Source organism: Pogoniulus pusillus, chromosome 10, assembly GCF_015220805.1.
Source record: "Pogoniulus pusillus isolate bPogPus1 chromosome 10, bPogPus1.pri, whole genome shotgun sequence".
NCBI classification, from domain to species: Eukaryota; Metazoa; Chordata; class Aves; order Piciformes; family Lybiidae; genus Pogoniulus; species Pogoniulus pusillus.
In genome coordinates this window covers 8,701,738-9,269,934 of record NC_087273.1, presented here as the reverse complement: position 1 = coordinate 9,269,934, position 568,197 = coordinate 8,701,738, and the positions used below count along the sequence as shown (strand labels likewise).

General features: G+C 43.0%; 2 protein-coding genes and 4 long non-coding RNA genes across 68 annotated transcripts; 4 read left to right on the top strand and 2 right to left on the bottom strand.

The window, feature by feature from the left end:
* Positions 1-21,161: 21,161 nt before the first annotated feature.
* LOC135178977 (uncharacterized) lies at positions 21,162-21,589 on the bottom strand. The gene is made up of 2 exons (XR_010303805.1): positions 21,461-21,589; positions 21,162-21,352 (listed from the first exon to the last, which is right to left on the bottom strand). It is a non-coding gene; the product is annotated as an uncharacterized LOC135178977 (long non-coding RNA).
* Positions 21,590-44,660: 23,071 nt separating this feature from the next.
* On the top strand, positions 44,661-48,616 carry LOC135178976 (uncharacterized). Its single transcript, XR_010303804.1, has 3 exons — positions 44,661-44,817; positions 47,357-47,495; positions 48,158-48,616. It is a non-coding gene; the product is annotated as an uncharacterized LOC135178976 (long non-coding RNA).
* Positions 48,617-51,312: 2,696 nt separating this feature from the next.
* Positions 51,313-201,908, top strand: CAMK2D (calcium/calmodulin dependent protein kinase II delta). 19 transcript variants are annotated; one of them, XM_064149843.1, is made up of 23 exons: positions 51,315-51,463; positions 51,777-52,047; positions 52,965-53,059; positions 106,115-106,174; positions 128,921-128,975; positions 137,838-137,903; positions 140,514-140,586; positions 146,968-147,070; positions 162,126-162,209; positions 162,826-162,920; positions 164,397-164,519; positions 165,560-165,643; positions 166,345-166,387; positions 170,824-170,861; positions 172,387-172,419; positions 176,721-176,780; positions 178,419-178,460; positions 180,917-180,965; positions 192,396-192,471; positions 192,960-193,054; positions 194,629-194,857; positions 198,193-198,242; positions 198,786-201,259. In XM_064149843.1, the coding sequence occupies exons 2-22, from the start codon at positions 51,980-51,982 to the stop codon at positions 198,197-198,199; spliced, it is 1,578 nt and encodes a 525-aa protein (XP_064005913.1). In that variant the 5' UTR covers positions 51,315-51,463; positions 51,777-51,979; the 3' UTR covers positions 198,200-198,242; positions 198,786-201,259. The 19 variants fall into 19 exon arrangements, with proteins under 19 accessions (XP_064005904.1, XP_064005905.1, XP_064005903.1 ...); XM_064149834.1 differs by lacking the exons at positions 198,193-198,242; positions 198,786-201,259 and adding an exon at positions 201,762-201,908 and having other exon boundaries at positions 51,313-51,463; positions 170,827-170,861; XM_064149835.1 differs by lacking the exons at positions 140,514-140,586; positions 198,193-198,242; positions 198,786-201,259 and adding exons at positions 141,649-141,721; positions 201,762-201,908 and having other exon boundaries at positions 51,314-51,463; positions 170,827-170,861.
* An 18,486-nt stretch (positions 201,909-220,394) lies between these two features.
* Positions 220,395-553,723, bottom strand: ANK2 (ankyrin 2). 44 transcript variants are annotated; one of them, XM_064149789.1, is made up of 51 exons: positions 551,268-551,498; positions 502,030-502,088; positions 347,498-347,599; positions 339,467-339,565; positions 338,055-338,153; positions 320,024-320,122; positions 315,384-315,569; positions 314,363-314,386; positions 312,184-312,282; positions 310,982-311,080; positions 302,247-302,345; positions 300,951-301,148; positions 297,768-297,866; positions 297,503-297,601; positions 294,878-294,976; positions 293,770-293,967; positions 291,421-291,519; positions 290,813-290,911; positions 288,988-289,185; positions 287,848-287,946; positions 287,642-287,740; positions 285,229-285,327; positions 283,004-283,102; positions 278,690-278,762; positions 272,082-272,226; positions 267,474-267,576; positions 266,786-266,889; positions 264,571-264,612; positions 263,655-263,690; positions 256,974-257,198; positions 255,386-255,484; positions 254,036-254,190; positions 253,066-253,277; positions 252,289-252,493; positions 250,452-250,548; positions 248,018-248,246; positions 247,186-247,311; positions 245,605-245,727; positions 244,395-244,427; positions 243,355-243,376; positions 235,287-241,037; positions 233,842-233,916; positions 231,432-231,563; positions 231,026-231,172; positions 229,464-229,746; positions 228,389-228,665; positions 227,448-227,540; positions 226,960-227,043; positions 225,086-225,250; positions 223,796-223,978; positions 220,395-220,508 (listed from the first exon to the last, which is right to left on the bottom strand). In XM_064149789.1, the coding sequence occupies exons 2-51, from the start codon at positions 502,048-502,050 to the stop codon at positions 220,494-220,496; spliced, it is 11,646 nt and encodes a 3,881-aa protein (XP_064005859.1). In that variant the 5' UTR covers positions 502,051-502,088; positions 551,268-551,498; the 3' UTR covers positions 220,395-220,493. The 44 variants fall into 44 exon arrangements, with proteins under 44 accessions (XP_064005859.1, XP_064005858.1, XP_064005864.1 ...); XM_064149788.1 differs by lacking the exon at positions 551,268-551,498 and adding an exon at positions 524,094-524,197; XM_064149794.1 differs by lacking the exons at positions 502,030-502,088; positions 551,268-551,498 and adding an exon at positions 553,496-553,723.
* Positions 251,824-273,798, top strand: LOC135178700 (uncharacterized). 2 transcript variants are annotated; one of them, XR_010303691.1, is made up of 5 exons: positions 251,824-251,915; positions 257,818-257,888; positions 267,447-267,524; positions 271,068-271,166; positions 273,031-273,798. It is a non-coding gene; the product is annotated as an uncharacterized LOC135178700 (long non-coding RNA). The 2 variants fall into 2 exon arrangements; XR_010303692.1 differs by having other exon boundaries at positions 270,972-271,166.
* On the top strand, positions 389,334-391,283 carry LOC135178701 (uncharacterized). Its single transcript, XR_010303693.1, has 2 exons — positions 389,334-389,583; positions 389,662-391,283. It is a non-coding gene; the product is annotated as an uncharacterized LOC135178701 (long non-coding RNA).
* Positions 553,724-568,197: the final 14,474 nt, after the last annotated feature.

The following is a 568,197-nucleotide window of genomic DNA, read 5'->3' as shown; positions in this document are numbered from 1 at the left end:
ATCTGCACTATATTGTCACTGTTACTTTTCATAGTGTGTGGTCTTTAAGGAGACTAATTAATTTTCTTTGAAATCTGTGTAGCTTTACACTAAGATCCAGACTATTCAATGAGTAATCAGGAACTCAAATGTTCTTTAATTGCCCTTTTTCTTTTTTTTTATATGTACCATTGATGTCCTTCCAAGAAATTATACTACCATCCTGAGATCTTACACTCAGCTTTTTTGTCCTTGAGGAAAAGTGAGACTTTTAAAGTTAGTCTGGATCAGCTGTCAGTACACAGATATATGGACAAACTGGATAGATGTAGAAATGATGACTTCTTATGATGTACCCTTTCTAGTTTGGGAAACAATCTACATTTCAGTAATAAACATTAGAACAGAAGTGAAAGATGCAGGAATGGATTTTGAAATATTATACTGTCCAGTTTACAACTTAGCACATAAATCATAGTGTTTATGTTTGAAATACCCCTGTGCTGCACAGTGAATTTAGCATTAGAAAGAAATAGTTGTGCTTCTGACTGTCCGAGGTCATTAAAGAGAGGCTAAAATTCGATATGTTAGCCAAATTATACCTAAAGAATAACTAAAATATTTTAGAATAGAATCATAGAATCAACCAGGTTGGAAGAGACCTCCAAGATCATCCAGTCCAACCTAGCACCTAGCCCTAGCCAATCAACCAGACCATGGCACTAAGTGCCTCATCCAGGCTTTTCTTCAACACCTCCAGGGACGGTGACTCCACCACCTCCCTGGGCAGCCCATTCCAATGCCAATCACTCTCTCTGGCAAGAACTTCTTCCTAACATCCAGCCTAGACCTCCCCTGGCACAACTTGAGACTGTTTCCCCTTGTTCTATTGCTGGTTGCCTGGCAGAAGAGACCAATCCCCACCTGGCTACAACCTCCCTTCAGGTAGTTGTAGACAGCAGAGAGGTCACCCCTGAGCCTCCTCTTCTCCAAGCTAAACAGCCCCAGCTCCCTCAGCCTCTCTTCATAGGGTTTGTGTTCTAGACCTTTCACCAGCCAGCAATTTTAATGTATTTAGCCATAATAGGAACAAAAGACACCATAATAAAGTGTTATCCTCACAGAATCAATGATCACCTTTTTTTTCTGGAAGTTTTATGATCGTTTTGGCTTTTATTAGGCTAAAGCTACTGGAGAGCATTATTCTCTGACAATTTTTTGCTCTACAATTATTTATATCTCTTCTTTCTCAGGAAAAAAAGGGAGTCCTTGAAAATAATTGGTGTAAAGCGGAACAGCAGATCAGTGCCTGCATGCCTGTATGCTAAATAAATGTGCCACAAGAGTAAGTGTTTGTAGAGTACAATATGGGAGTATGTTTCCTAAAGCTGCATTGCCTCTTAGGTGATCGGGGGGCTGGAGCACCTCTGCTATAAGGACAGGCTGAGGGAGCTGGGATTGTTCAGCCTGGAGAAGGGAAGGCTCTGAAGAGACATAATAGCAGCCTGCCAGTACCTGAAGGGGGGGCTACAAGAATGCTGCAGAGGGACTGTTTCCAAAGGCCTGCAGGGATATGACAAGGAGAGATGGTTTGAAATTAGGAAAGACAGATTTAGGTTAGGTGTTAGGAACAAGCTCTGCACCATAAGGGTCGTAGAACACTGCAACAGGTTGCTGAGGGGAGCAGTTGAGGCCACATCTCTGGAGATATTCAAGGTCAGGCTGGGCAAGGCTCCGGGTCACCTGTTATAGTGGAGGATGTCCCTGCTGACCACGGGGATTTGGACTGGATGACCTTTGGGGGACCCTTCCAACTCAAACCATTCTGTGATTCCCTTGAAATTCCCTTGAAATTTATACTCTCTGGTATGGGGGTAAAGTTGGGTTTAGAGTGGGTTAGAAAGCACACACCATTTCTGAATCTTTATCTCAAAAGATCCTGATGTGGAAATAACTCTGTTGCAGTGTTCCTCTTTGCTCTTATGCAATACCTTTTTCACTCCCACAATACAATGGCCTCTAGTTTTGGTGATGCCATAAAGCTCTCAAACCTGACTTTCTGTTTACAGAGTTCTAAGTAGTCCATACACTCTCACAGCAGCATTTCACAGCTTATTTATGTCTCAGAGTGTGTTATGTACCCAGTCTCAGGGAAGGTCTGATAGGTAAACACTGCAAACAGTTCAAAAGAAGCTTGCTGAAACCACAGTCATATAATCTGAAGGGAACCCAACAGTCCTGCTAACTTCTGGGCAGGTGCAGCAAGGGAGTTCTCACTTCACTCAGGCTTTGTAAAAATGCACTACTGAAAACCAAATGATATTTCTTGTAAGTCAGTGACTTATCTCTCTACTCACATTTTAAAGAGATCTAGAAAAAGACTGGGTGGGAGGAAGAAAGATGGGGAGGTTTTACTTACTATTTTTCAGTTGTCTCAAGCCTTCTATTCTCCACATGCTATACAGCTACAAGAAAGCAGGTCTGATAGTAAGTCTTCGATCTGGACTCAGTGACAGCCACACACTTAGGAGGACTGGCCTGAACAAGGAGACAACATTTCTTCCTTTTCTGTGTATTGTTGATAGCTGTGATCCAGGATCATCATTTCTACACCAAGGCAACCCTAAGAGTGAGAAGGATAACTGCAGGGAAGAGAGGAATAAAGAAAAGCATAAGAAAGAATAAAATCCACAACAAACCAGAAGCAACAAACATTGTGATGCATGATGAACATAGTATTATCGTCCTGGTTTGCTTATTTAAAGTCTTGTAAGTGTGAAGAATCTGTGTGTTGTACTTTTCAGATAGTCTCAGTTTAAAGCTCTTTGAATTGCTTTTCTAATGGATAGATAATTTTATCATGTTAACTTCTAGTATTATTATTATTGGTGATGGTGGTGGTAGCTGAGTCTGACACAAAGTTGGAGACAAAGCCTTATCCTGGCTACAGATAAAGACCAGCAGAAGAAAGTGCACAGACTGGTAAGTACATCTAAAATGGCAGCCTTTATGTATGGGTCATGTTGTAAGATGTGAGAGAAAGTCCACATAGTTATGAAGCTCAGTCACGGAATGTGAGTTACCATAGCTAATGGGAGTCGTTAGTGTCTGAAGACATCCAAAAGGTTCCTCTATCTGCTGGGACATGAGACTTTTTGGAAAGTGAATTAGGCCATTAAACCCAGCAACTTTCTCTTCCTCCCTGGCAGTAATGGGTGCTGATTGGATTTCAAGCTGATGAAAGAGCACTCATGTTTCCATCTGTGCAGGATTGTACCTAATGGCTTATCTGTGATACTGTTCTGACAACACCGAAACTTAGGGGTTTGTGACCATGCTGCATAGAGTAAGATGCTTTTCTCTTCTGTTTCATGCACTACACATTCAGCAAACAACACTGACACTTTTAAACAGCCATTCACAGTTTGAAAGTTGCCTTTTATAAAGAACATTAGCTTTCTGCATCAGAAAGTGAGACAGCAGCAAAAGTGAGAATGTATGAGAGCAGATACTATGCTGCAGCATTTGGGGAACAAACTCATAGTGGACTTGCTGTTAAAATTTCTTTCAATGGATGTAGCTTCAAATTGGTTGATGGCAAGGGATAAGAGTAGTTTCCACAATGCAGTTAGACCAAGGAAATGAGTATGTCTGAATTCTCCTTAAAGGGCAAGGAGACAGCAAATTCCTCCCAGTGGTACTCCTCAGTGCAAATGGGGATGCTGAATCTACCAGCTTTTACTCCAAAGGTGGCTCAGAACATCTCTGAAGATAGAGAAAGAAAGAAAGAAAGAAAGAAAGAAAGAAAGAAAGAAAGAAAGAAAGAAAGAAAGAAAGAAAGAAAGAAAGAAAGAAAGAAAGAAAGAAAGAAAGAAAGAAAGAAAGAAAGAAAGAAAGAAAGAAAGAGAGAAAGGAAGGAAGAAAGAAAGAAAGAAAGAAAGAAAGAAAGAAAGAAAGAAAGAAAGAAAGAAAGAAAGAAAGAAAGAAAGAAAGAAAGAAAGAAAGAAAGAAAGAAAGAAAGAGGAAGGAAGGAAGGAAGGAAGGAAGGAAGGAAGGAAGGAAGGAAGGAAGGAAGGAAGGAAGGAAGGAAGGAAGGAAGGAAGGAAGGAAGGAAGGAAGGAAGGAAGGAAGGAAGGAAGGAAAGAAGGAGTGGTGTGTTTTATAGGATATATGTTTTCCCTTTTCAGTTATGAAGATCTATGAACAAAATTATTGTGCCTTTGCTGATTATTGTTGTGCATTATGTGCAAGTCCTGGAAAAAAAGACAGTAATTTTCAGTAGGTAACAATCACAGACTAACTACAGGTTCCTCTCTTTCATCTTGCTTTGAACCCAGTGAGTACTCATCAGTAATGTTCCAAGAAATCAAGTAAAATATAGATTACTTCATACTGTATGTATTATAAATGACACTGTCAATGCTAGGCCTGCTTTTCCAAAAGATAGCATTAGCTCAGAGAAAGATGCTGGAATGTACAATATAGCTGTTGACTACTGACTTAATGAACTGTGCTTTCAGGACAGCAGTAACTTTTCTTTTGCTGCTCTTGTTCTTTTGTTTTGTCATTTCCCAGGGCAGGCAGAGAAAGCATACTCCCACAGAAAGAAAGAACTTAAGATTTCCCTTGTACTTTCTATGATCCTTTGTACTTTGTATGATACTGCTATCTTCTTTAGGTTGAAATAGAATGTTTGGGGTGTGCCAATAATTTCTTGGACTGGAAACAGTTTTAAAACCTGCATTAATCGTGAAGCTTCTTACCTTCTCAGGTGTGACTTCAGTGCACTACAATTTAACTTTCTTTTTTAGATAAAGGGTGCTTAAGGTGGGGAGATTCAGACTGGACATGAGGAGGAAGTTCTTGAGCATGAAAGTGGTGAGAGCCTGGAATGGGTTGCCCAGGGAGGTGGTTGATGGAGGTGTTTAAGGCCAGGCCTGATGAGGCTCTGGCCAGCCTGAACTAGGATAGGGTGTCCCTGCCCATGGCAGGGAGGGTTGCAACTAGATGATCCTTGTGGTCCCTTCCAACCTTGACTGATTCTATGATTTAATTTAGCAGTTACATAGCACAAGTTTCACCTCAGCATTCCATTCCTGTTCAGCACAGTACTCAATAATGTATTTAACTTCATTTCTGTGAAATAAGTCTTGACGAAATGGAGGGGCTGTCTAAAAGGCAGGCCAGTGTGGAAATACAAAACTGTTCTCTTTCCCTGAATTATGCTCATTTTCACCTCTGACAAGCAAGTTAATATTAATTGATATAGATACTGTTAACAGACTGAATGAAGATCTAATCATGTACCTGGATTTGCATTAACATTGCAACAAAGGTATGTTCCATGATATGGTTAAAAGGTCATGCCCTAAATTCTGTTAATTTCAATTACAATCAGGGCAACGTTGCTAAAGTTTAGTTTGCAGCTGAAGTAGCAGAACTGATTAATGACTGTTATTGTGAATTTCCATAATGAGTGGAGAACATGTTCCTGAAATGTCATATCAGCATAGCCTGAAAAAAATTATTTTTAAAGTTCCCTGCAAACATCAGAGTCTCAGTAAAAGTCAAGTATTTAATCACCTAAAATCACTGCAGGCCATGATGTTTGTTATCATTCCCTAGATATGCTTCAAAAGATCACTTTGGAAAATTAGTTGGCAAGGCCATGTTTATTCCTCCTTTAAATGCAGCTTTGCTTCTGCTAGTTAAGATTAGCCAGCACAGACCTGCACAAAGGACAAAGTCAAGTAGGCTCTAGAAATAAGAATGGTTTGGAAAAGGACATCACTGCTGTCAGATTCCAGTACACTTGGAGAGGTTTGCTACATTTTAATGAGACAGACTCATTCCTTCCTCTTAGGTGACCAAGATCTATTTTGATTTTTCAAGCTGGCTAGAGGGGGAGCAACCTGGGCCTATGAACAGAACAAAGAGTGCCAAGCCATGACTGGTATCATACGTGGAGTGAAGGAATTCCAAGTTGCTTTAAAGGAACATTTTGGGAGAGTAAGCTGAATGTCATCAAAGAAATAGTCCATCTATCATTATCCTCTTTTATTCCCAACCTTCAAAGCTCTGAATATTGGCAAAACTTTAATACCAAGGGTGTAAGTAGTAATGTCTTACCTTTGGGCAACCTTGTAAGTCTTTCTCTGACAGCATAGCTTTTTTTTATAGTGATTGATTCTAGTTTTATTTGGGTTTTCATTACCAGATTTCATTACATTTTATCACTCTGGGTGGAGGGATTATGTTTAGTGTTGATAAAAAGCATACTGAAGGTTTTTTTGCTTGGTGGTCTTTCTCTTTACCAAACTGTTTAAGCTCTCAAGTACTCACTGTGCAACATCTTAGCACAATCTATTTCTAATATACTTAAATAATCAATCTCTTATTACTGTGTGATTATGGAGGGTTTGAAAATTAATCATTTCCATTCTGTTTGGACAGCAGAGGGAAGTATCTGCAGTTAATAAATGTTAACCTCCACAAAGAATGGTTTGCAGGGATACAGAGGGAAAGCACAGCCCTGGCCTCCAGCCCAGATGACTTCAGCAATTCACAACCTTTTGTCTTTCAACATGATTTCTTTGAGATTTTTACTACCACTAGATTAATTTTTTTCCCTTCTCTTTGAAAGGAAAAAGGCAAAGTGATTAATTTTGCTTTCAGGATCTGATGTGAAAGTCTGCTCAGACCCCCCCACCGAGTAGAATGGCAGCAGGAGAAGAACAAGAAGTGCCTAGCTTGCGTCAGGAGGAACATGCCTTGCTGCTTCCACTCCCACTGCCCTCCTCACCCTCCCACGGCCCCAGATACCCAGTCGTTAACAGGAAAGACATTATATGTTTTATCCTGTGAGTATGCCAAGATTCAAGTTATCCCCAGATAATGAGCAAATTTAGATGAGCCTTTTCTGGTTCCTGTCCTTATTTCCAATCATTTTCTTACTTCTAAGCAGTGACTAAACTGTGGGGTTGTTATTAAAATCAGTGAAGGATTTTCTCTAGTACAGGTTCAGCTGGCTGACATCTCACTCACATCTGTTTACTTCTCATCCCTGCCAGTGAAGATCAGTATGAGACCTTGTACTAGAAGACAGTGCTTGAAGTCCAACTAAAATCATGTCATAGAATCATAGAATCAACCAGGTTGGAAGAGACCTCCAAGATCATCCAGTCCAACCTATCACCCTGCCCTATCCAATCAACTAGACCATGGCACTAAGTGCCTCATCCAGGCTTTGCCTGAACACCTCCAGGGACGGTGCCTCCAACACCTCCCTGGGCAGCCCATTCCAATGGGAAATCACTCTCTCTGTGAAGAACTTCTTCCTAATATCCAGCCTATACCTACCCTGGCACAACTTGAGACTGTGTCCCCTTGATCTGTTGCTGGTTACCTGGGAGAAGAGGCCACCCCCCACCTGGCTACAATGCCCTTTCAGGTAGTTGTAGACAGTAATAAGATCACCCCTGAGCCTCCTCTTCTCCAGGTCTTTCTTGGTTACTCCTCAGAGCTGCACAAGAAAGTATTTCATATAACAGAATCCTAAATTCATGAACCAGATGTCATTGTCCTGCCTGCTCATACAGTAGACTGGTTAAATATGGTTTCCTGCTCACCTTTCGAGCCCACTTGGAGCCCCTCTACACCTGGGAGAGAGTTGGTGCAAGGCCTGGAGACTTCCCGCCAGGACAGGGGCAGAGGAGAGTGACCAAGAATTTGTTTCTGCCCTTTGTCAATCCCTAGTAATAAGCAGTGTCTGAGTTAAAACTATAGATGCCTTCTTTCTAATTTATTTTGTTGTTTGGCTACAGATTCCAGCCATATGTTACCTTTTTCCCCAAGCCTAAGAGTCCTTTGGCACCTGATGTTTTCCTCTTGTGATGCACATCTGTTTCCCAATCTTCACTTTTTTTAGAAGCTAAACAGATTGAGTCCTGAGAGTCTAATAATTGTATGACTCTTTCTCCTCAATCCCTGAATAGGAACTGAGGCATTTTTGCACAGCTTCTCCCTTTTTTAGTAGACTATGGAAATTGTGGGCACTGAAAGTAAATGCAGTATTCCAGTGGTAGTTTCTTTCAACACTTTCAGCAGGCTATGAAAATTGTGGGCACTGAAAGTAAATGCAGTATTCCAGTGGTAGTTTCTTTCAAGCTGTGTAAAGGAAAAAGTGACATCTCCTGAGAAGAAAGGAGTCCTCTTCTGCCTCCGATGAACTGCATGTCCTTTGTGACTCTCAGACTGATGGAAGGTTTCTCACCACTCCAACCATGCTACTAGTACACTTCATTCCTTGTCCATCAGTCCACAGCTGGTTTCAGTAAAACATGTTTTGTTGAAGAGGCTTAATTTCTGTTATTCATTGAATTGTTCAAGTGAGCCACATCACTTTGTGGCTGCATCCTCTTCCTTGTTGTGTAGCTCTTCAGCAGCCTTTGTGCCTTCTGCAGATCTTGTCTGCAGTCATTTTGCATGGGCTGGACCCAGTTCTGCTTCCCATGAAAGCATCTCCTTTTGATGATAGCTTCTCATTGACAGCTACATCCGGGGCTAGTCAGGGAGCCATTGCTAATGCAATTTGGCTTATGTACTCCTTGTACTTTCAGAGTTATTTTAACCTATTCATTCCTTGGTTCAAGTAGCAAAACACTTTGGCATCCAGGAGGCTGGAAAGCCTAACGCTCATGTGATGGAAGGTAGCTGTAGTGTTCAAGATCTGCCCTGTGGAGGCTGCACTGAGCCTAGAGCATCCCCTGCTGCTTCAATCTCGAGATGGCATCCCCAGTCAAGGAGCCCAGGCAGAATGCTGGCTGGGTACTCTGTACCTATCTTTGTTGTTTCATGTGACGCAATCTTTTACTTCTTAGGTCTTGTTTATTCTTATACAGAAAAAAAAAATCAGGTTTGAAACTGTCCTGCAAAAAGGCTTTGATGTTTTCTCACAGCAATTCCATTCTTTATCTCAAGTTCAGCCATCTGCTAAAAGCTCCCTCTGCAAAACAGAGGATCAACATGTGTTAAATAAAGAGCACACAGAACAAGCTGTATGTAAAATTACATTTTACATCCTACTAGTAGTTATGCCTGCAGTTTCCAGTTCAGGGAAAATGTGGATGTCCTCCTTTAAGGAGGAAATGTTCAAATGTTCCTTTTTCACATTTCATGGTTCCAGAGGGTGGGCACAGTTTAACTCCCACCAACTCAGAGAGAATATATCTATGTGGATGGAACCTTCAGGGTAGCATGCACAATCAAAGTGTTTTAGCAGTTGCATTTTCCCAACTGAACATGTTGAAGGTCATATAGGTGAGTAATAAAATCCATAAAATAGCTACTCCACTTCCATTGCTGTGAACAACTCCTTCTGCTTTTCCTGATTCTGTGTGTGAGATGTGGATTTATCACTGCTGAATGGTGACATTTCTCCATCTCACTGGAACACTGCTGAGACACACATACCTGAAGGGGCATTGTAGCCAGGTGGGGGGTGGCCTCTTCTCCCAGGCAACCAGCAATAGAACAAGGGGACACAGTCTCAAGTTGTGCCAGGGTAGGTATAGGCTGGATGTTAGGAAGAAGTTCTTCACAGAGAGAGTGACTTCCCATTGGAATGGGCTGCCCAGGGAGGTGGTGGAGGCACCGTCCCTGGGGGTCTTCAAGAAAAGACTGGCTGAGGCACTCGGTGCCATGGTCTGGTTGACTGGTTAGGGCTGGGTGATAGGTTGGACTGGATGATCTTGGAGGTCTCTTCCAACCTGGTTGATTCTATGATTCTATGATTCTAAGAACCTGTTTATTTCTTCCACCCTGTGCACTTGGCTTCAAGCAGCTTCTGGACAGGCACTAAACTTCCCCTCACAGTTTGCAGTGCAGAGCCTTATGTCTGTTTCTGTTTTACATGTAGCAAACAAGACACAGTTTATTCCAAGGTGAAAGAGAAAGTCAAGGCAAGGGCTGGCAGAAGCCCAGATGGCCTGAACTAGAGTCTAATGTTCAAACCACAAGGTCTTAATTCCTCAGAACACTTTGTCAGGTGTGCTCTACTGGTGTTTTGTCACAGCAGCACTTAAGTTAGGGTACTGTAGTATTGTGGCAGCCTCCCTGTTGTCTGGGTTAGCTGCAGTGTACTGAGATCTGGACCTTCTCACCATTAGAATGATAGAATCCTTTCAGTTGGCATGGAAGTCCAGTGGCATCTTGGCCAGTGGTGTGGCCAGCAGCACTAGGGATGTCATTCTGCCCCTGTACTGGCACTGCTAAGGCCTCACCTCGAGCACTGTGCGCAGCTCTGGGCCCCTCACTGCAAGGAGGATATTGAGGTGCTGGAGTGGGTCCAGAGGAGAGCGACAAGGCTGGGGAAGGGCCTGGAGGGAAAGTCTGGTGGGGAGAGGCTGAGGGAGCTGGAGGTGTTCAGCCTGGAGAGGAAGAGACTCAGCAGGGACCTTATCACACTCTACAGGTATCCGAAGGGAGGCTGTAGTAAGGTGGGGGTCAGACTTTTCTTCCAGGCCTCTAGTGACAGGACAAGAGAGCATGGCCTGAAGCTGCACCAGGGAAGGTTTAGGTTAGGTGTTAGGAAGCATCTCCTCATAAAACCAGCGATTAGGCACTGGAATGGGCTGCCCAGGGAGGTGGTGGAGTCACCAACCCTGCAGGTGTTTAAGGAAAGATTGGATGTGGCACTTGGTGGCCTAGTTTAGCTGATGTCATGGTGTTAGGTTATAGGCTGGACTTGATGGTCTTGGAGGTCTTTTCCAGCCCTGGTGATTCTGTGACTTCTAAGGTGAGAGTCCAGCCACTGACTTGACACCATCATGGCCATTAAACCATGTCCCAAGCTGCCATGTCTACGTGTTTTCTGAACACCTCCAGGGATGGTGACTCCACCACTTCCCTGGGCTGCCTGCTCCAATACATGACCATCTTTTCAGTAAACAGATTTTTCATGGTGTCCAACTTGAGCCTACCCTGGAGCAACTTGAGGCCATTTCTATCACTTGATACTAGTGAGGAGTGACCAACACCCACCTAACTACAGCCTCCTTCCAGGGAGTTGTAGAGAGCAATGTGTGAGAAAGTGGAAGTCACATTCTAAAATCAGCTACTGCCTGTGCCCACGGTTCAGCTGGGAGAAGCAGGGGGTAAGGGAACACTCAGGCTGGCTTAATAATCTGCATCCTAAAACCTGACAGGATGAGTAATACTTTCCCTACTGCATATCAAATATATGTGTAGAATTGTCTGTTAATTCCAGATTTGATTCAGTCTGGAATTGCTCATTGATATTTTTTTCCCCAAAGATCATTAATTTTTTTTTTTCACCAAGTGCTTTCTGAAAATATGAACAAAAGTAGAGTTGCTTTGCAAGGACATCAGTACTGCTGGAAACCACTTAACAGCTTTAATACTGAAAATAGGGCAGGTCCGAGAGGGTAGTTAGTGCTGCTTACAGGTCCAGATGCTGGACCTCTAAGTACTGGCTTAGATGGGCACTTGGGGAATTGCTAACATAGATGTGACAGCAGCAAACCAATTTGTTTATTACAGGGGAGGTAGATGGGAAAAAAGCTCCTGGAGATGCAATAGACCCAACACTGTTTTATTCCCAGATGAAAAGACATGTCCATGACTCTCTTCTACATTGCCTCCTGAGACAGAGGACTTCTCAAGGTATGGAAAATGTGTTCTAGTGCTGTTGTTGAAATGGATCCATCCAGTGCTCTGACTGTGTCATGGTTCCTTAGTTTACTTTAAAGAAATAAAGGAAAACTTCCTTTCTGTTGTCTATCAAACATACTGCATTTACCTGCTGCCTCCACAGCATCTCAGCGATACTTTAGCTATCTGCCTTTCACTCTAATCATGTTAGGTTCCTCTTGATTCACTCTGCCCTCAATCTCTTATTCTTCTCTAGAATTTTATGTCTTGTTTGTCTCTCTCTGCACTTGCCATTTAAATTGATTTCCATCAAAAGCAGTAAAGCTGCTCATGACTCTAGATCTGGGCTGGCCTTGTAAGTGTGTTAGTTATTAAGCAATGCAGACATTTCCTGATCCGTAATACGCAATAAACAGGTTACCCTGTGCAACTAGATGGAAGATTAAATTGCTGCTGTTGTTAGCTAGTTGAAGCACAGGCTTTTGCTAAATTATCCAGCATGCCTTTGCCTGACCATCTGTTTCAAGCGGAAATGAATCTTTGGCTTTAATTATAAATCTCTTATGAATATTATTTTTCTTTTCTAACCCAATCTGCCCTTTGGAAGATGATTTGAAATCCCTCTGCGTTGTATGAAAGGTGAGTGGGATTACCAGAGTGCCTGGTAGCTTGATTTATCTCTTTTGTTGTTGTTGTTGTTGTTATTAGCCTTCCTGTTAATGATTTGAAATCTATTTATGTACTTGCTGCAAGCTGAAACAAAAATCCGTGTTACCAAACTGTGTTTACAGATTTGGTACAAGAAACCATGTTATGAAGCAGCCTAAGTACCAACATGTTAAACCATATGGAAAATCCACCCTGATCTTGCTAAATGGTTCCAGTGTTTAATTACCCACCCTCTTTCTAATGCACTCTCTTGCTAATAATTTTTTTCCTAATTTCATGCTCTAGCCCTCAGATCCTGTAATAATTCATTATGTGTTCCCCATTAAGGTGCATATAGCATCTCTGTTATCAGAACAGGATGAAGGAGATGAGTTGTTTAAGCCTACAGAAGATTCTCGGGGGGGCAGGCTTAAAGATGCCTTCCAGTACCTGAAGTGATTCCACGGGAAGGCTAAAAAAGGACATCTTGTAAGGGTGTCTAGAGACAGGACAAAGGGGAATGGTTTGAAGCTGAGGGAGAGTAGGTTTAGACTGGATCTTGGGAAGAAGTTCTTCAGTGCTAGGGTGGTGGGACTCTGGAATAGGTTGCCCGAGAAGGTTGTGGATGCCTCCTCCCTGGGGGTGTTCAAGGCCCTATTGGATGAGGCCTTGAGCAGCTGAGTCTAGTTGAGAGGTGTCCCTGCCCATGGCAGGGAGGCTGGAGTAGATGATCTCTAAGGTCCCTTCCAACTTAGGCCATTCTGTGACTGTGATTGTGTGACTGAGACCAAACACAAAATCCTCTTACTTCAGGTGCTGTTCTCTTGCAAAGAATTACCTCAGTAAGGATTTGCCATTAAATGCTTTGTAGATTGTTTTTTCGTTGTTGTGGGTTTTTTTTCTTCAAAAAAAAGGATGAAATAATTATTTTAAATTAAATGAAGGCAGGGAGGAGGAAATGGAGAGCTCTGGGCTGGCTTGTCAGGGCATTTCTTGCTATTAGCAAGAACTTCTCTGCATCACTTTTTTTTTTCATCTTGTAAAGAGCTGGAAGGGGACTTCTCCTTCCCTTTCCTCTGGCAGAGTGGATTCCTTTTCATTCCTCTTGTCAGCAAACCACTCCTCATTTGATTTCTTCCAGCTAGGTTGGCCAACATGCCCAGCACATCTAACACATACTTTTCTCTTCCACCTACCCAGTCTGATTCACAATACTGTCCTAACTTGCATCTTCCATGGTGCAGGGCAGCAGCTCCTTTTTATGACCATGGAAGACAAGAAAAACAAACCGAGTTACGCTCCTTGGCACACTTTCCAGCTCCACTGGACAACTTGGCCCTTGCTAGTGAGTAAGAAGACCTTGAGCAAGCAAAGGGATCTTTTTCCTGCCAAACTGTCTCCCTGAGCAAAGGCCAACTTTTAGCAACACAAAGTGGAGATGAATCAGTGAAAAATGGACCTGGATAAACACTGTTAACTGATGGAAAGGCAAATGGCTTTGATTTAAATTAGGTTTGGTAGAAGGCAGAGAATCCTTCCTGCACTCTGAAATTGCTTGACCATCACAGCACTTCTCTGTTACCTTTGAGCTGTGTCAGTCTGCCTGCCCCACAGTGTCACCTGGTGCTTTGTCCAGTACTTCTCTCTGCAGACTACCTACATCCTGGATGCCACATCCCAGATCTTGTCATGTCAGCACTCATTGCCACTGGTACATCAGCCCATGGGTTTATTCCCTTAATGATTTTGCTCTACTAAGTGCTTGTACAAAATATGTATCTACACTAAATGATTCATACAACTCTTAAAGGAGTCCTGAGAAGGTTTAGCTGCTGCTTTATGGAATGACATAGGCAAATATCTCCACAATCTTCCTTTCCTCCATCCCATTACTGCACCATATTCAGTGAGTGAAAATGATTCACTGTGATTCATTCTCACTCCCTCCCAAGCTGTGTTCTTCCCTGAAAAGTACAATATTTCTTTTCATATTCTTTATGAATACTGTGGATTTTTCTGTGTTTCTTGTAGAGATGTTTAACAGCAGCTCCTGTAAAGAACAAGCACCTGAGGAACATGAGAGAAAAGCTGGTATTTTATCTGCAACCAACTCTCTACACCCTCAGAATAATATATCAGCTCCTGGCAAAAGGAGACAGGCTCTGAAAATTGTTCAGCTGGACCTTAAAGCTTCTGGACTATGACATGCAGAATAATAGGATTAGAAAGGCAAGAGATGAAAGGCACCTGCAAAGTTCTTTTCTTTTCCTTGCAAATGAAGGCTGTGACTTTACACTCTGGGCCTGAAAAAAGGATACACTGGTGTCTGCACCAATGTGATTGCTTTGTGTAATGCTTGATGCTTGATCCAGTTCTTCATCCATGTTTGAATCAAGACCTCCAACAAACAACAAAAGCATTTGACTAGATTTTTGCACCGGTACATGACTGGTTAAAACCTGCATTCTTAGTCACTGTCTGTGTGTATATTTAGAACAATAGAAGATAGTCGGGCAATAAAAGATAAGCCAAGAGACTTGCAAGCATTATCAGATGTTAGAAAAGCTGCTCTCACAGCAAGACAAACAGTTGCATTGAGCAACCTGGAATCTGGCTAATTTTAATTTTCCCTTTGTAAATTCTGCTAAATCAATGTCTTCTTAGTGTGCATCACTAGCACTATGCCCTCTCTATGCATATGCTTCTTAGGAAATGAGGCTTGCAGTATGTGTTTCAGGTTTCAGCTGCTCTGCTCTGGGATGTAAGAAGTGTGCTCAGACTCATTAAATTTGCAGGGCTTGGAAGCTGTTCTTGTGGTTACACCACAGACGGCATCGCCTGTGAGACCCAAGCGCTGTAGCTGGCACGGAGCACAGCACATGCCAGAGTTCAGCAGCAGCTCCAGAGCCCACTTGAACATGTCTCCTTGGATTTCAGCTCCTGAGGAAAAGGTGCTTTTTAAAAGAAGTCAGAAGCTAAACAGATGTCCTTGGAGAAGCTGAAACTGGAGATATTTATCGTGTGAGCAATGGGACACACACTGAATTGCAGCTGCTTTGGTAGGCTTCTCAGGAGACAGCAACCTTTCCTCCAGGTCCTGAGAAGCAGAGCTTACTTGCTGCTCTGTGCTGTGAGTTTTGTCAGTAAAACATGATGCAGTGCCTGATGCTGAATTTTTAAGCACACAAAGTCCTACAGGACTAAATTTCTCCAGGTTAAAAGGGGACAGTGCTTTTTATAAACATGGCTAAGCCAGCTCTGCTACTGTGCCACTTCCAACTATAAGCAGAGATCCAGAGGCTATTTGAAATCTGTGAACTGTGTGCTCGTGGACTTCTTGTCTGAGAGGCTGAGTTGCACTCATGAGTAAATAGCAAGCAGATAAAGCATAAGCATCTTCTGTGTCACTGTTGATAGATGTCAGGGAAATGAGAGGGCAATGTTAAGTTGGAAATTATTAATTGGTGAAGGGAGGGGAAAATGAATCTTTTCCTTTAAGCTTGTTAATTTCTTGAATTTAATGCAGCTAACCTGGAATATTCTATTTCTTTCTAATTCTGCTTCTCATTTGCTTTTGCATGGCTTTCATCTACAGTGTCACATTCCAAGTCACTCTGAAAAAGCTGCCTTTAGGAATATTCTTGGCAATGCTGCACATAGAAAGTACAGGAAACCTTACAAGTGACTATGTTCCAGCAACACTGCCATCCACGTTTCACAGCTGTGAGGACATCCAAAGCAAATCTATCATTTTCCCTTCTGCAGAGCCTTGCTGAGGTAAATGTACCTGAGACCAGAAACATTTAATGAAGTTATGCCACAATCATGACCCACAGGGAAAAAAAATTAACGCATGAGAAAAGTTTCACAAATCAAAAGGGAAGAAGGAACCTAGTTACTGCAAGGCACCAGACAGGGTGGGAATGCAAAGGGGAAGGGTTATTATGGGCAAACATTGCTCTGCTGTTTCTTATAGCCACATTTGGCAAACATCTGTAAGTGAAGAAGAGCTGGTTTGCCTCCAGTGCTCTTTTGCACCACCACATCTGTTCTGGCAGGACAGTGAGGTGTTTTTTAGGCCATGTTTTGGTAACTGCTCATATGTTACCTTTCTGAAGGCATACTGAAATAAAGAAAGAGAATGTACACATTTATGAGGGAGTTAACCTTGTCAGTACTCTTACAGGTAGCCTAATATAGCTGTGAAAATTTACTGCAGAGGTAGATTGGCTTCATCACTGATGAAATAAAGTCAGTTACTGGTACAAGCTCCTAAATATCATCTTAAAGCTGTACACTCCATCTAAAAAGTCTGTGAGATGGAAGAGGTCCTGATGTAATGAAAAACTTTTTCTTTGTGAGAATGCCAGAACACTGGAGCAGGCTGCCCAGAGAGGTTGTGGAGTCTCCTTCTCTGGAGACTTTCAAAAGCCACCCGCTTTTGCATTCCTGTGTGACCTGCCCTAGGTGATCCTTCTCTGACAGGGAAGTTGGACTAGATGATCATTTTATGTCCCTTCCAACCACTAAAACTCTGTGATTCTGTGACCATCCCATATTGACTTTGCCATTAAAATACAAAGGCTTCAGTGCTGAAACCATGTAAGAATTTAAAGGGAATAAATGCAATTCAGAGCTTTATTGGCTGATTCCACCTTCTGTTTAAGTGCTGTCTTCCTTGAATGACACAGAAACTCAGCTTTAGCTGTTATATATACTCTGCTACTGTTTTCAAAGCTCCTCAGGATGCTGCTAAAGGCAAGGTAGTATAGCCAGAAATCTGCACAGCAGTCTGACTGTGTGCATGTAAACAGTGAGGCACAGCAGGAAACAGTTTAGCAACAATTTTTCATCAGTAATTTTCAATCAGAAGTCTCATGATATGTAACAGTGGCATAATATCAATTTCACTAGGCAAATTAAGTGCTGAGTAAAACTTCTGTGAAAATGCAAAGATCTGGCACAATAAATTAGAATGCTCTACTACTGGCCAGAAAAATGCAGTAAATGGTCACATGCTTGGCTGGTAAATTTATTATAATCTCTAATTAAGAATGACCCTGGATGTCTAAAGTCTAACTGGCACAGTGTTCAGGAATTAGAAGCTGGCTTCAGCATGAAGAGTAAATCACCTGTACAGATACAATTTTGGTACAGCTCTGTTCCAGCTTTTGAGCATACAGCACCAACCCCAGAAAGGCATCCCAGAGCCTGTCTTTGTTTTGTGATGCCTCAGTTCGATTGAGAGAGAAGTTCATTAATAGCCTCTAATTATAGCTACACCAAAGGCTTGTGTCAAACAGCATAGGTAAGTCAAATTGGAATACAAGTCAACTAACACACTTCTGAGACAACATTTCCAGATGTACTAAATCTCAGAAAATATCTAAATGTGTTCTTAAGGTATTAGAGCAATAAGGTCTCATTTCCTTGCAACAAATGACTTCCAAACAAAAAGTAGTAATCATGTAGAAAAGGAAAGAGTTAGCAAATACTTGATTGCACTAAATAATCCTCTTTAAAAATGTTCCTGATTGTCATGACTCTTCCTCTCTTAGATGATCTGAATGGCTGAGTTACTAGTTGAACTGGGGGTAAAAACAAGTCTTTGCTTTAGGGTAAAAAAGTGGACATGCAATGTCTTTATGGCCTTCTCTTACTTATTGAACTTCAAACCCAAATTCTGTTCTTTCTTCTATGGTATCTGTGCTAGGTGCTTCAGGACAGGATGCAAGAACATGTAGCTCTCCATGCTGGCTCTGGTTGTAGCTTGCAAAAGTTTCTTACTGGCCTAAATCACTGTGTATATCACCTAATGTGATAAAACCTCAATGATCTTGATGTCTTTGTAGATATCTAGTCCCTTCATGTGAGTTTCCCTAAGCTGGTGGAGTTGATGACTTCTGGTCACATTGGGTTCCATGGTTTGGTTACTATGGAGAGGTATTTTTGTGTCAGTTCTCATTTTCACACCTTTAATTTAATTGAATATCATCTTGTTCTGGGCGGTGAGGTGCAGAGACAGCAGCTTCTGAGTCACCTTCTTTATTTGATTTACTTCAATATATCCATCCTGACAGTTCCCTTTTAGAAAGCTAAGCCTCCATCTTTTCTGTCTCTGGCCATACCAGAGGTTTTGCAGCCCTTAATCACTTTTATTCTCCTAACCTTTCTGCTTCTGCTGCACACATGATGATATAAGGCAGCAAGTGCTGTAGAGGCAGGCTGCAAAGGGCTGTGTTGTGCCTTCACATAAAGGTCTCACGACTTCTGACTTATTTGTTCACTTCTCATGCATCCTATTTTCTTTCTAATGCTTTTCTCTCAGCTGCACATTTTGCAGAGACTTCAGTGAAGTTTATTGTGGAGTATCAGTGAAGTATGAAAAACAGTTAACTGATCAGAGGGAGACATAATTTACTAAATATATTCAAGATAAAAGAGGCTTAATAACCCTTTTTGCTCCCAGAGTGGTTAGAATATCACAAAGAAGAAACACACTTTCATGTTTTTCTCCTTTTTCCTTTGTTTTCCTTGTATATAAAATCAATCCATGTAGAAAATAAACAGTAGTGGAGTAAGTACTGAAAACTCTTAGTCACACAACAGGCAGTGGAAGGAGAGAGCTGTTCAGAGTTAGAGGATATCCTCAGGACTTACTGCATCTGTCTACATTATTTACTTTTGTTTTAAGTGTCAGTTTAGGCTGCTTTACATTGATGCTATTCTATGCTGTCATAGAATCATAGAATGGTTTGGGCTGAAAGGGACCTCCAAAGGTCATCCAATCCAACCCTCTCTGTAGTCAGCAGGGACACCCTCTACTACAGCAGGTTGCCCAGGGCATTTTCAAGCCTCACCTTCAGTATCTCTAGGAATGAGGTCTCAACTACCCCCCTGGGCAACCTGTTGCAGTGTTCCACCACCCTCATGGTGCAGAACTTGTACCTAGCATGCCATCTAAATCTCCTCTTCTCTCATTTCAAACCATTGCCCTTGTCCTATCACTGCAGGCCTTTGCAAACAGTCCCTCTGCAGCATTCTTGTAGCTCCCTTCAGGTAGTGGAAGGCCGCTTCTAGATCTCCTTGGAGCCTTCTGTTCTCTAGGCTGGACAACCCCAGCTCCCTCAGTCTGTCCTCATAGCAGAGATGCTCCAGCAGCCTGATTGTATCTTCACACAACAATATTCTCATGTGATAAATTATTAAGAGGTGAAAAACATGCCTGACACTTTCCTTATAACTAAAGGAAAGCTTTGTTATATTCACTGATTCTGAAACCAATACTGTTGAGACAAGTATCGGGTCTGGGCAAGCTATTACTAATGTTGATTGCTGACTGTGACTGCCCAATTCGGGTCTGAACCAAAGTCTTGACAAACCCAGGAGCAAAGAGAATCCAGGTGCAAAGGGTCATTAGCATCTTCATGAAGCAAAAACTCTAGGCAGTGAGGAAGGAGTTGGTATTAAGGACAGTTACCAAGGGAATGAGTTTTAATAGCAAAACTTACCAAGTATTTGTGTCCATCACAGATGGTAAATGTGTTCTAATATTGGGTTTGTGTGTTGCATCTAACCAAGTGTTTGTTTTTTTCCCTGGAAAGATATGGCAAACTGGGAGTGATGATGGTTTTCTACAGTCATTCATTTTTTAGAAGTGTTTGGGAAATGTTGGCCTATCCTGTTGAAATGCTGAGGAATTTCTAGGCAGGTGAGCTGCAGAGGCACTCACGAGATTGTACACTCTGATTCAGCATTACTAAAACATTGTAAGGCTTCTGTTTAATAGGCACACTGTGGTCAGAATGGTTTTGTGTCTTTGCAAGATTGCTTTTTGCTTTCCTCCAGCAACACCTGAGCATGACACAAGAGCAGGCTCTTCCTGCTGGCTTAGAAAGCCACTTCACCCACTGCAAATGTGAAACCCCTTTGGCATAAACAGCTACAAATGAGTTCTGCAGGTGCTGGATAAGGTAGAAAACGTTTCAGTGTGGCATGGTTAACCTTATGCTTGCACAAAGACAGCACAGGCATCTCTTCAGTAATAAACTGTTATTTACAAAACCCTCCAAAAATCTCCATTATTGCTCAGAAAGTATTAGCACAGAGTAGAAAAATGAGTGAGTTTTTTGATAACTTGGCTGGAATCACCATAATGACTCTCAGCATGCAATAATATTTTCCCCTTGGAGTTTGTAGGGTAAGAGTTAAGAGGGCTCAAATCTTATATTATTCTGGGCAGCTGTAAGGGAAAGTATTTTACATTTGGTGGAGAGAAATGACTTAAGCATGTAGTTTAAATTTAAAGTGATCACAGAACCAAAGTGATCTGGCTGGAAGCTATCATAGCTGTTCACAAGCTTTAATATTTCCTTTAATTCAATGAAAGAGGGGGAAGGAAATTATTACTTGAAAAGTAGGATAAACAAGCCCCACACTCCCCCACTGTTTTAGAAAACTGATTGTTGTAAATTTTATTTCTAGACAGAGAATCAAGCCCTTGTTTAATTCATGTAGCCATCCAAATACTGCGTCTGCGACGGTTTCTATCAGATTGCAGTGCAACAGCTCCCAAGTTTATGTGAAGTGTCAAGGGTTATTAAGCTTTCTGGTTTTCATAGCATTGGTAGCTGAGCTGTTGAAGCCTAAAGCTAAAGGGAACTTATGTGGGGAATAATAGAGACAACTTTCAAAAATACTTACAGTCACAAAGAGTGCAAAAGAGAGTAAGTGAAAGATATTACATAATACCAATAATGTCAGAAACTTACTGTCCTTAAAGAAAGGGAGAGAGAATGAATATATGAATGGTAGCTTAAATGCTCAGTTACTGCTTTGAGTTCTCTACATTTAAAACAAACACATATCTAAATACTGCTTTTATTTAGATTTAAGCATCTTCACTCACATCAGAGTCTGAGAATGTTGTCTAGCCCCACAGCACGAATGTGCTGCATTCAGTTTGTAATAACATGATGCTTTCCCTTCCAGCACTGAGTGATCCTGGAGATGTTCTTGCTCCGTTTCTATCACAGCTGAAGTTCTCTTTTGATTCCTGTAATCAGAAATACAGTGATGATGTTCATCTCCTGAACAAGGCACAGCAAATAGTAAGAGCAGATACCCATTCTGTGGGGTGGGAGCTAGGAAAATACTCTCCTACCTGAAATACCAGTAACGTCTGTTTCCTGCCTCAGTGTTAAATTTATCCTTATCCCACTGCATTCTTTCCACTAGAGGCTGACAAGGTGATCTGCATTACTTGTGCTTTCACTTTATCTCCTCTACAAACAAGCAGCAAATTTCTGCAGCTGGTGGGGCTGCTACACTCCTTCCATTGTTTACATTAAAAAGAAAGAGAAAAAGGAATTAATAATAAAAGAAAAAAAAAAACTTTGAAGCAGCAGAGAAAATTACAGCAATTCAAATGTGTCATAAATGAGGTTAAATAGAAGTAAAGAACCACACAAATACAAGGTGCAGTTATTGCTCTTTAATTGTATGGCTTAATCTGTTGGGTTTTTTTTCTAGGAAGGGCCCCATATGCCATTATTATTACCAGTGACAGCTGTCAGTTGTTGGTTGTTCCTCCCAAAGTGCTCAAGGCAGTCAGATAAACAAGCTTGCTTGCCTGCTAGTACCAGTTCTTGTTCAGTTGTGCCTTTTCCTTTATGCTAGAACTCTCTTCTCTGACCAGCATGCTCAAGTACTAAATTAGCAAATCCAGCCATGATTTGTGAATCTTTACAGACAATGAAGTATTGGCTCATTGATATAATATCTTTCTACTTTAAAATCTAAACATTCAAGCAGCATAAACATTTACTTCTTTAAATATCATAATTGTTTTCACCCAGAAGCCTCTGTAACTTTTCTGTAGGAAGATCCCTGTGTCAGAGAGGGAATGGCTACAGACCAGTTAGCTTTAGCTACCTCATCTGCCCACAGCAGAGGGAAAATGCTAATGCTTAAATTTTTTTTTCATGACCCATCATCAATCTTGCACTTTGAAAAATAATAATAAGTTAAATTAATTATCCTTATATTGATTCCCCTTTGCCAGATGGATTGCACTATCGTCTCCCTGCATAAAAACCCCCAAATACCAGTCCAGGGAACACTTGGCAGAGAAATGCACTGCCTCCACCAAATGACTCATTTATATTTCATTGTTTTAAGAGGTTTCCTCTGTAAATATTTAATGGCTGATGTATATAACTAGATGAACATCAAAGCAGGAAACTTAAAAACCCCTTGACTGCAAACTCTCACAGTTCCTTATAGGATCAACTTTTTTAATGGGGAAGGAATTAGCAGCTCACTCCTAGCACAAGCCGATCAGATTTTTCCAAATCCTAAGTAATTGCCTAAACACTAATCTGTCCAAATACTTACTGTTAACAAAGAGCATGAATCAGTAACTGCCTGCAAACAACTGTGCCAGTGGTTCACTTGCATTCTTGCAAGTGATTATTATTTACATAAACACTATGAGGCACAAGTTCCAGTATTTGAATCCCAATTGAATTCATATCTTAGGATACATGAGATTGTGTCCATGTGTTTCTTCCTTACTTCTAATAGTTGGCAGCAATAACCCTTGACTATTTATTGGCAGTTTCTTTACCTTTCAGCTGGTATAGAGACCAGCCTGCTTCAAGCTTATTAGTTACACAAAGGATGAAGATGGTTTCTGACTAAGTACAGTCACAGTAACTTACAAAGTGACCTCATTGCTATCTACAACTACCTGAAGAGAGGTTGTAGATAGGTGAGAGTTGGTCTCTTCTCCCAGACAACCAGCAACAGAACAAGGGGACACAGTCTCAAGTTGTGCCGGGGGAAGTATAGGCTGGATGTTAGGAGGAAGTTCTTCACAGAGAGAGTGATTGGCATTGGAATGGGCTGCCCAGGGAGGTGGTGGAGTCACTGTTCCTGGAGGTGTTCAAGAAAAGCCTGGCTGAGGCACTTAGTGCCATGGTCTAGTTGACTGGACAGGGCTGGGTGCTAGGTTGGACTGGATGATCTTGGAGGTTTCTTCCAACCTGGTCGATTCTATGATACTATGACCTAGGGAGAAGGCTCCTGTGCTAATTGATACAAAATCTAAACATTAGGCTTGTAAGCATGCAGGAGCCACAAAATTAATTGCACTTGAGTGTAAACCATTGAAAAGTTAAATCTCTTCAGGGAAGGATTTGTGGCAGTGCAGTATCCTTCAGGGAACCACGCAGATCTGCATCGCAATAGCTTGTTTCCTGAGCTTTCCTCAAGGATCATAGAGAATTTATAGGAAGGCTGTGTTTTTTGGGTAGTTACACCACATTTACCAGCTGCACAGAATTCCTTCTTGAATGACTGTGTTCCATGAAAGCAATTACAGAAAATTCCAGGATTCTATTTTCATTTCTTTAGTAGTTCTGTAGAGCCAACATTTCTTTAATAACCAGAGCGTGCTCATGCAGTGATGGAGAATGTTGTGAATGAGCTGCATGTTGATCCCTCTTTAAAATGAGGGTATCTAGGAAATGCTCCTCTGTTTTCCTGCATGCTCCATGCTACTCAGTTGCAATGTATGTAATTTTATAGGAAATGCTAAAAAGAGCATAGGAAGATTTACTTGTGAATGTGTTGGGTAAAAGACACCATGTGAGGGGAATACTGGAAGCCTTTGAGGAGGGACTGGATACCTAAGGCCACCCAGACCAGGGAATTGATATCTACTCTTATCTTTTCCATTGTTGCTGCTTGGGAATGCAATACTCTTATCAATACAGCAAAAACAAACAAACAAAGCTTTCCTTTCAAAGCAACACCACAATGAAAGAAAGCAAACCTGACCTCATTTGTTGAGATGAACTGCAGCTCTGACCGATTTCTCCAGAGTTACAATTATCTGCTGTAATGGTACCACTTTGCTTTTTTAATCCCAGATTACAGTACTTTGAGATTTAGAGAAGTTACTCTCTGGTTACAGACCTTGCTACTTCAGGGGCAAGCAAGCATGAAGAAGGAAGGAATGCACATGAACAAGCAACGATTATGTGAGCCCACCATTACAATTCATTTGTAAGCTTTCTCGAATGCAGTTTTGTAGATATAATTTGATTGTTTATGGACATCTTTTTGTTTAGTTCAATACACTTTGTGTGAAAGTATGTGATGTATTTCTATGTCCACGTGTCTCCACACAAAACTATCTGAAGTGAGGCTAATGTGGTGAGAGATCTGGGGGTTGTTCATTTCTTTGGCAGTGCGTACTTTGCTGAGATGTGATCAACTTCTCTGTGCAATGTGGGAGTGATAAATAGAAAGGAATTTAAGAAATCAAGTTCTTGCATATTCAGAATCAAACCCCTAGGTGATAGGAGCTGACATAGCTGCCTTTAAATTGGTCTAATAGTTGCTTAAATCAATGAAAGGAAAATGAATTACATTACATGAGGCTCTGGTATTTATAATCTAGATGTTTTTTTTTAATTAACTATATCCAACCTTACAAAGCAAACTTCCTCCCCCCCCAGATTCATATTTATCTACATCACCAAAATAAATAGAAAATACTTTCTTATGTTTTCCTCACCTTGAATTTCCATAGTAAATTTTCAATCTGCAGAACACATCATAAATCATTTCTTGTTTTCCCACTCAGGATACTGTTAGCAGCACTCACAGCAACACTGCACTGGTAACAAACACCAAGTTCTGCCAAACCCAGGCACGTAGGAATTGTGGATCAGGATCTCACAAAGCAAAGGATTAGCTCTGAAATTGAGTTCTCATGGGGTAAACAAAACAAAGCAAGCAAAAACCCAAACAAAACCAAAACCAAAACCCAAACAAAAAAAAACTCAAACCAACAAAGCCAACTCCTATCTTTTTATTTACCCCATGCCTTCCAGAACACTTCATCTTTGCCCCAAGCCATAAGCACTGACAGATCACTTAACCACACGACTCTTACACAACCGCATGCCAACTGCTATAAACGTAACTCTCCACTAAGTGCACAGCCCATTCAGGCCATTCACTTCACATGGCCTTAGACTTCTGTTCTTCAATCCTCTTATTTTTGTCTACCTTCAGTTTAATGGAAAAATCATTCCTTTTCTCCTTCACAGATCCTGGTGTTCAAGGTGATCAAATCAAATGGCTGTCCAGGGCTTGTTGTTGCCCTGTTGCTTTTCATCCCTGTCAGTGAGATGCTATGAGCACCATCCACAGAATACATGAATTTTAAAGAGAGAGAGCCCTGCTGTGCTTGCAGAAAGCTGAGGTCAAGCAAGGATAAGAAAGTAAACTCTAACTTGAATTCCTTTTAGTGAGAGGCCTCATTTGTTTTTTGATTCGTATGCGAAGTCATTAAGTTTTGCTGTGAGGGAAATGGTACTGGATGCAGTTTTGAGGAAGACATTTATGGCTCCATCCCTGGAGGGCTGACACGCAGGCTAAGCATCTGCTAGCATCAGCTAAATGTGCAGGGGAGAAACCAAGCATTTGGAGGAGCATTAGGATAAGCTTTGGCCGAGGTAGCTGAGAAAGGTGAAAAATAGCTGCTGTTATTTCAATTACTTAAACAAATTTTAAGCCTTTTCTTGTCCTTTTCCATCAAGGTAACAAAGAAGTGATTCAGATTCCACTACTGGAAAGTTTTAGAACAGAAGATATTGCCATGGTTTGCTCAAAAATGAGACATTTTCATTACTCCTGAGGGACATTTGTTGAGCACAAGCAAAAAGATGGGTGTACTTGAAGTGACCAGAGAGTTTTGCTATAAAAATGAGAAGCTACAATGAAGTCTCCAACACAAACTATAAGAATAAAGCAAACATTTCCCTTTTACTCTGAACAAAACAAATCAGCCAATGCATCAGAAAAGGCAGATGAGTAATCTGTTCAGTCGTGGTTCTCATCTCTCCAGGGAATTTCAGGTACTCTTTGATTCCTGTGGCTTATAGCACAGCAATAACTTGCATTTTTTTAGAGGAATTTTCTGTAGCTTTCTTTTCCTTTTTGTTTACAGACAGTAAGATGTTGTTCAGCTAAATTTCACTCTCTGTTTTGTGGCTACTACCAACTGGCCTTTTCAAGTATGTTATCCTCAGGATACCTTGTGTCACCAACAGTGTAATAATCTAATAGAGGCAGAGGGACAAAAACACCTGTATCTGTTTGTATAGATGTTTTATAGAAGTACTAATTAACTCTTACATGTGGCACTGTTTAATATTAGGTAGCATTTAGAATCAGAATCAGTCAGGGTTGGAAGGGACCACAAGGATCATCTAGTTCCACTCTCCCTGCCATGGGCAGGGACACCCTACCCTAGAGCAGGCTGGCCAGAGCCTCAGCCAGCCTGGCCTTAAACACCTCCAGGGATGGGGCCTCAACCACCTCCCCGGGCAACCCATTCCAGGCTCTCACCACTTTCACGCTGAACAACTTCCTCCTCACATCCAGTCTGAATCTCCCCACCTCCAGCTTTGCTCCATTCCCCCTAGTCCTGGCACTCCCTGATATACTGAAAAGTCCCTCCCCAGCTTTTTTGTAGGCCCCCTTCAGATAATGGAAGGCCACAGTAAGGTCACCTCAGAGCCTTCTCTTCTGCAGACTGAACAGCTCCATGAAGTGTGTCCCACTGACATTTTTTCAGCTGTTTCTCTCATCTTCCTAGAACACAGCATGCTGCTGCAAGGTAATTGTAGCAACAGCAATCCCTTGCAAAGACAAAATATAAACACATTTTTGGCACTGTAGCTCAATTTGTTTGTTATAATTAAAAACTTAGAGTAATTTACCAACTGTATTTTATCTGCTCTAGGTGAAGATGTCCCTGCTTATTGCAGGGGGGTTGGACTAGATGACCTTGAAGGTCCCTTCCAACCCAAACCATTCTGTGGTTGTGTTTTATGATTCTGTGACATCACTCTGTCTTAAACACAAAAGGAGATTTAATTTTATGAAGCAGTAATCAGTTTGTCAATTTTGAATCAGATTGCAGAGTATGGCATTTTGGGCAAAACAGGGGAAAAAACTGTAATTAACTCCAGAACTGGTCAACTCTTAAATGCTGATTGAAAACCGTTACGTTTAAAATCTGAAGCATGTGTCCAACTCTCCCTTCTTCTCACTCTTCTCCTGCTAGTTTTGGGAGAAGAAGAAATAGAATTTCTCTTTGCCATCTGTTATTTGACTTTTGAAAACATCATTGTTTGACCAGTAATGAGAGAGTGAGCAGTATTTGGGCTATAAATCATTACCCTCTAAATTGCAAAGCTAGTCCATTTTTAAAGGCAAAGCAGATAATGCCCTACCAGAAATGGCTACATCACCCAAGGTGCAGAGTCTCAGCCAAGCATTAAAACACAAAACAGATGGAAGGAACCTTTCAAGGGAATATACAAAGGGGGGGAAAAAATCCTGTGAAACACAGGGAGAGAAAACTCTGCCAAGCTCAACAGGACCATAAGAAAGTGTTAATGACCCAGGAATTACCCTTTCCAAAAGTAAACGAAGGACACAGCTAGGAAGAAAGTTGTTCTGCTAACCCAAACATCTCATCAGGAAATAGCATATACCAACATGGGATTAGCCCTGAAAGATGGAATTGGAAAGGATTTCCCATCTTAGTGAAATCAACTTTCTAAGGATCCAGTTTAGACAAAATATCCCAAAGCTGACTTGACAACTTCACAGAATAAAGAAAAGATAGAAAACAAAAGCAGATGTTACGTGTTACGGGAGACTTCATATTAATGAGTCATGTGCATTATATAAGCAAGGGGCAAAAAAAAAAGGAAGGTCATGAAAAAAGCTTCTGTTGTGCTGGGCATTGTGAAAATAGGGAGTATCAGACAGCTCCTGCCTCGAAGAGTTTAAGCTGTAAATAAATCTTAGGTGGGGAAGAGGGGTAGAAGGCCATGCCACAGAGAACAGTGGTCTGCCACTAAAAACAAAAGGCATTTGGGCTTATTTCCTCTGCTGCAGAGTGGTTTAGCTGGGAGGGGGTTACATGATGCAGTGGAAGGGGAATGAGAAAGGCAAAGGAGAATGGGACCACCAAAAGGACTGATGAGAAAGGGCTGTGGGATTCAAAGAGCAAGGTAGAAGGAAACACCTGACCTTCCTCAAATGGACTGTTCAGGCAGGGATAGAGGATGACTGCTGAAGGTCCAGAGCCCTGGGTTTTCTGGGTGGGTGGGCAGCTGCACCTGAGGCTGGGGCCTCTGCCTGGCTTGAGCCTCAGGCTTTCCCAGGGAATGTGTGACAAGGAGGGAAAGAAGGCACTTACTGGGCCTTGCCTGTTGAGAGTATTGTGTTAATCCAGTGGGGGGTATAGGGATTTGTGGTGCTATGATACATCAGAATATGATGGATGGACAGATGAAGATAGATATTATATATTCTCTCTTTTTTAGCAAAAATAGAAAAGGTAGATCTCATTGACTGCAGCACAAGGTGATTTCAGCACATTTGGACAAGAAAGCTGTGGCTAATTTTTGTTGCTGTTTCTGCATTCTATGTTACTTGCCTCAACATTGCTGAAGAGTACAGGCTCTGAAGGTACGAAATCCACAGGCTCTAAATCCACACATCTCATGCTCTTCAGGCATGTATGGTTTTGGTGTTCTCATCTGCCCTGCTCTGAGAGGAGAAACATATCCCTTGTATTATTAGATTAGCAGATCACTAATTGTCAGCACTGTATTAGGAGGAAACAGAGTGTGAACTGGGCATCTTGAACATAAGAAGTGACTGCAGCTTTCTGCTACTGAACACGAGTCTGTGCACTGCATGGGTGAAAATGGAATTTGTTTCTTCAGGCATCCACAGTGAATCAACAGACCTTTGCTCCTGGGGCTGTGTTAAGAGGGCACCAGGACTCAGTGACTGACAGAGACAATGGCTCTACAAGTGGGTTCTGTTCTTCACAAGTCACTTCATGCTTCTTGTCTGATAAAACACTTTGTTAAGGAATAATTTTAGCTGTTTGGCTGTGGGAAGGGGAAATACTGTGCATAAGCTGTATGAAGTCATGCACTGTTCAGAGAGGAGCTCTGCTTTGCTTTATCACAATATCTTAACTGCTTTGTGCTCTGAAAGAATAATTTCCTACTTTTTTTGTTGTTGTTGTTACATTCTGCCTTAGCTGTGGCTCTCTTTCCCTCCTTCCTGCAGTTTTGATTTGCTTGCTCACAAGGGAAAAGCAATAGGTAAGAAAAGCCTAATTGAGGCAAGATTAATACAGTTCCACTGAGAATAAGGAAAAGATTTATTCTCTCCCTCCCTTCCACAGATGTCTTGTTAGGGACTTGGCCTTGCTTAACATATGTACCTTTATTCATTCACTTGCTTCTCATCCTCTGGGAGAAGACTATCTCATGTAATTTATTGACTTGGCTGCCTTGTTTGTATTCATGTTAATAGTAAAAGCTATTGAGGGGTCGCATATTGGTCTTGTTCTCCGATGCAAGTGAAGGGGGTTTATCTATGTCGAAAAATATGTACATTTGGCTTGCTGTAACTAGGAGTTACTGTAAAGAAAATGTTGAAATTGGAGTCCCTGAGCTGGCAGAAGTGTAAAGATTTGGAAGAGTGGGTTCCTGCAGAGCTGCTGAAGTAAAGCACTGAGTTCAGAAGGAATGGACAACCCTGTGATCCTGCTCAGTGATTTTCTTTCTCTTAACTGACACGCACCCTGGGCTGACAACTTCAGCTAATGCTGAAGCAAGTGATAGAGGAAGGAAATACTTATTTTCAGTAACTGATGAAAGGCTGTAAGAGCAAACAAGAAGAACACAGGAGCCTTATTTAATTTAAATATATGTAGCTGACCTGGGCAGAAGGAAAGAGCTTGGGCCAAGCACTGTGTGCCTTGCTTTCTTGCTGCCCTTGAACTTGAGACTGGTGCATCAGAAGATCTTTTACAGTTCTTTCTGGGAGGAACTGTAAAATTTTGCCTTGTTTAAGGGCTAGACCCCCTCACCAACCCAGAAATGTGGAATGTCTTCAGATTGCAAAACCTGCCATTGACATTAATCAGCCCAGAACAGGCACTGGGCCTTTGTTCCAGACAGCTGTAGTTACTGAAATTGTTGATATTTTCCTGTACTCAAAATGCCTCTTTCATTTTTACTTTTCAGAAGAGCAAGGCTGCTGTTGACTGCTCTCTAATATGCAATCTACCCTTGATATTTCACGACTTCTCATCTTGCTGAACTTTTTACTTCTGGAAGAAAGAGATTTTGGGGTGATGGAAGTGATAACTTCTGTTACTGCTTCCCAAACCAGCCTGAAACTGCTGTGCACTGTGCAGAGAGTAAACGTAGGTATGAAAAGCTTCCAGTGTTTCAGCTCTACTTGCCACATATGTGTTTTTTGCCCTTTGCTTCCCTTCCCTTTCTTTAAAGTGCAAGTTTCCACTTCTGTTGACTGCTATCACATTCTCCTCTTTCTGTTCTGTGGACTAACCCATGCTTGGGAACAAAGAGTGTGCTGTTAGCGGCTTTGTCTTTTCCTGTGGGACAGGGAGGATTTCTACTAGGGTCCTTTAAATCTTCTTTTCTTCCATGTTCTTCTGAGCTATCTGAAATTTTATTGGCTAATCATGAGGCCATAAATGCTGATGCACACTGTTATCAATACAGATATGCCTGTTAGCTCCAGCAATGGAACACTCCTACACACTGACCTTGTTCAGGGGAGACCATTTGTACTCCTGCTGGTTTATTTTTTACTGCAGAATCTAAAATTAATCTCACTTCATTGTAAGACACACTGAGCTCTCTCAGGCTGGGATGCTCAGCAGCTCCTGGCTGCACACTACACATCTCTGCACTCCAACCCTCTGAGATAACCTTCTGCACTGTCTAAAAAGCAAGTCAGGAAAGCCAGCTTACTCTGTGCATCTGCTCATTCCCTTCCAAACTTTTATTAGTTAGCCTGTTTGCTACAGACTAATTTGCCATCATTTGTTTGATTCCCTATATGAGCACATTTAATACCTTTTGGGGAAAGCAAATGAGATGGTAATTTGGGAGTTATTTCTGAACAATAATGTTCATTTTAAATAAGAAAATTCTGCTGCTGCAAGGAATTAGTGATTGTTTTCAGCTCATGAATAATCAGTAGTATTTGAAACTGACTTCCACTGATCCATCTCCAAATAAAATAGTAGCATTTCTCCTCCCAATCTGAGGTTAATGCAGAGAATTTATCTTGATATTTCCCAAACTATCCAACCTCCCAAACGAATAGTTGCAATCAGGCAGTTGGCAGGTCACAAATCCCAGCCCTGGGGCGTGAGGGCAGGGGGTTGTCATGACTGTGAGTAAGCAATTTTACTGCTCCACAGATCACCAAAAGATGTTTTACCCTTGGCAATTATTTTTCTCAAGGTCAGTGACATCATGAAAGAGCCAGAAACTTATTTCTTTGGACAATTATAAGCAGAGATTGCTCTTGATCCTGATATTTATAGGGTCCCAACTACCAAGAGGCTTGCAGTGTGAGGTTATGGGTCTCCAGAGCAGCCCTGCCAGAAGTTCCAAAATACTCATAATCCATGATTTCATGGTGCATGGCTAATTGTTTTTCCTGAAAGAAAGTCTCACGTGGTTGGCAGGTACCTTTCTAACAAAGAGATAGCAAGGGCTGTAAATCCCAGAACAGCTATTAGTGCACAATCAAACTTTGTAACTCAGATACAGCTCCCCTGGAAATACAGCAATGCATTGCAGAAGTCAGAAAAAAATGGGATTTGGGGCCATGGTATTTTCATTACAAGCTGTACAGCAGAAACTTGAGACTGTTTTAGTTAGGAAATCTATCAGTATGATATATGTCAGTGCAGCTGCATGCACACAGTGAAGTGGTCTGCTTCGGACAGGAAAAAAACACTGTGCAGATTGGAGGGTTCTAAACAAAATGGGAGACAGAAACAGACAAGTCTCAGGGGGACAGTTTGTTTTAATCTCTGTTCATGATTGAAAGGAGAACACAGGTAAAAGAAAAAACTTTGATCAATCAAAATCTCTCCTCTGTTCTCTCTCCTTTCTCTCTCCCCTCCCCTTCCCTCTCCTCCCTCTCTCCCTCTCTTCTCTCTTCCTCATGCTACAGTCCCAAATCTGTTCTGTCCTGGTGAGAAGGAAGTCTCCTGTTTTGGTCTAAGTCCTCTTGAGACCTTGGCTATCTCTAGTGGATGTCTGAACATCTACTTTCCATCATCATTTGGAAACAACTGGAGATAGATTTGGCTTTATGTTATTCAGGTGATGTTCATGTGGGATTTGAGGTGCTAGAATTGATCAGAATACATACAGATATAATAATGGTTTTATATATTAATCAGAAATAGGAAAGGGCTGGTGAGATGTCCCCCCAATAATAACTATAGTAAGATTTAGCCATGTAATTATAAGTTACATGTACAATTTGGCTTTACTATACTTAAGAAAGAGCAAATCAAATCCAAACAGCTGCCAGGGGAAGACTTGAAGATGGTAGGAAAAATAAAACCTATCTTCTGATCAGAGACTGAAAACAATGACTGAAAGAGGATGTAATTGCACTCTCAACACAGAAGTGGCATTAACAACATTTAGGGACAAGCTTAATGGAAATTTAAGGACAACACTGGAACAGAACAAATGGCTCCAAGCTGAAAATGGATATGCATAGGCAGGGTATTAAGCAAAGTTGTCTAACTGCTAATGTTGTGTTGGCATGGAGGAGAATTTTAATCTGATTAGCAGTGGAAGATGAGAGGTGAACCCTGGCCATATTATAGAAGGCTAAAGTGGCCCAGAAGCATCCTTCTCTGCACTGCTATCGTGTTCTCCTTCTGTTCCTGGCTGGCAAACAAGCCCACTGTGAAATAAGAAAGGAGTTTGCGTAGGAGGGTAAGCTGGGCAGTTATAGGCATGTACATGATGGCTACTGGGAGCACCTACTGTGTTTTACCAACTGCTGGCTAAAGTTACCTTTGATTCAGCTATGGAATGAACTATTTGTGAGTGTTTTGAGTGGTTTGCTTTCAAGAGCCATCTTCTAAGGCACAATATAGCATCCTGTGAACAGGAAAGTTTCACATTATCCCCTTCCTTGCTTTCTTTCCATCCCCTCCTGACTATTTATAAATGCAATATGTTACACCAATCATCTGTCCATGTGGTTTGGGCATGGCCATGACTCTGTGCTCCAGTGCCTGTATGGTATTTCCTTCAGCCAGAGACAAAATGTGGGCCTGGACAGGCTGATGGCTTGATGCAGCAGGGCATTTCTTATGCTCTTATGCAGGTTTGATCCTACAAATCCTTACTTATAAAGCAATCTTCTCTCATATAAGTAGCTTTGAGCACTCAGACAATATATGATGCTCTATCTGAGCATCAGATCCACATTTTCTGTAAAACAAAATGGGTCACAGTCACTTTTCTCCAAGTCCTTCTCTCAACAGATCTACACCAAAGGTGAAATGTGGTTTGCTGGTTTAAGTGTGAAGCCTGCTCTTCTATGCCAAGTACTTGCCAGCCTTTTATCATACTCAAGTATTCTACACAAAAATGACTCTGGTTGGGTTTTTTTTTCTCAGCAAAATGGGACAATAGCAGCCTAATTTAATGCAATCCCTGCAATGTCTCTTTTGAAGCTCAGACAGGATTCAGAGTTGTTCAGACTGTTCCAGTTCTGAATGGCTTGCCTAGCTCTGAAAATCTACCACTCAAACCTTCCTTTGCTTTTAATTTAATTTTGTCCTCATCTTTACAGGAAATTTGTCAAAATCAAGGCACTATCTTTTAAAGTCTTCTTAGAAGAAAACTTTTCTACCTAGTCCTGAAGTCAGAAAGACAAAAAAAAATTAACAGTGTGCATGAAGTCAGGCCTTGGAGCAGGATTTATTTCTGTTCTGTAAGCAGGCAGAGAAGTCATTTTGTGGCAAAAAGAAGCTTTACCTCCACTAGATACCCAAAGATACTATTCCATTAATGGCAGCATCTGATTTTCAGCTTGCTATTTGTACCTTGGTTCATTTTCACCTGCTGGGGTAGTTGTACCTTCAGTATCAAAGTAGGGAAAGTGCTGCAATCTCATCCTAAGCCTAATCATATTCCCTCCACTTTCCCACCAGCAACCCAAGAGCCATAACTTGTTCAGTGCAGTTAGCTGTAAATGTGAAAGGTGAGGAGACCACATGTTCATCACCATGACAGGCAAGTCTTTTGGGATTTGTGGGTTCTGCAGGTAAATAAATGTGTAAGAAAGGGCCAGATGAATCATGAATCTCATTGGAATGGATGATTAATGTGTGAATGCTCAAAATGCAACAAGTCAAAGTGCAGGATCCTGCTTCTAGGTTGGGTTAATCCCAGGCACAAATACAGGCTGGGTACAGAGTGAGTTGAGAACAGCTCTGAAGAAAACAATGTGGAGGTGTTGGAGATGCACAGAAATGACTTGAGGTAGTATAACAGAATAGCAAGGACATGAGCCAGCAGTGCCCTCGTGCAGCCTGGGGGCTGTATCAAGAGGAGTGTGCCCAGCAGGACAAAAGAGGGGATTCTGCCCCTTTGCTCTGCTCTGCTGAGACCCCACCTAGAATACTGCCTCCAGTTCTGTTGTCCCCAGTCTAAGGACACACAGCTGTTGGAGTGAGTCCAGAGCACACCACAAAGTGATCCACAGGCTAGAACAACTCTGCTTTGAGGGTGGGCTGAGGAAGCTGGGGTTGTTCAGCCTAGAAAAGGGACTTTAGAGCTTCCTTCAAATAACTGAAGGGATGCTACAGGAAGGCTGAAGAGGGACTTTTTATAAGGGTATCCAGGAAGAGGACAAGGAGGAATGGTTTGAAGCTGAGGGATAGTAGGTTTAGACTGGATCTTAGGAAGAAGTTGTTCAGTGCAAAAGTGGTGAAACTCTAGAACAGGTTGCCCAGGGAGGTAGTGGATGCCCCCTTCCTGGGGGTGTTCAGGGCCAGGCTGGATGAGGTCTTGGGCAGCTGAGTCTAGTTAAGAGGTGTTCCTGCCCATAGCAAGGGGTTTGGAGTAGGTGATCTCTGAGGTCTCTTCCAACCTGAGCCATCCTGTGATTCTATGAATATATTGCCACAATGGCAAAAAAAAAATCCAAGGAAAGGATTTATAATTATACTTGTGCAGAACACCAGGCATTATGTAGGAACATAAACCACGAGTTCGTATTTCATGTTTTACATTGGTTATTAACTTCAAATAGGTTACAGTAAGAGGGGGGAAAGCAATAATGTGGACAGAAGGAAGAAATGAAATGACAGACCACATTAAAAACACTGTTAGTGAGTGGCACTGTGTGGTTTAATATGCAGAAGAAAGAATGTGTGTGTTCTTTTTCTGCTTTAACTAACTTGGGGAGGTAACTCTGGAAACACTTCTCTATTTCTGAGGCTGCTTACTCTTGAGAAGGATGAGAGAGGGTCCTATTAATGGCTATAAATATCTGAGGGGTGGGTGTCAGAATGAAGGTGCCAGGCTCTTTTCAGTGGTGCCCACTGATAGGACAAGAAACAACAGATACAAGCTAGAAGGTTCCACCTCAACACAAGGAGGCACTACTTTGTGGTGAGGGTGATGGAGAACTGGAACAGGCTGCCTAGAGAGGTTGTGGAGTCTCTTTCTCTGGAGACATTCAAAACCTGCCTGGATGCATTCCTATGTGACCTGCCCTAGGTGATCCTGTTTTGGCAGGGGAGTTGGACTGAATGATCTCTGGAGGTCCTTTCCAACCCCTAACATTCTGTGATTCTTTTTTCTTGTCCCCAGAGAGGACATATATCTGTAGGTCAAGTAGTAAGGGTGGTGAAGAACGACTACAGCAACAAGAAAGCAATGCAGAAACAGGAGTCTGGATCAATATTCCTTCCAGCCCATTAATTATGTGCCTCATTTTGTACTGAAGCAAGCAAATCCTTAATTCTGAAGCAACTTGTGTGTAGGAAGAAGGAGTGGAAAAGAATGGTGTGTCCCCATAGACAGCAGCTGATGGGAAGTATGATATTAGTGAAAAGATGGACAGCATGAGAGATGTAAAACCTCAAACAGCCTGAAATTCAGGAGCAGCAGAGACACCTGAGAAGAAAGGAATGCAGACCTCAGGAGAAGAAATCATTTTAGAAGCATACACATAGCTGAATTTGACCCATCTTTATAGCAGATGAGAGATCTGATATGAAAGGAAGTTTCTGTGATGAAGAATAGAAGGTTGTCATCAGGCCATAGAAAAATCTCCTCACAAATTCATTACCTCCATGTTGGAGTTCAAGAACAGAGGATGGTGAGATCAAACTGGCTGAGATGCTGCAAGTCTTAAAGTAGCTGGTTTTAGAAGTAGAAACCATATCTGATCTCTCCTTTGGAACAAAGTCTTGCACAGAAAGTTAACAAAAGTTGTGGACCAGATCCTGTGGTCAGCAGCTGAATGGCTTAATATGACCAAAACTCTGGTCAAGGCATTTCAAAAGAGAGTTCAGATTCCTCTGTGTCTGTGTCTGTGCTCGAGTGGTTGCAGCCTGACACATGTTCAATCATCAACACAGCTATGAAATAGCTAAAGTGAAGGAGAATGACAACTCACTCGAGAGCAGAACTCCAACTGGACATCACCAGCACTGGAGAATGAATCACTTCAGTCAATGTAAACATAGAATCAATACTGAACTATCACAGTATCACAGTATCATCAGGGTTGGAAGAGACCTCACAGATCATCAAGTCCAACCCTTTACCACAGAGCTCAAGGCTAGACCATGGCACCAAGTGCCACGTCCAACCTTGCCTTGAAGTGCCCCAGGGACGGCGACTCCACCACCTCCCCGGGCAGCCCATCAATGCTGTTCCAAAGGAAAAGCCTTCCAACAGGCCCTGGCTTCAGCCTACCCTGGTGTGCCTCTGGCAGCCTTCTGTATGAGATGCCCTAAGTTAGATATGAACATAGGAGGCTTGCCACACCAGTCCCCCGGGTCTGCACATCTCCTGTGAGTCTGGAAAGGCAAACAGTGGAGAGGCAGCAGCCTGGCAGCTAATAAACAGCACAGTAGATGCATCTGATAAATCTTCATGAAGTTCATCTATTCTCTTCTGAGAATGAGTAGCTGAATTGAAGGCTCTCCCCACGAGTTCTTGATGCACTATGCAAAGCGATTTAGATGCGGAAGCTGCTATTAATAGCAGCTACTATTTGGGTGGTTATGTAATGGCATTGTTATGAAACCTAGTTTGGGTTTGACACCTTCTATTTTCTAAAAACAACACTGAGCCCCCCTCACAAAACCCTGTGGTTAACAGTACTTCATATGAAACTAATACTAAATTATTACCAATCTCTCAAAACTCAAATAAGATTAAAAAAGGTAGGGAGGGGGAGGTGGGGGGATCAATTAATTAATATCTTTATTGATGATCTGGACGAAGGCATTGAGTCCAGCATCAGTAAGTTTGCAGATGACACCAAGCTAGGAGCAGGTGTTGATCTGTTGGAAGGTAGGAGAGCCCTGCAGAGGGACCTGGACAGGCTGGATGGGTGGGCAGAGGCCAATGGGATGAGATTTAACAAGGCCAAGTGCAGGGTTCTGCACTTTGGCCACAATAATCCCAAGCAGTGCTATAGGCTGGGGACTGAGTGGCTGGAGAGCAGCCAGGAGGAAAGGGACCTGGGGGTACTGATAGATAGTAAGCTGAAGATGAGCCAGCAGTGTGCCCAGGTGGCCAAGAGAGCCAATGGCATCCTGGCCTGCATCAGGAACAGTGTGGCCAGTAGGACAAGGGAGGTTATTCTTCCCCTGTACTCAGCACTGGTCAGGCCACACCTTGAGTACTGTGTCCAGTTCTGGGCCCCTCAATTCAAGAAATATGTTGAGGTGCTGGAACATGTCCAGAGAAGGGCAACAAAGCTGGTGAGGGGCCTGAAGCACAAATCCTATGAGGAGAGGTTGAGGGAGCTGGGCCTATTTAGCCTGGAGAAGAGGAGGCTCAGGGGTGATCTTATTACTGTCTACATCTACCTGAAGGGAGGCTGTAGCCAGGTGGGGGGTGGCCTCTTCTCCCAGGCAACCAGCAATAGAACAAGGGGACACAGTCTCAAGTTGTGCCAGGGTAGGTATAGGCTGGGTGTTAGGAAGAAGTTCTTCACAGAGAGAGTGATTTCCCATTGGAATGGGCTGCCCAGGGAGGTGGTGGAGGCACCGTCCCTGGGGGTGTTCAAGAAAAGCCTGGATGAGGCACTTAGTGCCATGGTCTAGTTGACTGGATAGGGCTGGGTGATAGGTTGGACTGGATGATCTTGGAGGTCTCTTCCAACCTGGTTGATTCTATGATTCTATGATTCTATGATCTGAATTCTGGTAGAAATGAGCTGGAAGTGAATCATTGAACAGATCTGTTGTTCAAAGAGATTCTTTGACTTTCTTTAATACCTGCCCTGAAAGTACTGACAAAAAGTTCAGTGTCCTGTTTCTGCAGCTTGTGAAATCTCAGGGAGGTTTTTTTCTTATTAAAAAAAAATAAAAGGGCTTTGAATGAGTAGGATCAGGATATGTGATAAGGAGAAAAGCAACCAGAAAGTATCTCACTGGCACATACTCAAAGGAATTGTGTGCCAGGATCAGGCATGGATCTCTGCTTTAATAAATGACAATACAGAGGCACCTTTACAGTTTGACACTTGGTAGGTAACTTTTAAAAAGGAAATAAGACAGAAACAGATGGGGATGGCATTTTGTTCCCTGCCATACAGAAGGAGAGAAAATTATGCTCCATTAGGAAAGGAGCTTTTATCTGGGGTGGCTCTTTGCAATGTCTCTATTCTTATTCAGAAGGTTGAGCATCACTAATGTAATGTGCAGCACCTGGAACTTCTGAAGAAACCCAACTACTGTCCTCTAGCTGTGAAGTTACTCTCCTGATATATCAAATACAGCAGCATATAGAGCCCAAAAGAAGAAGGGTCCCTCCAGAGGTCTGTAATTATCTGTATATAACAACATTTAAAGAAATGAAGATTCTTGGTCAGCACTGCACAGCTCCAAAGCCTCTTGGTTTAAACTTTGACCATGACATTATCTCTCAACAGCCAGCAGCTGTTGTTTGATCAGTGTTATCTACAACCTTTTGTTGCCAAGGTAAATCAAGGCTGTCACTCCAGAACTGCTTCCTTCATGCAGGAGCCTGGGATTCTCACACAATCTAAAGAACACTTCAGCTGTCTGTCTGCAAACACATATCTTCATGTTTGTGCAGAGAAATCCATGAAGTTGCTTCCAACTGAATCACCTCTGAAATTTCAGGAATCTAGGAGAGCAGCAGCAGTAGTGTGGGAGGAGAGCAGGGTGCAGTGGCTGCTCCATGACCTGCACCCACCAGAGTGTGGGTCTAGTAGCCTGCACTGTCCTGCAGGAGCCAGGCACAGCTATGCATAGACAGCTATATGCACACCGTAATATGGACTGCCTCTGTCAGCTGCAGCACTTTGGCAGCTGGCAGGAAGTTTTGGGCTATGCTCCTTTCTATTGCTTTTTATCTGACAGCAGATACCACACTCAGCCATGCTGACTCCATCTTATTTTCCACTGCTTGTCATTTTACATTGTCTAGGTGATGATAAAACCCCTGATTTATCCAGCACAAGGGTTCATATCAAGAAAGGAAAACTCTACTTCAGTTCCTTTATTGTTAAAGCTGCCAGAGGAAGCAGCCAAAAGGCTGACAGAGATGTGATGCATCATGTCCTAGCACCACAGTAATTACAGCAAGCACACCCAAAAAGCTGATAACATGGGAATCAGCAACTGGTGAAAGGAGCAAGACAGTATGGAAACCAAGCAGGAATTTGGGTGGCCCAGATGTCTTCCACGTGGATCCACTTAATTATGAAGAGGTAGAACCCATTATATCTGTGTGTGTACAGATACATCAGTATGCATATATGTGTATATATATATCAATAGATGTGTCTTTAGACTGTTATCTTCATTAGAATGTTTTGGAATCACAGTGTGGCAAATAACATCAGAATCTTCTCCTAAAATAAAGTACCAGCAAGCTTTCCTACTCCTACACATCAGATGAAAGGAGTTTTCTCTTAAATGCATTTTTTCAGTAGCAGTATAGTTTGTCTGTACTGTTACTGCTTTTCTGTAATCTCACTTGGAAGAGAAGAACGAGGGATGGAGCAGCTCCTCTGAGTAGTAACTGTTTCACATACCTACTGTGGTAGTACCAAAGTATTCCAATAGGATATGAACTTCCTTTCTCACCCATTTGTGATGGTTTGGGTGTTCCCCACCCCCCCCACATTTTGGAAATCACCCAGGCTAGACTCAGATGGCTCTGGGAATTTGAATGAAGCTTGTATTTAAAGCTACCACAATATACAAGCAGATATTCACAGTATATACAGTTATAGACAGAAATAGACAAGGTAAAAGCTAATGTAGAAACACAACAGCCCTCCCAGAAACCTGAGTCCCCAGGAGGGGCTCCCAACTGCCCCTTCACCTTCTCCCCCCTCCCCCAACCTTACCCCAGTCCCAAGGAAGAATGGAGGTTCGGCCAGGGGGTTAGGAAGCAAAGTGGATTAGTCAGAAAAATGGCAGAGAAATGGAGGGTGAGGTTAGAGAGAGAGAGAGAGATGCAGCTCAGAGCTCCCCAGCAGGAGTACCTTATCTATGTTTTGATTCTTGTTCTTATACATCTCAGCAAGCCTATGAGGGAAGTAGCCATCACCATTGTTTTCCTTTCACAGCCTGTAATCTAGTTCTTCTCACCAAAGCACTCTAGCTAGCTTCAAACTAGCACACCATTTCACTGCACGACAAGTTCATCAGTGCTGCAGAGTTCATTTACAGTCCTATGATTTCTTAATTGGCAATTATCCTGGCTTCATACTGGTCTGGTCTAAATTTTACAAGACTTGAAAGACTTCTCAATGCTTTCCATGCTATCTAAATCTTTAAATGCTTTTTACATTTTAAATGCCTTCAAAATACTTGAAAGTTACCTTTAAATGGTGTTTGACCGTGGGAAATGTTTTCCTATGTCTAATGTCACTTTTCTCCCTCTGTGTTTTTTCCACCCTTGGCATTGCCTACCTGCAGCGATAGTACATCTGCCTACAACCTGCAGCTGACCAACCAGTGTACACAAAGCCAAACTTTTCATGCTGGTAAGTCCATGTAGTTATTGTCTGTCCATTGTCTATTCATATCTATTACCATTCCCTGCTGAGTTTGTATAGATTTCATTTCATGGCTTGGTCTTGTTTTCATTGCTTTTATGCTGGTGGCCAAAATTCATGGCAGAAGTAAAGGGACCAGTAATTTCCAAGGGCAGTTCTGCAGTCAGACTACTTGTGAATAAAGGGACCAGTAATTTCCAATGGCAGTTTTGCAGTCAGACTACTTGTTTGCACAGAGAAGTAATTTGTTTGTGACACCACTCTGGCGCTATTTTGAGAAGCCAGAGTGTTAAAACACCAAAATATTCCTATGCCTCCTCCTAGTTCAAAGGAGGAAACACTTAGCTAGGACATGACTGCAGTGTGACTGAGGCTGGGACAGAAAAGCCTTCCAGGGTGGTTAAGCTCTTTAGGTGTTCTTTTTTCCTTTCTGGTACTTAGCCCTGGAAGATGGAATCACAGAGGAAAAATATGAGCTGAGGAAAGATGGTTTTCCAACGGACAAACCAAGAAGCTTCTTCCCTGCAGGATATTATCCAGGAAATAACTTATTTTTGTTTGCTTTGGATTTTCCCAAGTCTGTCTGTCTTTCTTTTCTTTTCTTTTCTTTTCTTTTCTTTTCTTTTCTTTTCTTTTCTTTTCTTTTCTTTTCTTTTCTTTTCTTTTCTTTTCTTTTCTTTTCTTTTCTTTTCTTTTCTTTTCTTTTCTTTTCTTTTCTTTTCTTTTCTTTTCTTTCTTTTCTTTCTTTCTTTCTTTCTTTCTTTCTTTCTTTCTTTCTTTCTTTCTTTCTTTCTTTCTTTTCTTTCTTTCTTTCTTTCTTTCTTTCTTTCTTTCTTTCTTTCTTTTCTTTCTTTCTTTCTTTCTTTCTTTCTTTCTTTCTTTCTTTCTTTCTTTCTTTCTTTCTTTCTTTCTTTCTTTCTTTTTTCTTTCTTTCTTTCCTCTTTCTTTCTCTCTTTCTCTCTTTCTTTCTTTCTTTCTTTCTTTCTTTCTTTCTTTCTTTCTTTCTTTCTTTCTTTCCTTCTTTCTTTCTCTCTTTCTTTCTCTCTTTCTTTCTTTCTTTCTTTCTTTCTTTCTTTCTTTCTTTCTTTCTTTCTTTCTTTCTTTCTTTCTTTCTTTTTCTTTCTCTTTCTTTCTTTCTTTCTTTCTTTCTTTCTTTCTTTCTTTCTTTCTTTCTTTCTTTCCTTCTTTCTTTCTTTCTTTCTTTCTTTCTTTCTTTCTTTCTTTCTTTCTTTCTTTCTTTCTTTCTTTCTTTCCTTCTTTCCTTCTTTCCTTCTTTCCTTCTTTCCTTCTTTCTTTCCTTCTTTCTTTCTTTTCTGAATCAGAAAAACTCTCTAGGTAGAAGCCAGTACGGGGAAGGAGGTTACCTACAGATTGTATCAGCTGAAGGAGATCAGTGTTGAACATTCACAAATCCAAAGTGAGGGTAAAAAACAGGCTGTACATGAGTAATTCCAATTGATCCTTAATTACTGAGCTCCTGCAGTACAGATTGTGGCTATCATGGCACTTCTGGTGCAAATAACCAGGTCCATGAGATGTGGTAAAATGTATTCAGAAAACAAGCAAACAAACCAACCCTGAATGAAATAAACAAAAGACAAAAGTGATTGATTAGTCCAAGCAGTTAGTGTGTTAAATCTGTATTTACAGACAACATAACTAGCAAAGGCATAAAGCAGAAATGAAGATGTTGCCATTTCTTGGGGTATGAATCACACAGTATTGCATAATAATTGTGAGATGAAATATTTACTGGAGCCAAAGCTTTGATACAATTACGGAGATGAATCTACTTCAGCAGGTTTCTATGCCCCCTGTATTGGCCATCAATTTTGCTTGTAATAAAACACATCAAAGCACACTCAGCACATTTCACAGTTTCAAGACAAAAAGTAGTGTGCTAAATGTGAAGACTTCCTTCTGGTTATTTATTTAAGGTATTTAGTGCTGATACATTGTAAGAACAGGCCTTGATAAAGCTGCCTGTTAATTCTGATTGCAGCAGAGGCTCACGAGTGGCATTGCCTCCATTTAAGGTCACCCTTTGGTTTACTCCATTCAGTGAAGGGCCATGGCATTGGAACTGCTCCTGTCCTCTCAGCACAGACTACATTTGGATGGCTGCAAGGGGAAAGGTCTGCCCTCCTCCACTCCTTCTGTAAGCTGTCCACATGGCTTTGAATAGCAAAGGTGAGCAGAAAAAAATATTGACACTGCTGATTCTGCCCTCACCTGGAAATACTCCTTTGTGGGGAAACGTCCCACTGTAAATTGTCTCTTTGTTTCAAGTAAGCAGGAAGTAAAGGTCTAGGTTGGATAATACACCTTTAAGTGACCCAAACATAAACAAGGAGCAAACACTTTGGTTCTAATGTCTCTCTGGAGAGAACATGGGGAGAGAACTGACAGGTTCATCTTTGATTTGCTCAATAAAGAGAGAATGGCAAAGATGATAACAGTAGCCTTCTGTACCAAAAAAGCAGGGAGAACGAATATCATGTTCCATAGAACTGAAATACAGCAGCCACATTCACATCTGTGCTGCGATCAAGATCTTGCACGCTACAACAACAAAAGTTCTATGGAGCTTGAGATAAGGAGGTAAAGGAAACGTTGGGAAATGCTGGCACTCTGCAAATGATTAAAACAGAAACAAGAAAGAAAAAGAGAGTTCTTGTATTACTCATTTACATTATGCAAAGTAAGGCCATTTGAAAAGGAACCCAAAATTTCCCTTACTCAAATAGTATTGTTCCAGTGAACTGATTTAGAGAATTGGCACTTTGCTCAAGAATCATTTCTGCTTGCTATGTTTTGGCCAGTAAATAAGAACATATTTGCTGTTCTGAGTGTTCCACAGAATGCCTAGTGCAGTGTGTGAAGAGGTAAGAAATGGCACTCTGACAAAGTTACATTAGCCCACAGGCTGTTTGGAAGTTGTCCTCAGCTTTAACTACCTTTCTTTTCCTTTTTCTCTTACTGTTAGCACTCCCTGCTGTCTAGGTCATGAAACCCATTGCTGCATTTCTCCTTAATACAAATAAGCAGTTTCCAGCCTAGTGAGGTCTTAGAGAGTCCAGTCTGGGGGTTCTTGCTGTTCTGCACAGAAGAAAAGTGCACTCTGGAATAAATCTTTTCTGTCTTCCTCTACAAAAAGGCTTTTTCAGGTTCAGCAGCAAGATGAACTTACTGTAAGCTAGCCTGTCTGCATACAAGTATTTACAGCTCAACTTCTCCAAGCTGTTCTCTTTACTACATCCACCAGATAATCTACCAAAAAGAAGGAAAAGAATCTCATTAACTTTAGTAACTATTGAGGTAAGTTCTTATTCAGTTCAGAGGAGATGAGTGATTTGTCTACAGATAAATATAACTGATGATGAAACCAGCAGTAGTCCAGCTGGCCAATGACTCAGTTTTGAGAAGAAATATCTCCTTCCCTACATTGTAACTATGCAGTGATACTCCTAAATGTTTATAATACCTTTTCTGGAGCATTCTGGACATTTTCAAGTAATCACTGCACTTGCCTTAGTGAGATCTGAGGATGCAGAATGTTACTGCTTTGACCAGTGGTGTTTGCTTTGTCCTTAAATTCATGAACTGGGCATCCCATTCACACGGGTTCAGTCTTTAAGTGCCTAAGACAGCAACCTTCTGCCCATCTGTGGGCACACACACAGCTCATCTGTGTTCTGCTCTTCCTCCTCCCCTCCCAGTCCTTATTCCATTGAATAACTCACTCGCTGCTTGACACATCTTTCTTCTTTAATAATCCATTTCATGCAAGTCAGTGGCAAAAGGTCTAATTCTTGGGAGTTCTGCTGACTCTGCTACTTGCACGTAAGAAGAGCTGTGTAAATAATGTAATATTCTGTTTGCTGGGAGCTCATAAAAAATTACTCAGCTCAAAATTAAAGCCCATTAAAAAGAAATCACTCTCTTCAAAAGCATTATTTTTAAAGAACTTTCTTAATTAAAACCCTCTTCAAATTAACAAAAATAAATGAAAGGGAGAAAAATGTATTCTGTAAAATCCTGAGATGAAACTTGTGCCTTATAGGAGCATTTGTTTCCTTTCCAAGGTAAACAAATTAAGACATCTCCATTTTGCTAAGCCTGTATTTTTGTCCTTGCCTCACACAGAACCCCCACATTAATTTTTCACCTTGTTCTCCCTGTGGTGCTTCTAGAGGTAAGAGTTACATGGCAAGCAGTGCCTCCTAGTCTGTCAGGGATAATGCTTTTTTTAGGCCAGAGAGGAGTTTTGGTCTCCTGCACACCAGGAGCATGACAAAATCACTGAGCTATCAAATCGGTTATTCTGCCAACATCGTTCTGGTTCACTGAAGAGTGAATTAATGCTACGTAAGAGTGCTTTAGCAGGAGAGTGAAAGCAAGTGCACACACTGCCATAGCCAGGCTGCAAGGTGCTTGCCAGGAGTGTAAATAATGGATAAATAAGTAATTTTCTTTGGGGAGCCTTCAAGGAGTGCTTATGCATACGTGGTGGAACAACTGCAGCAAGGGATTGGGCAAGATTGCTTCTCCACGGAAAGAAAATAAGCCTCAGGGCAGGTTGCTCAGCAGCTCCACAGCAGCTCTTTGACTTACATGGGATGTCAGACTGGAGCCAGTTTCTGGAGTCAACACTGAACAGAAGATGTTTGGGAAAAAGCTGCTCCAGGAAACACGAGGACACACCTTAGGCCACCATTATCCCTGGCAGTTTTTAAGGCTAGGTTGGATGAGGCCTTGAGCAACCTGGTCTAGTGGAAGGTATCCCTGCCCATGGCAGGGGGCTTGGAACTAGATGATCTTCAAGGTCCCTCCCAACCCAAGCTATTCTATGAATCTGTGAATCGTTACTTGGAAATGGCAGGCTACAAGGAGTCTCTGGCACACCGAGCAGGTGTTGTAACCAGTGCTTCTGCCCCCTGAAGCTGTATTTATAGGTCCAGCAGCTCCACTCAGAAAACAAGAGATACAACAGATGATGCAACAGGTAATTCAGTACTGACCGGAACCTGCTGCCTCCAGCTCAAGCCATTACAGTGAACTGCAAATCCATGTATCTTCTTGTGTGATTGCTCACAGCTGATCCATTTTTTATCCTGGTTTTACATGTTTCTTCATTTCCACATAACCCTTTGGATCTTTTCATTGATAAACCTCTTTCCATTTTTCCTGCCATCTCCAGATACTAATTTTTCTATCCGCTCCCACATGGATTATCTTAGTTTCTGACCTTAACAACTGTTTTACTTTCTTTCAGTTGCCCTTTATTTGCTCTTCTTTCTTAGAAAAACTTTTTTCCCCTTTGTTCTTTGTCCTCTTTACTTGTTCTGGTTCGGTGATTCTCCATCCCTATTATAAAACTCATTTACTCTCTGTCTCTCCCCATCCCTCACTACACAACGCATGTAACTCCACCAGCCTTAGGTCCATTGGTTCAATTTCCCCTTTCCATCTGCTGTCTAACACCTTTCCCTTCCCCTTGCTCCCACACAACAATCTTTATTCCTTTTTTGTTCCTGGTTTGACATTTCTCCTCCAACTTTCCCACTGCACTCCTACCCACTGCCTTCCCTGCTAGTTGTGCCAGCAGAAGTATTTAGCTTTGATGCTTTATCCTGTGGGAACAAAAAAAGGGAGTCAGCTAAAAGTGATGAAAGTAGAACTACCACAACTTGTAGAATGGGACATAAAGGACTTTGGGTATAGCAATAAATGGCTTTTGGGCTTTGGGGCTTTTTGCCCTTGGCTTTCAGCTTTGTCTGTTGTGTTGCTGTTATTTTGTCCATCACCAATAAATATATGCAGTGACATTATCCTACACCTTCCTTCACCTCCTCAGTGCTGCTTAGGTCAAGTTCACAACCACCTTCTTGGCCAAGGATGTTTATCATGTGTTCAGTGCAAGCCTCTGTGTGAAAACAGTGATACTTTCAGTGTGCTATTAAGGAGGCATTTGGATCGCATTTGAAACCAACAAGGTAAGAGTATTTTATTGATTGAAGTACCAGTTTTCAGCTTTACTGCAATAACCTCCAGTGTTTCCAGTCAGCTGCCCCAAGGTAACAAATGCTTTGCCACAAGAATATGTGCATCCTTGGGAAGGACCAAAGATTTCTGTCCAAGACCAGCTGGCCACAAAGTGAGTATTTCTCTAAGCCCAAGATTCCTCAGGTTTTCAGGCCATTACCTGTCTAGACCACGGCTGTAAATGGCTGATGCATTTGTTCACACACTGAATACATGATATCCCTAGCAGTCCTCATCATGAGAAGATTACACAAATGACCTTTTGGAGGCTCTTAGACTCCTTCAAAACATAAGCAAATTGAAAATCCCTATCTGCAAGATCAAAGATCAAATAAAAGCCTCAGCTGGGCTGCCTAGAAATGAACCAAAGACCATGCAGTAAATAAATGACTAAATAAATACAACTTCCTTTGCCCCAATAAATGTTTCAAATCATAAAGGTGCATATCTAATTCACTCCACTGAGCTGTAACATTAAACTGCAAGAAGTTTAGAGCAACTTTTCACTTTCTGACAGACTTGTACTGCTTAATGTGCTCCAGAAACCTGCCCTGTGATGTTTAAGTCTTTCTTCTTTAGTCGCTATTGAGATCTAACCTTCTGCATCCATTAGATCAATTGCAGATTGGTTCTGTGGCCTCAGTAGAAACCTGAAGTTCTAACCAGCTTTTAAAAGTTAACCCAGAGGGTCAGATCTTTGGCTGCTGTTCTGGCTGCTTGGGTCTGTTGAGGAACGATGTGGAGAATATATGGAACACTCAAACAACAGTTACAAATTATGGTTTTCTCGACTACATTTAAGAGATGATTGTTATAGCAAGAAGGAAGCCTCTGAACTGAAGTGTTTCCAAGCTATTAATCACTTCCTTAGTATCCCCATGGAAATTCTCCAAGTCCTATGATGTTGATCTTGTAAACAATTATTTTCTTTCCTTAGCTTCTGGAATAAAATCCATGCTTGATATTTCTGTCAGAGCTCCTTGGTTCCTGCTTGGGTGTTAATTTTACTTTTTGTTTGTGGTTTTGTTTTGTTTTGTTTTTCCCCAGGTTGGGAACTGGGGGGAAAAAAAGAGAGAGAAAATGAATTTTTGTTTTAAAATCTTAGCTTGTGTCATAATTTTTTATAATATCACTTAAACCTAACAAAAAAACCCCTAAAACCCCTGAACCAACCAACCAAAAAAACCCCACCCCTCAACTCCCCCAAAACCCCTACAAAAACCCCAGTAGTGAATTGACTTTGATAATTTCTTCTGAACATATTTTAATGAAATAATAAATGTACAGCACAGCTGGCACACCTTGGCCAAATGTTTCTTGTCAGAAAATCCTGTTAGGAAAAATGGGGAACATGTTTTAGATGTTTAATGTCTGTATATTTGTAGATAGGGAACCTGGCAGATGTGCCCCTGTAAATAAAATCATCAGAGCATTCTGGCGATTGCCTGATTTGTGTAGAGAGATACAAAATTATGCACAACTCACACGTAAGATTTTTGTTAGAGAGAAATAAAACCCAGGCAGTATTGTGAGTACTTTCTGGTGCACATCCGTTTGGTGATCTGACAACAGACTTGTTCGTGCTTCAAGGTGAATTTGCTGGTCTAAACTGAAACATCCCCTGGTCTTCTTGAACTCAGCCCTTATTTCCCTGAAGAGAAACTCTGGGAGACAGTGTTTCCTGCTGGCTCACAAGTTTCAAAGACTTCTTTGCTTCCCCCTTTATGCCATGAATTTGGGTATCGGCATGAAGTGCAGCTGTCTCCCCCAGAGAAAAGCTGCCCTTAAACACAGTCACACCGTACAGGTATCAGTGCTCACACTCCTTTAGGGAAGAGTTGGCAAGTTTGTAACTCTTCCTACAAGATCACAGCTCTGGGTGCTGATTCTAGAAAACCTGGAGCTTTAAACAGATCTTCATGGATGTATTTTGTATGTGTGTCTTCTCACCTATCAAAACAAGGATTGAGATGCTTTGGACTGCCTGCCTAGACTCAAAGCATGGGCTGCCTTTTATGGTTGTACCACAAACTCACATATTCAGTGCTTCACATGTTTTAGTGTGCAGACTTTAACTTGTTCATTATCCCACCCACACTCAGCTTATCAGAAAACAATAAAACCAAAATGCCACAAATTGGCCAAAGTGAAGCAGTCAAATAGTCTTTGGCAAAGCCCAGGACAGATATAACAGTGAAGTCAAAAAGATGCTGGTGACACTTAAGATATTTGAGATGCTTTTTGGAGGAAAAATGTGAAAGTTGGGAAATGGTGAGATTTGGGGTGTTTTTTTAATTACTGCAGTAATCAGCATTTCTTCATCTGCCACTATGCAGCTTTAAATATCTTCAAAAAAGGAAATCTTGTTGATAAAACAGCTCTAAAGGTACAGATGTTTTAAAGTCACCCCCACAATTCCAACACACAAACTTTATTTCAGCAGCCTTTTAAATGTTCCTTTCAGAAACATGAGAACAACTACCTTCCAAACACTTCAGAATCAAACGTGCTTCAAGTATCTTGCAGAATTCTCTCCTGAATTTCAGTATTCCAATGGCCTGGTGTCCCCCCAGTTTGTGTTCATTTATGATCTCTGATGAGGCAGTTGGATGCTATTTTAACAGAGAAGCCTGCCCTTATTTGGGACAGAAATTAGCCCAAGGTCAAAGAACTGAGACAGCTGTTTACTATTACATTTTATCTTCATCACCGCACATGTGCCCTCTGCTTTATGTTCCCCACTGTTCCCATCTATCTGTGCAGCAAATGCAGCATTATTCTTATTCCTGGTGGTGCTGCAGCTAGTGAGGGTAGTGCTCCCTTCACAGCACCCATGCCTTGATGTCTCCTAAAAACCAAGGCCAGCATCTATGTCTTGCCATTCCTCTGAGCTGCCAATGGTTCTGGCACCTTCAACCGTGTCAGCGATGCTCCTCTTGATGCTTCTGCTCTCAGTCTCTGCGATGCCCCTGCATTCAGCGTGACTGCCTGGGCCACACTCATGAGTCAGGGGTTCAGAATCCCAGACTGCTTTGGGCAGGAAGGGAACACAAAAGACCATCTAATACAACGCCCCTGCGGTCAGCAGGGACATCTACGACTAGGGCAGGTTGCTCAGAGCCCCTAATAACCTGACCTGGAATGGTTCCAGAGATAGGACATCTACCACCTCTCAGTCTCACCACCCTCAGCGTAGAGAATGTCTTCTTTGGAAACCTCCCTGATCCAGTTTAAACAGTCACCCCTTGTCCTGTCACACCGGCTTCGCTTGGTACGACCCCAACTTATCCGTACAGCGCCGACTGTCTTACGGCGGATTCGTGCCTAAGGACACAGCTCTGCGTGACAGAGCTATCTAAGCCATGACAGTTGGCCAGTGACGAGGGGAGCCCTCCGGTACCGCACGCGTTGTTCCAGCGCCGCACAAACAACACGAACAGCGGGTACCCCTCTCCCGGGAAGAGGCCGCACGCTGCGGACCACCTGCAGGAGCTCTGGGGGGCCATGGCCTCCCGCACAGAGCCGTTCTCGACGACCAGCTGCGCGTCCCACGGCCCCGGGGGAGGCGGCAGCCCCACCGCCGCTGCCCGCGCGCGACCCGGCGCACGCGCCGCCGTGACGCCACGGGACTGGGGGGGGGGGGGGAGGGGGGGGGGGAGGGGGAGAGGAAGGGGGGCGGGGCTGGACCCTGCCCACGCGCGCGCTCGCGCTGCCCGCCCCCTCCCTGCCGCCCGCCCGCGCGGGCTGCCCCCGCGCGCCCTGCGCGCCCTCGCGCTCATCCCCGGGCGGGCGGTTGGTGACGTCAGGCGGTCGCCGAGGAACGGGTCACAGGTGCATTGGCTCCCTCAAGGCGAGCGGCGCCGGCTGCCAGCGCCTGCCGCCGCCGGCCCCGCTGCAGCGCAGGTCCCCCGAACGCACTGTGAGAGTCCTCTCGCTACACTGTCCCACTCGGGCGGGGTGGGGCGGGGGGAAAGAGAGAGAGCGAGCGAGAGACCGAGCCGCGACGGGGCGGCCGTGCTGGCGTCGCTAGAGGGAGGCACGGTACCGGGAGACGGGGCAGAGGCGCGGCGGCCCCGCTGGCCCGGCAGTCGCCGCCGGGGGGAGCGGAAGGCGGAGACACCCCTGGGTCTGAGGCACCCCTCGCCCCGGTTTTGCTTTCCCTTTCGGCACCTCCTCTCCCGACCTGAGGGAGGGACGTTTATTTATTTATTTATTTACTTGCTTCCCACAAGGGTGGGGGACACCAGAGACCTGCGCGGGGAGGACGCGCCAGCTGGCGGAGAGGAGGGCGCGGAGGCAGCCCCGTCACGAGAGAAGGCGGCGGCGGGGAGGAGGAGGAGGAGGAGAAGCGGCGAGAAGCCTCGCCTCGCAGCCCCTCCGCCGACACCGCCTCGCCGTCCCTGGCCGCCGGAGGTACCGGCGGCCGCCCGTCCTCATGATGGCCTCAACCACCACCTGCACCCGGTTCACCGACGAGTACCAGCTTTTCGAGGAGCTTGGGAAGTAAGGACGGAGACCGTCGGGCGCGCACCGGTTCGAGGCAGTCGGCTCGGGGCTAGGGAACCCGCGTTACCGGGGCGGTGTCTGGAGGAAAGGCACCACCGGCTATCAGGGTCGGTGCGTGATCCCCGCTGACAGGGTGCTACGACTGGGAGCCGCCTTACAGGTGCTGAAAGCCCAGCGGGGGCCCCGGCTGCAGCCTTACAACCCCACACACCTGGACGTCGTTTGCGGGATGAGCGGTCGGGCTGCTCGCCCGCCGGTCAGTGCGAGGATATACGGCCCCGGGGCAGTGAGGGGCTCCGGTCGGGCGGCGCGGGGGAGTTGCCCTCGGCCTCGCGGTGTGGGAGCTGCTCCGTGTTTTATTATTTATTGTTAACCCTGGCAGCGGGGGCCAGGGCTGGGGGGCTCGGGCCTGGCGGAGTCGTTTGTGGCCGTTGGGCAGGGAGGGGATCAGCGCCCCCCAGCGGCGGGGCGGAAAGCGTGGGTAGCTGGGGCGGGCGGCTCTCGGCCCCCATCGCCATGTTGGCAGCGCGCCGGGGCCACCGAGTCACCGGCTTGGGGGGACAAGGTCACCGCTGCTGAGTCCCCGTCGTGTGTGCCGGTATTGGGGTGAAAATGTCCCCTCCTTCCGCCCTGCCGCCAGCAGTTGCAGGCGTGGATGGGTTCGTGGCGTGAACCCGCGTTTCTGAGCAGAGTTTGCTGTTCTGGTGAATGAAATCAGTGCTGAGAGGCACTCCAGCTCCTGGGTGGGTGTTTTTTTTTTGGTTTTTTTTTGTGTTTTGTTTTTTTTTTTTTTTTTTGGTAATTCTACCCATATTACGCCGCTGACTGAAACCCATCCGGACCCTGGCGGCCACGGGGATGGCAGGGAACTGTTTTCAGTCGGGCTGACGGTTGGTCCGCTTCTTGGTTTGCAGAGGGGCGTTCTCCGTCGTGAGAAGGTGCATGAAAATCACCACAGGACAAGAGTATGCTGCCAAAATTATCAACACTAAAAAGCTTTCGGCCAGGGGTGCGTATATTTAAACCTGCATTCATGATGCTGCCTCCCAGCTTTTTGTGCTTTCATGCTAAACTAAAAAACTAATCCAAATAGCTAAATAATTCTTAATTTAATACATGTTTTCATATGTGTCTATTTTTCCATCTCCTTGGTCTGTGTTTGGGTTTTGGTATTTGTTCTTGGGGTGTTTTTTGTGTGATTTTTTTTTTGTTTGTTTGTTTGTTTTATTTTTTTTAGGCTTTTTTTCCCTCTCTGTTAAGTATTTCATGGATTGACTGCATGGGGGTCTGAGGTTGCTGTGAAGCAGTTCAAGAAAAGATGTTGAAAGAGTAAAATGGTTTAACATTATGCAGCCTTCTCATTTTTGTGTCTAAATAAGTTTGAATAGCAGCATTTTGCAAGCAAAATTTTTGGGAAAGGTTGGAAAATAGTAAGTTTCCATTATAGCTCTTATTTTAGGTAGAGCTTCTCAGAGTTGTGTTCCCATTGCCTTTAAAATGTGAACATCAAGACCTATCTGACTATAAATGCAGGAGAAAGAGGTGTACTTCTACCTCAAAGTAAACTTTGTTATGAGAAGAAAATTAGGCTAAGGAAGAAATTATCATTTTAGGAACTAAGCCTTCGTGCAGCAAATCATTCTCATTCAGGGATGAACTGTTTTGCCGTTGCAACTCAACTGTAACACCTGCTGTACAATTTGTTTATCCTTTTGGTGTGGTGTGTCTATTTCCTAGATACTTCGAGTGTCAGTGAATGTGCCTTTATAATACATGTAGGGTAAATATAAACATATTGGGGGTGCCTGTTGTGGAAAGCAGGCTTTAAATCCAAGTCAGTGTGATGCTGGGGATTATGGATTATTGTCCCTTAACCTTATCTGTGTTTTGATAAAGAACATGGAGATGAATAAGCAAACAGTGTCAGAGTGTAAACCTCTTTATAGCCTGGTTTGCTTTTGACACGCAGGAACCACTGCAGGTAAAGAGCAGTTTGGATTCATTCACTACATATAAACAGAACATTATGTAGGATGTTACATGCTGCTTCCTGATACAGATCTTCCAGCATTGTGTCAATACTCTCTATTTTCAACTGATTAGAGTTGAGTGAAGATTTACTTTTTATCTTTGCTGAATTTTAGTTTTATGTTTCAAAAGATAGGATACTCTTCTGTGGAGTTACAGATCTAAAGGAAGACAGGTTAAGAAAACAGTTATAATTGAGAGAAGATATTTTCACAAGCTTACTTGTAACAGATTTTCTGTTTTTTTGGTTTTTTTTGGTAGCACAATGATGTGATCTGTTGAATTTTGATGCTTAAAATACACCATCACATTCTGTGGTGGTTTGTTTCATAGGTGATTTATAGGTCATCCTTAGATCATTCCATAGATCTAAGTATCTTTCAAAGTGAGACTCTGTAGCAAGGTCAGCACCAGGTTATGTGCCGTGGGTTTTATGTATCATGGGCTAAATCTTGAAATGCTGGATTGAGTGAGTAAAAACTGTCTTCCTGGGGAGTCATCATTTGGAAGTACTGTATCGCAAGCTTCAGTTTTTGTACTTCTTTGACCATTTAATCAGGACTGAGTTGGTCCTTGGTGTTCTCCACTAATGAGTGGAAGCATATTTGGGAGAATTTAGCCTGTAAGATGGAATGAGGCAAAATTCTCAGAGATCTTTCTACAGGTTTAGCATGTTTGCCCATGAAGGAAGGGGCTACACTTCAGAGCTGGGCTGTGAAATACCCTTTCTTACACAACATGTGTGATACCATGAATGCAGCGAATGCGTTTCCATCTCTGTTTCAAGAGATCCCAGAAATATTTGAGGGTTTTTATTTGCTTGGTGGTTGTTTTGTTTTGTTGTTGATTTTTTTTCCAGTTGGTTGTTTAGGCATTTAGCTTTTTGAAATCTACTAAACAGCTTTTGAAGAGCAAGCTTCTTAGAGAAATCTTCAGATTCTTATTAGGCAGCTCTTTAATTGCGGAGAGGTGCCCTTTAATTGCACTTGTGTAAAAACTAAACATTAAGAAGCCTCACTGTGCTACTTTCTCCTGGTTGATAATAGGTATACAGCTGATAACTCATGTACTATTTCCCAGATATAAATTGTAGGTTTCCTTCCACACACACCTGAACTGCTTTGTGGTGAAGAAGCAGTTCGCTTTTCTGTGTTGCATACTTCTTATTTGAAATACCAATTCTAATGGAGATCTGAAGGGACTGCTCAGTGGGTCAGCTTCAACTGTGTGCAGAGTTAAGAGGTTCCTATCTTGGGGAGTGTGTAGTCTTTCTACAGTGCTCGGCTCTCTCAAAGTCTTTTAAGTACTGTGTTGAATTTGGGCCTTACTGCTCACAAAGTTGAAGAGCAGCAGTTCAAATGTATTAACATGGAGGAGTCAAGACTCTTAAGACTAAATAAAACCTCCTTAAGGTGGGTTTGAAATTAAAAGTGATTTAGCTGGTTTCAGCCCAGTTGTGACACTACTTGTCTTTGCATCCCTCCTTCACCTCAACTGTCTTCTTTGAGATTTATCTGAATCCCCTGCTTGAGTGGTCCTAAACTGTGGAACTGATCTGGTCACAGAGGCTTATGCTGGCAAAGATGTGTTCTCATCTGTTTCCTTGTTAGCATCACAGGGACATTTCAGACTAGCACTGTGTGTGCAGAGGCATTGGCTTTGGTTTGAATCTGGAGTGAAAGGGATGCTGTATCTCACTTCTAGCAGAAGTAACCTTTGTGCTCTTAGGTTGATGATCAGTTACTTATATCTGTTGTGCTCTTAATTAGAGTTTTTTGTCCAAAATGAAATCAAAGCACTTTGAAAGAAATTATGATTTAAATATTTGACTTTGTGACAATTCTAATTCCACATTACTCTGATTTTATTAATAGATTTTATTTGCAAACATTTATTAATTCTGTTTCAATAGAGAAAAAATGCTTCTGCATTTGTGGGGAAAATGTATCTGCCATATCCTCTGAAGTGCAATAGTGAAGAAGCACAAAAAACTAAGAACATGGAGAATTTGTTTGCTGGTTCTGTGTTCTGTATCTTTTCATCTGATGAAATTTTTGGGGCTTTCCTATTACTCAGTTTAAATGTGCTGGTTTGGGCTTCTCTGTGTTGTTTTTCTTGTGTTGAAAGCAATGCAGATAAAAGTGAGCTTCTCTGAGGTGACTTTCCCCTGTCTGCTACAAATACCAAATAACAAATCATCCTTTTCTTTTTGTCATTATCTGTACATCTTTTATCTTCTCTATTGAGAGTCTTCTGGCTTTAATCCAGATGGATTTCATATAAATAGATCCAACTTTCTTAACAGTTTTGGGTCTTGTTTCCAGACTTCAAAAACAGAGAATTAGGCAAGTGTTTGTTTGTCTGGCCAATCTTGAGAAGATCAATTACTAACATATTTTCATTGGGTGTAATTTGTGACAGTAAACTCATATCGACATTTTCATCTGCAGTATCCAAAAGCACTGTGCCTTTGGCATTTTGATGACTTCTGTGAGAGGAGGAGGATGTTCCAGTCCATTTTCTAGGGTGCTTTTGTAAGTAGCTGCCTAGACACATCTCTGCCAGCTCTGATATTGCTGAAGCAGGCATACCAATCTCTTTGTTTATGGGCATACATGTTATGGAGAGTAATGTATGAATGAGCTGGAGGGTGCCCCTTCTTTGTCAGAAAGCCCTGGTGAGCTTTTGGGGACCAGCCATTCCGTAAGCTTCAGTGAGCTTTTGAGCTTTTAAGCCTGGGAGGCTTCACTGGTTATATCTTCCTTATCAGGAAATCTCCCAAGTCTTTGTCAGCATCTTCCACTTCTTCAGAGACAATATTTCATGTGAGCTCGTCACTGTGGATGCAAGACCTCACCAGAGGTGACTGAAGCAATTGCATTTCTCTGCAACAAGCTCCACTGGGTGAGGTGGCTGCAAACCCCACCCTTTTGGAGTGGTGTTTTAGTGGCACTAGTGAGTAATCTCACTGTGGGAAGAGTATCTCAATGTCGGAAGCTGTCCAAGTAGGGCACCTCGTGATCCCTAAAGTGATTTAAAATACATTGGAGAATGAATGAAATGTGAAGCATATAGCATAGTATATTTCAGTGCAGCCTGTTGTGACATGGAGAGAAATGTTTTGTGTCGCCACACCAGCATGGCCTTCACTCAGGTAGCCTGTGTCAGACAGTGCCAGATGTTTTACAGGAAGGCAGTCTCTAACAAAGCTTCATGTAATCCACTGGAGGAGAACATAATTCTTCCTAATTCTTGTAGCTCAAGATGTTAATCTCTGAAGCATACATTCACCTGTGCAAGTTTATTGTAACACATGTGTTTTGTATGGTAATTTCTGGTCTTAGGCACACATGAAACTGTTCCCACACATAGAGTAATGTGATGTGATCTAACATGGATATGTTTGCATATTTATCTGCAAGAATTTAATGGCAAATTACCATAATTTAGCAGGCTGCTGGCTCTATGTGTTGAAAATTAGTCCATTTAGAAAGCTCAGAGTAGTAGAGAGCACTTCTAGGAGTGGTTACTTAAACCAAACAAGCTGTGAGGTTTTTGGTTAGGTGTTCTCTTTGGAAGGGTTGGAGCATTTGTTATGTTTTGGTTTTACTGAAAATCTGAAGAGTTTTCAAATGCCAGTGAAAATGAGGACTTTGAAACTCATTGTGATGTGTTGGTTGGTAGTAATTTATTTTGACAGTTTAAACTAGATTTGAAATGAATTTTCCTGGCAATTCGTAGTTAAATTATCCATAGCAAATACATGATTTGATCATTGCTTCTGTTTTTCTTTGCAAAGGGTTTATTTTCTCTCTCCATTGTGACTGTTGATGCTCTTGCAAAAGGAAATTCCTTTTAGACCTCATACTCCAGTGGATCTTAAACACATTACATTGGAGTTTGAAGATGCCTCTGTTGCACTTGTCACCGTTAAAGCTCCTTGCTGGTGTTCTTAATGGGAGGAGTGTGCTAGAAAAAGAAAAAGTTGTAGTGCATACTTTTATCCTATTTCCACATGCAGTGTGAGGCAGAAGGAATTCTAGTGTACTCTGCTGCTCTTCTTGTCATGTGCTTCAGAGCATTGGCCTTGGTGTGCAACTTCACACACTCTAAAACGAGTGCTTACAAGCTGTCCTGAAATCTGCAGTTTGTGGAGGTGTGGCCATAGATTGCAATGGACATGTGACTAATCCAGTGTGTAAAACAGTTTGGAGAAGGTGTGGAGAATTAAAAAGGTGTTTGCATCATCTGTCATCTCACTTTGACCAAGCTCAATGAGATGCTGGTGGGGGGTAGTACGTAAGAGATATTTTTCTGTGCAAATTCCAAGCTTGCTAAGCATGCCTGAAATTACAAATGAGTTGAATTGGTCCCTCTTGGGAACTTCCTGTTTCCTCTCATTGTGTTCATCACTGCTTTGGCCTGGACCCTTTCAGCTTTCAGATCTTTTCCTCCAAAATGTTAACAACAAAGGGATTTTTGAGGTCTTACCTGTGCTTTCCTGCCACTTACTGTCAGAAACTGCAAATTCTGTCACTGATGTGTATCTCTACTTTCTGTGTTCACTCACTGCAAACTAAACACTTAACTGCATATGGGAACAGCTCTGCTTTGTTGTAGGTTAGTTCTGTCTGCAGATAATACTGTACATACTGTGATGGTTTGGGAGTTACCCACCCCCCACACACAAAGAATTCACCCAAATTAGACTCAGCCGGCTGGAGGTTAAGGAACGAACCCTGTACTCAACACTGGTCAGGCCACACCTTGAGTCCTGCATCCAGTTCTGGGCTCCTCAATTCAGCAGAGATGCTGAGGTGCTGGAACGTGTCCAGAGAAGGGTGACGAAGCTGGTGGAAGGACTGGAACACAAATCCTATGAAGAGAGGCTGAGGGAGCTGGGGGTGTGCAGCCTGGAGAAGAGGAGGCTCAGGGGTGACCTCTTTGCTGTCTACAACTACCTGAAGGGAGGCTGTAACCAGGTAGGGTTAGTCTCTTCTGCCAGGCAAGCAGCAACAGAACAAGGGGACACAGTCTCAAGTTGTACAGGCTGGATGTTAGGAGGAAGTTCTTCCCAGAGAGAGTGATTTGCTGTTGGAATGGGCTGCCCAGGGAGGTGGTGGAGTCACTGTCTCTGGAGGTGCTGAAGAAAAGCCTGGCTGAGGCACTTAGTGCCATGGTCTAGTTGACTGGATAGGGCTCTTCCAACCTGGTTGATTCTATAATTCTATGAAGCTTTATATTCACACCTTAGCACAATATGCAAGCATATATTTACAATATATTGCAAATATTTACAGCTGTAGACAGAAATATACAAGTTAAAAATACAGAAAAAAACTGCAGAAACACAGTACCCCTCTCAGAAATCAGTCCCTGGGAGGGGCTCCCAAACACCTTTCCACCCCCTTCTCTTATCACAGAGACTGCCTTACGTGTAAGGTGAGTTGGGAGGATCAGCTAGAGTGGGTTAGAAGCAGAATGATTTTTTGTGTTACAGAGATCCAAGCAGAACAGCAGAAGCTCAGAGAGAAAACACAGACACCGACCAGACTCTGACAGACAGACTGTCTTATCTATGTTTGTGTCCTTGCTTTTATACATCTCAGCAAACCTATGAGTGAAGTAGACGTCAACATGGTTTTCACAGCCTATAATTATTTTTTCTCGTTAAAATATTCAAATTAGCTTCAAACAAGCACACATAGAAAACATGGAGTTATGGCTACTGCCATCTGAAACCCTAGGTCAGATGCAGTCTTTAAGTGATATACATCTCTCATTGCTGACTGCCTAGTAGAAATCTTCCTGGAAGAACTAAGACTGAATTGCTGAGGGTTTGCTTTGCATCAAATTTCAAAACCTCTCATAGTCTTAAACCATAATTAAATAAAAATTATGTTCAAATGTGAAAGTCCTGCCTTATTTATGAAAGTCTTCCCCTGTGTTTGTCCAAATACTACAAAATATTTATTCACTTTCTGTGGTTATGATTAGTGCTATGTAGAATCATCTCTGCTACTTTTATTTACACTTTTATGATTCCAAGGTGTGAGTTTGGGTTTTAGGCTTTTTTGACTATTGGGGAAGAAAAAAGGGGAATACTTCATTGTGTTCTTTCTTCATTTAATTGGGAAGTACCTGATCTGAGAGACTGAAATAAAAGTTAGGTAAATACTCTGCTTTACACTGCCACAGCAGTGCTTTTCCTGTATCTGTCCTTCATTTGACCTCCTGAGAAATGTAGGCCAGGGTGTTTCATGTGTCAGGATCCAGCTTCCTCCTTTGTATACATTTATTGTGTAACGCTTTGTTGAGGATATTGTGGGGATTTTTGAAAGATTATATGAGAAACAACTTCCTCTCTTCATTGGAAAGGATTAACAGAGAGCAAAACGCTGACTTAAAGAGGGTAGTTCATTTTTGTTTATTCCTTATTAAATTAATTGTCTTGGATTTGCAGAAACATCTCCTGTGTTTCAGGGAGCCACAGAAAACCAGTGTGTCTGTTTTATTCCCTGTATATATTGAACTCTGTGTAAATCTGTGTGTGTGTGTGTGTGTTTGTGCAAACTCCTCCTCTGTTTAATTCTAGTGTTAGGAGAAATGTCTTGATATCAGAGAGAGTGGAGAATTGTAACGTTTCCTTCCAGGAGAAACAGTTGTGCTGTTACCCAGTGGTGTTTTATGGGTTGTTGTCAGTTGTTCTGGTTGTTTGAATTAGAGATCTTGTTTTAAAGCTTTGCAGCTGTTTTAATTGCTGCAGCACCTGACTGGAAGTTACTGGATATAATCTGTTGAATTGAGAGTTTCCTTAATTTCTCTTGAATCTGGTGCCAACTCTAGCAGTGGCTAGAGTTGAGAGGCAAAAAAGGGGGAACTTTGGCCAATTTGCAAATACATCTCATCCGTAATTTAGCCTTTATGCTAATCCAGAGCCTCTTTAGTGGAAATTGAGAAGCATTAATTGTGCTATAGCATATAATTTTTTTCTGCAAGTAAGTTTTTAAGTCTAGAGAATGATAGTTAATATGCTGAACAAGCTACTGCAGAGGTCTGTGCACCTCTTGGTTTAAGTTGGTACAGTGGAACTTTGCCTACCTGGTGATTTGAGGTGGCTTCTATTATGTGCATTGCTGACCTTTTTGAATAGCAAGTATATCATGGGAAACTTTGAGAAGAAAACACGCAGGCTAATTGAATAGCCAATCACCCAAACCTCTCAAACATAACAAAACAGATTTTATTTACCAAAGGAAATGTGATGCTGTGGATCTTTGTTAATCAAAATGAAATATTTTGATTTTTGATGGGAACCAAGAACTTAGCCACTGCTACAACAAATTAACGTCTTGGGGATGCTTTCCAGGAGAACTGTCTGGCATCCATAAAGCCATAATTGATTTCTGTTTTGGCACTCACATTCACCTCGAATGCAGAGCTGCTTGTTGAGAGGGCACACTGAATGGTCATATGGTTTCTTCTTCTCAGTTACAGCCAGATCAGTCAGTTGTGTTGTCAGCTGAACAGCCTCTCCTTCTAAAATGTGGTGTGTAGAGAGTTGATACTTTTTATTGTGCATCAGATTTGACTCTGCCAGCATACAGTTGGCAGCATTGTGGAAAGCATGGCATTCCTCTGGTGTAGAGCTTTATTCAAACCCATCTTTAATCATCGTTAGCCCTTCCAAACAACTCATCCAACCCTGTGATCTCCAGCTGGAACCTTTCCTTACCTGTCAAAACTTTAATTGATTTGTATGTGGTTGTGAGCAGTGCCCTGTCTTATGGAGCAGGCAGTGTTCTTCCACACACTGTTCTTTGCCTGTGCTGCAGTGAACAGTGCACCTTGCCTAACAAGGAAGATTAACAACCTTCCTTGGAGTGAAGAGAGTAGCACACCTCTGCTGTAAAGTTTCATCATCTCTGCACGTGAGAGGAGGAGAAACATAAACTCCAAGCTTGTACTTGTGGCAAGCAGTCTACTGCATGTACTTTCAGAACTTTGTTCTTAATTTAATTATGTTTGGGAGCTGCTTACTTGTAAATTTTCCGCCATGTGAATGCAAGTGTTGCAGCAACAGTCACGTTGCATATTCATGTTGCTGCATGAACAGATGGGGTTCCTACATAATATCCATATTTGACAATCTGATGGGATTTGCCAAGCCTAAGCTTCAATTTAAATTTTAACCTCTTGGAGAGATAGGTTTGTGATTTAATCAGTCAAGGGAGGCCTTGAAGTTATTTGTGTTGCATTGCAGATTTTGAGCTAGTACTCAGGCATGATTTTGGTTTGAGAGACTTGTTGTAGGCATGATTTTAATAGGCTATTACTTGTTAGAACGAACAGTCACCAGATTAAAAGATTTCTCTTGAAACCTTATTCATTTGGCTGATTTTATTTCTATCCTTCAGGTAAGTGAAGATGTATATTCAGTTAAAATGTAGTGTAGCATGGACAGAGTTCTGTTGCTGTGGTGCTGCCCTTCAGGGAGGATTTTGTACTGTAGAGCCTTCAATTTCCCTTGGGCTGCTCTAGTTTGGGTATTAAAACTCACTCAAAGACTTGTTTTACACCTGTTTTAACAGAAAGATATCACAAATGTTAAGTGTCTCAAATATAAAAGTAAATGTAAGGACAGAAAGCAGCCTTTGAAACCTATATTAGTTCTTTATGAAACACACAGCTATGAAAATAGAATGCTCATATTGGTGCTCTGTATACCACATATCCTGCTTTTAGAATTCAATAAAAGAAGCTGAGGTGTAAGATTGATTGCTTAGTATTTGTTTTCTGTATGCAATATGGACAGCTATAAAATTGTGGTTAGGCTTGCAGTGATAAATGCTCATGGGGCTAAATGCTTTGCTGATCGTGGCATAAAATCCTTGTTTTCAGTGTCTTTTGAGTATCATGTCCAAAAGTGGAGGGAAGGAAAAAGGATTTAACGTCAGATTTCTGTGTCTTTCCATGGTGCTCTTGTTGATACCATCATTTATGCTTAGTCAATTTTAACATGTTAGAAACATTTCTAGTTGGTCACTCTTTTAATTATAGTCTCTCAGTAGTCTTAATACTGGAGAAGTGTAAGATTTATAGGATGATGTGGACTGGTGCTGGATGGAAGAGCTTCCAAAACCCAGTGATGTTTCTTTTATGCCAATTGCTCTTTATGATCTTCCACAATTGCTGTGTTTTGTGGGAGGATGGAAGAAAAAGATGGGGACTGGTATAGTGTGCTGTATTTGTGTGTGTGTGCCACACGCATGTGTTTGATGCAGAAATAAATCCAGGAGATCTTGGCAGAGCCTGTGTGTACCCAGCCAGCTTGTTTGCTGAGGGAAAATGTTTCATGCTAAAAGCCCTATTAAGTAATTTTACTTGTAACGAGGGTAAGAATCGGTGTCTTTAAGGTTTTGTTTATTTGTGGCTAACATGATTTATTTGTCTAAATTAAGTAATAAATTGCTTTCAATGCTGTGTTAATCAAAACATGTTCACTAATGAGATTAATTTTCCCTGAGTAGAAGTTGATTGTGTGGTCCATCTCCCCTTTTAGGAGATGTGTGTTAATAATACAGATGTTTTGGGGACCAGACCAGTGACACAAAACCTTGCGTGCTAATGATGGTAGGCTCAGCATACTGTAGAAATAGGCTTAGGAGACCTGAAGAAAAGGAGCAAAGGGTCATGAACTAGATACATGTCAACTCTGTAACAGGTGATTATTTTAAGCCTCAAAAAATCACAAGGGTTAATATTCCATCCACATTTTTCAAATTTGTGACTGAAATAGAACTAAATTGCTACATCTCAACAAAGTTCATACTCCTTGAAGTGCAAAATATTTGAAAAAAATTGTCTTTTCTTCTTTAAATAGGATTGGTTCTCCTCTATCCCCTTCAAACAGGATTGATTCTCAACTGTCCCCAGCTGTCTTCTTGCTGAGATAGTTTTGAATAGTAGGGATTGGCCATTCTCTAATACTCAAAATGAAAGTAAAATTTAGTCTTTTTTTTTCCCTGTGTGATCTGTTCTTGTCTTTCATGTTTCACATAACAGCTTCAGTCAAGCTAAAACTGATAGCTTCCCCCTTCAAATCACATTTATCCATTATCCACTGTCAGATTTTGCAGAATAAGAAAACATTGGAGCATCTGTCACCTGAGGTTAGCCTTAGCAGAAAAATGGGAAAAAAATCAAAGCGTATCCAAGGCAAAGCTGAGTCCCATAACAGAGTAAACAATCTCATTCAGTAATCAGGCTCTTAAAATTAACTGAGGAGGTGAGGGTCTTAGTTACTTTTGCTTTACTGAAGAGAGAATTTAGTACTCAAAAATACTAGAAATCTTTTCTGATGTACAGCCCAGATTTATTCATGGGTATAGTTTGTTGTCTGTGCCTAAGTTGTCCTTCAGAAAGGTTTTTATCAAGGTTGATATTTTGATATTACTTGTTTTTAACAGACACCTTCCTTTTAGCTTCCTCCTGTATGACAGACTTCCCGTTGAGTGGCTATTCTTTATATATGCTTTAAACTAATTTGCATTTATTTATTTATATATGTGGGTATTTAGAATGAGGCATTGAAATTGTCAAGAAATAAAACCAGGTGAGATCTCATGAGTGGATTTAATCATCTCCTGTCTTCATGGGAGAATCTTGTCTGGTAAATGCAGTGTTTTATTTACAGATTCCTTTGACATATTGTGACACTGGTACTTAGGAAACTTATTTGGTAACTTCACTGCAGCTTTCCCCTTCAGCACTACATTTCTTGTCAGCCCTTTTGCCAGTTTCTGACCAACTTCAAAGCTAGTTTGATAACTGCCATTTTTACTACATGTTAAACAACAGAACTTTGCAGGAGGCAGTGATTCCTGCCTGGAGACAATCCACAGTGATGTTTCAGAGGACTTGCTGTACCCAACCAGTAACTGATATGCATAGATGTAGATGCTTGCTTTCTTCCTCTCTTCTGGCATCTTGTATAGTTTCTCAAGACCAAAGTCTAAAGCCAGTTCTTCCCATCACAGACATGTTGTTCAGTTTGACATGATAGCTTTCTACTATCTTGCCATTACTCTCACTTTTCTCCACGGTTGAGTGAAAAGTGCTGTCCAAATAGCTCCATGAAATGATAAGCTAAATTAGGAATAGTTTCTGTTGAATGTTGACTTGTTTCTGCACCCACAGATGCTCATCTATTCAGCAGAGCAGCTAAAAAAGTGAAAATTGAGCAAATGTGCTTATGGATGCTCAGTTCATTGTGTGTTTAAAGAGAAGTTTTGTTGAGTCACACACTAAATGAACTTGAAACATTTTCGCAATGTCTCTGGCTTTTGTTGTCTGGTTCAGTCAATGAAATAGAGGGTATAAGAACACCCAACTACCTCAGTATGGATTTTGAGGGTTCTTCAGATCCGTGGCCATTGTTCTTCTTTCTTTTTTAATTAGAGGTTCATTCACTTATGTTTTCTTGAAATCTCCTTTGTAGACAACTGGTGTGTCATAAAGCTGTGGTAGTGAGCAGTGGGGTCTTCCTGGCCAGGGGAAATATGCTAGCTTCTGGTTCCATGCGTTATGCTGTGAGTAGTTCTCTTGACTAGTTTATGTTTGTAGATTTTGTGAGGAAATCTGGGCAGTTACCAGTGGACAGGCTGGTCTGAGAAGCTATGTTAGAGGACTCTGCTGCTGGTCTTAGATAAGCATGGTGGTACTCCCATGAGAGCTTTCTCTCTGAGAGACGATGGTGAGTAGTGAGATTCATGGTAAAGCTTCTGTAAGTGAGGGCTAGATGGAAGAGTTTAAAGTTTTGAGCTTTAAATGTGTCTCTTAGGAAGAGAGAAGCTGTAACTGTATCAAGTCTCTACAATGTGATGTTGAAAATACGGTGATTTTTACGTAAATCAGCAGTGGTTGTATATTCAGTGCAGGTAGATGTGACAGCAAAGTGAATTTGGCTAACAAGTCTAAGCAGCCACAAGATCAGTACCTGGGTTTGCATCTGACACATTTACTTTCCTAGACAGAAGCAGGTTGTTTTTTTATTAAAAATTATAGGTAACAAGTTTTCAATCAAAAAAGCCTTAATAGTAAACCAAAAAGGGTCACGTGAAAGGTTATAACAGGCAGCATGTGGATTTTATTTTAAATTGGAGTAGTTATTTTATAGATGTGGGAGGCACCTATTTAAATGCATAGAGTATTAAGCTTCCTTGCTCTTGGAAATATTTGATTGACAGGTTGAACTTTCTAAAGCAGAAGTGTTTTGATGATTTGTTGAGATTCTTCCTGTTCTAGATCATCCTTATTTAGAAGGAGGAAGGGAAGGAGAGCTCTACAAAGAGAGTGATGCTCACTTGTAGGGCATTTTAGAAGCTGCATAGTTCTACAGAAAAGGATTTTTTAAAAAAAGATAATATCTTGTTTTCAGTGTTGAAATACAAACAAGATGTAAAACAAGTGTGCTAATTCAGAATGTAGTAAATGATAGAATTTTATAGTTATTCAAAGCCAGTGTGAGTATTATCGGACCTCAGCAGCCAAAGGCAGATGAATTGGGTGACTTAAATACTGAGCAGACTATGAAGGAACCACCAACGCATATGGACTTGGTTTGAGAACCTCAGCAGATGATGTTTAAGCTGTTGTGCTTTATTTTGCAACTGCAACAGACTTAACTGCTTAGAGGCAGGAAATTCCACTTGTGGGCAATAATTTTCTTCAACTACTGTAACTTGAGCATGTTTAGTCTAAAATCTGTATCCTTAGCAACTTCGGATGAGATAATAGAGGGATATGGGCAGTTTCAGAGTCTGCACATTTACTCTATGAGTTTTGTTTGTTAAGATATTAATAGCTCCTGGTTTGGGAACCATTGTTCTCAAACCTGCTTGAGCTTTATAACATGATCCTCTGGGTTTGACATGTGTAGGCTTGGTGGGGTTTTTGGGTTTTTTACTGCGTTTTGTGTTTGGGTTTTTTCATTTAAACTATTAGATCCCAGCTCTATGAGATGGAGCTGTTTTAACCTCATCACAAGGTAATCTGATTATTTTAAACACTGCCACTTTCAGATTGTTCCTGTACATGTTCTCCCTTCTGTGCTATGTGAATAGCCAGTGAAACAAAAGTTCTTGTTGAAACATTTGAAAATGCTCTTTGAAAGTGCATGCTTGTTGGTATGGATTGTGCTTGGCTTTGGGATAGATTCTGCACTCTTCGACCAAATTTATGTGTAGCACCTAAGCACTTTAAATGTGCATTTAGCATCACAGCACACTGTATGCTTATACCAGAAATCTTCTTGAAACTCCAGATGTGCTTCTGAGTATAGCTTTCCTCTGGTTTTATTTAACGCTCTTATACTTTGAATCAAGTCTGCTCCAATACTGCAAACAGATCTTTAGGCTGTGATGTTTTCCAAAGGTCATTTTTCTTTCAGGGCAGCGTTTACCCATTCCTACCAGAAATCCACTCTGCCATAGTTTTGGTTCTGCTTTCTGAATGTCGAGTTAAGCCCATCTGTAATGATGTGAAAATGATATGTAGGCTGCCAGCTGGGAAATTCTGGGGTGCCAGAGGCTATTGTACTTGCATTATGTGGTTATGGACTACCTGCCAGATAAAGAAGAGATTCTCCAGAAAAGGAAACATTGGAATGGATAATAGTTCCCAGGAGAGAAAACTTTATGGATGTTTTAAAGGATTAAACATCTGGAGGGGAAAAAAAAACTGGTTATCTTATCTGGAAAATGTGATACCCATTTAGCCTGACTTTTGTTGGTAGTTTTGCCCTTTCAAGAAGCAAAAATGTCCTGGCACCTCTTACTTTCATTCTGGCATGAGAGCTAAAGAAAAATGCACAAAGGAAAAATATCTGCTGCTAATAGAACATTCAGTGATAAACTGTTTAAGGTTTATCTTGAATGATCTCCCATCAAAATACAAAGCAGAACAAGGTGTTGCAATGTAGGTAACTGTTAGTGGTGTATTTACAGTGATACTCTTACCTCGTTACTATGGGAAGATTCTTAATGTTTTCATAAGACTGTCTATAAAACTGCTGAATAAAATGATCTGACACTACTTCAGCCTGATTCCCATTAAATAAGTGGATATTCTGTGGTGGGTTGTTGAGTGACAAGCACTGCAAATGCACTTGAAGTTTTCCTTAATGACTAAGCTTCTGTGCCTCATAGGAAAATGGAAGGCTGCACAGGAGTGAGCTGTGTTGTCAAACCTGTCATCAAGTTCTCAGAGATGCTTTGAGAACTTTTAATGTTCTTCCTTTAATTGACTTGGAAACTTGCTAAGGGGAAAGGCAATTTTTAAAGGTGCTGGGAAAATTCAGCTTCAGGGTTAGCTGTGAAAAGGCCTAAATTATTAGTTAGAATTATTAAGGTTGGAAAATACCTTTAAGGTCATCAAGTCCAACTATAACCCAACTACCATGACCACTCTACTATGTCCTGAAGTGCCACATCTATCTACATGCTTCTTGACTCCACCACCTCCCTGGGCAGCCTGTTCCAATACCTCACCACTCTAGCTTTTCCTGACGTCCAACCTAAACCTCCCCTGGCACAACATTGTCACTTGCCCTATCGCAAGAGAAACCTGCCTCACTCGAGTGTCCTTTTAGGTAGTTAGAGAAAGCAGTAAGTTCTCCCCTTCAGTCTTTTTTTTTTTTCCCCCAGACTAAGCAGTCCCAGCTCCCTCAGCCACTCTGTGTAGCATGTGCTATTCAAACCCCTCACCAGCCTTGCTGCTCTTCTCTGAGTGCACTTCAGGACTTCAATGTCTTTCTTATCCTGTGACACCCAGAAATGAATGCAGTACTCGAGCTGTGGCCTCCCCAGGGCCTAGTACAGGGACACCATCACTTCCCTACTCCTGTTGGACACTCTGGTTTTGATACAGGCCAAGATGCCATTGGCCTTTGTGGCCACTGCTTGCTCATGTTCAGCTGGCTATCCACCAGCACCCTCAGATGCTTTTCTACCAGGCTGCTTTCTAACTGCTCTTCCCCTAGCCTGTAGCATTGCTTGGGGTTGCTGTGACCAAAGAACTTGGTCATGACGTTGCTCTCCATCTTTATCAGCAAGCTGAATACCCTGAGGATAATGGGTCTGACTGTTACAGACTGAGGCAAAGAAAGCTGAACTTCTTTTAGTATCCGAACAGTCATCTGTGGCAAAATACCCAAGGAGCTTTGGGAGCACATCAAGGTGGGGATCTGAGAGGAATCCAAGTCAAACTCATCTTTATCTCATCTTTACGTTATGAGCATCAGGGCAATCCCCTCAGATCTGCTCCTGCCAAAGAGTAGGGCAGTGTAATTGTTTCCTGTAGTAGCAGCTTTTTTTGTGGCCTTTAGCACCAGTGTCATGGCTAATATTTAGTACTGCATTGTTTTTGTCCTCTTGTGGTGAGCTGTGGATGATGTCATCCCAAGGATACATAATTCCTCCTCCAAAGTGTGTTTTTCTGATTTGTTATCTCAGCAGAATTAACTTTGAAGAATAACTTGTGGAACTGTTGGATTTATACAGTTGTACAGTGCCAAGGACAGATGGGGAAGCAATGCTATTAAAATGGCAGATGGCTCTCTTCTACCCTCTGCCAAAGATACTACAATAAAAGATCCAAGTATTTCCCTTAACTTCTGATTTCTGAGGTTTCTTTTCATAAATAGCATGTTATATTTTTTACTATTTTATACTGCTCCAGTGATATCCCTTGAACATCAGGAGCTAAACCAGGAAGCAGAAACTTGCCCTCAGGAAGACTATAAAAATGCATGGTCTAGAAAGCTGATTTCAGAATTGCCTTTTGTCTTTCAAAACATGAGCAAATGATTGAAATGATGTCAGTAATTCTGTGCATGCACTTGTAATACCACATCCTGCGTCAAATCAAGCGTCAAGGGTGATCCTTTTCACCATCTTCTGCTATATCCCAGGAGGGTTTAAATCAGTTGGAAAGCATGGGTGAAATCTGTGCTGTAATGTTGACAGGTGACAGCCACATGGAAATGGCAGTTTCCATCCCTTTCTGAAAACATGCATGTAACTAGCAATTATTTGGACACTTTTCAGTGCTGGAATGATGTTACACAGCAAGTGACCACGGGAAGTAGCCTGTCTTTGTTACCCCGTTAACACTGGAGCCGAAAGGAAAATAGCAGAGTGTGTCACAAACATTTGATATGTGTGTGGCATTGCTGCCACTCATCCAGGCAGTGTCGAGCCAAATCGGGGTAACTCAAACTGTTCTGGTTAGTAGAGTGTATTCACCGAGACTGGTAGATGTTTAATTTCAGACAATCTAGTCAAAACTCTGTTTTCATTCTCATTTTACACCCAGTGCTAAATACTGATGGCCTTGCTGCTTCTTCCCCAGTGACTACAAGAGGTTTATGTGCCTGACATGAGAACAGTTTTAAAAGTAGCTTTGTCAGCTAACTGTTTGATTAACCACTTGCTTTTTGCCCTAATTTTGTTCGGATTTGACACTCTGTATTTAAAGTGATTGTTTGATCATATGACCATAAAACATCCACAGCGTTCTTTAAAGAGTACTCCTTCTGACAATGTTTCTTTTGTATTGAGGAATAACATGCAGTTGAACTGGTACGAAATACTTGTTAGAGAAAGGAGCTGTGCCTCTGCCCTGGAGGATGTGTTCCTGTTGGCAGTGAGATTTGTTAAGTGACCCAATTGCTGTTAGTGAAGAAGCTATCACGCAGAGGAGATTATCAAACTGAACTCCTCTTAATGAAAGTCTGACGCAGGATGCTTGCCGTGGTTCCTAATTTTCAGATCTGCTGCTGCAGAGGTGCCACATGTTCTCCATGAAATGAAGATCTTGTAATGCTTGTTCACCTTTCTCAGTGTCTTTGCATGTTCCTGAAGGGGATTATCTGTCTGATAAGCTCCTTAGTTGTCCTGCTCAGGCCTTTTCCTTCACAACTACTTCCTCAAGATATTTATAGGTACAACATTAACAACCTATGTCTTCTTAGAGGGTGGAATGGATATTTATTTAGGCTATTACAGGCTCCTTGTGCTGCTGAGGCAATTCACCCGTGGACTGTCTCTGTGTGAACATCTTGCAGAATTCAGAGTCCTATGGAATATTTATTCCCTGCAAGCAATGGCCCTGCTAGATTATTTTCTCCCTTCTTCTTTATGTTTCTGTTACACATAAGACAGAGGTGGCTTGTGAACATAAAACACAGCAGGAGAAAAGAGCAAATGGGGGGGGTGAGGAACAAGAGTGTGGATTTTTTTTTACTTGTGATGCTGGAAAGCTGTGAGAGCTTATTAGCTGCTTCACTTTCCTCATGATGCTTTGCCATGACACTGTGCAATCAGGCTTCAAGGGATAGAAAGTGTCCTTGTGCTGCACACAATTACTCACAAAAACACTTTCCTACTAGGAGGCAGATTATAACATGGAAATGATGTTTTCTGCTATAGTTACCTAGCATATGTTTGTGTGTGTACTGTCTCTTCAAAAGAAACTCAGTTCATACCAGCTGATGCTGTTTGGATGGATGGTAAAAAGCATGTGTGAAAGATAAAACCAACAATCTCTGAAAAGGCTGCTTAACTGGAAAGCAGAAATTATCACTTCAGTTTTCATTGAGAGGTGTCTCTCATGTAGCTTAAGGTCATTTCCACATTAAATATTCAGGCTACTGTTCCTTTCATACTTAAGTGTGCCTGTAAGCTATCATTAGTTACTGTACAGACATACAGATTTTCTGGAGAGGTTCTTCAGCTATTATTTCTGTGCATAAACTGTTCCTAAAGAATTTGTGAAGCAATTAATACTAAGAAGTTACTTTTAAGAAGTCTATCTCAGCTGCTTTTACTTTTCTGGCTCAAGTAGGAAATGGATGTGTGTATATCTATAGATATTTTTTTCCCCTGAAAGACTTTTTTTAAAAACAGGAATCTAAGAAAGGCTTCATCTATACCACCTAATAAGTCAACTTATATGCTTTTAAGCTTCCCACTACATGGTCTCTTTATGAAGCTTTTCACTGTTAGAACGTCAGCCTTGGTTTTGGGTATTTCTCTTGCAATGATAGAATATCACTGGATAACAGAATGGCAAAGAGTGGCTAGTGAGTTTGGATAGAATAATTCTGTGGTTTATAATTGTAAATGAAGCTAGATACCTCTGGATTAATGTCTTGTTAAATATTGACATGGATATCACAGAAAAGCTTGGTTTGGGATAATTAAATGAAGCAGAACCCTTTTCTGAACAAATAGAGAGGTGCGGAGATTAGTGGAGTTAGAAAATTTCAGGTGGGCTGTGAAATATGCTAAGCAAACTCTTCAGATTTGAAGAGGAAGAGGAGAGAAACAAAATAGAAAATGCACCCAGAAATCCTGAACAGTTTCTCTAGAGGAGAATGGACAATTGAAAACTTACTCAAGAAACTTTGATACCTTTTGCCTCATATGTGAAGTAGAATTCTGATGAACTGCTCGTGGAGGAAGTGTGTAGAAAACACTGCAGCTTTCAAATATAGTGGAGGAATTGAATACACTTCTCAACAACATTCTTCATTTCTGTCCAGGCAGAATGAGTTCTTGGCTCCTTTCAAACTTGGAGAGAGAGCTGCTGTATTGTTGGATTTTTGCATTCATATTCTACATGCTAAAGAAGAAATTTTGTTTAGCCTGAAGGAACTCAATAATATCTGTCCATTACTCAAAACAAAGTAATTACTTTCTTCTCTACACCCCCTTGGACAGGTTTGTGTTTATTGGTTATGAAGAAGCACCAGCCATATAAAATCTTGAAAAAAGCATATTGAGCAGAGGAGCAACACTTTCTGCAGTGTTTATATTGGAAGGAATGTGAAGACTTCTGAATTTTCACTTTAAGTATTGTACTGTGTGATTCTGGTATCCAGTGACTGACCATTGCCAGTGTATTCACTACAGCTGAATAATGATTTAGCTTTTTTTTTTTTTTTTTAGGCTCTTTTGTTCTCTTTTTTTAAACAGATTCTCTTCCACAGGCCTTTTTTTAAACTTAAATAAAACAAATGTACACCTTTACATTCTAAGGGATTTCTATTGCACTGCTTACCACACATATTCAGTACTGTTTGAGTTGAATGGAAAGTAAATAAATTAAAAAATCCTTCCCATTACCCAAAATCTTTTTCAAATACAGGCAAAATTCAGGTATTTATAATAGTTAATAAGTTTTAAAGTAATAATTTGTCACTGCATATATTTATTGATGATGGACAAAATAACAGCAACACACAACAGCTGAAGCTGAAAGCCAAGGGCAAAAAGCCCAAAAGCCATTTATTGCTATACCCACAGTCTTCTTTATCTCATTCTACAAGTTGTGGTAGTTCTACAAGTTACAGAATACAGTGATTGGTTAAAATATTGTTCCCAACATTCTTATTGGATAACAGTGAGGTAATAGTGAGATGTTAGCTATTTTAACACAGACTTCTTTCAGTTCTTTATTCTGAGTTATGTCACTTCCATGAAAATGTTATATAAGGCGAGAACACCAATTTACTATGTTTCTATCCTCAAACACAGGGATGCTCTCCAAAGATATATCATTCATCACATTTAACTGACTCCCTTTTTTGATTCCCACAGTTATTTGTGTTTAGGGGTGAACTGGTTCTTGTTGAGGCTTTTTTCCCCACTTCTGGGTATGACGTTTGTAATTTCTGACAAAGCTATGTTAGCTAATTGGCATGAACAGAAGTGCTTCTTGACACATTCTACCATCTCTTTACTGATGCACTAATCTCAAGGGTCATCTGAAGAGCAAAAGAAAGTTTGTGCTGAGTGAAGATGAGTTAGGCAAGCTTTTCTGATCAACGGTTCTCTTGCTCTTGGTGAAAGGCCTGGAACACAAAATCTGTGAGGAGAGGCTGAGGGAGCTGGGGTTGTTTAGCCTGGAGAAGAGGAGGCTCAGGGGTGACCTCATTGCTGTCTACAACTACCTGAAGGGACATTGTAGCCAGGTGGGGGTTGGCCTCTTCTCCTGGGCAACCAGCAATAGAACAAGGGGGGACAGTCTCAAGTTGTGCTAGGGGAAGTATAGGCTGGGTGTTAGGAGGAAGTTCTTCCCAGAGAGAGTGATTGGCATTGGAATGGGCTGCCCAGGGAGGTGGTGGAGGCACCGTCCCTTGAGGTGTTCAAGAAAAGACTGGATGAGGCACTCGGTGCCATGGTCTAGTTGACTGGATAGGTCTGGGTGCTAGGTTGGACTGGATGATTTCGAAGGTCTCTTCCAACCTGGTTGATTCTATGATTCTCTTTAAGTGTCTTGGTAAGTTCTGAATGGTTTTTGAGTGTGAAGTCCTCTGTGTTTCAACATGATCTGAATCCTTGGGTGACATCCCAGTCCTTTGACACTTGAGTCATCTCTATTGTGTCCAGACTTGAAACACTTGTTTTTCAGTGTTTTCCTCCCAGTGTTTCTGCTTTGAATCCTCACTATTTTCTTTCCCTCTTAAGTTTACCTGTGTAGTAAAAGCATGGACAATTCTTTCACATTCTTCTGCTGCACTGGTGTTTGTTTTTTCTTCAGCTGTTGATTTCAACTTCCTTTTAAGTTTTAGCAGTGAAAGCCAAGTGTAGCCTTTTTCTGAACATCTTTTTGAGAGCACTCTGATTTTGCTGAAGTTTTAGTTCACAAATAATTAGTAGATGGAGAGTTTTGAGAGGCATGAATGTGCAGTGTTTAATTGCCATCAGAACACACTTTTTGCTTTCATCTACTAGAACTCGGATTTTTGTTTTGTAGTTTTAGAACCATTAGAAAAGAGATAAAGGAGTAAAATCTCGTTGTTACTGATGAATGGATAATTTTATTGTCTGGAAGCATTTCTTCTGCATCCCATTAAACCTTTTGAACTGTCTAATTTGATCTATAAACAGAAATACTGACACATGACCCTTAACTGCAGATATGTTGAATTGAGATATGAATGGGCAATTAAAAATACATCTTTAAATAGAAGTGCTATCTGTGCCGTAGCCAGCCCGTTAAGCAAGTTGTCAGACTGGAGCCTGGAATTCTCTTTGAGAGAAGTTGGAAATTAAAGTTCTTGAAGTAGTTCAATAGTGAAGAAAATAAAAGTGGGGATAAGGAAGGTAGAAGATGGGGCTTGGGGAAAGGTAAGCATGTTTAAATTTTGTCTGTTTCCTGAAGTAATTTAGAAGTGAAAGGCTGAACTTAGACTCTCACTTTCTTGTGAGAGATGACTGATATAATCTCACATTATTAGATTCTGAACAAATACCTAATGTGAAGGAGAACTTTTATTAATTTTAAACAGTTTTTTACTCATGGAACAGTGACTTCACTCTGACTTGTAGACTGATAAGTTGGTGTAATGTGTTCTTATTAAACCAAACAAACCTTCTTTCCTACTCTGCTTTCCTAAGCTGCACTAATGTGTTATATATAGTGATGTCTTTTCTCTCTCTGGTTTAACAAAGTAAAAATAAAGCTCATAAAGCTGTCACTCATTGCTGGCACTCATGCACACACTAACATAAAGCAGTCCCAGCTATGGTGGTATTGGGTGAAGTGATTTCTTTCATGTGTACTCTGCTCTAGCTTTGGTACAGCATGGCATAGCGAATTCAGACAGGCTGCTGCTTTTTCCCCTGGCATCTGCTGATGGATTTCTACATCAGAAGAGCTTACATTGTCCTGGAGGACAGTGTTTCTGCTCCACTGAAAAAGCCAGAGTACAAATGCAGAAGGGAAACTCAGTAAAAAGCATGAGTTTTTTTAGTTTATTTTGGTTTACCTGTGAGCATTTTCAGAGCTGTCTTTGCTAGTAGCAAGCGAAGCCTTATGTGTGGAGCTTTTAAAGCTATTTGAGGATTTGACCTGTTGATCTTGCTTTCTGCTAAGTTAGGATGAACAATTAATTGGCTGTAGAAACCTGTTAAACTTCCAGTTGCTTAACAACGTCAAAGCAAACAATAACTACCATGTGTTTTCTTTAAGCTTGTTTGTATTTAAAATAGCCATGAACATGTCAAGTGGGGACATGACTAAAATGTTCTCCAGGTGAACTGCTTTTATAATTAAGTGAAATAGAGTTTTAAGTGCTCATTTATTATGTTTGATGGCGTTGCATTGTCTAAACTTCTTGATTTGTTTTTTGTGTCACTGTTTCATTTACACTGGGGCTGTCAACTTGGATATTCTAGTGGCAGTCTCTTGTTTGTGTGTGGGAGACATCAGATGAGATGTTGAAATACTGGTGCTGTGCCAAAGGTACCCAAACCTCTCAGCCTTTGAAGTCTCGTGATAGGTTGAGAATTATGGAGGAAATTAATTATCTAATAATATCCATTTTAGTGCATACCTTAGAGTAAAGCATTGATCATTTGGCTTCAAGAATTAGAAGTATTAATTCTGTAAGGAGGGCAAATACATACGGATGCAATGGGATTGATGAGTTACAGAAAACATTTTTTTGCATGAAGATTGCCAAATTAACTGGAAACCCATAACATTTTATTTAAATAAAGGAAGAACCCCAGTCATAAAAGCTCATGTATAGAGCCAATGTGACAGAAAGCTTACACAAGATCGGAAATGTTTATAAAAGGGGTTGGTTCCCTCCATTATCTCTGAACTGCTGCATACACAACACCGTTTCTGTACTTCAGCTGGGGTGGTTTTCAGGCAGCATCCAGCAGCTTGCACCTAGTTGTACATAGGAATGAGTTTCAGGCATGTTTTGACATGCAGGCCACACTTCAGTGTCCAGTTTCTGTTTTGACTTCCCAGAAATGTAGATTAGCTTGGTGGGGAAAAACTATGAACCTGCAAAATGATAGCTCTAAAATTTTCTGAAGTTTACTACCATGTAAAATAGTGGCTGAAAAATAATCTTACTGCCTTGGAAGGGGTAAGAATTTTAACTGTTTAGACAGGCTAAGTGAGGCCAGATAATCAAATATTGACCAGGAACATTTAAGATCTTTTTTATAGAAGCATGTGCATACGAGAGTATTTAAACTAACAGCACTGTAAGCCAAGATTGGTTGCTTACATGTAACTTAGAGATGTTGTATGTGCAAAGGAACGTTCAGAACTACATAGGAGAGGTCAGTTGAGCTGACCAGCCTTTTACAGCAGAACTTCATCCTGGTACCCCTTATTGGATTCCCACAATCACAGGATGGTAGAGGTTGGAAGGAACCTCTAAAGATCATCGAGTCCAACCCCTAGAACTGTCTAGTTCATTAATCTGGAGGGAGAAAAAAAATTAACTGAATTATGTAGAGCTTCTTTCTTTTTGAAGAGTTCTTAACTGAAAGCAGCTCAGAATATTCTTCATTCTGCTAGTAGCCAAAGAAGTTGTAAAAATTACTCTAAGCCAGGAAAAGGTTAGATGAGATTCAAAGCCAGAACAGCTTACTTGCAGTTGGGATGCATCATTTGTTAGCGGTTGTGAGTTGGTTTGCATTTCAGATAGATTTGGATGGGTGTTTCTTTGTTATTTTTCTGTTGTGGGTTTTCAGCTAGGAATTGTGGAACTTTAAACTTGTTTCCTTATTTACTTCCTGTTAAGTTTATGAAGCAATTGAATGATAAGACTGTTTATGGCACTTATCCAAATCTATTCTAAAAGCAGAAGTGTGGACTAAACTAATTCTCAAAGGTCCTTTGTAGCAGACTTGATCATTTAAACATGTCCAGACTACTGCATTTTAATCCAGACAACAAATAAATTGTTTTATAACAGTTCTGTGGTATTTCACAAGTATTGAAATGTTTGTGTTGGTGTAATAAAAAAAAAATTAACAGGATAGTTGAGGAGAGACTGATTTAAATGTAAAATCAAGTCTTTCACTTACCAAGAAATTGTTGGGTCTCTGACAGCTGATTTCTGAACCACGAATTGTAGTGTGATGTCATCAGTGTCTCCTAATTAATGCTTTAGTAGTATAGTTCTACTTAGTGTAGTTAAGTTTATGGAGTGTTGAAGCTCTCACCAAGTTTGTTATTAATTGTAATTTTGTGACTCAGAATAAACTCTGTAGTTGCATGAAAACATGACATTAATTTTTTTCAGAAGAGTTTTAGCTAGCTGTTTTTCTAAAGTGCTGGGAAACACTCCAAGATTGAGTAGGACTGATGAGCAGCACTTTCTGGGTATACTCTTTACCTTAGTAATATACTCTTAGTGTTCTTATGGATTCATCCTTCATGTTAGCAATTGCACAAATGATTAATTTCGCAAATAGCCTGCAAGTATCTTCAGAGAATTAGAAGAGGATCAGCAGTGTCCTCCTTTTCTTGTATGAATTCAAGAGGGCTTCCCAAAGGACAGGCAGATCTTGGACTGTTTGAAGTTTAGACAGGTAGCAACTAAAGAGTCATTTCTATTCAGCCTCTCACTGTGCTGTTGCTGCTAGATATCAAACAAAGCTTTCTGGAATAAAATGGATGAGGGTCAGTCAGGTACTGGCTACTTCAGGCAAAGAATTGAAATGTGCAATCAGAACAGCCACATCTTTTATGCAGTGAGAAATGAAACCTCTTTACGACTCTGTAGCTTTTCTGGAAATTTTCAGTGTGTTGAATGCTTTTTGGCCTGTCTCTGGTCTAAATTGCCTGTTTTCATGTCTTACTTTCCATGGGCCTCGTCTGCAGCATGGTCTGTTGCCAGCATTGCACAACACTTTGGTCTGTCAAGCTCTTGTTACCGGAGAAGTTCATTTTTCATCTGAGGCTGTTTATCTTTCAGCTCCTGTTAGCAGTTCTCCCTCTTCAGGCTAGTAGTTAATTTTTATCTTCCACTAGAGCAACATGATTTGAATAATTTAATTATGTAGATGTTACATACATATATATATAATTTATACATAAATAAAATAAATGAGTAATTAGTGTTTTTCTTTCACTTTAGTGGCAGGACATAATCATAGAATCAGAATCATACAATGGTTTAGATTGGAAGGGACCTCAAAGGTCATCCAGTTCTGACTCCCCACCATAGGCAGGGCCACCTCTCACTAGAACAAGTTGCTCAAGGCCTCATCTAACCTAGCGTTGAACACCTCCAGGGAGGGAGCATCCACAGCCTCCCTGGACAACCTGTTCCAGTGTTTCACCACCCTCACTGTAAAGAACTTCTTCCTAACATCTAGTTTAAATCTTCCCTTTTCTAGTTTAAACCCATTATCCCTCATCCTGTCACTACAAGACCTTGTAAATAGTCCCTCCCAGCCTTCCTGTAGGCCTCCTTCAGATACTACAAGGTCTCCTCAACCCCTTCTCTTCTCCAGGCTGAAGAGCCCCAACTCTTGTAGCCTGTCCTCATAGTAGAGCTGCTCCAGCCCTCTGAGCATCTTTGTGGCCTCCTATGGACTTGCTCCAACAGTTTGATGTCCTCCTTGTGTTGAGGGCTCCAGAACTGTACACAGTATTCCAGGTGGGGTCTCAGAAGAGCAGAGTAAAAGGGGAGAATCCCCTCCCTTGCCCTGCTGGCCACACTTCTCTTGATGCAGCCCAGGACACAGTTGGCTGTCTGGGCAGTGCACGCACACTGCTAGCTCATGTAAGTGACATTCAGACAGCAAGTTACAACTGGCTCAGCATTGTGGCTCTTATTCTGTTGGGTGACCTTATTCTACCCTAAACAAATGAAAAAGAAGTGTGGGCTTTTTCCCAGTCGAATGGTGGTCTGATTACTTTTTAAATGAAAATGGACATAGCCATTTAAATTACTCTATTATTTTAAAGAGGATTTTCTTAGGTAATTGAGTTTGAATTAAAGTACTTATTACAGGTCAACTGTACATGAGGGTTTTGCAGTTTAATGGTTTAAAATTAATTTGGAGCAGTTAAGATTTGTTTTCTAGTAATAATATTAGATTGTATGCCATCAAATAAAACAATCTCATCTTCGGTACTAATGTAAGATGTAAGTAGAAGAGTTGCTGTTCATAATTTATTAGCCAGTTAACAGTTCAATATAGCTCTCACTCTCTGAAATTTCAGAAGTTCTTTTCATTTGTGACATCCTCTGAAATGCAGGCTGATATTCACAGACTCATTAAATGGTTTGGGTTGGAAAGGACCTTAAAGATTAGTTCAAATCTGCCTGCCATGGGCAGGGACACCTTTCATTAGACAGATTGCTAAAGGGCCTCATCCAACCTTACCTTAAACACCTCCAGGGAGGGGACATCCATGACCTTCTTGGGCAAACTGTTCCAGTGTCTCAACACCCTCCCTGTAAAGAATTTCTGCCCAATAGTGTTGAAATAAAGGCTCTTAATGCCTTGATATTGGTGACATCAGTTACCCTGTGCCTGGTGTTTCCCTTTACAGTGCATCTTATAAGAGGACATTTTCAGGAGAAGCTATGAACTTCCAATATTTAGTAGTTGAATTATTTGAGTTTCAAGATGTATCATCCCTGAGGCAATCCAGAAGAGCTTTTTCCCCTCTTAAATAAAATTAAGTTTAGTAATTCCTAAAAGAGATTGTATTACTTTAGTGAAATGGCAGCATACAAGGTGTGGTCAGCAATTCACATGCTAAATCAGCTTGTTTCATGCTTAACTTGAGGCTGTCAGGGTGCACCTAGTCAGAAAATTGCTGGTGGTGTTATTCTTGTTTGTTTTTTGAGAAAATGCTTACTGGTTGAAGATGTGATGCAGGAGGTTTCTGGTTTTAAATGTTTTATTTTATGTGCAGCTTACAGCTGAGATATTCTGTACATCTGAAAGACAGCACATTGCTGACAGCAGTCTCTCAGTTCTGGCACCTTTGCAGTGGGATTAGGGGTCAGTCATGAGTGGATTCAGAGGTTGTTGAGAGGTGAGCCCAGGAGAATGTATCCCTTCCTTTGCTTTATGGACAGAAAACTGAGTTGGTATTGGTTGTGAAAATGAAGCCAGCTGTAATTGCTGCAATCTACCTTCTCTTCCTCAGGGTTAGAAGTGAGAATGTGTAGGAATGCCAGCACCTTTGGCTAGTGCCTGTGGATAATGCTGCCTATGTGATGGAATCCTGAAGTTGTTTCTATCTGTATTTCAACTCAGCTTCAGAAATTTCTAAATCTGTCTGTTTTTACCGGTGTTTCTTTAGCAATCTATAATGACAGTAAAAGGGAGGAGATGCTCAGGAGAATCGTGAAAATCCATCACTCTTGAGACCAGTGGAGCTGCACTAGGACTGTTGTCCTATTTCAAAACCATTCTTGAAGCTGGAGGACAGGAATTGCTTTTTCTGCAGTCTTTCAGTCAGCTGTCCTTTCCTCTTTACATCTTTGTCCACTTTTTCCTCTATTCCCTGCTGGCTTTTGCTCTCATCTGCATGTCCGTGTTTTTCAAACACATTTTAGACCACTCTATTACCTGAAGAACAGAACATTTCACACACAGTATCATCAGGGTTGGAAGAGACCTCACAGATCATCAAGTCCAACCCTTTACCACAGGGCTCAAGGCTAGACCATGGCACCAAGTGCCACGTCCAACCTTGCCTTGAAGTGTCCCAGGGACGGCGACTCCACCACCTCCCCGGGCAGCTCATCAAGAGGGAGCTATCATGTGCCAAGGTAACAGCTGTCAGTTGAAGCTTTTCATTGTAGCACATCTGAGAGGTTGGCAGTAGGAGAGTAAAATTAGAGGACATGTGGTAACCCTCCTGGTTATGTTTTTTCCTTGTCAATACAGCTGGGTTAGAAGTTGTGCACCAGTCAAGGTGCTTTGCAGGAAGTTTATTGTGTACATGTTGGGAGGTTTCATTCTTGGGAAAGGAAGAAAGCCTGGGTCAGGCAGCTGCAAGGTGTGCAAGTGGAGTGAGGCAGAGCCATGTGATGTAGTTCTGTGGTAATGTTTGATCAGCACTGTGACCAAGCTTGGCACATTAGGTCAACTAGCAGTGCAGTGCTTTGTCCTGGAAGTGCTTCAGACCACTGTTTGGTGACTTCATGTGGTCAGCAGGATGAGAAACATCATTTTGTAATTGTAGGCTGTTATGATGACCTATTTTTCAAATGGGAATTTGAAGTAGGTTGCTTTTAAGATCATGTCTGTTTGGAGCTTATCTCACCTTTCAGTATTTAAAAAATAAGAGAATAACTATTTTTAGTGCTTCTCCAGTTAGGTCATTCAGAAGGAGCTTTAGGACTCATAACTCATTCTGAGCACATTTGAAGTTGGTTACAGTAATTTAATTAATATTAGTCTGTTTTGAATAAGATGTGTTAATCAAGAATGCTATTTCAGGGCAATAATAACTGCTGCCTTTTCACACCTGTTTTTTTAGTACGTGGAATTACAGTCAGAACTTGTCTGTGATGTTGCTTTTGTGCCAGCAGTGTGCCCAGGTGGCCAAGAAAGCCAATGGCATCCTGGCCTGCATCAGGAATGGTGTGGTCAGCAGGAGCAGGGAGGTCATTCTGCCCCTGTACTCTGCACTGGTTAGACCACACCTTGAGTACTGTGTTCAGTTCTGGGCCCCCCAGTTTAGGAGGGACATTGAGATGCTTGAGCATGTCCAGAGAAGGGTGACGAGGCTGGTGAGAGGCCTTGAGCACAGCCCTACGAGGAGAGGCTGAGGGAGCTGGGATTGGTTAGCCTGGAGAAGAGGAGGCTCAGGGGTGACCTTACTGCTGTCTACAAGTACCTGAGGAGAGGTTGTAGCCAGGAGGAGGTTGCTCTCTTCTCTCGGGTAGCCAGCACCAGAAGGAGAGGACACAGCCTCAAGCTATGCCAGAGGAAATTTAGGCTTGAGGTGAGGAGAAAGTTCTTCACTGAGAGAGTCATTGGACACTGGAATGGGCTGCCCGGGGAGGTGGTGGAGTCGCTGTCCCTGGAGCTGTTCAAGGCAAGATTGGACGTGGCACTTGGTGCCATGGTCTAGCCTTGAGCTCTGTGGTAAAGTGTTGGACTTGATGATCTGTGAAGTCTCTTCCAATCCTAATAATACTGTGATACTGTGAAATACCAGCCTGATTCATTACATCAGGAAGAGTGAGTTGCACAAAGAGTGTTGTTTGCAGGCAGAAATAGAAATAAAGATGCAATTTTGTTTGCTGGAGTTTTGTATTAGGAATAATGCAACTTGATTTTTGAGCTCTGGGGTGAGATTGCATTTCAGGAAAATGTTAGTTGTGCTCAAAGACTGGGTGGATATAGAAGCCAGTGGAATGCAAGTTCTTTTGTTCTGTTATTTTTATAAAAGTCTTCTTGAAGGCAATAAAATAAAATGTGCCATAATATCTGCACAGTCCACAGAGTGGGCTGCTGGCCTGGTTGTACTTAACTCAGATGATTATTGGCCTGAATGCTTTATATCTGGCATCAAATCTTGGATGTATTAATTGGTGCTTTCAATTCTAATCATAAAGTCAGACCCTAAAATCCAAATTTACATTTATAAGTCTGTGACTTTGTTTCCTCAGTGGTGAGATTCCGTTTTTGCCAAGAGCAGTCAGATTCGAAACTCTGAGTTGTACGTGCAGTATTTGAGAGTGTGAGTCAAGAGACATACAGAGCAGTGAAAAAACAGGTACTACCTCATCAACTAAAATTTATATGGTGCTTAATGACAGAGAAAATGCTGAGGGAGTGGAGCCATTGACTGATAAAAAACAAGGGGAAACTCCCCAAAACAGTAAGAAAAAGGGCAGCCTCCCTCCTTTCTCCACTTTTTCATCCTGAATTTTTGGGAGGGGGAGATAAATATCAAGTAATAAAACACTTGATTACAAAAAAAAAAACCCAAACCTTCATTTTGTGAATTAAGATTTTGAGACTTACCTGGAGATATATTTGGCAAGAGCAGAGTAGAAAACTTCAAGTATGATTTGTGACAGAAATAGGTAGAAGGAGCAGGAGAAAGGGAGCAAGAGGGGTGGATGAAATACTGGAAAACAGTGCTGCATGAGGATTCTGAAACTGGTAAGATTTACATGCAATTGGTGATACTTGTTCGTAAATCTCTCTTGTGATTTTGAAAGTAGTGGGTGTTAAGTTTCAGTGATCACTTGCAAAATACCTAACTTGCCTGAAATACTCTGTTCTAATGTAAAATGATCAACTCAAGAACATATGAGGGTTGGAAATGACTCAAGGGTCATCGTTGTTGTGGTGCCTCCCCCGGAAGCCTACGTGTTTTCTGTCTGGGAATGTTCGGCAAGAGCTGTGACCATCCATTTCCCTTGATTCTCTTCAGTTTCGTTTGCTTTCCACTTCGAGCTGTGAGTCCTTGCAAGTCCTACTGAAGTATTTCAGTGCTCCCGTTTCAGCCTTTTAGTGTATGAAAACGTTCCTGTGGGTACATAGCTGCTGAAAACACAAGACTCATTAACACATTTTTGTTTTGCTTTTTGACAAAGCAATTGCACATTTAGAGTAATGTGCTACTCGCAGCCAAGCTGCTAATTTTCATAACCTTTCCAAGATACTGAGTGGATAAAAATAAATGTGTCTCTTAATCTTAAAAGATGAGTTGCTAAAACTGCACATAGTAGGTGGCAGCTTCTTAAAACACTTTTTGCTTATACCTGAAGCTGTAAAATAGATTTTTTCAGGAGCACTGTTTCTGAATTCAAGCTTTGAAATCACTGGAGCTGGGAAATTCTGTATTTTATTGCAGCATTTACACAGTCATGAATACTGAGATCAGATGCATGGAAACTCTGAGGATAGAATAGATACTATGGAACATTCAATGTTATGAGTGGGCACTACTTAAAATACATACCAAAAATTGATGCTCAGGGAGAAGCATTTATACCATTGCAAAACAATGATGAAAATGGGAAAGAAATGTCACAGCATTACCAAAAACTGCATTTACATTGAGGTTGCTGCACATGCCCTTGATTTAATGCCTTCTTTAAAGGGCCACTTAGTGGTTTGTATCACTAAAATAATTTATCTTTGCAGTTGTTCTTTCAGTAAAGTTGTTGCTTGAGGTTTATATAGTTTTTAATTTCCCAGAGAGGAAAGTCTTTCTTATTTACATTCTTAATGACAAGGCCTTTCTCTATACAAGACTGTCTGTAGAACTACTATTCTGTGGAAACAGTGGTGTGAGGGTGGGGGGAGATGTTTCTATGTTAGCTTGGTTTGGTTTGTATACATACATACAGAATCACTGTTTTTTCCCTTCAAATTTGTTATGATTTATTTTCCTCACATTTGACCATGAACTGAGTCAGAAGCTGCTGCAGTTCTTATCAAAATTGGAAGAGACTGAAATATTTCACCGCATACTCTACATCTAAAGAGTGATAATTGTCTCTGTGTGCAACTTTCTGCAGTTCCTACTTAATACTTCTCAAAAGCTATCAGTCTGAAGTGGTTTGCAAGTTGAAAGAAACAGTCTGGATTTCATTATCCATAATTAATTTTGGTCAAGTCTCTGCACTCTCTAGAAGAAGCACATTCCCTGGCTGCACATAGGCCTTCGTCATGTTAGCGCTGAAGCTTGACTTCAAAAGGATTGTTCAACACTATTAGCTGGGACAGGAAGAAAACCAATTTTATTAAAGCTTGAAAACTTGCTGTACCAGATGGTAGGAATAGAGTTATGTTGTTCTTTAGTCCTAGTAAGTGGATTTGTGGAATTTGCTATCAGTGAGCTCTTAGTTGTGGGATGGGTTTAGTAACAAGTTGTCAGACTCGTGCTAGATAACGGGAGAGTATCTCTCACTCCAGGCAGCTGGGAGTATTTAATCTTACACAATAAAAAGGCAGTTTCCAAGTGGATACAGAATCTGTAATGCCTGAAAATGCTTTCTTTGTAAGACTGCTCCAGCTCTAGCTTCAGGTGCATAGGTGAAGTGGAAGCTATTCAGTGGTTACTACTTCAGCACTACAGTCAAGCACTCCTTAGATCTGTTCATGTTCCTTGTGCTTTTGACACGTCTGTCGTTGCTTTTGACTTTTTTGCTGCTTCTGATGCTGGAATTTACACTTCACCCTTGTTCAGTCATTTTTATCTTTACACATTCCACATCCCTAGCTGCTGTATCTCTGGTGTTCTAGAACATGCTTAAACCAGAAAGTATTTTCAAGTTTTTGTTGTTGGTGTTTTTTTTCCTCTGATACAGTTAATCATTGGAATAAAGTGACAATACCTAAGTGGTTTTCTGAGCTAGCATAATTTCTTTTACAGCTCTGATGAAATGATCACAGTGTAACAGCCTGATTGGGAACAGCCACAGGTCAAGATGAAGACAGCTGTGGCCAAAACCTTGACTGAAACACATCTGTTTAGAATTCAGTTAGTAGCATCATTTGCACATCACAGGTGATGAGAAATGTATATGCTCCAGAATGAGACACTTGCTAGTAACAGAAAAGTAATTTTCCTGCCTCTGGATTTTTTAAAAGCTTAAAGAACAGCATTTGCACTGCTTTACCTCCCCAGTTTGTAGCTTGCTAGCCTTCAGTGCTGGCAGTAGATACACCAATGGGCTGTCAGCCTCTATCTCAGATATGGAGTCATTAATGCTGTTCCTGTGCCTGCAATCCATTGAATTTAAGATCTATCAGTGTTAGGAAAAGCTTTCTCCTGCTCTACATGGTTCAGCAGCTCTTTTGAACCATGCATTTCTGTACAAGAAACTTAGCAGGTAGCTTTCTTCTCTCTCCAGCCAGACTGGTTTCTGAGTGACTTGTAGCCAAGCATAACTGAATGTCAGTGGCTTCAGCCAGCTTGGTGAACCTTCAGCTGCTGCTCTCCTGTGTGTAAAGGCTGGAAGCATAATCATGGATATGGAACGGAAGGTACAACTTGTGTTCTTCCTGTACCTTGTTTTCTCTGTTTAGATGTACACAACATCTCTGCCTTTGGGATTTTTCTGGGTTGTATTTTGTTTCTAACATTAAGCAGGAAGTGCTCATGGATTGGGATTTTAATTATTAGTTAACAGAACATGTGTTTTTAAAGGCAAGGCTGGCTCAGTGAGCACATGGGCTTGTAAATGAAACTTGAATTAATTTGAGATTTATAGGTGTTGTGAGTGTTTTCTTCTTTTGATTATTTTAGAAACTAAAAGATTGAGTTAGTTTCCTGTTCTCGGAAGGAATGTTTGGTTTAGTTTCTGTGTACTTATGATGATGATGACTGATTTATTTTTTTTCCCTTCAAATTCCAGGGCAGTAATAGGGACTATTTTTATCTCTTTTTTTTCGTTATTAGCATATGCTGAAGAAACTTTAAGTGTCAGTTCATTTTATTGGCTATCTGACAATCTTATGTGGCAGTGGTACTGGCTAGGTCATACTCTGATCTACATGGCTGTATAAAGAGACAAACCCAATGGATATTTTTTGCAAGAGAATAATCTTCCTGTAGTGTATTGTCTTATTCCTCTGTGCTTGGTATTTGCACAGGTCACCAAATCTTTGCTGGTATCTTTGGACTACATTTTAAAAAGAGAGGTAGCAACTGAGGAAATTCTCAAAGGAGTTAAAGCAGAAATAAAACCAATAAAGATAAATGAACTGAACATTGCTTTAAAACATCTAATTAAAAGGCAGCAGGAGGAGTTTAACAAAGCCTGTGGGAAGAAAAATGAAGGCAAGTCACATTCCACAAATCTTTTAAGATAGCCTAAAATACATGGGAAGAGTGTACTTGGTGTGCGAGTGTTTCTTTTACACTGTGCTACTGCTGCTTCTTAGAAAAAAACACAGCACACCCCCAGGCAGCAGCCTGGTCTCACTCCCTCAAACGGAGTCCTTTGAGATGAGAAGCAATACAAGAGATGCTTTTCAGTGTCACTTTCAGTGTTCTGTGTATGTGCTACCTCTGGAGCTACTTTGTGGTGCTGAAACAGTCTTTTGGCAGCAAACAGGGGTATTGATATTCTTATGGTAAAAGACAGATTGTAGGATGTTTGAGTGAATTTTAATTAGATGGGAAATAACTACTGGAGCCAAGTTTTTGTGGCATGACTCATAATTTGCACACTGTGGACCAGCTCCATCAGAGAGTGTTCTCCCAGAATAATGACTCCAGTGATTGGCCCTCTGCCAAGGAAGGGTGCAAGTAACCTGACATTGTTTACTGAGGTACTGATTAGCTCTTTTTTGAGTAAGAGCTCCTCTAAATTCTTCATAGAAAAAAAATGTAACTTTTGAAGTGTGTTCATCCTTGATCAGGACTAAATTCAGCAATGTGCAGATACCAGTGGGCATTGTGGAGGAGATAACTGCTCTACTGCTATTTTCTGTGGTAATCAAGGTTTGGGGCTATATCACACCTCTGTGCCACTGCTGGATTATCTGTATTTACCTTGCACTGCACACTCTTTGCTTGCAGAATGATCGCTGTGGGAGCTGGGTGGGTGAAGACTGGAGACAACTGCCCTCATATGTGGTGCTTGTACCTCTTGCACACAGTTCAGCAGTAGCAGGTTATGAATCAGAGGTTAGGAATGTGAAAGTTGGGCAATTCAGTGTAATGTTTTCCGTGGCACTATCACTCATGTCTGCTGCATAACATAAAGGAGTTTGTCCTAGTCATTATGCAGAAGTGAAAGGATGGTATGAGGAAGCTATTTAGCACTTGGTGACTGTGAAAGCTGCTTTAGCCCTGGTGTGCTTTAGTCAGCTAACTTCAGGTGTGTCTGAGCTAGTGATGCTACCTAGTGTACTAAGGCTTCCTTAGTATAAGACTTTCTTATCAGTGGTATGTTCATCTAAGTAAACGTTTGGGGCAAAGATGGGAAGAGAGGCCTCCCTTTTTAAAGAAAATGTCTTTGTTCTTTGAAGGCACTCTCCCCCTTTATGTTGCCTGAGAAGCAAAAAAGGGGCCAGACTCCAGAGCACAGTCTGGTCGGCTCTATTTCCGGTAGATGATGTTGCATATAGTAGGCACAACAGTAGGTGTTAGAAATTAACATGTCCGCACCATAGTCTGGGTTTTTCTCCTGTCAGCCTAGACCTGGTTGCCTTGACAGCAAGATGTTGTCATGATGGACATCTTGTTTAGCTAGCAGCTTTCTTTTGCTTATGCAATCAGAAAACGTTATCATGTGTATAGGTGTGGAGTGGTTACAACTACTTTGGAAATGTTACAGCAGAAAGCTCATGGCAGATTAGTCTCAGGGTGGTGTTAATAAAAGAAAAATTACTTAAGCAGGAAACTTCTTTGCATTCCTAATGTGGGAAATATCTGCTAGGTTGCACAAGTGGAATCTTGATGTACTGGGAGATGAGAGGGCTTTAGGAATGCATGTGCTCTTACTGGTTCTTATAATGGCGTTAAATGGGTAGTTGGCTTCTGAAATGGTTATTGAAATGCTTGGTTTAATATCAGTTCAGACTTCAGAATGCTCTCTGGAAAATGTCTACAACAGCTTGTTCAAGAAATGGGGATCATCATCTCCTTTTGATACAGTTGCGTTTGAAGACAAAGAAAACATGTTCACAAGTGAGCTGATGTAGGTATCCGGCATCTAAGCTTTCTTCACAGTGAGAGCTCACAAAATCACAGAATAGCTGAGGTTGGAAGGTAACTGGAGATTCAGTGCCTGTGCTCAGGCAGGGCCATGTTGCCCAGGCCTGTGTTCAGATGGGTTTTGAATGGCTCTGAAGATGGAGGCTCAACAATCTGTGCCTGTACTTGGTCACCCTCGTGGTAAAAAAGTGTTTCCTGATGTTCACAGGGAGCCTCCTGTGCTTTAATTTGTGCCCATTGTCAGGTGTTTATGTACACTGAGAAATCATTCCTGAGCTGCTGTGTCTCTGGTTAAAACAGTTCTATCTCTCCTAACCTTCCATGGGATCACAGGATATCTTTGGTTGGAAAAGGCCTTTAAAGTCATCAAGTCCAACTATTAACCCACTGCTGCCACATCCACTAGTCTCTCAGCACCACGTCTGCATGACTTTTAAATCCCTCCTGTGATGGGGATTCCACCACTTCTTGGGCAGCCTTCCCTGGGCTGGACAACCTTTTTGGGGAATAAATTGCTCCTAAATTTGTAGTGTACTGGCTGTGATCTCTTGGAAGTAGCTTAAAGGGCTGTGGGCACATACAGTATGAGAGTAAGGAATTCCAGTTTTAGAAATTTGGTATCACAGTGATAACATTTCCCCAGCGCTTTGCCACCAATTTAATTAGAAGTGGCAGTTTTAATTAAATAACACAACTGGAGACTGAGTTATATCCCTCCTCTAGTTCTCTTCAGTTTCAGAAAAGAAAGTTGCTTTTTCCTACAGTAGCTTCAGTTAAAGGAAGAGTGTATCTGAATATTCATTCAGTGGTACCCTGGGAAGAACATCAGCTGTTTAATAATGGTGGTACATAACGTTCATAATTTAAAGTATTGCCACTAAATAACTTCTTCAGATAGGCAGTAGATCCTAGTAAAAACAATGACAGTACCAGAGGCTGATGCTTAGAGGAACAGAAACTGAACAAAGCCCCAGGTTTTTTGTTGGAAGGAGCCTCTGTCTGCAGAGAGTTTTCTGCTGAGTAAATGAGAATTCTTCCATTTGACCGATGGATTTTCTTCTTGTTGTTTAGGTGTGGGTTTGGCTGCGTTTTTAGAGGGGGTCGTGAGTCTTATCTTTGCCAGAGTCCTGTGCTGTGATTTTTTTTTTTCAAAGACAGCAGTGATTGTGTTTTGGCAGTAGAGCACCTCAGTCATACCATCTCTGATCAGAGTGATAACAGCCCTGACTTGAAGTGATGACATGAATATTTTTAACAAATCACGTTGCTGTCAATCTATTTTTATACACTTGTTTTTGCTAAACCATCAGACTAATCAAATCCAATAATTTCCCAATTATATTGACTGCATTCTTCTTGTCTCTTGTAATATCCATAAAATAATGTGCAATGATTAACATTTAAAATATTCCCTTTCAGAGAGCTAATATCTATGATATTGTAGTTTTACCCTTTCAGACAGCTAATATTAGTCACTGTACCAGCATTTGAAGTCTCTGGAATATTAGAATATCTTCCTTGGGGTCTTTATTTACAGAAACAAGGGATAAAGATTCATTATCTCAAGCAGCCTGTTGTCCAGGTTTGTTTTATCCCTGAAAGCTGCCTGTGTTTTGTAAAGATTAATCGTGTCTTTAATGCTGAAGTTGTACTAGAGCTGAACCTGATGCCCTGAGAAACTGAAATGCTTCAGGTGTTCTTTCACATAGTGGGATTACTGGGGTTTCCTCCCTTTGACAGCTTTTCATCACATTTCTCTCTGTGCTCCCTGTAGTGTAGGATCTTTCTGTTTTCCTCAGGCACAGAATGCTTTATTTACCCTCTTCGTTTTGCCAGCAGAGAGATAACCCAGTTTTCCAGTGTTTCTCAAGCTCAGTAGCTGGGGAAGAGGCTGGCAGCTTGGGAGCTAGCACTGCACATATCAGTACCCAAGTGTTAGTTGCTCTAATAGTGGGGGAAAAGCTTAAATCCCTTCAGGCAGGTTTCGTGCAACCACTGACCATTAAAGAGGACAGCTTGCCTCCTGAGACTTGTGCTTGCAGCGCTCATGGTCTTCATCTGACACAGTATTTCTATACAGTTACAGCCCCTTCGATTATCTTCAGGGTACAATGTATGGCCTAGAGTACAGAAGCTAATGCAAGCACACGTTAAGGAAGGGAGCTTGTTTATGCAATAAATACCAGAAGTCTGTCAAAAGCAAAAGTTTAAGTACCTGGTAGTACTGGCTTTTACTTCTATTTGTTTATTCTGTCCTCACCTTAATTAAAAAAATCCCTCAGGCTTAATTGCCTGGGCACTTCTTAAATCACAATGAGTATGAAGAGTGAAATGATAGCAACTGTTGAATCAGGCAAGCTGTTGAGGCATGAATATCTTAGTGAAATAAGAAAAACTGGGAATTAGGAAGCAAGACACTTGAAGGATTTGGGTATTTACTCTTTGTTTCAAGTATTAAGAGTCTTTTTTGTTGTCAAGGTTCTGTCAGTTATGATGGGTTTGCTTTGTTGTTAGAAAATCAAATTGAGAGAACAGGATATCTGTTCAAACTAGGGGCCAAAAATAGATGAATACACTTGAGACCACTAACCTTCCTTAAAGGATTTACCAGTGAGTGCTGACTGGAATTACTGTGGTAATACTTCAACAGTAATTTTCTGCCTTTTTTCAATTAAAAAAGGTTCTGGGTCTTTAGTAGTAGTTTCAGTAGACTAATCACTAGTAGATTATCAGCTTTAAAAAAAAGAAACTGTTTTTGCAGGCTAAGTGAATTGAGATATGCAGGGAAATGATTCTGAAAACAATGTTAAGATGATCCATTTTTGGACTAAGACTGTGCTCATGTAACTTGGAGGTCACTGCATACCAGAATCCCAGTATCAGAGATTGCTGTAAGATAAATCTTCAGGTGGTTTAAGCCTCTTCATGTACATGATATATACGAGAAGGAGTTTTGTTGTTGTTGTTGTTGTTGTGAGCAAAGACTTAGCAACTTTACAGACCAGAAAAAAAATTTAGTATGATGGGTTAGTCATCAACAACTTTCCTCTTTCAAAATAACTTAATGGGAGGAAGATAATTGTATTACTACTTAATGTGGAACTCCTGTTTGAGTTTATTGCTGGTTTAGCTTTTTATGGGCCATACAGACTTACTTTACTTAAGATCTGTTACTTGGTAAATACTGAGATTTAGTCATGAAGATATTTTTATTAGTACAGTAATGTCTTTAGTCCTATAGGACTAGTACAGCCTACTGTTATTTCTGAAGAAGTGTTCCTGTTAGGCATGTGCTTATGTATTCTTAGCATTTCTCTTTGTTATGAAGAGCTTTGGCTTTGATGTGCTTAATGAATTTCCTCTGAGTCATAATGATAGTTGCCAAACCATTGTTTTTGTTCTTTCTGTGCTTGATTCTAGTTCTACAGTTGTTTCCTCCTAGGGAGTTGAAGTCCATGAGTTTTTATTAAGATAAATGCGAGTGATTTCAAGTGGATTTGCATAAATGAATCCCTTAGTCTCTGGTAGAATAAATCATGTGTAATGTTTAGTTTTAAAGTAACAGTGACTACAGGAAATGTTAGAAATGAAAGTTGTTGACTTTTTCTGCACTATGGAACTTCTGCCTTTAAATGCTCTTTTTCCAGTTCTGTTACATATGGAATACTCCAACCTCCCTAAGCTGTCGGCCACTAAATACCTTCATTAGTCATCTTCTGTTTAAACAAACAAACAATTAATGCAGTATCTTGTTCTAGAGATGACAGCAAGGTGAAAGGTGGTGATCATTGATATCCTTTCTAAAAATAAACACTGCCAAAGTGAAGAACTTAAAGTCAGAGTTCAAAAGTTCTTTGCAGCAGCTTCAAAATCAGTAACTTACTCATATCTGTCCAAGCCAAGTGGATATCCTGGGCAGTCAACAGGACCTGGTGTCTTGCATGTAGTAATTACTCATGGATATTAAAATTAGCTAGGATCAGTCACTATGTCATGATTTATTTCAAGATAAAACATCGTTTGCTTCTGTAGCTTATGTACTGCTATGGCTGACTGCTTTGAGGGCTTGCAGTAAATTGCCTTTTTTTCCCTTCTTTTCACTGTTAGACTATATTGCTTTATCAGCATTTGAAGAGAAAATGAGCATGTCTCAAAGTGTTATTTTATAAACTTAGGCGCTTGAAGGTGCCTCCAACAGTTTAATTTTCAAGCAAAAGTCTGTTCAGAGTATACAGTCCTCTTCATAGATTTAGTGGGTTGAACTATTCCTTTTTAAGATGGGATATGCAGGCCTGGTGTTCAGCAAGGCATTCAAGTATGTACTTAAACCCATCCCTCTCTAGTGAAGTATTTGAGGCCAAGTAGGTGCTTTAGTGCTGTTGGACTACTGAGTTGAGCTTGGAATTCCAGGCACCTCTAAGTTTTGATGTATTTTTCTGAACTTACTTTCAATTCTTGTTGACGTTTTCCCAAATACTGTTGTTTCCTGCAAACTTACTGCAACTTCCTGCAGGAAATTAGTTAAGAAACAGGGGGAAAAAATCTGTAATTATAGTTTAGAGTTGTTCATTCAGGAGCAGCTACATAACATTCATTTTCAGTGTTGGTGTTATGAAGAGGGTGTGTGAAAACGTGGGAGCAAGTACTCAAGGATTTAGTGTTTTGTGGACCAGTTTCTCTTCATTTTGACTCATGGGAACATAGGACTGGAAAATAACCCCTTACTATTTGATAGAATACAGCCATCAAATAGCTGTGCTGCACAAATCTCAAGTTCAATTTAAGAGTCATTAAGCTGCTCACTAAGTTGGAAGTGCCCCCTGCTTGGGATGAAGCTGTCATTTCCATCATCTCTACATGCTGACTCTCTTGTGCTGTACACACCCCTTTTACTTCAGACATCTCTGACTGGAGCAGGAAGCCAAATGTGTGATTTTTGCAAACACACCGTGGAGCTGTCACACCTGTTAGCACAAAGGGATCTGCAGAAAGGCTTTCAGACAGTCGCTTGACCATGAGCCAGCAATGTGCCCTTGTGGCCAAGAAAGCCAAAGGCATCCTGGGCTGCTTTAGAAAGGGGTGTAGTTAAGTGTGTCAGGAGAGGTTCTCCTCCCTCTCTATTCTGCCCTGATAAGGCCACATCTGGAATATTGTCTCCGGTTCTGGGCCCCTCAGTTCAAGTAGGCCCTCATGAAACTGCTTGAAAGAGTCCAGCACAGAGTCACAAAATGCTGAAGGCAGTGGAACATCTGCCCTGTGAGCAAAGGCTTGAGGGAGCTAGGGCTCTTTAGCTCGGAGAGGAGGAGACGGAGGGGTGACCTCATTCATGTTTATAAAGATGTGAAGGACAGTGTTGGAGGATGGACCCAGGCTTTGCTCAGTGATGTCCAAAGATAGGACAAGGGGCAGTGGGAGATTACACATGAACATAAGGGAAAAAGCTTTCAGTGTGAGGGTGCCAGAGCACGGGAATAGGCTGCCCAGAGAGGTTGTGGAGTCCCCTTCTCTGGAGACATAAAAAACCTGCTTGGATGCATTCCTGTGTGACCTACCCTAGGTGATCCTGTTCTGACAGGGAAGTCCCTTTCAACCTCTAACACTCTGTGATTCATGGAACTAAAGTGCTGATTCAGCAGCATTTTGTAATTAGATTTTTTTTCATTATTATATAGGAGCAAAAGTGCTAAGTCTCAAAAGAGGTCTTATTGTTCTGCTTTTAGATATGTTTGGGTATTGCAGGTGGAGTTGTTGCCAAACCAAATTACAGTTGAAAAAGAGGAAAGGCTGTAGAAGATTTGGCTGAGTATCATTTGAAAGAACTTGAAAATTTGAGTTCACAAAGGAATATATACTACTGTAAAGGACAGAAAGAGGTAGTGAGGGGAAGACTGGAGGTGAAAAGTGCACTCAGTTTTTGCTATTAAGACATATACAAAAGTCTTGCACTGGACAGAAGATCAAAATAAAAAAGATGATGTAGAGGAGAGATGATGGGACACACCATGAACAGAGTGAAATGTCAGGTGGAGATTGGTTGGCAAATGGTTGTAGGTGACATTCTGATCACACTTGGCTTTTGGGATTCTTCTGTTTACATTGGCACTGAAAAGTTTTACAGCACAGTACTTAATTTCAGTAGATGTCTTCATATACCTAAAATACATATATAAAGTATATGTATAATTGTACGTATATTTTCATATATAAACCATATATATTAATTGTAAAAGTGGAGATCTGTCACCTGTAACCTGATGAAAGCATTTTAACTCAGAAAAAGACAAAATGCATGTAGACAACAACTCCTTTTTGTTCTTCAGGGCCTTAAATTTTTTTTCACTTGTGCCAGTGTGGCTTGCTGGGACAGTGCAGCAGTTGCAGGGTCTTACTAGTGTTCTTGCTTTTCTAAGTCACTTCTCTTGGAAGAGTGAGTGAATCATCAGCTGGCTGTTTAAATCCACTGCAAAGTAGAGTCTAAAAAGGTTGGGAAATAGCATTTATTAGCTTGAACTCAGCACTATGTGAACACTGCTTTAAAGAACTGTTTAAACATTCCAAACATTTGAGTAAAACTCAGTCTGCACCCTTATAATCATTCTGTTGGTCTTTTGTGTCCATTTTGGACATCATTAAACACAAATCACATAAAGTAAGATCTTCTTGGCTCAGTGTTCTGCTATTAATGTCACATGTTCTATTTACTCCCTTTACTCCACACTTTAAATCATGTGCTCCTCAATTTCAGTAGTGGTGCTAGAAACAGAACAAACACAGGCATGTCCTGCCCTCTGTTTGGTCACAGTTGTCACAGATCAGGGCTTAAATGTCTTGATACAGTAGTCCAGATACAGTTGTGTCTGTGCAATCTGTGCTTTGTAGGTATGAAGTTCTCGTGTTTATTTATCCAGTCCTCACACACTCTAAAGGCTGAAATATTAACATATAAAGTGTATGGGAAGTGGAAAAAAGCCCTACAGGAATATCAGCAAGCTGAAAATTGCCATTGTTGGTGGCCTTCACAGCTGAGCACAAATGTGCCTTTTGTTTTCTTAATGCCCATGGGCAGAATTGGAAAATCAACAGGTGTGGGGCTTACTCATGACTTTACAGAGCATCTCGCATTAATATATTTTGCTTTTCCTTGATATGCAGAAGCCTGGTTGAATAGAAATGTGTGTGTGAGCCCAGGCACGGAAATAACTGGAGGCATATTCTGTGCCCTGATTTCTGGTCTCTTGATGTTTTTGGCCAATGGCCTAATAAAAGAATTGGCTCTGCTATTGTTATATGTTCTTATCCATTATGGACTGAGTATCCATGGAAAAGATGTCTTTGTGACAATGAACACCTGGAGTGTGCTTCTGTTCAGGAAACATTAGGAGGGGTGGCTCAGATGAGTGCTCTCACTGTCTGTAATTGTTTATTATAAGAATGCCCCACTTTCTTAGCTATAAATACTAGGAAAAAAAGGAATAAGTAAAGCCTATGTTTTCGTATATTTCCCCAGGAGCAGGTAGCGAATGCTGGAACATTCATTTTAGAAGAAGTGCTTTTGGGAATGGAAGGACAGTGTTCCTTGGCATTTACCTTCTTTAAGAATAGTGGAGGGAGTACATGAGGTTTATCTGTGAGCACTGCTGTAACGGGGAAATGGAAAGGGCTGTGTGATGTGCTGCTGGGTGAAGAAATGTGGTTCTGGTTTTATCGTAGAGACTGAAAATTGTTGAGTTGCAGATTGCTGTAGGTCTGTAAATTATCCTTATAAGAGCCAGCTCAGTCAGAGGCTATGTAATATTGTTGGTCCCCACTAATGACTTGAGCTTACAGCAACGATCACTTCTAAGAAATAGAGCTGGACTGTTTCCAGAGCCTTAATACTTCCTCGGAGTTTTACAATGTATTTGATGCTGTTAGATTGTGCATGAGCTGCATTCCTAGACTTAAAGCAAGGCACTGTTGCAACACTATTCCTCTTACACAATATACCCTTAAACCACAAATCTTTACATTTCATGATACCTAGAGTACTGCAACATGCTCTAAAGAGATGTCAGAGAAGTGACAGCAGACAGGCTGGAGGGAAGGGATGCCGGCCAGAAGGACCTAGACAGGCTGGAGAGGTGGGCACAAGCCAACCTCATGAGGTTCGACAAGAACAAATGCAAGGTCCTGCATCTGGGTCAAGGCAATTCCAAGCACAAATAGAGGCTGGGCAGCAAGTGGCTGGAGAGCAGCCCTGAGGAGAGGGACTTGGGAGTGCTACTGGATGAGAAACTCAACATGAGCCAGCAGTGTGCACTTGCAGCCCAGAGTGCCAATGATATCCTGGGCTGCATCAGGAGAAATGTGGCAAGCAGGGTGAGGGAAGTGATTCTCCCCCTCTGCTCTGCTCTGGTGAGACCCCACCTGGAGTACTGTGTCCAGCTGTGGAGCCCTCATTACAAGAATGTGGATGTGCTGGAGCATGTCCAGAGAAGGGCCACTGGGATGCTCAGAGGGCTGGAGCAGCTGTGCTATGAGGACAGACTGAAAGAGTTGGGGCTGTTCAGTCTGGAGAAGAGGAGGCTCCCAGGTGACCTTCTTGTGGCCTTCCAGTGTCTGAAGGGAGCCTACAAAAAAGCTAGGGAAGGACTTTTCAGGCTCTCGGGGAGTGACAGGACTAGGGGGAATGGAGTGAAGCTGGAGATGGGTAGGTTCAGCCTGGACATGAGGGGGAAGTTGTTGAGCATGAGGGTGGCGAGAGCCTGGAATGGGTTGCCCAAGGAGTTGGTTGAGGCCCCGTTCCTGGAGGTGTTTAAGGCCAGGCTGCATGGGGCTGTGGCCAGCCTGATCTAGGGTAGGGTGTCCTTGCCCATGACAGGGAGGTTGGAACTAGAGGATCCTTGTGGTCCTTTCCAACCCTGACTGATTCTATGACAGAGCCAGGTCAGTGATGAGGATTTATTGCTCTGTTAATCTGTCTTCCTCACTGAGTTTCAAAGTTTGGATTTGCATAACTGCCAGAGAAAAAAATGCATCGAGAGCATGTGGCTGCCAGGTCACCCAGGCATCACATCGGCTGTTTTGGTAATACTGAAAGGTGAGCTTTCCTTAATGCCTTTTTTTGGCCCCTGAAGAACATTTTGCAGCTCTGTGGGTTTTTTGGCCTGGAATCTGCACACATGGAAGGGTTTATGGCAGTCTTAACGTTTCAGTGTTACATATTTTTACTACACACAGCACATTTATTTCTCAAGGGAGAGCTTGGTTAACTTAATATGTGCCACTGTATTGTAACAACATCATCCACAGGCTGGTTTCTGCTAGTCTTTTTTGTTCTTCAGGAGTGAGAGGGGTAAGTTTGTTTGGACAAGCTTTGTTCCCACCAGGAAACTTGGTCTGCCCACTACTGTGTGGGAACAGGATGACATTGCTGTGAATGTGCCTTTTTGTGTGTGTATGTGTGTATGGCTTTAGCAGTTAACAGGGTTGATGCAACCTATGAACTGGCCCCAGAGCCTCTACTTGGGGAAGATATATTCTTTTGAATGATCTAATCAAAAATAAGAATGCAGGGAACCAGTGCAAAGCAGAGGAGGTCCTGGCTTGAAAGTCCGCAGCAGCTTTAGATATGCTTGCTGTCTGGGGTGGGACACTTTCAGAGCTGTGTCCTTGTTTCGTGGCCTGGAAGGTATGTGGATGGTCGTGCACTGCACATGCTAGTAGAAGGAGTGTCAGCCTGCTTGCATGCCTCCCACCCTCACATAGGTTGCAAAAATCTGGCACTCTTGTGACAGAAAGCACAAAGCAAAGGATTTGTGCCTCAGTGAGACCAGCTAAACCCTTGATCTCGTGGATGTCCTGTTGCAGATGTCATGATGGACCACGCTTCATAGCGTGTAGGTAGATATTTCAGGGGCCTCACCCATCTTGTGCTCATGAAAATTTCCATCCAGCAGCTACCTGCCTGAATATTATGAGAGCTTTAGTATGTCTTTGCATGGCCCAGAAACTTCTAACAGGGTGGGTGGTTGGGTCCTACCCAGCAGCTGAGCTGCGTACAAATTATGTGGAGCAGGGCTTAAGTTTCTAGCAAGGGCTTCATCTCCTAAGCAGGCTCAAAGATCTGACTCTTGACTTGCCATCAGTTCAAAAACCTTGAACACCTTTTGTCTCAGAGGGCAATCTCTTGATCTCTCTTGTTAAGATGGAACAGCTTGTTCTGGTGAGATTTTAGGCATACAGAGGTGTTACGTTCTATAACAAAGAAGTTTTACATTCTAATAGAAACAAAAAAAATGAAAAGAAGAGAGGTTTTAATGCCTCCTATGGTTTCCTTTTAACAGGAGCTTTGTTTTTCTGTGCAGAGTGAGCCAAAAAAATATTTTTTTAGTCAAAATAATGCTAATGCTAGAAAGAAAGTACAGTTGTGTCCTGGCACATCCTGTTGTCAGAATTTTTCTTCTGATTACGATGGGAAAATGTAACAGGGCCAGGGTGGTCTGGGGAGGGCTTTTAAGGTATGCTACAATGCAGTTTGAAGAGCCACTTGGGATTTAGAGCTCCTTGTTTTCATTTAGCTGTTTAAAGAGAAACATGAAAAAAAAATTGAAGTGGTGAACTGTATTGCATAGAGTAAGAAGCAGCAGGATCGTCTCCTGTAGAGGCCATCCTCAGAAGGATTAAGCAAGCTGAGAAAGTATTCATCATCTCACACTGCATAACAACATATCCAAGCAAAGCTGGAGAGAGGAAGAAATGCAAAGGCAGTGAGAGGAGCTAAAGATGTGAAACTTAGCACTGAGGAGATGCAGTTAGATTGTTCACTGTGGGCTGCAAGATCTAATAATAAAACAACAAGAAAAACAGGGAACTACTGTTAGAAAGAGCTCTTGCTTTGTTTCAGTTTTAGATCCCTGCATTAATAGGTCGTGAGTGATAGACATTTCTGCCATGCTCAGTTTGGGTGACTGTACAGGGTCAGCACTTTGAATTAAGAATCGTGACACTGTAGTAGAAGAGATAAGTGCTAGAGACATTAATATTCCTCTGGAACTATAATAATAGAAAAAAATCATAGAATCAGCCAGGTTGGAAGAGACCTCCAAGATCAGCCAGTCCAGCATATCACCCAGACCTATCCAGTCAACTAGATCATGGCACTAAGTGCCTCACCCAGTCTTTTCTTGAGCACCTCCAGGGGTGGTGGCTCCACTGCCTCCCTGGGCAACCCATTCCAATGGCAAATCACTCTCTCTGTGAAGAACTTCCTCTTAATATCCAGCATAACTTGAGACTCTGTCCCCTTATTCTGTTGCTGGTTGCCTGGGAGAAGAGACCAACCCCCACCTGGCTACAACCTCCCTTCAGGTAGTTGTAGACAGCAATGAGGTCAACCTTGAGCCTCCTCCAGGATGAGCAACCCCAGCTCCCTCAGCCTCTCCTTATAGGGCTTGTGTTACAGGCCCCGTACCAGTTTTGTCACCCTTCTCTGGGCACATTCTGGTATCTCAACATCTCTCTTGAATTGCGGAGCCCAGAACTGGACACAGCACTCAAGGTGTGGCCTGATCAGTGCTGAGTACAGGGGCAGAATAACCTCCCTTGTCCTACTGGCCACATTGTTGCTGATCCAGGCCAGAATGCCATTGGCTCTCTTGGTCACCTGGGCACACTGCTGACTCATCTTCAGCCTACTATCATCCATCACCCCCAGGTTCTTTTCTGCCTGACTACTCTCCAGCCACTCTATCCCCAGCCTGTAGCACTGCTTGGGGTTGTTATGGCCAAAGTGCAGAACCCTGCACTTGGCCTTGTTAAATCTCATCCCATTGGCCTCTGCCCACCCATCCAGCCTGTCTAGGTCCCTCTGCAGCACCTTCCTACTGTCCAACAGATTGACACCTGCTCCTAACTTGGTGTGATCTGCAAACTTACTGATGTTGCACTCAATCCCCTGCTTCAAATCATCAGTGAAGATACTAAACAGGATCGGGCCCAGCACTTTTCCCTGTGGAACACCACTAATGACTGGCTGCGAACTGGACGTGGCACCATTCACCACTACTCTATGGACCTGGCCTTCCATAAAATATGTTATGACTTAATTCAAGAAAAAGATCTAATATATGTATGTAAGTTTTTGTCAGCATGTGGATTTTGATGTCACTTAAATAATTTGTTTCTTTATTTGCCTAAATTGCAATAGGAGGTTTTAGTTTCTTGAAATATCACCAGGAATTGGTATAATTCAAGTCTATATGTTCCAACATTCTCTTGGTACCCCAGACTTTACATATCCATATTCTGTTTCTTTTAGGTTTCACAGAATTTCATTAGGTGTTGCAAAGGCTAAATTTTGTATGGTTCAGTGCACTCAGTCTTTTTTTTTTCTTTTTTCTGTTTCTTTGCTACATGTCACATTAAAGTTATTTGTAGCTGGCTGCAAGGTTTGTTCCATTAATAAACCTGAGTTATTCTGCCCCTGTTCTGATGGTATCAGTGTTTCACAGGCAGTGATCTTTTCCAATCTGAATAACTGGCTGTTGCTGTGATAGATGCCATTGTTCACAGTGGAGGTTTGCTTTCATAAAATGATCTAGAATTCATAGAGCACTCCTTCTGCATTTGCTCTCCTGCTTTTTGAGCTGCTTCTTTGTGTTTTTCATTTAATTATCTTAGGGTTTTGTATGTAGACAGCACAGGAGACCTTTTGTAATCAAGTATAGGTAATGAGAGCAGAGCAAGCAAGTGTACAAATGTACTTGCGTGTTCTCTTTTCATTATGTGTTTGTCTTTAAAGCTTGGCTTCCTCTTACGGGCAGTCATTCTTCCCTTCTCATACTGACAGGTGAGCACAGTTTTAGCTGATGAATTATACAGTCAAAGATGAGAGATATTAACTTACTAAGTGACCTCCTATTGAATTTGTATTTTCTAGAGCTTTTCCTCTGGTGTTGGTGTAGCATAACCATTTTATGCTGGAAAAGCTCACAGACTTTCTCAGGTTTTACTGCCTTTTGCTGCCTGCTGGTTAATTTTGGTGGCTGCACTCAGCGTGGCAGGACACTTCTTTCCTAGTCATCTCTTGGTTCATTGGTGCACCTTATTATGCTTCAGATGTTTGAGAGCTGAGTGCTCAAAGTATTTCGGTGTGATCTGCCCTTTGACATTCACCTTTAGATCACCAGTAACTGAAACCTGACTCAAAACATGGGTACAGAAATAGATATTTATGTACAGCATTTGCAGTTGGGTGGACTTGTAAATAAGCTGAGTGGAGGAAGGAAGAAGTCTGAATTCTGGAGAGGAAACATGCAAACTTCTCTAACAAATTGTCCTTTTTGGTACCCCACAAGGTTAAATTTGGATTTGTTGTCGTCCCCCCCCCAAACAGCCACAGTGCAGGCTTTCTGACACCCCTCCCAATAACACAGCAGATTACTTTATTTCTTTGCATGTGCAGCTGATACCTTCTGGACCTTGATGTCCACCTAAATGCCTGAGTCAGGGAATACTTAGTGCTCCTGCTGCTTCATGACATAGTGTGCCTGGTGTGAGATATCTCCATTCACTTAGTGTTTCCTTTTATAACGAGTATAGTAACAGCTCTTCTGACACGAAAAAACTGAATGAGGTAGATGCAGGGAGCTCATTATTATAATTTATATGACACCAAATGTCACCTAATTGGCACCAGTCAATGTACTGGTAAAGTCTGGAATGAAAACAGGGAATTGTTACAATGCAGTTAATAAAAATAGTGTAATCTGGTATTGCAGCATATCTGACTACATGTTTATCTTGTGATTTACAAAAATATCAGTTATTTTTTAATCAATGCAGTTACTGCTCTTAAATCATGCAATTACAGTTCAGCCCATCTTCATACCTGCCAATGTTCATCTCTAGTATGTGTTATTTGAGCACGCTATTATGTCTGTTAAATGAGAGCTGAATTTTCACCCTGCCTCAGCATGGTGTGCTACTTACCCTTATACTAGAATTTGATGGTTTAAAGAATTATTTTCTTGGTTCATGGCACTTTCTGAAGCAGTCTCCACAGGCACAGTCAACGCTGACTGAATGCTGTGGGCATGTGAAATGTGGATCATGGCCTTGCTCTGACACACAAGTTGAAACTTACGCTAAGGACTGTATTCACTAAGTGTTTTTAATTGGCAGGCATTACACTGTAGAGCTTTGTCTCTAAGAAATAGTATTACTTAATGTGTTTCTTTTAGAGAGAGAGAAATGTACTAGCCAAAGCATTAGTTAGCAATACAAAGTTCAGTATGTAAGAAGAATTTATGCAGTTGAATAAATGAAGTATATTGTTCAATTACAGTGGCTGTCATTTCAAAGTATTTCAGTACATAATTTCTTTATGCAGCTCATGCTAAAATTTCAGACACATCAGTGGGAGCCAAAGCTGCCAGAATCTTGCAGATTTAGATGGGATGAGTTGGGGGTTTTTTTCAGCGAAAGGAAAGAGCTCCAATTAGTTTATTTTCTGTTGTTTGAGAGTTTATATCACCTAGTGAATTGTGAAGTAATACTTTCTTGTGTGCTTCTTTCATTTGGTTTAATTTACTGCCAGTCCAGTGGAGCAGGAGGAACATTTGTGTCATGTTCCTCATGCCTTGTATGGGTTGGTGCTTGAGATACCTCACCCAGGTGGTACCCACTTGCTCTGTTTAGTGGGATAGCAGTTAAACCAGCAATGAAAATGTTTAGGTAGGTGAGAAATTAACCATATACCATGTCAGTTCAGAAGCTGTGGGATAGCAATTAACAGCAAAGGAATTTCAAGTGTTTATACTTTATATTCAAAGTTGGAAGTGAAGGGTTTTATTATCTCAGTGTTGTTTGTGAAGAGTCAACATAGGATGTATTTAGCATTTCATAGACGACTCCCAGACACCTTCCAGGTTTCTAGCTATGCTGGCTAATCTCGTCAGTGTAGATGGAGGTAGTACTGAGTGGTCTTTTAAAATAGTGCTGGTGTGCACCTGAGTTAGACATCTGCCAAATGACCATCTTGGCCCTTGAGTTTTTAATTTTTCCCCTGAGACATTGATGGTACTTTATTCTTCTAAAACAAGCTTAGTTAAGTTTGCATTCCAGATTGTCTCCCAGTGGGCTGTGTATGACATGGCAATTGGTCAACCCAGGATTAAGTTATAGCCAAGGCTGATGGGCATTGAGATGCTGTAACTGGATAGGTCTGTGCTTGTGTTTCAGACTTGCTGCAAGTGAATTTAAAAATCTTAACATAAAACCAGTGGAAGAGTTCAGGTTTATAAAAGATCTTCAACTTACCTTGTAGATAATTTTTTTTTTTAATATATTTTGAACTTTTGCAATTGAAAAATACCTTTTTTGTCAAATTAACAATAAGCACAGAAGAGGATTAAGCCAGCAAGTTTTCTCATGCAAATGGGGTAGGCTTTGGTTATTACAATATCCCTGGCTATCACCTTGGTGCTAAAATAATAGTAAAAGAGCATTTTACAGTTAATTTCTCTCCTAATTTTGAAAAAATATTTTGAACTAATTTAGAAAACTGAATTTGTACTTCTGTTCTACCTCTTGACAAAAACTAAGTGTTCTTATCAGTCAAGAAAGTTGCACTGCTGAAAGTGAGAATAAATGCACTGGAAGTGTGTTTGAATCATAGGACTGCAGTAGGCAGTATCTGCCTGCTTTTGTTCTCTCCAAATTATGTATTTCATTGCTCAGGTTACCTTTGTATGTTTTATATTGCCTCACACCAGACATTTTAACATACCTGAAGACCTTCAGGTATTTCCAATATGAAGCTGCTGCTTTCAGTAAAATGGAGCTTGGCACAAGTTGTAATAAGTTTTATCTCCAGAAGTGTTATTCAGGGCTTGGTGGTTTAGACCTACAGCCTTCAGGGAGGCCTGAAGGTTAAAAAGAATCAAACAGCTGGGAGAGGAAGAGCCAGCAGATGATACACTTGGACCTACGTGTTCAGATTACCTTAAGGTTAATGAATAGTCAGTCTGAAAGACAGATTAGCCCTGCCAGGGAAAGAATAGCTAGTGGTCATTAGTTATTGGAAGTCCCTGTAGTACAGTATGGTGGTGAGAGTGCCTGGTGGCAGGAGTGCTGGCACTCCGATGGGTGTCCAACTGTGTACCCGGTGCCCAGGGTGTCATGAAAGCAGTTAATGGGTAGGATTTAAGGCAATGATGGAGGTTCAGGTTATTCCTGCTTTGATTAAGGTTATAATGCAGTTTATTGCCTGATAATTACAGGTCATGGCATAGCTATTTCCTGTTCTCCCCAATAAATTGGCAACTTGATTTTTTTTCTAATGGGACTGCCTGCGGTACTCCATCAAAGACATGGCTGGATGCAGTAACCTAATTCATTATTATGAACAGTTTGAATGTAAAGTCTTAATAGAGCTAAATAAAGGAAGTATATTTTTAAAGATCATATCAGATAATGTGGGGAGTTTTTTTGGGCTTCTGTAACACAAATGCACTGACCTATGTTACCCTCCATACTAATAGCAACTGTTCTCTTTCTTTTGTTGCAGATCACCAGAAACTGGAAAGAGAAGCTAGAATCTGTCGCCTCTTGAAGCATCCCAATATTGGTAGGAACATTTAATTGCTTTATACAGTAGACAACAATTTAGAAAATAGAAGAAAAATACCAAGTGACAAATACAAATAGCAGCTCAGAGAGGTCAAGTGGAAATATCTGCAGACAAGACTATTTCTTTGTATTGTGATGCTCCTTTTCAATTCCACTATGGGATGTAGTAACTCAGTAGACCACCTAAAGCAACATGTACTGTTCTCATCTTTGAGAGCCCTTGCTGTTCCATCAATGAGCTCTCTCTGCCAGGTGTTTGGGGTTTTTTTGAGCAGTGTGTAGGAGGAGTTATTTCCAGTACTGCTCATGACTTTTTGAGACCTGCAGAAGGATTTCATCTAGCATCATCTGTTGCAAAATGAGAAAGACTGATGTCTATAGTGTTGTTTTTACCAAGATGCTTTACTGAGAATTTAGTGTTTGTGATTCTGTTTTCTGTAGAAGAAATAGGCAGATGCAAAAAGTTGTGCTCCTTTTATTTCCAGAACTATATGTTTTCTGCTCCACTGTTTATGGAAAGAAAAAAAATTATTTGGAAATGTCTTGTTTCCTTGCTTTAGAAACAGCAGAAACATACATTGGTCTTTAAAGAGTTGTATGTGGGTTTTTCAGAACTGCATTAAACACCAGGGTTGTCTCTCAAAAGAATATTTGCTGTACCTGAGATATATGAGGAAGGGTGGGATTTTCATGTCCATCTTGTTTCTCTGTCCCCACCCATTTTTAAAAGTTGTCAGAAAAAGGCCTAAGTTCAGTGTGTCTTTTAAACAGACAGATATGCTTGATATTCCAAAAGCCCTTGGCCAGTGTGCTTGCTCTTTCCTCTGGTTAGTTTTTCTCCTCTTCATTTTCAACTGACAGATATGGATCTTGATGTTTTTAGACTTACACAAGTGTTTCATGCCTGAGAAAGAATCAGCTTCTTCCTTTTAATAATAATTATAAATGGAAAACAAATGTAGCACGTTTGACAATGAAATGCTGAATCTCTGAAAAGAGCTGTCTATGCAGTCTCAAAAGCTTAGATGCTTCACATGTAAATTTCGTTAAGAGGAGGAGTGGTGTTAGCTGTGTTAGTGTAGCCCAGCCAAAATTTTTGCATTGTAAAGTGGTGCTAGACAAAGGAATGTACAACTTACTGTAGGGAGGAAGCGCAGCTCTTCTGCAGTTCTGGAAGGTGGTGGCTACACATCTGGTGCTAGTCTGACTTAGAAGTCATCCACCCTTGCTTTGGTGGAGCTGAAGTACATTTGTGATCTTGATCATGCCAGGGAGAGTGAGTAAAACCAGTAATAAACCAACGGAGTGTAGTTGCTGAAGTGCACAGAAGAGCTCAGTTGAAACTGATATCTAAATTGATTTCATGTGATTGTGCATCTCCATTTTGAGTAGCTTGGAGTAATTTTAAGATGTAATGCAGACCCTCTGTGACTGCTTCACATAGTGTTTGCATAGGTGAATGTATGACTTGAAATGCATACAGGCCATGACAGCTTTTGTAAGTCAGCACAAGGTGACAGGCAGATAGGGTTCTGTGTCAGCACAAATTCCATGCACCTGTCCCAAGATGCACAGATCAGTCAAAGGATTTTAGACCAATTCTTCTGTTTCAGAAAAGATGCCACACTCTAGCCATATCTGAGAGAGGGTTTTCATGACTCAGAAATACAAGCCAGGGTTTGGCAGCAGGCTTTTTATTCTGGTGTTGTTCATTTTCTACTGTGGGCTGTTCTGCCAGCCCTGCCTGAGTATCTGCCTGAAAAAAACCTCTTTCAGTTAGTGTGGTTACAACAGATCCTTGTTTGCATAATTGCTCAAGTGAAGGCCACTTTGTATCTGGGTTATTATAACTAATTTACTTTTTCAGCATGTCTCTATTTTATCCATCTGTTTGAAGAAATCCATGTTTTTATTTCTCTCTATCCAGCAATGTAGTCACAATGCCTAATGCCAGTGTAAGAAAAATATCCAAAAGGGAAGTGGATAAGAAATGCTATTCCCTGTTCTCCATTCTCCAGCCTCTTATTTGCCGCTTAAGAAATGTGTGCAAGAAAAAAACATTTCTACAAATGCAAGATAGCCTCATTCTTTTCACTTCCAGTCATTCTTTAACAGTACCTACTGCTTGTGTTCTTGCCTTTTCTTACTTTAATTCTTTCTATTAAAATAATTGTTGTAGAAAGGGAGCTCTGCTGAACTGTGTGAGAAAGAAAATGATGCAAAATCCATTTGCTGAACTTTCAGACCTCGGGAAAATTTTATAGGGCTCAAAGCCCTTTCTTCCTAATCAGTCTTTGGCATTACTAGTATTTTCTCCTTTTCCAGTTTTCCTTGAGTAATCTGGCCTGCTTCTTCTGGTATATTGTGGTTGGAAATTTCTAGGCAAGCAGCTCAAGTTTCTTTAGTAACAGAGCTCCACCAGTTTGTGCTGGGCTGCAGCAGTTTGTACCTGAGCCTGATTTTCATTGCTGCTGTGTTTCTTAGGTTCTGATCGTGATGAGATGACTGTAAACAAAATGAAAGATGTAATTGTAGGTTAAGCCCCCAGTGTTTGGAGAGCCTAGTGCTTTTTCTTCGTAAGATTACACATCATGCTATAATAAAAGCTTACATCCTTTGCTGAACAAATACCCACCAAGGATTTGTCATCTTGTGTAACTATTCCTTTTATAGCCATTACATCTACTCGTGCTTCCAAATTTTTAATTTAGAGATTTGGAAAGAAAATCTGTAAGGAAAATAACAGTTTCTTCACCAGAAAATTCACTGTCCTGTTTTATGGCCTTTTGTCTTCTTTTGGTAAACTCTGATTTCTCAGTCCTCCACTTAACTCTAGCTAAAGTCAAATGTTAGCACTCTTGATTTCTAGGCGAGCAACCCATCTATTTTTTATTTTTGTCGTGCCATCTTATTGTCACATTTAATGTTGATTTACCAGCTCCTGTTGGTAATTGTTGTTTATGAGGTCCCCATAGTGGTGGATAGTAAGCTGAAGATGAGCCAGCAGTGTGCCCAGGTGGCCAAGAGAGCCAATGGCATCCTGGCCTGTATCAGAAACAGTGTGGCCAGTAGGACGAGGGAGGGTATTCTTCCCCTGTACTCAGCACTGGTCAGGCCACACCTTGAGTACTGTGTCCAGTTCTGGGCTCCTCCATTCAAGAGAGATGTTGAGATACTGGAATGTGTCCAGAGAAGGGTGACAGAGCTGGTAAGGGGTCAGGAACACAGCCCTGTGAGAGGAGGCTGAGTGAGCTGGGGTTGTTCAGCCTGGAGAAGAGGAGGCTCAGGCTTGACCTCATTGCTGTCTACAGCTACCTGAAGAGAGGTTGTAGCCAGTTGGGGTTGGTCTCTTCTCCCAGACAACCAGTAACAGAACAAGGGGACACAGTCTCAAGTTGTGCCAGGGGAGGTCTAGGCTGGATGTTAGGAGGAAGTTCCTGATAGAGAGAGTGATTGGCATTGGAATGGGCTGCCCAAGGAGGTGGTGGAATGGCCATCTCTGGAGGTGTTCCTGAGAAGACTGGATGAGGCACTTAGTGCCATGGTCTAGTTGACTGGATAGTGCTGGGTGCTAGGTTGGACTGGATGTATTAGCAGCCTGACCCAGTTTTTACCCACTCTGGAAACCTGCTGATTTAAACCTGGTAAAAATGTTGGGTTTTTTCTCAGACTGAGTTTGCTGCTGCAGAGTTTGTGCTGAGTTTGGTTAGTATTTGTCTAGTAGATTTACACCATCTCTCTGTAGGTACTGGAAAGAGTTCTGCTGTCTTGTCAGAGGCTGTGCACAGCAAAAAGGTACACGCAGTGCAGTAGGATTATGTAAATATCCAGAATCTCTTACTTTTTGACATAACAGTGCTAACATGTTTGGCTTAGTTTTCTGCCTGCTGCATCCTTCTCCCTTGGCTTTATAGCCCACATATAAGATACAGCAAGCAGACAGAACCCATTAGCCAGCTACAGCAGGCTCAAGTCTGGCTGATGAGTCTTCATCCTTCCCCTGAAAGGCCACAGCAGATTTTACTGACATGTGGCAGCCCTTCAGGTGATAAATGAAGCCCTTTTGGCGACAAGACAGGCTGTCCTCAAATGGCTTTGTAAGTCAGGATATTTAGAGGTAAGTAGGACTGCCAAGCAGAAACGGTGCCATGTCGGCTCTAAGAGGTCTGAGCCAGTTGTACATGGATCTGCTTGCATAGCCTTGCTCAGGCTGGAGCTGTGGCATTGCCAACCAGCAAGAGTTGCTGTGCTTTGGAAGGCAAAAAAGTCTTTCTCCTGTGAAGAACTATAGCTAGAGCAGCACATGGGAATGTTGGAGTAGCATCCTTCCAGGGAGGGGTGGCTTTGCAGCAGATCAGGAGGCAGGCTGGATGTAGGATAATCTGGGATGCCAGGAAAAAAGACAAATCACAAAAGTGATTCCATAAATGTGTTAGTGTCTGTTTGCAGGCTGCTCTGGTTTCCATACTTTGAGCTGGGAACGTCTCATAAATTGCTGAGGAAATCGATAGCACCAACAAAATTGGCACTGCTTCTCAGCAGACTTCTGCTGTGTGCAGCTTACTCAGGAGCATACTCTCATGCCTGAAGGGAAAGAGGAACAGCCTGAACTTTGGGCTTCTCAGCCCTTCCAATGGGAACAAAACAGAGCACGGAAGTTGTTACATCCGTCATGTGTGAAGAGTAGGAAACTTTGAACTGCCTTGTCCTTTTTGGACAGAGGATAACTAAAGATACGTGGGGTTTCTGTGTGCTTTATGCAAGACATTGTGTCCTTTATGCTTTATATTCACCAGATTCTGCATGGGACTCACATCAACTCACAAGTATCTGCAGACAAACACTATCAATAAACAACAAATGTGGATTTAATAAATCCTTTCTGAATTCCTCAGATATGACAAAGTCAGGAGTAGCTCAGCTGGCATGAGTTAAGTTACTGTAGAAACCAACTGTGGAATCAAAGTTGGGCCTGTGCAGGATTGGTGGATGTAGTTCTTTTAGCACAATATTTTTCCTGAGCTTAATTTCAGCTTTCATTCTTTACATAAAAAATGTCTTCATACAGACTTAAAAGGTAATAATACAGCTCTGTCCTGATACAAATCCTCAACAATCTAAACTATAATTTGTTTATATACAACAATTGTAAAGGTTGGATCAGATGATCGTTGAGGTCCCTTCCAAACTGGCATTGTATGATTCATCTATAGAAATTTGGTGCTCAATAGACAAGGTCTTCAGGAATATTTTAACTATATGTACATAAATATAGTTTACCTGTGTATATATATATGCTTTTGTTTACCTCATAGAGAAACTGGAAATCTGTGAGACTGATGCATCTAGAAGATCTTGCTTCCTTTATTGCTTAGATGAGCTGATAATTTCAACAATTTTAAACCCCATCCATTCTACTGAATGAATTAAATTTGTAACTTCTGTAATGAATAAAGTGAACCACAGTCCTTGAGAGAATTAAAATATCAAGAAACCAAATAGAGCAGTGATCTAACATGATTTCCTCCTTAATGTAAAAGCCAGTTTAATGAGTATCATGAAATAACATTCAGTGTTTAAAGTCAACTATGGCTGCAGTGTGTAGCTGAACAGTGAAATGCAACAACAGAATACAGAAACTAGTTTTGCAGCAGCTATTTGTGAAGTTCAGTGGACTGCAAGGAGACTGAAGCAGGCAAGAGCACACAAGGAGGTCATTGTGGGGTTTATTGCAACTGGTTTCTCTGCAGTCTTTCTCAATCTCAGTACTTTTTGTTGCTTTGATTTCTTTTAATTGGTGAATTGCTGTGAATACACAATAAGGTGAAGAGACTGAAAGTGATGTAAGAATCTGATGGGGAAATGACTTTCTGTAGAGCTGTTGATCTCTGTAACAGCGAGTGAAATATAAAAACCCCACTCCATAGTTAAAATGCTGTAAGTTGTTCAGTGCTAATGAATGTAACAATAATTTCCAACATGCAACACAGTAAGTGTCAGATTATGTGGTCTGTTGGAGTGCAAAAGCAAAGCAGTGTGAAGGCAGCTTTATTAGGTATTAAAGCTTTTGTCTCTCTTTCAGTTACAGCTTAATCCTTTTATTCTGGTAAGAGTGGCATTGAGTCTTGAGGCTTTACTCTTCTGGGTTACTGTGGAGCATAAAAATGTCTTTTAGTATAGACAGTGACACTACTTTTTATCACGCTAGCTTGATTCTCTTTCCTTTTAATAGAGCACAAGATTATTCTAGCTCAAGCGAAGCATTACTGGTTGTAATATCTGTGATAGCTATAGCAACATCCATAAAATACTGAGGAAATGAAGTTTCACTTAGATTTACCACAATTTTTGTCATTTTTTTCCCCCTCAGAAAGTTTATGTGTAATTTGTACCATAATAGGTAATGATAAAGTATAAATCAAATCTGAACCAGACCTTGGAGGATTTTTCTCCCCTACTTATAGCTGGCTTTGTACATTTTCCTGAATGCATGAAAAGTCTTTTCATAGTGTGTCCAAAGTCTCTAAGCATTTTTTTTTTCTTTCCATAAATTCAGTTCTGCCTGGGTAGGTGTGAACTAATGTAATCCACAGAAATGGGAAGTGGAATTTTAAGCATCTCTTTTGAGGAAACTGCTGCAGGGGGCAAGTACCAGTGTGGCTGCCACACTTCCCATTTGTGTTTTGATCTCTTGTTATGGTTTACTTTCTGTATGTTCTTTCTGGAAGGAAAAGTTGCATATTTGCATTGCTGGCTTCAAGAGCAGTAGAAATAAGCTAGATTAAAATGAATTGCTCTCTTTTTACACACACAAGATGAATCTTGAGGAACTTTTTGTTGTTGCTGTTGGAGAATTTTGTTTATTATGAATCTGCAACCACGTGTTATGCATACGGATAGACAGCATGACTCCCAGCTAAACCACAAATATGTAATTTTCCTCTGGACCCTTTCCTCCACAAACATAGACCTCTACAACTTAAGCTAAAGTAAGCTTTTTCTTTCGGTAAAGCTAGCACAGACATTTTTAGGGGATATTGTAAGTACTGCTCCTTTAGCTTGTACAGACAATGTTGCTGACAGTTTAATAGGTTGGCTCTTGAATCAACAACCAAATCCTGGGGAAAAAAAAATACTGTGAGCCTCATACTTGAGTTGGGGGATTAAAAAAAAACACAAAAACATGACAAACCCAAACTGAAAAAAGGTGACAGCGTACCTGGCAGTGTAGATGGGTGTCACTGTTAGGGTGGCATGACTGTGACTCCTGTATGGGTGGTAAAATTGCTGTTGAGTGGTTTCCGTTATAAACCCAGCTCCAGCCTTGACCTTTGTGGTTGTGAGCTGACCCTGCTCCATGGGACACTTCTGTCTCAGCCTATTCTCTTTCCCCAGAGAAAACAGAGAATTGCCACTTGGGCATCATTTATTTCCCGAGCAGCCTAAATCTTCCCAGCTGAAATGCTCGGCATTGAAAATCAAGGAGAGTGACTGTACCCCGTCCCCCTTACCAGCAAAGAGGATGGGGGAGGAATTGGCATGTGCCGGCTCCTGGAAAAGGCCTGCCCAAGGAGAAAACATTGAGCTGTTTGTACCATCTCAGAGCTGAATCTTGCCCTTATCCCTCCTTGCTGCTGTCTAAACTTCAGTGTCCTGTGACATGCAGAGATGGGGCAGAGAAGGGGAAAGGAGGAAGGGTGACCTGGCTGGTGGGGAGGAGGATGTACTTGAAGGAGGAAATAGGGGGAAAGGTGGAGATCTGAGCTGGGAATGGCAAGAGGTGGAAGGAGGGTATCCCAACTTTGGAGCATGGATCATATTTTAACTTAACTGATCATAAATCAGGAGTGGAGCTTTGAGAGTTCACTGTCAAGCTTAGAAATGCATTTGCTTCTCTCTCAGAGATGATACAAACTCAGGCCATAATCAGAGACAGTCCTCAGGGCTACTCTCATCTGCCCAGACATCTTGCTTTACTTGCATGCCCTACCTCCTGAAAAAAAAGCATTGTGAATCATGGAGTCATGTGGGTTGAAAGGGATCTCTGGAGGTTATCCAGTCCCAACCCCCTCCCCAAGCCATGTTCAGTAAAATTAGCTTAGTCAGGGCCTGTCCTGCTGAGTTTGGAGAACCTCTGGGGAAGGAGGTTGCACAGCCACCCTGGGCCCTGCTCCACCTTCCTGTCAACATAAATAAATAAGTAAAAACGTCTTCATGCCTCTCTGGGATTTTCCATTCTCTTATATGTGTCTGTTGCCTCTTTTGTTGCGATGTGCACCCTGGAGAAGACCATCTCTGCCATCCTGACAGCCAGCCCACTGGTCCTTGTGTGCTACACAAAGCACCCTAAGCATTGTGGTTGCTGCCTCCTGGAGAGCATCTGAGAGAAGGGATAGCCAGCAACAAATTAAGCTGTCCTAATAAGTACTTAGACTGGGCTGAACTAAAAAGTTAATGTCACACATTACTTCAAAGGCACAAAACAATGAAGTGATTCAGGGTATGATCTGTTTTCATGGTCATAATTTCACATCTGAGTATTGCATTAGTTTGCTCTTAGGATGTTTTCCTGGGCAAAGTACTGCAGAAGAAAACAGTTCAGGGCAAGGAGCAAAGTATTGGCAAGGTTTAGTTCTCTGAAGGTCTTTACTACTGATCAACAGGCAGTGTGCTGGAAGGACAAGTGGATGTTCTTGAATACAGCTGCATCCCTGTTAGGGTGTTTTTCTTCTTAAAAGTCCATTCATGTTTAAATATTGTGACAAATTCTTAATGAAAGTGTAATTTGGCTAAAAACTGTAAACAAGGAATGCAGATTTTTATGACTCGCAAGGCATGGATGTGTTTGGAATCATATTTTGTAGGCTGAACTTGTCTGTGCTATGTCACATGTAGAAATCACTTTTCCTCTTGCTCTTTGCATTTCATAAGCATCTTCTGCATCCCCACCAATGGAGTGCCCGCTCTGCAGGAGGCTTATAATAGCTTAAATACTACATATTGAGGACAGCACATGGAAAATCTGGTTACTTCCTAAAAAGGTAACATTTCACATGGGAGATAAGGCCAAAACACAATAAAACTGGGCAGTGCTGTGATGCTGTTGACCAGCTATGACTGTTCAGCAACACAGGCCTATGATGTGTTCACTGCCTTGGCAAATACACCTTATGAGCAGTGGCTGTGCAAATGATCCCTTTGTCATGTTCTGGGGAAGTCATGAGAGGAAAAGCCAAAGTACAGCTTTTTTCCTTCTCAGTGTTGTGGTTTAGCCCCAGCTAGCATCTTGCTCACTTTCCCCTGGTGGGATAGGAAACAGAATCAGAAGGTTAAAAGTGAGAAACCCTGTGAGCCAAGACAGGTAAAAGCAAAATGCACACATGTAAGCAAAGCCAAAGGAGGAATTAATTCCGAGATTCCCACTGGCAGGCAGATGTTGAGCCATCTCCAGGAGTAGGGCTCCATCACACCTAACATTACTTGGGAAGACAAATGCTGTCTCTGCAGACATCCCCACCCTTCCTCCTCCTTCCCCCAGCTTTGTATGCTAAACATGTTACATGGGCTGGAACATTCCTGTGGTTACTTGGGGTCAGCTGTGTCCCCTTCCGCTCCTTGAGCACCCTCAGCCAACTCACTGGTGGGGTGGGATGAAGAGCAGAGAAGGCCTTGACTGCGTAGGCACTGCTTAGCAATAATGAAAATATTCCTGAGTTACCAGCACAGTTTGCAGCACAAATCCAAACCATAGCCCATACCACGAGCAGCATGCTCAGGTTCTGGTGGCTGATGATTTTAGTGATGACTGCAGCTGCCTGCTAGAGGCTGTTAGCCAGGACAGCTCATAAGAATCAGCAAAACCCCCTAACATTTGAAGAACTTCTTGGCTACATCTGTGTGTTGATAAGAAGAGTTTTCTTGTGAAGTGCTTACCATAGCAAAATGAGATTTGTTTAGAGTTTTGTTTAAATAGCTGCATGTCTGTCCTTTGCAGCCTTCATGACTGCCAGCTTATGCTGACATGTCCATAGCTCTGCTGGGATATCACCTGTACTGTCCTCCTGCGTGGCAGTGGTGTGCCAGCGGCTGGTGCCAGTCTGGCTAATCTTCTTTGTGTCAAGGGCAAGGGGACAGAATTGATCAGTTTCGGGTTGAGAGCCCTCCCACCAGCAGTCCCCTGCCTTGCAGCAAGTGTTTCAGGTTCTCCTGTAGGACTTTCTTCATTCCTTTAAATGTTTGCCTTTGAAAAGCCATACTCTTATTTCTTGTTGTGACGGGAAGCTGGTGTGTTGCTCTGCTCCTGGAAGTGTCCATCAGAGCCATGGCATACAAAGGGGTGCCAGCTCTTGGCTTTTCACATGCTGGCAGCCTGGCACAGCAAATGCTTTTACCCTGCAAACACCACTGACCTGCATCTCTCTAACTGCTCAGTTTAGTCTGGTTTGTGCAGATTCCTGCACTGAAGGATTTTTTTACTCCTACAAAACTGCTGATCGAGGAATTTTTCCGGTTGATAGGGGTTTAATGATACCTCTCCCCTCCCAGTCACCGTCCAAATTTGGCAGTTCTTTTTTTAGTAGCTTCACCAGAGTGTTAGTATTCTCATGGACTGCCCATGAGAACGTGCTTCTAATTTTAGTTTGTCCTCTAGATGTCTGTCTCCCTTAAATACATCCAACTTCTCATTACAGCCACGCTGGGCCAAGCATGGCACTCTGCTCCTGGTACTTGTGTATCGAAGATGTTCTGGTATGGCATTGTAATCAAACCCACAGCTTCTGCTCTCATGCTGCATAGCATTCGAGTATCAGCAATTGTATCATCCAAGTGGTGCTTGTGAATTCTTCTATTTGTTGTGCATTTATTTACTAGGTGACCTTGAGACTTCCTTAATTGTGTTCCATCCATTTATACTTGGTCTAATATTGATGGTGTTATTCCTAGGATTATGTAGCTATGCAGCCTTGCTGGGAAAGAATTAGTTGGTGACCTAAGTCAGAGCTGCAGCTGAATGGCTCGCAGCTATCTTCTGTAGGATATATGATTTGGGAGTTACTGCATGTGCTAAATAAGTGGAATATGTAGAGTGGTGCTTCAGCTGCAACTAGCAGAGTCTGGTTTTGTGGACACAGACTGGCTTCTAGTTCTGTGTTGCAGCTTCATCCAAGTTTCTGTGGGTTTTTACTGAACTAATTACAATCTTAAAAATGTACCCTTGGGAAAGGACAAACTTTCTAATTTCCATTTATTGTGAGACTGTGATTAAAAGACAATGGCAACTTCTCATCACAAGCCTGAAGTCTGTCATCTATTAAGTTAATATGCACTCCCTGCTCTTTGTACAACAAACCCTTTCAGTCTGCTTGGGATCATCATTCACTTGTAAACTTGCACATCAGGAAAATGATAGTAATTGATAGTTGTCTTCAGCTCTGGTAGCATGACTTGCTGCGAGAGTTAATTCATAGAGGGGGAAACCACATTCACTCAGAAAATACTGCAGATGGTTTTGAGCCCAGCCCAGTGGATAGAGATGGAGTGGGACTATTATGGGAACACCCTGTCTTGGTTTAGCACTTTGAATCACTCAGTCTTAACGCTCTGTTAAATTACTGAAAGCTTCTACTGCTGGCATGTGGCCTTGAGAAATCATAGAAGTATTTGGTTATCTAGGTTCACTGCATTTGGTGCTGTAAGGATGTCAGATAGCTAGAAATGAGATGAATTACATAACTTTTTTTTTTCCTTGAGACTTTTCAGCCAGTCTTCTTTTTCAGATTTGTAGGTTAAGAACAGATTTCTTTGCATCTTCGCTGTAACTTGTGGCACAGGGAGGAAGATTCCACGGCTTGCTTTTTGATTTTGCTGTTGTTGAAAAGCAGGTTAAGTCAGCCATGCTGTGATAGAATTCAATTAATGGAAGTGCAGACACCAGCTCATTTAATGTCAGTTTGGATCTCTCTACACCGTGTCCCCATCTGCAGTAAAGACGTGCCCCAGAAAATATGCTGTAACTATAACAATTACCGATGGAAATATTTGTCTGTAGTTGTTGTGTGATACATCATGCCCTGCTAAGAGAGAGGCAAGTGGCAGCAGACATCTTTCTACAAAGGAAACATCTTGAGCTAGTGTATGTCACGTAGAACTGAATGAATTTGGCCTAGGTTTTCTGAAAGCGATTATTACTAAAGGTTCCTTAACACAGTGCTAATTGCTTTGAAAACTGTCTAAAGCTGCTTACTGCATGCCTTACTGCTTTGTGAGAGCATCTAGTGGGGTGAGTGACATTTCTGTAGCACTTCTTATGCCACAGGAATTACAGTTTTGCACTTTCCTTTCTGTTTAAATTATTTGAAGAAGCTTAACTTTGTTTTCATAAGCTGATGCAATTCGGGCAAGCCTCAAGGTATTTAAAGGAAAGCATTTAAAAAATAAACAAGCACAGTTCTCTTTGAGTGGTCATTGTATAAATTGTTTATATTTCTGTTTAATGTATTTTAGGACAAGAAAGCCAAGAAGGGAGGTTGTGTCCTGATGATTACAGCTCCCCAGTATCCAATTTTGTAGACATGTAATTTTCTACATATTATTTATGTAGATGAGCTTTCAATATTTCAGTATTAAAAGGGACACTGTGGGCTAGTGTCTGTCTGAGATTTTAGTTTCTTGTGATGCGTCAAGAACCTAGCTGCCAGCTTTCTTCTTCCACAATTATGTTTGGCAAATGTATCTCTGAGAAAGATAACAAACTAGCTTTGCAGCAGGGATTAACAGACTTTTGCTTGTCTGATTCAATTCTGTGAGCTAGATTTGGTTTTTCATTTAATCTTTTTCCATCACTCCAGTTTCTTGAACTGCTAAAATTCTGTCCAGCACTTCATTTAGTCTGCTTCAGTAAGACCTCACCTGCATCCAGCTCTGGAGCCTTCAATACAGGAAGGACATGGATCCAATGGAGTGGGTCCAGAGGGGGCCACAAAAATGATGAGAGAGCTATGAGGACAGGCTGAGAGATCTGGGGTTATTCAGCCTGGAGAAGACTCCAGGGAGACCTAATAACAGCCTTCCAGTACCTGAAGGGAGCTACAGAAAGGCTGCAGAGAGACTGTTTGCAAAGGCCTGCAGGGGTAGGATGAGGGACAGTGGTTTGAAATGAGAGGAGATTTACATGGGATAGTAGGAACAAGTTCTGCACACTGAGGGTGGCGGAACACTGCAGCAGGGTTGTCTAGGGCCCATCCCTGGAGATACTCCAGGTGAGGCTCAACAAGGCTGTGAGCAACCTGCTCTAATGGAGGATGTCCTTGCTGCCTGCAGGGAGCTTGACTAGATGACTTTTGGAAGTCCCTTCCAACCCAAACCCTTCTATGATAAGTCTTGACTATTGATGAGCTGCCCGAGCGCTGCGGCAATTTTGTTGTCACTGGTCTATGAAGACTTGCTTTGACATGAGAACCAGGCCCTTCTTCTACACAGATAATCAAACCACATTCCCTCCATCAAAGTACACTCTGTGATTTTCCAAACCTGTTCGTTTTAATTCATGTGTGTTATAGGTTGTCTTTTTATTAATACTCCATGAAATTGTAGTGGAGATTGTCATTGTTCCTCTTCTTACATCTTCTGATGAATGATAAAATGGTTAAAAAATGTTAGTGCTCGAAGAATCAAGACTGGCAGCTGAGGTATCAGTTTGCTCTTAGCAAAAATTTGTGTCAGGTTTTCTTTTAATCCATGCAGCTATCTTCATGAGGCTTAATCTGATAACATTTGTAAGGCTTTTTGTCACCTTGTAAAGAATCTTGTTAAACTCACAAAATCAGGGCTTTAAGTGAAAAGAGGAATTAGCTCAACCTCCCAATACACATCTGTAGTAAATGATACAATTATGTGGTAAATGAAAATATAAGATCCAGGTATACACTGGAGTACTCTGTTCTTTCTTTAAAAGCAACCACATATTATTTTGCTGGGTTTCATATATGAATAATTAAAGGTGTATAACTCCAGCTGTTCCCTTCAGCTTCAGGGATATGGGATCTGATTCCACAGTGTTCTTCTCTGCATGTGTGCATGCATTAAAGCACAAACACCTGTGTTACGGTGCACTGAAAGGCAGCAAAAATCTGTTGGGTGCAGCGAAAAGCAGCAGTTATTACAGCTCTCCTCCCTGGAGACTGCTAACACAGATGATATGTTTTGGAATGCCTGCTTACTTTTTGCTTTTTTAATTAGTTTTATTTGGGATGTTTAGCAGCTGGATTTCTGTTGTTGTGTTGAACCGATTTCTGGCTTTTAAGTTTTGTTTGCTAGCACTTGGTGCTTGAACTACATATGGGAGAGAAACCTGAAGCTCTGTCTGTGCCTACACATCACTGCTTAAAGCTTGAGAAGCTGCTTGAGGCTGTTTAGGGCATTTAGTAGCTCAACAAGCCTCTGATCACAAAATGTTTGTCTAAAACATTATTTTATTTTTCTTCTCCCTGTTCAAATTGACAGCGTTCATCCTGCAGGTGGTTGGTAATTTGAGGCCGTCTGCTTTGACATCAGTACCTGAATTTACTTGGCCTCACTATAACAATTTGGTCTTTTATCTGCTTGGATAAGTAGTGAGGTTTCTTCCTGTGTGGCAACAATCTCACCAGAACTAAGAGTTTGGCAAACTGACCTCCAAGCATGCAGTGCTGGAAGGGTTTTGCTGAAGGCCAGGACTGTAACTATTCCTGGCATTTCATCAGAACACAGAAGGTTGTTGTGTGAGGGCCTTGGTGGGGGAGGGTTCTGGTCACAAATGAGTATTTTTAGAATATATGGCATTTTGTGCATACTTGTTAACACTTAACTGCTGCAGTGCCTTGGGGACAAATGCAATCTTTCCAAATATTAAATTGCCTGGTTATTTTTCCTGTCATTTTTCATTTCACCACTACAGATGCAACTTCGTAGGGGTTTTTTCTCAAGTTGTTGACCCTAAATAACCATGAATTTACACTGCAATAAAAAGTTGTTTCTCTTTTGAATTCGTTTGTTATCTCTGCAATTTGGATTCACAGTTGCTGAATGCAGACCTGTTAGCAGCATGCACAGCACTGCTGACTTGCATAAAGTCATGTAATGATAGTGAGTATTGCAGCGTGCCACTTGTGTATTTAGCAATGTGGGGGAGGATTGTTTTCTTAGGCATGCAAAGCATTACTCTATCTGTAATGTCTTTCAGAAGTCAGCTGCCCTTAAGCATTGCTACTATACTAATCTTACTAGATTAGCCTCTAAATATTTCAGATTGTTAGGTAATGTCTCTTTTATTAATATTTGCAAAGTTCTTTTTTGCTGTAACTGAGCAGCTTTATTATAGAAGTGCCCTGGCTTTCATGGTCTCAGAAGAAGAGCATTGTACATGAGTAAGTGCTAAGGAGCAACCTCAGCTTTGATGGTATTGCCTAATTTTCTGACTCTGGGCTCCTGAGATGTGAGCAGGGAAAAAAAGGACACTTTCCTGCATCCTTTGTCATCCCTGGCAAGAGCCAAATGCTGCTTTGTGACTTGGGTGTTCTTCACCTTGTGGCTCAGCAGATGCAGGAGGACCTAAGCTGCACGCATCTGCCAAGTCTGCTTCATTCTGTGCAGGGGATATGTCTGCCTGATCTCTTGTGCAATCATGTATCAGCTTTCAGCTACCTGACTTAGAGACTGGACATTAGTCCATTAGTGGTAACAGGCCTGAGCATTTATCCAGCTGTCTTACTGGGTTTGACTGATTGTTTGCAAAGGTCTCTAAGCTAAGCACCAAATGGGAGCTGCAGCCACATCAGTCACTACAGTACAGCCTTAAATAGGGATGGTGTGTACTGAGTTTGATGTTTGGAAAGTCCATTCCTGGCTGTTATGCACCACAGATTTAAGGAGCTTGGTTGCTCAGCAGAGTTTTTCTTTTACCATGAATCAAAAGAGAAGAAGTAGTGACCATGATGGAAGAATGTGGAGCGTTAAGGCATAGAGAATGAGGCTGCGGTGAGATGGTGGGGGGGGTCTTGTAGGAAGCAGATATCCGGCAGGTGCAAAGAGCAGCATTCCTGAGCAGTGGTTTGAAATCTTTTGCATCTGCTGCAGCACTGCTTCCACCTGCAGTTCTGTGTTTATGATGTCTAGCTGGGGATCCCAAGCATGTTTAGCTTGGGATCTGTAGGGTGAATTTGAGTTTGGTCTTGCTCCTTGACACTGCTGAAATGACAGTGTCCAGTTCTGGGCCCCTCAATTCAAGAGAGATGTTGAGGTGCTGGAACGTGTCCAGAGAAAGGCAACAAGGGCTGATGAAGGCCTGGAATGCAAACCCTATGAGGAGAGGCTGAGGGTGCTGGGGGTGTTTATCCTGGAGAAGAGGAGGCTCAGGGGTGATCTCATTGCTGTCTACAACTACCTGAAGGGAGGTTGTAGCCAGGTGGGGTTTGGTCTCTTCTCCCAGACAACCAGCAACAGAACAAGGAGACACAGTCTCAAGTTGTGTCAGGGGAGGTCTAGGCTGGATGTTAGGAGGAAGTTCTTCCCAGAGAGAGTGGTTGGCATTGGAATGGGCTGCCCAGGGAGGTGGTGGAGTGGCCATCCCTGGGGGTGTTCAAGAAAAGCCTGGATGAGGCACTTAGTGCCATGGTCTAGTTGACTGGCTAGGGCTGAGTGCTAGGTTGGACTGGATGATCTTGGAGGTCTTTTCCAACCTGGTTGATTCTATGATTCTGTGACTTCTACACTGGCACCCTTGGGAGTTTCTCATTGAGTTCTAGCAGAGCTTTTTTTCCTCTTTATTTAGTGGAACAGGAAGGATGACAAATAGTGACTGCAGGAAGGTCTGAGTGCTAACAGTGCTGAGTCACTGCAGACCTTCCCCTTCCCAGCTGTCCAGTTTTGCTGAGCACGAGGCATTCTTTCTTAGAGACGAGAGAGTAGAAAAATGCGTGTGTAGACCTGTGTGAATAGTTGAATTATTGTTAAAATATCTCTGGTTGGATTTTGTTTGTTTTGGTTTGGCATTTGTTTGTTTTAATAAGAATGATCTGGCTAAGATCTGCTTATAAACACTTTACTACACTTTTGGAAGTGAACACAGAGAGAAGGTAGATCTCTCCATTTTTTGCTCTTTCAAACCCACTTTAAACCTGTGCTACTGACAAACGACCCCTACAACTTCCTAACAGTGCACTAATTTGAGACATCTAGCTTCACAGTTAGAGGATTTATGCTCCTGGGAGTCCACAGATCTTAATTTTTAACACTGAAGGGAAGTTGAGTGTCTTCAACTACATTGCCATTAACTATGTTGTGTCTTCCAATGCTCTGTTAATAAGCAGGATGAAGAAAATGGCATGGAAAGGCTCTTCCCTAATGAACAGCACTCCTGCAGTTTGACATCTCCCAGCACATTCATGCAGCTGCTGTACTGACTGGACTTGAACTTCTGTTTGAAGTTCAATCTTCTCAAGTATTTTGCCTTTGTAATGGGAGCTAATTCATTATCAATACATTTGATAATACATTATCAAAACTATCACCTCAGCACTTGCACAACAATAAATATTTTAAACATTATTAGTTATCACTAGATAGCCAAAAATAGCTTTAGATATCTTCATCCTGAAGACTTTTTTTATCTGACTTTTACCTGCTATTTGACTGTTGTCTCCTTACCTGGAAGAATTTGATTTTCATTGAAAGTGCATGAAATAACTATTATTTTGTTGTTTTGTTTTTCTTCCAAAGCAGAGAGTCAGAAAGGTGATAGCAGGGTTGCTTGGCCATTATATTAAGCTAGTTTTTGTCTAACAGACATAAAACATTACAGTTCAGCACCAAAAGATCAGATAAATGAGATAATTTTACTTATCTATCTGATTGGAGCTTGCCCACTGTAATGGCTAAATACAAAGCTAATAAAGCTGATAGGAGTTGTCCCTTAATTCATTCTAATGATTATTACAGAGTAGAGATTGAAAAGTATTTCAGATGAAAATAAGTGCTGAAGGCAAAGAGATACTCCTGGTTTTTTTTGTGAGCTTAGAGTATTTTGCCAAAAGACACAGGCTCCCTGGATGCCTATCCAGCATTTCCAGTGGTTTGCTGGGGAGCAACAACTTCATTGTCCAGTGTTGTTAAACTCCCTCCCAGCGACCCACTGGAGGAGAGTCACCATAGTGCTACATGAAGCAAGAGGGACAAAACAATTACTCTGGCGTCTTTTCTGCCATATAATGTGTCTGTTCATGACAGCACTCATCAAAAAACTGAACCAAGATAAGCAGTTGCCAAAAGGCAATTTTGATCTCCTCTTGGCTACTTCAGCCTGATTTCCTTTCCAGGGACAATCAGGGTCGGGTGATCCTGATTCAGAAGTTTTGTCCCTTCTCACTTCTGTGATTCAGACATTTGGGAGGAAAGAAGAAGAAATAATGTGATCCTTGAAGAAGATGTCGCCATGGATGTGTCAAACTAGAATTTGGCTAGTAAGGAAATAGCCTTATCAGGCTGAGGAGAAACACCATCTATCCATCATTTCAACTCACAATCCTCTTCTAGTCAGAAAGGAGCTGTGATTCAGCAGTGATACTGAACAGAGAAACCCTTTTCTAGAGAAGCATGTGACAAGGCAAGGCACTTTCCATTTAAGGCAGGCAGCAAAGCCTTAGGAGTCCATTTACATGGTGCTGGGCTGCTTCATAGCAGGGATATGACAGATGCCTCCATGCAAGAGAATAAGAATGTTGTACCCTTGGCTCTGGTCATAAGCTGCGTGATGTTGGGCAAGAGACTGCTCTTCTTTTGACACTGTAGGAATAGTCTGCTGTTCTGTATGGAGCTGCTGATATCTACATGGAATAGCTGTAACTGTCTGGTTAGAGGTAAAGGGGTTCTGTCCTGCCTTAAACCAAGGGCAATGAAATCCAGCTTGCGCTTCTACAGCTTTGTCACTTCAGAGTCACAGTTTTAAGACTGCACCTTACTGACTGTAGGTTCATGTTGACTTCATTCTTATCTTGGAAATGGCTTTCTCATAAACATGGGTAAGAAAGTAATTCTGTGTTTAATAAATAGAGCAGTAATTAAAGAACACAGTCTTTTGCTCCAGCTGGTTGCTAGCAAATCCACACTGGAACAGTAGGAGTGAACCATGGAAACTGAGCAAGTATGTGTATGAATATAGGCTGTGGACTTTTTTGTAGCCACAAGCTCAAGCCAAGACTGTCTGGTTTTAGACTAGTAGAAATGTTTCACTTAGTAAAGATCATTGAGTTCAGCCATCAGCCTAATACCACCATGGTCATTAACCGTGTCCTGAAGTGCCGTGTCCACACATTTTTTTTGGACACCTCCAGGGATGGTGACTTCACCACCTCCCTGGGCAGCCTGTTCCAGTGCCTGACTACTCTTTCAGTAAACAAAATTTTCCTGATATCCCACTTAAACCTCCCATGGTGCAACTTGAAGCCATTTCCTCTTATTCTATCACCCGATAGTAGGGAGAAAAGACCACCTCTCACCTCACTCTAGCCTCCTAGAGAGCATTGTAGAAAGCAATGAGGTCTCTGCTCAGCCTCCTCTTCTCCAGACTAAATGATACCAAAGCAGTATTTTAAACGTGGATTGACGCTCCGAATGTGAAGATTTTTAACTTAGTTTTCATTTGTTAAAGGCATTTCAAAACTCTGAGTTGTTTTCCATGCTTCAGAGCTCTTTGAAGACAGTTGGCAGGCAATGCTCTGCCTCACCAGAAGTATCTGGTAGTTCTCACTATCTGTAGATGATACAGGAAATCATACGTGGGGGCTTCTGCCTGTTGGAGTGGAATGTTGTTACCAAGGAGCGAGGAGAGCAATGCTGCTTTGAATTAAAACCCCATGCTTTCAGTTCTTAGGAATCTACTTCAGGAACAGGAAGTTTCTATCAAAAGGTTTAATCTGCTATGTATTAAATCATTAAAAGTTTAAAACATTTTTTGGAGAGGTGCTTGGAAAATGTATGAGCTACACTCCAGACTTTATGGGTTAGGTTGCGTCTCTGTGACATGCCCCAAGGTGAGGTCTCCACTCAAACCTGTTTCTGAGCATTCCTTCATGAGTAGCATCTTTTCTCCTGCTTGTACCAAGTAGTGGGCTCAAAAGACAGACGTTTTAGGGGTCTCTGTTCTGAGCTAGAAGTTTCAGGATACTGCTTTAGGCTAATTCTTGGTGTCCCTTCTCACATTTGGTTTCTTAAAAGAAACCTTTTGGGGTTATTAAAATCTGAACACTGCCAGAAAGCTCATTTCCATTTTGGAGTTTGGTGAGATTTTTTGGCAGCAATATATTACTTTGCTCCTTCATGCTCAAGGCTTGCACTTTGTAAAAACTTGGCCAATTCCAGAGTACAGAACCAGCCAAACCCACAAATTCTGATTTAGACCCACTTGGCTCTTCTGAATCATCACGAGCTCTGGGCAGTGAGTCAGCCAAGAGCTGGTTTTCTCTTCAGTATTGTGTAAACACAAGATGTTTCCCTGGGCTAAATATTAGTAAGTAAAAAAAGTCATGTTTATTTGATTTTTTTTTAAATGTCATGCATAAAAAATGATTAATACATGGAACTACCAGCTGGGGAAATCTGGAAATCCTTATGTTCTGCACTTTCTTCATCAGCTCGATTTTCAACATGAAGGTGACCAGGAGCGCCAGTAGTATCCTGGCCTGGATCAGGAACAGTGTGGCCACTAGGACAAGGGAGGTTATTCTTCCCCTGTACTCAGCACTGGTCAGGCCACACCTTGAGTGCTGTGTCCAGTTCTGAGCTCCGCAATTCAAGAGAGATGTTGAGATACCAGAATGTGCCCAGAGAAGGGTGACAGAGCTGGTAAGGGGCCTGGAACACAAACCCTGTGAGAGGAGGCTGAGTGAGCTGGGGTTGTTCAGCCTGGAGGAGGCTCAGGCTTGACCTCATTGCTGTCTACAACTACCTGAAGAGAGGTTGTAGCCAGGTGGGGGTTGGTCTCTTCTCCCAGACAACCAGCAGCAGAACAAGGGGACACAGTCTCAAGTTGTGCTGGGGAAGATAATAGGCTGGATATTAGGAAGAAGTTCTTCCCATAGAGAGTGAATGCCATTAGAATGGGCTGCCCAGGGAGGTGGTGGAGTGGCCATCTCTGGAGGTGTTCAAGAGCAGACTGGATGAGGCACTTAGTGCCATGGTCTAGTTGATTGGATAGGGCTGGGTGCTAGGTTGGACTGGATGACCTTAGAGGTCTCTTCCAACCTGATTAATTCTATGAAGCAATTTTAAGATGCCCTGATTTTTTTTGTTTCTATAAGTAATTGTGGTTTGGGTCAAACTACTGACAAAGCTTCGTGTATTGTGGGAAAATTAGCTTTGGCAATTGTCATTTCATTTCAAGTAATTAAGAATACCCACAGGAGTTAATTCCTAGTTTTACCATGATGTGGTTTTAATCCTTATAACTGAAAATGAAGGTTTTGCAGCTGACTGGTGCCATGTGGAGAAAAGCTTTGGATATGGATATGTATGTGTCTGTAAACATGTCATGGGGTTTTAATCATTAGGATGCTGTAAGTTTGTCAGCTGTGGCAAGCCTTGAAAAAGCTAATGACTATTTTCCAGACATCACATCCTTTTGATTTGGTCAAGCCATCTCCTCTTTTCAGGAATGACTCTTCATGGTAGTTTAATGAGCAGCAGGTATCTCACTGAGCCGTTGCACCCCCAGGCAGTCACTCCTTTGCTCTGGCAAAGTCTGCAGGGCACCCACAAGCAGGCAATGGGCAGTCCCAGTCCCTTCACTGAAAGACCACCCTTCCTCCAGCTCTGGTGGTGGCTGCTGCTGTGGAAACTCAGCACAGATTGACAGGCATCAATCTGTCAGTAGATATACCTCTTTGTAACTCTACATGTCCCCTTGTTAAAGGGGATGGCAGGTAAGAAGATTAGAGGGAAATAGAATCATAGGATTCCATAAATATATGCATGTAACAGAAATATGAGCAGGAATGCAACTTATGCCCTTATGACTGTGTTGATTTTAGTAGTCAGATGCTGTTAGTTTCCAGTGATGCTTTTTCTTTCAAAATCAGCATCTGTTGCCTCATTATGGAGTTGGTCGACATAGCCCTGGTTTATTATTCTGCTGAAATCTTTGATTAATTGTGGCTTCTTTTTCTTTTTCCCTCATATTGTATTCAATTTGTGAGATGTAATGCTGCTGAGAAAATAGTTGCATGACATTAAGAATACTGTTCTAAGATAATGCAAGCCTGGTGACAGGGGAGTCTTCCATCGGCTGTTTAAAATATTGATTGGAGGTTCTGCCTGGGAAAAAGGGAGTTGACTCATTAATACAGTGTATTAAGAGGAAATCTGATTGTGCTTTTAGTCCTTGGTTAGTCATGATTGAGCACAAAGAGCAAAAGCAAGATGCAGTGTGTGCATATGTGCTTGCACATGCAGGAGGTGGTAGGAACTGACCGCAACATTTTGTGGCATAGCAGAAGCAGAACTCATTTCAAAGTAACTGTACAAGCTTAGGAGTTCTTTGGTCATCTCACCTTATTTTGAGAATAGAGAATTAAAAAGAAAGTCATAATGAGAACATGCACAGGTGCAATATCAGCTCTACAGCACAGTTACAATCCTCCCTTCTTCTCCAAACCCAAGGTGGCCATCAAAGACCTGAAAGGTGACTGATGTTTCTCTTTTCTCCCCCTTTCAACAGTGAGGCTTCATGACAGCATATCAGAAGAAGGATTCCATTACTTAGTCTTTGACCTGTAAGTATGTGTTTTGCATATGTTTAGCATGTTGGAGATGTGGTATTCAAACTTTAGATGTCAGTACAAGCTCACAAGATAAATGCATGGCTCTAGTGCAAATAGACAAATGGATGTAGATAGAGCTGAAAGGATAGTAGCACATTTGGTCATTTGCATGTGCAGGAACTGATTTGTAAATGTCATTGTAAGAATTCCATGTTACGAGCCTTGAATAGGTCAGGCCACTGCTGTGGTGGGGATAATGTAAAATGTAGGTACACAAGTACAAGTTGCATGAAACTGCCAAGGCTGAGCAAATACGTGGCTCAAAAAAAATAATTTGCTGCAAGCCAGTTATCTGTAAAGGAAACATAAAAAAAACACCTGGAAGAATGGTTCCTCTGCAGGAAATTCTACTGCTGGATTCAAAGGTAAGCTTGAGTTTCCAAGAGGGAAAGACTCTTTCAGTGCTTGATTCTCAATTCATATCTTGCTGATAAAATCATAGAATTTTCATGTTTCATGTTTCGTTTTGACACTGTTCAGAATGTAAAATGCTTAGCATGTCAAAAAGAAGTTTCCTTCCTATTTCCCATTTTGCTTCAGGAATTTCAGGCCTGTAAACTATTCATGTAGTGACTGTGAATATGTGGAGCATGTTTCTTCCAGATGTGGCTGGTCAGTGGAAGGAAGGGGTGGTGACAACATGAACTCTGTGTCTTGGGCTCCTAATTTAAAAAAAAGAGACACTGATACTCTTCTTTGCTCATTAGAATGGGCAAACTTTGCTACTTATTTGAAAAGTTACTACTTTTTGTTCTGGGTATAGGCAAACGTGAGAGAAGGCTCCAGGGACACCTAATAGTGGCCTTCCAGTACTTGAAGGGGACCTGCAAGAAAACTGCTGAGGGACTGTTGCCAAAGCCCTGTAGTGATAGGATGAGGGGCAATGGTTTGAAATGAGAGAAGAGGAGTTTTATATCTGATACTAGAAGAAAGTTCTGCACCATGAGGGTGGTGGAACACCCAGGGGTGGTAGGCCCCATCCCTGAAGAAATTCAAGGCGAGGCTTGACAAGGCTGTGAGCAAGCTGATCTAGTGGAGGATGTCCCTGCTGACTGAAGAGAGGTTGGACTAGATGACCTTTGGAAGTCTTTTCCAACCCAAATCATTCTGATTCGTTGAGTAGCTAGGAATTGCCTTGGAAAACTGACTAAGTAAAATCCCCTTTCAACTGCAGATTTTTCTGGGGCAACTTAGGATTTTTAACAAGCAACACTCCCACCCCCTAAGAGCTTCCTTTGGCCCACAGGGTTTTGTTGGTAAAGATGAGAATATGTTATTTCTCCTAGAAATGTGACATTTCTAAGCATATAAACAATTTGCATTCAGCATAGGTAAGGTATCACTTGGATCTTGCACAGCCAGTTGTGGGCTTTCACATTCAAGTTGCATTTCTGCTTTATTGTCTGGCTTAATTTTTTTAAAGAAACCTACAGTCGGTTCTTCAAGGCTGGATTTCAGACTAGCAGAGCAAAAATATTACATAGTCTGTCTGCAGGGAGGGCATTCAGAGTTCAGGACTCAAATCCTAGCTGGGCTCAACAAGAATTTGTATCAGATTTGTCTGTATCCCAGGTAAGCGTTCTGCCTGCTGGCTTGAAAATGGCCCAAGGCACAACATGCATACTTGTTCTCTGACATGCACTGGGGTTTGCTTCACTTTGTTTTTTTTGTTTAAAGGCTAGAAAGGAAATTTTTGTATGTGGAATTGGAAAAATCTGAGTCCTAAACATTTCTGTGAAGTGCAGGCAGAATTCTTTGTTCTGGAAACAATATCCCTTTTATAAACTAGTTGCAGTTCAATTTTTGTTGTTCTGTTCTACTGTTAGAACCTACAGCCTACTGTAATTGCAGTTACTCCACATCTGCCTTAAACTTGAATATATAACACCAGACATCTCCCAGGATATTATGATTGCAATATGAACTAGCAGGCATTTGAACAACCTCGGAGTTGTAGCTAGCACTGTCTATATCTCGATAGGAACAGAACAAGTAGAACCCTGTATTCTGCAGTAAAAATTAATACCTAATCCAAAGATACTGTCTTGGCAGAAACACAGGTTCTTCAGGAGGAAACTGCATCTTTTACTGCAGTTCCAAATGTCTGAGTACGTGGCTTGTTTAAATGTACGTAAAAAAACTGCCACAGAAAAAGGTACCTTATCAACTTCCTTAATATAAAGGCCAAGTACATGCTTTTATTTATTTAACTTTTATTCAACAGGAGCCTGACTGTGGTGTAATTCTCACAGCACTCACACAGACCATCATGTCATTATCTTAATGATTTCTTTCAGACTGTGTGGGAGTCACTGCAACTCTTTCTTGAGAAATTTCTTCTAGACTGCATTATGTATCAGAAAGTGAAGAGGAAGAGTTCTGTTTTGTGAATAGGTGAAAAAAAACCCAATCATTGTCACTTTCTGCTTTGAATTTCTATCAATCTCCTGATTTCATGTCATAAAGATGTCTGCAGTCTGAAGGGGAAGCCTCTTGCTTCACCTGTATACCTCAGTGATAGCTGAGGAGGGAAAAAAGAGGTTACCATGCTCTGGGGCTGGCTTGTATTTGGGTGGAGAGATCTAGTGTCAAAATGGGAAGGTGGAAGTCTTTTAAAATCCACGTGGGAACTGGACATTGGACATTGAAAGATGAATGTTCTGATAAAACATGCTATTGGAGTGTTCCTGCAAGAAGCCCTACATATGAGAGAAATGTGCACGTTGAAGTGCTAGCCTAGCATAGGAGTGATGTTCTCTGTCTCATTGATGCCACTGCCAAAGAACAGAGACATCTTAGTCCTCTACCAGAATAGCTCCTACATAGTATAGAAAATTAACTAAGCCTTCTGTGATACTTCTCCCAAGCAAAGGACTTGTTCTTGTTAGGTTTCTCTCACTAGATGTAGTGGATTAGTAAATTGTGTTTAGTAAGATCAGTAGCGGACTTCACAAAGTTTCTTACTCCTCTTCCATTACTAGTTAAGGCAACTGTAATTAGGATTTGTGTCTCTCATCAGCCCATTTCAGTTGCTAAGCACGAATGAGATTGTCTTCAGTACTAAAGATGTTGGATGAGTTCAAATCCAATCAATTCTGTCAGTATTAATTGCTGTATCTGAATGGAAACAGCTGTAGCACTTGAAGAGTCTCTTGTGCAAGTCAATGAGACTCTCTTTTTCAGTGTCTCCCATTTTAATGCACTTGATGAGATGCAACAATTGGTACATTTAGAATCCTGGCATTGCCACTGAATTCCAAGTGGAGGGACTTTACTGTGTAGAAGAAAGAAAAATAGTTTAAAAAGTCCAATTGCAGAACAGCGTTTGCATGGGGTAAGTGCCTGAATCTTTCTTTTTTGGACAGTAGAAAGGCTGCAGACTGCTTCATTGCAGCTTCGTTATGAAAGCAATTCAGGGAGTAAGAAATGTAAGCAAGGAGGAAGCAACACCAGCATGATCATCAGCAGAGGCTTTTTTTGATAGCTTTGCTAATTTGGGAGTTCCTTTTATATATCTTCTTATATTTGTAAATCTTCCTAATCAGTCAAATATGATGCATGAAGTTGAGTATGGTGTTTATACTCCTTCTGGTTAAACAAACCCATGTGCTTTATTTGTTGCCCATTCAGTATGCTCTTCAGGAAGTCAAGAAAGAACAGGAATAATTGCTGAGAACCAGTGGCTTTTAATTTGGAGCCTGAAAGTTACCAGGGCTCATATCATCAACATGCTGTTGTGAAATAGGATCTCACTATAGTCAACAATATCTGGATCAGAAGGGCATCGAGATATATTAGCTCCTCGTTTTAATCTTGAGGGGATTATGATGTTTGTTTTTTTTTTTACCCTCTGCTCTACAATCTCCACTTACATTGTGTGTAGCTTACCTGGGTATATTTGCAGAGTTAACTGTGCTGCTGGTTGCTTTGTAATTCATACACAGATTCTCTCTGGAGACTTGCTCTGGAGACCTCAACACAGGAATGACTTGGACCCGATGGAGTGGGTCCGGAGGAGGGCCAGAAAAATGATCAGAGGGTTGGAACACCTCTGCTAGGAGGACAGGCTGAGGGAGCTGGGGCTGTTTAGCCTGGAGTATAGAAGGCTCTGGGGAGAACTAATAGCAGCCTTCCGGTACCTGAAAGGGGTCTACAAGAAGGCTGCAGAGGAACTGTTTGCAAAGGCCTGCAGTGAGAGGATGAGAATATTTAGATTGGCTGTTAGGAACAAGTTCTTGACCATGAGGATGGTGGAAAAATGGAACAGGTTGCCCAGGGAGGTAGTTGAGGTCCCGTCCCTGAAGTTATTCAAGTTCAGGCTCAATAAGGCTGTGAGCAGCCTGATGTAGTGGAAGATGTCCCTCCTGACTGCAGGGAAGTTGGACCAGATGGCCTTTTGAGGTACCTTCCAAACCATTCTATGTTTCTAGTCTGTTCCTGCTCCACCAAATAGTAAGATGGATCACATTTTCATTAATTTAGTCTTGGGAGGGGAGCGAACAAACATTGAACAGAAGCAGCAGTCAAACTGTAAGATAACTCCTCTAATTTCCTTCTGTAATTTGATTCCAGAGATGAGAATTAGTATTAGTGAATAATGTCAGTTGGTAAGGATCCCTAGAGGTTGTTTGATCTATCCACCTTCTTGAACAAGGTCCAGTTGGATCAGGTTACTCAGGGACGTCTTTGAGGGTGGAAATTGCACAACTTCTTTCAGCAACAAGTGTGTAGTAAATGATTATAATAACAATAGAGAGACAAATCCATACCTATTTGGTTTTTCTGGTGTTCAGCTTGTCTGTTGCTTTTCATGCTGTCCCTGCATAGCCACCTATTAGAGCTGTAGATGCAGTAAGGTCTCCTCTGAACCTTCCTGTTTTGATGGTGACAAAACTGTTGGGAAGGGGAAATTAATTGACGTGAGATGATATTTTCCAAAATGAATATTATTTACTAATTTTGCAATTCAGAGCTCTCACCACCCCCAACCACTAATTTTAGTAGTATTTCAGTTCTTACATGGTTATGGAAACATTATAAAGATAATATCTACATCTAATATAACCAGCAAAATATATATAAAAATTAATTGAACTGGAAGAGACTATTCCTGTGGTCAAATTCTGCTTACCCACTAGATGGGCTCAAGCTCTTTCTGCTCTATGGCAGAGGGCAGTAGAGAATTACAAAGAGGCATTTAAGCATTTACTCACAGATTATTATTATTATTACCCTCACAGGGGCTAGCCACAGTCCAGACAGTGCCCAGATGCTTTCAGAGGACTCTGTCTTCTTGGATGTTGAGGCTTGAATCTTCCTGGCTTCTGGGGACAGGACACAGATAATCTCTGACCTTGTCTCCTGTCTTCTTCTGGACAATCTGTGTATATGTCCAGGAATTCTAAGCAGGACCTTCAGGTGCAGAGGCAGATGTTGTGCAGTCTCAGCACGATGTCACACTGGCCACACAGGCCGATCGTGTGCAGGCATCCAAGGTCTGCTCCTGGAAACTGGCAGCAGTGGAGTTTAGCAGACAACCAATAAGGCAGTGTGCAAGAGCAGCAGGGCTGGGCACAGCAGAAAGAGCACAGCAAAGAGCAGGGAAGCAAAGCAGTGAAGCAAAAGCAGTTTGTTCACCTGCCTATCTCCTTTTATTGATGTGGGCTGAGGTCAATTGCCCTTTGGACACAGAACAGCCAATCAGGATGGCAGTTAGCCAAACCCTACCACATTAGGCAAAGCCACAGGCTCGCTTTTCCCTAATTTGGGAAAAGCAGGGGTCTTGCACTAGGCAGGCACAAGCTAAGTGTGTGTACCTTACACCACAGGACCCTGTGCAGGCCAGATTCTCTGGCTCCAGATTTTGTGTCCATTTCCCTTGTTCGCCTCTCTGGTGGAGCAGAACAAGATGCCCAGGCAAGGCAGGACATGTATAAGCCTGTTTTGGGCCTATCAGGCCTACCACAACGCAAATGCAATTATCTTTGCCTCTCCATGTGCCTCCAGCTCTAATTGGCCTGGTGGCCCTCCATTAGACACAGTCATGATGTCAGTGTGTTCCTGTACTGGGAAGCCTAAGAGTGGACACAGAATTGCATGTGTGATCTCAAGTGCCAAATGCCAGGGAAGGATGGCTTCCTTCACCTTGCTGTCTGCCCATATCATCATGCAATTGACATAGTCTGCTGTAAGGACTCACGGCTCATACTCAGTGAGCAAAGACTACTAAGGCAGCTCTAATGATTTTCTCAGTGGCTCAGAAGATGCGGGTGAGCTCTGGCCTGTCTTAGTCCCCTGTGCTACCTTCTTTCATTATTGTTCATCCTATCTTTTGGAGAGACAGAAGGAGGGAACTGTTGACTACTTGTCTGGCTGTCAGTGAAATTCACCTGCGCTGTTCTTGCTTTGATTTTTCATTGTTTAACAGTGGTTATGAGTGCCAAGCAAATGCTTGGTGTCAGCAAATAAGAATGCATATCCCCCTCAAAGAACAAGCATCACCTTGGTGTTCCTTCCCACTGAAATGCACTTTGATGACAAAAGCTTTTTCTTTTTGGCTTGGATCAAAAATAAGTATTTTAGGGAAGAAAAAGATCAGAGGATGCTTTGGGTTTTTTTTTAATCCATCACAAAGTGACAATTATTCCTTTTTACCAGAACTGTGTCAGACAAATATATATGCAAAATGAGATATCAAAGACTGTCAAAATTGTCATCAATCAAGTATGCTGTGTTGCAGCAACCAAAGCCAGTTTCTGGAAGGTAGAAGACAAGAAAGGGAATACAAATTAAGCAACCAACTATTTTACCTCCTCCAGATTTTATTCAGGCTATTGTACAAAATGGCTTTCTATTACCTGCAAGTGATTGCTTTCAAAGCCAGTTAGGTGTAAATTCAGGGAAAAGATGATGTAGCCCAAATGGAAATGGAAATCTGGAAATAAAGTTTTTTAACTGGCCTTGCAGAAGAAAGGAGCTAGGCAGCTGGTTTGGAAGGTTATTTTTGTGATCCTCTAATGTGACTGAGTACCTGGGATCTACAGTGAACTGTTAGTGTAGCAATTTGCAGATAAATGTTACAGTTCTGAAGATAGTTATTTTTTTAATCCTATCAAACTTAATTGCATTCAGTAATAATTGTGTTTGTTGTAGTATAGACTTTTAAGCATCTTAATCTTTAAGCATCTTGTAGCTCATTCTAGCTTTTATGTTTGGGAATTAAGAATGTAATTGGCTATATGAAAATTCACTGTGTTTATAAACAGTCATGAAACACCAACAGTGATGTCTCATCCAAATCATTTATGTCAGCATCTCAGTAGAATCAGGGTTTTAAAAAGCAGGACTTGCACAAATTCATGTAGTCGTGGAGGTCCTTGGAGGTTGTGTTTAGCTCCTCTCGTTGGGCTGTGCACTTAGCTATTCCACATTGTTTTCAAGGCCTGCATCTGTTTTCAGATGTTTCATACAGCACTTGGACAGTAGAAGATTTGCCTTTAGCTGTGGAAGTAGACCAGTGTACTCCATAAAAATGTTAAGTACAGGGTCTTCCTGTTGCTTTGAGGCCACTCTCGTGTTGACACAGCACACAAGTTTATGATTTTGTTTGACAATTTGTCAGTCTTAGCATCTAAGAATAGAGCACCTGCCTCAGATCTTTCCCAAAACCTGTTTAATTTCACCGCTTTTATGAATGTTACAGATTGTCTCCTGAGTTTATATTTAGTAATTCACAGGTATTGCATGCTTGCTTATTATTGTACCAGTGCTGACCCTTACCACTCTATGCTCTTCAGTATTTGCTTCTATCCCTCTTAAACTTTGTTTTGCCAAGCTTATCTGATCTGTTTCTCCGAGAAAACGAGTACATGAGTAGACAGCCTAGTAGCAGTTCTCTGCTCATATTGCTGTTTCACTTCCCTTTGAAAGTGAGAGGCCAGAACTGTGTACTGTATAAGTGCAAGGGTGCTGCTGGTACGCTCTTGAAAATGCATTCCAACGCTGTGGCAGCATCCTGCTAGTGGCTCATTCTGGACTGTCATCTTTGGGTTATAACATGATTTTATTTTTTCTTTTTTTACCACTTCCTACGATGAAACTACTGACTGTACAGTGAAGTCTTCAGCATGCAGCCATGCACAGTCACTTCTGTTACTATTAATGCCTCCTAAATGATTGGAAGTGGCACTTTCACTAAGCTGTAACTGCTTTCTCGACAAAGATAATGGAACATTTTGGGGGATAAAAGGTTGCCATTAAGCTGATTAAGTTACCCTGCTTCTCCTGATACTCTTCTTCCAACTCAGCAACGATTTTCTAGCAGAAGCACAAAAAGCAAGACACTGGCCCGTGGATACACCTCTCCTGTGCTCTGACCTATGCTTAAAGACTCTCCCTTTTTAGCATTATTCCGTTACTCTTCCTTACATCTGGTTTATGTTGCAGTTTTCACTTTATCCTGGATTGTTCTGAACTTCAGCCACAACTTGTCTTGTTTGTCACTTCCTTTTATTCTTGTGGCTTTACTATTTACCTTGACATCCTTAACTGATGTCTGGCACCTTGGCCAATAAGCTGCTGTTTTTTACTTCTATTTTCCAGTTATGATTGCACTTCCACCACATCTTTTCTATTCGTATAATGATTTGTGTGGACAAACTTTCCACTTTAGTTCCTTCACCTTGCTGGTCAAGACCTCTTGCATTTCTGTACAAATACTTCAGTTATTCCTCTCTGAATTCTCCCTGTCAAGTCAATTTCAGATGCATGTTTTCACTTCTGAAATCTTATTTTCCATCTTGCTTTTTCTAACAGAGTCACTGGAGGTGAATTGTTTGAAGATATAGTTGCAAGAGAATATTATAGTGAAGCAGATGCCAGGTAAGTAATTTGTTTTTCTGATGTTGCTGTTAACAATTCTAGAGAAGCTGCTTCTATATCTTGTGGTGTTTGGCATCAGTTTTGTTAGCATGGTGTGGGAGGTGCTAGGATTTGTGTTAGAGTACTCCTAGACTTGGAAGGGCACAGTTTGGTGTTTTGAGCTCACAATTGTGTGGTGGAGACCTTGTGTGAAATCTCAGTGCTTGCTGATCTGAAAAAGCTGACATTGGATCTCAGTTTGTTTAAAATCTTTATAAACTTGATAATTTGTTAAAATCTTCCAGTTTGTTCCTCTGCAAATGGGACACAACACTTGAGCTATCTCATTCTTACATTTGCTGATCAAATTTTGAAATACATGTTGGTCTGGAAGGAATTTGACAGAAATATCATTTTTGCTTTTGGCCCAGAAGTACTCATTTCCTCTTCTTATGTAAACATTTTTGTTGTGTTTCATCAATAAGCAATTACTGTGCATCTCATAGTCTGAGCTCAAATTTGAAATCCGTAGCAATTTTCTGCAAGTGCTTGTTGAAAAACTGGAAGAGTAAGTTGACAATTACCGTAATTTGCATGCTGACATAAAGCATCAGGGCCATTTTTCCATCTTAGAATCTGTTTGCCCTCATATAACATTAAATCTTAGACATTCTTTTATAATTATGAATCTTAATTGTGGTTAATTACTTTAAAGAAAACATATTCTACCACTACACTCTTTGCAGAAAATTTATCTCAAAGTAAATTTAAAATTCCTCCTGGTTTTATGTGTTCCTAAACACACACCACTGTTGTTATGTATTTAGTGCATGTAATTTTCACTTACTCCTCTACATTTGGAATTAATTGGCAGAAGAGCAGAAAGCATTAAATGTCCTTAATAGCAATGGTAGGATAACAATGAACAGACAAGAAGTTACTCTGGATATTAGGAAGCTTCCACTGTTCAGTGCTCTTACTAATTTCTGTAGCAATAATAGAAACCAATACTTTAGGCATTTAAATATGGAAAAACACCTAACAAAACACACTGTGGAAGAGAAAGCTAAATCAGTAATTTAGGTGAGACAGAAGAAGAGGAGCTAGCTGTGTTGTAAAAGAAGTCTGAATGATTTTTTTTGCCTGCTGTGTTTCAAGCAGCGTTTCTAAGACTGATGCCAAAGGCCAGCATATGTTGTCATTGTGTGTTTCTAAGATGCTTGTGATTTTAAATGAAAAACTGCAGTATGTCTGGTTGTGTTGTTTTTTTTCTGTTGTAGAATGATGACAATTGGAAGGGGCTGTGCATATATATATATGCACAGAATATATATATATGTGCATTTTATATATGCAGTAAAAACTTAAGTGAAATAAGTAGTTGTCATGCATCTCTGTATTTTTATGTCTATCTCTATATATGTATATTTATACCTGTATCTATATAGTGTGTGTGTACGTGTGTGTGTGTGTGTTTATCCCTATAGAAACAGTTAATAGAATTTGTAGATGCATATCCTAGGACTGTTAATACTGGTCTGCTCCTGCAAGCCCTTACTCAGGCAAGTAGTCTTCACTCACACAAGCAGTCCAGTTCAGTGAGTTGTGAACTACTCATATGAGAAAGGGTTTTCAGGCTTGGGCTCCAGTTACTGATTTATGACCATTCCTTCTGAGTTCCATGGTCAAAAACCTTTTGGATGAGCAGTATCAAGTCCTTGGCCCTTGACTGCTGTGTATTACTTACAGTCACTGGCTTCTGCCACAAGGATATCTTTTTTAAAACTTATTTATAAGCTCTTGTGGTGCTGAAAAACATCTGAGAAAAGCTCTAGTGCTCTAAAAGATGAACGCTTCACTTGTGCTTTTTGGCATCTTAGGCTGGCCAAAACTTGCAAACCTGGGCATAGAAAAATAAATGCTAACTGAATTATTGAAAGCACCAAAATAAAACATTTGTCTGCATTTTTAATGTGAATTTCCATTTCACCTAAACCAGTGCTTGATGGTATTTTCAGTGAAGATGCATGCCATCCTTTTGAATTACTTGGCTTTGTTCTGCTAACAGTTTTAAAGAAACCATTAGATTAAAAACAAAAAGTTTTGTTTTTCCTTAGCTTTTGACTATTTTTGTTTCATTTGTTTTCTGTCTTATTTCATTCCTGAGTGTTTTCTTGTTTCAACACATGTTGCAACATTAACTTCACTGTAAAGATTTAAAGACCCAAAACCGTATCACTGATTGTTTTATTGCCTCCACTTGATTTTTCCTCTAGCAGTTTTTGGAAACTTCACAAAGCTTCCATACTGCTGAATGAAAATACAATCTAAGAATTCTGTGTCCTAAGTGTCTCATGTGCCATGTCAAATGTCTTTTTTCTTTTATCTCTTTTAGTTCAGGTTTGTTGGTTTTTAGTTTTGCTTTGGTTTTTGTATGTGTTAGAGATGGAAATATCTCCATTACTTAACATTGTTTTTTTCCAGTTCAGTGTGCAATCAAGACTTGTCAGGAGGTGTAAAACTGGTTTTGTTCTTTATCCTTTTTTTGTTTTTTAAGTTTTATTTTGTATTTAATGTGATTATGTGCCTTTAAAATGTTCTCCCTTCCATTCTGCCCTTGTATCTTTGCAGTCATTGTATACAGCAGATTCTAGAAAGTGTTAATCATTGTCATCTAAATGGCATAGTTCACAGAGACCTGAAGGTCAGTATCTGGTGCCCATCAATTGGATATAAGAGTTTGGGGTGTTGTTTTTTTCTGCTGGGTAGGGGACGAGGGTGGGTTGGCTGTGATGTTCCCTTGCCTATCCTACTCACCCTCAAAACAACTAGAGGAACAAGTAGTGCATGGTGCCTCTTTCCAGTTTGCAAGTCTACAGGCCTAATATACATCATGGCAAAAGGGGGAATGGTTGCCAAACAAACTGTCTCCTTCCAAGGCACTGGATTTGTCCCATGCTGTCCAACGTGTCTGGTGCCCCATTCAGGCTGTCCATGTCTCGCTGTGTATGCACATGGAGGTGAACTTTGGCTGTGATGTATGTCAGCTTGCAGATGTAAACCTCTTCTGTCTGAGAGCCGGGGTTGCAGTAGCAGAACAATCGGTCCGTAGAGTATGACGAACCCTCAGGCAAGTGATGCTCGCTGCCAGCTCTTGGGCTGCCAGCAGTTAAGCCTTTACCTGAAACACCTGGCTGGGAGTGGGCTGGGTTTGTGCCCTCAGCAGCCACTACAGTTGCTGACTGAGCAACTGCTGAGGGTAGGAAAGGAGGAAAAAGTACAGGGAACGCCAAATATTTAATATGACCTTGTCAAGGAATTATTGGCAACATTTGGATGCTTTCCCCTAAATTTTCTTTCTCAAATTAAAATCGAACAAACAAAAAACCCCAAAATCAACAACAGCAACAAAAAAACACCCAACCCAAAGCAACAAAACCTCAAAACCAAACCTAACAAAACAAAAAAGGGCAAAGCGAAAACCAAAAACTTACCCAACTGAAAATTTACACCAAATAACCCCAACCTGAATTAACCCCCAAACCAGCCGTCACCCCGAAGCACGTCTCCGAAGTGGCCCCTTGTCGCCGCCGCCCCCAGCGTGCGGAGTCCCGCCGGGGCCGGTGCCTGAGGCCGTCGTTCTCTGCGCGGGGCGGAGCGGGGAGCGCGGCGCTTGCCCGGCCCCGGCCCCGCTGCCGCCGGCGCTTGGCTGCGGGCGGCGGGTGCGCGCCCAGCACTAACCCGCGCCCCTGGTGTTTGCATGCAGTCATTGCATTCAGCAGATCCTGGAGGCTGTGCTCCACTGCCATCAGATGGGCGTTGTCCATCGCGACCTCAAGGTGAGTGTGTGCTGCTGCCGAGCCTTCCGAGAGGGCAGTGCCCCGCGGCAGACAGAGCCCTCAGCACTGCAGCTGGCCATCGGTTTCCTTCTGGGTTTTTTCCTGTTAATTTTCTCCCTTCGCTTTGCTTGTGCGTAAGAACGAGCTGCTGGCATTCACTGGAGAACATCTGCTAAGGGCTTGCCAGTAGATGGCTGTCCAGCTCGGGGCTCTGAGGACAGCAGGGTCTGCTGGCACCCACAGAGTCCACAGGCAAGCGCTGGCAGCGGCAAGGAGAACAAGGGTCGCTTTTCAAGCCTTTGGTGTGTTTGTCAAATAGACAGTCTTCCTCTGTGTCATTCAGAGCTTTTGGGGCAGGGCGAGGAGGGAACTTTCCATCTCTCATCACACAGTCCTTCTGGAAAGCACACCAGCATTTGCATGTCACGCCAGTGATGAGAGGCCAGCTGTTGTGAGACTGCTGGCACAAAGACCTCTCTTTCCTCCAGATGATGGCTGGGCTACAGAACATCTTTAGAAAGCAAGACTTCCTGCAGTGTTCTCACCTGAGGAGTTGAGTTCCTTCCAGACAGTCATTAGCATTGGGATAGAAGCTTCAGAATGAAAACTGTTGTGTTGAAGAGAGCATTACCTCTTTCTTAACCACCTACATGTGCAAATAGCTGGAGATGGCTGCTGCAGAAGTGCTCTCTGCAATGAAAGTGTTGGCATGGACAGAAACAAGTAAAGATCATTTCCTTTTACTGGGAAGCTGAGAGAAACAAGTCCATCTCTAAGCTGATAGGAAACTAGCCTTGTGAATAAGGGAGAGGACTTGATTTGGGCACTTGGGCTTCAAGATCTTCCAGCAGAAGATTGTTATTTTGAAAGTAAATGGAAGTGCACTATCCAAAATATCACATCCCTTACAAAGGCAGTGGGACACAGCAGTTCCTACTGGCACAGCTGCTCTGTCTCTTGTTTTCCTTTCGGAATGAGTTACAAGGAGCAGGCATTTCTTCCCAGGACAGGAGGTTTCTAGTGGTTATGATTAGTAATAACATGGGAATTGGAAGGCTGTCATCTTTCTTGCCATGCTTTGCTCCTAAATAAACAACTGTTACAGTCACTAAATTAATAAAGTCTGTTGTTGTCCTGTAGGAACATAAAGGGTCATGCTCAGAAAGCTGAGAGCATGGTGGATTTCAAAGCTACACAGGCAAAATTCTCTCCATGTTGTGCTCCTGGATTTTCTCATGTCACGGTTGTCCAACAGGAGACTGACGAGTCTCTGTCCAATCCATAAATCTTTCATGGTAGCCAGATAATATGAGACAGGTTTAAATCAAAGGATGTCAGCTTTGTCCAGCTGCTCCAGCAATTCCTGTCCTCAGGGCTAGCATGAGCAGAGGCTAAGGAAGGACCATAGCCATGCAGGCTGACAGAGCACACAGTGCTTTCTAGGACTTTTCATAGTCATATAAACCAACCAATATAAACCAAGAAGTGCATTAAATGCAGCTGTTCCCTGCTCCAAATCATGCATGGACTTCTTATTCTGGCAAATCCCAGATGAAATGGGAAAAGGGTGTGAGAAAAAAAGATACTGCCAAGTTGTAGAGTACCCAGTTTAATTTCTGGATTTGAACAATTCAGGAAGCAGAAAACCATCCTGCTTCAGTTACTACTTTGTGGCAGAAGAAAAAACCCAAAGAATGAAATAAAAGACTCTGGTGAAATCCTAGCAGGACCTTCTGTGCCAAAAAGAAGATGCCACGATTCAGGGCAAGAACTACAAGACATGTAGAACATGGTTATGGCCTGGCATGGGATCCTTTAACCACAAGAATTGATGGATTTTTTTTTTCCTGATAATTCAGACCACAACTTAATGGAATGTCTGGGGGTAGGGAGGGTAATGAGAGGAGATATTGGACAATCTAATTGTATTGAACTTCCATTTTAGCATAATTTAGTAGCAAGCAAAGAAGAGCTTTTGCAGCCTCTTAGGACCTGTGGAAGGGCTGTAGCTATTCTGCTTGTATAATCCATGGTGTAAGTCAAAATGGTGGTAGGTCCTAGATCCAGAACATACTAACTGGCTAGTGGCAATGTCTTTAATGGATGGGCAAAGTGTATTTCCATGTAGGAATTGCAGTAGTCTTGGCAAACGGCAGCGTTGCTCCTTTTATGCAATCCATGATTATGACCCTCTTGCATTCCCTCCCCAAAGCAGATACCCTGGTTACATTCAAGAAAAAATACACAAAGGCGTAAATAGTCAATCTCTAAGAACTCTAAAGACCTTCAGAAAACTAAGGTATAAATCACGTTAATTTAACTGTAAGTAGTTCTAGTAGTTAATTCTGCCATTCTTCATGCCTGGCTGCAGCCACTCTACTAGCAACACAAGGTGACACTATTGAATCCAGAGTAGGAGGCCTGAGTGGCCCACACTGAGCTGTTAATGTTTTCCAGGTAATTGCAGTTATTCTGAGTTAATGCAGGATGATTATCCAGTGTGCCTGTCATCACCCTGCAGTGGCAGCTGCCTAGTCTTTGAGCACACAGTCCCACACAGCACTGCCCAGAAGGCTCTTGTCTTTGGCATAGGGCTGGGTCAGGAAATCACAGAATGTTAGGGGTTGTAAGGGACCTCGAAAGCTCATCCAGTCCAACCTCCCTGCTGGAGCAGGATCACCTATACCAGATCACACAGGAATGCATCAGGGCAGGTTTTGAATATTTCCAGAGAGGGACACTTCTCAACTGCCCTGGGCAGCCTGTTCCAGTGTTCTGTCACCCTCACAGTGAAAAAAGTCCTCCTCGTGTTTAAATGAAACTTCCTGTGCCTCAGATTCCACCCATTGCCCCTTGTCCTGCCATCAGGCATCACCAAGAAGAGCCTGGTTCCATCCTCATGGCACTCACACTTCTACATATTTATAAACATTGATGAGGTCACCTCTCAGTCTCCTCAAAGCAGCAGAGCCTCGGCTCACTCAGGCTCTCCTCATAAGAGATGTTCCATTTCCTTCATCATCTGTGTGGCTTTGTGCTGGACTGTCCTTCTTGAACTGTGGGGCCCAGAACTGGACATGACACTCTAGATGCAGCCTCTCACCAGGGCAGAGTAAAGGAACAGGAGAACCTCTCTCAACCTACTAGCCACACTTCTTTTAATACACCCCAGAATGGCTTTGGCTCTCCTGGCCCCAAGAGCGCATTGCTGGCTTATGATCAGCCTCCTATCAACTTTCAGTGTCCATTTGAACGCCCTCGCCTATGTCAGTGGAGTACCTGCAAAGCAAAGACACATCATGAAATAAAAAAAATGATAAAATTCCCAAGGAGAAAAAGAAGTCTGTGAAAACCCAGCAGCAGCAAACAGTGACTTGCTGTTTTGAATGGAATCAGGTGTTGCAAAGTGGGTCACGCTTGGTGGGTTAGCGCTTGTATTCCCACCAAGAGCATGAGGCCTTGTGCTGCTTTTGGCTTGCCGAAGGTCACAACCAAATAGGATCATCCGTTGCTGTTAAGAGGTTTACATAAGAAGTGCATTCCAGGAAGTCATTACTGTGAACTTCTCTCACTCCCATAGGAAACCTTCAAGAGCTCTGTGCCTGGATGTTGAAATCAGTGTGGTTAAATGATAAGTGGTGTGACATTGCTTATATCAGTGTTGGTGAACCCGAAGAGTCATCAGTATTCAGCCAGTACTTCATCTGTTGTAGTCAAAGTGGTTCCTGGTAATTTAAGTGAATATAAAGGTTATGTTTTATTCTGAGAGACCTTAATCTCAGTTTTTACAAGTGTGGAAACATAAGATTGACCAAGTAACTATTGATGAAAGGTTTAGCCTTTTAATGCTGTCTTTTCTGTGACAAAGTAGCAAAATGATGAGTGAGAAAATGGGGTTTTTAAGATGCTCAGAAGGCATTGCTTTGTAATTTGGTGAAAGAGGAAAAACACCTTTTAGACTAAAGCATTCATCAAGGCCAGTGGTGTTAATTAATAGAAGTATCACAGCAGTTGAAGTCTTAATTAGGCTCAAGCATGTTTCACTAGATACTTGGCAGATGTATTAAAGATAGCCTTTGCTGAAAGAAGCTTAAGATCTTAATTGTTTCCAAGCTCAGTACCTGCATGGGCTTAACTGCAATCACCTAAATAGTCCCTTGGAAGCCTGTATGATTGTTGCTGGGTTTAAAATTAAATACACGTTGAAGAGTTTGCAGCATTGGGTCCCCAGTGCCAGACTGCATACAGTGATAGATCACTACAAAAATTGCTTCTGGAAGTGCCACAGCAGTACTCTTGAAAGTGAGGGCTTGTTATGTAAAAACCTGATGTAAAAGTAATGAAGCTAGAAAAGCAAGAAATGGCCTTAAAACACTTCAGACGTCACAGCTCTCTGAAGTAATCTGCTGAGTTCTATGGTATTTGGTACACTGGGAGTTAGTTAAAAGTTCAAAGAATAAAGTTAACTTTGGAGAATTTGCATTTGATGTATTTGCTAAATGAAGGTACGAGGATCCATTATGAACAGTAAATTAAACATCATTGTTACCTTCAAATCCCTTACCTCTGGTTCTGTGAGTGTAGTGGAGCGTTTGATTTCAGGTGTGACCAACATATCCTGCAAAAACAGCAATATGGGAACTTTTGCAAGCTTAAATTGTTGTTTGTGATAGGTTCTCTGCCAGCACAAATGTGGACGTGCTGCTTTTGCTGAAAGATTTGCAATGTAAACACACCTGCCTTCTAAACACAAATACAATAATGCCTGTTATTGTTAAGCTGTCATGCAAAACGTATTTGTGTTTGACAGTTCGAGATGCCTGAACCTGCAAACTGTGTAGGTTAGACTAGCAGTTAAAGAATATGAGTCTTTTGGGAGTATTCTGCAGCATTTTTCCAGTAGTGAGCTCCCAGGTGTCCCTGAACTGTCCTGTCACACAAAGAAGTGTCACAGTTCCATATGACTATTTTGGTCATCCTCCTTCTCTGGCACATCTGCACACTGTCCTTAGGCTTGCTGTCATGGAATCATCAAGGCTGTTTACAGGCCTGGTGCTTCTTCCCAGTAGGAATGGAAAGTACAGTTTTTTGCAGTTTGAGAACACACATGGGTAGATTCTCTTTCTCACTCCTCTAAGTATTTGTTCTTTTCCAGACTACTATAACTTTAAAAAAAAAAGTGAGAACCTGTCTAAAATATATTTATTTACCTTTTCATCTCAATTTTTTTCTCTCTCTGAATAAAGCCTGAGAACTTACTTTTAGCTAGCAAATCCAAGGGAGCAGCAGTAAAACTGGCAGACTTTGGATTGGCTATAGAAGTCCAAGGAGAACAACAGGCTTGGTTTGGTAAGTAAATATTTTTTCTTCTCACCATTTACTCAGTGTAGCCATTAAGCTTTGCAAACCAGCCAGCTCTCTTCCTCACCTGAAACATGCAGCTCTGTGACTACTTGCTCTGTAACCTTAAGGGTTATTTTCTTTTAGTTCAGTCTCCACAGCTGACTGTACTTCAGGCCTTTTTGTCCAGAAGGAATGTTATCTTTGGTTGGCACTGAATTAAACAGAGCTTGGCAGCACACCTTATTAAAAATAAAATAAAAGAACAAGAAACAACAGAAAAATAAACCAACTTAATCTCCAAATTAACAAACAAAACCCAAACCAACAGTCACTAAAAAAACAAACAGAACAGAACCAAAGAAAACAAAAAAGTGCTAATTTGAAGCTAGCTAGAATGTTTTGGTGAGAAAGATTAGATCACAGGCTGTGAAAGAGAAACAGTGGTGATGTCTGCTTCACTCATAGGCTTGCTGAGATGTATAAGAGCAAGAATCCAAACATAGATAAAGGAGTTGCTCTTTGCCCAGGCTCTGGGCTGCATTTCTCTCTAAACCTCACCCTCCATCTCTCTGATTAATCCACTTTGCTTCCTAACTCCCCTGGCTGATCTCCATTATTCCTTGGGGCACAAGGCAATGTCTAGGGTAAGGTAGGGGAGTGGGAGAAGGTGGAAAGGTAGCTGGGAGTCCCTCCTGGGGACTCAGGTTTCTGGGAGGGCTGTTGTGTTTCTGTATTACATTTTACCTTGTCTATTTCTGTCTATAACTGTATATACTGTAAATATCTGCTTGTATATTGAGCTAAGCTGTAAATATAAGCTTCATTCAAATTTCCAGAGCCAGATGAGTCTAGTCTGGGTGATTTCCAAAGTGTGTGGGGGGTGGGTAACACCCAAACCATCACAAAACACTACCTAAAAAAACCCAACCAAATAATTTTAATTAAAAAATCAAAACCCAAACAACCAAAAACTTCCCAACACTTGAAAAGTGACCTGTGGCTCTGTTTCTAGATCTCAGAACTTGCTTAGACATGTGCCTCTGCCTCAGCTTCCCCTTCACTAACTAGCAAAGATAAATCTCCTTACCAAATGACTTAAAATAAATCAGCAAAGGTCTCTTCTGCTGCCACAGCTGTGTTCATACTGGGGATTTTGCCAGCACAGCAGTACTGGTACAAAGCAGACTGGAGACAGAGGGGTTTTTAACTGATGCTTCTAGTAAATACATCTTTACAAGTGTCCCTTTTGCATGCTAGTGTTAAGTGCCATTGGCATTTCTTGCCCCTGAAACTTCAGTTTCCTGGTTGCTGGCTTGTCCTAGATTTTGTCAGTCTCTAAGTTTGACTTAGGTGCACACAAGCACCTACTCCCCCTCTTTCCTCTGTGTATATGCAGGAAGCAAATGCATAGGTGTGATGGTTTGGGGGTTACCCCGCCCCCCCACACTTTTGAATTTGCCCCAGCTAACTCAGACGGACCCTGGGAATACAGGTGAAGCAATTTATTTACAGCTAGCAGAATTTACAAGCAGCTATTTATAATATATACAGTTATATACAATTATATACAGAAATATACAAAGGATAAACAATACAAAAGCACAACTCCCCTCCCAGAAACCTGAGTCCCCAGGAGGGGCTCTCAAACCACCCCAACACCTCCCCCCGGCCCTCTCAACCTTACCCCAGTTCTCAGGAAGAAAAGAGGTGCAGCCAAGAGGTTAGGGAGCAAGGTTAGTAGGAGCAGGGTTAATGAGATGTGACCAGGTCTAAGGCAAAGGCAAGAGAGAGAAACAAAATGGAGAATATTTTCTTCTTCTTCCCAGAGTTCTCAGCGTGACTGTGAGAGAAGTTGACATCAATTGTTTTTCATTTCACTGCCCATTATCTAGTTCTGTTACCAAAACATCCCAGCTTGCTTCAAACTAGCACAATCCACCCCTTGTCTACTTCGCTCAGAGTATCGCTGAGAATTATCCAATCTAATCTAAACCAATATTTTCACTAAAACAATATATACAAGTTCAGTTCACACTTCAATCAGATGTAGGTGATTCAAAAGCTCAGAACAGGGACTCCCAGGTGATGTTGGGTTTGTGCTCACGTACTGTAGATTCTATCGTAGATTCTCTCAGTGTTGGGCGCCGATGTTACCTAGAACAGAAAAACTCCTAACAGCTTGAATTTAAACTCTCTCAGCTAAGGTTAAATTTCTCTGTGGAATACACTAGATTTCACCATTCTCCTGCATTACCCAGTATGTATGACCAGGACCTTCAGCAGAAACCACTCCTCGGACAGGTTTCCCTTCGCCCGAAGGAGAAAATACCCAAACAGTTTTCCCTAACAGATTTTTCTCATGTACAACAGGAACTTTATCACCGTCTACTGTTTGGACCAAATCTGATTGTGCAGGTCCTGCTCTATTTACTGAACCTCTACTATTTACCAACCAGGTAGCTTGTGCTAAATGTTTGTCCCAGTTTTTTAGAGTTCCACCCCCCATGGCTTTGAGGGTGGTTTTCAGCAAACCATTGTAGCGTTCAATCTTCCCTGAAGCTGGTGCATAGTAGGGTATGTGATAGATCCATTCAATACCATGCTCTTTGGCCCAGTTTTTTACAAGATTATTCTTGAAATGAGTGCCATTGTCTGACTCGATTCTTTCTGGAGTTCCATGTCTCCACAAGATCTGTCTCTCCAAACCAACAATGGTGTTACGTGCAGTAGCATGTGGAACTGGATAGGTTTCCAACCATCCAGTGCTGGCTTCTACCATTGTTAGCACATACTGCTTGCCAGAACGTGATCTAGGTAAAGTGATGTAGTCAATCTGCCAGGCTTCACCATACTTGTACTTTGACCATCTATCACCATACCATAAGGGCTTGATTCGCTTAGCCTGCTTAATAGCAGCACAAATGTCACAGTCATAGATGACTTGGGTGATAGCGTCCATGGATAAGTCAATTGACCTATCGCGAGCCCATCGGTATGTTCCATCTCTGCCTTGATGTCCAGATGAGTCATGGGCCCACCGAGCTAAGAATAGTTCACCTCGGTGTTTCCAATCAAGGTCAATGTCAAGTTCAGAGTTGGTATCAACTTGAGCAATCTTAGCAGCTTGATCTGCCTGCTGGTTATGTTGATGTTCCTCAGTAGCTCTGCTCTTAGGCATGTGTGCATCTACGTGCCGCACCTTCACTGGAATTTTCTCCAGCTGTGCATCAATGTCCTGCCATAGATCAGCACACCAAATAGGCTTTCCTTTCCTCTGCCAACCATTCTTCTTCCAGTCCTTCAGCCAACCCCATAGAGCATTGGCTACCATCCACGAGTCGGTGTAGAGGTAAAGGATAGGCCAATTCTCACGTTCAGCCACATCAAGAGCAAGTTGAACAGCTTTTACCTCAGCGAACTGACTGGATTCTCCTTCTCCATCTTTCGTTTCGGTAACTCTCCTGGTTGGACTCCAAACTGCTGACTTCCATATTCGCTTGTTCCCAACAAGACGACAGGAACCATCTGTGAACAAAGCATAGTTCTTTTCCTGATCAGAGAGATCACTATAGGGAGGAGCTTCCTCAGCACGAGTTATTTTCTCCTCTGGAGGTTTGGAACAGTCTGTGCCTTCCGGCCAGTTGGTGATCACCTCCACCAGACCAGGTCGGTCAAGATTACCCATTCGTGCTCGTTGGGTTATCAAAGCCATCCATTTAGACCAGGTTGCATCTGTGGCATGATGTGGTGATGAACCTTTGCCCTTGAACATCCAGTTAAGAACTGGCAGTCTAGGAGCTAAAAGCAATTGTGACTCAGTTCCAATCACTTCAGAAGCTGCTTTCACTCCCTCATAGGCTGCTAGAATCTCTTTCTCAGTTGCAGTGTAATTTGTCTCTGAACCTCTGTAACAACGTCCCCAGAAACCAAGTGGACGACCACGTGTCTCATTTGGAGCTCTCTGCCAAAGACTCCAAGTTGGACCATTGTCACTGGCAGCCGTGTACAGAATGTTTTTAATGTCTGGACCAGATCTCACAGGTCCCAGGCCCACTGCATGGACTATTTCTCGCTTAATCTGATCAAAGGCTGCTTGTTGTTCAGGTCCCCACTCGAAATTGTTTCTCTTACGAGTCACATCATGCAGAGGTTTGACAATCTGACTGAAACCAGGAATGTGTAGTCTCCAAAATCCCACCACACCAAGGAAAGAAAGTGTGTCCTTCTTACTGGTGGGAACAGCCATGGTAGAGACTTTGTTGATCACATCCTGAGGGATGTAACGGCGACCATCCTGCCACCGCACTCCCAGAAACTGAATTTCTCTGGCAGGTCCTTTGACCTTGTCTCTCTTAATGGCAAAACCTGCTTGCAACAGAATGTCAATGATTTTGTTACCTTTCTCGAAGACTTCCTCAGCAGTTTGGCCCCACACAATGATGTCATCGATGTACTGGATGTGCTCTGGAGCTTTACCTTTCTCCAGTGCATTATGGATGACTGAGTGACAGATGGTTGAGCTGTGTTTCCACCCCTGAGGCAAACGATTGAACTGGTACTGGATTCCTCTCCAGGTGAATGCAAACTGAGGCCTGCACTCCTTTGCTATGGGAATAGAGAAGAAAGCATTAGCAATGTCTATGGTTGCATACCATTTAGCCTCCTTCGATTCCAGCTCGTACTGGAGTTCCAGCATGTCTGGCACAGCTGCACTCATGGGTGGCGTCACCTCGTTGAGGGCACGAAAGTCAACTGTCAGTCTCCAGTCGCCCGTAGGTTTGCGCACAGGCCAGATGGGACTGTTGAAAGGTGAATGAGCTTTCTCGATGACAGCCTGACTCTCCAGTTGACGAATCAGCTGATGAATGGGCAACAAAGAGTCACGGTTAGTTCTGTACTGCCTATGATGAACAGTTTGAGTTGCAATTGGCACTTCCAGGTCCTCTATGTCATGATGTCCCACAACTGCAGATTCATCAGAAAGTTCAGGTCTAACAGACAATTTCAATTTATCATCCTCAATCTCTACAGATGCTATTCCAAAAGCCCATTTATGACCCTTAGGATCTTTGAAACAACCTTGTCTCAAAAAGTCAATTCCCAAAATGCAAGGCGCATCAGGACCAGTTACAATAGTATGTGTCTTCCACTCTTTACCAGTTAAACTGATCTCAGCCTGTATCTTAGTTAACTCTTGAGATCCACCAGTGATTCCAAAAATAGAAATGGACTCTGTCCCTTTGCAATTTGATGGCAATAAAGTACACTGAGCACCTGTGTCAACTAAAGCCCTGTATTTCCGAACTCTTGAACTGCCAGGCCACCTAATGAATACATTCCAATAGATTCGGTTCTCTCCACTATCCCTTTCCTCCTCCTGGCTGGAGGCAGGGCACCCCTAATGCTGAACATGGCATATAGGGTGTACACAGTGATTGGTGTTGTTGTGAGAGGAACTGCAACTGTTGGAACAATTGCAGTTGCTCTCAGGAGCTGAAGAAGTGACAGCTACTTTTCGGGCATTGCTGCCTCTGTTTCTGCCACTCTGCAGTTCCCTGACTCTCTTTGAAAGAGCTGAAGTAGGTTTACCATCCCATTTGTTCATGTTCTCACCGTATGTGTCACGCAGAAGTATCCACAGTGACGCACGTGATTGCTGCTGTCTGGGTGGAATTTGTCTCCTCCTGGGCTGGAATTGCCTTGCAGGAGGTGGGCGTCTGTTCCTGACGGCAGAAACATGCACCCATTCAGATGATGCAGGAATGGTATCTTTTACCAGATTAGTAATGTTTTTGAGATCCTCCTTCAGTTCTTTCATGGTATCTTTAAACTCTGTAGTCATAGTCTTTATGGCACAGATTATACCAGAATGGGACAAGCTGTCCTCAATCTGCCTGAGCTGGTCAGTGAATTCACCAACAGTGAAAGATCTTCCATTATCACTCCTTGCTAGAAACTTACTGGCCAAGATGTTAGCATAGGATGAAGGAGCAAGCTTAATCAGCTTCTTCATGAGACCTGTTCCCAAAGGAATATCATCAGGCTCATGAGTACCATGATCTCCATAAAGCACTTCCTTCACAGCAAACTCCTTCAGAAGCTTAATTCCCTGCTCAATGGTGTTCCACTTCTTGGCAGCCCATGGCAAATCATCTCGGGAAGGATATCTCATAGCCACAGCCAACAGAAGGCGTGTCCACAAGCTAACCCTACCAAGAGGACTTGCTAGGTGTTTGTCCACTCCACTCTCCTTACTGAGTGGTCCCAGCTGCTTGGCAGACTTGTCTCCTACCTGCAGAGCATTAGCACCAATGCCACGGCATCTCACTAGCCAGCTTAGGATTGGCTCACCTGATTCCCTTGTGTATTCCTTCCTAACTTCCCTGACCTCTCTGAGTGGATCCTTGGAGCCTTGGATGTCATCTTCCTCCTCCTCTTCCTGTTGTTCTGGTGGTGCCAGGCCTAACACAATCTTCCTCATAGCATTCCTAAACTCATTGGAACCATCCTCTCTCCTGGCAGCTAACCTCACAGCACTCCTCTCACTTGAGTATTGTTGTCTCAGCACATCTACAAGGTCTCGCAGACTAACTGCCTCCTCTTCCTCCTCTTGCTGCTGATCACCAGAGGTCCCCTGTCTTACATCCTCCTGCGAACCACTCTTTGTTTTAGCTTTTGCCTTAGCAGGTGCTAGAAGGGCCTGAGCAGCAACAGACTTGGATGTGTCTGCTGGAGGATTTGAATCTTTAGGAGTCTGACCCGAAGGGTTTGAATCCTTAGGAGTCTGACCTGGAGCATTTGTATCCTTAGGGGTCTGACTTGGAGCTTGTGAGTTCAAATCTGCCTTGCTTTTAACAGGAGGATTTTGGTTCTGGTCTGCTGGCTGGGGGTTCGAATTGGCTGAGCTGGTGTCATTAGTATTTGGACTGACTGGGCTAGCGTTACTAGCACTAGTAGTAGTATTAGCATTAGTGGGATTATTTGCCTGTCCTCCTGGGATGCCTGCCAACCCTGATTTGTTTTGATTGTTGCTAGGAACATTCTGAATTTGGGTACCTGCCTGTGCTCCTGAGGCTCCTACCCAACTCTGTGGATTGTTGTTGTTTTTGTTATCATTGTTTACGTTAGTGGCGGGAACATTGGCTGTGTTCCCAGCACTTGGAGAAGGAGGGGCAGAGGCTGGCAAGGGGGAAGCCGATGACTGTGTTCCCTTGTTTTGCTGTGAAAGAGACTGCTTCTGAGACACAGAATTTTTCCTAGCTCTTACAGAAGCTGGTTTTGAATTTTTCACCAATAATGCCAAAATTAATATGAATATTAAAATCATAAGGCAAATATTAAAAATTGTAAGAAGAAAAACAGTTTTACATGAGCATGTACCTATGCAAACAGTTGGAATTCCTGTCTTAGGCTGAATAACTCTCATTAGAGCCATATTTAAAGCAGAATTTCCATTGATTGTCACATTATTGACCAGAGCTCCTGTAACGTCCTTGGTAATATTCTCAGAGATATTAAAACCAGCATAACCAAGAATCAAATCACCCCAGCTCCAGAACATATCTGAAACCTTAGCTTTAGCCTTATTATAAGCCAGATCAATGAAATAAGCAACAATTTGACCTTTTATCCAATTAAATGTCAAGAAAACAAAACCAGACCAGAGCAATGCACCAACCAAATACAATAGCTGCTTGATTAGCTTCATCTTAATTCCCAGAGCTAATTTCCACTCACTAAAATCTCTAGCCCCACATTGGGAAAGCCAATTAAAAATGTGATGGTTTGGGGGTTACCCCGCCCCCCCACACTTTTGAATTTGCCCCAGCTAACTCAGACGGACCCTGGGAATACAGGTGAAGCAATTTATTTACAGCTAGCAGAATTTACAAGCAGCTATTTATAATATATACAGTTATATACAATTATATACAGAAATATACAAAGGATAAACAATACAAAAGCACAACTCCCCTCCCAGAAACCTGAGTCCCCAGGAGGGGCTCTCAAACCACCCCAACACCTCCCCCCGGCCCTCTCAACCTTACCCCAGTTCTCAGGAAGAAAAGAGGTGCAGCCAAGAGGTTAGGGAGCAAGGTTAGTAGGAGCAGGGTTAATGAGATGTGACCAGGTCTAAGGCAAAGGCAAGAGAGAGAAACAAAATGGAGAATATTTTCTTCTTCTTCCCAGAGTTCTCAGCGTGACTGTGAGAGAAGTTGACATCAATTGTTTTTCATTTCACTGCCCATTATCTAGTTCTGTTACCAAAACATCCCAGCTTGCTTCAAACTAGCACAATAGGGCCTGGTAGGCTGATGGGTGGTTTCCAGTTAGGTGCTTGGGTGACTGAGAAGTGAATTAATAGTTCTGTGTGTCCCTGCCCAGTTGTCAAAATATTTTATCTGAGTAACTTCTCTGTCAGTTGAAAATACCAGAAAACTATATTCTGAAGCACTTTAGAATGCAACTAGAACAAAAAAAAAGGGGGAGGGGGGGAAGGTTGACTACTTGAGACAGTCATCTACATCCATATGTTTCTGTAACAGTACAGATTACCTGTCCCAGCTGCTTATGTTTCTGTCCCAGAGGTGACTGCCCCTTCACATCTGCCAAGTAAAACTGCTCCTAAAAGCATTCTTTGACCCACTGGTGTCAAAGTGAGCTAGCTCATTAAAAATGTACAGTCATTAATAAATGAGAAACTCATCTGGTAGATCATGGAAAGCAAGGTAAAGGGTAGTTAAAAGCATCTGGACCCTTGCAGAATAGTCTGAAAAGGGCTTTTAATCCACATCTTACAAAGAGTGTCTCTTACATGTCCAGGATATGAGGATAGGGGGTAGCGCATTAAACGTTGCACACTTCTCTACACTTCCATTAAACTATTCCTTTGAGTTTTGTTAATTAAAAAATAAATGCTAATTGCAGATTACTTGTTACACTTAACAGATGAAAATGATGAAACAGATTTAATACTGGTCATTTTTTAGACATGTACAAATGTGGTGTGTCCATGTCACATACCACCCTCTTTGAACAGATGTGAAGCATGGGACAAACTTTACTGTAAATCTCAAGGGAAAAATACAGGATGAAATAGTTATAGCAGCTGCCTATTCTCACACAGAGCAGCTAGAAAGTGAAGTTAAAAATTGAAGAAATTGATTGTGAACTTAGGATAAAAGCACAAATTATTTTGCCCAGGCAGTGGGTCGAGAGGTAGAGTATTTGAAGTGTAGGCTCTAACTAGGTGTGGATGCACAAGCAGTACCATTGGACATATGTTGGTGGCTTTATAAGCTAGCCTGTTGTTTTAAATCCCAGCCTTTTTATAAATGGATTTCAGTAATCCACCGAAGAGGAGATTGCTCTTGCACATTAACAAACAGACCAGTACAAAAGGAGTGGAACAGAAAAGACATTAGATCTGTTACAATGACAAAAGCATCAGGGAAACAGGAAACGTCTCAAGATAAAAATCAGCAGAAGGAACTTGACTTCAGGGATGTTTTCTCTAGATGATGCATCTGTATAGATGCAGGCCATGCAGTGGAGGTTGCAGTTCCCCATAAAATACTGCACTTCAGATTTTAGTCATTTAATTCTTGTGAAGTACTTGGTTTACACTCATAGCATCAGGAGACTGCCAGGATGAGCTCAGTGGAGAGGAAATTGAATCGAATGTCTTCGACATATGTACGTAAGGAAGAGGTAGCCTGGCAGACAGATAATGGAAAGTCTAATGCAGGTCTGTTTTACTTTGTGGCGTTCAGTAAGGTCCTGTAGTTGTTCTGGAGCTTCCTCTGCAAAACCTTTCAGTAGTGTTCTGAGTGCCTTCTCTCGTCTTCTTTAACATCACCCGCTTTAACAAGGCAAAATGTGAACTCTGATGTGCTCAAAAGAACTTTAACTTGCTTCCTTCCAAAAGATTTTTCTGCTTTCCACTGGATTCTGCAGCACTTAGTGACTCATGGCTCTGCTTCTAATTATAGCTCTGCATCAGTATGTTTTTCTTTCTTTTTTTTTTTGGGTGTAGTCCTCTGGTGGCGTGGTTGCTTTCTGCTCCAACCATGGCTGTGCCTCAGCAGGAAACTGGCTAGAGTTCTGCATGTTTGGAGACAACAGAATGCTTTCCTGGTTTGTCAAAACAAACCTGTTCCTTGCCTGTTCATAGAAAGCATTCCAGGACTGAGCTGGAGCACCTCACCCGGCTAGCAGGTGCTTCATGGCCTAGGGAAGTGTCACAAATGGGCTCCACCGACTCACCGGGGCAGGTGACTCATTACCCCAAGCTGGAGTAGGTGGCTGGGTTGCACTTAACTCACTGCACCTTTGAAGCCCTTTGAGTAGCTTCCCTGAATTAGTTTGCTAGTTGCATTACATTTGGATTATGTAGAGTTAGTTTTCCAGATCCTGCTGTGCAGGAGGAGAAAGCTGCTGCTGTGGGGAGGCCTGTGGATGTGGTCTATCTGGACTTCAGCAAGGCCTTTGACACTGTCCCCCACAGCAAACTGCTGGCTAAGCTGTCAGCCCATGGCTTGGATGGCAACACTCTGTGCTGGGTTAGGAACTGGCTGGAGGGCCGGACCCAGAGAGTGGTGGTGAATGGTGCCACATCCAGCTGGCGGCCAGTCACTAGTGGTGTCCCTCAGGGATCAGTGCTGGGCCCCATCCTCTTTAACATCTTCATAGATGATCTGGATGAGGGCATGGAGTCAGTCATCAGCAAGTTTGCAGATGACACCAAGCTGGGGGCAGATGTGACTGAGTTGGAGGGCAGAAGGGCTCTGCAGCGGGACCTTGACCGCCTGGACAGATGGGCAGAGTCCAAGGGGATGGGGTTCAATAGCTCCAAGTGCAGGGTGCTCTACTTTGGCCACAACAACCCCATGCAGAGATACAGGCTGGGGTCGGAGTGGCTGGAGAGCAGCCAGACAGAGAGGGATCTGGGGGTGCTGATTGATACCCACCTGAACATGAGCCAGCAGTGTGCCCAGGTGGCCAAGAGAGCCAGTGGCATCCTGGCCTGCATCAGGAATGGTGTGGTCAGCAGGAGCAGGGAGGTCATTCTGCCCCTGTACTCTGCACTGGTTAGACCACACCTTGAGTACTGTGTCCAGTTCTGGGCCCCCCAGTTTAGGAGGGACATTGAGATGCTTGAGCGTGTCCAGAGAAGGGCGACGAAGCTGGTGAGAGGCCTTGAGCACAGCCCTACGAGGAGGGGCTGAGGGAGCTGGGATTGTTTAGCCTGGAGAAGAGGAGGCTCAGGGGTGACCTTATTGCTGTCTACAGCTACCTGAGGGGTGGTTGTGGCCAGGAGGAGGTTGCTCTCTTCTCTCAGGTGGCCAGCACCAGAACAAGAGGACACAGCCTCAAGCTGTGCCAGGGGAGATTTAGGCTGGAGGTGAGGAGAAAGTTCTTCACTGAGAGAGTCATTGGACACTGGAATGGGCTGCCCGGGGAGGTGGTGGAGTCGCCATCCCTGGGGCTGTTCAAGGCAGGATTGGATGTGGCACTTGGTGCCATGGTCTAGCCTTGAGCTCTGTGGTAAAGGGTTGGACTTGATGATCTGTGAGGTCTCTTCCAACCCTGATGATACTGTGTGATACTGTGTGTGTGATACTGTGTATCCTGACTCTCAGCTGCTTGCTCTTACCCCTTGCTGCCACGTTCTCCGTATGTTTTCAGCAGACTAGTCGTTGGAATTGTTGTTCTTGGGAGGTATTATAGCAAAGATGTAAAACTTCAACTGTTTAATATGGTGTGCTAGTTTATTCTGCCATTTTAGTTCGTAATCTGTGCATAAGTGCTGCCAAAAGGCTGTAAGCCTACCAGTGGGGTGATGAAAGCCTAGGGAGGTCTTAGAGCAGTAATCTCTTTTGTTGTGTGTTTAAGGTCCATCCCTCTGCATTAATTCAAGTGTATGTTGTGGGATTATAGTTAACCTTCAATCCAGGTCTGACTCACCATTTCTGAAGTTAAGCATATATGTAATCTTTCAGTAAGAGGGTTTGCAAAGTGTAAGCTATTTAGGCTGAGTAATGTGCCATGTCCTGTACCCGTGGCACCACTGCACTCAACAAAGCACGGCATTCTTCTTAGGTCTCTGGCTACCTAAATACAATGATAAGAGTACAAGGTGATTCAGGCTTTTCTAGACTCTGTACGATTGCAGTTTTCAGCTTTCAGAGTTGTTTTAGCTAAAGAAATTACTGCTGTTAGCAACAGTTTTCTGCAAAGTGCACCCTTGTATTGAGATCCCACTGACCAGATACAGAACTGCTTGATGAATAACAGTTAAAAAAATGCAGTATGCTTTTGATTTTTCACCAAAATCATGACTATGCTTTTCTGTGTTTGCTTCAGGCCCCAGATATATGGGCTAATAGCGTGCCAATCATTTCTGCTCAAACCCATTTGTTATCTTCATCAAGAGATAAAGTTAGGCTTCAGCCTTTCGATACCTGAAGGGAGCCCACAAGAAAGCTGGGGAGTGACTTTTTACAAAGACTTGTAGTGATAGGACAGGAGGGAAGGGATTGAAGCTTGAAAAGGGGGGATTTAGACTGGAGATTAGGAAGAAATGTTTGACAGTGAGGGTGGGGAACAGGTTGTCAGGGGAGATTGTCAGTGCTTCCTCCCTGGAGGTGTTCAAGACCAGGTTGGATGAGAACTTGAGCAGCCTGGACTAATGGGAAGTGTCTCTGCCCCTGCTGGGTATGGGTTTGGAACTGGATGATTTTGAAGGTCCTTTCCAACCTAAACCATTTTATGATACTTGCTTTAAAGTTTATTTTCAAGTGATGCATAATAGTGTTTATGGAGCCGTGGTAAGTTTCAAGCTGTAACAAAAAGCTAAGACAACTTTACCTACCCTTCAAATTGAACACAAATACTCATGTAGAGCACTAAAGCCAAGAAGAGATGGGAAACATCTCTATTTAAAGCATTTTTCAGTCTCTCAGAGGAGCATAAGATGTGTTTCCTGTCTGATAAGTATTCCTTAACAATTCATAGCTCTCATATCAGGAGACTACAAACCCCAAGCTTATTTTTTCATGAAAATGTTTTATCTGTGTTCTCAGTAGAATACACACCGTGTGTTCCTTCTTCCCAGCCTAAAGTGATTGCCAGGAAGAGGCCAAAGGCACCATCTCTCATGAGTGTTGTGGAATCCAGTGTGGTGCTATTTCAGAAATTACATGTGCTCCTTCAGGAAAGCCACCCAAGTCTTACCTTTCAGGAGTTCCTATGCATTTATTTTAGACAAAGTTTTAGGCACATTTGTTTTAGTTCTGCAGGCCAGAAGTCTTATGGCTCTGGTGAGACCTCACCTAGAGTACTGTATCCAGCTCTCAACACAAGAAGGAGAACATGGACCTGATGGAGCAGGTCAAGAGGAGCGCCACAAAAACAATCAGGGGGTTGGAGCACCTCTGCTACAAAGACAGGCTGAGGGACTGGGCTTGTTCAGCCTGGAGAAGAGAAGGCTTTAGGGAGACCTGAGAGAGGCCTTCCAGTAACTGAAGTGCACTACAAGAAGGCTGCAGGGGGACTGTTTGTAAAGGCCTGCAGGGATAGGATGAGGGACAGTGGTTTGAAAAGGGAGAAGAGCAAGTAAAGATTGGATGTTGGAAACAAGTTCTGCATCATGAAGGTGCAATGCTGCAACAGGTTGCCCAGAGAGGTGGTGGAGGCCCCATCCCTGGAGATTTTTAAAGTCAGGCTTGACAAGGCTGTGAGCAACCTGCTCTAGTGGAGGATGTCCTTGCTGACTGCAGCAGGGCTGGACTAGATTACCTTTGGAGTTGCCTTCTAACCCACACCATTCTATGATTTATTTTAGGCAAAGAGGCTCAAAAGAACAGACTGCCTGAAATGGCACAGAATGTCATTAGTCATTAAGTTTTTATCACTTACAGTGTCCTAAGAAAGGTTTGCATTTATCCCTACATTTTGCATTTCTCTTAAGAGAAAGCAGCACTGCTGGTAATGAATAAAGAATGAAAAACATACAAATTTTAAAGGATAGATTTCTTCAGAGATCTTTTTATAAGCTTTTATAAGGAGGTTTCCAGAAGTGGAATGGCTTCACAGAAATTAGTTTTGCAGTGGAAAGATCAGAAGTAGCTGTGTGCAGTATGAATAGCAAAGATTGTAGGAAGGCTGAGCCCTAGGTTGGTGGTCTTCATGCTAAGTAGTAGGCAGTGTTTTTACTTTCTTTTTTTCCCCTTCCAAATGAGAGCTCTCTCCATACATAAGCCTTTCTTAACTCCAGCCCTGCTTGTTGTTTACTCAGAAATCTGCCCTCCTGTAAGGCTGAATAGAGCTCCTTAAATGCTCCTTATAGTTACAATACTGTAGCTTAGTTAATTTCTCACAAATGCTAGTGGAAGTGCTCAGTGTGTGGTAACAATCTTCACAGGTGGCAGACTCCCAGAAATCCCATGCAAGTCATGTTTAGAGTCTTAATTTTTATAGTTAGGAGTTATTTAAAGTAGTCTGAACTAGGCTAATTATTAAAAATCCTGTAATAGTAGTCTCTGGCAGGCATGGTCTGAATTTTCTGTCTTCTGATTAGTATCTCCAAGGGGAACACTCAGATAAGTTTCCCACATTCCCTCTCTCTCCTAACTGTCTTGACCTTGACCCTTAGCCAAATGTATTTGCCCCTTACTACTGAATGTCTTGCTACAACTTAGAGTGTTGCAGTAATCATGAGAGAAATTCCATTGGCTATCTTGTAATCTTTCTGGAAACCTTCCCCTGTTGCACTGTCACCAGATACTTGACACCAGTGTTAAATCTGGAGTACCAGTATAGATGGGCAACAAGCTGGCTTCTTGCTGTCCTCTCCACCCTACCAAACGTGGTGGCAGAAAGGGACATGCCAAGTCTGCATAAGGATCCCCATGATTGTTACTTGCAGCTAATTTGCTGTACAAAGACAAGTTCAAATGAAGCAATTAATGGTCGATGGCTTGGGTGATAACATCCTGTGGGCAGAGGTGAGAGTCATGCACTGTACAGCTTTTGAAAGCAGTTGCCTTGCTTTTTACAGGCTTTGCTGGCACTCCAGGATACCTTTCTCCAGAGGTGTTACGAAAAGATCCTTATGGAAAACCTGTGGATATGTGGGCATGTGGTAAGAAATTATTCTGAGAGACGGTGTTCTCTCTACTGTATAATATTTTGGGGGAGGTGGTGTATAGAATCTGTTCTATTCTGCATCAGATAATAAGTATTTAATAGGTTGCAGTGTTAACTTTTAGAAGAGGTCATCAGTTTTTTTTGTTATTCTACCAGCATACTGTTTTTTAAATTATTTTTGGAGGTCTGTCACCGTGTCATTCTTGTCCATGTCTGCACAACACACATTCCCAAAGTATTAAAATGCTTTTTCTTTGCATGAAATTAATTAAAAGACAGTTTTAACACAGACACCAGTACAAGCCATGGCAAAAACAGAGGTAAAAGAAGCATTTTCCTAGAACACTTGAAAATTGCATCTCCATCAAGCTGGAACACTGTCAGTGTTCCTGATCTGATGGTGTGTCAGATACTCATTATTGCCCACACTCTGTATGGGAGGTTCTCCTGTGAACCCAACATTTACTCTTCTCTCCAGCACCAGCAGGCAGTATTTTTTAATAGCTAGGATAATCTGTTGAGCCATTTGTTTTACATGGTTGTCAGGTGTGAAATGAATTTCTGTGGTTTATTCCTTGAAATCACTTACTATCACTGTGAATTTCCCCCAGGTGTCATTCTGTATATCCTTCTGGTGGGATATCCTCCTTTCTGGGATGAAGACCAGCACAGGCTTTACCAGCAGATCAAGGCTGGTGCTTATGATGTATGTACCATGCTTTATATTCAATTAGTTACACTTGTACCTCCTAATAGGATTTTTCTTGAGCAAAAAGTTAAATCAGATTTATTTATTTTCCTTATTTTAAATTGGTTGTTTTTATGAGACATTCAATATAGTAAATGTTGCTTCAGTAACAGGAACCTTACTGAGATGGGAACATCCTGTTCTAGTTTAAATCTAGTTTCCTTATGGCTCCAAGCTTTCATTGTCCAGTCCACATATAAATCATGCAATCTGATGTTGTCCTGACAATCTCTTTCAGACCTCTCAGTTCCCAAGGCCTTGTGGTTCATCACTTCAGTCAGTTATTCTAAATTGTCTTTAAGAAGCCTTAAGCTTCCTAAATGTGCATCTTGTTGCTGTTGCATTGCCCACTTTGGGAAATACAGGCTGCTCCAGAGGCTTTCAAAAGGAATGCTTTCATTAGCTATGTGTATTTCAGCTGTTGGTAATAAAAAAGTGAAGATGTGGTGACATAATGAGTCTTGCAACGTCACAGATTTATATTGTGTTAGACAGAATGCTGCTGGTCCTCAGATCTAAATAGCTTCTGAAGGATCAAAAAGAAAAGACAGAACCTTGTAATTTTCAAGTGCTTATTTGAATCCAGTCTTCATCCAGAATGATGATAACTGAAATGGGAGTTGTTATGCCACAGCCTTTTACTGAAAATAAGCTAAGAGACTTTTAAGTTTTCTTCCTTCTGAACAAATATCAAGTCATCCAGGTGACAGGAGGGAACTGTGATTTCAGCAAAGAAAGACATTAAGAAATTAAGAGACTGAGCTGCTATATGTACTTGTGAAGTACCAGCTTGGCTAATACCAAATTCCTGTTGCCCAAGAATTAGTATTTGTAATAGTGGAAAACAAAATCCTCGAGGTTGAGGTCTGTTCAGAAGAACAATTTAAGACACAGGGTTTTGTTCATTCCGTTATCATTTGAGCAGACCCCAAATGCACATATAAATATTTCACTGAGCATAGAGGTGTTGGATTCAAAACTAGTCAGATTTACATCTTTTAACTCTACAGTTATCATTCAGGTTTATATTGAAGGACACCAAACAGGAGTTTGAATAATAATGCTTACATTTTTTGTCTTTATTAAAAGAGAAACTGTGGCTGTATTGAGTGCTGCACGACCTTCTGCCTCTCTGATGACTGGGATTTGTTATTCTGTCTGCCATTGTTATTTCCTGCTGTGAATTTCAGCTGGCATCATGCTGTTGTAAATACAGAAATGCTGTGCATTCAAACTGAATAAAAATTCAGAACAGTAGAGGAGAAAAACACCATTTATAAAACTGATTAATTGAAACCTTTCTAATGCAAAATGTGCTTTTTTTTCTCCATAAAACTGGTTAGTTTTGCTAGCAGCTAATGCTATAGAAGTAGGTAAAGTTGTGTAAGGATTGTACAAGGTAATGCTCACAGAACTCTTAATTGTTTTCTATAGTTTCCCTCTCCAGAATGGGATACTGTGACTCCTGAAGCAAAAGACCTTATCAATAAAATGCTTACCATCAACCCAGCAAAACGTATCACAGCATCAGAAGCACTAAAGCATCCATGGATCTGTGTAAGTTATTGCCATGGGTTTGCCATGATCATTTGGTGATAACCTGTCTTATAGCTTACTTCAGTGTTTAGTGAAGGTGTTCAGAGAATAATCCTTGCTTCTGCAGCCCCCTTCCAGTGCCTCAAGGGGGCCTACAACACAGCTGGGGAGGGACTTTTTACATGGGCTTGTAGTGATAGGATGGGAGGGAATGGATTGAAGCTGGAGGAGAGCAGATTTAGAATGGAGGTTATGAAGACATTCTTGACAGTGAGGGTTGTGAAGCACTGAAACAAGTTTCCCAGGGAGGTTGTGGATGCTCCCTCCCTGGAGGTGTTCAAGGCCAAGTTGGATGTGGCCTTGAATGACCTAGGCTAGTCAAAGGGCATGGACTTTGAACTGTATGATCTTGAAGGTCGTTTCCAGCCTAAACCATTCTCTGAATCCATGAAACTAGGGAAGTGTAAAATGATAATTATACAGATGCAATAAGTAGTGCTGTATAGTGAGGTCTCAGCCCGAGGTAAGATTTTTGCAGGAATGAACTCCTTTGCCTTAACATTGCGGTGCAGAAGTTCACTGCCAAAATTAGAGCATTATTTTAAATTCTCAGAGGAAAAACAGAATTGTACAATAAAGTATCTTCAGAGTTAGATAATGCTTTATATCACCATTTCCAGATAAGCATCATGAGAGCATGAAATATAAAGGCAGGAAATTAAAGGACTTTTTAAAAGTTAATTTGCAGGTAACAGAGGCTGCCTGACTCTTAACGGATCCAGGACTACTTTCCAAGTCTTGGTACATTCTGTACTTCGATTTTTCTCTGTTTCAAGAGGCCTTTACCACGTGGAAAAGGATGAGTAAAATGAGAGCTCGACTTTGTTGATTTGGAAATTTTCCAAGTGTGTAGAAACCTGCACAAAGGGATAGCCAGGCAGGTTAGGAATTTGAGGCCTGAGTTGTGGACCACGTGGGTTGTGATATGTATGTTATAGAGTAAATAAAATGCTCAATGTCTGGCTAGATGTGTTAAAATAATTATTTTCTTCTTCTTTCAGCAACGTTCTACTGTTGCCTCTATGATGCACAGACAAGAGACTGTAGATTGCTTGAAGAAATTCAATGCAAGAAGAAAACTAAAGGTAAGAATGAAAACTTCTTCAGGGAGAAGTAGCCAGCTTTGGAAAGATAAAAGAAGGTTGGCTTAAAGTCCACATGTAAAACAAATGGTCCTGAAGCAAAAGCTTTCTAGGATATTATGCTTATATGACCTCTTTGATAAGTGGTCAGCTTTTGGCATGAGGATCTAAAACTTTTCATGAAAGTGAGGGGAAGATATCAAAAGTTTGTTGGATTCAAAACAATAAAAATCATCTGCATTTATGCACACCAAAATATTTCATTGAAGGAAAATTCTTGAAGTTATTCTTTTAGCTTATCCTTTGTTTTCTCCTTACCAGACAGGATAACTTCACAGGTGTGAAATTTCAAATGTGCACATCACAAATCAGCTCCTTTTCCTACTTAAAAAAAGAATCTAAAAGCAGATTAGTAAACTCTGTTTCCCATTCAGTTGAGTATTTTGCTGATAATGGCTGTGCCTCTTCAATTCTCATGGTTTGTGCTACAACTGGTAAATGTTTGAGGGTTGCTGATAGGTGTGTAATTAAGATTAAATTACAATTTATGTACTCCTGGCATTGCCCAGACAATCCATTCTTTCAGGGTTTATTTAGTAATTGCTGTGATTAAGGCTTGTGTTTTCCTTTGTTGTTGCCTGGTGTTGACATGCAGAATTAGACACAAGTGTGATGCTAATTTGAGAAAATGTGTGTGTACACAGGGGGCCATTCTGACAACTATGCTGGCTACCAGGAATTTCTCAGGTATGTTCATTGAGCTCCAGATTAATATGGTCTTAAGGTTTTCACATCTGTGATGATTAAGATTTAATTAGTACAGAAAGATTACATTATGTATCTGAAGTTGTTTTGTTTGTTTGTTGGATTGAGTTTTATTGTGGAAGCAAAGAGAATTCAAACTATTAGGGCCAGGGAGAATCTCTTATAAATGACAGTTACTTTAATGTGGAACTCACTAGAATCTAGAGACTAAGCTCGCTAGAATGTGAGTTTCTTACTTTTTAGTGTTACCTGCCAAAAACAGGTAACACTAAAAAGCTGTCTGTTTTGTTGAAGGAAAAATGAAAGTCATATATAGAGCTCCAGGTGCATAAGTATCACAAAACAACTTTGAAAAACATACTTACTTTTATATGCCTGCAATGTTGTTCCAGGATTCTCTTGCACCCTGTATTAAACCTTAAAATAAAATACACATTCATTATTCATTATTTTGATAAGGAGTAAGAAAGATAATAGAATGAGTGCTTTTCCTTCTCTTCTAATGCCTGGCTTGAAACAAGAGGTGTTTCAGGGAGCTGGTGGAGTCGCTGTCCCTGGAGGTGTTCAAGAAGAGACTGGATGAGGCACTTAGTGCCATGGTCTAGTTGACTGGATAGGGCTGGGGGATAGGTTGGACTGGATGATCTTGGAGGTCTCTTCCAACCTGGTTGATTCTATGATTCTAAGAGATGTTTCCTCTTTCTGAAATAATTTTGTAGTGATATCCCTGGAGGTGAAGGTCTTTAGACTAAACCAAACTTTAAAATCCAAAGCTAAAATCAGTTCTCTCTTAGTAGGTTTAGAACTGTCCAGTATCGCCAAAGTGTTGACACTATGCTGAGTTGTTCATTTTGCCATTTCAGAGTTCAAGTGAATAGTGAAAAGGAATGGCAAATTTCAAAATCAGCAATTTTACAGATCTTTCTACTCTGTGATGTAACTGTTGGAGTGTAACATAAGTTAATTTGCAGACAAAAACATGATAGTGCTTTGGGCTTGGTTTGAATAATACTAAGCACTGAATGATCCAAAATAAATTACATTATAACGAATGCAAGAACAAGTTGTTCAGTTTGCATGGTACTTGAAATGCAGCTCCTTTCTCGGTCATCTTCCAGTCTTTAATACACACCTGTAATACAGAACCTGAATTCCATTGGGTTAATGCTTAATGAAGTGCCAGCATCTGCCAATTCATTTCAAAGATGGGGAAAGCTGTGGCTTGCATACCTTGTAAAAATGAATCGTTATTAAATAACAGCCATACATCATTTCTCATCACTGTTCAGAACTGTCACTGTCTACATATGGAAAGGTCAGTTTCAGCTTTCATGAACCAAAAAAAGCTGGAGTTATTTTAAAATAATAGTGTTTTGACATGAAAAGCAGACAGGAGTTTTGGCTTTGTTTTGGATATTTTCTTTCTTCACCTTTCACCTCTGTTTTACACCATAATGACCTGTATTTTCCCTTGATTAGATTTTGGTTTTCCAAGTTGTTTATTCATTGTATTTCATGGCAAAGCATGCTTTTGAAGGTCATTTGTCCATAACAATGTGGTTATTAAAGTGTTTTATTTTCCTTTTTCTTTTTTCCTTTTATGTGGAATGTATATTTCTTGTGAGGTAAGACCCTCAGCACGTGAAAGGAACATCTTTTTTTCTCTTCAGAATTGCTGTTTGTCCTAAATCACTTTTTTTTCTACATGTTGTCACAACACCATTTCTTTTCAGTCTGCTTTCTGCCCTATTAGTGCTGCCTTAGATTTTATTTATAGCTATTGCTTGTAGTGGCAAGAAATCTTTTCATCGTGGGCTTAATTTAGAATATGCTAATTGCTTCGCTCCTGCAAATTCTTTAAATCCTTGATTTGTATGCAGTATCTGTGCTTAAAGGAAGATGCATCAAAATATTATTAAAAATACATTCCAAACAAAAACCAGCAAAGGCAGTTGAGAATGGAACACGTCCTATCACATGAAATACTGCATAATAATCCATTTCAGGCACATTTCGAAGGACACGCTGCCAGTGCCATGAACACAGCCCTCGTAGTTACTGCTTTTAGTGCCCTCATTTTACTGGCTTTCATTTAATTGTTTACATATAATGTGTAATGTTTGTCAAGCATTAAAAGAACTCAGAAGTTTTATGCACAGATTTATCAGAAGGATCTAGTTTATGATGAACTTATTGGTGGCAAGCAACAGGACCAGAGGAAATGGATACAAAATGCACCGGGGAGGTTTAGACTGGATATTAGGAAATATTTCTTCACTGGAAGGGTTGTCAGGCATTGGAATGGTCTGCCCAGGGCAGTAGTGGAGTCACCATCCCTGGGGGTGTTGAAGCAGCATGGACCTGGTGAATAGGGACATGGTTTAGTGTTGAGGGACATGGTTTAGTGTTGACCCTTCAACGCTGGGTCAAAAGATGGACTGGATGATCTTGAAGGTCTCTTCCAACCAGATACATTCTGTGATTCCATGAGCAGCAGCTGATGTAAGAATTAGTTTATGTTTTCCCAAATTTATGAAAAAGGCTTTGAAAGCAAAGAACTGGGTTTTTTTGGCCTTCAGTTGTAGAAATAGCTTCTCCCCTTCGTTCTCCATAATAAACTTCAGAAGTTAGTGAAGTGCGCGCAGTATTTATGGGAGTGTAAAGTCCCTGTTGCATCAAATCCTGCAAGCACACAATGCAACAGGATGTATCCTATCTCAAAAATGTATGTTAAACAATGTGTTATCTGCATTAATTACCATATTTCTGTAAATTAAATGCATGCTTTTGTCCTGCTGCATAATACAGATACGTTTGGGTTGGTTCTTTTCAATTGTAAGTCGTGGCCCTTGGGAGATTGATTGTCAGTGGTAGTGTTGGCCAATGTCCTTAATTAATAAACTGCATTTGGAGGGCTGGTGTATGCAGTAAATTATAAACATTAACCTGACTTCACTTTCCAAGTTGTTTAATATAAACAACAAAACAATGGGCAATGAATTATTTATGTATAGTTTCTGAGGTGATCTTACATTTTTTGTACTGTGAAGCAAAGCTGAATGAGCACTTAATGCAGATGTAGTTAGAGAATAAGCCACAAATAACAGAAATAAACTTCAAGATTAAATCAGTAACTCCCTACTTCTTGTGTTTGAGCAGCCTTAAGTTGGCAAGGTCGAGCTGTTTAGGGTTTTTTGGTTTAGAGATGAATGGTAATGATGGGAGCTCCATGTCAGGGTTCTGATAATGTTGAAGTGCTAGCGGCAGCATTTGCCATTCAGCAAGGGACTTCTGAGCAAAGCTGTTTAGATGGAACAGCATTTTCTTAAAACTTGAGCTGTGATACACATTCTGATAGGAGGACTGGGTCCTAAACAATAACAAAAAAAGACCAGGCTCCTTTTGTAATGTGTTGATGTTCAGGTTTTCATCAGTGAGCCGTGAAGCACTTACACTTTAGTGAACAGGTTATTTGAATTTGGTAGGTCTCCCAGCGTGTATTTCTACTCTAAGTGTTTACAGATTCAGAGCTGTGATGTGCCTTTTTGCACATTAGCCCTCCAAATTTGCCAGTTTGGAGTGATTTGATGCCAGTCTGAAATGGTGCAGTTTAAAACCTAACACACAGATAATGTTAATGCAAGTGCAGTCTTGCCCAGCAGTCCCCAGTGCTTTGGAGAAATTCAATCAGTGTGCAGGGTGGTCAGAAAACAGCAGGTTTTCTTCGTTGGACCTGCCAGCTGCTGATTATTAACTCTAAGCAGCAGAGCCCTAAACTAACACTTTGCTAGCAGAGCGTCCTTCTTTTCTTCTTTGCTGCTTCCCTGGCCTTCCATGCAAGGGGACTGATTGTCGTGGGAGGTAAATCCCCAAAGAACCGTTGCTCAGAGGTGCTTTTTAAAAACCCACTTTACTTTTCATTAGATGGAATAGATCAGTGTGGTATCTTTTAGGGACCTCACTGATTTGATACTGGTTATTTTTGTGTCACTTTCATATTAATAACATCACTAAGATACCAGTAGACTCAACAAAACCCTGGTCAGGGTCCTTGCCATCAGAACAGTACTTTTTATAGTCATATCAAACTACCCCCATTATCAGTTCTGGTGCAGTTAAATAAAATCAGCATATCTGAGGCTGCCTCTTTTACACTCCCCCTGCTTCCATTTCCTCTGTGCCACCCAAGGACACCTTGTATAAGCACGGTTAACCTACACCTTTAATCAATGGGAAAAGAGATCTGTGATGATCTGAAGTATTTGCAGCTTCTTAAGTATATCCTATACTCAGAGCAACAAAAGGAGGAAAAAAAAGCTGGAAACATGTCTGCAGCTGGGAGGCACTGGGGGTTTGCTGCACAGCTGCCTGACCTCAATGGTGACCCCTCTGATGCTGAATTTTGTCTCCTTTTACAGCAGCCAAGAGTTTACTGAAAAAGCCGGATGGAGTTAAGGTAGGTTAAACACCTGCTTCAAATCTGCTCTGTTAGTCACCACCCACCTGTAACTCCTGCCAGTTTCTAGAACTGATTATTGTTATTTCTTTCCTTTGTAGAATTGGTTTGTAAGTGTTTCTTAACTGTATGTATTTGTAGTGGTTGAAGTTGGTAGGTGAGGCTTAAGAAATTAAAATATTTGTTTTTCAGGTATTTATTAAGTGGAAGATAGAAAAGTGTTGCCTTTTTTGCTGTTTTTATGAAGGATGGTGCATAATTACTGACTCAGTGTAATTTATTAGCTCATAAGTAATGGTTTGGTGGTGGGCATGATAGCTTTTTAGATACCAGTGTTTATCTGCAGCTCTGTTGCTTCCATGTGCCCCTTTGCCTTTCATTAGATTTCATGGAAGACCAAAAGTTGCCTGATAGGCTTGGCTCCACATGAGGTGTATTCTGCCAGATGTACTCGCTATATTTGGCAGAACTTGAGGGGTTTACTATCTCAACAAATCAGCTCATCCTGACTAATAGACCTTGCTAAGAAGGGAACATTTTGGCAGCTTTCATACGTGATTTAGAGCTCTTATTCTCATGTCAGCAGATCCTGCAGGAGGATGGATGCTTCACAAATGAACGTTCTGGATAAATACTTTGAAAAACAGCCAGAAAATAAAGAAAGAAATATTTAAAAGAAAAAAAAATACTGAGCAATGACAAATTTTGTATTTCTTTTCATGGAGAACTGAAGACTAAAATAAGTTCCTCAAGCTTTTATTATATGATTCAAAAGATATTCTTCTGTCCTCTGTGTTTACTCAGAAGTGTGTCTTTGACCTGAATTTTAATTTCCTATTTAATCTTAACCTTTGATTTTAACAAAACACTGTATATTTAAATAATTCATAGTATATTTGTTCCTGCTCTCCCACATATGCACACTTTTCCTATCCAAAAAATGATGAGGCTGAATTAAAATGAAGTGAGTACATGATGCCAATGCTTCTCTCTGCCAAGTGGTGGATACTCTAGTTACATGGAGAAGCACACATTCAGAACTCCTTTTACCATTGCTGTGGAAGACCCTTAACGTGTTTCATGGTGGGATATATAATTTTATATATCTGTCTGACCAGCTTTTCCTTTTTAAATATCATTCCTCCTACAGGTCTACAATGGTATCTGTTATATCTCAGTTTTGATCATAATAATGGAAAAAAATTGTTGCCAAAATTTTGCCACACTTGGTGGGGTTTGATACTTTGGTTTCTAGCACACTCTATGTGTCTGCTGTTTGATGCATGGTCATGTGGAGCAAAGGGAGTTAAATTTCTCTCTGGGGAAGTCTATTTTTGTCATTTCTGTTACTGAGATACTATATACTCCATAGCATTTTTCCATCCCTTCCAACGGCTTAAGCTGTTCTCTTCTTTTAAAAAAGAACAAAGCCAAAGCAGAAATATACTGTACTCCATGCATTGATGCTTCAAATCCAAGCAGTCACATTTTCTTCTTTTCCTTTCTCTCTGACTGGTCAATTCAGAAAAGGAAGTCCAGTTCGAGTGTTCAGATGATGGTGAGGAACTTTATCCACAGATTTGTTTTTTTTCCCTCCTGTGAAACGTTCACACTTAGAAATCAAACAGTTGCAATTAGTTTGGTTAACATTCTGTGGGAAGCTGCAAGACTTGGAAGTACAACCTTGTGAATTCTAAGCCTGCAGTTGTTATATGCCATCCACATTGAGTTGTTCTGCAGTTCTTTCAATCATTTTGGGGTTTTTTTTTTATGTTCTGGTTCTTTTTTTAATTTGGGAACACAGGAAAAACAAATAAAGTAGATGCAACATTGGCCAGTGCAGCTGTCCTTAGTGAATAAAAATAGCAATCCTGTAACAGCCTTCTCTTAATTTTTAAAACCTCCTTATTTTAAAACTAATAGTATTAGTATCATAAAAGTATCACAAATGACTTTGCCTAGTGAGGTAGTGTTGCTTTCAGTGAGCCACTATAGGCAGAGATGCCATGCTAAATTCTCAGGAGTGAAAACCCCAGTTCACAGCCTTTCTGTACTACAGTTTCCCAGCTAACTTCCTTCACAGCTCAGGGCTATGTCACAAGATATCCTAACTGACAATCAAGTCTCAGTAACTTTTCTTGCTCCTCAATCTACCATCTTGTAGACTTTCATGTAGCCTCTGAGCCCACAAAACAGGTTACTTGGTTCCTGTTCATCGTGGGTTTTCAGTCTGACTGTGAGATGTTGATGATCAGTTATGATGTCCCAGCCAGCTTCTATTGCTGCTACTAGTAGAGAGAAGGCAAATATTCCTCATCCACACCTTTCTCTGGGCAGTACAGCTCTCTTTGAGAAGCAGAAATTGAAGGTCAGGTCTGGGCAGACAAGTGTTGTATAGGTCAACAGTCTGCTCTTTCAGTGTCCAAATGGGGATCACAAAGTGGGGCTGCCTCCAGTATCCCTGACATTAAGTGTGCTTTAACTTTTTGTTACAGACGTACCAGCTGAAAAATTAAGTTCCAAGATACAGGTTTTGTTTCTTAAAATATTTGCTACTACACTGAAAGGAAGACCAGTAATGATTCTGCTCCATGCCTAGAACGGAGCATCTCTGTATGTGTCCTGCACTACTGTCAGACCTAAGAGTGGCTTTTGACAAGCAATGTATTAGTATAAAAGTTCTCTTTCTTTGCAACAGAGCACAATTCAACTTAAGAATAACTGTTTCCTCTGCAAATATTTGGCTCCTTTTGGAATCATGTCCCTTTCCTGTTAAGAACACATGGAAAATAGATCATGTGTGTTCATCTGTTCCTAAAAACACATGGATAAGTTCTGTCTCTGTGAGACAAAGAAACTATACAGGCTTATTGCTGTGTTCTCAGTTTCCAAGAGGGTTACTAAGTTCTGTTTTCACAGAAGAAGTAATTGTATTTTTAGTCACATTTTCTCTTTGCTTTTACTAATGAATGCTGTATTCTTGATATCTTACTAAGAAATTTTGAACATATTTCCTGCAGTTTTCAGCATTAGCTGTAATGGGTATTGTTTATTTTATAGGACATCCACCAAGGGAGTATGGACCCAAGCCTGCTCTCCTTACTCAGGCAAAATTGGAATTGAAAGCTGATTAACCTGTTTTCATTTTGTATCCAACAACAGACATTCATTTGGCACAGCACTTTATTTTTTGTGTTAAGCTACTGAACAGAACTATATGAAAGCTGAAATCTTATTTTTTCTTCTTGTGTTTTTCTGTATAGAATTAGAGAATGTCAGGGGCTGGAAGGGACCTCAAAAGATCATCTGCCTTTTGCTAGGGCCCTTTGATTTGTAGTCTTTTTGATGACTACACTGCCATAAAAATATGAACTTTTACTCATGCCACTTACTATCTGATTTTTCTTTGGTTTTGGAAGATTCAGTGTGCTGTCTAGCAGCACTGTGTGTTCTGGCTATTGCACCATTCTCCTGTAGACCTTTCATTTGCTGAATTGGTTGGGTTTTTCCTGAGTAAGGAAACCAAGTTTTGTCCATGTCACAGTCCCATAAATATCAAAACAAGTTAGCTGATATATCAAATGCTTGCTAATACTGATGTCTCCCCATGAATGACTGTATGCACAAAGATGAATCCCTCCCTGTGTCAAGTCAGACAACTTTGCAACTTACAGCTGTAATTGTGAAGAGATAAATGAAATATACTTGACAATAACTAGGCCAAGGTGGGACATAAACTAAACACTTGGGACTCACTAGTGACTCATCTTATCTTTTAATGGCAATTTCTGTAGAAAGGTTATTGTTAAAATAAATAACTGTTTCTCATCCTCCTGCTGTAGAGCACTGTGAACTTTGATTTTAGATCAAAGTAGTAGTATTGTGTATGGGAGGGTGGTTAGTGTCACAAATCCTAAGTAACATTCAGTGTCAGAATAATGTTCCCTGACATTAAGTAGCAAGACTGTTTTATATTCTTCAACGCTAGTTAAATGCTGCTTAAGTTAAGAAAATGTGCAGTCTGTAATTAATTAATGCAGATCCTGATGACATTTCCATGATTGAAAGATACCCAAAGTAAGGTTTGGTTCAACTGCAGGCTTAGTTCCTGCAGTCAACAAGTCAGCCACCACACCTCCAGCAATGTACAACACTCATCAAAAACTGCTGAGGATGTGAAGTTCCCTGAATTTCCTCAGTGGTGCTAACTTGTGAGGTGCAAATTTAGCAAAGCCTTTGGCACGGACAAAAGCTTCAGTGTTAGTCTGCATGCTGAGAAGCTGCAAACTTCAACTGAGACCACAGAGTCCTCAAAAGTTAAATCTGAAGCCTGATGTCTTATTCACAGCCCAGCTCAGTCCACTGTTGCAGGACTTCCTCGTTCTTCCTGCCTTTTCATGCGTGTTACTTAACATTTCACCATATTCTAAATGGTTTATAAAGGCTTTTCTTGTACAAGAAAAAAAAAGTGCCAGATTACACCAATTAATTGCTAGGGTCTGCTTCTTTAAGTGAAGTTAATTACACTTTTGGAAAATCAAAAACAATTTTGGACCTTTTTTTCTTTGATTTGCACATTTGTTGCTAAGCACTGTGACTACAAGGTTCAGTGGAATATTTGGGGTGGGGGGAGGATGTGGAGTGTCAGAGTCTTTCCAGACAGTATAGATCAGTACACTGAATTCTGCATGCTGCTCGGGACTGCTGTTGTTGAAGTTAGACATGACCAAAATGTTGGTAATATTTTTTTTCCTATTTGTTGTTATAGAAAAAAAAATACCTGTTTAAAATTAGTTTTTCTCCACTCAGATCTTGCTTATTAGTGCATGTAAAAAGTGGCTTGGTCCATTGTTTTTAGTATTTCTATTATCATCCCACAATGCTTATGAAAGCTGAATCTTTAAAATGGATTTAAAGAATCAGACACCTTTAAACTTATTGCTAAACAGTTTAGTTTGAATTAAAGTTTTGTATAATAAGAGCTAGAAGCTTTATAAAGGTGTAGTGATGTGCTAAGCTTTAGAATCAGTCAGCATGTCAAGTAGAAATGTACAGATTTGTGGAGTAAAACTACAGATGCTACAGTGTGAAATTTTTGACTTCCAGGTTGTAGTACCAAAAAGGAAAGGCTGATACACAACCTACTGCAGGCTTCTGGCAAAGCCTGCTGGCAAAAAGTCCCAGCTGCCAATTATTCTGGTGTCAACACCCAAAAAAGCTCGTTCTAGCATCAGTTCTCGTTCTAGCATCAGTTCTATTTCTTCAGATCTGGGATCAGTTACAGTTACTCAGATCTGAGATCAGTTGTAGTTGTTTGAATCTGTTCCCAGAAGCCAGTAGGAAAAAAAAAATCTGTAGATTTCTGGAGAGCTCTGAATAATTATTTATGGCAGTAATATGGTTGGACTTGATGATCTTGAAGGTCTTTTCCAACCTAAATGATTCTACACTAGGTAATAAGAAATAACAGCTGAATGCAATTAGTTAATGCTATCACATGTCAAGAAATGACCATGGCTATTTAAGGCTTTCTTCAAACCCATATTCTTATTCTTATATGTGATTAGCTGCTGCTTAAAGGCTCTCTGTTCTTTGAAGTGTCACAGACGAAGTCATCTGTATCTTACATAGACCTTTGTGTAGCTGGCACGTTTGGAGGAGTTGCAGCTAGCTGTTGGCTCTGTCGTTAGCGTCCTTTCAGGTTCATAAGTTCATCTTTCAGTGATTCTTTATTTCCATATCTATATCTATATATAGATATCTATATCTGTATATAGATGTTCTATACAGAGAGATATAGATACGGTGCCTACAGCAAGTTCTAAGGCCTGTCTGTTTCTGTTTTCTGCACACCTACAGATAAACAACAAAACGAACGTGGTAACCAGCCCCAAGGAAAATATTCCTACCCCGGCGCTGGTATACCTGGAATCTTCCTTCATTTATCTTGAAGTTTTTTACTGTCTTCCGTTTGTTCTTCCTTCTTTCTTTTTTTTTTTTTTTTTTTTTTTGTTAATCTCTTTTTCCTTTGGGCTTTTTTCATGCATTTACTCTGTTTGCTTTTCTAAAAACAGGTTTTGGACCAACTTTTCGTTTGAATTCTGCTTTCTCTTTAATTTTTTTTTGTGAGGAAGTCCATTAGAGCGTGTTTATTAATTGAAAGTGTTACGTGGCAGCTGGATGCGGTAGAGTCATAGCCTTTGTAACTGTAGTTGAAGTTTGTTGCATGCTGTGCCAGAAAGTGAGTAGAATGCGCTTGGTGTTGCTCTTTGCTCTTTTGCCTGATGACTGTTTCCATCGTTTGAATTCTAACCTTTTGCATAACAAAAAAAAAGCCCAACCCAAACTCTGTTATTTTCTCTGCTTTGCGTTAGTGTAAGTATCGATATCAAGGAGAGCTAACAGGATTATTGCTAGGCTACCATGAACCAGACCTTATTCAGATTTTCATTCCATATTTCCTACAACTCAGCAGGACTTTGCAAGTCTTCACTGAGATCAAGAGGCCTCTAGTGCTAAACATTTTTTGCTGATTTCTCTCACATTGAAATCTGCAGGAGAGTGCTTGTCAATATGCTCTGTTAGGGACACAGCACTAAGTGAAGTGCTGTTGATGAACGTCGCTGGAGTCTTGCTTTCATTAGTAGCTCTGAGTTCCTAGGCATACGTGTGTAATGGGGCTCACAAAAACAAATGCCAGTGTGCAAGGGCCCAGTTTTGTGAGGAATCATTTCCTATATGCCTGCATAAAATACAGATATTTCAAACACACTGGGAGAGCTTTTTCCTCTTGATTTTCTTTTTGTGCAGCTGACACTGAAGCATATATTACTTCAGAAATTTCTAAGGAACTGCTCTGTAGTTTCTGAGGACTACTTAACAGGTTTCATGCATGAGTCTATGGCAGTGTGTTCCCAGATATAGCCATGCACAATGGTCTGTGCTGCCATTTCAAAGATTAGTTAATCTGTTTTCAAGGCAAAAAGAATGTGGGGAAATTACACTTCAAAACGGCACAAAGATCTCCCTCCATTTACTTCTGTGCTGCTCTGCCAAGATAGCAATTAGTAGTAATCTACTGTTTCCAAAATGTGGTAGTGTTTATAGGTAGTAAACTCATCCTTAATCCCTATCAATTAATCTGTAATTTTATTTGACCACTTAATACTAATAGAAGCAAATATGCTTAAAGCAAAGAGCCTGAGTTCTGCCCTTGTCTGACCTGGCTTGGATGGGAAAATGCCCAAAGCAGTTAGTGTGCCCTTGTGCAAAGAGAGCCTCTGCCGGTCTCTGGAGCTTCAAAGCCCTGCATATGCTGGTTATGAATAAGGTCTCTGCATGCTGCTGCATTAGGTGAGATGGTATTTTTTGCTGGCTTGCTGTTGAGGAAATCTGTATTGGAGACATCCAGTTTCACCCTCTGGCAACAGTTAACATTTGTTTTAGCTCTTGTCAGTGTTCAGCGTTTGTGAGCTGGCTCTTCTTGCACTCCCTCACAGTCATGAGAATGTAATTACCAATGGGAACTCTTTTTCTCTTTATTTTGTTCTCGCTCAGGAGCCCCAAACTACAGTAATCCACAACCCTGATGGAAATAAGGTATTCAGAAAGAACCAACTCCATCTTGCTTTTCCACACCACACATCTCATCCACTATTCCACAGCAAAACAGGGCCATTCCAGGGATTTAGCAAGGAAAATCTCATTCTTGCATTTGTTAACCTGGTGTCTCTTGAGCCTGTTTTCATCTGTGTCTATTTCCTGTGTATGTCCTGGTGATTGTTGAGCTTCTGAATCTCTTGGGCGGGGGTCAGCAGCAATTGGCAGAGTTCCTGCAGCCAGTGCAGCCAGGCTCTGAGAGTGTGGTGTCTCTCAATTCAGCAAGAAATGCTGCAGTCTAAATAAAACCAAAGAACACTGCTCTCAGAGTGTGGTGAGATCATACTGACAAGTTTGATGTGCAGTTATCACCTTAAGCAAAGATGTCATTTCAGTTTGTGCCATCCGCTGTTTCCTAGCATGCTGATACACTGTGTTGTGATGTGTCTTTTGCACAGGACTTTGGTTTTCTTCCATAACATCACTGAGCAGTTTAAAAACATTTAACATTTCAAGTGACAAAGAGGTCTCTTGATTTTTTTTTTTTATTTATTTGTACATGTTTTCTTCATGCTGTTTTTTCTTGTGTATTTTGTTGTTTGCATTTTGGCAGCTGATTCCTAAAATGTGTTTTGTTTTGTTTTTTTCATGCATGGACTTGAAAAGGGCCAGGAAATACCATCATTTACATATAACACATGTCCCTAGGTTTCTTGGAAAGAGTTTACTCTTCACAAATTTCACTGTTTACAGTGTTAACGGAAAGAACTGACATTTCATTTCTCTAGTCTTAACTACTTGTGGTTATTTCATATGAGAAGGATTGAGTCCGAGTGAAAAAATACCGCATGCAGGCATTCCTTGAGCATGAAAGTGCTGCTGGTGTGTATCGTGCTTGTGTATCCACTTCCTTCATGTACCTTGCATCTGTCCAACACAGAGCTTCTGTTTTCGTGTTACTACATGTTCAGCTCCCCACGCTGGAACTCGCAGGCACCAAAGAGCCTGTGTTTGAAATGCAGTCTAAGCTCTGTCACTGGAGTCCACAGAAGACAAGAAAACCCAGATTAAATACTGGCATGACTACATCTACTTGACTTCATTACATAATCGTAGCAATTAAGATACTCCATGTCCCAAAAAGGTCACAGCAAACCACTTAATGAGGAGAGTTGGTCATAAATTTGTCTGAAAGACTGATCCCTGTAGTATGGCAACTGCAGTGGATGCTTCAGTGTTACAGGCTACATCTGCCGTGTGAGCTTGTGCATGGTGTTTACAACTTGAGGGTCGTGGTGGGGTTGCTTACTTGGAAGGACTTTATCTAGTATGTTAAGTGATAAAGCATGACACGTTTGTGTAGAGTGAAACTTCTAACACCAGCTAGTTGAGGAGAAGCATGGTGCCTTGTTCAGTTTTGTTTGTGTGTGAATTAATTCATGTGGTTTTATTTATGGATTCACGTACGTTTTGTTTTATTAAGGTCTGAGTCATGCCTTAACTGTTTTGAACATTCAGCTCAGCCTTATGAGGACACAGTAAATAAAGGACACTGTCAAATTTGCCTTTTGGTGTTTAATTGTAAAATCCTTTGGAGAGCTAAATAAAGTACTAGTCCTGTTTCTCAGATAAAAATAAATCAGTAAATCCCTTTGTGTGTTAAAAACTCTTCAGCTTTCTAAACCTGTGTGCCTATTAGATTTGACAGTGCCCTGTTGAATTTGCCTGTAATGTTTCATCTTTCTGGTAATTCATGAAAGACCAAGATACAGTATCCTTGCCTTTTTAACACTGTGGTTAAGTATGAACTGTAATAGATGAGTCATTCCTCTACAGGACTGGTTGCTGAAGAGCACTACTACAGAAATACCTTGGTTTGTCAAAAACATTTAACATTAGGTTTTTCAATTCTCCATCTCCTTCAGAAAAAAATGTTATTAAAAACAGTATTAAAGTGACAATCTGATCCAACATCTTTAAACTCACTGAGAGACTCTCATGCACACTGTGTGTGTCACATGAGCAGGAGAGCAGTTGTAAATTGTAGCATGCAGAAATCTGTGTAGCCAAGAGCTGGAATGGAATGACTTGTTTTGCACAGTCGGTTTAATCACTAAGCTTAAATTGGCAAGTTCTCCTACTTGGCTGAGGTAATTCATAGAACATCTCAGATGGACCTTGTACAGTTGGATGTTACAAAAAGTTGCTGTTACATTCCTATGAAGTAAAAACATCAGACAGCAGGAAATGTATTTGTGTCCCTACTGTCGAGAATAGCGATGTTTGACTCCAGTCTCAAGTGGAAACGTCCTAATGTGTGGCCATTTGTTTGTGAATTACATCCCACCCCGCTTCAAGGCTTTGCATGGTATCTGTAACTAACTGGCATTTTCAAGGGCACGCACTTAAGGCTTGGCTTGCTTCATGCATTTTACTTACATTGTGCTTCTCAACAGGAGTCAACAGAGAGCTCCAATACAACCATTGAAGATGAGGATGTGAAAGGTATGATTTTCATCTTGAAGCATTTAGAGCAGCAATAACATGAGTTATGTGAGTGGGCATTAAGATAGAAACTCCTAATGAGTCTCTTAAGAGAGGATACTTCTTTTCCTTGTCTAAAAGAAATTACTTTTAATACTACCCTGCATTACTCCTGACGTGTTTCAGACTTACCTTTAACTTCTCATTTCCCAAATCACCATTTGTCATGATGTGTTGAGATGAAGAACATAAAGTTAGTGCTTATTAACTAAGATACCAGTCTCAGTAATAATGAGAGTAGATTAAAAATGTCTTAAGTCAATGCTTTGTAACTCTTACTTCATTATTGTAGCTTCAGTATTCATTTTTTGTTTGGATTTGGGCATTTTAGTTGTTATTGGTTGGTTGGGTTTTTTTGTTGTGCTTTTTTTTTACCATATTCATCATTTTAATTTTTATTCTGTTCAGATGCCAGCGTTTTTTCATGTTTCTCTTTTGTTCTGACTCTGCACTTACTTTAATATTCTTTTAATTCTTTAAAAAATGCCAAAATCAATGTATTTGTTTTTTAGAAAATTAATTCTGCAACTTCACAAATATTTGGTTTGTTTCCCTTTTTTCCCTCCTCTATTATATTGTGATTATACTTTAATAACAATGTGTTTTGAAACAAAGGGGTTTTTGAAAGAGTATTAGGTTTGTGTATCTGCTGCTCACAGAAAAGTTTGGTTTTTGGCGTCAAAGAACAAAAGGGGAAATGTAAGCCAGAGATGATAGTGGAGAATGGAAGAGAGAAGAGAATACTTAGTGAACCATTGTAACGTTGCAAGAAGTCAGTGTTACAAGCATGTCCTAAAATAAAAGACTTAAATCTGCTGAAGGGCTTCACTGGCCTCTGAAGAGCATGGGAGGAGTGGGTTAAAATTTAGAAGAGAATCAAACGTGAAGTAGTCAGAATTGTACCAAGACTATTTACTACTGAGTTTCTGACTGGTTTAAGAGGTGTTACGCATGTTTGCCAGGGTGAGAAATTGATGGAGTAAAGATGAAAGCACAGTCTGCTGGTAGAGGCTGGCCAAGGAGCATGGTGTTGAAAGTGCAGATTTTATATTGTGCTACACAGGAGATTCATCAGGCATCTGCGTCATGGCAGCTCAGCGCAGGTTTGCACAGGGGAGCAGAGCAGGCGTGTGGCAAGAGCCTAGCATTGTGTTCCTGCTGCTGCTCTTCACTCTGCTTTTGGAAGGGCAGAGTTACTCAGCTGGTGTTACAGGCTAACATCTGCTGTGCTGCAGTAATTGTCTCTACTTCTTAGTTGATGTTCCCTCCATGGGCAGAAGATTTTCTATCCACATCTAGTAGCAATGCAGCTGTAAATGATAACTTACAGTGGTGTATGAGCTGTGCTTGCTCTAGTTGGTGCTGAGGCTTTGTTCTCAGAGTTGCAGTGAATCATTTCACTTCCACTTGAACAAAGTCTTGGGTGCCCTAACAACCACAGCTCACTCCCAATACCAACGTAGTGATGGCGGTTTGAGTTCATGCACAGTAAAGGCTTGGAGAACAATTACAGGTACCTGCAGCTGATGCAGAGGAAAGTGCAGTGTAATTCACCTTCATTCATAATACCTTCTGTTTCTTCCCATTATATCTAGTTTAGCAACTAACCTCACTAAATGAACAATGTAATTACAGGGCCTCTGTGTGATGATTTAGCAGGATGTGTAACAGTAGGATATTTATACCCTCTGAAGCTTAGCACATGGAATTGTGTCTCAGGCATAGAGTTAAAAGAAAAGCAGCAAGGAAAAAGTTTTGCCTCATTCTTTTACGTGATTCTGTAGTATCATAGTTAAAAGCAGTTTGGATGGCCACGAAGTGCTTCTTTCCCAAAACAGAGAATGGGCTCTTGCAGTAATAGGTCTGAGACAAGACAGTGCTGCTTGTATCATTCTCTTTGCTGTAGTGTTCAGCTTGCAGAAGTAGTAGCTCTTTCCCTACTGTGGTGGAAAGGCAAGATGCTTTCTCTGCATAAAGAAGGACAGTTTGGACTGGTGACATTTGAGATGACCACAAGAACCTCTGTCTACCAGTACAGGCTGTTTGAGGTCCATGGCCTCAGACATGACAGTACAACTGTCCTCTTCACCAGTCTCTGAGTGCACATTTTATTTGAGTGTATAGGGATTTCATTTTCTGGTTATTGAAAAAAAACAAATATTATCTCTCTGCTATTTAATTGCTGGCAAGATTGCTTGGTTTCCACTTCTTTATCTCACATTTCCACTGGAGACTGCTTTTCAGATAGTTTTGTTATAAATTAAAGGTAACAATACCCCGAGGGTTTCTAGAATGATTCAGGGAATAGGCAGTCCCTGACAGCTCTTAGAAGCTCAGGCTTCATGCTTTAGTAAGGCACTTAGGAAAAAGATTTTCACCCTACACCAGGCTTGATTTCTGAATGTAGATTTGTCTAGGGCAATAGAGAGAAAGCTGTTTTCTTGTCAGGAAGAGCTACTGCTGTCAGCAGGAGATAGGATACTGGTAGGAAGGAATGGATTTCAGAGGTAGCAGAGAGAGTTCTTTCAAATTACTTTCTTGGTCCTTATACATGTGCTCAAAATGATGCTTAGCACAAATTTGAGATCTAGAGGGAACTTTTCCAGCCAAATGTTTTTGCTTCACAGCATAGAGTGCAAGATGGGAAGAGATTCCTCGCCGTGAAGGAGAAGAGGAATGGGGAAGCCACTCTGTAAGAGAAGTGGTGTTAGCCTGTTCTGTAGCTCTGTGGTGTGACCCGCACCTCACAGAGAGTGGCTCTTCTCTGCAGACTTCATTCCTTCTTTCATTATTCCCACACCCTGCATAGATTGTACAAACAGGTAGAAGTTTCTTTCCTTTGTGCAGGCTACCAGCCCACACCTTTGTCAAACATTCATTCCTGCATCATGTGGGCTTTGTATTTTTATTGATTTAACTCTTTAAAGTTGTGTGGATCACGTTGAGTCTGTGTCTCTGCAGCACAATTGTGCTTTTGGGTGCCATGTGGGAGCGTGTGTGCACATGCATGTCTGTACAAAGCATGACAAATGTTATGATTCATTAAGAAAGGCAGCAATTAAAGAAAGAAAAGGAGGAGAGTCTTAGCTTTCACGAATGTGCCTTTAGGAACAGATTCTCTACCTCATATCTGACAGGTAATGCATGCAATATTCTCTCATGTCAGGATCTCACTCTGTTTTCACTCTTGAAGACAGGTTTTTAGCTTGAAGACAATAAAATCAGACTTAAATTTTATTAGTTGCTAAAAATCTCAGTGTCCATAACTTTGGCTTGCCTATGTATGCACTACATCTTTTAGTACTGGACCACCTATCTTTTACAACACTTGGCAAAACATAGTGAGTTTTAGTAATGCAGAGAATAACCTAATTCTAGAATTTGAGTCTGAAATCACTTGAAGCTGTAGTGCAGATTTCTTGCTAACTTAAATTTTTGACATTAATCATCAAACATGGGCAGATCCCATGGTGATCCCCCTTAAATAGAAGGACAAGAGCAGACAGAAAGAACATACCAAAAACTGGGCCTTAGGCAGTGCTACCTTCTGGAATTGCTTGTGGGATTTCTCCTTCCTGCAGTAATGAGGCTTGGAACTGTTTGGCAGCAGCTCTCTGAGAAGAGATTGATACGTTTTCTTCAGTAATGCTGTAGAATCCCATCATTATTTTTACCAGCAGTGCACACAGGCTTTTTAAAACCTGACTTGTTAAATTTGTCTTGATCAGGAAATCTGGATTTCTCATGGTATTTTTATTTTGCCCTTGGAAATGAATTAATGGAAGCGCTAAGAAGAATGATAATTTCTGATGGGGAAAAAATTGCTGAGTCGTAAGGCACTTACAGACTAGGTGAATTCTGGCTACTTCATCTGTAGGATCCTTTGCTTCAAACATGAACCATTCAGCATGCAGGTCTTCTCATTTATTTTAGTAATTTATTTCATTGTATATCTGTTGCCTGTATTTAGCAATTGAAAGAAACCAAACTAATCCATGTGGAAAATACTATTCTGATGTAAAAGACTTCAAGTTTCTAAGAAAAAAATGGAAAAACCCTGTTTCAAATCCCTGTAATATCTCAGATAGAGGGATAAATTTACACTGGCATCTGAACAGAGTGATTTATGCCTGTGGCCTTCACAACTCTTCTTCTCCACCCACATGACCTCCCAAAAGTACATCACCAGCATTGTTTGTGTGCTCAAAGATTATTTTCTTTTAAGTTCTTGTTGCTTGTAATTAAATTATGGTTATTTTTCTTTTGGCCTTCTCTTTTTTTCTTTCTTCATGCCTTTTTGACCCTCATACAGCTCTCAAAAAGGAGGGTGACATGGAGAGGTTATGTTCCACACACCACTCCTCCTCTTCCATTGCTTCTTCATCTCACTGGTCACCAGCCTTGCCGTGCCCCAGCGGCCGCTCCTGCTGCCAGTGCCTGCTGAGGATTCTGATCACACTCTACCTGGCCATCTTTGTTTGTTCATATGTTGTGTTTCTTTCCATCAATTCAGCGGGCAAGCTCAGGAAAAATGCAAATTCAGAGAGTCACTCGCTCGAGTCTGAGCATTTCCACTCCACTCCTTCCTCTGTACTGTGTAAGTTGAGAGACTCATCTCTCCAGATGAACTCTTTTGTGCTCTCCTCTTCTTCCCTTCCCGTCTTCTGACAGCAGCACAAAAAAGATCGATACTGTGATCTGTCTCATCTAGGAATGACCTTGTCTCAGGGCTTACAAATGTATGGAGAGTAGTTTTGAGATTTTTATTGGGCAGATTTTATTAATTGTAAAAATGTTATTGTCAGCTGTAACATGGACTTCAGAAAGTGGTATCTTGCAGAGGTAACCTTTGCAGTAATTTTCAACTTGGAGACAGATGCTACTCAGCCTTGGTTTGGATCCTGAATAAGGCCTTCACATTACTTGTATGTTTATGTATGCCCTCAAATTACTTCTTTTTAGTATCACCATTGATAAATCAACCTTAAAGCTGCTGTGACAGCTCTTAGCTTGCAGGATTGATCCCTGGCAAGTGGGAAGTTTCATACTTTTAGGAGAAGATCTGCAATGATTAGTGACCAATTAATTGTAAAGGGAATCTTCAGCATGAGCAATTTCAGCCATTTAAATTTGAGAGCAGGAAAGCCTTGTGTTAGTAGCTTCTGTACTGCTACAAGCAGCTCTAGCAATGAAGTTATTTTCACTAGCAGTGAGCAGTGCTTTAAAAATTCAGTGAAGGTTCATATTGCTGTGAGATTTTTGGTAAACTACATGGGATTTCCTGAGCTTGATGGAGATTGTGATGTGGGTCAATTGATTATGAGCTTGAAATTACATCACAGGAGCATTCAAGTCAGTGTTTTGTGTGAATTTGAGACTTTAGAGGAATAAAAAATCAGCTACATGATGGGGTGGGAGATGTGGTGGTCAGAGGCATGAGCAGTTTCTTTATGTCAGAAGTGTCTGGGAAATGCAAAGGGCTCCAAAGATGAGCTGCTTGAATATCCATCCCTGACAGCTATTTACTGTGAGAGCATAGGGATAAGAAGGTGAGAACCAGAAGAATCTGCAGTGTTAGCTCTGTGTAATGTGAAGCTGGATTCACTCTCTGCTTGTTGTTAAGTAGCAATTACTATAATTATCAATATACATTCTAATTACAAACAAGAAGAACATTCATTTCTTAGCTGGTATACTTGATGGGCTTTAATCCTCTGTTACAGCCATAGGAGAAAGGTGATCTCAGTATGGTATGTTGAGAATAGACCAGTTGAGGAAGGGTTATAATATATTTAAAGTCAATCCTGGAGAATAAAACCTCTCCATTTCAGCCCCAGGTGCTTGAGATCCAGAATAATATCTTTTTAAAGGTAATGCATTTTTCTTATGAATATAAAGGGGGAATGCCCCATGTCTTAGAATTGCTGTTTTGAGACTATTACTGCTGTTACTAACTGAACACATCCCATTGCTTTTTAAAGCATATTTAAAAGGAAAGAGATGTAGAATTGAGGATTATTATTGACTACAATAGTGGACAACAAGAAGATCTCTCTAAATTTACACAGAGTAATCAGATGGGAGGTACAGTTCAAATAAACATGTGCACAGCAGCAAAGCTTGTTGGTGTTGCAGTTATCATGACTTTAAGCATCATTCCTTGAGACAGCAGCCAGATTCCGTGTTTAATGTAACACGTTGAGAAGCCATAGTGCAGTATCTTGTAAGTGCAGTGACCGTGATAAGGCTTTGTGCTGAGACTGTAGGTGATTTGTCATTAAAAAATAAACATTGCCAATGTTTGCCACACAGTATAAATTATAGTCTAATTGTATAGTAGCTCCCAGGAAGAGAGCATCTTTAGAAATAATTAATTCCATACGAATAAAAATAATGTGGGACATATGACAAGTTGGTTCACATCAGACTATGATAAAGGTTTAGACAGAAGATGCATTCAGTTTGTCTGATTTTTTTTGTTAGTGTGGGGAAAGCACTGGGATAGTCTTCCATTTATTTGCCTACTTGCATAATGATTTTTTTTTTCATTGGACAAGTAGTAGGCTTACAAGTTTTCAGAAGGTGAAAGACAGTTAAAAAAAATTGTGCAAACCATCCACCTGTATCATAATTTGAATGAATCCTCGGCATCAGCAGGTGCTGGGAAAGAGGTGTTGCATTTAAGGTGACAACTCCAATGGCTTGGTTCATAGCTAAGTTTAAGGTTAAGCAGAGGGAAGAGAAATTTCAAATACTGGTGTGAAGAGAATAGCTTTGAAAAACGTTTTGTGACATTTGTGTTTCTCTACTTCTAGGGTAGCAACGCATGCTTGAAGTTGAATGAGTACGTCCACATAGCTAGAGTCCATTATGAACACTGGATACAGTTTCTGGTCTCTTCCTCTGTCTATTCAAACTGGTTATTTTCAGAGTATAGAAATTGCATTAGTGCCTGTATGCTTTCCATCTGAGTGCTCTTTGTTGTGATGATATTCATGCAGAAATGAAGCTAGATTCCTCTATACTGTGCCATTCAATTTTAGCAGACCAGTGTTGCCTTACTAAGGACTGTACTGTTTTAAAATGATAGCACGATGAGTAGGTTTTGTCTCCTCAGATGCAGACATCATTCACCATGTAGGTTATCTATATTTGTGCTAGTTTTCTAGACTCCCTTTGGTTAATGCAAATAGGTCAGATGAGTCACTCTTGTCTTAAATAGTTACTTTAGGATACGATGAATTGTGCCCTGAAAGCGCCTGTTTCTCTCCATTGACTGTCAGGGAGGGGAGCTGAGGGAATAAGCTCACTTGTCCATACTTATCCATGTCCAGAAGGGTGTGAGGTTAATCCAGTCTGAAGTCTACTAAGATATGTAGTTAAGAGCATTGAATTTCAAAGTTCTAAGGGTTTTCTCCTCAAGAAACAACATATGAGGAAGTGAAAAACAGAATCATTTTAATGGTCTTGGAATTCATGTGCTACTCTGAAGAGACCACTTCATTCTCTTGGGAAGGTGCTTTACTGCTTAGCAGGGATTTCATCATTCTCTGTTTCCAAGCAAACAGGGGTATGCAGTTCCACAACTGGAAAGATGAAGGTCATTTGTTGCAGATTTTACAGACCCTGTGGCAAGAGCTGTCTGTGGTGCTCTTACTTGTCAAGCTAATTTCTGAAAGACCAAAAATGCTGCTTTTATACTTTGCTAGTATGAGGTCCATTGCTAGGGACATTTGTGTTAAAAGGAATATGTCAAAGAACAAGTAAAAAGTTTATTCCTACTTTTATAAGATCAGTGGGGGTAATTAATAACCATTCCATGATAGTAATTATGTAGTCAGCATTGATAACAATAGAAAGATATTCCAGTTTCTGAAAGAAGCAGAATATGGTTTAAATAATTAATTTGAGGACAAAAATACTGGTGTCAGTTGTAAAATTCATGGGTAGCGTGGTGTGGTTCATCAGTTACCAAGGATTCTTTCTGGTGTTTCACAAAAGCTGTAGTTTCTGATACATGTGTTTCTGAAGACTTGATTTTCACATACCTACAATCGCGTTTCAGTGCGATTCTTGTAGATTGAGCTTTCCACCGCCCAAAGAAACTTCACTGAAACAAAAGTCTGTACTATTAGTGGTTCCCATCTGAAAGCTTCATGAAAACATAGATGTGTAGAATGGTTTGGTTTGGAAGGCACCTCCAAAGGTCATCTGATCCAACTCCAGCCACAGTCAGCAAGGGCATCCTCCACCAGATCAGCTTGATTAGAGCCTTATCCAGCCTGACCTTGAATGTCTCCAGGGATGAGGCCTCAACTTCCTCCCTGGGCAACCTGTTCTATTTTTCCACCACTCTCAAGGCACAGAACTTGCTCTTCACATCAATCTGCTCTTCTCTCATTTCAAACCACTGCCCCTTGTCCTGTCGCTGCAGGCTTTTGTAAACAGCTCCTCTGCAGCCTTCTTCTGGCCTCTTTCAGGTACTGAAAGGCTACTCTAAGGTGTTCCTGGAGCCTTCTCTTCTCCAGGCTGACTGCAACTTAATTTTAGAAGTAAAAAGAAGAAAAAGAACAATTGGGCAATGCAGTTCAATTCCTCCCTTCTGGGTTTGATCTTGAATAGTATCTTGTAATACAGTGCAGAACCGAAGGTGTGATTGGAGTAAAGCATTTTGATTGACACAAAAATTATTATTCAGAATACACAATAGCAAAATTTTCCATTCTGGTTGAAATCAAGTCCCAAAAATCTTAACAGATTTACAGGAAGGAACTTCTGTCATTGACATTCCTTTAACATGCTGCTGAAGGCACAAGCAGATGCCAGTGAGTGAATATCTTCAGATTTTCACTGTTGTTTGCTGCTCCCTGTCAGAGTATCTATAACATGTAAGTTAGCTGTGAGCTTCTCATGGTAAAACCTGGAAGATAACTACTTTATGTTAGCGAAAAGGGAATGTTGCCAATTGTCACTGGCCAAGTGAAGGTAGAATTGTGTTCTTGTGGAAACTACAGTACCTTTGTAGTCATTCTCATTGCTGACATTACCAACAACGTGATCTCTTGATTATGTAGCAGCTCATCAGAGATTTTTACCTCATTTTGCACTGTCTGATTTAATAGTTGGCAATTTCCTAGTCTCTGATTGGAATGTCTTTCCAGGTTATTTAATCAAATCCTTTAGCTTAGCTATATTGTATATGAGATATGGTATGCAGAACTTGTCATTTCCTCACTGCATATTCTGGAGTTGGTCTTGCCAGCTTTTTCTAACACTACACCATTATTTCTTACTCAACCACCCTACCACTTGGCCTCTATTGACAGTGCCATACTGTGGCCAGGGTTTGGTCCACGTTGTTTAAACACTGTTGATCTGCAGTCAAAACATCTTTTCATCGAAATTCTTTGTTCTATCCACAAGCTTTGTGAAAAATAAGTTAATTCTTAATTGAAATATTCTGACCCATCATGCTATCTCATAGTCAAGAATTACTCACAAAAAGCCTTGCTGGACCTTTATATGCACTTCTTTCTCCATCACTTCTATTCTTGCTGGTTTCTTTTTTGTTGCTTTTTATCTGAATATATTAGGTTTGCACTTTAAAAAGATGGAGTTTAAAAGAAACTAAGAGGTTCTTTAACAGCAAAGTGCCAGTTCTTGCAGTATGGCACTTGAGACTTGCATTCTTCATATGCCCCCAGTATGTTCTTTTTGAAGAAGAATGAGCTCTCTCAGTACTTGATTTTAACATTTCATATGTATCTCTGTGTGTGTGTAAACAGTCTAGTCTCCATGTGGGAGTGTGCAGGGGAGTTAGAATTACTGCTTGAACGAGAGAGCTACTACAGCCTGCTTGCTTGCATTTCTTGTTCTTTCAAGTTTAGCCTTCCAAACTGATTTTCTGAGGCTTAATAATAACTTGAATGTAAGTAAAAACTTTGCAAACGTACCAGTAAAATCTTGTCTGCTTTACCTATTTAGCATTAAAGCCACAAAACTCTGGATTTGAGAGCACTGCAGGTCTGGATGAACTTCATTTGTATGAGATTGAACCAAACAGTACTATAAAGTGCAGACATGTCTAGGAGAATTCAGATTTCAAAGTGAAGTCAGATTTTCCATCTTACTTTCCTTGAGTAAGGTAGTGGCAATAATCAGAAACTTGCAGGAATTTGTTTTACTCTGCACTGGTTTAGTGTAACCTCTGTCAAATGAACCAGCACTGAGCTATGGGCTTCTTTCTTGGCTAATAGATAAAGGAGAAACTTTGTTTCTGTGTTTGCCTTTACAGCAAGTGCAAACACTGCTTGAGTTTGAATAGACTTAAGATAAATACCTATTCTGCTTATTGTTTGCAATGGATTGTACATCTGGTAGTGTTTAGCACTTAGTAGTACGAGATGTACTGCAATATGATCTGCTTGAGGTTTGTGGTAATAGAGATGGGTTAAGCATTGTACAACCAAAGCTTATCAATACTTCAAGGGTAAGTGTTAGGATAATGGGACCAGGCTTTTTCTCAGTTGTGCCCAGTGACAGGACAAGGGGTAACAGGTACAAGTTTGAACGTGGGAAGCTCCGTCTAAACACAAGGAGGAACTTCTTTAATTTAAGGATGATAGAGCACTGGAGCAGGCTGCCCAGAGTCTCCATCTCTTGAGTTATTCAGAACCCACTTGAATCCTGTCCTGTGCAACCTGTTTTAGGTAAACCTGCTCTGGCATGGGAGTTGGACTAGTTGATCTCCAGAGGTCAGGTCCAACCCCTGTCATTCTGTGATTCAGTTACAGGCACAGTCACTGGAGTCAGAGCTGGAAGACACTGTTGTTGTGTCATTAGCTCTGTGTTGATGTGTATGTTACATGTAACCCACAAGTGTTGCACCAGACAGTCTTGTTTATAGGTTTAGGGCCTAAACTCCTCTTTGTGAAGTGTACAGGTTTGGCCAAAATGAACAAGTATTAGAAAGATTCCTGAAAATCAGCATTAGACTCTTAAAAGGGAAAGGCCCTGAGCGTGTATATGAAACACGAGAGCATGGCTTGTGAAACAATCTCAGTTTCCTTTTGTTTGTAGTTGAGAGCTGGGGTATGGTTTGGTTTTGCATTATCAGCAGCAAGTCCTTCAGTAGAGGAAAGATGATTAGAAGCTTTCTAGGAGATTGGGTTGATCTTGCCATATTTAAATTCCTCATGAATACAGGAGTACACTGAAGCCAAACCAGTGTAAAGCAGCAACATATCATGTACTTTGGGCTAAGAGAAGGAAGCCTTGGTGCAAGTGAGGAATGACAGGATGCCTTTGTTACAGCTGTTGTGACAGCCCTTCAGCTGGCTCCTTCCACTGTGCCTTCGATTTTAAGAGCTGTGTTTGTCTCTCTCTCTGTAGCACGTAAACAGGAGATTATCAAGGTTACTGAGCAGTTGATTGAAGCTATCAACAATGGAGACTTCGAAGCTTACACGTAAGTTTTCTGATTTTGGGAGCAGTGAGGAGAGTTGATGTGTTTGACACTCTATGTGCGAGTGTGGATGCTGGATATGAGTGTGTTTGTCAGTTAAAAGAGAAACAGTTGAAATATCTCATTTCACTAATGATGTAAAAGGTGAAAAAAAATACCCTTTGGATTGCACAGAAGCAGTTTTTAAGACTCACCAATAAAAATTCCTAGATGTAATACTGTTGCCTCAGAACGTCTTTGGCATTCTTGGGTGTTTAGTCAGAAGATGATTTCATGAAATCTGGTCTACCTGAAGTAAGCTGCCAAAGTTACTAATTGAAGTGAAACCACAACTTCTCTACTTGTCCCCGTTTATGTTCTGTTCTTTTCCAGTGTGATAGCACAGGTAAGTCAGGAATCTAATAGGAATAAAGGGAACATTTAGAAAGTAATCTCTGCAGAGTTATGTTACACAACTGCACTGTTCATTACAGAATTTCTTCTTCCCACAGAAAAATCTGTGATCCAGGCCTTACATCTTTTGAACCTGAAGCTTTGGGTAATCTAGTAGAAGGGATGGACTTCCATCGGTTTTACTTTGAAAATGGTAAGCATAGCTTCTTCATCACTGTCAGCCTTCATCTGTTCCCTTTGTCTGTGTTTTCTCTGGTCTCGTTAGCATTTTGGCTTGGGAGTTCATTGATTTGGCCAGGGAAAAGAGTATTATTTTTTAAAGGTTTCAGTCTATGTCTTTTTCTGCCTGTTAGTGCTATGCTCATTCATGGAGGGCATCCTGGATAGCAGAGTATTGTTTCAGATATTCAAAAAGAGGCAGTCAAGATATATAAGAGAAAAAACAAACCATGGATGAGTAACTCTCATACTTGTGTTTTTTCCACTGGGAGAAAGACTATAATTAAATCTTGCTGAAATAATGATGCGAGGCAGAAAAAATACCCTGGAGCTTTCAGTCACAAGTAAACGTTCCTGCATATAGCACCATTGACTTGTGAGGCCTTCTTTGGCAGGGTCTTTTTTTTTTGTTCAGAAGATGATTTATACTCATACTCTGAGTATACTTAAAAGAAAGGTCACTGAATCGTGTGATTACAGTGATTGCAGCTAACAGCTCTTCAGTGATGCACTGGGGAAGGCAGCCTGGTCTGTCTGCAGCACTGAGGATCCGATTGGCTGTCTTGTGTATTGCTGTGCATGTGAATATATTAAAAACATCAACATATGTAATACATATTGCAATCATGTCAGCTATAAGAAATAAAACTTACCCCTAGAGGGGATTAAATAACATTATAGGGGGTCATGTAAAGCATGTAACCATAAAATAGACTTATGATACTCCTGAATTCTTTCATCTCAAAACCAGCGTTTTCCATATTTTTCCTTAAAAAACATTTCCTTTCTTTACTGCTGCTGTTTAGTTTTCATAGGTCACAGCACTCAATTAAATATGTCACAAGATTAAGTTAAAAAATGAACTCTTTTGACTGAAAATATTATGTACATGTGTCACATGGCATCAGACATAGTGTTGTGAGTGACCTGACCTAGGTGATCTACTCTGGCAGGGGGTTTGGACTCGATGATCTCTCGAGGTCCCTTCCAGCCCCAGAATGGTGATTCTCTGAAATAATCTGTACTATTGAGCACTGGATTAGTTTTCTTACAGGAAAGGGGAAAACATACTTGATTCTGTGTCTGTGCTCATTTCTGCAGTGTATTTGAGCTAGACATCAATTGTGATAGTCTGCAAAGACTTAAATCATAGACTCATACAGTCATAGAGTCAGTCAGGGTTGGAAGGGACCACAAGGATCATCTGGTTCCAAGCCCCCATCTTCAGGGATGGGGCCTCAACCACCTCCCTGGGCAACCCATTCCAGGCTCTCACCACTCTCATGCTGAACAACTTCTTCCTTATGTCCAGTCTGAACCTACCCACCTCCAGCTTTGCTCCGTGATATTGCAGATTGCTTTGTATCACCTCATCTTGAGATTTTTGTTCTGTGCAAAAGCAAAGTAAGCCCTAAGCAGTCCTGCTTTGCAGGGGAATTGAAGGACTATGATCTCTGGAGGTCCTTGTGCGATTCTATGACTAATTCTGTCTTGCATGGAGAAAATGTAATTTCTCCTCTGTGTGTGTATGTGTGTGTTTGTTCCTAGCTTTATCCAAAAGTAACAAGCCAATCCACACCATTATCCTCAACCCTCATGTCCACCTGGTGGGTGAGGACGCTGCCTGCATCGCATACATCCGGCTGACGCAGTACATGGACGGCAGTGGGATGCCAAAGACTATGCAGTCAGAGGAGACACGGGTCTGGCACCGCCGCGACGGGAAGTGGCAGAACGTTCATTTTCACCGTTCAGGGTCACCAACAGTACCTATCAAGTAAGAAACAATTCAGACCACAAGCTTAAACTATATAGGTCAGACCAGATAGTCAGATAGCTGCTTTTGGCCTTAAAAACTACAAAACCGTTCTCTTGATAGTGTAATTTCTTGTGGTCATTTATGCAGTGTGTATTATATTCAGTAGTGTGCAGATAGTATTGGTGCAGTTATTTTTTAAATGATGCTTTGTTTTGTTGTTGTTGGTTTTGACTGTGATGCCCACTGAATCCAACTTACTCCCTGAACTGACAGCTTGGAGAGCAGAAAAAATATGATCATGTAGAGAAGGCTTGATACAAATCACACACAATAAGATTGGAAAACCTGAAATAGAACATCAGGAAAATCTGAACCAATAAAAAAGCAGTAGATTACATGGAACCGTTAGAGCTGACCAGAAGATTTCAAGGTAAAAAGTGTCACTGCTCTGAAAAAATGAAGGTTGAGTAATACTTGGTGTGATTTCCAGCCATGTCTACTTACTCAGGCCTCGTTATTTTCACTGCAGGTTGGTTTTGAGCCAGTTTACATTGTAATTAAGTTATACAAGTACCTATCACATTCTTACCTCTTTTCCCACACACTCTCTGCTTAACCACTGAGTAGTTGCTGATAATCACAGTTCCTGTATGGATCAGCCTCTCTCTTCTCACCATTTTCCTCTTGTTCACTTGGGCATCTCTGCATGCCCTCTCATACCCTCGGAGTCACGCTGTGACTCACCCCAAGCAAACCTGAATTCTTGGAGCCAGATTTTCAGCAGTGCCAGGTACAGCACACCCGTAGTTACAATAACACAATGAAGAATCACAGCTTGTGCTCAAGCCCTTTGCTTTTCTTCTACTAGCAGCCTTCACTAGTGCTGCTGTGCTCCTCAGAGCCTAACCTCACTGACTTCTGGCCTAGGTTTGGCTCTTTCCAAATTGGATAGCACTGGTGTAGGCTTCAATGTAGCCATGTGCAAGCCCTCTGTATAGGACAGAATTACATTTGTGTGAGATGTCTTAACGTGGATAGTGTCTGAATTTCCTGGTGTGCATGGTAAGAGTTTAGATTGCATCCTTTGAGCTCCATCCATATTTTACAACTTGCAACATTGTTGTACTATATGTAATAATGCTTGATACACTAAGGAACGTCATAGAATGAAGTGTTAAACTTCAGGGGGCATGAATTGTCTTTTGTTTTGAGTTTTTTTACTTTTTAGGAAAAAAGAATTCAGTTACCTAGGGATACCTAATGAATTTTGCTTAAAAAATGTGAAACCAATGGGAGCAGGAACTATGTCACATATCACATTCCACCTGCACTGCCAGCGTTTAAAGAGAGAATATTGAAAGAGCAGTTGCATTTCTTTGGAATGCAGTGTTATGTACATTTTTGGTGTTTTCCTAAAGGAGAATTCTGTCAAAGAATCTGCCCTGGCTATGTGTAGAGCCAGAGAGTGTAAGTGAGAGAAGTGAAAGCTTCAACTTGACACCTGCACCCTGGGCACTAGATGTTTATATCAGAGCGATGTGAATTAGTCTAGATAATAATTTAGTCTTGTCTTTAGGTTTTGGAGGTTTTCTCTCTCTTTTTTTTTTTGAGAAAAGTTTTGGGACAGAGGTGATATAAATTCCTTTTTTAACATAAGCATATTTAAAGGAAAGAATTATAAAGACAGAAGGTCATTTTATGGACTTGTTTATATCATAGTCTAAAACATTGTTGTTCTGATGGTTAGAAACCTTACTTTCCCATCTAAATTTTAGTTTGTATTCAGTGTGTCTTTAATTATTCTTTCATTGTCATTGCTCTATAGTGGAAATAGATATGCAAACATGAGCTGTTCCATATAAAGGCTGATTAGATCACTTCCCACCTTCTATTTTCATGGGGTAAATAAACAATGCTAACTTGGTTGGCTTTTTCTTGGCTACCTTAATAGCTTTTCACTGTCTTTTTTAGTTTGAGGTTTGTCATTTCATTAGTGTGAGTTCTTCTGAAACACTGTGTACAGTTGCGGCCAGGGCTTTATTTAACTTGACAATGTTCTTCTTTTCCCTGTGGAGAATGCCACATCTACTATCTTCTGGCATGGGTTTTGCACTTTTGTCACCTGTATCACGTCAGCAGGTCATCTAAACTGGCCACCTATTTATCCTCAGCTGCCATTTCCAAGCAAGGACTGTACAGAAACTAATGCTGTGTGTAGCTTTGTACTTCTGCTATTACCTGTAACATTTCTGGATTACCCAGCCCTCAAGTTTATCTGGTGGTTCTTTCCCTTTGTATTTATGGTGCCTTTCACCTAAGTGTAAGTGTACTACCTGAGATCACTCCTGCTTGTGCTCAGGTCCTTGGCAGAGACTAGCAAGTCTTCTTTAGGCTAACAGTTGTCCTCTCAGCCCAGGCACTGTCATTTTTATTTGACTTATCTTACACTTTCTTCCTCTAATCCCCAGCTTCTCCAGTGTAAGGGGTAGTTTCCTTTCTGGCACCTTCTATAACCCATCCTGAACATCTTTTTAGGCTACCTTAGACTTCACTTTTCTCAGCCAGAGCAGCAGTGTAGCAGTAACTCCATTTCAGGAAAACTACATAAAATGTTTAATGAAAACAGTGTTCTAAATTATCCTTCCCTTCTAACTGTTTCTAAATGTTTATTTAGTTACTGCCAATACACAGTAGATAATAATGGCACTTCCATAATAAAATGTATTTAAATGTAAAGTCTGGAGAAGAGTTTCAAATCTAATAAGTTTGTAGAAGCACTTAGAGCTGTGATCTGCTTTTACAAGCACTGTGTCCTAGCCGATGTCTCAGCAGTTGCTGCAAGCACAGTACTATACTTGTTTTCAGTGCTACAGCAAGAAGTGTGCATAAATCTGAGGGCAGAAATAAGCTCTTTGGCAGCTACAGGAATATGGAAAAGTTTCCTTAGAGCAGATAATTTACTTGGAAAAAAAACATGAGCACACATGTAGGTTTAATTTATAAATAAATGTTATTTGTAGTTTTTGGCTGTGAGTGAGACAAGACAAACTTTGGTTTCTGGCTTGTCCATTGTTTTTCTCTGAGTGATCTGTCTGATGGCAGGAAATTTTTCTGTATTCCATGTTTTTAAGAACTTGTGCTGATGTGTCTGCATATACACAGAGTGGACCTGCATGATGCGGGCAGTCAAAGGGCTGTGGGACCTAAAACTGACTCCCAGGCCTAAACTCAGACCTGAGGTTCCCAGGCTTTTGTATTACTTCACTTGTTACACCTTGCACCTTCTTATACTTTGAGTAAAATACCAAACAACAGGAAGACTTCAGTAAAGAGTTTGTTCTGTGTTTGTACAGTGCCTAGCACAGCGGGATCCCAGTCATGACTTCGGGCCCTAGATGCTACGGTAATACAACTAGTATTTTCAGCTGAGTTAGTTAACTACTTGCTTACACATTCCTTTTCTTTGGTTTTCTCTTTGCATACTTTGCTCTCGCATGTCTTGCATGTAAATAACACCTGATTCCTCCCTGTACTTGGTTTGGGTTTTGTGTGAGAATCTCGGTCCGTGGCAGTGTCTGTAACGTACGTGCTGAGGAAGCAGGTTAAACTTGGAGACTTCCCTCTGAATTCTGCCCTCTTTCCTTTAAGAAATGGGTTAAGGAGCTTTGGCTTCCTGCCTCAGTTTCCTTTTTCATTTTAACAGCCTCTCTGGCATGTTGTAAAGATGGAAAATGTCTGTAAAGTGGTTTGAAAAATAAAAAGAATGTTTTGCCTGAGCGTTTGGGGTTTTCTTTTCCCTTGGTTTTCCTCACAGCATTGTGTTAAATGATCTTCAGAAGATTATACTTTAAATAGTAGTGGCTAACACTTGAGCATGTATTGTAAACTGGTGGTGATGTTACTTCAGTAATGGCAATCTGTTGTTTTTTTGTCTCCTTCCTCCTAGCTAAAAATATCAGCGGTGCCGCTCTTGCATTTTCTGTACCCAACGCACCTGGTTGATTACCATCTTGGCCATCCCGTTCTCTTCATGCATGTTTCTGAGTGCATGAAGTTGTGAAGGTTCTTCATGTAACACATTTTGTGATGCACCATGTTGCTGTATATTCCATCTGTACACTGTTAACATTTCAATGAAGGTGATGTTCCATGCAAATAGAGGATAACGAGGCATAAAAGACAAAGCAAATAGTTGATGGACAGCAGTAGACGCAGAATACATTTGTCACTTTCTCCATTTATGCCAAGTTTTGACAGGCAACTTTAAAAACTATCCTGTTTATTAAAAAAAAAGAAACAAAAAGAAAAGAAAAAAAGGTACATTTTACCCATTCTTTTTTTCTTTTAAAAACTGGGGTTTTTTGACTCCTCTGTTTCCCCAGAGTCCCAGGATTTTGCTTTGGTTCTGGTAGGCACGGTCAGGATTTCCGCTGGCAGCTCCATTACTGGACAACAGATTTTTACGACAGCACGTAGATGGACAAAATCACTGATAAATGTGGAAGTGATAATATCTTGGCTTTCTACCAGCTGAAGCCTTTTAGTTCATTAGTCTGTGCAAACTGGAAAAATCTCATCATTTATTGGCTTGGTCACTTCAGAATTAACCATCAGTGTTCTAGGGAGCCAGCAGCTTCTCTATACCCTTTTGGCTCTTTTCTTTCTTATTCTATTGGATGATTAACCAAAATAAAAAGCATATTTTAGATTTAAGTGATGACTGAAGGGCAATTTTTGAGGACTAAAATGGAAGAATAGAGAATATTTGTTATCGCTTCTAGGGCTTACTGTAGATTTTTTAAGGAGGCTTTAAAACCTCTAAAGTTGGTTAAGCTGTAGACCAGATGTGCTTAAGAAATATTAGGCCATAAAAACTTAGTATGAAGAGTTTACTTTCCGCTGCTGCTGTTGCTTCTCTGGAAACAAGAAGGACTTTGAAGATGATTAGGGGACTAGAACATCTCTCTTATGGAGAAAGGCCGAGGGACTTGGGGCTTTTTAGCCTAGAGAGCAGAAGACTGAGAGGGGATTTTACCAATACTTACAGCTTTGGTGAGTGTCAGGAGGATGGGGCCAGTCTTTTTTCAGTGGTGCTTAGTGACAGCACAAGAGGTAAGGGGCACGGTCTTGAGCATGGGAAGTTCCTTCTAAACCTGAGGAGTAACTTCTTTCTTTGGAGGGTGGTGGAGCACTGGAACAGGCTGCCCAGAAAGGTGGTGAAGTCTTCATCTCTGGAGTCATTCCAAACCCACCTGGCTGCTGTCCTATACAACCTGCTCTGGCAAGGAGGCTGGACTCGATCTCCAGAGGTCCCTGCCACACCTCTTCCCCCTGGCCATTCTGTGAAACACATTGTGAATACACCAGATTTCTAGTAAGACTCTTAGCACTTGAAAACAGATTGGTTTCTCCTCCCTCTTCTCCCTCAGTGTGCTCTTGGTCTCTCCAATCCCTCCTGCAGCATTACAGGATCAAGGACAGCATTTCGCAGCCTTTACTAGCTCATGGTGGCCCTGACCCATTGCCACCACTGCCTGTGCACCGTGCAGGAGTGCTCTCGCTGTTAGCTCAGAACACAAACTGTCACGAGGACTAGTTTTGCTTCCTTTACACCTCGCTGTGTAAACACATCCTTGCAAGCTTATAGGTTTATTCCTTTCCACTCCTAGTAGAAAACCAGAGGGCTGGGTTATTTTTGTCATTGTTAATTGTTCTGTTTCCAGCAGGGCTCACTGTTCGCTGCGGCGCTGTACAGTGCATGGCATCTCAGTCAGTGTCCTTTTTAGTGGTGACAAATCTACAGCCTGGCAGCCTGGAGTTTTTAAACCAGGAAAGCTTCCTAATTTGTATCATTTCACCTTTCTGTGTTGATTACTAATCAAAAACAGTTCTTAAACATGTTGATGTTGTTACTAGTGGATGTATGGTAGACGGATTTCAGCTTCTCTAATAATTACTACATGATTTTAAACAATATATACTTAAAATAAGCATCTACAATAAATGTGTTGAGCCATATTAACCTGCCAATGGGATCTGTGAAAACAAGCAATGGCCTCTTTTTTAATTTCTTTTTCTCATCTTTTTGTTTTGTTTTGGGTTTGTTTGGGTTTTTTTTGTGAAGCAGCTCTAAGTGGCATAAATGTACTTAAGATTAACAAATTAGGTGTAGGGTGGGTTTATTTCCTTTTTATACTCCTAACATAGCATGTGGTGTTGACGTATTAATGTAGACCAAGTTTGTCTTCCACACCAAGCCGTGAGGAAATTGTGATTTGTTCTCTCCACCACAACCAAACTAATACACTTCTGTCATTTTGGAACACTGCAGTTTACCATGGGACACAGTGTACATATTTCTTGCCATAATGGTAAATGATTGATATATTTAAGAATTAATAAATTTGTGATTTCTGCCAACATTGTGCTTGTGTTTTGATTTTTCCATTCAGCTGTGATTTTTTTTCCCACTGGAAAATGTGTGGTGTCTGAATTGAGTCGGAGACAGAGTTGCAGTTTCTTAGGAGCTGCTCTTGGAGTTTGAAAATCTGAGTGCTTGCTTTGGTGATTTGTCTTTTGGTTAGTTCTTCACTGCCTCTCCTTAGAACCTGTTTGTACACTGTTGACACTCTATTTGCTGACAGATTTGATTCATAGATCCCTACTTAGAAGTGGTTTAAGTAATTTGCACGTTTCTGTAGCTGCCTTAACTGTTTCACATGCTGAATGTGTAACAGAACATGCTGTAAGAGCCATTCATTGTATGTTTAGAATTGTAGACCATAAAATACATTAAAGTCTATAAATAATTAGCATTTAAAGTAATGTACCACTTTAAAAACTATCATAAATGTCTGCAGTGATTTTAGTCTCTCTTCTTCTTTGCTGAGCCACATCTGAGAACAGTCCTTTATACCAGCAGAGAAGAAATACCGAGGCAGCAGAGGAGAGGAGACAACTTCCAGCCTTCAAGGGTCATGAAGTTCAGAGCCAGATGATTTCTCCAGCTCTGTGCCAGGGCCAGCGTAGTGGAGAGCCAGAGCTGTAGCAGTGGTGTTGGTGTGGCGGTGATCCAGGAGCCTGTCGAAGGAGCAAGAGCCGATTCCTGCGTTAGTAAAAATGTCACTGCTCCCTTTTGGGTGGTTTTGCTGTCTGCTTCTAAACAGCAGAAAAAGAGTCAGGAGGGTGGAATGTTTAGGGGAACCCCTGGGGAAGCTAAAGCTGTTTAGTCTGTTGGGAGGGTTTATATTTTGCCAGATCGCTTCTACCTGGTTTGTTTACTCATTGTTTTTTTTCCCACTGAATGTTATTCCAGAAATCAGTTTGACTTCCATTTTAACTGTGTGCCTGCAGTAAGCTGTTTGACAGCAGTGGAGTTGCTACTGATCACAGGTATGTAGAGAAGACAGAGCAGTCTATAAAGCATCAAGACAAGGAGGGGGTGCAAGAATGCGTTTGCCAAGTGTCCTGGTGAATAAGGAAGGGGACAGCACTTTGGGGTTTCTATTTTTTGAGGGGTTTTTTATCGTGAGTGTCCTTTTGTAGCACAAATGTTTTAATGTGCTGCCTCCTGGTGGGTTTTGGTAATAGTGTTTTCTGTGCAGGAGTGCACAAGAAGATGCAATTCGTTCCGAGCAGAAAGGAACCAAAGCTTTCATGCATTCCCTTTTTTAATGTGGGTAAGGAACACAGGCAGAAGGCAGAGAGAACAGAGGCAGAGGCAGAAAACGCTCATTTGGTGGGTCCTGAACAGACATTGTACACGTACCTGGAGGACATCAGACTGATTCCACTTCCTGAAAATGGGGTTCCAGTTAAGAAAGCAAACATCCATCTCCTGGAGTTGTACATTAAATCTGGAGTTCATTGTGTCAGAGAAGATTCACTTCAGTGTTTCTTTAGTGTGCTATTAATCCTTTGTAATGTGTCATCTCCTTGGACTGTGTGCTCATGGAAAACACAATTACTTAGTTCTCGGGGCTCTCTGTTAAATGTGTACAGTCATACTTCAAACATAACTCGCCTTAAGAAAAGGCCATTAGTCAAAAGAGTAACTGTATTAGTAGTTGAATTGATCCAAATTGCTTCAGGAGATTCAGTTTCTTTTTTCCTAACAAAGTATTGGGAGAGTACAGCTTTGGGTAAATGGGTTACAAGTTCAGTGCTGCAAGGTCCAGCTGGTGAGTGTCTGGTTCCTGCAGGAGAGCCACTAACGTGTCTGTAGAGGAGCATAGGCAGGTTGTGATCAATTTGAGAGGGGAGACTTCTCTATCCTGAGGCCTACCCTTGCCTCTCTTGAACGAAATCTACATAGAGTAGACTGTAAGCTTTTCCTTTCTTCTCCCTGTTTTGCATAGATACCTTTGGCTGAACAGAACCAAGGCTGTGTGCATATAAAATGAGAAAGCAGCAATTCTACGTGCTCATGTGCTGCAGAACAGCAACAAAGGGCTGCTTGTTTCCAGCATGCTCTTACCCAGACTGAGCCCAGGAGAAAGGCACTACAGACAGTAAGTTTGAGGATGAGGAGAGCATTTAATCAGAGTGTGAAGGGAGGAGAATCAATGCAAGAAAGACAAGCTGATGGAAAACAGGGATTACAAGGTGCAGGGAGGAGGCAGCAGTATTGCTGTATTTAGAGAAAAGTCACATTATTTCTTGAAGGATGTTGCCAGAACCCAGCTGTGAGGCTGGGCCATGTTGTGACCTAATAGGGAATTTGGCCCATGTTACCTTTGTCACCATAATGACCTCTAACTAGTTAAGAGTTAAACAGTTGAATATGGCAAGTGGTTGGGACAAGGTTGCTTCCAGGAAAATAGCAAGGATCAGCTCAGTCTCTGGACAGAGAGTATCCTCTGAGAAGTTGCCTTAAAGTGCACTGTAGAACTTACCAGGAACCTGGGACACCTCTTGCCAGCTAATTACTCACTTTGCTATTCCCTGAGCTCAGCCCATAGAGGAAACATGCTGTCTCCTGTCAGGGCAAGACGAACAGCAGTGGGCATTACTGAGTTCCCTGCTCACTGTCAAGGATTTCCCAGTGTTCTGGCAGGTGGGTACTGGAGGAGAGGGGGGGCAAGGTTATCGGTAAACAGCTCCCTGCAGTGAGAGAGAGTTCATGGCTAACAAAGCAGACCTGAGCTTGGAAGGAAGAGACCCTTCCTCTTTCTTTCCCCACTCCTCTCTGACCGTTCTCAGGCATTCAAGGCTGGCCCTCTGAGAAGACAGCTTCCCAGGACCAAGGCCAGGACAGTCACAGAGCTTTAAGTAACACATGGCATCAGTAGACCATGCTAACAAGCAGACGGCCTGATAGTGGAGGTGAGAGCCCATGTTTGTGCACCTAGCAGCTCATTCTATAAGCAAGGTTATTGCTGAACCTAAGCAGAAATCACAGCCTTAGTAAGGATGGACAAGAGGGGAACTCCCAGGCACACCCCTGTTGTGCTACAGCAAGACATCAACTTAGACGCCAGGTAAAGCAGTTGCCATGTCCTCTGTCCTGGCAAGAGAGTAAGTAAGCAGCAGGAGCTCGGCGGTGTGGCTGATGGCAGAGTTAAGAGTGCTTACAGTTCTGGTGAGGAAAAAGTAAGTATATGAGCACAGTTGTGAAGGAAGGTGTTCATGAGCTATTGAGCTGTGCCCTCCATGCACAAGGCATTTGTGGGGATTGTCCTAAACTGAAGTTAACTGCAAAGAGCAGATGTCAATGTTGTGTAGACATAGCATTACCTCAAGTACTGGTGGTAGTGCTTGCTGCCCCATCTCTTGCATCATTTCTGGTGGGTGGATACCTGTGCTTCCTGTGGTGACTTTGTGACTCTGGCAGCCACTGCTTCAATACTCAGCAGGGTTCCCAGAGGATTCCCAACATGCTCTACTAGCTGATGGGTCAGCTGAGAGAATGATAGAGGAGAAGCAAAAATGGCAGGACCCCCAGAAGCTGGTGTAAGAAGCAGCTGATGAACTATCCTGCTGTTACTTACAAAGTGACAGAGGATGTTGTGAGCACAGAGCATCGCTCTGCTGGGTGTCACACCAACTCAGCAGTGTGCCTGGGGTGAAACAGCACAATTAATTATGCTCAATTAAGAGAAGTCCAAACCCAAGCAGCTCTTTTTCCATCGCTCACTTAACTCCTTTGCCACCAAGACCGTTGGGTCACAGTTGTTGCAGGAAAACAAAAATATTTGATCAGGGCAGGCAGACTCTGTTCCAAGTGCAGAGGATGATAGCCTGGCCCCTCAGGAGGCCTTACTAACTTCAGTGTAGAATCATAGAGTGGTTTGGGTTGGAAGGGACCTCCAAAGGTCATCTAGTCCAACCCCCCTGCAGCGAGCGTAAAACTGGGGACACCCTTTCCACATTTCAGTCTCCGCAGTTCTCTTTCCTCTTCTTGCATGTGCATGAGAGGAATGAAACACTTCCTATAAGGAACTCTGAAACTAACAATGGTGGCTTCTCTTTGTTTTTTCTGAGTAAAACTTACTAGAGGGTAAAGCACAGGCTGGGCCATGCTGAAACCTGCCTGTCTTTTTCATTGTGGCAAAAATGTGCTGCTTGGACCTTCATGCGTGAATTCTGTTCCTCCTGTGGGTACTTGAATTCCAAGTAAGGAAAAAACCAACACAGAACCAAACTCTGTGTGGAAAAGCCTTGTTAATATCCCACTGTGTTATAAAGGTGTTAAATGGTCAGTTCATTACTAAATGCATTACTAAAACAAGGTAAAGCTACTATCAGAAGTTAGCAAGGAGTGTTTCTAGTATTTCACATCAATACTCAGCCAGCAGAGGTAGGCTTAGAGAGCTTAACTGTCTTTTAAAGTGACATATGGATATTCTTTTGGCCTTGATCAAATGTAAACATTTTAAAGTAATACATTATAGTAAATTACAAAGATGACTTGCCAAATAATTCAGAAGTGGTTTGGAGAGCAGTTTGGTGACAGGTAGTGTTTGTTCTGGGTGAATAACTGGCAGCTTTGCGTTATTTTCTGTCTCCTAGCAGCTGCCTGAACACACTAACTTAGGAAATCCTCCCAGACTGCACTCCTTAAATCTGATTTTGCTGAAAAGTTAGCCCAAAAAGGAGTTTGAATACAGCAGAGCACCTTTACACGTCATCACATTGGTCGCATGCCCAGCCTACTCTTTGCAGGGTTTGTCTCTGATCCTCTGATTGGCCTTGAGGCTGCCTTTAGGATGTGGTGTAGATATGTGCACTTCAAACTCAGAGGTGGCATTTTCTATGCCTTCATTGTTGTTCTCTGTATCACTAATCTTCAGACTGTCTCTCTTAGACCCTGGAGAACCTGTGATTAGAGAGCTCCATGGAAGTTGCTCATTTCTGTCTTTCACTATCTCTAGTTCAAGACAGACAAGTACTCCATAGCTGTGTTGTTTAAGAACCTCAGAGTGTTAACCTAGTTGCCAGCATCCAAGAGAGACTCAGCTATAATCTGAATCTGCCCTAACTACTTAGGGCAGTGATTGAAATGGGGGGAAGAGAAGAGGGGAATTCTGCTGTGCAACCCATTCATTCTTAATAGAAGTGTAACTGATCAAGTGTTCAGATGCTCCAAGACGTGCAGGCACAGCAGGCTGGCCTGTGCCAGCCTCAGGTGAGAACTGAAGTGAGATGCCTCTCAAAGCTGTTGCCATAGTTGAAAATAGATCTGTGAATTCAGCAACAGTTGCCTGTGAAAGTAATGTTTCATGAAACAGTTTTCTGTGCACAGTGGTTGGAAACAAACAGGTGTTGGCATGCAGTTCTGTGATCTGGTTTTGGAGGAGCTGTTTCAGTCTCTTATTGGGACCAAACCAGTTTGTGTAAATGGTTAGTACTCTGAGGTGGAGACAAAGCACAGCAGCAGCAGAATGATTTCAGAGCTTGGATGTAGAGCACTTTGGCAGAGATCTGGAAAACACAAGTAGGAGTTTTGGGTTTTTTTGTTTTGTTTTGTTTTATTCAGACCAGGAGTCTGAACCTTGTGCAGTGTCAGTGCCATAACCACCAAGGTAATATTTGAGACAGCCTTTCTCTGATTTTTCGCTGCAAAATGAGGAAGGATCTAGTTTGTATTTCAGTGCAACTCCACAATTTGTCAAATTCTAATGAACAGCAGGAAGGATCCCTTTCCCTGGACACCTGTCAACTGAAGGTGCCACAAAGGCTGAAAAATGCAGTGGGGTTTAATTAACACAAAGGTGAGGGCAGGAAATATTACAAGGCTCTTTATTTATATGGATGCATTTGATGTCCAGGATGTGAACATACACATTACAAAGGCTCCTTTGCTGATCTCTTCTTTGGTAATGGATTCCTCTAGATTAAGATCCTGAGGTACAGTTAGTGTTTTCTCTCCTGTCTGTAGTTAGATAGGGGATGTTGGTGTTTGAGTCTTGTCACATTCACACCTTTCTGCAAGCACTGTTTCCCAGTTCAGACCAGCTTTTCACACGCACCAAGGCAGAGCTGCTTTACATCCCACAAGTCTTAACACTGTCTGCCAAAAGGATGTAAGGGGGATGTTAGAGGGAAGAGCCAGAGGGGCGAGGAGGGTACTGTTTGCATTAAAACGCCTTAGCAGCTGACACCAGTCATCTCTGAGGAGGAGTAGCTGGCACGACGATCTAAACATCTTGGTAGTGAGAGGAGAAACCAGTATGAGGCTTCCTTTTCGTTGGATCCCTTCACTTCTCTGTCAAACAGTACCACTGCTGCTCCCTGCCACTTTGCTTAGATGCTTGCCTCTTCCCACTGCTGCCTTGTGCTCTGCTTTCTTCTTCCCAAACCCTCATCTTCCCCAGTGCCAGACACCTTGAGATTATTACCACATGGCTTTTACCATGTTAAAAACACTGTAACAGCACCATGCCCCTACTCAAAATGAATCCCTTATTTCTATGTTGGAAACTCTGCTTCCTCCACTCTCCTTAGTTTTTTCCACTTAATCTTTTGTCTCTCTCTTTTCTGAGAGACCCATTCCTGGGGCACAGGAGCAAGGCATCTGGAGTAAGGAGCAGCATTTCTGTATGTGGGGTTGCTGTGCTCTGTTGTTTGATTGGGAGGCTTTTAAAAGCATGAGCTACTTGATCCTTACACTGTCACCAAGGGTAGGCAAGCTCTTCACTAAGGAAGCAGGAGTGCATAATTTGCTGAGGGCCGCAGAGCTGGTGGATGACAGGGGTTTTGAGGTACAAGGGTGAGTTTCATTCCCTGAATGACAGTGATTACAGTCTGCCTACAAAGGATTTCTGGCCAGAATTACAAGGAGAGCTCAGAGAGCATCATGCTCCCTTGTAGCATCTAGCACGTCATGGTTTGTGGTGTTTGCTCATGGTCTAAGGTCTCATCATGGGAACCTTTCTGCTTTCCAGACTAGTGGGTAAGAGGTAGTGTCTCAAGAAAGTTCCTTCTGAAAAGCAAAGTTCACAACTGCTGGCAACTGTACTCGTGCAGCAGTTCCCAAATCTGAGAGAAGTCACATCACACCATTCTGAGGGAAGCACTTGAATTGAGGGCAGCAGCACCACACTGCTGTTCTCAACAGAGCATGTGCTAATACCCTCTGAGTTTTGAAGGTCATCCCAGTTAATTATATTAGCTAAAATCAACTTCCTGCATCTGTCAGCAGCTCAAAGCCAGTACATCTGTAAAACATCAGCAGTGTATTTTCTTTGTACATCCTCAAAAAAGGGCAAAGATAAAAAAAAACCCAAGAAAAAAAACCTCCCAGAAAAGCCCAAACCCAAAGTTTGAGTTCCTTTTGTTGTTCTTGGTTTTTTTGCCTCTGCTACTGACCTACAAAAGCAAGAAGAACCTGATTTGATATTTAGATGCCAAATGAAGCTTTGTGAGCTGGCAGTTAGACAAATGGAGAGGACTTGAGGTGGTGATGATTGATGGAGAAGATGTAATTCCATGGTTCCAGTTTTACAATGCCTTGCTTAAAAGGCATTGCTACAGTACACAAGCAGCGTCTGAAACAAAACAAAAACCTGTGTGTCACAGACTCTTGCAGAAGCCTGTTCTTCAAAGTTCTTTGATAGTTTAAATTGGCTTTGAGCTTCTCATTTCAAGGAGCCTTCTTGGTTGCCACTGAAATGAATACATTGCTGATTTTCAGTTTAAAAAATCACGTTGATTTGAAGACGCTGAGTGAGCTCCTACAGTGAAGGATCATCCTTGTCATCCATTCCCCCTGACATGAGAACACATTCCTCTGTGAAGAGGTAAGACAAAGGAAACCAGGTAATTGCAGCAGTCTCTGTGCAGATAGGGGCTGATAAAGGAGGCAGAAGAGCAGTTTAATGATCAGCCCAAGATAGCTCCACTGCCTATAGTAGGAGATAGTACCAAGTTTTCTGGGTCTCACTCCAGGTCTCTGAGCATGAACCATCTTTATTGTTCCCCCGGTCGTTGCTGTGACATTCTGTCATTGGGCTGTTGTTACAAAGCCACCAGATCCTTTCTGCTGTGTGAAAACGCTCGATGCAGTCCAGACACTAATACAATAGAGGGGACCAGCCAAGTAACTGCTGTCCTTGGTCTGTAATTAGGTGTGATTGAAAGGGGAGTTGGAGCAGGGAAAACTTCTTCATCCTTGCATTAGCATCTCCTTGCAGACCTTGATGCTGATTTTTTATTACCTTTCAGACAAATGGGCTGGGTAGCAGAGTTTTACTATATCATTATTAGTAGTCAGATCCTTCTGTTTCCTGTGCTTCCATCCTTCTTCCAGAAGGCAGAATATATGTGCGTGATAGGAAATAAATCTCTTCAGTTTACAGCTTCCATCTCATTGTGCCTCTTTGGGAGCTATGGGAAAAAAATAAGACCTGCTTTAGTCCTGTTGCTCCTCGAAGAAAATTAGAAGATACAAATGAAAAGTGAACTAAACCAAGTTTGGATTTATGATCCAGAGCTTATTAGGGTCTGAGCTCCATTGAATGAGTCACAGTTTAAATTATTCAAGTAGAAGGGGCTCAGTGTGCAGCTTGTGTGGCTGCAGTCAGGTTATTTGAGCTGGGCACAAATGGATTTGCCCAGAACTGGTGATTTTCACGAAGTAATATGTATGCTATGCTCTGTGACAAGTCTACTGTGATCAGCTGTCCCGCACCAAGAAAGTAACCTTGGAGGAGGCATTCATCAATTCTGAGACAATTTATCCCAGTACTCACTTGTTATTGTCAGCAGTGACAGCTGTGATGATGACAAAGATGAAGTATCTGAGCACAACCTACATAAATGCGTATTTGTATCTATAGGAAACATTCATTTGGCTTCACTGCTGCCAGCCAGTCTGTCTCCTCTCAGGAGTCAGCTTAGGTCAGATGAGTGAGGAATGAGATGCTTTTGGTTCATAACTCAGGATAACGTTTGAGAAGTTTCTAGATAGAAGTACTTTTTACATCCAAGCCGCAGCTTCTCCGGAGGCTGATTTCAGAGAAGGAAACAGTGGTTATTGAGAGAGAAAATGGAAAAGTGAGGCAGAGAAATATTGCATCCATATCTTCCATTTCCCTGGTTTGCCTGTAAGTTTCTCCTTCTTTCTCCTTTACACTCAAATAATAAAGTGTGACTTCAGTGGCAGGTGACAGTACAGAGCTAATACAGCCACAACATAGGCTTTCTCATCCTCCTCTGCAGCACATACCTTCTTTGAGACCTGCTTAACCACTTGGGGTGCCAGAGAATGATGAGCAGAGGAGAGATCCAAGTAACAAGCAACTTACAGGTGTGAATGAATAAAGCAACCTTTTTTAAGAGAGAAGACAATTTTCAGAAGCATGCAATGACTTTAAAAGGGTTTCTTGTGAAATTGTGGCAGTCATTCTCTAAGCTGGTTTCATTTTGTTTGCTCACATATCCTACAAGTACCAGCTGCCTGCTAAAAGATTTGTTTTGGTGGTGGTGGTTTCTTTTCCTAATTGGAGAGTCTGTGACTATCTCAGAGCTCATACATCTCTACAGACAGCTATTTTACCAGCATCTCGTTTCAGTGACCTTCCTTCAGTCAGCTTAACTAACACCTAAGTGATAATTGGATGCAGAAATTGGTTGCCTCTGATAAGAAGAGGGACTCATTTTATTTTGGAGCCTATCCAAAGCTTTCTAAGGTAATTTTGGTCATTAACATCCCAGAATATCATGTTTGCAATGTCAGGAGCTTCTGCAAAGAGGATTTTTGTGGTGTTGCTAGGCTCATGCCTCAAGGTATGTATAAGAATACATAATGTAGCAGAAAATGGCAGCCTGCAGGTGAAAAATTCTCTTCATGATGGATGTTAAAGTTGAGGTAGTGTCAGATAACCTGTCCTGTAACTGAAAGGGAGGTTACAGAAGTGCTGAGAGTGAGTGGTGTAAAGGTTTTGTACAGGAAGAGACTTGGATCCCTGTGTAGTCCCTGGTACAAATTTGGGGCTATTTTCAGTGACTTGTACTGTAAAACAATTTCTGCTGAATATTAATTCAAGTCTGATAGCAAAATGATGTTGAAGATGCTTGTAGGCTTGGGCTAAGAGTTTCAAAATTGTAAGGGGGTCTTGTCACTGTCAAACTGGGTCTGAGTTCCCTGCAGTTTTACCTATCTCCTCCTACCTGAATCTTTCCACATTCCATGGGATCAGTCATTTTCCTGCCTCTGTAACATACTTATTTGTAAGTGTTGCCCCTGTACAGGACTTGACTTTCAACACTGAAATATTACCTGTCCAGGAGACCAGCCAGAGAACCTGGACACTGCTCCCTATTGAAGTGACTCAGCAGCTTCTCAGGTCTTTCTGGACCTGAGCAAGCCAGAAACTACCACCTCTCTAGGCCAGGTCTCTCAGGCTCTCCACTGAAAAGACCTCAGAGAAATGGCTCAGAGGTTTTCAAAGTCCTTTTTTTCTTTCCAGCATGTTTGAAGTAAATGCACAGAACCTCCTGCTGTATGCTGTTCAGCTGTGACACTTGGATAATAAAATAAGAGGGCCAGAGAAATTAAGAGCAGGAGTAAAGACCTCTAGGCAACAATGTAATATAATACGGAAAAGCTATAACTCAATTAGCAATAGCCAGCTGGCACTAATGGCTCATTTGTTTAGACTCATATTTCTAGGCTGTCTGGCTTTTGGTGAGATGGGAGCAAGGAAAATCATGCCTGCCTGCCTGCCAATGGCTGTCATTAAAAGCACTATTAAATAAAAGCACTGGGCTGCAGCTAAGGAGGTACTCAAAGTCTCCTTGATAAACGGAAACGGCTTTAGGAAGCTGTCAAGTACCTGAGAACCAAACTTTCTTTGAAGCAGAGCATTAGACCTCAACGTGCCTGAGGACACAGCTTGGTATGGCCCCACCAACTAGCTGGTATTGTAACACGGTTGGGTTTACTTCAGAAATGAAGGACACAACCCAACAAAGCAACCAAACAGAAGCCCAGCCCACGCTCAGAGAATCCGAGGCCAGTTTCTCTAGAGCCTGCAGCACAGGCAGCTGTGTTCAGTGACAGTGCTCTGGTGGAAAAGAAACTGAACGCTGCTGAATTGCACAAGCTCAAATGCAATACACTGGTGAAGAGTGAGAGTGGTGGGTACATGCCATCTGGCTGGGGATGATCACTAAGACGTGATAATGTGACCTATCTGGCTGTGTATTGCCATGTGGGACAAGGAAGGCATCCCTCAGCTGCTCCTTCTATGATGCCCTCCAACTCCCTCATCACCTTCTTTGCTCTTCTCTGGACAGGCTCCACGACCTCGATGTCTTTCCTGTCTGGTGGTGCCCAGAATTGAACCCAGTACTCAAGCTGTGGCCTCACCAGGGCCGAGTACAGGACCACAGTCCCTTAATTTCTCCTGCTGGGTGCTTTTCCAGGTGCTGTTTGTGGCAGGGCTGAGTCAATGGCTTGAGGATTTTCCTGAAACCATAAGGAGTGCACGTGTGAAGTGATGAGGTGTCCATTTAAGCATTGAAACCATAAGGAGTGCATGTGTGAAGTGATGGGGTGTCCATTTAAGCATTGAAACCATAAGGAGTGCATGTGTGAAGTGATGAGGTGTCCATTTAAGCATTGCTGTCTTTTTTGCTGCCTAATACCTGTGCCCACTGCCACACTCATGGAGCAACAGGACGCAAACCTGTCTGAGATGGGTTAACCTGTTAAAGGTTGGTGTGAATGACCCAAAGCTCTTGAAAGATAAACACCAAGATGGATTAAATGCACCCTGGGCCACCAGTTAGAAGGAACTCATGCAGAATCTAGTGCTGTTTAAGAAGAGTGTGGCACAAGCCCTACGAGGAGAGGCTGAGGGAGCTGGGATTGTTTAGCCTGGAGAAGAGGAGGCTCAGGAGTGACCTTATTGCTGTCTACAACTACCTGAGGGGAGGTTGTGGCCAGGAGGAGGTTGCTCTCTTCTCTCAGGTGGCCAGCACCAGAACGAGAGGACACAGCCTCAGGCTGCACCAGGGGAGATTTAGGCTCGAGGTGAGGAGAAAGTTCTTCACTGAGAGAGTCATTGGACACTGGAATGGGCTGCCCGGGGAGGTGGTGGAGTCGCCGTCCCTGGAGCTGTTCAAGGCAGGATTGGACGTGGCAGTTGGTGCCATGGTCTAGCCTTGAGCTCTGTGGTAAAGGGTTGGACTTGATGATCTGTGAGGTCTCTTCCAATCCTGATAATACTGTGTGATACTGTGATACCTTCTGTTCTCTGTTTGTCTCCAGCTGTTTTCAGGCTTCATTAGCTGCAGTATCTTCAGCTGTCCATGCATTTGGGGCTTATCTTCCTTTATCATTGCAAAGGGGAAGTCTAACTGAACCTCATGCTGAGTTTTCATAGATTGATGGGTTGGAAGGGAGTTTTGAGGGTGGTTTAGTCCAACTCAGTAGTGAGCAGGGACATCTCTAGCTGGAGGAGGTAGCTCAGAGCTGAGGTGATTGCCCACACCTGAGTGAGGGGCCAGCTGCACCTCATGACCTCTGAGATGGCCACCTGCAGCAGCCACCTCAGAGGGGAGGTGGAGCTGGGCTCTTCACTGAGGAGTTAGAAGTCATCTTTAATCTTCTTGGAGCTGCTGTTGGAAAATCATTTGCTGGCTTAATGTCTCACAAAATCTGCATGGCTTGATAAACGCTGAAATCACTCCTTACTGTGTTGGAACGGATTTCAGGTGGTGTGCCAATTCTGGGATGCTCATTAACGCTTCCCTGCTGGCAGCAGATTCTGTGCCATGGGACTGTCACTGTTATTCTGGTGCTGACGCAGAGATGGAAGCAGAGTTTAGCTTCATGAGTAACAACATAACCATCTCTGACTGTCTTTAACTTGCTTTTTCTGATGCATGCGTGATTGAGATGTACTTGTCTAGATTTCCTTCTTTGAGCAAGTATTTGCTTGTGCAAATACTCTCAAAATGCTGATTTAGAGCACTGCTGGTTAGTGGAGTTGAGTCAGGCTGCTGACATGAAGCTTGCTCTTCTCTTCCTGAATTACTGTGGGAAGGAATCTGGCCTCAGTTTGTGAAAGCAATCCAGATATAATGCTGGCAGAGCAGAGACAATAAAACCTGCCTTATGGAAATCTGTGGAAGACAAGCACGTGGTGCCTTGTCTGTAGTCTTCCTGCTTACTTAACTGCCTTACTCTGTTCTTATTCTAACAAACTAACCTCAAAGAAGTTGAAAATACTTAGTAAAGTGATTGCACAGCCTCATGCTACTTCTGAGATTAACGTACAGCAGTTACCTGAGGAAAAAGGAGACATTCTGAGGGAGCTGAAGCATGAAACATCCCAACATTGCAATGAATGAGCATAATAGGAGCACTGTGCACGTCCCTGTGTACAAACTGAACAGCTGCTGGAAGTCAGGCTGGGTGTGGAGGTGAGCTTTGATGAAGGGAAATCCACGTACTTGGATAGCCTTACTGAGACCTTGTTTTACCTGGCTTTTGCCATGGCTGTTTGCATGGCTGTTGGACTCCGTGTGCACGTAGGAAGATGAAATACACACACGCTCTAAACTCTAACATTTGGAGTAGGGAGTGGGGGTTTCTTGCCAATACCAGAGTATTGAACTTGAACAATTCGTGGGCGTTTGGATGTTTTGGTGGCTTTCAGGTTTGATTTCTTTTCTTTCCTTTTAATCAGTGATGATTTGCTGCGCTCTAGTGGCTGTTTAATAGAAGTCTTGTGCAATGCCAGCTACTGCTCAGCGAAAGCTGGATGGAAGTTAATTCTCTCTGGCCTCAGAAAGAGCTCTTACACATTTTGTTTTATACACTTTCTTTTATTTTAGTTGCTTCCATCTTGGCTTGTAGTGCTGGAAGTGGTAACATAAAGCTTTCTCTGCTAGTAATAATACAGAGAGAAGCACGTTGAGAAGCTTGCAGAGGTGATGTTGGCCTCACTCCTCTGAAAACTAAGTCACTGGCAGACTCCAGTGCTGCTGTGGCCTGTTGGAGCAGCAGTAAGGATACGTTCCTCCAGATGCTCTTTGTGTCTTCAGTTTGACTGGGGACAGAGGGATTGAGAGGTTTATGTTTACTGGTGGCTCGAACCTGCTCATTAGCACAAGTTTTCATCACTGTTTTTGGTTGGTGAATGAGAAAAAGGCTGGAAATTGTTCCCCTACTTCGCATTATTTGAAGGGCTGTTCCTTCCAACCCCCCTGCCATGGGCAGGGACACCCTACCCTAGATAAGCCTGGCCAGAGCCCCATCCAGCCTGGCCTTAAACACCTCCAGGGATGGAGCCTCAACCACCTCCTTGGGCAGCCCATTCCAGGCTCTCACTGCTGTCATGCTAAAGACCTTCCTCCTTATGTCCAGTCTGAACCTACCTATCTCCAGCTTTGCTCCATTCCCTCTAGTCCTGTCACTACCTGATATCCTGAAGAGTCTCTCCCCAACTTTCTTGTAGGCCCCCTTCAGATACTGGAAGGCTACAATAAGGTCACTTTGGAGCCTCCTCTTCTCCAGATGCTCCTTGAAGTGTCTTGGACTCATATTTCTCTGTATCTCCATTTCTTTACCTTGATACTCTCCAAATCATAAACTTAAGATTGCATCCTGCAGAATAGGGAGGACACCAAAGTTTGGTCTCAGGTTATGATCACTCAGGTACTGATTTAGTAAACAGAAAATTGTTGTTAGCTTCTTTAAATAAATAAATAAACGGCAAGCTGAAGTCTGAGCAAAAAGGACATTGGCTGGAGTGGATTTGAAAAGCATCCAAGGGGAAAAGGAAGTTTGCTCACTGAACTCCAGAAGCTGGTGCCCTCATAAGATGTTGTTCAGTGACCTGGCAATGTTGTGTTAGCTTTAATGGGATAAATGGGTCCAGGGTTGTGGTGTTGTGTGAGTGGGTTTCCTGTTTGGTGGCAATCATGTCAGGGCAAGGCAATGTGTGTTTGGGTTTTCTTAACAGCTAAGGAAGATGCAGTTTGGGTACAGCCCTGGGTGTATCCCCACAGCATGCACGCAGAGTGATAGCCCTAATGTCCTTGCAATGCTTTGTCAGAAATAGGCTCTGAAACAGCTCTCCTCACTCCCTCCCTCCTTCTGTAGTGACCCTATTTGTTGGCCAGCCTCCTGGGTACCATTTGTCTGACAGTCCCCCAGACAGCATTAATTGCCCTCCTCACAGTGTATGCAGGAGGTCAGCCTGACAGGAGAGGCTGAGGTGGACTGTACCCATCACTGTGGAGACCTGACATGAGTTGAGACCTAACATTTGCTCTAGCTTTGGGCTTTTGTAAGGTGCACCTTTCCATACCAATGTGCTTGAATTCATTGCAAAGTTCATAGCTGGGGTAAGGTGGGGAAGAGTTTAAGATGATGATTCAGGAGAAGCCATTTGTATTTATTTTCTCAGGTTCTTTGAAACTCCTTTTATCAAAGGCCTGAAATTATGGGCTGTATTGCTCTGATGTGCATCGGCTGGGGGAAATAAAGGCATCTTCATCTGTTTATATTCAACAGACCTGCAAATGCTAGATCCTAGAGTTAGTTCCTCTGTCCTCAAGTTGATGGTATGGCAGTGTGGTGGTGGTGGGGGGGGGGTGTTGAAGAGGAGGTGGTTTGCTTGCAGAGTAGGTTTTTTTTAGTTGGTTGTGGCTTGATTAGTGGGCAGGGTTTTAATACAATTGTTTTTCACTGGGAAAAGAAGGAGGAGCAGAGGAAAAAGCAACCTTGGGCTTAGGTACTTGTCTCAAATGTGTAAGCTTTGATCCTGTACCTACTAAGCTCTGGGTGCAAGGTCTGGGCTGGCCTGTGGGCATCCTCCAGTCTTAGCAGGGAGTTGAAGTACATCTCCTGGGCCCCTTTTGTCCCTTAATCAGGGAGGGTCAATAACTCTGAATTTTGGCAGACAGAAACTTCTTAAACTGCTCCTTTTGATGGACGTGAAGGTGACACATAAGCAAATGGCAGAGAGTGGCAATAGTGTGGCAGTGCAACCTGTGGCATGAGCCAGAGATCCCATTCCTGTAGAGACTGAGGTGGAACGCAATTAAATTGGCATCAAACTGGACTCTTCCCAGTACTTTCTGTGCATTGCAAGGTTGTAGGATGTGACAGAATTTCATCCTGTGGTTTTCTTCCTTGTCTTCCCACTGCTGGATAAACTGAGGAGTGGGCACCAGCAAAGTAATTGTTACAGATGGTCTGGGACATAAAGTGTCAATAAAATAAGTAGGGAATGTGATACCCTCTGGTTTCAAGAGCTAAATACCCTTTGAAAAGCTGTTAACGAGGATTTAAAAGAATTGGTATCTGACTGTTCTCTAACAGACATCAATCTGTGCTGAGTGGTACAACTAAAGCTAATGATGTCTTACAGAGCTAGGGACTGAGAGGCAGGCCACAAAGATGATCAGGGACAGGAGCACCTCTGCTACAAGGACAGGCTGAGGGAGATGGGGTGTTCAGCCTGGAAAAGAGAAAGCTCTAGAGAGACCTTAGAGTAGCCTTCCAGTATCTGAAGGGGGCTACAAGAAGGCTGCAGAGGGACTGTTTGCAAAGGCCTGCAGTGGCAGAATGAGGGCAGTGGTTTGAAATGAGAGGAGATTTAGCCGGGATGTTAGGAGTAAGTTCTGCACCATGAGGGTGCTGGAACACTGCAACAGGTTGCCCAGGGCAGAGGCCCCATCGGTGGAGATACCCGAGGTCAGGCTGGGACAAGGCTCTGAGCAACCTGCTCTAGTAGAGAATGTCCCTGCTGACTGCAGAGGAGGTTGGACTGGATGACCTCTGAAGGCCCCTTCCAATCCAAACCATTCTGTGATTGTACTTGGTAGGTAAGGTACCAAGAGAGGAGGTGGCCCTTGTTCTGCTGCACTGGTGCCAGTAAAGGAGAGCGAGGCATTGCTGCTACATTTAACACTTGTACATGTTTATTTAGTTAAATCAGCCATTGTACACATTGCAGCTATGTATTGTTAGTGTTGTATTTTCTTTAATCTTTAACTAATACATGCCCTCATAGATATATTCAATTAGTGTTATCACCATGGGAACAAGATGCTGAGTCGTCAACTTAAAATTCACTTCTTCTCACAGTATTCAAGTTCTTTGATAACACAGCAAAAAATCAAAATAAGAGGTGAATAACCATTATGTTGTTACACAGAACATCATCTGCACCGCAAGTAACACAACAGAAATGCATTTCTTTAGAGCCCCATCCTTGAAGATCATCCTGTGCTGTCTCTGACAATCAGAAAGCCATGGCATTGTGAAATGGTTCATCGTGGGTCTCATTCGGTTTGGCTGCCAAAAACACTTCCCCCCCACCCCCCCTTTTGTTGTTTTCCTGCTTGCCAAAACCCAAAACATTAGCGTGGCACCTTGGGTTGTTTTTCCTGCAGGAAGCCAGAACTCTCAAGATGGTTTTTGTTGTGTGTGCATTTGGCATCAGTACCTTAATGAGGACATGCCCTTGTTCTGAGCACTGAGTGAGTCCTTTAAAAAAACCCAAACAACCCAATAATCATGGAAGGGCAGATAATCTGGGAAAAGGTGCTACTCCTAGAGGAGGGGAGCTGGTTTGCTCTGGTTTTATGTACGCCACTAAAAACTCAAAGAGCTGTTTAAAAACATTTCGAGTGTGTGGGTATGTACTGTATATGCTAAAACACTACAGAGCTCCCTCCATGAAACACTAAGGTATGGAACACCCCAGATGTCAGATCTCTGTTCCCTTGTTTGAAAATCCAAGTGCAGACATGCTATCGTGGGTTCCAGAGGGTTGGTTTAGAAATATATATATTATATAGAGAAAGATAACAAAATATGAACAGAAACTGCCTTTCAAGGATTGTGAGCACTCTCTTTTAAAAAACACTTGATTGGAAGATAAAAACTGCTCGCTCAGTGCTAAGAGGGCCAACAAGCTTGATGTGGTTACAGGAGGGTTTGCTTTTGACCTTCAAATGCCACATGCATGTATCGGATAAGAGGCAATCTCGATAAAACACGGTGAACTAATTATTCTCCTTGTATACTGGGTAAGTCTTTCTCCCATAGTTATCTACAGTGCAGTGGCCAGCAGGAAGTACCACCAGTAAGACAGTGTGGTTTGCTAAGCAGTGATGGAAAGAGGAAACTACTGTAGTTATCATTGTTTAATACGCCCTGCCACAAGTCCAGATCTAGAAGGTTTTAATACCATATGCAGATGTGCCGTAGGTAGAGCTGCTAGTGGGTGGGGGACCTAATTGGGTCTCAGTGTTGGTTGGTTGGTTGGGGTTTTTTTTCTTTTTCTGGAAATCTGCAAGTGGCTGTCCAAAGGTCTTAGAAGCATTGATGGCCACAGGCAGCTGTTGCTTTGGGAGAACAGCTGAGTTTCCAGGTTTGTGCCTGACTCTTAGAGCCATTGGCTATAACAGATCCCTACGCTGGAAGTCTGATGGCTGCAGCAGATCTGCAGTGCTTGCTCCTCAGCCAGTCTGTGTTTGCAGTTGGTATCTCGTTGATGGCTGGTCAGCAGCGTCAATAGACCTTGTAATCCATGATGCTCGTTGTAGTCACAGGCAGTGTGTTGTCTGCAGTCTCCTAAGTCCAAATACTTTTGCTATATACAGTTTACAGCTTAACTCCCTTTTTTGTGTTGCCTGTACATAGTCACTTGAAGAGGCCTGTCGATGAAGTTGGCTTGACAAATGTGATTTCATGAAGCTAGTGCAGAAGCCAAGGGACAGCAGGAAGTGGCGATGCTGACAAACTCCCAGTACAGCACAAAGACAACGGTTTGGTGGATAAATCATCCTGGATGAAGGATGCTATCTTTGGTCACAAATTAGCTTACAGGGTAAAAAGTAACAAAAACCCAAAATCAAATAGGGGGAAGGGAGGAAGAAATGGATTCACTGCATCTGCACACGTAGAAATGGCAGTGTCTTCAGTGATGATGTAGGTGACAATGTCTACACCTAGGGGAGATGAACGTGGCACACGGGATGGATGGTTATGCAGTGGTGTTGAGGGGTGGCAGCTTTTCACTTCGCCTCCTGGTTCCAGTCCCCTTTGCAGAAGTGTTTGAGAAGCTGCTGGAGGTCATGTTGGAGGTCATCCTGTGGTAGTGCTTCTGGTGTGTCTTCCAGCTCCTCTATGCGAACACGTTTTCCATACCGATCCTTCATCACAGTCCTCTTCTGTGTGCTGGTTTTACTCAGCATTGTCCTAAAACGAAGCAGATGAGAAAACTCTCTTTAAAAGCCCACAGGTCCTGAGGGATTTGAAAAATGCTCCTTTTCAGATGTGGCTTTAGGGCGTTCTCATGTCAAATAACATGAGAAGAAATGTAGGTGGCAGTTTGAGCTTCCTGAATGCACCACACACTACTGCTTTAATTGGATTTCATAATGTGACCTCATAGCAGTTAATGTCTACTCATTGATAAAGCACACCGGTTTAGCCCAGCAAAACATGCTGCATCACACAGACATGCCACTTGGGTTGAAACTCACACAGAGCCTTCCTCTTTGCTGTACACTTCTTCAGCATACAGAGCTTTCCTGCAGAGTAGAACTGTTAAGCTGACTAATTTCATAACCATTTATTCTGTCAGCCAGTAAAGCTACCCTCTGTGCTAATGTATTGTCCTAAGCTGTTCTGTTACTCTCTTACCTCGCTGGAACCATCTTGCTCTACTACTCAGAACCCAAAACCTCACCAAGTCCCTTCCAGGTCTAAGCAAATAACCGTAGCTGTCATAGGACAGCTGGGTGGCTGTTGCTTAGCATTACTCAGAAGCCCAGTTTTTGGTCAGTGTCCTTGAGAGGGCCAGGGGAAGCCAAGCACGCTTGGGAATTCCTGCGTGCTTAGCCAGGAATAGCTCCATTTTGATGGGACAGCTGACACTTCTGAGTCTGACCTGAACGGCTGAAAGGGCCCTTCGGGAGGTGAAGTGCTTTGGCAGGAATGTGCACCCTTCATCCAAAAGCAGGCACAGCCCAGCAGCTCTCCTGGCTCCCAGTGCATCCTTGTGACATCACTGACTCTAAAGCTGGTCTGGGTTTTACTTCTTGCACACAGAGTCTGGTCAGGATATTCTTTCACCGCTTCTAACACCGGCTTTACCACAGCAACAACACTACAGATTCCAAGGGCCTCGAAGGAGGTGTGTGAAAGACACCCAGCCCATAGCAGCCTTGGCTCACATGGGAACCCATTTGCTGTCTGAGCTACAGTAGCTTGGTTTAGGTTTTTTTTTTCTCCCACATATTTTCCTATCTGCCCTGCCTCATTCCTCCTCAGGCTCAACTGCCACATGCACACATCTATAAATATCTCATGTATCCTCATCTATTTCAATAATGTTCAAATTATTGAATGATCAGAGTCAACTGCTAGGGAAAAATCATTTTGAAGTAACCTTGATTAAAGTTAACTGTCAGGCACACTAATTTTTGTGTCACCTTCTGTGCAGTGGGCTTGGCAGCGATACCCCTTTGCTCTGGGTCTAGCCAGCATGCAGTTAAACCACATCACAGCTGCCTGTGTGGTGCTCTGCTCTCCTCCTGGGGCTAAACCAGTGTTTGCAACAGGCAATACTCTGCCTGCTACTGAGCAGTGCTTGCACAGCACCAATGCTTTCTTCTTTTTCCCCAATGGCCCCCTCAGTGAGTAGGCTGGGGGTGGGCAAAACATTTGGGAGGGCACACAGCCAGGGCAGCTGGATGTAAGTGGCCAGAAGGAAATTCCCTGATGTATAGAAAAATGCTCAGGGTTAAAAATGGGATATAGAGGAAGAAGCTGGAGGGGCAAGGGAGTATGTCTTCCAATGTGAACATTGCTTAGTACGTAGCTGGGCATTGGTCTGCTCATGGCAAGTGTTCTTTGCAGAAAGAGTGACTGGCCATTGGAATGGGCTGCCCAGGGAGGTGGCGGAGTCCCCATGCCTGGACGTCTTTAAAAAGAGACTGGATGTGGCACTTTGGTGCCATGATTTAGTTGATTAGATAATGTTGGGTGATAGGTTAGACTTGATGATCTTGAAGGTCTTTTCCAATCTGACTGATTCTGTGATTGTTTCCATTTGTTTGGTTGTGCTTCTCTCTTTCTTTCACTTACTAAACTGTCATCATTCCCAAGAAGTTTCTTTCTTTTGCTGTTCCTATTCTCTCCTCTGTTCCAAGGTGAGGCAGGAGGGTTAGGGAGCAGCTGTGTGGTGCTTGGCTGCTTGCCTTGGTAAACCCACCACAGCCTTAACCCCATCACGCCACCCACTAAAGTTTTTCAAGTCAACATAGACCTCTCCAGTGCACACATCCCTTCTTGTCACAGAATGTTAGTAGTAATCTTTAGTACTCCTGCAAATGAAGCTTTAGGTCCTGCCAGTGGTTTCACTTTAGGCACTCGTTAAACCCACTCATTGATTAGGAGTTTGTTAATACCTTTATAGTAACAGTTGACTGACATGCTGAGCCAAACCTTTTAATGATTGATCCATCCTCTTTCCTGATCTCTTTCTCTACTAAAGTGGGCCGTTGGACTTTCATTTTGTTACCTGTATAGCTCAGGGCCTTGAATTAAAACATAAACTTCCAATTAAAACAAGAATGAAAAACCTAGGACAGAGAAGATAATTGCTCTTCATCCCTTACTGCTTTATATTAATGAAGCTGAATGCTGGTGAACAGAGGAATAAGAGAAGCATCTGCCTGCCATTCTGCAGCACATATCAGTTACATTTTCTTGTATGAGACAGCTTCATTGTACTGAAGCAGGTCTTGGTATTTTTCTTTCCAGATCTGAAGCAGCCCAACTCAATCCCTGCAGCATTTTTCTTTTCCTTTTGCCTGGATGTGAGTTTGTCTCTGCTATCCTCTGCAGGTGTCTAGATTTACCAAACCTGAAGCTTTCAAGCTGGGAAAAGCTTACTATTTCCCAGGCCATGTTTTTGAACCTCCCCAGGAGAGTTTGGACCACTTGTTTTCTTTTTGTCAAGATCTCTCCCTCTTTTGTCATTCAAAGTGAAAATAAAATGGATTAGGAGTAAAGCACTCTCAGTCCTTTACTCTTCTGTTGCTGAAAGGTCTAAATTTATTGGAAAGGCATCAGAACAGGAGAGGTGCTAAGTAGCTGGTAGCTGTTTCTTTCTTTCAAAGACAAATAAATACAAGGTACCATTTCTAAAATGAGCTCCAGGGGTGGTATCAGATGACTTAACTTTAAGGGCAACCACATGCATGATTTCCAACAACTTTCCTTAAAGCCTCTGTGGGTTTGTTGTTTTGGTTTGGTTTTTTTAGAATCCTAAAATGTTCCATAGCTGATTCTGTAGCATTAGCTTCCCACACACACAGTTCATTACAAATCCTTTTACAACACAACCAAATGGCAGAGGTTTTATCCTTGATATTTGCGTATGATGCTCTACCAACAAAGCTCTCAGGGGGGTATAATTTGTCCCCAGCTATGCTGTGATGCTAGTTTTAATACTTGTGTTTAAAAGCAGTTTTTACCTGTTCAAAGTCCTCTTTGGCTGATGGAAGATCAGTAGCTAAGCTGGCATCCCCATAGTGTTTCTCTGTTCTCTCTCCTTGCACTACTGTGGTCTTTATGACTTTGCTGACCTTCCGGCCTTCGACTGGTTCAGACTGGAATTTGGAGGCACTAGGCAAAACAGCAGGTTCAGACAGGGTCACCTGTAAGGTCAGAGGGCAGAAGGACACTGGATATGAATCGCATAATGGCTACTAACAATGCTTTTAGTGACCATCCTTCTTGTAGTGGCAGTTACACCAAGCAACAAGTGGACCTTGTGCCGTGTCCAGACAGGCACTGTGAGTAACTGCTATCAGTCCATGTCTTAGAATGTTCTTCTGAACGTTGAGTCACACTTGTAAAACCAAGCAACACTTCCAGGAGCTGCAGGCCAGAACTTTAGGCTACCATGGGTAAGTGCCAAACTTGATGTTATTTGGCAAGATAGGTATTTAAGGTATATGGGTTCCATATGACAAACAGTAGTTCTGGTATGGGCAGAAAAGATTTACTTTATTTTCTTGTTACTTTGCTCCTAGGGAATTAATTCTGATGATCAATTCTGGCCAATCATGTTCTTAGCATTTCTTATGATTGCTTGTTAAATGTTGGATTCCATTGCAGTACTGCTGAAAGCAACCCCTGTTGCAGCTTGTGACCCTCTGTCACAGCCTGAATTGTGCTGCTCCAGACCTCTGCAGGGCTACCTGGTGAAGTGAGGCAGGGAAAGATAAACTGAAAAGCACTTACCTTCCCAGGTTGGCTTTTCTTTTTAATTACCTAGCTCTACAGACAGTCAAGAAGAAATTAGTACTACTTATTTTAGCCTCTTCAAAGCAAAGAGCACACCTAACATAACTGCATACAGAAGGGCTTGGCTGTAGAAAACTAGAGAACATCAGATCACTTTATTGCTACACTTGCTAATTTTCTTACTAGAGTAAGAGCTACAGTGACAGATGTGTATAGTATATAAGTGTGTCTATAATGTACAGATCTTCCATTTGTCATCTGTGGAACAAAGCTGCTTGCTTTATCAATTTGGTACTTCTCATAAATCACAGAATCTCTATCCTGACTTATTTTCAGAGAAAACTGCCCTTTCTTTTCTGCCCACTCTCCACCTTGTCTCTCACTTTATTTTGAGGCTTTTCCATCTGCTAGAGAGCTTTCCAAAGTATTGTTCAAAACTGGCATGGTAAGCTGTAGTGATTAAGCACACTGCAGGGGTACTGCTGCTTTCTGCCAAGGGAAGTGGAAGATCTGACCTCTGTCTGCTCACTGCCGCTCTTCAGCACAACCCGTTTTACAACTTTGGAATAGCCATCTCCTTCTTCCACAGTGACAGGGCTTTGTGGTGCTCCTTGCATTAGGACTTCCTCTTTCTCTGTGCCATCTGGAGACACATATCTCCGGATGATCTTTCTAGTGACCTGAAGGAATGAAATAGAGCTTTGTTCCTAAAGAAGTAACAGCAGCAGGTTTCTTCTCATGCTCGATACAGAATTTCCTACTTAAAGGGCATTTTTTTCTACACTGAAAAGCCTACAGTGGTGGTTTAGACTTTAACAGATACATACGCAAGTACCTGTGGCAAAGCTGCGAGTTGATGCATTTGCCCTTACCACACAGCAAATCTTCCATAAGCTTGCTTCAGAGGTGGGCACAGTATAGATGTCTGACTCTAAAGCAGTGGTTATTAGGAAAAGAGGGACAGTATTTGAGAGAAAAAACATACTCCACAATTGCATGACTGCTGGAAAATGCTGTCAGGATGGCATTTCAGACAGCCTTCTGAAAGGAAGAGTTTAACATCTTGGCCAACAATTTTATTTACCAGAGCAACAGGCTCAAACTGGCCACTGGACTATTCCACATCCTACAGCATCATGGTCAGCATGTAGGTGAGGGTGCCCCAGGCTCTTCTGGGGTTGTGGCTTTCTGTTTCCCTCCTCCAGGATCCCTAGCCAAGAACAGGCTGGGCTGTGGTCAGGAGGTGGTGAGCAACTGCTCTCTGCATCACTCATTTGTCTGTTCTGTTACTGGTATGTTGTTTAGCCAGCAGCTGAGTTCAAACCTTGACAGTCCCTTCTGGCAACCAAAGTGAGGCTCTGAAGGTAATGACAGATCTGACCAGGATGTGTTAAAAAAATTTGTTGTACTAGTTAAGAGCCACTGGTCACAGTGTTGATTTACTGTCTTAAATCTCAGAGTTGTGGTGCTCCTCAAAGCTTGCTGTATATGCTCCTGAACAGGGAATTAGTTTTCACTTTGCTGTACTGCACAACGCTTGTTTATAGTGCAACACAATTAATAGTTGTGGGACTAATCTGCTATTCGTAGTCAGCACTGTCATCACCTCTGCAGGGCAATGTGGGATAGCATGGGCACAAGCCTAGGATGTGCTTTGGAATTCCACCCCTGAAAAAGTGCAGAATCCTGAATAACCAGAAAAACATTTGGGAAAAGCATGCTGTTACTTTTACAGTTCCAGATGGGTCTATGATGTTTTCTTGGGAGACAAAAAAAAAATGTCAGTTTGCTGCCAGCAGAATTCAACAGACCACCTGCACAGCAAGCAGCAATTGTCAGATACAGCCAGGAACAACAAAGCTGTTCCTCCTCCACTTCCATGCTGTGCAGAATTCACTTTTGTAAGCGTGGTCTGGAAAAGCTTACTTTATGAGGCCATCATACAAGTAAATGTGTTATACATATAATAATATATAACCTGAGTGTGGGAATTCAGTAACACCTGGCAGAGATTTTTAAGATCTAAATCTGTAAATTTAGGTGACCCAGCCCTCCAGTAGTTCCACTAACACGATCCAAAAATAAAATTGCTGTGATACATGTGGGGTTTTTTTGTTACCCCCCCCCCCCCCCTTTTTTTTTTTCTCAGAAACATGGAACTGTGCAGAATTATCACTGGAAAAATTAACAAAGTTACAAACTGTAACACAGAATGATCTTGCAAATCAAAAACAGTTCTTCAAATGCAGCAGGAAATTTGGGTCTTTCCACACTTTGCTCTTAAAAAGTCTTGCCCCTTCACAAAAGGACATCTGGCACATACGTGGCTGTATTTATTCTTCCCCTTACAGGAGAGTAAGAAGGTAGCAAGGGGCACAGCTGACAATACCTTCTTTACTACTGTGTGGCCATGTTCATCTGTGTATTGCTCTTCTGTGACTGTTTCTGGTGGAATTTCAGGCATACTATCAGCCTGTACGACAAAGAATAATGTTTATGAAGCAAGGCCTTCATGTAGGTAACTTGAAGCAGTTTTAAAATTGGTTAATTGGTTAAAGAATAAAAAAAAAATTGAGAAATGTTAGGGAGAAAAATTTTGCAAAGAAACCCTTAGAAAAGCATGCAAAGGAAAGTTATGTCACAAGGGACAGGCAAAGAAATGTTAGTTGAAGGTGTTGTTTATGGGGCTGGGAACACTGTCCTCCTCCTGAGGCGTCTAAGGCAATTTAGAGCTGGGTTAGCAGTATTACTGTAATCCTGCCTTCAAGGGAAGGTTTTGGGCTGGCTCATCCAGTGCCCATGTGTCATTCAGGGGCACTCTCAGTGTCACCAAGGTCCAGGCAGCACAGGCTCGTGCAGTGGTTCAGCACTCGGTACCTGAATGATCACCCGGCGGCGAATGACCCTGGTGGTGACCATCTCGTCCTCGTCCGAGCTGAGCGTCAGCACTCCTAATTCCTCAGCTAACTCCTGGTGGGAGCATGGAAGCAGCACTCTGTTGTAGGTGGTACTAACAGTGTCTACAGGCTCTGTCTTGTCTTTACCTAAAGCCATCTCCACTTCTGGGAATTTCTGCCTTTAGGATTTTGGTCTCTTACCTGGCTTGATGCTGGGAAATACTGATGGGGGTGGGAGGCTTTGGCCACTTGACTACACATTTGCTGTTCATTGGCATACTGAAAAGAAGGGCGAGTCTGTAATACCAAGTCTAGAAGATGGTCTTAATGCTCTGCTACCTGGGAATTACTGACAGTTGCTTGCTTTCATTGCCTCCTGACATCTCCTCAGCCAGTAATGTTCCCAGTAAGGTTCCTTTGTCTTACCTACCTCATGTAGTTTTTGCTCTTTGCTCCCAAATCCTATCTCCATTTCTGTTCACAGCCTGCTGAGTACCATTCTCAAGTTCTTTTCTTCCTCACCAACTTTGCAGTACTTTTCATGTCATTTCTCACACTGCTTTGGGCAGGGTTCAGTGGTGACTTGGCAGTGCAGGGTTAACTACTGGACTTGATCTAAAACATCTTTTCCCACCAAAACAACTCTGCCATTCCTCATAAGCTTTTAATATTATTACTTTGCCTTTTGTTCCATCTGTTCACAAGCTTTCAGGTGTACAAGCTTTGTTTCTGCAGCTGTTGTTTACACTAATTTTCTTTCACATGTGTGGACAGAACTGTCACAGACCAAGACACAAGTAAGGGTAGCAGAACTAGAATTACAATCTAAGCTTCAGGATCTGAGTTTTGGAAGGAAGAAATGAGTGAGACTTAGAGCTTGTTCTTTTGTGTCAATTACTTTGAGGCAATGTTGTTATTTACCTTTTCTAAAGATTCCTCTTCGTAGCCTCCTCCAAACTTTTCTGTCTGCTCATCAGTTGACTCCACTATCACTAGACTACTTCTTGGAGAGGGGTCCTCCTGATGGTGCTGGGGGTCCTCAGGCTCTTGAATGATGGGAGAGTCACCTCTGTGAGCAGATGATGGGGGCTGTGGTGATGTTTTTCCTCTCTCTGCCACATTGAAGGGTGCAGATTTTTCACTTGCTGCTTTTGCAGTTCCTGGAGCTGCAGCCTGTTCTGTTCCCGGAGTTGTGACGCTGTGAATCACAGGTTCAAGGGGAGTTACTACCACACTGTGCTTTCCAGCTGCCATAAGGACCTGGCCTGGCTTGGGCTGGGTTAGAGTTGATTTTCTCCCTAGCAGCTGGTACAGTGCTGTGGGTTGGATTTGGTGTGAGAATTATGTTGTTCTTGTTATAAACTTTTTCAGTGCAATGACTATGAATAGTGTAATTGTATTTACTTATTTTAGTCATTGAACTGTTCTTAACCCTCAAGTTTTACCTTTTTGTGTGATTTCCTCTCCATCACATGTGGAAGGGAAGGAGTGAGCAAGCAGCTGTGTGGTGCTTAGTTGCTGGCTGGGATTAAGACATGACAGCAACATTATCAAATATTGTTACATTTATGCTATCTTGTCTAGAAAATTCTAGAAAGAAGTGGTACTTCTTGACAGTAACTCATGGGGAATCTGGCTAGGAATCCCTCACCTCTTCCTGACCCAGGAAAAGTAGCTTATGTAGCGTTCTGGAGCCTTACAAAATAAAAGTTTAAGAGAGAATGTGTGGGTCTTTTAGTGTTATTTTGAATGAAGGAGGAAGGAAGAAAGGCCTCATAACAGAAGGTGATGAGTATGCTCAGTAATTAATGGTTAGGGAAGACAGCAGGCCCAAACCAATGGCTAATGTTAAGGAGTCATGAGTGTGTTTTGTAATTAACAATTAGGAGGGTTGGACAGCCCCAACCAATGCCTAATCACACTTTCTGATGAGCAGTTACACAGAGAAGAGATAATCCACTCCACAGGGGGTTTGTTGTGGTCCTTTGACACTTACAAATACTCGTGTTGTGAAGCAGATGGTTTTTCTGGCAGATCTTGGTGTTTCCCTGAGAATTCAGCTTCTATTTGTTCCTTATGTGCTTGTCTCAGGAGCTCAGCCATTGACACTTCTGCCTCACTCCTGGGGGTACTGTCCTGAAAAGGAGAATAACTGACAGACACATCTTCTTCTGAGACAATAGGAGGGTGTTCAGTCTGCTCACTGGCTTTAGATATTCTATGTTGTTCTTCCCTCTTATGTCTTGAACTGTACAGTTCTTCTGGCAGCGCAGAAAACCCTTTAAAAAACAGAGATGAGAAATGTTATTACAAGCCCAACTAGAATGAGGCAGTCCTTGTCACTTGCCATGTGCATTTAAAATCCTTGGCTGCACACATCACCTGAAATTTATGGGGCTCCTGAGTGGGGCAGAACAGAACCTCTCTAGGTGTCCAAAGGAACACTGTATCAGCACTAATACTGCTACACAATAAATCCTGGCAGTTATGTGCAGAATAAAATAAACCCAGAAATTTACCTATTTATTGATCTTCAAACTCTCAAAACATGAAAGAAGGTTCATAACAGGTGTTTTTTTTCTAGCAGATTAGCATAGGGTTTAGACAGATTTTTTTTCCCTATTATTCATGGTTTATCTGCTTGTGGAAAAAAAATGCTGCACAAGTATGGACAAAGACATTTCCGGGGGACTAGGTGCAAGCACTAACTCGTTTATGTGCTTCAAAGCACACAAACATACCCAACCTCTCATCTGAAAGCCAGGGCTCTCATTCTGGACAGGCTCTCCACAGGCTACAGGCCACGTGCTTTGCCATTTTCCTTACTAGCCAGAGTCCCTGGGAACCTACTGAGCTCTGAAGAATAGTTTGGGTGGCAGCATAACTGCTTGTACTGAGTTTGAGCTGGACATGGAGGTTAAGACTCTAATCACCTGTGATGTCAGAGTGCCAGTTACAGCAATCAAACATCTATTCATGCATGCTCTAAAAGGTGACTTTTTTTTGTAGCTACCTAGTAATTTACCAAGCTGCCTGTTCAATATGAACTTAAAGATGTGTAAGAAATATCACTTCCAGAACACAGAATTTCGTTTCACATCATTTGGAGGTGTTTCTTTAGTTTACAGCCACTGATCTTATCTCCTGAACTTCTAAAATCCAGCAGCATCTTGGTAGAATTTCAGTCTCCTGCATGTTTGGATCCAACAGTTTTTCCAAAGGGCAGAGTAGTTTTCCTTTTATATGTCCTAATACAACCTTCTCAACTTTTCTGAAAGCACTTGTTTAAGCCCAAAAAACCCCAAACTGGGTTAAGTATTTGCAGTAGTTTCTGACAATTGCTGTGCTTTCTAAGGATCAGCTAATGCAGAGATCTTCTGCCTGGTGGAATAGTGACCTGCGTGATGTGCTTTCACTCATCCATGTTATCTCTGCTTTCAGAACAAGATTCTAGTGCTTAGGGATCAGATTTAACAGTGTCCCCCAGTCAGACATGTCAGACCAGAGTCTGGTGCTCAGATGGGATGACCTGGGCAGTCTGGACCAGGAGGCATTTACCTTCACTATGGTCCAGTCCTATGGTCTGCTCGATTTCAGCATAGGTGCGAGTGCCATGGGCCTGCATGGGGTCGATGCCGCTGGTCTCCATCAGGTGAACGATGTCCATCCGGTTGATTTTGGTGAGACACTGGGTGAGGTTTGTATCTGTGGCATTAGAACAGCACTGTGTTACAGCACTCTCCTTGGTGGAAGACGTTCTGCCCTCAAATGAACAAGATTAAACTCCTTTCTCTGAGAGTCCTGTGATAGGTTGCATAGACTAGCTTAAAAAATGAAGTACGCTCCATGGTCAGTCTTTCTAGTCTTAACTTTGCCCACATCTCCTCCTTGCGAGTGTAGCACACATCTGTCACCCCAGCTAAGAAACCTGAGACAGTTATAGGTACTGGAACAGGAAACAAACCTGTGGCATGCTTCCCATCCCTTTCCAGCCAGTACTTGAGGAGTGCATGGCTCTGGTCTTGAAGTGAGTTAGGATTTTCAATTCGGATCTGATGAATTTGCTCTTCTGTGAAATCCAGCTCTCTTGCCAGCTCTGAAAAACAAACCCAGCTCTGTAATGACACCTTTGCCTTTCCCCTCATCTATTCCTACATCTAGTTTACAGCTGTCAGAAGCAATGTGGATACAAACTTCTCTGAAACCAAAGTCTCTGTTTGTACATGCCTCACTCAGACACACTGTTAAGCAGTAAGCTTGTGATAAAGGCAGAAATGCTCTACACGTAGAAGTGATGGGTCTGTGTCAACCTTCCTTTTGTGTCTGCCATTGCTAGCTCTGAGACACAACACTGGTGACAAAATCTAGTGGTGACGAGCTGTCAAATGGAGAGCAGATGCAGAAACAGCACGTGGGCAGGTGAAAATAACCTCTAGCTACAGAGCACCAAGCTCAGCAGATTCTGTCCTCTGAAACACTGAGTATTTCAGAAACCTGCATGAAAATCTGGTAAAAGAACTAAGAAAGATCTAAATTACTGGGATCAGGTTGGCTCCTGGACTCCGTAACCACTTACACTGGGCTCCAAGCTTCATAGCCCCTTGATCCTCCTTACGTAGGCAGGATTATGCACAGTGTTCACACTGCATCCCATGCTGCTATCTGCAGCATGCATTTCTTGCACTTCTGATAGCTGCTGAGGAAGACAGTGGTACCAGGCAGCCACCACTCTGGGCTGGCAGAAGGAACAGGGAGAAGTCAGGAAGAAATCCATTACTGTAAGGGTGGATCGGGTTGCCCAGAGAACTTGTGGATGCCTCATCCATGGAAGTGTTTAAGGAGGATGGATGAGCCATTGAGCAACCCAGTCTAGTGGAGAAGTCCCTGCCTATGACAGGGGATTGGGGCTGGATGATCTTTAAGATCCCTTCCAACTCAAGCCACTCTATGAATCTATGATTTTGTAGGGCTCAAAGAACCATGCCACTGTTCCCCTGGACTTGTTTCATTTAAGGAAAAGCAAGTATCTATGAATTACAGTTGGAAACCAAAAACTGAGGATGTGAAACTTAAGAATAACCACTGTCCTCCTGAGCATAGGCTCAGGCTGCATCCAGAAAAGAGTTAATAGTTTGTAGTATTTTTATTGCACCCACAACCAGGACAAGCTTTCTGCCACCACCAAGCTAAGATGTAGTTGTTGAAAAAGGTCAGTGCATGAGTTAAGGCCTGGAGAATGTGTGATGTTTCTCCTGGTATTCTTGGTCTCTAGATCTCTGCTTCTTTCACAAAGGACTGATGTTCAGTTCCACTGCCATTCTCATGGTGGTGGCATGGACTGATTTTGGAGGGTGCCATCTTTTAACAGAGTGGAGGGAACCCTAACCTCAAACCCCAGATACCCTGATTTCCAGGCTGGCAATCCAGTGCAGCTGTAAACCTCAACAAATATGCAGTCATTACACATTAGATTCAAATCCTAGAGTGTCAGGTAAGCCTGAACAAGACTTTTCAGCAGATTCCTCATCTGTTACTTTGCAGAGCTAGAAGCCACCCTGATTTCAAGATCAACTGCGCTGGGATGAGTGACACGCTCCAAGTCTTCACTATGGTCGGAAATGGAGGACAGGAAAGGAAGGTGGTGAGTAACATAAAAAGTACCTACAAAATATTGCATCTAGTCTAAAGTTGCCTGTAAAAGCAGTCTGGAGCAGTCTTCATTATCAAGGTGTTAACACTGTTTTCTCCAGTGTGCAACTCTAACCCCCATAGCCTTGCCTATGTTCAAGAGATAGACACTAAAAAATGTAGGCCTCTTTAATTGTCCTTTGCAGGAACTTTTTTGCTGGGTTGCAGTTTGACCAGCACAGCTCTTCTTCCTTGTCAATACTTCTGCACTGATTTGTCAGTGACAGACCTCTGCGTTTCATTCTGTGCTGCTTTCACTTGTCTCTCCCAGTGGTAGCTGTCTCAGATCTATCAAATCCACAACACTGAAGTGATTGTTACAAACAATCTGATGTCATTTACCCACCATGTGTCCCCACTCAGAAGGTCCTGAGCACAGGTGAGGTTTGTTCCTCCTATTCATTTATCTTCTAGCTGGAGCTGCTGTATTTTGCACAAAGGAGTAGGGTCACATACACCAGCAACTCGTGCCCATCCTAAGAGTTTTCCCTCTGGAGATCACCAGCAAAAGCAGAGGCCTCACCCCTTCATCTGAGCTCTTACCTCGCAGTTTACAGGGATCAGGCAATGAGGTACCAAAATATTTCTATAAAACATGTTTTGATAATGAGGAAATGAGGAAATGTTCTGAAAAAAGGAGGCCTGCTGCCCTCCTTTCTCTCTGGAGTGGGCAGCATGCATTTTACCTGTCCAGCTGAATCCAAGATGATCAGCAATGTGGGCCAGTCTTTCCTCTGTCCTTTCTTGATCATCCTGTTGATCTAAAGATCAAAGAGAGCCACAAGTTGCCTTTTACATGTTAAAAAAACATGTTCACAGGTGACAGAAGCCAAGAAGGGAAAGTGTTTTTTCCCTCTAACCGCTCTAAATGTGGGCAGCTATTATAGCTGGGCAACTAAAACAAGGGCTGTAAATCCCTAGGCAGCAGAGGAAAAGCTTGATTTTTCACAGGGCAGAGAACTGTCTGCATATTCCACTGGAAAAATCAGGCTTTCAGGTGAAAATCTAAACAGGGACTGAGGTGCCTACTGTACCTATTTCAGCCAGGTATTTTATTCTAGAACTTCAATCTAACTTTAAACTGAAGATTTTAACTAAGTCAAGGGCCATTGTTTTCCATGCCTCCTTAGGTTGAAAAAATCATCTGGACTGGTACTTCTGGTCGTGGTCTTGCTGCTGCGGGCGGGGGGGGGGGGGAGTTGTTCAAACAGTCCAGATGGCACTTCACATTGCAGTTTGCCTTTGAGATACTGTTGTTGATTCAAGTGCCTTTCACCCTTTCAACTAGGGAGTGACAGAAAATACTTAGAATGAAGGCAAGGAAAAATCAGACGTTGATTTGCCAGTCTTCACTTATTTTAGGAATAGCAAGACTGACTGTTCCTCCCATCCCCAGAGCTCACTTGAGGATGGCAGAATTTGAGTTTTGATTTTCCCTGAATGCACACACATGGCTTGTAGTATCTCAGAATCTTGCTTAGAGTGAACGAAATAAGCAGGTTTCATTTTAGCTACTGGATCTCCATCGTGGCTGCTCAGCACACAGGTAGGTGAGGGGAAACCAAACCCCAGGAAACCTGTGCTGAAGTTACTGGTGACACTGAATTTGCTTTACACAAATGAAAAAGAAAACCAAAAGGAATGTGAAAAACTTACTTGTTTAAAGCTTCTGCAGATTTCTTCTCAAAATAAATTTACCTGTTGCTATTTCGATCAATGCCCAAATATTTCATGATTAGTAAAAGTTAATAGTTAAGAGTGAGGCCAGGGAAAGCCAAAAGCCAAAATGTGCATGACTTGAGCCATCTGTTTGGTAGCCAAACAGGAGGTCTTTTTAGAAGTGTGTATGTTCCTTAAGGTAACACTTCATAAGCATTCATGGTTTGCAATCTTGAGATTGTTTCACAGACAAGAAAAAACACAGACACAACACAAAAAAACCAAACACAGCTCACAGAGGTGGGGAGGGGGGTATAAAATAAATAAATACACAACTAGCCACCAAAAGCTTAAAAGAAAAGGGCAGGGAGGTTACAGGTGTACACAAACACACACCCCAAAGGAAACAAAGAACCAAAAAGTTTAATTCATGACATGCGTCGCACAGGGAATCCCAGTCGTTGGCAAATACCTTCAGCATGGTCATGGACATTTTCGTCAGGGATACGTTCAATCTGAGTCTCTACAGACTCATCCCAAATGGGTCTGGTGTCAAAGATGTCTTCAGGAACTGCCTGCTGAGTCTCACTGGATGGCACATTTTCAATAACTGAAACTTCTAGGGCGCTACTGCTTTCATCATCTGAAACTAATTCTTGTTCTCTCTCTGACTGCGTGAGTCTTTCCACTAATTTAGAAGCTTCGTCACTAATTTCTTCAAAGAACTCTATGGAGTTTTTGTAAAGGTCAAAAAATTGTTCCTTACTTTCTTGGGTGGGACTAAAAGCACCACGGGAGGCTGAGGTGCTTCTGCTTTTAACTGGCAGCCGTGATGAAAACACCTTGGATCTTCCTGTTATTGCCTCATCTGAGTCTAGCTCAAGCTGCATCTCTCCCTCCCTCTCCTTGGCTTCTGCTTCTGCCTCAGCGTAACTCCTAGCTTTCAGGGAACGCTTGGTCTTAGGGTCCAGAGGAGTACTCGCATCAGATTCAGACTTAGTTCGGGTATCTTGTTTCATGGGCAATTTGCTTGTCGTGTCAAGAGCTTTGGGTGACTCTAGCTTGTGGGCAGCTGTGTCTGTGTGTGTGTGTTGTGGCTCAGCTTTTTGGAAAGCTGCTTTGACAGGGATTTTAGACTTTGGTTTTGCATGGTCATCTCTTCCTTCACACTGCAAACCATCTGGGCAGTCATCCGTGGGAAGGCTCTCGTCCTCCCACTGCGAGGACTGCGATGCAGCAGCTGTCCTGACAGGGATTTTGGATTTGCTCTCACAAGAAGGCACACTCTCCATCAGAGCAGTAGGGATTTCGATCACTGATCTCTGTTCCTCTGGTGAAGAGTCTGGGGACTCGTCACCCTGTTCAGAACCAGCTAATCTAGGGACTCTGGAAAAATCTAATTCTTCATCTACTGCAGGCTGCTCAGGAGAGGGAGGGCAAGGCACCTGACTGCTGTCAACCGTGTCAGTCTCCGTTCTGGAGAAGGGCTCAGCTTCAGAGGCAGCACTTTCTTTCTTTGGTGATTTTGAAGAAGCTGAAATACCCATTTTAATTGGAATTCTGGATTTAGGATCTGCTTTTGTGGTGCCTATGCTGACACCTTCGCCTGTCATTTCTTCTGATTTATCACTAGGCTCAGATGCTGGGGGTGAATATTTCAATTCAGCTTTTTCTTGGATATCCAAGTCCTCTGATTCTGAAGGTGAAAATGGATCTGGTGAATCCTTCAAATTAGAAGATTCCACCTCCTCTGCTTCTTTCACTTCTTCAGATACGGAAACTTCTTCCTGAGGCTGCTCCTCCATTTGGAAGAAGTGAAAGCTTTCATCTGGATAGTTCCTTTTGGTCATGTCAATGGCCCCACTTCTGGTCATTTCAAACAATTTCCCTTCCTGAAAAAGAAAAGGATTTTGTTCACTAAGTGGTGTCCCTTCTTCAGTGGGTGTCCTGGCTGGTGTTGTGTCAGGTGTGGTGCCTTGTGAGCGCCTGTCTACCATCAACCCAAATATCTTTTGCTCCTCTTCTTTCACCCGAGCTTCAAAAGCTTCATCATCTTCACGTATTTCACTCCACATATCGGAATCCACATCAGTCTTAGTGATGACAACTTGACTGACCAATTTATCTGTTTCATCTCTCATATCCTCAAGGGTGGATTCATCTAAGTTTGTGGAATCTGAAGGCCCTTGTGACATTTTGTGAAATGGATTCTCTGGTTTTGGCTCTATTTCCATATATACTTCCTCTGAAGAGTGATATTCACTGCCTGTGGCCCTAGGTAAAGCTTTGCCACTCTGATCTTTTGCTTCTTCAACAGAATGGTTTTCCCTAGGGAGCAGACTTCCACCAGACCCTACCTTACTTTCAGAGTCACTAAAGAAGTGGTCAGAAGACACATTCTCGTAAGGGCTTACTATGTAAGGAGCACTACTTTCACCAGCATCTGCCACACTACTTTCTAGTTCCACTGTGTCAGTGGTAAGGGATGAATACTCTGGTAAGGGTTCCTCAGCACACGTATCTCTTTGTGATGTTTCCACATCTGTATCTGTTTCTCCCAGAGCAGAAGTGTCAGTGGTATCATCTCCAGCCAGTTTGCCATCTTGTGGCACAGAGCACTCGGTGGCACTGTGTCCACAAGAACTATCCTCTGCTCTCTCAGACACAGCTCCTGCAGAAATGAGATCTCTGTGTGTTAATGCAGCAGGTTTGACAGCTTTTTCAGCAGCATCATGTTGCTGTAGTGTTAGTGAAGACTGAACATGAACCTCTTGGTGGGGGCTGTCACCAGTGGAATGACAGAGAGTGTCCCCAGACTGTGTGCCCAGGGCAGTGGGACTGGCTGCCTCGCAGCAGTGCGCACCGTCGCATTTTGATTCAGCAGTGTCTGCTGATGTGCAGCCATCAGAAAGACAAGTGCCCAATTCCCTGCCAAAAGCCTTACAGCTGCCCCCAGAGGTAAGGGCTTCCTCCTTGTCAGCCTCTCTTGGCTTGTTCTGTTCTGCTTTAACTGCCCCTGTCCTGACAGAGCCATGCTCTGAATCGATACGTTGAAAACCCGCTCCATCAGGAGTGGAACTGGAGCTCACGCTGGACGGCAGTGGTGAGGGTGGCTGCACGTGGATCATAGGCTCCGTTAAGAGCCCAGAGCTGGCTTCTTTTTTCAGCTGAGTTGGTTCCAGCTCGCTTTCTGAAAAGGAAGAACGTTTCCTAGATTCAGTTGCAGACATCCCCACTGTGGGTACAGCTGTTTCTTCTGCAGCTGTTGACTCTGGCTCTCTAGCTTCACGTGCAGCTTCTGAATCAGCAACTGCAGAAGGTTGATCTTGCTTACAATCCTTTCTGTAGTCTCTCTTCTGTTTTGCTTCTTGTTCTAATTCATCAAACATTTTGATTTTGGTCACCATTTTAAACATCTCCTCCTCAGGGGTGAATTTCTTCTTTGGTTCACTTTCTGAGTCATCCTCTTGTTCTTCATTGACCTCCGGGATCACGGCCGGCTTTGGGATGTTTGACAGTGTCTGTGAGTCTGCTGGTTTTGGTGTGATTTCATAGCTAATTTCTTCAGAACTGGGAGTTTCAGGTGAAAGAGGACTTTTCCCTGAGCTCTCCATGAGGGATGTTTGCTCTAGACTGTCATCATCAGCACTTCCCTCAGGGTCACGGAGGATCCTGGAACGCACTGGTGCCAGCTCTGGGCAGGTCTCTACTTTGCTAAGAACAGACTGAAGAGGACCCTGCCCCAGAATGCCAGCCCTGACGGTTTGTTCTACAGGGCTGCTTTCAAGGGAATCCCGGCAGGGAGACTCCTTCATAGGGCTGGGCTCCAAAGAATCAGGCGTTTTGTGTGATGAGTTATCTTCTAGGACTGGGCTTCCTTCCAGGGAGTCCTTATGACTTATAGTCAAAGAGTCATCTGCAACTGGGCTACAGCCCTCACTATCATGGCTAGTAAGTGAGAGTTCCAATTTCTGGGGACTTCTAACCACACCCCGGCGTTCACAGGTTATATCTTTTTCTTTCTCTAAAGCAGTGTCATGTGTTTCAGAAGACTTAGTTAAATGTGCAGTGATTCTGGATTCTTTAGCCCTGCTAACATCTTTCAAAATGGAAGCTGAGCTACTTCCTTTAAGGTTATCAGCCTCTTCTTCAGAGGCTGTAGGTACAAGCTCTTCTGATACATGGGCAGAATGAGACTTACTAGCTTCAGAAACAGCATCTAGCTGCCTTTCAGTAATACCTTTTTCATCTTCCTTTGGAGAGAGCTCCTTCGGGGGACATGTTTCTGCTGTTGTGTGTGCTCTAGTGGCTCCTTTAGCTTCTTCAATTTGCCCATCACTTTTCTTTGGTGAGAATGAAAGGCTCTCAGGGCTTGTCTCTGGAGTCTCTGCCAGACCCTCATGCTTATAACTTTCCTCAGAGCTGACCTGAGGGGTTCCATCAAGTAGGCTACCTGGAGAATCAGCCACACCTTCGTGTTTGAGGCTTTCTGAGCTCCCATCAAAAGCAGCACTCTGCAGAGAAAGAGCAGGAAGGAATCCATCTTTCCCATACTCTGTGGGGAAAGCAGCATTGAAAGGACTGGTCAGCACTTGCTCCGGGTTAAGCTCTCCCTCCTCTGTCACTGAAAGGTGCCGGAACTGTTGATACTTGTCATTATCCTCCAGTTCTTCTTTAATGACATCAGAAAAGTCTGTTGAGGTTTTTCGGTCAGGGCTGATCTGGAAGTCAGCATCTCCTTGGTCATCAGAAGTCTTGCCCTTCACAGCTGTTGTATCTTTGGCACTTTGATCATCAAATACTGGAGGGAGAGGTACAGGTGTTTTTTTGCTGCTGCTCTGCTCTTTTACCTGGTCTTTACCTGCAGCTTTCTTGGTAGTTTCGGCAGCAGAAATTGGTGTTTTTCCTTTCTTTGACAGTGGCTCCTTCTCTGCTTTTCCTGCCGTGCTTGCTTTGTCCTTCTGTTTGTCTGGCTTGTGGATTGCTCCTCGCCTCATTTCACTTTGTGAAGAAACTGGTTTTCTCCGGGGGGCTTCCTTCTCAGGGAGCTGCTGCTTCTGCTTGACAGATTTGTGCTCAAACAGCCCCGATACATTCTTGGATGGGTCTTGGCCTGACTGGAAGGCTTTCATCAGTTCCCGAACTGACATGGTCTCCTCAAGCCTTTCTGTCTTAGAAGAAGGTGACACAGGAGGTTGTGCTTTGTGTGGTGCTGTTTTTTTGACCTGTGCTGGCTTTTTGGAAGCCTTTTCAGCAGTGCTTTCTCTTGTCTGAACTCTGACAGGGAGCTTTGACCGTACCTTTTGCTCATCTTCCACTCGTTTCTGAAGAGCTTTAACTTTATCTTTTATTGAGCCAATAGGAGTTTCCTCTATAACAGGGGACACGGCTTTAGCCTCAGGAGCACCTGCGGGTGCTAAGCCAGTTTCCTCACCTACTGACCCATCTGAAGTGGGCTTCTTTTGTCCTGGTTGTTCTCCACTGCTGTGCATCTTGCCTTCCTTGGGCTTTTGCTTGTCCCTGACTTTTGTCCTAACTGGCTTTTTAATGTCTAACGTTGGCTTGTGTTTCTCCTGTTGACTTAGTTTTCCAGTTGTTGGTGATTTTTGTCCTTTCTCAGAATCCCTGCTTATTACTACAGCTTCAAATCTCTCTTCTACTACATCTTCTTGTAAGGCTCGTGGCTGCACCTCATGAAGAGAAACGTATGTTTTTAAATCCTCTGTAAGGTAATCTACCATTCCTGTCATGTCTGGCTTCTCCGGTTTTGTTGTCCCTTTGTCTATCCTGACTTCTACACAGGGAGATTCAATTACTTCTAAAGGAGCATTTCTTCTGGCCTCTTCAATTTCCTCATCACTGACAATGACCCACTCTTCTTCTTCCACAGGTTCTTGTCTGGAAAGGGCCTTGTGCAAAACACCTTCTTCTTTGGGATAGGATCCACCTCTCAGAATTTCGTTGACTTTTTCTAAGTCTTCTTTCACTCTCTCCACTATCTCAAAAGGCTCTCCTGGCTCCTCTTCAGCGCCTTTTCCCAGGTCTCTCACTTTAATGGAGCCCGATTTCTCAGAGGGGTCAGTTGTCAGGATGGCAGTCATTTTGATCAAGTCTTGTTTCATCTCAGACACTTCAGACAACAGGTCTGGACTGGCTAGTACAGGGACTTCATTAACCAGGTGGCTTTTCAGGATAGATGTTTCTGTAGACTCTGTCTCGTCATCTTTGATGCGAATGAAAAACATTGAAAGTAAAATGGAAATCAAAAATAGAGATTGGAAAATGTAATCAGGACTGAAAATGACAGTCTTTGGTTGAGGTGGTGGGAAGGTCAACGAAATGGGCCAGGAATGGTGGATCCACAAGATCTGAGGGTACAAGAGCAAAGCAATGCTAACGGGGTGGGGGGGGTGGGGAAACAAAAACAAACTGAAAAGGAAAATGGCAGGAAATAACTTGCTTAACTTGACCAATAGAGCACAACCACACATACGGCATCGAAGCTGTAACAAACCAAACCAGGACACCACTGAAAAAACCAAAACAACAACAACAAAAGAGAAAATTAAAAGCAGAAGAAACACAGTGAAGTTACACAAAGAGAGGCATCTCAAGATTGTTCAGATGTTACAGACCAATGTTCAAAGAAAAATAAACAGGAAAGAAGGGGGAAAGCATCAGAACTGATTGAGAGTCGATTTCCTCTAAGAGAAAGCCAGTGTTAGCAAACTGTCAGAGCAACATTGGGTTAGCAGTTTTGTTCTCTTAAGGACCAAAATAAAAAGTTTAAAAGTAATTCTGCAGTAATCTAAAATAGGTTCAAATATGTAGAGATCTGAATCAGCTGCAAACCGGCATTTCATCTAAGGGGATTTCACACCTACACAATGAAACAAACAGTCTTTTGGTTTAAGAGGCATGGTCCTTTCCTTGGAACATCCTCATTGACAACTAATGAATTGACTGAGGAAAGAGGAGACAGAGAAGGAAAGGAGAGATAATCAAAAACTGTGAATCAACTGAGAAGTGATTTCAGAGTTTTAAAAAATGTAATGTATGGCAACCAAAAATCAGAGACAGTCACACCAGACACATACACACAATCCATGTAAGGCAAGTTATTTCCATGCAAAGCAAAGGTGTTGCAGATGCTGCTGGGTACGTAGCTTTAGTTAAAAAAACAATAGCTCTAAAAATTAATCATAGAAATTAAAGATGTGTGAAAATATTATACAACATACTGTGGTGAAATATTTCTCTCCTCTGTGCAATCAATACGCAGCAAGCTGGCGCTGGGCAAGTCCCATCACACCATAGCTGCCTGCTGGGAATGGTTCGTTTCAGGAGGGACTACTAGGAAAGGTGCTCTGAATAGAATACAAGATTTGGAGGCCTCCAGCAAGTCAGGAAGAGAATGCAGTGCAGAGAAATTAAGGTGGTGCCTTTTTCTTTTAAAGCTAGAACATGACCTAACAGCTGACGCGTTTCGAGGTAGTGCTGCTAGTAAGGAGAGCCTGAGCATTGCATCATTCTCTGTATTTCTGTGTGTAACAGGGTCCCTGTGCCACACTGTTCTCCTGTGTGCAGTGACTGGCTAGATGTTGATGCTGGACAGGAATTTTGATGGATTGATTCAAAAGATGAATCTTGAATTTGGGTTCTGAAATCTGCTGCTGTTAACCATGGCAAATACTATTTCCTACCATGAGATCAGCTATTCTGTCACCCTCATGTCTTCATTCTTTCTCCTCTACCTGAAGCATTTTTGTGTTAGAGAAGGGAACAGGGGAGTGATCTGCAGACTCATGGGGTTGTTAGGTTTCCAATGAAAACACCATAAATGTAGCAAAAAGGCAAGATGTTGCACTTGGAACTGGGAACAAAACAGAGGACATCCTTTTCCTAAACAGATTTAAGGAATCACTGCCTTGGAAAACAGTTCTCAGTAGCTGTATTCTTCAGTCTGAATGTATGTCTGATTTGCTTCTTCAGCTTCTAGTAACAGTGGCCTGATCTGTACACACCAGAGGCATTTGTTGCATATTTCACCACAGTAAAGGGGGGGAGGGAAGGGTTAAACAGCCTGATTACTTTGGACAGTATCACTTTTTTGCATGGTTGTATTTTGTGAGTTTAATGAAATCTATCAGAGGGTTAACTGTGTTTTCATGAAAAGTGATACTGTGATTGATTTCAAATAAGAGGCAACAAAAGGGTGTCAACAAATGGACAAAAACAAAAATGGAGGGATGAGCACTCATACAAAGCAAAATAGCAATAGCAGGACTGCGAGGGATGTCAAAGGAAAGTAAATGCTTAGATGAACTGTTAGAAACTGTATTAATTGCTAATTTATGCATTCAAATGTATTTAATTGGATAGCTGCTTTGGTGTTACATTGTTCTCTGTTACAGTTTTAAAGTATCAATGTTATTAGCAATAGCAGTTAAAGCTTAGCTCTCTTTCATGCTTATCTTTATTCTTAACCATCTTTCATACAAATTGCATTTTAACATTTCCTAACAAGAAAAAAATCTTACTTTTTTCTGAAGTCATATCAACCTGAAAGAGAAAAAAGGGGGAAAGTTAGAAGTTCACATATAATCCGTATATATAAAGTCAGTAGTGAAGTAGTACAGGTTGAGTCAAAGCCACTAGATGTAAGGAGACACATGGATTGACTTAAATGGAACAAAGAATGGATTTAAAGTAATGGTAAAAGCATGGCTTAATTACTTAGTGCTTTTAAGAACAGAACAATGGGTCCTTTGCTATAGTTATGGCCAGGAGTAGATGCAAAATGCTGTGTCTTCTTTAAACAGTAGCAGTGTAGAGTGCCCAGCCTCTTGTATTGCTGGGTCTGCTGTTGCATTGCTCTTAACGTACTTCTTCCTGTCTAAAGCAAGGGAGTCCAATATGGTCACCTGAAGGCCTATGTCCCACCTGGCAAGTAACCAGTGTGTTTTATACATGGCTTCATTGTACACACTCATGCTGAGCTCAGGGTTTGCGGGCTTGCCTCTGTACTCTCTGATGATGGAAAGTAGGTGCAGGCTTGCCGTTGCCTAAGGTAAGGACTAGCACTTGGTGGCACTGATAGCTGTTGAGTCCTCTGGAAGCAGCAATGGGCCTCTCAGGGCATCTTTTTGACTTTCAGGAGTGTGTGTGGGTAAATATTGAAAAAGCCATACAATGTTACTATCACTCAAAAGAAAACATAGCCAGTGACAAAATATTTCTATAAATGCAGTGTGGTCACTCAGGAAGCTCATTTTTGAAGTTGCCTTGTTTGAGGTGGACTTTTTCCCATTCTTGGAACCAGTTTGATAGCAAACTGAACTGTTACACATCTTCAACATCAGTCCATCTGGCTCAGTAAAACCTGAACACAGGGAAGGCTAAACTCAGTAAGAGTAAGCCTGTGCAGGATCCTTTGCACTGCCCTCCTCTGTTGCTGTTGTGTCACTGACCTAATGCTGGACACGCCTGTTTTCACTACAGATTGCATCTCCCAAGCTGCATCTGTTAGTTGTTTTCTAATGTGTGCATAAGCAAGAACATGCTGTTACAGCAACATTACCTCTTCTTCTTGTTCTTGGTCTGAATCTGATTCCTTTCAGTTCCAAAATGTCATGCAAAAAGAGAAGGGGGAAACAGAGCAGGCAAAATGCAGACTTTTTAGAAGACAGTAGGAAAAAAACAACTCGTGACAACATTTAACAGAAAAGAAGGAAACATCACATATCTGAGGCTGATTTCTTATGTCAAAAAGCAGCAAAACTAAACCATCAGTTTAACACACAAAAGGCTACAGAATCAAGCAAACTGCAAACAGGAAAGTTGCTTCTGGGTGTTAGATTTCTAGTGATCCTTATTTGTACCAGAAACTACGTGCATGCTTTTGCACCCATACATTGGTGCACAAAGTGCATACATTAGCACAAATGAAGACTTCAAATAGTTGAGAAGGTTGGCCATGTAAAGTTAAAATATGTTGAGGTGTCTCCTTTTGGAATGATACAAAAATGCAGTGAGCACCAGCAGGCAAGATTTTGAGCAACCAACTTAATCCATTCCTACAAGACATGCATCTGCCACACTGACATGGACAGTGAAAAAATCCAAATTATCACAGAACAGCAACAAACTGACTCTAAGGAAGCAAGTGCTGCTTAAGATCTGATCTCACTTAAATGGAAATCAAGGGCACTCTCAGGACTAATGAGTCATCAGCTGCTCTCAGTCTTGTTATTTATTAATACTAATTCATGCTAGAGTTTTCCTCTCCTTTTTTCTGCCCTTCATATTGAGCTATTTTCAGCCATCAACTTTTACCCCATGTGAAAGAGACAGGAGTGGGAAGATCATCTCTAGAGAGGTGCCACAGGGCACGAGTAGTCTGGGAAGTCTTTGGTGAAACAAAAAAGGAACCCTGAAGTATTCAGTGAGCAGCAGATCTGTCTCATCTCAGACAGAATCTGGGTAAAAATTCTTATCAGGTAGGAGTACGCAGATCTTGTGCAACACCAGGGGAGCTACGCCGTGTAAAGTGGACTTCTGTCTCCCTTCTGCTGTCTTTTCTGAGAAAAATACTTAATAGAAACAGAGAATACTTAATACCAGAACACTGGCATTAAGAGTACGAAAGTCTAGGAATTGAAAGCCCTTGGGTGCCATTTATTCTTCATTAAGTTACCTGACTACAAAACTTCAACAGCGTTTTGCCCTCCTGCTCATTTCTTGTTCTGTTACAATGCAGGTGACTATAGATCAGTGTAATGTCACAGTACCTTGGTGTAAATGGGTAAAGTGATGTTTAAATTACATATGGCTTGATGAACGAGACCTCGGGTGGATTTTGGCTCCTTCATGAATGATAATCGTCCACAAGGTTCTTGAGTGGTGTCTCGCACCTGGTAGAGCAAACACAGATATTGGTGCTGTTGGCGGGTGAGCTACCTGTGCCACTCCCAACTGAGGCTAGGTGTGGGAGGCAAGAACAGTGTTTTGTCTTTTTTTTTCCTGTTTGTTTTTAGTTGTAGCTATGGATGTGTTTGTGTGGCAAAGCAAGAGAAGACACACACACATGTGCTTACAGATGAGACCCTTACTTACAGGCATGCCAGTGGGACTGGGCTTCTGGGATAACTTCCAGGACCCACTGTCACTGAAACAGTCACCATAGAGACTCATTTTGTATCTGGTGCAAAAGGAACTGAATCATTTCCCGCTATATGGCAAGGACACCTATTTGTGCTGATGGTGGCAATAACTCTTGATTCAAAAGGTTAGCGGTGAATACTAGGTTTGCTCCTTTGGCTCCTCTTTCGGGCTGAGTGGGAAAGATTGCAGAAATATACACCAGAAAGAAAGATCAGGTTACAGTTGGGAATGTCTCCAAACTGGTTTTGATTCTTTTTTCATTTCTCCTGAAAAATATGGTAAACCTCTAACTTGAAATACCCCAAAAGGAGCCATTCTTTTCTTACTGTACCTCCAGGCAAGCTCTGCATTGCTTCTGAAGGGAGTGTGCTAGGCTGAAGGACAATTAGATCTGCATTACAGTCATACACATGTTGACAAGCAGAAGGTACAACAGCAGTACTGGGCTACATTTCTGCCAATTCTGCAATGTTTTCTGACACTTTTTTGCTGTTGCTGTGTTTTTCCTGCAGTATATTGAACCACGATACAGGAAAACAAATCAAGATCATACTTGATAAGTTCTTTAGATGATTAGGTGGAGAGCAGGATTCCTAGAAGTACCATTTAGGATCTTAGGAATGCTGTAGAAACATGATAGACAGCAGAACATAGGCACAGAAAGAAAAATTACTACATCTTTAGATAGCCCCTTCTGGGGTTTTCAGTGTGGAGAGGAGATTACTCCAGAGGGACCTTGCAGCTGCCTTCCGAAACCTGAAGGGATCCTACAGGAAGGCTGCAGAGGGACTTTTCATAAGGGTGTCTAGCAGTAGGACAAGGGGGAATGGCTGGAAGCTGAGGGAAAGTAGGTTTAGACTGGATCTTAGAAAGAAGTTCTTCAGTGGTGGCACTCTGAAATCGGTTGCCCAGGGAGGCTGTGGATGTCTCCTCCCTGGGGGTGTTTAAGGCTAGACTGGATGAGGCCTTGAGCAGCCAAGTCTAGTTGAGAGGTGTCCCTGCCCATGGCAGGGAGGTTGGAGTAGGTGATCTCTGAGGTCTCTTCCAACCTGAGCCATTCCATGATTCTATGATTCTGGTTGTTTTGACTACTCAAGTTATCAGTTGCAATTTTTTTCTGATAATCAATTAACCATTCTTCAATCTGCTCAACACAAAAGGAGACAAAAAATAAGAATACAATTCCATAGATCATATTACAACATTACCTTAACAAACAGAGGAAGTCTATTTTCTTTGAAGGCAAAGAAACTGAATATATGATGTTGCCCACTTTTTGTTAGTGGCACCAAATTGCCAAAGCAGTCAACATAGATGGGTTTGCCTTCTAATACCTAATGGAAATGAAAAAAAAAAGAAGCAGAGCAACAGTTAATCACAGTGAAGGAGTCAGGTTTTCTTCTTAGACATAATGCTGCAGTAGCCAGTCAGCATTTGTTACATAGAGTAAGCTAACCTCTGTGGAAATATTTCAGCTTATTACACTCCCTGTGGAGTACATTCTTAATTCATTCTGTATTCTCATCTGGATGTTTCATCTGCTCTAGTTATAGCACACTTTGCCACTCTGGCTTCATCATAGCCTTTTTAACAATGCAAAAACTTACTAAATCAGCTGACCTGTGTGTTTAATCTACTTGCAACAGGCAAAGACAGTGCACAGAAGCAGCTGATGGTTCTTTCAGCTGGATTTGTAAAGGCCTAGAGCTTTTGAAAACCAAACCACAGGTAAGTGCCTCTGATGTGCCTATATAACGCTACTGCCTATGTCTGCACTGTCACTGCTACATCCCCTCTGTACATTGACTTCTCAGCTTACCAGTTTGGAGATGTTCCCTGCCAATACATTAACATCTCATCCTTACTTCCCACAAGTTCAAGCACTGTCATTCATGTTCATAAGTCCATATTTTACCTCGCTGCTCTGCACAAGAAATGCCTGACAGAGCTTCAGGAGCAGTGAGAACAAAGTTTGTACTTCTGTCGCCTTGCATCCAGGTCTGTTAGCTTAAAAGCAGCCATGAGAAGATGGAACAGTACCTCTACATCCCTGCTTCTGGCAACTTCAGCAAAATTTTCTTGTTGTTCCAGAGTTTTATCCACTTTATCATCTGTCATGCAGAAGCATCTTAACCGTGCTTCAATGGGATCATGCGATTTGGCAAACACTACAAATTTGGCCATGTAGGGCACACAGATAATCTCTCTGTACACTTGGGAAGCAAAAGTAACCGATTCTTGTGTCTGCCGACAGTCTATCAACCAAAACCTGTAAAGGAAAGAGTTCTGTAATCAGCACAGGAGCATTTAAGCAAGAAAATGGTCCACTGGTGTGTTTTCCTGCCTGGGCATCATTAGCTGCTACCCACACCCACTGTATATGGAAACTAAACCAGTTTCCATTTGGGAAGAATAGGTGAAGAATCCTCATGGTATCCCCTAGGCATTTAGGGCCATAGGGAAAGCATCTGGACCAGAACTTACTCTCCCAAGCACAACATGCAAACAGCTTTCATTTAAAATTATGTTACTTCTACTCCCAAAACGTAGCAGCAGAAATGCAGCAAGGATTTGACCAGCAGTAACATGTGTTGCCTTCTTTCTCAGATCTCACTTCTTAAGTTTCTCTGTGGAGCTGATGACATTTCTCTTAAATAAAATTGACTCTGTGGGTGGAAAGCACGCTTGAGTTTGACACCCGTAGGATGGAGACGGAAGTCAGGAGAGGCCAAAGACACCTCAAAATCTGATACAGTCAACAGAGGTTTTATTACTTACAGTAGATTTCAGGGTGTTCTAACCCACAAAGCATACCTTTCAAGTCTGATTTCTCTGGTCTTACTCATCTGCAGTTGAATAATAGCAAATTTCATGCTGTGCTTATCTCCAGAACATTTAACAAACACACTGGTTAAAAAACAGGCTTGATGACATTTGAAAGAGAGAAAGCATGTTTGGTAGATACTTTCCTTTTCACGTGTGGGAGAATTATGCTATGCTAGACTCAGACTGGAGAGGCTGAGAAATCACCATATGCTCAAATGATTTGCTGTCATACACCAGGGGCTAAAAAGCCCAAACAGACACCAAAATTTTTAACAAGCTGAAGCTCAGGAAATGGAAAACAGCCTTGAAGTCTGAACTTCACATGGATTTTAGACAAAAGCATCTCTTCCTAAGCTCATTTAGGACAGAATTAGGCTTATGAATAGAAAGACTGTTCTCCATCATTAATGATTTAGCTAGACATAAAAAACTGTTGTGAATAGCAAATGGGCAGGAATCAGCTGATTCTCACAGGGCACAAGGGCAGATGCACTTTCAGTTCAAGCTTGTTAACTTGTCCTTCAGCAAAGAAGGTACTTAACTCTCTGTCTGTAAACACATGAAAACTCCTATTTCCTAACTTTAGCAGCATTTAAAACCATGCCTGGGTTAAGTTAGTCTGCTAAGCATTCATTTAGATTAGAAGAAGAAATTGCTACATGAGACCCACCTATGCCAGAATAACAGCAACAGTAATCCATTTTAATGTCATCATCAGGATTAGCAACCAGCCGCTACTAACATGGAGTTCCATGAACTGTCACCCTCGTTCTGGCAGCATTTCAGATGCTTTGATCTCTCAAACTTTGCAACTAGTCCCCACGTCTGGTTCCTAAATTAATCTGTCATCCCTTTAAACAGAACACTGCAGGCAGCGCATGAGCTAAAATACACCTTAAGATCTCCCTCTTGTGGTCACTGCTGTCAAAAAAAGAACGTTTAGCTGAGCTGAAAAGCTGTGTTCATAGGCAAAGCATCCAGTGAATGGGAATAAAGCCATTTCTGAAGTGAGAAAGCATAGAAACACAATGCTGCACCTAATGGTAAAGTTATACTGGAGATTGGATTGCCGTAGCTGAGCTCCTTTTAACACTGAAGAAATACTTAATTAAATAGCAACCCTCATCTAATAGTAACTGCTCTGGATATTAATAGGACATGAATTGGTTTCCATGACCAACTTATCCAAGATGTTTGTAACTGTTTGCCAGGCTACAGCCTCTAAACATCCTACTTCCCAGGTCACAGACTGCATCTCTTGTAACAGAGAAGGAGATTTCTAAGCATTTCTGTGACACAAGTAATGGACAGTATACAAACATACAAATACATTTACATTCCTTCTAGTGTGGAATTCTGTTTTCAGAAAGCCACCAGTTCAGCTTTGTCACAAGAACAGATGGGTTGGGAGAGATTCTTCTCCATCACAGCTCTGTGCACCTACAGGCCTTTCTGCTCAAGTTCTGATGTGCTGGAAATCACATTTTTTACAAGATGTATCATGAGCTCCCCAAATAAGGGGTTCACAGCATAGATGATTTATGTGTTCCTTCTACTACATAAACTAAACTGGCTTACAGGACATACTTGCTGAGAAGACAAGCAGGTTCAAGTAACACTGTAAAGCTCCTATTTTGTGTGTAGGTACCTGGCAGACACGTTGGTTGTGAAGGACACACACTCATTAACAAAGGTCAGTGGGGTTGTTCCAGTGATGTCTTCCCACTGGGCAGGGGTGGTTCCTCCTGAAATGACAGAGATGTAAAAACAATTAACACCAAACCTGTCTGCACTGTCTTGCTTCTAACACATGTTTTACATTCTTCTGTGGTTTTAATCAGTATGAAACCAGTAATAGTCCCAGCCATGCCTTGCATGTCTGACACAGGTTCTGGGAGCCTGCAGGTGAAATGTGCACTCCCCAACAGCCAGCCGCCTGGATTCCCATCAATATGGGAAGTGTTTCAGCCCTCTGTCACAGACACTGACAGCTTCCTGCTTGTCCCATCCAGACATGAAAACATGGGCACAAGTGGTCAGCCTGCAACTGTGTTTTGAAGTCCTTCGGTATATGGCCCTGCCTCAGCTTTAAGGTAGGAGGAAACCAACTGACCACCCTCCACCTAAAGTCACACTGAGCTAACAGAAAACAGAAGTAGAAGCGTTTCTAACAACAGCACTTATAGGAACAAAACACATATGAACAACTATGCAATGTGCCTGTCTCTCCTCCCATATGCATCTGTCTTTTTAGATATCCATGTAGCACAGTCTCTATGCAAACCTTACACCAGAGAGCATCTGTAAAGGAACACCAACGTTCAGGAAACACTTCCTTTCTCCTTTGAGTGAGATGTTGGAATCAATTTTCCTTTTGAAGTTTTCTAGACAATCCTTGCAGATTTACTGTCCCTGCAAAAACTTGAACTCCAGTTCCTCTTTATAGAGGAAACCATTCTTCTCTATTTAAATAAGCACTGCTTCATTCTCTTAGAAATGCAGATACTTTGTTGACCAGATGTTGCTTCTGTTATTTCAACTACCTTCTTTATATCGAGAACTTGTAAAAACACCTCTTCCCCAGAATGACTCACTCACACATGTCATGGTATTTGAAATTAGTCTGAAAATAAGAAAAAATGCTAACTTCTAAACAGAATAAATGCATGTCCCTCTTTTCTGTCTCTTAATTAATGGCAGGAGTTATAGCAAGTATCAAGTGTTTAATTCCAGTATTTTCCTCTGAAGCAGCACCATGTCTCTATTGTATTTTATCTGCTAGGCAGAGCTATGCTAGTTCTCAAGAAACAAACTGTAAAGAAAGTGCAAAAGAAAAACCCCAAACCTGGGGTTTGTCTCCTGGTTTAGCAGGGACAGAATCCCAGGCCAGCCACAGGTTGCAGGCCATTAGCAGTTTGAAGTCAGCCATGGCAGCTGACAGGAGTTAGCTACAGGTGTGTTCATCACCCTCAGTATAAAAGGGGAGATTTGAGCAGGGTGGGGCTCTCTCTTGTCCTTCCCCTCCTCTCTATCCCTAGAGAGTCTTGGTTGTAAAATCCTGCTCCTGAGGACTGTTTACCTCTTCATTATGACTGCTGCACCTTTTCTGGGGGTGAGTTCAACTTTATATACCTTACACAGGCATTGGGATCAGTTTAGCTGTTTAATTAAATCCATTTTTATTGCAGCTGGTGGGTCTTCACTTCTTTTTCTAACACCACTTCTCTGATGGAAAGGGGTTACTGGGTGATGGAGCAGCTGCTGTAGCTTAGCTCCAGATACAGACTAAATGAAGACAGAATATTCTCCACAGCTCTCATTATCCAAACAACAATGTTGGGTTTTGCTAAACAGTAATTGTCTGGAAAGTAGTTTATTTTCATAGCCTCTCATCCCATGTGTATAATGAGTTTCACATGTTCAGCCCATGATGACTGACAGTTTCAATATGCACGTAAAAAGCTCCAGAGAGAGTTGCATCCTACCTGTTATGCTGCATAGTAACCTCAAAGTGGGTGTGTCCCCTCCATAACCATTCATGATCCCATCACTGGAGGCCTTGGGGACAGGAATTGTCATTGTGATGGGCTTGTGGAACTTCCTTCTCCTGGGCTCCAGGGTCACTATAGGGCTGAAGGTAGCCTTGTTGCCTAGAATCTTCTTTGTAAGCTCAGTGTGCATAGGTTGTGCCTTTCCAAAGCAAGAGATGGGAACAGAATTATTACTTGAAAACAGTTTAATGAGCATGTAAAGAAACAGGGTCTGTTGGTGAGAAATACTCACATTTTTACACTAAATGGCACCCTTTTCTGTGATGATCTGCAGCACAGCCTCCCAGCCAAGCTAAGCTGTGGAGGCATGCAGTTAAAAGGAGAGGATGGAGCTAAGGAAAAGACTTTTCCCTCTTTCAGTAGTGAGCTATGAGGCTGGTTTATGTTATGCTCAGTATCTGAACTTTTCACCCGGTTATGAGAGCATTTTGTACTTCTCTGACTTTCAGCAGCAGTATTTAACAAGTTGTTCTATGACCTGCACCACTATCATCATCACCAAAATTAGCTGCTTTTCCCAAGGTGATAGGGTTAACAGGCACTTAGCTGGAATACCCAAAACATCATGGATTCTTTCCTTTATGTGATTTACCGTTGGTAGAAGCATTCTAGCAAAATGCTTTCAGAACCTGAGAATTCATTCTAACCATACACCAGCAGCAGAACATGCTGATCCTCCACCCAAAGGTCATTGTCATTGCTTCAAGGTACCTGGAGGCCAACGCGGATTCGTTTGGTGAGAGCTCCCTCTGGGAAGACTGCCTGCACCTGAGGTACCACGGTGCTGCTCAGCACCCCCCCCTCGGGCCCGATCAGGTTGCTGTCCTGTTTGATGCGGGACACCACTGCAAAGTACTGGGGGAAGTCGCGGGTGATGATGCGACAGATGCGTTTCTTCTCCAGCTCCTCCGGCGTGTCAAGTACTGGGGCCCAAAAAAAAATGGTCAGAAGACAATTTCATAGAAACAATGCAGTGAACTTCAAAATGCATTCAAGCTTCTGACAATTTAACTACAACTTCAAAAAGTGTTTTGCCTAGAAATGAAAGAGGAAAAGGAAACACACCTCAGGAGATTGTTTAGCTAAAAAAGAAATCATGAAGGGACTATACAGACAGAACAACTAACTGAAGGGATTCAGACAGCAGCCTCTGAACATGCTGACAGCATCCCCCAAATCAGCAAGCAAAGGGGTTGGTCCCAGCCCCTTTTCACTTCACATGTTTACACTACAGCCTGGAGTAACATCAAGGAAACTGAAGTACAAGTATCAAAGGATGAGTTCAGCTTGAAGCGTGTGAGTTGGCTTGTTTGCTTATGTGGCTTCTTTTTAAAAGCTATCAAAACAACCAATTCTGCAGCTCCTCAACAGCCCAAGGCCATTCTGTTCCTGCAGAAAGCAAGAGTACCCATGACTGACATTTCCTCCCACATGTGTAACTACTTGAAAGGATTAGTGTGCTAATTGTCTTGTTTTGGAAGGATGCTTGTTATGGAAGCTTTTCCTTTAATGCTCTGGAAAGGAGGAGTAAGAAGCAGTAGTCTAGCATCTATCGGTAGATTATCCAGTGCCAGAACTTCTAGGGTGGTGCACACATGAGGTCTAATTAGAATAAATGGTAAAAAGCAGTTAGTCCTATTACAGAAGTAAAGCAGAAGCAGAATAAAGTCAAACTAGATACCTTCATCCATCCCATTCAGGATTTCATTCAGTTCATCCTCTGTGTAGTCACAGAAGTGCTCCTTCCAGCTGTCCCCGTTCTCGCTGCGCAGGATCACCAGCTCTCGCTCTCTCCCTCGTAGAGCAGCAAAGTGAGGAATCTCCACAATCACAGGCCTGGCACAGCAACACAGCGCATTAAATGCACACGGGAGAGAGGAAGAAACAGGATTAACAGCAACTCTATTCAGTCTGCTTCAAAGTGACCTGGAATTCTACCTATTTCACTGGAATACTCTGGCGTAAGCCTAAACTAGTAGGTCACTAACTCAGATTAGACTTTGACAGGGACCCAGTAAATGCGGAAGGACATTACAAAGTGCATTCACCTCTTTCCACAGTGTGAATTATATTTGGTGAGGTAATAGTGCTTAGCTGGGAATTTGGTGATTGTTTTGCAAATCCATTCAAAACTCATGCTCATTTTAGTTGTCACTACTGTCTGGGTTAACCTGTGCAACTTCATTTCAAAGAGAATCTACTGTAACGTATGTGGAGAGTAGGACAAATTCTTATCTCGCCTATGCTAGTGCAAATCAGAATAATTTCATTGCAACCAGAGGGCAATTGTGACCTGTGCCAATTTTATTTCAGTGTAATTCTGTGTGTTCCAATGAATTTATTCCTGATTTGCACCCTGGAAGAGATAAAGGAGGTCTGAGGAGATCATCTGGGTTTTCTAGTTCAGTATAGGAGATAAGAATTTGTCTTGTTGCCTTACAAGCAGATGTCAATACATGTATCAGTGTATGCATCCATATATATACACACATATACAACATATATGTGTACATATAATATAGCTATATTTATATAGACATACTCTTAGAAATAAGAGGGAAAATACAAATATATTTGTATAAACACTAATCAGAAGACTCTCACAGGTTACCAGGTACACAGTAAAAGTGTTCTATTATACTGGTGGTATCCAACGTGTAACATTGATCAATCAGTCCTTGATACCAAAAAAAAAGAACATCTTTAAATTTACAGTAGATTCTTTTTTTCCTTTTTTGGTCCCAATCCAGGTTGCTTTGCTACAGACATCAAGCACGTAACTAGGAAGATTTCATGCCAAAACAAAAATGAAGGCCACAGTACTTTAAGAAAAAGATACAAACATACCACCAAAACAAAACCACATAACCACAAAGGTTGGAAAATGGTCCACTAAGGGTTAGGTATACAAAATTTCAAATGATAGAAAGGGACAATATCATGGGCAGAATGACATAAAAAAATCATATTGCAGAAGGAGGAGAAGAATGGGGAGGTCAGCATCCATCAATTTGTTTCAAGTCTCTCCTACCCAAGGAATTTGGTCCCAGGAGGCCCCAGCTGAAGGATTCGGCTGACCAAGCTTTCTCCCTCATTAAGTGGGGGAGGAGCCGTAGGCAGATGAAGTTTACTGAGTACATCCAAAGCAGCAGTGAAAGAAAGAACATAAATAAACTTTATGTATTTTTTGTGCCAGAACGCCAGGGCCGCTGTCTGGTCCACAGAGTGGAATCAGGCTGTACACTGAATAAGGTTCCATCCTAGCAGTGACAATTTGGTGATTGCAATCAGCGAGTCTTCTCAATTTAGGAGGTTTTCTTGCTTGTGGGAAGACACTGGGAGTTTTGGTGGTGGACTCTGTGGGAATGGGGTTTGGACCCTTAGAATGCATCTCTGCAAAGAGTAGAGTAATTCTCTTATCACTGCCAGTACAGCACCTAGAAAAGCACTTGCAGGAAGGGCACAGAGATCTGAGAGTCAATAAAACTGCTGTATCCTGCTCTGGCACGTGAGATGCTCTCATTAGTTAGATGGGAGACATACTTCAATTTTCATGTGACAAAGAAAATGGGAAGACTGAATAAGATAGCACAGTATTTCTTCTGCTCTATAGATTTCTTTCTACTCCTCTTTACAAGAAGATATGGAAAGAGTAAGTGGTACAAAGCATCTGATTAGCCAAAACACCAAAGCAGTGAGCAGTTAAATTCTGCCAGTCAACTTTGTTCTTTCCCTAAGCTCAACGGTTTAGAAAAAGCACTACCAAAGACAGTGGCTCTGATACTTCCTGATAAAACAGGAGCTTAAAACAGCTGGTTGGTTTTGAAACAGGTTTAAACTGCTGTTTACAGAGTCACTTTTGTTAAGTTTCTGCATGAAACTACTTCTTGTAATAGCAGGGGTTCCTTCACTCATCCACTTCTGGATGCCAGAGTTGATAGGGAGAACAGTTGGTAAAAGAAATTGAAGCGGGGGGGCGGGGAGTTGGGGAGGGGAAGTGTCCAACTGCTGCTTTCAGCTAGAAATTGCTAAAACAAGCTTGGCAGCAGACACAGATCTGATCTTTCTATGGGTTTTGCAGCATAGGACAAAAGAAATGGCCAAAAAATTCCAGGGTTGTCCTATTGCTTAACTTGGCAATTTCAACCCCAGAAAAATCAAAGGCACTGTGCTTCCCTGATAGTCCCAGTTCTGGTGACACAACACTAGGTTCTAAAATAAGCAACTGTAACTTGTGTTGTGCACAGAGCAGGCTTTAGATCAGTGCTGTGCTATTCACATCCTATGCAAAAGATTTAGATAGAGTAGGAACTGCCTTTACTGGCTGCAGACAGGTCTTTTCCCACAGCTGTAATATCACACCACTGATAATGAGTTCATCCAAGGAAGCACATTAACCTCAGCACTAGTGCTAAAAATACTCATTTTCAAAGGAAAAGAAGTCGAAGCCTCGTGAATTGTTCACTAACAACTGCTTTGTACTTCACACCCCCAGCCTTTACCATATGTTACAAACATCTCTCTCTGTTCCAGTCTCAAAAAGGAACCATTTCAGTGCAACTTGCAAACAGCTGACAATCGATGGAAGGTTTTCCTCCAGGCCATATGGCCCCTCTTACCCAAGAAACTGAGCACCAGAAGGTCCAACTTCTATCAGGCGGCTGGCCAGCCCTTCACCCTCCACCATGGGGGGCATGGTGGCCAGCCTGTGGCGTTTCACCAGACGGCAGGTCACCCGCGTTGGTGCGGTGCACTTGCGTGGAGGGATAATGATGCGCAGCCCGTTGTGTCTGCAGCCTCTCATGGCACCCCCACGAGCATCCACCATGAAACTAACTAGGAAGCTGAAAAGTCAGGGAGAACAATTAGCTGCAGACCTTACCGTGATCCCTTTGGTTCCGATCCACACACGTAACAAACTAGGGATGGAAACAGAGCTCTTTCTCAGGATGTACAGGTAGAAAAGGCCTTTCTCCCATGTGAAGCACCAAATCATGCCAAGGTCATCTCTTAAACTGACTGAACTGCTACCTAAGTTCTTCACAAAGTCCTGTTTTGCAGTGCTGCAGCTGGTAACAACACCAGCAGTCACTAAAATGTGAGCACATGTACTGGACCTACTAGAGACAGTGTCACATGCAAACATGACTGCTCTGTACCTGCGAGCAGCTACGCTGTGAAGCTGCCATTCTTTAAAGCCTTTACATATTAAATGCCTCTTGAAGAAAACTATTTGACTCAAGAATGTAAAGGCAATTCTGACTGGAAGGGATGTTGGGGTTTTAGCCCACCTTTGTAATTTTCTAGCTCTCTGATAAACTGTATTTTTTTAACGAAGTCTTGGTCTGGATTTTAATGTCATTGTTTGAAGACAACTTCTGGCTCTTGGTGGGACGACAGTAGCTACAATCATGGTGTGTATATAAAAGGTTAACTTAAGGATTTTTACTTTACTTTGCACAGAAAGAAAATGTCCTAGTGGAAAACTTAAGAGCTGCAGAAAGCCATCTACAGGGAGCCTCTTCTACCACAAGGTAAATGATCTTAATTATTTCTTTTAAAGGGAGAAAAACGTTTGATGGCATTTCTTTTCTGCTGAACTGTTTATAGTTCCACGTGTAACAAGCAGGTAGGTGTTGACAGATTTGTTACAAAGACTGGGGACATTCCTGGAATTCAGTTGTTTTTTTAAGACTAGTTTATGACTTGGGATCATGCCTGATGTGGCATGGGAATGTCCCGTTGCTGGAAGTGAGAGTAGATTAGACAGAACAGTATCAGGCCTACTTCTAGCCACTAAAATAGAATCATCACATGGGGAGTCGCAGAAACGCTACTGAAGGACCTGCAATAGAGAAAAGCCCTTATCACATCAGTAACAAATACAGGTATTGCTCCACTGCCCCCTGGACCGTTCTGTGCAACAAACATTGCATCCATTCATTGTCCACGCAGCTACAAGGAATTCCACATGCTGTAAGAACACAACACTCGACACACCGTGCAAGTCAGAAAGATGGATGATGAACAGGAGCCACAAGCGCCAGTCAGAAGCACACCATGCACCACGGATGCCAGTCATTCTCACACATGCAGCTCCTAGTCTACTGCCATTCATATACCTCTAGGCTTTGTTTAGTGTAAAAGTCTGGGGAGTACAACCATTATCTCATTCCTTAGAGGGTGGTGGTTCTGTGGTTTTAACAAAGGGGGAAAAAAGAAAATGAAAACATTTTACAGCTTTGATCCTCTGGGGATTGTGAGAAAAAAATGGGAGCTTCCTTCATAAAATACATTCTTATACATTGTAAAGCACAGATGGAAGAAGAGCTTGAGAGATACTGCCTGCTCAGCTGTTGCAGTTATGTTCTGTGGCTTCCACTGCAATTTGCCTTTAACTGTTCTCAAGGTGATGATGAATTGTGTTTAGGTGAATCAGTCCAAATCTGTTACAATGGGTGGCGTAAAGGTAGTTACTAACGCCCAGGGATTCACATTTTGATGCTAATACTATGAGCAATAGAAATACTAAGCCCACAATTACCAGTAGCTAATGAGTGCACTTACTGAATTAGCATTCACCTTTTTCTTTGTGTAACCTGTCAGGAAAGCAGTTTTTAGGATTCAGTTATCTTCATTACTGCTGTTATACTCAGGATTGTCTACTGTAACAGGATCACCTTTCACTGTCCATCACTGAACTATCTGTGCTAGACCATCTCTCTGCCTTATGTCCTCCTCAGCTTCTCTCCCCATGTGTCTCAGCAATGCCAAAACCACTGTTAACTGCTAGAGAAATACATACAGAAGGTGTAAGGGTCCAAATCAAGTAATCCACCTTCTGACCACAAAAATGGATTGTTGGATGTGGTGCTCTTTCTCTCAGAATAATTCCTTTCAGATTAACTAAAAGATAAGCAGAGTGCTGAAGCGGTGGTGCCTTCTCAGAAAGCACACCTTAGGTGATTACAGTAGCCTGAGGCTAGTTATCTTAGAAGCTGAAGGAGCAAGAGCAGTCTGATTTGCACCATCTGTAACGCACTAGTATCTCATCCTGTACACGCAGCGTTCCCACGCCTGCAAAACTTGGGATCTCATAGAGCTCAGTTAACAGAGGGAGTCTGATATTTGTTTCTGAGGAGCACTGGAGATGCAAAGGGCAGGCTGTGGGTGTTTGAGCCATACAGCTGCAGCTTTCTTTTTACTCAGTGTGCCTGGTGGGTCACCGCCTGTGGCTCTATCACAAGGTCTACCAGTTGCCTACCACTGAAACCAACTATTGCTACAAAGAGTGGGAAAACAGGCAAAGAGAAGTATCATTGGAAGGTGGAAACCGTTAACAATGGTTAGGATAAAACCTGGTGGATTACCATCATCTTTAAAAACATGACTTTCTAACATAAAATCCGATTATTTACTAAATAACAAGACAGTCTGCAAACTTCATCACCGTATACACCACACCCCAGGTTTGTGACATGGCTCTAATACAGCCCTTCAGATGAAATGGGAGATTCCTGAAGGGTTCTGTGACTTCTGGATAGGTCTGAAACAACCTGTAAGAGACTGCAAGTACCCTCCCAACTGCTGGGCAGCAAACCCAGGCAAACAGAGTAGTACAAGGACAGGACAGAAAGATTAGTGCCAACTGGTATACTACCCAGGGAGCAGCCATGTCACAGAGGCACTTCCAGGGGACCTTTTGGAGAACTCGCATTAAAATAGTGTAAAAGAAGTGGAAAGGGAAAATTCCTCAGCTTCAGAGCTGTAGCATAGTATGAAAGGGCAGTACAATGATGCAGGGCTTGTAGACCTAATACAGAATATATACACAGCCTCTTTCACTACACCACTCTGCTTATTTCCTAACCTTTTGCAACACTGCAGCACTTTTTCATCTACCTATTAAATCCAATTTTATTTTTTTTAATCAGCACATTTCAGGTAATTTTGGATATGCAGTCAAGTTAAAAAAAAAAAGTAATTGATGACAACAAAGCATTTTTTAAATCACAGCAGCTTCTTTTTGTACTTAGTTGCTACACAGCAGGGCATCTGGATGGTGCCATTGCTCTTCAGGGACTGGGAAAGCTTTACCCTTTTGAAGGACTGTATCTCAATATACAAAGAATTCATACTAAACTAACTCATGGCATGAAACGTGCTTTCTGAAGTATGCATTTAGGAAAGTGAAAAAATCAATCATATGACTAATATAAAGGAAATGCAAAATGCAAATTAATTACTCCGTTGCCCACGCACGCACATTATTTTTCCTCTCCCCAATGTTTCTTTTACTAGATGTTAAGATTGTAGTCAGATGAACAAATCAAACTAGGAGGAATAATTGGCCAAATGAGTCATCACCCTTGGAAAGCAGGACCTTTTAATTACAACTTGCCACAGTCAAGATTAATACAGAAGCCTAGCTTATGGATAACTTTAACATCACATAGACTCCCTGAAGCTGAGGTGCAGAGGTACTTCTCTTGTTGCATGGAGAGAGGCAGTGCTTTGCTTTACCACCCCTGACAGGCACCTGCTCACTCTTTGAATGCCTTGCATGCTTCTGTGGTAATTTATTATGGTAAAAATTAAAGAAAATATAAAAGAAAAAAGCTAACTTGTGGGAAAATGTGGATATAGCTACAGCTTTCAGAAGGGGTTAAAAATGGGGTAAAGGAAAACTTTACAGGGATGAACTATGAAGGCATGAGATAAAACTGAGAGGAAGAAAAATTTTGGACAGCTTGTAAACAGGGAAACATTCTCACAAGTCATTTAAAACAAAAGTGAACTCAAAATTATGTGAATTTTTCCTCAGCAAAGGTATTTCAGAACGTGTTTTAGATACCCTTTCACTATATACAGGGGAAGCATCCTTCTTTAGCGCTGACTTCGGTTTCGCTCGGCAAGCCATGGCAAGAACTTACATTTCAACTAAGTGAGGATTCAAACTCCAAGCAGATTAGGGGTTAAAGCAACAAAGTCAAAATTTGTGTGTCAAGGGTGACTAGGGCAGCAATGAGATGATCTTTCTCAGCATTAGGCCTTTGAGTTTCATTTCCTGCCAGTGAGGGTCCAATAAAAATGATCCATGACACAGATGTGTGACCCTGACAGGCTTGCAAATTGGATCAATCCAGAGCTTTCCTGAAATTAGCAAGGTGGCAATCCAATAGAATAGCCAAATTGATGAACTAATTAGCTTTGGGAAAGCATTACTTTCTCTCTTTTAAAGAGAAAGAAGGGAAATCAAAATTAAACAAATTAATTTCATTTAAATTAAAGGCAAGGAAAAAAAGAAGTTCTCTTCTAGAAATGTTACTGACTGCAGGGGAGTCTCTACATGCTTCTATTAAATGTGTGGTTAGCAGTTAGATCAAGCATCATCCATTCCCCTCTAGTTTAGCAATACTCATCAATTAGAGAGGCCATTTAATTCTCTTTAGAGCAATTAAAAATTACATATTTGCCATGTAAAAGGTAACTCTATCAAGTAACACTGTCTTACAGCATCCTCCTAGGTGAGGACATCTAAAATATGCCTCTAAGTCTTTCAGGCTGTTTCCATGCCTGACAGAGAGCAGAGCTGTTTTCTAACAGCTTCACTAGAACAAAGCACTGGCAATTTATATGCACTGGATTTATCCACCTATATTTTCATGTCATGTTTGTAAGATCTGAGCCTCAGTTATTCTCTTTGCTGATTTTAATCACATGGAATTAAACTTGGTTTTATTCTAGATCTACGCTCACTGGTAAGATAATAGGACTAAGAACGAATAGAACAAAAATGGAGGTGTCAGCCCTGGGAAAGTGACAGCAGATACTTATTGTGTGATTTGTGGTGAGCCACTGTTATGTAATTAGCCTTGCAGAGGAGTCCCAGTTTCAGGTGGCTGCAGAAGCAAGCATGTTGGTACTCAAATGCGAGATCATCTGAAGAGCCATGCAAGCCTAGCATCATCAATTGCCTCTCTAGAACAGGCAACAGTTCTTGAACACACCAAACCAGAGTCAGCAAAACCATCACCTCCACACACTCAGTTCAGCTGTGATTGCTCTTTCAGACTGGCTAGAGGCAGGCACACATGCTCTCATCAGGTAGCAGGAAACAATAAAAAGCTCTAATAGAGCACATCCACTGTAGACACACTGAAGAACTTTCCTGCGTACGTTAAGTGTTAAAGAAACTGGGAAACAAGGATCTAGCAGCATTCAGTGTTAGTCGCAGTGTGACGAAGCAGAAACAATCAATCAGGGTGCTTCAGCCATTGCACAGTGTTCAGCTGGAGAAGGAAAACTGACAGAGTGTGAAATTAAGGAAAAGGCCTTGATCCAGCGCCCACTGAAGTCAACAGCGATTCATTCAACTACCTCAGTGTGCTTTCCATCAGGCTGCAGCTATGCCATACGTAAACAAGGCAAAATACACATTCCAGGAGGACAAAAAACATGAGCCTACACAAGAAACCACTCTAATATTAAGTTAAGGTAACATTCTCTTCACTGCATCAGTGAGACACTGAATGACAGAGTCTAAAAAGATGAGCTCATAGTGCAGTGGTTTATATAGCCATTTAATAATTTTGCACAGCTGAATATTTTAGAGATTGTCACCTTGCTATGGATATGTTAAAGGAGATGGAGAGGTCTTGTGCCAACAGTCAATTTGCAAGTGAAGATCATCTCCTTTGGGAAGGTACCACTTCAAGTGTTCTGTGCAGTGTGCCAGTGATGAACTGAGGTCACAAAAAAATGCATGGGGCAGGAAAAACCAAATCTGGGTCTGTGCTGTTATTCTGCTAGTTTCAGTGTGGTGGCACAAACTGGGTATGTGGCTAGGGAGGGGCTCTGCAATACTCTTTATATAAACAAGTTAGACAAAGGCCCACTTTGTAATGCAACAGTTGCAGCTAAATCTGTCTACAGTGGTTTGTGTTGGATTATTTGGGGGATTTCCTTCCTTATAACAATATTAAACCATACCACAACAGAGAAAATGTATTGTTAATTAAGTCAATGGTTAAAACAGTCTAGCTTTGTTCAGATTTTTTTGCAGTGGACTTGTGTCCAGTCCTCTCTTCTTACAGAGGACACAGCAGATGGGGGAAAAAGCAGACTTTTTCCAGAAATAGGACCATGTGGCACTGTTAGTCAAAGTAGAGTTTTTATTCTTTGGCTACCGTGCACTACCAAAACACCAAAGCATCCTTAAGTGAGGTAAGACAGGAGGATAAATAGGGTGGGTAAGAAAAGTGCAATGTATTAAAGAAAGAAATTATGCAGAAGTTCACCTGCTGTTGTCATGATCAAGACATGGAGAAGGGCATCTGCAATAGAATAGATGTTTGAAGATCATAAAGGAAAAGAAAGGGGGGAAAAAAGAATGAGTTAAATGAAATACTGAAATATTGGGAAAATGAGCAGGCTTCTAAATTAAACATGTGAACAGATAATATGCATATTCATTACACGTGAGGAAGTAGGAGTGAGTATGGAAAACTTGCCTAAACACTCTTGGTTCTAAATGGTTATTACTGCTGTAGTAGCAAAGCCAGACTCATCTGATCTCGCTACTTCTGTGCTCAGATACCTAAAATGTAGTTTGTGAGATTCCGAATACATCCTTCAGAACCAAATCAGAGGAGATGCTGCTTGGTTTAGGTATCCACCACTGAAATTTGGGCTATGGTATAGCAAAGGCTCAGGTATCTAAGGTCATCCAGACAGTGTTTCTGAGAACACCATTTCATCTTCCTTCAGATTTCCTGCCAATACATTCTGTCCTCTACTGTCTTCATTTCATTTCAACATGTTTCTTGTCCTCCTTTGGTTTCACACAGCAGAATGACAAATTCCAGCCTTTCAATTCAGCCTGTTCAGGCTCTTAGTAACTTGTCACATGGCCAGTTAGTTTTCTGATCTCACTCTTTATTTCCTACACCTCTATTGCCATTTTCTTACACTCGCTCAAACAGCCATTTGCTATTAGTGAAACACAGCTGCTGTTTTTCCTTATTGTAGCTTCTAAACAAAGACTATAAAGGCTAGAGCAGAATCAGCCATCATTCAGACTCTCAGATTTTAGAAGTGACTATCAGCTGGTCGCTGCCAGGTCCTGTTTCCATAACTATTTCCAGGAAATTAATTTCACATTAGGGAAAACAGTAGTATGGAGTCAATATACAACACTTGAAATATTTTGTTTACCTTGTTAGCATGGATCCAGCCTCCTTTTTGCCAGACATGCAGCTAAGAATGATAATCCACATTATTTGTCACAGCTTGAGCTACCCACTCCCTCATCCTCCTCCATTTTTCACTGATGGAAGCAGTAACTTTCAGAAAAGGGATTTCATTTGTATTACCCCAACTGTTTCATTTTCTCATACAAGTACTGATAGACATGGGTAATCTATTAGTCAAATAGGGACACCATCAAATTATATAAAAGAAATCAATATCTTTCATTAAACATTAGCTCTACCATGAGCAAATCAATTGGAAAAACTGCAGAGCTGCTCCATCTCTTGCTCCAGAACACAAATGCAAGTTAGTGTCAAAGCATGAACTCAAAGCTTCTTCCTTCCAGTGCCAGTTCCTGACATGTCAGATTTCCCTCTCTCATCTACCCCACCTTTACCTATTTGCCAGCAAAATTCCTAGAATTACAACTAAAATGCAAACTTTTTTTCCCCACTGTATCACCAGTGCCCTGGTATGAAAACAACATCACTTTGTACATAATTTATACTCTTGCAGTTAGCCTTATCTTTACCATTCACATATAACTACTGTGGATGAAAGAGACATAACATCATGATACTGTCAGGAAATATCTAAATGCTGCAAGTGAAAAGAAATCTTTCAGTTCAGTGGGTTTTTGCCTTTCAGCTTAGGGAAAATGTGTTCTTCCACAGCAGGATATTGTGAGGTATGAGATGAAAACTGTGAAGTGCATTTGCATTTATAGAGGCATTAGATCTGTCTCCCTGAACACTTCAGTAAGAAATTAGAACTAATACCCCCTAATATTGCCAGAAAAGTGATAAAACTCTGTCTTCTTAGATATTTAGCACCCAAGCTTTGCGGCATATCCAGAGATCCTTAACTTTCCTCAATATGGAAGATCAGATTTGCCAGGAGAAGCAAATCTGATTTGCTAAAAGGCTTGAGTAATCACTTGATAGTGGAATCTTTAGTGGAAAATTAATTGATATATATAAAAAGATAGTAATTGATGTCATCTTAAACGTTACTGTTTCATATAAGGCTGCAGAGAGCATTGCTCCAATTAAAATCAGCTATTCTCATCCTACCACTAGCATCCCGGTGATCCAAAAAAATCCAAACAGAGCTCAATTTTGTGGTTTTCTTTTTAAAAAGTTATTGCATGTCCAAGAAACAAACATCACTCCTCTAGAAAACACTTAGTTCATCCTCTGCACTCACTGGGAGTCTAAAGTAAAACATCCCTTGGGAAAAGTCTGACAACTACTTAGAGTTAGAATAAACCACTAAAACCATTTTAAAGCTGACATACTCATATATATATATATAAACACACACACTATATACATCCAGCATTTTCATTTCAGTTGTTGGTTTTAGAGCTTATGAAAAGAAAATCCAACAATGGTCAAAGCCAACTATGCCTCTACAGCTAACTCCTATATGTCAGGAATCAGTTTGCAATCAGTTCTGACAACAGTGATCCTCTTTTGGCTGTCATTCCAAATAGGACTCTGGTTATTTGTGTGGAATTCAGGATGAAATTACTTAAAACACAGTAAGTAAAAGTAAGAGCACTTCAAACAAATAAACAAATGCACTGACAGATTTTGAGGCCCATCAGGATGAGCTCTGCAAGTGCAAATTTGGCTGGGCCTGTGCTTTCACCTCTCCATTTTTCACTGAGCTTGCCTAAATGCAAATGCTTACAAGGAGTCAGTGTGAGACACATGAACAGAGTGGCCAAACCTGTGCAAAGCACACAATGTTGAGCTTGCTTGCCTGTAACATTGCTCATGTCATTTAAAATCCTTGGTTTCTCCTTTAGTAATCATGAGCAACACTAGAGTTGGTGCTCACCTAAAGCACTTCACTGGCACAGGAAGTACCCACTACCTGGAGTCATTAGGCCCTTGGTCTCAAGTGTTACTAACTTTTAATAGGTCCTGTATACATTCTCCCATGAATTCACGTGTGTCTGTGCCAACTGTCTTATTCCTCTGCAGCTTGCTGGCTTGCAGGGATTTCAGTGGACAGCCTGGACTAATTGTCAGAGCTCAAGATAGCGTAACAGTTTGACAGCTCTAGAAGGCAGTGAACTAAAATACAACTAGTTAAGCATGAGCTGAAGATGCTGCCAGGGCAGGTATTCAGTTTCTCTGGTTTTTTGTACAATGCTAATGGATACACTCACCCTGAATGAATAGGGCTGGAAGAAAGAGCCACATTGTCCAAGTTCTCAGGGCCCCAGCTTAAGCGATATGAATTCCTTTCAGCTTCTTTGGCCAGAGTTGTTACCTTGGTAAGCAAAAAACCTTCCTTTGTACCACAGTAAAATCAACTTATCAACCAAACAATAAGAAGATGTATTTTGCATAATAGTGCTTAAAGCATTTGCACTTCCTTTACAAAGAAAACAAAGGAGCAACAATAGCATTAAGAGATTAGAACCCCCTTATTGTAACATTTTGTGCTTGCTCCAAGAAATTACATGTTAGTGGTACCACAGTGAAATAAAAGCTGTGATTTACCAAAGTGGCACTTTCTAAATCTTTTTTAACTGTCAGCATGCCTCAGAGTAGTATCTTTGAAGACAACAGCCTTGAGTTTATTAGAACACCTCAATATTTAGCCCAACAGCTGTATGCATCATTCAAAAATCAGTTAAAAAGGAAGACATTCTAAATCTTCTATATTCACACCGCTCATCCATTTGTCTTGGAATAGCATTTCACATTGCACAGGGTAATATGCCATGAAACATCACTAACATTAGTTTTCTGTTAAAATAAAGCAGTGTACACAACATGGTATCATTAGCCCAATCTCAACTGTAATCTTTTCTCTATTTCCAGATGTACCCAACTGAGAAGTTTGCTCACCTGCTGGCTGGGGATTACCACTGTGTCATCGATCATGGCGCTGTCCCTCAGGTAGGAGGCATGGCTCAACGTGTGGGACCTGTCTGAACTGAAGGACCGCAGGCTGGTAGGTTGGTGGGATGCCATAGCAATGTACCAGCAGTACAGATGATGTTGGGAAGGTGGCATGACAGATCAAGTGGGAGAATGAGAAAAGCGTGCCATTAGCAATATGATGCAGCTTCCAGGGGGAGCAGATAAGTCATGAGGGAAAACAGAGCTCTGAATATCTGTCTGACCAAGGGCCACAAAAGCTGAGTGACTGACTTGCTTCAAACTGCAGAACCTAGAGATTACTCTAGATGACAGTTTATCTTGTACTCACATTACACTTGGCTTTGTGGCATGACAGACTCTTAATTACAAAGAGTATTAATTTCTTCTAAATAAAGCACTTTGAAGGAGTTCCGTCCCCTGCTACATCACATAAGCGAACCACTATGGAAAATCAGTGTGCTGACACCTGAAGAAAGCTGAAATGGCTCTGAATCTTTGTTGTGATCTACTCTCTCCCTTGAAAACTGTAAGCTTGACACTGTCCCCTGGAAGGTACACGCAGCAACGTGAGTTGTGGCCAGCCGCAAGCTCCTGTGTAAAACAAAATTCTTTCTCTGTCTGACAACAGCATCTTCAGAGAGGCAGCCCAACTGTGTGCACTGTTCTCTCTGCAAGTACACACAGCTCTACATAACACTGGTTGCTGTAGCAATGAGATGCAAGGCAGTAAATAAGCTGCTTCCAAGCACTAGCTCAGAATGGAACTGCAATATCCACTAGCAAAAAGCAAGAAAGGACAAATAAGACACCACGGAAGGACACAGAGAGGTAAACGGGGTCTCTGCTACCAAACAGCACTAGTTTTGTCTGTTAAATATTTACTAGCAGCAGTATTAATCTTTTTTAAGAGATCAGCCCTCTTCAGAGGTGGTACATGTACTGTGATGTTGGTCCTTACCTGAGGTATATAGTACATACAACTGAGGGAAGCAGTTTCACTGTCATGGCTTACGCATCCAGGAGCAGTTACTCATAATGACTAACACACTGGATCAGAACAATAGGCCATTTATCTAGGCACAGATTTTTAAGGGATAATTCATTTTCAGCAGTTAGCCATAAAAAAGTCAGGGGTAAGTTATGAACACGAGATTCAAGAACTTCAAATGCAGATGTTGTTGGAAATCCTATTTCACCATCTGGTTCAGACCACTCAGCCTTTTTCAGTAATAGCTACATTCACTCAACATTTGATCCATTTTTAGAAGCAGTTGTCTTATTTTTATTAGAAATATATGACACTGAAAAATAATCAGTGCTACTGATCACTGACTTACACAAATGGCCTCTTTAACATACCAGATGGATTGCCCAAAAGTTGAAAGCAAAGATACTTATTGCACAAGTATCAGTCTTAGGGAAGCCTTGAAGGAAAACAATAATAAATTCCTTTCTTACATGTCATGAGATGTCTTTCACTTAGACAAGTGGAAGAGGTGAGACATGTAAGACTGGCATTATTGGAAGGAAGCATTTCTGGAATAACATTCTGATTAAAATAACACTTCTGTAGGGAGAGAAGTTCATCCTGAAAGTCAAAAAACAGTTCTGAAAGGGAGTCTGGACTAAGAGCATTTTGGTTAAACATTTGAGTGTGAATTGGGCAGGCAGAGTATACCTCCCTTGTCCATAACAGCAACAGTTCAGTGAACAGTGGCTCCTGGAACAACAAGCCTCAGTAGCAGACCCCATTTGCCATCACTCTCCGTTATTCACTGCAACATTTGACACCTCCAGGGCTGCTGTGCTGCGCCATGCAATGCTTGTGAGAGGTTCACCATCCAAGTTGTAGGTTCTGCTAGTCAGCTCATGTCATGTCCTGGACAGATACTGAATGAAACAATGTCTGTACTAGATCTGACTGGTTGTTTCTATTCTGATTTTATCTATATGCTCCTGGAAGTGCCTGGCACTGCTACACATAGCCCAGTGCATATTCACTATATAGTACCTGTGTGTAAGCACCAGTAAATATCCACTACATTGAGGGTGTAAACTCTATCTACAGGCACAAGCATGGATGAAGCCTGTAGTAAATTATAGAAGCCCTGCTACACTTCATTTCAAAGCTAGTGTTCAGATGACAGCACCCCTTATCTGTACCAGCTAAATGAAGAGCAATCCAGTAGTTAAAAGATCTGTGCTTCTGAGACTTAGAATTAAAGGTACTGACAGACCAGTCAAGGAGGAATTGTAGTGGCACTGAACAGAATTTGTTGTTATTATAATCTTCAGAAATCCTGTAAAAAATCCCTATATTGCAGAGACAAAATTAACACCTAAATACAGATTCATTCCAAATGTAGTTGTAAAATCTGATGTTGCAGAGGTTGTGGGGACACTAGCACTCTGCTCAGCCCCCAAGACTGAGCTGTGGAACCCAGGAATGCTTCAAAGCTCCTGAACCTCAGAGTGTCTTGTGCCTGTGCAAGGTAGTGCACAGACATGTATCACCCACCTCTTCTAAGCCCTGAATAAAGCCCAGGTGGGATCCAGAAAGTAAGAGCAGAATTCTCTTGGCAGGAGTACTGTTTGCTGTAGTAAAACAGTAGTACCATTCACCACTACATAGCATACTCATTTGAGACTGTAACTGTTTCCAACTGCAGTATTCTTATTCTTCATTTGGTTCTCCAAATCAACTTTCCAGCATGTAGCAGGCCTCCAAAATGGATGAGCAGAGACAGGTGCCAGAGAGGGGTAGAGAGACAACATGTTCTCATGCTGTGTAATACCTACCTGGGCATGGTGCTAACGAAAGCGTATGAAAAAGAATGAGGGGGAGAGAGAAATAAAATAAACAGGGAAGGTGGTTACAAAAGAAAAATAATGTTTTTAAATCAAATTGTTTAATGCTTAAGATTACATGAGTCTAGACTGCTGATACCATTTTGCTTTACTGATTTTCTTGAAAAACCAAAGTGGGTGTAATGCAATGAAAATCACATTAAAGCTGAAGCAGAATAATTTGAGCAGTCTGTGAAAATTCTTAGAGCCAGTAACCTGACAGAGAAAAATGAGACTGTGGAGTTAGAAAGATGAACTTTTTCATTCCTTCTCCCTTTATAATACTGCTTCATTTCAAGGTAACCATGCTTGCTATAGGATCTGAAATAGTTTTCACACAATAAACCACAGCTATTACATGGCAGTGGCCATCTACTGAAGTTCACTGTCAGTGGTATCTGAAAGCTAAAACAGAAACTGGATTAACACCTGCTGCACAACCAGTACTGAGCAACATCTTAAAACTAAAAAAAATTAACACTTTGTTACCACTGAAAGCCTGTGAATAAAGATTTTGATTTTTAAGCATTCTGATGTATTCCCTAAACATCCTCTGAGACTTAAAAAGCCACACAGTCACTTTGTTTTCAGTGGATTCACTGGAGCTCTCTACAGACCAGCAAAGGCTCCAAGCTCGGAAGACCTGAATGACGCAGGATTTACACATGCTGCGAGGCAACCCCAACTGCTTCCTGACGTTCTTTGTTCCAGAAGCAATTCATGGCCTGCTGGAGTAAACTGAAGGCACCCTATTGATCCCACTGAGCTTCCGAAATGCTGCTGGAATAACAAGCAAGGCTAGAAAATGAGGTAGGTTCAAAATTCTTTCTGTTGCCAAGAGTTCAACTCTTTCTTTTTTGCCCTTTGGTGAACCCCATTCTAAAGGCAGTAAGTCTGGAGTCATGACTGGTTTATACTAGAAACAGTCACTTCCAAGCAGGAATAGGGTAGCCTGTTCTAAACTGTAGCCATGGGTGTTCATCTGCCACTTTGAGTTCACACTAATGCACATTAGTAAAGGCTGTCATTTTGATCTCTGTAATTTTAGTTTTTGTAGATTCCAGTGACATTCTCTACAATGACATGGGAAAAAAATTACAAAATGGTAAAAGCTACAGGCATTATTATTCCAAAATTCAGCTAGGCTTAAGTTCAACTTGTTAGACACAAGCAAATCACTGAGTTTTCTGGATTTTTTTAAATTTATTGTGCTGTGCTGGCAGAAGGAAAATGTTTCTCTTTCCTGATAGTCATGATGAAACAGTCACGTGCTTGCTGACAGTAAACTCACTGCCAGTCCATGTCTGTTGCTCCTTTCCTTATGTCTGTAGCCAGCAAGCTATTCTAAAAAGCCAGCTCACCGAATGCTGAGTCACTCATCTCCCTGACTCATGGAAGGAGGAGATGGGAATGATGACAAGCCCTTTCCCTAGACAGCCTGGCCACACAGACAATATGCCTTTGCAAGACCCAAGTGAGGATCACAAATGCTTCACTGGACTCTGAGTACAGTATTAGTGCCAAATGGCACTAATCATTTCTGGACTGGTTGGGAGATATTCCTCCTGACCACACTTTCTCCCCACAGAGTGGCCACTGCCACACTGATAAACCCAATGAAGCAACACAGACAAGTGCATCCCCTGTTTCCTTTCAGTGAACGGACATTTGCAACAAAGTGTGTGCAGAATTACTGTAAGGAAAGCTAAGTGCCCAGGCAAATACCTGTCAGAGCGTCCTCCTTCCAAGCTGTACCTTAGGTAGTTCATACCATCTAAGAACTGGCTGCTTGGTAAAGAGTCATCTCCAAGTTCTCTGAGATCTTCTGGCCTCAAGTACTCTCCTCCATCTCCTGTCATTGTGTCATCACCTTTAAACCAATCACAGAAGGGACAGAGATAAGCACATACACGAGTTTCATTGCACTGACATGCTGGAATCTAACAGCTGGCTGGCACAATAAACAGGAAAGCATTTTCCACTCAGGAAGCACTGCAAACCACAAGCAATTAATGTATTTAATCAAACTGGCATATTAAGCAAGGGTTTTAGAAAATAAAACCACTTTGAAACCAAGGTGATTAATCAATTAGGTTTAATCTCATGTTTGCTGTTGCACATACAGGTAAGGAGGAAGTGTCATTGCTACTTTTCAAAGTGTGGTACCTCTGTTCCTTTATCCATGTTAGCTCTCCTGACAGATAATTAATTATAACTCTTTACTTGACTGTAAGTTCTGTGGTTTTAGCTGAAAACTTCTATTCTGTGGCCTTATTTGTGGTAGTTGCAAATCCTAATTTAACCTCTCCATGTCCAAACTCCACAGCATGTGAGGCTGCCTCACCCACACTCCAACATCCTTCCATAATCAGCATAAAAATTTCTATGTCTAAAACATGACAATATCAGTAATAAGCTCAAGTGCATAGATGGTAGCAATCATTAATGAGAAAAGTAATTAGCAGTGAATCAAAACCTGGGTGATCACCAACACAGGAATCTTCTTGCAGATAACAGGGTTTCATGTTTTGGGGTGATTCAAAGGCCAAAATTCTTTTCCTCAGAAAACTGTGTCTATATGAAGTCACAGTTTGCTTTTTTCCCCCAGTGGACTAACAAAACAGATTACATTGCCAAGCAACACGAAGATGTTTCCTTCTGTTCCCATTTGCAGCACAGTTTCTGCCTGTACCTTCTGCCTGCAGATTTCAGTCTCCTTCCCAACAGCTCATTACTACTACTGGAGGCTTCATTCTACACCACCAATTCCTTCAAACTTTCTCATTTTCCAAGCTTGCATGGGCATATGTCAAGAACCTGAAGCTCAGTTACATGCAGGAAACTGCAACTGTTACAACAGGAACAGTCTTCAGAGGCTTTGCATTGCTGCTGCAGTAATTCACTCTGATAGGCTGAGACATAGAGGGCTGTGAAGATCAGGTTAAGTGGTATCCATGCTGGAGCAAACAGAATTCACTTGGGCATCAGGACAGTTGCCACTTGTGTGATTTAATGTCTCAATAAAGCAAATACTGCAAAACCTAGTTTCTGTTACTGCTGCTGTCACCCCATACACACATATGGGTATTGCCAACTATAGCAGTGGTGGATTAATAAATAAGTGAAAAGTAAAACAAAGAAATAATTTATAACCTATCATCTAAAAGTAACCTTTTCTAACGCACAAATATTAGACGTAAAAATGAAGCCTCAATCTTTTCAGTGTAACAACAAAAACTCTTGAAAAATCTATCTGCCCACATGAAGAGGGAGAAACTGGGCACAGTTTCACAGAAAACACTAAAATACATTTAATCATTGCATGTTTCCTGTCTTCTGATAGATGATGCCTCCTGTTTCCTGGGAATGTCACATTATAAAGCACAGAGCTTAGAGAAAACTTGGAAGATGTTAAGGCAATGCTGTTAATCAAACAACAAAAGGAATTTCAAGTTATATTTCAAATAAACTAGATATTTATAGTGACGCCAGACAGTTCATTTATAACAGAAACAAAGGCAAAATCTCCACCACTTTCACAGCACCCACATCCTTTAAACAAAAATATCTGAACTCTGCTCCTATTTCAGCTTTGGCCTTTCATCCAAGAGCTGCCAATGGGTCTAAGTAACACTGGCTGTGTATGTGATGTGAGCATCTGCACACTGCAATAAGATGATTCGTGAATACTTCACAGTGTCCCCATGACACTTACTTGTTGGTGACACAAGATACTTGCTGGCATACTAGTGTGAAGGGAGTGAACTAGGAGTGAACTAGGAGTGAACAAGCTGGCTCATCCTGCCAGTAACAGTGTGTCAGTAACAGTCATACCATGGCTGTGTTCTGAGTCTCAGGCAATTCAAATGTACCCAGACACAGTAACTGCTGAGACGAAACCACATTCAGCTTCTCTGTGCAGCAGATCTTGCCAGATGGGAGTTTGTGGCAGTACAACAAATTATCCTTTTTAATCATGCTACAAACGATTCATCTGCCATCACATTCCCCATCAAATTAATGAGAGCGAAGTTCTCTCCACTTACAGAGCAGTTCATGACAAATACAGCCCTTGGCATTGGTGTTCCATGATTGGCAGTGGGCATCTATGCACCTAGAAGTGGATTTCAATGAGCTACCCACTTATATATTTACAAGAGAAATCCCTATTTTTTACTACTCATTTCTATCTCCACTTCTAATATTCTATTCAGGTTCTATTTCCTTTCTTCAATGATACCAACAGCTTTCAGAGGTTTAACTGATAGGGCAAACCACTCTGGTTGACCTTGCACTCTACCCCAGTTCTGGTCTTTTCTTAGTTTTCTTAAATTGCACAAAAGAGGGTGTGGTATGTCTTACCCATATATAACTGCTTCAATCAACCATGATCCACCTGGAGATGAAAAGCAGGTTTCTGATCTCCAAGTCACATTCACAAGAGAGTAGTTTTGGAATTGTTTCTCACAAACCAGAGAAAATAGGCAAGAAGTTTAAAAAAATAAAATTAAAGAAGGCAGTGACAGAAACTGCCAGAAATTGCTTTTAATAGATGTCTTTAAAGCCAGATACAGTTATGAGTTTGCCAAAATGATTGTTTTCTATGCAGCATGAAGATAAGTCTGCAGCTCCCCATATAAATGCTGCTCCTTAAAAGTAACAGATGGAGAAGGGACAGCTATGGCAAGCACTATTTCTCATGGAATATGTAAGTCCTGAAGCAACTTCCAAGGAATGTATGATGCAGATTTGCTCTGACACCTTCCCTAAAGTCAATCCTTTATTAAAAGGCTCACACACACTCTTAAGTGTCACAGAATCCCAGCACAATGTGGGTTGGAAAAGATCTAGTCCAACTTTCCTGCTGAAGCATACCCATCGAGGGCAGGTTGCCAAGGATCGTATCCAGGTGGGTTTTGAAAACGTCCCTGTCATATCTCAGCACTGTTTTAACTGCTGTTACAGATACTAGTGAGGAACTCAGCATGCTTATCAAAGGGCAAGCTGCAGCTACCACCAATATGAAGCAGTACACTTTGACAAAAGCATATTCTTGGGTATCAGCATTACCAGCTAATAACAACATTCACAACAATAACTAGGTGGCCAGTTAGTTCCAAACAAGCAGTTACAAAGGTAGGTCAACAGACAGATGTGGCATTTTCTTCACAGCTCCCAGTGTGCTGGGCAAAGCAGCTGATCATTATCCCCTTTTGCAACTGGAAGAGTGAGATAATTGGAGTGAACTTCCCAAGGCATTCAGTAGTCACCAGTGCTAGAAAATTCATGAACCCCAATGGAGTGTCTATCTGTAAAGCAGTAACTCCTCAGTCCTCTGTGAGCATATGCTCATGCCAGACTTACTATGACAGCTGGAAAATTCTCTTTGTTGAGAGTTTCTCTACACTGAATATAACTTTTTTTCAATAACAAAAAGGATTTTTTCTTCTTTTTAGATCAGAAAACTGATGCAATCAGGTACAAATTACCTGTGAATTGCTTTCTGGACCATTTTCTCTTATGGCTACAAAGCATGAAAGACTTAATAATGCCACAGAATATCTGATCTATGTAGGACCATGTAACAGGCTTACAGCAGATGAAGCAGCATTTTAGTATAATAGTGGTTCTGCTATCTTATGAAGTTTGCTTTTTTACATTTCTTCTTAGCTCCTTGCACTGAAGCTTATGAATCCAGTTTCATCTAGTCTGTTGTTGGTGTAGGTGTTTCTCTGTCCCTAAAGCACATCTGCTTCTGTATTTAACTCTGATACTTAGCATCTAAAATGCAGTAACCTAATTGAAAAAAAAACAATCAAAGGTGATTCTAAATAAAAAATATCATCTACTTCTGTTCAAAGGAAAGATCTTTTTTCAGGTACACTGTAAAGGATTCTGAATAATACTGTTATTTGCTAACAATAAAAATGTTCTATGAAATTAAAGAAGAATTAGTGGGACTCTCTGTCCATTCAAAATAGGCTACACAGTGCAGGATCTCACATACCACACTGAGTCATCTGATAGATTACCTGCACTTGGAATTTGTTTTAGGAATATCAGTACTATATCATTAATGTAACAGCATATCATTATACAATATAACAGCTTCCCAGGCAGAAAGCAAAACGCTGATCACCAGTGATGGACAGGCTCCACAATGGGGGACCTGTAATACCTATTTGCTCGAGTGCTGTTCCTGTTCAACTTTAGGACTCTATAATTACAGCTGGCAGGTTTACTGTCTCATGTTACTTCATTTCAGAATGTATTTTGTCACTTTAAAGCAGATAAAAACACAGCATTACAGAAACCTCTTGTAGAGACTACAACATCACTAAAATGCTCAGCCTCTTCATTAAAGAAGTCATCCTGCCCCCAACTAGTTCAAATTCCTGTGACAAGTACCATCCATGTTAGGAATTCTCCCAACATCCTGAGTGTTTTGCCTGTATAAACAGATTTTACAAGAGCAATGGTGTGAAGTGCTTTAACAGTGATCAACCTGCCCAGCCACCTGCAGCAAGAGCACAGTGGCACTCTCAGTACTATCCTTGAACAGTGACATGCTGAAGTACCTCTGCCCTGTCTGCCGGCTGTGTCTAAGTGGTGTCAGATGCTAACAGAAAGCAGACAATGTTAATTCAAATCACTGGAGGGCATTAGTCATGCTGGATGGCCACAGCAAGTTCTGCCACCATTATCCAAGATAAAGGTAACAAATCTTGGATTTTCTGGCTTCTTTTCTTCCTCCCACCTTTCAGGAAATCACACTTCAAAAGAAGCAGAAAGGAGCAGTGTTAGGCACCCAGATTAGGCCATTTCCATGTTGTTTCAACACACAAAAATAAACCAAACAAGCCAAGTTACAAAAGAGAAAGTTAGTAAGTCTTACTCCACAAAATTCTGCTAGCAGCACCTGTGCCACTATAAGCTTCACCATCACTGAAGCGTTCATCATCAGAGTGTTTAAAGGCTGCACGACACAGAAATGGTTTGAGAAGAAGGAGCACCCTGTATCAATCCTCTAGAAGCAGACAGACATAGTAGGCTTTGTGGATTTAAAGATGGTTAAATGGTAGTTCTGAAGACTGGGAGAAATTTGAAGTGAACATAAGGCTGTAAGCAATTTAAAGGCCACTTATCACAATAATTACAGAAGTAGTTCAGTGTTCTAAGAGAGAAAATGTAGCAAAAACATGTCTGAGAGAAATAATTTCGCTGATCATGATGCAGCAGACAATAATTTCCTTTGAATCACTTGTTTGCTTTTGCTTGCAGCTTTGCAAGCATTTAAAAAAACCCAAGGAAGTAGCATCTGAGTCTAAATGTTCTATTCTCTAAAGAGTGTAACTCACTTATCAGCACAAAACCCATTTCACAATCAATACAAGCTGTTTAGGAACATGAATGCCATTAACTTCCAGTACCACAAGTGTGTTTGTGTTCTTTGTAAAACCCAACCCTGTAACCCATGTTCACAAATCTCAACAATTTGTTGTAGTTAACATTAATTAGACTCCAAATGATTTGCATGGAATAAAATAAACATAAAATGGAACAAGCTACTGTAATATTAATTTAACACTGCCAAGAATACAAAAGATCTTGGGAAGTCCTCACATGTGTGTATATTTCTCAGGTGCCATTGTGAGTAACAGCTGTAAGAAGGCATCTGTGAACTTTTCAGAAGGGATGTTTTTATGCTGTTTCCTTAATTCTGTGCTGCATAAACCTGCAGCATTTTCTCAGCCCCTCCAGAAATTCACAGCACTTTTCTGAGGCCTTAGCTAAGCAGAACATACACCTCCTGTCTGCACATACAAGAGACTCTGAAACCTAAGTACCAAACTTCTTAGCTTGTTGTTATGTCATGCCGTATGTATCCATGAATGGTGTGTGCCAAAAGCTCCCTCAAGGGAACACTCCCCACCTTCCACCTTAGGCATCTTCCTACACAAATGTTTCCAGTTAGGCAGAACTCCTAAATATATATGTATCTGGAATAGGTGGCACTGAGCCAAAAGATTTACTGCTCAAATTCCTCCACGGGAGGGTCAAACCCAGCTGTGGAACAGCTCTGCATTTATATTTTAAATTCTGGGCTCAGGAAATGTTCTCATTTGTTGATTCGGTTCAGGGTTTTAGTTTGGGTCAACTTTTGGCACCTTCATTCAAATGCCATAATGACTACATCACTAAAAAGGAGGCCACTACATAGGATTTCATTTCAAACACTGCAAGATGAAGATGTCAAAGTGCTTAAGCCACTCTCTCGAGCCTGTATTACAAGTCAGGTAAGTGATATGGAATAGGAACTTAGTGTTGCTCACCTTCTTCATCTGAAACATCCAGGACCTCAGTCATCGTCTCAGGTACATTGAGCTTGTGCTTCTCCGTTACAGTCTGAAAAGACACAATCATCAATCCTCAAACAGCAAAAGCAGCAGCAAAGTTTACAGCAGGATGTTTTCAGCAGCAGGACATTTTAATGTGTTTTCCCTCCTCTAACTTTACTTTTCATCTTCACTCCAGAAGCTCCTATTCTCAGTGCTGTATAAGGTAACATTTATTCTGGCAAGAAAGTACAAAAACTAGAGATAATGAGTTGGTCAGAGAAAGAAAAGAAAGATCTCAGCAAATCCATTTATAAATGGTGCATGTAGAACAATTCAGCTCAATGTTTCCAAGATGATTTTTAAATGAATTAGGTAATGTCTACAGAAGAGCTTCAGAAAGTTGTATGTGGCATATGGAAATTATTAAATCGTAAAGCATTTGGAAATGCAGTTATGAGTTATGTGAAATTCTTGAACAAGAAGAAGATGTGAAGGATTTACAAAATCACCCCCCAAAAAATAAAGAACAGTAACTACATTGCATACTAATGGTATCTTTTTCATAAATCATGTATATTCCTCCAAGTCGTGTACACACTGGGGGGGGAGAGAAGTTATTTGAAGATTCTGATATATTTTATGCACTTAAAAGCTTAAAATATTGTGATATAAAGCAAGTGTGGACCAAGGACTGCTGGGAGGACACTGTTTAAGTGTCAGAACAGAGTAGAATGCTGGAAGATTTTTTTCCATCATTTTATTTTCATAAATAACTTCCAGGAGGAAATACAATACATTCAAGTGTGCTGAATCAGGAATGGGGAGATCCTTTTAGCATCCAGATACACACAGGAGAAGGAGATGAAGAACTGAGAAGAAATTAGAGAAAGTGTAGGAAGTGCAAGGTGTGAAAAAGTTGCCTGCAGGAAACTCTTTGGTGTGTTACCATACAGAAGAGAAAGGGCTTCAAAAAGAGCAGGGATCAGAACGGCATTAGGCACAACAGAAAAGATAGTATTTCTCTGGCTCCACCCAATTCTGCAGCCACTCAGCTCAACTGGGGAGCTGTGGGGGAGAGTCAACACATCACCCTTTAAGGTATGTAGGAGCAGATGTGCCCCTTTGGCATGGAAAGGAATGTCAGGAGGTCAAGTGTGCTGTGAAACTCCCACTGAGGTGGTACTGCACTCCCTATCGTGGGTGGGATCTCTCCAACAGGAATTAACATTACATGCAGAAGTAGTGAAAAGAGAAAATAATCTGGGGATAGATAATGTCAGCCACATCCAAGTCCCTCATGCAATATGCTTTTTGGAAACGGCACAAAACTTCCTCCCCATCTCCTGATTCTGTTTGATATTTAGTTATTCCTAGCAAACTGACAAAGGCAGCATTTTTGATTATCATAGGATACTATGAGATACTGTAAGATGATTATAAATAACAATTACCAACAGTGGAATTACTTGGGAAATCTGTTTAAAATCTGCTCTACATTTTTTAAGTGTGACAGCAGTTCACCTTCCTGAGAAGTACAGAGAGAGGTACAGAGAACAAAAGAGCTGCAATGCTATCTCTGGAACTAAGAATCATGAATTCTACACCAAGCCCCAGCAGAAGGTGTCAATTTATGTTTTACAATTAACTTTCACTATAAGACTAGGGAGCTTTTTATTGATAGGCACATTAGGTACATCAAACATTCCCCCAATTTCAAATCCACAGCTAGCTCCATGAACAGCCCACTTTAAAAAGTGTTCAGTGTACACATCTCAAACTCTATGTTGTTTAGTGCCACTGAGATCTCAATTATGTACTTTAGGCTTCTGTATTTAAGACCCTCATTATGAGGCCAGGTTTTCATCTGGTAGCATAGAATAATTCAGATCTGTAATTCAGGTATATAAACCTGTATAATTCAATGATTACTTCCGACTACAGCAGTAAACAAGCTCAAAGCTCCTCATATGCTCGTTTGGCCACGTTGTCTGTATAAATAGGTTCTACCTCATTTATCTCCTATTCATCTCTAATCTGTGAGTAAAAAGAAGTGCATTTTATTCTCTCTATTGCTTTACATTTGTGTGGCTCCACTAATAGTAACACTAATACAAGCAAGAGGAAAATTTGCCCCAGGGTAGACCAAAGGCTTTGGCACTGGAGATCATTTCTCATCTGACTTGAATATGAATAAAGAATGAGCCTAACAACCAGCAACCTCTGTGCCTCACTCGGCAACAACCTTACAGAATGAGGTAGCTATGGTGACAGCACCTTTTCTTCTAGTGCTAAATTGCTGTGTTCTGCTTTGGCAACACCAACCTCACCATCTGGAGAACTTTACTGCAGGGAGTGCCTCTGAGTGCCTGTTATTTATCCCTCCTTTTTAGGATTTCTTCTAAATTATGTTTAATCGATGTTCCCCACCATGACCACCACCAGAGCTTTATCTTCTCTATATCTCTAAGGTAAAGTAAAAATACTCAGACCAATTCACAGCTAAAAATCTGCTGAGTTTATCAAGGGTTCACACTTAACTTTTAAAAGAGGTGCTTTGTACACAGCCACAGTTCAACATTGCAGATTGCTCTTCTACACAAGCACCTATTCTATGTTTAGTTCTATTAGGGGTCAGCTGTGCAAGTAAAGGTCAGCATCTTATTCTGTCCTAAATTCCAAGCATCTGGCAGAAAAAACCATTACCCTCAAAGTTTAAAGAAACATTTATCCAAAGTAAATAACTCACAGGTGCCTTTTCAGAGTGTAATCCCTGTTATTACAAAGCACCTCATATTTGCATACAAGGTACAAGGCTCCACAGTGCAGCAAAACATGACAGAAAGGAAGTTACAACTTAGATAAGGGATAAAGGGAAATGTGTGCCAAGACACCACACAGAGAACAGCAGAAATGTATTTCTGAAGAGAGGTAAAGTTTCTCAAAACATTTTTATTAGGTTTTGTTTTCCTAAATCTCTGGCTTGATCCACATTTGTTTATGCACATACATTTGTCATGAGCTGTATGATTAAACAAATGTGTGAAGTAAATGACAGCAAAGCCATGCAGTCTTTATTAAGAGACTTCTGGAATTATGCTGGGACCCATTGCCAAACCTGGCTCAGTCTGATCTTTGCAGGTCATTAATAAATCATGGCTCACTATTTGTAACCTTATGCCATCTTACTTTCATTCCATCTTCCTGGGTTAGTATCAGCAGCACTTGCTGTCAGCATGCGACAAAATCAGAATTACTTTCCATTTCTTCACAGGAGACTTTGCATTTCTTCCCTCTCTCTATCCCTCTCCCTGGCTGAGTAGTGGCATCTTTTAAGTAATCTGAAATTATGTAAATCTGGATTTTTATGACTCTGGGCTCCTAAACTACATCTAGGTCTGACAGGTTTTCTAGGCTGCTAATCTTTCTTGCATTGCAGAATAAATAAATAAGAAGTATGACCTTACAGCAGTGATTCAAAATAAAACGCAGCAATGCCACTTAACATTAATTTCTGAAATGACAAACTGTTTATAATGTTCTCCCTTTCCAATTACTAAGATATCTGGAGACAGTCCAGTTAGACCCTTCCCCTCCTGGAGTGTCAGCACAGACCAGTTATTCCTGTCTTAAAACAACAGTACTACCTTGCTGATGTTCAGCAGATGCTATTTACAAACCCTCAAGTCAAAATAAAGACTATCAACAGTGTGGAGGGATGACAGGACCAAGCACGAGTCCTTCATATTTGGGGAAAACAAGACCTATGTGAACTGAAAGTGACTCGAGTAGCAAGATGATTGATGTGACTCAGAGCCATCTAGTGAGCACCATGAAGCTTGGCACCAGTCCATGGCTGGTCCAGTCCAAATGCTGAGAAGCTTGCAGTTATGTGCTGCAATAGGTGAGCCTCCCTAGTTGTCACAGGTGTGGAGGTGTAAGGACAGAAAGAGGTGAAAAGAGCAGCAGAATCAGGACAGGATCTAAACAGAAATGCACACATTTCTGGAAAGTTTGGGTTTGCAGCTCAGACCCCTATCTAGAGAAAAAGTTTTCCTCTGCTTTTGCTAGCTGATTTGTATCTGTATGCAGGCAGGCTTTGTGATCTAGCTCGGGGAAGGCTGCTGTGTTGCACACACTGCCACACACTTCCAAGACAGACTGAGGCACTTCCACAAAGATCCAACAGAAGGGGGTGGGGGGGGCTAAAACCAGAAAACAACACAGGAAAGCGATACCCGGGGAGTCTGAGGGAAGCAGAGAGACAGCGTTTGCAATAAAGAGAGACATTTGAAGGCATCTGCGACTCACAGTTGTGGTGGTGGTGATCTCCTCTGTCACAACCTTCAGCGTATCCACCACTGAGATATATCCCAGGCGCCTGGCAATGGCTAGGGCTGTGTTACCATTCTGAAGAGAAAGGAGAGAAGGCAGAGGAGCGCTGAGAGGGAGGGTTGATGTGAACCAATGAGCTCACTCTCCACACGGCATGAGCCAGCATTTCCATCCAAAACAAGGCGGCAGCCTCGGGAAATCGCCGCTTTTTTACCCTTACAGCTGACTCTGCCTTTGTAACTTCTTTAAGTCTATAGCCCTGATTACCATGGCAACACAACACACTTACATCTGCCTGCTATGCCAAACAAGACAGTGCTGTATGGTTTAACCCTTTGGTGCTCAAACCGTGTCTTGTCTGATGAAGTTCCTGTTCTGTGTTACATAAACAACTCCACATTAGAAATTCCCGTCTAAAAGAAGCATTTTTGAATGTTACAGTTTTAATTGCAGTTGAAACTGTTAAACCCTTATCAGGTACTGTTCACTTTGGGGAACACAAGTTTACAACTGCATTGTCCACATACACAGTATCACAGTATCACAGTATCACCAAGGTTGGAAGAGACCTCACAGATCATCAAGTCCAACCCTTTACATACACTTCTATTTATCTTAACAACAAAAATCCATGTCCAATATAAGTATGCAAAAACCAGTAATTTCACAAACACAAAACCAACCTCACTAAGGCTTGGGTGTGAGGAATTAATGTCCATTTCAATACATTTATTTGCAGTTTAAATGCATGCTCATGATGTACAGATGTGCCATTCACCTAGTGGACATTAAAATGAGATGTACTAAGTGTTTAGGTCTATTTATCTCCAATTCTTCAGGTGGAACACTGGCAATCCATAGTCCCTGTGCCACTCTGGCTGGAAAGGGGAGAAAGGAATGTGTGCCATGGTTCACTGTGAACAGCTCTACATAGAATTAGTTTATATTACTTTACACTGAAGCAAAGGACAATACGCTGGCATTCTGGGGAATCATGGACAGCCACTGCACTGCGCTTTGCACTGGAATGATCTCTCACTGTGTGCAGGACATCAGATCAAGGGCTCTCCTCCACTTCAGTGCTGGCTTCAGTTATCTATCTTTGACATTCTCCTGCATTAGTCTAGCTCAGCAATGCTGAAGGGACACGCTGTTTGTGGATTAGCCACATCAAATCAATGATCAGCATCTTCACAGCATAAACAGCTTGACTGTTACCACCACTTGCACATTACCTGCTCACGTCCCACTCCTGTATCTTACTGTCAGGTGTCTAAGGTTGAAATTCTCTCTTATCTCAAGATGGAGGTTGCTACATGTGGACAAGAACAGATCTAGCACCTAAGAACACAATCTGTGCAGTAAAGACAAATTCTTACAACCCTGCTTGGATTTGGGCTAGATTTCGGCATGACTGCCCCAATAGGGAGACTGAAAGCAAGTCAAGAGACCTTTGGTTGAATATGCCAAATAGTACCTACAGATCCAGAGGCTGACTACAGTGGACTCTTGCTTGATGGTCTGGTGCATGAACTGATATATGAATAATCCTCTGTGAAGTTATCCCAGTGTGATCATTGCAGGACCAAACAGGACACCCATGCTGATTTAAGCATACATGAAACATGGACACAGAAACCTAATCCACTCTGTGGACTGACACATCCTTTTGACATTCTGGCTACATTTTAAAGATCACCCAGTTAGAGGTGGCTAATAAGATCAACATGCAATAGGACAGTTGCAGAGAAGGAGCCATGGTTCCTTCTTTGAGGAGGTATTAACATCAGTGAACTGACTAAGAACCTAAAGCAGACAGAGGGACAGAAATTTGGATTTAAGTATTCCAAAAGAGCCCAGCTTCTGATTTCCCCCTTTTTTTAAGGAAAACTCCTTGTCAAAATATCATTTTACAGACAGAGACAGAAGTGTTGAAGCAGAGGGCAACTGAATGAGCACAGCACAGCTAGTTGGGCACAGCCCTAACCCTACAGCTCAGAAATCAATTTCTTCACATTTAGGTTTGTGCACAGTGAGAGCTGATCTGAAGCACCTTGAGAGGGTAAGGAAAAGAAGTGACATTTACACATCTGACATCCAGCTGTATAAGGAATACTTTCAACAAAATAAAGCCATGCTCTCAAGCCCTAATAAAGAACTGTCCAGAGGAGCAATTTCCCACTGGCACTTCCCAGACTTACAGTGGTGATGGCATTGGGTTTGGCCCCATGTTGGAGGAGAACATTGATGATGTGAGTGTGGCCTTGTTGAGCAGCTTGGTGAAGAGGGGTGTACCCATTCTGTTGTGATAAAAGCAAACAAAGAAAAACAACCACCAGTAATTAAATGCTTCACTTCATTCTGCTCCTTTTGAGACACTGCAAAATGAAATTATGCCATCAGTTGACCCAATGATACTAAAACTTCAGTAAATATAATGCTCCTTTCCCAGACTAATAAGAAGATAAAGAAAAGATGAAATTTTATTCACAAATCATCTTTCATCACAAACACAAATATCTGGAAATACAGGTAAGTCCTCATTTCCTAAATCAGAGAGAGAGACAATGAGGAATGCAGAAGTGACTTGCTAAGGACAGAATCACAGCAGAGGCAGAGAACATATTCTTTCTCTCTCATTTTAGTTTTCTATAGAAGCCTCAAGATTTGCCTTTAAAATACACCATTTTTGAACAGCAGTGATTTGAGACTGCTTGCTCTTAAAAGGCTAAAAAACATCTCTATTAGACATGCTGTGACTACACTTAAATACACGTACACAGTGTCTGTAGGAATAAACAGGCTTAACTCCACATACTTATCTGCTCCCATAATTTGTTCTCCTGTGCCACAAACACAGAGACATACCCAAAGTGCACTCCAGCTAGCTGGTGTTAAGTCCAGTCAAGCAATTTGTTTACAAAACTATTTGTAATTGGCTTTGAGAGCAAGCAGAGAATCAACTGGAAGAAAACACCATGCTGATCTCACTGTACACTTCTGTAAAGCCTGGGGGCAGGCTCTAAAAGACACACTCTGAGAGTTGTCTCTTTGGCAAACAGGTGCAAGTACTACTAATTACACAGTGATAGTTCAGAACTGCTGCAGTTCTTAAAGTATCTCTGCATGTGTTATTAAGAAATCAAAGGAGGATTTTACTACAGGTTGTAGTGCCAAGTAAATTCATTGTCTTGACTCAAATATTAGCACAGTCCTTCACAATTCAGCCATGTCATATGTTACTGGAGATGCCACAAAGCATGGTGTAGGCCTTCTGTAGTTACAAACCAAATTGCAACATTACTCTTTAATGTTCCTATCCTGGATCCAGCCAGGATGGATTTGCTCTTTAAACTGAGCCCACAATCCCAGCTGACAGATTGCCAATATTTGTATTGGTCCCCAGGCATGAGATTTTGGACAACAACAGTCCCATTCTCTCATACAAACCTGCTGACTTTAATGAAATGATTCTAAATAAGTGAAATCCCTGGGGAAAATGCGTCAGAATCTGGCCCAGTGGCCCCCCTCGGATGTAGAGTGAGACCTAGTACTAAAGACACAAGTATGTCTGTGCTTTCTCAGCCTCCAAGTAAGTGAGACAAGCATCTTGGCAGCCATTGTTTGGATCCTGCTAGAGTCTGTTTTATTAATTCCTATCAGCTGTTTTTCTAGCAGTGTTGCCTGTTTTTCTGGAATCCCTGAGTTTTGCCCATTGATTTTGAGTGATCTCACAAGGGAGGGGCCAGCATCTTTTATTATTTACTTTGCTGTTTCTTACCACACTGAGGCATGAGCACTGTGATACAACAGTGCTATTCTGAGAGATGAATCCACCCCATAGGTCACAGCTTGGAGCAAGCTGGCCAGAGGGACCAGCAGACCACAACCTGTGACGTAGACTGGATCTTACAAATATGAAGAGTATCACTAGAAATTTTCTTCCTGCTAATCCCAAAATAGTCAGTCAAAGGCAGCAGACAGCTATTGCCTGAAGCCAGCTTTAACTAAGTTGAAGCCCTGCAGCTCCTGAGGTAGCCTTCTCTATCCGATAAGGTAATGTGATGGTGTCTGAGACAAAACACATGGCTGCTGTCACCAGAACCTCTCTGTGTGCACTTGGGAAATACACAATTCTTGCTGCAAAATGCATCATGGTCAGCCCACCAGTTTCTACTAGAAGAAACAGCTGAAGTCGGTGGATTTCCTTAACTCTGGTTAAGGGCAGTCACGTCTATTTCATTGTAACTGGTCAGTAACAGTGTATCCAGATTCCCCTCAAAAAAACCCAAAATCTGTCTTCAGTAAACTGCATTCTTCCTCCACAGCTGCTTCCTCTGCTGAAGTCATACCACCCACACTTTGATCAGCAGCAAGTCTTCCCACTCCTCTCCCAGCAGACTGGAAAGAACCTGGCATCACCCTCAAATTGCCTGAATTATTACTTACTAGGTTGGCAGGACACCAGTATTACACTGGTGTAAACCAGATCAGAAATCAGAAACAAGCAATAATAACAGTTGTCTAGTGAAAAGGCACCTATGGGTGTATTTGCAGTGCATGGTTACCAGGTTCACTGCAATGAGCAAAAGCAAGCAGTGAAAAAAACATTACCTTTGTTTTAGCATTGACATTTGCTCCGTGCTTGAGGAGAAAATTCACCATTTTGATGTTTCCATAGTGGCACGCCACAATTAAAGGTGTATAACCAAGCTACAACAAAAGAACAGAGACGTAAAACTGCAAGCTCAGTGGAACATTCCTTTTACAACAGAAGCATCCTTTGGCATGCTGGAGACAGCAGCCACACCATGATTTACCTTTGTCTGAGCATCCTGGTTTGCACCATGTTTTGTGAGTATTTCAGCCACATTCACTTTATCTTCTTGAGCTGCAAGGTGTAAGGATGTCAGGCCAGTCTGGAGGTGGAAGATACAAAAGAATTTAAAAATAAAGGTTAAAACTTACTTTCCATGAGGAAAGAAATCCAGACTTTCCCACTTTCTCATCTTTAAAACATGAAGAGATCCTAACTATAGCTTCTAAGTAGAGGTGTGTTTTTTCTCAACAATGCAGAGTTGATGTTTCTCCTATCCCAGCTGACAAACAGCTCCAAAGAAAGGACATCACCATCTCCACAGACTAAAACTTTCAGGCATCAATAACTGCACTCAGATTTTATACCATAGCATCACTTGGGAAGGTGAGAACCCTTTAATAAATTAGAAAAGCACATTCACTGTGCTTCCCGCTCCTCAGACGGGAAAGGCAACCTGCAGGCACGAGTCAGAATGAAGAAAATAACTCTAGGTTCTGTTCACAGATGCCAACTAAAAGTTGCCTGTGATCACACACACACACACACCATGTGAACAAGGCAGGGAATAAATTTTGTAAGAGAAATTAAAATGCCCTTGTTCTGTTAGCTAAACAATGAAGAACTAGCTAACAGAACACATTAACAGGAGGCTCAAGTCTTTCATTTTGACTTGTATGAACAAAAGCTGCAGGCTTCCGACCTTGACCTGGGTAAGTCTGGTGACCTGTGAAGATCTACAGTAACAGAGTTTGAGAAATTTGTTTTCTATAAAAATCTTTGCTTAAAATCAATTAAGAAACCCAAACCTAAAGTTGGTATTTTCAGTCTTTCCTCCCGAAACAGCCCCAGCAAAGCCAGGTGCTACAACTGCCTTGCTCCATCAACAGCAAACAGCTGTGTCTCCTCCTGTGCATTATGTAGTACAGCTACTAATCACATGATGTAAGTTCAGTGGTCAATCCATCTGCCAGTCCTAGATATCCTTGTCTCATTTTTACCATTCACCCACCTGTTGTCACAAATAAGTCTGTAAGAAAATGAAGCTGAGAATTCGTGACAATGTGACACCATTCCCACACCACGCTTTGTCTCTCACTGCATACCCCCCACCCACAGTCTTGTGTCTTTGGTTGAGAGTTACCTTTGTTGCCACGTGGATATTGGATCCTTTCTCCAGGAGCAAGGTCACCATGTCAGTGTGACCTTCTTGGGAGGCCAAATGAAGTGGAGTGACTCCCTGCTTGGTTAAAATGTTGGTCTCAGCCCCGTAGTTCAGTAAAGTGGTAGCTATCTGCATCTGATTTTTCTTGGCAGCAATATGCAGAGGAGTGTAGCCGTTCTAGTACCAGCCAGGAAACAAAATGAGAATAAAGTTAACAGAACAGCCATGTAAGCTTAAGAAGTCAAACACCATGAAACAGTATTAGTCTTTGTTACTTCTTATTACTAGAGATGAGAGTTTATTATATTTTCAAGGCCAGACATGCCCCTGCTGTTGAGTTGCTTTGTCCATCTGTTATTTTCACCATCTCAACCAGAGCAAAGCCAGCCCTCACTGGGGTGGGCAGGGCTGTTCCACTGCTACTTCCAAATTATCCTGAGCATGACACCTACATTTTGAACAACCTCTAATGTAAATATTCACTTTTGATTGATGAGTGACACTGTGATGAGTGATAGCTGCATTGTGCCTTTCTGGAGTGTGTGGGTAGAGGGCTGTTTGCATATGGAATTTTGATACATATCTCAGTCACAGCACTGGCTGGAAACAGCAGTGTTTTCTTCTGATCCAGTTAACCAGTTCAACAAAGCAGAATGGCATTGATGGTGCTTTCTGGTAATATGACAACCTCCCCTCCTTCATTTTATAAAGCACTGTGGGAGAAAATTCTGAGTTAGAGGCTAGCAGTACCTCTGGAGATGTTTAGTTGGCTAGTCTGTGGTGGTTTTTAAGGGAGTTTAACCAAACTATCTTATAGCAACTGCATCTCTTGCTGCTCTCCACCACCAGAAGATAACAACAGCTCTGATACAAGCTCTTCACAGGCAGGCTGCATTTTCTGGCAGCAAGTACAACAGCAGCCTCACATGGGGCAGAACACTCTGACATCAGCACTGGCTCATTCATTACCTTCCCCTTTTAATAACTTTTGCCTGACAACGATGACACTACTCCTAACCCTGGAATGAATTCTCCATGTGCACACACCATTCCTAAGGTAACTCAACACTGAAGTGACTTCAAGGCACAACTGAAATTCACAAACATACAAATGGGTGGAGACAGACAGGTATTCATCTACATACATATATATACAGCCATATACCTACACATAGATACATAGATGCATGTACAGAGACACATAAGCATACACCTTCCTTCCTTTTAACAATGGAGAACTGCACACTCATCCAGGCAGAGGATCACTTGGTCAGGGCCACCTTAGAATCGTCCTGTCGTTGGGAATTTTAAAGGCCACAGGATAGGGAGGCTTGGAAGTCACCTCTGGAGATCACCCAGTCCAACCCCCTGCTTGAAGTAGGGTCACCCAGAGAGGCTGCCCAGGATCCCAGTGTTCAGGCAGGTTTGGAATCTCTCCACAGAACGAATCTCTCTGGGCAGCCTTCTCCAGTGCCCTGGCACCCCCACAGCAAAACAAAACTTTCCTTCGTGTTCAGACGCAGCTTTGTGCTCCAGCTTGGGCCTGCTGCTGGGCCTCACTGAGAAGAGTCTGTCCCTACCCTCCTGACACCCACCCTTTCGATACCTTTAGGTCCTTTATGCCCTTTGGGTCAGCTAGTGCAACCTCGCAGGCTTCCGCGACTCAGCCAGGTGGAGACCACCTCCCACGCCTGCGCACCGGTGCGCTGGGGGTGGCTCCGCGGCCCCGCACGGCGAGGCAGGTCCCGGCGGGGCGGAGGGCGGCAGGGCGCGGGGCGCGCGGCGGCGGCAGGCGGGAGCTCACCTTGGCGGTGGCGTGCGGCGAGGCGCCCTTCTCCAGCAGCAGCAGCGCCACCTTCTGGTTGTCGTAGTGCGCCGCTACGTGCAGCGGGGTGAGGCCGTTCTGCAAGGGCGGGGACGGCGTTAGGCGGCGGGCGGGGACGGGAGGGGACACGGGCACCGGGGTAGGACACGGGAGAAAGCCGCAGCGGGCGGGCGTTAGGCGTTAGCGGGGAAGAAGCGGTAAGAGACTGAAGCTGGGCAGCCCAGCACTCCTGTTCCCATCTTCCCAGAGCCCACACCAAGCGACTCCCACAGCATGCAGGAAAACGGGGCCTCATCCCCGCGTTTGTCCTTCGGCGCTTACACAGTTCGGACAACTTAACCGAACCAGTGCTTGCTGAGGCACACAAAACAGCCATCCCTTCCGCCAGGGACCCAAACCAGACATGCCAGGTAGTGAGGTGTCCACATCCAGCACCCCTGGGACAACGTGACCTCAGCTAGCCAAAGCCACTCTGTGACAGCAGCTGCAGCCTTACTGGTGCGCAAGTTTCACACAATCCTGTCCTAAGGAAGATTCCAAATACTACTGTTTGTTGCTGTTGCTGTTGTTTGCTTTCTCATCAGTACCTTGCCAGCTGAATCAGGAGAGGCACGACGCTGCAGCAGGAGTTTTGCCACTTCCAGACTCCCGTACTTGGCCGCCACATGCAATGGCGTGAATCCCTTCTGAAAGATTCCAGGAGAGAAAAAGCAGATGTTTGTGTTAAAGGTCAGGCTGACATCTCTCTCTGCGGAGCTCTCTATTAGGGGCTTCCTTTTCAACCTGTATTCTAGCTCATAGGATCAATAGCCGCACCTGGAAACAGCATCACCTCCTGAAAGCACTTTGAGGAGCATGACATACAAGAAAACACTTTCCCTTATATTATTTCTTCCTATGTATGTGCTGTCTACAACTACCTGAGGGGAGGCTGTGGCCAGGAGGAGGTTGCTCTCTTCTCTCAGGTGACCAGCACCAGAACGAGAGGACACAGCCTCAGGCTGCGCCAGGGGAGATTTAGGCTGGAGGTGAGGAGAAAGTTCTTCACTGAGAGAGTCATTGGACACTGGAATGGGCTGCCCGGGGAGGTGGTGGAGTCGCCGTCGCTGGGGCTGTTCAAGGCAGGATTGGACATGGCACTTGGTGCCATAGTCTAGCCTTGAGCTCTGTGGTAAAGGGTTGGACCTGATGATCTGTGAGGTCTCTTCCAACCCTGATAATACTGTGAATGCTGTCAGGCTGGCAGACATTTTATCTGACACAGACTCTACTAGCAATAGACACTGAGTGTGTGGGCAGTGCTCAAATCTCAACTCCAAACCAGCTGCACTTCTTAGCTTCATGATGACAGCTTCAGAAACATTTCCTGTATCAATTGTTGCCAGTAACAATGAAATTCCAGCTAAATGCAGCTATTCTGCTCCAAACTTTGCATTCCTCCTTTAGAGTTTGTTGAAGAATGAGTTCTATTTGGACTCCCGTGTCCATCTAAGACTAAATTCTTGATCAGGCACTGAAGTGCAGCTTAAAACATGTCATGCCTGACACAAATACATTGTGGCAAGAGTAAAAATCTTGTCTTTTAAAAATAGCCCTTTTCTATTTGAATGATGCTTGTCAGTACAGTACAGGTGTAAGATCTGTGTCAAACTGAGATGCTTTTTGCCTGTTCATTTACAGCACATCGATAGGGAAAAACTCAGGGAAGCAAAACAGTAGGTGGCAGAATGCACCACTGCCCTGACAGTAAATCCAGGGAGCTACAATGACCTATTTGCCTGAGGGATAGGTGATGGGTAACATTTACTGTCATGATCATCTTGTTCCATTAATCCCACCGCAAAAAAAAGAGTTTACATCAGGGAAATCTCAAACAGTTGCACCTTGTGAATCACACATTTGTAGAGCCATTATCTAGTGGAGTACATCTTCTCCTATTTATAATTATAGAATGTTCCTGCAGTACTACAGTGATTGCCATAAAGCAATATGGGAAATTAGGAAAGTATTTAGGGTATTTTTAGCCATTTTAATGTGATTTAACAGCTGGATAAAAGGAGAACAGCAAGTGTTCCCAGTAATCCATGGATCATAATTTGAAAATTGCTGGTTTAGTCTTCTAAACTCTGGAAGACAGCCCGTGGTTCAAAAATATGTTTGAAGCAGCAGCTGTAAAATCAGGGTTGCTTTTTTAAGACCTAACAGAAGAGTGAGAATTAAATGATTCCCACTTAATCATTTGTGATACATTTGGAAAAGATCTTGGCACGTAATTCTGTTCACAGCTATCCATTTTCTTACGTGTTCACCACTCTGTCAGGAGCCTATTGGTAAACATTTTTGGCTAACAAAGCAATGATGATTCTGCAGGCTATTTCTTTTGCAGCCCCAGACAAAACGGTCTGTTGGGTCGTGTGACACCTCATTTACAGAGCCACTGAAAATAGATTCAGCATTAGATGCGACTGGACAGATGCTGACTTGTGCGTTTTAGGAACATTCCTTTCAGCTGGCACAGACCAGAATTCTTTTACCATTGAAATAAACAAAGTATTGAAGAATAAACAGGCCTGCTCATAATAAAAAGTGTCAACATCCTCTTTTTTGAAAATTTTGGTCAAAAAACCCTACCCATAACACAGTGGGAAAGAAAGAAACAAGGATATGAACATTTTAAACCCGTTGGGATCATGCATTTACATTCTTATCCATTTGGCTCCAGCAGGAACCAAACTTTCAACTTCAGATGACAGCAAAATATGTCAAAATTTGATTAACTTCTGACACATTACTTCAGTCTGTTGATAAGAACAAAACAAAAGGCCCAAACTGGATCAATTTCTCAGTATGAAAGAACATTCCCAGAATCCTAGAATGCTTCATGGAACAGTCATGCCCTGTCTGCATGACTGGAATACAGACGTAAAGTGCCTTACTTTGGTGGACATGGAGTGGGAGGCACCTGCCTCCAGGAGAACTGATGCAACATCAACTTGTCCCTCTCTGGCAGAGATGTGCAGTGGAGTGTAGCCGTTAGTTGTGGCAGCATCAGGGTGGGCCATGTGCTGCAGCAGAAGCTGGACGATCTCCGTTTTACCCAAGCGAGAAGCAATGTGCAGTGGAGTCTGTTCTTCCTACAACTCAAATCGAGCAGATCATTAGTGCAAGGAGAACCACCCTGAACACAATATCCTGGTTGATCCCTATGGATCTTATCTAAGCAAAAATCATAGGAAATCATAATGAAAAGAAAAAAAAGAGCAAGGAGGCTCACAGGTTATTTTTTGTGGTGATCTGCAGCAGTATCTTTTTAGAACAGAGAAGTATGAATATGGTTTCTTCCTTTGATCAAGCAGTGCACATGACTGTGAGCATCACCTGCTCTGGTTTGTGTCCTTGATTTATTTTACAACAGCTGTACCTTGCTCTACAAACAGCCCCACTGGTTTCAAAAACTGGTACTAGCTACCATTGAAACCTCCAATGTTTGGGCTTAGGGTGTGGCTGTGCACTTCCTTGCTTAGGTAGAACATTGCTGGTTTGAGGCACATTGTGCTGGCTCTAGCTGGGATGGAGTTAATTTTTCTGACAGCAGCCCGTATGGTGCTGTGGTTTCCATTTCTGACCAAACCAGTGTTGGTAGCACAGCAATGCTTAAGCCATTGCTGAACAGTGCTTGCATGGCACCAAAGCTTTTCTGTTTCTCCTTCTGTCACCTCAGGGAATAAGCTAGGGGTGGGCAAGAGGTTAGAAGGGGACACAGCCAGGACAGCTGGCCTGAAATGACCCAAGAGATAATCCATACCAGATAATGTCATGTTCAGCAATAAAACCTGGGGGAAAAGGGGGAGTTTTTCCAAAGGAGCTGTTGCTCAGAGACCAGCTGGGCATCAGTCTGCTTGTGGGAGCTGGTGAGCAACTGCCTTTGCATCATTTGCAGGGAGGAGGGGTTGGTTTTGTGGAGCTCCCTATAGCTCCTCTGCTTCAGGTATAGTTTTGTGTAAGAGAAAGTAGGGGGAAAAAAATTGCCATCAGAACACCTACCCTGGCTCGAGCATCAACCAGGGCCCCGTTTCTCAGGAGGCAGCGAACTACTTCCACCTGCCCAGCCCGCGCCGCCATGTGCAGTGCAGTTTCTCCACGCTGCAGAAAAGCAAAAGTGTTTCAGTGTCCTAAACCTCCAGGAAGAAGCAGAGCTCTGACAGTGTAAATTCCACCCACATCAGCTCGCATGGAGGCTTGCCTCTCAGCCAGCTGAGAATCTGGCTTCAGACCCACTAACAGGCAGCTGAGAAGGGTGTCACTGGGCCTGGGTATGCTATGGCTTGCAAAGTGATCTCAGGCAAATATGATCTCAGGCAAATGTGATCTCAATTCAGGGGGTTAGAATGAAAATCTTATCTGACAGAAAACTCTGCCACACAGGCTCCCCTGTTGACATGTTCCCCAGCTTTCCACATGTCAGTTCATCAGCTTGTGTGCCACACAGGAGATAGAGAGTTTACTGAACGCCTCTCTCTCAAGGGATTGTGAGGTGCATGAGCCTCAAGATGGAAGGGGCTATTTCTCCAGATGGTCCCCTCCTGCACACTGTGTGGAGCTGGCAGCAATAAAAGGCCTTGCAATGGCTGCGCATAACTGAGCCAGCATATGAAATGTGTAAAACCTGTGCTCAGCAGTGTGGCTCTGGCTGCAGGCTATGGAGTGAATCTTCTTTCAAGGCTTTTGAAACCCATGGAATTTGCAGGAGAATACAAAATTCTGGAAAGCTGACTGGAGTGATGTGGAATTTCAGGTCAGGATAATGAAATACAGGCGCTCCATTCAAAGCAGTTATTCTTTTGCATATGATTCTATGATAGATTAGCAGAGGAACACTGACAGTGAGTATTCCTGGTGTTTCTAGCTTAATTTTGCACTGTCCAACATTCTTTGAGCACATTGTCCTACAATGGACTAAAGCAGTCTCCAGGCAGCATCAACAGCTGATAGAGGACAGTTCTGCAACCAGGAGCTCTGTATGTTTATGTTATGATAACACAGGAGGGCTGATCATTTCTTCACATTAAATGTTCCTTCTCCTTACTCTTGAGCTGGAGTACTGGCTGTTGTAAGGCTTTTTACTCCCACAACTACCAAGTTGAACTGCCAAAATGAACACTCCAGTAAAGATCTTCCACATTAGAATCAGGAATCTCATCCTTCATCTAGATGCAGGAAAAGTAGCAGCTTGAGCTTACCTACTGTTATGAACTTCTAATTAGAGCAAACCCTCTTCATCAGGAGTTGATTTCTCTTGTCATTTTACAACTAACACTGTATTACTAGCTGTGATTAGCAGGCAACAAGCAAAATCCCACAGCTCTAGCTACAAATCTTAATAGAGCATTTCATCTACAGAAACTTTATTACTTTAAGAACGAGCTGTTTAAAATGGGAATAAGGTTTGTATTTCACACGCTCTAAAGATCAAATTTCTACAGAGAACTTTTGTACTTGAATTAGCAAAGCAGTTCAGCTTTCGGAACCTGTGATTCAACAGGGAGCCTCAATTTACCCAGTAAAAGCCAAGACACCTGTATAGCATAAACTGCGAAGCGTGAAACTTCGCGCACGCCACGTTTGGTAACACAATACTTTTAGCTGCTTCCATGAGAATTTCTTGTTGGCTTCCATAAAGATTTCATATATAAAGATTTTTATATAAAAAAAGACAGTTTCTGTTAAAAAGTATGAAAGGCACCAAGAGATTTTGTTAAGGAAAGCCTGCTCCAACAACTCGAGCAAATGGCTTGGTGAGATCAACAATTTACTAGGTTCCATGGTAAGATTCTTCTAATGAGAAACCTGAGAAGTCCAGCCTGCCTGGATTATTCAATGTATTGTTGGTTTGTTGTTGGGACCACTTCTCTATAGCATTATTTACTGGTAAAAAGCCGCTTTCAAAGCAGCAGGTGGACTGAGCTGAGTATTTGTTTACATTGAGAAATCTCAGCAGCAAGGCACCTATGAAACAGAGCTCAGAAAACTGCTGCATTTGTTTGACTGTTACTCTTCTTGGCAACTGGGCTTTTGGTCTACAAACACTGATTTCTACGGTAAGGCACGTTCTGCATTTTGTGTTACCTCCCAAAGGTCACATTTTCTAGATGCAAGTGTGTTCTTTCAAAAGGCACCACCAGTTCCTGGAATTTCCTGTGCAAGAGGAATGTTTCAAGTTTCACATTTCTCCTTGATGTTTAATTGTTAGGTTTTAAGCATTTTATGCCCTTTCACTGATACAAATGACATGATTTCACGGCAGCCAGTGAAGCTCTGCAAGCAGAAATTAGAGCCATTTGGACTTAAATTCCACCCTTCAGAACGGAAACACAGTCTTTCCTCTCACTTGGCTTACATTCAGTTTTGGATGTCTCTGGTAAGATTTGTCTGTTTCTAAGGGAAACTTGACCTACTTGAGCAATGTTGAGGACCACATGAAATCACATCTGGCTTACAATACACGTACAATCACCATTTCCCCTCCTTCACTGAAAGGTGCTAGAAGAATTTGTCCTGAAATGCAATGAAGCCATAAGGTATCATTAAAATGTGACCTTTGGTTGAGCTACAGACCCCTTTTTGGAGGAAGTATTGCACAGATATGACTCTAGCCCAAGCCATACTCACAATGTTAGTGACATCAGGAGAGGCTCCATTCTGCAGCAGAAGGAGGACTATGTTCAAGTGGCCCATAAATGCAGCCACATGTATTGGTGTGAGGCCCGACTGCGAAACAAAGCAAGAGCAGTTTTACTCCTCTGCACGGGCACAGGGAAGGGGCTTCTTTATGTAAATAAAACACAGGTGAATCATGAGAGGAGAGAGATAAAAAAGGATTCAAAAAGGGAGAGAGAGAAGGAATGTTTCTTCAGGATACGAAACATTTTTCTACCTCTGTTATAGCCTGGATTGAAGCCCCATATTTCACCAGGAGTTCCATGACTTTGATGCGATTTTTCTTGCAGGCAATGTGCAGTGGAGTAAAACCATTCTGTGCAAAAGACAGTCATGTTAGTTAGAAACATGCAGCTACACTTCCCACACAGCTCCACGCCAGCACATGGAGAGCAGGAGTGTTAGACAACCAGAAGCAATTCTTCCTTAAGCACAACAGGTTATGAATTACAGACACCTCCCTGTACTCTGAGACAGAACAAAGCAGTGATGCTGCTCTCTTCTCAGGTGATGGAGAGCAAACAAACTTCTGCTTCCAAAACTCAAATACAGACACACTCATTCTGAATTCCAAGCTTAAGGCTGTGCCTGTCCATGTGTGGTTCCAAAGGCTGCACACATGTACACATAAGGATAACTTAAAGTGGTTCCCAAGATTGCCTAGCACGAGGAAAATGTAAGAAATAATACTGTTCACTTGGACATTAGTTAGAGTCTTTTGAAATCATAAAGCACATTTTACACCTCTCTAGGAATATAACAGAGTACTTCACCCAGATCTTCTTTGGTTTTCTAATCTAATTTGAATTTGTATCTAATTTAAATGTGTATCTAATTTAAATGTGTATCTAATCTAAATTTTGTCTTTGTACTCTAAAAAGCTGTATTTACCTTTATATTTATGCATCAATCTATAGTATACTGTATTCATGTTTGTGTGTGTGTATTCTCTACTTCATAATCAGTACTTCAGTCATGCTTTTACACCACAAAGTGTCCACTCTTGAAGTGTTTGTGGCTACCCTTCCTTTAGTGTTGCCCTGTTGAGTTGTAAAGCATTGTGAACAAGGTGTCCCTGTGTCCAGCCTTCACCTGGATTAAAATTCAACGGGACAGGGATGAAAGGGGCTTGGGGAAGGGAACATCTGTGTCCAGACCTCATCTGGATTAAAATTCAATGGGACAGGAATGAAAGGGGCTTGGGGAAGGGAAAATCTTAAATAGAGATTGCATTTTATACTGTGAAACAATAGGTTGTGTTGTGCTTACCAACATATTCATTTCTTTGGGACTGGAGCTCAAATCAAAGCATGTCTTCACATTGCATGCTTTGACTTCAAGCTTTTTTTGATATACTATTACAGTTAATGCAGGTTAAGTGTGTGTCTATAGCTAAGCAAACACATAATTCACCAGATGTGAAGGTTTTAGTGAAAAGCAGAGGTAACATTTTCCAGGTAACGTTTGAAAACTTGCTGTAATTTCTAATGAAAAGGATCAGTATTGCTAAACAACCAACTAGCAGGAAACAACTGATCAGTGAAATCATAGGGCATGGGGAAAAAAGCATGTGACAGATTATTCTCCAGTCAGCTTCTGTTAGGGGCACTGTTAATTACTAGTTGATTTGAAGGTGTTTTAAAGCATAGACAAAGTGAAAAAGCAAGGAACTGATGTAGTGCTTGTATCCCCAAATCAATTTGCAAACATTAACAATTTTGTTTTAATTTCTTTTTAAATCTAACTGAAAAACAAATTCTTTCATGGGACTCTGCTGAATATTATACTACCATTAGCCTTCTCCAGTTCCTAAGGAAGGAATCAAAACCATTAGATATTTTACTTCCCATACAATATATCTCAACATATTTTACAGGGAGTTTTTCTGTTTCAGAAGTTTCTGTGTTTTCTCTTAATTTGACTGCCTGAGTTGATTTCATTTTGCTGCTTTTGTTCAAGCAAGGAACGGTCTGTTTGGGGAGGGGAGAAGGCAAAAAAGCCCATATCACTAACAAATCATGAGCATCATTTAATGTATTAAACACTACAAACAAGCCAGAGGCGACAAGTCCTTGGTGAGAGAGAAAACAACAGAGAGAGGAAAAAAGTTAAAAATACCAGTCTGGAGGGAAGAAAACAGATAGGCAGAGCAGCCTGGGGGTGTTCTCCTTTTATTCCAGATGTTTCTCTGGAAGGGAGGGAGAAAGGGAGGGATGGAGGAAAGGAGAGAGAGTGAGCGAGGGAGGAAAGGACAGAAGGGAACAGAAAGTCTATTTCTGGTCACGCAAGGAGAGAAAGATGATGTCTGGACTAGCATACAATGTGTGGGTGTTGATGAAAGGACAGCTAAAGATAATCAGAACACTGGCAAGAAAAACAACAAAGGATGAAAACTGCATTAAAAAAGATCAATGAAGTAAACATGATACTGAGAAAGGCAAAACAAGAAAACTGTAAGGGGAGGAAGCAAGAGAGGTTACAGGGTTTGTGGGTATGGAGAGGTAAAGAATGAGGGGGCAGAAGAAAACTGTGGCAGTAAAAAGTCAGTTCCAAGAAAGTATAGGAAGTAAGGAATGGAGAGCCTCCATGGAAAAACACAAGAGGCTGGGGAAGACAACATAGTGGCCTGCAGTGGAAGTTCTGTGGAGGAACTAAATGTAGCAGGCAAAATGCCATGCAAAACTATCTGAGATTCAAGGTCTCTGTTCCCCAGCGAAGCACAGTCTATCAGTATTTTAACTTTAACTTAACACTTCATGGGGACACTTCCTATTAAAGAAAACTGGAATCTTGTCTGGGTTTGAAGAAATTAAAAGCTCTGGAAAGCTTTGTATGTCCCAAAGCCAAATGTGAAGGTTTTCTCTCAGTTAGGGGATAAAGGGGATAAAGATCAGTGAGTGAAAGGAGTCATATCTCTTTTCCTGTAAGCATCAGAAGAACTGTGCTTTGTAAAGGAGGAAAAGTGGCACCTACTAGAGAGGACTGTTATATTTTGATAAATGCAGACACATTAGCTTCTTACTATACCTGCTCCATGCCAATTAACTTATTGATTTGGTTGAAAGCTGAGAAATTGTGTATCATATCACACAGTATGGAAAATGGAATTATTAATTCAGTACAATACCAAGACTAGCTAGAAATGGCTCTCACTTTAGGAAGTCTCGAGAGCTTCCTGACCCCACAGCCACTTGCCACAAGACACGGTGTGTGATGAGGCCTAATGATACAAGGCACCTGACTGGTAACCAGCAGCTGTGACAATCTGTATGCCACTGCAACTCTGGAAGGTAGTTGGAGTTTGCTGGCAGAGTTTTCACTTAGCTTTACTGAGGAGAGTTACTCATGTGCACTGGGCAGTGTTGTGTAACACAGTGTGCAGCTGATGGGACTGGTTTACCAGGGCACGAGCGTTGGGGTTTGCTCTCTTGTCCAGGAGGAGTTTGGTGACACGATAGTGGCCACAGTGTGCAGCCACATGGAGGGCGGTCAGGTAATCCAGTGTGACATCATCCACGGGAGCTTTGTGCTGCAGCAGGTGTTTGACACATTCCACATGGTCACCCTGGGCCGCCATGTGAAGTGGGGAGAGTCCATTCTGTGGCAAAAGAAAACAGTAACTTCTAGTAGCAGATGTTTAAGTGGTGGAATGCACTAGAAGGAAACCATCATGAGTTTGCAGAGTAGCCTCATCACCAAAACAGATCCACATCTGACCAATGGACTGGAAGGAAAAGTGACAAGAGCTCTAGTCACCCCTCTCCTTCCATCAAACACAGGCAAAGTCAGAGGAGTATCACATCATTCAATCAGATTTTCATTAAAGCAAAAGCATCTGATGGTCTCGCTTCACAATTTTAATAAAGCATATCTTGACCTCAGAAGACAGTTCTGGGATACTCATCAGAACACCAAGCCATAGCTTGTATGTTAGAGGAAAAGCACTTACTGACCCATCATCACATTTAGTAAGGGACTGATTACTTTTCCTTAAGTGTTCAAAGAACAAGCAAACTACCCTGGCAAACCTGACCCCTGAACTTCTGGGAAGTCATACCTTCAACTACCACCACGGTTAAGACTTCCCATTCAAACCTCCTGAAGACTATCCAGAGAAAATCTTGTGTCTGCAATAATGATAACTATGGGTCTAACAGCCCTTGTTCTGAGCCATGCTTGAGGGAGTGAGGCCCAACAAACAGTGCAATGGTCTGAAACTGGAATATGAAATGTTTGTTTCTTCTGATCTTCCAGGGGCCTTCAACATTCTATTCTACTGGTTTCCAACTAATGGCAGCAGGCAGTCTGAAATGTACTAATGTGCAGTGCTGCCCAGTGGGGTTTGCTATGACACCACAGTTATCTTTCTCTAATCAGCTTGACCAAAGGGGCAGCAGGGACCCAGTTTTGCCACCTCTCTGGTCTTAGGAAGCAACACAAGTGAAGCACTTGCAGCAGCACTGTGTATCAAGTGTTTAGTCTGATACTATAGAGAGAGGATACCGTTTCATATATTTGAGAAGGATAGTCCCTAATTATGTAAGAAAACCTTATTTTGGATTGTTCCACCAATTAATACATTTCCTTTGGGAGAAGAAAAATGTTCCTATCTTTTTCCCTGTCCTTTTCAGTGTCATTGACACTCTTGTGGAAAGTTCCACCCAGCGGTTACCGCACTCTAAATCAAGGTACACACCTTGGTCCGTGCAAGCAGCGGGGCACCTCGTTCCAGCAGCAGCTCCACAACCTGGTCATGTCCACTTCTTGCAGCACAGTGCAGTGGGGTGAGTCCATCCTTAAAGTAAAAGGAGGGAAAACAAATGAGCACATCCCCAACTGTCCATCCCGGGACTCTGAGGAGCATCCTTCCAGGAATGCAGCCCAACCAGCTTATGAAGAAGCTTCCTTTTCTTTCACTCCTAACTGAAGCTCGCTCCCCAACATGAAGGTTCATCCCTATTCTTCCTTGCAGCAAAGTACATGCCAAGGTTACCATTTCAGAGAGGAATCCCACTGTGTGTTGACTTCTCTTATCAAAGAGGATGATGTGAGCATGCATTGCCTCCTCCCCTCCTTCTCCTCTGCATGGCTGTAAGATTGGATTGCCTCTCCCTGGATAATGTCTGCTGGGCCAAGGGTGTTTCATTCATCAGCCCTTGTCCTTCAGACCGCTTTTGATGCAGAGATGAAAGGAGAAATGTTCATGGCTAGAAAATTTACTCTAGAATTTATTTGTTGATTTTGTTTTCTTTTAAACAGGCAGCAGGAGAAAGAAGATTTTAAAACAGAGGAAAAAAGGAAGAGAGAAACAAACAGAACAAACCCTTTCTTTGCTGAGACTGAGCGGTGAACAAAAAGCTAACAACTCGTTGCTAAACCTGCTGCGAGACCACCAACCCTGCAATATTTTCCCTGTTGCAGAACACCACCTATACCAAAAGACTTGCTCAGACTTGCTACTCAGTAATGATGACAGCAAAAGATGTGGCACTTAGATGAGAGAATGCATTATTTTAGGTCGTTCTGCTACAATCTGGACTTTATGAAGAAAACCAGAGGAAATATAAGGCAAGAAACGTGAATATTAGTGCTGAGTGACAGAAAAAAACAATGAGAAAGTTACAAACCCCCAACTTTTCAAGCATGTGCTCAGAGAAGTCATCAATACTCATTCAGAGACAGGTTTATAAAAGTGAAATGCTTCTAATCACACAAAAAAACCCTTCTCCCTTTGGACACTGCTCACTGAGGTGGATGCTATTATTCAAGAGTGCCTTGTGAAGGCTCCACTAGCGGCATGATTAAAAGATGACTATACCGCTCTGAGACAGATGACTTTGAGGTTAAAAAAGTAGCAAAAATGCAAAACCATGAGTTAGTGATCCTGCTTCATACACAGATACACTGTTTGGTGTGCTGGAGTTTGCAGGGAGTCTACACTGCTGTATTTCTTACTTCTACTACTGATAGTTTTGAATTCAAAGTAGCTGTAGCCTAGGCAGCACCATTGCAATTGCTACATCATTTGAGCTATGAAAGCATAGCCCTGCAATACTCTACTGAAGGTAGTTCCAAGAGGTGAATCCTCCCTCCTCCCCAGTTTGGAAAGCACAGAGCACCTTCCTGAGTCTGGAGCTGAAGTCTGCAGGGGAGAATTTTTCTCCCTTACTTCACTACTGTTTGCAGTGAAGGAGTTAGGTGTGCCCCGGTGCTCACTATCTGAGAGGCAGAGGCATCACTAAAACCCACAAAAGCTTTGCAGTGAAATGCAACAGATGCAAGATCAAAGCTGCAAGCAAAATTCAAGGTTCCTTGGCACCTGGCAGATGGGGTGGGCAATGTAAAGGAGTCAGTGTAACTACTTAATCTGTGTTTTTTCTCCTGTGCTGCAGCTTCAGAGTCTCCTAAATCAAATCTTCATATGCACAACACAGATATATTTTCATCTTGCTGCCAGAGAGATTGATGCACAATTCCCATCAGCATTGCTAAAGTGAGAATATATCCCAAACATATTCGTAGGAAAGGTATTTCTTTGGTATTTCTTCCCAGTTTCTGGCCCTTTTGTGCTCTACATTTTTAGTCAATGTGGGAGGTTCATTTTTTCTACCTGCACTTTGATGTTGTTCTACTTTATACAACAGCAAATAAAAAGGCAGAATTGTGTAAACCCTTGAAGAAAAATGGGGCAAATCCTCAGAGAGAGAAAACTGCAAGTTAAGGAACACATCACAAGAAGGTCTAGCTGAAACAAAAATAAGGACTAAGTCACTGAAAAGCATGACTTCTCCTCTCTTCTTAGCTATAATTCCCTCTAAAAGCAGAGACAAAAACTTGCTACATATTCTATCATGCCTTTATAAATGCATCATCATTTACTGTCTGTGCCCTTTCCAGCAGGTGAATGCAGCAATGAGCTTTGCAGCCCTCCCACATAACCCTCTTCTAGTCCCTCCTTCTGTGTCTATACTACAAATTATTGTATATGTAATGCTTTAGATTCTAATTTTGCTTATATGTTTTCATCAGAAAGGAGGAGAATTGCAAAGACAGATGTGTTCTAGTAGAAGAACTAGTACATAATACACTGAGGACAAGCTGACAGCAGCCAGCATCAGGAGTGTACCAAATTAGTCTTCTTTTGCACCACTGCATATTTGCAATGAACCCCAGCACTGTGAAATCCACTGCAGGAGCTTCCCTGTGCACTGGTTTTTAATCATCCCCCTGCTAATTGGTACACCAAATATGGAAAGTGAAGAACACATCACTTGACACACAACACTGGGTCAAAGAGACACAGACTTTGAAGCAGCAATAATGGATGTCCCACAAACATCAAGGCTGCTGTGCCATGAAATAAGGAACTCAGCAATTCTGTATTTTAAGAAGTCCAGTATTTATCTGCTCATCTTAAAGAGTACAGAATGGAGAGGTAAATGTTCTCTAAGTGCCAACCTGCTCCTGGTGTTTTCCTGCTCCCACACATTACTCTCCTAGCTGATGCTTTGCTGGGTTCACTGTTAGAAATGACACTACAACCCCCTGTGTCATGAAATTCCACCACTCTTGATTTCCTCTTAAATGCCTTTCAAAATTTGAAGGTAAACTTTTGCCTTCTTTGGGTGAAAATGAATCACTGGTCATTATTTAACCTGCAAAATTAATTCTGAATTTGTGACTCCCAACTGCAGGGCTCAGGAAGACAAATCATTGGGTCATTTCACAGTGATTCAGATGCTTTATTTCAGCTTACCAGAGTTAGAGATAAAAAGAAGCTCTGCTTACAAGAGATTCCAAATGGGAAATTATATGGGCAGCATCTCTACAGAGGGACAGTTGGGCACATTCAGTGCTCATTGGAATGAAGGCAGATGACAGCACATGAACATCACAGGCCAAGTTGTCCTAGAATTCTTCTAAACTATAGCTGCAGATTCTCTTTTTTGTAAGGGTGAAGCAAAATGTTAGTTTTCTGTATGTTAGACATGCAAAATTGTCTAACTTTCCTCCACAAAGGCCTCTGCATTTTTCACAGACTCACAGATTGCATTGGGTTGGAAGGGAGCCCCAAAGGTTTCTTGTCCAACCCCACTGCAATCAACAGGGGCACCTGCAACTATCGCAGGCTGCTGAGGGACACATCAAATCTGACCTTGAATGTCTCCAGGAATGGGGCCTCAACCACATCCCTGGGCAGCCTGTTGCAGTATTTCACCACTCTCATTGTCCAGAACTTGCTCCTCATGTCCAACCTAAATCCACCCTGCTCCAGTTTCAAACCACTGACCCATGCTATCACTACAACCCCTTCTAAACCAGTCCTTCCCCAGCCTTCCTGTAGGTCCCCTTTGGATACTGAAATGCAGCTCTAAGGTCTCCCAGAAGCCTTCTCCAGGCTAAACAGCCATAATCCTTTCAGCCTGGCTTCATAGGATCATCTTCGTGATCCTCTCTGGACTCACTCCACCAGACCCATGTCTCTCTTGTGCTGGGGACCCCAGAGCTGGACACAGTACTCCAGGTGAAGTCTCACCAGAGCAGAGTTCCTACTACACAAAGTCCTCAGTTGGACTTGCTGATCTCAAAGGTCTTTTGCAACCTGAACAATTCTATGATCCTATGCTTCTGAACCTCATCTCTGTGCAAACAAACAAGGCAAATCTCCCTCTTGCTCTAAGCCCTCAGCCTTGCCATAATTAAGCATGCTCCGAAGCACTCCTCCAGGTCTGCACTCAAAGTACAGCAAAACTTACACTGTGCATTTGCCTGAGTGATGAGATATTAACTTCAGAAACCCCAAATAACAGTCGCTATGTAGCTTGCTTAGATAATCTGTCCAACATGCTGCTCTCTCCTAGACGTTTTATGAATCCACTGACTTTTTTTTATAGCTAATATCTGCATTGTGGTTAGATATTTATAATCTGGTATCGCTTTAGGAATGGCAAAAAAACTGCCAATGAATTATTAGTGCTCTGTGCAGGGGTGAAGACTAGGAGAGAATGTGACAGCAGCGTGACCGCAGGAAAAACCCACTGTAAGCACAGCACAGTGCTCAGACAGGGCCAGGATCCCCTACATGGGCTTTGTGATGGGAACCTCAGGCCACGTGCAAACAGCAGAGCACCCATCTTACCAGGAAGCATACACACAAAATGAAGGATCACGACAAATGAACCTCAGTTGGTTCCCAGAATGACTGTCAAGAGGTGTCTGAAGCACATCCACCCCAGAAAAAACAACCCAAACAAACGCAAGTTCCATTTCCCACAGCTTCCTTGTTTTTTCTTTCCCCATTAGCACTGTAGATCCCTGTGATCAACCTTCCACTCCTTTCAGCTCCAGCTGAGACTCCTTTCTTTTCCGTGGCCCTTCTCCAACCTAAATGGCATTCACCAGACTCACTCTCCACACAACCACATCTGCTTGCTGCTCCAGCCCCAGCTGCCAGCCTCCAAGAACACCACATGGGTACTTTCCCAGACAATAAGCTTTCCATTCCAAGGCTGCATTCTCTGTTTCAGCCCAGGGATTTTTTTTAAATTGTAAATATTCTGGACAAGAGCCTGCAAAATGAGTCCAAAGAAAAGCAAGAAAAAACTAATTTCAATGTTGGCAAGACTCAATAGAAAGAACACAAACTACATGACGGCTTCAGTGCCTGAGACAGGTGAAAGTGTTCCTCCCCCCTCCCAAGTGTGTTTGCATAGTGCCACAAAAATGGAAATACCAGCAAGGTGACCAACACTGTAGTTTAAAAGCAAAAAAATTAGACAAAACCTAGAAAAGCCTCAGGTTTTATTCTCTTTTTCCCTATACATGTAACACAGAGGGATGGTAAAAATAGAACTACTGTAACAACTGCATTCATAAAGAACACTCCTAAGACCATTTAATGGTCAGTAACATCTCAATATCCCACATGTCCTTGCTATTACTATCCTCTTATATCAGGATATATTTCTCTTTTTTTTTTTAATAGAAATGTATTTTGGGCAGGATGAAATTGTTCTGCTTTTTAAATGCTTACCAGAATTCTCTCTGTAATAACATTTATTGTTTCAGGAAGGTTGTAAATGCTTTCCTACTTTCAAAGTGAAAACACAGATTTAACTAACATTTTAATTATTAAATGCTTTAGCATAATCATAGAATGGCTCAGATGGGAAGAGACCTTAGAAGTCATCTAGTCCAACCTTCCTGCCATTGGGACAACTAGATGTCCTATGGGCCTGACCAACTGTGGCCATTCCCCATGTTTCTGTTTATCTCCCCCAGGGAGGGACATTCACAACCTTCCTGGGCAACCTATTCCAGAGTCTCGCCAGCCTCATACTGAAGAACTTCTTCCTAAGATCCAGTCTAACTCTGCTCTCCCTCATCTTAAATCCATTCTCTCTTGTCCTGTCTTTAGACTTCCTTAGGAAAAGTCCCTCTCCAGTCTTCCTGTAGGATGCCTTCAGGTATTGGAAGGTCTCCCCTTCCAATACTTGAAGTTTTATCTTCTGCAGGCTGAACAACCTCAGCTCCCTCAGCCTGTCCTCATAGCAGAGGTGCTCCAGCCCTTGGTCCTCCTCTGGACTTGCTCCAACAGCTCTGTGTCCTTCTTACGCTGGAGACACCAGAACTGGAGGCAGCATTTGAGGTGAGGTCTCACAAGAGCAGACTGACCTGTAAATTACTTGGTAAACACAATCCTAGACAAGGCTTCTGTGTGAAGAGAAGTAGCACAAACACTGATATCACAGATAGTACTAATAACAGTATCCTAATGACACCACTGGGAATGGAACTCACATTTGGGCTTTAAATACAATATATAGAAGTGACCTTCCACATTTAAAAACTTATCCAATAGTCATTTGAGAAGAAAATGGTAAAACTTGCCCCTAAAATTAAGACAACATAATTCATTTTAAAATATAAGTGTAGCAAGTAAATTTACTAGCAATTCTGCATCTTTAGTGAGAAATGTCATAAGCTGTCAGCAAATGCATTATGAAATGTATAGGAAAGAAAAATATGCAATTCCTGCAGTAAGCAGGGCTCTCCTCTGACATGCAGCAGTAACTATGAACAGCAGGACACATGCATAATTTACTCCCTTTGAAGAACATACATTTTAATTTATCCTTTTCTTCAGACAATGTAGGGGTTCCTAATGGATCGTTCCAGTGAACCATTTTCAAACATAAAAGGATTTCACAGATTAACTCTGCAAAAATCAAAGTACTGAGGCTCATTTAAAATCTGTGAAAATAAAACTTTGCATCTCAATTTATGCCTCATCAGATGTCATGTTAAAAATAAACTGAATGAAAGCTACGAGGACTTTAGGCAAAGAGCTTATTTTGCTGCAGTGTGGAGACCAAGAATAAAAGCCCAAGCAGTATCCTAATACATTTACTTCCAGTTTCCCAGAAAATCTGACCTACTGGAAGAATGCAGGTGTTCCTCAGGAGAGATGCAAAGGAGAGCATGGAAAAGCAAGCATGTTAGTACCAAGGTGGAGGAGGCAGAGGTCGGTCCTTTGGAGTACAAGACACACATAGGCACGGCATGCAACGCACAACCTACCTCTTCAATGCCCTACATACTCACGGCCATAGCAAAGCACAAAAGGCATGCGGACAGAGCACAGGGAAAAGAAAGACACCCAGATGATATAAACAGCTGGCATGAAGAGGAGATCATGCCACAGAAACACTGACAGCAAAACCAGAGCTCTGGAATCTTCCCCACTGGCAAGTGCACGCAACCGACCACTGCCGTGTGCCTTTGAGCAGGGAGAAGGCAGGAGATGAAAGCAAGAGGAGGCTGCTGAGCCTGTGCAGACTGGGATGCATGCGTGCTTTAGGAGACCTCTGTGGCTTTGCACTGATACCTGTGTGCCAGCCACTTCTGAGCCAGTGTAGCAGCTGACGAAGGGCAGGAAGCCAAGGTAATGAGAAGACTCTAAAATTAGCACCTTCTACCTACGCTGGGCAAAGTCCTCTTTGTTCAGTTTCATTCACTTCGACCTCTGTGGGTGAGTGGGGAAAGGAACAAACCTTGCCCTCTGAAACCGAAGATATCCTTTACAACCACCTGTACCAACATGTCTAGAATAAGTGTCTAAATGCTGCACAGGAGAGAGTTGAATTCAATGCTGCCATTCCATAGACCAAATGGACCACTTCTGTACCACTGCTGGGTTTATGAGCATGTGGAATATCCTGCCTGCAGTGCATTTTTACCATTTCATGCCTCTCTACCATGACATTTTGGGCACTTAATGTGGAAAATCTGAGCAGGGATGATTTACTGCACACCCTCACAAGAGGCAGCATTTTCCATCATCAGTAGTTTACAAGAAAAAAAGAGAGAGGGACATAATTTCATAAATAATCAATAATCTAAATCATAATCTCATATAGATGTGCAGAATAACCACAATTGTCCTCCTAGCTTATGAAGCAGCACATGGTTGATTTAACTAATAAACTGCAGAGATTGAAGCAGCTACATGGGTAGTTGACTGCAGTGTCCTCTACCTTTCTACCTTATTAAACAAAACTTCTTATGTCCAGCTCTAAACTGTGCTCTAAAACACCTGAGAGAGACAACTTTGCAGATCAGTGCTTAAAAAAGCAGCAGCTTTCAAATTACTCCTGTGCAGTTCGAGTTAACATGTTTGCCTAGGTGACTCCAAGATCCCATTTGAACTAATTAACATTGCCCATAGAAATTGGTGGGCTTTTCTTTTGCCCTAAATGATCACAAAATCACCCATAAATAGAGAAGACAACACTGATGTGGCATTTCAAGAGAACAACTGGGAGGAAAAAGCCAGTGAGCATCACCTCATTCTCCAATTAGTCTGGAGAAGAGGCAAGAGGCTGCTGGCACAGAGTAGGTTACTTGTTCCCAATTACTTGATCCTTCAATAAGAACTGGCAGCCAGCCCACCACAGCTATTTCCATGAGGCACATAAAGACTGGAACCAGAACATTTAGGAGACAGAGAACTGAAAGGCCTTGCTGAGTCCAGCCCCTCCACTTCCCACTGCTGTGCAGCACAGAGATTCTTGAGTCATGAGAAGCTGGACCAACTAAGATTTATTTCCTCAGAAAGATCTGCTTCCTCAGATTTTTCTTGATTGATGTATGTAGATTATGCAGACTAAAGGAAGGAGTATCTGCCTCCTTCTATCACCAGTAACTGCCATTCTTTATCTGACACCAGTCATTTATAACAGACACATCTGATGTCTTACTTTAAGAACAGAGAACAAGACACAATCACTGAAGCTGCACTCCTAGCTATGAATCTTGGCATTCCCAGTCTTTGGCTTAAAAAAACAAAAGAAAACCAAAATAAAGCAAGCAAAAATCCCAATCCATTCCCAAGAAGGGGCAACATTACATTCAGGGAATAGAAAGACTCACCCTGGTTTTGGCATCGATCTGCCCTCCACGATCCAACAAGAGCTTCACCATGTTTGTGTTTCCCCTTTTGGAAGCCACATGCAGTGGGGTGATTCCATTCTACACCATGAAAAGAACAAACAATGAGCATGGTGGATTTGAAAGTGCCTAATGGTGGTGAATTTGTGTTCTGATCACAAAAAACTGAGACCACCACATCGTAGAGAATAAGCAAAAATGTACTTGAGCATCAGAGCTTGGCACACACCATACAAGCTAGAGTTAGTAATTCCTTCCTGAGCAAGATCTTTATTCATAGCTTGGAGAAGTTTAATAAACAAAGCAGCACATCTGCCAAAGCAGCAAACACCACAGCCCCAGAGTCAGACAGACATACATAGATCAGAGTCCCACAAAACAATGATGCATTTAAATCACTGCAGCACACACAGAGTACAGAAATGTGCCACTCCTACACACAGGAACCTTCTTAGTGCAATGCCAATAGCATAAAAGAGTTGGTCCTGTCTAGGCTGAAAGTCCTTGCAAGCACTTGGGGTGAGGAAAGAGGTAATACTGGCAGCTATTTCAGATGGGGAATAGGGGGAAGTCAGTCTGAAAGGCAGAACTTTAAAGTAATTCAAAGTATGCCTAGCGAAATTAAAGAGAAACCTTGTGATCAAGGAGCTGTGTGGAGGTCCAGCCTGCCAGACTGCTTCAGACTACAAGGTCACTGCATTCTGTAGCTCTGAGGTTGCTCACCATAAAAGAGCAGCCATGATTAATTAGTGCTTTTATTGTTGCACTCCTCTAACAGCAATATACCTCACTTTACTTTTCACAACGCGTCTGTATGAAAAAAGCCCATTAAGGTAGCAGAGTAAACACTGAAAAAGCCTGTCACTGACAGAAAAGCTGAAGGGAGTTGAGACATTATGGGAATATCAGCTTTATGGAGCTAGTCAAAGGAGCCTAATTCCTTCAGCAGAGTGGCTACTCAGCTTCCAGGACTCTGGTGCACTGCATTGGGCAGCATTTAAGAATTAGTGCCACAAAAAGGTGATCTGTGGAGGTCCCTCCCAACCCCTAACATCCTGTGATCTTTGAACACAAGGGAATCGCAGCATTGCTTCGCTACTCTCTTACTCCTAAGAATTACACAGAGAAACACTCCCACTTCTGCAGGCCATTGTGACCAAGAAGAGAAGGAAATGGCTCCATACCCTTGCTGTGAAGTCGACAGCAGCTCCTCGGTTCAGCAGAAGCGTCGCCACGTTGACATTTCCGTAGTGCGCGGCAATGTGCAAAGGTGTAAAGCCACTCTACAAAGGGAAACAGCCCTCAGTACAGAAACTACTTCATCCAAGGCAATCACCTGCACTAAACTTGACTTTCAGAGTTCAAAAGCTGCTGGCAAGCAATTGTATTGTGTCGATTTTGTCCAGTCTCAGTCTTTTGGGCAGAGAGTACAGTTTTCAAATGAGAGGTTATCCAAAGTGCTTCCTTATTTCCTTCTCCAAGTCAGCCTCCTGTATCAGTGGCCAATAAGGAGAGAAGCTTTCACAGAACAGATTAATCTATTAGTCACTCTTACAGAAAATAAAGGGACTTTCCTTACTACAATTCAGAAGCAACATGGATCTTTTTGGCTGCATCTTTTACTGGGTTTGAAAAAATGACCAAAAAAGTTGTTAGACTTATCTTACTGCTCTTAGAAATAGAAATATCAACAAGATATTTCCTCTCTCTGTGTGTTTTAGGAAACCAATGGCTATTCAGCATGTAATCCAAGAACCTGATGTGCATGAGAGATTGCTCAGTAGCACAGCTGAAGAATCATAATTATTCATATTTATATACAGTTTGGATCTCAAAGGATCTGAAGAATCTTTTGCCATCTACACATCAGAAAAAAACAAACAAACAAAACAAAAAGTCCAACAATTACTTATTGCCCTCTTGAACACTAGAAGCTGAAACTTGCCCCAGCTATGAAATACAGAATTGCTTGACAACAACAGAAAAAAAGAGATTAAATTTTCAAAAACTGGAACACAGAGCAAGCTTTTAGTCTCATAAGTAATTCAAAGACTTTGCTTTTGAGGTTTCCCTGAAGAGCTCTACACTGAATTTGATCAGATCTTACTGCTGGTTGTAGAAAGACTTTTGGCTGGTGATTTCAACTAGTTTTCATTACTTTCAGTGTACAAAGCATCATTTAAAAGTAAACTACTGATGGACTAAAGAAATGCAGGCAGATGTCACACTCTAAAATCAACTTTAGTCCCAAAAGGCACCACACCAGCTCACTGTTTTGCCCATGTTCCATTTACTTCCCTGTCAGCTCACAGGTGATGCTGGTCAAAGCAGAATCCAACACTCATTAAATTCATAGTCTCCTTGCTGTGATAAATTACCAGGGAAATGCCTGCTGAGGATACTTGGTACACAGATACGATACTGCATTAAGCTGTAGACTGAATGCAGATTGCAGTAACAATTACCTTCTTGTGGATACAAAGGACTAAAAAGACTCTGATGGCTTTTGAAGGAGACATAACCCCTTTCCATTTTCCACAGAGAAGAATGCACCCATGGGCAGATGCCAAGATGAGCTGGTTTGAGCATCTCACCCTTTCACATCACATCATCAGCTGCGTCGTAGCAACTTGCTCATGTATGCACACACCACACGGCTGCCTGCATTCAAAATTCATTCCCTCATCTAACAGAGAAGCTCCATTCTTTCAAAGCAGACATTCAAATGCTGTCCACATTCTTGGAAATCATTCTTCCTCCTAAGTGAGGTGATAATCTTCAGGGGAGAAATCACAGTTCAGACCCAGAAGAGTTGGTGTTTCCAGAATGCATATGGGAAATGTGATACTATCTGCTACAGGTGAGTTTTGACTATGTGCTACCCCTTAAGGACTATTCAAAACCTGATTGAAAAGATCCTAATGGGAACAAAAGTAAGCAGATTCTCTGAAATAGTTTTTACCTTGGCAGATTTGATTATATTTATTACTGTGAAAGAAGGAAAATTAATTTTACCCTTATTCTGCCTGAGCCAGGCACCTTAATTTAGTTACACCAAGTGAGTGCATTTTCATAATTAATGCAATTGAGCTAGAACAGCATCTTTATCCTCTTAGCTCCATTACTTGGCTTCAGACTTCTTTGAACTGATGTGAATTCTCAAAAGTCTACTTCCATAGTGACACAAATAAAAAGAAATTCTTAAAGGCTGAATAAAGACAGGTTTACCGGGTCACAAATTTCAGTGTGTTAAAAGAGAGTCGTAGCTTCACTTTTAGGGCTAAATAACAATGAGATACTGGCCACAGAGTAGAGAAAATAATTATAACAGAAAGAGTAATCAAAAAGGTTTGATCTCGGTACCTCAGTCGTCCTATTCACCATCATCTGATGCAGCATGGTTTGGGAAGAAGAGGAACAATATTAAAGACTGGCACAAAACCAAGAACTATGTTGCTTTTTGAAATGAGTTATTGCTGTTAATGATGGGAAAAGCCACTCAAGCATGCATTAACTTTAAATACAGCCTATATTCCCCTGGGCAAGAAACTAGTATCCTATTTAATAGGGAAGCAGTGATTCTGCTGCCATTTCAGTGACTCCTGGTTTACTGAGAGAAAGGAGGAGAATAACCAAAAAGGAGGAGGGGGGGTAACTAAAAAGGGGGGGGGGGGGGGGTAACTAAAAAGGAGAGGGGGGTAACTAAAAAGAAGAGGGGGGGAAACTACAAAGCAGAGGTGGTAACAAAAAAGAAAGATGAGTAATTAATAAGGAGGGGAGGTAACTAAAAAGAATGAAGGGGTAACTAAAAAGGAAAGGGGGGTAACTAAAAAGGAGAGGAGGGGTAACTAAAAAGGAGAGGGGGGTAACTAAAAAGGAGGAGGAGTAACTAATAAGGAGGGAGGGTAACTAAAAAGGAGAGGGGGGTAACTAAAAAGGAGGAGGAGTAACTAATAAGGAGGGGGGGTAACTAAAAAGGAGAGGGAGGGTAACTAAAAAGAAGAGGGGGGGTAACTACAAAGAGGGGTGGTAACAAAAAAGAAAGGAGTAACTAATAAGGATGGGAGGTAACTAAAAAGAATGAAGAGATAACTAAAAAGAAGGGGGGTAACTAAAAATAAGGGGGGGTAACTAAAAAGGAGAGGGGGGGTAACTAAAAAGGAGGAGGAGTAACTAATAAAGAGGGAGGGTAACTAAAAAGGCAAAAATAGTTTGTAATAACCATGTAGCTAAACACTGCACAAGTAGGTAGATTACTGGTGATACTGCAGCTTGCCTTTCCCCACAGCAGAATCTGCCCTTAACCATTAAGGAGGAAGCAGTTTGTTGCCCATGGGCACTGGGCTGCATGGCTACCTGGTTACCTGCACGGCAGCAGCATTACCTTGGACTGGACATCGGCATTGTGGTCATTCTGCAGGAGAAGTGCAGCTGATTTGGTGTCGTCCTTCCGAGCAGCGATGTGCAGAGCTGGTAACCTCACTTTGCCCTTGGTGTCATTTTCCAGGAGGATGGCCACGGCCTGGTTGTGGCCTTGCTGCAGTGCAACAGCTAGAGGAGTGAAGCCATCCTGGTGGAGAAGAGAAGATGCGCTCAGGAAGCTGAAGAACACGTGGCTTTGGCAGTGTGCACAGCACTGTTCTCTCACAGAGGTTTAAGAAGGGCATCACCAAATCAGTGCACCACTGTCTGCAGTGAAATGACATCGAAGGCACAACACTGCACCAGAGGAGGCTTAGGCTGGGTATTAGGAAAAATTTCTTCACTGTAAGAGTGGTCAGGTTTTGGAATAGGCTGCCCATGGAGCTGGTGGAGTCTCCATCTCTGGAAGTGTTCAAAATACTGTAGACATGACACGTTGGGACACAGTTTAATGGCCATAGTGGTCTCAGATTGATGGTTGGACTTCGCAGTCTTTTGCAACCAAAATGCTTCCGCTATTCTATGATTTCAGCACAGGTATGAGTTCAAACAATTCAGAACCATAGAATTGTAGAATCAGCCAGGTTGGAAGAGACCTCCAGGATCATCCAGTCCAACCTAGCACCCAATCCAATCCAGTCAACTACACCATGGCACTAAGTGCCTCATCCAGGCTTTTCTTGAAGACCTCCAGGGATGGTGCCTCCACCACCTCCCTGGGCAGACCATTCCAATGGGAAATCACTCTCTCTGCCAACAACTTCCTCCTAACATCCAGCTTATATCTCCCCCAGCACAACTTGAGACTGTGTTCCCTTGTTCTGTTGCTGGGTGCCCGGAAGAGACCAACCCCCACCTGACTACAGCCTCCCTTCAGGTAGTTGTAGACAGCAATGGGGTCACCCCTGAGCCTCCTCTTCTCCAGGCTAAACAGCCCCAGCTCTCTCAGCCTCTCCTCATAGGGTTTTGTGTTCCAGGCCTCTCAACAGCTTTGTTGCCCTTCTCTGGAAACGTTCCAGTATCTCAACATCTCTGCCAAATTGAGGGGCCCAGAACTGGACACAGTACTCAAGGTGTGACCAGTGTTGAGTACAAGGGAAGAATAACCTCTCTTGTCCTACTGGCCACACTGTTCCTGACACAGGCCAGGATGCCATTGGCTTCTGATATTTCAAAGTAGTGAATATGTCAAGCACAAGCAAAGGATCATTCTAGAGTGTCTCTCTTAACTACATCTCACCTTAAAATGAAGCACCAAGCATATTTTTAGTAATGGTTTGGTACAGCTTAAGCTTAGTGAGCACTGAACAAAGGAGATGTGAAAAAACACATAAGGACCTTGTTTCTGAATAGCTCTCATCTCTGTAAAAAGAAAGCACATCTTCAGATGCATTTGAGGTACACATGGACTTCGAACCCAGAAATCCAGATCATGTTTAGGAATTTATTTTAATTTGAAGCAGGAAAAGATCAGATTATTTATTATTAGATCAAAGAGCAGCTGTATCAGGAGGAACATAGACATCCTCTAACTGGGTCTGTGACTGGAGGCATGGTGAGCAGCAATGAAAGCAAAGGGAAGGAAAAAAACCCCAAAGTCTTTTAAGTCAGAAGGAACAGCTAAAGAGTTTATTTGAGCCAGAAAGTGAGCAAACCGATTGAAATCCACTGCAAAAGGCATAGGAATGTGACAGGATGGAGCTGGAGGAAGAATATGGGAGGATAAAGGCCAAGTTAGGAAGGAATGAGAGCTAACATACGCTGGAAGAAACATCTGAAGAATTGCCAAAGCAATTTTCCCCCTTAGTAATCCAATAACATTCACTCCCTTCTGTGTAGAAGCGTGAGTAGGTGCACTGTAACAGCGATACCACCGTGCTCTCCTCCTGTTGTAGAGACTCAGTTCTGTGCACTGAATTAAAAGGAGAGGTGAACAGCTGATGAAACAGCTGAACTGGAAAGATAATTCTGAGATTGGGGCTACATTAGGTGTTGAAATGGCTTAATGCATTTGCCTTTTGCCTCTGGGAACATGAGAACAAATCCTGGATTAGAGGCCCTGTGTAACTGAGCTCATCCTTACCCTCATTTTGTACACATTCATGTATAGAAGCGTTAGAGGAAACCGAAAGTACCTAAAGGCAGTGCAACTTGCAAAGCTTCAAAGACAAGATCATCCATGTGATTTGCAGCACTTTATCTTTCAGCCTTCTCTAAAAGGACACAACTTCCAGCATTCCCTCTCCTATTGCTTCTGGCAAGCTTGGCTGACTGGAGTTCAGAGAAAGCGTTTCTTTTCCCACCTGCCCCCACGAGGACAGCCAACCTTCTATGCCAGACAGAAGGTCCTTCCCTCTGCATTTCAGTGGCATCCACAGTTCAAGCTGCCATCTCACCTTATCTACTGTACCATTTCTTCATTCTGTTCATGACACTAACTCTGGGCAGCTGTGAAAGAGGGCAGGGGCTCAGGGCTTTCTCCGGTAACACTCAAATGACTGAAACCATCAACTCGGCAAGACCTGAACCCAAAACTATCCAGTCAGGTGACAAGGGAGAAGAGAGCCTTTACTTTCCAAGCTACAAAAGTGAGAACTGACCTTTCTGCTGGCAGAAGACAGACTTGGATTGTAAACTCAGCCTGTAAACTAATGAATGAATTCCCACTGCATCTGACCATCCCAGCCAGGAAAAGTTACTTGGAGACAGGCTGGAAGCAGGTGACTGCGGGGTGTAGCTGGGCTGAGCTCCTGGAGAGCCACAGTTTCCCTCAGCTCCTTCCCATGGAGTGTTTCTGCCACGTTGCCTGGCAATTGGACAGGATTTCACAGGTCAGAAAGCTGACACGTAATGTGATCACCATCCAGGCAGGCCATGGGAAGATTATTTTAGGAGCTGTCATCAAGTGGTACAGTATCCATTGAAAGAAGGGACAGTGGAACAGCTGTTAACGTTAGCAGTTTGGTTTGAAGGAAAGAAAAGAAAGCATCATTTCAAATTCATCCATTTGTGAAAGCAATCCAGAATGGTTTCCAGAAGCTTCTGTATGGACTAAGGAAAAGTAAGACACGAGCAAAGGCTCTCACAGGAGTTCCCCTATTACTGCTTCACATGGCACATCGATACCCAGAGAACTAACACAAAGCCAGCACAGAGTCTGGTCACTCATGTCAAAGGCTTGGAACAAAAGAACATTCAGCAGAAGGAGAACAAAAGGAAAGGAAAGAGAATGAGCCCAGTCATAGGACCCAGGAGTTTCCCCCTTGCCCTCAAATCTTCCCATCTGCAAAAGGAAGTTCTTCTGATTCAGTTCCTCTTGAGATGGAGGTTCACCTCTCTTACCCAGCTGTCTGCCCTGCTTACACTGATGTTCCTGCAGGTTTGCAGCACTGCAGGTCAATCCAGAACCTAGCAATTAAAATCATCCTCCTGTGTGTTTGCACTCATGTGGTCCAGCAGCAGAAATAAGGTATCTGAGGAGAAAACAAGCCACTGCCTGCTGAGCTCACTGATGTGATCCTTTCCATTTGATTTCCAACTTACGCTAATCACATACAATATTATAGGTCGTGCAAAGTCATAACAAAGCTCAGGATCAAAGGAACTGAGCTGGTCAAGGAGATTGAGCTTCCATCATTCCTCACTTAAGGGAACAGGAGCAGGAGGCTGGAGCAAGTGACCTCCTGATGCTCCTTTCTACCAGAATGGTTCTGTGCACCCAGCACCACAAAGATTCTACTCCACTCCTCATTTCTGTGCCTCTGCTCTTTCTCTCTATGAAGTGAAAGATTTTGAACTCGTTTAATCTCACAGGAAGCTCACCAAATAGTAATTGTTAACACTAATTGCTGGAGGCGTTTTCTATGTTATACTACACTCAGACACCCTTCTGGACAAGGTCTTCAGAGTCCTAACTATGTCAGCCACATTTTGCCACACTTTTCAGATGGCTGAGGAAGAGCTGAAGCAAGCCTCCCATCTACCTTCCCCAGAAGACCCCTGATGCAGCCAGGAACTGGAAGACACATGCTATAATCTTCTATTCACCCATTTTTGCTCAGCTCTTCCAGTGCAAACAAAAAGGCAGCACAAAGACAGCCCTGTTGCTCATGGGATGGCATTCCTAGATGCTTCAGCCTTCATGGGCTTCGTCAGAGACATAAATCTGTCCAAGGCAAATGCTGTACCTCTCCACTTAGCTTATGATTGATCTACCATTCACTCCATTCCCCTGACAATTACCACCTTGTCCTCCTGTAATTTCTACAGCCCTAGGGTCCTCTCTTCAAAGCCTGATTAATTTCTCAGAAAATTTTCCAGACAGCTGATAGGAGAAATGGGCAAGAACTGAAGGTGAAAATCCTGGGCTCACTAAATTTTGCTGTCAAATGAATCAGGCTGGATTTCATCTCTTGGCTTTTCACCACTTCCAGAACCATTCACCCTTGTCTTCTGTGCAAAAGATGAGATACATAAATAAAACTCGCTGCAATGAAAGTGCAAAAGTTCTCAACATACTCTCAATCTTCTGACTCGAAGTGATCTGAACATAAAGGGAAAGGCAAATGAGAGCATTTGTGTGGAAGGAAAAATATAGCTCACCTCAGTAGCTGTGCTTTGGTTGGCTCCATTCTCCAGGAGATATTTCACCACTTCAATGTGGTTCTCTTGAGCTGCCATATATAAAGGAGTAAAGCCATTCTAGGAAGAATATGAGAAAAGATGATCATGAGAAAAGAGACTAGATTAACAATCATGAACCTCAAATAAATAATCAGCTAAAAATGCATTTGTGCTTTAATTGAAATGTTTTAAGGTTGTAAATAGAGCAAATTTTTTGCCACTCAATGTGGCAACATTTAATGCCATTTAAACCCACCCACCTCTACATGCTTCCACACTCGTTTTCTTTTGCCACATATACCAGAGAAGCAATAGACACACACTGGCTTAATACAGACATCCCTTGCTGTGATGGTTTGGGTGTTCCCTGCCCTCCTCCCCCCCACTTTAGAAATCACTCAGACTAGACTCAGCCAGCTCTGGAAATATGAATGAAGCTTGTATTTACAGCTGGCACAATATACAAGCAGATATTTACAGTATATACAATTATAGACAGAAATATACAAAGTAAAAAGGTAATACAGAAACTCAACTCCCCTCCCAGAAACCTGAGGCCCCAGGAGGGGCTCTCAACTGCCCATTCACCTTCCCCCTACCCCTCTCAACCTTACCCCAGTCCCAAGGAAGAATGGAGGTTTGGCCAGGGGGGTTAGGAAGCAAAGTGGATTAGTCCAAAATGGAGAGTGAGGTTAGAGAGCAAGATGCAGCTCAGCGAGTTCCCCAGCAGCAGCCCAAGTGAGAGTGGTTATCTATGTTTTTATTTCTTGTTCCTATACATCTCAGCAAGCCTATGAAGGAAGTAGACATCACCATTGTTTTCCTTTCACAGCCTGTAATCTAGTTCTTCTCACCTGCTTCAGAACTAGCAGCTAGTTCTAGCCTGCTTCAAACTAGCACACTTGCTCATAATGCTCCAGGACTGCAAAGCTGGCAATAAAGTTTTATGAAAGCTGACAGGAAGGCAAAAGTTTCCTCCATTTATTACATTAACTTAACCAAAGACATCATACCCTGGAGACCATAAACTCTGTATCTCATGACAAGCTGAGTAGAGATGACAAAGGCTTAACACACTACATACAATCCTGTAATACATAAAACATTGCAAATCACCAACCAGAAAGGAACTCAACTTTGCAAGTATCAACTGTATTTCTGACCACACAGTAAATTCATCTAGCATTTCACCACAAACACTTGTTAAATTGTCCTAGAGCCCTTAAAAGAATCTGCTTTGCATAATGCAAGAATTAAAACCATTCTTCTAAGCCTATCCAACTACAGGCAAATTGATTAGAAACACAAACTCTGTGTCCTTCTTATGATGGGGACACCAGGACTGGATGTTGTATTTGAGGTGAGGTCTCGCAAGAGCTGAGTAAAGGGGCAGAATCTTCTCTCTATTGCCCTGCATAATATTCTGGCATTTGCTTCAAAACTGTGGGACACACAATTAAGAAACAGCACAAGAGAACAGTTAGCAGCAGCTCAGTGCCAGACTCTTGGGATGTATTCTCAGTGGCCTTGCACAGGGGTCTGTCTGTGGCAAGTGTTATCCAAGAGTCTCAGCGTTGACCTGCAGGATGGAGAAGAGTATTCTTATAGAAGTTCCAGGGAGCATGAACAAGATGGTCTGCAAGCACACCACACAACAGGCTCATAACTTAAAAGGTTCCTGTCAACCCTGAAGAAGAGAGCTGGAAATGTAATTTAGTAAGGACACATTTTCTCCACTATTCTCCACCATCTTCTCTACTACTGCAGGAAAAACAAACTACAGAAACAGGGAATGAAAAGTTGTAAAAGTATTCTGCAGAAAAGGACCTGAAGGTCAAAGTGGTCTAACAGAGGGCCACTGGTCAATGAGCTCATTCTGGTGTAATGAAGCCAGTCACTGTACTGGTGTAAAAATATATCTCCCTGGGGAAGCTATTTTTCCTTCAGGAAAGACTAGTGATTGGTGGTGTTCTGTCTGGAAAGGGAAAATGTAATGCAAACAAGATAACAGTCTTTAAAGAGGAGGGTAAAAAGCCTGTTGTGCATGTTCATCATGACTGAAACAAGTAGAAGAGCCTCTAGTTTAGTAAGGCTGCTGGAGACAAAATTCAGGTTAGACATGAAGAAGCCTCCTCACAGTAAGGTCAGCCTTTCTATGGGCAGGTTCTCTCCTCTCACATCACAGTATCACAGTATCATCAGGGTTGGAAGAGACCTCACAGATCATCAAGTCCAACCCTTTACCACAGAGCTCAAGGCTAGACCATGGCACCAAGTGCCACGTCCAATCCTGCCTTGAACAGCTCCAGGGACGGCGACTCCACCACCTCCCCGGGCAGCCCATTCCAGTGTCCAATGACTCTCTCAGGGAAGAACTTTCTCCTCACCTCCAGCCTAAATCTCCCCTGGCGTAGCTTGAGGCTGTGTCCTCTTGTTCTGGCGCTGGCCACCTGAGAGAAGAGAGCAACCTCCTCCTGGCTACAACCTCCCCTCAGGTAGTTGTAGACAGCAATAAGGTCACCCCTGAGCCTCCTCTTCTCCAGGCTAACCAATCCCAGCTCCCTCAGCCTCTCCTCGTAGGGCTGTGCTCAAGGCCTCTCACCAGCCTCGTCGCCCTTCTCTGGACATGCTCAAGCATCTCAATGTCCCTCCTAAACTGGGGGGCCCAGAACTGAACACAGTACTCAAGGTGTGGTCTAACCAGTGCAGAGTACAGGGGCAGAATGACCTCCCTGCTCCTGCTGACCACACCATTCCTGATGCAGGCCAGGATGCCACTGGCTCTCTTGGCCACCTGGGCACACTGCTGGCTCATGTTCAGGTGGGTATCAATCAGCACCCCCAGATCCCTCTCTGTCTGGCTGCTCTGCAGCCACTCCGACCCTAGCCTGCATCTCTGCATGGGGTTGTTGTGGCCAAAGTGCAGCACCCTGCACTTGGAGCTATTGAACCCCATCCCATTGGACTCTGCCCATCTGTCCAGGTGGTCAAGGTCCTGCTGCAGAGCCCTTCTGCCCTCCAACCCAGCCACATCTGCCCCCAGCTTGGTGTCATCTGCAAACTTGCTGATGACTGACTCCATGCCCTCATCACCATTAAAACCAGGTACAAGCCTCTTCCACGTCCACACCAGGGCTGGGGGAGCTGGCAGGTCAGCTGGTCTCCTGGCTGCTCCTCAGACACCTCCTTAAGAAGGTGGGGGAGGTAAGAGATGTCCTCATGGTGTAAAAGGCAGGAACGCTGCCAGTGTGTCATTATGAAGGTGCAGAAGGGCAGAAGGTTGCCAGGGCTAGGGACTGAGCTGGCAGTGGGCACGATGAACAGATTGGGTTTGTTTTGATTGCACTTGTCCAGAAGAGCACTGAGAGAACCCCAGGGAGCCAAGCTTGCTGGCTGCTCTGCCTTCCCTTCCCTCTCTGGAAGGAAACGAAAAGGCAACCTACTGGGCAGAAGTAAGTTTCCAGCTGCCTCATCAGCATTCTAACGTTGGAGTCTAATGTAGCAGGTTTTTAGACCTGCCAATTGTGCCCTTTGCAAAATCCTTCTAGCCCTGGGTATTAGATGGATGAATACAAGGATCACACCAACTAATATAAATTCAAGGAATATGAGAATTTTCAAGCCAGACTAAATCAATTTGCTTAAAAGCTTTAAAGAATCTTTCCCCCCCCCCCCCCTATTTTTAATCAACTCAAGTCCCCAGTTCCGGAACAGGATCAGGACAATAAATCCTGGATTAGGAGACAATAAACAATACATAAATGACTTCATGACCGTGTAGTACCACAAAGTATGAAGTGCTTTTCCACACAGAGATCCAGAGGAGTGCCCATTGTAAAAAGAACCTCTTTGTGTGCTGGGATCACACCTGGAACTACAGCAATCAGGGCTACAGAAATCCCTGCACATAAAATCATAGCCTTAGTTTTTTTTTCCCCTTCAAGCTCTATAGTTTAAGACTACTGCATATATTTTCTTCAAATCTAGCTTATTTTGGGGGTTGCAACAGCATGCCAAGGTCTCTCTGAAAAACTGCTAATTGCAGACACGCTGAAGGAGATTCTCCTGAACTCCTCCCAAAGGCAAGGTCAAGCCTGGCTTATTTCTGCTGGTTGGGTGAAGTCTGATTGGTGAAGAACTGGTTTCAGAGCTTCTAATTGCAGGTTTCTTGACCTCAACATTTGTAGTTCTTGATCAGAAAACTCCAGTTTAAGGATTCCCAGTGTTATTGCTCTACCTGGAGAGCTCTGCCCAGTGGGATTACCTGGTAGTCCCAGAGGAGCTCTTCCCTCTCACTGCTCCACTAGACCCTAAGACTTCCCTGCCTCCTCCCAGCCTGCACAGTTTCTATGACGCATCTGTCTGTATCCTGTCCTGCCAGTTTATGTCTCTCTAGTCCTGCAGTAAATGCAAATGCCCACAACAAAAGCATATCCTTCCCTGCACCCCTTTTTCTTCTGTCAATCTAAAATCCCCTTTCCAGTTTCTCATCCTTTCATTTCAAAGAGCTTGGTTTCTCTGGTCTGCTTCTAGAGCTATTTCAAAGCTCAAGACCTCAGATCTCTGCAAATTGAAGAAAACATGTTTTCCCTAGACTTTGCTTTCACTGTCCTAACAGTGTCTTTTACTGAATCTATGACATTTTGCTTAATGATTCTCCATAACCACATTGCAAAGGAGACTGACCTCTCCCCTCCTTCTTTCAGTATGTGCAATGGGATATAAAACATTTATTGGTTTCTTTTATGGTGGCAAATAAATTTACCTCCAGCCCAATAAACTTTCCTGCAGCTTATGATCCCACAGTATATAAACACAGCCCAGTATTCAAGTCAGAATACTGACTGGGGCTTCTAAATATGACCTGGCAAAGAAGAAATGCACTTTCTTTTGCTTTTGCTGAAAGTCCTGCTGTGTAATTATGTTATCTCTGTATGTTTAGATTTTGTGCATGGTCTGGAAAGCAGAAATTAATTTTGTAATGATATGTAGCATTCACTTGCAAACAATGACTTCATCAGAGTATTTGTAGTGAGGACAGAGCACTCAGATTTCATTATCCTTACCAATGTATACTGCGAGATGTTTACTGCTAGAATGTGAAGCTAGAAAGAGAAATTAACACTGAACAAAGTATATTTCATACTCCATTCTTTCTCCTACATTCACTGATTTACTGCTAATTTGAGAAAATGAGTAGCTCTCAATGATTCTTCAAGCTATTAATGCAAATTGGCAAGCCTATATATGAGTCAGAATTTGTATCACTCCATTTTGCCCAAGCCCTAATGAAGAGCAGTCTGAAGAAGCTGAGGGATTATCAGAGCATTCATAAAAACACACAACCAGTTCTAGAGCTTGCTGGACCTGCCCTCTATGGCAGGTTTCAAGGAATTATACCCTTTGCATGGGGGACAAAAATTATCAGAAGCACTGAGAGAGGTGGTTGAGGCCCCATCTCTGGAGATATTCAAGGTGAGGATTAACAGGGCACTGGGCAACTTGATCTAGTTGCAGATGTTCCTGCTCACTACAGGGGGCTGGACTAGATGACCTTTAGAGGTCCCTTCCAACCTGGGTGAGTGTATGACCTCCCAAATCCTGCCAAGTAGCCAATGGCATGAGGCACTTAGTGCTATGGTTTAGTTAATTAGAAGGGTTAGGTGATAGGTTGGACTCAATGATCCTAGAGGTCTCTTCCAACCTGGTTAATTCTGTGATTCAGTGTGTTTGACTGATGATGACGCTGCCCATGAAGACTTGTCCTTTAGTGCCTAATTCCTATAGCAGCTGTATCCCATATACCCATACACATCTCCCCATACTGACAAGGAAGAGAGGGAAAAAATAGAGATGTATTATTTTTATCCTCAATTTGCCTCTGGGACGCCACATATCCTGTGATTAAATAAATGATATAAGCCTAGATGGCCACATCTGGTTTATTGTAAAGGCCTCCAGGAACTGTGTGGGACTCTGTTTGAAGATCAGCAGGGAAGATGAGACAACTGACATCTAATGCAATTGTTGACAGACACCAAATGCTCATTCCTACTTATTCTTCAAGATGTAATTACCAGTCAGGGGGTCAACACAACCAGCAGGATTGCCTGACCCAAACCAGTTGCCTTCTCAGCCTCTTCATTTCAGTGTCCCAGTTTTGGGTGGATGCTTTGGTAGCCTTCTCCCCCTAGTTTTGTTTTGTACTAAGGAAAGTGAAAAGTTATTTTTCTGAAGGTCACAAATGAAAATGAAATGAGTTAGGCTTTTTCTGCAATCTTTACTACAGTTCTGCAGCCTTCAGAGAAGGTTCTGTGCACAAAAGACTGTCCATAGGAAAATCAGTTTCCTTTAGGTCACTCTAGAGTTTCCCTCATAGGACCTGGCCCTTAACACAGTCTAAGAGAAGGCTTTGTGAAATTGTCTCTATCTTCTTTCCTTTGCCTCCTTCTCTTTCTGCTTGCTGCATTTTTAAGTCAGCTCCAGAAAGGAACAGATACTGACACAAGGGATGACAGAAGAATGAAGCAAGCTTAGGTCACTCATGAAGCAGCTCACACATTAGAAGTCTTCCAATTTATGGCCATATGTTAATATATCATTTTACACAGTAAGATCATGATCATCTGGGTTATTTGGGTGCATGTCTTTGAGTTCAATAACTGCTTCTGGACTTTTTCTGCTCTTCTGAATATTGCTCAACTTCAGCAACAGTGGCAAGTTCCTGAAATCTTTATTCAGTGACATATAATTCAGCTTCCTGTTTTCCCCATGAGTCTAAACCAGTAACATCTACATCTCACCTTAACAGTTAAAAGACAGTAACTCTACCTTCACCTGCTGTTTCCCTTTATCTCAGTCTCCAGTCATCTCCACAGGAGAGGAAATAATCCCTCCAGCAAAGGCTGTTTATTCACTCTCAAACAGGAGAGTGTCAGGCAGGGAAGGAAAAGGCACAAACTGAAGTCCAGGAGAGTTCCTCTGAGCATCTTGAAACACTTCTATTACTGTGAGGGTGACCAAGCCCTGGCAGAGGTCATCCAGACAAGCTGTGGAGTTTCCATTTTAGAGATGTTCAAAACTCATCTGGACACATTCTTGGGCAAGCTGGTCTAGGTAGGCCTGGTTGAGCAGGGCTGTGGGACCAAATAACCTCCAGAGATGCCTTCCCAAGCAGTGACTGAGTGAAAATTGCCCTAACAATCCAAGCCATTAGTTTTCACCCATGCAATGTGCTAGTCACAAAGAAGTGCCACACTGTAGGCTAAATTAAGAACACACAACTCAACAGAGCCAACAGTATCCCAATTCTGGGAACTTTGCTGTGCATTCTGCTCAGAGCATTATTTTCAGCACAGCCTAAAAATAAACTCTTCATAAGAGGACTGTATTTAGCAGGAGAGATTCTCTGACTAAAAGGGTGAATTAAGGATAGATCAAGGTACCTATTTCAAATTTTAAAAGCCTCCTGTGTTTTTTATTGTTAGTTTACACCAAATTCTGGAAGTTTTATATAGTGGCAACTTTATCCATTACTCACTCCTGCCTCTTTCTTTTCCATTAGAATACAATTTCTGCAAAACAAGCATGCCATCCATAATCTTTTTCAAGAAGAAAATCTCAATATTTGTACTACTGCATCTATATTTATATTCAGGCATACACAATTGTCAGATTTGAGAAGCTTTGCTACAGAGAAAAATCACAGCATTTAATTTTAAGTTACCAAATCTAAGGTGCCTGAGGAATTTCATTTTGCCATACAGCCAAACTCCAAAGGGAGACTGAAGATGTTCAAATCAAGAGCCCATCTTGTTCAACTGACAGCTTAAGCAGCATGAAATTGAGAATGCAAAAGTGGATAGGAGGAAACTACCCTTTATTACATTTAAGGCTAAAGAGGATTAGAAGCATGTTTACCACCAGAACCAGAACTTTAAGTATTGATTAACTCTATAAGACTCTATACATTAAAAACCATTTCTCTTTGGTTTTTTTCAGCTGATGTAATTTAGCTTTCACAAGCTGAAAACAACTAAAACTCCTGGAAAACTACTGCCCTTTTTTCTCCAGTGTGTCTGTAGTGATGGTGGCAATTACCAAGAGGGGGCAATGTATTACTTGCACACTGCTTGATTTATCTTCAAATGCTTCACCATATCTATTTGTCTAAAATTGAAATGCTAAGAAGACAGTTTGATATTCATCTATATGTTCTTCTCAGGATCCCAGAACAGAGTCTGATTAAGCTACAAGCATAAGGAGAAGCACTAAACAACGACTAGTGCAAAAAAATCCAGACTGGGCCTTTCATAAACATAATTTAGTTCATGATCCTTCCCTGAATTCTGCTTCCCTCAACTCTGCTTCCCTCTTGTCCTCCTGCCCCTCTGAGTACACTCTAAGTCTAAAACTTTCACTGAGGTGACTTAGGAAGAAATTCTTCAGGATGAGGGTGGTGAGAACCTAGAACAGGCTGCCCAAGAAGATTGTGGATGTCCCCTCCCTGGAGGTGTTCAAGGATGAAACCTTGAGCAGCTGAGTCTAGTTGAAAGGCACCCTTGCCCATAGCAGGGAGGTTGGAGTAGATGATCTCTGAATTCACAGTATCACCAAGGTTGGAAGAGACCTCATGGATCATCAAGTCCAACCTATTACCACAGAGCTCAAGGCTAGACCATGGCACCAAGTGCCACATCCAACCTTGCCTTGAACAGCTCCAGGGACGGCGACTCCACCACCTCCCTGGGCAGCCCATTCCAGTGTCCAATGACTCTCTCAGTGAAGAACTTTCTCCTCACCTCCAGCCTAAATTTCCCCTGGCGCAGCCTGAGGCTGTGTCCTCTTGTTCTGGTGCTGGCCACCTGAGAGAAGAGAGCAACTTCCCCCTGGCCACAACCACCCCTCAGGTAGTTGTAGACAGCAATAAGGTCACCCCTGAGCCTCCTCTTCTCCAGGCTAAACAACCCCAGCTCCCTCAGCCTCTCCTCATAGGGCTGTGCTCGAGGCCTCTCCCCAGCCTCGTCGCCCTTCTCTGGACACGCTCAAGCATCTCAATGTCCCTCCTAAACTGGGGGGCCCAGAACTGAACACAGTACTCAAGGTGTGGTCTAACCAGTGCAGAGTACAGGGGCAGAATGACCTCCCTGCTCCTGCTGACCACACCATTCCTGATGCAGGCCAGGATGCCACTGGCTCTCTTGGCCACCTGGGCACACTGCTGGCTCATGTTCAGGCGGGTATCAATCAGCACCCCCAGATCCCTCTCTGTCTGGCTGCTCTCCAGCCACTCCGACCCCAGCCTGTATCTCTCCATGGGGTTGCTGTGGCCAAAGTGCAGCACCCTGCACTTGGAGTTATTAAACGCCAAATCCCTTCCAACCTGAGCCATTCTCTGATTTTATGACTTTTGGTCTGCCCTACAGCCACATTAGGAGAAAGTCTGACACAGTAAAAGCATCTTGTGGCTATACCAACAACGAGGCAAATTATGGAATGTGGATTTCTGGTATGGATGAAAGCACCTTCTGTTTTCTGACCAGATTCTTTCCCCTGTGTTTAAAAACAAGCAGCACATTAGCATATACTCATTTTCTTCCTGGGGGATTAATTTCTTTTATAATAAAGCTGGGAAAAGTGTGTTGAAAAGGATGACACAGAGATGAGGTGAGAGCATTTGTGAGCACAGAACTATTTGATAGAAAATGGCACATCTGTAAGGGCACAGGAGAGTTACTGGGTTCTGACCTACTGTGAAATTCCCCAGCAAGTGTTAGCTGAGCATTTAAGTGACAATCCTGACATTCATCACACACAGCAGATGCTGAGGCCTGTAGAGTCCCAGAGACTAAAGATTAAAGCTGAGAAGAGCATTTAGGCCAGAAACAACTGGATTTAGGGAGGATGGTGTTCTAATTTACCGAGCCAAACAAGCAAAACAAGGAAAGAGCATTTACTTGAGAGGACAGATTAGAGAAAACTAATTTGTAATAAATAAATTAAAAACATGGAGTGACACAGAAGCCTACACTGAAAATAGCACCACCCCCTCAGCTGTCCCACTAATTCCCTAGTAATATAAATAGTGTTTTCCACTCTATACTGACACCACTGCAATAATGACAAAGCCCGTGGATAAATGATGTTGTCTAGGACTGTGGTGAGCTTGGTCAGCTCAATCATGAGCAATCACACAGAACTCCAACTGCAGCACTATGTATCTGACACCTGTTACCTCAGTGTTACAAGAACACCCCTCTTGGGAAGTGTGTTTTACTCTAAGTCACTTCCTAGCTCTGATGCCAAATTTAAAGAGCACAAACATTCTATTTTAGCAGCTTCAAATATCACCATTTTCTCCATGAGAACAGCAAAGCAACAACAAAGCCTGAAACACAGCCAGGGAGAAAGCAATATGTTCTCTGCCTTGGAAATGTCATTTTCATAGAAGGAACCTGTCGCAGAAATTGAGCTGATGGAGAAAAATGGGCACAGAACAGATTAGTCATGGATGGGAACACATAACCTTGATGCAGGCCATGGGTTAGGACCCAAAAGCTGCACTAGGGCAGAGCACTGCATTTGAATTCTGGGCAGTCATCCAAAACAATATTTGGGGTTTGCCTTTCAAACATGGTCAAGGAAAAGCAGTACTGAAACCAACAATTTACTTCACGTATATGGTGGAGGGCTGGAAGACAATGTTGGATTAAATGTATAAATAAACTGTTTGTGTTTCTTTGGTTGTGACTCATCCTGTAATGGAGTGTCAGTCCCTAAGTACCACATCAGCTTTGCATGCATGGACATCCTGCTCAGCTCCTCTTCCACGGCTATCTGAGATTTTACCTCAAGATCAGGAATTAGAGTTCTTTATCATTAATGACACTCACTGTAGGAGACAGGCAGCTGAAACTGGGACTAATTTAAGGCAGGATGAATAAACAGATCTGTTCTTTTGTTGCCCTTACTGTACTGCTTTTGTTTACATCTCAAAATCCATCCAATCCTCCAGAAGGCATTTCTTCCTTTTTTTCCCTTTCCAGTGAGGAGATAATGGGCCTGATCCTTTATTACATTAGCAACGATGAACTGTAGCTAAATGACTTCTCTTGATACACAGCAGCAAAAAATCTGTCTCTCTGAAAATACCAATGCAAAAGCAGAAAGCTCTGCTGGCAGAATTAAAACCTTTTGTCATAATGGGGTAGCAAATACTCTGCAAAACACGCTCGGTTCTGGAGGTAAGATTATCTCCACAGACCATGGGGAGAGCAATCTCTGGGAAAGCAAATCCGAGGGCACCCTGAGAGACAAGCTGATCACTTCTGTAAGAATCATTTAAATCCTCCCTTTGCTTCCGTGGTAACATTTCATATGGACATTCGACCAGCTCTCCTTTGAGGGAAAGCATAGTGAGGCTGGGCATTTTGGGCTACCCTAAGAATCGCTTCAATCTGATGAATAGTCTGGACAAGAACACTCTAGCAGTCAGGACTGCATCTCTTAGGTTTTGAAACAGGCAGTGGTAAGCACGACAGGAGTAAATTAAACAGAAATATTTCTTGCCTAATGTGTTTGCAATGAGCTTAGAGCAGGACATCGAGGAAAGGAAACCAGAGAGCTTTTAAATAACAAGATCAGCTTTGGGCAGGACTGATTTACCTAATCCTTGCTTTCTGTATCTGGGTCACTTTAAATAATCTGATGATTAAAAGGTAGCTCTTCCTTTTGCTAGGGCCCCTAAATGAAGTGGTGAGCACAGCATAACCTTAGCAGCTACCAGGCAGACTCAGTTATTAAGATTACAGCAGTCAGGGTAGCTAACACTGCAGTTACCACACATCTTTGATGCCTGCAGGAGGCAGATGATACAATCTGACTTCGACAAAGACAAACAGTAATTAAGCAAAGGCAAAGGCTGGAATAACTAAATATGATGACATTTCTTCTACCTGGGGGAAAAAAAAAGGTCAAGAACTGGTCTAAGAATTCCTGATACGTCACAGAAGTAGACATTTGTGGGGAAGGTTACAAAGCACAATCAACACTAAGACCAGGGTTGGGGTAAAGAAGATATGATGCCTAGGGACATAGTTTAGTTATGACATGGTGGTGCTGGTGGTCTTGGACTTGATGATCTTAAAGGTCTTTTTACGTTCTGTAAGGATCTTACAAGTTCTGCAAGGATTCCACTGTGAAAGGAGAATACCACTGGGCTCAGAGAAAGTATGTCATCAGAGTGTGTGAAAGAAAGCTAAGTGGCCAATGCCACTTCTATGGTTCTGCCCAATGAAACATTTCAATGACTCCTTAGGACTGGTTCAGAATTCCATGGGATGCCCTTGTTCTGCCCTGCATGGAAATGCAATCAAAGCTCAGAGATACAGCCTGTTACCCACAGTATCACAGTATCACAGTATCACCAAGGTTGGAAGAGACCTCACAGATCATCTAGTCCAACCCTTTACCACAGTGCCCAAGGCTAGACCATGGCACCAAGTGCCACATCCAACCTTGCCTTGAACTGCCCCAGGGACGACGACTCCACCACCTCCCCAGGCAGCCCATTCCAGTGCCTAATGACTCTCTCAGTGAAGAACTTTCTCCTCACCTCGAGCCGAAATTTCCCCTGGCGCAGCCTGAGGCTGTGTCCTCTTGTTCTGGAGCTGGCCACCTGAGAGAAGAGAGCAACCTCCTCCTGGCCACAACCACCCTTCAGGTAGTTGTAGACAGCAATAAGGTCACCCCTGAGCCTCCTCTTCTCCAGGCTAAACAACCCCAGCTCCCTAAGCCTCTCCTCGTAGGGCTTGTGCTCGAGGCCTCTCACCAGCCTCGTCGCCCTTCTCTGGACACGCTCAAGCATCTCAGTGTCCTTCCTAAACTGGGGGGCCCAGAACTGAACGCAGTACTCGAGGTGTGGTCTGACCAGTGCAGAGTACAGGGGCAGAATGACCTCCCTGCTCCTGCTGACCACACCACAGTTTGTACCAGCCAGTCCCCAAACAAGATTTGGTATTATCACTGAGAGTAGCTTGGTCAGATCCATACACAACCAAAAATCATGGCCAAATCATGAAGAGGAACTGCAGAGATTAGTTTTTTTTCACTGCGCTATGAGCAGAATCAACCAAGCAAAGGTTTTTATAGACACTCATTATATAAACACATTTTCTCCAACCATACTCATAACAAAAGGTGATTCTAATGGAGCCTAACAACTGCACAATTGTCATATTTGGAAGCAAGCCAAAAAAAGGACCAGCAGCAGCTCCCGAGTCTCTGTCCATTCCTGGGCGTGCCCTCATTTCAGGGTTTGCCTGAAACACAATCAGGGAAGATGTCAGCTTCTCAAATGATACACATGCAGGTGAAAGTGGAGTCATTCAATTAGTAAGCACTGTGCAATTAGGTTTTGTAGCAAAAGAGAAATTACTTCTCTAAAAATAGCAGCAGTGATGTCTTAGCTCCAAAGAAGCAGACTTTTCAGGAGAGGAAGATGAACGAAAGAACAGCTCTGAAGGCCAGCAGGAAACTGAAGGGCAAAGTAATCTAATAGAGACCCAAAATCCATAAAAATCAAAGCCCTGAATGCTGAACAGTGTCCGATAGCACAGATGGGCTTTGTAATCTCTGTGGTTAGAATGGTTTTAATAGCATTTGCTGAGATAATTCTGTTAGTCTGTTGTGGCAAGGAACTGGGAAACCAGTGCGGTGTTGCAGATGTCACTGGTGCTCAGTTTTGATAAAAGCCAGAGATTTATGTAATTTAATGAAGAAGGGGAAAGGAAAAACAATAAATTGAGATAACTAGATTTGAGAATACACTCTTTTATCTATCAGTTTATCATCAGTGAAGAAATTTTGTCACTATGGCAAATTTTCATCGCTGGAAATGGGAAAGAAACGGACAGCAGATTCTTTAAAAAGAGGATGTTATGGAGCAGCCTGAGTAACTTCACTGGCACTAAATCATAAGCAACAAATAGCATTTAGCAGAGGACTAAAGAAAATAAAGTGTGAAATAACAGAGATACCAAGGAGAGAATGGAAAGACTGACAATATAGCATCGATTTTTAAGCAGAGAGGTTATTCCCCTGTACTCAGCACTGGTCAGGCCACACCTTGAGTACTGTGTCCAGTTCTGGGCTCCTCAATTCAAGAGAGATGTTGAGGTGCTGGAAGGTGTCCAGAGAAGGGCAACAAAGCTGGTGAAGGGCCTGGAACACAAACCCTATGAGGAGAGGCTGAGGGAGCTGGGGCTGTTTAGCCTGGAGAAGAGGAGGCTCAGGGGGGACCTCATTGCTGTCTACAGCTACCTGGAGGGAGGTTGTAGCCAGGTGGGGGTTGGCCTCTTCTCCCAGACAACCAGCAATAGAACAAGGGCACACAGTCTCAGGTTGTGCCAGGGTAGGTCTAGGCTGGATGTTAGGAGGAAGTTCTTCACAGAGAGAGTGATTTCCCATTGGAATGGGCTGCCCAGGGAGGTGGTGGAGGCACCGTCCCTTGAGGTGTTCAAGAAAAGACTGGATGAGGCACTTAGTGCCATGGTCTAAGTTGACTGGCTAGGGCTGGGTGCTAGGTTGGACTGGATGATCTTGGAGGTCTCTTCCAACCTGGTTGATTCTATGATTCAGTAAAGCAAAGAACTGAGATAAATGTAAGAAAGATAAACTGGGCATTCCAGTCACAATCTCACATATTCAGCTTTAACTTTAATTGGCATTTTTGTTCATTTCTTACTTTCTTAATTAAGCTCTTTCCTAATAGGATTTTTTTTCTTTCCACCTTTTCCTCAACATATTTCCTGACAAAACAACTTAGCATTTCAGTATTCAAAGCTATTTTATTCAGTCATTCTCTTTTTCTTGTGTAACTTCATATTTGACTTTTCTGACTGGTTTTAGTCAGCTCAATCTTTCTTGATCTTTTATCATAAATCATGTGTCTGTTCTTTACTCATTTTGACATTTTTTGTTTTCTTCTCTGTGAGCAATTCTTGAGCATACCAACACATACTTGAGCAGAAGGGCAGCATCCATTATCCTCATTCCATTCACAGGGCAGAAAGAAGTCAGAAGTCACTTTTCATTTACATTTCTAAGGGGAACCTTTGGCAAATCAGAATTAGAACTAAACTCTTTGGAGCCTGCTAAGGCTTAGAAAAAACTAACCCACATCACAGACACAACCCATGCTAACTTAGATTCAAACTAGTGGCTCTATGGGCACATGTGTGAATGTTCACACACAAATCCTATTCAAAGTGCTGAACACTATCAATGAACACAACCCAACTGCAGTGACCATTTACTCAGAAGACAACACATGTAGGTCACACACCTCTCTGTATCTGCAGTTGTTCACAGTGCTTGGACCATGTTCACTAAGACCATGCTCACTTAGTGCCATGTTTTAGTTAATTAGAATGTGTTAGGTGATAGGTTGGATTCAATGATCTTGAAGGTCTTTTCCAACCTGGTTAATTCAGTGATTCTGTGACCAGAAAACCATACAACAGAGCAGTCCCTACAAAGTGACACCTTCCACTAGAAGTCCTCCCTAAGTGGCAGCACCAAGAGCCTCTAAACATATCCTTCCTGAAGCAACTATTATCCATCTCTTCTGGAAAAGCACAGACACAACCCAAAGCTCCCTACAGCTGAATCACACTGCACTAAGGATTCACTCTCCCACTGAAGTCAACAAGACTTATTTAATCAAGACAACATGGCACAAATGCAGGACATCTGTATCTCAAGACTTTGGATTCATCCTGTCTGGAAGCAACCAGTGAGCAAAGCTGGGGAAAAAATAATGTCTTCCAGATTCATTCAGTTAATTCCAGTAACAAATGGCTATGAACAGGTGTGTGTACATTGCACAGAGCACTCAGTGCTAACAATAAAAGTGCTTAGAATATTGTACAAAATAATATCTGTAAAAACTTCCAGTTCTGGCAGGATTCTTTTTAATTTCCTTGATTTTGCCAGCATAAGGAAAAGCCTTTAGGAAGACTTCTTGAAAATGATCCATGAAAAAGATCATTTTTACAATTATTTCTCTTAGCAATGCTCAAAATCCTAACATTAAAGACATTACTGTATCATCTTCTATGCATGAAAAGGCTGATAAATGTATGAAGAAATGGAATCACAACATTTCTTATCTTTAATGGAAATGGAGCATGGGGAGTAATTGACCATCAGTTGTGCTGAGAGAGCTCTTTAGCAGTTGCTTTGGGGCAAACAGCACAATGAAGAAAAGACTTTTAAAATCTAGCAGTCGGTTTCAAGATCATCTCAGTTTCTCTCTCATCTTGAAATCTAAAGGTACAGACAATCCTACTCATTTCAGAAACCTCTTTGTGCATCTCCTGCTCTCTACTTACTTTACCCTGTCCACCACAAACCTGTAACATCAAATAGCAAAAATCCTTCGAGGTCCCAGTTTGCCAGATCTGGGAAAGGAAGATATGGGAACAGACTTAGGGTGGACTCTGAGAAATCCAAACCTTTTACAAACTTATCTTGACAAAGGTAGTCCCTAAGGGCACCATCAGATCAGCTCACTCCTGTTCTGCTCACATACTGCAGCAAAACTGAGCCAATGGCCATTATGTGGGCAGCTTGCTCCAGGTGACTCTGCTCTGGCAGCAAGGTTGGACTAGATGATCTCCAGAGGTCCCTCCCACTCTGTGACTCTATGGATTTGCCCACAGACAGTAAGTGTTAGGAAAATGTATTTTGAAATCAATCTACCCCTGAAGCATGCCTTGTTTTCCTCCTCCTCTTAACTTACACTGTGACTGCAAAAGTGGCGTTTGTGATCACAGAACAACGCACTCAGACTCAGTCTGAACACTGTTAGTTAGCTCCAGGATTTACTCTGAGAATGTCACAAGCTGACTGGATGCTTCAGGAAGGTGCAGTTTCTTCATGTGGCCCTCATCTACACCACCTGTTCAGTTCTTCACAGCTACAGACAGTTGCCATAGCTAAAGTAGCATTTACAAGCATTAATCAATTATTTACTAGATAAATTCTTCCTAATCCTTAATGGATTTTTTGTTTGCTTGCCAGGACAAAGGGAATTCCCCCAACTCAAATCTGCATTCCAAACCTTGGTTTTGAGCCTTTTTGCTTGCACAAAGAATTAGTTCAGAAGCCTGGAGTTAGTTATCTGCAAGTTTTTAAGCAAGTAACCATGAAAAATAATTGTATACACCAAGCCTTCTTCATTTGCTAGTTCATGTGCTAGTTTGAAGCCAGCTATTTTGGTGAGAAGAATTATAGGATGTGAAAAGGAAACAATGATGTCTACTTCACTCATAGACTTGCTGAGATGTAAAAAACAAGAACATAAATATAGTTAAGAGAGTTGCTCTCTCTGGCTCTGGCTGTCTTCCTTCTCTCTCTAACCTGCTGTCTGTGTAACTAAACCATCTGCTTCTAAACTCCCCTGGCCGATTCTCCAAACTCACCTTGAACATAAGGCAAAGTCTAGGATAAGGTAGAGGGGTGGAAAGGAGGTGGAAGGGTGGTTGGGAGCCCCTCCTGGGGACTCTGGTTTCTAGGAGGGCTGTTGTCTTTCTGCATTACCTTTTTTTACCTTGTCTATTTCTGTATGTAGCTGTATATATTGTAAATATCTGCTTGTATATTGTGCTGAGCTGTAAATATAAAGCTTCATTCCAATTTCCTGTTTGGCTGAGTCTAGTCTGGGTGATTTCTTAAGTGTGGGGGGGTAGGTTACACCCAAACCATCACAACTGCTCAAATCCAGCTCAAGCATGATTCATATTTCTATATACACAATGCAACACTTCAGAAGCAACTTATGACAGTACACTAAAAACTCCTGAAAGATTTCAGTCACACAATGAGTATATTGTCAGTTACTTTTATTCTACTTACCAGCAACTGCCATGTAAGCCTCCACGTGCTGCTGGGTCAGGCTTGGAATCACATCTCACTAAATAACTTTTTAAGAGGAAAAACAGCATCATACCTGAGATTGTGCATTAATATTGGCTCCTTCCTTAACCAGAACTTTGACAACTTCAGCTTGTCCTGCTAGGGATGCGATGTGCAGGGCTGTATTCCCTTTCTGTTACAGGAGAGAACAAAAAGACATTACCCTTCACCAAGAAAAATTTCAACCAGCAACTCTTTATAACACTCATGTTTTGAGCACAAGTTTCACTTTGCAGTTCCATGATATTCCACAAACATCACAGGGGACAGCACTGGTAACAGCTGCCATGAAGATTTCGAGTGGCTGCATGAGGTTAACAACCTAACATAAATATTGAGTGAAATTATGGAATAAGACTGGGGCATGGGGAAAACTTTCAAAGTTTAGTCCAGACTAACGGGGTTTGTTTCATCCCTGCACCTTCCACAGGGCACAATATCCAGCAGTCCTGAAATCCAAGCTGTGAATAAGATGTAAAATAAGATTTACGAGTACAAGGCCCAAGAGGAAAATCTGACAGAAACCAACATTTTAAACAGAGAAAATAAATCATAAAGTCATAGAAAGGTTTAGGTTGGAAGAGACCTTAAAGATCATCCAGTTCCAACTCCCTGCCAGGGGCGGGAACCCCTTCCATTAGACCAGGTTGCTCAAAGCCTCATCCAACCCAGCCTTGAACAATGACAGGGATTTATTTTTTCCCTCTATCTTTTTTAATCTTCTCTAATTGGCATAAAATTAAAATGCCTGTCTTTGAAAGGCATTAAGTTTAAGAGATGCACTGCACAATAAAAAAATAAATCTTTCTAGAATGGGAAGTTATCACTGGAAATCACTGAAACCTTTTAATGCTTCCTCTGGAAACAGGTTGTACAAATAATAATCTTTCCCTCTTCATTTCCTACTGATTCACTTCAAAGAACACAGACTCACAGGTCATAATACAAATAACATTATCACTGAGGTATTTTTATTATCCTGGAGAAGAGGAGGCTCCCTGGAGAAGAGGAGGCTCAGGGGTGACCTTATTGCTGTCTACAACTACCTGAGAGGAGGTTGTGGCCAGGAGGAGGTTGCTCTCTTCTCTCAGGTGGCCAGCACCAGAACAAGAGGACACAGCCTCAGGCTGCGCCAGGGGAAATTTAGGCTGGAGGTGAGGAGAAAGTTCTTCACTGAGAGAGTCATTGGACACTGGAATGGGCTGCCTGGGGAGGTGGTGGAGTCGCCGTCCCTGGAGCTGTTCAAGGCAGGGTTGGATGTGGCACTTGGTGCCATGGTCTAGCCTTGAGCTCTGTGGTAAAGGGTTGGACTTGATGATCTATGAGGTCTCTTCCAACCTTGGTGATACTGTGATATTGTATTTTAATGGTGTTTTTTTCCTAAATTTCTCTCATGTATTTGGCTTTTTCTTTTTGTGCAGAAGCTTGCAGCCATGCAGGAGTTACCTTAGTGGCAGAATCCACAGCTGACCCTCTTTCCAGCAGCTCTTGTACCAGTCCCACATGGCCTTCCTTAGCTGCCAGGTGCAGAGCATTGAGTCCATTCTGCAAGCACAAGGACCAGATCAGTTACATTCCTACCTTGTCCTGGTGTAAGGAGAAGATTAGTAGCTGGAATACTGTTACATCTCTTAGCTGACTGTCTACATAAGTCAGATGTTTTGGCCTTGGCTATTTAAGCCAAGGGACTTTGAGACAAACTTCTCCAATAACATTTTTCTCATAGCAACAAAGACATCAAAACAAATCATATTTTGCAGGTAGCCATAAGAGATTCTTTCCTTTCTGACAGTTTTCCATTTCCCTAGACTACTGTCTGAGGTATCTCCATGGAGCCTATTAATGTAAAATTTGGGTGCATATTTGCCTCCTCTGTACTATAATCTTATCTAGCCCCGTTGAGGTATGACAGCAACACAGAGGAATCACAGGACTTAGCCAAATTTACACAAGATGTGTCAATTCAGTCAGGCTTATCCCAGGCTGATGCAGCTCTACTGAACCCTGGAGTCTCCTCTGGGATAACAGGCATCAAACAGAAAACCAAAAGCACAAGTAGATCAAAATGGCTGTCAGTTACATGTATGTTACAGATTGTATTGATCTCTGACTCAGTACCTCTGCTGGTTTCTGGGGAGCAACTCTGCACTCATCTCTGAGGTTTTGTAGCCTCATTCACAAAAGAAAAGAAAATTCATGAAAAAAGAGCTAGGATTTCCCACAACAACAACAACAACAACAACAAATCCACCAAAAAAGCAACCTAAGAAAAGTATCTTAATCCTTTCCACATTAAATAGGAATAGGATACTTTATCTCTTAGAAATTCCATCCATAGAAACTGTATCTTCCTCTTCCCAGTATCTCTGTTCCACCCCTGGGAAAAATATGACAGTCTATTGTAACTAAATTGCCAACCTATTTTTCACAACCCTTCAGTATTTTTCATGGTTGATTCTATGATTCTATGATTCTATGGTCCATCAGGCAGGTGACAGCAGCAGATCCTGCCACTGCCCTCAAGCATCCTCCTGTTCTCCATACTGCATACATCATAAGGGATATACAGGTATTGCAGTAACCTGCAGCGAGTTTAGCACCGTGTCACTTTTAGCACTTTATTCGTCCCTGAGCAGTTCAGTGTCACTTAAATTGCCAAATAAACAAGCAGCTTTCTACTCTTTTATTTGTCCATCCACAGAGGCAGCTCAAGCTTGTAATTCCCAGTTGGATTTTGAAGCACTTAGCACTTCACGGGAGGCATTTCATGGGAGCAGGTCCAACGGCTGCAGACAGAGCAAGGCAAATGCATTTCTGAAGTAACTCCACTTGATTCCCCATTCGTGTGAGCAGCACAGGCACATTTTGTGGTCAGAGGCAGGAAGGCAACTATGAGCAAAGCAAAGCAGCTGAAAGGAGGCTGCCAAAAGACAACAACTACCCTTACACAGCCTGGAAGTTAAGCACTGTTAATGAGAAATGTGGTTTCAGATCCATTATGCAACTAAAGTAATAGCAATCAGAAGATCCTATTCCAAAGGAACCTTCTCACAACAGAGCTGCAGAACCCAGGGATGGCAGTAATGCCATGCTCTGGCTCAGTGATAAATTCTGAGCCAAAATGATGCTGTGAGGTTGACCATAATCATCAAGATGAGGAACACTGCACATGTCAGTGAATTTTTTTCAGGCTGAAAACATTTCAGAAAGCTCTAATTTTCCTTGTTTTTTTTTTCATCTCAGCCAAGTATTAAATAACCATAATTACTACCTACAGTGGTTGAAAGCTTTGAAATACTGTTTTGTGGGGAAACACACAGTGTTCATCTCATTGTTTGAGAGCTAAGACTTGTTCTCCTATCTGATCTCACAGATGCAGTCATCAACACTTTCTGGGAGAGCACGAATGGTAACTGACTCCTCACAGTTGTCCACAGCTGATGCAGGGCTCTGACACGTTGTTAAACTTTCTTGTTCTTTGTGAGCAGACTGAAGCCCACAACCAGCACAGAAACAGCAGTATTGCAGGGCACACATGAATTACTTGCAGATGCATGTCTTTGAAGGCAAAAGTTGAGGGTAAGCTTCTATTTTGGTTTACCATGTGCCAGGATGGAGAAAGCAAGGCTCATCCTAGTGCTTAATCAGCAGCAATCTGTTAAAATCCCTGTATTGGTACCTTTAAGGCATATATTTAATAATATCCACATTCACCAGCTGAAAGCTAATGTTGCTGCATAGCTGATGAGATTTTCTTTGCAACATCTGAGCTTCTATAGTCCTTAGTTAAGCAAAATTAATATATGAAGTCCAGTAAAAAGGTCGCAGAAAGGAGCCACAGCCTAAAAGAAGCTCCTTGTTCACACTCCAGTTCCACAGTTCCTTACATAAAATAAGCTAAGGCAAGCAGCAGCAAGCACTGCACTTGAAATGTTGAGGCCAGCGTGACTGAAGCCTTAAAGCAAGCTTTGTTCTCTGTAATCAGAACCAACGCTGCAATTATTTCCCAGCCCACAAGACTGATCCCTGCTACTTAGGATGACGGAAGCTCAGATTTAATCAATGCAACTCCTCCGTTCCTGTCAACTGGCGTCTTGTCTTTTAGAACAACAAAGGTTTCTGACACTTCCCTTTTTGCTTTCCCATGCCTACCAAAAAGTGGTGGGTGGGGGAGAGATGAAATTAGTTGTCTGCTAAGCAAAACTGTACAGCATAGGGGCTGCTCCTCCCCACACGGCATACATACACCACAAGTACCCCTCTTTAGAGGCTCATTTGTAATTCTGACTCTCAGAAAAGAACGTAATACTAAGCTTTCCAAGCTTGGTTCTTCAAGAGCTTCCCTGCAGAGCCCAATTCCATTAGTGTTTTCTCCTCTACCACTGAGCTAGAGGTGTCAACACTCTGCATCCTGCAGCGTACTACAAACATGTGCACATACTGCTCATTTACTGTAGTGTCACCCTACACAACTCCACCACACCAGAAAAGCCTACAGATCTCTGGTACACCACACAAATCCCCAACCTTTTCTCTTTTCTATGCCAATCCAAAGTCAGTCACTTTTATCCCAGAAAACAGGCACTGAGCCTCACTGCTACTGTGTCCACACTCCTGCCTTTGTATTCAGTTGCCTTGGAATGGAAGTTCATTAGCTGCTGTCCAGTTCAGTGTCAATCCTGCTGTGCCATTTACTCCTACTGGGACACCACCCATATCACTGTTACATCCAGCAGCAACCATGGCTTGTACTATTCCTGTAGAACTCTGGTATGCCAAAGCAAAGTGAGCCTATGGAAAAGCAACTTCTTGGCAGAGCATCCAATCAACCTGCACTTCAAAGAACATTTTAAACACAAGTCAGCACTGCTGCCAGCAATGCTTCTGCTTCTCCTGTCCTTTCTTCTGCTCATTTCTATCCCCAGCCACCTTTTTGCAGATTAGGTCCCTCAATCCTTAGGTGTGAGGTTGCACACACACTTCTGCCCATGCAGGACCGAGCACGGCATGGAAGCATGACCACTGAGCCAGCGCAAGGCCAAGAAGGTTTCACTGGCAGTTGTACTGACTTATCAAAAGACAAAATACATCCCTCAAAGTTGAGCCTCTTCTTTCTTTTGTACTAAGAATCTCACCCCTTATAACTTCCACTGACTGACAGCAGTTGGACTACACCACTCTCCAGAAGGATCTGCCAACATCTGAGTTTCTAATGACTCTTAGCTTTGCCACACAAGGTTAAAATGGCATTTAAGCAACAACCAGAGAAAACATAGTGAAAGTAAACAAAACTAAACAATAGAAACATCTATTTTTAAATGTTTCTGCATTCTCTGGACACATGAAGCATCTTGGAATGCTTTGCTTTTACCAAGTGCCTTCCACTGATGTTGCAGTCGCAGGCTTATGGATATAGTAAATGGTGAAGAGCAACGCAGGAGCTACCAGCACAATGAAAATCACAAAACTGTTGTGACTAACCCTGCATGGTCACACTAAGTCCTTCATGTGTTGTGTCAGAGTTAAGTGCACATCTGCAGCCACCAGTAGAGTAAAAAGCTTCTGTAAAGTCAAATACTTTCCTCTATCTCTTTAACAGATGGCAGTCTAAGGTTGCTGCAAATTGTGTCCTCTGGAGAAATCTCTTGAAGAAGACCATGTGCTCAACCTCTTTTCAAGAAGGATTTTGGGGAAGGGCACATTAGAGACTTCTTGAGTCCAAAGGTTTGCTGAAGTTTCTCCCAAAAATATCCCAAAGAGATGAAGTGGTTGATCAAAAACAGAAAGAAAAATCATTTGAGATTATGGAAATTCTCCCTTTAAGTTGCCTTACATCTTATAAATTCAGGAAAATGGATTAACCCACAGAGTGACACCAACATGTGATTCTGTCGACCTCATTATGACTACAGTGGTATTTTGGTCTATAGTTAGCACTAGTGAGAGGTTAACTGCTTCCCATTTGAACTAAATGGGAGAGTAATTAATAGCTGCTGCTCTGTCTCATTGTAACTGCGGCAGTAAAGATCTCCATCAAATCATAAAGAAGCCAACAAAACGAAAGCAAAGGCCAAACAGATCAAAGCTTTAAAGTGCCTTGAAGCTGGAGGTCCCTGAAACTACCTAATGTTTGGTACCTTGAACAGAACAAGGTTCAGACTTCACAGATATTCCTTATCAATACAGAAGATTTCATCAACAACAAGGCAAGCAAGGGAATGTGGACACTGGGGAAAAAAGCCCTTGTCATGTTTCCAAGGAATTACCATATTAATCATCCAATCATTTCTGGGAACACTGGTGTTGATAGTCGAGACAGAAAATGTGATTCATCTATTTGAAGTTAAGAACTTGAGTCTAGATTTACTCTTTCCTAACTGGGTAACTTGAAGTTTGCCCAGCTTGTGTCCCATATAACTCAGCAAGTCCTTTCCTGAGAGTAGGTATTTTACTGGAAATTTTTTCCTGGACAGTAAGGCAATATTCTTCCTATACATTTTCAATAAGCAGCACATAAAAGCCCAAGTTCATCTCCTGCTCATCATTAAATTCCTTGGCACAGACAACAGAACAGGTCATACTTTTGTATCCCATCTTCCATTCGATGTGTGCCTACTTTCATCAATCTGCAGTTTCTCTTCAACAGGGAAGGGGATACCTCAAAATATTTTAGATTATTTCACTTCTTATTCTTCCCTTTTTTTCCTCTCTCTCAAAAATAAATAGTGTTGAAGTTTTTAATTAGTTTTGGTATCTTTCCAGTCTCAATGTCAGCATGTAAATGTCAGAAAGGGAGTAAGGAATTTTATGGAGGCTTTCTTGATGGTGTAGGTAACCTTGGATGCTATAAAGCTCCAGTTCAGGAAAAGTGCCTCCTTTAGACCAGCACTTAACTGCATACTTACATTAAATAAATTAGAGCTTCAATATAATTTTAAAATCAAGTAAGTCCAGTTAGTGACCCTTGATGAAATCTGGCTAGGAGTGAAAGGAAAGCTGGACTCCACACAGCCTGAGCTGTCGAGCCCCCTTCAAAGAAATGCCACTGAGTTCACTAGAATATCAAGACATTGCTCAGGACCAATGCAGAAACTTACCTGCATATTTAAGTTACATTTATAGTCTTATTAAATTTGCTGGCACCAGTCACTTAAAGAAGCGTTGCAAATGTAGGTCCCTAAGCTACAAAGCAAAAGTAATTGGATTTATGTGACGGAAAAGAGCCAAGCTAAAACGTTCCTTCACATGACAGTCACATCAATGGTAAAACTTAACAGTGCATTTCTACAGCAGTCATAACTTTCCTGATAGGGTGGGTAAGATTTTATGTTGAAAATTTAAGTACCTTTTTATATGCAAAACAATTTATCTTCTAGGTAGCTTTGACCAGTAATAAAAACATTTAAGTTTACAGTGTTCTGAAACAAGGTAAAAACCCCTGGCTGCTCCCTAGCCATCTGAGGGCAATCAGAATTGCCTTGCTAATGCAAGTGAGCTACAAGATTTTAATCTGCTTGGGCCCAAGTTAGCTAGTCAGCTAAAAATACCACCCACAATGTTTGCTTATCGGCTGAGACCTCTCAGAAATAGCAAGGGAAACCTCAGACTTCCGCAGCCCAGGTCACAGGGGATCAGGTGCTCTGTGTGGGATGGAGAGGGACAATTGATGGCTGACCATGCTGTGTTGGATGTAATAAAACACTGTGCAGTATTTCAGTCATGCCCAGACTGCCCAGCACTCCTTCTGCTGTGTGAGTGCACATTTTGAATTGGGTTTGATGTTGCTCTGGGTGAAACAATTACATCTACAGCTCCAGCAATGGCTCACGAGGGAGGAGATTGGCACTGCAAAGCACTAAACTACCTCCTGCTTCCTTTGAACTTCAAAATGAAGAAGTGTTTTAGAATCCACAGAGGACCTATAAAGTTATGCACTGGCCTCACAGTTGCAAAAAAAAAGTCCTTTTCAAATTTTATGATGACCAAGATAGGACTTGGGCTTTTGGGGTGACCAATGGACCAAGAGTCTTCTTTGGAACTGAACCACTGAAGTCAAAGATGCACCAGAAACGCAGAGGAGAAGGGTTAAAGCAGTACAAAGCTCTTTCTTATAATAAGAACTAAGTATGTTTAATACAGCTTCATAGTAAGGAAATATAATGTATAAATAGCTATATAAATCAGGGATAATGTTCAAATGTACCTATTTATTTCACTGACATCTGCTCTCTTTAGTGTCAATTATTCAATTTCTATCCCATTCCACCAATACTCACATTAATTTAACGAGCAAGCCAAGCAATAGCAGGCACTGAGAATTAGACATAAAACTGGAAACAGACTAAATGCATACATTTTGGAGACAGATGTATCAATATATTGCAAATTAAGCAAGGGTTATTTCTTTATTAGTAAAAAATGTTAGAAATCCAGATCTATAATTCCTTCTAAGTTTTTGTTATTAATATCATATGAGAATATGCCCCAGAAGAGAGTTCTTGTTCCAGGTATGATAGAAACCCCAGACTCTCCACATCTATACATACAAGCAAAAGATATCACTGTTCAATCCATGGTTTTCAACTTCTTCCTCAGCTCTGCCAAGGATGTCACCTCACACCAGCCTTTAGACAAACTTTTGCAATGAGAAACTTGAAACTTTATTTTAAACAACCTCCCTACACCTATTAAGATGGCAGAAAACAAGTCTTTAGATAGGTTCTGGTTTTGGTTTTGAAAGGTAACAGCTGGCAGGCTCTGGAGTTTATTAATCAAAATCATCTCACTGCCATTCTCTGCTCATCTGTCAATTTGTTGCAACACCCACTGCTCCTCAATGCCAATTTGCCATGCATGTTCTCTGGAGAAAGGCTTTCTCTGGAAAAAGGCTTTCATTAGAAGGAGGAACACTCCTTACCTGGCCACATCTCATTACAATTAATAAATGACTACAACAGAAAACCAGCAATAACTAACAGAGCACAAAATACCAGTGTTGGCACAGTCCCACTTCTCCAGACAAGTAACAAAATGAGAGCCTCTCAGTACAGGAAAGACAAACAGATTACAAGTCTCGTGCCTGGACGGAGTTCAATATCACTTTGTCATAGCTACACAACCAGAGCAGCCATTAGACCTGGAACTTCACTACAGCAGGTCCATTACTGTAAGACTACCAAAAGACACCTTAGGTTTTGATTATAGGTACTTCACTGAGATATATCCATATACCAATGGGATACCAGCAGGAAAGATAAGCCCATAAAAGGCTGACATAAAGCTTTACTAGAAAGCACCACAATTTTACAGACATTATCAGCTTCCTATAGAAGGGCACCACTATAGAACACGATTGAAAACAGCTTGAAGTGAATCAAAACATCTGCATGAAGTCATCTAGCCTGAAAAAAAACAAGATTTTGAGGGGCAGTTCTTAACAACTTGCTCTAGCAAACTTCTGTCTTTCAAATACCTTACCTGATTACATGTGTTGATGTCTATTCCACTCTTCAGGTACTCCACTACTTTGTCCAGATTGCCAGCTCGGGCAGCTCGGAGAAAACTTGCATTGCTGTCAGACTGTGAAAAGAGAAGAAGAAAAAAGCCTCTAGTTAGCTCTTGTTTAAAAGCAGGCACAACTTTATTCCCAGCAAAAGGTTTCCAAAGTTTATGCTGCAGGAGAATAAAACTGTGAAGACAACAGACTTTCTATCTGCAATAATTAGCATACACATGCTTCAACAGTTCTAGCACAGAAGAATCACAGAATGGTTTGGGTTGGATCTGGCTCTTAGTGCCATGGTCTAGTTGACTGGACGGGGCTGGGTGCTAGGTTGGACTGGATTGTCTTGGAGGTCTCTTCCAACCTGGTTGATTCTATGATCTAGTTCCAACCCCCTGCCATAGGCAGGGACACCTTCCACTAGAACAGGTTGCTCAAGGCCTTATCCAACGTGGTCTTGCATATCACCAGGATGGGGCATTCGCAGCTTCCTGGGGCAAGCTGTTCCAGTGTCTTCATCACCCTCACAGTAAATAATTTCTTCCTAATATCCAATCTAAATCTCCTCTCCTCAAGCCTCAGTCCATTCCCTCACAACAAGCTTTTCTTAAAGGTCCCTCTCCGGTTTAACTGTAGACCTGTCCAAGAGAGAAAAACAGTGCAATAAATTGCAGAGTCACAGAATTAGCAAGGTTGGAAAAGCCCTTTGAGGTCATCAAATCCAGCCTATTACCCAACATCATCTAATCAACTAAACCACGGCACCAAGTGCCACATCCAGTCTCTTTTTAAACACTTCTAAGGATGGTGATTCCACCACCTCCCTGGGCAGCTCATCCCAATGGCATGGTGATTCCACCACCTCCCTGGGCAGCTCATCCCAATGGCATGGTGACTCCACCACCTCCCTGGGCAGCTCATCCCAATGGCATGGTAACTCCACCACCTTCCTGGGCAGCCCATCCCAATGGCATGGTGACTCCACCACCTCCCTGGGCAGCCCATCCCAACGGCATGGTGACTCCACCACCTCCCTGGGCAGCTCATCCCAATGGCAAATCACTTTTTCTGCAAAAAAACTTCTTCTTAACATCCAGTCTGAACCTCCCCTGGCACAGCTTCAGGCTGTAGCCTCTCATTCTGTCAGTGGTTGCCTGGGAGAAGAGACCAAAATGCTGAAGTTCAAAATACATCAAGGACCAATAATATATATATATTTACAAATTAATACTCATAATAATGGATATTAGCAACCAGAAAAAAAAATATGCATTGACTCACTTGTAAGTTTTCTGGGGTTATAGATATATATGCTCAAAATTCAGCAAATAATTGGTTGACTTTGTTCTTGGCTATACTGGGGGAAAAAAAACCCAAACAAAACCAAAACCCATCTATTTGCTTTAGATTTGTAATTGGGATAAGCAATGCCACGCCTGCAGTTCACATTTGTGCACAGAACAGCTTACACACAGGTACATCCCGGGGAAACACAATATCCAAGAGTAAACAAGTCCTGTGCTGCTATTTTATCACCTGTGCCACAGAAGTGGCATACACTAAAGGGAAAAAAAAGGTCTCCCAAAGCAGGGCAGCACTGCAGGGGTAGCTAACCACAAAACAAAGCGGATGAAGGACTCAAGGCACAGGACCTAAATCCAGGATCATGTTGTAGCCATGCTCACTCCTGCATTCAGATGCCACCAATTAAAGCCCTATTAGCATTTATAGGTTAAAAATAAACAACCTCGTGTCTTCCTTTTGCAGCTAGGGGTGGGATGTACTGGTAAGCAAGGGAGTGTGCAACGTGTCAGCCCTTTTGCCTTTATGAGAAGGGCAACGAGGCTGGTGAGAGGCCTTGAGCACAAGCCCTACGAGGAGAGGCTGAGGGAGCTGGGATTGTTTAGCCTGGAAAAGAGGAGGCTCAGGGGAGACCTTATTGCTGTCTACAACTACCTGAGGGGTGGTTTTGGCCTGGAGGAGGTTGGTCTCTTCTCTCAGGTGGCCAGCACCAGAACAAGAGGACACAGCCTCAAGCTACACCGGGGGAAATTTAGGCTGGAGGTGAGGAGAAAGTTCTTCACTGAGAGAGTCATCGGACACTGGAATGGGCTGCCCGGGGAGGTGGTAGAGTCACCGTTCCTGGAGCTGTTCAAGGCAGGACTGGACATGGCACTTGGTGCCATGGTCTAGCCTTGAGCTCTGTGGTAAAGGGTTGGACTTGATGATCTATGAGGTCTCTTCCAACCTTGGTGATACTGTGATACTGCGATACATTGGCTGTTTGAAACCAGTCTGTGCTTTGATGTTCAACCACATTGCACCCTGCACCCAGGTGAATTGGCTACTAACACAACAGCAGATACCAGAAGAAAAAACAGAACGTCCTGAAAGCCTCCCACTTGGAGCTTACTAATGCTGCTCAACAAAGCCATGTATCTCAGGGTGTTTATTTTGGTCACCCGACTTATCACGCTGTACTGACTCGCTTCACAATCCCCAATCCCAACCTATTTTAATCTGCAACAGATGGATGTCAGCACAACGATGCTTCTTACGACTGCACTACATGCCAAGACAAAAATATTGCCTTTTAAATTCTTTTCAGCAAACTTCAGCACATTTCCCACATCTTTTACCATTAAGAAAACAGCCCATCTTTCTGAACGTGCTGTAGGGAGAAGGGGAAGGTGGCTGAGGAATTCACGGTGGCAGAATCCTTTTACAGCTCCAGGCCTCAGTCAGATGAGCACTGGATGAGGCTTGACACAGGAGCTGATGCTGACAGGTACTTGAAAGAGATCCCTCTGAAGATCGAAGGATAGCTCTTAGCACGGCAGCATCTCCTGTGAGCTGCATGTGTGCATAAAGACTCCAAATTATACTCCAATCATTAAATGTCCTTGGAAAAGAAAATCAACTGTCTTGGTAAAGGCATTAGCCAAGAACAAATATTTGAGCAGACCAGAGGTAAATCCAGAAACTCTTGAAATTAATGGGAAAGGCATCTTTGCCCTCAACAGGACACATATTTTACTTTCCTTTTCTCTTTTTCCATTATTTCACTACATCTACAGTAAGTCCCCAAACCAAATTTGCATGTTGTACTTTTTAAAAGTGAAGCATGAGTAATGCAATAAATGAATACAGACAACTTCTGCTTTATTTGGCATGAATTAATCATCATTTGTTTTTCTTTTATGTGGAGTAATATGAAAGACTGAAACTGTTAAGTCTCAGTTCCCGCTGGGTGCTCCCACTGCAGCTAAGACCCTGTGGCTGTGTTCCATTTGTTCTGGCTAAGAAGATGGAAGCAGTGCTTTGCAATTAGATTCTCATTCTCTTGATTAACACTTTTGTTATCTCAAAATTAAATTACTGCAAAGCACCTCACCTCAAGATACACCACATGGATCTGAATATGTGGAATATGAACGTCTTGTCTACATGAGAAGTTATCATGAGGGATATCATGAGGCTGAGAGGGCTGTGGTTGTTCAGCATGGAGAAGAAAAGGCTCCAGGGAGACATGATAGTGGCCTGCCAGTATCTGAAGGAGCCTACAAGAAGGCTGTAGAGGGACTGTTTGCAAAGGGCTGCAGTGATAGGATGAGAGGCGACGGTTTGAAATTAGAGGAGGTTTAGATTGGATGTTAGGAGTAAGTTCTGCATCATGAGGGTGCTGGAACGCTGCAACACACTGCCCAGGGATGTAGCTGAGATCCCATCCCTGCAGATATTCAAGTTCAGGCTCAACAGGGCTCTGAGCAACCTGATCTAGTGGAGGATGTCCCTGCTGACAGCAGGGGGCTTGGACCTTTGGAGGTCCCTTCCAACCCAAACCATTCTAGAAGTCCATTCATTAACTCCTCACAATTCACTCCCCACACAGGCACTCTGGTTCCAGCAGTGCCCCTTGCCATGCACGTTCTCAGTCCAAAATAACAGCGTTTGACTGTGAATGGAAGAGCATCAAAACTGCCAAAATCCTCCTGAAACACAGGGGGATGCTGATGCTTCATTTAGGGACTCTGGAAGTCGTAGCCTGTGTGATCTTTGGATTTTATGAATTTTTTAGCAGTAAGATGTACTGATCTGATCTCATACAAGACGAATATAGTTGAACCCATGTTATAGTTGGGCCTCTCCTAGTTCAGTCAAGTTTCTCACACACTTGCATGACGTTGCCACATTTAAATCAAGCTTAGCACACAAGTAAAAGGCATGAAGCAGCAATTCAGCTGCTTCACATACAAATCCCAATACAAAAACCAGTGAGAGTCCCCATGAAACGCTCCACAGATGCAGCACTGCGTTTGGAAGCTCAGAAGTCAGGCGCACTCACATCTCTATTTCCTTTCCTGGTTTTGTTTGTCAACTCTAATTTTTCAGTAGGTCATCAGTAGTTTCTCCTTTTCCTCATTCTTTCAAGGTCTTTAAAAAGTATTTTGGGCAGCACTATTGTCTCAGCAGTTCAAATCACTTTAGCACATTACAAATTTAAATCCATTTTGACAAATCGCCTGAGTAGTCAACAGCAGCAGTTTGCTCTGCTCTCGCTAGGAAGTGATGATTGCCTGGCTGATTCAGTGACCTGAAATACTTTGTTTCTTTGCATGTGGGTTTTTAATTACCTTCACGAAGCATTTCAGTGGCACAGAACCTGGCACACTGGTCTTTACTAGTTTATTGACTGGTGAAGACAAACTCTCTTGACAGGAAAGAGGAGAAAGCCATGGAGCCAGAGTCCTTTGCTCCGCACAATATCTACACCATCACCTCTTCCTATGCACGCACTTCTGATGTATTCTTAAGGAGTTTTACATTTGCAAATCATGCTCAGCAGCAAGCACTCTGCCAACAAGGACTATAAACATTTACAAGAGCAGAGTTTGGCTTAAATCAATCACCAAGTAAACCTCAGTTCAAGACAGAATGCCATTCTAATCCATGCTATGGATTTGTGAGGAATTACTTGGTGTTACTGAACCTTACAGGAAGCTCCTACCTTTTAACTTAACTTTTCTTCTTTAACTTTTGACTGGGGATAAATTATTTCAGCCAGAATGCAGAATTTTTCAGAGAACAAACTAATTACATAACATGAAAGAAAAAAAAGCTATAACCTTCAGAACCCTCACAGCAGAATGCCAAATGTCCTTTGTAAGGATCTATTTCATAGAATCAACCAGGTTGGATTTGTCACAGGCTGTGTAAGAAAATAGAAAATCAAGTGAATATATGACTTACTTTAAAGAAAAAAGAAATATTTGTGAGGCTCTGCCTTCAACTTCTTTGTTACTAGTTGCAATGCAAGAATTTTGCCTGAAACTGAAACACAGAGCTTGGGGAATCTCAGTTATTAAATCATATGTGGGAAGGAGTCTTCTATTCAAAGAATCAGGAACCTTCCCTTCTGTTCCCTCTGTCCTCACTCTGGTTGCTTCTTCTGTCTCACAGCACACCACATCGCTTACCACACCGAGCATGTGCCTTTCTCAAAGGCATTTTATGGAGATGTGCAAAAATAAAACCATGAAATCATCATATGCTGAAACAAACTCATCGGAATTCCTCCACATATTCAAATCTGCTGGTGAAAACCAGCTTCACACTTAAAAAGGAAAGACTGGGGGAGTAGGAGGATTCAGTTTCCATAATAACATTATCCAAACCATCCCAATCCTTGTTTGAAATCATGACTATAGTAAAATGATTCCTGCATATTGGCTTTGGGTTTCTTCCCCTTTCCAAGAAAGTTCTCCATGGGAGAACAGAGTCAAGCAACGAGACCTATTGAACAATTCTCATCTGCAAAACAGAGCTGAATAATTGAATGACAGCAATAATAAAATTCAGACCTGATGCATAATAACCAAAAAAGTAGTTTTACACCTTAATTTAACTTTTTGGTTTTTTACATTTGTATGTGTATTGAAGTGTGCATCTAACACCAACAACCCTTTTGGACACCTCTCGAACATTGACACTGGGACATATCAAAGCTTAGAGAAGAGAACAGTTCAGATGGACCTTAGAGCTGCCTTCCAAATACCTGAAGGGATCCTACAGAAAGGCTGGAGAGGGACTTTTCATAAGGGTGTCTAGCAACAGGACAAGGAGGAATGGTTTTAAGCTGAAGAAGAGTAGGTTTATACCAAGGGTCCTCAAACTATGGCCCGACAGTATTTACAGAGCCCCGCTGGCGCCCTCTTGCCCCGCTGGGGGCTAGGGAGGAGACCAAGCAGTCACTTCCTGCCACTTAATCCACTTGCCAGCCTCCACAGCAGCCAAGCATCCGCTGGGACTGGGCTGGAACCAAACCATAGTCCAGCCTGCAACACTACTGGGCTGGAACCAAACTATAGTCCAGCCTCCGACACTACCAGGGTTGGAACCAAACTATAGTCCAGCCCCCGACACTGCTGGGCTGGAACCAAACTATAGTCTGGCCCCCAACACTACTGGGCTGGAACCAAACTATAGTCCAGCCCCCGACACTGCTGGGCTGGAACCAAACTATAGTCTGGCCCCCAACACTACTGGGCTGGAACCAAACTATAGTCCGGCCCCCAACACTACTGGGCTGGAACCAAACTATAGTCCAGCCCCCGACACTGCTGGGCTGGAACCAAACTATAGTCTGGCCCCCAACACTACTGGGCTGGAACCAAACTATAGTCCAGCCCCCGACACTGCTGGGCTGGAACCAAACTATAGTCTGGCCCCAACACTACTGGGCTGGAACCAAACTATAGTCCAGCCCCCGACACTATTGGGCTGGAACCAAACTATAGTCCGGCCCCAACACTACTGGGCTGGAACCAAACTATAGTCCAGCCCCCGACACTGCTGGGCTGGAACCAAACTATAGTCCGGCCCCCAACACTGCTGGGCTGGAACCAAACTATAGTCCAGCCCCCGACACTGCTGGGCTGGAACCAAACTATAGTCCAGGCCCCGACACTATTGGGCTGGAACCAAACTATAGTCTGGCCCCAACACTACTGGGCTGGAACCAAACTATAGTCCAGCCCCCAACACTATTGGGCTGGAACCAAACTATAGTCCGGCCCCCAACACTACTGGGCTGGAACCAAACTATAGTCTGGCCCCAACACTACTGGGCTGGAACCAAACTATAGTCCAGCCCCCGACACTATTGGGCTGGAACCAAACTATAGTCCGGCCCCCAACACTACTGGGCTGGAACCAAACTATAGTCTGACCCCAACAAACTATAGTCTGGCCCCCGATAGTGTCTGAGGGACAGTGAACTGGCCTCCTGTTTGAAAAGTTTGAGGACCTCTGGTTTATACTGTGTCTTGGGAAGAAGTTACTCAGTACAAAGTTGGTGAGACTCTGCAATAGGTTGCAGAGGGAGACAGTGGATGTCTCCTCCTTGGCTGCATTCAAGGCCAGGCTGGATGAGGTCTTGAGCAGCCAAGTCTAGTGTCCTGGTAGGGCATAAATCCTGCCAGGCCAGTTTAACCCTTGTTTTCCTCCTCCTGTTTTGTGGGTCTGGGAGTGGAGTCAGATGAGCAAACAATAAGGGTTTGGCCCCAGCAAAGCCTTGAGGGACAGAGGGCTTAGCACCACGTGTCAGGTGTCTTGTGCTGCCCTCAAGGTGCCTGCATGATCAAAGGAGGCACAAAGCTTTGAATTCATTGGCCAGAACAACGGTGCTAGTGCCTGTTGGCCAGTCTGATTTTCAAAATCAAGTACTTAAAAGGGGGATGATTTAGAAACCAGTGCTTTCTGCATCCTGCCTTCTTGCCTCTCATCATTTGCAGATGATTAAAGGCAGCCATGCATATGCAGCTCACACCTGCCAGCTTAGCAGCTCAGCAGCATTTCCTTCCTTCTGCCTGGAATGTTTTGTATTTTACCCTGGGATCATTATTGTGAGTTTGAAAGTGTCTCTGCTACAGGAGACTTAGTCAGGGACAAAAAGCATTGTGAGTACATCTGCTGGAGTGAATGCACAGACTCCATAAGCATAGGTAGAATATTTCCTGTTTTCAGGTTACTATTTTCTAAGTTTTGATTGTTTCAACTGTTTAATTCTGTGCAATTACTTCCTGTCAACCAAATATCCAAAGAATCTCAGGGACTTTTCCTGATTATTTTTTAAATTATTATAGCAATTAATATTCATAACTATTATTAATTTCCCATACATCTAGTTGAGAGGTGTCCCTGCCCATTGCAGGGGGGTTGGAGTAGTTTTGATCTCTAAGGTTTCTTCCAACCTAAGCCACTCTATGATTTTATGGAACAAATTTGTTTAGCAGTATCATTTGAAGAGGCTGACCCTGAGCAGGAAGCAAGCAAATCCTGGTGTTAATTTGTGTGCATTTGTATAAATCAAGAAACTCATATCAAAACCTTTCATGTACAACCCTGTGTTATCAGTGCATATAAATTCACCATTAGGACAGAATTCAGCAGTCTTCAGAGTTACCTGACAGGGTTAATGCCATTGACAAACTTCAGAGTTGTGTGGCAGTCCCTGTCCAACAGCTGTTTCTTTAATTAGTGAAATGCTGGTGTGTGTTAGCTCCCACACTTCATTAAATAGCTCTTAGCTAAGTGGTGGCTCTTCAAGACAATACATTCAAGTAATGTCCACAGCTGAGAACTCAGCTCACTGCAAAAGCAAAGTTACATCATCTAAATCCAGGGAGATGTAGTTCACAGTATCACAGTATTATCAGGGTTGGAAGAGACCTCATAGATCATCAAGTCCAACCCTTTACCACAGGGCTTAAGGCTAGACCATGGCACCAAGTGCCACGTCCAATCCTGCCTTGAACAGCTCCAGGGACGGCGACTCCACCACCTCTCTGGGCAGCCCATTCCAGTGTCCAATGACTCTCTCAGTGAAGAACTTTCTTCTCACCTTGAGCCTAAATCTCCCCTGGCACAGCCTGAGGCTGTGTCCTCTTGTTCTGGTGCTGGCCACCTGAGAGAAGAGAGCAACCTCCTCCTGGCCACAACCACCCCTCAGGTAGTTGTAGACAGCAATAAGGTCACTCCTTGATGTTATTCTGTACTTAGAAGATGCACAGGGTATGGAAACAGATGACAGGTATGGAAACACATTCCACCAAAGTTTTATCATGTTGGACCTTCTAGTGTCACTTTATGCTCCTGCCCTTGAGACAGCCACCAAAGTTTGGCCCAGTTTCAGAAACCATCTGTTCAAACCAGCCAAGGTTCAATTGGGCACAGACAAAGTGTTACCCTTACCCAACTGATTTCTCACACAGGTACTTTTTGCCAATCTTGTAGCTTTTTCCACACTGGCATTCAAATGTAAGGAACAGGATTTCAGAGGGAATCCTCTTTCCTCATGGAACGGTTTCTGTGAAACACAGCAGATAGTTTTCCAGCAGCTCACATTTTGCCTTTTATATCTGAGTTGTTTTTCTATTTAGCTGAAAATGCTGCTAATCTCCAAAGGACTTCAAGACAGAAGCATGGTGACACTGTGAACTGCAAGTCTGAGATGCAGCTGTGACTGCAGGAAGGTAAAAGGCTTTTGTTTTTGTTTTAATTAAACTGCCACAGCAGAGTCTCAGCCTACAGTTCTGATACACAGGCCAGAATGAGCTGTATCTTGCACCTGCAAAGGAACAGACTCAGTAATCTAACACTGGTACAAGAGCTAAATGAGGAGATAACAGCTCCAAGGGAAATATTTCCCCAGCTTTTAATGAAGTAACAACAACAGTGCTGGACTTTCAAAGCCACTTCCTTTACTTATAAAGATATACCTTTTCCTCCCATTAATTTACTGGAAGATATGAAGGAAGACAGACTAAATCACAAAGCTTAGAGAAATTTCAGTATCTAGATTCCTGGATGAACACCATGCCCCCTTTCCATATTTCAAACCAGCACTTTCATCACACAGCTTTTCCCACTGAAACATGGCCAAGGGGTTCAGATCTAACTCATCCTGCTGCATACTTCTGGTTGTACAGAATTTATCAATAAACAGATGAACCAGAAAGGCCACAATTCTAATACAGCAGTTTTAACTCCAACATCTCTTTCTCTTACTCTAAAAGATCTTCTTGTCCAAGAAAAAGGCACAACTGACCTTACAATAAGCTAACCTTTTTCTGTAAGAAATGAGAAGCAGAACCACAGGAGCTGTGAAGTGTGAAAAGGAAGAAAAGCTTTCAGAGGCCAGAGGTCACTTGCAAGTGAAATATTCTCTACCAAGATGTAGCTAATAGCATCCAGCAATTAATTATTTTCATCTCAGGGGTCTATCTCTGTAAGCTGATGATACTGGTTAAAAATCAGAGAAACAAAAATATTCTTTAAAGTACATATCACACGCCTGAATAATTTAAGGTGCATTGAGTCTTTAGGCCAATTAATCAGAATGTTATGAAGGAAATGAAGTCACCACCACCTCATGGAACTGTGGCTGGAGTAGTCCTCACCTCACTGTTTCATACAATATGGACATGGGCCCTGGCTTTGGCACGGCAAGAAATGTGTAGAAACAACATCACAGAATTGTTTCAGTTGGAAAAGAGCTCTGAGATCATTGAGTCCAACTGTTAACCTAAGACTATCACGGCCACTAAACCATGTCCCAGAGTGCTACATCTACACATTTCTTGAATCCTTCCAGGGATGGTGATTCCAACCTGGGCAGTCTACAGCCACTAGAAAAAAAGGTAGCTTTTATGCACATAACCCAGGACTAAAATATTGCTGACTTCTAATCGAAAAGTAGGAGCTAAAACTATACAGGACCAAAGCAGGTGGTAAAACTAACGTTGTTTATGTTTCTTATATGAAACAGTAAAAGCTGTCTGATGGTAAGCAAAGAGTTTGCAACCCAAAGGAGGCACAGAGTGTAAAGATACACAAGAGTTAGAGTGTCCTTTACAAATGAATTCATTGATATGGCTGGACACGGCAAGATACACAACAAAACCCAACAGCTAGGAACATACATCTGGCTTTAGGAGTACACTGTGACATATCCACGTTCTAAAATAACAAATACATTCTAATTCCAAAGTATTTTCATCATCCTAGAACTGAAAGAGCTCTTCCAGCCACTTTAATATCTGCACATGGCAGTTTGTAGCAGCTCCTCATTTTACTACAAAGGCTTTTGATACTGATGGGAAAATTCCCAATTACTCCTCAGTGACTTTCATTCGATGCTGTTTGTTCTATTTCAACACCTTTGACTCTTTTGCCAGCTCCTCCTTGGCAGGACACCAGTCATCCAGCCACTCCTTCCTTTCCACTGGAGTGTACAAATGCCTCATCAGTCTTGCTTTGTGTAGAACCAGAAAAAGGACAAAGGGCTACACTTGAGAGAGCACTTCTAAGCAAGTTTAGTTTTTACCATATCTTGAGGTCCAACTGATCCTAAATTGAACAGGTTTAAAGGTATTTGTTAAAGGATGGGTTTAAATACAAACTTAACTGTGTTCCTGAGTTTGGGCCAATATTAGCAAATGCAGCAAAAGTGGAAAAGAACTACTGTAAAATCAACCCTTACTTGAGCCAAGAAACAATTGTCTTCTATAAACCCTTTATGATACTCAGCTGCCACAGACATCTGTAGGAGGCCTCCCACTACCTCCATTAATTTGCCACACTGGACTTGGCACCAGCTGACTTTTGCTACGTCAATGAAGGATTTGTGAGAACAGAGGCAAAATTGCAGAGTCTGCTGTGAAAAAGAATAGAATAAAAGTCTTTTGCCCAGCAGTATGTTTCTGCTAAACACAGAACTTGACACAGAACTTGTATTTGATCCATCTGATACTAAAATGTAAAGTAACATCAGAAATGGTGTTCTAACCCAGAAGAGCACTTCAGAACCAGCTGAACCTCAGGCATGTGTAATCAATCCCTGATGTCCAACTGGGCTATTCATACTCTCCAAAACAAACGTTCTGGTGTAAATCTCCATTTGGAAACAATGTGTGAAAGTCTGAGGTCTGAGTTCTATTCATCAGTGTGAATCTCCACAGCAGAATCTCAAAAGACCTGGAAGATCGAACCCCAAAGTACCTGAGTTTAAAGAATGAAAACTTTCACCATAGACTGAGTAATCCTAAAACCTAGAAAAATCTTCATGTCTTTTACTGAGACTTTTAAACTACTCCCAAACCAGAAATGGGAAATCTTATTGTTCCAAGTGAAAGCATAAATTAGTCATCTCCTGAAACAGTAAGGATTCAGAGTATGTTCAAAAGACACACAGGATCAGTTGAAGCTCTATGTGACACATTTATTGATCTCTCCTATATACTGATACAAAACAACATTTCCACCAAAGGACTTGAATAATAGAAAAGGAAGAACAAGTATTTAAAATCATCTGGACCATATATTGAGATTTTGAGGTGTTAGTACCAACTTTAGCACTTGGTATTTAAATGGATTCTATGGCAAGTTTCCATTCCGAATGATGTTCCTAAATCACAAGGTCATGATGCTAGAACACCTCTAGAAAGACTTAGGATGCCATCCCAAGCATATCTCACAGACTAAAAGCTAGCCTTAAGTAAAACCTAGACTGTGAGTGTTTATGACAGGCCATTGACAGAAGATTCTAACACTCTTAGTTTTTCATCCCCTTCTACCCCTTTGTCTTATCATCTTTCTAAGAAAAGAAATGTGCTAACACCAGCCAAGCTAGGCTCAAATAACTTCCCTTACCTAAACACCATTAACTGATCACCCGTTGATTCAAACTTGCTGGTACCATAAACAGAAACAAACCATTTTATGTTCCTTTGAGACAGACTAAAATAGATGCCCACAAAATGAGTGTTAGTGAAATGCAGCAGCATATGATTTAATGCCAGCTCTGCCAGCAAAAACCTTACTTGTACCAAAAGATAAACCAGACTCTGAAGTAGTAAATGAAGAATTTAACTTCATCCATTGTCAGCTCCCTGCATTGACTCTCCCACTCTCTTGTACAACGATCTGAAAGTCCACATAGCCAAATTCAGGAGCAAGGAGAGAGCTCCTCCTCCAAAGGGTGCAGGAAGAGTTAGGAATGATCCTGTTCTGAACCTCACAGAGCAGTTTGTCCTTGGTAGGCTGAAATACAGCATGATCCAACAACAGGAAGCACAAATGGATCATACCTTCATATTTCCTGTATTAAGTGTGATTAAATATCCAGGTAAAGATGGAGACCAATGTACAGGGAAAGAGATGAGCTCCAGAGTTTTGCTACCTGTTTCAGCACATAAAATCCTCAGGATAATTAAATCTTTAATATATGGTTATTGAATAGTTTGTTAGGATTTTTTAATGCTGCTTTTATTTCAAATATGAACTCAGCATCAAAATCTTACTCCCCATTTGAGAAAGTTATTTGGCATCATATAGACAACTCAGCATAGTCAAGCCAGCACATTTCTGATTCCTTCAGCAAGACAGACCAAAAAGCACCAAACTATGATTTTAGTTCAGAAAAGATTAGATTATCAAAAGCAATTTTGCTGTTGGAATTGGCTGAATACCAACTGAGCTATTCAGAACCTTGTATCTGGTACTGGATTCATGGAGTCATCACATTCAGCTTGATGTGGTACTCTATTTTGTTTTAACCCTTGCGAAAGGAATCATAATAATAACCTGTTCAGTGAAACACAGCATTTTTTCTCTGGAATCTCCAAGCACTGTAATGTCTGAACCAAGACAACTATTCTAAAGCAGCTCTGTCAGTCCCTTCCAGAGGCATATAAAGACAAGATCTTATGATTAAATGATTCAAAGACATTATCAAAGTGCCTGATCTCTGCCTGCTATGAAAAGCTCTGAAAGCTGACTGAAAAGAATGCAGGGAAAAAAACACAAACAAAATCCCCTCAGAGATCACATGCTGCTCAACTTGGCTCAGTCCTGCCTCCTCAAAGACCTGACCTTATGCAGAAGGGCAGCTTGCAGACTGTACACTCAGACAAAGCTGCTGCAGTTTGCTTATTTGTATCACAGGGAACCTCCAGCCATTTGCTAACAGCTTCAGGTCACTCACCTTAAGGAAAATTCAATAATGCCTGTTGAAATCCACACATTCAGCAGTGGAAGCAGCTTATTCTCCCCTTCCCTGCTCTGGGACATCCTACTCTTGCAGCATTCCTCCTCCTGACTTCATATTTCCCCACCAGAAATGCTGGAGTTTATTTGATTCAACCAAAAAAACACTTAGTGGGGGAAAAAAAAACACTGTCTAAACGACTCCTTTGAGTTTTCGATCTCATGTTCTAGCTTGAAGAAAGTTTTCTTTCTGAAGAACTGATTCAGCTGTGCTGTCAGTGAAATAAGCAGTAACATCAGTCAGAAAAAAAACTCAGCCATAAAAGCTTCCTACCAGAAAAAATCAAGACAGAATCAAAATTATTTTCTAGGACAAAGCAGAACTTCTCAAGCATTCTGCTGCTGCGAGTGCCTCTGGTATCTTCCCAATGATGTAACTCAACTACATTTCCTATAATGCACTGCAGTCATTCATTCAAGTGTAAAATGTAATGCTGAGGTGAGAATTATTTCAGATCAGTAGAGTGAAAGACAACATTTGGGTATATCAACATTAAAGGTTTTCTGGCCTTCTTGTTCTGCCAGAAGTTTTGACACTACCTCTTCTCATGGCCAATTCTGAATGAAATAACTGTTTAATTTTTCCAAAAAGAAAAAAAAACCCAAGAATAAAAAAGAAGAGGCACTTCATTTGCCATAGACATTATACAAGTAGTCACTCCAGTGATCTTCTTCCACTGTGCAGAGCAAATGCTGACATTACTGATAAAAGCACATACTAAACTCTCCAGTCCTCCAGTGAGCCCCTTGCATGTGCCCAGCCCCACTCACTGTGACCTTCACATACATAAAGATCCATGGGGCTGTGCCTCTGCTGCAAACACACAAAATAATGTCATGTGCTGAGAGACAACAACTTAAGCCTTACTGAGTTCCATTTTTGAGGATGATCAATACAGGATCATCTGCAGCAACCACATAAGTCAGTATCACGGCTCACGTCCATTCATTTGACAGGCTTGTTTCACTGACACTGCTCTCTCCCCATACACCTAAACCTCTGGGTAGCTGACAACACTTAAATGATTGTACAGCTCAGTGACAGCTGATTTCTCATCACAGGCAGTCTCAACAGCAAAAGCAAAGCTTCAACTGGGACACATTTAAGAGATCTCTTAAGACTACAAAGTATCATCAGGGAAGACTTGGGCTGAGCAAAGAGATTCTTTACAAATCTAACGTGCACAAACCTGACCTTTGCTTCCCGTTTTCTTCAGCCAAGACTTACCAGGGCTTCGGGATCTTTACTTTCTTCGCTGATGAATCCATAGTAGTCAGGGATTTTATCCAAATCCTGCATAATGCCTTGTGCACTTATGCCCTTATCTGAGTGACAAGCCTGGCAGATCGGTGCATTGCCCATAGCAGTTCTGCTGCTAACCCCTACAAGCGGGACCGTCCCAGCGCTCCCAAAGGACAGCCGCCGATCCCGGGGGAGGATCCTGCCTGCGCTCCGCTCCCCGGCCCCTTGGACCAGGCTCCCTTCCCGAGCTGTCCTGTGTCACAGTGAACCCGAAACCCCAGCAACTGCAGCAGCAGTCGATGCCCATTTCCAATTCAGGCACTGCCTGGCTATTTTTACACCTACTAGGCCAGCTATGCATGGAAATGGCATTGGGGTGGGCTGGGGTGGGGGAAAACTGCTTTCCAGCTACAGCCAGTTCAAGTCCCACTGAGTGAAATGCCTCTGCATGTGAGGGTTATTGAATTACCCTGGTGCATGCCTTGGAATATTTTGATTTTTATCCCTGCTGCTCCTGGTCTCATGGTGTTTACATAAAGAACCACATTTCAGCATGTTGCTAATGCCTTCTGAGTTTAACTCAAAAAGATGGTTAATTCGAGTCACATCTCCCTGGTATTTACAGAGCAGGACAAAACGTTGAGTCCAGATTTCATGACCACTTCAGTCCTGTCAGCCCCACGGTATTGCAGGTTCATGCAGATAATTACTGTGATGAGCTTCCTTTTGAATTGATATATCCCCTGGGCTTGATTTCAGAGAAGCTCAAATGTACACAAAAAGGACAACCTCTGATGCTAGATCACTTAAGCTCTTGTCTGTGTCATGTCTGATCATGGTGAGGGGGGTTACTGTTGCTTTGGTTTAGAATTGTGGGGATTAACAGCTAGAATAGTAATTATTAAAAGCAAAACAAGAAACCAAAGCAAGTAAACAAAAAGCTCCATCAAAATTGACAATAAGGGCATTCCCTGTGCCACACAGAGGCGGGCAACTGCCCATAGCATCCTATTGATTTCTACCCTGTCACCCTTTACAGCAGTGCCAGTTTTTACTGGAGACAGCAAGCTCTTCCCAGTCCCCTTTCAAGGCTTACTGATCAGCACAAGGTTCTCTTTTGTGTTCATTACCATGAGGTAGATTAGATTAGCTCTGATTTTTTTCCTCAACTGATGACTACTCCAGGATGGAATCATTCAGCTCCTTTGAAAAGCCTCAGGCATTATGATGTGCAAGAAGTATGAACACACACTAGAGAGAACCACAAAACAGCAGGTTGAAAGGGACCTCAGGATCACCTGGTTCAACCTTTCCTGAGAAAAGCATCGTCTTGGGAAAAGCATTGTCTAGGTAAAGCAGCCCACCCAGCAGAGACACACGCACAAAACAGCTAAAATACCCTGTGACAGTAAGGTGGATAAACATTTGATAACTCCATGAGAAGTTACAGCAAAGGACATAAGAAGGAATGCCACCCAACACTGGATTCAGGTAACGTTCATAGAATCACAGAATCAACCAGGTTGGAAGAGACTTCCAAGGTCATCCAGTCCAACCTAGCACCCAGCCCTAGCCAGTCAACTAGACCATGGCACCAAGTGCCTCATCCAGGCTTTTCTTGAACGCCCCCAAGGACGGTGACTCCACCACCTCCCTGGGCAGCCCATTCCAATGCCAATCACTCTCTCTGGCAAGAACTTCCTCCTAACATCCAGCCTAGACTTCCCCCAACACAACTGGAGACCATGTCCCCTTGTTCTATTGCTGGTTGCCTGGGAGAAGAGGCCAAACCCCACCTGGTTACAGCCTCCCTTCAGGTAGTTGTAGACAGCAATGAGGTCCCCCCTGAGCCATCTCTTCTCCAGGCTAAACAACCCCAGCTCCCTCAGCCTCTCCTCATAGGGTTTGTGTTCCAGGCCATATAACCAAGGCCTCAGTATAAGCTGAAACTAGAACTCCTCGGACAGAGCAATCTATGTAATGTGAAATGAACTTACAGAAAACACAGAGAAAGAACAAGAAGGGTGGCAAAAGCCAAGCAGCACGCATTCCTTTGCAGTAATGCTTGCAGAAAGCAGCAATCTGCACAAAGATCTGAATAAGAGCAATGGATAAGCTTTCTGCAGAGCCTGGTAACAATATTACTGTTGTTTGTCAAAAGGGTTCAAAATCATTAGGGCAAATTACTCAAAGGAAACATGGTCCTGTTTTGACAGCCGCAGTTAAAATGCCATATTCTAACAAAGTATACATCTTATGAGGTAGGATTTCAAGTCTTTAGGACAGTATCTTTTTAAGTTCCCATGCTCTTTTTCGCTGTTGCTTGGGCTGCAGCAGGCAGCAGTGACAAAACCACAACACAAACACAAGAAACTCACACCAAAGTACCTCAGTCTTCCTCCTGTCTGCAAAGGAAAGCCAGAACTTGCTTTGTGGTACACTGCCAGAACTGCTCTGAAGCCCATTACTTTGAGTCTCTACAAAGAGGAGTAGAATTTAAAGAACCTCCTTGTAAAGAACCTCACTTGTTGAATCCAACTGGTTCCCACACTTTAGTACACCCTCTACTACTCAGCAGTGCAATAGATGACTTTGCAACACTAACTCTAAACCTGAATTACTCCTTGAACTAGTAACTTCACAGTGCTCTCTAGTTCAAGAGAGACAAGAAACTACTGGAGAGAGTCCAAAGATGTTGAGAGGCCTGGAGCATCTCTGCGAGACAGAGACTCTGGAATGGCTGGGGCTGTTTAGCCTGAAGAAGAGCAGTCTGAGAAGGCATCAACAGCTAAAGGATGGATGCAAGAAAATGGGATCAGATTCTTTTCAGAGGTGCCCAGTGACAAGCCACTGGGCATCAGGCCCAACCAAAACACAGGAAGGTCCACCTAAACAAGGAAAATATTATTTGCTGTGAGGATGCTGAAGCCTTGGAGCAGGCTGACCAGAGAGGTTGTGGAGTCTCCTTCTCTGGAGACTTTCAAACCTGCCTGGGCACATTCCTGTGTGACCTACTTTAGGTAATCCTGCTCTGACACAAGGGTTGGACTACATGATCTTTCCTTCTCTGGAGAGATTCCAGTCTCTCTTTGGGCAAGCTGCTGTGGGTGACCCTGCTTTAGTTGGACTAGGTGATCTCCAGGGGTCTCTTCACTAAATAAAACCAACACACACATCTGCTGCTCACCAGGAAGATGGTACATACAGGGAGTGATGGAAAGCCACGGCCCAAGCCACTGCCTCACATGCATTCACAAAATACCACTGAGACCCAGTGAATCACACAAGCCCAACTACATTTTGATTAACACTGCAAGATCTTAGCAGCAGCTGTAAGCAAAGAGCAGTGACACAGCAAAGCTTTCCCTGCACCAAAAAGCATGATCAGGCCCAGCCAGCATGGGCTTAGGAAGGGCAGGTCCTGCCTCACCAACCTGATCTCCTTTTATGATCAGGTTACCTGCCTGGTGAATGTGGGGCAGGCTGTGGATGTAGTCTACTTGGACTTCAGCAAAGCCTTTGACACTGTCTGCCACAAGAAGCTCCTAGCCAAGCTGGCAGCTCATGGTTTGGACAGATTCACTCTGTGCTGGATCAAGAACTGGCTGGATGGCAGAGCCAAGAGAGTGGTGGTGAATGGTGCCACATCCAGCTGGCAGCTGTCACTAGTGGTGTGCCCCAGGGATCAGTGCTGGGCCCAGTCCTGTTCAAAATCTTTATTGATGATCTGGACGAGGGGGTTGAGTCCAGCATCAGTAAGTTTGCAGATGACACCAAGCTAGGAGCAGGTGTTGATCTGTTGGAAGGTAGGAGAGCCCTGCAGAGGGACCTGGACAGGCTGGATGGGTGGGCAGAGGCCAATGGGATGAGATTTAACAAGGCCAAGTGCAGGGTTCTGCACTTTGGCCACAACAACCCCAAGCAGTGCTACAGGCTGGGGACTGAGTGGCTGGAGAGCAGCCAGGAAGAAAGGGACCTGGGGGTACTGATAGACAGTAGACTAAAGATGAGCCAGCAGTGTGCCCAGGTGGCCAGGAGAGCCAATGGCATCCTGGCCTGCATCAGGAACAGTGTGGCCAGTAGGACAAGAGAGGTTATTCTTCCCCTGTACTCAGCACTGGTCAGGCCACACCTTGAGTGCTGTGTCCAGTTCTGGGCCCCTCAATTCAAGAGAGATGTTGAGGTGCTGGAACGTGTCCAGAGAAGGGCCTGGAGCATAAACCCTATGAGGAGAGGCTGGGGGTGTGCAGCCTGCAGAAGAGGAGGCTCAGGGGTGACCTCACTGCTGTCTGCAACTACCTGAAGGGAGGCTGTAGCCAGGTGGGGGGTGGCCTCTTCTCTCAGGCAACCAGCAATAGAACAAGGGGACACAGTCTCAAGTTGTGCCAGAGTAGGTATAGGCTGGATATTGGGAAGAAGTTCTTGCCAGAGAGAGTGATTGGCATTGGAATGGGCTGCCCAGGGAGGTGGTGGAGGCACCATCCCTGGAGGTGTTCAAGAAAAGCCTGGATGAGGCACTTAGTGCCATGGTCTAGTTGACTGGATAGGGCTGGGTGATAGGTTGGACTGGATGATCTTGGAGGTCTCTTCCAACCTGGTTGATTCTATGATTCTATGATTGTCAGGGTAAGGGGTTGAGAATGCAGCTCAGACCCACCCATGCCAACCCCAATGTAACTGCATTATCACTTTTTGTGCCCCAAACAGCATAATAAAATGCAGATGGTTTTTGAGAGCTTTGTGATTTTCTATCCCTCCGCAGCAATAAGGCTCTAACTGGTAACTATTTGTCTCAGGCATTTCAGCCTAAAGCTAAATCAAGTATCTGGCCCTTGATTAGCTCTAATTTTTGCTCCTTAACACAGAGGGGATACTAATTCTGCCTTAAGCCATCTTGCAGGATTTCATGAAGCTATCTCATTCAGATTTTGGAATATCCAAGTAAGGCCTCAATCCCCTCCTCTAAGATAATCATCCTATCTTCTCTTTTGAACACATCAGCAGGAGAGCATTGATGCCTGAAAATCCCAGTCTCTCAAGTCCACATTACTGAAATACAGAAGGAAGAGAACTGGTCTCACTTACAGCCTGCTGTGCTGCTCCAGAGCTTTCCCCCCAGAAAACACCACATGGTTTCTCCCTTTGCCTTAGGAGACACTTTCCACCAACCCTTTTCCTACATGCTTCTGAAGCTCTCACTTCCCTTGGATTTCTTACAGATTTTACACAACTTTCAAAGACAAAATTTCCATATCTGCATGTAAAATCAGCTCGTTGGGGGAATATATATTTCATATAGAGCACTTAAAAATCTGTATGACTCATGTGTACTCAGAACAGAGTTTTCCACATGATGCATCTTTCGGTTTACTGTAGTTTAAACAAATCAGTTGATTCAATAAGGAATGGAAGGTAGCAATGTTAAATACATAATTCTCCCCTTCCAAAAGGTCTTGCCATTCCATGGCATTCACTCAAATGGACTATATTCAGGCTAAAGCCCAACATTTATTGAAGTATAAATGTTTTCCTGTTGAAATGTCAATTGCCCTTCTGGTTTTTGTTTATGCAGCAGTAATATCTGCAGTGCTGGTAATGGGAAGCGGGAGGTTAATCAATTGTGATAAAAGAGCAAAACAGCAATATGAACAGAAACAGGGCAACTGCTTTGCTCTGAGATTCAGTATTTTGTTCAATAAGCTAAGCCAAGATGCAAGGAAGAGAGTGAAAATACTTTAAGAAGGACTGCATGTACATGAAATAGCACAGAATCTTATACCTGGAACACAAAGAAATACTATTCTGGTCAATGTCCTCATATTAAAGCTCTCTTTAACCTGAAAGCAACAGCATTGTTTTTAAACAGATCTTTTTCCCCTTAAAAAGTTACCTTATTCACAAGCTTTGCCTATTTTTGCACTTAAACTTCAAAGAGAAAAATGATCTGCAACTGACTTCTCCTCCCTGAAGCTGCATCCTAGGCAAATGATGAAACCTCGTTAGAGTTTAACATATGCAAAGTGTCATAGCTGCTAATTGAAAGTTATATGCTATTCACAGAGCTGCTATGCAACTGCACAGCAAAAGCTACAAAATAAAAGGATCATTTATTTTAATATTTAATAGATTGTAAAACAGTGCCTGTGTAAAATTCTTCTTTCTAAATACTGCTGGAAACCACTGGGCAGAGCAATATCCTCTCGCTGCTGCCTCTGCGTACTCTGGTCATATTAAAAAAGGAGTACCAGATGCAATACAGAATCACTGAATCACAAAATGGTTTGGGTTGGAGGGATCTCCAAAGGTCACCCAGTCCAACCTCCTTGAAGTCAGCAGGGACATCCCCACTAGAGCAGGTTGCTCAAAGCCTTGTCCAGACTCACCTTGACTATGTCTAGGGATGGGACCTCAACCATCTTCCCTGAAAACAGGCAAACTGTTGCAGTGTGCACTGCCCTCATGTGCAGAATTTGTTCCTAATATCCAATCTCAACCTGCTCTCATTTCAAACCATTGCCCTCATTCTATCACAGCAGCTCTTTGCAAACAGGCCCTCTGCAGCCTTCTTGGAGCCCCTTCAGGTATTGGCAGGTTGCTATTAGGTCTTCCTAGAGCCTTCTCTTCTCCAGACTGAACAATCCTAGCTCCTTCAGCCTGTCCTCACAGCAGAGGTGCTCCAGCACCCTGATCATTTTCATGGTCCTCCTCTGGACCCACTCCATGTCCTTCCTATGTCGAGGGCTCCACAGCTGGGCAGAGTACTCCAGGTGAGGCCTCACCAGAGCAAAGTGGCAGAACTCTCTCTCTTGACCTGCTGGCCACACTTCCTTTGATGCAGCCTGCCTGGGATGCCACTGGCCCTCTGGGCTGCAAGCCCATGTATGTAACATATAAATAATATCTTTTTTCCCCCACTTCTGTATTTGCCAATTAAAACCATGACAAGGGGGGGGGGGGGGAGATATTTTTAAAGAACAACACATTTTTTGTTAGTACTGTACCCTTGGTTCTAGCTTTTACCTTCCCATAATGATCAATGGTTGCTGATGTACATAATTCTGTAGGTTAAGTATACAAGAGTGGTTCATTTACATAGTTTCTGTTTTATTTTGCATCCTGTGCCTGTCTATTATCTTGGGGCTCATTAAATACATCTGGTATAATAAGCATTTCTATTAATCTGCATAAGAAAATACTTGTATCATGAATATTAAGCTATTTGCTTTAGTAAATTGCTCTTTATGGTTAAACCAGAGTAAAATGAAAGACTGTCTAGTGCCACTGAAAGCAAATTAAACCTAATTCCTTCAGTCCATACACCAGCATGAGGCAATGCTCACATATACAGACATACACACACACACAGAGTATATCTGTGCCCATATTGAAAACAACCTGACTTAAATGAACTTAGTTACAACCACCAAAGAGTATCACCTTTCTTTGCTGTGACATTACAGGTGTTGGTGTTATGTCCTCACCTAACCACATCATTAGCTACTTGAAAAACCAAAACAGAATCCAGCATTACTGGCCTCAATTCTCTGGCTTTAACACCTTGATAAGGCTTCACTGCAGATGAAAAGGCATCTAAACTCTAAAAGGCTGATCTTACCAATCTCTGAAGAAAGAGTGAGTCATGAAATGAAAAGTTATAAGCTATAATCTTGTCGACAAACAGTATTTGAAAGCTTGGGTTTGTATCACTCCTATCTAGCATTCTGAAGTAGCCTGCAACAGTTGATAAATAAAAGCTGACAGTCTTCCAAAAGCAATTCCCTACCATCAAAAGTGTTTTAACAGAGTACAATCAAGAACTGTGTTTCTGTATGCAAACAATTTGTGCCTTACATTTATACAAATCATCCAAACGAGGGACAGAAGAGCATGAAAAACAAGTAAGTATGTTTTGCAACTCAATAAACTCTCATTATTGCAGCCACATACACAGTTAGCTCTAAGTACACATTTTGACATCTTGTGACTGAAAACACATCTTCACATAGTTCAGCAGCAAGTTAGGCATGCCACCCACCAAAAAAAATAACCCCAACCAACAATCTCCACACAACTAGAAACACCAAAGGACTTGATGAAAAGTGTTATCACCTCTAACCAGGCTTTCAGCACAGAAACTCTGCGGTCATTCTGAGTGATTAATACATTCAAACTTGTGAGAGCAAGATTAATTATGAACAACTGACAAAAAGACAAAGCCAGCTCTTGTGCACTGTAGTCTCTCAGGACTATCAAGACCAGTAGTGTCCATAAATTCCAGAGCCAAAGGCAGCACCATGACAGAACTAAGAAGTTTATTTCCAGGGAAGTTCTAAGACTGCAATAAAACTTTCTTCAGTTGCCATCCACAATTCACAGTGCTGTGACGTGTTTGTAACTGATGCATACTCTGTGGCTGTTGAACAGGGTGCAAAATATCCAAGGTTTTAAGAATTACTTTGCATCTAAGAGAGAGACAATCAAACGTTAGATTTTGGGTTGAAGTCTGGTAAACATGAACTCAGGATAATGTCTTTCACCAAAACCAAACCCTTCTAGAAATCACCATCACAGTATTCTGAACTAATAGAGGAGAAACTTAACAGGTCCTCTGCAGATTGGTAGCAGCACCTAGCATGAACTCAGGGTAATGCCCTTCACCAAAAAAAAACACTTCTAGAAACCAACATCACAGCATTCTGAACTAATAAAGAGGAGGAACTTCACAGGTACTCTGCAGATCAGTAGTAGCACCTAGCATATGGGATTCATGCAAAAATCACCTTCATAAGGCCACAAAATCCCAAAAGCCAGTACTGTGATAGGAACTGGAACAGGTTGCCCAGGGAGGTGGTGGAGGCTCCATCCCTGGAGATTTTTAAGGCCAGACTGGATGGGGCACTGAGCAACCTGATCTAGTGTCGGGTGTCCCTGGCCATAGCAGGGGGGTTGCAGCTACATGATCCTTGACAATTCTATGACATAGTTAGCAGCCTCTATAGATGGGTGCTCTATAAAACAGATAGATAGATAAACCTTGATTAACATATTTAAATATTCTTCTCCTTCTCTAGGGATTATCCTTACTACAAGTAGTAGGTTTGTAAATTGTATTGTATGATGGTTTGGGGGTGCTACCTGTCCCCCCACACTCTTAAGAAAATCATCCAGACTAGACTCAGCTGAGCTGGAAATTAGAATGAAGCTTTATATTTACAGCTTAGCACAATATACAAGCAGATATTTACAAAATACACAGCTTCATACAGAAATATACAAGGTAAAAAGTAATACAGAAACACAACAGCCCTCCCAGAAACCAGAGTCCCCAGGAGGTGCTCTCAACCACCCTTCCACTTTCTTCCCACCCCTCTACCTCACCCCAGACTTTGCCTTACGTTCAAGGTGAGTTTGGAGGATTGGCCAGGGGGCTTAGGAAGCAGATGGATTAGTAAGGCAGCAAGTTAGAGAGAGAAGTGCATGCAGTCTGGGCCAGAGAGAGCAAGTCTGTTGTCTATATTTATGTTCTTGGTTTTATACATCTCAGCAAGCCTACAAGTGAAGTAGATATCACCCTTGTTTCCTTTTCACAGCCTATAATCTAATTCCTCTCACCAGAACATCCCAGCTAAGCTCAAACTAGCACATATTGCAAAGAGAAGTGACTCTCCTTCTCTGTCTAGTATCTCCATACATCCTAATGCATGATGAAAAATTCTCATCTGGCTTGCTTGGAAACCATACACTACACAGGGGAACACAGAGCCTGCAAGGATCCACAAGAAGAACTGGGTTCTCCCAATTTTAGGAAAAACACAATATTTACTAAATTAATTTTTGCTAAAAAGAGCTAGTAAGCTCTTTTCATGTCAGTTAAAGTGCACAAAATCCTCTCAAACATACTAGAAAAAAAACACAGCTCCACAGTAAGATTTTACCACCAGCAAGAAACAGAAAAATTCACAAATCACCTTTCACAAAGCCTGTCTTTTTCTTTCCAAATGAAAATGTCACATGGCAAGGAAAGTGTTCACAACATTTCAAATTTTCTCCTAACCCACAACTGTCATTTTTGGTCATTAACAAATAAATCAGGTTACTGAATGAACCTTTATATCCTACAGTGTCCCCAAGAATCAGGAAACCCTTGGTAACAACCACAAGCTCCCACAACTCCAATGTGCTGGAGCAAGAGGAGGCAGCACAACTCAATTCAAGTAACATCCTTCATGCTATCCAACACTCATTCTGGAGCATCTTCTCACATCTCTCTTCTCTCCAGCTCTTTTCTGTCACTATTTCAGCTCATTTATTTGGATTTCATGGCCAAACACCAAAATTTGGCCCAGAGGCAATGACAGGACAGAAAATGGGTCACAAGGCTTCACAAACCACTCCCCTCTTCCATGCCTTCTCTCAATGCTGCATTTCCAGCTTTTTCTCTCTGACAGCATCTTTACAACACCAGAGGGGACAGGGAGACATAAAATGGCAATTACATGCACTGGGAAATGACTATGTTTCCAATTAGGTAAGTGCAGTTGTTCATGGGCAGGGTCAGAAATAGATTCCAGCCTACCCAGACCTGACTCCTGTTCCCCTTCCTTTCAGAGAGCAGCGCTTCTCCAATCCATCAGCCTGAGCAGAGAAGTCTTATGGACTTCTCTAAGTGCTTATCAACACAAAAAATATTGCTAAACTGGTTCTTCATGTGTATTACATTGGAAAAAAAGAAATCAGTTGGAATTATGCTTTATAATGTTCCCTGCTACCTGAGATTATGATAAAGAAATAAAAAAATAGAAGGGAGTAACCAAGATCCCCATTTCACCAGAAAAAACTTCCTATTTTAGGGCATGATGCACTGAACTTAATTCTTTCTGATGAGAACTGTACCTTCAGATAATCTTTCAGAACAAAAGCAAAACGTGTTCTGCATTTGAGATAGAAATGACTATAAATCAGGAGCATCATCATTTACATCAACGCCGATAAAGTGAAAGAGCAGATGTGAGTGTTTCTATGAACTCTGACAAGTCCTTGTTCGACAGATTTCTGGTAAAGCAGCTATTTTTCTAAGCAAAATGTCTCCTGGAATTAATAGCAATAACTATCCATAAACATTCCAGTGTCACCAAACTTGCCTTAGTATTAATAATTGCACCACAATAAGTACAAACCTTTCTGTTTTGCATACACAGAATTATAGAATCTGAGAATGGTTTGGGTTGGAAGGGACCTCCAAAGGTCACCCAGTTCAAGCCCCAGGCAGTCAGCAGGGACATCCTCCACTAGTGCAGGTAGCTCAGAGCCTTGTCTAGCCTCACCCTGAATATCTCCAGGGATGGGACCTCAACTTCCTCCCTGAGCAAACTGTTGTAGTGTTCCAGCACCTTCATGGTAAAGAACTTCCTCCTAAAATCCAATCTCAATCTCCTCTTCTCTCATTTCAAACCATTGCCCTAATCCTGCCACTGCAGGCCTTTGCAAACAGTCCCTCTGCAGCCTTCTTGTAGCCCCCTTCAGGTACTGTAAGGCTGCTATTAGGTCTTCCTGAAGCCTTCTCTCCTCCAGGCTGAACAACCTCAGCTCCCTCAGCCTGACCTTGTAGGAGAGGTACTAGGGAAGAACACAAACCAGGTTCAGACCTGAGGTCATGATGGAGGTTATGAACAAAGCCCCAATACCAGGTCTTAACCAGACAGACCACAATTCCCACTTCAATTTGCATTTTTTTTAATTCAGAATGAGTAAAAAGAAAAAACCCTATGTCTTACATGGCAGGCTAAACAATAGGCAGCCCCTCCAGATAAATACAAGCATTATGCAATGATATTCTAAAATAAAGTCACTTTCTATAATAAAACACTTGAAGAGACCAACATTGCTCAGGCAAAATGCATATTAAGTGCAAGACTTAGTATCAGATCCTATGTGAGACTTGGGCAAAGCCCTACTGCATTCAGTGTGACTAATTAAATTCTTTCATCGTGCCTGCAAAGATGACTCATTTACGGGAGGATACCAACCCCACATCCATGGGAAGCAGCTGTCTGATTCAGTGAATATTTGGCTATTCTTATCCATTCCCTAGAAGCCTGCTCCAGCTCCCACTAAGTCAACTTGATCTTTGCTTTTGGACTGCAGCAGGATAGGTTTATCTCCAGCTCTCCGTCACTGCTCCAGCTCCCTCTTGCACTAAAGGACTGTCAAGGACAGAGATCAAAGGAGGAAAACCTCGTGGCAGTTCTGGCAGCCAGCTCCTCTACAACCCACAGCCTGCTCAATCAACGTTCAGGCATCCTCAGCTCTTCTGCAAGCAGAGGCCATCACCATTTCTATGTGGGATACTTCAGTACATGCTTGTTGTTTTTACTTCCCCCCCCCCCCTTCATCACCTGCACTGGCAGCCAGCTCCTCTACAACCCACAGCCTGCTCAATCAACGTTCAGGCATCCTCAGCTCTTCTGCAAGCAGAGGCCATCACCATTTCTATGTGGGATACTTCAGTACATGCTTGTTGTTTTTACTTCCCCCCCTTCATCACCTGCACTGGCAGCCAGCTCCTCTACAACCCACAGCCTGCTCAATCAACGCTCAGGCATCCTCAGCTCTTCTGCAAGCAGAGGCCATCACCATTTCTATGTGGGATACTTCAGTACATGCTTGTTGTTTTTACTCCCCCCCCCCCCCCCCCCTTCATCACCTGCACTGGCAGCCAGCTCCTCTACAACCCACAGCCTGCTCAATCAACGTTCAGGCATCCTCAGCTCTTCTGCAAGCAGAGGCCATCACCATTTCTATGTGGGATACTTCAGTACATGCTTGTTGTTTTTACTTCCCCCCCTTCATCACCTGCACTGGCAGCCAGCTCCTCTACAACCCACAGCCTGCTCAATCAACGCTCAGGCATCCTCAGCTCTTCTGCAAGCAGAGGCCATCACCATTTCCATGTGGGATACTTCAGTACATGCTTGTTGTTTTTCCTCTCCCCCCGCCCTCTTCATCACCTGCACTATTTTTAAAAGCACATTATAAGCCAGAGATTTTTTTCCCCTTTCCCTAAGGGGAAAAAAGGTACTGTATGCCATAAGGTATACAGTAAAAAATGACACACATATGCATCACAACGAAGACCATGCCAGTTTTACCACAGTGAGAAGAACACCTGTTATTTTCTGGTGAGGAATACTTTAGGTAGAAGAATAGGAGAAAAGGCAAGAATGCAAAGGTGTAAAACCAATTAAAATTTGAACCAGGCATTCCTTAAGTACTTGGAGGTGTTTTTCTCTTAGACTTGGAGTGAAAATGTTGTAAAGAGGAGAAGAAAAAGCCCTCTCTCTGCCTGAAACCACTGCAGCTCCAGTTTTGGAGGACTGCTTAACTGCTCTGGAGCATGTGGAGGGTATTTCACCTTTCATCACAATGAACACTTCCTAAACTTTTCCAAATCTCTGCAAAGCCAAGCTTTCACTTTACAGAGTACAAATTTCTTTTAAGGGCTAAACAACACCCTGACCCAGATATTTAACAAGGTGCTGCTGGGACAAAAGTTTGTGCACAATTTAATTGCTTTTTTGAAATGACTCAGATGTTTTTCCTCAGCTGGATGCTTCGACAACTCCACGGCTCCTTTAAATAGCCACCTCCATTAAGAAAGGACTAATGATATAAAAGACTACATAGCAATTTAAGGAGCTGTAATAAGTTTCAATAACCTAAGCATACATAAAAATGCACTCGATTGTGCATCACATTTATGTCTGTGCAAAGTATGACTATCACAGGGGCTGACACACAACCAGAACAACCATCCTGCCACTGGAGGAACTCCATCACTCCCAGTGGTTTATGTGCTATTATGAAGTAAGGGGAGACTGTAAGCTAAAATAGGCAAGAAACCAAGCTCCAGGTAGCCACTTCTGAACTGCTTAATGGAGTTCATAGAATCATAGAATCAACCAGGTTGGAAGAGACCTCCAAGATCACTCAGTCCAACCTAGCACCCTGCCCTATCCAATCAACTAGACCATGGCACTAAGTGCCTCATCCAGGCTTTTCTTGAAGACCCCCAGGGACGGTGCCTCCACCACCTCCCTGGGCAGCCCATTCCAATGGGAAATCACTCTCTCTGAGAAGAACTTCTTCCTAATATCCAGCCTATACCTCCCCCAGCACAACTTGAGACTGTGTCCCCTTGTTCTATTGCTGGTTGTCTGGGAGAAGAGACCAACTCCCACCTGGCTACAATGCCCCTTCAGGTAGTTGTAGACAGTAATAAGATCACCCCTGAGCCTCCTGTTCTCTAGGCTAAACAGGCCCAGCTCCCTCAGCCTCTCCTCATAGGATTTGTGCTCCAGGCCCCTCACCAGCTTTGTTGCCCTTCTCTGGACACCTTCCAGCACCTCAACATCTTTCTTGAATTGAGGGTTACCTAAGCAACCATAAAGGACCATTGACTGGAAGGATCTTAAGTACTGGAAATTACTTTCAAAAGTAAAAACAGAGACAAATATTTAGAATTTCTGGTCAAATGGGTTAAAAGCTCCCTAGCTCCTTGGCAAGACTGAAGCAAGCACACTGGTTCTTCAAAAGGCAGCGCCTCTGATGGCACACGAACATTGTGAGTTCCTGGTGCTGGGAAAAAAATGCCTTCATTTTATCCCTCTGCCTTTGAAAATTCCTCTCCAATTCCATTTGTGATTTTCAAGCTCTTTCTGCCTCTCTAGTTATTTTAATCATTATCTTTTGTACCTTATGAAATTTATCAGTCCAAATACCAAAGCTCTCCTCATGCCAACACCTCAGTGATTTGAGCAGGACAGGTCACAGAACATCAGTCTTATCTAAAGAACATTTTGGTCCTCAAAGTATGTTTGCTTAACATTATTTTCCACCACAAATAATCTCTCTTTCACAGAGCTACATTACAGAAAGTGACCAAATGTCCACAAATTCCATTTGAAGCTAAGATGGTTATGTAATATGAGGTGAATTATCTCCTGATTGAAATGTGCTGGAAAAAAATCCTCAATCTCTCGAAATCGTTAGCAAATATTCCAGGGATTTTAATAAGTTAGGATTATACTCACTATGGTTATAAAGCCAAGTGTCCTTTTACAACCTTTAATTACAATTCCCTATCTGAATTATCCTTGTCCACTTCAAAAACCTTCTCCAGAGGAAGGCTGGTTCCTCTCCAGTGTTTCATTTCTGTGACATGAAGTTTGTGTATTATAGTTGGTTTGATCCCTTAAAATAGTATCAAATCCAGCCTCCTGTATTCCAGGTTTCTGGAACAATGATTGTTAGTAAAACTGTGCTGTAGAAGCTACAAAGGAATGATGGTTTATTGTTCAAAACCAAGGAATATATACTGCTAAACCCATCCAGGTGACTTATAGCAGGGCTAAATAGGAATAAACAGAACACTGAAGTGCATCATCCTTTTCTGGTACCTCCAAACTCCCAAGCAGAAGCCATATCTTGGTTCCTTCTAAGCAGCCCTTGGAGAATTTCCTTCCTTTCCCCCACTTTAATGAAGTTATCAAGCTCTGCTAAGAGCAAACACGGTCAGAGCACTGTACCAACAGTTCAAACCAGATGCTGCAGGGCCAAATCCTGGGTGTAACTCAGAGCTCCACAGGAGCCTGCAGCCCTGCATCAGTCATGCTGGCACCTCGGCTCTGCAAATCCCTGTATCCTATCATCTGCACTCCTTCTGTAACTGCATTTCTATCAGCAGTGCCACACCTCAGGCACAGGGAGGATAACAAAATAGGAAACCAAGGTTTAGGGGTAGGGTTCCTTAGAAATCCAGGGAAGGTGGCCAAGCACGTACTTCCTTCAGCCTGGAGAACTCCTGCTGCAATGCAGAGCTAGCTCCGTGCAAGCTATTAATTATTTCTCATTCTACTTGTTTGGGAAACCTTTCTCAAGGCCTCGTCATTCACCAGGCTAATTCCAAGTAGGGCTTCAGGAAAACAGCTCTATTAAAGCACACAGTGCTACTGCCCACATCCAAGGAAAGAGAAGTTAGTAAATAAATCATTACCCAAGCAGCAGTTGAGCGAGTGGTTTAGCTGCCTTTCAGAACATGCTGCAAGCTTTGTGTTGCCCTTGTAAGAATCAAGAAAAGGAAGGAAAATATGATTCAGGGAATTTTTTGTCATCCTCCAAAGAATGCTGATGCAGTGGTCATTTGCTGGGCAGCCGTGTGCCAAAGGCAATCATGCTGGGCAGCACAGACAGCGAGGGTGGCAGTGGATGAAGGCTGGCTTCACACAACATACAGCAGCAGCTTTTATAGGAGAGCCCAGATTTGATCCAGTTGCTATGGAGTCTTCATGCATTACTTCAGAACAAATTTTGCTGCTCTACACATCAGTTGTTATCACCACTGGCCAGTCACAACAACTTGGTGGGTTTTTTTTTTTTTTATATCTAATTAACTGTTTTTCTGTCTCCAACAAATGCCATTTTGCAAAATCATTCTGTAATCACTGCTTCGTACACAGCAGCTTGAAGCAAAGCTCCCACCAGTGGTTTATATTTTACTGAATTTCTCCTGCAGCCACATCATCCTACCAAAACACTTTCAGAATGCATCTATCCATAATGTTTTCCATGAGCAACATAAAAAGAGATATGTGGGAAACTACTGTTTCTTTTATGTGTGTGTTTGTTGGTCTGGGTTTTTTTTTTTCATTTGGTGCAAGACTGAAGTACAGGCTGGACGTTAGGAGGAAGTTCTTCCCAGAGAGAGTGATTTGCCATTGGAATGGGCTGCCCAGGGAGGTGGAGGAGTCACCGTCCCTGGAGGTGCTCAAGAAAAGCCTGGATGAGGCACTCAGTGCCATGGTCTAGTTGACTGGATAGGGCTGGGTGCTAGGTTGGGCTGGATGAGCTTGGAAGTCTCTTCCAACCTGGTTGATTCTATGAGACAGGTCAACAGTCCTATTTCACTAACCTCCTTCTGACAGTGACCAAACTAATTAAACCCACACTAAATCTGTGGAGACCCTGCACAGTGGCTGAAGCAGAGAGAACCTACGCTGCTGCCTGACTTAACTCTGCCTGGCCTGGAAATGAGGGTGACAGCAACAATTCTTTTTACTCCTGGCAGCTCTGATGTCCAGCACCACATTTCATCAGCAAAAATGGAAAGTATTTGCTGAGCACAGTTATTGCCCACTAGCTGACAGGGGGATGAAATTCTGCTCTTTAGTGCATCTTAAGTACTGTCTCTTCTTGTGACAATACTATGAATCTGGTGCATTTAATCTCTATCCTTACTGCTGCAGTGATGCTGTAAAAAAAAAATGAAGTAGGGGAGTAAGAAGGCTCAACAAGGTCCTGACTAAATCATGGCCTGAGCAGTGAGGCACTAACCAGCTTGTATCTGCTCAAGTCTCCTGTTGCCTTGTCAGCTTCAGTGGTTTTGAGCAGTGACATGTCTCCGTTAGACATCCTGGCACAGCACAAGCCAGAAACAGTAAATAATTTAAAATAAGCTTAAATTATTAAACCTAAAACACCCTAAAAAGGCTTGGAATTACGGCTCTATAGGCTGAAATCATTTCCTGTCAGCCTGGGGAAATAGCTACAGCCATTTTGGGTAAGCACTGGCTCTCAAGACTGGCTTTAGTTTACATGTAGAAGTAAAAAGAATGCAGATCTAGATTATCAGAAAGAAATCTTTCCACAGCCTTCCTCAGGTCACAGGCAGTAACAGCTTCACATTCATATGTTCTACATATGAAACACTGACAGTTTTTTATGACCTGATGCCACCATCATCTCTTCTGTAGATAATCAGTCTCAATGGACTTTTCCAGTGCACAGGAAAAATCTAATGTTACTTCCCTTTCCTTGGTTCTTTATTCCCTTTCTGGTGAAGAGAGAATAAGAGAGTCAACAACGGCATCCTCCTCCACCTATGGTGGGAATTTTGCTAGAGGATGAAAAGCTGACCTTAAACAGCAGCATCCCCAGCTGTGTACTCCAAAACCTAGCGAGGCTCAGCCCCCTAAACCTGTCTCTTTTCCAAAGTCCTAGGCAGCTAATAAACACCTCTTGTTCTGAGGAGGTTCCAAAGCTAAATTATTCAGTAGCACAAAGAAATGGTAATTGCAGACTTGTTTTTTTTTAATTGCAGCCTTTGTTTTCAGTCACCTGTCAAAAGACAGCCAGCAGTTAATCTGTATTGATCTGTATGTAGAAGGTCTTAGTACAGGAATGAGTCTTAACACGGTTTGAAGCAATCCCTATCAGCAGAACACTAAATCTATGTACAATACATGGGACTTTAATAAATAATTACCAAGACAGCCCTTGAGCAGTGCCAACCTGCTATCACCTGGTAGAATCCCAACTCTGGGGACCATCTGGAATTCAACTAATGGCATTTGTCAGATTCCAGGAGTTCATATTATACGCTCTACCACTGCATATAATTGTGTGATAGTGTGAAATATCTACTTCTGCTTACACCTGGACGATTCCACAGACCAAGGTCCACAAAAGCAATTGCTTGGAATCAAGGCCAGGAAGAGGAAATATTTTAAAAAGATCCTCAAGTAAGACTTGCATTTCCAAAAATTCCCACACAAGGTATTTTGTGAGGGCAGAGAGCCAAGTCAAGAAAGTACGGACATTCCCCCTGCTATCAGCTGTAGTATTTTGTCACAATTCTGAGGGAGGAAAAAAAATATTAAGTTTGGATAAAGCTGCTGGCCAAGTTCACAAAAAGGCAGAAAACCTTTTGAAAATTAAAAGCTTCAGGAACTTACACACCATTTCATTTGGACAAGAGGAGATCAAAGGCGTAAGAGATCATACTTCAAAAACTGCTACAGGGCTGATACTGTTGACCTACAACTGACAACTCCCTCTGACATCAGATTTTTTCCTGTATAAAGACAAATATGGGTCCCTACTTTGGGACATGGTCTGTAACTTGACTGGAAGTGAGGATGGAAAAATGTTTTAATGGGAAAATTTTCTGCTACATTGTTCAACAAAAGCTTTAATTACTGATAGCAGCTCCATGCTTCCACAGAATCACAGAAAGATTCAGGTTGGGAAAGACTCTCAGGATCATCAAGTCCAGCCACTATCCCTACTCTACAAAGCTCACCCTTAAACCATATTCTCAAGTACCACATCTAAACTACTTTTAAACACATCCAGGCTTAGTGACTCATCCACCTCCCTGGGCAGCCCATTCCAACACCTGACCACTCTTGCTGTGAAAAAATGTTTCCTGATGTCCATTCTAAACCCACACATAGAATCATAGAATCAACCAGGTTGGAAGAGACCTCCAAGAGCATCCAGGCCAACCTAGCACCCAGCCCTAGCCAATCAACCAGACCATGGCACTAAGTGCCTCAGCCAGGCTTTGCTTCAACACCTCCAGGGACAGCAACTCCACCACCTCCCTGGGCAGCCCATTCCAATGCCAATCACTCTCTCTGACAACAACTTCCTCCTAGCATCCAGCCTATACTTCCCCCGGCACAACTTGAGACTGTGTCCCCTTCTTCTGTTGCTGGTTGCCTGGCAGAAGAGACCAACTCCCACCGGACTACACCCACCCAGTCGTGGCTTGAGGCTATTCCCTCTTGTTCTATCACTATTTACCCGTGAGAAGAGACAGCAGCAGCCTCTTCACAATGTCCTTTCAGGTAGCTGTAGACAAGGATGAGCTCTCCCCTCAGCCTCCTCTTCTTCAAACTACACAGCCCCCAGCTCCCTCAGTCATTATTCATAAGATTTACCTTCCAGCTTCACTGCCCTCCTCTGCACTCGCTCCAGCACCTCCACATCCTTCTTGTAATGAGGTGCCCCAAACTGAACACAATACTTGAGGTGTGGCCTCACCAGAGCTTAGTTTTGTTCTTCACAGAGGCTTTACTATGACTAAGGAAGATCATTTCCTAAATTTGTCTTTTGGACTTGAAGTCACCTCCTTGTAACTCACTTAAAAGCCCTTAACACTAAAGTAGCTTTAAAACCACTTTAAAGTCATTACGCAGGAGTTAAATATCAGACATTGCACATCAAGTGTTTCTTTCCAACTTCACAACATGGAGTGAGCAGGAAGAAATTCAGATAGACAGCTGAACAAGAAATACATACTTATAAACCCACATGAGGTTAGATTCTGAAGCAACATTAACGGGAGTGTTGCAAAGAAAAGGCTGGAAAACAAATTCTGTCACAGGGCAGCTGCAGCCCAGGCTGTCCTTCCAGGTCCCCATCTTTCCCACCATCCCAAGGAAAGAATCATTGCCTGAATGGCAACAAATCCACTGTACTGCTTGGGGATATACTCCTTGCTTCCACACTCTGGATGTGCTATATACTGGCAACTGTGTACCCCAGGGCACAGCTCCAGATGCAGCCATTAAGGTACGAGCTCTCAAAGCTCCCATGCCACTGTCACTTCAGGTGCCAAACTTTCCCCAGGAGTTCAACAGAAAAGCCTGAGGGACTAAACCACACAAGCCAAACTCCTAGGAGCTTGACGTGTCACAGTTTAACATCTGACATCTACATTACTTTCTAGCTCTTGAGCTCCATTTGGAAAATGTCCCTTTGAACTATTTTTGTTTTAATTGCTTACCACAAACCTGCCCAAGCACAATGTAGTAATTCTTCCAGTGGCACAGCAAATGTCACCAGTTTGAAGGACATAACGAGACATTTTATGAGAAGTAAGCGAAACCAAAACTGAACTTTGCCAGGGGTAATTTCCTTCAGTGTGTAAGTGCCCTGATTTTTTTTAATCACTTGTGTCTCCTGATAGGAAGGATTCATTCTTGATAGATTTACAGAGTCAATTGGTGGAGTCAATTCAATTTAAAGCTGTGAAGAGCCTTATTTACCCAAGACACCAAAGTGATTTGTGCTTAGAAATACTGCCTACATATGACTTATTAACATTAAATAAAACTTGTCTTTCAAAAATCACCCAGGTGATTAAATTTTAAAGCCACCTATAACTCATGGTAAAGTCAGATAGCAATATAAAGGAAAGCAAAGTGGAGATCACTTCTCTCCCATCAGAAGTGAGGGATCTGGAGATCATTGCTCTTTAGTACAGCCTCTGGCTTGCTTTGTTTCAGAAGTCTGAGTATTTGTGCCCAGTTTAACTATGGCAAGCAGTACCAAAGTCTCTGAGAGAAATAATGGCACCACGGTAACATTCTGCACCTGCAGAAAGGTGAGCAGAGCTTAACCAGCCTTCCTTTCAGAGCCCCACTCAGGTTACCTCTGTTAGACTAAACCCAGAGAGAGCTTAGTAGCTAACTGCTCTGAGAAAGACACCTTGAACAGCTCATGCACATTAAACACCACGAGAGTGCCTGCACAACTGAGCCAGCTTCAGCAGTATTGCAGTCATATGCCTGTCACCCCTCAGACAGGACACTGAGAGACTGAAACAGCAAACACCAATCTACTCTGAAACGCAGTGTCAACAGGAGAAGCTCCATTTTACAAGGAAGCCAACAGCAGGGTACTAATTTCATGCCAAGAAATAGCTACATAATGGAAAGAGAGGCTTGAGGTACTAAAGTGCTCAAAGGGCATCAGGAATAGGCACCACCTACACAAACACTCAGTTACAAAACACCAAAAAGAGGGTTTTTTTCCCATGGCTGAAGAGGCATTTGAAGCATCTAGAAATCCTAGTGAATCACAAAGATCTTTGCCAAGGCAACAAACACACCATGAGCACAAAGGAACAGATGAGACATGTTCAGTGCTGCAGCAAAAAAAACAGTAGGTTAAAGCTGCAAGAAACCTTGAAAGCCTCAAGTATATAGAGGTAAAGTGGTGAGAGGCTTCCTCTCTCTTGTCAAACCAGTACAAGCTACACCAGCCCTGCAGCACATTCACACCAGTTGAAACACTGGTATCCAAGAACCATTAGTGATGAACTAGACTTCCACATGACTTCCCCCTTGGGACACCCTTTTCCAGCATTCCCAAGCAGTCATCATGTCCTCCCTTCCCCACTGAAGCTTTGCTCCTTTCCAAAGGGATGAACTTTGTGGCTACTAGTCTCAGCCTAGAGCCTGTGTAGCAGATGATGAACACCCACTTCCCATCCTGAAGGTATGTTGAAATTCCCAATGGGGTTTTCCCCCCAGTTCCCAGATAAACATAACATCCTTTGCTTTGTAAATTTTGTAACAAGAGGTTTCTTCCTGATATTCAGCTTGAAAAAAAGGAGATGGTAATGCAACAAAGGTCTGCTGCTGGAGGAAAGCAAAGAAAAAACAGTCCTTGTCTTCTGCAGCCACACAACGGAAGCCATTTACTGAGCACTGACTCTTCCCCCTACACACCTGAATTCTGCTGATGGCAGCAGCTCCAGCAGCTCTTTCTCCTTCTATCCTTGTCTTTGTGCAGATACTGCCCAACAGTCACAGCTTGTGTGAATTCTGACAGTTCTGAGGGTGTTACGTGAAGGACAAAATTCACCTAGCTGCAATTGTTTCCCAAACTCTTTTGGTGAGCAGCAGTGAATAGTCAAGATGCTGTGGGACATTCCACACTGAAAGATATTGAACTCACGAAGCTAACCCTTAAAAAGGTACAAAAACTTTAAAAACTTCTCTTTTTTAAACTGTGTATTTAAATACTAAATATCCCTTTGCTGCTAGTAGAGCCCAGAGATCTAACTCTGTCCTCACAATTAAGGGTAACAGGCATCAGTTTACCATCAAAAAAAGAAATTTAAGAATCAGTCTTCCCTAACAACTTTTTCAGGTTGGGGTTTTATTTTTTGTGGATTTTCTACTATCTTTTAAACACTTGTCACATGTAAAGACAGGAGGCCCTATCTTCTTTGCAAAATACATTAGACAGGGAAAAGCAAGCATGTGTTACACATTGCCAGGGGCTAGGAAGCTGGATCCCCAGGCTGCAATTTCAGCTTTGCTGCTGACTCAGTGAGTGACCATCACCTAACTGCACCACTTCCCTTTCCTCAGTCTACAAAAGCTGAGCCACAGTCAGCTGTGTCAAAAGACACAGGGAGGCTGGGCCTTAACTATCCTGGATTTAGCTGTACTGGAATTAGTCATGCCCAAATGTCAATAAAATCTCCCTGTTTTAAGCTGCTGACCTCCTGTGTTAGTACTTGGCTTTCAATGATCCTGCTGCATTGGAGTTTCTACACAACTGTTCAGACCACAGGGGGCTTTGTTTCCACATGTGTATCTGCATCACTGCAAGGAAAGATTGTGTGCATAAAGGTAAATGTGTCCTGTCTGATAGCAAGATCAGCAGAACTCTTGGCCTCTGGTTTTAGAAGTCAGTCAGGTCAGTCTCAGAGAAAGAATGCAGAAAAGGGTCTTGGAATCTCCCTTTGGCCTGCAAACACCTTTTTCCAGTTGTGGACTACTTCTGTTTACCTTTGAAAACTACAAATGTCTAAGGACTGCAAAGACATCATCTGAGCACAAATGCTGCTGATGCTGGCCCTTTTCCCAGCTCTGCTAATGGCCAGGGAGTTGTTATTGTCCAGAGCTATATCAAGCAGTAGACATGATGACATTTAAGAACATTCTGGTTCACCCAACACACTCGAGAAGCACAGAATGGTCTGCAATGCTGCTATCAAGACAGATGATGATCACCTTGCAAAACATCATTAAGCAAAATACTCCAGAGAAGCAGCAAAGCCACCAAAATCCCACACCCTGCAGCACCTCAGAAAGCTAAGAGAAGCACAGGATGGTGCTAACAGATGCCCAACATGTGGGCAGAGTGGAAGAGCTGAAGTCATAGTCCTTCATTATCCTCTTTTGCATAATCAGGATGTTCCAGGGTCAGAGGAAAAGCTCCATCCCAAGGCCAAACCAGCTCTCTGTACACACAGCACGTAATGATATATGGCATAGATCCAAAGGAGGGCTTGAGAAGACAGCTCATGACACCTTGCATTAGCATGTCCCCCCTCTCACTGTAGTTGCTACAACAAAATGGATCTCTGTTGTCCTCAAAATCCACTCACTCTTGATGCAACAGCTTTTAAATAAATCACAAAGCTGGGACCATATACCCCAAAGGAATTTAAGGAGTTTAAGCACAATCACACAGTGTTCACTAAGACTGTATTCCCAGCCTCCACCTTCCTAGGAAGTCAACAACTGAGAGGGATCTGCACCTGCTGGGAGGCAGTCACATTTCATAGAATCAGAATCCTTCTGGCCTTTAAGATCAAGTCCAGCCATTTCACAGCAGAACAACTTGTATTATCTTAGCAATTTAAGTGCCATATCTCACAAACACCTCTGTCTCACTGGAATTGATGAATAAATGCAAATCCTGCATGTAACACAGATAAAATGTGTGTGTCCTGTATCTAACCTGCTCCACACTATGAGCAGGTACACACACAAACATAAACAAAGTCAGACCGGTGCTGCCGTATGTCTCCTGCAGAAGCGGGGAGAGGGAGGATGCCCAGCTCAGTCCAGCCCACACCCAGCCCTGTCTGAAGGCAAGTTTAGGGTGCAGCCAGGCACTTGTTTATGTAACAGCAAGGTACAGCCGCAGTCAAAGGCACAGAGGAGTGAGGGCTGTGGCTGAATATTAAAAAGGAGGAAACACAACGTTAAGGTGTTCTCCATGTTTCCTAAGCAAAGCCTATGGGTGTTTCCCAGAGCTGAAAAGCAGATTAGGAGCCTGCATCACCACTCATGATTACTAACAGGGATGCAGCCTGAGCCTGTCTACTCGCAGTCAAGGATATGCAGTGCTCTGGGTAAAGGGATGGCAGAAGGGGCAGCATTAATTCTGTCCAGCTTTAATTAAAGCAGAATACACATCTGAATCACACACGGGGATGCAAGAGGATACATGAAAATCAGGGAAAACAACACACACTGTCATGAAACAACTGAGATGGGTGCTGGGCAAACAAGAAAGACGACCCTCCAGCAAGGAGCCCCAGACATGAAACACGTTTTTAAAAGGCTGTTCTGCAGAGAACTCCACAATCGAAAATGCAATCACAAAAACTACCTTCTGCTGCAGTGTCCCATTTAGGGGATTAGGAGAGTAATCACAATCTGCCCCCAGCAGCCCTGCACTGCATGCACTGGAAATGACATTCCTGTTGGGACAGAGAATCCTCATGCAACCGAATGAACTCGGCGAAGAGAGACTTCTAAAGTCAGAGAGAGCATAACCCCAAGTCCCAAAGCTACCAAGCAGCCTTGGTGATTTTATTTAAGTCACACAGTTCAGAAGATGAAAATCCATGATTGAATGTGAAGTGAATGCAACATTCCCAGGTATGCCAAGAGAGCAGATGGCTTCTGGATCCTAGAGATTCACCAGAAGGACCTGTAAATTCAAGCCTCACATTGCTGGATTCTATCATTTTCCTTTTCACAGAAAGATCTGTGTTTACAGGCAATGTAGAAGAAAAGAAATAAAAAGATTTATTATCCCTTCCAGAAGTAATTTGTAAAGACTGGATCAAAACATGGTGACAGTGAAGGAGTTAATGCATACCACAATCTGGAGATTCCAGAGATGAGAGAAAACCAACTGCAAGGAGGAACCATTAGCACAGGCACTCCCAATCTAACAGAGTCCTAAAGACAGCCTTCACAGAAGCTTCAGGGCTTTTGACATTTTCTCCACTGTTGTGTATTGTCCTTGGAAAGTATAAAGTCAGCTGGCAATTAAATCACCTCGACTGATTTTTTAGTTATTATTGGTTTTATTTTTGTCCCCAAGGCAATCAGAGGTGCCATTCCCCACTTCTGCCACAGAACAAAAAACAACAGTTAATTATAAATTAAGAGAAACCTCCCCAAAACATGAACTGTCTACACAGATATGCCTTAGCACAATCAGCGATTGCCTCCAGCAGCAGACGCAGAAACCCAACAGACTGCAGACTTGTGTTCAGGCCCTGGCTAGAAAAATCCACCTGCAGTGTGCAGTGTCTGTACAGTGAGTCACGGCTGCCAGCCCAGCATCAGCTGCTGACACCTCCCTGCACAACCCCCAGCTGATACACCCAGCACCACCACAGGTCTCACATGCAGCATTTAACGTTGCTGGTGATGGGGCAACTGCGAGCAAAAAACGGGCAATGGGGAGAAAATACTGCTCTGAAGTAGAGAAATGATGCACCTTCGTGCTGTAAAGCACCAACACAGCCACCTCCCTCCCTGACAACTTCTTGCAATGCTTTGCTCCTGACCGGCGACACCCATCTCCATCCCTTCTGGGGATGAAGGGAAGGCGGCGATACTGGTATGCCCATGGCTTGCTTTATTTGGATGGTCCCTGGGCGGCTGTGGACTGCCATGACTGGCAGCACTTTAATCTCCCTGCAACCGGGCTCAGCCCACAGCAGGGCTCGGAGAGGATGAGAAAGGATGCAAATGGGAAATAGGACATAAAAGGTTAGGAAAATGAAGAGGATGAACACCTGTGAAGTGCTGCAGAGAGAGAGCAGGGAGAAAGGGAGAAGGGGGCTGGGTTTCTCCTCATACCTTGCGTTTCCGATCGGCCCTAGAGATTTTCCGCTGCCTTTTCCTCTCCTTCTCGAGGTTCCTCTCCCTCTCTTCGAGTTCAGACTCTCGAACTTTTTTAATGGAAGCGGCTGCGTGAGCCATGGTGGAGAGGAAGCCACCAGCTCCAAGGGAGCTGGTTCCACCACACGAGGATATCCAGGTGATTTATTTTTTCCCGCAAGGGCACTGGCTGCGAGCCAGAACTTCACGATGTAATCCACTCTTCCTCCTCCTCCAGCACCCCAGAAAAGGTCACAGCTCTGCTCCAGCCACTGCAGCACCCATTGCTCGGGAGCATAAGCCACGTCCACGCAGGCACTGTGGGAAGTGCTGGCAGCCAGGCACACACGACCAGAGAGCAGCAAATATCTGCTAGCAGCCTGAAACCGCTTCAGCTTGGCTGCGGCTGCCAGTGAAGATGAGCTTCAGACTTAGCAGGGGAGTGGAAAAGATAATAAAGAAAAATCGGCCTTTAAACACACATCACCAAAGTGGAGAGGTCTTCGGGGATTCCTCCAGAGAGGCTGCGTCTTCTGACTGGGAGGAAGGCTCCACTTCAGCATCCCCGGCGGGAGGGGGAGGGGGCAGCTCCCTTCAGCTTTTCACATCGTCCTGATGCAGGGTGAGAAGAAAATGGTGCAGTCTGACTTACTGACTTGCTGCTGCGCCCGCCTGGGCTGGAAGCTCGGCGTACGCTCGCCCGCTCTTCTCTCCCTCCTCACCTTCTTTGCTGAGCCGGAGAACAGGGAAGCAGAAACTGCTGGGCTCAAGCTGCTCACCTGCGGGCAGCACGGGGAGCCGCCTGGAAACCGCTTTGCAACAGCCGAGCCCTCATTGTGCCTTTATGCAGCCACGTGAGGCTGCATCGGGAGGGCTGCGGGAAGCAGCGAACCAAAGGCAGCGAGGAGGGGACGCAGCGAGGGGAACACACTGCCTGCGTAGTCCGAGCTTAGCCTGCCCTGCTCCACCGAGGTAAAAATAATACCCCTGCGTGTGCTGCTCATTAGCATTCCCTGCCAAAAAACTGCCTTCAGACGCTGCCTAAGACAACTTATGAAGCCCTGTGTTGAAGGTGGAGGGTAATTATAGCTCTGCACCAATAGAGACCAAGAAAGACAGAGACAACACGCTGTTAATTAGACTCCCCCTTCTCCTCTCCGCTCAGATATCATTTGGGTTTGGGGCATTAATTTATAGTGCTAATATCAGAAACAGATGGGTCTGTCATTCCTTCATTGCTTATACCCCTCCTAAAACTAGCATATCAAAGCTCTTCTCCCGCCTCCCTGGGTAACTGTTATCACAATTAATGGCAAGCATTTATTCATCAAAAGAGGGCACCTGTAGGCACAAAGAGCCTTTGCATTAGTCCCTGGCAGGCGGCTGATCACATTTCAACATCTTTCAACACCATGGATTAGGCCTCTGCCAGGCAGGTCCTGAGGGAGAGGAAGAGTGTGACGTTCTGATGCAGCAGAGATGTTTGCATCCCTGGCTCAGCCACCATGGAGAAGCAGGGATGTGGGAGCTCAGCGACAGCAGCACTAGAGATCACACCAGGGAAACAATTCTCTTAGCCAAATTTCCCTCCACAGCATACTGCTTGACTCCAGACTGAATGGCCACTAAATCCAAGCACCCTGGCTTTCAGGTAACACAGCACCACAGCTTTCACTACAGCACAGCACCCCGAAATCAGTAACAGAAGATCCATGAGCTCTTCATGTGGCCAGGACTAATCCTGACCTCACATTATTTTTATCCCAACAGAACTTGGTTGTCTCCAGTTCACACAGACCAAGACCACTTTTTATGGCCATTACTGAGGGCTTGTGCTTTTACTCCATGATTTCACTTTGAGATTTTCGCCAAGTACTTGTATAGGTATACTACAAAGCACTATAAAGGCATCTTTAAAACTGGTATCTGTGTCGTGTCTGAGCCAGCAATCTGTGGCATTCAGTCAAAACTGTGTTTCTGTGGTGGAAGAAGACATCAGAAGAAGCAGGGTAGAGTGCTAGCCAATCCTCTTCCAGGCTCCTCTGAACATACAGGCTGATTTTCCTGCAGTTCCTCCTATTTGTGAGAAAGTAGGCTACACAAAACTGATGGCTACAGCATAAGCAGTAGCTGCAGCAACAGCCACCAACGAAGTGAGACAGGTACAGGCAGTTAAAGGGATAAAATCAAGCAGAAAATTTGATTCTTTAATAGGATTGTAGCTGGCCCTACCTTATTAATGTCGTACAAACCACACAGGTAGCATCGCTTGTTAATCAGAAATGAACAGCTGGGAATCTAGAACTCTGCTTCCCTGAGACAGTGGAAATTCTTCATCTTCCTGACCATTTTGTGGGATCTTAAGGAGGAAATTTGAAAATAAGATCAAATCACAGGTCACCACACTTAAAAATCCTGGTTCAAGATCTCCTTAAGCCACTAAATGCTTCGATTCTGACACGTAGTGCACACAAGAGGGTTTGATACACAGGAGGGTTTATAGGAATTGTGGTTGTTAAACAATTTGTCATCTTTTGCTGATTGATACATGCAGGATCATCGGATCATTCTCAAATAGTAATTCTTTCAGAAAACTCATCTAAAAGTTTACATCTGGACAAAGTTGAAAGAGACTGGATGTACTTTGTAACCCATGCTATATGAGAGGGAAAGAAAATCAGACACTTAACTTGAACAACTGGTGCCAAGGAAGACAAAATGAAACAGCAAACATTCTTTAGAAGATCACTGGAAACGAAATTCAGATCTGTGCTATGAGATCACTATTATGTCCCATAAACATTTTCCCCCTAACCTCAAAGAGACATAAAACTCTTTCATCATCATGTGAATAAAAGAATAGATTTGATTTTTTAAATAATAACTAAAAAAATAAGACACTTCACTTTCAATGAAAGAACATCTCCAGTCTGGGGAGAAGAACATAAAATACGTGTCACTTAGTACTTGACACAGCTAATGTCCCTGCAGGAAAGAAGCATTCTAAAAGAGAAAGATTTTCCTAATGGAAGTAGAAAATGGTTTGTCATTGCCCTGCCTATGCAGATCTTCACAAAAAGAAATTCCTCTGCAGACATCAGCGTGAGGATTACATTTTTAAGATGGAGACTGAGCAACTTCCCCCCAAACATAGACAACGTATCGTGAGGCTGCTGCAAAAGAAACACCAGACTCAAGGGTGCTGCTGCTGCAAACGGTGTGTAGGAGGGGAGTGGGAGAGTGGGCAGATGTACACCACCAGAGGAAGATCAGAGCACCAGAAAAAGGGTGGGCTTTCTCTGAAAAGCATTTGCCATCATTAGCTCTGAAGGCAGAAATACATTTATTGTGAGATTAGACAAATTCCCCTTTGGGATAATAAAGCTTCTAGACTTCAATCTGTACCATGTCCTGTATGAGTTGTGATCAGGGTTCAAGTGACTAACCTTCCCTTGAGAGAGAATCACAGAAATATTTTGGTTGGAAAAGACCATTAAGATCATGGAGTCCAACCATTCTCTAACTCTACCAATTCTGGTGAGCGTCTTTCACTAGAATTAATACAGCACTGCACTTCAGCACTGCATCTCAGCATCTTCAGACACCTCTAAGGACAGTAATTCAACCACCTCCCTGGGGAGCCTGTTCCATTGTTTGAGAACTCTTTCAGTGAAGAAGTTTCTTCTCTTATCCAATCTAAACTTCCCCTGGTGAAACCTGAGGCCATTTACTCTCATCTTATCACTTGTTAGATGTGTGGGTGCTTAATTTGGGTTCCAGCTTCTACCTGCCTGGTTCACAAATTGACATAAATTGGCACTTTCCAGACCTGATCTAATTGCACAGTCTCCAGGTTTGGTTGGTGTCACCTAACCCGCCAGGTGAGACAATAAGGTCCTGCGCTGCAGCGCTTTATCAGCCACAGCTATTACCAGCACTTGGTTCTAACAGTCAGCTCTCAGGTAGAGAGACCTGATTTCCTGAGCAAATCAGCATTTTCTGTCTATAGAAACCTACTGGATAAAAATCACCAGTAAATGAGTACAAGAGGAGGAGATGTAAACAAGTGATTATCTCCCTTGAAGCACAGCCACTAACAACAGTCCATCTCATAAAAATGAACTTCTCTCCACATGAATCACACAGGCAGTGCAAAAGTGAAGTTAAAACCAAGCTTGCAAATAGAGCCAAAAAAAGCATGACTCAAATCTGCTCTCAGCATCTCCTCGAGTTATGAAAAAAGGGAGACAGAGATGAAGCGGGAAAAGCCTGTCTCAAAGACAGAATGGAGACTCTTGACCCTAATTCTAAGATGCCAGCATAGTCAGGATATTGGCTGGAAACAAAATTGCATTCAAACAGCTAAAAAGAGAGAAAGACTGTCCCAGGCAAGTTTGGTAGGGGTGAAAAATGGGCAGTTCAACTTTCTGTCTGGCATTGTGCAAGATCCTTCTGGAGAAGGCAGATCCCAGTGCTGCAGGGGAATTAGGCTCTCTCCAAAGCAAGGCATAGTATGTATGTGTTATTTTGCAACCATACAACAACCACTATCTCTGTCCTTACAGGCTGTGCAGTGATTTAAACTTCTCCTCCTTGCTGAAAGGAAGGACACTTTAAACCATGCTTGGGCATCTCCACTCACAGCTGTCAGAAAGCACTGACTTGCAGGGTTAGCTCACCTCCACCCACAAGCACAGATATCAACCTCACTCTGTTGTTACTCTAGACGGGTTAAAAGTCAGAGGTAGACAACTTTGTCATTCTGGTCAGGAAATGCTTCCTCTGAGGGGTGGGTAATGGAGATGGTAGAATATTTTTGATAGAGGCAAAACTATTTGTGAGTGCCAGAGCAGCTTGACAATTCAGAGTCACAGAACATTAGGGGTCAAAATGGACCTCAAAAGATCATCCAGTCCAACCCTCTTGTCAGAGCAAGGTCACCTAGAGTAGGTCACACAGGGACTTATCCAGATGGGTTGTCTCCAGGGAAGGAGACTCCACAACCTCTCTGGGCACCCTGCTCCAGGGCTCCAGCGCCCTCACAGTGACAAGGTTTTTCCTTTTTCCCCTGCAACCTCCTCTGCTCCAGTTTGCACCTGTTGCACCTTCTCCTAGCACTGGAGGCTAGCGTGCCTCCATCCTCCTGACACTGCACTGCACATATTTATCAACATGAATGAGGTTGAGGTTACCCCTTTGGCTACTCTGCTCCAGTCTGAAGAGCCTCAGCCTTTCCTCAGCAGGCGGATGTTCTACTCCCTTCAGCACCATTGTGGCTCTGTGATGGATTCTTCCAAGCAGTTTCCTGAGGTCCTTCTTGAAGTGAGGGGCCCAGAACTGGACACAATATTCCAGATGTGTCCTCACCAGAGCAGAGGGGGAAGAGAACCTCTCTTGACCTGCTAACCACCCCTCTTCTAATACACCCAGGATGCCATTGGCCTTCTTGGCCACAAAGGCACATTGCTGGCTCATGGGCATCCTTCCATCCGCCGAGACTCCCAGGTTCCCCTTCACTGTGCTGCTCTCCAACAGGTCAGTCCCCAACCACTACTGGTTCATGGGGTTGTTCTTTCCCAGATGCAAGACCCTACACAATTCAGATGGGTTGTGCTTGTTAACACATTCAGCCACTTCAATATCTACAGAATTACATATTCCCAGGAGAAAAAAAAATACTTCTTGTGGGAAGCACAAAGCTAACACATTGCCTTTAGAAATTGCCTTCTGTCTCACTTCTTTAATCCACACTCGTATTTATTACCCACACCCAGCAGCAACTCTCCTAATTCTAAAGGTAGAATAACCCAGGAAGGGAGTTAGCAATTACACAGCCATACTCTGTAGGTTTCATTGTACAGTTTACTCAAAGGAAAAAATATTAAGGTTTAAAAAAAACCCTCTCTCATGTTCCTCAATCTGTGAACACAATGTTCTAGGCTGGAAATTAGTGTCACTGAACTAATACTGAAAAGATGATCTATAAAAACTATGTCTTGGCTTTTTTCTGTACCTTGATTACATCTATTTTATTAATTGAGAAGAGGCAGTGGAGAAGAAGAAAATAAAAAGCAAGTTATGGCATTTATGTTAACAGGCATAAATCGGACCAGTCTTAATGACTTTCTCTTCTCTTCTAGCACCTGGGTATAACTCTCAGCACTGACAGGTTTAATGGTCAGTGCTAAGAACATATTGCAGATGACACAGTAATAATTGCAATCCCATACTGTCCCTTGCCCAGGGGCTTTCTGTCTTGAGAGTGTTCAGTTCAACATAGACAAGCTTCAAATGTAATTAATAATTATGCCAGAAAAAAAAAGATACTGTTTAGCTACCCTCATCTTGAAAGAGGTACTCAAGATGTTCATCTACTACATGTTTTGCAGCTGAAGAAACAGCTAGGATGGTTCTGTGTGTGTTCAGAAGAACATAAGAGCAATTGCTGTGGGATGACAGCAAAGTGTTCTGCTTCTAACAGCAGCCAAAAAAAAACCCCAAAAATCAGATGCCTAGCTAAGGGCAGAAGAGGGCAAACACAGGTGATACTTTCCAGCACTCTCCCAGCTTCTGGAGATTTCAGACTGATGGACATCTGTGCTAGACATATCCATTGCTGCAGCTATCCCCACAGACTGTTTTCCATGAACTTGTTCAGTCTCCCTCTGAACCCTTCTGAATTTCCAGCATCCACAATGTATGAAGGCAGAGTTCTGGCATTCCAAGTACCACTGTCACAGGCTACTGCTGACAGGCCAGCAAAGGCAGCAGGATGCAACAACTGCCATTCCCAAATCACTGAAGTCTTAGCTGTCCTCCTTTGCTACTGCCCCAGCTGGGCCATGGCAAAGCAATGCTTTGCACACACCAACCATCTGAACACTGAGAACAGGATTTAGAGAAGCCCTTCAGAGACTGATGCCTCTGCTCTAAATAAGCATCCCAGAGATGAGGTGCAGACATTCCAGCTGCGTCAGTCAGCAACTCAAGAATCCCAAATAAACTAGAGAGCCATTTCTGGCCAGAGTGGCTCCATTGCAGTTTTCTGACAACAGCTAAGTCACATTCATCCTAAATCTCACTCCATTTATTTTAGGTTTGGTTATTGATTGAAAATATTGACGTCACATTCTATTTTGACTAAGTCAAACAGGGCCTGACCCAACAGCTCATGAAGGGCAACAGCAGATATTGATTCAAATGGACTTTGGATCAGAACCGCAACCATTTAATACGGCAATGTGCCTTCTCATCTTCCTTCCTGCCCTACCTCCTTTTGTCTTCTATTATTGTGTTTGGGTTTGATCTGCTATTGATGCAAAAGAGCTGCCACAGGATCATCCTGAAGACACTGCAGATCTGCCACCTCTGATTCCCAAATGGCTTACCTGCCTCCTCTGTGTGACCACAGTATCACAGTATCATCAGGGCTGGAAGAGACCTCACAGATCATCAAGTCCAACCCTTTACCACAGAGCTCAAGGCTAGACCATGGCACCAAGTGCCACGTCCAACCTTGCCTTGAACAGCCCCAGGGACGGCGACTCCACCACCTCCCCGGGCAGCCCATTCCAGTGTCCAATGACTCTCTCAGTGAAGAACTTTCTCCTCACCTCGAGCCTAAATCTCCCCTGGCGCAGCCTGAGGCTGTGTCCTCTCGTTCTGGCGCTGGCCACCTGAGAGAAGAGAGCAACCTCCTCCTGGCCACAACCACCCCTCAGGTAGTTGTAGACAGCAATAAGGTCACCCCTGAGCCTCCTCTTCTCCAGGCTAAACAACCCCAGCTCCCTCAGCCTCTCCTCGTAGGGCTGTACTCAAGGCCTCTCACCAGCCTCGTCGCCCTTCTCTGGACACGCTCAAGCATCTCAATGTCCCTTCTAAACTGGGGGGCCCAGAACTGAACACAGTACTCAAGGTGTGGTCTAACCAGTGCAGAGTACAGGGGCAGAATGACCTCCCTGCTCCTGCTGACCACACCATTCCTGATGCAGGCCAGGATGCCACTGGCTCTCTTGGCCACCTGGGCACACTGCTGGCTCAAGATGTATCTCTCTAGCTGGAAGACAAGAAAGCTGAAGGGACAGGCTAAGACTTTAGAGCTTTTGATTTTTATGATAAAAACAATGTGGTTTAAATATTTTTACTTGAATATCATCCCACATTATCATCTGGCCTGTTCTCAGAAAGCTTTTTTCCACCTTTTTTTTTTTTTCTGAGTATTTGCATTATAGGCAGATAGCTACATGAGCTCTGAGAGATGGGGTAGATTTCAAGCTCAAGGATGATTGCCTGAGAAAAAGCCAGACAGCAGTTACGTGCTGAAAGGTACTTGCTTGTATTTCACTAGTGTCCCTGGATCAACGCTACCACTTGTGATTTAAAAGTCCTGCTAGTCATTTTACCAGAGAGCAGAGGAGCCTTTGCAGTGAGCTGTCAGAAGAGCCAAAAGGAGGGCTCTTTATTTCAACCCCACTCACTCGCCTGCACTGTAACAATTGCCTACACTCTGAAATCCTGTGCCTGGACCACGGTGTTATATGTAGGACAGCAACCTAAACAGGAACATTTGTTGATCCAGGAGTAGAATTTTGTTACATCAAATCTGAGTGCTTCAGGGTGATGTAAATAAAAATAACTTCACCAGTCATAAAGAGATGAAAACTAATTGCACCTGGGTGACAAGAGCATGTAACAGGAAAACTGACTTGGAAGTCTGTAAGCCAGTGTGACCCAGATCTCATCCACTTTAAATCCTTTCAGTTGCAACCTCGATACTGCACTTAATCAGCTCTGCTTAAGCACCCTTGCTGTTGCAGGGAAACCCATGCCTCCACTTCAGGCAGGGCTGGGTCAGCTCACAGGATTCAACATTTCAGTGGGCCCTATCTACTTTGAGTTACAAGTTTACACAGACACAGCTATTAAAACAAAGGCTTGAGTGATGGCTACTTACACAATTATTGTTGTCTGCCCCACAAAATGAGCCTTCCAACATTAAAGATGACCCACAAAATAATCAATTGTCTTTCACTGTTTGTAAAGTACGGAAGAAAAGCATGACCAAGCAATGCATCTACTTCTGCCTACTATCTATATGCTGTCTCAAATGGTATTTCTATCACCGATATCCCAACAGGGCTAGTGCTATAGTTAGATATCACCTATCCACCTGCAATCAAAGTCTGAACTCTGGATGTTTAGACCATAATGGTGGAGATCAAAAATAAAGCGAATACACAAAGCCAATAATAAGAATGATTCTAACTACACTATCACACAGTATCACAGTATCAAGGTTGGAAGAGACCTCACAGATCATCAAGTCCAACCTATTACCACAGAGCTCAAGGCTAGACCATGGCACCAAGTGCCACGTCCAACCTTGCCTTGAACAGCTCCAGGGACGGCGACTCCACCACCTCCCCAGGCAGCCCATTCCAGTGTCCAATGACTCTCTCAGTGAAGAACTTTCTCCTCACCTCCAGCCTAAATTTCCCCTGGCGTAGCTTGAGGCTGTGTCCTCTTGTTCTGGTGCTGGCCACCTGAGAGAAGAGAGCAACCTCCTCCTGGCCAAAACCACCCCTCAGGTAGTTGTAGACAGCAATAAGGTCTCCCCTGAGCCTCCTCTTCTCCAGGCTAAACAATCCCAGCTCCCTCAGCCTCTCCTCATAGGGCTGTGCTCAAGGCCTCTCACCAGCCTCGTTGCCCTTCTCTGGACACGCTCAAGCATCTCAATGTCCCTCCTAAACTGGGGGGCCCAGAACTGAACACAGTACTCAAGGTGTGGTCTAACGTGTGCAGAGGGGCAGAATGACCTCCCTGCTCCTGCTGGCCACACCATTCCTGATGCAGGCCAGGATGCCATTGGCTCTCTTGGCCACCTGGGCACACTGCTGGCTCATGTTCAGGCGGGTATCAATCAGCACCCCCAGATCCCTCTCTGTCTGGCTGCTCTCCAGCCACTCTGACCCCAGCCTGTATCTCTGCATGGGGTTGTTGTGGCCAAAGTGCAGCACCCTGCACTTGGAGCTATTGAATGCCATCCCATTGGACTCTGCCCATCTATCCAGGAGGTCAAGGTCCTGCTGCAGAGCCCTTCTGCCCTCCAACCCAGCCACATCTGCCCCCAGCTTGGTGTCATCTGCAAACTTGCTGATGACTGACTCGATTTTTTTTCTGCAAACTTGCTGATGACTGACTCAATGAACTACACAATGTCTAAAATACATCAGCAATAATGTGCCTGAAGCAAGAGCCTCCAGCAGGCTGCACACCTGCTTTAAAGCCAGAAATGCTATTTCCTTTTTCTTCTGCTTGTTTGATGTAATAAAAACAGAAAGAAGAGTTAGGTAGTGCACTGCTTCACTGACTGCTTATGAAAAGGAGGTGTATTATTTAAGATGCCTTTCAAGCACATTTTCCCACTGGATAAAATTTTAAGGATGCTCTAAGACTGTTTATTCACATTCCCCAAATTAACAACCATAATAAGGACATTAATATATAAATTATTTTATATTAAAATACTGTAATTGTAAAATATATAAATGCCACATACAAACATATACATTAAATACATTGCCTTTGCTTTTAGAGTCTCTCTCCCCTCACCCAAATAACTTCCAAGGTCCCAATGTTTGTCCAAACCAGCATATAGAGCAGCTTCATCACCTACGGTGTGCTTAATTACTCTGGCTGCCAGGCAAACCGCGCCTTTAGCACACCTTTATTTGGCAAGGACAGATTAAGGATGGAAGGAATTTACTCCAGAGCGAACCCAAGGAGGGGGAGCACCCTGGAGAGCGCCCAGAGCACCCTGGAGAGCACCCGGCTGCCTCCTGCCCGGCCACGGGTGCCCGCAGCCTTCCCACAAGAGGGTGTGAGGAGTAGCAGGGGGTGTAGAACAGCATGGGGAACGCAAAAACGCCAGAGGCGGGAGCCGCTGGGGACACGGTTAGCTTCCATTCGCACCTGGGTCTGTGTGCCTTTAGAACTGCTGCCCAACCCTTCCGTCTCCGATCCAAGGTGGACCCCAGCAGTTCATGGCATGGTCAACATGTGGTGCTGGTCTGAGCTAACCACCCCGACCTCCTGCTCGCCTATGAAAGCCTCTCTTCCGACGCAGCAAGGGCCGTACAGACCAAAGAGGAACCCTCGCACATCTAATGAAACACTTCATCAGCAGTAAATGAAAGACCCTGGAAACAAGTCATCAGTGTGATCTGAAATCCTAGGTCTGGGACCAGCTGAAAAGTTTCAGAGCTCAGACCGGCCAGCTGGAATTCCTGTGGCGAACGCTTCTTTCTGGTGACAACGTGCAGCCCAGCGAAGCACAAACCGCTTCCCTTGGCCAGCTCAGTGCCTGGGGACAGGAATGGCACATGGTCCCCCTCTCCTGGTCAAGGGATGCTAAGGCAGTGAGATACACACACAATCCTAGAATGCCAGGATGAAAGGAACCACAAGGGTGGATTTCAGAGTTAACGTTTCAGGACAGTTGCATGAGCATTACAACAGGACAAGCACAAGATTTTGGGATGGCTAAAATGCACCATTGCTGCCCCGGTAAGCGTCCAGGTTTCTATCAGCATCTAGTCCAGTCAGGAACAAGGGGACACAGTCTCAAGTTGTGCCAGGGTAGGTCTAGGCTGGATATTAGGAAGAAGTTCTTCACAGAGAGAGTGATTTCCCATTGGAATGGGCTGCCCAGGGAGGTGGTGGAGGCACCGTCCCTGGGGGTCTTCAAGAAAAGCCTGGATGAGGCACTTAGTGCCATGGTCTAGTTGACTGGACAGGGCTGGGTGCTAGGTTGGACTGGATGATCTTGGAGGTCTCTTCCAACCTGGTTGATTCTATGATTCTATGACATCAGAAGTAACCCTCACCCACAGTCATGTTTTCCCATTGTAAGCTTCTGACCAGCTCCAAAATAGTTTGCCAAGGATGGCTGGATAGGGTTTAAATAATCAACTTGTAAATCCCCCCGTGTTTAAATAATCAACCTGTACATTCCACTTGTAAATTCATCTTAAAACAAGACAAAATGTACTGACATCAGTTACAAAGAGGAGCTAAAAGACTAACTCCATGAGGGAAAAAACCTCCTGCTGCACAGATTCTGCCTCCATTCCACTGGCTTACTACCCTTTCAGACAGGGGATACCGAAATAAGACAAAGTAAGATGCTCTCTGTATCACCAGATACAATTAAATCCTGGGTGGCCTTAGAAAACCTCTAGAGAAAACACCTGAGAAGATCCAAACACCCCTGAGGTAGCAGAAATGAAAACAGATTTCACAGTATCATCAGGGTTGGAAGAGACCTCACAGATCATCAAGTCCAACCCTTTACCACAGAGCTCAAGGCTAGACCATGGCACCAAGTGCCACAGTTTTACCTACATGCCAGATAAAAGCAAGTAAAGACTAAACCCAGCAGCAGGCTGTAGGCCTCTGAGCTGCTGCTGAAGGGCTTTGCTGCAAGAGATTCTGCTGCTCTTGGATTAATAGCTTTTATTTTTCAGTAAGCAGCTGCCAGGTAACCTTTTAAAAGCATTTCATATCTTTTCTAAACAATACTGATTTTAAAACAGTCATTTTTGAGTCAGCTAATTCCTCAGAAATCACAGGGCAAGGAGCTTATTGTCTTGCTGTGTCTGAAAAAACCTGTAAGACAGATCTCCCTTTCAAAACACCAGCCTTATTTTCCCTTGTCCTTCCTAAAACTGGCGTGGGATTTTCAGTTTGTAACTTCCAGGCCCCCGTTTATGGGACCATATAGTGAAAAACTCCTCCTAGGCACAAAAAGCAGAGGAGATGACTTCTGTCATGCACACTCACAGCACCTATGGGCACTTCAAGGACTGGGAAATGTAATTTTCACACTTACTTTGTTTTTTTATATCAAGAATCTTCCTTGTTTCTAATGGCCAGTGTTCCTGCAGCATTCAGGTGTTTAAGAGACCAGTTCTGGCTGTGGGAAGTTTACCAGAGCCCATCTGCATGATCTCTGGCCCAAGAGGCCTTTCCCAGCACCTCAACAGCACTGCACTTGGGAAGCACAACTGTGGCCCTGAGAAAATGACTTCCTTATAATGACAGCCTGAAGTGATCTGAGCAGTTGTTATCACCACCCTGCCCAGGAGGGCTAGGCTAGAACTGTATCCACATTGAACTGAAGGGGCTGGTCTGCTTCTGAGCTTGTAGTGAAGACACAGTGAAGCTGATCTGCAGAGCTAAGTGTGTGTCTCAAGCTAAATACAGGAAGGTAGCTGTGAGGCATGGCTTTTACTTTGAAACTGGTCCCAGCAAGCGAAAGTTACATGGAACAAAGCATTTCCCAGAATCAGGAGATGTGTCTGACCCACAGAAAGGCACACGTTACCCTGAATTTGTTCCTCAAGGGATTCAACTTCCATTAATTCCCATGGAAGATCAGGATGAAGAGCTCAAACAACTACCGAGAATGGGTCCCAATTCATAGCAGCAATCTGTCTAGATTAATCATCACCTGCACTTTAATGGCAGGGTCTTTCAAAAAGGAGTAATTTCTGAGAAACATTTTGTGACTTCTTGGGAGCCTTGGGAATAAAGATTTCACAAAGAGGAAGTTGTCTGAAGCACTTTCCCAAACAGCCTCTTTGTTATTATAGAGATGTGAAAATGCATTGCAGAGATCATTACCAAGCAACACATCCTTGCAGAAGTGCAATTTGACATGCCTGATGTAATTGGCAGCCTCACTGTAACTTCAGTTGACTTCACCAAATGCTCCCCCTTGACTACCACTGTATATGTAGCAATTTTACATTTCCCCAAGACAGTAACATTAAAGCTGATGAATAAAGAGTATGGTAATTTATCCATTTCCTTGACCTTCCTCTGAAAGTCAAAACTGGGATGCTCTTGCTTGGAGCTCTGGAAGTTCAATGTGTAGAACAAGGTGCTCCCAAGAGCACACACACACAGAATCTTCTTTGAAATTGAAACATCTGTTTGATCATAGTTAAGTTGCTAGTGCACTGTAGTTGGAACAGACTAGAAATACTCCTCCAACTGCCCCTCAGCTGCCAGAGCTGTTCAGTCTGAACTGGCCATATCAATTTGTATCTATGTGGAAGAAGGAGAGATGATTTATTCAGAGGGGTTTAGGTTGTGCTCTACATTGGAGAGGGCAGCAAACAGAAATTCCATGTTAAAAAGGAAAATCCCAGGTGGCCTATCTCCTCAATGAATGAATGGCCCAATTAAAACACTATATTTATGGAAAGTAGAACAGCTTTAAAAAAAATAAAAAGAGAAACAGACTATCCAGGCACTAATAGACTTCAGAAAACTCCACAAATCAAAGTCTCCCAGTAAAGTCTCTCCAGCACTTGACACCATGCAATGGTGTCAAAGTACTGAGTCAGGCAGAATGTGTCTGCGTGGCAGAGCATGCTGGTCAGGCATGAGAGCAGGGAAGGGACATCAGCACCTTTAGCTGGGTTAATTTGTAGGCTTGTGCTGACATGCTTAGCTTGGCTCTTTGGTCTTGGCTTGAAGGTCACTGCATTGTCCACCACAGCACAACACAGAGGTATCCTGAAACATCATCTTTTCCGTGCTAAAGGAAACATTTACAAACTTGTCAAAAACCCTCAAAAGAACAAAAAAAAAAACCCTCTAGGATTCACCTCTCCGTAACTGCAAGCAGCCAACAAAGAGGATTTACCAGTCCTCCCACTCCTTTATCTGTCATCTCTTTTCTTTGAGGACACAAGAATGCACAGCAAAGAGCTTCCATAATAAAAATCAGTCTTCAATTCATCATCTGAGACTGGAATTTGTGTTTGGCCAACAGTAAACAAAAGTCCCACCTGGGCAGAAGAAAGCGTCCCACTATCAGGCAGGTACAAGGGATTTGTGAAGTTCACTAGCTAAGCAAAATTCCAGTCTCAGATCCACCCTTGCCTCTACTGAGATAAATGACCATTTCCATGTGGTCTTCAGTCCAAGCAAGATTCACTTCTGCTCTCCACAGCTTGAACAGGGCTTGCACACTTCCAAGAGGGGTTTGTGAGGAGGAATGCTTTATCTCAACAGTCTCAAGTTGTGCCAGGAGAGGTATAGGCTGGATATTAGAAGGAAGTTCTTCACAGAGAGAGTGATTTGCATTGGAATGGGCTGCCCAGGGAGGTGGTGGAGTCACCGTCTCTGGAGGTGTTAAAGCAAAGTCTGGCTGAGGCACTTAGTGCCATGGTCTAGTTGACTGGATAGGGCTGGGTGCTAGGTTGGACTGGATGATCTTGGAGGTCTCTTCCAACCTGGCTGATTCTATGAACTTTATCACAACTAGAACTGCAGAAGTTTATCTCAGCTGTCCCACATTCCTATCCCTAAAAGCCTACACCCCAAGCTGGTTTTAAAAAATAGAAAGGTTTATTATTTGTATCATCCCTTCACATATATAATTCTGTAGAACCATTACTAAAACTGAAAAAGAGATGCAGGGAGTATTGCAACCCAGCAAGAACAGCACCAGCACCAGACAAGGCAATGCTGTTGCATTCTACATATGAACAAGGGCTATGCTTTAGGTAAGCAATTTCAGATTTTGAAATGGTCTTAGCAGCTAGGACAGTATGTTGTGGATTTCTTTAAATGAGAGAGGGAAGAAGTGGCAGCAAGGAACTGCCACATATCACAGAATCACAGAAACATCCAGGTTGGAAAAAGACTCTCCAGATCACCAAGTCCAACCAATAACCCTACTTTACAAGGTTCAGCCTAAACCACAAGCCCAGGCACCACGTTCAAACAACTTTTAAACACAGCCAGGGTTGGTGACTCAGCTACCTCCCTGGGCAGCCCATCCCATGCTGACCACTCTTGCTGGGAACAGTTTTTTCCTAATATCCAGTCTAAACCTACCCAGTCAAACTTGAGGCCATTTCTTGTTCTGTCACCAATTACCTCTGAGAAGAGACCAGCACCAGCCTCTCCACAATGTCCTTTCAGGTAGCTGTAGACAAGGATAAGGTCTCCTCTCAGCCTCCTCTTTTTCAAACTAATCAGCTTGTGCTAGTTTGAAGCAGGCTAGAATGTTTTGGTGAAAAGAACTAGATAATTGGCTATGAAAGATAAACATGGTTGTGTCTCTTCTCTCACAGTCACGCTGAGAAGTATGGGAACAAGAAGTAAAACATTAGACAACATTCTCCATTTTGTTTTTCATTCTGCCTTTGTCTTCACACCAAGCCACATCTCCTTAACCTCACTGCCACTAACCTTCCTTCTTAACCTCTTGGCTGCACCTTTATTCCTTTCTCAGGATTTGGGGTAAGGTTGAGAGGGCAGGGGGAGGTGTTGGGGTGGTTTGAGAGCCCCTCCTGGGGACTCAGGTTTCTGGGAGGGGAGTTGTGCTTCTGTATTACTTATCCTTTGTATATTTCTGTATATAACTGTATATATTGTGAATATCTGCTTGTATATTGTGCTGCTGTAAATAAATAGCTTCTTTTATATTCCCGGAGCCCTTCTGAGTTAGCTGGGGCAAATTCAAAAGTGTGGGGGGCGGATAAGATCCAAACCATAACACAGCTCCTTCAGCTGCTCCTTACAAGATTTATTCTCTAGGCCCTTTCCTAGCTTTGTTGCCCTCCTCTGGACTGGTTCCAGCACCTTCCATATTACTCCTGTAATTAGGTGCCCGAAACTGAACACGTTACTCAAGCTGTGGCCTCACCAGAGCAGAGTACAAGGGGATAATCATCTCCCTACTCCTGCTGGACACAGCATTTCTAATACAAGCCAGGATGCCATTGGCTTTCTTCACCACCTGGGCACACTGCTTGCTCATATTCAGCTGCTTGTCGATATTGGCACTAACCCCACATCATCCCCTGCACTGCTCTGGGAAAGGAGAGCAGTCAGGAGTGAAGGAGTGCACTTGAGCCTGCGAAAGGGGAAGGCAAGGTTTGTTTTCCTGCTCGTCGTCTTCTTTCCCAAGATCGACCCAAATCCGTTCTAATTCTTTTTCCCTATTAGTCTGCACCACACGGTGGCAGTCCTGGCCTGTCTGTCCCCAGCAGCCACACCTCGCCAGCCTCCAATCTAGACGCTGGGGTGGTCTAAGGAAAAGCTGCCCTGATCTCCGGGTGCCAACACTGCGCTCTGCCATGAGCTGCACAAACGGGTTCGATACCGTTAATAGACTAGCAGCTTCATGCAGCTCAGAACAAAAAGCTGCCCTGTAGGCAGCTGGGGCTGTCTGAAATAAAAACTAAACTACTTCTCCATGGGTTTTAAACTTCTCTTGGGGAAGGTCTCCTCCAGATCGTCAGGTGCAGTGAAATGGCAGATTCTGCTTGCCTGCAGCAAGAGCTGCATCTGCTGTGACCCTGTCACTCCAGCCATAACCCTGGCAGATGGGTGCTCCCAGCAAAGATTCTCTGCTCCTTTTCTCCCACCTTCAAGTAAGAAGGAAGAGAGCAGCAAACCTTTCTGAGTCTCTCCTCACAGAAAGCCTGCCATCAAACTAAGGAGAGGACTTGCTGGTGGCACCCAAGGTATTTTAAAGGAAATCTTGCAGGCAATGCTATTGCGCTGTGGTTTAATATGGCTACATTAAGGAGTTTGCATCACACAATCTACAATGTAACTCTGCACATCATATTCAGAGAAGCATTAAAGTCGAGTTTCCACATGAGAGACAACAGCATAGGATTTTCTGCCAACCATCAGCAGAAATGCATTTGGGATTTAAAGTTGTCTGTTAATACACAAGAAAGACAAAACTTCCACTTTCAAATGCAAAGTATATTCCTGTTAGCCATCACCACAGGTGCCTCAGAGAATGGTGTTTTCCACAACCTAATCATCTCTCTGAGCCAGAGAGGAAACGGTGCCCATAGAGGACAGAGAAGAAGCTGCAGTAACCTTTGAAAAGGCTCCTGCTGTCCTTTGCTTTATACAATCTTAGATTAGATGTTGCTGTGCAGTCTTGTATAAGGGGACTGTTCTAAATTAATCATGCCTTGAACTGCAGGAATAGTCACTTCAGCTGTGGATTTGTACAGGAGAGTACAAAAAAATCTGATTATTGGTGCTTTGCCCTTTAGTTTCTTCTCCCCACTTTCTTTACCGTTGTTGTTTTACCTTGCTCCCATGCTGGGAAAAGCAGCAACTTCTGCAACACAAACAAAACAATATGTTTGGCAGTATTTTAGGTAGGGTCTCACCTCCTACAACATCTTGAACTGCATAATATGTACTTCGCTGAGCACCACAATATCTACTTAACTGAGCACCACAATATGTACCTAACTGAGCACCACAACTGAAAAGATGACAAAGGTGAGACCTGAGGGGGAAGATGCAGATGGCAGCCCAGGAGAAGAGTGAGGGGGTGTGGAAGGAGGTGGTATCAGACAGGCAATGATGAAAAATCCCCTTCATTTTAAGGAGGCTGCCCAGAGCCATTTTACTGTTGTGATCTCCGTACCAGTACAGACTCTGGAGGGAAACAACCTCAGAGCTCCAGGAGCTCCAGGTCTGTTCACTGCAAAAAACGAGTGATGAGGCTCCTTGAGGAGCTCCTCCTAGAGCTGCTCTTTGCTGTTCTTTTACCAGTGCCTTTCAGCAGTGCAGGGAATCCACACCGAGCAAAAGTCCTGATGAACAGCAGACCCAAATTCCACGTTCACCTTCTCATTGTGAAAGTAGTTTCTTGTTAACACCATTTCTTCTGCTGCATACTCCATTTATCTGGACTAATCCAGGCACTAACAGAAGGGGAAGCCTGAAATCCAGGCTACCAAATTTTGTAGAGAATAGAGTGGCAGCGTTCACACTGATCCTTTTAGCCCACCATGTGTGAAATGTGTGCACTGTATGATCATTTAGGTTGCAAAGACAAGCACTTAACATCTAAAAGTTGCCCAATTAACAACCATAATCTGCCTTGTGTGCAGACAGTCTGTCATCCTTAAATAAGGATTATACATTGATAGCTCTCCTCCTTCAGTGAGTATGCCAGGCAGCAGACGTAAAAATCAGAACTTAGAGCACTTCTGGTCTCCTTGGTGCTCAGTGGATGGCACAAGGACTTTTGTTCTGCATGATAAATCTTATTTCTAAAGATGAAACTATGAATTGCCTCACAGACCTTTCTGCAGTTCTCTGGTATATTTATATGGGTAATAAGCACTAAAGCAATTCTTTTCAATTACAGCTTTGTGAAAGGAAAGGTGTTTAATCTCCAACTGACAAGGCCAGATGTATCTTCTAATTTGGGCTGCACCAGTCAGAAATTATTGGAATCTTATTTTTCAGGAAATATACATGACATTTGTAATTCAAAAGTGACATTTCTGTTGGCTTCATTTGCTATAACGGGTACTCACTATTTCTACAGGTAGACCATGAATCACAAGTTGAGCTGACAGGTGAAAGGAGGGAACATATCACTGCTGGAAGTAAAACCCAAGTTTTCTGATGTAAGCAGCAACTTGCAGGACCTCTGAGAAGAAGGAAGTGGGAACTCAGGTTTCCAGGCCAGCCCCCAATTTCCTAAATAGCCAGCTGTCCTCTCCTCCCCCTGATCCCATGGCTTAGGACAAACGTCCCATTTCTAATACAACCCAAGCAGGGTTGCTGCCCTGCCCCAGTTGTTAAGCTGTGATTCACATCTAACTCAGGTCTAGCCTGTGCCCTGAGTAAGTCAAAGATATTAAGGAAAAATAGCACAAAACTGCATCACCAGAAATCCACATCCCAGAACACAGACATCTTAACCTGGTACTTCTTCATCTCTGTGCATAAGAGTCCTCAGCCTTGCTCTGGGGAGTGCCTGAAGGCTTTGTGACACTATGACACTTGAGATGTGAGGTGTCAGGGTACCACCCGCCTGCCAGCATTAGCAGCATCACCCTTGGTACACAGCTTGCACACAAGCACTGCTGAAATGCAGGTTGTGTTTGCCTTCCAAGCAGCTCCTGGACTAAAGGGCCATCTACTGACATCTCCTTACACCTTTTGGCAGCCAGTCTCATCCTGTTCTTCAGTGCCTCATCCTTGCCACACAGCAGTATTTCCCCATAACCCTTCTTCTTAGAAATAACTTATTGCCCATGAGGGTGGTGAGACACTGGAACGGGTTGCCTAGAGAAGTTGTGGAGGCTCCAAGTCTGGAACTGTTCAGAGCCAGGTTGGATGGGGTCTTGTGCAACCTGGTGAAGTAGGCAGTGTCCCTGCTTATAGCAGGAGGGGGTGGAACTAGATGATCTTTAAGGCCCCTTCCAACCCAAACTGTTCTATGAACTGTTCTATGATTCTTATGTCCCAGTTCCATTCTACTGATGGTTCCACTTCCAAACAGCACTTTTTTTGTTGTTTTGGAGCCTAATTAGGCTCATCCTGAGCTCAAACATCTCCTCTCTTCTCAGTAGCAGCACACCACAGACACCATTTCCAGTGAGGGCACCCAGGGACCTGGCAAACAGCTGCTGCAGCAGCAAGCAAACGTATCTGTAAGAGGCAGGAACATGTGAGCTGAGGTCATGCTTCACTTGCTGTGCTCGATACCAGCAGATGAGCTCAGCAGAGATCAGTGACAGGCCATGGCTCCAGCTGCCGTGTCCATTCCCTGCCCCTGATTACACAGCACCAGCAATGCCAGTGCACGCAGATCGTTAGCATGCAGCCTCGGTCTCCATAGCAACAGAGATGGAATTCCACATACAGAAACCCAGAAGCTGGGCAAAAAGCATCCTCATGCATGCTTCTGGATGGGCTGAATGAGACTGATGGGGAGGACTCATGTTACAAACACCCTGCTAAATCAGCACACACCACTGCTATACGCTTTGCCAACCTGCCTCATGCTACACACACTGGCCCTGCCTGAAGTACAAATGCAGCGAGGCAGAATCGTGGTGCAGAAGCTGGAGAGGGAACAGACACTTGCAGGGTGGTTCTGGCTCATCTGCTGACTTCTATTTTTCTTCAGGCACAACAGCACAATTCTGTAAAGCACACGGAAAGATAGGCTCGATGTGGTGTTGCCAAAGCACTCTGATAACCACAGCAGGTAAACACCTCCAAAGTCAGACCCAGCTGCCTGCTGGTGTTGTATTAACACACAAAGATAAAACTGGAAACTGGAGTTCCATGCACCTACCTCACTGCTTTAGCATAAACCTCCACTCCCCACCATCCACTTTTTCACCCCTGCTCTCCAGAGAGAAGGGGGAAGAACGTAGGTTTTCCCTCTGCCCAACACCATCCAGAACACCACAGTCCTTCCTGTAGCATATACACACCATAACTCTTTTTCTTCTCTCCCTTTGCTCTGCCTGCTTCCTCACTGCTGACCTGCCGTGTGACTACTAAACATAAAACACTTCCATTGATACTGGATAGCACAGAGCTTTGTTTCCCTGACAGAAGACATTCAAGTCCTGCTAAACATCTTATAAAATAAGCATTCATTTAAAATGTACTCCCAGTCTGGTTTATCCTGCCTTAAACATTAATTATTCTGTTTCTTTACTCATAGAAGCTTGTTGCAAGTGATGCACTAAATGTCACAGAAAAGCTCAGTCCAAGGATTCATAGAATCAACCAGGTTGGAAGAGACCTCCAAGATCATCCAGTCTAATCTAGCACCCAGCCCTATCCAGTCAACTAGACCATGGCACTAATTGCCTCATCCAGTCCTGTCTTGAACACCTCCAGGGATGGTGACTCTACCACCTCCCTGGGAAGCTCATTCCAATGGCAAATCACTCTCTCTGACAAGAACTTCCTCCTAAATTCCCCTTGAAATATGCAAGCAGAGTTCCACAGGCAGGAAGAATTAGAGAAGAGCATTAACAGGATAACAGTAGATGCCCTAGAAACATAAAAGCACAGTAGCACTACAAATAAAATTAACAGTAACAATTCAATTAACATATTATGCTGTAGAATATTAATGAGGACTATTACTTGTGTAATTAGCAATCAATCTGCTAAATGAATCCCTCCTGTTTTACACAGAGGGTAGCTACCATTTATCACTAGTACCTTCCTCTGTGGTACAGAGAAGACCATGACAACATGGCAGCATCCTCATATCTTCCAAAACAGTACCATTTCTTCCTACAAGCCTCTGCTAAGTAATGCCTGACCCGAATAAAAAAGCACTGGAAGAACACAGGAACCACTGAAAGATGTTAGGACATTAGGAACAAACAAGCTCTCTACCATGAGGGTAGTGGAACACTGGAACACGTTGCCCAGAGAGGTGGTTGGGTTCCTGGAGATATTCAAGGTGAGGCTCAAGAGAACTCTGGGCAACCTGGTCTAGTTGAGGATGACCCTGCCTACTGCAGAAGGGGTCTTTGGAGGTCCCTTTCATCCCAGACCATTCTATCATTCTGTCCATGGCATGGAGCTTGCTAGCTTCATGTCAGGACCTGAAGGAAGAAGGAAATACCCACTTCTACAAAAGCTCTGATGGATGAAGATACATCAAAGATGTCATCTTGAAAGAGTCTCAAGAACAAGGTGGTTGGTGTACAGAGCTATAGTAAAGTACAATCAAAGATAGGTCAGCTTAATTCTAACTGACCCAGCACACACTCCAGAAGAGAATGAGTTCTTCCAGCTTTACCAGTTCTATTAAACTATATTTCTACAGAAGCCTTCTGTACCAAGGTTCTTAAAATGCATTAGTAAATGATAATTAGGGATTACTTATCAGTTTTACACGCTTACAAACTATAATCCAAGTATGCCAGAGAAAGGCTTCCATTGATTTAGAAGGCTTTGGAGAATCTCCCCAGGATTTTCCCTGATACTTCCAGGAATTGTGTTTATAAAGGAAAAATGAGAAGTTCATGTTTTACCAAGGAGAAAACTGCCTGGATTTTCCTTCAGAAGGGCTCTCACAGAGCCAAGCATTAGCAAAAAAACACATAATGCCAACTTACTGTTGCAGATGGGTTCACACTAAACTGGTATTTCTACCAAGGAACTTCTCAGAAGAGATCTTCTGAGCCATCTGTGCCACAGATGCAGCACTAAATACTTCTGCTTGAGCAAAGGCTTGCGTGAATCCACACAAGAATACGAACAATGGGAGCAGGAAAGTCTTGCTTAACATGGTTCCGTACACCAGGAGAGCATGGGAAAGAAAGACAGCTCAGTCTGAGCAGGAAAAGTGAGGAGATAGCTCTATTTCACAGCCATTCATGACATAGGAGTGGATGAAGTAAATGCAATCCCAAAGCACTTGGCCATACCTCCCACCTGCTGTAAAAACCTGCCCAGAGTAGGCTTATAGTAAAAGTTTCTAAACACACAAACACATTGCCTAAGGATGTTTAGCTTCACAGTTAATGCAACTACACCTCAGTGACCCACACCCACCCCCTCTATGGTAGTGTCTCGTGGCTTAATTCTTCAGTACAAAAAGAACAAGACTTAAAATAGGTTTGCAAATTAAATTAAATCAATCATTTGCACCATGACAACAAATTTTTCTAACTGCAGTAGACCACACAGCCCAGCACTGTGACAGCTCATTAGGCTCTAGCAACAAGCGCTTGGTTCCTCCAGGATTTCAGTCCATTACTGTGCTGTGACTGTATCCAACTCACTTTGGTTTTGCCTTCAAGTCAATAACAAAATAAACACTTCTCAGACATACAGAGACAATTTTGAGAACAGTAAACATAAGTAAAAATTAAATGCACGGATTAAATGCAGGCTCCATGTAAAAGAGTTGCTTTGCAGTCACCTCTACCATTATCATAGGTCAGCAAGATCTTAAATGGTCTCTTAGCAAATCTGTATTTCGCAAGTACATAAATCCACTGGATGACAACTCTTCTGCAAATGTCCACACTCCTGCTGGGAACTTCAGCCAAACCCTAAACTCTGCAGGCCAGGGTCTGTGTCCTTCTGGGAACTTGCCCCAGTCCCTGCTGCTGCTGGCTGAATGGGGGCTGTGTGTTCAGGAGGTCTCAACTGTAGCTAGAGGGGCTGAAAACAAAAGGAGTTTTCAGTGGCTATGAAATAACTGCAACACTACAAGTGCTCAATTTACACTTGACTATGATCCATTTTACTGAGGTCACTTCTCCCAAGACAACACTCATGGTTTTCCCAGCACCAAGACAGGCAAAAGTTACAGCAAATTAATATTTTTTAATCTGAGTGGTTTCATTGCTTGTTAAAGGCACCAGCAGCTCTGCAGACTGACAATTCCATATCCAAAATGCAGACAAAAATAAGAGCATCACAGAACTGAACCCAAAACAATTGGCTTCCTGTCCTGCTCTGCAAGGCTGTCTCAAGTCTGACACTTCTAACAAAGCTAGAGAAGCAATTCGAGGTATGAGGCTTTTGGTGCTTGGGGAAAAGGAAGGTGTTGGTGCCTGGAATCCGTATCTGACAGTGTGTGGAACCAGACCACCAAATCAGAGAGAGACTCAGGAGGGTCTTAGAGAACTTTCAGGGTCTCCGTATCTAAAACATCTCTCTGTGGTTATAACAAATTCTTACTGAAACTTTTTCAGGTGGGAAAATGGCTGGTTAATACCACACTTTAATGAGGTTTCTTAGAACTGACCACAAAAAGTATTTGTTTTCCACTGAAAAAGTTGGCCCTGCTAGAGATAGGAAGAAAAAAAGGAGAAAAAGGGGAGAAAAAATGGCACAAAAAAATACCTGCCACCTGTTGAAACATTTCTGCAGAGGAAACTATCATTTTCAACAATAGAAATCATTGCTAGTGGGGACTCAAAATTAAAGAGGAAGCTAGGGATGGGAAAAGAAAATAAAAAGCTCCAAGCAAAAACTATATTTGGATACTAATCTCCAGAACTATCTAGCACTCCTCAGAGCAGCCTTCACTGGGGCATAAACAGCCCCTGCAGGTTAACACAGAATCAACCAGGTTAGAAGAGACCTCCAAGATCACCTAGTCCAACCTAGCACCCAGCCCTAGCCAGTCAACTAGACCATGGCACGAAGTGCCTCAGCCAGGCTTTTCTTCAACACCTCCAGGGACGGTGACTCCACCACCTCCCTGGGCAGCCCATTCCAATGCCAATCACTCTCTCTGGCAAGAACTTCCTCCTAACATCCAGCTTATACTTCTCCCAGCACAGCTTGAGACTGTGTCCTCTGGTTTGGTATCACTAGTTTTGTTGGTTCACCTCGATTTGCCTGAGCATGCAGGTGTTTGGCCAAATTAGGTTCAGGGAGCACAACTTTCACAGTCAGTGTTGCACAACTTTCACAGTCAGTGTTACACAATTAACTGTCAAGGTATTGAAAACATTAAGCATGGCAAAAGAACTGGCTGCTGAGTGTTGCACTGCATATAATAAATGAAAATCTGCCTGGCTGAAGTCCATGCAGCCAACCAAGTACAAGAGAAACCAATAAGCATGCCGAGACATCCCAAGGTGGAAAACACAGCTCTTTTGATATTTAGCACAAAAATTAAGGCCCATGCATACATATAACAGTCCATGACTTGAATGCCATTATTAATCACAGAATCACAGTATGGTCTGGGTTGGAAGGGACCTCCAAAGTCATCCAGTCCAACCCTCTCTGCAGTCAGCAGGGGCATGCTTAACTAGATCAAGTTGCCAAGAGCCCTGTTGAGCTTCACTATGAATATGTCCAGGGATGGGGCCCCGATCACATCCCTGTGAAACCTGCTCTACTGATCCAGTGTTCTCTTATCTATTTTAGCATCATTTAAAAAGAAAACTCTTTGCATTGGCCTTCAGTTTGTACTTCTGCAGGTTTACAGCTGTAAAGACACTACCTCCTTTTGCCAACACATGGTTCTTCCTTGCAGTACATTCTGAGTTTGCTGTACATTTCAGTGTGGCATAGCTGAAGCAAGAACACAGAAAGCAGTAGCAGTGCGGAGCAGCAAGTAGCAAAGTTGCTTAAACAACTGCAGTGTGGGGAATGCTGGATCAACAGAGTGTGATTTACTATTTGGCCCCCAGCCAGCCACCTCCTGCTCCTGCAAGAGAGCCAGAAAACCTGGGATCACAATAAATGGCTTGAATGGGTTTCTCTCTTCACTGCTTATAGGAGTAAAGTCCTGGAACAGCACACACACTTTACCGAGGGGAAAAGCATCACCTCCTGAGGGACAGCTCTGGAAGCCCTTCACTCTTTATCCACAGCCTGCTGCCCAAGTGCTTGCCTGAAAAGTCCCAATTGCATCATGACAGTGGAGTAGACGACATCTCAGCATGGCAAAAACACCACTGTGCTCTTTGTAAACCTCTGATGACCCATGCTTTGTGGAGCTAGATTTCAGATGAAGCCTAAACCTACATTAAAGGGTTTCATTTTCAGTCAGAAGCAAGCAGCTTTAAACCTCAGGGTAAAGCACAAGATATGACAACAGACTTCACTTGGATGCCTGAACCACTGCCCTAGGAACAGCAGCAGTCATACTTTTACATAGAGTTTAAACTCTTGCACAAAAAATAGAACCTCAAACCTGTGCTGCACAGGCACTGACTAGGATACATACAGGAGCGCAGATGCTGAGGGAAAAACACAGGACAGGATCAAAGTCATGACTCTTAGACTGTTTTCTTTCTTTTTCTCACTAAAAGCACATTAAGTTTGCACCTTTTTTTTTCATATTAGGAGGTAAATTATTCAGAGGTGAAGATATATCTCCAAGGCATGAATGCCTTTTAAACATCACAGCTTGGGCTACTGTAACTGGCTTTAGATATTTTGGGGATATTTTCAAATGACAGTTCAGCAGGAGGTGACAAAAGGCCAGCCCTCTGTTATCACCTGTTGGGGAAGCCAAAGGAATCTTGCTGATGAGAGCTTGATGAAGACCTGTCTTTGATGTGACTCTAAGGTAGAAAGAATGTGGTAATGAGGACAGTTTCTTTCTGTATTTCACTCCTCTGTCAGACACAGGTAGTAATTTCTGGAACAAATGGAGATCCACCTCTTTAGTAACTAATTTTCTTCCATCCAGGGGTGGGAACATCACTGATCAAAAATGTGGTCAAGCTGATTATTATTCTTTAAAAGCCTGGGCTAATTACTACAACCCCCTGCAGCGTTACTGTGTGGCAAAATCTCCAGAGATTGGAACTGGTGAGGGGGGTGACAATAGGCCTAGGGACAAAGTCTCTTTATGTTGATGAACTGGGTGCATGCAGTCAGTACCAGCAGCACTAACTCATGTTTACTTCCTTTTGTCTACATTTGTTCTTATTTTCAGATAGTATCAATAGCAGCAGTAGTCACACAGTTAACCAGGCTGTGCTTAACCATCTATGTGGAGAACTAACACAGTATCACTGTGAAAACACAGGGACAACTTGAAAGCAACGAAATTCAGCAAAGGTTTTGGTTTGTCTTTATAATACCCTGAGTATTGGCAATCTGTAAGCATCAGTGATACGGACTAAAGACCTAGAACTAAGAAAAAGCCTCCCAGGACCAGCACTGTGCCTGAACTCAGAGATTATCTGTGTCAGCTCTGGGCTTCCTATGGCTACAAGATGACCCAAAGGCTGGAACACCTCTGCTGTGAGGATAGGCTGGAGGAGCTGGGATTGTTCAGTATGGAGAAAAGAAGACTCTGGGGAGACCTTAGAGCTGCCTTCCAGTACCTGATGGGATCCTACAGGAAGGCTGCAGAGGGACTTTTCATAAGGGAGTCTAGAGACAGGGCAAGGGGGAATGGTTTGGAGCTGAGGGAGAGTAGGTTTAGACTGGATCTGAGGAAGAAGTTCTTCAGTGTAAGGATGGTGAGACTCTGGAATATGCTGCCCAGGGAGGTCATGGATACCTCCTCCCTGGGGGAGTTGAAGGCCAGGCTGGATGAGGTTTTGAGTAGCCAAGTCTAGTTGAAAAGTGTTCCTGCCCATGGCAGCAAGGTTGAAGTAGATGATTTCTCAGGTTTCTTCCAACTTAAGCCATTCTATGATTCTGCCTCCTGTTTTCTGCAGGTGTCTATATACTTGTATTTAGCCCCAGAGGATGGTGACCCATAAAACTAGACAGGAGCATTAGAAGACACTGGTGGCAGAGAAATGCTGTAGCAGGGCCTCCTCCAGGCAAGTCATAAGAGTTACCACCACAAGCATTGCCATCTTGACTTTTAAGTAATGTGCCTACTGAAGCACAAAGAGCAGACTTTTGCACAAAGTTCAGGTATGGGCAAAGAAGAATTCCTGACTGGTCAGCCCAAACTTTTACACATAGGAAAAATACTTTGAAAATTCTATTAAAAAGTCAAACTGGAAGTATCTGTGGACCCACCTATGAAGCATTTTTGCCCTTTGAAATCCCAAGTACATGGTGATTGCCACACTTCTGCAGGATCTGCTCTGTCCACTCAGCCTCCAGGCAGCTGTGAACCTGACTTAACGACACCTGCATGGGTCAGCAGAACTGGACTTGGCAAATGGCTTCCTGCTGCCTGGAACTCTGGAAAAATTCAATAACCTTCACAAAATCACCCAGAGGACTTTGGTAACAACAGAGTAGCCCTGACATAAAGAGAACAATGATCATAAGGAGCAGACAATGTGAATTTGTTAAAAACTCATCATGTCAAATAAATGACAATTTTTGGGGAAGGTTTGATTTTTATAAGGCCTTTCAAATGGATGTTCATAAGCAAAGTGGTCTGGACTAGATGGAGACAGGAGGACAAAAAGAAGGCTGTCTCCTAGTAAACTCTTGTTTGCCATGCATGTGACCCCATGAGTGCTGGAGTCAAGATACCAGACTGAAAAAATCTTTATACACAGAAATGCTCAACCCTCAGAGGGGAAGTCAAAGCTATTTTTTGGCATAAGTGACAAAACAAAAGGGCTAAGATTAATAAATCCAGAGATTTAATTGTTTCACACTTTGTGGCCCTCCTAGTGATGACTTGTGCACAAAAGCTGAGCCCACAAGGTGGTTTCTCCAAAGCTTCCACGTGCCTGTCTCAGCTACTTCTCCACCATTGGTTTAAACTACAAAAATCAGAACTGGCCAAAGGCAGACAAAATACTTCTTCAAAGCAAGCACACATCATTCAGCAATCCTACTGATCTCCATGGAGTTTTCCTGGGTTTCTGCCAGTGCAGATGATACAGAAATATGACTGTACTGACACTGCTCTCTGTGATACACATTTCATAGTCATCTGCCCTAATTGACAGTGTTTATGCAGTCATCTACTAATTCTATTAGTTGGTATTTCCAACACAAATACACAACATAGATATCTTTTTACTCCATTTGTCTCTTGAAAAGCTGTGCCTGGTTTTACATAAAAACCTTTTCCTCTGAAAATTATCAGAGGAAAAAATTCTGAGCTGCTGCAGATATGCTAATTTCAGGGTATGCCTCAGTTATGAAGATTTGCCTTTGATTTGGACGCTGGTTTCAAGAAAATTAACATACAACACAGAATTTATCATAGATAAGGAAAAAGAGGAAATTAATTTTAAGATTTCTGTATATTTTTTTCTACTTTATTTCCAGTCCAGAACATTAAAGGTTCTGTGGTGCATGTATTGCAAAAGCAGACTGGTGTCTTCCATACACCAACTATCATTTTCTGCCAGGTGAATTTTGCAGCCACCTAAAGCAGCTTTTGCTCTGCAGCATGGAAATGGAAGATTATTTTGTTAATGTAGTGAACATTGCAAATGTTCACAGTAAAGAATCATGAACTATTCTATGAGGCTGTGAATAGAATCATGGAGTCAGAGAGTCATAGAATCTACCAGGTTGGAAGAGACCTCCAAGATCATCCAGTCCAACCTAGCACCCAGCTCTATCCAGTCAACTAGACCATGGCACTAAGTGCCTCATCCACTCTTTTCTTGAACACCTCCAGGGATGGTGACTCCACCACCTCCCTGGGCAGCCCATTCCAATGCCAGTCACTCTCTCTGCCAACAACTTCCTCCTAACATCCAGCCTATACTTCCCCTGGCACAACTTGAGACTGTGTCCCCTTGTTTTGTTGCTGCTGGCCTGGGAGAAGAGACCAACCCCACCTGGCTACAGCCTCCCTTCAGGTAGCTGTAGACAGCAATGAGGTCACCCCTGAGCCTCCTCTTCTCCAGGCTAAACAACCCCAGCTCCCTCAGCCTCTCCTCATAGAGTTTGTGTTCCAGGCCCCTCACCAGCTTTGTTGCCCTTCTCTGGACACGTTCCAGCACCTCAACATCTCTCTTGAATTGAGGGGCCCAGAACTGGACACAGCACTCACACAATAGAACTGACCCTGCCACCATCACAGCTACCCAAACCAGATCCAAAGCAACATTTCCCAAACTGCTCATTCCAAGCAGAGGCTCCTCTCCACTTGACCACAGGGTTTAGGAAACACTCATCCATGTGAGCAGGATTTTGGCTATCTAAGATTCCAGGAAATCTGTTCCCCTGTGAAAATCACAACCTTTTGAAGACCATTATTTGGGTTAATTTAGCGAGGCTGATTGAACTGAGATAGTTTGAATTCCACTTCCAAAGCCACTATCTGTTTCTTGTATGATCCTGGTGCTAACATCTAACAAACACAGCTGGGAGCTGCTCTGTCCTACATCAGTGAAGCATTTGGGTAGGTCTGTACCCCTCATACATCTTTAAGTTGAGACTAAAACTTGACATTTTGCTTAGCCACAACTCCAGGATCTGCCACTTCACCTTGGAAATGAAGACACTGCTTCCTTCTTGACACCCTTCGGAAGGCCTGACACACAGTTTGGACAGCAGAGGGCATATATTTTACAGCAATGGTTTTAAACGGCTCAAGACTCCAAAGCAGATGAGTTGCAGAAATCTCTTGAACTAAACTGCCTGCAGGAAAAATAAACACACACACACACACACACACCCTATGTGTATCAACACATATTTCAGGGAAGCTGTTCAGTATGTCTCAACATTTCTTGGTCTTCCTTATTTATAACTTTTATTACAGCTATCACAAAGTCAATCTCTGCATTTCCTGTCTGCAAATAACAACCAGAATCAGCACATCCATACCTCGCTATGAAAGCTGTTATCAAATAATAGAACTTCTCTCCAAGACAGACTTTATAAACACTATTATTCATGCTCAAATGGCACAGCAAAAACAGTTAAATATCATTTTACCAAAAGGAATTAAAAGATTGTGGCCTGGGACTTCAGAAAAGGCTCAGTAACATCATAATATCCTTTAAAGTTGGTGTGATTAGCAGGCTACCCTTACTTAATATTCTCAGCATCTTCTACACCACATTTCTGAGGTGACACACACACATAAATGTGCACTGATTGAGCTACCAGGGGACAGTTACAGAAATGGAGCTAAACTGATATGAACTCTTTGAAAACTCTCTTAGGGCTTTTAAACATGAATTACTTTTGGTTTATGTAAAGGCTGAGAATCAGATATGTATATGGGTTCCAATGAACACACAAATGCAAATATAGAGTAGACAAAAAAATCATGCCTAAGGTACTCTGAACAGTAAGACCTGGCTTATGAGGACAGGCTGAGAGAGCTGGGGGCTCTTCAGCTTGGAGAGAAGGAGGCTGAGGGTGACCTCATTCATGACAATAAAGATGTGCAGGGCAGTGCCAGAAGGATGGAGCCAGGCTCTGTTCAATGATGTCTAATGGCAGGACAAGGGGCAATGGGGGCAAGCTGGAGCAGAGGCAGTTCCATGGGAACAGAAGGAAAAACCCTTCCACTGTGAGGGTGACAAAACACTGGAATGAGCTACCCAGAGAGGCTGTGGAGTTTGCTTCTCTGGAGACATTCAAAACCTGCCTGTGTGACCTACTCTAGGTGATCCTGCTCTGGCAGGGCAGTTGGACTAGATGACCTTTTGAGATCACTTCCAACCCCTAATGTTCTGTGATTCTGTGAATACAGAAGACTAATGACCCTGAGGGAGAATTAGATTACATTTCAAACCATCTACTCACTACATACCAAAAGAAATAAAATATCATGCTGCTTTATAGCCTTCCTCTTTTGTCAAGCAACCTAAATGAATCCAAATGCCATTTACCCTGTTTAGGCATAGCAGCAAATAAAACAGCACCTGGCTTAACAGAGCACTATTCAGATTATACTGGTCATTGTGGAGGAGCTGAAACCCTAGACTTGCTCCAGTCATCCACCTCTTCTCAAAAGGAGAAAGCGATCTGGAAATCTTTAACAGAAGTACAGTACTCAAAGTACATCTGAACAGGCTTTTTGAAAAGAGAAGCAGGACTAAGTGTTAAGAGTGGTTGTGTCTAGAGAGTGAGGGTGCAGAAGGAGTCTATTTCAAATGCTACTAGCATATCTAAACATAAAACACCCTGCAGTGAAATGTACAGGCAACTTTGACCCTCAGAATGGGGAAAAAATAAATTGCTTGCTAAAGGGTTTCTAATAGACTGAAGAAAACAGAACGAAAGCAAAAAGACTGGCAAGGATATCCTGTCAAGCAAAAATATCAGCAAAGGTAGGAAAGAAAAATCTCAACTGTATTATTGGGTTATGGCATGGATTAGGGACTTTATCTCAAATGGCTGAACTATAAAAACATTTCTTTTTGATGCTATCCAGACTCAAGAGACATGAATGAACTAAGTCTCCTGGTAAACCTGTGAAAAACAGAAAATAAGGCACTCTCTTGCCTGGGACGGCTGTGCAACAACAAAATGAACAGCAGGTCTTCTAGGCAAGGAGACCTGCTCTTATCTAGTTTGTTTCCAGAGAGCTTCCAACTTGACACACATGAGATGTCTTTGGTCCTCAGGTCCAGCTTCCTGATCACAGAATCACAGAGCATCAGGGGTTGAAAGGGACTTCAAAAGATCATCCAGTCCAACTGCTCTGCCAGAGCAGGATCACCTAGAGTAGGTCACATAGGAACACACAAAGGCAGGTTTGAGAAGGAAACTCCACAATCTGTCTGGGAAGCCTGCTCCAGGGCTCCAGCACCCTCAGTGAAAATGTTTTTCTTTCTGTTCCTGTGGAATCTCCTCTGCTCCAGCTTGCCCTCATTAATCTTTGTCCTATCATCAGACATCACTGAGCAGAGCCTGGCTCTGTCCTCCTGACACTGCCCTGCACATCTTTATCAACCTGAATGAGGGCACCCCTCAGTCTTCTTCTCGCAGCTGAAGAGCCCCAGATCCCTCAGCCTTTCCTCAGCAGGGAAATGTTTCACCATTTTCAGCATCTTCGTGGCTCTGCACTGGACTATTTCAAGCAGTCCTTCTCGAACTGAGGGGCCCAAAACTGGACATAATATTCCAGATCTGACCTCATCAGGGCAGAGTAGAGGGATGATATTGCATCATCCACTCCTAACCAGACATTTATTTAACTCTGCACTAAACCAGGGAACTTCCTTGCCCCTATTCTCTTAGCAGAGAGCTCCTCCAAAAGTTCATTAATCTAATGGTTGCAGTGTAACTTCAGGTCTAAATTTAATCACAGAGAATTTATAACCATTTACCATCTCCACTAACATTTTCATCTCTAACAAAACAGGCTCCTTTTCCCAGCCTCCTCCACGGCCTTTGCTTTGAGATCATCTCTGTAAAGTCCAGGTTATCAAATTCTGCATATTGTTACAGATGAGATGTCAGCAGCAGTTTGCACAACACCGCTGACATTCACCATCTCTGCTGAAAAGATTCACTTGATATTACCACAAAATTGCCTTTTTATGGCATACCAAATGTGTGGCTCATCTTTATTCTGTAATCAGCTACATTACATTAAGGGCATTCTCGCTTCTGACTTCCAAAACACCAAGATCCAAGACCACAGCAGAAAATGTCATTAAGCTAAAACTGCACAATCTGGTGTTTTGTACTAGTACCTTTCATCTCTCTTCATTCTTCCTCTGTTCTGCCCTTCTCATCCCTGCAGATTTCATCAGCAAGTTCCTAATTCTAGTGTCAAAATTAAATTACTTCCAAAAGTCAAACTTAGAGGAAGTAATTTGTCTTCTGGTAGAGCCAGATTCTCTTCCAGTGCAAGTCACTAACATCTCTGCTTCAGACCAGTCCTTACTGACAAGGTGGCAAGTGAGTTCTATCAGACTCTGCAAAAATGTTAAGACTAAAGATGAAAGCATGGATATTCTAGCGCTTTACCTGTATATATACTCAAAGGGCTTGTGGACAGGGCTGGTCCCATCAAAAAAGTTTTATTTATGCTGATTTCTACTCAAATTATGGCAAATCTTGCTCATTTCCTTCCTATCCTCTGTGGCTGTTGTTCAGCACAGGTACCTACTGTTCCCACCTTGTGCTTACTGTCTTTTGGTTGTCTTTAGTCATGGGAATTTTGATTTCCTAATCCAGAGGCCAACTCAGACATAGTTCCTGCTCCCTCTCAGTCACTAATCACCAAAGTAAACAAGAGGTTTGAGTTCCCAGATCTAAAAGGCTTCTGAAAATTTACTACACAAAACACTGGGGTTTAATTTCTTCTTTATATTCTAAAGCAAAATGTGATTTTTTTTTTTTTTTGTGGGGGGGGAGGCTAAATATATAATTACAACAGAATACAAATTCTGAGGGAATGTTAGAGATGTGAAATTACTCACAGGCTACCCCTGATAGCACTAGATGAGAGGAGGTCCCATTCATGACAGTCTGCATTTTTTTTCTGTCCCTTTTGCACCACTTTGGGAAATAAAAGACATTTCTTCAAAATATTTGTAGCTGGAGGCACTGCTGTAGAAGCCACAAGAGCTCTGCAATTTGTCCTGCATATGATGTTAACTCTGAAGCCTTGAAAAGGTGAGAGAAACCGCACATACATATTTAATATGATGTTTGCTCTGAAACCCAAGAACTCCTTCAGTCCCTGCTTTCTATGAACAGCTGATAAACCAAAAGGCACATGGACAATTAAGCCTTTATCCCACAAGATGTTTGAAAACCACTCCACAACTTCATATTCTCTATGGGAAAGCAAGAGCTCAGGGATTAGATCAATTCCTGATTTTAGAGACTGAGAGAAAGTCTGAGTAACAAAAGCCATCATGCTGTTCTGCCTCCTCAGCACCTTCCTCTTTTTAATATAACCAGTGCAGAATGGAAGCACCTACGGCTTGTTTTAAGAAGCAATCTTTGAGGTGTTGCCAGAAACACGTCCATTATCCAAACAAATGACTTAGGATTGCTAATAGTTTTGCTGCTCTTTCTGTCCATCTCAAGCACTCTAAACAATTAAGCAATGTCCAAATCTTCTGTCTGTGTTCCTTAGAATAAACACTGAACTATTCACCACTCCTATGCTTTAGAGGAATGATACACCATTTCATTATGCCCTTTACTTTGCTCTGAGTAAAGAGACCCCACCTCCAATACTGCATCCACTTCTGGTGTCCCCATCATAAGAAGGTCACAGAGGTCTTAGAGTGAGTCCAGAGAAGGGCCACAAAGATAATCCAAATGCTGGAGCATCTCTGCTGTGAGGATAGGCTGCGGGAGCTGGGGTTCTTCAGCCTGGAGAAGAGAACACTCCAGGCAGACTTTAAAGATGCCTTCCAGTACCTGAAAGGATCCTACAGCAAGGATGGAGAGAGACTTTTCATAGGAGTGTCTAGCAGTAGGACAAAGGGGAATGGTTTGAAACTGAGGGAGAGCAGGGTTAGACTGGATTTTAAGAAGTTCCTCAGTATGAGGGTGGTGAGACTCTGGAATAGGCTGCCCAGGGAAACTGTGGCTGCCTTCTCCCTGGGGCTGTTCAAGGCCAGGTTGGATCAGGCTTTGAGCAACAAAATCTAGTTGAGAGGCATCCGTGCCTGTGGCAGGGAGGCTGGAGTAGATGATCTCTGAGGTTCTTTCTAACTTGAACCATTCTATGATAATCTGTATTAAAATGCATACATCAGCATATCACCCCAAACATGTAGCAAAAGCTGAGAAGGTGCATGGAGAAGCTGCTACTGGGTGGCAGAGCTGCTGCTCATTAATCTTGGTGGTGCGGCTGTTGATGTCCAGAGTGCTCCCACCTGCTGTTCCACCCTCCTGCAGGGAGCCCAGCACCTGCACAAGGGGAACAATGCCAACAATGCACAAGGACAAAAGCTTGAATAGATTCTGAACTAAATAGCTGGCTAGCAGCCGAGCAAAGTGAGACAGAAATTTCAGGCATATTCTTTTATAATAGCAAGAGAAGAGAGGAAGGAAAGGGGGTGATAAATCCTATCCTCAAGATTATGTCTAAAAACAGAGATGCTGACCAAAAAAAAACCCAACCCAACCCTATTTTTAAGAAACAAAACACAATTCTCTTCCAAGAGTTTTTCCTTTCTCAATTTCAAGTAATTTTCCTAAGAACCTTTCCATCATTTTCTCTTCTGTGGGTCTCAATTTTGTTTCACTGAGACTATCTCGCACGCCAGCAATGCAATGGTGAAACCTCTACAGTTAGTAAATTCCCAGAGGCTACAGAAACATTTCTTCGTTTACAACAGCCAAAGAAGTATTTCTTTATTCAAGCAGACAGATACATTGAAGGCATTTAACATCCCTAGCAAAAAAACAAAAGAAAAAGATCACTGAGCACTACATGGAGTGACATGTTACATGGCTGGAGAGGACAAAGGTCCTCTCCAGCAGTCACTTGAACTTAGCTTGTTGCCAAACCTGAAGATTGATGTTGACTTAAACAGAAGCTGAACGAGATCAATATAAAGAAAGTTTCTTTCACTTCTCTTCTGAAATAGTTTGTAAGACAGAATTTAATTAAAAAGGAATTTTAAAGTCTTCTACCATACCTATAACAGAACAAATATTGACATTGATAGTTCAAATATTTGCTGTTGCATTCAAGACCTTTACAAAGACATGTGAGAGAGGAAGGATCAGGCTTTGGATTCCCCACTAAAGGTCTTGAGAGTTATTTGAAGCACACTGCAACGTACCCTCTCTCTGCTGCTCTGACAGCAAAGCCTGCACAGGTGAAATTTGGCACACAAGAGTGCTGTAAAAGGCAGCATCCTCTCCAGAGTAAGAATTTACTCATCTGTAAATAAAGTTGCTGATACACAAATTCATTTTGCTGCATTACCACTAGTGCTATTCTTTGAACTCTCATTTTCTTGTCCCAATTCTTTCTGATGTTTACCACCACATCCCTATAAGTTTCCATTCATATTTCATTCATGCTCATCTTGAACTTCTCATGTCCTGCTAATGTTCAGATTTTCTTTACTGCTGGAAAAACTTATTGTTCCTCTACACAATCCTTGCTGCTGAGATACAGGTAGGTCATAGCTGAGTGCTGCTTGCTTTTTCATTTTAAAGGTGAATGGGCATGCTTCAGCAAGGTATCTGTTGTTTCCACAGGTACCTGGTCAATTTTATAGCCCAAGCTGGGAAATGGACTGAAGGTATATGTTTTCTACAAGCATCAATAGTTACTAACAGTCATCATTACTAGTGTAATAAAACCATCTGGATCATTTTACTAAGTAACTAGGAAAGATATTCCAGAGGAGGATTAAAGATTTGGCCACAGAATTTATCAATCCAAGCTTTAAGTATATTTTAAAATCAGCCCTCATTTAGCTATTAATGTTGCTACAAGACATAAACATCAAGGGTAAACAAGGAAATGATCACTCATTTCTGATGGGCTGAGTCTCAAAGCCATTAAAAGGCAATCAGTCAAAATGATTGAGGGCAGCAAAAATACTGAAGCCAGTGCAAATCTTTCCATTAACTCCAGCAAGCTTTGGCCTAGGCTCTGAAAATGAGCTATGGAGTTTGTCTGAACATAGCTAAGATAAGGGTCTGCTTTCCAGGGCACACTTCAAGATATTCATGTTAAAACCAACCAGAATGAGTCCCTGAGTATTTTGTGTAACCTCTGAGAAAATACTTTAGGCTCAGAAGATCTTCAGGTGTAAAGTACAGGGTCTGGAGAGCAAAGAGAAGAGGCAAATGTTTAAAAAGAGAGGTGTGTGTGGAATAAAGGTCCTTGAAGTTGTCTCCTGCAGTGGAAGAACAGCAGGAATGCTCAGGATCACTGGACTCTTGCTTTGGCACTTGTGCTGAGGCTGCCCTGGGCAAACCACTGCAAAGCAACTGACTGCAGCACAAGGCAGTAATCCCAGCACATTAGCTGCAACGATGAAAAATGCTATTTGAGAAAATGACTGTGGATTAATATCCCCATTATTAGAATGGCAGCCCAGTCTCACTTGGTTGAAGCATGCATTAATGTTAATCACACTCATTTCATTTGTGTTCCTACAAATCACATTTTCAACAGAAAAAATAAAGCACCAAATAATGATGTGCTTTTCATACTCTTCCAATAAAGGGGGTTTATAAGTACATAACAGTGAAAAAGATCCAGAGTTTTCTGATGATCTAATCAAGTACTGATGCTGTCACACCAGAAACAGCTCCCTACCTTCTCTCTCCTCCCAGCCCAGCTTCTCAGCCCAGTTCTCATGAAGGACAAGCCCTCCCAGATTCAACTGGTGTCAGTGCCATGTGACTCCACTTGTCAAACTGTGCCCTCAGGCTTGGAACAGAGAATCACAACCCTACAACTCCGTCAGCCACAGGACTTATTTCTGAACAAGATTACAAGGGCCACAGCTGTGTAAAGACTTTGGAGACTGGAAACTACCTTGGTCTAAAGTGTTTGGTTTCCCTCTGTGCTCACTAGGGCTTCTCTTTTGGAGAGAGGACCTACACCTGTTTTCTCAGAAAGCTTCAGCAAAAGGTTAACCATTTTGTTCCCTCTTTCAGAAACAAAACCATCATCATCATGTGAATCACAGAAAACCCCCCATTGGAAGAGACCTCAAAGATCATTCAGTCCAACCCTCAACCCAGCACAGAAACAATGTCCGTAAGTGCCAGGCCCACGTGCTGCTTAAACACCTCCAGAGACAGTGACTCCACTGCTGCCCTGGGTAGCCCATTCCAATGTTTGAGAACCTTCTCTGTGAATAAATATTTTCTAATATCCAGGCTGAGCCTCTCATGGTGCAGCTTGAAACCATTTCCTCTAGCCCTGTCACTTGACACCAAAGAGAACCCTCCCAAGACAACAGATAGGCACAAAGGTTCCAGTCCAAACATCATCTACCTATCTGAACACTGCACTAACTCTGGTCTCCAGCATCAACACCTGACACACAAAGCGTTGCTGCCTCAAATTCATACTCCACTAGCTTGCAACCTTATCTTTGTCACTCCAATGACAGCAATTAAAAAAAGGTGACTTTGTTTAATTGTATTTACCACGCAATTGTGTTCCCAATTAACTGTATCTGCTTTCCGTTTGGATGAAGCTACGTTGTGCAGAAGAGATTTCCAGCAGGATGGTTCTGCCCATTCACTAAAACACTCAGGATACCATTCATTAATCTGAGTCAGACTGCATTCTTTCTGCTCAGAGGTAGTAACTGGTTGATCACAATGATTTCTGGGAAAGGTTTGTTGTACATCATTCCCCTAATTGCTGTCAGCTCTGCTTCAAACAGGCCACACTCCTAAGCTTACACTGCAAAGGCACAGTCGTGGATCTTAGAGTATACATTAGTGTGTAATGAGCTCCTGGCAGCTCTTTCACAATTGAAAGCCATAGCCTGCTGCTTCTGTTGGTGATGTTGCTGTGAAAAAAGCAGTTATGCTGACAAGCAGGGGAGAGGGAGGCGTGTACAAACACACAGCCTCAAATATCATTAACCATAATCCCCTCCAAACCACTTCCAAGCTCTGCAAGCACCAACGCTTCCTTGCAAAGCACCTTCTGCACCATTTGAAGAAGTTAACTAAAATTAAATTCAACAACAAAAGTTGTCCTTGTCTCTCATAGGGGGAACACAAGGTAGAAGGGGAGAATATTCACACCTCCCCTCCCCAACTCTGAAGTACACCAAAGGAGACATGTAACTCTACATTTAATCCATTACATTTGATTTCACACAACACCGTCCAGTACCAGCAGCTCCAGTAGCTCCACGATCCTCAACCAGAGCAGCTAGTCTTTGGCAGGAAAGTGACCTTTAACCAGGGCATAGTAGGCATTTCCCATCCTTCTCCTTCCCTTGTTTGTTTGAATGTTGCAGTCATTGCTCTGCCCTCAGTGTGAGTAAAGCAGTTACAGCACATATGGAAATGCCAGCTCATAAAGCGCCTTTCTTCAGCATGTCAAAGCTAATGAGCATGATTCAGAGAATGATTGGAAAATCTGTGCCTGTTTCAGTGCTTCTGCTTTCTGATCTTCACCACTGCTTTGTTGCATAGGTACACACAGCAACGAGAGCAGATCCTCAGCTGATGAAAGCTGGCAGAGCCCCTGTCAGCGCCCAGCAGAGACTGTGGCCCACTGTGCTCAGTTGCCATGCACAGAAATAAACAGGCACAAACAGGGTGATATGGCAGAAGGACACACACCCAAATATGTGCATACCCAACCCAGAGCCTGCTTCTCCAGATGTTTGTGCCCATTTGCTCATTTCTGGATTGGATCACAGCAGTGTGCCTACCAGGACGGTCAAGAGAGGTTCCGAATGGTTTGTGTGATGAATAACTGCTGCTGTTTCTTGACATTTACACATTGACATCAGGCTCTGGGACACTGAGAGTTGTCAGATGCATTAGATACTTTAAATGCCCAATGACAGTACCAGGGGCAAGGGGTGAAAGCTGAGACGTAGGAAGTTTCATGTAAACATGAGGAAATTTTTTTTCCCCTGTGAGGGTGACAGAGCACTGGAACAGGCTGCCCAGGGGGGCTGTGGAGTCTCCCTCTCTGGAGATATTCAAGACCTGCCTGGATGCACTCCTGGGCGACCTGGTATAGGTGATCCTGCTCTGGCAGGAGGGTTGGACTGGGGATGAACTTTCAAGCTCCCTTCCAGCCCCTAACATTCTGTGATTCTGTGACTCTAAAAAATGTTTAAAAGAAAGACAGGCCAGAAGAGTCTTCTGGGCACTGGAAAGCAACATCACTTTTAATGCAGTATGAGACAAAAATGGTTATTGTGCCCCTGTACTCAGCACCAGTCAGGCCACACCTTGAGTGCTGTGTCCAGTTCTGGGCTCCTCAATTCAAGAGAGATGTTGAGATGGTGGAGCATGTCCAGAGAAGGGCAACAAAGCTGGTGAGGGGCCAGGAACACAAACCCTATGAGGAGAGGCTGAGGGAGCTGGGGTTGTTTAGCCTAGAGAAGAGGAGGCTCAGGGGGGACCTCATTGCTGTCTACAACTACCTGAAGGGAGATTGCAACCAGGTAGGGGGTGGCCTCTTCTCCCAGGCAGCCAGCAATAGAACAAGGGGACAGTCTCAAGTTGTGCCAGGGGAAAGTATAGACTGGATGTTAGGAGGAAGTTCTTCACAGAGAGAGTGATTGGCATTGGAATGGGCTGCCCAGGGAGGTGGTGGAGGCACCATCCCTGGAGGTGTTCAAGCAAAGCTTGGCTGAGGCACTTAGTGCCATGGTCTAGTTGACTGGCTAGGGCTGGGTGTTAGGTTGGACTGGGTGATCTTGGAGGTCTCTTCCAACCTGGTTGATTCTATGATTCTATTCTATAGAAGGGTATAAATTGTTTACAAACACCATCAGTTCACACTTTGATTTATATTTTTCAGAACTAACACCAATGTTCTTCACTGCCTCAACTGCGTCACAGATACATCAAAGGCTGCCTTATAAAGACAGTGGAACAATTAGCAGATTTAATTGATCATAAAACTAAATTGCTGGAGGAATCTATGAGTTCCTGGTGCCAATTTAAATCCACACACAGTTTGCCCAGATCTAGTACTATACCAGAACATAAACACATGCCATCCCAGAATGGATGAAACAAATAAAAGCAACCAATCATTTCTGAAATGCCTTGCCCGTGGCAGAAACCTTTATGCTGTTTAACCTAGAAAATCATTTCAAGCTGCAATTACTGGCATTTACTCTACCATTTCCTTAGGAGCCAGTCCTGTTCTCCAGAGAGTACCTCATTCATGGACTGAATTTCTGTCTGTGTGTGAACTAAGCCGGGAGAAAAGAGAAGTAGGTTACAAATTGTTTACCTGCATGCAAGCCAACTGCAGGCCAGCTGGAAGCAGTCACACACAGGCTGAGAGAATACAGGTAGGCATCTACCTTTACTCTCTAAACTGTGGTGTGCTCAAGGAGCAATTTTTATTTCCAGATGGTTTGAGGAAGACTAATCAAAGCCCACACATTTGACTTGCAATGCCTGTAACATCAGTTTGAAAATTAATTACATTTATTTAACACTGGCCTGTTTCTATCTAATTTTTTTCTGCCTTCTGTATTTGGTGCCTGAGCACAATGACATCAGTGGAAACAAATAAGAAAATGCAAAATGACTGGAGCCATGTTAAATTTCTGTGGGACCACAGCACATTTCTGCTGCAAATGAAATGTTCAAACACTGAATTATTCCTACACCATGTAGGAATAATAACAGTAAGTTCAAACTTTCAGCTCAGCAATTTCCATCACCAAGACAAAAGCAACCCACTTAATCAGCTAGGAAAGGTTTGGAAATAATTAATTCCTGCAGATAATTGAGGATATAGAGCCCCCAGCCATCTTATTATTTTCTTGGCTTCCCTCTGTTCCCTGCTCTTCAGAGCTCCAGGGCCCCCACTGTCTAGCCTAAATATCTATCTACATGCTGCATATGTCAATCTCAATTTGCAGAGTGGAGAAACTTCCTAGCCAGAAATGCCATCTCAAAGCATCAACACGGCCAGGCCAGTGGAGATAGGGACACAGAACTGCGCAAACCATGGCATCTCAGATGGGGACAGGCAGGTAAGAGAGTCGAAGAACACAAGGGGCTATGGTACACCCCAGGCAGCTGGACAGTCAATGCCTTGCGTGCACATCCTGCTGAATGGAGACTGCTCAAAGACAGCAACAGTCCAGCACTGGCTCAGTGGGTAAGACTTAACAAATAAACAAACAACAGTGATTTGCAGAAGACCAGAGAGAATGCTCACTATGGGTATAAGTATCAGGCCTTCTCACTGACTCATCTTATTAAAACTCTTCTCCCAAATGCTCTTCCATCATACATACACTGAAGCATCCCCAGCAGGAGGGGAGGCAGAGACAGAACACATGGCTGCCTCCAGCATGGACCTCAGTATCCCCAGAGAGCTGGGACAGGCAGCTTAAAGCTGCTGCCTGAAAGCCCAGCTCAGCCCATGTCACCAAAGGCCTGCAGGAACGCGTGACAGGGCTGCAAGATGTGCGGTGCGATACAACGTGTGTGATACTTGACAGCCCCAGGCATCCTGCAGGGAGAAAAGGAAGCTGGCTGGGGAAAAAGGGATGTGCTTCTCTGACTCAGTTGATGTTTGCCAAACACTGGTGAAAATGAGCAAGGACTGTGAATGATAAATCAGGAGCCCAGAACGCCTGGCAGGCGGGTGCAGGCTCCACACATCACGTGGGGCTGCATAAAACTCACCACTCTTATCCAGATTATTTCCTCCTTGTTATCTTCTCAGGATTTAATCTGTGAAATGTAGCACTTGCACAAATCTGCTAATACACTAACATAGCTCCAACCCTTTGTAGAGTCCCATTGATCTGTCAAAAAAAATCCCTACATTTCAAACATATTCATTTTAAAACACACAATGAATAAATGTAATAACCTCCTGAGCAGTTGTGTCAGTTCTAAGACTTGCTCATTGCTTATGCCATCAGCACAACAGAGTCCAATAATGCTTTAGGTGATCTTGTTACATCAGGGCATAAAGACATAGAAAAGCCAGGCTGAGCTGTGTGATGTCCAACACACTTTACAACACTAGGAAAACACCCACAAGGACAATACAAAATGCTGTAGTCCAGATGTTCAGCTACATCTCCCATCATTATTTTCCCTGCCTCATTGCTGTAAGTAAATGGAAATTATTTCTCCAGAGTGTCAACCACCACGGGGCTGCTGTTAGAGAAGCACAGAGTGTTGTGCTGATGCAATCCTCAAAAGGATGGTTGCTCTGTGGCAACCAGTGACAATGGAGCAAGGTGTTTTATCTCACAGCGAGATAAACATGCAGCATTTTCATTTTGTCATCACTACACATAACAACTAAAGCAAGAGAAAACAGGCAAGGAAGGGGAGAAATAAAAATACATCAATGCCTTTGCAGCTATGATGTTAGTTTTATACCTGGCACAAAGTGTGCTGGATGCCTTGTGATAGGAAGAGGCAGCGAAGGGAACAAGCAGAACCTGATCTCAGTAACGCAAGAATATGAGTGGAGTTGCATCAGACTTATGACAGCACAAACCACGCTGAACCGCAGCACAGACTTTTGGAATATCTCTGAGCCTAACATTCAGTTTTTGAACTTATCTCTTACTTCCCAGACCCAAGAATGAGTTTGCCTTTTCCTCCATCTATTCTCTTTCCTAAGCAAGTTCTAGCACCTTTTCTCTGTTTACTATTGTTAACTCAGCTGCAAGCAAGATAGGTCCAGTTCTCTGGTTCAGCTCAAAGAAGAGTAAAACCTTCCAGACCTACAGAAACTACATTACTAATAACATTAACAATGTTAAACACCAATGAGTTTGGTTAACTTAAAACAAACACTTTTGCTTTGAGATAAAGCCTTTTAGATGTCCTAGTCCTACATTAAAGAAAAAAAAGAGTTTTTTCATTAGCTCCTTCTGCCTGTTCAGTTTGCCGTGTACCTATTGAAGGCAAACCTTCTCTTCTCTAAAGCAGGAGGACATGATCTCTCTTAAGAGATATGATTTCATCTTGGTTGCATCATCACATAGAACAGCTATTTGTCTGTCACCAGTAATGATGGGATAGCAAGGAAACAGCAGCAACTGGAGCAGGCTAAGTGGGACTCTGCCAGTGTGAAATGAAGGCCATTTAGAGGGAATGCCATGCAGCAGATTGGAACTGCTGTGATACAAGGCCCCATACTGATTCGAGGCAGAGATGGACACCAGGTCATATTCTTCTTCTGATGGCATACGATTTTCCACTACATTTGGTAGCTGGAAAAGTGAACTACCCAGGTAAACAATCATTGTCAAAGACTTTCACAGCCACGTTTCCCATCAATTAAGCTGACGTGTAATACTACAGCACCATCAATGATGCAGGTGAAAACACAGGAGGGTGGGAGGGAGAGGAACCTCCTTCTGTTGCACATGTTAGAGAAATCACATCTCATTCATAATTAATCAAGTTTCTCTTGGCCCTTTACCTGCCCAAACCTATTAAAACTTCATTTCCTTCTCCCCTCAGAACCTTTGCTTTAACACATAAATGCCAAGCTCTTCTAGATTTTGCCCTCCACAGGCTCTCTCTCCCTAAGCGGTCCCTCTCTGCCATGCTGTGTGTGCATTTGGGTTCCCGTTCTTGAACACAGGTGACCAACACTCTGCTTGTATTCCAAAGTGAATCTCAATTACCTGATACATGGAATTAATAGTCTTAAGTAATCAGAATTACTTAAAAGCATTAGTTTGAACACTGTAGAGGTTCCATTAGCAAGTGTACAGCTTCCACTGGGAGAACCTCACCTACCACATCCAATTTCATTTTTTCCATAGACTCATTTAAAACGGGAATGATGCTTAGGTTAGAGGAAGAAGCCTCATTTATCTTCCTTTAAATCAGCATTACAACTTCCTCCAAGTCTTTCACGGTACAAGGCTGACGCCAAGCTCTTCATTATTTTAAAGAATGAGCAAGCAACAAAACTGGAGTTCTGCAGCAAGCTAAACGAGATCATTTTCACATTGATCCATCAACTGTGTGTGCTTTATGATCAGTGGAGCAAGAACCTGTGGCTTCTGGAAAACCCTTTGCTCTCAGTGCTGCTAGAAGCATACAGGATATAGGAGCACAGATACAGAAATAGGAATACAAGGCCAATGCGCACCCTTCAGGTGCTGCTCTTGCTGAATTTCCATACAGTTACACCAGCAACAAAACAAGGCTGTTCTGTTTATGTCTGTCCCTAGCAGAGCACATCCAGAAATTTAGCATGATTGCTTTCCCCAGGAACACAGATTTCACCATACTCCCATTATCATGTGAAGGTGACATCTGGAAAACTGGACACAACCCTACCACTGGATTCTCAAACCTATTCAGGCAGCCCAGTGACTTAGTTCCACTTGTGTGGAATGCATAAAGCCACAAATGCCAGCACAAGGATTCAGGCTGGTTTGGGGTGAACAGTCATTTCCTCCTTTTCGGTTTTCCCATCCTATATCAAGATAAAATTTAAGCCTTTTCACTGTTAATTGTTTGTGCAGTAAACCCCTAGGGCATTGATTGAAATAGAGAAATCCCTCCATGTCTTCCTAGTTAGGACACGCTGCTGGAATACAAAAGATCCAGCTGAATCCTGGACCCGAGACACGTTTCTCTCTGTCTCTCCCAATACATAGATCAAACTCATCTGGCTCAATTAATATTTAATTATCCACACAAAAGGGATCAACTTCCATGGAACAGATAGAGGGCATGTTGGATGGCGCAATGCAGCTCCCTTCAGCAAAAGTAGTTCAGGACCTGAAAACAGGCTATGTTACTTTGGATTCTGGAGCTCTGGCACGTGGCATTTTCATCTCTGTCCCCAAAAGAAATTGTGCCTACCTCATCTAAACACAGAGGAATTCAATCTGGAATTCTGGCACTCTTGGCTATTCCAAGATATCTCTCATTTAAAAAAAAAAAAAAATCTAGGTTTCAAGAAAATTATTCTTAGACTTTAAAAACTAATATTAAAGCCTGAAGCTGTATTTCCTCATGAAGACATTAAGGGTAAATCTTGAGGACAGCTAATCCAACAGCTGAGGCACCAACATCTATTGCATCCAAGTAGAGCAAATGAGAGTGTTTGGGTTACACTTGTCAATTAAAAATGTTGAGTAAGACTGTCTAGTTGTAAAAGACAACTTTTTAAGAGATACTCAAATAGGATGTTACTGAAAAATGCATGTGCATCAGCTGCTGATGGACTGAATGTGAAGACTCAAGACCAAAGATGCTTTCTAAACATTCATCTGGCAGCAGTGGCTTATAATTGTGTTTCAACTTTGAAAGGCCCTGGGCCACATGACTTAGAAAACAACAGTAAAAGTGAAGACCACATATACATGGATAAAGATGAAGAGAGAGGAACACCCACACTGATTCCTCAGCTCTTCCAGACCTCTCTGCTAGTACAGTATTGTTCCCAGGTTATCTAACAGTCAAATGAACGAGCTATGCAGTTGATCATTTGATTTTCTGCTTCCTCATATGGATTTACACACCCACACAAACACATCTTCTAAATTCAGAGGTAAGTCAAAGCAGATATTCCCTCTGCTGCTCGGTTGTGCTTAAATATAAGGGCAACATGCTATATAAAATCCCCCACTGTGTGGAGATCCAGGCAATGTTCCAAGCACAGTGGGGTGGGGTGAGGATGTTTTTGTTCATTTTCTTGCTTAGACTGGATTGTTTTACGCCCTTACGGTTATAGGTACAGAATCTTCCCAGTGATAAACCAGGACCTAAGTGTCACATATTGCAAAACAGCTTTCCTTCACCAGGTCAAAGCCCAGAAGTCCTAAGGTGACTCTCTCTACTCTACAGTGTATTGCCATTAGTAGCAATGTGTCTTGCTCATGTGCAACGTTGGTTAAAATGTAAATTCTATGCAAAAGGAGGGGCTGCAGAATCCATCATAGTGAATATGCTTTGTATGGATTAATTTCTTCCTCACCCTGCAAGCAGTCTCACACATTTCAGTGGGGTATCTCCTTCTATGCACATTAAGATTAAAGAAGAGGAGGCAGAGGACTAACCATAAACCAACTTGCGTCATAATTATGCAGAAGCACCGACATTTTTCCTCCTAACCGGAGAGAAAACCCAAACACAAATAGCTGCCTGCAATTAAAGCCATTAAAAAGGAATTACCTCTAGGAGGGGGCATGCTATGCAATGTAAATCAACCATGTCTGAAAGAGAGACAGGACACACAGAGAAAGTGCCCTGGAAATTGGGTGTGGCTGGGCAATTCACATTTATATCCAATTATTTCTCATTAGCATCAATGAATTGCCACAGCTGGTAAAAAAGGCGGCAGCTCATCTCCCTCTGGTTGCTCATAATCCAGTCTGAGCAACGTCTCTGGCAAAGTCAGCTAAATGTTTATAAAGCAGCATCGGCGTTAACAGCTTGAAGAACTAGGGACAGAAGCACACGAGTCACTCCCATCATGTGCAGGTTTCATCTCTACAGTCAAACCCAACTGTCTTCATCCTCACAGCGAGCACCGGGAAACCCGCGCCGAGAGGCATCCTCTGCCTCATGACACCAACTTCAACCGAACAAAACAACCAATGCAAAATCCAGACAGAAGCAAAGCCCCTGCCTGCCCAGTCATTTCAGTCACAACACGGCTGAGCCCCTCGCCTGAGGAGCACCAGCAAGCTGGCTACCAGGCTACTGACCACCACCGGCCCCCGCCGCACCCCTTCGTGTTGTGTCAACTGCTGCACCGCGCTCCCACCGCCTCCCCGATCTCATCCCGGCCATCCTGCGCTACCTGCCCTTGGTTCTATAGCCCAGGGCAGGGAACGCAGATGCTGGGAGTCGGTTCCGAGCCCGCCCCGCTGCCTGCCGCCGCCTCTGGTCCACCTTCTTGGGTCTCTTCCTCCGCTGGCTGCCGCCGTTGTACTTCTCGCCGCCGTCGCTCTTCTGGGCTGCCTCCTCGTTCATCCTAACGAACGGCTCTGCCGACGCCGAGCCGAGCCATGCAAGGCTCCAGCCGCCCAGCCCCTGCCGAGGGTGGGACCCGCCGGGGGCGGGCGCAGCGCCGGTGCCGTTGCCGTTGCCGTGACAGCAGCAACAGCAGCGGGGACGGGGCGGGGGGCGGAGGAGCCCTGGGCACGGCGGGAGGCGGTGGCGGAGCGCTGTCCCGGCTCTGCCCCACGGGTGCACCCAGAGAAGGAGAAATGCTCCGGAGGAGAAACGTCCTTAGGGTCATGGAATGGTTTGAGGTGGAAGAGACCGTCAAAGGTCACCTAGTGCAGCCTCCGCTGCAGTGAGCTGACAGTCAGAATCGCAGAATCCTTTGGCTTGGAAAAGACCTTTAACATCACCGAGTCTATCCTCTGCCAAGCCTGGTGCTAAACCGCGTCCCTGAGCACCACTCCTCTGTCTCTTTTAAGTGCCTCCAGCACAGAACCGTTTAGGGTGGAAAAGACCTTTAAGATCATCAAGTGCAGCCATTAACCAAGCACTGCCAGGGCACCACTAAACGATGTCACTCTTGCACCACCTCTACAGAGCTTTTAAACCCCTTCAGGGACAGGGACTGCACCAGTGCCCTGGGCAGCCCGTGCCAGTATGTGACCAGTTTCCCCTCAAAACGAGCTCTGGAAGGTGAAAGTCTCACTGAAAAATTAATGCTGTGAACTTCTGTTTCATTTGCCAGAGAGAATGAGTATCCAGTGGTGGACTTTTCCATGGCCTGGCACACTTGTTGAGCAGAGGCTTGCTACTAAAGGAGCCATGAAATTAAGAGATTTGTGGAGAAAAGAGGTTCAGAACAGAAAGCATTTCCAGCGAGAAAGGGTTGTGCTCTGTTTCCTCAGCTGCTGACAAGTCACTAGTGCTCCTCCCTGCCTGGCTGTAGTAAGGGAAGGACGCTCGGTGCTTCCCGGGCATCCCACGTGCTGCTCACACACCCCCCTCTCAAAACGCACACATGTGAGCAAGGCACTTGGCCTCGACAGTAACGTCTCAGAGATGATTCACTGTGGATATTAAACCAGACAATGGCAACGTGATTGGCACAGCATAAGGCAATAGTTTGTACTACTAAAATAAATCACCTCCTCCCTGTTTTGAAAGAACAACACAGCAACATTCACATGTAAATGCATGTGAGAATTGCAAATGTGTTCTTAAACAGAAGAGGAAAAAAAACCCTGCTCCACTTACAAGTGAACAAAACAGCCAAATAACTTCCCCTCCTTCTCAAACAGCGGCGAAGGCCGCGGAACAAAAGAAGAAAGTCACTTCAACTGCTTACTCAGCAGAGGAGAGGTTGGAGAACGTGGAAAGGACCCAGCGAGGCATGAATAGGCTCTCCCACAATCGCTGGCTGCTGACACAATGAACATCTGCAGCACAAACAATGTCAGCAGTGTCACAATCTGAAAATCCTCACGCTTTACTTTAAGGGCGACTTCTTTGTTACTGCTAGCAGTAGTAAATTCTACACTGGCAAGAGAAATAGCTCATGTAAAAAAGGAGCTCCAAACCCTGAAGGAGGTGGGTGCTATACAACACTGCATCTGTTATGCCATAATTAGAGCTGCAATCACAGTCAGACCGAGTATTTTGGGGGAAGATGTACAGCAGTCATTTGTTATCAGCGTCAGACAGTCATGGAAATCAGTTGTGAAAGCTGCAACGATGTGGATATTCTTTTCATCTACAAACAAGCAGCACACTGCACACAAATGTTGTGAAAGAAGGAGGTCACACACACCCCCTCACACATGTTAGTCAAATTTTGCACAAATTCATCCTCCTCCCCAGCCCTTTTTTAACGCAAAACTCCACCTTTGCAGTCTGTCTGATGTGATTCCTGAGTTAAGGCAAGTTGCTGAAGTCTATGGCCATGATGTGTTCTGTGTTTTCTTCTTAAAATCACATTTCTTGCAAAATTAAACCAAAAAGTCACTGCTGTTTCTGAATGTAAATACAAAGAAAACTTAAATCACACATGAGAGGTCTGAAAACTTGATATAGTGATGTAAATGGGATAAGGAGCACAGTGTCTCACTGTCAGCTAAATCCATCCCTTCTCCCTTTGCCCCTAGAAGAGATGGGACTTATTACCACATTTTTAATGCTACACTTATTTTGGTTATCAAGCTGGAAGAGGCTAAGGAAACAGGATAGCAGGAGAATTCCATGACAGACAGGAAAAGGGGTAGATTTTCCTGAGAGATTTGTGTGATTGAAGGCTTGATGCCTTGTGAAAGGAAGAAGTCATGGGGAGTCACCACAAGCAGCAAAAGGCCAGTGCCCCTGGGAGACAGCTGTGCTAAGTTCAGGCTGTAAGGTGTGAGAAAGAAGTGAGAAAGAGGAGGGTTTTCAACTTCATTATGTAAGTCTTCTAGTTATTTGTACACCATCCTCATATACGTCCACACCAGGGTCAAAATATTGAGTGAACTAAGATGTGGTTAGCTAGAAAGCTAGACTGCAGAGAGAGCAGTGTGACACCAACTGTATGGTGACAGCGCCCAAAACAGAACACTGAAGAAGCCTATAGTGACAAATATCTCAGAACCTTATTGATGTGAGCTACAACCAGCACAAACTCACAAGCACAAATTTACTCATTATCTTCAACTGCTCTTAGCTCAGGTCCCCAAATTCTGAGCACTCACCTTTGGCAACACATTTCTAGGTGTAGTCAAAGAAAACCAAATGTTCTTGCTTAGTAACAACACCTCAGCACTCTTCATTGCCCATAGTCCCAGAAAAGCAGCACAAAACCAAATCTAATCTAACCAATCAGGGAATCACAGCTGATGTGAGTTGACAGCAGGTCTAAAAACCACACAAGCTGTCTCACAGAAATGCCCAAGCACCCCTCTAAGTTCTAAATATCCAACACTGTTTGACAGTGTTCCCTCCTTATTTAAAACTAGGAGGAAAATTATTCTTGCCTGTGGACTTAATTTCCTTCACAAAGCAAAGCTGATTAGTTGAAAAAGTACACAGACACCCTGATCTAGGGTAGGGTGTCCCCACCCATGGCAGGGGGGTTGGAACTAGATGATCCTTGTGGTCCCTACCAACCCTGACTGATTCTATGATTAATTAAATTTCTAATACTAAGAATTGCACAGAAAGTAATTTTTAATCCACTTGGAACAGACACACACAATCATCCCTAAGCACTTTGGAAAAGAGGTAACAGATCTCCAACCCATATCTGTTGACCCACGGTGCAGGATCAGTGGTAACTGATGATCAGGCATCTCCCATGACTGAGGGTTTAGATGCTCAGGTAGGTGAGTGTAGGGAAACTTCCCACAGGTATATCCTGTCACTTATATAGTTTCAAGGCCCATATTCCTTACACCTGAGTCCAGTGCTTAGCTGAAGTGCCTTAATCCACACAACACCTGAATCACACTCCAGTGAACAACCTTTCATGTTAGAAACACAGAATTACCTCCCTTAACACAGCTCTGATGAGGGGGATTCCACTTAGCTTATATTTACTTTATGGAGCTGAAAAGAGATTATGCACCAGAAGTGAGAAGCAACTCCCTGAAAATTGTTCAGCAAAATGCTGGACAGGCTCCTCACAAGCATCACCAGAAGCTTCCTATAGCACATTAGCAGTAATGGCAGCAGGATTAACTGAATGCCTTTAATTTGATAAGTGCAGTCAGCTGGAAGGTTCCTTATTGAGCTTTGGGCATTCTCCAGATATAGGACCCTCACTCCCAAATGCATTCCTGTAGGCATGTAAACCAAAGCTGGAGAAGAATGTCCTCTTTACAACTGTTGGCAGATGGTGCAAGCTTGCACTGAGTTCTGTGGAGCTGCAGTCAGATCACTGCTGCTGTGGAAGCTGTTGGCCTTGTAACTAGCTCAGGCATGTCTACAGTGCCAGGCAGTCATAAGCATCCCTTTTTCTACTACTGAAGGCATGCTTTCCTCATAGAAAATCATCTTTCTTTCCCAGAGTAATTCCTTCTAGCATCATTCTTGGTTACTTCCACAACTAAAAAAAATAATCCTACAAGGCCAGCTTTATTCCCACTGAATTCAACAGCAGCAGAAATTAAGTTGAAGATGTTTAAAGTCCCATCATTATAAACAACAAAAACTAGAAACTTATGGTTAAACCAGAGCTTCTTCCTACACCTTGCCCTTCCTTCATATTCTGCACCAGTGCTATCTGAACTTTAAAAAAGTAGCAATAATTTTAAAATCGAGATCAGTAAGTCAGAACACTTCCACCTTCTACATTTTGGAAACTGAAGGCTCAGGGGGATCTTGTCAATTTGTACAAACAGCTGATGGGCGAGAGTGAAGAAGCCTGAAGTGTGCTTTTCTGAGTGGTGCCCAGTGCCATGTCAAGACACAATGAGCACAAACTGAAATACAAGAAATTCCTTTCAAAACATGAAGACAACAACTATTAAAATGCAAAGGAATAGGCTCTGAATCCTCAATCGTTAGAAATACTCAGAAATTGACTGTTCACAGCCCTGAGCAACCTGCCACAGCTGACCTTGATCTGAGACAGGGAGTTGGACTAGCAGATCTCCAAAGACCCCTCCACACCCTGAATCTTCTGTGACACTGTGAGCACAGAGCCTTGATTCTGCAGTTCTTTGGAGAGTGCACTCCTTTTAGGAGTTGTTAAAGGCATTAAAATGATAGGATGTCCAGCTGAGTAATTGCAGATATTGTCACTCTTAAAATGGTGGCATCTGTCCGTTGTCACTTGTTCCTTTGGTTAGCATTATATACATCAAAATCACCCCTCAATCTCGTGTGCTGCAGTAAGCACTCTGTATCTAGTCAACAGAACACCAGAAATGATCATCTGGGATTTTATCGACTTGCCACTACAGGAGTTTCTGCTGGTTACCTTGAGCTGAACCCCCAGCTCCCATCTGTCCCACCCTGATAAGAGAAGAACAATAGAGGGAATCAGGGTGGGTGACAAAGCTGACTACGTTCCCTACTGAAACCATTAAACCAAGCTGCAAATGCAATGGCAAATGCAACTGATGCAAATGCATCAATTTACACCATAAAGTCTGAACAAATTATTTTTGTGATGATTAAATGAAGTTAAACAACATGTATCACAGAAATGAGCATTTTTACATGCTGTTACATAACCATTCCCCATTTGTTCCCTCCTCAGTGAATACAGCACAGAATCAGTAGCAGAGAAAGAAAGGTGTGATAAAAAGAAAACAAACCCAAAACATAAAGAGACCAAGGAAAATATATCTACCCCACTCAACAAAAGATAATGAAATTATTCCTTTTTAATGTGACAGATATATTTCTTTCACCCCTATAGTTAGCTCCATGTAAAATTGGAGTAAAAGTCTGGCCCTGATAAAAACAAGAGTTTCATTGTTGCCTTCACCCAGCCTTGCCAACTGATACCATTTAAACACAAAAATACCTTCAACTAATAGAGTGATCATCTTTAAGCAAGGAGCATTCAGTTCTGTGTGCTCCTCAACAGAGACAGAATCATAGAATCAACCAGATTGGAAGAGATCTCCAAGCTCATCCAGTCCAACCTATCACACAGCCCTATCCAGTCATCTAGACCATGGCACTAAATGCCTCATCCAGTCTTTTCTTGAACACCTCTAACTGCTTGATTCATGCCAATCTAATTTCATTTTCCCAGTATGTCTTCCACTTGTCAGCATGGAAAAAGCATTACAGTGGAAGAGCAAGGGTTGAACCACTCATCCATGACCACTGCTGACAGGTACAAAAAAACCCAGTGACCCAGGAGGTAGGTGTTTTCTTTCTACTAATTCTAACAGAAATCTCCTAATAAGCAGAATACTCCAACCAACAGCCATAGGTTTCCATCAAAAATAACCTGCTATGTTGTGTTTAATACCAGAGTGTTACAGAGATGTCATCTAAAACACACAACAAAGTGACCTCTCCTTCAATCTGGATTTATGTTACATACCATGGATAGCCCTGGTAATGAAACCCTTCAGGATAGAGAGACAGCCAAGGAATACAAAGCCATCTTCCAGAAAATACATCTGGTGTGTGCTCCCACTCTTTACACAAATCATGTTGGAGAGGCAAATAAATAAATAGCAACTTCCAGCTCCACTTTAGTCCCACTTTCGAGTTCAGCACCATGGTCATGGACAGCAGAAGGGACTGAGCTCTTTCCCAGCATCATCTCAGGTGTCCTCTGGTCTTCCTCCTGAGCCTCCTAACCCTGGCAAAGCACAAGCACCTGCAGTTATTGGTTTCCACACAGCAGAGAGGCAGTAAATATTTATGTGGCAAAAGCACCAAGGTGTCTCATTTCCCCAGATAAGTATCACTTGTTGGTAGCAATCCCAGCCTTCCAGTACCTACAGGAGAGCAGGGGAGGGAGTTTTCACAGGGCTTGTCATGACAGGACAAGAGGCAATGGCTCCGACCTGGAGGAAGGGAGATATGAACTGGAGATTAGGAAGAAATTCTTTACAGTGAGGGTGGGGAGACACTGGAACAGGTTGTCCAGAGAGATTGTGGTTACCCCTCCCTGGAGGTGTTCAAGGCCAGGTTAGACGAGGCCTTGAGCAACCTGTTCTAGTGGAAGCTGTTGGAAATAGATGACCTTCAAGGTCTCTTCTAACCCAAACCATTCTGTGAATCAAACAAAGATCATCCTTGTGTGTCCTTGGTGTAAAGCAACAAGCTGTGGTACCCTCCCCATCAGTCAGGTATGCCACAGTTGATGGCACATAGTAACACTGAAAACATGTATTATGAAAAGATTCTTCTTTCAAAGTGTAGAAACTTCACATCATGTTTGATACTGTCAACAACTTGTATGTGTGTTTAAAATACATATTTAATGACTAAGCTCAATTCCTATCCTCTAGGAAAGTGTTATACTAAGGCAGTGGCAAGGAAGCATCAATATTTAAGAAATGAATATTTAAGAAGTCTTTCTGAAGAAAGAATAAAACAAACAATTGTTTTAAATGAAGCATCAAGTTACTTTGTCCTTCAGTATGAACATCATCTGTTTGCTGGGATCACTGAATATTTCTGTCATCATCTGCACTGTAACTGTCAGTCAAGTTTTTATTGTCTGCAAAATGTGAGGTGCACCACAAAACATGGACAACACAGCAAAGATGCACATGCAAACTGACTGTCAAAACGCAGATGTAAAACATGTTTGACTGGAGAGAAGAAATTCCTTCCCTCACTTGCAGTGTGCTGTAGATCAAATAAATTAAAATCTATGAACTGAATGCAATATTTTCTGCCCAGTGGGAGCTGCAAATTGATCGTTCGCATTATCCATCCATCTGGTAGCTCCAGTTGAGGGCTGCTGACCTCACGTAACACCTCTGTTTAGAAGACATCAAACTTATGCAAGAGAAAGGGCTCTGAAGTACCTCAAAATTATCATGCAGGTCACATGCTCCATGGCGATTGCCATAGTAACCAGACACTTGCCATGGACACTTGCTAGCTAGAAGCTTTCTGCTTTTATGCCTTGAACTGATATTCTTTAGGTAATTGTTAATCTAGCTTTTATTTTGGAGTACAGTGTTGAGGGGGTTGGGTTCATCTGGCAATACACAGACAACCAGAAGTGAAGTGTGAAATCAGTTATAGCATAAAGAAAAATGAGGATGTTTGTGTCATGGGCTTTATAAAACACAGACCCTTGTGTGATTAAACATGCACGAACTGCAAAAGAAATGTGGCATGTTTCTTGCAACAAAATAAAGAACAGTATTTTTTTCTTGCCAGGTACTCAAATGAACCTCTAAGCTTGAAATTATTACAGGTGTAGCTGGTAGCTATGACTGTTACATACAACCTTCTCTTGCTAGGGAGTGTTTGCATCTCTTTGTAAATTACTCTGATAAAACTTCCACCTCTTTGATTTAAGGTTGTCTCAAGATAACTTAGAATCATACAACCAGTCAGGGTTGGAAGGGATTACAAGGATCATCTAGTTCCAATCCCCCTGCCATGGGCAGGGACACCCTACCCTAGATCACAGACTCACAACATTTCTTAGTTTGAAAAGGACCTTCAAGATCATCAAGTCCAATCATTAGTTTCACACTGACAAGTCCTTGACTAAACCAAATCCCTCAGCACAACATCTAATCACTATGAATCGCTGTGGTTGGAAAAGACCATAAGGATCATCCAGTCCAACCTTCATCCCAGCAGCCTTCATCACTAGACCATAGCCTCAAGTGCCACATCCACTCTCCTTTTAAATATCTCCAGGGATGGCGACTCCACCACCTCCCTGGGAAGCTTGTTCTAGTGCCTGACCACCTGCTCAGTAAAGAACTTCCTCCCAACATCCAACCTAAACCTTCCCTGATGCAACTTGAGGGCATCATAGAAGGAGATCAGGTTGGTGAAACAGGACTTGCCCTTCATGAACCCATGTTGGCTGAGGCTGATCCCACTGTTACCCTGCACTTGCCTTGTGCTTACCCCCAGGACGAACTGTTCCATAATCTTCCCTGGTAGTGAGGTCAGGCTGACAGGCCTGTAGTTCCCTGGATCCTCCTTCCTGCCTTTCTTGTAGATGGGTGTCACATTAGCAAGTTTCCAGTCATCCAGATCAGGCTGGCCAAAGCCTCATCCAGCCTGGCCTTAACCACCTCCAGGGATGCAGCTTCAATCACCTCCCTGGGCAACCCATCCCAGGCTCTCACCACTCTTATGCTGAAGAATTTCCTCCTCACGTCCAGGCTGAACCTACTCATCTCCAGCTTTGCTCCACTCCCCCTGCTCCTGATATCCTAAAAAGTCCCTCCCCAGCTTTTTCGTAGCCCGCTTCAGACACTGGAAGGCCAAAAGAAGGTCACCTGGGACCCTCCTCTTCTCCAGACTGAACAGCCCCAATTCTTTCAGTCTGTCCTCACAGCAGAGCTGCTGCAGCCCTCTGATCATCCTTGTGACCCTTCTCTGGACACACTCCAGCATCTCCACATCCCTCTTGCAATAGGGGCTCCAGAACTGAATGCAGTACTCCAGGTAGGGTCTCACTAGCGTGGAGTAGAGGGGGAGAATCACCTCCCTCACCCTGCTGAACTTGAATGTTCATATGAAAGAGTTCAGCTCTTAGAGATTTGACATCCACATGCTTTGGATCAAAAAGCACAGAGGCTACCAGGGGTTGCCCACACCAGGGGAACAGAATCAGGATTAAACCTGGGAATGACACCAGTGGCAGAGGAGGAGCAGAGAAATTACAACCTGACATTGGGAAAGCAGCAATGGACAGAAGAGTCAGTGCTTCCTAAACCGCTGACCTCCAAAACTGGGGATACAAGAAAGCAACCTGCAATAAACAAGTATTTCGAAACTCTCTAGACAAACTGTGCAGTGCTTCACATACACAGCATGATGTTTCCACTGCCATTACTAAGAAAGAGCAGGTGGTTGTCTACTGTTTGAAAAGTCAGTAGCAATGGCACTCCTGTAAGCTTCATTCTACCTGCAGTTTAACTGCATGAGCGTGGATCTAGAACCACCTGGCTCAGCCAGGCTTCACCAAGGGATCTGCAAGGCATACAGAGTGAGAGCATCTGCTGCCTGATCTGCAGATGTTTTTAGAGAGATTGGAAGGCATGGTGTAGGGCACCGTAGGCTGGTGGCTTCCCAGCTACAGCAACTGAACTTCACCCCAGATAACAGGAGCCATGCTGCTTACATCTGTCCCTGACAGCACACCCAGTGCCAGACAGGTGCTGCCAAACAAGCTGTTCACAGGGAAGTTTCTCATTTTCTGGATGCTTGTCAGAGAGCTTCTGATCTTTTCTTCAAAGGTTTAAAAACTCTCAGGTGTAATCAAATCTAGAGGGCAATTTGTAATTGGGATCAACAAGCTGGAATACACATACTCTGACAAACCAGCATCCCTGTTTTCCTGAACTAAAGCTCCAGTCAAAACCTTGGAACCTCACTTATCTCTTTCAGCATCTCATCTGTTAAACAGGAATAATCGAATTTCCTCGCTGAAGAGAAGTGCAATGAAAACTAATTAATTCTTTTTCAGCACTCTGGATATTACTTTGATGAGCACTGTAGATGAGCCCCCAAGGGAATAATAATTTTGTCTTCAAAGGTGGGGATTGAACAACACATTGTAAATAAGGCCTAAGGCCACAAATTGAACAATGGGACAGGAACAAGCTATTGAGTATCTGCTCATTAAATGGCTGGCTGCTATTTCTGCATCAAGTGCAGCAGGAGCTGGTGGAAAAACTACTATGGGCATATGTAATTGAAGACTGTATCCTGATATACCCACATGACTTGGCCAAGCAAAGGTTGAAAAACCATCTTCTGACCCTGCACTCCCAGTTAACTCCTTTTAGTGAAGTATACATAAGAAAATAATAAGGACCCAAATATAATACAGGATCAGAGAATTAGACATTCTGCTTTACCTGTCATTGCTGTTTCCAGCAATCTCCTGTCTTAGGTACACAGCTTTTACTGGATGATATCAAATCCAACATTAGGAACGTGTTCAAAACAGCAAGACAAGGAACTACAAGCTCTTCTGATTTAATTCCAACACTGACACCAGCTCTGTGGCTTTTATAAACCATTACCAGAGCAAATCCCTGACACCATAGGAATTGTACTTTATTAAAACCAAACAAACAATCCCCCAGAATTTTAAAAAGAACCACTTTCAAAATATTAAGGAAAAAAAAAAAGTTTCTAGATAGTCTCTTTGTGTTCAGGTGTTTGGTGCACAGGTAACAGAAGGTAATTAGTCCTGTTCTTAAATGCTAGACTGAAGCCTAACTCAGGCCCAAGCTGTGGTAGGACTTCTCAGTGTTGTAGCAAACTAATGTAGACTGCACTTTGCATGCCTTACAGGGTCACAGGATGTTAGGGGTTGGAAAGGACCTCTGAAGATCTTCAAGTCCAACCTCCCTGCCAGAGAAAGACCACATAATCTAGTGCAGGTCACACAGGAATGCATCCAGATGGGTCTTGAAAGTCTCCAGAAAAGGAGACTCCATAAGTTCTCTGGAGAGCCTGTTCCAGGGCTCTGTCACTCTTACAGTAAAGAAGTTCTTCCTCATGTTGAGGTGGAACTTCCTGTGCTAAAGTCTACATCCATTGCCCTTGTCCTATCACAGGGCAAAAGTGAGCAGAGACTGCCCCTTCTTGACACCCATCCCTTGTATGTTTATTACATGTCATTCCTTACCCATTGCTTCTTTCACTGTTCCTCCTGCTAATGTAAGGCTATTCAGATAACAGAACAAACAGGACATGACCCAAGTTTTCTTTCCCCAAGGTTATTTTTAACCTGTATCTTCTCACTGGCTTTATGTTGCAGCTACACAAAAAAAATATGTGTCTGCATGACTGAGGACGCAGCAAGCTGCAGGTCATGGCTGGAAGAGCAGATTGAAGTAGCAACAGGTCCTTAGAGAAGAACATCAAAAGCTCTTGCACCCAAGCAATGAGTGATGGGATGCAGAACAAAAATGACATGTTGTCTTTGCTGTACCCTATGATCAATCACACTGCAAATTCCATATGGTTTTATTTAAAAACCTCCATATATTATCTTTCTGTTTCCAGTAAGGTAGGTTTTTAACTCATACTCAGACATCTACTGTCAGACTAGGAGCTGCCCCCACAGCCCAGATGCTGCTCTGAGCTCTGCTGGCAGATTGCACAGAAGAAATCCAGTTTCAGATGGGCCCTTTCCAGCTCCATCATGAGCTGCATATGTATTGAGTGACGCTTCAATTCAGTGAAGCATTTAATCACGTTCAAGTGCTTTTCTCTACCATGATGATGGTGAAATGCACACTGCTGTAATTACCAAGTAACCTCTACAGCAGCCAGTGAGCTCACCTACCCTGCATATTGAAGTGTGAAACAATGGGGAAGCAGATTTGTGTCATTCCTGCCTTATTTAATTATCCTTAAACAGTAAACATTTTTAGGTCAAAACTCTCAGTGCTGTTCATTCCTGCACGTGATGTACACTTACTAAATTTTCTGGGGGGTTTTCTTATTTCATAATCTTGCCACTGCTGCCATAAGATGTAGTCACAGTCTAAGTTCTACTGGAGCAGCAGGGCTTGCCCATGACGGATACCAACTTGCAAATAATAAATAATGATGACAAAACTCCCCATGAGCCAGCAATGGTTGCTTGCAGCACAGAAGGCCACCTGTATTCTGGGCTGTATCCAAAGCAGGAAGAGCAGCAGCATAGGGAGGGGATTCTGCCCCTCTGGTGCTCACATCATAAGAGGAACATGTAGCTACTGAAGAGGATCCAGAGAAGGCATGAAGATGATCAGAGGGCTGGAGAATCTCCTGTATGGAGACAGGCTGATAGAGTTGGGGCTGTTCAAGCCTGGAGAAGAGAAGGCTTGGGGGAGACCCAATAGCAGCCCTCCAGTACCTGAAGGAGGCTACAAGAAAGCCAGGAAAGGACTTGTACAAAGGCTTGGAGTGACAGGACAAAGGGCAATAGCTGTGAGCTTGAGGAGGGGAGATTTAGAGTGAATATTAGGAAAAAATTATTTACAATGAGGTCAGTGAGACACTGGAACAGGTTGCCCAGAGGAGTTGTGACTTTCCCCTTCCTGGAGGTGTTCCAGGCCAGGCTGGATGAGGCCTTGAGCAACTTGATGTGGTGGAAGGTGTCCCTGCATGTCCCTGCCATGAATCTATAAGGTGCCTTGTAACCTAAGCTGATCTATGGATCTATGAATCTATGAATAATATTTAATAGTCAAATCAATAAGGAGTCTTAAGTATAAATAACACCAGAACATCCTTCCCAACACAGAGCCCAGTTTTTGCACACATCCTTTAAGAGACCATTTTTCCAGCTGGCAGGTTCTCTACAGAAGTGGCTACTACCCTGCACTTAGCAGCCCCACTCTCAGATTCACCTTAGGGAAATGGCACTTCTCTTACAATGTGGTAATTAACACTCCCACGGTGAGTAACAGGATGAATCATTCCAGCAATGGCCAAAAAAGAAAAGCAATCAAGGAAAATGGCTACACTGTGTATTCTTCTGCCTTAAAATAGGTCTTTCCTTCATGTGCTGTACTGTGAACGGCCCAAACACATTTGATCTTAGAATATTTTTTCTGTTTATAGCATCTTAAGCCAAATCCTATAAGGAAATGAATGCATTTATTTTTAACTCCTTGTTTCAATAGGGAAACTCTGGCAGTGAAGGGAGGTTAGACAGCTCTGCTGTGAAAAAAAAGAATACAAACAGCACTGGAGAAACGTTAATCTGACAAAGCTGTGGAAAGATAAAGGTCATCATGCAGATGGGATCAAGGTGTAAGATAAATTTACCCCTAAGGAAAATTCAAAATTTGCCAGGTCTGAGACACCTGCTGTGGGAATTTGAGGAAGAGAGCACAAAAACTGAGTCAAAATCTCAGACAGACCACTTGAAAAGCTTTTTCAGAAGTTCCAGGTTGTGCAACAGAAAGCCTTTCACTCCACAGCACCAGTAATAAAATAGACTTGGGGATAAAAAACAAAACCAACCAACCCAAACTAAGTCACACAAAAAAAAAAAACCACTATGAGAGTATTCTTCCAAACAAACCTTTGGATTGCTGCTTAAATCTATGAAGCCAATCCTTTCATCCAAAAAGAGAGTACATTTCCCCCAAGAAACAAGAGCTGAACTTCTGCAGAACTCCATATTAATTCAAGAGCAGGGAACATCTGACCTTGAGACAAGAGCGTGGAAGATACTGACTGGTGTCAGTCCAAGCACAAGAACTCTTCTACTGGTGCAAATCAAACAGAGGAGATAAGAGGAAGAGCAGAAAGCAGATAAAATCAAAGATGGTTCTGTTCTCATATATAATTGATAAAGCACAATTAAATAAATGAGTTGAACTGAACTTTAGAGACACTCTAGGAAACTGAAGACAGACATTTTGTCTACAAACTACGGGTTACAAAGACAATGTTTGCTTGCAGATCAAACACCAACGCGTGTCATGAGGAGAGAAAAAGCCTGAGCACACCTAAAGGAGAGCTCCACAGGTAGCAAATAGATCTGCATTGTAATAGAAAAGAGTAACTTCTGCTGAAATAAGCAATGTACATTTGATGTCTGTTTTGTTGCATTTTTATGACGCTGATCCATTAACAAGGGCTTCTTTCCCTGCTGCGTTACAGTTGGGATTCCTAATGAGAACAGAAAGAATATAAGATGCCTTTAGCATTTCTTTCTAGGAAAACCAGCTACAATAGGCAAGACAATTTTGAAATCCAATCTGATTTAAACAGACCAAATAAAACAGCTTGGGAAACAGTTAAAATCTCTGTAACTGTAATGACAAGTGTTTGGTTTGGGAGCATAAGCAAATTCTCCACTTGCAGAATAATCAGAAGAGATAAACAAAACATTTTAGGTAAAATAAATGGATATTTTCTTCTGCAAAGACTTAAAAATATTTTCTGTTGCCAGTAAAAATACTCATAAAATTTGGAATGTGAAAGAGCAGCTGGAGGCAGTTAGTTACAGGAGGAGCCTTGTGCTTCGTAGGTATTTTGCAAATCAATGCACAGATTGCCAACCACAGGTTTTCATTTCCTTTGAGATAAGCCTTGTACAGAAAGAAAACTCAGCACTCTTTCTTCCTGCCATGCTTTGGAACCTACTATGAATTTCATAAATTCCTATTTGAGGAGTCTAACCCACACTTTAAGGCACAGCAGTCAACGCAATATGGAAACCACTATGAACAGATGAAAAGATCCTTAATGATGTGGCAGCATTAAAGAAGCACCAGGGTAGCACCTGTCTTGCCCAAGAGTTGCAGTGCTCACTCCAGAGAGCTTTTTTACTGACTAGCTGAGTTAAGTTTCTAGCAGAAGCAGCTTATAGGCTTGCTGCAGATGCGAATCTGATCTTACAGGGGGATTCCACAAAGACATTCTTGCTTGTTACTACATGGGATGAGAAACAAAGTCTGGTACAAGGAAATGACTTTCAGTCAAGCACCTATCCATCTAATACACCTTTGCAGTTGTCAAATAAGGCACTTGCTTTCTAGCAAGGTTGACAAACGTTATTAAGATGCCAATACTAACAACTGTGTTCAGATTCTACACACAGAAGTAGAGCATTTTTTTCTGAAAGACAAAGAAGAGAAATTAAAAAGCCTAATGTCAAAAGCAGAAAACCTTTTTCTCCTTTCTCACTTGATAACACAAGGTTTGTTCCTTCCTTGCAATATTTGTCATGTCAGAGAAACACTGGAGAGTTCTGATAGCATTTGAGAAATGCAGAGAGTAATTTTTGCAGCTTTTTATTTCTCAGTTTCATTCAGATGTCTGTACTGCTGTCATTGGTGTGAAAATTAGAGAACATCTGAATAAATTCTCCAGGGTGAAAACAGTGGAAAAGTGAGTGGTAAACAGCATTTCTCAATACAGAATTTGATTTAGTTCACTTCTAAAACACAAAGCATAAAACCAGCTTGGCTTTTAAGCTGTACTGCTGCATTACTCCTGTCACTTCACAAGCAAACTCCAACAACCACACATAAGGTTTATAATAGAGGAGTAGATGTCCTCACTTCAGAAAGTGTGTATTTAGAGTTCATTCTAGGGCATAACAACACTAAATACTGCCTTGGTGAAGGCTTTTATTAAATGCTTTTTAAGCAATCTTATAGCTGAATATAATCTGTTAAATGGATCACAGATGAAGGAGCATTTTTCATACTGTTACATATGATTTGATAAGTTAGCTGATCCCAGTGAAGTCAAGAGCCAGTGTTCAACCTAAGAGGAAAATTAAGCTCCAAGTCCTTTCATTAGTAAGATCTTAAGAAGGATTCTTAAATACAGATAATTACCATTACATATAATTTCTGTCCTATCTCAAAAGTCAGCAGTTTAACCACATCAGAGGCTGAGATATTACTGATGTTAATAGAGGCCTGGAATGAACTGACACAGAAAATACTGACAAATCAGTAATCTCACATCCAGCTCTATATTCAAACTGGCCTTCTTCCCTACAGAGATCATAGAATCAACCAGGCTGGAAGAGTCCTCCAAGATCATCCAGTCCAACCTAGCACCCAGCCCTATCCAGTCATCTAGACCATGGCCCTAAGTGCCTCAGCCAGGCTTTTCTTGAACGCCTCCAGGGACAGTGCCTCCACCACCTCCCTGAGCAGCCCATTCCAATGCCAATCACTCTCTCTGCCAACAACTTCCTCCTAACATCCAGCCTATACTTCCCCTGGCACAACTTGAGACTGTGTCCCCTTGTTCTATTGCTGGTTGTCTGGGAGAAGAGACCAACTCCCACCTGGCTACAACCTCCCTTCAGGTAGTTGTAGACATCAATGAGGTCCCCCCTGAGCCTCCTCCAGGCTAAACAACCTCAGCACCCTCAGCCTCTCCTCACAGGGTTTGTGTTCCAGGCCCCTCATCAGCTTTGTCACCCTTCTCTGGACACCTTCCAGTATCTCAACATCTCTTTTGAATTGAGGAGCCCAGAACTGGACACAGCACTCAAGGTGTGGCCTGACCAGTGTTGAGTACAGGGGCACAATAACCTCCCTCGTCCTACTGGCCACACTGTTCCTGATCCAGGCCAGGATGCCATTGGCTCTCTTGGCCACCTGGGCACACTGCTGGCTCATCTTCAGCCTGCTATCCACCAGATACTTTTTGTTGGTCTCTCCAACCAGTATGTCCTCCTGCCCACAACTGCAAAGGTCAAGCTGATCAGGAGGTCAGCATTTTAGGCAGAACAGACCCAGGGATTTGGAAATTCAGCAGATGTAAGAACTCCTGAAAGCAATTCCAGTTTCAGCAGGAATCACTCTGCTGAGTGCAGAGAGGAGGTCTGCTGAGGTTAGGTGTGCCTGTGCTTCCTACTGGCATGCAGAGATTTGGAAGGAAAAAGCTAGAACCCGTATTATTTATCTGCCATGCTTCATGAGCCACATGAATTCTGAAAACACAGATTCCTGAAAAGAGTAGGCAACTGAAGTCAAATTCCCAGAAGAGGCCAGAGACAGCTCTCAGGGAATATGTGGATCCAGGAGCCAGCACAATCCTCTTCAAGATGATGGAAAACTGTCTTGTTATTTCTTCCCAAAACCACAGTGCCTTGTTATGTTTGCTGCAGCTTCTTCTTAGGCTTGTCATGTGAAGTACTGATTTCTATCTAACTCCTCCTATCCTGTGTATAAGCTTCTCTGTCCTATTTTTAACCCCTGTAAACTCTTCCCTTCTTCCCCTCACTCTATCTCCTCATGTATTCCCTTTGAAATTCTGCTTTTAACTAAATTAAACCCAAATATAAAATAATAACATGCTGTGCCTGTTTACCAGCTCTCCTGCAGCTTCTTTGCTCTAGGCCTTCTGTTGCCCTGTGTGTGAATCACCCATTTAGGCAGCAAACTCTTGGGGAAAAGGACTGCCTGTGTTTGGAAGCCAAACAGAGCCTAGCACATAGAGCCCCATTCTTAGTTATTATAATAACTTCATTAATGCTCTTGCTTTTTCCCACTTCTGGGGTGCTGGATGCTTGCTTTGTCTGCCTTGACTGCTCTGCTAAATTCTTCAGCTACAGATGACAATCACTTTTGGATATACATTGAGCAGTAGGTGTGATACAACAGAGCTTTGTCTTTGAGACACAAAGTTTGCAGAAAATCTTTGCTGTAGATGAGTGACTATCAGATGTCACCCTGTGACTTCTGGCAGTTGAAAACCACTCTGAATGACATCCTTTAGCCAAGAAAAACTTGACTTTTAATAGAAAAAAAAATACACTGTTTGGATAAGTTTAGTTACAACCAGTCGTGATGGGAGTGCAAGGCAGGCTCAGAGCATGGCAGCAAACAAAACAGGTCCTGCACAGTCACTGTCTACAACACTGACACACATCCCTCCACTCACCGTCTACAACACTGACACACACATCCCTCCGCTCACCATCTACAACACTGACACACACATCCCTCCACTCACCATCTACAACACTGACACACACATCCCTCCACTCACCATCTACAACACTGACACACACATCCCTCCACTCACCATCTACAACATTGACACACACATCCCTCCACTCACCATCTACAACACTGACACACACATCCCTCCACTCACCATCTACAACACTGACACACACATCCCTCCACTCACCATCTACAACACTGACACACACATCCCTCCACTCACCATCTACAACACTGACACACACATCCCTCCACTCACCATCTACAACACTGACACACACATCCCTCCACTCACCATCTACAACACTGACACACACATCCCTCCGCTCACCATCTACAACACTGACACACACATCCCTCCGCTCACCATCTACAACACTGACACACACATCCCTCCACCAGGGAGTACCCTCCTTTCTTAGCTGATCCACACAATTCCTGTTCACACCCACACCACTTTCACACACAGTTTATGAGGAAAATCAAGCCCTTGCCACATGAGCAAGAACTACTGAAATCCTAACACTGGTGAGGGGTGGCAGGAAGAGGAAAAGTATGGCCTGTTGCCACTCCCAGACACTGTAAGACACTCCAAATCCTGCTTTTGTTAGCAAAAGCTTCTTTTCATTAAAAGGTGGATAAAACCCTCCCCTTTTATTCTCTAGTCTTTGAAGGGCTCACATCGTTGCTCCTTCAGTTTCAGGATTTTAGTGAAAACAAGCTTTCTGCTGGGCTGCTCAAATGACTGTTAAGTAAGAGTGTTTAATCTATGCTCTTTCTTAATTGCTAGTGAGGGTACCTTCTAATAATGACTCATCTCATGAAGAAACAAAACCACAGCAGTAGTTTTGGGGATGGTCTGGGTGTTACCCACCCCACACACACTTAAGAAAATCACCCAGACTAGACTCAAGCCGATCTGGAAATTGCAGACTGTACACTCAGACAAAGCTGCTGCAGTTTGCTTATCTGTATCACAGGGAACCTCCAGCCATTTGCTAACAGCTTCAGGTCACTCACCTTAAGGAAAATTCAATAATGCCAATAATGCCTGTTAAAATCCACACATTCAGCAGCAGAAGCAACTTATTCTCCCCTTCCCTGCTCTGGGACATTCTACTCTTGCAGCATTCCTTGTCCTGATGACATTTCCCCCATCAGAAATGCTGGAGTTTATTTGATTCTGTAATGGTTTGGGTGTTACCTGTCCCCCACACTTAAGAAAATCACCCAGACTACACCCAGCTGAGCTGGAAATGAAGCTCTATATTTACAGCTTAGCACAATGTACAAGCAGATACTTACAATATCTACAGCTACATACAGAAATAGACAAGTTAAAAAGCAATACAGAAACACAACAGCCCTCCCAGAAACCAGAGTCCCCAAGAGGGGCTCCCAACCATCCTTCCACCTCCTTTCCACCCCTCTACCTTATCACAGACTTTGTTTTACGTTCAAGGTAAGTTTGGAGAATCAGCATGGGGGGTTAGGAAGCAGAAGGATTAATCACACAGACAGCAGGTTAGAGAGAGAGAGAGAGAGAAGTGTAGCCCGAAGCCAGAGAGCAAACTGTTATCTATATTTATGTTCTTGGTTTTATACATCTCAGCAAGCCTACGAGTGCAGTAGACATCACCACTGTTTCCTTTTCACAGCCTATAGTCTAATTCTTCTCAACAAAACATTCTAGCTAGCTTCAAACTAGCACAAGCAGAAAACTCTCCTGCTCCTACAGTATCAATGTTACAAGAACCTGGGCATCTTTCCACTAAGTCACCATACCTTTTCTTTTTCAATCCACTAATTAAACCCAAGGCTTCCAAGGGAAAACCATAATGAGCTGTACATATAGCAGAGAAAATATTTTAACTCTACTCCTTCATCATATACATAGAAGTATAATTTCATCATCATGTTTCTGTCCAACAGGTGCCTTGAAAGTGAAGAGAGAAATAATTTGTGAGCAGGAACAGAGGTACAGTGGAAGTATTAATAAAGGAAAATAGACAATTGCACCAGCCCTGTTTTCTTCTCCCCCACAATCAAATAGTAAAAGTAATAAAGGGAACTCTGGACACCATCCAGTCCACCCTACCTTGCTAAAGCATGGTCACCCATAATCACAGTGTCCAGTTGGGTTTGGAATCTCTGGGCAGTCTGCTCCAGGACTCCAGCACCTCGAAGGATGGAAATTTGTCCTTACTTATCCCAAAGATGTCTGCATACATATCCCTGTGATTTTTCTGCTTTTACTTTACATGCATGCATCTCAGCTTTGAGAAACCCTACCATGCCGAAAATACTCAGAGCCACATTTTTCTCCCCGGTTCTGCCAACACATGAGGATTTGAACACCCTCCTCCTGGGGGTTAATTCACCTGCCTGTTTATCTACTGCAGTAGGGCACAGAATAGATTTGTTGTGATAACAAGAAGTGATGCCATGTTGGAATTTCTCAGGTAATGCATACTTTAAGTTTTAACCCAGCTAAGAGTCCTGCTGCAAATGGTTTTTAAAGCTGATCAGAGCAGAGCTGCTGCTGGAAGCTAAGCACAGGATTTGATCTGTGCATGGGTAGGTCAATATTAAAGCTTCCTGCAGATGAGCATGTTTATTTTAAAATAAGATCTCCCATTATCCACGTGATGCATATCACAATCCAAGGCAACTTCTGTGGATGGACCTGACCTGAAAAACCCTTTTTAGTTTGTACATATCTGCTCAGCTTCTCCAAACTAGAGATATCTGAGGATGGCTTTAACATCAGTATGTTCATGAGAACTGCAGAAGTGTCAGTATATTTGTGCTCACTGGCATGCAATAAAAGAGGGCATAAAATAAAAAGGTGTGAATTGCTTTGTCAGCTGTGTAATTGTTTCACCTGAAGGACACTTACTGACAAAAACCAGCTATGACTAACTGTAGCCTACAAAGCAGAATGTCAGATCCTGAAAAGCAAGTCTGACTTGGGGAGACACCAGCAGTAGACATTGTTAAATGCATTTTGTCTGTGAAAATAAATTGCAGTAAGAACTGCTTAACATAGGTGAGCAGTAAAATCCAAGTAGAAATAAAAGGAGTTCTTATAGTTTGTGTGTTTATTTTCATTAACTAATCCCCACCAGTGCTTACCATCCCAATCTCTCAATGTTACACTAAGAAAAGAGACAGAATGTAAAACGCACCTGAAGGAATCTGCAGCCAGAAACAAGCCTTGGTCCAAACCCAAGATACTTCATCTCACCAGCTAGGGTGAAAAATGCACACACCAACCCCATGGACAACACAAATTCAATCTGATTGTTCAGATGGTTGCTCCTTGTATCTGCCCAGCCCCTCAAGCTCTGACTTGATAAGCACTCTTCCTCTCCCTGCTTTACCACAGTGTTTGGCAAATAAAATACAGATCCTTCTGAATTTATTAAAAGATATGCTTTGGATCAGAACATATAGATTTACTCCCCAATGCAACATAGGTAGACAACAGTGCTCATGAATTCAGACTGATTATAGTGAAAGTTTCTCATCCTGGCAACACCGTTGCCATAGTGATCCCGGCTGAGTGGATATTCTTAGCAACCGCTCCTAACTCCCGTCCCCAGTGCTTCTGGGTTCCTCCAAAATGAGCTCCATAACCTCATTTCCAGAACCCTGCCATCACCAGAAGAGCCACTAGAGTGGTGTGAGCTCATGAACTGAAGTGCCTCCTCTGCAAGAACCACACCTGCCATCGGAGATGCGATCCCACAGCACCTCTGTTACTCCAACCACACCAATTGTGTTTGGCAACCACCTTCAGTTCTTGCCAGAGCTGCAAGAAGCCACAGCTCCTCATGGCTGGGCTTTCCTACACTTGCAGCAGCAGTGACAGAAATAGGAGTGTCCAGACCCAAAATAAAATCTGAGTTTTCATGTGGATTCATTTAAGGATGGAGTGAATCACATCTCTTTGCTCAGGTGATGCAGTATGGACTTCATCTGGGAGTGTGAATGGAAAGAGTAGAGAATAGTACCCATAGTAGAAGAGGAGAAGTTAAATTAACTGAGTGGCTACTACTTACAAATAGATCTGTGACCCACTAGCAAACCTGGATGTGCTATCACTAGGCATACTAGATAGTGTCAACAACAGTGAATTTAACATGACCCACATGTCCCATGAAGCCTGATGGACCAAGTGCTCTGTTCTGGATAGGCACCCAGTATGTGACTTACAAGACATAAAGAAAAAACACTGCAACTGCTTGGAACAAATAACACATTAGTAAGCATAAGCAATGTGAAATTAGACCTTCAAGAAGGTCTCTTCAAAGGCAAAGTTTATAGGACAGGAGCAAACAGAAAGCACAAGCTAACTGTGCAGCCTGAACTAAAAGAACCCAAGTAGAAATACAATTTAGGAGCCCTTGCCAAAGAGCAACAATTTCAAGGAGAGACCTTCAGTGTCATGGTGAAGTTCCATCTATTGCTACAGCAATTGCAAGCCTCACCCAAGATCAGGGTCCAAAATGTGTTCACACTGTGAATGTGGAATGAACAACTGTCACTAATGGAGGTACTTCAGTGTTTCTAGAAAGCTCCCAATGTATTTCTTCCTTCAAAGCAGAAACCTTTGAACATTCTCTGGTGCAATAATAACATTTCCTAGTTTGAGCACGCAAAATCTGCATCTTGCAAGAAACATAGCAGGAGAACAACAACTTGGCAAAGAGCCTGATCTTGACCCCACACCAACATGTACCAAAAGAAACTTTCATCAGCTTTCCAGAATTACATCAGCTTGACCTCAATATACATAAATAAAATGGAGATTAGGTCTGACATTTCAGCTTTGCTACTTTTTCTGAAGTGGAAATTAAGGAGAATTCTGCCAGATGCTTAGCTAATACGCAGATGATTTGATAAATATCAGCAAGTGCTTTACTTTTTCATTTCCTGCATATTTCTATTCAGAGGGATCCTGGGAAGATGCAGGGCCTGGAGCTGCAAAGAGCGCAACTAGATTGTATTTACTTGGGCAGATTCTGTGGTCTCTTTCAAGTGTGCTAAATATAGCTGATTATTATTTTTCTTTCTAGCCTAGAAAAGGAAAATCACGGCTGACACAGATTTCTTCTCAGCAGTTGCCTGCAAGCCCTGCTTGCAGATCTCCCACAGTGAAGAGCAGGCAGCATAATCCTGTGGTTGTAGGTTCTCTGACCACACACTGGACTAGTACCACACAGTGTTTTCTGTTCCAGAATTAAATACAGATCATAAAAGGCAGATACTAAAAACATCACTGCTGCAGGTCAGGTACCAAAGCAATTTATTTGCAATTTAATCTAGAAATAGAAAAGATCTTCCACATATCCTATCAGAATTGTAGGATGGCTCATGTGGGAAGAGACCTCAGAGATCATCTATTCCAACCTCTCAGACATGGGCAGGGGCACTTCTCAGCTACAGTTGGCTGCTCAAGGTCTCATCCAAGCCGGCCTTCAGCACCCCCAGGGAGAAGGCAGCCACAACCTCCCTGGACAACATATTCCAGAGTCTCATCACCCTCATACTGAAGATTTTTTTCCTAAGATCCAGCCTAATCCTACTCTCCCTCAGCTTCAAACCCTTCTCCCTTGTCCTGTCTCTAGACACCCTCAGGAAAAGTCCCTCCACAGCTCTCCTGAAAGCCCCCTTCAGGTATTGGAAGTCTGCTCTCTGCTCTCAGGTTGCCTCAGAGTCTCATCTTGTCTAGGGTGAACAACCCCAGCTTGCTCTGCCTGTCCTCATAGCAGAGGTGCTCCAGCCCTTGGATCATCTTTGTGGCCTCCTCTGGACTCACTCCAACAGCTCTGTGTATTTCTTATGCTGGGGACAGGATTGGAGGTGAGATCTCAGCAGAGCAGAGCCAAGGGGCAGAATCTTCTCTCTTGCCCTGCTGGGCACACTCCTCTTGCTGCAGCCCATCACACAGCTTTTGAGCTGCATGAGGACACTGCTGGCTCATGGTGAGTTTCCCAACAATACACCCAAGTCTCTTTCTTCAGAGCTACTCTCCACCCACTCTGCACATGGCCTGGATTTCTGCCTGGGATGCCCAACCCAGATGCGGCACCCTGCACTTTGATGTGTTGAACTTCATGTATATTACATCATCATCGACCACTGGGCTTAAAATATTCTCTGTCTAGAATCAAAGCAGTTTGCATATATTTTGGTATCCAATATATATGAACAAAATAAAGCTTCCCTTTTTTTTTTCCTTCTTTTTTTTTTCAGACCAAAGAACTGCCATTTGACTACCTTTCCTGTGTCACTTTGATGGTGCTGAGCCAGAACCATCATGTTGGCAACCCATACATGATTTATGTGGGTCATTTTCATTCCAAACAGCTGCAAAGAGACACATTCATGATTCCATCCTAAAAATAGCAAATTCTCCATTTTTTAACTGTTATTAAGTGTTTTTAATAAATCAATTAAAGCTGAAGATGCCACCATTTATACAGTTTATCCTCCTTACTTGCAATAATCTCCTTCTAAAGCCCTGTTTTTCAAGGTGAGGAAAAAAGCTAAAAGCTCTGCACTAGCAGCATATGGTGCATTAAACAAACTTATGCCACACAAAGAAGCAGTGCTAAGAGAACATTATGCTTGCAAATCCATAAGCTCAATGAGTGGCAAAGCTAGAATTAGACAGTTTTAATCTGCCCTTTTGTGTATTGTGCACCATAATACCATAGAACAGTCTTTTTTCCCCCTAGTAATTAGAGGATGCCTGATCCAGTCTCCATTCCTTCACTCCGTTTTTGGCCCTGCTCTTTGCTTTTATCTGTCCTTTAACACAGTATCTGTGCAACACCACAGCCATTATTCCCCTCTGCCCAGTCCATGCATGCCCACCTCCACTCACTCTACCCCAGCATGTCCATACAACCCTCCATCTCCTGGGCAGTTCTCTCCTAGTTCCTCCACACAGCACACCACCACTCAATCCCACTGCAGATGGTCAGTCAGGTTACCTACAGCTCCCTGACTTTTCTGCCTCAGCAGGTCACAGCAGTCAGAGTAAAGCTGCCCTGCCTTAGCAGAGAGCAGAAGGTTGCCTCTTACTCCTGACAATGTTTGCATATAACCTATCAAGGCTTATTTTCAACAGAAACTCTCACAGATAAATCACACGTGAGGCTCCTGAGAATTTCCTTAAGGAAATTTGGAGCTCATTAGTATGACTCCTAAGGCTATTTGCACAAGTGCAATTCTAAAGCAACCCTTCCAGCAAGGACCCTGACAGATTCCACAAGCCATTAGCACCACAGCTGGAAATGTATCTCTTTTTCACCCATTACAATTGATGTGCAGCTACTTCAAAACATCTGCAAATATCTGACTTACAAGAGGTCAGTGGAAATAAAGTGTTGAAAATAAAGTGATGCAAATTGCATTCGGTGTTAAAGGTAAGTCAGCCATGGCAACTGTTGGAGGCAGAAACTCCAGCCTCATTTCTCTGCTATAAATCTGACATAGGTGAATCAGCAGCCAGATGATAAACTCATTAAAATGAATTATTCCACCAGTCCAGGTAAAAGAAAATTTAACCTTTAACCTAAGAAAGCTCACAGAGAATTCAGTTCCAAGCCAAAGGAACCACAGAGTGGTAGAATAAGTCAGGTTGGAAGGGATTTGGGCAGCTCATCTCACCAGCACTCAAAACAGGTCAAATCCAACCAGGCTGTTCAGGAGAGTGTCCAGTCAAATACTGACCACCTCCAAGGACACAGGTGCCACAGCCTCTCTGAGCAGACTCTTAATGCTTGACTCTCCCTCACAGTGAAAATTTTTGTCCCTATACATAATCAGAGGTTGCTGTGTTGCATTTCATGCCTGATGACACTTGTCCTACTCTTAGCATTATGCACCTCTGAGAACAGCCTGGCTTTGTCTCTTCCTTATCAAGCAGCTGAAGACAGTGACACAATCTCCCCTTCACATATTTTACTCATGCAAAAAGAAGAACTTCTATAGTGAAGGAAGATTCTCAATCCTTCAGCAATCCATGTGAGGCATGCTGTTCCTATTAAAGGTTATTTGGCCACTTTTTGAATAACAAATTCAGCTCCTTATGCAATTTAACATGGACTGTGTGCACAGCATCCACAATCACTGCTGCAAGCACGTTAACAGCAAGGGACACCAGCAGGTGAAATGACTTTGCAAGGGAGACAGACAGCTCCTGCATGTACCTTTGCACTGTGGTAAGATCACAGAATGGCTCAGGTTGGAAGGGATTTCAGAGATCACCTATTCCAACCTTCCCTCCACAGACAGGGAACATTGCTCATCCAATCTGGCCATCCACACCCTCCCTGGGCAGTCTATTCCAGAGTCCCACCACCCTCATACTGAAGAACTTCTTCCTAAGATCCAGTCTAAACTTACTCTTCCTCAGCTTAAAACCATTCCCTCTTGCCCTGCTGCAAGACTCCCTTATGAAAAAGTCCCTTTCCAGCCTTTCTGTAGGATCCCTTCAGCTACTGGAAGGCTCTAAGGTTCCTCTGGAGTCGTCTTTCTCTGAGCTGAACAACCCCAGCTCACTCAGCCTGTCCTCATAGCAGAGGCGTTCCAGCCCTCAGATCATCTTTGTGGCCCTCCTATGGACTTGCTCCCACACCTCCCAACAGATGACATAAAGGGCGGGTACCTGTCCTGTTGCAAATCCTTGACCTCACAGCAAACATCACCCAACTGCACTCCATGGCCTGTGTTACACACTAGATCAGGTTAACAGATCTTTGGTGCTTTCCTGTAGCCTCACCTTCTACTGGTTGCATTCTTATTAAAATCAGAGACAATTAAAATGTGAACTCTAAGTGAAATCTCCCCCAAATCATGTGGATTATTTTAGGTACTGGATTATTTTAAATCAGACAAATCCCCCTTCCTCACTGGCAGAGCAGAAGTGCCAAACTCCCAGCAACCTCTACCCTTGCATGAAGAATTATTTTTCATTCTTGCTCTGAGATGTGAACTAAGCAGGGAGAAAGAACACAGAGGATTTCACCCCGGGCATGAAAACCACTGCCTCGTTCTGGGAGCAGGTTTAGGGTTTGATCCTTCAAACCTGCACAGCTTTGTGCTTTTCTCTTTGGAGACACATTTGCAAATTGAGCTCCATTAGTCAAGAAAGAAACAGATTTAGGTTCTTAAATCTTATCTCCTACGACCACAAACCTTAAGCTGTAATAAAATAAAAGCTATAGAGCTCATACAAATTTCTCCACAGGCTTATAACTTTTGAGACAGTATTTTCAAACTGGAGAGAAGCCTGAGACTGATTTTCTCGAAGTTCTGTGTTTGTAGAAAGACTGCAGTTGACCTACTTACTGAATCTTTTGGAGGAGCAACCCTTGGATGGGATGTTAGCCTGTCCCTCAGTGCCTGATTAACACTCTGTTTTCAGAGCATACTTCTCTGAGACCAAAGAACTGAAGGGAACAGACAGGAGTCTCCCCAGATTTTTCAATGTCTTCTTTGCATATTTAATTTTTCAAGATGCCAGTTTTTCAGTTACTGTTAAGCCTTGAGGTCTAAACCAAAGTAAATAAATAAATATGCAAATACAGGGAGATTATTATAAAAACCCTTTTGGGATATGCCCTACATAGTAGAGAGGCCAAGATTTTATACATGTTTAGCTGGGTTATTATTGATAACAGAGATGTGAGGTAATATTAGTTGAATTACCCAAAGCAATCACCAAAAGGTCCTGTATTTGGCCATCTCGTGACTCTGCTTGCAAAGACTCCAGAGCTGGAATTCACAATGAGGGAGAGCCTTGCAAGGAACCACCTCCACCCAAACAACACCACATCAGTGCACAAGGGTATGAGTTCCACTAACCTCAGCTTCTGCTGCGTGGGCTCTGCTTTCTGACAGACAGCAATGGTAGCTGCTTCCCATAGGAGCTGCCTGGGAATTCTCAGGTTCAAGTTTACAGCACAGAAACCAGAGAAGAATCACAGAATTGTTCAGGTTGCAAGGGACCTCCAAAGGTAATCTAGTCCAAACCCCCTTGCAGTAAGCAGGGACATCCTCATGTAGATTGGGTTGCCCAGAGCCCTGTCAAGCCTCACCTTGAATAGCTCCAGGAATGGGGCTTCAACCATCTCCCTGGGAAACCTGTTCCAGTGTTCCACCACCCTCATGGTGCAGAACTTGTTCCTAACATCCAATCTAAATCTATTCTTCTCATTTCAAATCATTGCCTCTCAACCTATCGCTACAGGCTATTTGAAACAGTCTCTCTCCATCCTTCTTGTAGGCTGGTACCAAGAACCAATTAAAGCATCAAGTGCCATAGCAGGAGCAGAGGTGAAGCAAAGTTAGCAATGAGAAGACTTGTTGGAGGAACAAAGAAAACCAGACCATAGAAATATCCAGGTGGAGCAGTAAGATGTTTACAGAGCAAAGCAGAAGTGTAAAGACTAACTCTGAAGAGAGCAGTTATGAAACAACCTAGCCTGTATTCCCAGGACACCAGCTACCCTCCTATTAACTCTAGCTATATATAAACATTCAAACAACGATTCAGCACTTCAGCAGTCTTTTTAATCTTCCAGCTCTTAACAAAATACATGCAAGGGAACAAAAGCAGATTGTCTTTACTTTTCTCTACATGCAAAAAGCCACCAGGCAAGCAAAAGCCACAGAAGTGCTGTGCTGTAAAATATTTGGCAATGAGAATATTCAATGGCAGAATTATTAACGTCAGTGTTGCTGTAACTCAGACTGCCCAAAAATCTCACTGGATCTAAAACCCCATGATGGATTTGTTCCTCCACACTAGACTATTGGTTCTGATCATTTTAATTGGTTGCTGTTTGCAACACTGTATTTAGGGAGATTAGGCAATAAATTATATAGCTAATGATGTGGTCACACAAATCACATGAACATCATATTACCACGTCTAGGAAACTGCCTGCTGTTCTGCTTGAGACTTCAGCAGAAAAAAAGAATAAAATCTGTCACAAAGCCAGTGAATCTTGATGTTATTTTAATGGGGGTGCTTCATTTAGCTGGATGCCCCCTAGGCATACCCTGCTGAGACGCAAGTGTGTTACAGGGTTATTGCAGAGGCAGAGAACAGCAGAACCAATAGGTATCCAGGGCAGGATAGACACAAATGCTGCATCCCCAGGACAGAGAGGAAGGAGGATCTAGGACTTCCTAGTCCACCACTTCAAATCTTTTTCAGTCCTGGGCCCACATGAAACTGCCAAATCAGAGGCTCTACCAAATCTACATTAGCTTAAATCAGTTGACTAATTACTCAATGCAGTAAGTCAGTAAAGGTGAAAATAGTGTACTTGTAGGTATTAATTGTGGTTCAGGATATCATTGTTCTGCCAGAAGGGAAGAAACAACATCTTCTCTCCTCCCTGACCTAAGATCATGCATCTGTGCAGCAAAAAAAAGAAATCTGGGAAGTGTGCAGAGCCTGTGTCCCCTACCCCCAGTTTCCTCTTCCCATTCTGATTTCTCTCTAGACATTGAAAAGGCTCACTGTAAATCTAGTTGAGTGGGCAATGTGGTATATTCACGTTTGGTTCACATGGGATTTGACTCTGGGTCAAAAGATTTCCTCAGCAGATTTTCATTTCCCTTGGCATGACATCTACATACTAATGGGGAACTCCTGGTGTTTGGAAGATGACAGATTCACATTAATGCAATTCCTTTCATTTTTGATCTATTCTTTCCACCAAGCTGCTGCAGGGAATGCAGGGAAGAAAATGTTGTTTTAAAAAAGGGGCATATTTTTGCTCTCATAGAAAGATGACATGATTCCTGAGAAGGAAGCAGGAATTCTCCAGCACACACTCAGCTCACTTCAAATTCACCTGATCCTTAGCATTGCCAGAGTTATCAGAGACCAACCTCTTTTGTTACAAATAAAACAGGTCTAGCTGTACTTTGCCTAACAATTCTCAGCTGAAACTTTGCCAATTCAAGTTTGCCAGCATGTTGTGTACTGTGTAACTGAAATTTGCATTGCTCCACAGAAACAGGTCAAGCATATAACTTACCTACTTATTATTTTTAGTAGTAAACGTGCTCCACACAAAACTTTAACTATTACTGTCTGTAGAAGTAACATTATCACAGGGGCTCAACTTATTTAACTTTGAAATTTCCTTCAAAGTCCAAAGCCAAGTTGCTCTAAAAGCAGAGCTGAGATCATTGGATCAACTTTGTGCCAAAGATCCCCTTTGTAAGTAGAGAGCATCTTTAATGTTCTTAGGGTTGTTAATGGCCGATGGCCATATGGCTCTGTGCCATAATCAATAGCTATTGACTTACCTTGAGTTTATGATAGCTTATAAGAAAGATTCTGTAACTCAGTTGAGCAGCACCTTTCAACTCCAATAGCTTGTTAAAAACAGAGGACTCTAGGTTCTGGATGGTAAATGAACTGAAAAGACTCAGAGTTGAGGCAAAGAGATAAGAGTTTAACAAAACACGAGAGACCATAATCACAATTCATAATTACTTTAGCTAATAATCTCATTGATCTAATGATACAATGCATGGTTACCTTAGCTTAGCCTATTTGCAGAAGCAGCACAGTGAAATACATAGGGGAGGAAAAAAAAACAGCATAAAAGAGAAAACCCAAAGCAGCAGCTAGCCAACTGCCACCATGACTCCAGAGAGCCACCCAGAAGCAGCAACCAGAAAAGGAAGCCTCCCATGTTGCAATCTACACTTCAAGCCCCATTATACTTGGTTCCAGTTAGCACTTTGGCTTTTTGAGGCTGGCATGACTGCAGCATGGTATGAACAGCAGCAGCAGGTTCAATTCATCCATGACCCATTAATCTGCTCATGCCACTAGTAGCTTATATTTGTCATGGCTGAAGTGATTAAACTGTTCTGGAGAAGCATTTACACTGAATTCTCTCACTACATGCATGATATGGATGGGTACAAAATGAAGAGCTCTGCCAAAGCAACAGTGGTGTTTTGCTGGTGTCCTGCTCACAGAGCCATTCAGAGCCAAACCTGGAGTTCCTAGGTTATACCTGGCAGCTGCAGCTGTTTGTCAGAACCTTCTAGTGACAGAGGGAAACATTCTGGGCACAGCACAACAGAAGACAAACCTTGACAAGGCAGTAAAGTAGATCACAACACAACAACTATGAAAACCCACTAAAAGATAGACATGAGAAAACCTCTACTCCAAAGCAATTATAAACACTCAAATAAAAGAGTCCTGGTGTGTTTCCATGTTGATCTGATGCACACTAAAAAGAATGGACTTAAACAGACATCATTACCCAGAGAATTATGTAAACTAAAGGCAGTTATGACTTTAGTTTGCTCAAGCTTCCCATAAATTAATATTTGCTTTGAAATGATATATTAATTATATATTAGAATAATGATAGCATAAGTATTCTGCAAGCATAAAGAGACACCTTTCTCTGCCTCTATCTTTATTTCAAGAGGTTCATAACCTCAAGAGCTCTCAAAAGGTTAAAAAAAAAGTGATGAACATGACTGCAAAGGAAGAAAGGTAATGTTCAAAAAACCCAGAACAACAAAAGCCTTGGGAATATCAATAATGCATAGTTAATACCACAGCTCAGAGGCTTGTCAGGAGTCATGCAAGCCCAGGTTAATTTTGCAGAGATAATAAAATGAGAACAACAGCAGGCTTGTTTGTACTGACAATAAACCCATAAAATAGCGACATGCAAAATAAAAAGGTACAGCAAAAGCAAAAGGAAGTAGATTGACTATATTTCAAATTGAAAGAAAAAAAAAAAAGCCAAGAACAAATAGCAAAGAAAAAAGTTTTTTATGCAATGCCAGGATATATTATCTAATATTTCTTGTAAGTGTTGCTCATCCTGGTTCCTCTCTGAAATGTTTTCTGCTCCTTCCAAAGCCAGCACGTCTAGTAACTCACACCACCAGTTCTCTGAATGCTGGGGTTTGAACAGGATTGAGCAGAGTTGGGCAGAACTGAATAGTCTAAGAAAATAAGGAGAGTAAGCAGGATTGAGTAACTGAACTGATAAGGAGGCATAGCTGCAGAGGGGTGGCCGTAGGAGGCTGTCAGAGAAACTTCTATCTGTAGCTGAGCTGTGCGAGGGGGGCAGACTGGTCAGCCCTGGGAAGAAGCAATGTTGTGGCTAAGCTGCTGCAAAGGGGGATTAAGAGGGTAGTTGGTCAGGTCTGCCTCTGTGCATGTGGACAGCCCATTTCTGCCTATGTAAGCCTACCAAAGTACACGCCCCTGTACTGAACTCCACTCTATAGGTATCACGCTCAGCTTCAATCAACAGATTGACCAGTATGCTTCACATTGGTGTAAGCTCAGTGTCTCTCCCTCTTCTGCATGGCCTAGAAGAGAGGCCAACTCAGCATCTGAGGTTGGAAGCAGGGTTTCTTTTCCTCACACAGAAAACAGGGAGAAGCACACATTGCTGAAAGCACAGTAAGACATAAGCCCAAAAGTGGGACAACTTAGCTGCCAGAAGGAGCAAGCCTCTCCTCTTGCTCCCTGACACTTCACTTTTCCTGCAGACAGGCAAGTTTTCCTCTCAGCTTTTATCTTTTCTACTTGGTGCAATTTAGTTTCTCCAAGCACACATCATGCTTGCATAGGGCCAAGGATAGAAACAAAAGGTGCCTAAAAATGGAGCTGGTCTGGTGCAGCCTACTGGTAACAGACCTATACCACAGCTTTGAGGTAGAAGGAATTCCAGAAGCATATGAGAAAAGGTTTACCTTCCTCTTAGGGAGAAAAGTGGTACCTTCAGCTTCACACAGAGCTTGGACAACACTCCTGTTCATTACTCTGAAACTAAAAACTAAGAAGGAGCCAACCTCCTGAAAATTTGAAGAGGGAAGATCAAGGCTCTTTTTCACGTTCCATTGTACAGAGACTGACCCAAGGTGGTTTGGGGAGATGACAGAATGTAGCAGAGGGCTCCTTAGGCTTAAAGTAGACTTTCTCAATAAACAGAAGGATTTTATTTCCTGCAAAATTATTCCTGACACATGCATTTTCTTCCAGTTGAGAGATGGCCTTGCCAAACCAAAAGTGAGGAGATGAGATGTGACAGCACGTGCTTTTTTTCCTGTCATTTTAATTAACACTAACAATATTGAACCACGTTAATCAAACAATATTCCACACTTTGACATAGGCAAGCTTAATATTTATCACAGAATAGAATCTTACAATCAGTCAGGGTTGGAAGGGACCACAAGGATTATCTAGTTCTGACCCCCTTGCCATGGGCAGGGACATCCATCCCTAGGTCAGGCTGCCCACAGCCTCATCCAGCCTGGCCTTAAACACCTCCAGGGATGGGGCCTCAACCACCTCCCTGGGCACTCTCATGCTGAACAACTTCCTCCTTAAGTCCAGTCTGAACCACTCATCTCCAGCTTTGCTCCACTCCCCCTACTCCTGTCACTACCTGATATCCTGAAAAGTCCCTCCCCAGCTTTTTTGTAGGCCCCCTTCAGATACTGGAAGGCCACAATAAGGTCTGCTCTGGATGTCAGATCTAATGCTGAAGGTGATGCCCTGTTAGAGATCACTCAGAGTCAATGCACTCAGCCACAAAATTGTGAGGAACTACTGGTTGTAATGCTATGCCTTGTCTTTCTCCTTACTGGACATGTGCCTGTGCATACACTGTATTGACAGTGGAAATGAGTGGCAGTTAGGATCTTAACTTTTAAAATCTCTCTCAAATGCCACAGTGAGATGCTTTATGATGCATCAGGATTAGAGAATCGAAGTGCAAGCCACGTTTACCTAACCAAAGTGTAAAGACAAAATACCAAAACGCAGGTTTATGTCTGCCTTATACACCAGTATGGAAGCACACACTAAAACTTTATGTCAAAGAAACATACAGCATAGAGCACTGATATGCTATAGAGTATTCAGAGGTGATGTGCTTCATTCTAGCTACTCCATCTAGCTTTTAACACATTGCTTTCTCTGAGCTGTCAAACTTGGGCTCAGCTTTCACATACTACACTGTGCTGCTGGTTCCAATGAAAATAAATGAGGAGCTCCCTAACCTCACATTTGCTTTCTTCTAGTCACCTGATGACACAAGCTAAGCATAGAGTGGAAAGTATCTCATTAAAATCCAGCTAAATTGAGGAAAGCAAAGCCCTTTCTACTGACTGAATTTTTCCCAGGGCTGACAGATTGCTTTACAGAGTTGCATTTTTGCTCCTGACACCTCTCATACCATTTTGTTCTACAAGCATCTGAAAATCTTTGATAGCAGGAAGTCACCATGTTAAAAGTAGATTCTCCCATATGCACAATTGTTCATTCTCTATTTCACTTCTTGTATAAACCAACTAAAAAACTCCACAACTCTGATGAAGTAGTGGGAATTTAACCCAAAGCAATCTTCATAGTAACTGACACTTATAAGTCACTCCTCAGCACAAAGATGAATTGCTAGAATTAACTTTCCTGTGAATTAGTTACTAGGCTGAGGGTGATAGTTTGCTTTACACAATTGATGCTGGTTCTGGAAAATGCCAAGCAATTAATTTCATCTAAGATTCCCAGCCCTTGAAGATAGCAAAAAAATTATGTTCATTTTACAGACCCTCAGAGAAAAGAAGCTGATTGACAGAAGTGCTCTCTCAGGAGGGATGAACTGCTACAAATCAAACCCCTCTTGCCTTCCTGGCATCCACAAACTGAACTTGGCCAACCACAACATTAATGCAACCCATGGTCACAGGCTCTTCCCTTTGTGATTATGGACTAGAACAATCATCTGTCAAGTTGCTTATAGCACAAGACAAAGCCTCATTAAATTGTAACATCACTGTATTTCTTCCCTTAAACATCTATGAACACTGACAACATGAAATCTCATGGATCGTCAACTACAAAATAAAGAGGCAGTATTTAAGCTTTAAAATATATAAATAGTAACCAACTTGAAAGATTAGCTTTTAATAAACCTTTTTAATCAAAATTATATGGTCTCTAAGACAAACCAAGCAACTGACAAGCAACTGACCTATTAGAACACATGCAATTTTTATCCTGTCTTCAGCAGATATCTCAACTGAAGGTAAATAACACAAGAAAGGCTTCTAGTTAGGTCTCTAGAGAGGTCTGCAGTAACACTGAGGGGCTATGAGAAAAGAAGCTCATTCCATTCCAGGACAAGTATACTCTTACTGCAACAGCAGCATGAAATTGCAGCAGGCCTCTCTGAAGAGACCAGTGATGAAAATGCTACAAAACAGCTGTAAGAGATACTAAGAACAAGAATTGTGAGTAGCAGAGGTGTGCTTCTGGTGGGTGTTTCAAAGCGTAGCAGAGAAGCACTTAACTGCTCATTTCTATGGATGGAGATGTGGTTTGGCATCACAGACATCCCCAGGTCCCTGTGGTACCAAAGGGACATCTACAGTCCCTCCATTAATAGCCAAAGGAATAAGCTGCTGCACAACAGCAGTGACTCTTCACTAATAACTTGCTTGTTAAGTGCTGTCACTACAAACACCCAAAAATCCCTGTAACTGTACAGCAGCATTTTGACATGCCAGCTGCAGTGAACAAGCACTCTGGATAGCAGACACCCTTCTGATAATTACAATGTATGACCCAGGAAATTACTAGATTTATGCATGTCACTACCATTCATCATTTACCTGTAACTTAAAACCCACATTTAATTATTTCTGCAACTGGAAGCATGTAACTGCATAAGATGTAGTTTAAACTCTGAAATAAATACTACTTCCTCAAAATACAAAAGAGCTAAAAATAGTTTGAAACTCCTACTGAACAACACCTCTTTTCTACAATAATTTGCAATATAATGATGGACTGAGAGGAAAAATAGAACAGAAAATTCATTATACCAAAGCAAACTTCAGTTAAAATAACATAAAGTAACTGCATTACATCACAAGTTGTGGCAGAGGAGGTATAGGCTGGATGTTAGGAGGAAGTTCTTCACAGAGAGAGTGATTGGCATTGGAATGGGCTGCCCAGGGAGGTGGTGGAGTTGCCATCCCTGGAGTTGTTAAAAAAAAAGACTGGATGAGGCACTTAGTGCCATGGTCTAGTTGATTGGAAGGGCTGAGTGATAGGTTGGACTGGATAATCTTGGAGGTCTCTTCCAACCTGGCTGACTCCATAATAGATGAAAAATAAAATCACACAGAGCTGAAATGGAAATTCTTTCAGTTCTATCAAACATTAAAGTGATACAAAGTTCAGGGTACATCTCTGAAATAGGTTTTTAATCACCTTCTTATTTTATTTATACTCTAATGGCATAATCTCTTTCCACATGAAGAGTGAGAAATCAGAAAGCTGTCAAAACACTTTCATAAAGTAATCTTGCAGGACAAAAGAGTCACGAAACACAGAAAGTGTGAAGAGGACACAAGCTGCAAGGGCAGATTAGCTGGTTTGATGCTTTATCTAGAGGATCTGACCCATTAGCACAAGAAGATTAGAAATTGCCTTGCTACAGCTGTGGCTCTATCCCCTCCCTTTTTTGTAATTATGACTTTCAAACTTTGAGTTCTAATGGATCCCTGAGTGATCAGCTGCAAGTGAAAATGCAAAGCAGTAAAAAGAGAACTGCTGCTAACAATACACAGGGAGGAAACATTGGAGTTAAGCCACCCATTAGCTCTGTTTACAAAGTAAGGAAACCAATACCACCTCAACAACAATGCTTAGGAGTCCCTGCATTTTGTTTTTATCATCAGGAGAAAGACTAGTTATACAAAATTAATAAGAAACTTGGCCTCTCTGTGAAATGGTACAGGGGAATTTCTTTTGTGCCTCAGCTGTAGTGGAATATTTATGAGCAGTGGGAATCAGGGCAGTCAGGATTACGACAAACAGAGGTCACAGAGGGTAGGAGTGCAAGGTTACATCGGTTGGGGTTTGCTTTTTGGTTGGGTTTTATTGATTGCATGCAACCATGTATCTTCACAGATATTTTCATTGTCCTGAGCAAACCAAGAATCGTTATGAATTTCTTTGGAGGTGATCTGGATATATGTAAGCATATTATTTATTCTAAATCAGTACCTCCACTTGGACTTGTTTTCCTACATGCAGGAAGACCCCACTGCTCACATGCATGAGTTTTTTTAACCATGAAACTGCTTGAAGCTAGAAATCAAAAGTGGAGCCTGACAAAGAGATCACACTGTGCTGGATGCATCAGAAAGGTATAATCAGGTGGATGGACACAGTAGTAGTCGCTGCAGGAAGAATGTTTCAATACACTTTTGATTCTGTATACAGCTACTGAGCCCTTTCAAACAGCTACCAAAGCATGAAGCTTCCTTTCTCAGGTCCAATTTGCAGAGCATTAAAACCCAAACCTGCAGGTAAGAAGAAAACACCACTACCCTCAGCAGCTCTTTTGCCCAGACGTTGGTGCTGGATCATTTTACAACTTAATTGGTGAGAAAAATACACTTTAAGAGTAACAGTGGAACACACACACTCCTCTTTTGTCCTTTTCCTTTGTATACACACAAATGACCCAATTTAGCTTAGCACTGAGGGAATCTCCTGAGACAGGCAAAGTCCATGAAAATATTCATAGGAGGAAAGGTATGTCATTATCCCCAGGCACTGCCTCTGAGGCTGTAATTAGAACAATACCTCTCTTGCAGCAGATGGGTCCTCCTGGCCTCTTTCCAGCCTACACTTGATGTTTGTTGTGGCAAGCCAAACTGTGAATGAAGTGAGTAAAACGAAATGTTTCCTAGTGTACAGACCCAACTCAACATGTATCATATGTGAATGCAACGGCCCAATAAATTGGTAACTGGCTAGAGGATCACCCATGCAAGGATGGCTGGATCAAAGCTCCTCCAGCAATGCAGAGACAGAGTCATCATTCTGTGACAAACTTGTGATCCCTTTCTAATGACTCCAAGTCATAAGAAAACATGACTACAAACACCATCTTTGTTGGCAACTTCAGCAGGAAGATCAGACAAGAACCAAATGACCTGTTCTGTACCTTCTGTAACAGCTCTACCAAGCCAAAGCTAGCTAGGAAGTTGGTACCACTGCTGTCTGCTGTCCTACTGGATAGAAATCTCTGTGGCTGTTCCATTTACCCGAATTATAGGTATTTCCTCCCCCAGCCCTGCCAAACAAACCCAAGAGAAAAGACAGTTATTTGGTTGGGGCTAGAAAATAGCTAGGAAGCAAAATAAAATTACAGTGTGTGTGTGTAGAAATGGCTAAGAGTGAAAGCTCTCATAACAATAATTTGTGAAGACCAGAACATTCCCCAATTCTGTGATTTTTAGGAACATAATAGCAGGCACAGTAGGAAAAGTGGGATCATAAACTTTGCTGTGCTGTTCCAGCAGCATTTCCCCAGTGACTTCCCTTTCACTTCTGAAAAGAGCTGAATCCTGCATCAAAACAATCAGACCCCAGAGCCACACACCACTTGGTCTCTCTGCAGCCAGCAGGTTGTCAATTAATAGGAACTGAGGAGGTGATCCAAGAGATGGGGATATGTCTGTCAGGAACTCCCTGGAGCCCCCAGACTCATCTTACACAGACTACTGAAGAGCCATCAGATGGTGTCAATTTTCCCTCACTGTTACAGCTGAGCAAATAATGAGAAAAATGATATGCAAACATCCCAGCAACTTCTGTATGGTTTTGCTCCAACTGTGTTCCCACATTTTCTATTGGTTTATCATGGATGTTTTATGGCAAGAATTTGGTCTCAGCATTCCCTCAAGACCACAAAGTCAATCTTACTACTAACAGCAATTTTCAGGGGAGGAAAAAAATATATGCACAAAATTATTATAAACAGCAAACAAGTCTGTTAGAATTGCATTCTGTTTGCAGACAATCTGCAATCAAGAAAAGAAGGGTAATTCATCAAGCAAATTGTCTTCCTCAGCTCTAATTACACTGGGTGCTTGGAAACTGAGGTAAGAGTCTTCAGTGAGTCCTAGCAACAATTCCCTGCTTTATCCACTTGCCCCAAAATGTTAAATTACTTTAGGATATACTTTGTATGTGGAACAAACACCAAAAAGTATGGAAACTCTACTAATAAAGAGCTTCAGTCTTCTACAAGATCTGTTCAGAGTGGCTTTGGCACTGGATCAGGCCTGTTGTGTTTATTTGATTCAGTCACAGCCTACATGAGCATTGCTACTACCTACCAGACACCTACTCCATTTTGGAAGCTGAAAAAAAACCCAACAAACTACTTCTGGAATGATTTAGAAGGAAGATCAGTCATTCTGGCAGAATCATTTCTGTCTGGCATGTAATTAGTTTACTTGGGAGAAGTGATTTGCTCCCTATTCGCCCACAAGCTTTTCTGTCTGCTCAGAGCATCCCGAGAGGAGAGATAGCTAGAGGTTAAAATTAGTAACAAAGGCAGATGCCATTGTCTCTTCCCAACACCTCCTCCCACAGCAGGCATCTTGCATTCAAACTGAGTGGGATTGAAAAACACAAATCTAAAGCTCCTAAAAAAAAATCCCAATCCCTCAAGAGAAAAAGAAAACAACAAACCACACAGCAGGACAAATAACCCCTCTTTAAAATAAGTGATACATCACAGTCTTCTGGTCAGTGACTACCAGTAATTACAGTATGCAACTTCATTAGCATCTTAGGGTCAGACTCCCCAACACCCAATGTCAGTATTAAAATGCATTATCTTGCAACCAGAAAATGAGGAGAACGTGGCAATTGAGACTTCAAATGTTAGGCTTTGAAGAAAACAAGAAATTGTGTGAATAGTCTGTTTCTAGGATGAGATGCTGTAAACAAGAACGTCAGCACTGACTTCAGCTCAGCTGCCACAGGGGAAAAAAAAAAGAAAGAAAAAAGGCATCTGTTTTTCATCCTGGCACACACTGAACACAACTGAAACATCCTCATGTATTTGGGATGTACTATACCTTTGATTATTTTCCACAGCTTCATTTTCCCTGCTTACTGCAGGGGAGCTGGATTAGATGAGCACTGGAGGTCCCTTCCAACTCAAGTCATTCTACAATTCCATAATTTAAGGAAAAATAAAACAACATTCCTGTGGTCCTATCTTCAAATCATTTTCAGAGCTCTACATACAGCCTGATACAACATGAGTGGGACCAATGAATTCCAGCATCTTGGAAAAAACAATTCCAAGAGAAAGAGAGTAAGACTGGCATTACTATGATGAGGAAACAATTCTTACACGATAAAGCTCTTACATCTCTACCTAATATTCTTATTCTACACAGACACATCTCCTCATCCTTCTTTTCTTACCTGCTAGCTGGAAGTACTGCCTGGCAGGCAGCAGAGAACTGAACCAAAGTAATATGTGTAAAATGTGTCAGGATCCTTAATAGTGGAAAATATTATGAGTAGATTAATCCTTCTATCAAACGGGTGACAGCATCATTAAAGGTCAGGGTGTACACGTACACAAGGCTCCTCTTGAAAAATTACTAAGCCATCTCCTGCTCCCAACCAGAAATGAAGAAAAATTAATTCTTTGTTGCCCTTGAATAACCCCAATAAGCAGATTTCTCCTTACCCAGAAGCACTTGAGACACTGCAGGAGGAGGGAAGGGAGGAAAGAAAGGAAATAATCTTTATTAGAGGAAATTTACTTCAATAAAGAGAACAAAGCAAGCCAGCTCCTGATCACATGGTTCCCTCAAATTCATAAAGCCTAATAACATAATCTCTAAAAAGAACCTATCAAGATGTGGTTTGTTAATACATTTAATTAAAAATTAATTTTAATTGCAAGTGCACATATAGAACACGTTCTGTACTGCTGGAAGCCCTCAGTATCTCCAATTCAATAAATCCATAAAGGTTTCCATTCAATTCAACAACACTGCCTATTCATAAGCACAACAGCAAGGGAAAGAGTCCGTGTTCTTGGATGGCCCCACTTCCTACAACAGGGCTGCTCCTCATGGCACACAGGGTGTTAGCTGTTGGCTGCAGAGGCAGGGAGCTGCACCAGCTCCTGCAGCATTCACCCTTAGCAGGGGACAGCACATGGCTACACCAGCCAAGTCCAGACCAGAGAAGAAAGGTCCCACTGCTCTGGTTCAGCTCTCACCAGTCCCCACTGCTGCCCATGCAGAGGAGGGCTAGAGTCCAGTGAAAGCTCCTTCCTTACCTTACCAGGGTGTGGGGAAGGATTTGCCCCTGCATTTTTAATGCCAGCAGGAGCTCCGCAGTGTCAAGCTGGCTAGGAGACCCCTGCCCTCTCCCAGCCCACTCTTCAGGCACGTAGGCTGTTAGAGGGTAGGCTGGCTGCAACTAAACAATCCCTCTAGGAACAGCTACCTCACTGGCATGGCACTCTATTCAAATTAGCTATTGCCTGGCAGTAAATACAGCCTTTTGAGTACAGTGATGTCACACTGCCCACCATGGCAAGAAATTAAATGTCAATTGTCTGACTTGTATTTGTAGATCTTAGTGTATGAGGGTGGTGAGACTCTGGAATACATTGCCCTGGGAGGCTGCCTCCTTGCTGGAGGTGTTCAAGGCCAGGTTGGATGAGGCACTGAGACAGCCAAGTCTATTTTAGAGGCTGCAGGCAGGTTGGAGTAGATGACCTCTTAAGTTCTCACCAATAGGGAAGGGCTGGTGACTGACATGAGGCTCAGGGACAACCTTGGCTGCAGTGATCATGATGCAGTTGAATTTAAGATCCTCAGGGCAACCAGGAGGAGATATTCCAAGCTTACAACCCTAGACTTTAGGTGTGCAGACTTTGATTGCTTCAAGGATCTGCTGGCCAAAGTATCATGGGACAAAGCTCTAGTGGGAAGAGGGGCTCAGGACAGCTGGTCAGTATTCAAGGATCACCTCCTCTGTGTCCAGGAGCAATGAGTACCAACAAAGAGGAAAGCAGGGAAGAATGCTAGGAGGCCTGTCTGGCTGAGCAGGGAGCCCCTGGACAAGCTGCCACACAAAAAAAATCTACAGGAGTGGAAGAAAGGACAGCTGGAATGGGGAGGATATAAGGAAGCTGCCCAAGCAGCTAGAGATCTGGTTAGGAAAGCCAAGGCAGAGTTTGAATTGAATTTAGCCAGGGAGGTCAGAGGGAGCACCAAGAATTCCTACAGGTACAGGAATGGTAAAAAGAAGCCTAGGGAAGGTGTTGGCCCCCTCAGAAAGGAAACAGGTGAAACGGTCACAAGTGACATGGAAAAGGCTGAGGTTCTCAACAACTTCTTCACCTCAGTCTTCACTGCAAAGGCCTCCAGCCACACTCCTGGAGCCATGGAAGATAATGGCAGGGGCTGGAAGGAAGAGCTGCCCATCATAAGTGAAGATCAGGTTTGTGATCACCTGAAGAACCTGAAAGTGTTCAAGTCCGTGGGACCCAATGGGATACACCCACGGGTGCTGAGGGAACTGGCAGATGAGGTTGCTAAACTCCTCTCTATTATATTCCAAAGTCCTCACTGACTGGAAAAAGGGAAACATAACTTCCATTTTCAAAAAGGATAGGAAGGAGGAGCCAGGGAACTCCAGGCCAGTCAGCCTCACCTCTGTGCCCAGTAAGATCATGGAGCAGATCCTCCTGGAGGCACTACTGAGACAGAAGAATAGTGAAGAGGTGATTGGCTGCAATCAGCATGGCTGCACCAAGGGCAAATCCTGCCTGACAAACCTGGTGGCCTTCTATGAACAGGGCACAACATTAATAGATGAGGGGCAAGCAACTGAAGTCAGTTACCTGGACCTGAGCAAGGCCTTTGACACTGTCCCGCACCACATCCTGGTCTCCAAGCTGGTGACACATGGGTTTGATGGGTGGAGCACCAGGTGGATAAAGAACTGGCTTGATGGCCACACCCAAAGAGTGGCTGTCAATGGCTCCATGGCCAAGTGGAGGCCAGTGACAAATGGAGTCCCTCAGGAATCAGTCCTGGGACCAGTCTTGTTCAACATCTTTGTGGGCAGCATGGACAGAGGCACTGAGTGCACCCTCAGCAAGTTTGCTGACAACACCAAGCTGTGTGGTGCAGCAGACAGGCTGGAGGGACCTGGACAGGCTGGAGAGGTGGGCACAAGCCAACCTCAGGAGCTTCAACAAGACCACGTGCAGGGTCCTGCATCTGGGTCAGCGCAATCCCAAGCACAAATCCAGGATGGGCAGTGAGTAGCTGGAGAGCAGCCCTGAGGAGAGGGACTTGGGGGTGCTGGTGGACAAGAAGCTCAACATGAGCCAGCAGTGTGCACTTGCAGCCCAGAAAGCCAAGCAGAGCCTGGGCTGCATCAGGAGAAGTGTGACCAGCAGGTCGAGGGAGGTGATTCTCCCCCTGTACTCTGCTCTGGTGAGACCCCACCTGGAGTATTGCATCCAGTTCTGGAGCCCCCATTACAAGAAGAATGTGGACATGCTGGAGTGTGTCCAGAGAAGGGCCACTGGGATGCCTAGAGGGCTGCAGCAGCTCTGCTGTGAGGACAGACTGAGGGAGTTGGGGCTGTTCAGTCTAGAGAAGAGGAGGCTCCCAGGTGACCTTATTGTGGCTTTCCAGTATCTGAAGGGGGCCTACAAAAACCTGGGGAAGGACTTTTTGGGGTATCAGGGAGTGCCAGGACTAGGGGGAATGGAGCAAAGCTGGAGGTGGGGAGATTCATAATGGATGTGAGGAGTATGTTGTTCAGCATGAGAGTGGTGAGAGCCTGGAATAGGTTGCCCAGGGAGGTGTTTGAGGCCCCATCCCTGGAGGTGTTTAAGGCCAGGCTGGCTGAGGCTCTGGCCAGCCTGATCTAGGGTAGGGTGTCCCTGCTCATGGCAGGGAGGTTGGAACTAGATGATCCTTGTGGTCCCTTCCAACCCTGACTGATTCTACGATTCTAAGATCCCTTCCAAGCTGAACCATTCTATTATTCTATATCACACTGGCACTTGAGGAATTGTTTAGATTACACAAAGAAGTAGTGGGGAAATACCTTTAAATCCCAAACAAAGAAGAAAGACAAACCCCAAAACCTCACAACCTACACAAAGTGTTGAAGTTCACTTTGCAATTAGCACATTTTTCTGCTAACCTCACTGAAGTCAGACCAGATTCCATATTGGTTGCACTATCTCTGTGATAATCTGAGTGACACTGCGGAGAGCCAACAGCTTCCCAGAAAACAGTGCTCTTGGCTTACACAACTGAAGCTATAATGCAAGAAACGACTCCAAAATCATTAAAAATTAATTTTTTGGCATGAGAAGTCCAGTATTTTTTACTTCAAAAAAGCAGAGACTGCTAAGAAATAACTGTGTTTGACTTGGACAGGATAAGAAATAGCATGTGTCTTATGGTTAGGGATAAAATGTTTCCTTTTCACTTAAAGACTAGAACTGAATGGAAATTAAAAAGCAGAGACACATTGGGATTATGACCCCTGAAATGATGTATAGCTGTATGCTAGACTCAGAAGTGAGCTGCCAGAGCCTCAAAGGGGTATCCTCCACTGGCTGAGGTTTAATCTAACAAAGGGATTCCAAAAGCATCAGTATCAATGAAGATACAGCATTTGTTCTCTGCAAGTAGAAAGGATAATGACATTATGCAGCTCCTTTCTTCTCAGGCTGTCAGCAGATCCTCAGTTGGCTGCAGATTCATTACCTCTGCTTTTGACAGCTGCAGCACAAGTTGGAAAAGCATTGAGGGCCCAAAAAGCTCTACTGGAAAACACCACCCAGCTGGCTGAAGAGACACTATATCTCTGCAAACACAGACTCACATCAAACAGATGCAAGACCTGCTGTACTTGGGTCTTTGGGATGTATACTATGTTTACAGGTACAGGTGTGGAATGACCACTGGGGCATTGCAACAACCAGGAGAACTCATAACACAGCACCATTACACACAGGACCTCCTAATGGATGTAACTGTCTAGAAGTGCATTTTCAACCCTGCCAATCAATCCAGGAGCCACATCTGTGAGAAGAGCAAGCTATTTTGTTGACCTTCTCTCACACAGAAGGAAAAGAGGAGTGCTTCTTCTAAAGCATAAGGGAATAGGTTTGCACTCTAATGGCAGCTGTGTTTGCTGTGCTCACTTTCCCATTGACCTTCTTTCGTTCATTATCCATAGTGCACACCTCTCCAAGGTGCATGTTAGACTGGAAGGGCACTTATCATTGTGTTGAAGACAAGGGATTTACTGGCATGCCCACACTCCAGAAGGAAACTTTTATTGGAGTGATAAAGCTTCAAAAAAAGATTCTACAAATGCAGACAGACCTTCAATGATTCCAGAGTACGAATTAGACTCTTGATTTCCAGGTAAGGATAAGGTATAAACTGAGCTCAAGGACCTACGCACACTTCCTCTTCAACTCCCCTCATGTGATGTATTAGTAGCAGGTCAATCTTACACTACATTTCAGACAGATAAACTTGGACTGAGATTTTGCTGTCTTTCCCCAACTCTTTACTTTCCTTGCTTTCTTTCTTCTCCTCTGCCCTTGCTCTTCTCATCCCACTCCCACCCTTTTTCCTTCCTCCATAGTCCTAAGTCACAGGAAGCTCTGTTCCTCCATGCACCTGTGAAGAATTAACCACAGAGGGAGGTTCAAGAATGGAGCTGAAGTATTAATGGCCATTTATCTTATGACCTGGCAACGACTTGAGGAGCACCCCAGTGCACAGATGAGAGGAAAAAAACGGCACTTCAAACTCATCTGCTGGCAGAGCAACCTGCATTAGACACAAGGAGCCCTCTAAACAATTCTTGCATCACTTCTTATCAGCAGCAAGAATGTGCTCCAGTATTTCCATTGAAGGAAAACATTATCCCAGTGCTCACTAAAGTAAAACCTGAGCAAATGGTGAAATTTCACTCTAGCTCTGCCTTCTCCAGAAACTCCTATTGCTACTAGGACATTAAACAGCCATCTACTTCTAAATAGCACTGCTTCTCACTGGAGTTCACTCTAAGAGCAGAGAACCATCTTGTTTTGCAGATCACAAGTACTTCTTTGGCAAAAACAGAGCATGCCCTTCTCCGACCTTTTGATTTTCTATGCACAAAAATGCATCTGTGATCCAGCATCTCCATGATAGAGAGGCAATGAAAACATCCTCATCAAATGACTTAACTCCTTCTTTTCCCTATCGGAGCGAGGCAGCAGAATATGTTTACCTTTATCTCTACTGCAAATACAGCACAAAAGAATATCCTATACAAGAAGACAGAGAAGTTAAACACAATATTTGTATATATATCAGCTCACACTCAGGTTCTCAGAGAGAGCACCAAAAACTCATCAATGTTTCTCCTCTCTCCTCTGCTTCCTAAACAAAAATATAATCCAGAAACAGCCTGTGGAAATTCATTTTAATATAGTGGTCTGGTTTTTTTTTCTATGGTGCTAAAAGATTCTGTAACTTGAAATCCTCATTTTTTCTCCCTAGATGATGGTGAGGAAGTTTTCCAGGCTCACTTGGAAATGACCTAAAGAAACGCCCAAGCAGACAATCAAAAGCAGGAGGCCTCATTTAGTTTTCTGACAACTTTGATGACACAATTTGACATGAACATCGCGCTTGCAGGCACACAGTTGAAGACAAAATGCCTACAGAAATCACCACAATGAGCCAAGTGGATAATGATTAGGAAAACTTTTGGGTTTCATGCACTGAAGGGAAGCAGACATTGCTCTGCTGTTTCATATGCTTCAAGAGATAACATACTTGAGTTTCTTCACACCCAGACAGAAGTTAGTTAAGTGCAAGATACATCCAGGAAACTATATGGATGAACAAAGTGTGCTGTTGTGGTTCAAGCTGTATTCATGTGCTGCCTCTGTACACACAGTAGAGGCTGAGCTAATCTGGACACAAATGACAGGAAACATGATCTATATTGAAGAACTTTCTTCATAGCTTTGATGGGAACATTCAGTCACATGATAATTAAATTACTGCTGATGGTTCATTGAATTGCTGCAGTTAGAACTTAGTTTCAGACTGAAAACAAAAAGTCAAAGGCTGTTTTGGAGTTTCGAGCCATGAAAATATTTGGCCTATCCTGCAGGTCCACAGAGAGATGAAGTTCAACCCTGATGTTATTTTGTTGCCTACCTTGCATCAGAAGTAAAGGTGACCTCTGACTGCCCATTTTCTGGTCTATTGAAATGCACCTTCATGAAGGAAGGTTTAATTTGGTCTAGCAGAAAATGTCAAAGCTTGACTAAATGTCAGGATTTCATTAGACTTTGAAACAATGTCCTGAAAAATACCTGCAAGTGAGAGCTGATTTTTGAATATATTTATTGATACTACACTAAACCCCAACAAACCCAGTAAACTCCTCCAAAATTAATGTGACTAAAATCCAGATTTGGACAGAAACTGAGCTATCTCTTTGTGATTCCCTCATTATTTCACATTTTGCGACTATTTCAATCTAATACACAACTCTTAAGTGCCAAGAAATGCATTTCAAACTAAAATTTACTAGTAAAGACCTGACACTTACAAGGTTGTTGCCTAGTGAACTACAAATCGAAATAAAGCAGCAAAAGGTGCTCAGGTGCCTGAGCTCAGAAGCCAGTTGGCTTCAGCAGCCAAAGTCATTTTTTACCACAGTGTAACAGGCAAGGCAAATCTCTTTTCTAGCCTTTAACAGCAAGGTCATTATGCTATATTGAGATGTATCTCATTTGCCTCTCTAAGTTTAAAGACACAGTTTTGGTCTATTCATAAATATGGGTAAAATACGATGCAGTTGGGAACCTGCTGACCTCCGTAGTCCACTTACTGTAAGCTGGGAAAATTTATTTCTTCTCTAACTCTGACTTCACATTCTTTATCCTCTCAAAGCTGCAGGTGTTGAGCAGGTTCAGACACAGGAATTTACTATTGGTGTAGCTTTTAAGTAAGCAACGCCAAGAGAGGAAGAAGAACCTGGTATATAATGATACACCTGCTTCCTCATGGATCTCAGTATCTGTCAAGTAGCAATTCCTCTATCTAGAAGTACCTTTTAGGAACACCAAGTTTCCTCAGTTCCTTCTCTATTGTGAATTTTGCTAGAAGATTAATATGCCTTTCAGTTATACTTTAAATCACACATTATTTCCAGCATTTTAAAAAGGACAGATTAACTGGTAGTATCCCAAGATACAAGAGATATTAGTATCTCTTATTTCTCTCTGGCTGAACATTTTCCTAATAGAGCAGGAGGAGCTAAAGTCAGTGTTTGGACCATATAATAAGTGATAAATGCTGACAGGATAAACACTCAGAGCCATGCTTTCCAGAGACCATCAGGTAGCGACCTTTGGAACAAATCAATACACTTTAAGAAGTCAATACATTTTCTACAGTTGCTCCTGTTTCCTATTTAAACGTTCAAAGGTTTAATTTAGCTTTGTAAATTCTGTGATTCACAATGCAGTACACAAATACCTGCTTCAGTTTGTGATTCATGAGCTTTTAGGCTAATCGAAGTCAGACGGAGCTGCTCCATGCCAGAGAAATGGCTTACATCTTCCTTTTCAAAGTGAAGAAAATTATCCTTCATTTTCCAAGGGAAGATGTTTTCCTTGTCTTATTTAAATAGGGCTTTGCATTCGGGAGAGGAACTGACATTTCCTTTTGGCATTGCTTTTTTAAAAGGCTGTACGATCAAATGTCAGCTCTAATGCAAGTTCCCTAGTGCATCGCAAGCATGCAGTGGAAAAAGGGATGAGCAGAAGGTGGCAATAGAGCAGCAGCTTAAAACCTGTAGACGTTTTACTCAGTACAAAACGCACACATGCACGGCCCATACACAACAGGGATTTCTCACAATACTCTTGGGTGAAACGAAATATAACAGAGGTATCTTTCTCGCTGGGGAGATGGCAAAAGGACAAGACTTTCCTAACCATTTCAGTGTGCTGCCTACGTGGCTCCCTGCATCTACTGGGAAAAAATTGAAAACACGTTTTTGTGCAGCTTGTCAACAGAAAAATTATAAGCTTCTGCACCTCCATCTGAAAAGCCAAATTTCAAGCACCTATCTTAAAGGTAGAGTTAGAATGTGTTACTGCATGTTAGAGAATAACATCCCTCTTGGTTTCTAAAGAGCACTGAGAGCATACAGAAAACTCTGTTTCATTCTTTCGACGTTTTGGATTAACATTTAACCGTTATCCAGGCAACCACACTGAAATCCAGCTCATGTGCAGCTTGTTGTCAAGCTTAGGAACATCAGCCCATCACTACCCAGAACTGTCATTCCTTAGTGTTTCATAGAGAATCTCCTTAAATCCAAAAGGGTTATCTCAAATTCTCGTTTTCACTAGAAACGTGTCCCGATTTGCAACCTTTAACCAAAGGCAGAACACAGCAATAATCAACACAATTATTCGTTACTCTTCGGAAAGGCGAGAGGCCGTGGCCGGCTGGGTGTGCTGGCGGCCCCTTGGCGAGGCGCAGCGGAGCCGGACGGGTGAGGGGCATGCACCGAGAGACCGACCCTGCCTGGCGCCCGCGGAGCGGCGAGAGGAGAGCCCGACCCGGAGAGAGGGAGGGAAGGCAGGCAAGGCCTCCCTCTTTCGGCCAAAGGAGCACGCAGCAAGCAGAGCACTGCCCGAAAAGATATGACACTGAGGGCAGCCGATTCCCCCTCCTTCGGGTTCTGACACAAACTAAAACAAGGGAGCAGGGAATAAGTCGCTTTATGGGTACCTGACGTGCAGCCTTTCCAATATGCAAGATGTTAAAGCGCGAGCAGAAATAAGCCTTTCAAACTACTGAACGGTTCAAAACGCTTCAAGTTCCTATTCTGAAGCTCTGCATAAGTTTGCTGGTTCGAGCCTCTTGAAGCTTCTCAAGATAATTTCTACAGGGTAAGCATCAGGAGGATGCAGTCAGGCTCCTCTCAGGGGTGTCCAGCGACAGGACAAGGGGCAACGGACACAAAGTGGAACACCAGAGGTTCCACATAAACATAAGGAAGACATAATTCACTTTGAGGGTGGCAGAGCCCTGGAACAGATTGCCCAGAGAGGTTATGGAGTCTTTAGAGGCATTCCAGGTGCACCTGGATGTGTTGCTGGGTGTTTTAGTCGAGGTGACCCTGCTTTAGCTGATCTTCAGAGGTCCCTTCCAGCTCCCACCATTCTGTCGTTCTGTGCTGGCCACAGTAGTTGAACAGAACTCTCCCCTTTGGCAACAATACCTGACATGCTGCCACGGTTCAGTGCCAGCTCCAGCCCTTTGGGGTCTTAGGTGCCCCAAATGTTCCCCAAGAAACCACACTAAATTAAAAGCTCCTGGGACCAGTTGCATAGGTGTAAGCACCAGAAGCTGAAACCCAAGCATGGCATATCCAAGCTACATTTATTCCCCCATGCACTCCCACCACAGTTACCACAGACCAACCAGCCAGTGTCTCCAGGGATGAGGAGGGCATGTGAAAGCAGCCTGACTGAAAAGGTGCAGTGGCTGGACCTCTTACATTACCAGCAGAGGGGAAACTGACCGGCAAAATGTGAGTGAAATTCTCCCTGGCTTACTCAGCAAGGACCACAGCTGGGGACTGGCAGGTCTCCATCCTTGCAACCTGTCACCTGAGGCTGGACACCGATACACAGCAGGGAGCAGCAGCGTCTTCCCTCCAGCCTGTACAGTGACTATAGGGTGCTAAGGAAACAGTTCTGGCAACAGCTCTAATGGTGTGTATTAGCACAGCAGCACTGCCAGGTGGAGATCTGGGTGAATACCAAGTTATAAATACACCCACCACAGGAAGGATGCCAGGGTCATACCTGTGCTAAACACAGAATTTATGCTGCTGTAAAAGACCTCATTTTTAAAACCCAACAAAAAAAAAAAAGCCAATTGACATAATCAAAATATCAAACACCCTAAAAAAGCCCTCCAGATTAAATACAAGGTTAGAAATCTAAGTTATTGAAATGGCAAATAGAACAAGTTAAGATCTCAAATGACTAAATATCTAAGTACATTGCTGTTTAACTGAATGCAGTCTTTCAAAGAGCATTTGAATATTGATGCAGAGTCAAATGCCACAATAAGCCACACAGAACAAGCAAGTAAAGATAGATAAAAGCTGTAACAGGTATTCATATGTGCATATGCTCTGCTAAAATATTGGGAAGTATCTTTTAGCAGGTACAATTGCAGCTTGCTCAAACACTAATGCCAGAACAGACATCCACATGTGTATGCCCATCCAGGAAGGCACTCCGAGGACAGACTTAAAAAAACCACAAAATCAAATTTGTATCCACCAGGAATTTGTAAGTTATTCACATGATAGTGTTCATATCCATAACAAATTTCTAATCCATGTTCTCATCATACAGCTAAAAGCCTCTTCCAAGTAGCACACACTTCCTCCATTGAGATAAAAAAAAATAGCCATGGGGCAATGATCTCCTCGCCAGCAAATAGCTACATTATTAGTAGACACTTCCAGAACAAAACAGACTGCTTTGCATAAATATTAGTAAATTATTACTGAGCAAGATGAAGCACCTAAAATTATAATCCAGGAAACAAACTATTCACCAATTATTGGATATTCTTTTAAAAATAAATTTAAAGGGTAAGCTACACAGCACAGCAACCAACACTTAATAATCTCTTCATTATCAGTGGTTTTAAATAACTTTGCTTCACTACTACCACAGCTACAGCTGGCTGGCTACCAGATAAAGAAAACTGTTCTGAAGCTGTTTCTTGCCCTGGTGTGCTCTCTGGCTGGGTGACAACATTACCCAGCCCCAACTCTCCAGCAGGCTGGCAGGGGATGATCATTCCCATTTAACCTTCATTCCAAAGCGCTGCCCTTTTATCACGGAACTGCTGCACTTCAGCCCCATATAAATAACTTTGCTTCCCATTGTAACATGGGCTTAGACACAGTCTGAGCATTAACTGCAATTGCTAGGTGCTGTCATTGCCTTCATGAAATCCAGTCTAAGAGAAATGATAGGTAAGAGACATTTTGTTCTTTGGTGGGTGGTAACTCTAAAGTAGATTAAACAGCACACCCTAATCAAAGAAAAAGAATGAGAAAGGTATGAAAGACTTTAAAAACGAAAAATCATTAGTAATGCCTAAACACTATTGTTCTTAATTCTCTGTGTCCATTCTCTCTTCAGCAAGTTAAAATCTACATACATATTATGAACACTGTCACACTCAAAAATAAAACTTAGCAATCATCAATCACTATCCCCTAAACCCTGGAAATCCACCATTCTTAAGCTGATTTTATACCAGTGCAGTAACAAAACCAAACTGATGTGTATGTTTAGAGACAGCAGCTCATCTTTGACAAGGAATATTTATTTCAACAGTGATAATTTATTGGTAATCCTTTGGTGTGCCAAACTGTTTAAATTAGTCTTTTTTCCCTACCTTTAATATCCAGGTGTTTTGCTGGAACCTATGACTCTGCAGCATGCATGAATGGTGGTATCCCAGCAGCTCTTAGTGCTGCCATAGCACTGCCAAGGAAAACTAGAAGTTGCCAGCTGTCTCACACAGATAGAAGTCCTGATGCTGCACTTGCACTGTTAGTGCTGAGGACCTGCAGTGCTGAGGACCTGCTGCAGCCCATCTGCCAAATGTGGGCTCACGAGACTGCTTTGCTTCCAAAATTGTTGTGATGTTTGTACATCAGTTCAGCTCTCAGCATTTTCAGCATTTCTCCCACTTGCAATTAAAGCCTAAATTGTTTAAAGAGCAGCAAAACACTCTTTTAAAAGTTCCTGACTAGGAACTAGGCAAACTAGATTAAATTCTCACACTAACAGCTGTTACTACTGTGGTGCAGAGACCAATGTTTGCAGGTCCATAGAATCATAGAATGAGTTGCGTTGGAAGGGACCTTAAAGATCATCTACTTCCAACACCTTCCACTAGATCAGGTTGCTGAAGGCTCTGTCCAGCCTTTCAACACTTTCAGCAGCCTCATATCTTCCTCATGTCCAGTCCAAATCTACCTGCTTCTAACCTAAAAGCATTCCCCCTCATCCCATCAGTACAAGCCCTTTTAACATTGTGAGTGATAAGCTAAAAGTGAAGTTTTTACTCCCAAATTTGGGCTGTGAATTTCTTGGGGTTGTCTATCACTTTACAGTACAAGGGCAAGTTACTTGTTATTATGCTAAACTTCAGTCACTTTGTGCTTGGAGCATAGGCTGACAGTTTGGCCATATAGAAAAGAAATTGGGTGCAGAGCAGATTAGCTTAAGAATATTCTTACCACTATTTTGCTGAAAACCTGAGGCTTTGGAGCACATGGCTGCCATGTCAAGGATAAGCTTTCTGTCATCCCCATAAAATTCATCCAAACCTGAACAAGCCACAAGTCTCTAAAAACACAGCTTACATTTAATGTTACAGTGAGTCCCATGTATAGTGATTTTCATCACTGGTTTTCCATGAGCACTTTGCAACTTCTTTAAACAGAACTTTAAAGGTGACTAACAGCTTTCTGCAACATTCAGTTTGCATTCAGCATCATCTGGTCCCTTCAGCTCCTGACTATTGAATTGTCCTTGTGCTGGCACTCCACATGGCCCCTGGCAAGCAGGGCACATAGCTTTTCAGAGCACTGGACTCTGGCCGGGGAGAGCAGAAGGGAGATGGTCTCTTTGAATAACTGTGCCATCAAGGAAAGGACAGACCACCCTGCATGTGAGGGACTGAAAAGGGAGAGAACACGAAGGGGAAGTGTGAGGGCCAGGACAGGAGAGAAAGCAAGAATGAGTTATAGGTACACTTAGAGATGCAACCAAACATTCCCTACAGCCCAAACTGGTGTACAGTTCCTGTTTCGTTTCCCCTCCTCCAGCGCCACAGACTCGCAGACCAGGTGGAAGTATCCCAGCGCTCCTGGATGGAAGAAAGCTGTGCTGCCCCACTGAGGAATCCTGCCTTGCCAGGGACCTACCCAAAGAAACTTGGGTTGGCTTCATGGGATGAGGTTCTGCATTTTCTAGGTTTCTTCACCTGAACAAAGTTATTTTAAAATCAGGAAGCTAACATAAAACTTGTCTGTGTTTGAAGAGGACGACAGGAGGAACATCTAACGCCAAAAATAACAAAACAGAGTACATTAATTTTTTGTCCTTCAGAATCAATAGTGGCTTTTTCACGGAGCTCCTGCCTCATTCAGCACACAAAATGGCTGTAAGCCTCACTGAGAGCTTACTATTTCATCTTCACTTTTAAAACCCAGCTGTGACTACAGAGTTATTCATTTCCTGATGGCTTCCTTTTGAAAGCTAATATTTCATAAATAAAGCCATACTTAGGAGAGAGCAAGAGCACTGACAAGACAAACAGCTACTGCAAAGACTCAAATGCCTAGTCATTTGATTAAGGATTTCTGTCTCTGGTAGGTTGTATTTGTCTGTTATTGTTTTGGATTTGTTCTTGATCATATGCCTGTATTCAGCACAATACTGCCACTGCAGCAGTAAGTACCCATATTCTTCAGCATCACTATTTTCCTTCTTAAACCTTGTAGATCCTCTCTCTGAATTTCAGAACACATCCTATATTCTTGGACAGCAGCCTTCACACGTCCCACCACAGCATCTGGAACAGTGGTGGTGGCAGGAATTTCCCTTCATTTAGCAAGATGGAAGGGGTTTACATCAGCTCAAGGGGGGACAAGTTTGTGAAAGAGGGTTATTAAACACACAGAGTCAATATCCAGCTCCGGAAATCCCCTAAGCTGAAAACAGCTGGAGACTGGGATATTATTCAGGGGAAGTATCAGATATTCTTGCCCTGTTCTTGCTCTTCCCCAAGAACCAAGCTGCATCTATCATCAAGGAGAAAATGCTGAGAAACACAGGTCTGGTCTTGAAATGCAGCTTTTATGGATGACAGCCATGGTTAGGATCCGAATGTCCAAAGTTTCATTCAGACTGTCTGAAGAGTAAGGTAAGCAACATTCATCAATTAACTGCACATTTACAGTTGCAACATCAGTTAACAAAATAGAACAAGGAACGAGGACAAATGAGAGTGGACACATTACAAGTTGTAAATGCCAGCCAGCCACACTCTTCTTGTACAGCTGTGAGAAGACAGGGAGCAAATAGCTCCCAGCTAACGCTCTAACAGGGAGACATAAATAAAACTGTCCCAAACTCTCACATCAACCTGTTCCTAAATGGAGGATCAGTTCTTCCTCCTCCTCTGAAAACACCAGCTGTGCCCTCCTGCATAGCATTGCCCTTCCTTGGGCAGTTTTGTGTTACTCTGTTTGGGACAGGTGTCCAACCCTGAACATTATTTATAGAGTATCCTACATCATATTTCTGTTTCAGTACTTTTCCAGTTCTTAACACAAAGCAAAATTTTAAGTTTTCCAACTGCTACTCCTTTTACAGTTTTGGATGATTAAATGGCTCCATCCAAAGCCATTAACTGCTTTCCTTGAGTCATTACTAAATGTGGACACCAGCAATTTCTCCCACTGCCCATCACCTCACCGTCACTCACAAGTGGTTTCTTCTTCCAGAAGGTGCAGCTGCAAGTTCTCAGCAGCTCCATAACCACCAACCTCTGCATCCCTCAAAAGGTACTGGTTTGGGGGGGAGTTAATTCCATTATTTGCATTCACTTTAAACATCTCTTCTATAACAGACAACAAACAGACTCTTTAGCAAGTACCTAGAATCATAGAATCAACCAGGTTGGAAGAGACCTCCAAGATCATCCAGTCCAACCTAGCACCCAGCCCTAACCAATCAACTAGACCATGGCACTGAGTGCCTCATCCAGTCTTTTCTTGAACACCTCCAGGGACGGTGCCTCCACCACCTCCCTGGGCAGCCCATTCCAATGGGAAATCACTCTCTCTGTGAAGAACTTCTTCCTAATATCCAGCCTAGACCTACCCTGGCACAACTTGAGACTGTGTCCCCCTGTTCTACTGCTGGTTGCCTGGGAGAAGAGGCCACCCCCCACCTGGCTACAATGCCCCTTCAGGTAGTTGTAGACAGTAATAAGATCACCCCTGAGCCTCCTCTTCTGCAGGCTAAACAGGCCCAGCTCCCTCAACCTCTCCTCATAGGATTTGTGCTCCAGGCCCCTCACCAGCTTTGTTGCCCTTCTCTGGACCTAATACCCAGCTTTAAAAAAAATAGTGTTTATGGCTAAATTCTAAAGAAAAGAGCTAAACTGTAGCAGAAAATGCCTACTGCCTACTACTATGCAGGATTTATCCAAGTGCTTTGAGTTTTTAACTCAGCTACATCAGCTGACTCCCCTCTGAGAACTGATATTCATTAATCTCAAATCATGAATATGGGCTTTGTTTTATATAACATTCCATAGCCACTCACCTGTGTGTATACACACACACACACTTCCTTGGTTTGTGGTGTTAGTTGTTGTTTGGGGTTTTGGTTTGTTGGGTTGTTTTTTTTTTAATTAAAAATGTTTGGGAAAATGCTAATTGCAGAGCTTTGAGATTTGGAATACACAGCTTCCTCACTAGCATTTTTATGGCCTTCTTAGTTAATATAATTACTGTTACAGCAGATCATCATTTGTTCTCATGGCTACAAATTAACGAGACAAATTACTGTGGCATTATGTTCTGAGCAAAACAAGTGCAGACAGTGAGGCAGCTCCACTTTCAGCAGCTTCATTTGCTAAAACCTCTGAGTGCACAAAGGAAAGAAAAAATTATTGCCTCTACCTTTGCATTCCTCCATCCGCAGTGATGCAGCATCTGGACCATACTACAGCCAGGAGTGGTTGCAAACATGACAGGTTTGTAGTCACTTTGAAATATATGCAATATAAGTCAGCCCTTCTCCTTCCTTCTACCCAAGTAAATCTGGAGAATGGAGTTTGTGAAGGAGTAAACAGGTTGCTCACATAACAGGTTTTTTAAAGCTTTCCATTCCTAACCTAGGGTAAACACTGGGGACAATATTTTGTTACCTCAGCTTGCCCACTTTTCGCAGATGAAAGCTTGGGGGTATTATGATGTTTAATTATTATTTCATGCCGTTGTGAACTAGTCTAGGGAAGCCAATGATCTGTAAAACCAGAGATATTAACTACATGCCACTGACAGTTTATGAAGGAAAAAGCCTGCTCTCTCCATTACAGTGATGAGAACGACCTAGTTCACCCTCACATGTGTCAGTGGAAACCTTTCTACCATCAACACTTATATCCAACATAAACACAACCCTCACTTCCAATTGATTTTGCATTGACTCTTGAAATACAGCCAACACAGCAATGATCTTCAGAGAGAACATGCATGAAGCACTCAGATTGACAGATTAAAGGTGCATTTTTAAGTGACATTTGAAGATTGAAGAGTGGTATTTCTGCTGTGGACAAATATACTTAAAGCTAGACACAACCTTAAAAGGGTGACTTAGACACCTCCAAATCTCTGGCAGTCCTTGGCCCCACCTTCAACTTCTCCCTGCGCCAGAAACAGGACTAGAACATGGATAGAGAAAAGAAGAGGCAACATTATTCTGCATTTAAGTTTGAGTGAATTTGGCTTTCACTCCCAGCCAACAGTTAATGTACTGGGCAGAGGATGTAGCATGGCCTCCTAGAAGCTGTAGAGAAGACCAAATGAAGGTAAGAACAGCCTAAAATAGTTACATTTCAAAAGTTTGAAGAAGACAGTAGGCACTATCCTTGCTTATCTTAGCAAGTTTATCTGGTTTATGCTACAGGTATATAAAATTAGCAGTGCTGTTGGATAACGATTATGATGTAATTTGCAATTGGACCAGTTGATAAGGTAGCACTCTGCTGTTGTTTAAACATAAAGGAAATGTGGAATGCCAAAAAGCTACTGGTATCCATTTAGTTTATCCAAGTATTGGGAAAAAAAAAGTTTCATTTTCCATTCTTACTCAACACTATTTGCAAACAATCTGAAAAGACAGCAACAACCTCTGGCATACACAAAGGGATTTGCAAATTGGGGAGCTGGGGAGGAAGCAGCTGATAGATATCTGAAATATTAAACCAAGGAGATGATGATATGGAATATAGAATCAACCAGTTTGGAAGAGACCTCCAAGATCATCCAGTCCAACCTAGCACCCAGCCCTAGCCAGTCAACTAGACCATGGCACTAAGTGCCTCATCCAGGCTTTTCTTCAACACCTCCAGGAAGGGCGACTCCACTACCTCCCTGGGCAGCCCATTCCCATTCAAATTACTCTCTCTGTGAAGAACTTCCTCCTAACATCCAGCCTAGACCTCCCCTGGCACAACTTGAGACTGTGTTCCCTTTTTCTGTTGCTGGTTGCCTGGAGACCAACCCCCATCTGGCCACAACCTCCCTTCAGGTAGTTGTAGACAGCAATGAGGTCACCGTGAGCCTCCTCTTCTCCAGGCTGCACACCCCCAGCTCCCTCAGCCTCTCCTCACAGGGCTGTGCTCCAGGATTCTCACCAGCTTTGTTGCCCTTCTCTGGACACATTCCAGTATCTCAACATGTCTCTTGAACTCAGGAGCCCAGGACTGGACACAGTATTGAAGGTGTGGCCTGACCAGTGTTGAGTACAGGGTCTTTAAAAGCAGCTTTGCCAAGTGGCCAGACCAATGTTTTCATCTCTTCCAGCTCAATAAGGAAAACTGCAAAAGCTGCAGGAGAACAAAGTGTTTCCTCAACATATGTTTGTAAGCAGACTGCAAGAAATTTGTCTGGCTGATAAGAACAACCCATTCTCTCACTGGGAAAATGTAATCACCTTTTGACTGCTCTGCTTGTAGTAACAGAGAGTAACTAAGATTTTGGCAGAAAGACTGAGAAATTCAGTAACAATAATAATAAACAGAAGTGGCAGCCAACTTGTTGCTCTTTGCATTTATGGTGAGTTTTACTTTGGGTCTGCAAAATAACCCCCAGCAAAGCCTAGGATCACATGTCCAGAGAAGGGCTATGAGGATGATCAGAGAGCTGGAGCACCTAGAACAAGGGGACACAGTCTCAAATTGTGCTGGGGAAAGTATAGGCTGGATGTTAGGAGGAAGTTCTTGCCAGAGAAAGTGATTGGCATTGGAATGGGCTGCCCAGGGAGGTGGTGGAGGCACTGTCCCTGGAGGTCTTCAAGAAGACTGGATGAAGCACTTAGTGCCATGGTCTAGTTGACTGGATAGGGCTGGGTGCTAGGTTGGACTGGATGATCTTGGAGGTCTCTTCCAACCTGGTTGATTCTATGGTTCTATAATTCTAAGATGGAGCTGTTCAGTCTAGAGACAAGTCTCCGAGGTGACCTTATTGTGGCATTTCAGTATTTTAAGGAGGCCTACAGGGAAGCTGGGAAGGGACTTTTTAGGATGTCAGGTAGTGATAGGACCAGGAAGAAGGGAACAAAGCTGAAAATCGGTAGATTCAGACTGGATATTAGGAAGAAGTTCTTCACTATGAGGGTAGTGAGACCTTGGAACAGATTGCTCAGAGAGGTGGTGGAAGACCCATCCCTGGAGATGTTTAAGACCAGGCTAGATGAGGCTCTAGACAGGCTGATCTAGTGTGAGGTGTCCCTGCCCATGGCAGTGAGGTTGGAATTAGATGGTCCCTTCCAACTCTGACTGATCCTACCATTCTGTATCAGACACTTCCTCAGGATTTCTGCTGGGGGCTCTGTTTTTATATAAAGCTAAGTCACCATGGAAGATCATAGCCTGTGTGAAGTGGCTCACTCCTTCTATTTTTATGCCCAAGGAAAAGGAATATTTAAAAAAAAAAATAAAAATCAGAGGAGAACAAGCCACAGAAGGGCCATATACAATCTGCTTCTTAAATAGTGACTGCCTCAGGCAGGAGATGCTTTCCACACTCATTTCCTTCCCAGCTCCTGAACTGAAAGCTATTTTCAAGCATGGCTACACAAAATCTTAAACCAGCAAATACTCATTCACGGTGCAGCATTCAGCCCTTGGCCAACATATCCAGCTTCCCACTCCTTCTGGTGGCAGTCTAGGTTCAAAGTTAGAGCTGGCCACTTGCATTATCCTCTATGCCTTTACAGCCCATTAGCTCCAATTTCTGAAGCAGCCTCTTCGGCTGTGTTTAGCTTAGCTGCTAATTGCCCCAGCATCTGAAAGCACTCCATGTAAAAATCAATAGAGAGAGTGAAATACTTTTAAGTCTTCACAGAGACTTTGTTATTTCTCCCATTTTGTAGCCCATTTTCTCCCATTTTGAAGATCAAAAAAAGAGAACTGTGACTTCTCCATGCTCATCGCAGTTATGATGAAGATGCTTTTCCTTACATTTTGTAACATGGATCATAATGGTAATGATAGGATGAGGAGTAATGGGTTTAAATTGGCAAAGAAGATATTTAAAACAGGTGTCAGGAAGAAGTTCTTTACAGTGAGGGTGGTGAAACACTGAACATGTTGCCCAGGGAGCTTGTAGAAGCTCCCTCCCTGAAGGTGTTCAAGACTAGACTGGCTGAGGCCTTGAGTGACCTGTTCTAGTGGGAGGTGTCCCTTCCTATGGCAGGGGGTTGAAACGAGATCGTTGAGGTCCATTCCAACCTAAACTATATGATGGATTAAATTAATCATGAAGAAAATGAGTCCCTGTTAAGAAATACAAGAGGGGAAACAAAAAACAGCAGTGCAAACTCACCATACACCATTTCATTCTTGTTTAGGAAGAACAGTCTGAAGTCAAAGGGCAATTTATTCATTATGCCCATTTAAACTTCCATGTCCCCTGAAGCTGCTAACAAAAGTGCAGTTGAATGTGAAATGCTACACTGGGGTTTTTCAACTGTAGATGCCTGGTACTTTGAAAACTAGGGCACAACTTAAAAATCACTGTTTATCTAGGCAGGATTTGAAGATAAGCATTTTGCACCACTTTTAATCAGAGCACAAAAATAAATATTAACCCACATCAGTGCAACCAGAGGGAAAAGAGGAGTGCAGCTAAAATTACTACTTTACACAGAATAATCTAAGCTGGAGAGGACTTTCAAACACTACAACATCCAACCTCCTTGCTGCAGGCAGGGACATCATGTCTTGTGTTTGCACATAGCATCATTTCACAGACCTCAGGAGATGCAATTTAGCTTCTTACATACAGAAAGAAGTGCAGACACACAAGATCCTTCTGACAGCTCTAAAACTTTCTTTGCTCACTGCAAAAAAAAATCTAAATATAAGCACACCTGTCCTCCACTTCCAGTCCTTCCACTAATGGGACAATGCATTTATCTGAAGAAAAATGCCACCAATCACAGAGGCAAGGCAAAACAACCAGAGCAGAGTGATACTTTGAACTCCTAGAGGACTTTGGCCCACTCTTGAAAATCCCTGACCTTACCATGATGTTTCCATTGATCTAAATGAACTGTTCAATCTCAGTACAAAGGTCTTTAGGGAACACTCAGACTTGTGTGTATGGCTCAACAGACACAAACATGATGTAACAGACAAAAATAAGGATAAAGAAGGAAAAAAGTGCATCTTTCCTTCAAGAACTAATATGGCAGGTGGCTTGAGATGGTGATGATGCAGCTCACAGAACAGCATCTGGTTTACTGAAGTGACTTCTGAAACATGGATTCTTATTCCTATAAAAATTAAAGACATTTTGTATTCTTCAGCAGCAGAGTCTGCTGGTTTCTGAGAACAAGCACAATTACAGCAAAGGGATGACAACACACTGTAGATGATCATTAAGACAGACAGGACATGACATGCTTCCAAGGGGAAGCTTCTAACCAGGTTTCAGAGACCTGATAACACGTCAGATGTAATAAATTAAATTGCCTGAAACAAATCACTCTAATTTCATCTTTTCACATCATTCTATCTGTTTCCCCACAATATATCCTAGTGTAGCCCATGAGACATGAATCTGGATGGTACAAACTTGCACAAATTTTGCACTTATCAAATACATGAGCTGTTTGCTTGGTATTCAAAACTAGTGCACAAGTCATTAATGCTGATTTTTGAGACAGATTTTATCAAGTCTAAATAACTGCTTAAGAAAAATCCCAGTAAGGAAAAAATTGTACTATGTATTTTCTATGCAGTTGTGTCTCAGCTATACAATGAATCTTAGGCTCATCCCATGGGCTGAAGGGGAACCTTAAATGGATTGGATGTATTTCGGGCTACCAAAATAATCAATTCTGAAGAGGAAACCTGAGCTCTTTCATGGTCTAAAACCAATTTTAAGCAACGGTGTCTCATTCACACACTCTGATGTCTCCTTCACAGCTAGTGAAACCACAGCAAGCTCCAGGAGAGAAAAAAGTTGATCTGTTTTCTTGCTTAGCCACAACATTTATATCTCGTCTATCAGTATAGTACATGCTTAAAACACAAGTCAGAGCAATCAAGTGCAATCAAAGTTGTAGTTGGATACATTAAGCTGAAATACTCCCAAACTCCAGTTCAGTTAATCAGCTTCAGGTGAGGCTTTTTTCCCTATGACATTTCAGTGTCAGTAAAAACCCAGAGGAGAGAAATGAGCATCAGGAAGAAGAGCAGAAGATGATAGCTACATGAGCCAATACTCAAAAGTCTCTGAAAGGCAAAACCAGTTGGATTTTTTCAGAAGCATAACTTTAGTTCTAACAGATAATTAGTAAACATTGATGGTTTTAGGAGATTCTTCCAAGTAACTTTACACAACTGTCTCCAAGAGGTATCATGTGGAATCATTGGAAGCAACCACTGCTCTCAACCTACACGCTCCTCTGATGGGTCTCACAGCCTGTTGCATTTGACAACAAATGGTCTACAAAATCACAATAAATTTTAAGTGATTTAAAAAAACAATAGTTAGAACAATCACTGCAAACAGTACTGCAGAGTGTGCTTTGAAGCTTATATGTGGGTGTTGCCAGCAGAAGCTAAAGAATTTTGTTAGCAGCATATTTACAGACAGCACTTCTCAGTGCATGGTAAGCCACTGCACGCCTCCCAAACCATCTGGCTGGCAAGGAAGGGGCTGCGTAGAAACCAGACAATGGTTTAGGTCTCTCAAAGTTTAGTAATATCATCTCTTACAATCAGACATCACATCTATAGACTTTATGATCAGCATCTTAACCAGACCTTCTAGTGACCAACAGCAGTCATACTTCATCTAAAATCAGGCAAAACCTGTGACAGAAAAAGCCTTATGCCACATATATTATATTCACCATATTATTCCTACTAATTTTAGAGCTATTAAGGTCATTTTAGCCAATTACTGCAAAGCAGGTTCTTTTCTCTTCTCTACAATGACACATTGAGGACCTCCTACCAGTTTAGATGTCACTTGAGAGTGAAGATTAAACTCCTGTATAGACTTCAAGACAACTCCCTGCCCACAGCTACTTCCCACTGCTGAATGCTACTGCAGGTGTTACCTTGAAACAAGCTGTGACCTGCTAATGAAGCACGACCAAGATTTGACAGCAGGCTCAGTAGTGTCACTGCAAGCAAGAGGAGGACCGGCACTAACACAGGCTGCTGTTTAGTCAACTGGCATGGGTTACACAGATCGAAAGCTGAGAAAACAGTATCCAGTTTACCACTAGGTGCTGATGTCACTTAAGGACAGCATGAACACCAAGCATGAGCTTGCTGATTTTTCCTTCTTTCAATCATTCAGCAAATGAAAGAAAGTTTAATCAGTTTCTATTATTATTATTTTCAAATGCAGAAAATATTCATTAAATATATACTCAAATTATTTGTGCATTCCTCTGCAATCTAAAAGGAAATACCTTTTGCAACATGCTGGCCATTTAAATGTCAATTCTTCATGTCCCCTTCAGTTACTTACCTAAAAGAAAAGGGAAAAAAAAACACATTAATATTCCATGTTCCCACATCTGTCATGAGGGCCACACCTTGAGCACTGTGTCCAGTACTGGGCCCCTCAATTCAAGAGAGATGTTGAGGTGCTGGAGCATGTCCAGAGAAGGGCAACAAAGCTGGTGAGGGGCCTGGAACATAAACCCTATGAGGAGAGGCTGAGGGAGCTGGGGGTGTGCAGCCTGAAGAAGAGGAGGCTCAGGGGTGATCTTATTACTGTCTACAACTACCTGAAGGGACACTGTAGCCAGGTGGGGGGTGGCCTCTTCTCCCAGGTAACCAGCAATAGAACAAGGGGACACAGTCTCAAGGTGTGCCAGGGGAAGCATAGGCTGGATGTTAGGAGGAAGTTCTTCTCAGAGAGAGTGATTGGCATTGGAATGGGCTGCCCAGGGAGGTGGTGGAATCACCGTCCCTGGAGGTGTTCAAGCAAAGCCTGGATGAGGCACTTAGTGCCATGGTCTAGTTGACTGGCTAGGGCTGGATGATAGGTTGGACTGGATGATCTTGGAGGTCTCTTCCAACCTGGTTGATTCTATGATTCTATGAGTGCATCCCTTGCTCTGCACTGCTGCCCAGCAAGTTTTCAGTAGTTTTAAATGAGGTAAGACTATCAGGGTAATGGGGTCTGGTTATATTATTAGTTTAAATTACATGTTTCCACTCCTGCCTCAGCTAAGTGTTCAATAATTGCGTTTAAGATTTCCAAATAAAAGCTACTTGATGCCCTCACTAATTTGATTTTTCCCATTCTGTGTATTTACTCTGGAAACTGCAGCTGTGATTGCATATTGCATCCACACCACCACTTTAGACACGCCAGCTCTCAAAGTGTTTTCTTAACCGGTGCCACCAGCTGAAAATTAGAAGCGTGGGCGAAACCCGTAACAACCACACAGGTGTCATACCCCAACAACCACCTGAATTTCTGTAAACCATAACCCTACACTCTCCAGCCTTGCCCAAGCTGCCTGAAACATCTCAGATGGAACTTTCACATTTTGTGCTCACACTGAACAGCGTGTACAGGCTCAGCTAACTTTATTTTAGACTGCGTTGGAAATCACTGCCAAATTCAGACATCTACTGCACAAGTTCTGCTGCTTCCGCCTCCTGTCAGCCTAATCTGCAATGCCTCTGAACCAACACTTCTTTTTCATGGCAGAACTCAAATTATCATCACAGTATCACCAAGGTTGGAAGAGACCTCACAGATCATCAAGTCCAACCCTTTACCACAGAGCTCAAGGCTAGACCATGGCACCAAGTGCCACGTCCAATCCTGCCTTGAACTGCCCCAGGGACGGTGACTCCACCACCTCCCCAGGCAGCCCATTCCAGTGTCCAATGACTCTCTTAGTGAAGAACTTTCTCCTCACCTCCAGCCTAAATCTTCCCTGGCGCAGCTTGAGGCTGTGTCCTCTTGTTCTGGTGCTGGCCACCTGAGAGAAGAGAGCAACCTCCCCCTGGCCACAACCACCCCTCAGGTAGTTGTAGACAGCAATAAGGTCACCCCTGAGCCTCCTCTTCTCCAGGCTAAACAATCCCAGCTCCCTCAGCCTCTCCTCTGTTGAAGCAAAAACATTGGCTCCTCCAGTCCATGTGCACCTACGTTTAGTCTCTTTCACAGAACCACACAGGAGTTGGAAGATGCCTTGAAAGATCTTCCAGTCCGGTCCCCCTGCCAGAGCAGGATCACCTAGGGCAGGTCACACAGGAATGCATCCAGGCACATTTGGAATGTCCCCAGTGCAGGAGACTCCACAACCCCTCGGGGCAGCCTGCTCCAGTGTTTTGCCACCCTCACAGAGAAGAAGTTTCTCCTTAGGTTCGTGTGGAAGCTCCCCTGCTGCAGCTTGAGGAGGCCTCCGGCTGGCCTGGGTGCGATCTGGTGGCTGCTCCCGTTTCTGTGGCAGAGAGGCCAGAGCTGGGCACCACCACTCCATCTACCTCTCACACTCCCTTATGGCCCTCAGCCTTCTGACCTCCCCTTTCAGCTCAGCCAGCAGGCCGAGCAGCTCATTTCCCTGCTCACGGCTAACACAGGGGCTGCCTCTGCTGCCCGCCATTGCGGGGGCCGGGACGGGGCCTGCACACCTCCCTGTTTCCATGGCACCACTGCCTGCCTCTCCACATTCCTTTGGCTAACGTTTTTGCCTGGGTTGCAATCATCGCTGCTCCTGCCCATGTGGCTGAGCCCACAACCTGCCACTGCATGCCCAGATGAGGCACTGGGCTCCGGCCTGTCCCACCCTGGTTGGTGGCAGGGATGGCAGATCCCTGCGCTCCTGAGGCACCTACAGGCCCTGCCGAGGCTGAAGCCCTGCTCACCTTGCGCACCCCTCTCCAGAGAGTGGCTGGCTTGGCTGAGGGGACGTGGAACTGCCAGCTGCAGCTCCTGCTTCTCCAGGGCACGCAGCCATTACAGAACTGGTAACACTGCTGTGCTTCAGCTACAAGATGTGCTCACGGAGCCACAGAATGGCCTGGGTTGGAAGGGGCCTCCGAAGCTCACCCAGTCCAACTGCCCTGCACTCAGCAGAGGGCATTCCCAACTACATCAGGCTGCCCAGAGCCCCGCTGAGCCTCACCTTGAGTATCTCTAGGGATGAGGCCCCAACCTGTTCCAGTGTTCCACCATCCTCATGGCAAAGGATCCAATCTAAATCTGCTCTTCTCTAGTCTGAAGCCATTGCCCCATGTCCTGTCAGCGCAGGCCTCCGTCAGCAGTCTCAGCCTTCTAGTAGCCCCCTTCAGGTACTGGCAGGCTGCCAGGAAGTCTACCTGGAGCCTCCTCTTCCACAGGCTCCCTCAGCCTCTCTTTGTAGCAGAGGTGCTCCAGCCCTCTGATACTTTTTTGTGGTACTTAGCTGGATTTAAAATGCACTACAATATACTTTTGTCCTTGTGCTAGTTTGAAGCTAGCTAGAATGATTTGGTGAGGAGAACTAGATCACAGGCTGTGAAAGGGAAACAGTGGTGATGTCTGCTCCCCTCAGAGTCTTGCTGAAGAAGAAACGAAAGCATGAGGTAACACTCTCACCGTTTTGTTTCTCTCTGCCTTGGGCTGCTGGCTGAGCTGCATCTCTCTAACACACCCTCCACTCACCTTCGCTTCTTAACCTCTTGGCTGAACCTCTACTCTTCCTTGGGACTGGGGTAAGGTTGAGAGGGGCAGGGGGAAGGTGCAGGGGTGGTTGAGAGCCCCTCCTGGGGACTCAGGTTTCTGGGAGGGCTGTTGTGTTGCTGTATTACCTTTTACCTTGTCTGTTTCTGTCTATAACTGTATGTACTGTAAATATCTGCTTGTATATTGTGCTGGCTGTAAATAAATAGCTTCATTTATATTCCCAGAGCTGACTGAGGCTAGTCTGGGTGATTTCTAAAGTGTGGGGGGGGGCAGGGAACACCCAAACCGTCACAGTCCTTAAAATGACAGCTCAGTCTGCTTTTGCCATCTGAGGAAATGTGCTGCTGTTTAGGTTTGGTTCAATTTCCCCCTCCAAATGGGAGCGTAGTTCCATGCTAGTGAGAAACCCACTGAATCCTGTTTAGCACAGGCAGTGGCATTGCTGGGCTTCCTACAGCTGCCTGCAATGACCACCCACATCCCCATTCCACAGGTAATTTTGAGAGAAAACAAAAACTGGAGTGACTTTTTGCTGCAGTTTGAAAAGATGGGAGGACCCCAGACAGAAAGTACATGTTTGGCTTCAGATATTAGAGCCAGAGCTTATTTCTGTGGAAAAATATCTTTGTCCTTTGCCATTTGGCAAGTGCTTATATGGATTCAAGTGCCTGGGGCCTGCACCACAAGAGCTGAACTCAAAACAAGCTCCCCTTGTTGTGCATTAAGAGTAATCATCAAGAATGCACATGCTTCAGCTGTCCTCTGCCCATTCTAGCTACAGATCACAAGCATTCCACTCAAATGAGGTGTACATTTCTCTTTTATCAGTGAAAAACACTTACACAGGGAAACAATCACCAGACAGACTCCAAACAAGGCAACTCAGATGCAGATAATGAATCCCACACCATTTCTTTCCTGCTGTGTCCTTCATTTTGCACCTTCCCAACCCAAGGCTGTAGTGACTTAGGAATCCTTTAGTACAGATACAGGGCACCAGCTGTTAAGGCTTCATTTGGCCACAACAACCACTTCCCTCAGGGAACACCAAACCAAGGTGTGCTAGTTTGAAGCTAGCTAGAATGTTTTGGTGAGAAGGATTAGATCACAGGCTGTGAAAGAGAAACAAATGGTGAATGTCTACTTCACTCACATGCTTGCTGAGATGTATAGGAACCAGAGTATAAACACTGCCTGAGCTCTGGGCTACACTTTTCTATCTAATCTCACCCTCCATCTCTCTGATTAATCCACCTGCTTCCTAACCCCCCTCCATTCTTCCATGGGGCACAAGGCAATATCTGGGGTAAGGCTGAGGGGTGGGAGAAGGTGGAATGGCAGTTGGGAGCCCCTCTTGGGGAATCAGGTTTCTGGGAGGGCTGTTGTGGTTTTGTATTACCTTTTACCTTGTCTATTTCTGTATATACTGCAAATATCTGCTTGTATATTGTGGTAAGCTGTAAATATAAAGCTTCATTCAAATTTCCAGAGCCGGCTGAGTCTAGTCCGGGTGATTTCCAAAGTGTGGGTGGGGCAGGTAGCACCCAAACCACCACACAAGGTCAAGCTGAAGGCACAACTTGCTTGAGGGCAGCTGTTGCTGCTCCTAGATTCTTGTACCTCGGCTACTACCACGTTTTGCAATTGTCACTGCCTCTAGTTCAGAACAATAATTAAAGAGCTTGACTCATGAAAGCAACCCAAATCTGTGCACTTCAGTACATGATTAAACAGGACACAGAAGTGGTCTGAACCTCTACTCATCCAAGAAAGCTGTTGGCTAAGCATGTGATTAACCAAGCAGTTTGTTGTGTGCATTATCCCATGGAAGAACTACCTCTCGGGAACTCAGCCAGTGCCAAAAGCATGCAGCATATCTCCTCAGATTTGTTTCAAGAACACTTAAAATGTCTAGAAGAGTACTCTCCTTCCCACTCCCAATTCCTGCCCACCTCCATCCATTCCCTGCCTCACTCCAAAAAAAAACCCAAAACCAATCAAACAAACCAAAAGCCCAGACCAACAACTCCTTTGATCCCGCTAGTGTTCTGTACCTGCCAAATATAGACCACAAACTAGGCTGCAGGATCAAGGAGGGGGACACAGACACCAAGACACACAGACACACTATGTTGAAGATCCTGCTCCAAATCAGGTAAAACAAGCATTTCAGCTCTCCGATGCCCACCTGCCATGCAAGAATGCTTCCCAATCACCAAGCTCTGAATGATTCTGGACAGGTACCTCAGTTTCTTCTGTGGAGCTGCTCCACTTTGTATAGCTAAATATTTATTAGGTTGGGGAAAGAGGATGCATGAAGTATGTCATAAAGCAATGAAAAAAACAAGAGTAATTAATGAGCCATTAAAAGCTGCATTACTGTTTCCTCAGGCACTTGGAGTGAATCTAGCAGTGCTGGTAAAAGATGTGAAAACGACTAATCTTGTGAGTTAGGCTCCACCACTTGTATGAAGAGCTAGTTGTGTCTTTTCACACTCCCTCCTCCTCCTTTCTCAACACCACACCAGCAGCCTATTTCTGACAGCCCTGTCTGCAATGACATGATAGCATACATGATAATCATGACTTCATCTTCTCTTAATTTGTAAGAGAAATATGATGCCCACTGTAGAGAAGGAAATAATGACATCGGTAGCAGGTGATATAATACTGCCTTTTATCCATGAGACTCAGAGCCACACCTTCCTCCCTCCGTTTTTTGAGGAGGATAAAGATGCAGTGGTTGCTATGAATGAGTGTAAGAGCTTGAAGAGTGAGCTGCTTGTAAAATAGGATTAGTGCTAATGGATGAAGGTGTCTTTTGTCTGCTAACAATTACAAGTTGATCCTCCAAAAAACTCTGAATGGAATTGTATTAACCAGCAATTACAGACATAAATAGTGAAGACTGAAGTCATATTCTTCATACTACTGCAGAGGACTGGAAATCAAAACAGTTTGGCCCAAATCTGGATACTGCCTTCAGCTCGGTGCAACCCTGACAAATGTCCTTCCTTCGTGACTGTGTCCGTAAAACTATCTGACTAAGAAGCTGTCTCACCTTTGAAGAACTGATTGCAAGAGTCAGCAGTGGCTGACAAAGCACCTCTGCCTTCCAGTATCTCCCCACTAACTGCTCTGGCTCATCCCATGGCCACCAAATAATTGTGCTCTTTGCTTTCCAACCCAGGCTTTTGCATCTGCTCAGAATACCTCATGCAAGAAGCAAATACTGTGGTTTGTTCTCCTTTTTCAATTATACACACACACCCCCTCCATTCTTCCATCCTATTAAGTTTTATCCTTCACTGCAGCATATATTGACTTCATAGATCTTATTTTGAACTACTGCTTTAAGAAAACTGGTGTTGTATTTTCTCTCTTTCCTGCAATGATTTATCTGTCTTCCCTTACTTCTGCTCCTTGATACCTTGATTTTTTTTTATCCTGATGGCTGCAACTCACTGAGGAAGTAGCCTGGGGAAAACTATATTAAAATTAGAATTTCAGAGGAAAATGGACCTATTTTTAAAATAAATTTACCCATTTTTCTGCTCAGACCCTTTCAGACCTGCATCCTCCTCTTCGAGAGCTCTACAGCCAGCTCTTTTTTCCTGTAGCAAATGGTTTCAGCACAGAGGCAGGGCACGGAGTCACGGAGGTCATGGAAAGGGAGAACAAATGCTGCCTTTGTGCAGGTTCCTTGGAGGGCAGCAAGAGCTCTGCACACGGATACAATACTGTCAGGGGCAATGTCAGCTGCACAATGTGCCCAATATTCAAAGCACCGATGGCATGAACTCCTCCTCTTTGGCACAGGATTTCAAAGTCCAAACTTCTCCTTGATATATTCAGTTAAAAAAAACCTCCTTAGAAAAAAGTCTTGTGTCTAAGTGACGCTTGAACAGGACAGAGCCAAATTCTACAAGCTCTTTGAAGCCATTAGTGATAGTTATTTGAGTAGCAACTGCATCAAAACAGCGATTTACTGTCCTAACCCTAAGCTTTACCAGAGATACTTTAAAAGGCTTAGGACAGTTTAAATCCACCATATACTTAGGCTGTACACCTTAGAGAATTACTATGGTATTAATGGTCCTGCAAATTCCAGTTAAATCTTGAAGGTGAAGTGGCAACCCAATATACTTTTACATATATACACACAGAGCTGTAATGCAGTATTTTCTATTTGGTTTCATCTACTGTGATTACATCAATCTTCTTAAAAGCACTAAAGTGCCAAGAGTCTAATATCTGGATCTAAGGTACCTACTGAAGTAAATCTAGGCATTAGTAGCAAAGTAATCTATTTAATCCTTCAGGGAAAGGGAAATAGACTATTTCTGCTCCACCACCAGAGAAGGGCTCATGACATCTTTCTTTTCAGAGCAGCTTTCCCATGTTCTGTCAAACCATCTTTTTGCAACTGAGAGATGAGAAATCCATTTGGAATTTCTGCTCCTCACATAGAACTACATTCTGTTTTTTCTTAAAGAAATCTATATGCTGAGCAAAAGAGATTTCATTAAGCAAAACCCAGAAACCATTTGTTAGGTGCCATACTGATCATGACATTGTGAGATGTCTATTTCAATGTTACTTTTATTTTGATGGAAGTAAATATAATGTTAATAATTGCATGATGCAGCTCCACCTCAGCTCAGCCTTTCATCAGTGAAGGCTCAGTCCCTGCTGAGTTTGGCTAGGCTAGCTGACAATCATGTGCTAGCCACCAGGTACTTCTGAAACATCTCATCCCCAGAGTTCTCTGGACAAACACATTGACAAAACATTCTGACTATTTTTTTGTTTCCTGTCCCAGGACAAAGGACCATAGAACATGTTTGCTGAGAAGCATGCTCTACAGAAACTCCAGCAAATACCATCAGTAGAACACTGGCCAAACAAAAAAATAGGAAAGAAAATGAATGGCTTTGCACATGTCTGCGTGCAAGGAAAGCAGGAGGCAAACATCCATAAGCTTCTGTTTGAAGGGTAATGAAAATTTTAAGTTCATAAGATCTGATCAGAGAGACAAGAGTAGTACCTCAGTTTGGAGCAGAGACCCAAGACTGTAAAAGCCTCCAGTGTCTTCTAAACCTGTTGGATCTCCACATAACACAGCACTCAGATTTGAAAGGTGATTGCACTAAGCTGGCAACTAATCCTCATAGTATCAACCAGGTTGGAAGAGACCTCCAAGATGATCCAGACCAACCATCTCAGGCCATTCAGTCTTTTTCCTTTGAAATATTAAAGCCCCATGCCTGCAATCTTCTCTCCAACAGTGACACTCCAGAGAGAGAGAGAGAGATCTCATTCATCCCTTCACCAAAGCTAATAACTATTGGAACATGAAGCCCAACAAGGACCTTCACAAAACTACCCAGCCACGGTAGATGGAGCAGCACCAACGTGCAGTAGTGTGAGAACCTGTGTCTGCCTCCCTTCCCTGTTTAAGTCCTGATCCAGCATGCTGGCTTTCATGGCTTTCATCTCTGAGAGAGAAGCAGCAGCTGGCAGAAGGCCAGCTTCAGCACCTGAGCAATCCCACACAGGGAGGATTCTCTGAAAGTCACTCTGGAGCTTCAGCAAGAGCAAGCCCAACAGTGTTTTCTCCTTGCCTACAGCATACAGTGGAGGATTTGGCCTGCACTATTGAACAAGGAGGCATAAAGAACAGAGGGAGCAATCATCTGACATTCCTCACGTCTGAGTAGGATCAGAGACTACAGATCCTCATAAATGGCCAATAATGAGATAATTGTCCACCATAAATGCACACCCTTGCTTCCACGGAGAGATTAATGCTGAGAGCATTTACCAAAAAAAAAAAAGATTCTTGGCAGCAATAACTTCTAATTCCCTTCCAAATTACTGATCAATTAGCTTAGAGCACTAATGTGTTTTGACACATTTTCTGCAACACCTCACTAGATTTCTTGCTATGTGACCCAAGAAGATTTTCCTACAGGAAAAGGCTGTCTCAGGACAGGTGTCCTCTGCTGACCATGCTCAGGATACCACAAGGGACTTCTGAGCCACAGGGTGACAGCATGGCATAGTGTGACATTCACTGGGTGCCAAGCAGCTTCAGACTTGGGTATATGGTTTAGGGAACTAAGCTGAAGGACACAGAGCATGGGTCCCTTACTTCAAGATGAAATTATCCCAGCAGACATTTTTCTTTGGCTTCCTTCCTACTTTCCATGCTATGTGCTCAAAAGATTTTAGCTAGCAATCTTTTATCTCATTAAAATGAAGATGCTGATGTAATGCTTTTTAAAGGAAGCAAAATATAAATGTAGCTTTGGAAGAAATATGATCCTCCTTACTGAGTCTTGCTAAACTTGCAGGTTACCACCTGCTCTACGATGAGGGACTACTGGGGAGCAGGCAGGAGTGACATCTCCTGAAGCAGAAGGTAGAAATTACTCTTTCATTTCAGTTGTATGATTCCCCCAGAGCTGGAAATTCAGACAACTCCTAAAGGGCTGCAATATAAAAGAAACTGGATGGAAGATCACTAAGTTGTCTGGCTGAGAAGGAAGGAATGCCAGATACTGCACTATCTCCTTTCTGTATAAAGGCCCAGATAGGACTTCTGGTGCTCTTTAGCTGACAGGCACAGGTATTTCACTCCTCTTGTGAGCTACTAAGCTATTAGCATGCTACAAACGTACAGCCAGAAGGGTGGCTCCAGACAACACAACTTGAGGATCAAGGCATTTATGACCTTCAGATCAACATTTCCTTATTCAGTATGAAAAGCCTTGGGGAGGTGCAAATGGCAAAATGCCATGGCACCTGCCATAGGGCAGGAACAGAAATTACAATTATTATTTTTAATCATCAGCATTTTTCTGTCAATATCTTTTTAATCATTACTATGTAAGTTAGGAAAAAACCCAAGGGGTCCCCTAAAGGACACAAATAACTCTTATCTGCTTCAATAATGAGAAAAAAGAGAAACTAGGAGCTAGAAATGTAGATTAAAACTTGCAGCATCTCTTTCATTTTTGTACTCCTTCTCCAGCATAAAAAGGATTCAGTATTTTCCTGAGAGATGAGGAGGAAGAATAGGGACAGGAATGGATGAGCAAGCAGCAAGACACCTGCTTCATATGCCCCCCTAAAAAGTTTCAGAAAACATTCAAAACCATCTCTTAGAACAAGTGGAACACTGGTTGAGTAAAGGCTGTGTGCTTTCCTGCTACATCTGTGCCTTCTCCCTCGCTCCCCGTTAGCCAGCCTGCCCAGATGCTGTCATGTTTAAGGTGCAGCACAGCTACAGGGCTCTGCCTGCCCATCCTGGCTCTGAGGCTGCTGCAGCAGGAGCCAGCCTCGCTCTGAAAGCCCTGCCAGTTTCATTAGGTTAGCCCAGGCTTTCAGCAATGCTTATTGCATTAGCCTGCACATTCTGCCCGTGGGCCAGGGCTGGCTGCTGGCCAGCCAGCCTGCAGAACGAGAGAAGGAACAGGTCTGCCTGTAAATGGCAAGGCAGACGTGCCCACAGTCTGACTGTGCAAAGTGGTTGGCAGAGCCACTTACACAGATCTTCTCTTTGCCTCTATCTGGAGGCCAGAATTCAAGTATGGTGCTGCTCCCTCCCACTTTCCAGATACAAAATCTCAGCATCTGGAATCTGGTGGAAAACACACACTCGAATATTTTCTCTTGGACTTAGTTTTAAAACAGGAGCTTCTATTGGAAGTTGATCTGCTTGGGCTTTGCTTGTATTTATTCATAGAATCATAGAATCAACCAGGTTGGAAGAGACCTCCAAGATCATCCAGTCCAACCTAGCACCCTGCCCTATCCAGTCAACTAGACCATGGCACCAAGTGCCTCATCCAGGCTTTTCTTGAAGACCCCCAGGGACGGTGCCTCCACCACCTCCCTGGGCAGCCCATTCCAATGCCAATCACTCTCTCTGTGAAGAACTTCTTCCTAATATCCAGCCTATACCTACCCTGGCACAACTTGAGACTGTGTCCCCTTGTTCTATTGCTGGTTACCTGGGAGAAGAGGCCACCCCCCACCTGGCTACAATGCCCTTTCAGGTAGTTGTAGACAGTAATAAGATCACCCCTGAGCCTCCTCTTCTCCAGGCTAAACAGGCCCAGCTCCCTCAACCTCTCCTCATAGGATTTGTGCTCCAGGCCCCTCACCAGCTTCGTTGCCCTTCTCTGGACATGTTCCAGCACCTCAACAGAAGAGCCCCAAGAGGGCACATGGACATGTACTGCACCACACATGGGACTTTCTACATGAAGGACAAGATACCCAAGTAAATTTCACCTGGTTTGGGATTAATCATACATTTGGTGTAACTTTTCAGGCTGGTCACTAATACTGCAGACGAAGGAGTTCAAAACAAGCTCTAATTCAAATCTACTTATTCTTACATAAGATAACAAAGAGTCTAGCATTTAGTCCTTTTTCAAATCTACTCCAGGAAAACAAGGAGCAGACTGAAGAACACACAGACAAACTTAACTCACAAACATCTCAATTTGTCCAGTTTCCTAAACAAACAAGCTTTCTGTACTTCTTTCTTCAGTGGCACAGCAATAAGAACATGGAGAACCTGGACAGATCTGGTCTAGAGTTCTGGAACTATTCCCAGAGACTTTGAATTTCACAATGGTACCACTAACTACTGCAGCACAGCTTTAGAAGCATGTGATAACATATGGATAAGAACCACTTAACACTGAAGGAATAAATAGTTTGCATTAGCCAGAAAAATATCTGCTTAAGTAATCTAGTGTCTTAAAAACACATCTGCACGAGGAACTCGATAAACAGGGTCACACCAAACACCTAGCTATCACTTCCAATCACAGAAAATAAGGGGCTGGAAGGGACCTCAAAAGATCATCCAGTCCAACTCCTCTGCCAGAGTAGGATCGCCTATAGTAGATCACACAGGAAAGCATCCAGGCAGGTTTTGAGTATCTCCAGAGAGGGAGACTCCACAACCCCCCTGGGCAGCCTGTTCCAGTGTTCTCTCACCCTCACAGGGGAAAAAAAATCTTCCTCGTGCTTACATGGAGCTTCCAACCCTATTTCACTCCTGTATATCAATTTGCAAAGCAGAACCAGCACTCTGCAGCCAAACAGCATTCTCCAGAGCTCCTCAAAACAGCCTTTTTTTTTTCTTCTTCTTCTTCTTTTAAACTTTTTTCCCCTTCTTTTAAACTTTTTTTTCCTTCTTTTAAACTTTTTTTCCCCAGAAAATTATGTCAAAAGCTGTATTTGCCAGCAAACCAAATTAAGATTTCAAAACCTCCTATCTTGAAAATTATACAGTAACAAGCAATTCTGCAATTTCTAGGCTTTCTTGAGAGCAAAATTCAGCCCTTTTCCACATTACCAATCGCTGACAGATGTTCTCCCCTCTGTTGTTAAACATGTCTTGATAAAAATACACTCAAGTCTTAATAGAACTGGATGTACCCTAAGTGGGTTTTCCATTTGATCTGCAGTACGCCTCACAGGCCTTTTTGTCTGCTTGTTCTAACACAATGCATGTTTGGTACCACAACAGTGACAGCTGACAACTGTTTTTGCCGTTTGCAAAAGCTTTACCATTCAACTCGAACCAAAAGCATTTGTCATGTTGCATGGCAGTGAAGTAGATTTAATCAGATGAAGCCACTCGTGTTGTCAGTGCCAGGCTGAAAGAATTTGGTAGAACAAAAGCTGGATTTATCTCTCTGGGAGTCTGGGCAGGGAGCAGCAGAGTATCTTTGTAAATGCAGAAGGGGGAATTTCAAGGGGAGAAGAAATTGAATGCAAGAGAATATTTTCATTACAGTCAAGCCAGAAAATAACTGTTCTTAAGTGACCAGTGGGATGCTCCAACCAGCTGACAGCAGAAAGTAAACCTCCATGGCCTTCTTTCAAAAGATACCTTCTGTGCTCTACTGCTACAGAAGGTCTATTTCTAAAATAATAAGCATCACCTGGTATCTGCTCACATTCAGCAATAAAGCTGCCAAAACAAAAAAGAAATCATCAGAATGGATGCAAATTCACAAAGTGCAGAATCAATCCTCCAAAATATCCCATCAGGACTTCAAATTTGTTAGAAGTTGTAACAAAACCTGCTGGAACTCTACCAGTTAATGTGTCAGAGACCACATAAAATACACCACTCCAAAAAAATGAAGTCTCCATTGTTTTGCATGGTCACCAAGATAATGTTTCTTATTTTTTGTGTCCTTTTGGATGCTGAAGTCATTCCAGAAGATTTACAGGTAACAAGATCAGAAGAGAAATAATGAACCCTTCTATGCACAAGCCGAGTTGGAGTCTTGCAGCATTTCACACCCCCAAAAGAGAGTGAAAAAACTCCACACTCCAACTTAGGAGCTTGCTGATTGACATCAGCTTGCTACAGCCTCAGCATGAAGTCCTATTCTGAGAGGAGTAAAGAGCCTCACAACTAAGATCATTTAGAAAGTTAAACTGTGGTTCTAGCCTGCTACACCTCAGAGATGGAATGGAAACAGAAACACAATCTCTCTTAGAATTATACCACGAGACATAACCTGAAACACAAGGAACTCAGAGAGGTTGTGGGGTCTCCTTCTCCGGAGGCTTTCAGAACCCACTTGGATGTGTTTCTGTGTGACCTGCCCTAGGTGATCCTGCTTTGGCAGGGGGGTTGGATTCAAAGATCTCTAGAGGTCCCTTCTAACGCTAAACATTCTGTGATTCTGCCTTCTCACGCAAAGATTCAGAGGTGTAGAGACAGAACACGACACCAAACATTATAAAGTAGCCAGAGAATGGGCACTGACCAAGTTCCCTTGATGCATGATACTCTCCTGCCTTATTTTCAAGTGACAGTTTAAATCTCTTTGAAGTTTAATTAACTGGTGGCCAAGGGTGACAGAAAGAAGATTTTGTTTGACTGTTCCGGGGTAGCTGGTTCTCTGGCACAACACAGCCCAGTTTTTGGCATTACTGTATCGAAAGCTGCCTACAGTGCATTAATGAATTGGAGTTCAGCCCTGCATGAAGTGTTTCAACATTCACTCCAACTGTGCTGCAGGAATTTCCCATTTGCTTTTTTTCCTCGCTAATTAGAGAGCCACAGGAACAAAACATGGCCTCCTAAAAGGTGCAGCGTGGCCTCCAGTTCTACTGAGTCAGGGGGAGCTAGGAGATAGTCTAATGCCCTCTGAAGATAAGCCTTAGCTCCAAGAATCAGGTTGGGAGCAGGACACTCTTTATGAAAGTTAGGTAAGATTTACAACCTTCTTCTAACTTGATGACCTACAGGCACCAATATCCATCTAGACATAATCTAGTCCTTAAGCCAGGAGATGCAACGGTTACAGAAGCTGATGAATATGCAGTTTGTTGGAGACTTCTACAATGCAACAGGCTCAGCAACTTCTATTGGTTTATTCACGATTTCAAATTGAAGAAGCTGAAGTTTGGAACCACTTGAGAGAGGCCTTGCCCTCTCCTTTACCCTGAACAGCCAGCAAGGCACCTAAAATCTGCTATTCTTCACATTAACTTAGAAAATGTGGAATTCAGATGCCTGCATTCCTGTGTGACGCCATAGCCAGGGTATGTTTCATTTGCATCCAAGGCAAACACTTGCTGTGCTCCTGATTGTACCGTGCCACATGTCTCTCTCTGATTTCAGCTGCACAGCAGGCAAGGCAGATCAGTAGCCAGGGCCCAAGGTCTGATCCTCCTCAGTGGAGTATTTCCTGCCTGCTGAAGCAGGTGAAACCTTTCACCACCAGTCAGGAAGCATTTTCTTGTCAGCAGATGTAGCCCCCTTCTGCATCATCACTGGTCCTCGTAGGACTGCTTTAATTAAGTAGCATTCTACCATAATTAGCAGAGTACACAAAACATTACATTTATTTAGGAGGCTCAGCAAATTTTGGTAACTATAATACCATTTGAATGCCTTCAGATTGAAAACCAAACCAATTTAATTGATTTTTACACTTGCAGCAACAACTTTATTAGCCAACAACACTAAGGAAGCTGTAAGGAAAACTTAAAACATAGCTTCATTGTTGCTTTGTGTTAAAGTGCCATGCTGGTTGAATATTAAGACAATATATCTGCATTTGAAAGTGCAGAAAACTAAGTATATTAGCAGAAAAACTGCCCCTAAGCTTTCCACTTATTCAGAAGGCTCCTATTCCTCCCTCCTCATGACTCCCAAGGCAAAAAGGCTTTACTCTTCTCTGCTGCTGAGGCTCACAGAGCCACTGGAACATAGATTTTAAAAGAAAAGAATCACAAAATAGTCTGGGTTGAAAGGGACCTCCAAAGCTCAGCTAGTCCAACACTTCCTGCAGTCAGCAGGGGCATCCTCAACTAGATCAGGTTGCCTAGTGCCCTGTTGAGCCTCACCTGAATATCTCCAGGGATGGGGCCTCAGCCACTTCCCTGGGCAACCTGTTCCAGTGCTCCACCACCTTCACGGTAAATAACTTGTTCCTAACATCCAAAAGAAGACTGTAGTCTCCTCAGCCTACCCCTAAAAATAACCTTGACCAGACAAGGATGGCAAAGCTACTTTCCAGCATCAAAACCTGATCCAGATTTCACAGATCTCCATATACCTCTGCTATTACCTACAACAGTTTAGTCCTTACAATCTTTTCATTATTTTTGTTTTACCCTTTAAATGGCATAGTCATCCCACATCACCTTTAAATATTTATTGGCATTTGGAGGTGAATGTTTCACGGCTATTTTAAAGAATGCATAACACTTCTATTGTTAAGTACAAACCAGCAATTCTACACTCTCGGGTATGCTCTCAGTACCATGAAAAAAAGAGGGTTTAATCTTGCACCAAAGCAGACTATAAACATTGACTGCTGCAGAGGAATCATACATTAAGGATGAGTTTTTCAAAGCTGTGTGATTGAAAAGCCCACACAGCTCCCATTTCAGTTAATAGAAATGGCATGTCTGAAATCTCTTCAGCAGGTTTGAATACCTCATTATTCTAGGAAAGGTCTTCTCAGTCTAAGAGTAGTAAGTTGAGTAATAAATTGATAACATGCTATCTCTGACGTACAATGGAAGGCCTTCTCAAAGCAGGAGTGAGTTGGGGTTAAGATGCCACAATTGTCCTTTGTATGCTACCCACATCAAAAATATCTTCTCCCCATGCAGTATGCTTACTTTAGCAACAAAGCTCTGTGAACATATGAACACAATAACATTTACCTGGGTCCTAGGAAAGGACACTAAAACTCAAACAAAAAGAAAGAAAACACCTCACAAACAGGAGATGAAGTTTGTGAAATTAAGTACAACCAAAAAACTGTTTCTATTAGCTACTCAGTGACCATGAAGTAGTCCACAGAAGGAAGATCTTGGAAGTCCTTCCTGTCCACTGGTGGCCACTCCCCAGCTTCCAGAGGACACTCAGCACTTTGGGCTGTGCTAAGAGCAGGGAGGCTGGGGGGTAATTTTGGAGAGGATCACTCATTATACTCCCTGAAGGTACAGCCCTAGATAGAAATTGCAGTAGAAGAGATAGGATATTTTTGTATCCCTGTGGACAAACAGAGACATCTCCTGCAGTGGCATATGCCATAGGAATTCCAGTAGTTGCAGCTCTGCATTATTAGTGAGTCATTTCAAAGCCTAGAAATAGAAACCTTTTTCTTTTAAGTGCTCATACACCATTACCTGATCCTATTATGGAACACTAACAGCTGAACACTGCTCATCTCCCAGGGAAAAAAAAAACACCACTCTTTCTTCAAAATTAAACCAATCATTTGTTCCATGATCATCAATTTATGCACTCCCATCTATTGCCTTTCAATAGATGGAGTTCAAAAATCTATTTTATAGAGAAAGAAAAAAGGCAGAGCTGAAATGCTTTCTTTTCCTAAACAATGTACAGTCAAGAACCTAATGGGGCCGCTGCAGAAGCCACCAACACGTGAAGCTCTGGGAGCTGCAAGTGCTGAGGGCAGTGAAGGAGCAGAAGAGGAAGCCAAGGAAGGTCACTTTGTGGAATGAGTCTCAGCAATGCAAGGATTTTGTTGCATTTAATTGCATTTATAAAGATTTCTCTGAATTAAAGCAGCACATTTTTTTTATATCTATTTGCTGCTTCTCACCAAACTAAAACTGGGAAAATGTGTAAAGTGAAGCTTTTGTCTGGAAAAAAGAAAGAGTGGGAGAAGATGAAGACATTCCAAAATAAGCTGAAGTTGTCAACTGGCAAGTCTCAGTTTTTAGTTCCACTGCAAAAGCTGAAGACGGGATGGAGAAGAGATGTTGGGAGGGTGTGAAGGCGAAAGGTTGTCTTTGGAAGTTGAAGGTGTTCTGCTGCAAAGCTAAAATAGCATAATTAGCCAAGTGCAAAAGCTCCAAATATACAAGCCACTGATACTCTTTCAAACAGAGCCTACCAAAAAATAAACCCGTTCTGGATGCCAACAATAGGCTTGGCTTAAAAGGAGACATGGTTTTGCTGAGCAGGAGGGGAAGATGCCAAAGAGCCAGCACCACCAAGGAAGGCTGGGAAGGCTCAGAACTCAGCACTGCTTCACATTCTGGTCTGGAGTGGTACCTCCAGAGCACAACCATCATGAAGAAAGAACCTTGTCCATCCCACGTCCCGCTCAAAGTGTCCAGCACAACAAGAACCCTCCAAATGGGAGGTTTCCTTCTGCAGCAGCCACACAGCCAGCACTGCTGAGCTTTGTGGCAGAAAGGTAATATATGCTGAAAGACAACAGACAAATGTGACTGATGCCTTTTTTTTTCCTTTACATGACTGGTATAAAACCTGTATCACCAAAAAACTCTAACATCATTCATAACAAGATGTTAGATACAACATAATATGAAAAAATATCTTGAAACAGTCTATGGCTCCCATTCAGGAGGCCTGACTTATCAGTGTTTCTGCATCAAGTTTCAGACTGGCCTTGATTAAAGTTGTTCTATGGAAACATGAATGTTTTTGCTTCCAAGCAGATGATGTCCCACAGATCTACTCTATCTTATTCTTCCTAAGGAAGGGCTGAGATTATGAATCTTAACATGTACCTTTGAATATGTGTATTGATTTGAGTATCAGTTTATATAGCTCAAGGTAACCAAATTCTTTCCACATGATTGAGCATTCCCAACAAACGGGACAGATCTGCTTTCAGGAGTTAAATCTGCCAGCAGTCATGGGGGGAGAAGTTTGGATGCCATTATCCTCAATACATAGGAACTACACAAACAAGTCATAGAACAGTTTGGGTTGGAAAGGACCTCCCAAAGGTCATCTAGTTCAACCCCCCTGTAGGCTCGAGGTGAGGAGAAAGTTCTTCATTGAGAGAGTCATTGGATACTGGAATGAGCTGCCCGGGGAGGTGGTGGAGTTGCCGTCCCTGGAGCTGTTCAAGGCAAGATTGGATGTGGCACTTGGTGCCATGGTCTAGCCTTGAGCTCTGTGGTAAAGGGTTGGACTTGATGATCTGTGAGGTCTCTTCCAACCCTGATGATACTGTGATACTGTGATCCTCTGCTAGGTCAGGTTGCTCAGAGCTTTGTCCAGCCTGATCCTGAAGATCTCCAAGGATGGGGCCTCAGCTACCTCCCCTGGCAACCTGTTGCAGTGTTCCACCACCCTCATGGTGCAGAACTTGTTCTTCACATCCAATCTAAATCTGCTCTTCTCTGATTTCAAACCATTGCCTCTCTTCCTATCACTACAGGCCTTTGGAAACAGTCCCTCTCCAGTCCTTGTCAGAGTTTGTATTATCTTGTCACTGTTAAAACACAACAAAACCCAATATCATATTTAACAACTGGAAGAGTCTCTGAACAGTAGCTCATAACAAACTACTCTTCTCATAGATGCCCCATAGGTGCTCTTCTCATAGGTGCCCCAAATCAACATTCAGGATTTAGCACCAAAAGTAAAACACAGTCCTTTGACTGTGCATGTGTACATTCAAGGATATTATAGCACGTAGCACACATGGAGGAGAGGTTTACCAAGCATGTATTATCTGGTGAGGTATGGAGTACACACTCATCTGATGTTTTGGTTGAGGTGGCCTTTAAATAGTCCTTTTATAAATGGTTGTAACACATTCATCTTCCCAGCACCCTCTGAAAAAGAAGGCAGTACCATCAACCCTAGTTTACCAAAACCATTCATGACTTGCCCCAGGTCACACAGGAGATCTGTGGGGAACAGCTCCTGGGAGCTCAGAAATCCCATCTCAATATCCCAGCCCTGCTGCCATCCGTCCTCAGCACTGCTTAATACAACTAAATTACTGATGGCAACAAATAGCAGAATCTGACTTTCAGATGAGCTGATTTGTACAATGAGTCAATCCATAACTTTTGTCTCCTTTAGACACTTAGATAGATGGGCTGAACGCCCAGCATGTTATAATAACCCTGAAAAGCTTTTGGCTCTAGCTGCAAACACATTAGCATTAACTTAAATCTGCTGCTTTGTTTACTATAGGAGATATCTGCTTCTGCTCTAGGGCCAATGATACCAATTAAAGAGACCCAAAGACAGAGCTCACAGAGCAGTTTATAGTATGAGAGTAGACACCCACTAATGCAAAATTTAGTGAACTTTAACTGGAATTTATTCCTCCAAAGCACTGCAGTCTGACAGTCACTTTTTTTTTCCTCTCCTGGTCCTGGACTTGCCATGATTTACATTTAAATCCTTCACAAAAACTTATTAGAAAGCCCTAGAAACTGGGGCTACTCCTGCTGTTCCTGAAATTGATTCATGCAACTCCAGTCTTGCATCTGTGTAGCTACAGATTACAGCAGTCACCCTTGATTTAAGCTGTCAGAGAGCAAGACAAGGAAAATCACTGAACATTCTGCTCTTTCAGATGCAGAAACCCATTAGAGTCCACATGGCCCTACAGGTACCAGAGTAAATCACTGGGTGGCACAGGATGTCATTCAGTAACAAGAGGCTTATTTCTTTAAAGTTACAAATGTCACAAGCCTAGGAGGGGTCTAATCACACTCAGAACACCCAAGCAGCATTGGAGGTGATAATTTATTGACCATATCAGTGTAGCTTAATGCACAGACTGAAAAGCCAAGTCAAGGATTGTATCCGGACCTCTGAATTATCCCCAGCTTGCAAGGGTAAGCAGCTTGCTGCATGCCAATGAAGAAATCAGACAAAGCCAAAAGCAAGATTAGGATAGAACCATACTTTGCTTCTATTGAGGTTTAGTGAAAAGATATTCTTTTGTTATTGTTTTTAAGTGGCTAGAAACAACTTCAGGGTCATTATTAAGACACCCTGCTGGAATCCAGCATCACTGATTGCCCAGATGGACAGCCAGGGAGCAGATCCAAAAATCTATCCAGGTCAGCAGAGTGCTTTTTATCAGTCATAGCCCTAGAATACCAGTTGTGGCCTGACTAGTGCTGGCTTAGCCTTTAAACACCAGTGCTCATTACCATCAGGTGCCAACCCTCGAGCGGCTGTGCCCCTTTGAAAGCACACAGATGTGGAAGTAAAAATAGTAGTATTAAAAAGTAACACAGAATGGCAAACAAAAGAAATGATTCCTTGCTTTCCTGTACTAACACTTGGTGCTACCAAAAAGAGAGGAGGTTTCCAAGCAAAAAGTGCAACAGACTCAGGGACACATTTTCCAGCAGCTCCCACTTGCTGCTTTGCTTCCAGTAACACCTCCACAATGATCAAGCCCATTTTGCAGCAAGATGAGAGAAGCAAATGGCAACAGGAGTATGTCACAGGCACGACACCATAGAAAGTCACTCGTGGCAGTTTAAGCAGCCTCTCAGAATGTGCCTACCCTCATCACTACCATAAAGAAAAATAAAGTAACCCAGACTAAATTAGGAGAGATGGATTTACCTCACTGGTAGTACCTTTTTGCCTCCTCCCATATGAAAAGATAGAAAATCAGAAGCCAAAGCAAAGATTAAACCAGTCTGTATTTTGAAGAGGTGACACACCCAAGGCCTTACTCAATGTTCCATCCTCACTTCTGCACAGTCAGAATCCGCACACTGCTGCCAGTGTAGCCCCAAGGCTGTGAATGGTTTGGTGAAGCCCCTCATACAGACTGCCTCCAGATTCAGCTCTTCAATAGCAGAAATAGTGTTGCTTGATCATATTAGAAGGGAAATTAAGTAGGAAGCAAAGGACTTACCATCCTCACCTGCTATTCAGGCTCCTGGAGAAGAAAGGAAGGAAGGGAAGAAAACCTCAGGAACTGAGGACATTTTGATTCCCTTGAGTCCTCATTCATGGAAACAGAAAAATCAGAAACCCTGACGGTCTCCTGTAGCAACCCTCTCCTGTCACGTTGTGAGGAAAATTCTTTCGGACAGCTCTTTACAGGGGATACAGGAATTATTGACAACAAATCTCCCTCCCAATCAGCAGGATGATCATTCTCATCCAAGGACTGCAGATATGCCGAGTTTGGCAGAGCTGAGGCAAGCCCCCATTCCATGCAGCTCATCCAAAGATGCAGCAAGAGCACCTGCATCTACCATCCCTAGCCTGCTCCAGGATGCCACAGAAAAACCTCTCCCCATCTAGCAACTCACATGGGGGCTTACGAGCCAATGCCCCCAGCTACCTGAGGTATCACTTTGCCAGAGAGCAGACTTCCTGATCCTGCTGCGGGGGGGCAGTTCCATTTATCCCTCCCTCCCATTTATTGCAATGGTTTCCTAGTACAAGTTCTAGGGTTGCCACCGAGAAATACCAACACAGAAAACCACCCAAGCCACAGGCAGCAAGCAGAACACCCTTACAGCTGCCCTAGAGGGCAGGGGCCGCGGGTCACTTACACACTGGTGTTTGATTTCCTCTCCCGGCTCCGCATCTCAGAAAGCCTCCCCGCGGAGAGCCGCCCGCAGGCTGCCGCAAGCCCGGGCGCAGCCAGCCCGCCTCTCGCTGCTCCTCGGGAGTGACAGCGCCGAGCAGGGCAGCCCTCCCTCCGCCCCTCCCTCCCGCTCCCGGCGTGTCAGAGCCAAAGCCGAAACGCGAGCACGTCGGGCGGCACCGAGCCCGCCGCTGTCCCCGCCGGCAGCCGCCCCCTTAGCCCCGCCGGCGCGGCCACTGGCGGGGCGCTGCCGGGCGCAGGGTCCGCTCCCGTCCCGCCGTGACCGCTCCCCGCCCGCACCGCTGACACCAGCGGAGGCAGCCTCGGCCCCGAGCCGCCCACTTTAAACCGTGCCCGCCCTGGGGCCGGAGCTGAGCTGCTGGGGCTCGGGGGTTTCTTCAGGGTCCCAGCCAGCAGAGGAAGGGAGGCGGGAGGACACCCCCTTGCCTGCCGGGCTCCTTGCCTAAGCGCCGCTCTTGGGGTGCTGGCTTTTACTGGGGGAGGACTGGGGAACAGGAACCATGTGAAGAAACAGCGTCCAACAGATTATGAGCATCACGGACACGTACCGCTGCCCAGCTCCCGAAGGCAAAATCCTAGGATGGGAAAGGCTGGGAGAAGCAGAGCGATAAGGCAAGGCAGGGCGTGGGACTGGGCTGGCAGAAAGCAAATGGCATGTCACCCGCAGCAGCGAAACACAACCCAGCGCTCAGCCCCCTGCTCCAATTGCTCCACATAGCATTTCAAACGACTCAAGAGCACAGAACGCGGTCATACTCTAGGGAAGCTACTTAGGAGGCTTGCAGGGTTTCTGGAAAGGGAACTTCTCACAAGACTAAATGGGAGTTTAATCTTGTTTAGATCAAGTCACCTTAATGGTACCTTATGTGTCATTTAAAGTGACTTTAAGAACTGCAAGGAACAAGTTCAATACTAGAAGGATGAAGCTGGCATGATAGCAAATGTTTAGATCAGCTTCCAGGCAGGCAACCAGCAATAGAACAAGGGGACACAGTCTCAAGTTGTGCCGGGGTAGGTATAGGCTGGATGTTAGGAGGAAGTTCTTCACAGAGAGTGATTGGCATTGGAATGGGCTGCCCAGGGAGGTGGTGCGAGGCACCGTCCCTGGAGGTCTTCAAGAAAAGACTGAATAAGGCACTTAGTGCCATGGTCTAGTTGACTGGATAGGTCTGGGTGCTAGGTTGGACTGGATGATCTTGGAGGTTTCTTCCAACCTGGCTGATTCTATGATTCAGTTCAAGATGTAACCAGGTCCCATTTAATTAACAGTTCAACACATACAGCAACCAACAGCCTTTTTCAAACACTATTTACTACTCCAAGCCTTCCTATTACAAGCACAGATGTTAAGTCTCCTTTTCAAGCACAAAAGAAACCAGCAGAACACTGCTGCAGCTGAGAACAGAGTAGGTCAGTGAGGTGATGGTCACTGTGAAACAGAAGGAAATATTCTGGGTCAGCAACACCAGAATTTGTTTTCTAAAGGATTTGCAGAAAATGCCATCATTTATTATGTGGTTCAAGTACGACAGGTAACACCTCTCATTCTTCTTCTAGTACATCATCACTTCAGTAAACAATGGGCAAAGTTTTATTAGAGTACCAAGCTTCCTCTGTGCAACAATAGGATCCAAGAGCAAAGAGTATTAGCTACTTTCCCTAGCTGTGCAGCTTTCTGAAGGAATAAAATAACAACTCTATATTAAGCATACAAAACCTCACAGTGCTTCAGACGTGAAGCCAGATTTGTTTCAGCCACACAAGGTTTGATAATTTTAGTAGGAAAATATTAACCCACACATGAAGAAGAGATGATAGGCTATGATGTGCTATTAAAATCAGAAGATGAAGCAAGAGTTAAAGAGAGCAGCAAGTACAAAGAAACAGAAACTACTTTGTGATGCCAAGTACGTTAGCTCTGGTCAGTGCTACCTGGAACTGGCTCGGAGGAAGCTTTAACAGTCCTCAATACTCTTCCCACTAACACTGTAAATTAATCAGTTGAGCTAGTTATGCAGGAATATACATATATTTTTAAGTAGATCTCTTCCTTTACTTTCCTCCCCTCTAAATAATGCTATGCTTCCACACCACTAACATAAAGTGGCCTACAACTTCATTCTGAGACCAAAGCAAGTGGCAGCACTCTTTCTGCAGTCCAGAGAGGCAAGGCATTTTGAATCCTGCAGCAGCAAGTACAATATGAAGGAATAAAGCAAGCTAGGAAATTGCTGCATTGAAATGTGGCATGAAACATTCATTTGCTTTTCCCTGTCCCTTCTTCTCTGTTTTCCAGATACATCTAAGTTGTTTCATTCATAACAAATGAAATCAATAAAGCTTTTAGCTCCGAGCACAGAGTTGTTCGGCAGAATGCTGCACCCCTTTCAAACCTGAACCCTTCCGGAATTAGACAGCAGCAAAGCCCAAGTGCAAAAGAGATGCTGGAGCAGGCCCAGCAGAGCCATATAGGGGATCTTACAAGTAAATACAAATATGTGTCTCTGGAAAAGATGGGGAAAGCAACAATGCTTCAGTGCTTCTCAGTGGAGTGCAGTGGGTGCCAAAGCAGCGCAAGCAGCAGACTCCTCTCTTGTGGGGGCTGTAAGCCCTTTCACTAATTAAAGCTGCTCTGCCATGCTTCGTTTTCTGATATTTGAGCAGCCCAGTCTGCCTCGGTGGCAGTTGCCTTGCTGTGGGCAGAACAGAACACACCACTGAGCTCAAGCCAAAGGCTGATCACTAATAAATGATACCCAAACCAACAAGGTACTGCCCAAAGACATTTCTCAGAGAGGACAATCTGAACTTCAGAACATCTTTTCCATCCTGGGGTTAGAGTCTTTCTTACATTACAGCGTAACTAACACAAAGAGGTGGCCAAGACAACGTGTCCCCAACTGGCAGAATGAGGAGCAGTTTTCTCCTGCTAGAGAATGCTTTGAGAGTTTTCTTCTTCATAGTAACAGAGCACTGAAGTGAAGCAAAATATTTCTCTCCAGCACTAATCCCTCCAGAAATAAGCTAACAAAGGCCATTTCTGAGAAGAGTCCTTCGTGTGCCATCTCCTGAATTGCTGCACAAGGGATGATTTCCACTTGCCAGGCAGAGCAAGCCACAGAGTGAGAGAAGCAGTTGCCAAATGCACATTAGCCCGTGTCTACAGAACAGCCATGAATTACTGTAGAGCAGAGCCTTGGGTATTTCAAAATGGGATTGCTAGCTTGGGGAGGTGGGGGAGAAGGGTGTTAAGTTCCATTCTTCACGAGACAACAGCAAGCCCAGAGATGCCTCTCAAGACACTGTTGCTAAGGGGAACCATCAGAAGTTTAATGAGAAGCAGATCCATATTCTTGCCAGAGGAGTCTCCATCTGTAGGAAGATCAAGATGACATCTACCTACCTATTTGGGTCCTACCCCACTCAAAACAAAACAATACTGATTTCTGGTGCAGCTATGTTCTTGCCTTATCTATCAATCACTCACTCCAAAAACAAGTCCCATGCAGCTGCTTTCCTCAGGTAATGGGAAAAGTGGAGAACACACAGCACTTATGTCTTCCAAAATCTGCTGGCTTTGAAGGCAGGAGAACTGGGGAAGGTAATACAGCCAAATTAACACATGAAGGATGCTAGGAATGCACTTTCTGGTGGAAAGGATAACTTTACTGTGTTCAGTTCTGGGCCCCTCAAATTAAGAAAGATGTTGAGCTGCTTAAACATGTGCAGAGAAGGGCAACAAGGCTGGTGAGGGGGCTGGAGCACAAACCCCATGAGGAGCAGCTGAGGGATCTGGGGCTGTTCAACCTGGAGAAGATGAGGCTTAGGGGAGACCTAATTGCTCTCTACATCTACCTGAAAGAAGGCTGTAGCCAGGCAGGGGTTGCTCTCTTCTCCCAGGCACTCAGTGACAGAACAAGAGGACACAGTCTCAAGCTGTGTCAGGGAAGGTTTAAGCTGGACATTAGGAATAAATTCTTAATGGAAAGAGTGACTGCCCATTGGAATGGGCTGCCCAGGGAAGTAGTGAAGTTACCATCCCTGGAGGTGTTTAAAAGGAGACTGGATGAGGCACTTAGTGCCACGATCCAGTTAATTAGAAGGGTTAGGTGATAAGCTGGACTTGATCATCCTAGAGGTCTTTTCCAACCTGGTTGATTCTGTGAGAAAGAGTTGTTCTAGACTCACCCCATTCTTCTTCACTGCTGCTTGCCTTCCCTTTCCTCCCCCTCAGAGCTTTACTGGAAAGGGAAACTAACCTTGTTTACAGCGTAGGCAAAAGGAAGTTCTCTGGCATTTCTTTCCAGCATTAAGTCTTTCTAATTACATTTCTGTGCATTTCTGTTTAGTGTTTGGGACATAATTGAAGGAGGTGGTTCCTACAGTTCAGCCACCAGCACGAGCCAACCTGAAGATTTTCCAAAGCTCCCAACAGGAACAAGAAGCTTTCAGACAAAGTTAACAACTCACTGGGGAGCTGGAACCACAGCGGGTAGCTCCCATCACTACACTGTAATCCTTGCAAACATTCAGACCCACACAGATCCCCTCTAGGATACTCAGCAAAACTTAGATTCTGCTATTTTCCCAAGGAAAGCTATAGTCTGTGATAACTTCAGTTCATCCTGCAGACTGTGGAAATCAGAACTGCTATCAGAGATAACAGAATTTACTATAAAGTGCAAAGTTGGGGGGTAGAAAAGAAAAAGAAAGATACATTTCTGCTAATTGAGTACAAGTTTTTCCTCAGGCTTTCACCTATCCCAAAGGGCTTCTTAGTACTTTGAGGGATTAAACTCACTGCAGAAGCCTTTGGAGCGTGCCAAGTGCTACTTGCCCTTGCAGGCAGACCTTAGCAAAACCAGACTGCCAGAATTTATTGAGAATACTTTCTCTATTGCACTTAAAGGATGGTTAGGTTAAAGTGTTTTGAGGAAAACGAGCAGATCCTGAAGCCAAAGAGTAAGATGCTGGCAGGAGCTGGTGAGAGCAGAGAGGGGATTTTGCAATGTCCTCTGTTTCCATTTGTAAATATGTCCCCTCAGCCTACAGATTAATCTATCCTTTTAAACACAAGCTTCTTGTTAAACAGCAACAATTAAACCCCAAAAGTACCCTCCTCAGCACATTATATATTTTAATGGAGCTGTCCTTGACATGCGATATGAAGGTAAATTCGTTTCCTGTCAGCCTGACTCAGTCTAATGGAGTTTGGAGCTGCAGTTTTTCCACTCCTCTTAATGACTTGTTGCAATGGAGATGAGTGCTCTGTGTACAGCAATGCCATCTTCTGGCACAGCTCCTGTGAGAAAGGGAGCTTGCTGAATACTACAAAAAGAAAGCTCCTGTTTGGGGAAAACAGAAACTCAGGCTCCACAATAAATCTCGGATTTTCCCCTCTCCACTGCACTTACCGTTGGGCTCCAATTGTTCACGGGGGCTGAAACGCAGCAGTGAGCAGGCAGTGCTCTGTGCGAGCAGACTCTGCAGCGTGCCTCAGAGGCACACCGAGAGTGAAGATTCACACAAACCCAAAAGTGAAGCACTGTGGCTGAGGACATGGACATGTTCAAAACTCATCAAGAACCTGGCAGGAAGGGCAAGCAGTCAAACAAAGCCAACTTTGCATATCCCTGGGAAAATGCTTTAGTATCAGCAAATATTTCACGCATCTGATTTATCTTACTTTTGTGTTCCCAGCCAGAAAAATCTATATTAAGCAACAGCAGAGATTGAAAACACGTGCTGTTTATGTTCAGGAAATAAACAAGGGCTACAATTCATAGCTTCCTCACAATTCTGCCTTTTTCTTGAACCATCTCTACTGGTCTTTGAGAGGTACAGGACAGGGCTTAAAGGTTTCCCATTACATCTAATACCTGTGGGTTTTCCCAAAGTTTTCAAGCCTCATGCTGCAGTATGCATTGAGTACAGACTTTAAAGACCAAATGAAGAGACGGCTCAGGGGGGACCTCATTGCTGTCTACAACTACCTCAAGGGAAGTTGTAGCCAGGTGGAGGTTGGTCTCTTCTCCAGGCAACCAGCAACAGAACAAGGGGACACAGTCTCAAGGTGTGCCAGTGGAAGTATAGGCTGGATGTTAGGAGGAAGATCTTGCCAGAGAGAGTGATTAGCGTTGGAATGGGCTGCCCTGGGAGGTGGTGGAGTCACCGTCCCTGGAGGTGTTGAAGCAAAGCCTGGATGAGGCACTTAGTGCCATGGTCTAGTTGATTGGCCAGGGCTGGGTGCTAGGTTGGACTGGATGATCTTGGAGGTCTCTTCCAACCTGTCTGATTCTATGAGAAAGCTGCATCTTAAGTAGTTCTGCTTTGAAATAATACTTGAAGAGAAACATGATTGTGGAGTTCTTGCTGCATCATATGAAACCAAAAGCCCACCCTGGGAATCAACTTCTCCCAGACAGCCCACACCTTGCTGCTTCTCAGATACCACTACCCCCAGTAAGACAACAACCAGCTGGTAAATTACAGCTGATTCCTTTCTCTCCCTGACATCTTCATTCCACAACTCATCCAGAGACAATGAATCCATGCGGGTGAAACACTCCGAAATTAATTCTGAGATGTCTAACAAAGACATAACTCCAAGTAAACTGCTTCCCACAGTAAGTGTGTCTGGAGACTCTTCTTCCCACAGATTCCCATCAGATCAAGGTCAACTTACAGATAGGCTCCATTCTCTCAGCAATTCCTGCAAGCTGACAATAATTCCCTTTCAGAAGTTTTCTATTTAACCTTTCGCAATATCAAGTATTAGAGATGAATATGCTTTGGTCCAATTCCCTGCTCATGTCCTGACTGAGAGAAGGGGAGCATGTCCAGAGACATGGCCTACAGTTCAAGTGCAGCTTTCAGGTTTTGTTTTGATTTATCTCATAAGGCATTTGAGAGTCAGTCTATAAAAAACAGCCAGAGAGGCGCTTTCAGGAAAACAAGATTATTACTGGAAGTATCTTCAGTTAAATAAAGTTTATCCTCTGGACATATCTACATAACAACCTCTAATACTGCCCTAACATATGTGGTAAATAGAACAGACAGACAGGCAACCACAGCCACACAAACCATGAAACTAAAGAGCTGACACAATCAGATTGGGTTTTAAGGCCCACTCAGCCAAGCATTCTGTTTCTTTCTTCCTCTGTGGGGGAGATCAGTCACTCAAAATAATATCATTTGGGACCTACCACCCAAATTCTCAATCACTGTCTAGTTTTCTTTCTTAAGAGCATTTGAATGTTTCGTTTCTGCAGTCATCATGCAATAGAGCAAATAGCACAGTTCTCTCTAGCAAACACACAAAAGCTGTAGAGTAAGCAATGCTCCAGCACAGCCAAGGTGCAGATGTTTGAAAGCAAAAGGTAATCTTGTTTTTAACCTCAGCTATAGAGAGTTTTCTCAGTGTGAGAAGAGAGATGACTTCCCAAAAGGTTTTTGCAGAGATGCCATACCAAGATCTGCTCTCTGAGAGCTGTAAATTCAACCTCTCATAAGACTAGAAAAAGAAATGCCAGTGAAGAACATGCCACCAATTTCAGGATCTCATTACCTGAGCGGTCTTCTTCTACAGGTTTAATAGTTTCTACCTTTGCTGGCTCTGGCAAAGCTACCATAAGCAAAGACTTCTCTTCCCACAGGGACACCACGTATGTGAAAAAGATTAGGGAGTACAAACCAAATCAAATTAAAAAGCACTTTAGGCCAAATGTAATAATTCTGCAGATCAGTAGCTGAACACAGCAGGTTTTATCCTATTGAGTTACCTCTTCAGAGGCTGCCCAGCTATGCGGGCAAGGTGATCTTAGACACATGCCTACAGTACTGCTCACACAACTCAGGACCTTCTTTTGCAAGGGCAGTAAAAACCTAGGGAAAGCACAGCAGACAGCCTGTGATCCACAAGCAGATTTATACACAGGACATCTGAAATGTGTACACTCTTAAAACATTTGACTAGTTGAGTTACATTCCTTTACTTCCAAAGTTCACGCATCTGGGTAAACACAACCGTTTCCCATGTCTGCCGGTGTCCAAATGCCTCATGAGTAATCTCAGTAATGTATGTTTGGAAGCAGAAGTGAAGTCTTTGCCTTGCCAAATCCTGCACACCAGTAGCCAGTTTACAGAATTCTTTTTGTCTGGCAACAGAGACAAATGTGGGTTCTAGTAGCAATGACAAGCATTTGTGGTTTGCATCACTGAATGGTTTAGGTTGGAAGGGACCTTAAAGATCATCCAGTTACAACCCACTTGCCATGGGCAGGGACACCTTCCACTAGCCCAGGTTGCTCAAGGCCTCATCTGACCTGGTCTTGAGGGACATTTGAGATGCTTGAGCGTGTCCAGAGAAGGGCGACGAGGCTGGTGAGAGGCCTTGAGCACAGCCCTACGAGGAGAAGCTGAGGGAGCTGGGATTGTTTAGCCTGGAGAAGAGGAGGCTCAGGGGAGACCTTATTGCTGTCTACAACTACCTGAGGGGTGGTTGTGGCCAGGAGGAGGTAGGTGGCCAGCACCAGAACAAGAGGACACAGCCTCAGGCTGCACCAGAGGAAATTTAAGCTCGAGGTGAGGAGAAAGTTCTTCACTGAGAGAGTCATTGGACACTGGAATGGGCTCCCCGGGGAGGTGGTGGAGTCGCCATCCCCAGAGCTGTGCAAGGCAGGACTGGACATGGCACTTGGTGCCATGGTCTAGCCTTGAGCTCTGTGGTAAAGGGTTGGACTTGATGATCTGTGAGGTCTCTTCCAACCTTGGTGATACTGTGATCTTCAGGGAGAGGGCATCCACAACCTATCTGGGAAACCTATTCCAGAGTCCCACCACAGCGTAACACTAATTGGTCTTTCATTGCTGCAGTTTTAAAAGTAAGCGAGAGAAAAAAAAAAACAGCTCTGTGGAGCTTGCATTTAGGGTAGCAGATGATGCACCTGCTACTTTCCACCACGTTTCAGAGCTGAGTTTAGTACCTCCGTTCTCTTCAGAGCAGCAGCCCAATGCCAGCTGAGCAGATCAGTTGCCTGGTAAAAGAAGATTACTGAATGTTCCTTCAAGGAAGCTAGACATGAGTTTTCATCAGGCAAGGATGATTGGTGACACCTCATCAGGAAACACTGAAACAGACTTCTTAAAATACTTTGTTGTAAATTGGCAGAGATGCCCTTTAAAAAGTCACATTTGTTGCATTCTCTGTTGTGGGTGAAAGAGACAAATAAAATAAACAAACAAAAAAATCAACACATGCAACTTGCCTAAATTAGGACAAAAAATAACCTCCTCCAAGAAATGGAACATTTGATTTAGGCTTAGAAATGAAGAAAGATTTCTATCTTTCCAAATGTTCTGGTCACCAATGTGAAAATTTCACATCAGCTTGACAGGAGAAAAAAAGCCTTTGGTCTAAATGACTGCTTTAATGTAAGCCTTTGACATCCAGATGCAACACTGCTTCCACTTTTGGCAGAACAGAATCCTCAGCAGAGACATTTAATTCCAATCAAGGGCTACACTGCATGCCTAGTTAGGCTTCTACAGGTTTTCCATCTACATGAAGTACACAGAACTGACACAAAAAGGCCCTGTGGAAACCATTCTTCAGTGCTTGGGTGTTAGAAGGATGTTTCCCACTGCATTCTGCATGTATAGTTATAGAATTCAATCCCTAAATTGCACTAAAATTATTCTTTTAATTATACACTGAATGGCCTCTGAGTGAAATATCTAGTCATTAACACAATTAAAAATGCACTAAAAACATCATCATTTCTCACTGCCCCATGGCTTCCACCGCATCTTTAATAGCTCAGCTCTCATCTTCTGTGTTACCATGGTTAAGTGTTCTGCCACACAATTCCATCTTCCTACAAACTGGGACCAAAATACATATTTGTGTCATCTTCAAATGAGAAGATTTAATTTTTCCCTCCTGTATCACAGTGTGCTTCTGCAAACACATCTATCTTTGTAACTGCATTTAGGTCAAGGTTATTCTATGGCAGCTGCAGTCATTGTGACAACTACAGATATTAAGAGTTTAAGACCCATTTACCATAAGAAATGTGAAAACAGACACATTAAAAACTTCCACACTTTTGTTTTCCCTGCTCTAATCCTTTCAGTTTTGTATAATATGAAAAATAAGTCTCTTTAGAATGTACCTTAAACCAGTATTTTCTGTTGTCTTTTTTTCTCCCAGGTGGGTGTACCATTGCGTGCTACTCCTGCCACTACAGTAGAAAATTAAGTCTAGGAAAGTTCATTGCAATTTCTTAAGCACAAAGTTTTTGGCACACAGAATGGCTCAGGTTGCAATGGATCTCAGAGGTCATCTACTCCAACCTCCCCATCGCAGTCAAAGGCACTTCTCAACTAGATTTGGCAGCTCAAGGCGTCAGCCACTCGGCTACACTTGGCAGCTGAAGGTCTCATCCAAGATGCCCTCCAACACCCCCAGGGACAAGGCAGCCACAGTCTCCCTGGGCAGCCTATTCCACAGTCTCACCACCCTCACACTGAAGAACTTCTTCCTAAGATCCAGTCTAACCCTGCCCTCTCTCACCTTGTCCCATCTCTAGACACCCTCTGCAGCCTTACTGTAGGACCCCCTCAGCGAATGGAAGGCAGCTCTAAGGTATCTCTGGAGTCTTCTCTGCTCCAGGCTGAACATTGCCAGCTCCCTCAGCCTGTCCTCATAGCAGAGGTGTTGCAGCCCTTGGATCATCTTTGTGGCCCTCCTCTGGACTCACTCCAATAGCTCTGTGTGCTTCTCATGCTGGGGACACCACGACTGGAGGCAGGATTGGAGGTGAGGTCTCAGCAGAGCAGAGCCAAGGGACAGAACCTTCTCTCTTGCCCTGCTGGGCACACTTCTCTTGCTGTGGCCTAGAATAGCATTTGCCCTCTGGGCACTGCTGGCTCATGGGGAGATTCTCATCATTCAACAACCCCAAGCCTCTTTCTTCAGAGCTACTCTCAACCCACTCTGCACCCAGCCTGGATTTGCACCTGGGGCTGGCCCAACCCAGATGCACATATGCTGCTGACTAGATCTTTACAATTATATTACCAAAGCAAAAGAACAGGCACCAAGTAAACCTTCATTTACCTTTGCACAAAAAGCATTACCCTCTTTTGAGTAAGACTTGATACAGACCTTTTGGTGTATATTCTAGAGCTGAGACAATGGTTTAAGCAGCCAGCTTTAGAACATGATTACACAATTATTTCTTTTGGGAACTGTTTACTACAGCCACCACATACTCTGCAACAATCAGCCACCCCATGTACTTATAAATTAACTCTTCAGGTTGTCCATACAAGCCCTAGAAATTCCATGTGAAATCCAGCTGAAACAAAACTGAAGATAAAATATGTACTGACATAGGTTCACTTTACATGAAGATGAGTTTTGCAACATAAGCTCACACCATTTACCCTAGATCATCACAGGCAGTGTATTCCACCAAGCAGACCTTAACTAAAGAGAGCTAATAACATGTTTTCTGTACTGCCCTGAAATTTGCTGCCCTTAAGTCAATCCTGATTTCACAGTATCAGAGTATCACAGTATCATCAAGGTTGGAAGAGACCTCACAGATCATCAAGTCCAACCCTTTACCACAGAGCTCAAGGCTAGACCATGGCAACAAGTGCCACATCCAACCTTGCCTTGAACTGCCCCAGGGACGGCGACTCCACCACCTCCCTGGGCAGCCCATTCCAGTGTCCAATGACTCTCTCAGTGAAGAACTTTCTCCTCACCTCGAGCCTAAATCTCCCCTGGTGCAGCCTGAGGCTGTGTCCTCTTGTTCTGGTGCTGGCCACCTGAGAGAAGAGAGCAACCTCCTCCTGGCCACAACCACCCCTCAGGTACTTGTAGACAGCAATAAGGTCACCCCTGAGCCTCCTCTTCTCCAGGCTAACCAATCCCAGCTCCCTCAGCCTCTCCTCGTAGGGCTGTGCTCAAGGCCTCTCCCCAGCCTCGTCGCCCTTCTCTGGACACGCTCAAGCATCTCAATGTCCCTCTTAAACTGGGGGGCCCAGAACTGAACACAGTACTCAAGGTGTGGTCTAACCAGTGCAGAGTACAGGGGCAGAATGACCTCCCTGCTCCTGCTGACCACACCATTCCTGATGCAGCTACACAGACTACACACAACTACACGACTACACAGACTAATAAGGGATTCTAAGCTGCAGCTGAAGTGAAGGTGACCAGGTGCCTCAGTTCCTTATTAAACAGCAGCAAGACTGAATAATTATTTTACATTCTGGGGTTTGTTTGACATGACAATAGAATTGTAAGAAACTGGAGCATTGACTCTGAGCTCATTTTTACAATCTATGGCATTCCCAGTATTTCAAACTGATAGATCATCATTAACATCAGAGTCATTTGGGCATTCTATTATTAATCTCAAAAAAGAAACCCCAAACAAGATTAGCAATCTTCTGTGACTGAGATGAATCCCTACACTGATTCTGCAAAACCTTGATGAGAAGGGGAAAAAAAATCAGATGCAATGCACCCATACTTTCAGGGCAAACTGTTACAGGGGAAGAGATGTGTCTGCTGTATTACTGCTGCATGTTGGTGATGCATCAGTAAAGCTCAATGTCAGAAGCACCCCAAGGCACTAGTCAAATAAAAGCTCTGTGGGACAACAGAAGGAGCAGAGGTTTGGCTACCTCCCCAACTGCCAAATGCCTCAAAGGACAGATCCTCCAAGAAGTTTAGTTTTACACTAGTAGAACTTTAAAAAGCAAGGCAGTGACATTGCAGGGATCTGGGAGCTAACTCCAGGTAACGGTCTAGGTTTTGATGCACCACTCAAAATGGGCACAGTAACAAGCAGGCTGACAGGTGCAGAGAATACCAAACTATGTTTAGTTGCAGTGGTGGCCATGCCAGGTCACATTACAGATAACCTGTATCACACTTTCTACCACCCCCACCACACTTGCAGATGGAAAGGTTTGCTCCTCAGCTCTATTATCATATTACAAGTAGCCTTTCAGGCAACTTGGTATTTCTTGAGATGCCATCACAGACAAAGGAGACCCTAGTTGCATCAAGTGCAGCCAATAACATAAAACATTGACAAGGAGTTCTGATGCTTTTCTATCCACTGGCTGTCACCTGAAAAGAAGATTAGAGAGCTGCAGAGCCAGGGCCAGCCAGCAAGGTGGTCTTAGCAGCCAAAGCTGCAGAGCCTTGGGCAACTTCTGGGGCTACACAGCACTACACAACACTCCCGGCAGTCTGCTGGCACGTAGAATCATAGAATCAGTCAGGTTGGAAGGGACCACAAGGATCATCTAGTTGCAACCCCCTTGCCATGGGCAGGGACACCCTACCCTAGATAAGCCTGGCCAGAGCCCCATCCAGCCTGGCCTTAAACACCTCCAGGGATGGGGCCTCAACCCCCTCCCTAGGCAACCCATTCCAGGCTCTCACCACTCTCATGCTCAACAACTTCCTCCTCTTGTCCAGCCTGAACCTACCCATCTCCAGCTTTGCTCCATTCCCCCTAGTCCTGTCACTCCCTGATATCCTGAAAAGTCCCTCCCCAGCTTTTTTGTAGCCCCCTTCAGATACTGAAAGGCCACAATAAGATCACCTGGGAGCCTCCCCTTCTAGAGACTGAACAGCCTCAACCTTTTCAGCTCACATCTTGTTGGAGGAATTTGCTGCCACCAACAGATAACCCAAACCGTCCAGAAACGTTGGCAGAAGCACACAGTAAGAGCCAAACCCACCCTGTCCCACAGGGATTCCCCAGCCCTTCTCAAGTGTGGTGCTCTTACACAGTCTTCAGGAAGGTCAAAACCCTGAGAACCTTAACCTCAGGGGAGTTTCAACAGCAACACAGGTGCCAAGACCAGGACAAATAAACGACCTGCCAGGAGCAGTCCAGGTGATAAGAGATTATCACTCATTAGCCCATGACAAGTATGTAATGCCCTATTATAAAACCAGGCTATCCATCACTTTTCTACAGTGCCTGTCCATCGACTTCCCAGATCTTAAGAACACATCCAAAGTGTGCCAGACTAAATGCTTTTATACAGACTTCACAGGCATTTGCTTTACTAAATATAGACTCTCTTCTTTGAGCTGAACAAGCCAAAGGGGAGCTAACAGCCACTGCAGCCAACAGGAGTTCTGCAGAGGAACTTTTTATTTCTAAATATTTCTATCTAACTCTTCTTGCTCTTTACTTCCTCTGAATTATTCAACCATTCTGAGAGCTTTTCACCACTGACATTTTAGAGCCACGGAAATTTAAGATCCTTTGTTGTTCTCACCCCCTCCCCCCTTTTTTTTTTTTAATTAATAAATTGTTTTCACCAACTGCACCCTTAGGACTTCATAATTACCATAGAAGAATTACTGGACTACCATGAAAGAAATCACTGGTCCTGATAAGGGACCAATGTGAGAAAAATTCAGATTAGGAGTGGCTGGAGAGCAGCCAAACAGAGAGAGATCTGGGGGTGCTGATTGATACCCGCCTGAACATGAGCCAGCAGTGTGCCCAGGTGGCCAAGAGAGCCAGTGGCATCCTGGCCTGCATCAGGAATGGTGTGGCCAGCAGGAGCAGGGAGGTCATTCTGCCCCTGTACTCTGCACTGGTTAGACCACACCTTGAGTACTGTGTTCAGTTCTGGGCCTCCCAGTTTAGGAGGGACATTGAGATGCTTGAGCGTGTCCAGAGAAGGGCGACGAGGCTGGGGAGAGGCCTTGAGCACAGCCCTACGAGGAGAGGCTGAGGGAGCTGGGATTGGTTAGCCTGGAGAAGAGGAGGCTCAGGGGAGACCTTGTTGCTGTCTACAACTACCTGAGGGGGGGTTGTGGCCAGGAGAAGGTTGCTCTCTTCTCTCAGGTGGCCAGCACCAGAACAAAAGGACACAAACTCAAGCTATGCCAGGGGAGATTTAAGCTTGAGGTGAGGAGAAAGTTCTTCACTGAGAGAGTCATTGGACACTGGAATGGGCTGCCCGGGGAGGTGGTGGAGTCGCCGTCCCTGGAGCTGTTCAAGGCAGGATTGGACGTGGCACTTGGTGCCATGGTCTAGCCTTGAGCTCTGTGGTAAAGGGTTGGACTTGATGATCTGTGAGGTCTCTGCCAAGCCTGATGATACTGTGATGGATGTCAGCCCTGCTTTCTGGTTTTCAAGTTGCCCGTATCAGAGAGTCCTAAAATTGCTTGGAAGCACCACCTTGTCCAACAGCAGCCAGCCAGGAGGCAGCAGGGAATGCACACCAAGGCAACAACGACTCCAGGGAGAGCATTGCCAGGACCAATCTCTGACTCCTACAGAAATAATTCTGATAAATGGTCTCGTTGAAGGTCAGGTCCAGACACAAGAAGCTATTTGTAGGAATTCCAAGCCCCAATTATTAGTGACGTGGTCTGGATCTAAAAATTCTCCGAGCTCACAGCGCTACAAGAGATGTGCAGGCAGCATGTGACCCCCCTGCCTGCTGTCCCGGGCGAACCAACAGGCTTTGGCTTCTGTGCACTGACCAGCTGCTGCTCTCAGCAAGAACCAAAATATCACCCTGAATCCAGGCCAGGATATTAGCGTCCAGCCTGAGCAAGTTCAAGTTCCCAGAAAGCTCTTGTGCAGTCACAAGAGAGCTCTTCTCATGACGGAGTCCTGCGCCGCTCCCCGCCAGCTCCTGCGCCACCCACACCAACACGCAGGGCGCACATCAGAGCACCGCAGCCGCAGTCAGTCACCGCCGCTGGAACCCAGCGCGCATTCCTGAGAGCAGCAGCGGCTGAGGGTCACAGACGACCAAGTATTGGCAGGCATTCCGCAGCAGGAGGAGGAGGAGGAGGGAAAGTTGCATTTTAGAAAGATAAAATAATAAACAAATGTGTCTTGGAGGATAACGCTAAAATAGCACACAAAGGAGGCTTTAAAAGAGTCGCCTTCACGTCATCCAGCAGCCCCGTTGCTAGCTTGGACCTTGTCCGAAACATCCTAGTTCACAATTAATTGCAGAGTTTATTTTCTCCTCTGGAGAACTGTGAATGTGGGGAGTGCACCTGAGGCGGGTGGGAGAGGGGTGTCTGTGTCATTTAAAATCAAACATTTGGGGTGCATGCTATTTCTAAAGGTGCATCAGAGCTGGAAAACTAAGATTACAGAATCCTTGAGGCTGGAAAGAACTGTGAAATAATGAAATCCAGCCTATAACCTAACACCAGGACATCAGCCGAACCATGCCACCAAGTGTCACATCCAGTCTTTTCTTGAAGACCTCCAGGGATGGTGACTCCACCACCTCCCTGGACAGTCCATTCCAGTGCCTAATTACAGTATCACAGTATCATCAAGGTTGGAAGAGACCTCATAGATCATCAAGTCCAACCCTTTACCACAGAGCTCAAGGCTAGACCATGGCACCAAGTGCCACATCCAATCTTGCCTTGAACAGCCCCAGGGACGGCGACTCCACCACCTCCCCGGGCAGCCCATTCCAGTGTCCAATGACTCTCTCAGTGAAGAACTTTCTCCTCACCTCCAGCCTAAATTTCCCCTGGCACAGCCTGAGTCTGTGTCCTCTCGTTCTGGTGCTGGCCACCTGAGAGAAGAGAGCAACCTCCTCCTGGCCACAACCACCCTTCAGGTAGTTGTAGACAGCAATAAGGTCACCCCTGAGCCTCCTCTTCTCCAGGCTAACCAATCCCAGCTCCCTCAGCCTCTCCTCGTAGGGCTGTGCTCAAGGCCTCTCCCCAGCCTCGTCGCCCTTCTCTGGACACGCTCAAGCATCTCAGTGTCCTTCCTAAACTGGGGGGCCCAGAACTGAACGCAGTACTCGAGGTGTGGTCTGACCAGTGCAGAGTACAGGGGCAGAATGACCTCCCTGCTCCTGCTGGCCACACCATTCCTGATGCAGGCCAGGATGCCACCTTCCATGAGAAAGTGCTTCTTAATATCCAACCTAAACCTTCCCTGATTGCTCTCAGATACACAGGTAAGTAACCCAAGATTACTTTTGTTTGTTTTCTTACAGGAAAAGAGAAGGGGAGAGAGAGAGATGTGACATTTAGAAAGACTGCAGGAGAAGATGGATTAATTCTGGACAACCTCAGTTTTTACAGAGGTAAACTTTGAAAACAGAACTTCACCTTTCGATCCAACCTAAAAGACAAAGGGTTTTAGAGCACCATTTTCCACTGGCCTGAATCCAGCCAGTTGGAATGTTTGAAATACATTCCCATCCGTGGGATGTTTGGAAGAGTCCCACGAGATGAAAGCTCTCCAACAGGACAGACAGTTTATGTCAAGGCCTCTCACATGATTGTCAGGACTTGAGGTCACAGAGTCTTTGTTCACACGAATCTGCGCCTCACGTACACACCCCACATGAAGTCATGCCATGAATACATTCAGACGTCTTCAATTCACCTCTTGAAGAGCCATCACTAGAGAGATCAAATGCTCCTCCACTTGAACCTGCTGTGAACTACCTCTAGCATTTTTGAATGTAATTAATGGTCTCTAACACATTTGGAATAACCAATGACAAACATAAGACCTGGTGCAAGGAATTCAGCAGGCAAGGGTCCCTAAAAGAAGTACAACTATTAAAAGCGATGAAGAACAGGATGCCACTTATGCCATCACCATGCTGGACTTGTGCTACAGGAACTAGTCACTTCCATGGAGGGAACTAGTCACTTCCACGGAAGGAGACGCATGAGCTCCACAAGAGGACAGTAGCCCCTTGGTCTTGCTGTTCTTCTTACACAGGCTACAAAGCTACATCACCTTAAAACAACCAGATTAGCTTAGTACATTAATCAACTTATAAACAAAGCTCAAATTAAAGGGATGCATTTCAATAAAGCTTCTTACCAGTTTTCAGCAGGCACAACTTTAATGCCAAAGATTTGTAGGAGCTTGTCAATGGTTCAAACACTATTGGAAAGAGAATCCCTGAAAGGGTGTGCTAGTTTGAAGCTAGCTAGAACGTTTTGGTGAGAAGAATTAGATTACAGGTTGTGAAAAGGAAACAATGGTGATGTCTGCTTCACTCGTAGGCTTGCTGAGATGTAAACAAGAATGTAAACATAGGTAAAGGAGTTGCTCTTGGGTTCTGGGGCTGCATGAACTTCTCTCTCTAATTTGATGCCTAACTAATCCATCTGCTTCCTAACTCCCCTGTCTGACCCTCCAAACTCACCTTGAACGTAAGGCAAAGTCTGGGGTAAGGTAGGTAAGGTAGAGGGGTGGGAAGAAGGTGGAAGGGTGGTTGGGAGCCCCTCCTGGGGACTCTGGTTTCTGGGAGGGCTGTTGTGTTTCTGTATTACTGTTTAACTTGTCTGTTTCTGGATAGAGCTGTATATATTGTAAATACCTGCTTGATATTGTGCTAAGCTGTAAATATAAAGCTTCATTCTTAAACTTCCAGCAGCTGAGTCCAGTCTGGGTGTTTTTTCACAAGGTGGGGGGGGTAGCACCCAAACCATCACAAAGGGACAGGTCAGCAACTTATCAGCATCTTAATCTCCTGTAGCTGTTGCTTCATATACACTCACAGATCTGGATATTAAGAGTTAACAAGGCAAACACTTTTCCAAAATGTTTTGCAGGGGGAGGGGGAGTTGATGAATGAATCCTTGTGGCATAAACAAAGATTCCTTTAATATAGGAAGTCTCAAGTAACTGCTGCATTACATACTGTACTCTTAATAATCTATAGGAGCTCTACAGATAAATCAAAATACTTCAAGACCAGACAGCCAAAACAGCAGCAAAAAAAATCCAGACTCTACAAGCAGAGACAATAAATGTGCTGTAAATTCTGTACAGTCCCACAACTCAACACAACCCCATTTCCCTTCACGTTGGGAACCTCAGATGTGATGTGCAATTTGACCAGAGCTTAAACTTGATTAAATCTAAAACCACCGAGCAGTTACCTATAATTCATACCAGCAGTGATGGCAGAGAATGGGGAAAACCAGATGCAAATACTATTCTAGGGCATTATTAGACAACTTACACAAAGCAGGTATTTAAACAGTATTCCCCAAAGTGACTTTCACAAGCACTTCAGCTCTCAGGGTTGTAGTTTTGTGCTCTGAGGCAGGCAGGGAATGAGGCACAACTGACATCATCGCCATAATCTCATTAGTAAAGCTGCCACACCACTGCTGCTGTCTGTTCTTGGAGGCTTGAGCAATCAGCAGCCTAGCTGCACACGCAGCCAATTACAAGAAGAGCGTCCAGACATCAAGCACTCTGCATTGCTCGATCCTAACACATTAAATTTATGATCAGGAATCACTTTGGCTGAATTGAAAGGAAAATTTCCTCTCAATGTATCCTCAGTTGTGAAAATCTGCAGCACAGCCTTTTTAACCCATTTTCTGTACAGTATCACTCCTGACGTTGTTGGTGAGCAAGGCCTGGCTTTCAGTTCCAAAGCAGACAGGAGTTTCTATCAGACTCTTTCAATCAGCTCTCTGCTTGCATTGCTCTGAAAAACTCTGTGCACCAACAACAGATTCTGAAGGCAGCCTGTTTGCCCTACACGAAGTTCCTAAACCTCTCCAGGATAATGAACATCAGTTTCTAGCTCGTTGCCTCTCCCCTTTAAACATTCTTACTTTTCTGAAGAACGCAAATAAAGCGAGCACAGAACATCATTAGGTCTCGAAGCCTGCGTCCTGCTAGGCAGAACAATCGTTTCTACCTTTACTCATCTCAGCAAGGACAATCAGGCACTTAAAAAAGGATAAAAGAGAGGACGCCAACAGAAGGGAACATCTTGTGTTTAGTCAAGTGTTTTCCCTCTCTGTTAGTTATTTATTGACAGTTAACTAAGAGACTTCTAAATCCCATTTACCAGTTAGTGTTTATAAACTTAGAAGAGATTCCTCTTGACGCAAACATCAGCAGGAGAGGTTGCTCAGCTAAGTCCTTTGATCACCAGCAGAGCATATTTACAACTCCAGGGCACATCCTCAGTGACTGTAGCTCAGAACAGATGCCTGAGGGTAAGTTCAGGTGCCAAAATTACTTCTCCGTATAACATCAGCCTTTCACTTACCACACCGTGCTCACCGAGTGACAGACACCAATGCCTCCACACAGTCCCTACCAGCCCCAAGGCTCTCCCCCTCCTCTACCCTCACAAGGACCTGCACTGCTGTGCAAATCACCTTCAGCAGGGTTTCTGAGGCAACATCCCACAGCAAATCACCTCAATATAAAGCCTAAAATACCAAAAAAAAAAAAAAAACCGAATTAAAAAAACTAATTAAAAATCACACAAATAATAACAACTATAACTTAATAAAGTCATAATAAAACTGATTACAAACACAGCACATTCATCACGACCCTTTTTGGTGTTTCACAGCCAGCGTTGAGAGGCATCAAAGCTATAGCACCAGATACTAAGAGCAACAGGTTTTGTTTCTAAGACACATAGACAGAGATCAGTATTTAGCACAGCAAGACTTGAAAAGTTTGTGCTGGGAGGAAGGGGGGGGAAGGGCAAGGGGGTTTTGTTTGCCTTTTTTTGCTCTGCTGACCGGTACGAAGCACTTCAGTTCTCCTCCACAGCAGGCTAAAACTGCTGGCTCCAACTAAAGTGTTTTATTGGTGGCTGCGGTAAATCTTTGTGTGCATTTTCTGCACAAATTGGGACAAGTCAGCGTAGTTCCCTCATTTCAGAAATTCATGTGTCATCAAAGGGACCTGCTAATTTCCAGGATTTCAGAGCGTTCCTTTGACTAAATGACTCAGCTCGCAGACAGGCGGTCTCACGGGCTCTACATTTTAGCAGCTGCGTGGCATGGCAAAGGGATCGAGTCCTAAGGACTGGCTGCCCTCTGACACACACTGCATTTTTTGATGCTCTTTCCCCAAAGCTCCAGTATCTCTACTGCCTTCCTCGAAATCATTTAGAGCACTCAGGTGACTGAAACACAAGTACTGAGAAGAACTGTCAAACAGTGACTAACCTTCCAGCTGAGGCTGCATCTGCTGTTAGGAAGCACTCCTTGTAGGCTTTCTCTACACCCATCAGCAAGTTAGTTTGGTTGTTCTTCCAGTCTGTCCTCCCTGCTAGGTGCTTTGTGCGAGATACATTGCAACCATTTGTGATTCTCTTGTTGCATTCTCCACAAAACAAGCATTTTAAAACATTTCACCTCTCATATATCTATATACACACACATACACACTGTCTTCTCCTCTGGGGATTAGATAATCTTCTTGCAGCCCAGCCATATGCCAGGGCCCAGCCCTCAGGTAATCACCTAAGAACTTTGCCAGGGTAAAGACCTGGAGCCAGAGCTGCACCTTTAATCTCTGCCTGCAAATTCCCTTCACACTTGGCTTTCCAAAATTACTATTTCTCTTTTCTTGACTGTGGTCCTAAAAAAGAAAGAAGGAATAAAATTGGCAGCATGGCTGCAGTATGTTTGTTCCCCTGCAGTGTGTTATCACACATTGTGATTCGGTTTCTAATTATATGATCACTTAAGTGAGGTTTTTGTTGTTGTTTTCCAGAGCCAAATTCAGTGTAAAGGACAAGCAAAGAAAGGACTGAATCACAACTGCATACTCCTTAATTCTCTTCATTTGTAACTGCTAAACATTTGATATTTGCAACCCAAATAACACTGCAGCACAGTAATTTCTGTAGGTAATCTAGATACATGGAGTAGTTATTTATGCACTAACTGTAATTACTTGCCCCTGCATTAGCCTACATCTATTATGCAACAGGTTCATCATGCATGTTTCATCATTTCAAATGAGAAAGAAGACATTTTCTAGCACCCTTTTCCCTTTGATATGACAGCCAAGGTTCACTGAAATAGCAATGTTCACTTTGATAGATGTTCTCTTTACTCAGTGCTGTGCCACCTAAGTGAGTATTTCACCAGGCTGATTTTCAAGCCATTCTACTTTCAGGCTATTCTGCTTCATAGCAGCAGAAAGTAAAATTAAAAATAAGCTTGAATCAAATTCAAGTTCAAAGAAATCCTTGAAAATGGAGAAATCAAACCAATCTTGCTTTTGAATTTATGCAACTGGAATCCACGCCAGCCAAGATGCGAAGGCAAACAACACAGTGTCCAAAACAAAGTCACTGTGAGGGTGGGCTGGAAGGAGCATCAGTCAAAACCACCCATGGAACAGATGATTCAAATATCTTCAAATCCCACCAACTGTTAGTAGGGGACAAAGAACATCCTGCACTAGGAAAAGCCTGGGGAGTGGGAAAGAGCAGTGGGCTGGAAAAGACAGCACCAAAGCACACCAGTAGGAGGATATGAATAGTCAGTAGTATGAATGGTCCAGAAGATGACCTCTACCACTGCAGCAGCATACAAGTTTTTAGGAGGGTTTGTTTTTTTCCTCCTTTACAGGAGAAAAGCATAAAACTGTACAGGCCAAAATCCAGTAGAGTTACAGGGTGGGGGGAAAACTCTTTGATAAAAGAAAATAAAAGGAATAAAACTCATTCCTGCAGCCCCTGGAGCAACTGAAGTGTTCCCTGTAGCAAGCACTTGCCATGCCCTAGGTGGAGACCTCATACTGATTAGAGCACATCTGTTAGAGTTTATGTAATCTGACAGGCTGCAAAACTGTAGCATTTGAGCACAGAGATGAATTGCTGCTGCATTCAAGAGCCACACTTGGCACGACACACACACAGGGCCAGGCATACTTCTTACTTCCAGCAAGCTCTGCTTCCTGTGGTGACTCTGGCTCATCAAGAAACGAGGTAATGGGTAGAATCTGAAGGTCTCGTATTCCATTCTCTAACGTACTCAAGCAAATGTCTTGCTCTCATGGATCTGTGATGCCATGGGAATGCCTCGGGAAAAACAGTGACAGGAGCTCTCTTCTGCATCTTCCCACATCCACACTAGCACTTTTCTGAATACTATGCTGGGTGTTCTCTCTCCAGTTTTGGTTCTCACTCCCAGCCATGAGTTTGACACTCCAGAATCCTTTCTGTCCTCCTGGACATGGATTTCTAAATATATCTTACTACATTTACGGGGGGAAACATACAACTAAAATCACAACTGACCAACCAAACCAACCACAAATATGAAAACAAACCAAAAGCTTGACTAGCAAAAGGAGAACTTCCAGTTCCAAGCATCATTTTACAGAGAGGTCTGTTACTGAAAGAGAATGACACGGTATAAACAGGTTTCAGGGGGATCAATAATGGCATGACATCAGGAAAATTACCCTGTGACTCCTGTAAGTTGCTCAACGATAAGCAACTTTGACTGAGATGAGCTAAATCACTGTAAAAGACACTCCTGCACACTTCCTTCTCCTATTAGATAATGGATTAAGATCATTGATCTACTCAAGCATGCTCAGAGGCACAAAAGCAGCAATATCTAAGTGCCATGGCAGATAATACAGAGTGGGTCACTTACAACAGGAGAGTTGGTTCTCAAACAAGGACCCCAGAGCAATCTGAGGCTTAGTGGTGTGGGAATTGCAGTCCCTTGCTCCAAACAAGGCAGAAGGGGTGTTTACAGACCCAGGTCTCACAGCACAGAAAAGATGGGGCATACTCTCTTTGCCTCATGGAAAATGTTAAAAGGTTTGTCCTAGTGTGATGCAGAAAAGCTCTGGAGCAACCAATACCTTCACAAAACTGAAAAAGCCTGGTTTCATCATTGACTTTATTCCTATAGCCAACTCCCTGACATTTCCAAGCTATCTATAGATATACAATCAACTGCTTGCCCCTTGTATTTGGATACCTGTACTTCAGTTTAAATTTCTCTTCAGAATGCCGCAAAATCACTATAGTTCAGCCCTTCAGAGCATCTACATTGGTGAGAAGATACTTCAGCTCTTCTGGTAAAGGTGTCCTTCAGGTTCTTCACTAAATCATAAACCCAGTATTGGCCAGTACACCATTCACAAATTTTAGTATTGCTGGCCTGTCTCTATTTAAGCAGACACAGCCTCAGCTCAAGCCCAAAGTGCTGAGCTACCCTAATTTTAGGTTTCCTCGTAAAGAGCACAATTATTATTGTACATTTGTCCTGCTAATGAGTCAGCCAGCTTGCAGTTTCAATGGATTAAAAATACTTCCTAGGGAACAGTTAGTAAGAGAGGGAGTTATCTCTGTTTCCTGTTTGATTCCCAAAGATCCTAACGCCAAATTAACCAGGATTCTGCATTCAAACATTTTAGTTGTTAAAAGGACCAGAACTGAAATTTTACAGTAACTTGGTGTTTTGCTTGGTATAGTCTTAAGCTTTACAGCTGAGGGAGCTGGGATTGTTTAGCCTGGAAAAGAGGAGGCTCAGGGGAGACCTTATTGCTGTCTACAACTATCTGAGGGGAGGTTGTGGCCAGGAGGAGGTTGCTCTCTTCTCTCAGGTGGCCAGCACCAGAACAAGAGGACACAGACTCAAGCTATGTCACGGGAAATTTAGGCTTGAGGTGAGGAGAAAGTTCTTCACTGAGAGAGTCATTGGATACTGGAATGGGCTGCCCAGGGAGGTGGTGGAGTCGCCGTCCCTGGAGCTGTTCAAGGCAGGATTGGACGTGGCACTTGGTGCCATGGTCTAGCCTTGAGCTCTGTGGTAAAGGGTTGGACTTGATGATCTGTGAGGTCTCTTCCAACCTTGGTGATACTGTGATAACAAACTTCATTGGTAATTGACTACACTACTTGGCAAGATACACTTCAAGCACGGCTTAAATGGTACAGCTCAAGTGTTTGAAGTGAAATACAGGTCTTGCCAGGACAGGTTCAGAGCTACAGATGCAGATAACGGCCTCGGTTCTGCAAGTGCCCCCAAATATCTATTTAACAGGAAGCACAGATTCAGAGATCGCTTCAGTTAACTGAAAGACACAGTAAAAACCCTACAAATCTAAGTTCTAACAGCTTCTCTCACTATTGAGCTGCAAGATGGGATAGCCCCAAGGACCTCTGAGAGGGCTCAGTGTAGTGGGAATTCAGCAGGTTGCTGATTTCAGTGTTTGCTGTCATGGTGTGTTGTGATAACAAAACAGTCGGTAGAATGGTTTCAAGAAGACATCTTCACTTCTCTTCTGTTTCGTACTCTCACAGCTCCATCCTCCTTCCCTCCTAAGAATACAAGAGATGGTTGATCATGATCTACAGAAAAAATTACTGACTTCAGTCCTTGCTGTGCTCCTTGCCTTGGTCCTGAGTGGCTTTGTGCATTTCTTCATGGACTTCTAAATTCAAGTGAAGGTCACCCAATAAGACCTATGTTTGCTGTTTTATTGAAGGGCTGTAAAAATTCAAATAAATACTAGACTCTAGCACAGCTACAGTTACGGTTCAGAAACAAGCCTGACAAGTGATTGCCTTCTAAATGTAACTAGAAATAACTCTAAACAGAGAGCAGACACCATGCACAAGGCAGTCAAAGTTCTTCCGTAGTAGGTTTTTTCCCATGAGTGATTTCCACATACAAATTCAGGACACTGCTTCAGCATTTCATGCTCACGTCAAATGAATAACCCCATGAGAAGTCAGTCTGGGATGCTGCACGGAATGCAGCAGCCTGGGTCTGTCACTGAACACTGAGTCCTTCCAGCAGGGTATTTCAGCACAGGGTGGGGGTTGCTCTGCGCTGCCACAAGCACATGGAGTAAGTTACATGCAAACAGAAGGCAAGTGTCACAAGACTCCCCAGTGCTTGGGGCCTTCATCATCAAGCCTTGCCTTCACTACCTGGAACTCCTCTCACTCCACAATGCCCTTTACCTGTCCTACTGATTGCACCTACTACGGACTGCCAACAAACCAGAGATCCTTGCTCATTCTTCTCCCTCCAAAACCCAAACTTAGCTACTAAAATCAGACATATTTTTCCTTCCAGTTTGCAGTGAGGAAGAGGACAGGAAGTGCATGAGGGTGAAGGGGCAACTGTTCTTGTAGCATTTCCAGCCAGGGTCAGAAGCAAACCCACACAAAGGCCTTTTTGCTTAAGTTAGCCTAAACATCCAGCACGTAAAGGGGCTGACAAGTTTAGATACTCCTCCAAACTTTCAGATGTCTGACCCAACGGCAGACCCTGGAGACCTCCCTGCCAACAGCACCACCAGCTTCTCAGCAAAAACGCTGAAGGGAAACGGGAGCAGGATGGCATTTCTATTTGGATTCCTGTTTGAGTACATGCATACTACGCTAATCTGATTACTCACTGGGAATCCTCCTTCGCAACGGCTTCTTCTTTAGCAGTCTTACCCCAGTAAGGTTACAGCCTGAGCCAGGAAAGGCACCCCAGCATTGCATCCCTCTATTTCTGCCTCTCCTTTTTTCAGCAGGCGTTAAGTGCTCATAGTGTGAAGCCCCCTCAGGAACCCCAGCACCACTCCTCAACCCAGACAGGTAGAGATCATCAAACAACTCCTGCCACCAACTTCACCATTCCAAATGTAAATTAATGCAGCAGCCGCTGCAAGCCAGAGCTCTCTTCTTGCACAGGGACAAATGCAAGCAGGAAAGCGTCTCAAGAGCAGAGGGGCCCCTTGAAAACTGCTGCATTACGTTAATTAAGATTTTATTCATGCCTTTCAATACGCTCTGCTACAGCAGTAAGGCAGCACAGCGCTGCACCACCACTGCTCACAGCCCAGTGCACCTACACGTGTGTGGGTGTGCGCGGGCACAGCTGCGCAGGTGGCTGCCTGACAGCATTTTGGGGCGAGTTTGGGGCTTTCGTTGTTCTTTTACTTTATTATTATTATTGAAAGAGGAGCAGGTAATAGAAAGGCATCCATCCGCCCATCTCCAGCACCACCCAGCACTGCCCATAGACTTCGCACTGCCCGGGTCCCAGTAGTTCCACCCCCCACCCCACCCCCTGGGGCTCCATCTCCCCGCTCCCTGCCGGTCCTCCCGCCTCGGGGATGCCCTCGCAGCGACACGTCCCCGGCACCGGGCGGCGGCCAGACTCGGTGCCCAGACTCGGTGCCCCCCGCGCTCCCCCCGCCTCCCCTCCGCCGCACCTGCCAGCGGCGCAGGCGCGGCCCCCCGCGCGGCGCGGGCCGGGAGCGCGGACCCGCGTGTCCCCGCCGCGGCGCGCACCCACCTGGCGAAGGCGCGGCGGGCCGGCGGGGGGCGAGGGCCCGCCTCCTGGCGCGGGGGGCGCGGGGGAAGCCATCTTCTAGCCCCGCGGCTCCTTCCCGCCGGCGCCCGCCTCTCCTCAGCGCCGCGCCATGCCGGCACCCGCGGCCCGGCACCGGCACCCACCCCGGCCCCGGCGGGGGGCGAGCGGGGGTGACCTTCCCGGGACGGACGGCCGCGGTGGTGCTGCCGCCGCCCGGACTCGGCTGTAGCGCGGGCGCACGCCCGGCCCTGCGCGGCTGGGTGCGTGGGTGTCGGGGGGGAGCCGGTGCGGCGCGGCGGGGTGCCCGCAGGCGGCGGCGGGCGCGGAGGCGGAGGCCGGGCTCCCGATGAGATCATGGACAGCTCCGCGCTGCCGGCGGGGGGGCACCGGGGAGGACCCGCCTCGTCCGCGCGCACACACCCCCGGGCACGCACATACACACCCCGGTGCAGCCCCACCGGCACACACACATCCATCGCACCCCCCTCGTATGCGCACGTTGCACAGCCCCAGTCAGCACACGCACACACATCGCACCCTCACCCATACGTCGTGCAGCCCCGCCGGCACATCACCCCTCGCACACACACATCACACGGACACACAGCACAGTCCCACCGGCACACCCCCCCACACACCTACATCCATCATACATGTACCCCCTCGCAGTCCAGCTCAGCCCTGTCCCCCCCACACTCCCTACACCCACACAGCCCTACCTCCTACTCTCCTTACGTGCCCAGCCCAGCAGCATGTGGGTAGCCACAGCCGGGGCGCCCGTGGGCAGCGCTGGAACCCACCAGGGCTTTGTTTTTAATAGCCACATCTCCCTAGAGCTTCGCCTTCAGCTCTAAGTTTCAGCAGGGAGGAACAACCCCGTGGCTGAGGGGTTTAGACCAATGTGGCTATTTTCAGGTGCAATTACCATCATCCTCCACCGTCTGACTCCGCAGAAACGCATGCAGGGGTTTAAATTGCTGAATGCCTTTTGGCCTTTATGCGGGTGGAACATGAAGGGAGAAGAGTTATTCCCTGCTGCCTACATTCAGATATTTTAAGGCCACGAGGGACCCTATAATCGGAGAGTCTGAGCTGCTGCATAAGACAGGAATTTCTGGGAATACAATTCCCTTAGTGACTCCTATAGCAAACCCCAAACAGCTGGTGGAGCTACAACGTTCACGTCAGAAAGATGAAGTTGCCAAGTTAAAATGATTCTGTTCTATCCCGAGGTAAGGGATTCCAACAGTTAGTCACACCTGCTGAGCTCCAGGTTTTAGCCACGGGAGCTTGGCACACCCCTGCCTGGCCAAGGAAAGCTTCCCTGCCTTAGTGCCGTGTCACAAATCCTCACCAAAGTACCCCATCCAGTTACTCAGCCATCTGCCTGCTAGTGTATTAAAGCGATCCCCTCACTCAGCAGAGCAGAAATTCCCTGCTCCACACGGGTGTCTTTCCAAAAACAGGGGGTTTGTCTTTGATACAAGGTGTATCAAAAGCATTCATGGGCTCCCACCCTGCTCCTGGCTCCAGAGCTGGCACTGGTCTGTGTCATCTCACCAGCTTTCAAGTGCTAGGAGCTAAAGTCAGCCTTTGGAAGCACAGATTCAAAAATTGCCGTCAGTGAGATGCTAAATTTACTCCTTCCAGCTAATTAATTTGAAAACTACTTAGTCTTGTTTGTGGCAGGATTTAGCCAATACCTTTAGCCCCACCTGCACACCTCCCCCGAGGACACTGGCACCTGGCAGGTCAGCTGGGTCCAGCTGAAGGCTGATTTTTCTGGAAGGCTGTTTTCCCAGAGAGACTTTCCAGCCCTGTGTGCTGGTGTTGGTCCAGGACGAGCAGTGAGAGCCCAGGATGAAGGGAGAAAAACTAATTTTGAATGCAAAATTGTCTGAGATTATCACACCTTGCTGGGAGCGAGAGAACTACACCAACAACAGCACAGAACAGCCCCTTCTCGTCAGAGCCACAGATACACAAATATGTCTTCCACTTACTACGTGCTTATTTCCCCCACAGTCAGCAAATGCATTACATTTATTTCCCTCCTTCTTCAGTTTCGCCTAGCTCCTAAGTTGTGACTCTGTGCTGTGTTACCCAGCACAGAGGCTGAGTCTCTGCGCTTCAGAGCGGACTGAACTGAAGCCAAAGCCACCTGCAAGATTCACCTTTCTGTTCGCTACAACAGCCTCCATCCTGCTTACCTGCATTTCTTCCCTTAGCACTCTCCATCTCCTGGTACTTCCAGAAGCAACACCTGACCATGTCTTCTCCTTGGATCCCAGCACCACAGCGTCCTGTGCATATAAAACAAGTTTACTCCCAGGAGCTACCTCTGGCAATGCAGCTCCAATGCAGTCACAGGTGGACTGGATGGTTCTGGAAGATAAGGAGGGCTGAGAAGCAATAATAACTGGCAGGTGGCGGTAATTGAATGCTTAGTGAGAAGGGAGGAGCAGAGGGAATTAGTGGAAAATGAAGACACAGGTGAGAGGACAACAGTGGTCTGGCCATGGCTGAGTTTCAAGCATCAAGTCTGCTGTTGGAGGGTGGCTGCAAGGAAAACTTGTGACTCTGCTCTTGTCTCTAATGGCCACAAATAATCCTGTTCACATTCAGTGATCGTTTTCCTTTCTATTTTCTTGCAAGTCTTCTTTAACACCTCCAAAATAAGGAGGTGTTTTTTTTCTCTCCTTTCCTTTCTCCCAAGCCTTTGCCAGATGGAAGACTTCCTTCACCTCTGTGCTTGTGTACAACCCACTCCCAGTGTGGAGCTGCTGGGGGAGAGAATCATGGATGTAGTAAAATTCTCAGAGGTTCCTAGGAAGTTAATCTAGTGCAGTGCAGAGAAGCTCCTCATGGTATTTTACTGCTGTGGCCCAGCCCAGCACTGGCTGGCCGTGGAAAAAATCTGTCTCCTGACTCCAAATAATCCAGAGAGGTTCAACCTTGGACATGGAGACAGCCTAGAAGAGCCCCAAGGCACCCTGTCCTAATTTTGTTTCTGTCTCTGCAACAAACTTCTCATTCAGAGGCCAAGCTCTAGTAGCCAATTAGTGCCTCCTGGCAGCAAGGAGGGGAGGAGAAAACCAGCCTGTGTCCTGCTGGTGACCAGTGCAAGGCCCTAATGTACAGGGTGAAACAACACGGATACATAAAGCACGATCCAATTTTCTCAATTCCTCTGCTGTCTTTCTCAGGGTGGCAGTGCTCTGGGCATGGTTCCCCAGCCAGCCTGTGCCCTGCTTGAAGAGGTGGACTGATGCTGATGCAGGTAGTGAATCAGCGCCACACGGCTCGCAGTAATTGAGGAGAGCACAAAAGGACAACATTCATCTACGTCAATTAAAGCTCTCTGGGGACCTCACTTCAGCAGAGGATCACACGTGCTGGAGACTTGCCTCCCTGCAGTCCCACCTTCTGTGCTGCATGTCCTGCTCTGCAGGATGGGCTCAGTGTATGCCGTCCTTTGCCTACGCTCCTTGGGCAAAGCTTCCTACAGACTCCCATCACCTCCACCAGACCCAGAACAGGTCAGGTGCACAGTTATGTGCATGTGAGAGTCTACCATCAGCCAAGAGGAAAAAAAAGAAGCCACATTCAAAATAGACCTCATGCTTCTTAACTTCATTGGAGTATAGCCTGCTCTTTCATTGCCCATCCAACATTGTGCTTCCACGTCAGAGGTACAAAAATGGGCCAAAAGTAAGAGGGAGGTATCCAGTGGAAAAATAGCGGCTGGCTGGTGTGTAACAGCTCCCACAGCTCCAGCTCTGAATGGTCTCAGCAGGGATGGACAATCCTCTCTCCTGTCCTCACCGAGGCAGCTTGAATGCCATGTTTCAAAGTCCTGCTACTTGGCTTAGGCTCCAGGCAGAGGCCTGTGCCAGCAGGAGCTGGGGAAGGTGCTGGAAGAGGAGCACAAAGAGAAGCACGGAGGGGGAGGCAGAATTTGACTGATGCAGTGCAGAGGGGTTGTGATTTTCAGGACCACCTAAAGGGCTTGGATCCTAATTTCTATTTAAAGTCCTAAATTCCTATTTAATTGAACATTATCATTTTCCAGGCATATTTGGGAACTTCTTCCAAGATTTACAAACCATTAATTTTCATGTGCAGCTTTGGGCTGTAGCCTGTTCCATCCCAACACACAGCATGAATTTCATCCGAATGAAAAAATAAAACCTCTCTTCTGCTCAAAGCACTGAATTTTTGTGACAAGGACATATCTATTTCTAAGCTGCCCTTGTGTCCTTGGTTATATTCTCTCTGTACTTTAAGTCTATTGTTGTTCCATTTCTTATCGATACCTGCAGATCCTGGATTACACTGCACTCCTGTACACAGCCTGCTAACAAACCTCCAGCCTTACTGCTGCCATTTAACATACCCTTTGCTGTGCCTGGGAGTTAAACTTCCCCCCTCCCTCCCATTAGCACAGCTTTGCCCTTCTGCCTGCTTTTTCACTTGGGTAGTGATTTTACACTCCAATTCTTTTTGGATGAACAGTCTGTGAGATTCTTATAACCAGCTTTCTTGATGAGATATTTGTAGTCTTGGGCCATAAGCACTCTGAAACAGTCTCTACCTCTCAAAGCTTAGGGTTTCTTCAAGGACTTTATTGCTGGACATAGGGGCCAGATTATTCAGCCCTTCTGACTTCATATCTGGCAGAAGGACTCTGAGGTTCTCTGTCTCCTGCTGAAGCAGTTCAGAAGGTTGGTGCTTTGGAATCAGAACAGTTAGCAGAGAAGTAACAGCTGGATAAAGGATGAATGAGCTTGACCTCATCCCTGCCAGTCCCAGCATGAGAGGAGGAGTGATGCTGTGTTACACGCACAGATCATCTGCTTTCACACCCATGTCAGAGTGCTGCAGCAAGCAGCATGGCTGCTCTTTCATCTTGTATCCTCTGCTGCTTGGGGTTTGTCACAGCAATGCTACGATGCTAGCAACGATCCCTTCAAGTAAAAGCCCTACTCTTGCTGTTTGCCAAATGTGACTGCTGAAAGGTTGAGCAGGATTCTCAGGCAGCAACCTGTATATGTCTTCCTTCAGTTAAAAAGCATCAGTCTTTACTTTCTAAAGCTGCACCCGTGAGACAGCCTGCAAGATATCTGCGGTGGCTGACGCCCAGCAGCGCAGCCATGCAGCAGCGCCATGCCCCGCCTGGTAAATTCATCTTGTGTGGCTGCTGGAGAGGAACGCTGCCTGCAGACAGGTCTGACGACAAAGCAGAGGCACCATGGAAACTGCTCCAGAACAAAGGCGCTGCAGAAACGACAGCCACGACCTGCGAGGAATGCCTCAAGTGCTTCTCTGTCGCGTTCACCTCCCAGAGCTGCAGCCTCTGCCGCACCGAGCTGGCCTATGACTTGCCCAGGGTCTTCAGCAGAGTCAGGGTTTTGCTTTCTCACCTCAAATAAAGAAAAGGAATCAGGAACGAGAACAAGCTGAAGCTGCTTATGCACACAGTTCTGTTTTCTATCTCCAAGGTGATGGTGTAAAGTAGGGCAGCCGGTGAGAAACAGAGAAAGAACACTTACTCTTCAGTAGGTGTCACTAAGGACTGAGAAGGAGCTTACTGGGAGCAGTAAGAAGTAGGAGATAAAAAGTATTTTGCAGTCTAGAGGCTAAGGAGCTGTTTATCCATTTTTTTCCTCTTCCCTGGGTACCAACTGCTGGAGATGAAGTGCTGAGCAAAAGGAAACCTCAGTCCCACTGGGTGTTTGTCTGCTCTTGTTCTTCCCTTTAACATCTGCTGTTAGCCAGTCTTGGTTTCACTGAAGACACCTGCATGGAGCAATGCAGCTCATTCCACTCAACAGAGTCCATTCTGTACCTGTGCAGTCCAATGGTGGTAGCAGAGCCTACAGGACTCAGACTGTACTGTCAGGAGGCTTGCATGTCAAATCTGACACACCTTGTCTCTCTTGTTAGGAAACAACTGAAACGTGATGTAGCTGTAGCTTTGGGTCTAGAGACTGTGAAGAACGACAATGGTATTTACTCACAAGTGGGAGGTGATGTGGTACTCACAGAACTTGTGGGTTCCCCCCCTCACCGTGTCACATTTCGATGCCCGTGCTAAGTACCAGGAAACAACCTCTACCAATTCCCACACTGCTTGTATTGATGTCAAAAAGTCACTGCACGACATTGCCAGTTCTTTTTCCTCTCCAGTGGCTCTGAGGCTCAGTGACAGATGAATACAAAACAGATGGGATGGTGACAGAACTTCATCTGATGGGCCTCAAACTGCCCGTGGTATTGCATAGATTAGTGTCACCTAATGCTGGCCTTTGTGGTTTGATGTTGAAAGACACAGAGGAGCTTTAGTCTTGTCATGTCCTAAGATCAGGATTCTCTTTTTGATATTATGCAGAAGATAGACTTAAGAAGCTGCACTAATATTTCTGTGCCTCTCACTAATATTTCTGTGTCTCTATCAACTTCCTGCTCAAAACACTTTCTGTGTAAGCTTCTTGGCTCACAAAGAGGCTTTTAGAATTGCTGCATTTAAAACCAGACCAAAAAACCCTTTAATTTTCACCAAAATGGGTATTCAGTCTTGCTAGGTTTTTTTGTCATGTGGTCTTCTTAAGTTGTTAGTATCTCACATATAATTATTTAATAGCTACACTACATTTCTTTGACAATATCTGTTGGCAAAGCAACACACATTTGATGCTTCCACTGAGTTCAAAAGTGCCCTGCAAGCTATTCTGTGAACACCCAGAGCAAAGCAATATAACTGACAAAATGATGTGCTTTCTGACAGAATTGCTCCTTGCATTTTCCACAGCAGATACTGGACGCTTCCAAGAGTGTCACACAACCAAGTCATCTTGCTGAAGGCAAGAACGTTATTCAGCCTGTCCATGACCTGCAGTTGCACATGCAGCCCTGTGCAGAAGGGTCTGTTGTGCCCAGCGTGAGGGGTCGGCACTCATCACCTCACAGCCACAAACTCCAGGTCACCTCTCTCTCCCTGACGATGTCCACACCTCTTTTAAAGGGTAGATCTAGAAGAACATTAGTAAAACTAGGGAATTACAATGCCACTGGGAGCAGGTTTGCTGGTTATTAGTTATTGGGCTTTTTGGTGGCATTGCTATTCCATATGTGTTATTTTTTTTTGTGTCACCACATGTTGCCCTCTTTAGCTGTGCGGGGTCACAGGGCTGCTCCGAGTCATTACCCTCATCCGCAGGCACTCCTTCATGTGCTGGGATGGTGCTGAGACCAGGAAAGCCTGTCCCAGCACTCCCGTGGGAGTCTTGCCTTCCCTGCACTTCTCCAAGGAGATGACGGTAGGGAGGAAAGGATTGCACTGCCTCTGCCAGGGAAAAGTGGAGCCTGTCGCGCCAGCTCACCCCTGTCTGTCGCGTCTGGCTCAGAAAACATCCTGGTATGCTAAGAGAGGCAAATGCCAGAAAACTGGAAAGCTCTTTCACTGGGGAAGCTGAGATGCTCAGCCAAACTGTGGCTGATGGCAGCTGAGTCACCCAAAGGTCCAGCAGCCCAGGTTCTCTCAGGAGGTTTCTGGTAGGTCCAGCTTTAGGCGTGAAGCAAAGCCCAGGACAGAGCTCCCCTGCGGAATCTTGTCGCTTCTAATTCCCATCATGGCTAAAAGCAGGCAGTGCTGAGGCACCGGGGTGGGGTAGGGGGGGGAGGTAACCTGCTTTTGTAATTAACCCTTTGAGCCTGGGTTGACACCTCCTCAGGAGTGTCCCTGGGACAGATTCCACCCTCCTGTCCACAGCCAGCCAGTAGCTCTGATCTTTTCATCCTTCCTGCTTTTACCACTGCCAGGTTCAACTTATGTGTGCCGCTCCTGGTGGCATTTGGGTCTCCATCTGCACACGACAGAAGCACCAGTTTGCTTGCACAGAATCACAGAATGCACTGGGTTGGAGGGGACCTCTAGAAGTCATCTAGTCCAACACCCCTGCAGTAAGCAGGGACATCCCCAACTAGACCAGGCTGCTCAGAGCCCCATCGAGCCTGACCTTGAGTGTCTCCAGGGATGGGGTCTACACCACCTCCCTTTCCTCCTTCTGGCCATCAGACAGAGAATGCTGTTATATTAAGGAAATGTTTGAACCCAGGTACTCTGACTTTTCACTGTCATCTTTCTGCCTCTCAGTTTGATTTTGACACAGCTTGTTTGACTACAGCTCCAGGGGCACAGGCAGTGGATCAGCATCATGCCTCTCTCCAAGGCTGTTCCAAAGAGACAAAGCAGCAGAGGAGAGGCATCACCATTTGGAAAGGTGGTGATTGCCAACAGCAGAACAACCAGCACAAGACAGTTTAATTAACATCTGCCCACACAGCAGGATACATTTACTGCCATCCAGCAGCCTTCATGCTGGGCTAGTGGAAAGGAACGTTTTCCTAGGTGGACAAGCTGTCTTTTTTTTCAGCATAGGATGCCAGCCTAACACTGCATATGTCTCTCAGCTTCACTTACTACCACATGAAGCAGAACACCTCCATCTCCCCACATAAATCACCACCTCACATCCAAAGGCCAAGTTATAGTCTCCATGTATGATGTGACCACATTCAGCATCAGCCACCACAGGCCTACCTCTCTGTTGTGAAAGCTCCAGCTGTTCCTTTCTGACACAAACTCCTCAGGAAGCTCTCAAAGGAAGGACTTTTCTATCAGCTGCTTTAATATAGTTAAATATTCCTTAAATTTGTTGCTTTTGGACATTGAGGAAGCACCATACACAATTTAGGACAAAATAAATGTGGAGTACCTGATCAACAAAAGAAGAAAGTACCAGTTAAAAACACTGAGCCACAATGTCAGGACTCCCTAAAGGAAGGAGTCCAACCCAGCCACAAGCAACACCTTAAATACTTGGACAAAGAATGGGGTATAAAATACAGCACAGGAGGCATAATCAGGGCACCTGAAGCAGGGGATGGTGCCAAACACAGGCTTGGAAACGATAAAAATCTCACTGTGAGCCAGCACTGGTCACTGGCAGCCCAGCAGGCAGCTGTGTGCTGGCTGCATCCAAAGCAGTGAGAGCAGCAGCACAGGGAGAGGATTCTGCCCCTCTGCTCTGCTGAGACCCCACCTGCAGCACTGCCTCCAGTTCTGATGCACCCAGCATAAGAGGGACATAGAGCTGCTGGAAAGGGTACAGAGGAGGCCACAGAAATGATGAGAGGGATGGAGGACCTCTCTGTGGTGGGGGGCGGAGAGGAGGGCAGGGCAGGGAGTGGGAACAGGGCACAGAACAAAGCTGCCAGCCCTAGACCCTTGCCACCCTCTCAAAGATGGATCTCATCACCTCAACCTTTAGCAAGCCGCATAAACATCGAGTAAATCTGCTCAATCATCTGCTTTTCCTAAGAGCAAAATAAACTGCTGTCAAGTGGAAAATCCAGGAGATGCAGTTGTTTGATCCTCTCTCCATGGCTCTGGGCACAGAGTTTAATCTACCTTTTCACATCTGACAGGAGAGGTGAATCTAGCACCAGAAAACACCTCATAGCTATTGCTGGGAGAAGAGAGGGGGAAATTGTTTGAGGATGAATTGTGGTGGGTCAAGGAATTTCAGTGGATTCCAAATTCAGCTTTCAGTTTTGAGAGTGTTAAACATCAGAACTAATACAAAATAAGACATAATACAAAAGCAGATGCAGATGAAAGATTTAACTATGCCTGAGACTTTAGCCAGGTTAATTGATAGATGTTTCTATATCTGCCACAGTGCAAGACACTAGAAGCAAGAAAGTCTACAGCTACAACATGGAGAATAACAAAGGAAAAGGTAAGATAAAAAGGAGCAAGATGGAACTGGCTCTGCCCTGTCATTAACAGTGCCCCAACTCCACTTTTGGAGCTGCACTCAAACGTGGGTCCCCATTCACACCCTGCACTGATGGGGAAAAGAGGACAAAGGATGGTGCTGATTGCATCACTTTGGGTTTACAGGTGGTGAATGCCTCCGAAGCAGTTGGGGTTGAGCTCACCTCCACCTGTGACAATTTCTGTGCTGAAATCTTGCCACATTTTCTTGAGGCTAAGCCAGATAAAAGTCACTGTGAAGACAAACCTTAGTTTATAATCAGCAAGAGACAATTTCCTATCTTGTAAGCTACCTTGCAACAGAGCTGAATTTATTTCTATACAAGAGTAATTGATCCATTTTACTTGCCAGGAAGATTGAAATTTAGAGCCTTTGAACCTTATTCTAGACACTTTTTGTGAGTGTGAAGTTCAGACTAGTCCCTTACTAACCAAGGTTTTGTTAGCCTGGCTAAGCTGAGCCAAGTCAAGTATAATTCACAGTTGTATGGGTAGAAGAGGTCTTCTAGGCTAAACCTTGCAAGGAATTGTCTACTGAGGCACCACATATGATGGACAAGATGTAAGGGACCAGCTCTATTCCACAAAGCACTAGGTAACAAAAAGCCACTTTTCCTAACAAGCTCACATTTCAGTGTGCAGCAGGTAAGGGAATGGAAAAACAATCAGAAACACCAACCATGGGTGTGTGTAAAAAACCTCACACCAAGACAAAAAACAAAGGAAGGCAAAAAGGCATTCAGCCATGTCTGCTCCATGAATTATTTACAGGGTGGGACAACTGGAACAGGCTCCCTCCATAGAGACAAGGAGCTGGGGAGCTTCCTACACTTTGATATGAATTATGGGGGTTTTGCTTTTGGCAACAAGGAAGAACACAGGTAACCTGCATCCCACAGGGCATGGTGTATGCTCCCACCACCAGTTAGTGGAAATCTCATTACTGATGAAACCTCTGCATTTCTGCAGGCTGTAAAGAATGATTCAGTGCCAAACTACCCACATTATCTGTGGACAGCTCTGTTGTCCGAGGCAAGGAAGGTATTCAACTCAGATGCAATTAGTTGTAGGTGCCCTCAGAGAAGGATTTTTCCAGCTTGACAAAAATCTTGCCTGGATATACTAGAAAAGCATCTTTTTGATCCACCACAGGCAGCAGATAAGAGCCAGGGCTTGTGGCTGGAGCCTGTCCCAGCACCTGGCCACCTCACTGGGTACCTGGCAACAAAAAGAACTTGTTTCTCCTCAAAAAATGTTATGCACACACCTTCATCTCTCTGTTCAGCCGGGGTGTAACACAGCAAGCTCTGCAATGCAGGGCAGCGTGTAGCAGCTTTGCCCTCTGCTGGCCAGAACCTCCGTGGGGTCCCCAAGAGGCTCCAGGCAGGAGCTATTCTGCTCCAGTAGCATCCCTCTGGTGCTACTGCCCCCGGCTAAGCAAGGATTAGACACAGCAAGAGACTTAGCAAGTCATCAGCTAGTGGGCAGTAGCACCTCACTGGGAGCAGTCATACCTAAAAGTCTAGAAACTAAAAGAGTAGAATAAAACCATCTACATTTAATGGAGCTGCAACCCCAGCCCCAGAAAAAACTGACAGATAAATGGGGTGGGTTCAATGACCTGAAGTAAAATCACACTAGGCTGAAAGGCTTTTCCCATCAGACTCACTACACTCCTCACTTTATTCCAGGCCCTTCCTTTCACACAGATCAGTGGGACTGAACACTGCAATTAGACCTTTGGGATTGGTGTTACTGGCAGCCAGCTACGGGCACTGTGGGGCACTGCAGCACAGTCTGGATACAGAAGCCCATCCAGCTTGACTGCCCATATGCCCAGTGCTTGCTTCCCGTGCCAGGGCTGACTTGTCCCTTCTCCTCACCCTTATCCCACATCTTCTCATCCTAGGGTGTCTGCTTGCACTCCAATGAAAGCACAGCAGCAATGAGTGAGTGTTTATCTGGCTCAGAACAAGTCACCTTGGCAACGGGCAGCACTGCTCTCCCATCCTCTCCTGCCTTCCTTTTCCACTGGTGTTCCAGCAACTGGCTAACAGCTACACATGCCAAGTATGCCCTCAACACCAGTTCCAGCAAACAGAAACATGAATAGGAGAGCTGGCCTGGCTCTGCTTGGCAGCTAAAAAAAAACCCTGTGGGATGCCAAGCACCCAGAGAGTTGCCCAGTCTCTCAGCACTGGCAGCTCAAAGGATTGGCCCATGATGTAACAGTACCCACTGGCTTTGAAGGCAAGTCCAAGAGCCCCCAGCTTTCCTGTTCTCTGTCCCTTACACCTCCACTACAGAACAACCTTTTGAGGAAGAAGACACAATTAGAAAAGCTACATAGCTGGTTTGATGACATGTTCAACCTCTACCTGAACACCAATGACTTTGGGCAGGGTGACCTGCAAAGCCCAAGTGCTTCTACACAGCCAGTACTCCCTGGTTAGTGTCTGGCAATGGCTACTTCAGCCAGGCACTATGTTTTCTTCAGCTGTGAGGTCAGCCTAACACTGCCCATAATGTGTCCAGATCCTTGCTCTGCCATATTTAATAGAGTAACCCCCCCCAAAACATGGCAGCTATGCACTGACATTCAAAATAAATTCTCTTCAGTGCTTTCAGGACCAAGCTAGGAGTCTGGCAGGGAGGCTGGACCGGATGAACTCTTGAGGTCCCTTCCAACCCCTAACATTGTGTGATTCTGCGACCCACCCTCTAACCTGTTACCATACACATTCAGCACAGAATGCTTTAGTATCGCCACTACAAACAGAGCTGGTTCACACCCAGAACATCCCAGATTCCTCCCTTACAAAGCCAAGCCAACACAAAGGAAGTGTGCTGCTATCAATGCTTACAATAATGAACGCTCCACTTCGGGTGGAAAGCAACCCCCTCAACACCACCTCCAGAACTTGAATCACTTGTAGGTGAGAGCCACATGACTTCCCCATTCAGGCACCTCTCAAAGTCACCCAGGCAGGTCTTATCTAATTATTTTTACAGCACTAGGCAGCATTACTCCCATGATTTAATCCTGTTCTGAGATCATTAGACACCATGGTACCAAAAGTAAGCAATTATGACTCTGACCTATGTTCTAGGGAACCTGGGTAAACAAGTGCCTCTGTCAGCTATCAGAGGATAATTCTCTAATTTGATTTAGAGCCTCCCTAGAAAATAGCTAATTTTCTTACCCACTAGCTTTCAAGGACTGCCTCAAAGTCTGATTTAAACTAGGATACACAGCACATCCCAGAAAAGAAGATCTGAATGCCAGTATCAGCTGTGTAAGGCAAGCCAGCAAGAACAGGCAATGTCAAACCCGGCCTGGTCAGATGGAAATGAAGCAAAAGAATCCAAGTTAACAAAGAGAATGGCATAGTCCTTGGGTACACTGCATGCCCACAGAGGAGGCCAGTAAAGATTTAGGAAGCTCTCTCACTGCAGACACCCACATCCTGCACAAGAGCACTTCAGCATCTCATGACAACTTGACCCTTCTGCAAGAACTGTAATTAAGAACAGATTTGCTATAGGATGTTTTTTTCCCCAGACTTTTTGCTTGCTCCAAGTGACAGCAAGATGGAGGGCAGTCAAACACAAAAGCTACAAATTAACACGAGGTAGAAAACAAAGATAAAGAGCTTTTCCATGCTGCAGGAAGGGGGCACAAGCATCATGCCAGGAGTGGGACACTGCACTGGCTGTTGACTGCTGAAAAGCCCCAAGTCCAGTAATGGTGGAGCATCAGGCTGCTCCACTACAACCATCTGCTTCCTTGCAGCATTGTCACAGCACTAACACAGCTTGTGGGAGGCAGCCACGACACGGCAAGAGATGTATCTGAAGATGTGAGTAGCCCAGATGTCCCTTAAAGGCATGCAGTGGCTCTGCAGCTGACAGCAAGGAGACCCTGCTGCTCTCTCTGCATCACTGAGATCCTCTACTTGCTCATTAAAAATGACACCATCATATCAACTGCAGCACACCTCCATTCCCATCCTCCTCCCCTTCCTCGTGTCCTTCTTGCTTCCAAGCTCTTTATCTGGACAAAGCCTAACACAACAGAGCCCTGGTCCCAATCAGCAAGTTGGCACCACTAAGGCTAACCACAGTAGCCCTTGCTAAAAGACAACTGAATTCAGAATGCCAATCTCTAAGCTTGAACATGTTGCATCAGAGAGGAAATCAAAGCAGCAATTTGGGGGGACAAGATCATGGATGAGAAGGTCTACAGTCATCAAAAAGCTATTTTTTCCCCCAAACACAGAGCTCTTTAAGACCCAAATGCTGAATGTTCTGATGGTACCAAAAGTTTTTACACAGCTCACAATTACAGTCCTGCTACCATGCAGAGTCTGCAAGGAGTGGAAGAGAGAAGTAAAAATATGAGTGCTAAAAATAATTTGAGATTCAGCCCTGTGCTGGGTCACAAAGAGCAGAATCAATGCTGGTTTTTGCTCAAGGCAGATTTATATGTAATGATGTTCTTTCAACACACACAACAGTCAAGGGAGACAGAGATATCAACAAAATCAAATGTGCACTCCAAGCTTACGAACTTCTGATTTCACAGGATCATCTTGAGTTTTAAAGTACAATGTAGTATTTCCTGGGAGAAAAAAATAACAAGGAATAAAGTCCCTGCTGGAAGTTCCTAGGAGCTGATGAACCTAAAGCAAAACTGTAGAGGAACTTCCTTTGCTCCAGCTTGCACTCACTGCCCCTTGTCCTATCATTGGACATTCCTGAGCAGAGCCTGGCTCTGTCCTCCCAACATTGCCCTTCACACGTCTTTATCGACATGAATGAGGTCAGCCCTCAGGCTCCTCTGCTCCAAGCTAAAGAGTCCCACATCCCTCAGCAGGGAGATTTTCCACTGCTTTCAACATTTTTGTGGCTCTGTGCTGGACTCTTCCAAGCAGCTCCCTGAAGTCTTTCTTGGAGGAGCCCAGACCTGGACGCAGTATTCCAGATGTGGCCTCACTGGGGCAGAGTAGAGGGAGAAGAGAACCTCTCTTGACCTACTAACCACCTCCCTTCTGATATACCTCAGGATGCCACTGGCTTTCCTAGCCACAAGGGCACATTGCTGGCTCATAAGCATACTTTTATCCACCAGGATCTCCAGGTCCCTTTCCCCTACAATGCCCTCCAACAGGTCAGTTTCACTCTCTACTGGTCCACGAGGTTGTTATTCCACAGGAGCAAGGCTCTACCCTTCTCCTTGTTGAATTTCATTCCATTTCTCCCTGCCTAGCTCTCCAGCCCGTCCAGGTCTGGCTGAACGGCAGCACAGCCTGAGGGGGTGTCAGCCACCACTCACAGTTTGGTGTCATCAGCAAACTTGCAGCCAGTGCCCTCTGTGCCCTTATGCAGGTCACTGATGACTATTTTGAACAGCCCTGCCCTGGTATCAACCTGTGAGGGTCTCCATTAGATACAAGCCTCCAACTAGACTCTCTGATGCTAAAACTCAACAGATGGACTCCTTAGCATATGTTGATGGGGAGGGCTAACAGCAGCAGATATTAACTGTCACACGTGCTTAAGATCTCTGCACTAGCTTGGAAAAGGAGAAAAAGAATGTTGAAGTTTAATTGTAAATACTTAACCCATATAAATATGGAAAGGAACAGAAGGGTGACTTCTGCTGCTATGTGTTCCAGTCAGGAATTATTAATAAAAGAGCAAAACTCAGGCTTCTGCAGTTCTGCTCCACTCTCCACAAAACAAAGTCTGAATCATTTATGAACTGAATTATTTATAACATGGATGAATTTTTGACTGAAATGAATTTCAGCAGAAAAATCCAAAACGTTTTCCCAGAGCAGGCTGGGTTTATGTTTTGTTGGTGGTTTGGTTTTTGGTTTTGTTTTGTTTTTTTTCAATCCCTCATATCAGAAATATGGGAAAAAAACAAACAAACAAACTTGTCTTTCAGGCAGGATGCCTTGAAGACATTCATTGATCAGTCCTTTTCTGAGGTATCTTGGGTCTGTAATCCCAGAGATCTTAGGCACCTAATAGAAGACAGAAGAGGCAGATTAAATAATAGCAATTAATAAACCCTATAAAGGTTAACACTGCTGAAGTCCACACAGGAATGCCTGGCACACAGGTTAGCTCCTAGCCTTGCCCCAACCCTTCCCTTGCAGTGCCTGAGGAACAATTGTCCTTACACCATTTCCAAGAAGCATTCACAGGTTTTTTCCCTCCACCCCGAAGATTTGTTGCTTATCTCCCACTTTTCCCCTCAGTTTCTGATATCTGGAGTCTGATCACTGCTATGCCCTCTCCATCTGCTTCTGGTAATACTCTCCACTCCCTCCTGACTGCCGTCTGCTGGTGGCTCAGATGCTAATCAGAGTCTCTCTGGGAGCCAAGGATGCTGCTGGTACCCATCTATTTTTTCCCTCCTTCTGCTCTTCCTGCCTGCAAAGCCACCATGGGTATTACATGCTCAGTGCTGTGTTATTTCTACTGAATTCTTCAAAGATTCTTTTCTTAGACAGCAAAAAATATGCCAGTAACACCCAACATCTCCCTGCTGAGGGCAGGCTGAGAGAGCTGGGGCTCTTCAGCTTGCAGCTGAGGAGCCTGAGGGTGACCTCATTCATGCTGAGAAAGATGTGCAGGGTAGTGTCAGGAGGAGAGTCAGGCTCTGCTCAGGAATATCCAATAACAGGACAAGGGGCAATAGGGGCAAGCTGGAGCAGAGGAGGTTCCACAGGAACAGAAAGGGAAACTTTTTCCCTGTCAAGATGCTGGAGCCCTGGAGCAGGCTTTCCAGAGAGGCTGCAGAGACTCCTTCCCTGGAAATATTCCAAACCCACCTGGATGCATTCACATGTGATCTGCCCCAGGTGATCCTATTCTGGCAAGGGAGTCCTCCTAGAGGATATTTGGAGATCCCTTCCAACCTCTAACATTCGGTGACTCTAATATGCATTGTTAAAATATCTACAGTGCTCCAGTTATTCCAGAGCAAAGGATTAAAAACCTTAACCTTTTTTACCAGAAAATCTGCTGTAAGCTGCAGAACTGCCTGGGGTGTCACTG

What these genes read in the sequence shown, in the direction of transcription:
- CAMK2D (XM_064149833.1), top strand. Translation starts at nt 51,980, where the DNA reads ATGATGGCCTCAACCACCACCTGCACCCGGTTCACCGACGAGTACCAG. An exon ending in ATATTCCTACCCCGGCGCTG is followed by an intron (nt 176,781 to 178,418) that starts GTATACCTGGAA and finishes GTTCTCGCTCAG; the next exon opens with GAGCCCCAAACTACAGTAAT. An exon ending in TCACCAACAGTACCTATCAA is followed by an intron (nt 194,858 to 201,761) that starts GTAAGAAACAAT and finishes TTATACCAGCAG; the next exon opens with AGAAGAAATACCGAGGCAGC.
- ANK2 (XM_064149784.1), bottom strand. Translation starts at nt 389,525, where the DNA reads ATGGCTCACGCAGCCGCTTCCATTAAAAAAGTTCGAGAGTCTGAACTC. An exon ending in CCCACTCCATGTCCACCAAA is followed by an intron (nt 291,520 to 293,769) that starts GTAAGGCACTTT and finishes GGAATCTTTCAG; the next exon opens with AAGGGATTCACGCCATTGCA. An exon ending in CCAGAAGCAGGGATGTAGAG is followed by an intron (nt 247,312 to 248,017) that starts GTACTGTTCCAT and finishes CATTTCCATTAG; the next exon opens with GTATTAGAAGGCAAACCCAT.